Here is a 576,716-nt window from a genome sequence, read left to right on the forward strand (position 1 = left end):
GATATGATATCAAATTTCTTGGACACTGGCAGACCAGTATTTCTCTCTAAATTTCTTTTGAAAGTCCTCCAAAGAGGAAAAATTCTCAATATTTACCGTTCCCCATTCTGAGGCTTCTCCTAGAAGGTACCCCACAGCATATTCGATTCTCTTGGAATCTTCCCAATTTTTTGGTAATGCCTGGTTAAACCTTTTTAAGAATACATCTCCATCTGGCTTAAATTTAGGGAATTTTCTAGATAACCCCCAATTAGTCCCCCATTGTAAATCAGTCACAGCTTCACTAGTTAACGCCACATTAGGTGACATTACCCTTTTTCCTACTTTATCCTGGATAAGCTTGAATTCTCTCCACAAGTTGTCAATACCTTTTCTAGTATCATTAAGTTCAGAGGACAGAATAGACGAAAAATTTCCAGAGCTTATTTTCTCAGTAACTTTTTGATCTATAATTTCTTCAGATCGTTCCTCCAAACTACTTACATTTATGATATCATAGTTCGTTATTTTCTCTTTGAAATTTCTTTCTACACTATATACTCGTGTACTGACACCTTTAATTTGCAATTGAATAACTGGTATTAATTCATTATTCTTATCTACACTCTCTTTGAAAGTATTCAATCCCTTTACAGCATCAAACATAACATTGCACACATTTTCAAAAGATCCTAACTTTTCATTAATTTCGGATACTACATTATTACATCTGTCCTCAATGCTAAAATCTAAATCCTGTAAATTAGCATTCTGTTTCTGACTAAGGTTGGTAAACATTTGATCTATGTGAATGGTCAAGGAATTAGTCAATTCACTCTTTAAATCTATTTTTAAATTCTCTACTCTGCTATTTAAGGCGTCAAATTCAGCCCTAAGAACACCCATGGCTTTGCATAAATTACTAACTTCTTTTCTTTGCGAGTTGACTTTGGTATTTAGCAAATGCAGATTTGTCACTTGACTATTTAGAGTTTCACTGTGAGCATTTAGAATTTCACTCTGAGCAATCAAAACTTCACTCTGGGTATTTAATTGCGAATCTAATGAGATTAACTTAAGACTGAGCATTTAACTGAGAATTTACCAAACATAATACTCTCCTTAGAGTTTCATTCTGAGCTTTTGATTGCAGACTGTGAGCTTTAATTAAATGTATCACCTCAGCCCAGTCTGGCACTTCTTTACTCACTTTCATAGCCATAGCTGGTTTTTGAGTGTCCTCAACTTGTTGTTGTATACTGTCCACGCTTTCATATGCTTTAGCCCTAGTAAGCATCTAAAACTAACCTTAAATACTATAATTATACAATAAAAGTTCACTCAACAGTATGTATCACATAGCACTAAAGTAATAGAGTTCTGTTTCACGCTCACCCAGCATAGAAGTCGCGTTGCACGAGTGAGCACCATGAATAGGAGATGGTGCCGGTGTCGGATGTAGGTTAGTTTCTGTGTCTGCATCCTCACAATGTGTGTTAGAGCCCTATGCTCCCCCACTGGATCTTCTTGGCTGAAGTTTTCTACATGTATTTCTTCTTAGACAAATGTGTGGAAATCTTTTTTGCTGTTTCACAGTTGTGAATTGTCCATGACTTTCACCATTTTTCAATCAAATTTTGCTTCATTGGATACTTGAACATATTACAATGTCTCAGAGTAAATCCCTTGTCGTGTTATGTTTGGTTGTTAGGGCAACACGTAACAACTTAAATTAAGATACTCTAGATCTGAAGATGTGTATGGCCTGTCAAACTATGTAATGAAAAAAGTTGTAGATCTCATAACATATCCTCTTTGCATACTGATGAACTGGATGCTCTCGAGTGGACACTTTCCAGAAAGTCTAAAAAAAACAGTTGTCATACCATTATACAAAAAGGGTGACAAGTCCTGTATCAATAATTATAGACCAATTTCACTTGTGCCTATTCTCTCAAAAATAATAGAACATTGCATACTGCAGCAAATATGCATACACCTATCACACAATAATATATTAAATGATTCTCAGTATGGATTCAGGTCAAACTTATCAACAGTCAAAGCAGTTGAAACCTTATCTCTTTTGTACTAACCGCATTTGAGTCAGAATTATCTGCTGAAGCCATTCTAATTGACTTGAGTAAGGCTTTCGACTCAGTTAACCACAAATTATTATTAGATAAACTGTGTTGCTATAGAATCAAACACTTGGAACTCCCACTAATTGAATCATACCTCAGCAATAGAAAACAAATAGTAAAGCATAATGACCAACAGTCACAGACTTTAAGTATAAAATGAGGTGTTCCTCAGGGCTCAGTGCTTGGCCCTCTACTATTTATATTGTTTGTAAATGACTTTCCGACTAACTTACCCTGTAAATCTATCCTCTATGCTGATGACACAACATTAGCTAATTCTGGAAAGGATATAAACATATTGAAGGAGGAAAGTGAAGAGTGTCTCAAAATATCTAATATCTGGTTTAAAGCTAATGACTTATCTATGAACCATGAAAAGACTGTCAAGATAATCTTCAGTTTATCAAACAGTAACATGGAGTTATCATCTATTAAACTACTAGGAATACACATTGACTCAAAATTAACTTGGGACACACATACAGATTATGTATGTCGAAAGCTATCACGAGTTATCTACCTACTAGCCAAACTACACACATGTGTTACACAAGATTTATTGCTTCAGTCATACTATGCCTTCTTTCATTGCCATCTACAATATGGCATTCTTTTAGGGGTAACTCTCCAGGAGCCAAAAAAATTTTCATTTGGCAGAAGAAAGCAATTAGACGTTTTTACGGAATCACTGACAACAAGACCTCATGTAGACCTTATTTTAGAGACTTAAAAATTCTCACAGTCCCATCTCTTTACATATATTGTTGACTATTAAACATAAAAGAAAACTTAAACCACTACACTATAAGGAAATCAGTTCATCAACACAATACTCGACCAACAAATATGATTGATATACCCACAACCAGGCTTAAGAAAACCCAATCTAGCTATGAATACATAGGCATAAAATTATTCAACACTTTACCCATACAGGCTCAATTGGTTTCAATGGATATTTTCAAAACTAAAACCAAAGTGTGGATGAAGAAAACTACTTTCTACAGTGTAGAAGAATTTCAGAATAGTTGTAAAGATGATCTAATTTATTGATAAACTAAGGCTTACTGTTATGTATTGTTATGGATGTAGAGGCAGCTAGCTATAAGCTAATAGGGTACAACACTGTCTTTTTTTTCTCCATGTAATATTTTTGTTATATGAAACATAATGTACAAATAGCTATAATACTTCTGACAACATTGATTGCATGTTAATGCTGATCAAGGATGGCTTACTGTTATGTATGTACCTAGGTGTAGAGGCTGTTGTAAGCTAATAGTTTACAACATTGCTATATTTTTACTATGTAATATTTTGGTATGTAAAACATAATCTACAAATAGCTGTAACTCTACTGACGAGATCGATTGCATGTTAGTGCTGAAAGATGGATAAAATAAATAAATAAACTTCTTCTCAATTTTTTGACTTAAAATTCCCATTTTCTCGAGTCCCTTCACACAGGTCGCCACTTTCTAATGTTTTTGATGGCGGTTTAAAGTGTGAAGTAGAAACTTCCCACTTATTTTATACGAGATGACTTACTTGAGATTCGCAGCGATCTTCTAGCTGGCTAGCTGGCTGCTGGAAAACTCTCTTGACTTCGTCTCTGTAGAATGATGCTGGGTACGGGAATGTTTAAGCCTCTCTCTCTACTTGTGAAAGAAGTAATTCGCGAACTTTACATTTCGTTAACCAATGTTATATTTGAACTCACTTTCCACATACATATATGACTTCCAGTAAGTCACTCATTCCGTCCAACGTCAGAAACAAATTTAATTACATTTATAAAAGAGCTGGCTTAATAACCATGACTCTATTTCACATGAATCATAAAATAGTTCTTGCCTCTACCAAGGGTGTATAAATTCTCATTAAGAGTACTTTTTTCAATTGTTCTTGTTTCACATAACAATAGTTAGTGACACAATATGCACAACGTTGCATATAAACTCCGTGGTTCTTCCGTACACACGCACTATCACATCTATGGATTGTCCAACAGGTACTTGTCGGTGCCATTCGACCGCCACATCTAACTTCTTTACGTGACTGATTTTAACCCTTAACTACAGTCGTGCATTCCCTGGGACTGCGCTACTTTTCACACCGCTGTTTCTAGGAACGCTATTGACCTTGAAGAGCTGGGCGGCCCAGTAGCTTCCTTATTCTCAGTCCGCTGCTTGTTGCCACAGCAGTCATTGTTGCAATTGCTGTGTTTGCCTTTGTTTCGTTGAAACGACGTCCACGAGACTGCACAACTGTGTTAATTTAAGTCAGTGACTGACTGAGCATTTTTCCTTTTCGTTGTGGTTGTTTTGTTCTTTGCATCTGTCGGTGACAAAAACTTTGGAACTATGTCAGGTAACCCTGGTTCTTCGTTTGTGAGAACAGACGATGCAAATTTTGAAGAAAAACTTTCATGAATTATTGATGAAGTGGGGAGCGACATATCCGGTTTTGACTCTTCTTATGTGGAGGATGGTGATATTATACATAGTGAACATGATTCGGAATCCAGTGTGTCTGGCGAGAGTGAAAGTGACGAGGAAAGACCTGAAGGAGGATCAGATAGCGATGAAGATGAGGAACGTGCTAGGAAATATTTCTATGGCAGAAATAGGTTCAAGTGGTCGGCAGTAGAACCAAACAGGCATGTCAGAATTCCAGCTCATAATATATTGAAGATACCAGCACTTCCACACGAATTCAGAGGACAATCACAGATCGACTCACCGACTGCTTGGAGCTATATTTTCAGTGATGATATGCTGAACGAAATACTCACATGGACAAATGAGAAACTTGAAAAAATTCGTGGAAAATACACGAATACGGACAGGACCTTGTACAATGTCTGAAATGAAGAGTTTCATTGGCCTTCTTATATACACTGCAGTATTCAAATCGAATAACGAAGACATACGTTCTCTCTTTTGTACTGATGGGACTGGCCGTGATATTTTCCATATCACTATGTCATAAGAAAGATTTGCTGTAATTCTCAACTGCCTGAGATTTGACAACCCTGATGACAGGGAGTTAAGTAAGGTTTCTGATCCAGCAGCTGGTATAACAAACATTCTACATAAATTCAACGAAAATTCGCAGTGATCCTAAATTCTTGGGGCTAATGCTACAGCTGATGAAATGATAATCGGTTTCAGAGGAGGCTGTAAATTCAAAATGTGTGTTCCATCTAAACCGGCGAAGTACGGCCTGAAGCTTCAGTGCCTCGCCGACTCCAGTACTAACTACATCTTCAACACCTATCTCTACTGTGGAAAAGGTACTGATGGAGCAGGACTTTCCCCAGGCGAGAAGGAATATGCCATTCCCACTCAGGCTGTCCTCAGATTGTGCAAGCCAATAGCACATACTAACCGAAACATTACTGCTGATAACTGGTATGTGTCAATAGAACTTGGAAGCGTGCTACGGGAAAATGGTTTGACCACAGTGGAAACAATGCGGAAGAACCGAAAGGAAATTCCGGTATTTTTCTTGCCTTCCCATAGATGTGAAGTTGGAACAACGCTGTATGGATTTACCAAACACTTCACGCTGATTTCACGTGTGCCTAAGAAAGGAAGAGCAGTAATCCTTATATCAACAATGCATCACTCCATAGAAGATGATGTGGACAGTAAAAAACCTCTAATAATAGCCCACTATAATAACACAAAGGGTGGTGTTGATACTGTAGACGAAAAGTGTGCCATATATTGTTCAAGTTGAAACGTCCCCTTAGAACAATTATACAAGACTGTGCTTAAACTGACACACAATATTTTTAGCGCAACGCAATCTGACTTTCAAAAATCCCTACAAAAGAATGGCCCTGACTAACATTAAACTATACCTTTCAGAAATCACTTACCTCACAAAAATCTTCATTACTCGAACTACTGAAATACAGCGAGCGCCACTACTGCCAGCTAAATAAAAGATTCAAACTACGGAAGGCACTAATTACTGATAGGCATAGTTAGCAAAATGAAAGATTTTGATAGAGAAAAAACAATGTATTTACCTTAATAGTGTTGAAAAATCATAATATACATAGCAATTCATAATATCCAGTATTACAAATTTCAAAACTCCGTCATCTCTCTCCCCACATCCACCACTGCTGGCGGCTCACCTCCAACTGCGCAACGCTACGCGCTGTTCACATCCAGCTGTCGCTGCCCAACACTACAATGGCAGACAACAATGCAAACTAGCCACAGACTGCACACAGCACAGCCAGTGATTTTCATATAGAGCGCTACGTAACGTTGCCAATAAGAAAACATAAACAGCCTACTTACAAAGTCGCCGCACACAAAGCTGGACCATGGCCGTGTTTTTCCGTATTCTTGACATGAGTGTTGTCAATGCATATATTGTTCATCAGTCATTCAAGGAAAGAACTGTGCTTACCAGGATGAACTTCATGAAAGCTCTAGCGAAAGAACTGACCGAACCTTCACTGCGCGAAAGGATAATGAATAAACGCCTCCCACGAGAATTGAGATTTTCTGTCGGTCGAGTTCTAGGAACTGAAGTACATCTCCATGAAGAGCTGGAAAAGGAGGACAAACTACCTAGGGATGGAAAAAAGACATGTCGCATTTGTCCACCAAAAAAGAAGAGAAAGACAAGTTATTTGTGTCGCAACTGCAAGGTCTCAATTTGTTTGGAATGCTCTTGTAAGGTGTGTCCACAGTGCATGTAAGGTGGTGCGAAATGTGGCCACCTTCAGTAGTGCAAATTTTTTTCTGTTTAATTCGCTGTCAAGAATACTCGTTAAGTTTAACACTGATGGTACTTGATCGACATTAACTTGCAACAACCAAGTTTCAAGTAACGAACTACACTTAGATATTTCGATATTTGTCCATCACTGTAAATTTCAATGAGAATTTATAGTGCAATATGAATAGGTCTTTTTCACAGCACCGAAACAATAATTTGTGCATATGTATAATTGAAGAATAAATATGTAGTACTAAATTCAAAAAGTAGCGCTAGATTGACGATTTTTACGTATTTTTCCCGCCTTCTGAACGCGGTACACAGGACCGCACGACTGTAGTTGCGTGAGCAGTACTCACGACTGTGGTTAAGGGTTAAACCTGCATACACTGACATGTGACGCACAGTAGGTAGGTTTTTACCATCCCACATTTGTATCTAGAATATCGTATGTTTGAGACAGTAGAGGACTGAGTGGTTCCAGAATTTACACAAAAATTCTCGAATCACTGCATTTTAAAAAAAAAAAAGAAATATTTTATCTATATTTTATTATTTTCTGTTTCACAAATGGATTGATTTCTTGTATTATGTTCTCTGTCCCACGTTCACTGTGCGAGATGGCAGCCAAGAGACAGTCTCTAAAACGACCTGCAGCCAACACACAGACCTTGTCATACGCTGGGCCTAGAGTGCATCATCTGCCTAGTCACCTGAAAATGCTTCACAGCCACCTGTGAGTCCCAAGCTGCTAATGTTTACACCTATGTGGACATAGGACGACCTGTGGCCTAGGAAAATAGGGACATTGTATAGGGACGTACCTACCAGAATAGAAAGAAGTGCTCTGATAAGGTCAACCCACAAGCAAGGTATAGGTGCTGATCCTAGGAGAAGGGGACAGTATTGTGACAAAATTAGCAAATTTTATAGGGATTATTCTGGAAAGTATAAATTCTATGTTCAACTAGCATTATTATGTTTTTTAGACATAAATGAGTGTCAAAAGAACACTTTTATTTTGCCCAAAGTTCCTCCAAGCTGCAACTAATGAAAATAGTACATACTAGGAAAAAGGTAGTACAAAAACATAAGAATAGAAAATAGATTACTCATGTGTCGTAAACACCTAAAGTTTTCGTTTGAAAAAGGAAATAAAGAAAAGAAAAAGAGTCTTCACGATTCCTAAATGTTAAGGAAGCTGACTAAAGCCTCGAGTGTATGCAAATGTCAAAAGAAAAATTGTTCAAGAAAGAACAAAGAATTGTTACTGAAGGAACAGATATGTATATAATCTTATGTAAAAATGTATATTGTTAATATATGAAATTATATTATGAATATTACTTGTATAATGATTATGTATAAAATATCGCGTGTTCAATCTGTGGGGGGGATATGTAGTGATTCGAGAATTTCTGTGTAATTTCTAGAACTACTAAGCCTTCTACCATCTCGAACACATGATATTCTAAATGCAAGTGTGGTATGGTAAAATCCTACCTACTGCACGTCACATGTCTGTGTGTGCAGGTTTAAAATCAGTCGCGGGGAGGAGGTAGACGTGGCGGTCGGACGGTAGCAACAAGTACCTGCTGGACAATCCATAGATGTGTCAGTGCGTGTTTATGGAAGAACCAAGGAGTTTTTATGCAGCTCTGTGTTTATTGTGTCACTGTTATGTTAAACAAGAACAATGGAAAAATGTACTCTTAAAGATTCTTAATCCAACCTTAGTAGAAGCAACACCTATTTTTTGATTCATGTGAAACAGAGACATGGTTATTAAGCCAGCTCTTTTATAAATGTAATTAAATTTGTTTCTAATGTTCGATGGTATGAGGTACTTACAGAAAGTTACATAGGTATATTGGAAGTGTGCATTTTATTCTGCATGAAAGTTAAATATACCGACGGTGTTGCCGAAAGAGCAAAGTTTTACAAGAGAAGGCCTATTAAGAGATCCGTCACAAAACGTTAGAACGTGGTGAACTGTGTGAAAGGACCCAAAAAAAACGGAAATTTTAAGTCAAAACTAGAGAAGAAGTTGTTACGTGTTGCCCTAGCAACCAAACATTACATGACAAGGGATTTACTCTGAGACATTGAAATATGTTCAAGTATCCACTGAAGCAAAACTTGAATGAAAAATGGCGAAAAACATGGAAAATTCACAACCATAAAACAGCAAAGAAGATTTTGACACATATGTCTAAGAAGAAATACGCGTAGAACACTTCAGCCAAGAAGATCCAGTGAAGGGAGTATACAGCTCTCACACACGTCGCAGGGACACAGACACGGAAACAAACCTACATCTGACACCAGCTGCTGTTCACCAGTACTGACGTGCCTCTACATCCGCTCACCTACGCAATGAGACTTCTACGCCATGTGAGCGTGAAACAAAACTTTATTGCCTTAGTGCAAAGTGGTACATACTATTGAGTGAACTTTTATTGTGTAATTATAGTATTTAAAGTTAGTTTTAAATGCTTGCTAAGGATAATGCATATAAAAATGCGGACAATATACAACAAATTGAGGACACTCAAGAACCAGCTATGGCTATGAAAGTGAGTAAAGAAGTGCCAGACTGGGCTCAGTTGATAAATTTAATTAAAGCTCAGCGTCTGCAATCAAATGCTTAGAATGAGACTCTAAGGAAAGAATTAGGCTTGGTAATTCTCAATTAAATGCCCAAGTTGAAACTTTAAAATCTCAAAGTGCGACTTTAAGTTTGATAAATTCTCAATTAAACGCTCAGAATCTTAAGGTAGACTCACTAAATTCAGAACTAAATTTGGTAAATTCTTTATTAAATACCTAGGTTGAAACTTTAAAAGCTCAAAGTGCGACTTAAAGTTTGGTAAATTCTCAATTAAAGGTTCAGACGTTCTGCAAATATAGGTGTGTTAAACGTTGAAGTAGATTCTCAAAGCAAGGAATTTAGTAATCTATGCGAAGGCATGGGTGCTTTGAAGGCTGAATTCGACGCCAAATGTAATAGAGTAGAATCCAAAGTAATGAAGAGTTAGGATTTTTTGAAAATGGTACAATCTTAAGATTAATGATGTAAAACAGGGAATGAATACCAGAATGAGATTTTCACTCTGCAGCGGAGTGTGCGCTGATATGAAACTTCCTGGCAGATTAAAACTGTGTGCCCGACCGAGACTCGAACTCGGGACCTTTGCCTTTCGCGGGCATGTGCTCTACCAACTGGCAGAAGTAAAGCTGTGAGTACCGGGCGTGAGTCGTGCTTCGGTAGCTCTGTTGGTAGAGCACTTGCCCGTGAAAGGCAAAGGTCCCGAGTTCGAGTCTCGGTCGGGCACACTGTTTTAATCTGCCAGGAAGTTTCAGGGAATGAATACTTTGAAAGAGAGTGTGGATAAGAATAATGAATTAATGCCGATCATTCAATCGCAAATTACAGGTGTCTCTACACAAATACACTCCTGGAAATGGAAAAAAGAACACATTGACACCGGTGTGTCAGACCCACCATACTTGCTCCGGACACTGAGAGAGGGCTTACAAGCAATGATCACACGCACGGCACAGCGGACACACCAGGAACCGCGGTGTTGGCCGTCGAATGGCGCTAGCTGCACAGCATTTGTGCACCGCCGCCGTCAGTGTCAGCCAGTTTGCCGTGGCAGACGGAGCTCCATCGCAGTCTTTAACACTGGTAGCATGCCGCGACAGCGTCGACGTGAACGGTATGTGCACTTGACGGACTTTAAGCGAGGGCGTATAGTGGGCATGCGGGAGGCCGGGTGGACGTACCGCCGAATTGCTCAACACGTGGGGCGTGAGGTCTCCACAGTACATCGATGTTGTCGCCAGTGGTCGGCGGAAGGTGCACGTGCCCGTCGACCTGGGACCGGACCGCAGCGACGCACGGATGCACGCCAAGACCGTAGGATCCTACACAGTGCCGTAGGGGACCGCACCGCCACTTCCCAGCAAATTAGGGACACTGTTGCTCCTGGGGTATCGAAGCGGACGATTCGCAACCGTCTCCATGAAGCTGGGCTACGGTCCCGCACACCGTTAGGCCGTCTTCCGCTCACGCCCCAACATCGTGCAGCCCGCCTCCAGTGGTGTCGCGACAGGCGTGAATGGAGGGACGAATGGAGACGTGTCGTCTTCAGCGATGAGAGTCGCTTCTGCCTTGGTGCCAATGATGGTCGTATGCGTGTTTGGCACCGTGCAGGTGAGCGCCACAATCAGGACTGCATACGACCGAGGCACACAGGGCCAACACCCGGCATCATGGTGTGGGGAGCGATCTCCTACACTGGCCGTACACCACTGGTGATCGTCGAGGGGACACTGAATAGTGCACGGTACATCCAAACCGTCATCGAACCCATCGTTCTACCATTCCTAGACCGGCAAGGGAACTTGCTGTTCCAACAGGACAATGCACGTCCGCATGTAGCCCGTGCCACCCAACGTGCTCTAGAAGGTGTAAGTCAACTACCCTGGCCAGCAAGATCTCCGGATCTGTCCCCCATTGAGCATGTGTGGGACTGGATGAAGCGTCGTCTCACGCGGTCTGCACGTCCAGCACGAACGCTGGTGCAACTGAGGCGCCAGGTGGAAATGGCATGGCAAGCCGTTCCACAGGACTACATCCAGCATCTCTACGATCGTCTCCATGGGAGAACAGTAGCCTGCATTGCTGCGAAAGGTGGATATACACTGTACTAGTGCCGACATTGTGCATGCTCTGTTGCCTGTGTCTATGTGCCTGTGGTTCTGTCAGTGTGATCATGTGATGTATCTGACCCCAGGAATGTGTCAATAAAGTTTCCCCTTCCTGGGACAATGAATTCACGGTGTTCTTATTTCAATTTCCAGGAGTGTAGATAATGTAGAACGGAATTTTAAAGGGAAAATAGCCAACTCTTATATTATAAATGTAATGAGTTTGAAGGAACAATTTGGGGTAATTATAGATCGAAAAGTTACTGAGAGAATAACATCTGGGAATGTATTGCCTATTCCTTTTCTGAACTTAACAATACCAGGAAGGGAATGAGTGATCTGTGGAAAGAAATTAAGCTTATTCAAGATAAACTAGAAAAGAGAGCATCTTCACCTAATGTTCTGTTAACTAGTGAAGTGGTGACTGATTTGCAGTGGGGAGGCTTTCAAAAGAAGTTTAAAGAGAAATACTGGTCTATCAATGCAGAAGGAAAGTTATTATCAGATCCATGGGAGCTGGGCAGAGTCATCCATACCTTAGGGACGTTAACATTGTATGTTAAAGGGCAGAGTAACGACTGTTGGATCCCGAATTATTTTCGGTGTTTTTTCAAAATAGTTTCCCTGCACCGAATTCCTTTTACAATCTTACACTATTCTGTCATCCATCCCCCAGGGACTTTTAACATTCTGCGTTAAGGGGTGGAGTGACGACCTTTGAATCCCAAGTTGTTTTCAGTGTTTCTTCTAAAATAGATTCCTTCGGGAACCTCAAAGGGTGAAGGTGGGAAAAGTCCATTCCTTTAAAATCTTAAACTATTCTGTTATCTATCCTTTAAAATCTATAACTATCCTATAATCTTATTGCTTAAAAAACCGGACATGACCATAAAATAGAGAACAACATAAGAGAATCACAGAAATAAAGCAATATCGAGATGAAATAAATTAACTAGAGTGTTATATTTGTGGAAAACATAATATGTGACTAGTTAAACAACCACAGTATACAGATTTTCCATTTTGTATAGATTATATTATACCTTTTATGAGATGTGATGTAGCTAGGAGGGTTTTTATTAATTTTGAAAGGTGTGGGTATTGTAGATAAGAGCATAATTTACACGAACAGATAAATCATGACTAATATGAAACACACAGCACACCTTTCAAACAACCCTCACAAACAAGTGTGCCTGACTCTTCATCATTACCATTTCCATAGAGTTGCCAAGATTTCCTTCGGGAACCTCAAAGGGTGAAGGTGAGACAAGTCCATTCTGTAGGAGACGATTTAACAGCAAACCTCCTCCGGTGTCTCACTCAAGTACGTGAGAGGTAGGGATCCTGGGGAAGGGGGGTGGGAAGGTGTATTGACTCAATAATTTCGGTGTGAATGCTAGAAACACTCGGCCTTCCACCGTCTCGAACACCCGATATTTTAGGTACGAGTGCAGGAGAGTGAAAACCTTTCTACCGATCCACCTGTTTCTATGCACTGGTCGGAACTTTGTTATCGGAAGACTGTAAGAAGGGCGAGTCAATGACGATGACAAGTGTTCGCCGCCAGCGTCACAAAAGATGTGATGAAAACCCGAGGAATAATTATGTAGTATTCTTTGATGTGTTCATTCTGTGGTGATAGTAAAAAAGACTAATGAACAATTGAATATAGAATGCTATGCACATTCGTGTATTGGACTCGTTTGAGACTAGAGACTTCTGAATTACTTCATGTCTTGGCTATGAACGAAGCAAGACAAATGTATGCTATTTGAATATGTGTAAATGAGTCTAACGTTTAAGGAATAAGTTAGCTTGCAGAAGTTATTGTCTGTGAAAGTTGCAAATATATAGTGATTGAACTGAAAAGTATTTTACGAGTACCAAAATTATTTAAAGAATAGAGAAGTATTTTCATAAATTCTTTTAACCAGTGTGATGACCTCAACCCACAGGAAAAATAATTATCACAGTCTGAACTGTGAAGTCATCCAAAATTCTAGTTGGAAAACCACACTCTTTGTTATACTTCTTAATTGGTCACGATCCCACTTTGTTTATGAACTGAAAACTAATATTCACGAGAAACTGCTCTGAAATTAACCTGAACTCACAAAATTGTGTATATATTCTCTGAAACTTCAAAGACATCTAAGACAATATCAGAAAGGAATTAGAAAAAGTGACATAAGTTCGTGAATTGTACACAATACTGTTAATAATTCCATGAACACTGGGGGGGGGGGGGGGGGGGGCGGGGGGTGGTTCACCATTCATCTACCCACTTTTGAGTATATCCAGCGTCTCTTAGTATTACGACTCATAGTAACACAATATCAAAAACTTTTATTACTGGGTAAACAGCCCCTACGTGATTTGACAGCTGACATTTATAATTCATGGTCACGTCAGGAAATGCATCAATATTGTAATAGCAGCTTTCACATTATTGGTCAGAACGCAAGCAATTATGGCGGTCGCCGTAATTTTCACGTGAAGCCATATTTCGCGACAAAATACTCTTATGTATTAGTCACTGTCATGTATCTAGTCTCATAACAATACATAAAACTACATAAAATAACTACAATAATTTTGACATGCGAGGAGAATTAGTTCTAATGAGACGAAGGAGTTTATATTTACTGGTTTTTCAACAATGACTACCAGGTAACTTTTAATTCACTGATTGTAATTTTATTTTCTTTAGCAGAAAGCAAACAAACTAAAAAAAGAATTTATTTGAATAGAGTCTGTAATTCTTATACTTTTAATAGAGAAAGAAAGTTTCTATGTCAGGGGATAGCGTTCGGCGAAATCTCTTAACTTTTTGCTGCATACGAAGCGTTGCGTTGGGCAGCACGATGTCGGCGGGTTACGATGATGAGAGCAGGATACAGGCAGTTCCGCTGTTTAATCTTCTCCGGCGAAACGCAAATAAAGTTCCGGCACAGCTGTATCATTAACCCCTTGGTGATTAACAACCCACAAGACGCCAGTATACGACCGTTGTTGACATGTCCTCTCTTTCAAAGTAAATTACGTACACATCGCTCGTTTTTACACTTTATGCACTGTCCGTGACGCTATCGTCCATAATTACACAGTTTCATTTAGTCTTAAGCCGGGTTCACACACACAACGAAAGTATCGCCACAAGTCAAGCCATTCTGGAGTGTCGCTGTGAGCTACCGTTCACACAGGACGCCACAAATTCTTTGTAATTGCCCAGTTTGCAAAATGGCGTCACCTGTCTCAGCTGAAATGATTCGGGCCTGCGTTAATGTTGTAGCGCAAATTGTTGCATTAGAACTGAGCGAAGAGTTAACAACAAAGGAACTGTAAGTGGATATCGCGCAGAAATTATATGGGAGCAACAAACACGCTCAGAAAAGAATTAACATTCGAAGATGAAAATTCATTCGTAAACCATTTTCAGTTTCATCGCAACAGGGAATGTTTCACAGCACACAATACGACCTGATTTCCTATACAGATTAAATGGCTGTACATATTACTAAATAAGATGTTTTGGAAACATAATAAATGTAAAATATTACTTACCAAAGTGTTTCACGTCTCTCTTGTCTCGACTACATGTTTTAAGAACCGGTCTGCAGCTTCAAACCAAGCAAGGTTGGGTTTATAACTACCGTCAGTAGACGCACCACTCTTAAGTGATTTCAGTACTTTTTTGTCTTCATTCATGTAAGCATTTCGAATGCTTCGAATTTTTAATTTTGTTGTAGCTACATCAATTCCAGGAACATATTCACGCGTACTGTTTACTATTTCAATTAATGCAGCATCTCTCAAATTTCTGTCTTTGTATGATTCGCTTTTGTGGATCCAAATGCATTCTCGTTCCTGATACACCTCCAAGAATCTCATAATTGTTGCTGTTGACCACTTTTTCGACATATTAATAGCAAACGCACAAACGAAAGCTCTATCTGCGAACGAATACGCATTAGAAAGGTTTGAATCCAGCCACGAGGTAGCAATCGAATGACGTTATTCGAGTGCGGAGAAGGCAAAATGGCGCAACAAAGTAGAACCAAGTTCAACTTTTTGTGGCGTGAATAAAGTTGCGCTTCTTAAATGGCGCCACCGAAAACTAGGAGTTCACACATACAACTACAAAGCAACTGCAGTTCGCCATTAGCAGTGGCGATACTTTTGTTGCCTGTGTGAACCCTGCTTTATCCACAAATACACAGTTCATACAATTGTTCTTGTGTGTGAAGCACACCGTAAACAATGTCCACTCTGTTCTCGCATTTCAAACTTCGACAACGTTACTGAAAGTCATTTATATTGCACAGTTAATTAAAGTCTTCACTTTCACGGCTTGATAGAATGTGATAGACAACAGTTCCACCACCCAAATCCAATACCAGCAAAGTTCATTCGCATAAAAGCACTGTTCGTGTCGGCCACAACAAAGTATTGTTAGCGGCACTTTCACAGTCCGGTTTATTTGCTCTGTTAAAGTTCGCTGGCGATGGCATTACATACCGCAGTGGTAAAGAGAATTAACAATCTGACAGTTCGGTATCACTGTCCATACAATTACGTATGCTTTTCATAAACAAAGTACTATTTTTCCGCGCACGCTTCACAGACACACCATCCACCATCCCCTCTACTACATAACCACCTTTCGACTGTCGATAGCACTATCGCTGTCCCCTGTCTATAGATGTTATATCGTTATCGTAACTTTTTCTTTTTTTTCTGCACATACAAATAGGCGATGTGCAGTAGGGCTTACTCGTTTCTCCCACTTACGTTTAAAATATCGGGTATTCAGAACAGTGGAAGGCTGAGTAGTTCTAGAATTCACTCCGAACCCTCGCAGAAAAGTGTAACTGATTCTTCGCCATTTGCCGTTCCATAGGTGTTGCTAAGATTTTTCTTTGGGGACTTCAAAGGTGAAGGTGAGAATGTCCATTCTGTAGGAGACGTTTAACATCATACCTCCTCCGGCTTCTCACTCAAGTACCGGTGAATTAGGGATCCTGGGGAAGGGGGGGTAGGAAGGGTTTTCCAGTCTTAGGGGCTATCTTCTTTCTCTTCTTCGATCTTAGCAACCAGTTCTACTTTTTCCTTTCTTACTTCTCATTTGAGTACCGGTCTATCTTTCCCTCTTTCCATATCCATATACTTCTGTTGCTGACGTCCTTATTTTCCGTGGTTTCCAATAACTTTCATATAAGTAGGCCAAAGAATCAGGATAAACAAACACACATCTACATACACACAAAGAAACACTTAAGCGCCAACAGGAGAAATACAAATTAAAAACCTGAAGTGATGTCAGAACCGCCAAGGGATTTGGGGAATAAAGATATATGTACATATGAATAAATGGACATATTACATTGTTGGTATGTGACGGTTCTGCATCGTTATTTTTTGTCGCTCTCAAATATATATTTACATGTGCCGTGCTAGTCCTTTGAGAAAAGGCGTAGTATCTACTGGGAGCTGATAAATACAGGTAGACATAGCATCTACTATGTGTGGGCATGATATCTGTTTATATGGTAGAAGTGAGGAGTGAAAGAGGACTCTAGGCTGTTAGATGAAGTATTAGAAACTGGAATAGAAGCGTAAAGTAGATTTGTAATTTTACCAGAGAATATTTAAGAATAGTATACTTAAAGACGTATGGTAGGGCAATGAACCAGTATATGGAGGGTGCACTCGATATTTATTGGCTGAGAAAAAGGGCAGATAGGAAGACCTATGAAAGGCTGACCTATACTGCGCAGACAGGGGCACCAAGAAGGGGAATGACCTGTACCGTAGGAGGATAGGAATAAGAAAGGGGCACACCTACCAAGACGGAAGGAGAAAGGGTACTCCTAGGATCAACCCATGTAAGATATAGGTACTGTTTCTAAAGAGGAAAGCAGCAGTATCGTGACAGAAGTCACACATTTAAAAGGAACTAGTCTGGTAAGTTTGAATTCTATGCAGTACTAGCATTATTAAGTTTAAGGTTTACAGATGTCCAAGAAGATAACACTTTTATTCTACCCAGAGTTCCTCCGGATTACAATAAGTAATGAATAAGTACATACTAGGAACAGTAGTACAGGAAGTAAGAACCAAGCAGTAGAGTATAAGTGAGTTATGTACCCCTATAATTTACGACTGAAAGAGGAATAGAAAACAAAGATTTGGTACTCACAAATTTTTGGAGATTGGAAAGAGCTAACTCCAACTTGAACTGAAAGGGTTGTCTATTATAGTTGTGGTAAAATATGCACGGTTATTAGTAGAAAGATAGGCACTGTTAAAAGACAAGGAATTATCTTGTGTAGTTGTACATAATGAATATGTATAAACTATCGTGTATTCGAGCTAAGGGAAGGGAGATGTAGTGCCTCAAGAATTCCGGTGTAAATTCTAGAAAGACTTGGCCTTCCACCATCTCGAACACCTGATATTTTAGTTACGAGTGTGGGAGAGTCAGAACGTTTCTACCAATCCACCTGTTTCTATGTGCTATTCGGACCTTTGTTATTGGAAGACTGTAAAAAAGGCGAGTCAATGACGACGACAAGTATTTGCCGCTAGCGCCACAGAAGACGTGATGAAAACCCAAGGAATAATTATGTAGTATTCTTTGATGTGTTAGTGTCTGTGGTGATTGTAAAGAAGACTACTGAACAACTACATATAGATTGCTACGTATGTGTTAGTTCTGCATGAGGCATGAGATCTGTTGTAGAATTTTAGAACATGTGTTTTGCTCGAGTATCATGTCGTTTTTGGAAACTCAGAATCTACTATGTAGGAATCAACATGGATTCCGGAAACAGCGATCGTGTGAAACCCAACTCGCTTTATTTGTTCATGAGACCCAGAAAATATTAGACACAGGCTCCCAGGTAGATGCTATTTTTCTTGACTTCCGGAAGGCGTTCGATACAGTTCCGCACTGACGCCTGATAAACAAAGTAAGAGCCTACGGAATATCAGACCAGCTGTGTGGCTGGATTGAAGAGTTTTTAGCAAACAGAACACAGCATGTTGTTATCAACGGAGAGACGTCTACAGACATTAAAGTAACCTCTGGCGTGCCACAGGGGAGTGTTATGGGACAATTGCTTTTCACAATATATACGAATGACCTAGTAGATAGTGTCGGAAGTTCCATGCGGCTTTTCGCGGATGATGCTGTAGTATACAGAGAAGTTGCAGCATTAGAAAATTGCAGCGAAATGCAGGAAGATCTGCAGCGGATAGGCACTTGGTGCAGGGAGTGGCAACTGACCCTTAACATAGACAAATGTAATGTATTGCGAATACATAGAAAGAAGGATCCTACACTCCTGGAAATTGAAATAAGAACACCGTGAATTCATTGTCCCAGGAAGGGGAAACTTTATTGACAAATTCCTGGGGTCAGATACATCACATGATCACACTGACAGAACCACAGGCACATAGACACAGGCAACAGAGCATGCACAATGTCGGCACTAGTACAGTGTATATCCACCTTTCGCAGCAATGCAGGCTGCTATTCTCCCATGGAGACGATCGTAGAGATGCTGGATGTAGTCCTGTGGAACGGCTTGCCATGCCATTTCCACCTGGCGCCTCAGTTGGACCAGCGTTCGTGCTGGTCGTGCAGACCGCGTGAGACGACGCTTCATCCAGTCCCAAACATGCTCAATGGGGGACAGATCCGGAGATCTTGCTGGCCAGGGTAGTTGACTTACACCTTCTAGAGCACGTTGGGTGACACGGGATACATGCGGACGTGCATTGTCCTGTTGGAACAGCAAGTTCCCTTGCCGGTCTAGGAATGGTAGAACGATGGGTTCGATGACGGTTTGGATGTACCGTGCACTATTCAGTGTCCCCTCGACGATCACCAGTGGTGTACAGCCAGTGTAGGAGATCGCTCCCCACACCATGATGCCGGGTGTTGGCCCTGTGTGCCTCGGTCGTATGCAGTCCTGATTGTGGCGCTCACCTGCACGGCGCCAAACACGCATACGACCATCATTGGCACCAAGGCAGAAGCGACTCTCATCGCTGAAGACGACACGTCTCCATTCGTCCCTCCATTCACGCCTGTCGCGACACCACTGGAGGCGGGCTGCACGATGTTGGGGCGTGAGCGGAAGACGGCCTAACGGTGTGCGGGACCGTAGCCCAGCTTCAGGGAGACGGTTGCGAATGGTCCTCGCCGATACCCCAGGAGCAACAGTGTCCCTAATTTGCTGGGAAGTGGCGGTGCGACCCCTACGGCACTGCGTAGGATCCTACGGTCTTGGCGTGCATCCGTGCGTCGCTGCGGTCCGGTCCTAGGTCGACGGGCACGTGCACCTTCCGCCGACCACTGTCGACAACATCGATGTACTGTGGAGACCTCACGCCCCACGTGTTGAGCAATTCGGCGGTACGTCCATCCGGCCTCCCGCATGCCCACTATACACCCTCGCTCAAAGTCCGTCAACTGCACATACGGTTCACGTCCACGCTGTCGCGGCATGCTACCAGTGTTAAAGACTGCAATGGAGCTCCGTATGCCACGGCAAACTGGCTGACACTGACGGCAGCGGTGCACAAATGCTGCGCAGCTAGCGCCATTCGACGGCCAACACCGCGGTTCCTGGTGTGTCCGCTGTGCCGTGCGTGTGATCATTGCTTGTACAGCCCTCTCTCAGTGTCCGGAGCAAGTATGGTGGGTCTGACACACCGGTGTCAATGTGTTCTTTTTTCCATTTCCAGGAGTGTATATTGTATGATTATATGATAGCGGAACAAACACTGGTAGCAGTTACTTCTGTAAAATATCTGGGAGTATGCGTGCGGAACGATTTGAAGTGGAATGATCATATAAAATTAATTGTTGGTAAGGCGGGTACCTGGTTGAGATTCATTGGGAGAGTCCTTAGAAAATGTAGTCCATCAACAAAGGAGGTGGCTTACAAAACACTCGTTCGACCTATACTTGAATATTGCTCATCAGTGTGGGATCCGTACCAGGTCGGGTTGATAGAGGAGATAGAGAAGATCCAAAGAAGAGCGGCGCGTTTCGTCACAGGGTTATTTGGTAACCGTGATAGCGTTACGGAGATGTTTAACAAACTCAAGTGGCAGACTCTGCAAGAGAGGCGCTCTGCATCGCGGTGTAGCTTGCTCGCCAGGTTTCGAGAGGGTGCGTTTCTGGATGAGGTATCGAATATATTGCTTCCCCCTAATTATACCTCCCGAGGAGATCACGAATGTAAAATTAGAGAGATTAGAGCGCGCACAGAGGCTTTCAGACAGTCATTCTTCCCGCGAACCATACGCGACTGGAACAGGAAAGGGAGGTAATGACAGTGGCACGTAAAGTGCCCTCCGTCAAACACCGTTGGGTGGCTTGCGGAGTATAAATGTAGATGTAGATGTAGATGTAGGCAGGATGCATGTGATATCCATAAATTATTGGATTGTTAGTATGATATTGTACTTGTGTTTATCGAGTCAGACGTTTAAAGAGACCAGTTGGCTTGTCAGAGTTTACTTACTAATGTGAAAAAGAGTAAATGTTACTTTGCACTGAGAGATGAAAATATACTGAGAATGAACTGAAAGTGTTCCTCGAGTACACAAATTATTTCAAGAATAGAGAATTAGCTTAATAAATTCCTGTAATGAGATGTGTGAGTCTTGAACCTCAGTACCACACTGTCTCGTGTCGTCCAAAAAAACGTTAGAAGGGGTTTCCTGTCTTTGGGGCTATCTTCTTTCTCTTCCTCGATCCTAGCAATCACATCTGTTTTCTCCTTTCTTACTTCTCATTTGAGGACCTCTTCATATTTTCCCTCTTTCCATATACATAAACTTCTATCGTTGAAGTAATTTCTTATTTATGTGGTTTCTAATAACCTACACCTTACCTTTAAATAACAAGCTCGTAGAATCTGACTACATGAATACACATCCGCATATACACAAGTATACACTTAGACACAAACATACAATTACAGACTAGAGAGCTTGTCATGATGTGAAAACCGCCAAGTGTTGTAGGTGAAAATTTGGGTATATCTAGAAATATGCACACATATATAGGAAGCTATGACGGTTCTGCATCGAATGTACATAAGAAAAGGAGTATATAAACTAAGAAAGAGGCATGAGCAAAGAGAGAAAACGAAAGCAGGAGAGAACGTTAATCATGCTGACAATAAGAAATGTCAGTATAATAAATACTGCAATGAATTGAAGGATAGTGGGACATAAATAGTGTATGTTGATATAGTATCTATTGAAAGTATACAAGTTGATAAGTACAGGAGGACTCCAGGGAGTAAATGATGTATTAAAGAATAAATGTGAAGCGTAAGATAGATTTACATCTTTAATACAAAATACTAAATTATGTTATACATAGAAATGTATACTAGGGAAATGAACCATGAGGCCTAATCAGTTAGTATAAGTGGAGTGTATACAGCATTCACTAAGTATAAAGGCTAGGCGAACCTACGTGGAGATAGGACGACCTGTGGCCTAAAATATAGGGATGTTTTATATAGGTGTACCTACCAAAATGGAAAGAGGAAGTGCTCTCATAAGGTCAACCCACAAGCAAGGGATAGGTGCTGATCCTACGAGAAGGGGACAGTATTGTGACAGAAGTAGCAAATTATATAGGGATTCTTCTGGAAATTATGAATTCTATGATCAACTAGCATTATTATTTTTTAGACATAAATGAGTGTCAAAAGAACACTTTTATTTTGTCCAAAGTTCCTCCAAGCTGCAACTAATGAAAATAGCACATACTAGGGAAAAGGCAGTACAAAAAGATAAGAATAGAAAATAGATTACACATGTGTTATTAACACCTAAAGTTTTCGTTAGAAAAAGGAAATAAAGAAAAGAAAAAGAGTCTTCACGATTCCTAAATGTTAAGGAAGCTGACTAAAACCTCGAGTGGATGCTCATGTCAAACGAAAAATTGTTCAAGAAAGAACAAAGAATTGTTTCTGAAGGAAGATATATATATATATATATATATATATATATATATAAACTTATATAAAAATGTGTATTGTTAAGGTATGAAATGTAATGATGAATGACGTTACTTGCATATTGATTATGCATAAAACATCGCGTGTTCGATCTGAGGGGGGAGGGGGGTGGGAAGAGTAGTGATTCTAGAATTTCTGTGTAATTTCTAGAACCACTCACCATTCTACCATCTAGAACACACGATATTCTAGATACGAACGTGGATTGGTAAAAATCCTACATACTGCACGTCACATGTCTTCAGTGCAGGTTTAAAATCAGTCGCAGGAAGAAGCTGGCTTAGCAACCATGACTCTACTTCACTTTTTCAATTGTTCTTGTTTCACATAACAATAGTAAGTGACACAATATGCACATAGTTGCATATAAACTCTGTGGTTCTTCCTTACACATGCACTAACACACCTATGGATTGTCCGACAGGTATCTTTCGGTGCCGTTCGACCGCCATGTCTATTTTCTTCCTGTGACTATTTTAAACCTGCACACACAGACATGTGATGCACAGTAAGTATGATCTTACCATCCCACATTCATATCTAAAATATCGTGTGTTTGAGATGGTAGAAGGCTGAGTGGTTCTAGAATTTACATAGAAATTCTCGAATCACTACACAGTGTTTGGGAACTGTGACTGGACAAGAAATCATTCAAGATGGCGGCGCGTGTTGATGTAGTAATAAATGTGAGTAAAAACCGTGAGTATTCCGCGTCTACAAAGTGAATATCGTGTGATAAAATAGTAAAAAGCGGTATTAGAACATGCCCAGTGATTCATATGTGGTATCATCCACACTGCGTTGCGAAAGTAAATCTTGAAAACATATCATGTGTTTGTGGAAAAAAGTGCAACGTTTATCTAGCTGCGACTGGAATGTATCGTGAAAATCGTGAAACCTATGTATTAGAAACACTGCAGAAAGAACTCCAAGCTACAAGAGAACATGCTCTGCTACTGGAAAGCATGATCACAAACTTTCTGAACCGCCAAATAAGGAAAACGTTCGAAATTTGTACAGTGATGTTGTGTTAAATATTTGTACTAACAAAAGAAATGACGCTCCAATGAAGAAGAGTGAACATGAAAAATGTGAAACAGTAAACAACGGTAACCTACAAAGTTCTTCTGAAAACTTCTCATGTAATTTAAAAATGGTTAAGAAAAATGACTGCATTAAGTTGAAAACAAACACTTACATGAGTCAGCTTACAAACAATAAAAAACAGGTACTGTTACTTTCAGATAGTCATGGTAGGAATATGCAAAAGTACTGAACGAAATTTCAACAATCAGCTATAAATTTACATATTTGATAAAGCCAAATGCTATATTCAAAGAAGCAACATGCAATATACAAAGCAAAATGTCTAGTCTAGGACAAAATGATTATGTTGTCGTCTTAGCTGGTGCAAACGATATTAATGCATCAAAACACTAGATGAAACCATTGCAAAAACTAGACACACATAACTAATTCTATGCACAATACCATATACATATGACATGCCAAATGAAAACTGCAAAATCTATGAAATGAACAGTTACTTGATGCAGAAGTGAACACATCAGAGTTTTAGATGTAAATAGCTTCCACCAACGGAAAGACTTCACTAGGCATGGGCTTCACTTACATAAAAATGGGAAAAAGAAACTGTGTGTTAATCTGCTGAATGCCATCAAAAGTTCACTGGTAACAGGAAGTGCCACAAAACGTGTTACCCCAGGACATCAAACATATTTGTGGTCCAATGAAGCTAATTTGGCGGACAATCTCAGAAGAACGAGCAATAATGCAGCTGAACCAACAACAACACCAGGAGCTGAAGAACCATCAGTAACAACAACAAAAGTGAATATGCAGTCAGGATCATCAAGGGAAACATCAAAAACAGTGTTAGGAAAGAAGAAGGTATCCACAGTCAGCACCAAGTCACCACCAACATTCTGTGCAAAAAATCTCGCCAAGTGCCACAAATCAGTCAGCCCACGACACCCAAGCGGAATCAGGAAAAATATGTGCAGCCACACTCCAAATCAGTACCACTGGAAACTGTGATAAGATCTTCAACACGAAAACGCAGACCTCCAGCCTACAGCCAGAATTTTTTTATGGACAAGAACACCAGTAGCTCCCCGACAGCAGCAAACCAAAGGAAAACAGATGCAGAGCAAAATCTTCATGAAACAAAACTACGAGAAAACCCAGTAAGTGGTGTCAAAAATCATTCCATCGGAAAACAGTCACTATTATCCTTTAAAATATTACACCATAATGTGCAGTCAGTGTTTATAAATTACTAGATATAGATATCTTCCAAAAAACAGAAGTCATACTCTGTAGTAGTGAACACTGCTTAACAAAATTTAAAAAACTCCACTTCGCGAATTTACTCTGGCTGGTTATTCTTGTCGGAACAAAAGTAAGGGAGATGGTACAGCAATCTATGTCAAAAAAAATTATGCTACAAAAACCTCACAAAGTACAATAATATACAAATAGAAACAGACCTTGAATTCTCATTAATTATCTTGACAGACTATAACCTATTGATACTGAAAGTATATAGAGCCCCTGATGGGAAAATCCATACCTTCAATCACTCCCTCGAATCACTACTTACAAAAATTCACTCACTAAACAAGAATCTATTAATAAGTGGAGATTTTAATTTTGACTTCCTCACACCTGGAAAAATCAAAGATGAATTGTTGAATATTACAAATTCATTCAACTTATCCCCAACTGTAAACACACCAACCAGGATCACAAAAAATTCAAAAACAGCTCTAGATCAGATTTTCATAAACACAAACAAACTACACCAATCAATCGAAGTCATCAGCACATATTACAGTGACCATGAAGCCCAAATACTAACGGCGAATTTAAATTACTTAAGACAATATCCCACAAAAACTAAAATGCAATTTAATGATGAGAAAATAAGGCTTTTTAACTATCTGTTAAGGACTGAAAACTCGGCAAAGGTCTATAAAGAAAATGATGTAAACTACATATTTAATTCCTTCCATGAAACATTTCTCCACCACTTCACACAAACACATGGGTTAACAAAAAGGATAAGGATCTCCAGCCAAAAAAAGTGTGACTTAAAAAATCACGTGAAACACCATGAAGTTGATGATCAGTTTAGGTCATATTGTAAGACCTATTTTGCAGTCTATAGAAATGTAATCCAACAAGCAAAACAATTATACAATGATAAATTTATAAAGGAGTCTAATGATAAAATGAAAGTCTTGTGGACAGTTGTAAGAAATGAAATCAAAAGTAAGCAGCACGTTATAAACAAAACATTAAAACTAAACCTAAATGATGAAGTCACATCAGATCCCCACAAAATAGTAAATGGTTTTAATGGCTATTTTAGCAGAATAGCAGAAAACCTGATAAAGAAAAACTGCCACAGACCAAATACTCAACACCAAACACTAATTGAAACCATACCAGTACCAGCATTAATGTTTCTTCACAGTCTCCAACACTGAAGTACTTACAGCTATAAAAGGACTAAAGAATAAGTAGTCCAGTGGCAGTGACAACATTCCTGATTTAATTGTAAAGAAATGTGGAGACTCCATTGTAGAACCCCTAACCCACATAATAAATGCATCCTTTACAAATGGAGTTTTCCCTGACCTACTAAAGACTTCTAAAATTACCCCACTTCACAAAAAGGGCCCTAAAAATGATGTAGCCAATTACAGGCCCATAGCACAACTCAGCTCATTCTCAAACATATCTGAAAAATTATTTTAGACCATATTGGAAGATTTTATTAATAAACTATCCTTATTAACAAAACACCAACATGGTTTTAGAAAACAAAAGACGGCTACCACAGCTATTTATGAGTATCTCAACAAAACCTTAAAAACAATGGATAATAAGGAAATCTCTACTGGTATCTTTTTAGATTTATCCAAAGCCTTTGATGTAATTGACCATTCCATACTCCTTAAGAAGCTAGCAAATAAAGGTATAAAAGGAATTGCAAACAAATGGTTAGAATCTTACCTGTCAAACAGAGTACGAAAAGTTGACATTATTAATTTTGAAAAAAGAATACAACCACCCATCAATGTACTGTCCACTCCTCTGACACAAGCCTCAATCCTGGGACCCATACTGTTTTTGCTATACATTGATGACATAAGCACAAAGCTTGCTACAGGACATACCACACTATTTGCCGATGACACGAGTATACTAATAACAGGTACTGATACAGAGGACCACAACCAAAAAATTATACAGCTTTTGTTGTCACTCAGCAATTGGTTCAATGAGAACAAACTGATTATAAATATACAGAAAACAACGTACATCAACTTCAGACTCTCATCCCAAAAACAAGCACTGCCCAGTGTGATTCTAAATAACTAAGAGCTTACGTGTGTGGACTCTGTCAAGTTTCTTAGCATATGGCTTGAAGAAAATCTTAAGCGGGAGACTCACACAAATTATATCTCAAAACAGCTATCAACTGTGTGCTACATTTTAAGAATACTCAAAAAATTTGTTCTCATACGTGTATATTATGCTTACTTCCACTCTACATTAAAGTATGGAATCATATTTTGGGGGAATTCACCTGGGGGTAGCTATATTTTCAAAATGCAAAATAAGGCAATACACATAATATGTAAGCTAAGACATAACGAATCATGCAGACAACATTTCAAAGAAAATGGCATTATGACACTGCCCTCTGCTTACATTTATAATATCGTCCCGTTTGTCAAGTCATACCTGTTAAACAATGACTGCACATTAAAATTCAATGGAGATATACATAATTATGCAAAAGGCAGCAATCTGACCTACATATGATTCAGTCTAGAACTACCTGCTACCAAAAAAGTGTTTTAAATGTTGGGGTACAAATGTATAATAATTTACCAAATGGAACAAAGCAACAAAGAACCCAAGAGTCTTCACACATAAGTTAAAAAAATATCTCTTGGACCAATGCTTTTATGCAGTTGATCATTTTTTTGACAGGGATTAAAATTGTATACAATTTTATAATAAATGTTCAGTCAGGTCTGAAAATTATATACTGTGCATGTCTATGAAGTATACTGGATTATTATATACTGTGCATGACTATGAAGTATACTGGATTATTTTACTATTACATTTGTATCGGCTGCTTGTATTTTATTATACAACATTTGTATTTACTGTTTTGTTAAGGATAGACAATTTCCTCATTACAAAATAGTGTAAAATCAATTTATTAAAATTACTTGCAAATATGTTCTTTTTACCTGTCCAATATCACATGTACAACTATACAAATCTATGATTTGTGTTGACTGTTTTGTTTAAGGTAGATCATTTCCTTGCTACAAAATAATGTAAAAATCAATTTGTAATAATTACTTATAAATATGCTCTCTTGACCTATCCAATATCATGTGTACATCTACACAATACTATGATTGCCTGGATCAATAAAATACAAAATATAAATACAAAAAAACTGTGGTGTAAAAATCAATTTGTAATAATTACTTATAAATATGCTCTCTTGACCTATCCAATATCATGTGTACATCTACACAATACTATGATTGCCTTGATCAATAAAATACAAAATATAAATACAAAAAAACTGTGGTGTAAAAATCAATTTGTAATAATTACTTATAAATATGCTCTCTTGACCTATCCAATATCATGTGTACATCTACACAATACTATGATTGCCTGGATCAATAAAATACAAAATATAAATACAAAAAAACTGTGGTGCTGGAAAGGAGAGACATTTGGTAAAATTTGTGGAATTATTGTGTGTATTTGTAAAACATTATTCAAATAATATGCATGAACATATCAATTATGGCATAGAAGAGTTTTCAGTGGGTTTGGTAAGGAAGAGAAGGACGAGTAATGACAATATATCAGCAGTCAGACTGTAGTTCAACTTGATGCATTGACTGCACTGACTATGGTGGTGTGAGTCTCCAGGTGATTGCTTCTCAACATGATGCACCAGTTTCACCTGTGCAGTCAACAGCAGTAACCTCACTTTGCTGTTCTACACATCAGGTGAGCAGCGATTTTTTTCAATTTAGCACTTTTTTTAATTTTATTGTTTGTGTACAGAAATGTGTGGGATTAGTTAGCAACATCTGCAAGTGAAGGAACTTGGAGACCAGCCAGCTGAACTAATAAATTGGGAATTTATTTACTAGTTTATGCCTATGCGGATTACAAAATGTCAGGAGAGGTTTAGGCTATTTGTGGAACAGAACAGTATTTATTTTTATTTATTTATTTATTTTGATCCAGCATCAACTGATTACAAAAAAAGGTTTTTTTTGTTCCAGTATTCTGGATAAGTCAGAGCCTTACGTACTAGGGATACATATTATTGACTGGCACTTTTGTCTACACAACTTTTTCTAAATTTAGTTGAGAGAACAGAGTTTTATATATGAACTATACATAAAAAAATTGTTATTGCCATACTTAGATTAAGAAATCTACAGTTTGTCACACAGTATTCATATCTGACATTCAAATATTTACAGTTTGTGACACAGTCTAAGATCTGAGATTACATATATTCTTAGATAGATGGTCTTCCATCGAGTGTACTAAATCTAGAAACTCATCTATTGAATATGCAGGATTGTTTAGGAGCCATAATTTTAATTTCGTTTTTAGTTTTGTAATGGGCAATTTGGAGATATAAGGATGGAAGCAATTCAGTAGTTTTATGCCTGCATGGTGAGGGCTTTTCTCATAAAGTGTTGTTCTATGAGAGATGATGTTAGGTCTCTCGCTACCTCTAGTATTGTGATCGTGTATTTCTTTATTAAGTGTTTTGTTATTGTTTACTGCCATAGCGATTACCTTCAGCACATACAGGTTTTGAACAGTTTGTATTTTAAATTCTTTAAACAAATTTCTGCAGGACTCTCTGGCACATTTCTTTCCCATAATTCTAAGTGCCTTCTTTTGTAAGATAAGTACACTTTCACATTCCCTTTACTGCTGGATCCCCATACCTCTATCCCATAACTTAGATGGGATTCAAATAGTGCAAAATATATTTGCCTCAGAGTGGTGATGTTACAAAAAGGGGTCACTTTTCTTAGGACATGTATGGTACTACATAGCTTTTTGCAAATATCATTCACATGATGAGACCAGTTTAACTCTGCATCAACTGCCAGGCCAAGAAATTTGGCCGAGTATTGTTCTTTAATGTATTCGTCACGCATTAAGATTTGGTTTCATGAGTTTTTTGCCTCCCAAGATCTAATTCAATATAGACAGATTTATTTGTGTTTAATTTTAGTTTGTTTTCATTAAAATACTGCAGAATTAAGCCTGCTGCAGTATTGGATTCCACTTTGAGCTGCGAATATCTTGGATTGCAACATATTAACGTGGTATCATCTGCATATAAGATAGCTGTTGCATGGTTTGTTATGGACTAAATATCATTAACATAAATAATAAAAAGAAGTGGTCCTAATATTCACCCCTGCGGAATACCAAAATTTACGTCAGCGATGTTTGATTTGTATGCTCCCTCTGTAGTGCTAATAGACAAAAACTGCTTCCTATTTGTCAAGTAGGACCTCTTCAGATTATGGGCTATGCCTCGAATGCCATAGTTCCACAGTTTGTCCAGCAATATGGTTGTTTCAACACAGTCAAATACTTTTTGTAAGTCCAGAAAGATGCCACATACATGTTCTTTATTATCTATTGCTTGAGTGACACCTTCAATTAAGTTCGATGCTGCTGTAATGGTAAATGACCCCTTGACAAACCCATACTGCCCCTTAGAAATCACTTTTTTGCATACCAGGAAGTTCCAGATTCTTATGTATATTACTTTCTCAATGATTTTGGATATTATTGGAAGAACAGAAATGGGTCGAAAGTCTTCTACTAGATTCCTGTTTCCTTTTTTAAAAATAGGCACAACTCGAGCAATTTTCAACTCATCTGGAAATAGACCATCTTCCATATGAGAGTTGATAACTGTTGATGAAGGTGATGAAGTTTTGTATATACATTTCTTAAGAGTGTCCAGACTAAGACCATTATATCCTGCCACATGGGAATTCTTTAAGCTACTCACTATTTTAATTATTTCTTTTTTACTTGTTGGCATCAAAAATATACTTCCTGACACTGGTGTTCCTCTGAATTTGGATTTATGATTTTTAAGCTGATTGTTTATGCTGGAGCCAACAGAGGCAAAGTAATTGTTAAATACATCTGCTATCTTATTCTGATCAGTTTCTATTGTGCCGTATATCAGCAAGTGATTTTCAGTTGTATCTTTCTCAGATTTACCTATTTCTCTATTTACTAGCGAACATGATGTTTTGGAGATATTATTTGAATTCTGAATGACACATTCAAAATGTTTCTGTTTCTCCGAAATTAAGAGGTCTACATAGTATTTCTGATACTTTTTGAACTCTTCTTTTAATTTTTTATTGCTGAAGTCATTTAACATAGCATACTCATACCATCTTAGATTTCTCTAGCCTCAGTGACTGACGATATCCAGTTTCGGGTTACAGCATGTGACTGAATTCTCTTTTCTATTAATGGGTAGGCTTGGTTAAGAATGTAGAATAGTTCACTTGAGAATTTGCCATAACTATGAAGTGTCGTTAGAACACTGTTCCAATCCACATTCCTTAGCATATTATTCAAATGAGTTATATTGTGGTCTGTATTCATCCTATTATATCTATAGCAACTGTGTGTAGGAACCTTTTTTATGTGCACACTTAGTTATATTGCATGTTGGTCTGACAAAGCACTTATAATAACAGAAGATGTATGATTGTACAGACGAATACCAGCGATTACGTTATCTATAGCAGACTGACATGTTTCAGTCTCCCTGGTTGCAGTGTTTATCAGGTATCTTACATTATATTCAAGCAGAGTATTCTTGAGTTGTCTGGTGTGTAACTTATCTGTTAATACATTTATATTGAAGTCTCCTACTACTAACTAGACTACAAAGTCTCCTATTACTAACTTGTTCAGGTGTGATATAAAAACATTCTCTATCATGTCACAAAACTTTGTTAAGAAAACTTCGAAGTTTCCACCTGGCGGTCTGTATAAACATACAACATAAATTTCTTCATTTGGTACCTTTATATGTGCTGCAAACAATTCAATTGTTCCATCTAATGAATATTTACTTACATTTACAGAATTAAAATCAAATGTGCTTTTTACATACACTGACACACCCCCACCTCTGATGGTAGATCTGCAAAACTTCTTAGCTAGTACCATGTTTAGAGGTTAAAAAAGTTCTAATTTGGCATCAGATAGCCAGTGTTCACTAATACCAAGCACATTAGGCATAGTTTCATTTACAAACATGTCTAATTGTTCATATTTCTTGCTCAAGCCTTCCACATTCTAGTGGATTATTCTAAAGATGTAAATACCTTGTTGTAGGTTTCTCTGCCTTACTGACTTAAATAAGGTCAATCTCTGTTTCTCTTGTGGGCTTCCTCCTCTTTCTGGTTTCCACTAAAAAGTCATTTAGATGGGATGGAAGCACTGGCTTCTGTCTGCCGTCTGAAGTTTTTTTAGTTGACAGTACTGGTTCTGCTAATGTTGGAGTTGATTCTGCTGCTATTGTGGATGGTTCTGCTGTTGCTAATGATGGTTCTGTTGCTTTTGCTGTTGATTTTCCTGCTGGTATGAGGGCTGGCTCTGTAGTTGATGGAGCTGTTACTGCATTTGTTGTTGTTAGTGTAACTGTTCTTGATGTTTTTACTACTTAGAAGAAATTAGAAGAAACATTGAGAAACTCAAAGGAAACACTTAAAACCAAATTGAATTCTAATACAAATATACCTGTTAAAGTACACTGGATGATATTAAAGCAGAACTGAGTTTAAGAGTTGGTAAAAAAACTAGAAGAAGCTGTCAAAGCAGAAGATGAAAGTAGTAAGAAATTTGAAGATAAACTTAAAGGAAATTAGAAGAGCATAATCCAAAATTGAAAGCTACCATTAAGGCTCAAGGGGATAATATTCTTTAAAATCTAGAAGAAAGTATCAACCAAAAGATAGAGGCTACCACTACCAAGTTGGTGGAGATTAAATTGCAGGCAGAAGCATTTGAAGAGGAGTTAATGTCTATAGTTAATATAAAAGGAAATAAAACTACTGCTATGGAGAAGGAATGAGATAATTTCCATAGCAAAGTACAAAGAGACCTTAATGCACAGTGTGATTTAGTGAGTAGTAAAGTGCATGATCATTTGAGAGAAATTCATACTAAATTGCAGACCTTAGACAACCAAATCTTAGGTACACTGGAGGTGGTCAAAATATTAGGGGAAATTATTGAATGACATTTTGAGTCTCACAGGAACATTAAATAGTTTGGAAGACAGATAACAGAAGTTTGTGTGACCAAAAGTACTGGAATGGTTGAATCTGCTAACACTAACATCAATTCTTTGGGAGATACTGTAGACCACAGAAAGGAAATAGATGAATTGTAGGATACCTTAGAAAATACAATAATAGGATTTAGAACTCATGAGACTAATAACAATGTTACAATTTTGGTGTATCTTGGACTGTTTTGAAGATATTCAAATGTGAAATGGAATAATTTGTACATCCTGTACATTTTTAAGGGTGTTATCTAGATCATTATCAAAAAGATGGGAAGACTCCGAAAAGATGGATTTTATGTTTAAGTTATTTACTGGGTGATGCAGCAGAATGGGGGAATGACCCTCTGAAGATCAAGTCCTGGGAAAATTTTCATGAAAGTTTTAAGAGGAAATATTGGTCTCCCACCACACAAGAAAAGTTGATACTTGACTTACGTCACCCAAAGCATTGTAGTAATTCTTGGGGTAGTTATAAGAATTACATAGAGTGGCATCTAACAAGAGAAAAATACTTAAATAACCCATTAGAGGAATTATACTTAATACAAGTGTTATTACGTCAATTGGCACACCATATGTGTAAAGAAATGTGGCATAGAGGCTTGACAACTGTGAATGATTTATTTACTTACATTGAGGGATTAGATACCCTCAGCACAGAATGTAATGGAAATGTTAACAATTCTAGTCAGAAAAGGAGGATAAAGACAATAGACACTTTCAATCTTCATTTGCAAAGAAAAGGGAGATGAGTTTCTGCTGTGTCAACAACAAACTTAATGAGCCGAAAACAATTAGAAATAATAACATTCAGTCACAGGTTGGAATATCACATCCTAAGGCACTTCTCATGGTTGATCCAGATACAGGCCAGGAAAAGGGATTACACAATGTTGAAGGTTAAGAAATATATATCACCAGGAGAATTTACACACCTTGCAAATTCAGCAGAAAAAATGACCATTTGTAGTCATAATTAATGGATTTGGTATTTATTCTTTTGTTTCTCCAGAGTCATTTCTTTCCTTTCCACTATTCATTATTCTGTTCTGTAGCTTGTACTATTCTATCCTATTTAGTAACTAAACTGTATACTTGTTAGTAAAAACGAAATTATAGCACTAAGAGTTGCTATGTATGAATATTACATTTCCTGCAGAGTATTACGTTTCCTGTACAAAAAGAGACATACATACATTATCTATGTATACTGTTATGTGTATTTGGGATTCTATATTTTTTAAGAGCAACTATACAAAATGTTAGGGTTCCTGGTAGTTTTATATGGGAGGTTCTTCATGGGTACTTGACAGAGATGACAATAGATGGACCAACTTATGACAATGATGACTAACTATTTACTGTTTGACTAACTATTTACTGTTTTTCTTTCTTTCATGTGTTGTTGTTGTTCCTTTCCATGCTCACAATATAGGTTCGTTAAGGTAATTTTTGGTGTCTGCAATGTGATGTTGTGACTGACAAGTCCATTAAGTAGAGAATTCCGAACACCTTCTCCCTCCGATGCCACAGCAAAGAATTTTAACATAAGTGGAAAATCCTGGGGTATCTCTATTTTGGAGCTGTCTTTTTTCTTCAACTTCAACTATCTATTTCTCTCTTTCCTTTCTTCTTTCTCCACCAGGAGTACCAGTTCTATCTTTCATGCTGTGCACATTCATACATTTCTATTTGGTGAAACCCTTCTCTTTTTCACATTTCTATCACAACCTGTTGCCACAGGACGGCCAAGCAGTGTAACACATGTGTGACAACATGACTTGAATAAATGGATGCAATTTTTGCACCAAAGAAATATTGTGTATGATGTCAGTATGGTGCATGTTAGGCACCTCACGTTATGGGGGAAGATAATGGAGGGAAGCCAGTGCATGCAGTGCAACAGTCTTGAAATATGACGTGCTAACATGAGCATAATGAGCAGAAAACAGAAGTGATATCTCGTGATAAATTGATAATTGATAGTGTAGATGTGTGAACAATAAAACAAGATTGTTTTATCAGTTGAAAATATAGAGAACGTGCTACACAAGGAATGGGAGTAGCAGACACAAAAACTGGACTGTATTCAAGTAACATAACGTTCAGCCAGTGTCCGAAGACATAAATGATGTTAATCATCCAGACACGTTATAATATGCTAACTCTTTAGACGAGCAGAAGCAATGTGAAGCTGGATTGCAAAATTCATATCTCTCTCGCATCAGTCGACTTACTTGATCTGTACAGCCGATCTTCTTCTCTGGATTGTTGGCTCTGTCGGTCTTCAAAACCTTCTTCTCCAAAGAATAATGCTGGTTACAGGAATTTATAAGACTCTCTCTCTACTTTTGAAATAATTTAGTACTTGAAAAATACTTTTAGTTCAGTCCTGGTGTATTTCAATTTCCACAAATAACATATTTACCGCTTCTCACATAAATATTCGAATGTTTGCAATAGTGTAGTTTTTACAACCACATAATTTATGAACATGTCTTGCTCCTAGCAAACCCTACACATGAAGTACTTACATATCCATATTCAATTGTTCAGCCACTAAAACAACAAAGAATACTACATAATTACTCCTCGTCCTTTCAGCACGGCTTCTGTGGCTCTAGCGGCATACACTTGTCAGCGTTTTTCGACCGCCACTCTTACAGTCCTCGCATAACAAACTTCCAATCTGCACACAGAAACAGGTTGCACAGTAGACACGTTTCCACTCTCCAACTTATAATTAAAATATCGTGTGTTCAAGACGGTAGAAGGACGAGTGGTCTCGAATTTATGCAGAAATTCTCGATGTACTATATATCCCTCACCTCAGGTTGAACACACGATATGTTATACATAATCATCATGTACGTTAATATCTCACATAATACTAATTCACATTTTAACTAGTATACATTCAATTTCTTTTAATAATCGTGAAAAGCCTTTTATTTAATACTTAGCTCTTCTTTTTTCATTCTACTTTGATAACAACAACTTGAGCATTTCACCTAATGTTGGAGTTAGGTCTTTTATATCTAGGAATCGTGGGGACAACATTTCTGATTTTCAGTCTTAAACGCCAGCTGTTTAAGACACTTGATTATTTCATCCTTTATTCTGATTCTTTGTACTATTTTTTCTTTAGCACATACTAGTTTCATTATTCACAGTAGTTTGTAGTCTGGAGGAACTCTGGGCAAATGAAAGTGTTCTTTCCAACACTCGTAAAACATAATAATGCTAGTGGTACATAGAATTCAAACTTACCAGAATAATTCCTACAAAATGTGTGACTTCTGTCACGAAACTGTCCTTTTCCCCTAGGATCAGTACCTATACCATACACGTGGGTTGACCCTATGAGCGCACTTCCTCCTTCCTTTCTGATAGGTACGCCCCATCATTAAACATCCCTATTCATCAGGCCACAGGTCGTCCAATCTCTATATAGGTACACCTGCCCTATATCCTTAGCAAACGCCAGGTACAGCCCCTTTATCCTTTGTGATTAGATCTCATGGTTCATTGCCCTAGTATACATCTTTATGTATACTATAATTAAATATTTCCTGGTAAGAATAAAAATCTATTTTACACTTCACTCTCACTCCTTGATACTTCATTTAGTCACTGGAGTCCTCCTCTACTTTTCGACTTCTTTACTCTTAACAGATACTATGTCTACCTATACTTCGACTCGAAATGCCTTAATAATTATCACAATCGATTCCTCTCTGGCTTATGCTCTCTTTCCTTACTCATGCCTTCTTCTTATATACTCGACATGGAATCCTTCTAGTTTTTTTGTATGTATATATATATATATATATATATATATATATATATATATATATATATATATATATATGCGAAATTCAATTGTCAGAGTTCTTATATATACGAGGGCAGTTCAATAAGCAATGCAACACATTTTTTTTCTGGGCCAATTTGGTTGAAAAAAACGGAAATTTCTTGTGGAATATTTTCAAACATTCCCGCTTCGTCTCGTATAGTTTCATTGACTTCCGACAGGTGGCAGCGCTGTACGGAGCTGTTAAAATGGCGTCTGTAACGGATGTGCGTTGCAAACAATGGGCAGTGATCGAGTTTCTTTTGGAGGAAAACCAGGGCATCTCAGATATTCATAGGCGCTTGCAGAATGTCTACGGTGATCTGGCAGTGGACAAAAGCACGGTGAGTCGTTGGGCAAAGCGTGTGTCATCATCGCTGCAAGGTCAAGCGAGACTGTCTGATCTCCCGCGTGCAGGCCGGTCGTGCACAGCTGTGACTCCTGCAATGGCGGAGCGTGCGAACACACTCGTTCGAGATGATCGACGGATCACCATCAAACAACTCAGTGCTCAACTTGACATCTCTGTTGGTAGTGCTGTCACAATTGTTCACCAGTTGGGATATTCAAAGGCTTGTTCCCGCTGGGTCCCTCGTTGTCTAACCGAACACCATAAAGAGCAAAGGAGAACCATCTGTGCGGAATTGCTTGCTCGTCATGTGGCTGAGGGTGACAATTTCTTGTCGAAGATTGTTACAGGCGATGAAACATGGGTTCATCACTTCGAACCTGAAACAAAACGGCAATCAATGGAGTGGCGCCACACCCACTCCCCTACCAAGAAAAAGTTTAAAGCCATAACCTCAGCCGGTAAAGTCATGGTTACAGTCTTCTGGGACGCTGAAGGGGTTATTCTGTTCGATGTCCTTCCCCATGGTCAAACGATCAACTCTGAAGTGTATTGTGCTACTCTTCAGAAACTGAAGAAATGACTTCAGCGTGTTCATGGGCACAAAAATCTGAACGAACTTCTCCTTCTTCATGACAACGCAAGACCTCACACAAGTCTTTGCACCCGAGAGGAGCTCACAAAACTTCAGTGGACTGTTCTTCCTCATGCACCCTACAGCCCCGATCTCGCACCGTCGGATTTCCATATGTTTGGCCCAATGAAGGACGCAATGCGTGGGAGGCACTATGCGGATGATGAAGAAGTTATTGATGCAGTACAACGTTGGCTCCGACATCGACCAGTGGAATGGTACCGTGCAGGCATACAGGCCCTCATTTCAAGGTGGCGTAAGGCTGTAGCATTGAATGGAGATTACGTTGAAAAATAGTGTTGTGTAGCTAAAAGATTGGGGAATAATCTGGTGTATTTAAATGCTGAATAAAACAACCCCTGTTTCAGAAAAAAAATGTGTTGCATTACTTATTGAACTGCCCTCGTATATATATATATATATATATATATATATATATATATAAGAACTCTGACAATTGTGTATATACACACACACACACACACACACAAGGTGAGTCACCTAACATTACCGCTGGATATATTTCGTAAACCACATCAAATTTTGTTACCACATCTGAACATATAAACAAATACGTAATCAGTGCCATTTGCTGCATTGTAAAATGTTAATTACATCCGGAGATATTGTAAACTAAAGTTGACGCTTGAGTACCACTCCTCCGCTGTTCGATCGTGTGTATCGGAGAGCAACGAATTACGTAGGGATCCAAAGGGAATGGTGATGGACCTTAGGTACAGAAGAGACTGGAACAGCACATTACGTCCACATGCTAACACCTTTTTATTGGCCTTTTTCACTGACGCACATGTATATTACCATGAAGGGGGAGGTACATGTACACATGTGGTTTCCGTTTTCAATTACGGAGTGGAATAGTGTGTCCCGACATGTCAGGCCAATAGATGTTCAATGTGGTGGCCATCACTTGTTGCATACAGTTGCAATCTCTGGCGTAATGAATGTCGTACACGCCGCAGTACATCTGGTATAATATCGCCGCAGGCTGTGTAGTGTCCCTTTTGCAGTATTCACCATTATCGAGGTGAAAAATAAATAAAAATGACTGTATGTGAATCAAAATCAATTGCAAACATTGATTTAACTGTAAAAATATACAATATATATCGATAAATGCAGAAAAGACATTATTTTTAGTGTATGAGATTATAACGTGTAAGTAATTAAAAGAAGTATTATCATCTCTGTAAGAGTATAAAACACAATGCAATGCTCATTCTTCTGTCTAGTCTGTTTTGTTCTGTTCGTTCTGGTGTTAGCTGGATTAAGGTACGCAAGCTATTGTGCTGCGCTAGCATTTGTTTCTGTCGTAGCGTAACTGCAAGTATTTAATGGTGTAAACTGTGTACTAGTAAGAATATATTAGTATAAAGTGATCTCCGTGTGTTATTTCAAGAACCTACGCCACATTTATCTTATGAAAAGAATATTTAATGAAAATTATTTAGCATGTTTCCAGCTGCTGCGGAGCGAGTAACAGTAATCTCTGACTGTTAACAATTAGCCGCCATTACGCGGTACATTTAAAAATATTTTTTCACAGCACAATGTCTTATAGCCAGAGCGGAAGAAATTAAGTAAAAATATTCTGTGAGATTAATTGAAGTAATCCAGTGAAATAATTTTATTAAAACTTGTCTATTTTCTGTGATAGTAATAATTTCAGAGCTGAGTACTACTACGCTATTGCATTTACAGTAATTTGTAGGGAGCCTGGCGCTCGATAAAACCAGATATAATACGTAATTGGCAACCTACGAAATTCATTATTTTGCTTATTATATCTCTTTTGTATTTTCAAACGAATTTACTAGGAGAGTGTTTCCGCTAACTAAATAAACAACATAACATTATTTTTCTTTTAAGAGATATAATAAATAGTGCCTTGTTATGTGGGGCCCGAAGAGATAAAATATTTTTTTCGGTTTGTATGTATGTAATTGTTAACATGTATTGTATGTGTTCTAATGTCTATCAAATTCCATTTCATGTATAAACTTGAACGAGGAAAGCGGAGAAGAACTGTATAGACCCTGAGAGGACAAGATAGCAAAAAGAAAATAAAATAAAAAAGAAATCAAGGTAAGGACCACTATGCATAAAAGCTTGCTACATAGGCCCATATCATCAAAGTATAGTATCATAGATGGTACATGGTGTACAGTGTTGTAGATATTAATATTGTGTGATTTTGGAAACAATAAGCAGTTTGACTTTTGAACTTAGTCCGCATTTGTAGTTAGGAACAACTTTTGTAGCTAGCCCAGTGAAAGTTATCGTCATTATGGGAAAAGTTGGACGTGTGTTAGATTTGCAACCAGATAATGTGTCCAATGTTACAAATAATGTGCAATTATTGAGCGATATGGATAGTGACACTGACTTACTAAATATTAATAGTGATCGAGGGGGAGAAAATGTAAATAATGTAGTTTCCGGTGATAGGCCAGGAAGTAGCCAGCAGACGAAAACAGTAAAACCGATAGGTGCTACTAGCAGGGCTAGTGATAATTTTCCAATGATTAGAACAACTACCACACCGGTATGCTCACCAATACCGGATCCATTTGCTGAATTTTTACGGAAATTAGAGAAAAAGAACGAACAGCTAGTCAATCAGATAAGGGAACAAAACGAAGAAAGAGAGAGATTGAGGGAAGAGAGGAATCAACAGCTAGTCAAGCAGATAAGGAAACAAAACGAAGGAAGAGAAAAGGTGTTAATAGAAAGGATAGGTACAATGTTCGGAAAGATGTATTCAGAAATGACAGAAATAAAGAAAGCCCAAGCCGAACTGCGAAACATTGTAAGCAACATAGCACAAGATGTGCAAACGCTTCAGACGGCACACACAGTTATCCGGGATGAAGTAGAACAGCTTGCGAACCGAATGGACAATTTAGAGATGACACAAAAAGAACCCATAGAAACGCATTTAAATGATCAAGCCCAGAAAGTAGAAAAAGAGTTCCATGACTGGCTCACTGAAAAAGAAAGCCAGATCACAGAACGTGTAGAAAGCAAAATACAGTCTACTCTGCAAAAATTAACTAACGGAGCAGCTGTACGTAAACAACCCACAGTAGACACGCTACCACTCGCAGGTGAAAAAAGCGAAGCGAGATACAATTTGTCAGTACCGCTGTGGCAGCAGGAAATGACACACAGAATTGCTGAACTCGAGCGTGCACAATTGCAAATTCTTAGCAACTGTGGCACGCCTGTTAGGAACATGTGCGGTAATGAGAATATTACGTACAGTTCATACCAACAAAAAAGCGATTCGGAAAGAGAAAACACACAATTTACAGGAAGCATTCCTATTCATAACCCCGTGGGGGCAGCTTCTACTTCCACAAGCAATAACATTGATGAAAGCTTAATAAAACACAGACAATTCCAAGTATTTAACGCGGAAAAGAAGACAGTGCATCCGGTAATCTTCATAAAAGGATTCCGAAATGTATTACCGAGTGCCTGGAATGAACGCCAAAAAATTCAGTTCATAATCGCACATATACAAGGCGACGCTGCCTTATGGGCAAATGAAGTCATAGAAAATTGCCATAGCCTGGCACAATTTGAAAAATCTTTTCTAGACAGATACTGGTCTAGGGCTATTCAGGAACGCCTGAGGACTGAAGTATACAGCCCGAAATTGTACAATCACAAACAGGGTACACTCCGTAAATATTTTGAAAAATATATCAACAAAACTAGATATTGGGATGACCCCATATCAGCCCGTGATGTGATCAGAATCTTAAAATTACGATTGCCCGGTCATATACGAGACAAATTAATAAATGTACCCGAAAATGACCTGGAACGGTACTTGTCTGTGCTGGACGAAATCGATCTCTCCCATGAAGAAAATAGGATAAATAAAGACCGGGAAAACAGTAATGGTTCACCACGCAAATTTAAAAATGGCAACAACAATTCCAATTTTGGAAGCCACAGAAATGGAGAGGAAGATCAATCCGCAGAACAAAACAGGAAGAACGGAAACAGTCAACCATCTTACAATCAAAAACGTAGGTGGGAAGATAAAGGACATCCCGGCTACAGTAACAGTAATAATAATTACAATAACAAACGTCGAAATGAAGGTCAATGGCCGCAACCAAGCAGTAGTGCCAACAACCGCACTTACCCAGTGCAGTGGATGCAAACTTCTATGCCACCACCACCGCCTCCTAACGGTAACCAGTACCAGTGTGACAATAGGAATTCTATGCAGAATACTAATGCAATACCACAAACATGGACAGACTCGAATAGCAGCGTAAGGATAGTAGAAATGCCCACTGACGGAAACCACCATAGTTCAAGACCGTCAAACGAACAACGGCCACAATAAGCTCCCAATTGATGGCCGGCGAAAAAACAGGGGGCACTCCTAGAAACAATACACAAGATAATGTATTATTACTGAGGTACCAAGATGGAAACAGTACACAACATGATTTACTTATGGAATCAAACCAATGTAACAAAAAAGAAATAACTGAAGTACAAACCCTCATAAAAGCTAGAATTAATGAATTGCCAGTAGAAATATACATAGATACAGGTGTCACTACTAATGTTATGAGCTATGATCTATTCAAAACCTTGAGCCAAAACCGCAACTTACCGACATTTCCTGTACAAAACTGCTGTGTCATTGGAGCCGTGGGAGTACAAGCACAAAACGTTCAATATCACGTGCTGGTAGATTTATGCCTGGGGGAAGATAACGTAAAATGTATCTTTCTCGTAGTCAAAGGATTGAGAGTAACCTGCATCTTGGGGGGAGGTTTCCTGAGCGAGAAAAAAGCCAAAATTTATTTCTCCCGCGGGAAGATCTCCCTACTGAATGAAAATAAGCAGATTGTACTGGATTTAACACGAACAGTAAGTTGTTGTTGTTGTTGTCTTCAGTCCTGAGACTGGTTTGATGCAGCTCTCCATGCTACTCTATCCTGTGCAAGCTTCTTCATCTCCCAGTACCTACTGCAACCTACATCCTTCTGAATCTGCTTAGTGTATTCATCTCTTGGTCTCCCCCTACGATTTTTACCCTCCACACTACCTGCCAATACTAAATTGGTGATCCCTTGATGCCTCAGAACATGTCATACCAACCGATCCCTTCTTCTGGTCAAGTTGTGCCACAAACTTCTCTTCTCCCCAATCCTATTCAATACTTCCTCATTAGTTATGTGATCTACCCATCTAATCTTCAGCATTCTTCTGTAGCACCACATTTCAAAAGCTTCTATTCTCTTCTTGTCCAAACTATTTACCGTCCATGTTTCACTTCCATACATGGCTACACTCCATACAAATACTTTCAGAAATGACTTCCTGACACTTAAATCTATACTCGATGTTAACAAATTTCTCTTCTTCAGAAACGCTTTCCTTGCCATTGAAAGTCTACATTTTATGTCCTCTCTACTTCGACCATCATCAGTTATTTTGCTCCCCAAATAGCAAAACTCCTTTACTACTTTAAGTGTCTCATTTCCTAATCTAATACCTTCAGCATCACCCTACTTAATTCGACTACATTCCATTATCCTCGTTTTGCTTTTGTTGATGTTCATCTTATATCCTCCCTTCAAGACACCATCCATTCCGTTCAACTGCTCTTCCAAGTCCTTTGCTGTCTCTGACAGAATTACAACGTCATCGGCGAACCTCAAAGTTTTTATTTCTTCTCCATGGATTTTAATACCTACTCCGAATTTTTCTTTTGTTTCCTTTACTGCTTGCTCAATATACAGATTGAATAACATTGGGGAGAGGTTGCAACCCTGTCTCACTCCCTTCCCAACCGCTGCTTCCCTCTCATGCCCCTCGACTCTTATAACTGCCATCTGGTTTCTGTACAAATTGTAAATAGCCTTTCGCTCCCTGTATTTTACCCCTGCCACCTTTAGAATTTGAAAGAGAGTATTCCAGTCAACATTGTCAAAAGCTTTCTCTAAGTCTACAAATGCTAGAAACGTAGGTTTGCCTCTCCTTAATCTTTCTTCTGAGATAAGTCGTAAGGTCAGTATTGCCTCACGTGTTCCAGTATTTCTACGGAATCCAAACTGATCTTCCCCGAGGTCGGCTTCTACTAGTTTTTCCATTCGTCTGTAAAGAATTCGTGTTAGTATTTTGCAGCTGTGGCTTATTAAACTGATTGTTCGGTAATTTTCACATCTGTCAACACCTGCTTTCTTTGGGATTGGAATTATTATATTCTTCTTGAAGTCTGAGGGTATTTCGCCTGTTTCATACATCTTGCTCACCAGATGGTAGAGTTTTGTCAGGACTGGCTCTCCCAAGGTCGTCAGTAGTTCTACTGGAATGTTGTCTACTCCGGGGGCCTTGTTTCGACTCAGGTCTTTCAGTGCTCTGTCAAACTCTTCACGCAGTATCGTATCTCCCATTTCATCTTCATCTACATCCTCTTCCATTTCCATAATATTGTCCTCAAGTACATCGCCCTTGTATAGACCCTCTATATACTGCTTCCACCTTTCTGCTTTCCCTTCTTTGCTTAGAACTGGGTTTCCATATGAGCTCTTGATGTTCATGCAAGTGGTTCTCTTATCTCCAAAGGTATCTTTAATTTTCCTGTAGGCAGTATCTATCTTACCCCTAGTGAGATAAGCCTCTACATCCTTACGTTTGTCCTCTAGCCATCCCTGCTTAGCCATTCTGCACTTCCTGTCGATCTCATTTTTGAGACGTTTGTATTCCTTTTTGCCTGCTTCATTTACTGCATTTTTATATTTTCTCCTTTCATCAATTAAATTCAATATTTCTTCTGTTACCCAAGGATTTCTACTAGCCCTCGTCTTTTTACCTACTTGATCCTCTGCTGTCTTTACTATTTCATTCCTCAAAGCTACCCATTCTTCTTCTACTGTATTTCTTTTCCCCATTCCTGTCAATTGTTCCCTTGTGCTCTCCCTGAAACTCTCTACAACCTCTGGTTCTTTCAGTTTATCCAGGTCCCATCTCCTGAAATTCCCACCTTTTTGCAGTTTCTTCAGTTTTAATCTACAGGTCATAACCAACAGATTGTGGTCAGAGTCCACATCTGCCCCTGGAAATGTCTTACAATTTAAAACCTGGTTCCTAAATCTCTGTCTTACCATTATATAATCTATCTGATACCTTTTAGTATCTCCAGGGTTCTTCCATGTATACAACCTTCTATCATGATTCTTAAACCAAGTGTTAGCTATGATTAAGTTGTGTTCTGTGCAAAATTCTACCATGCGGCTTCCTCTTTCATTTCTTAGCCCCAATCCATATTCACCTAATACGTTTCCTTCTCTCCCTTTTCCTACACTCGAATTCCAGTCACCCATGACTATTAAATTTTCGTCTCCATTCACTATCTGAATAATTTCTTTTATTTCATCATACATTTCTTCAATTTCTTCGTCATCTGCAGAGCTAGTTGGCATATAAACTTGTACTACTGTAGTAGGTGTGGGCTTCGTATCTATCTTGGCCACAATAATGCGTTCACTATGCTGTTTGTAGTAGCTTACCCGCATTCCTATTTTCCTATTCATTATTAAACCTACTCCTGCATTACCCCTATTTGACTTTGTGTGTATAACCCTGTAGTCACCTGACCAGAAGTCTTGTTCCTCCTGCCACCGAACTTCACTAATTCCCACTATATCTAACTTAAACCTATCCATTTCCCTTTTTAAATTTTCTAACCTACCTGCCCGATTAAGGGATCTGACATTCCACACTCTGATCCGTAGAACGCCAGTTTTCTTTCTCCTGATAACGACATCCTCTTGAGTAGTCCCCGCCCGGAGATCCAAATGGGGGACTATTTTACCTCCGGAATATTTTACCCAAGAAGACGCCATCATCATTTAATCATACAGTAAAGCTGCATGCCCTCGGGAAAAATTACGGCCGTAGTTTCCCCTTGCTTTCAGTCGTTCGCAGTACCAGCACAGCAAGGCCGTTTTGGTTATTGTTACAAGGCCAGATCAGTCAATCATCCAGACTGTTGCCCCTGCAACTACTGAAAAGGCTGCTGCCCCTCTTCAGGAACCACACGTTTGTCTGGCCTCTCAACAGATACCCCTCCGTTGTGGTTGTGCCTACCGTACGGCTATCTGTATCACTGAGGCACGCAAGCCTCCCCACCAACGGCAAGGTCCATGGTTCATGGGGGGAGGGGGGAACAGTAAGTACATCCGGTAAAGATTGCCCGAGCGTACGAGTAAAAAGCGAAGAGATGCCCGTATTTCAATTAAGCAGCAATTTAAGGGGCCAGGAAGAATATTATTTGGACACAGTCACAACGAAACGCTTCAATGGACCGAAACTCTTAACAATAAAGCACAAGAATCATGTTATCTAACTGAATCCCAACGAAAGCAGCTCGCACAGTTATTGAATAACTACAGTGATGTTTTCTCGGAAAAACCTGGAATCATCAAAGGGTATATGTATAATATAGATGTGTTTCCCCATGCGATATTCTGCCAAGCATCATATTCAGTACCGTGGACGAAAAGGGAGGCAGTTAACAAAGAAATACAAAAAATGCTGTATAATGGACCTTTTAAAATTATACAAATACCGCACGGTTGTAGCTACCTTATAGCTGATGTGATGAGCGGGAAGATCAAAGGATTGTATCCCTATAAGGACTTAAAGAAATTTGTGGTACCTGACAATAGGACATGAATGGTTTACCGTATTTTTATGTAATATGTAGGTTTTGCACAGACTTCAATATATATTTTTGTGTAGTTGTAAGAATTTGATGTTTTGTTTGTGCTTAGTATGTAAGATGTTTTGTCTTTATGTCAAGGAATGTTTTACACATCAGCCTTCAAAAATGAGTAAAAAGAAGCTAAAGGACCATCAGTCCAATGATAGTATTTGTTTAGAAACATAATCAGTAAGTGTAAGATGTTTTTCAGTGGTTATCAGAGTTAGTAACTATAAATTTTATTATGCTGTGTAATAAATGTTTATTTAAAGAATGCACTAAATATTCTAATCTGTAACATGAAAAATGAATAGAAATGGTATATGCAAAAGACTGTGCACATACCATGTGACATCTGTGATGCTGTGCTTTGACCTTAAAAGAGAAAGTATAAGCATTAGCCACAATATTTGAGATTAAATAAGAGCTTTACTTTAGAGCCTGTTTTTGACAGTTGCAAACCTTTTTTAGGATACGCGATTACGCTAGCAGCTTATGGAGCAAGCACATGCGCAGCGGTCCTAATCCCCAAATGACTATACCCTATGACAAATTTATTAATGCTCAAATATAAAAATATTGCAAGTCAGGCCAGAATCCGTTGCATGTATGATGTAACACTTAATTGTATGCAATAACAGAACAAAAGTGCTTTTGATCTGTGAAATTTCATTGTAACATATTGTGTAAACGAACAGACATCTGTGTCACTATGTGATATAAAAAAAAACAGTAATCATGTAATACAATTGTATCAAAGTCATGCTGTAAAAAATACTAACAGGAACTATAATAGTGTGTTGGTATTCGTGGAGGAAGTGTGAACTTTGAGAACTGTATTAGTGATTAACTTGGACAGTGAACACTTATGTGCTGTACAACTGAAAAAACGCGAGGTACAAACATTAACAAAACATATCTGTGTGCAGTGACCGAAAACACAAAACTGTGATCAGTGTGTGTTCGAAACTGTACAGACAACATTTTTAGTTTGGACGCTACCTCCTGTGCGCCAACAATTAATATGACGTCACGGACCACGTAGTAGGACGTTACTGCAACAGCAACTATGGTGGGACGCCGTCAAACAAAAATTGTGAAACATAAATATTCCATACGAAGTGATGACAACAGGGATGGGCAGTGCTTACTTCAGCATCATATCTCCTGCATCATTCAGCATCAGTACGTGCAAACGAAAACGAAAATACCAAGTAACTGAGCCTGTGCCTCGATGATGCAATAATGTTGAATATCAATTCTTACCCACAGCCATAACATCTTACAAAATCCGTTCTATAACATAGGTGCATTTGTTTCATGATTTGCACGAGTCAACATCCTCCCCCGCGCTGAAAACTTCAACGGACGCGCGCAACAATGCAGACGCACCACGCAGACAAAATAACGTCGTTCCGTACTCCACATCCTGACCGCCGCCTACGGACAAGATAGAAGACAACAGTTTCCAGCCGACGCTCCATGGCAACGGGCACGAGGCATAGCGGTAGCGACATACAGCGTCATCCACACCCCACGACTAGAAATGCGCCGACAAAAATAAAAAAAACTCAAAATATTACCAACACAAAAAAAATTTGAAGAACACTTTCATATAAAAACTATATGTTCGTTTCTTTTTCAGAAAATTTTATATTTGATGTAAATACTTGTAGTACCAAAACATGTAGAACCAACTTATGTATGTAACACAAAGGGTTAAATCTATCAGCTCTGCCGAGGTTTTTCTGGGGTTTCCCTGCGGCCCTCGTCCAAATGGAAGAGCTTGTTATATTGTAACTGTCCCCAGCCATGTTATGTAGAAAGACTCAAAATGAATATGTACCCATGACCTGATACACGGTAAAGTGAACTGAAAGTGACCAACGAACAAAAGAAAAGTGACACTCGTGGTCTACAAGGACCAAACATTAAGTAGTGTGTTCCTTGTAGCCCAGGGGGCCGTGTAGTGTCCCTTTTGCAATATTCACCATTATCGAGGTGAAAAATAAATAAAAATGACTGTATGTGAATCAAAATCAATTGCAAACATTGATTTAACTGTAAAAATATACAATATATATCGATAAATGCAGAAAAGACATTATTTTTAGTGTATGAGATTATAATGTGTAAGTAATTAAAAGAAGTATTATCATCTCTGTAAGAGTATAAAACACAATGCAATGCTCATTCTTCTGTCTAGTCTGTTTTGTTCTGTTCGTTCTGGTGTTAGTTGGATTAAGGTACGCAAGCTATTGTGCTGCGCTAGCATTTGTTTCTGTCGTAGCGTAACTGCAAGTATTTAATGGTGTAAACTGTGTACTAGTAAGAATATATTAGTATAAAGTGATCTCCGTGTGTTATTTCAAGAACCTACGCCACATTTATCTTATGAAAAGAATATTTAATGAAAATTATTTAGCATGTTTCCAGCTGCTGCGGAGCGAGTAACAGTAATCTCTGACTGTTAACAATTAGCCACCATTACGCGGTACATTTAAAAATATTTTTTCACAGCACAATGTCTTATAGCCGGAGCGGCAGAAATTAAGCAAAAATATTCTGTGAGATTAATTGAAGTAATCCAGTGAAATAATTTTATTAAAACTTGTCTATTTTCTGTGATAGTAATAATTTCAGAGATGAGTACTACTACGCTATTGCATTTACAGTAATTTGTAGGGAGCCTGGCGCTCGATAAAACCAGATATAATACGTAATTGGCAACCTACGAAATTCATTATTTTGCTTATTATATCTCTTTTGTATTTTCAAACGAATTTACTAGGAGAGTGTTTCCGCTAACTAAATAAACAACATAACATTATATTTCTTTTAAGAGATATAATAGCTGCTACAATACGTTGTTTCATATCCTCTGGGGTTGTAGGCACATCACGGTACACATTCTCCTTTAACGTACCCCACAGAAAGAAGTCCAGAGGTGTAAGATCAGGAAAATGGGCTGGCCAATTTATGCGTCCTCCACGTCCTATGAAACGCCCGTCGAACATCCTGTCAAGGGTCAGCCTAGTGTTAATTGCGGAATGTGCAGGTGCACCATCATGCTGATACCACATACGTCGACGCGTTTCCAGTGGGACATTTTCGAGCAACGTTGGCAGATCATTCTGTAGAAACGCGATGTATGTTGTAGCTGTTTGGGCCCCTGCAATGAAGTGAGGACCAATGAGGTGGCCGCCAATGATTCCGCACCATACATTTACAGTCCACGGTCGCTGTCGCTCTACCTGTCTGAGCCAGCGAGGATTGTCCACGGACCAGTAATGCATGTTCCGTAGATTCACTGCCCCGTGGTTTGTGAAACCCACTTCATCGGTAAACAGGTAGAACTGCAACGCATTCTCTGTTAATGCTCATCGACAGAATTGCACTCGATGATTAAAGTCATCACCATGTAATTGCTGATGTAGCGACACATGAAACGGATGGAAGCGGTGACGATGCAGTATGCGCATGGCACTACTTTGACTCAGTCCACCGGCTCTCGCAATGTTCCGTGTACTCATGTGTGGGTTTATGGCAACAGCAGCAAACACACCAACTGCACCCGCTTCTCCTGTGACGGGCCTGTTACGGAGTCGTTTGCGTGCTACGACCATACCTGTTGCATACAGTTGGCGGTAGATGTTTTGCAATGTGCGGCACGTTGGATGCTCTCTGTCCGGGTACCGTTCTGCATACACCCTGCAGGCTTCAGCTGCATTTCGTCGACACTCGCCATAGATGTGTATCATCTCCGCCTTTTCAGAGTTCGAATACACCATGGTCACAGTTCTTACAACACTACACTATCACAGACGTCTGGTAAAACGGTGTACTAAGCTGGTCTGCGTGCGGAGACGAATGCAGAATAACAATAGCAGCAAGCGCTACATGCGGACACTGGGACAGCTAGACCAAACCACAACAGTGCACTACATCCACACTCGTAAACACGGTCGTCATCGTAAACATCTCCCTGCATATGCCACTTGCCGACCGTGGCCCGTGTTTGTTACAACACGCAACTGAACGTCGGATGTTTCAAGTGTCAACTTTAGGTTACAATATCTCCGGATGTAATTAACATTTTACAATGCAACAAACGGCACTGATTACGTATTTGTTTATATGTCCAGATGTGCTAACAAAACTAACGTGGTTCCATTTAAAAAAAACGTAGGTTTGTGTTAAAAAACATACATCCGTGCATTTTTGTATGGTTTGTATTAAACAATTACACTAGCCCCTCTCCTCACGTTCGGTCTGTGGAATCGGTTCGTCAGTATTTGATGTGGTTTACGAAATATATCCAGCGGTAACGTTAGGTGACTCACCCTGTATATATATATATATATATATATATATATATATATATATGTGTGTGTGTGTGTGTGTGTGTGTGTGTGTGTGTGTGTGTGTGTGTGTGTGTGTGTGTGTGTACACATGCAATGTAGAACTATCACAATAAACAACAATGTGTTCATATTTCCCGATGCACATGTACCTTCCCCCCACTACACTTGACAGTTCTCACCTTTTGACAGGTTTCTAATCAGTAGTTTCATTGTTTGCATACCCTTGCATCTTTGTGTGTATGCTGATGTGTGTTTGTGCAGCCTGATTCTTCAGCTAACTTATATGAAGATAAGTTGTAGGTAATTGGAAACTTGGAAGACTTCTGCGATAGAAATAGATGAATTTGGAAAGAGCGAAAAATAGATAGGTCCTAAAACGAGAAGTAAGAAAGGAAAAAAATAGATATGATTGTTAAGATAGAAGAAGAAAAAGAAGACAGTCTCAAAGACAGGAAACCCTTCCCCGGAACCCCAACCTCTCCAGTACTTGAGTGAGAAGCCGGAGGAGGTATCGAGTTAAATTGAACGGACATTCCCACCTTCACCTTTGAGGTCCCCGAAGAAAATCTTAGCAACCCTATGGATATGGCAAATAGTGAAGAACCAGTCACACTTTTTTGCGAGGATTGTTGGGAAGGTGTGGTGTGTGTTTTGTGCTAGTCATGATTTATCTGTTAGTGTAAATCATGCTTTTACCTACACTACCCATCCCCTTTCAAAATTCATACAAACACTCCCGTCTACATCACATCCCATAAAAGGTATAAAATACTCTGTGCCAAGTATAAAATTATATATTCCATTATCACAGTCATTTAGATAGTCATATAATATTATGTTTTCCACAAGTATAATGTTCCATTCAGTTTACTAGGAATATTATGCCTCAATGACTTTAACTTGATTATTTTACATTCAGTGAGAGAATGGTATTCTCACGAATTCGGAAATTATTTTTAAGTTATGTGCCGGGATTGGCTCTCCCTCTTTACTTAGGACTAGAATTACCAGGCAGCTTTCAAGAAAACCATACTTTAGAATCATTCATATTAATAGATTTAATGACGTTGACTTCACCCAGACTTCTGTCCACAGATTTGCACAGAAACTGGTGAATCAATTACTTATAAAGAGTAATTCAGGCAAAAATAAAACCTAACTATACATGGAGAGTGGGAGAACTGGCTGTCCAAGCAAATTTAGTCTAGCTTCCCTCAAGGGTAATGTGTGCACCAATTCCCATCTCATGTCGCCACCTAGCAAGTCAGAATAAGTTGGGATCAGATGGGACGAGTCATTAAGACAGGTAGGGGCACCCCTGGAATAACCGAGGACGACACAATCAAAATTCCTAGCAGGCACAACTCTCTAACAACCAAGGATGACGCAGTCAAACTCCTAGTGGGCACAACTCTCTAACAACCGAGGATGATGCAGTCACCGAGCAGGAGCAGTTTTGGGTGACATAATAACAATTTCTCACTGGTATGTTTCTCTAATAAACTGTAAGTGGGGGATGATAGAATAGTGTAACAAGTAGGGGGGTAGTGTAAGAAGTTGGGGAATTCAGTGCAGGAAAATTTTATGACAGAAGAAACACCGAAAACAATTTGCGATGTGACGGTCGTCACTCTGCCAGTTAACACAGAACGTTAACATCCCTGGGAGATAGATTTGACCCCTCCCTGAGGCCATAGTACTGATATTACCTTCACTTGAGCAAGTGTAGACCAGTACTTCTCTGTACATTTCTTTGGGCATTTTTTCCATTGCAAAACAATCACCACTTCACTAGGTAACATCACATTAAGTGAAGTTGTTCTATGTTCTACTTTATCCTGGATAAGTTTGAATTCTTTCCATAGTTCATCCATACCTCCCTTGGTATTACTAAGTACATAAGATAAAATAGGAGATACGTTCTCGGAGATTACTCACACGGCAACCTTTTGGTCTATCATCTCTTCTACCTGTTCCTCTGGACTACTTATATTTATTATGTCTGAGGTTCCTAGCTTCTCTTTAAAGTTTCTTTCCACATTATCTACTCGAGTGTTGATGCCTGCAATTTGCGACTAGACTATTGGTATTAATTTATCCTGCTTTTCAACATTCTCTTTTAAGGAATGAAATCTCTGCTTTGCAGCATCGAATGTAACATTACATTTTGAAATGATCCTAATTTTTCACTCAGTTTAGTTTCTACACTATTAAATTTATCTTCAATATCAAATTCTAACTTTTTTGGCAAATTCTGAAATTGATCATTCTGTCTCTGATTAAAGTCATTGACCAGTTGATTTACATGACTGCTTAAAGAGCTATTTAATTCGCCTTTGAAATTTCCCATACCTTCACATAAATTACTGAAGTCGTTACTTTATGAATCTACCCTAGCACTTAAAAATCCTAAAATTGTTTTGAACGTCCAATTTATTATTTAACTGAGTATTTACTGCGTCTATTTCTCTACTTAAATTAGCACTCTGTGTGTCGAGTTTTTCATTTAAAGTTGCACTTAACTCATTTCTCAGAGGAGCATCCTGTTCATCTATTTTATCATTTAACTGAGTACTCACTGAGTCTAATTTAAGACTTTGAGCATTTAAAGCTGCACTCTGGGCATCTAATTTAACATTTTGAGCTTTGATTAAATTCACTAATACAGACCAGTCTGGGTTCTCCTTACTTACTTTCATTGCCATGGCTGGTTCTTAAGTTTCCCCAATTCTCTGTGTATTATCCATATTTCTCTTAGTTTTTGATCTAGTAATCATTTAACAAATCAACTCTATACTTAGCTTATACTTAATAAATACACAAATACAGTCGATTGAACAGTTTATTCAACTTTATACTCAAACAATTATTGTTTTATGCTCACCCGGCGTAGAGTTCTAGGCTGCGTCGGTGAGCAGGTATGGAATCAACTCCGATGGACAGCAACTGGTACCGGTGTTCATAGTTAGCAGTAACTGGTGCCGGTGGTGTCGCACGTTGTCTTCACATCTGTGTCCCCACGATGCGTGTGAGAGCTGTACACTCCCCACACTGGATCTTCTTAGTTGAATTATTCTCATTGTATCTCTTCTTAGTCTAATACTTCAAGGTCTTCTTTCCGCTCTTTTAGCGTTATTACTGTCATACGTCTTTCACTATGTTGCATTCACGAATTATTTCGTTTGATTTTTAGACTTAATCCAATTACGCGAAACAGTTCTCTTGTCTTGTTATACCTGGTTGCTATGGCAATACATCACATCTTTTGCTTCGATTTCCTCTCAAAATTCCCATTTTTTCGACTCCTTTTCACTGGTCGCCACGTTCTAACGTTTTAGACGACACGAATCAATGTGAATTTGGATTGCAAAATTCACATCTCTCTCGCATCAGTTGATTTACTTGATCTGCATAGCCGATCTTCTTCTCTGGATTGCTGGCTCCATCGATCTTCAAAACTTTCTTCCCGAAAGAATAATGCTGGTTACAGGAATTTATAAGACTCTCTCTCTACTTTTGAAGTAATTTAGTACTCGAAAAATACTTTTAGTTCAGCCCTGGTGTATTTCAACTTCCACAAATAACATATTTACCGCTTCTCACATAAATATTTGAACGTTTGCAAGTCAACCGAATCGTCATAATTAGACTCGATTAAATACATTTACAATAGTGTAGTTTTTACAACCACATAATTTATGAACATGTCTTGCTCCAAGCAAACACTACACATGAAGTAGTTAAATATCTACACTCCTGGAAATGGTAAAAAGAACACATTGACACCGGTGTGTCAGACCCACCATACTTGCTCCGGACACTGCGAGAGGGCTGTACAAGCAATGATCACACGCACGGCACAGCGGACACACCAGGAACCGCGGTGTTGGCCGTCGAATGGCGCTAGCTTCGCAGCATTTGTGCACCGCCGCCGTCAGTGTCAGCCAGTTTGCCGTGGCATACGGAGCTCCATCGCAGTCTTTAACACTGGTAGCATGCCGCGACAGCGTGGACGTGAACCGTATGTGCAGTTGACGCACTTTGAGCGAGGGCGTATAGTGGGCATGCGGGAGGCCAGGTGGACGTACCGCCGAATTGCTCAACACGTGGGGCGTGAGGTCTCCACAGTACATCGATGTTGTCGCCAGTGGTTGGCGGAAGGTGCACTGCCCGTCGACCTGGGACCGGACCGCAGCGACGCATGGATGCACGCCAAGACCGTAGGATCCTACGCAGTGCCGTAGGGGACCACACCGCCACTTCCCAGCAAATTAGGGACACTGTTGCTCCTGGGGTATCGGCGAGGACCATTCGCAACCGTCTCCATGAAGCTGGGCTACGGTCCCGCACACCGTTAGGCCGTCTTCCGCTCACGCCCCAACATCATGCAGCCCGCCTCCAGTGGTGTCGCGACAGGCGTGAATGGAGGGACGAATGGAGACGTGTCGTCTTCAGCGATGAGAGTCGCTACTGCCTTGGTGCCAATGATGGTCGTATGCGTGTTTGGCGCCGTGCAGGTGAGCGCCACAATCAGGACTGCATACGACCGAGGCACACAGGGCCAACACCCGGCATCATGGTGTGGGGAGCGATCTCCTACACTGGCCCTACACCACTGGTGATCGTCGAGGGGACACTGAATAGTGCACGGTACATCCAAACCGTCATCGAACCCATCGTTCTACCATTCCTAGACCGGCAAGGGAACTTGCTGTTCCAACAGGACAATGCACGTCCGCATGTATCCCGCGCCACCCAACGTGCTCTAGATGGTGTAAGTCAACTACCCTGGCCAGCAAGATCTCCGGATCTGTCCCCCATTGAGCATGTTTGGGACTGGATGAAGCGTCGTCTCACGCGGTCTGCACGTCCAGCACGAACGCTGGTCCAACTGAGGCGCCAGGTGGAAATGGCATGGCAAGCCGTTCCACAGGACTACATCCAGCATCTCTACGATCGTCTCCATGGGAGAATAGCAGCCTGCATTGCTGCGAAAGGTGGATATACACTGTACTAGTGCCGACATTGTGCATGCTCTGTTGCCTGTGTCTATGTGCCTGTGGTTCTGTCAGTGTGATCATGTGATGTATCTGACCCCAGGAATGTGTCAATAAAGTTTCCCCTTCCTGGGACAATGAATTCATGGTGTTCTTACTTCAATTTCCAGGAGTGTATATTCAGTTGCTCGTTTTTACTTTAGCAATAATCAGTCACTAAAACAACAAAGAATACTACATAATTACTCCTTATTCTTTCATCACGGCTTCTGTGGCTCTAGCAGCAAACACTTGTCGGTGTCGTTCGACCGCCACGCTTACATTCTTCTCATAACAAACTTCCAACCTGCACACAGAAACAGGTGGCACAGTAGACACGTTTCCACTCTCCCACTTATATTTAAAATATCGTGTGTCGAGACGGTAGAAGGACGAGTGGTTCTCGAATTTACGCGGAAATTCTCAAAGCACCACAATATAAAGTGTCTTATACAATAAGTGACAATGGAGGAAAGAAAATAGAGTACCCTAGGAGGTTCTAACATCAATATAAAATCCGTTGAGTCTTCAAAGGATAAAAATTGCATTTTAAGTTCTTGTTTTGTTTTGCCTTCTGCAGGTTTTAACCATGAATGGAGCTGTATGCGTTGGTTTGGATAATTTTAAGTACTAACGTAGTAGCAGATATAAATGATGCTCACAAAAGAAAATGAATTGATACCTAATATCAAACTTTAATGCAAACGTATTTTTGTACAGCAAAAACATGTAGGTAAAGTAGTTGGTTTAAAACTTGGGTAAAGACACACTAGAAGTGTAGCAACCCCTTCCTGTCAGGATGTGAGAAATAGAAGTGAGGTACTGTACAGAGAGATTTTATGTGGTAAAGTGTACCCTGATTTAGGTGAATTGACAAGAGTTGAAATGCGTGGGAAGACTTGTACAGAGGCTGCCACACACCTGAAGTCAGGTACATTCAGGAAAGAAATAGCCTGTACTACATATTGTGTAGAGGAGCCTGGGGACAGATATATCAAACAGAGGGACTTAATCCTTTCCTTCAGTTAAGTGAATCCATAGAGGGATAAACTGAGCTGTTTTTGGTAGGAAATAAATACAGAATATTTTCATCTGAAAGGAAGAAAAGTTGTACACCATCTGCCCATAGAAAGGTCTCAACTCAATTAACAAGATTGGAGGAGTTTTGTTGGATGACAATTGGCCACTTTCTTGAAAGAATTATAGAAACTAGTTAGGAACAAATTTACCCTGGAACTAATGTGTGGTAATCTGCATTCCATGTATGGTTAATGGTGAAAGTAAGTGTACTAAACCATTTTTGTTATCTAAGTGCTCTTGCAAGTTAAAAGCATGAACAATGGTTTGCAATCTGAAATTACTGGGCATGAACACTGTGGTATGCTTAATTGCAAGAGAAACCTCGCATGCTAACACTTTGAGACCACATAAATAATCATGCATGAATATGTAATGAAAACATTCCATAATTTATTAAAGATAAATGAAATGAATAAAAAACCATAATATAATACCAGATATGTTATATTTAATTGTAAAGACTGTTAAAGGAATTTTACACATCTTTCATCTCAGTGGTGGAATCTGTAGTGTAATGTGGGTTATTCAGGACAATAACCTATGTTCCACTGAGGATGTTTATGGAAGATCATTATGTCCCTTATAAACATTTTATGTTCTGTAAAGAATACACTACGTGCACCCCAACTGTGACCTGCGCAGATGGTTTGTATGTAGTCACATAACACAGCAGGGGGAAAAGCTTGGCATGGTAAGTGCAGTAGCGCTTGCTGGATGTGGGTGTTTGTGCCTCAGTGACAACCCCTGAACACCTCAGAGAAAACAGGCATACTACAATGTAAATGCTCAAGACAAAATAAGAGTGTAAAACTTAGACCTTAAGTCGAGTTTGATGTGGTCATACATACTGAATGATGTGTTTGAGTTTATGAGTAACTGATATTTGAATATGTCTTGATAACTGATCTAATTAGTTGAAGTAATACAGCGTATTATCGTTGAAGACATGTTCAACTTCCAGTAGTTGGAAGTAGTGAGTCACTCTCCTACACCATCACCCTGCATGGATCGAAGTCAAGAGGAATAAGTTCATGCATACCGATCATACGAAGTAGCTGGACTGTAGGAACAAAACTAAAAGATACACACACACACACAGACACACACACACACACACACACACACAGATACACACACACACAAATGCAAATGCAGCACTACAACTCATGTTGTTCTTTTCATAGAAAATGTCCTCAAATTACATGTTAACTAATAGGGAAGCATACATCTTCAGAGTAGATGAAAATGAGAATCACATTCATAGAATGTACATTATGTAAACAGAAACATAATTTTAACCAGAATTAAATTTACAAAACGAATTCTGAGATAATATTTTCAATGTATGATGAAAATAATACACGAAATAAATAAAATACAGAAAAAAGGAAAAAATCTATATCAGTCAGAACCACTATCTTCACAACTATTCGCCACCAAATTATTAAAACACTTCTTGCAATGAATTATATATTTTAAATAACCTAAATTATTCTTGCTTGAAATTTTCATTTATTTCAAAGTCATTCTGCATAATAACGTGTTTTTCTATTAAAGCCCTGAGAGCATACATTCCTAGACAAGTCAATATATATACTGGCTCCTCCTACATATATCTTGCAAGGAGGCCATGAAGATGAAATTATAGAGATTTGAGACCAAATGGAGGCTTACCAGCAATATCCATCCTGCTAATTATTCATGACTGGAACATGAAAGGGGGAAGTAACAATGATACAGAAAGCACCCTTCTCAATTCACCACAAGGTGGCTTGCTGAGTTTAGATGTACAAATAGTAATCCTGAATACTATCTTCCACCTCTCTCGATTGTTAAAAAAGTTTAAACCCAGTATTGATAATTCCAGGCCACAATTCACTCATGTAAATGGTGTATATACAGCTATACATTTAGTGAAATGAAAGATATTTTTTGTACACCATATAACATATTCCAGATAATGTCATGATACTGGAAATCGACTGATACATGTGAGTTAGTATCAATGCACTATAAATAAAATTATACATTGGACACAATGTCATGATCTGTAGACAGTATGCACCATGTGGGAGAAGAGCTAAATAGTAACTGCACAGAACCACATATGATTTGATAAAAGACAAAAACCATCATGAAATGTGGGACATTATGACATACGGGAAAACAGTGCTGCTATTGTCTTATAGAATAAATTCTGCAAAAAGGGAGTACACAGTAAAAAGCTTTGTATTCATGCCCACAGTTAAATACAACCTTCCATTAAACTGCAGCACAGCTGTGGCCATCTTAAATTTTTGTGTTTCCACAGAATTTTGCAGCAAACACAAAACTGCGTAACAAATATGAATATTTAAAATACTGAAACCACTTATGTACTTGTAAAGGTATGATATATTTTTACCTTTCTAAAATGTAAAGCAGCTGTATATGTGGCAAACATTAAGAAATTTATGTTTATATCTACAACTGTGGAAAATTTTTACCTCAGAAAATACTATCAAATCAAGATATTTTGGGGTGTACAACATGCCATCAAACCAGCAGCTATTTTCTTCAAGTGTGAGTTTAACATCAACCTTCTTCCTTTTTATCAGAAGTTTAAACATTGACTTAAGCCACATCATTGACTTCTTTGGACACCTGCCAATATCAGAATTCAGAATAAACTTCATTTCTTGGTCCATACAAATTTAATTAAGTTGGTTTAGTAGTTACATTATGAACACAAAGTACCAAACTTCAACCTCCCATTAGACACTTCACACATAATTCATTTACAGTAAAATTAAGGGTCATTCAAAGTTTCAACAATTTTTTCAGCTTAAGGACATAATGGAAGTTAAAGTGACACAACCCTTAGAAAACCTTTCTAAAATAAGTGTATAAAACAGTCTAAGAAAGAAGACAATATCATAGTGTAAATTTTTCTATGAAAATTGCCCAATACTCATGGACATGTAAACATAAATAATCGCAAAAGCAGAGATGCTGAGTCAAACAAGGGACAACAAAAACGCAAATAAGCTTTCGGCCAAGGAAGACTTTGTCAAAAATAGATGACACACAGACAAGAATCAAGAATCAATAATTATGTTCACCACAGATCATTTTACAATGATATTGGCTTCATCATACAGGATGTACTAGCACATACAGATAATAAAATATCAACTGTCAGGACTTTATAGAATACATTTCAAGCATGGCAGTGTACCAAATTACACCAGGATAGCTTCTCAAAGCTAATGCAATAAGCTATACCATAAATTAATATAATATAGTATTGTGTTGTTTATTGTATACACTATGTAATTACACGAGATTAGCCACAGCACACAATAATATGTTTAACTACAGACAACTTTTAAATGCTAATATCCTCCTTAAGCATCTCAAAGAATTCTTTAATGTCATAGAATGGATGATCTGACAACCAGGTGTACCACTTAATTTTAAAAAAGATTATATCCATAGACTGAACATGAATTGGCAGTTTATTGAATATTTTGAGTGGGTTTACTTTGTGAGAATTTCCTGTTCTTGCTTATCTGGGGCATGGTATGTTTAAATTATCCTTAGTCCTGGTGTTGTGTTTATGTATTTCCCCTCTGGCAATAAATTCTGAAATATTGTGTTTCATATGGAGTATAAACGCATAAACAAATAAATTTGTAATTTTAAGTATTCTGAGTCTGTGAAAAAGAGGACGACAGTGCTCCCTATGACCTCTTTTACATATTACGTGTAAGACTTTTTTTTGTAATTTCAGGATGTTCTTGATGTGAGGGGAGTGCCCCCATATAATAATACCATAAGAAATATGTGACTGGAATAGCCCAAAGTATGTCACCCTAAGGTACTCCAAGCTGACTAACTCCTTTAGTTTCAAGATAAGGTATGCCACCCAAGATATTTTTCACATACATGATTGACATGTTCCTCCCAATAGAGTTTTGAATCAGTGTGAATACCTACAGTTTTACTGACTTATTGCCTAATTCATTTGATGTTCCCATTAAAAGTTGTTGGGTTTTATCAGGATCGCACAGGAGCTTATTGGCAGAAATCGTTTAACCATTGTACCAATTTACTATCTTCCATCCTCTTATGAGTGCAATATATATATCCACTCCTGGAAATTGAAATAAGAACACCGCGAATTCATTGTCCCAGGAAGGGGAAACTTTATTGACACATTCCTGGGGTCAGATACATCACATGATCACACTGACAGAACCACAGGCACATAGACACAGGCAACAGAGCATGCACAATGTCGGCACTAGTACAGTGTATATCCACCTTTCGCAGCAATGCAGGCTGCTATTCGCCCATGGAGACGTTCGTAGAGATGCTGGATGTAGTCCTGTGGAACGGCTTGCCATGCCATTTCCACCTGGCGCCTCATTGGACCAGCGTTCGTGCTGGACGTGCAGACCGCGTGAGACGACGCTTCATCCAGTCCCAAACATGCTCAATGGGGGACAGATCCGGAGATCTTGCTGGCCAGGGTAGTTGACTTACACCTTCTAGAGCACGTTGGATGGCACGGGATACATGCGGACGTGCATTGTCCTGTTGGAACAGCAAGTTCCCTTCCGGTCTAGGAATGGTAGAACGATGGGTTCGATGACGGTTTGGATGTACCGTGCACTATTCAGTGTCCCCTCGACGATCACCAGTGGTGTAGGGCCAGTGTAGGAGATCGCTCCCCACACCATGATGCCGGGTGTTGGCCCTGTGTGCCTCGGTCGTATGCAGTCCTGATTGTGGCGCTCACCTGCACGGCGCCAAACACGCATACGACCATCATTGGCACCAAGGCAGAAACGACTCTCATCGCTGAAGACGACACGTCTCCATTCGTCCCTCCATTCACGCCTGTCGCGACACCACTGGAGGCGGGCTGCACGATGTTGGGGCGTGAGCGGAAGACGGCCTAACGGTGTGCGGGACCGTAGCCCAGCTTCATCGAGACGGTTGCGAATGGTCCTCGACGATACCCCAGAAGCAACAGTGTCCCTAATTTGCTGGGAAGTGGCGGTGCGGTCCCCTACGGCACTGCGTAGGATCCTACGGTCTTGGCATGCACCTGTGCGTCGCTGCGGTCCGGTCCCAGGTCGACGGGCACGTGCACCTTCCGCCGACCACTGGCGACAACATCGATGTACTGTGGAGACCTCACGCCCCACGTGTTGAGCAATTCGGCGGTACGTCCACCCGGCCTCCCGCATGCCCACTATACGCCCTCGCTCAAAGTGCGTCAACTGCACATACGGTTCACGTCCACGCTGTCGCAGCATGCTACCAGTGTTAAAGACTGCGATGGAGCTCCATATGCCACGGCAAACTGGCTGACACTGACGGCGGCGGTGCACAAATGTTGCGCAGCTAGCGCCATTCGACAGCCAACACCGTGGTTCCTGGTGTGTCCGCTGTGCCGTGCGTGTGATCATTGCTTGTACAGCCCTCTCGCAGTGTCCGGAGCAAGTATGGTGGGTCTGACACACCGGTGTCAATGTGTTCTTTTTTCCATTTCCAGGAGTGTATATATATATATATATATATATATATATATATATATATATATATAGTGGTGGAAATATTTATTGTATCACCTCTTACAATTAAAAATTTTTGTTACAATCGTTGAATAACTGAGCTAAATTTGCCTGATTTATTTCGAGTTCTACCAGAAATGAATGTACACAATAATTTTTGTCAATTTGTTTTATTCTTAATTTTTGGTTCTATAAAAATGTTTGTTTTTTTATAATTTAACACTTCCTTGGAAAATTTGTGTTAGTGGATATGTCAGCTATTCTGTTTGCTATTGTGAAATATGAATACTAATGTTGAAAGAAACACTGCATATTAATGTTGTAACACAACACTGATGGATTTTAGTGTTTGTATTGCTTTATATGAACACACTGTTGCATTTAATACTTTGCTGCTCCACCATGTGCCTTAATCACCACTTGGCACCATGAAGTCATTGAAAGAATTAACTTTTTAATGTACTCCTCACTCACATCATGAAACCATACACGCACCGGGGTCTCCAACAGCTCCTGTTTATTTTGTGGCTTCTTTTTGGTGATAGAATTTCCCATAACCTTCCAACAGTTCTCTATAGGATTGAGATCAGGGCTGTTTCCAGCTCACTCTAATACTCGAACCCCATTTTGTCAAAGGAAAGATTTTACCTAAAATATAGATCTAGAAATATGTGATAATTAACCAAGAAAGTAATGTGTTTTGTATTTGTTACAAATATTAGTCATAGGACTCATCTTCAAAGCTCTATGGCAAGGATTGGAGTCATCCTGAAAAATGCAATTGGAAACATTTACAAACTGGTCTCTAATGGTTGTCATAAGCTTCCTTTCAAGGATGCTTAGGTAGGCATCTACTCCGTGACTGGAAATGCACCCCCAGACCATCGTCCTTGTGGGTGTTTGGCTGTATGTGTTATACATGATGGCAAAAATTCTTCACCTTTTCTTCACGCAGGAACACTTTTCCATCTGAGCCATGCAGATTAAATTTGGACTGAAAAGATTACTTTGTTCCATATCTTTGGTGTCCATGTCGCATGTGCCTTTGTCCATTTTAGTCGCTGTTGTCCTATTATATTGGTCAATAAAGGCTTCCTTCTAGGACGACAGGCTGAGAGTCCAGCTTCCAGTAGTCTATTTTTTACAGTTCTACTGGTTACTTAGATGTTGCACTTTTCTTCCCAGTCTCACTTTAGTTCAGCTGATGACAGGCGACGATCGTTGAGCGAAAGCCTTTTCAATACCCTGTAATGTTTGGTACTAGACACCCTTTTCCGACCTCTTCCTTTCTCACGATCAACATTTCCTTTTTCCCTGTATTTTTTTCAGTAACCTCGAAACCGTAGACTGATTAAATCCTGTCTTGGAGGCTATCTGTCTGGTGCTGAGACCAACATACAGATAAGAAAGTATAGCAGGTTTCTTTCCTGGCGTTAATTCAACTGACCTGCCCATCTTCTCACTACAAAGTCTCAACTCAAAATGGCAGTACAAACACTGGTTTCATTATAAAACCAAACGACAACAACAAAGAGTTGTGTATTGTTGCAAAACATGCATGAATCAGTCAGATTATTAGGGCAAGAATATGTCAACAAAGTTAAGCAACAATGGGACTGGTATAACCTGAAGCAAACTGCTGCAAAAGACAAAAAGACGAAGTAATTCATGGTGATGCAATAAATATTTCCACCACTCTATACATACAACACTGGTGAAGCTTTTTCTAACATATTTCTATACTGAAGTATCCTACTGCACAAAAGTACATGAAAGTCGAAGAGTGCTTCTGATTAACTTGTAAACTACAGATAGTAAAAGAGTTTGATTTGTCTCAGGAAACACGAAATATGAGACAATTAGGGTACGCATAATGGATACAACACAGATTGTTGAACCCCCTACTTGCTATTTACACAAGAAATTGGTCCCAAATATTACATCGATGCTGAGATTTTGAACCACCAACAAATTTTATTTCAACAACTGTCCTGCAAATTCCACATTTAACAGTACCTCTTGTTTCGCACTCTTTGGCAGCTTACTAGTAGCATTAATAATTTTTATTCCAGGTACATGCATCACTACTATACCCTGTGTTCTTAATAGATTCAAAAATTGCTTGTGACAGGCCATTCAAATCACTACCACTGTCTACTAAGCACTCAACATGTAACCTTGCACACTTGCTGTTTTTATAGTGTACCACACTTCCTTTTTACCTACTATGTGATCTTATTCATACAACAAATCCTCATTAATCTTTTCCCAGGAAAAACTATAATCCTGCTTACAAAAAGATTATTAGACACAGTCAAATGACAAATAGCATGATGCTCATCATCACTTATAAATTCAAACACCCCATTCTCATCAGTACTGGATTCGTCATTGCTATTGTCATTACAACTGCAGTCAGAATCAGACATACTTTCACTTTACCCTATGCTCTATATTTGGTACTTTTTTCTCTATTTCTGTCAATTTTGAATCTATAATTTCATTTACATTTTCCAGTTTTTCTTCTACTACTACTGCACACATTAATGAATCATTTCTAATGTGATCTATTTGGTTCTAAAGTTTAACCCTGGTTTCAGCACAAAATTTCCTGGTACCTTTGACTTCCTCTTTACACTGTTTTTCAGAAGCCTCCACCTTCCTGCTATAGTCATCACAAATCTTTTTTCTCTCTTCTACAAATTTATTACTCATCAATATCAATTTCTCACTAGTGTTATGTACTATGACTGAGAGTTAGTAAGATGGCGGCTGCAGAAGATGTACGAATTGTTAATGTATTTTACATCTTTGGAGTTCTTTAATAACTAAAATCAATATTTTATGTTCAGTGGTTGATAATACGCACCTGTGTGTGACTTCTCCGTATTTTGTTCTTCTTGTACGTACTTTGTGTTGAACCAGTACCTAATAAACCATGTGTATTTCCAAGTATGCAAATATTCGTTTTCTAACAAAATCTCAGCAGGTTATCGGCCCAGGTGCGTGTTAAAAGGACACTTGTACGAAAATAATAACGTAACTCTGTGCAAAAGTTTTTAAAGTTATCTCCAAGAAAACGTTTTTGAAGTTGTTAACTTCACACAACCAGCGATGGATTCAACAATAAATTATCAACATCGCACTTCTGGAAGGCAAAACAAATTGGAACACCTGGAAATACAAAATAAGTATTTGTCTGCGAGGAATTCCTGGAGTACTTGATGTTGTGGAAGGCAGTTTAGTGAAACCCAGTATTCTTTCAGAAAGTGCTACCATTGAGCAAAGGGCGATCTACAAAAGTGCATTAGAAGTTTTTAAGAAAGCAGACAGCAACGCTCTACTTGTTTTGACTACAAATATGGCGGAAGAAACTTTTCAGAAAATAATGCGCCTAAATACAGCATGTGAAGTGTGGACAGAATTATATAAAATATTTGATGGTGTCTCTGAAGACAAAGTTTACAACCTTTGTTTGCAGTTCTTTAGTTACAAAAAGGCTCCTGAAGACGATATTACGACACATATTTCCAAACTGAAAAATTTGTGGAGTGAATTGAAACAGGTAATGGCTGAAGATATCAAAAATAAATCAGAAATGCATGATTTGTTTTTGATTTGTAAAACATTAGGTACACTACCAGAAGGCTATTTTTCGTTTAAATCTAGTTGGATGGTAATGTCTAGAGCAGACAGATCAACTGATAATTTAACAGAACAATTGCGTGTATATGAAAAAGCTTTGATACAAAGGAGGATGATTTTAGTAAACAAGAAGCCCTCATCACAGACTTATCAAGGCTGTCATTTCAGCAAGTAAATCCAATGGAGAGAAAGAAGAAAAACGGAATTAATATGTAATTACTGCAAGAAACCCAACCATACAATTAAAGTTTGCAGAAAGTGGGCAGCTGATGGCAAACCTCCAAAACCAGCTACCACAGATACACATATGATACTTCTTGCTGTGACATATTCTGTGATGAACTCTGAATGTAGAAATTAGGACTGCTATATAGACAACGGTGCATCAAGTCATATTACAAATGATAGGAATTGTTTCAAAACATTTCAGACTTTTCTAACTTTTCGCTTTGGAGGCCTTTTTAAACTTGCTGTAAGAAATGTGAAACCTAGCTCCCTCAATGAAGTTAATACCACTAGCAGAGACAATATGTTGCAGCTTTCTCAAGAAAGATTTGGACACTACAACAAGCGCCATGTGAAGTCTGTACTTTGTAACGAATTAAATATAGAGGTGGAAATGGACAGTGAACTTTGTGAAGGTTGCATTTATGGCAAAGCTCATCGTTTACCCTTTGGCACCAGAAAGAGGACAGCAGAACCAGGTGAGCTTATTCACGCTGATGTATGTGGTCCGTTTCAAGTACCTTCTGTGTCAGGACACCGGTATTTTGTTCTTTTCAAAGATAATTATACAAAGTTTAGGGCAACATATTTCATACAAGAAAAGTCTGGAGTTGCAGGAAAGTTAAGGCAGCTCATAGCTGAAGCAAAAGCTGCTGGACATACCATCAAGGAACTTTTGAGTGATAATGGAAAAGAATTTGACAATAAACGAGCAAAAGAGATTCTTCACAAAGAGGGTATAATTCAACACCTCACAATGCCACACACTCCAGAACGAAATGGGTGCACAGTTGTGGAAACTGCCAGAGCCATAATGCATGCACACGGAAACATTCCACAGAAATTTTGGGCAGAGATGGTGAACGCTGCAACCAACATTCTGAACCGTACAGGGCCTTCCAGTATTCCAGGAACATCTCCATATGAAATGTGGGATGGAAAGAAGTCAAGACTGAAACATCTGCTATGCTCATTTTCCAAAACAACAGAGAAGGAAGATGGACCGAAAAGCACTGAAAGGTGTCCTTATTCAATATGATCACGATGAGGGTTACAGAATTTATTGTGGAGAGGTGTGCAAACTCATTAGGTCACCAGATGTCATCTTTGAGGACAGGCCACTGAAGACTGAGAAAAGTTCAACTCTTCCACTGAATGTTTTCAATCATCAGGATCCAGCGCCTCAGACTGAAGACCAGTATGGTACTGATAGTGAGAATGAAGAGGATGGCACTTCCTTGGATGTAAATGAAGACCCTCAAGAGGAAGATCAGTAAGACACAAGTGGAGAAGCTTTACCACATCTGTGTGATCGGTTAACCCTCAGACCTCCGCAAAAATTTAATAATTATGTAATGCACCTCTCAATATCTTTCCAGGATCCAGAAACATACAGCGATGCCATGAAGTCTGTTCCAAACGATTTCTGGAAGGAAGCTATGGATTCTGAAATAAAAGCTCTTCAAGAAAATAAAACGTGGGATCTGGTTGACCTACCATATGGAAAGAGAGCCATTCCTAATAGATGGGTGTATAAAGATAAAACAAATACTGATGGCTCAGTCAATAAATTCAAGGTAAGGTTGGTGATTAAGGTTTATTCACAGCAGAGAGGAGTTGACTATGACCAGACGTTCAGTCCTGTAGCTAGAGTGTCTACTATTCGAGCACTACTAAGTGTTGCTGCAAGTGAGAGCATGAAACTTTCACAAATTGATGTTTCAACTGCTTTTCTTAATGGTGATTTAAAAGAAACCATTTCTATGCAACAACCTGACGGATGTGATGATGGGGCTGGGAGAGTATGTCGCTTGAAGAAAAGTCTATATGGACTGAAACAGGCTCTGCATTGCTGGAATGAGAAGTTCAGTAATCATCTCACTAAACTGGGATTCCAGAGGAGTGAAGCTGATCCCTGTCTTTTCATGAGACAGAAAGGATGTGAGAAAATATTCCTTCAGCTTTATGTTCATGCTGTTCTGATTGCAGCCCACAGTGAACAGGAACTTGAAAAAATTGTCAGTGATTTAGGAGAAGAGTTTAAAATAACTTCAGTGCCTGCATCATTTTTCTTAGGTCTGGAAATTCACCAACAAGAACGTGGAACTGTATGTGTAAATCAAACTCATTACACAGAGAAAATACTAGAGCATTTCAACATTAAGAACTGCAAGGCTGTAGCTACACCCATTATAAAGGACAATGATACAGAAAAAAGTCTTTGCGACTCTCAATTTCCCTACATGCAAGCTGTTGGAGCACTGATGTTTCTGATGTGTGGGACACATCGTGACATTGCATATGCTGTCAGTGTTGAATCAAGAAATCTTGAAAAACCAACAGATCGTGATGTAGTCAAAATTAAAAGAATCTTACGATACCTGGGAGGTACAACAAATTATGGACTTTTATATAAAAACACTCCCCCCATGAACCATAGACCTTGCCATTAGTGGGGAGGCTTGTGTGCCTCAGTGATGCAGCCAGCCATACCGTAGTTGCAACCACAACAGAGGGATATCTGTTGAGAGGCCAGACAAATATGTGGTTCCTGAAGAGGGGCAGCAGCCTTTTCAATAGTTGCAAGGGCAACAGTCTGGATGATTGACTGATCTGGCCTTGTAACACTAACCAAAACGGCCTTGCTGTGCTGGTACTGCAAACGGCTGAAAGCCATAATTTTTCCCGAGGGCATGCAGCTTTACTGTATGGTTTAATGATGATGGCGTCCTCTTGGGTAAAATATTCCGGAGGTAAAATAGTACCCCATTCAGATCTCTGGGTTGGGACTACTCCATAGGACGTCGTTATCAAGAGAAAGAAAACTGGCGTTCTATGGATTGGAGCGTGGAATGTCAGATCCCTTAATCAGGCAGGTAGGTTAGGAAATTTAAAAAGGGAAATGGATAGGTTAAAGTCAGATATAGTGGGAATTAGCGAAGTTCGGAGGCAGGAGGAACAAGACTTTTGGTCAGGTGAATACAGGGTTATAAATACAAAATCAAATAGGGGTAATGCAGGAGTAGGTTTAATAATGAATAAAAAAATAGGAGTGCGGGTAAGCTACTACAAACAGCATAGTGAATCCATTATTGTGGCCAAGATAGATATGAAGCCCACACCTACCACAGTAGTACAAGTTTATATGCCAACTAGCTCCACAGATGACAAAGAGATTGATGAAATGTATGATGAGATAAAATAAATTATTCAGATAGTGAAGGGAGACTAAAATTTAATAGTCATGGGTGACTGGAACTTGATAGTAGGAAAAGGAAGAGAAGGAAACATAGTAGGTGAATACGGAGCAGGATTAAGGAATGAAAGAGGAAGCCTCCTGGTAGAATTTTGCACAAAACATAACGTAATCATAGCTAACACTTGGTTCAAGAATCATAAAAGAAGGTTGTATACATGGAAGAAGCCTGAAGATACTGGAAGGTCTCAGATAGATTATATAATGGTAAGACAAGAGATTTAGGAACCAGGTTTGAAATTGTAAGACATTTCCAGGAGCAGATGTGGACTCCGATCATAATCTATTGGATATGAACTGTAGATTAAAACTGAATAAACTGTAAAAAAGTGGGAATTTGAGGAGATGGGACCTGGATAAACTGAAAGAACCACAGGTTGTACGGAGTTTCAGGGAGAGCATAAGGCAACGATTGACAGGAATGGGGAAAGAAATACAGTAGAAGAAGAATGGGTAGCTTTGAGGGATGAAGTAGTGAAGGCAGCAGAGGATCATGTAAGTAAAAAGACAAGGGCTAGTAGAAATCCTTGGGTAACAGAAGATATAGTGAGTTTAATTGATGAAAGGAGAAAATACAAAAATACAGTAAATAAAGCAAGCAAAAAGGAATACAAGAGTCTCAAAAATGAGATCGACAGGAAGCGCAAAATGGCTAAGCAAGTTCTAAGCAAAGAACGGAAAGCAGATAGGCAGAAGGAGTATATTGAGGATCTATACAAGGGTGATGTACTTGAGGATAATATTATGGAAATGGAAGAGGATGTAGATGAAGATGAAATGGGAGCTATGATACTGCATGAAAAGTTTGACAGATCACTGAAAGACCTGAGTCGAAACAAGGCCCTGGGAGTAGACAACATTCCATTAGAACTACAGACAGCCTTGGGAGAGCCAGTCCTGACAAAACTCTACCATCTGGTGAGCAAGATGTATGAGACAGGCGAAATACCCTCAGACTTCAAGAAGAATATAATAATTCCAATCCAAAAGAAAGCAGATGTTGACAGATGTGAAAATTACCGAACTATCAGTTTATTAAGTCACAGCTGCAAAATACTAACGCGAATTCTTTACAGACGAATGGAAAAACTGGTAGAAGCCGACCTTGGGGAAGATCAGTTTGAATTCCGTAGAAATATTGGAACACTGACCCTTCAGCTTATCTTAGAAACTAGATTAAGAAAAGGCAAACCTGCGTTTCTGGCATTTGTAGACTTAGAGAAAACTTTTGACAATGTTGACTGGAATACTCTCTCTCAAATTCTGAAGGTGGCAGTGGTAAAATACAGGGAGCGAAATGCTATTTACAATTTGTACAGAAACCAGATGGCAGTTATAAGAGATGAGAGACATGAAAGGGAAGCAGTTGTTGGAAAGGGATTGAGATAGGGTTGTAGCCTCTCCCCGATGTTATTCAATCTGTATATTGAGCAAGCAGTAAAGGAAACAAAAGAAAAATTCGGAGTAGGTATTAGAACCATGGAGAAGAAATAAAAACTTTTAAGATTCGCCGAAGACATTGTAATTCCATCAAAGACAGCAAGGGACATTGAAGAGCAATTGAACAGAATGGACAGTGTCTTGAAAGGAGGATATAAGATGAACCTCAACAAAAGCAAAACGAGGATAATGGAATGTAGTCGAATTAAGTCGGGTGATGCTGAGGGAACCAGATTAAGAAATGAGACACTTAAAGTAGTAAAGGACTTTTGCTATTTGGGGAGCAAAATAACTGATGATGGTCGATGTAGAGAGGATATAATATGTAGACTGGCAATGGCAAGGAAAGCGTTTCTGAAGAAGAGAAATTTGTTAACATCGAGTATAGATAAGTGTCAGGAAGTCGTTTCTGAAACTATTTGTATGGAGTGTAGCCATGAATGGAAGTGAAACATGGACGATAAGTAGTTTGGACAAGAAGAGAACAGAAGCTTTCGAAATGTGGTGCTAGAGTAGAATGCTGAAGATTGGATAGGCAGGTCACATAACTAATGAGGAGGTATTGAATATACTTGGGGAGAAGAGATGTTTGTGCCACAGCTTTACTAGAAGAAGGGATCGGTTGGTAGGACATGTTCTGCGGCATCAAGGGATCACCAATTTAGTATTGGAGGGCAGTGTGGAGGGTAAAAATCGTAGAGGGAGCCCAAGAGATGAATACACTAAGCAGATTCAGAAGGATGTAGGCTGCAGTACATACTGGTAGATGACGCAGTTTGCACAGGATAGAGTAGCATGGAGAGCTGTATCAAACCAGTCTCAGGACTGAAGACCACAACAACAACAATATAAAAACAATTCTAACAAGCAGGTTTTAGAGCGTTATAGTGATGCTGACCATGGTGGTGATCTTGGGTATGGGCGCTCAACGTCAGGTGTTCTTTGTCTGTATTCCGCGGCACCTATTTCCTGGATTAGTCAAAGGCAATCTTCTGTTGCCATATCCACAACTGAAGCTGTGGTTGTGGCTGCCAGTGAAGCTCCTCAGGAAATTGTCTGGATCAAGAAGCTTCTGACAGAATTGGGCCAATTGGAGGCAACACCAGTTCTGCAGGTTGACAATGAAGCTGCTATCCGGCTTGCCCAGAATCCCGAGTTTCACCAAGGAATGAAGCATATTCGTATAAGGCATTTCTTTGTTTGTGAACTTGTTAGTGCTGGTGAAATCACAGTTGCAAAAGTAGACACTGAAGAACAACTTGCTGATATACTAAGAAAGCTACTGTTCTCCATTAGATATCAGTATTTATGTAATAAGATTATACTTTGCAAGTTATTAAATAAGGGAGAGTGTTAATGTATTTTACATCTTTGGTGTTCTTTAATAACTAAAGACATTATTTTATGTTCAGTGGTTGGTAATACGCACCTGTGTGTGGTTTCTCTGTATGTTGTAGTTGTTGTATGCGCTTTGTGTTGAACCGGTACCTAATAAACCATGTGTATTTCCAAGCATGCAAATATTCGTTTTCTAACAAAATCTCAGCACGAATTGTGAATAATGGTAAAAAACGCATGCGTAAATATTCTCTGTGCGAGAAATATAGTGCAGTGTATGGAAATATGTGTGCCCGGTCATATCTTAATAAAAAACACTAGGAGAAAAGAAAAGCAAATCCTTGGGTAAGTAAAAGTGACACTGACCAACTCTCAAAATGCGGACCTTTGCAGACAAACAAAGACGCAATACTTCGTAAAATAGACACAAAAATTTTTTTAAGATCTTGTGTGATTACGGCAAGACCTGAAATATTCAGTCATAAAAAAGTGCAAATATGACGCATGTTGTGCGAAACAAAAGCTATGCCGAGTCTATTAGGCCTAAACAATTTACTGGTGTAAAAGAAAGTGAAAATATATTCGAAGTGCCATTAAAAACAGTTTCAGTGTTTTAGAAAGAGATGAAAGACCAGACGAATTATATGGAAATCAAAACACAACTAAAAGTGCGACTATAATTACGATATGAAAGGCAGGAACGAAATTTTCCAAAGTAAACATACACTCGGATAGCCATGGGCGTGGACTCGGAAAAATGTTACGTTAGGGACATAGTACAAACGCATCTAGTTACATGAAACCAGGGGCACCAAGGCACGAAATCAGGAACTTCATCTAATGCAAATGAATGCACAGTAATAGTGTGTGTGTGTGTGTGTGTGTGTGTGTGTGTGTGAGGGGAGGGGGGAGCCAATGATGTTTACAAAAATGAATTATCGAGTGCCGCCGAAAACGTAAAAGGAAATACTGGATACCAATCAGAGTAAAACAATGATCATCAGTGGAATTCCGAATAAACGCATCCTTATAAATGATTTGTGTGTAAATAATAAAATCATGAAAGCCAACAAACAGTTCGAGAACATTTGCAAAATGGATGAAAACGCTCAATTTCTACCTGTTAACTACCTAGAGAGAGACAGTTTTAAAAGACATGGTATGAAGTTAAACGGAAAGGGAAAGAGACTTCTCAGCTCTATGATTATGGAGACGTTGATGGCAACAGCAGAACCAAAATTACCATGCCATCCACATCAGAAACTACAGCAACAAAAAAAGCACTACCAATATCAGAAAAAACCACCATCATCAGCTAATACAGCACAGCCCTCACCAGCAGCAGAAAAACCAGCATCAACTGAAGCAAGAAAATAATATCAGTCTCATCTCATGGCCATTTACTGCTAAGTCCTCAGTAAATGAAAATTTCAGTAACTTTTGGAGGCCTTCTTGATGCTGTTCGATGAATGCTTTCTTTTTATAACTATTAAAACTGACAAAACTAAGAAGGATTCATGGATAACAAGGGGTTTTCAGATTCTAGGAATGAGGAAAAGAGAACTTCATATGGAGGTGAAAGTCAATAAAGTCCCGGAATTCTTAAATTATATATGGCAATATGAGAATATCTCTGATAAAGTAATCAGGTAAGCCAAAGATCGCGAATAATAATTACATTTCAAGCGCTAAAATAAGTCTAAAGCAATATGGGCTATTGTAAAGAATGAAATAGGCATCAAAGAAGGCAGACAATGGAAACTTGAACTTGTGGCTGAAGGTGAGACTGTTCGAGACCCTACACAAATCTGTGAAGCGTTTAACAGCCACTTCATAAATTCATGTAAAACTGATGAACTTTCACCACCAAACGTCTACCCTGTTTCCATTTTATGTAACCCCACTAAATTTAAATTCACCCATATATCCTATTCTGAAATAGCTGATATCATAAACTCTTTGCAGAATTTTAATTCCGTAGGCCGTGATGAAATTCCTACAAAAATAATAAAGGCAGTCACCCATAGTATTTCACATCCTCTGTCCCCTATAATGAATCAATCTTTCAAGGAAGGATATTTTCCCAATTGACTGAAGTATGCTGAAATACGGCCCATTTACAAAAAAGGCAGACACAGTGAAGAGAGTAATTATCGACCAATCTTATTGTTATCAATATTTTCCACAATATTTGAAAGAGCTGCAAGTAACCAGATAGCTAACTATAATAATCTGCATAATATTATCCAGAAAAATCAGCATGGTTACCAAAGAGGACACTGTACTGTGAAAGCCATTAATGAACTTATTACACAAATTAATAGTAGTACAGACAAAAATATGAATGTATTGGGCATCTTTTGTAACCTAAGCAAAGCCTTTGACACAATAGATCACAAACTCCTATTTCGCAAGCTACAAGCATATGGTTTTAGTGAAAATTCGCAGAGATGGATGACATCTTACCTATTAAACAGGAAACAAAGAGTAGTAATTCAAGAAACTGGTAAGAGAGTCATCTCAAATTGGAAAAAGACAGAACAAGGTGTGCCACAAGGATCTATCCTTGGTTCAATATTGTTCTTGTATTATATAAATGACATGCTGACTAACATAAATCCAGACACTTTTCTTTATGTGGATGACTCTACAGCAATAGCCTGTTGCAAGAAAAGTGAAAATTTTATTAGTCACATTCAGCAGTCTCTGGCTGAAATCGAGACCTGGGTGAGAAATAATGGTCTGAAGTTAAATCTAACAATGAGACAAATCATTCACTTTACCACACAACAAGCTGTACATGGTATACTAGAAATACCATAAGACGACATAAGCTTGCCACCACAAACTGTACCAAACTTCTAGCTGTAATGCTGAACAAGAATTTATCATTGACTGACCATGTAGATGCCATGTGTCACCATCTAAATGGTTTAATATTTGCAATGAATGTTATAAGCAGTATAGTAGAAACACTAGTCAAAACAGTTGTCTCTCATGCATATTTTGTATCTGTGATTAGATATGGTATAATTTTTTGGGGACCAGAGAAAACAGAGAGCGTTTAGGCTACAGAAAGAAATCATTAGAGCTATGGCAGGTGCAGAAGAAAGACAATCGTGCAGGCCTCTGTTCAAGGCCCTTGATCTTATGACTGTTCCTGGCATCTGTATCTATGAGACAATTAAGTTTTCTAAACAAAACCCACAACCTTTAAGGATAACCAGTTTAAGCATGATTACAAAACAAGAAACAAATATCAGTGTAAGTTACCAAATCATAGGCTAAAACTGCTGGAGAAGACACCTTACTATATGGGTATGAGGCTGGGAAATAAAGTCTGTGAAAAATTTAAAAATTATGAACCAGAACTATATGGACATCGTTTAAAAATACATAGCAAGTAAATATTATTACAGTGTAGAAGAATTTACGACTGACTGTCACCAATAATTGTGCCTGATGTTACATTTTATTCTGTCATGCTAAAAAGTACTTTAAGCAAATACTTATTTTTAATTTTACTTTATCTTCTGCCTGATGTTACATTTTATTCTGTCATGCTAAAAAAGTACTTTAAGCAAATACTTATTTTTAATTTTACTTTATCTTCAACATGATTATTTTAAATCATTTCTGGTACTTAAAATTACAAAATACCTGTAATTATTCTGTATACTTACAATTAGAAAGTAGCTCTAAACTGAGGAGTCACCTATGTCCCAATCATCTGATTGTATATGACATGTTATTTGACAAAAGAGTTTCTATGCTATTCTACTGTCTTTATCCTTTCATCACAATCTTTAGCCACTACTTCAACCTTCTTATTTAATTCTACAAGATTAGAGCTGACTACCTTAATCCCCATTTTAATTTCTTTTTTCAGTTCATCCTTTAAGTTAACCATGTCAGTTCTAATGCTATCAGTTTTCTTTCCCACCCTACTAATGTTTTCTTTCATACTGCTTTCTATCCTATTCATGTCTTCTTTCATACTACTTTCCATCCCATTCATATTTTCTTTCATACTACTTTCCATCCTATTTATGTCTTCTTTCATACTACTAATGTCTTCTTTCCTACTCATATTAGTCAAACAACTCATAATTTCCCTTAACATTGCTCCAAAAGTTTTGTCTGCCATCAATTTTTTCCTTATTGACTTTTGCTACTGGGTTTCTCCTCCTTTTCCTTAATGATCTGATGCACTTCAGTACTGTTTCCGTCCATTCCGCTCACCTCACTATACACTGTAGAAGATGCTTTTATCATTTCATCTACAATAGGAATTTCGTCCCCATCATTCAAAGTTACATTTATGTTTGATTTATAATCGTCACAATCTACAGAACCAGTCGCACTTACATCCTGCTGTTCATTTAACAATTTAACCTCTAAAGTTTTGTCCTCAGTCATACTGCCTTGTCCGTTAAGGTCACTTATTATTTAGTATCTCTTAATACGAAACAGCTTATGCTATGATATTACCTGATTGTCATTCACTCTTCTTTTGCTGCTGCTGCTGCTGTTGTGGTTGTCCATTGTCTGCACATTCTGTGGCAAGTTGTAATTCTCACGGTAAGGTGTCTTGTTTATCTCCAGTCAGCTGTGTCCAACTGCATGCAGATTGGCTGCTCCTGTAGGCAATGGCTGCTTCCTTAGAACCCACTCACTGATTGGCTGCTGTCATACAGTGGCCATGAAACTCATGTGTTGATTGGCTGTATCATATCTTCACTGTAAACTGCTGCTGATTTCACTTTTCAAAGTTCATGAGTCCTTGTTTTATTGTGGCAACATACAATAATCCTCACTCAGCAGGCACCACATCTAGCAGCTCTGCCCACTTTATTTCTTCGGTTGTTGTTCTCTGTGTCGACGTACACTGGCTGGAAAATGGGTTGTGGATTCCGGCACGGACTATAAATAATGTAGCCGACAGGTGCACAGTTGCGGTTCACAGTACTTTAATTTCACTGTTCATAACCTCCAAATAAAACCCAGTTATGTGGCCAGTGAACTATTGTTATAGCCTTCGATAAGCTTCATTAATTGTTTCCAGGCGAACCTCCACACACCACTACTATAGTTTACTGTTGAACATCTATGAGCAGTGAAAACGTAACTACAAAGTTCACAGTTCTTGAAGAATAGAAGGGTACATATAGAGCAGACACTGTTACTGTTTTAACAAATGGCCTAATTGTGTAACACTTATTTCACAGTAAAGTTGAAGCATTGTTGTTGTTCCAACCAATAAAGGTTTATGGTCTGAAACATGGCTGTGGACTGACTAGTGACCAAAACACGGGCCCTTATATATCCTCACAATAATAGGTACTGAAACTTCACACTGCTTGAAGTTAAATTTACAGCAATTACAATTAAAACTTAACTAATTAAATTAACTAAATACATCGAAAAATTGGTTATTTTTAACAGTTTCTTCTACTATGAGGGTTAAGCAGAATTATTTGTTTAAATGATGAAATTAATGTACATAGTCACACAAATAATACTTTTGACAAAACTGTTAATTACTTTAAGGGCTGGCTTTCCTAACATGGTTTTGAATAGAGCCAAATATATACTTTAAGATTATTAGCATTTCATCTTCCAAATGTTTACAATTATTGCAGAATTTATATATATGTCAACATTACAATTTATGTTGTGAAACAGTTACTGATTTCACCCCATAACAAAAGATATTAACTAGGAACAATAAAACAGATATTCAATTACATACCTAAAACTAAGCACAAAATTAGATCCGGTGTTATATAATTTAAAACTGAGGGTCAACCTTTCTCTATTATGAAAAATACAGATTCTATTCACATATGTTAATGGTAGTGAGTTAAAATTGAAAAAAAATGAATTCTAAGGAGGCAGATGGCAAAACAAGAGGGGAATTAAAATTATCCCAGCTTGCTTTGTCATAGTCTGGGTCGGTAAGAACAATGGCTAATGAAGACTAAGACCAGGAGTGTTACAGAAACATAGGATATATTGCAGGGAGAGTTCTGACCCACGCAATTCAGAAAAGCTGGTGACGATGCGAAGGATTAATATGGCCGAGGCTGTCAAGCAGTCATTGAAATGAAGGATGTCATGTTGGGCAGAGTTTTCAGCAATAGGGTGGTCCACTTGTTTCTTGGCCACATTTAGTCGCTGGCCATTCATGCAAAGAGACAGCTTGTTATGCAACAGATGAATTTGCAATAGCGAATAATGACTACCTTCTGCTGCAGAATGGAATGACAACAATGAAAATTTGTGCTGGACCAGGACTCAAACCCAGATTTCCTACTTATAGTGAGCAGTCGCCTTATCATTTGGCTATCCATGCATGACTCACGGCCAGCCCCCACTTCCCTATGTCATCAACCATACGTCTACCATTGTACTCGCACATCCATTATGTGTACTTCCGTACAGGTAAGATGTGCTTGAAAGTAACAGGCCTGGTATCAGCAGATAAATACAATATTGCAGTGCCTCTGTTATTCTGATGACAATGCACTGTGGTGAACACAGCTGTTATGGAACACATCAGAAACTATTATCCAATAGCATCATGTAAGGTATGTAAACTAATGAATACATACACTCTCTTACCCATTAAGCTTTAACTAGAACTTTAGACATAATGTTATAAACAATGCACATATCTCAACTGTGAACTATGAAAAAATGATGTATAATATTTTACAACAATTATTCATTCACAGTTGTAAATATTATGTACCAAAAGTTACGCTAAATGTTAGTAGATAACAACAGTTTTACGGTAAGAAAATAAAAAATAGCTCACTCAAGATAGCACAGAAATTATCAAAACATGTCTGAGTAAAACAAAACTGAAAAAGGTGTCTTGCATAAGGCAGAATTCCTCGTCCTATAATAACTGAACTGTTGATATGAAGTTATTCAAAGAATTGTTTGTATAGTTTGAGCCAGGTTTTCACTGGACCAAACAAGCTAACAAGCACGAGCTGGTAGGTCTCTTGCAGGTCTTTCAACTGAATGCCACTGCAGCTAGTTACATGTCCCTAACCTTCCCCAGTTACCTAATCAGAAAATGGAGACCTGCAGTTTAACGTGAAATCTGAACTACATGTCTTTCACAGTCACTCGAACATCTGAATGATCAGTTAAAAATCATAGTGAAAAAGTTGCGAACTGAAAGGGATTTGATCCTAAGCTCACTGTATCATGAAGCGTGCACTTTGCCACTGCACCATTTTTGTTTCAGAAAGAAAAGAATATGACTATTAGACGCTACAAGCGTAGTGGAAACGCCAGCTGTGTCACCTCTTGAGATGATGCTTGATGCTGGAAATAAGCGTTCAGTAATAAATTTCCCCTCAATGGTAATGAGAAGCCAGGGAAAAATGGCAGCCAAAACATAAGGAAAATTTTTGGCCAGTGCCAAGGAGAGATGGAGATGCAATTCTGTGTAAAGTGCAGGATCTCCGCGCATCTGACGCTTCCACACTTAAATTCTTACTTCTCGGCACCATTTTGCATACTCCGCCAATAATATTGCTCTTTCCATGCACAATATACCTCACTGAATAGCAAAGTTTTGCTTTGTGGCTCTAATAAGATACAGTTATATCCTGTGTGCCAAATATTAGCTCCAAAAACTAAAAACTAATAACACAACATTCATAGGCCTTGTTTCCTACCTCATGTCCTCTTTCAGTCCCTCTAATACGGTATCAACGATTCTACCCATATACAAGCTAATGGTAGTGAATTTTCCGCAAATACTCATTTGCACATGTTTGCTTCAATTTACTTCATTGTAAACCAGGCTCTAGGTGCTTAAAATTGTTGTCTGTGAACTCTGGATAATTCCGCTGTGTTGCACAGTGTGAGTGATTCGCCGAGTCGCACGCTAGGTGGGCAGGGCTGTACAAATCGCTGTTGTAAGCTGTTCTTCAAAAATGTTTAACTTCAATATTTTTTTACAAAATACTTGCAGTGCCTCTTAGCAGCTAAAATTTTGGCAGTGCATTTCTTTCGTTGTCTTCTTCCTGTGTAAAAAATTTCAGGGTAGTTTTGACATGTGTTACTGGACCATTGCCTTGTGAGTCAGGCAGGGTTCAACATTGGTCCTTGGTTAAGTCTGATTGGTAGTGTTAATGGCGAAGAAGTCTTTCAACTGTAGGGACTGGAGAAGGAGAGAAGGTCTTTAACAAGTCCTGCATGATTAAATTTGGGAGTGGGGCAAAAGGTGAGGACTTTGGAAAGGACTGATAGTTCTGTGGGGATAAGGCTTCTGGAGGAGAAGATCAAGACTGTGTTTCTGGTATGTTTAGGTTCTGGATTCTGAGTGGTGGTGGGAGGGAGTTTTGGAGGTTGGGGTAAATGTAATAGGTCTGTGAGAAGGGTATATCAGCTATGAGGGGACTTGGCGGAAGTTTGGAGGTTGCTGATAGAGGTGGTGGACAATGGTACTCCAAAGCAGGAGTAGGAAGTGAGCCGTGTTGAAAGTTTTTTGAGATGGTGTTGTGGATGTTGCTCTAGTTCCTGGAGAACACGAGTATCATTGTGTTTTTGGGTTCCAGGATATTGGGATTGCAAAGCAGGATAATTCTGCAGTTGGAGAGAAGGTATGGCAAGGAGGTATGGGCTTGGTTGATACGCTTTTGCAGTAATATGTCGGTGGGGGCTAAGTACTGGCGTAATCTGTACAGATGGAGGTCACTGTGGAAGGCGGAATGGCAGTTAGAGATGGGCGATTTGATGGTAAGGCCATTTTAGGGGATTCCATGACCCAAGCAACAATGCAGGAACAGTATGTTGGACTGGGTTCTGGCTAGGGATAATGAAGCTTTTCTGATTTGACGCAGATGAAAGGAACAGGGATCCTTAGTGGTGGAAAAAATACGATAAATTACGCAAATAACGTAGAGTTACGTACAAAAGGATTTTACAAATATACACCCAAATACGTGGGAAAAATCATGAGAAGGATGAAAAGAATGAAAAAGGGTGAAACAAGACGAAATCTCAGGGCGTCGACAAAAGTGAAAGGTGAAAACTCACTCAAATAGGCGTGAAGTCACAATGAGACCAAAGAATATATATATATATATATATATATATATATATACATAAAACTGTGGGTAGCATGTTTGAGGGTGGTAAGTGTGAAGAAAGGGGATGGCAGATGTGACTCGATGAGGTGCAATTAGTGGGTGTGAAATCGAATAGTACGGAGAAAGAGTAGGGGTTGGGGAGGGGTTCGTAAAATGTGATACAAGGTAGTGCAGCACCAATAAGGTGCGGGAAATAACACGCAAAATACTCCTCCTTGTCACTGCACCCTTCCCAGCAGCATTTCACTGTCCCCCACACTTACCGTACTATCTGTCCCCAACCCCACCCCAACCTCCTCTTTATCCACACCTAGTTGCCACTCCCATCGTGCACTGCTGCTATTGCTGCTCGCAGTGGGGTTCCGCTGCCAGAGACTGCAGCATGTGTGTTTAGATTAGATTTACTTTTATTCCAATTGATCCGTAGTGAGAAGGTCCTCCAGGATGTAGAACATGTCAGAAAAACAATAATACATGACAAATATTTACAACTGAAACAAATAAGCTAATGTACCTTCCACGGGTCCCAAGTGGAATGATCATCATATTTTTTATTGAACACTATATGAAAGAATCATTTTACAAACACTAATGCACTGAATTTAAAATTACAAGTTTTTTATTTATATGGTAATAAACATGTAATAGAACTACTATAATACATATTTACAATGAACACATTACTGCACTCAAATGGTGCAGAAGTTAGATTGTACTTACACACACACACACACACACACACACACACACACACACACACACACACACACACATACACACACTTATTTACAATGAACACATTACTGCACTGAAACTGTGCAGAAATTATATTGTACTTATATAAGCACAAAAATCAGTTGGTTCTACTGAGAAATTCATCAATCGAGTAGGAGGAGTTGGCCACCAGTAAATCCTTTACGCTACTCTTTAACTGAATTTCATTGGTTGTTAAGCTTTTTATGGCTGCTGGCAAGTTATTGAAAATGTGTGTTCCTGAATAATGCACACCTTATTTCTAGTATTAATTCCATGAATTGAGCTGTTGGTTTGAAAAAGTGATAAATTTTTAATGACGAATTACATAAAGGAATAAATATATTGGGAAGTAGTAGTTAGTATCCCTAGTTTCCTAAACAGGCTTCTGCAGGATGTTCTTGAGTTCACACCACGTATAACTCTCACTCCACGTTTTTGTGCCCGGAAAACTTTAGCTTGGCTTGATGAATTACCCCAAAAAATAATCCCATATGACATTATAGACTGAAAGTAAGCATAGTATGGTAGCTTTTACATTTTTATATCCCCTATGTCTGACACAATTCGCATTGCAGACAGAGATTTGTTAAGATACTTCAGCAGTTCTGTGGTGTGCTCCTCCCAGTTTAATTTATTATCAAGCTGTAATCCCAAGAATTTAACACTGTCCACTTCTTCTATCTGCTTGTCATCGTTTGTTAGGCATATACTCGTGGGACACCCCTTACAAGTTCTGAACTGCATGTAGTGTGTTTTTTCAAAGTTTAGTGCAAAGAATTGGCTAGGAACCAGTGATTAATGTCCACAAATATTTTATTAGCCGTTCTTTCTAAAACTACACTTGAATTTGCTTTTAATTGCAATGTTTGTATCATCGGCAAACAAAACGAACTTGGCATCTGGTAATGTTACTGATGAAAGGTCATTGATGTGTGTGTGTGTGTGTGTGTGTGTGTGTGTGTGTGTGTGTGTGTGTGTTTGTGTGTGTTTCATCTGTTTTTGGCACAGGCCTCATTGGCAGAAAGCTTACTTGTAACAGTCTTTTTGTTGTGTCTATTTGCAACTTCGCATCTCCACTATATGGTGAGTAGCAACTTTTCTTTTCATAATGTTACATTCCATCCTGGTTTTTCCATTGTTTGATTTTTGCAAGTCAGCTTTTCTTTGATTATAACCCAGTGCTCTTTTTCTTTGTTACTACACTCCTGGAAATTGAAATAAGAACACCGTGAATTCATTGTCCCAGGAAGGGGAAACTTTATTGACACATTCCTGGGGTCAGATACATCACATGATCACACTGACAGAATCACAGGCACATAGACACAGGCAACAGAGCATGCACAATGTCGGCACTAGTACAGTGTATATCCACCTTTCGCAGCAATGCAGGCTGCTATTCTCCCATGGAGACGATCGTAGAGATGCTGGATGTAGTCCAGTGGAACGGCTTGCCATGCCATTTCCACCTGGCGCCTCAGTTGGACCAGCGTTCGTGCTGGACGTGCAGACCGCGTGAGACGACGCTTCATCCAGTCCCAAACATGCTCAATGGGGGACAGATCCGGAGATCTTGCTGGCCAGGGTAGTTGACTTACACCTTCTAGAGCACGTTGGGTGGCACGGGATACACGCGGACGTGCATTGTCCTGTTGGAACAGCAAGTTCCCTTGCCGGTCTAGGAATGGTAGAACGATGGGTTCGATGACGGTTTGGATGTACCGTGCACTATTCAGTGTCCCCTCGACGATCACCAGTGGTGTACGGCCAGTGTAGGAGATCGCTCCCCACACCATGATGCCGGGTGTTGGCCCTGTGTGCCTCGGTCGTATGCAGTCCTGATTGTGGCGCTCACCTGCACGGCGCCAAACACGCATACGACCATCATTGGCACCAAGGCAGAAGCGACTCTCATCGCTGAAGACGACACATCTCTATTCGTCCCTCCATTCACGCCTGTCGCGACACCACTGGAGGCGGGCTGCACGATGTTGGGGCGTGAGCAGAAGACGGCCTAACGGTGTGCGGGACCGTAGCCCGGCTTCATGGAGACGGTTGCGAATGGTCCTCGCCGATACCCCAGGAGCAACAGTGTCCCTAATTTGCTGGGAAGTGGCGGTGCGGTCCCCTACGGCACTGCGTAGGATCCTACGGTCTTGGCGTGCATCTGTGCGTCGCTGCGGTCCGGTCCCAGGTCGACGGGCACATGCACCTTCCGCCGACCACTGGCGACAACATCGATGTACTGTGGAGACCTCACACCCCACGTGTTGAGCAATTCGGCGGTACGTCCACCCGGCCTCCCGCATGCCCACTATACGCCCTCGCTCAAAGTCCGTCAACTGCACATACGGTTCACGTCCACGCTGTCGTGGCATGCTACCAGTGTTAAAGACTGCGATGGAGCTCCGTATGCCACGGCAAACTGGCTGACACTGACGGCGGCGGTGCACAAATGCTGCGCAGCTAGCGCCATTCGACGGTCAACACCGTGGTTCCTGGTGTGTCCACTGTGCCGTGCGTGTGATCATTGCTTGTACAGCCCTCTCGCAGTGTCCGGAGCAAGTATGGTGGGTCTGACACACCGGTGTCAATGTGTTCTTTTTTCCATTTCCAGGAGTGTATTTACTAATACATTACGAGTTGGGGTTTTTTAACTAAGTACCATTTTGAAATAAAAAAAAGACATTCTAAGATATCACAATAATTTTATTTTTACACGAAAGCCTGTACCCTAATACACTTTTCTACATAATTTCCGTCAATTTGAGGGACTTGTCAAAATGTTGTACCAGTTTTTGAATACTCTCCTCATAGAAGTCTGCCGCCTGACTTGTTAATCACTGCATCACCACTGTTTTGTCTTCGTCATCGTCTTGAAGACGCTGACCACTCATGTGTTTCTTCAAGTGCAGGAACAGATGGTAGTCACTGGGTGCAAGATCGGGGCTGTACGGAGGATGATCTAGAGTTTCCCATCAAAAATATGTGATGAGATCTTTGGTCTGATTCACCACATGCAGATGGGCGTTGTCTTGCAGCAAAACAATGCCCTTCCTCAACTTCCATGGACTGTTGCTTTGATTCTGGTGTGACAGAGGACACACATGTTTCATCGCCCGTAACAATTTGGCTTAAGAAATCATCACCATCGTTGTGGTACCACTCAAGAAAAGTCAGTGCACTGTCTAAACGTTTGTGCACAGCCGTCAACATTTTCGGTACCCAATGTGCGCACAATTTTAGGTAATTCAAGTGCTCTGCCACAATGCCATACAAAAGCTACGAGAAACATTAGGAGAGTCATCCTGCAAGGAGGAAATCGTAAAGTGTCTGTTTTCTCTCACCTTATTGTCCACTTCCTGCACCAAACTATCAGTAACGACCGATGGATGCCCACTCCATAGTTCATTATGCATATTTGTGCGGCCATCTTTAAATGATCTCACCCACTTTCTTACCATTCCATCACTCATGATGTTTTCTCCGTAAACTGCAAAGATCTCACGGTGAATTTCGATTGCTTTTAAGCCTTTAGCACTAAGAAACAGCCCGTACTTCACAGTCAGCGGGACTCACGATTATCGGAGGCATCTTAAACACTCAGTACACAATGTAAACAAGGCAGAAACAGACTGTAATGGCGCCAGTGCGTAGATTAAGGTACAGGCTTTCATGGAAAAATAAAAATATTGAGATATCTTAGCACGTCTTCTTTTAGTTTCAAAACGGTACTTACTCAAAAAACACGCCTCGTACTATACTGTGTCCATCCCCCTTTCTCTTCTTTCCTGTGTTTCTCGTGTCGCCTTACAAATCATACTGCACGCTCTACTTATGAGCCACACTGTATCAAGTTTCTCGCCAGCGCACATCAGACAACTGCAAGGCTATGCTGATTGTTGGTGCAACATCTTGTGTCCCACATTATTCCTGCCAATATTATTAATCCTATACCTACAAATTGATCACTCTCCCTTTAAACTGTGATTAAGTACGTACAGTAGTTTGTACAAATGATATGGGATAAGTCAGTTTTTATATACCGGTACTACTACATATCATCAAGTGTGGATACTTTGACTGCATGTCTTTCTTACTTTGTCCAAAAATTACGTAAAACTTTGAGCTTCTCTTTCACAGATATTACTGAACTTAGCTGAGCGCACTCTTTTTGTCGTAGTTCTCCACATCGTCGCTAGATGGCAGCACAAATCCCGTTATCAAAGAACATACATCTACAGTCATTAATTGCGGACATATTGAATGTTACATTTCACATGTTTTTTTCGTCTGCCTAAATTTACCTATATCAAGAATATCAGTGGTAATTTGCAGTCTTTGTGTATTGTAGTACGTTCTAACATATCTATTGGCAACGTTTATATACTATCTTGTGCAAGAATGGACTCATTAAACTTAAAAATAAACATTTTGTTGAGAACTGCATGTTTGTTAAGTTATGTGGGGTTACTTTGGCTAGTGGTCAAAGTATCCCCACTACACAAAAATAGCGATTTTAATGGCTTTTCTTCCGTTATACAGTATTTTTTTGCTCTTATGTTGTAAGTGGGCCTAAACAAAGAGAAAATGACAAGAATTCATAAAAGACTCCCTTCAGCAAGAAGATATAACAGTATTATTCCAGAAAATATCGAGTCAGCTTTAAATGAGGTTAAAAAAGGTACATTGTCAATGACTGCAGCTGCTAAGACATACAACAATACTGTTTTCTAAATAACAGTATCTATAAAACTGTACCATCAAATGGGAATACTTTGACCAAAATTTTCAATTTAAGTGTGATACCGGAACACAAACAGTTTCCTGAAACTGGATATTGTATTTTGGGGGCTAGTCACCTAGCTACTGATTAATTTACCTAACTCTATTTAAAACGATGTACATCAAGTAAAATAATTTTTTTTGTCACTGGTCAAAGTTACCCTGTGGTTGAGGTTACTTTGACCACTTTGACAAACTTAATGAAAAATACTTATCTGGGTAAAATATTCCCAGCTGGAGTGTAAATTGACCAACTCCACGATATGTAAATGTATATTTATATTTCAAAAGATATTTTAAGTAACTGTAATGAGGCTGCAGTACATTTATCGTCAGTCATACACCATTTAACCTAAAAATATTATACAAGCTTACTGAATTACATTTGAATTTAGTGCAATGTGGGATAGCAGCAACCTCCTTAAACCACTGAATTTATAGAAAGCCTTCAAGTTCTTTTTCTGAGAAATGAACACCACACTTCAAAATATCTGGTTTGCTGAGCACAAAAGCTATTTGCTCAAGTGATATTAAGCTTTCGTTCAATACTTCTGGCCACACAAACTTATTTTTCTGTTTGCTTAGAAACCTAAAAAGAAATTCTGAGCCATTTGTCTCTCTGATTTCACCCACAAAGTATTTGTGTGTATTGTGTGATTTCGGCACACAAACAATCACAAAGTCATTAGTTTTTACACTTTGTTGAGTCATCCCTTAATTCCCCAGACCTTCAGCAGTCTCTCCAGCCATTCTTTCTACATTATCTTCAGCTGTGAAAAAGAAATAAAATAAAATAACCTAGGTGATTCAAAAGAGCAATAACAAGAACCAAGATATAGCAGAAATAAGTTAATAAGTGATTACACAATCATACATGATTTTACCATTATTTAATAAATGAATATCTGGATCACTGTCCTCAGTGGAAGAGGAATCTGGGTCATCTACAAGGTCTTCCATATACAAACTCTTTCCTGCTATGACATTTACTCTGGAACACCATCTGTAAGGTTCGGCATTCTCTCCATGTCTCATCGATTTCAAAAGATCGATCAATGCATTGGACACTATAGGCATAATTTCATCCAAGCCAGAGTTGTTCGACCAGGTATACGGCTCAGTACCTGCTCTGGATTAAAAGGCCAGATACCACAGTTTCTGAATCCTGAAATAAGCTTCTGACTTACAGCTTCATTTTCAAGTGAACCTTTGATCTTATCATACAGGGTTGACAATAATGCTGGGAAACTATCTTTTGACAAAATATGTGACCTAATTTTTGAGGCACTTTTCCAGTTGTCCAAAATCTGTCTCCAATATTTTTTTAAGGGGCCATAAAATGCCACATCCAGTGGTGGCATATGTGTGTGGAGTGTTTTGGGATGCACAAAAAGGCAATGTTATTGCTTACAGCTACCTGTATGACTTCAGGAGTGAAGTGAGAAGATAGACTGTCTCCAAAAAGCACAACTTTGCCTCCAAGCTTTTTGGCATGTGGAAGAAATAATTTCATAAACCAGTCACTAAAAATATTGGCATCAAACCAACCAGAACGACTTCAATTGTACCTGGTTTTGCTGGGACCCCCTTCCATCCAGGTTTGCCACAAATGTTCACACTTATAAACTACATATGGAGGTAGAACCTCTCCAGCTGCAGAACCACAAGACATCAAAGAAATTCTGGTTTTGCTACTGTCCTTCACCTGTTCTGCGTATTTCACCCCTCGCTTGAAAATGCACTTCTTCACACCCAGATCACCATACAGGTTCGTTTCATCAAAATTAAAAATTATTTCTGGAGGTACACCAGTAACTTCATTTTCGTCTTGAAGTGACTGTTCTAGATGAATGAAATAGTTCTTTATCACATCTGCTGTAATCCTGATTTTTCACGCCTGATATTCTGGCAGTTCCTAAATGTAAGACCATTTTTATGTCTGTTAAGAAATGAATATACCCAATCAATTCCTGGCAACTTATTCCTGCCAAATAATTTAACTGGTCTTCCCTGCATGTCTAAATAAGACTTAGCAAGATGTCGTAAATCAAGGCTGTCAAAAGGGAACCCTATTCACTAACAACAGAAGCATGATGCACCAAAACAATCTCCTCTTCATAAGAAAATACAGTGGGCTTGCCAAACTGTTTTTCATGCTTGTTGTGAAACCTATTACCTAATGTTCCTTTCGCTATATTGTATGTCTTAGCAGCTGCAGTCATTGACAATGTACCTTTTTTAACCTCATTTAAAGCTGACTCGATATTTTCTGGAATAATACTGTTATATCTTCTTGCTGAAGGGAGTCTTTTATGAATTCTTGTCATTTTCTCTTTGTTTAGGCCCACTTACAACATAAGAGCAAAAAAATACTGTATAACGGAAGAAAAGCCATTAAAATCGCTATTTTTGTGTAGTGGGGATACTTTGACCACTAGCCAAAGTAACCCCACATAACTTAACAAACATGCAGTTCTCAACAAAATGTTTATTTTTAAGTTTAATGAGTCCATTCTTGCACAAGATAGTATATAAACGTTGCCAATAGATATGTTAGAACGTACTACAATACACAAAGACTGCAAATTACCACTGATATTCTTGATATAGGTAAATTTAGGCAGACGAAAAAAACATGTGAAATGTAACATTCAATATGTCCGCAATTAATGACTGTAGATGTATGTTCTTTGATAACGGGATTTGTGCTGCCATCTAGCGACGATGTGGAGAACTACGACAAAAAGAGTGCGCTCAGCTAAGTTCAGTAATATCTGTGAAAGAGAAGCTCAAAGTTTTACGTAATTTTTGGACAAAGTAAGACATGCAGTCAAAGTATCCACACTTGATGATATGTAGTAGTACCGGTATATCAAAACTGACTTATCCCATAAACCTGTATTCACCTGACCAAAAGTCTTGTTCCTCCTGCCACCAAACTTCACTAATTGCCACTATATCTAACTTTAGCCTACCCATTTCCCTTTTTAAATTTTCTAACCTTCCTGCCCGATTAAGGGATATGACATTCCACACTCCGATCCGTAAACACCAGTTTTCTTTCTCCTGATAACAACGTCCTCCTGAGTAGTCCCCGCCCGGAGATCTGAGTGTGGGACTATTTTAACTCCAGAATATTTTACCCAAGAGGATGCCATCATCATTAAACCATACAGTAAAGCTGCATGCCCTCAGGAAAAATTACGTCTTTCAGCTGTTCGCAGTAACAGCACAGCAAGGCGTTTTGGTTAGTGTTACAAGGCCAGATCAGTCAATCATTCAGACTGTTGCCCCTGCAACTAGTGAAAAGGCTGCTGCCCCTCTTCAGGATCTACACGTTTGTCTGGCCTCTCAACAGATACCCCTCCATTGTGGTTGCACCTACGGTACGGCTACCTGTATTGTTGAGGTACGCAAGCCTCCCCACCAGTGGCAAGGTCCATGGTTCATGGGCGGGGGGGGGGGGGCTTTATAGTCTTATTAATGACTTTAAATGGTGTGGTAAGTTCTTGAAGACTGTAAATACTTCAGTATTAAAGGAGAAAACTCATTGGAACACCGAAGTGTTGACTTGTCAATAGGGACACTCAAAAGAAACAAAACTTGCTAGCTTTTGGATTTTATCCTTTGATGAGCTAGAGACAAGTAAAATACACAAACTCACACACTCACAAACATGGAGACACATGCCTGTGCCCCTTACATGGTGCCAACTAAGCTGACAGTGCCAGTGTTCTTTTGTGGCAAGTGGACTGGTTGTGATGGAGATAGTGTCAGGTGGGGTGAGTAGAGGGAGAGGGGAGCGGGAGGCAGGGAGAGGGTCTGGGAATGGGTGGCTAGCAGCTCAGAAGGAGAGGTGGCATGTATATGGGCTGGGACAATTGTAATGGCTGGTGGGAAGTGGCAGATGCCAAAGGTGATGTGGGGATGTGAATTTGGAGGGGGTGGAGGAAGGAGGAAGGGGAAACTGTTGAGTGGAGGGTTCAGGGACAGTGGGTTATCTGAGATTGAGGCCAGGACTATTACCAGAGTGGAAGATGTGATGTAAAGACAACTTCCATCTGCATAGTTTCGAGAAGCTGGTGGTGGAGGGAAACATCCATACGGCTCACATTGTGAAACAGTGACTGAAATTGAACGCATTTGCTCAGCTGCAGTTGTGCCACCAGTTGGTCAATTTTGTTCTTGATAACAGTTTGGCAGTGGTCATTCTTCCTGGTGGACAAAAGGTTGGTAGCCATTCCAACATAAAATGCTGTGGAGTGTTTGCAGCACAGTTAGGAGGTGCTGGCTGAGTGGACTGGGCAAGTCTTGCACCTTAGTCTGCCACAGGGGTATGATCTCTGTGGCAAGCGGTCATGAGTGGATGTGGCATAGGGAGTTAAGATACAAATGTGTCGATAGGGAACATTTGTTGTGAATCAGCCTTAATTTTTTTTTTTTGTTTGGTTGGTATGACATCTGTCAAAGATATTTAGTATTCATCAAATCATGGAATAAACAACATCATATGTTTTCCTCATGTTAACAATGTCGAATTTTGTACCAGAAGGTGATGATTTGCAGAAAGCATTAATTTTTTGTTTTCATTTGAAAAAAAGTGCTGCAGAGTCACATCGAATGCTTGTCAAGGCATATGGTGATCATGCTCTATCAGAAGCAACATGTAAAAGATGGTTTCAACGGTTCAGAAACAATGATTTTGATGTAAGAAATGAAGAACATGGAAGACCACCAAAAAAGTTTCAAGGCCCCGATTTGCAAGAAATTTTGGATGAAGATGATACTTTGAGTCAGAAGCAAATGGCAGCAATGCTAAATGTTGAACAACAAACAATTTCTGACCGTTTGAAAGCTATTGGAAAGATCCAAAAGTGTGGAAAATGGGTTCTACATGAATTGAATGTAAGACAGGTGGAAAACCAAAAACCATTTGTCAAACTTTGCTTCAAAGACATGAAAGAAAATCAGTTTTGCATTGAATTGTTACTGTCGATGTAAAATGGATTTATTGTAAGAATCCTAAATGGGAAAAATCATTGGTTAATCCGGGACAACCGTCAACATCGACTGCAAAACCAGATCGATTTGGCAAGAAGACAATGCTCTGTGTTTGGTGGGATCAGAAAGGTGTGGTGTATCATGACCTTCTAAAACCCAGTGAAACTGTGAATACTAATCACTACAGACAACAAATGATCAATCTGAACTATACATTGATCAAAAAGGACCAGAACGGGCCAGAAGACATGGCAAAGTAATTTTTTTACATGACAATGCACCTGCACACAAAGCAAAACTGGTTCAGGACACAATCAAAACACTTTACTGGGAGCTGCTACCCCACCACTGTATTCACCAGACTTGGCCCCTCCTGACTACCATTTGTTTGCTTCAAAAGATGAACATTTCTATTGGCACGGTGACCACACATAGCCAGAAAGGTGGTCAAAATGTATAGAAAGCAATGGTCAGTACTTTGAATAAAATGTTTTTACTTTTCAATTAAAAATTAGTGTTTCATTTTCACAAAAAAAACCGCTCGTTTCATACCAGTACACCTGGTAAGGAGATATTCTGTTGCCCTCCCGACTTACACAACATCCTAGTCTATCCTTATGCCATTTCCACTCCCAGCCCTTGCCACAGGGATCATATCCCTGATGTATCTGATAGCTAGCAAGTTTTCTTCCTTTTGTGTCTATCAACAACTCAATGCTTTTGCTTTCTGGTGAGAGCTCTCCTTTAATCCTAAAATGTTAATGATTTTAATTGTACAAGAAGATTATTTGTTCCCATCATCACCCTGTACAACCAACTAGAATACGTTTACAAGGTTGCTCTGGGTTTCTGCAATTTTTTAATGGGGCAGTGTGCGCAGGTAAATTGGGTGCAGCTTACCTATGTTTAGGTGTGGCTTGTTACGTTCTTTTTCAAGGGCCAAGCAGAATCAGTCAGACAATAACAAAACAGCCCTGTATCATGTCAGCAGAATAAATTAACTCTCATTATCCTTCAAGTAGGTTCTGTAACTTCTCATTAAAATGTCAGTCATCTGTTGCTAGTCATAACTGAGGTTATGTATGAGGGCAATTGAATAAAGGCAATTTATGTTTTGCCATACATGTCTCATACCCATTTTTTTAAAACTGTTCTTAATGTTTGTATCTCCTGATGTTGCACTATATCCAGGTCAGAGTAACAAAGTAATTCAGAGGTGGTCATATACAGCACAGCTACCACAGGAACAATCAGTCAGAGAATGAATTTGGCAACATCAGTCAGCTGATAACATAATAATTGAACTTCGTTTACATTTTTTGCATTCCTTCTCTGTGTGGTGTGTTTGTTTTGCAAAACAGAAAGTCCTAGATGAGTTGTGAAATCTGGTGTAAATAGATAAAGCTGTTAATTCTCTGACAAAGAAAAAGGAGCACGTTAAGGGGCAGCATGTGAATGTATCCACAACAAAAATGCCCAGCTGTTGCTGACACAGCCATACTGTATGTATAGAAATAATTGAACTGACAACATTGCCCCTTACCATGCTATCAGTTTTATTTATTTATTTATTTGTCCAGGTATAAACATGATACTGCAGTTCTGCTGCTGAACCAATTATTCTGTTTGCAGCACTATAACTACTTGTTACCACTCCACTTATGCTGTCATTAACTATTCCATCATGTTACCTACTCCATCATATTACTGTATGTAGATTTAACCTCAGAATAATTAATACAACTTTCTTGAACATCTGACTTTATGTCGTGTGCAGTGAAATCCTATCTCTTTGAAGAGTGCTAGGTGTGGTGAAAACAAATTGAGCCTTAATTCACATAGATCTTTCAACACAAGCTGACTATTCCTTTCTTTCAACAAAGTCTGACTGTCTCTTGCTGTCTATGGATGAGTTGATGTATGCCATGTACTTAGAATTTCTGCACCATTGTAATAAAGCTCAGCCTGACCTAATGACCTTTCCCTTCACGTATTTAATGACAACACTGTAGCAGTAGTCAATGGTGACATTTTTGACAGTAAATACCATTGCAAGAATCTTGATTGACTGAAATGCAACTGAAAAGTGTCCAGCCAATTTGTATGGTTCATTCAGAGTCTTTTTCAATGTCTCAGACTGAAACCTTTTTGACACCTGGTGACAATCTTTCTACGTATTCTACCACATTTTAAATTAAGTCCATATTATCAAATACATATTTAACCATTCATTGACTGTCTTGATATATGAGGCAAGAACATAAGTAATACATTGTATTCCCCGTCTCTGCAAGTTTTGTTAGTAAATAAATAAATAAATAAATGACAAAAAGGAAAAGAGAAATGTTAAGGGTTCTCAGATTGTTATACACAACTTACCTTTCAATATCTACTAATCCTTCGGATCTGTGAAGATCTTTTGCAAGCTGTATTCTTGCCTGTGAAAACAATATTCATTCTGGTTAGCTAATATTGTATTTCATGATGCACTACTTTGTAGGTAATTTTAATCTTAATATCATTTATTTTCTATGATTAAAGTGTTGTAAGTATATTCTCAGCTTCCCAGTTTTCAGTTCTATCCCCCAGTACAAAGCCTTGCTTGAGTTAACTTACTTATCAAAAGAGAGCCAGGAATAAACGAAATTTGATTACACCAGGCATAAAAATTTCAAGTGCCAGAGAAAGACAGATGCACAAGGAGCTGAAAGTATATAGAAATCCTAATTTTGTAACTTATGTTAAGCACTATAAGATATATTCAAAAAAGTGATACTGGCAGCAAAAAACCTGGCAAATAGTATATGCATAAACAAACATAGAAATAAAACAAAGTCAGTCTGGTGTGTTGTGAAATTAGAGTCGGGAGACAATGTTAAAAGCCAAGAAATTTCTCATGTTAGGTTTCAGGGTGATATTATTGTAAATCCTGTTCAAATGTCAAACTGCTTCAATGATTCCTTCGTCAATATAGCAAAATCTTATGTAAACATGGCAGCCATCAGGACAATATGATTTCCAGGTATTGAGATGACATACAAAACATTTGTTTTAAAAAATTCAGAAAAATCACTTAGAAAGATGTGGAAGGCAATATTATCATTAAAAAACAAAAATTCAGCTGGATGGGATGGAATACTTTCCATAATAATCAAGCCAGTACACCATATTATTTCATACCCACTGACTATTATTGTAAACCATTCCTTTGAACATGGGTCTTTCCCAGATGTCCTAAAATTTGCAGAGATTAAGCCATTATTTAAAAAGGGATCGCCAGAAGATATGGGAAAATACCAGCCTATCTCTATCCTTCCTGTTTTTTCTGAAATATTTGAAAAATTTGTGGCAAAACAACTAGAAAATTTCCTTACAGTAAATGACATTATTTGTAAAAATCAGTTTGGTTTTCAAAGAGGAAAAGGCACTATAAATGCTATCAGAGAATTTACAGAAAAAAATAAGCACATCAATAGACCAGGGTACAAAAGTCTCAGGAATATTCTGTGATCTAATGAAAGCCTTTGACTTGGTGAACCACTCATTATTACTTCACAAACTGAAAAGCTATGGGATTGAAAATATTACATTACAGTGGTTCAACTCTTGTCTGACAGAAAATAAACAAAAATTCAGTTAACTACCACTCCAAATGGAAAACAGTTTCCCAAAGAGTTCCACACGGTTCAATACTGGGTCTTTAACTGTTCTTGTTGTGTATAAACTATTTGCCATTAAATATTGATGCTCAATCAGTCTTGTGCGCAGATGACACCTCAGTCCTGATAGAAAATGATACAATAGAAAAGATTCCAGATATTATAGAAAATGTTCTGCAGAAACTGGAATCTTGGTTCCATAAAAATGGACTAAAGCTCAATGTCACTAAGACCCAGATAATAAAATTTGTCTCGAAATTGTCAGAAATATGTCCTGTACAAATAGCCCATAATAATCAACTGATGACAGAGGTGAGCCATGTGAAATTCTTAGGTTAAACCTTGATAAAAGTTTAAACTGGAAGACATTTATAGACTTCCTGCCAAATAAATTAAATTCCCTAGCTCTTGAAATGTTTATTTTATCTGATGCCACTCGTATGGACACAAGAAAGACAATCCACCACAGTTATTTTGAACCTGTTTTTCAGTATGGGATAATTTCCTGGTGAAACTCTAGAAGCAGTATAAGATTACTAATTCTTCAGAAGAAAATCATCGGCAAAATGTGTGCTGCACACAAAAATGAGTCATATCATCCATTGTTCAATAAATTAAAAATACTAACAATTACTTCATTCCACATTTTTGAAATTTTGATTTTTGTATATAATAATCAACATAATCTTGAAAAGTTCCATTTTAATAGAGAAATGTTACAATACCATTGAAGAATTCATGGAAGACAGTCTGACACTTAGAACAATAAAACTCTAGAGCTAATATTGCACTGTTGTGTGTGTACAACAAAGGAAATTGGTAAACTGTTGATTTGTAGTAAATATTGTAGTGTTGTATTTCTTGGCATTATTCTTAAAATAGTGTAAAAAGAATTTCTGTAAATCATTATTGATTATATTTTTGCTAAACTTGACATGCTCCTGTACAACAGATCGTATGATATGTAAAATGTATGTAATGAGTCTAACAAATCACATTTTACATTTACAAGAAATCATGTGACAGTCCATGATATTAATATTTCAGTTTTATTTAACACTTGGCTCACAGCAGCCTTGCATAAGATGTTTTGTAGTGTTCTTTGGGTAACAAACTCTAATCCCAAAATAATTCTGTAGAAAAAAGTATACTGGCAATTATTAATATTGAAAATTTGTATTTATGAAAGACATACATGGTAGCTCTTCAACTTGAAAAGTTTTTTGTTTTATTTTTCCAAACACAATAAATGTGTTGTCATGAAGCACTCTTGAGTTAAGTTAAAAGTAACAGAGAAATTACTCTCCCAGCCCCAAGTTGTCAACTATTTAGCAATAATATTTCCTTAGATACAGTGTCTGAAATTATTGTAAAATATGGTGGCTCTATGCACATATTTAACAATTTAAAATTTTTGGGCACATGGTAAATAATAAAAAATTACAGAATTCTACTGTCTCTACCTACTGTGACATCACACTTATCCAGACTAACTCCAACTGGGACAGAGATCTTACTGCTTCATTCACATTAATTAAAATCACCACCAATTTCATTCATTTACAGACACACACATGTTGTTGTTGTTGTTGTGGTCTTCAGTCCTGAGACTGGTTTGATGCAGCTCTCCATGCTACTCTATCCTGTGCAAGCTTCTTCATCTCCCAGTACCTACTGCAACCTACATCTTTCTGAATCTGCTTAGTGTATTCATCTCTTGGTCTCCCCCTACGATTTTTACCCTCCACGCTGCCCTCCAATACTAAATTGGTGATCTCTTGATGCCTCAGAACATGTCCTACCAACCGATCCCTTCTTCTGGTCAAGTTGTGCCACAAACTTCTCTTCTCCCAATCCTATTCAACACCTCCTCATTAGTTATGTGATCTACCCATCTAATCTTCAGCATTCTTCTGTAGCACCACATTTCAAAAGCTTCTATTCTCTTCTTGTCCAAACTATTTACCGTCCATGTTTCACTTCCATACATGCCTACACTCCATACAAATACTTTCAGAAATGACTTCCTGACACTTAAATCTATACTCGATGTTAACAAATTTCACACACACATTAAGAGTTGAAATCATTGACAATATTTTGGTTAGTGCCGTTCAGTTTTCATCTGGGTGAAAAGTAACCCATAGAAAGTATCAGAAGAGTTCATTTTTCCAAACTAATAAAAAACTGCAACAAATAATAGAATAGAGAAACTATGAGTGAGACATGTGAGGGATCTAATAATAATGAACTTTGAGAGAAAATATTGTATGCAATCTTTGGATCAATAATGTTTTATGTGCATGACACAATTCAATGCAATTTTGTTACATATCCTCATATATATTTTCCATATACTTCCTAAATACTCTGAGTGCTATGAACCACAAGTGACAGTCAAATTGAAAATGCTGTCTACGTCTAGCTGACTAGTCTACATTCACACTTCAATGGTTGGCAAAGAGTCCATTGAGTGGGAGTGAATAATCCACCTTCCACCCTCAGTTAGATTTTGACCTTGCAGTGGTCAAGGTTGATACCACCAAGGACAAGACTACAATATTCAGGTCAGTTGCATCACAGCTCTGTTCCCTATTTTGTAATGATCCAAAACTTTTTCAAAGTCCTCTGTCAATCCTACCTGGTGAGTGTCCCATAATGGACAGCTATATTCCAGAAGAGGACAACAAGGGTAGTGTAGGCAATCTCGTTAGTAAATCTGTTACATTTTTTGTGTATCCTACCAATGAAATGCAGTGTTTGATTCCCCTTATCAATAACATTTTCTGTGGGATCATGCCAATTTGAGTTGTTTGTGGATCATACATATTTAGTTGAATTGACAGCATTTAGATTTGTGTTATTTATAATGTAACTAACATTTAATACATTCCTTTATACACATTTGGATGAGCTCACACTTTATATTGTTTAGGCTCAACTGCCACTGTTTGCACCTTATAGATATCTTATGTAATTTTGTTTTTACAATTAGTTTTGATCTTAGGATACCTATGGTAGGTGATAAATGGCACACCATCTGCAGACAATCTAAGAGCTGCTCAGACTGTCTCTTAAATGATTTAAATAGAATTTGGTCAATTACTATCAACTGCAGTCTCCCTGATTGGTAATCACAAATTCAGTAACACAAGTGAGACAATACTCCATAGGTATATTATTTCATTAGAAACTGCTATCAAGGAGTGGTGTCAAAATCATTCTGGAAATCTGGAAATATGGAATAAATTTGAGATCTTGTGTCTATAGCAATCATTATTTCATAAATATAAAGAGTCAGTTGTGTTTAACAAGAAAAATATTTTATGGGTCTGTATTGACTGTGTGTCAATAGATCATTTTCTTCAATGTAATTCATAATGTTTGAACACAGTAGATTTTTTTCAAAGCCATACTACATATCAACATCAGTTATATGATTCTGTAATCCAGTGAATTCTATTTCCTTTCTTATGCTTTGGTGTGACCTGCATTACTTGCTACTCATTAGCTACAAATCTATCATCAAGGAAGTGGTTGTATATTATTGCTACGTATGGAGCTTTTACATCATAATACTTTGAAATGAAGCTAATTGCTATACAAACTCCACCAGAAGACATTTATTTGGTAAGTGATTAGATTGTCACTACACCCAGGTATCTACTCCTAAGTTACATATTTTGGCAACTATTCTTGAGTCAGATTCTCAGGTTTCTGCTTTGGTGAAGTAATTGTACTACCTGTTTGAAAAATATCTGTTGGTATTGCCAGTTCTAAAAGTATTGACTGTCAATATGTCACTTCTTGATAATTCAAATTTTGTAATGGATTATTGTAAAATATACAAGGATCCAAAGAGTACACACTTTACCAGACACAGTTTGACAACATAAATAGATGATCTACAATCAGTATTCTCCAAGAATGGATACACAGCAAAATAGATCCAGAATATCTCCTTTGGGTGGCTCTGTCTCATAGACTTTAACTATGAGTCACATGTGGTAAAAGGCTTTTATTACTTAGATCTCAAAATATAGGTTTAGTAGTTGTAATGACTGCATATGAGACTGGTTAAAAATGTTAGTATCCATACTGTTAAGCACTTTGCCAAATTTACACCATGACTCAGAACCTTTCAGTCACAAAGAATGCTGAAAATTAGGGCACATTGAGAAATAGTAGAAGCAACACCCATATAATTTGTTTCATATTGTCAAACTAGAACATACCTGTACCAATATGTGAGAGTGATTTTAATGATGAAAAACTGCATCAGTTACTTTTTTAAATGCTTAGTACAATGCATTTTGAAAATTTAGTCTCATTTTCAAGCACTTTCCTTTACATAAATATAGCCTTCGAGAAGACAGTAATGTTGTGGTGTCATCCACAGACAAGAGGAACTCCCCGTCATTTGTCAGCTGCAAATTATGATGTGAAAGTGCATCAACTTTTTGAGGACCCTGCATTCAGGCTTTTGGACTCTGACTGAACAGACAAAGTGCACAAGAAGACCTGGGATCTCTTGGAGGAAATTAGTACACCTGAAAGGTTAACAAACAACTACAATAAAGGGCACCAGTTCCATATAGTGTAAATGAGCTGCTGAAAGTACACCAAGAGGGCATGCCACTGTCCTCAGCTGTCAGCAACAGTGGTACATCCACATACCCACCAACCAGGTATGTAAAGAAACTGTTGTTACCATCTGTGTATACTGGTAGGAATCATTCCAGATGTGGAATGGGTTCTTCTGGATGCCATGAAGAGCACAGTGTGCAGCCAACTGCAGGTGGTGGCTCAAATTGGTACTAATGATGTGTGTTGCTTTGGATTGGAAGAGATTCTCTCTGAATTCTGGTGCTAACAGAAATGGTAATGCTGCCTGTCCTGCTTGCGAGGTGAAAGCAGAGCTCACCATTTGCAACATAGTCAACAGGACAAATTGTGGACCTATGTTACACAGGTTACACAGCCAAGTTGAGGATATGAACCAGAGGCTCAGGCAGTAATGCGGCCATGTAGGCTACAGATTCCTCATATTGCACCATTGGGGGAGGGGTAGGTGGGTGGGGGGTGGGGAATTTGGGTTACACTGAATATGTTAGGAGTCCACTACATGCAGGAGGCAGCTACATGGGTAGCAGGGGCTGTGTGGTTTGGACTGGGCAGTTTTCTAGGTTGGAGGATCTCTGGAAAACATAAAAAGGGCTTCAGCTGAGAAGGGTGCAGGCCAAACATGGGAAGAACTTAGCTACAGGAACCATTGGTGTAGCAGTTGTAGATTGTAGTAACTGTATTGGGAAAATACCAGAGCTCCAAGCACTAATGGAAAGCACTGATGCTCAAATCATTATAAGCTCTGAAAGCTGGCTAAAGAAGGAGAAAAGTTCAGCCAACATTTTTGCGAAGAACCTAACTGTGTTCTGAAATGATAGGCTAAACACAGTTGGTGGTGGCGTGTTGGTAGCTGTTAGAAATAGATTATCTTGTGACAAAATTGAAGTAGATAGTTCCTGTGAGTTAATATGGGCAGAGGTTCTAACGTTTTTTCAGACGACGTGAGACAGTGTGGTACTGGGGTGCAAGACTCACATGTTTCTCGCAATTGACTTACGTATTGTGTGCAGCCGATCCTCTTCTCTGGTTAATCAGCTACATCAACCTCTAAAAGCTTCTTCTCCAAAGACTATAGCAGGTTACAGGAATTTATTAAGCTACTTCTCTATTCTTGAAATAATTTGTGTACTCGTGGAACACTTTCAGTTCATTCATGGTATATTTTCAACTTTCAACATTTACTCTTTTTCACATAAAGCCAACTGGGGTCTTTAAATGTCTTTGATCTGAGCAACCAGTTCTACTTTTCCCTTTCTTACTTCTCATTTGAGTACCAGTCTATCTTTCCCTCTTTCCTTTAACAGTACAACTCTTTCTGCTAGTGACCATGCATATCTTACCACAATTATAAAACGTGAACCTTTCAATCCATGTTGGAGTTAGCTCTTTTCAATGTCCAAAAATTCGTGAGTACCAAATTTTTGTTTTCTATTCCTCTTCCAATCGCAAATTCCAGGTTAACATAACTCATGAATACTCTACTGCTTTGTTCTTACTTCCCATGCTACTCTTCCTAAGTATGTACTTCTTCATTACTTATTGTAATCTGGGGGAACTCTGGGTAAAAGAAAAGTATTTGTAAACCTGAAAATTATAAGGCTATTGATGCATATAATTCAAACTTTCCAGACTATATCCTTTAAACATCTGACTTCTGTCACAATACTGCCCTTTTTCCCTTTAGGAACAGTACCTATATCTTACATGGTTTGATCCTAGAAGTACCCTTCTCCTCTTGTTTTGGTAGCCCTACTGTAGCTTACAGATACCATTGATGACCGTGCAGCTTCTCTAGAATAAATTATATTTAATTGAAACCCTCAGCTGCCGACAGGTGTTGTTGATATACCTCGATGGGGACAGCTGAAAATGTGTGCCCCAAATCACACTCAAATGCAGGATCTCCTGCTTACATGAAAGATGCTCTATCCATCTGAGCCACCGATGACACAGATGAATAACGTGACTGTGGGGACTTAACCCTGCCATGATCCCGTTAGACCCACATTCCCAACTGTCCACAATTTGCATATGTAATGTACATAATAGATATTTGCGCATCTACTCATTACTCGCGTGCACTAAAGTGGTGATTCCTGTAAGAGTTCGGGCAATCTGTGCACATTCACACAGATGAAGGTCAATGGCTGGGTAGCCTTTAACTATATATATATGAAGATAGTAACTGTCCTCAAAAGAACAGATACCATTGATGACCATGCAGCTTCTCTAAAATAAATGATAACTAATTGAAACCCTCAGCTGCCGACAGGTGTTGTTGATATACCACAATGGGGACAGCTGAAAATGTGTGCCCCAAACAGCACTCAAACGCAAAATCTCCTGCTTACATGATAGACGCTCTATCCATCTGAGCCACAGAGGACCTTGCGGAGACATGGCTTAGCCACAGCCTGGGGGATGTTTCCAGAATGAGATTTTCACTCTGCAGCGGAGTGTGCGCTGATATGAAACCTGTTGCATAAAGAGGATCACATGGTAAGTAAAAAGGAAGTGTGGCACCCTGTAATAACAACAAGTGTACAAGGTATACATGTTAAGTGTTTACTTGACCATGGTAGTGATTTGAATGGCATTTCAAGGCATTTTTTGAATCTATTAAGAACACTGAGGTTGAAACTTCCTGGCAGATTAAAACTGTGTGCCCGACCGAGACTCGAACTCGGGACCTTTGCCTTTCGCGGGCAAGTGCTCTACCATCTGAGCTAACGAAGCATGACTCACGCCTGGTACTCACAGCCTTACTTCTGCCAGTACCTCGTCTCCTACCTTCCAAACTTTACAGAAGCTCTCCTGCGAAACTTGCAGAACTAGCACTCCTGAAAGAAAGGATATTGCAGAGACATGGCTTAGCCACAGCCTGGGGGCTGATTCCAGAATGAGATTCTGGGAACACTGAGGTTATAGTAGTGATGCATGTTTCTGAATTATAAATTATTGGCGCTACTGGTAAACTGTCAAAGAGTGTGAAACCAGAAGTACTATTAACTGTGGCATTGGCTGGACAGCTGTTGAAGTTCAGTTTCTTAATGATTCAAAATCTCTGCATTGATTTTATACTTGAGACTAATCTCCTGTGAAAATAGCAAGTAGGGGGATCAGCATTCTGTGTTGATTCATTATGTGGTGATAATGCTCACCCCAGCTGTCTGTCTCATCTTTTCATGTTTCTTGAGACAGTCAGACTCTTCCCCTATCTTGTCTGTAGTTTATAAGTGAATCAGAAACATTCTGTCTGCAACTGTCATGCCATTAGGTACAGGTATCTATGTATATATTACGTTGTGTTAGTTATAACTACAGGAATCACAAGAGGATGGAAGAAAGTACATTGGTACCATGGTTAAAGAATTTGTCAAACAAAGAGGTAAGGTGAACTGAAAATGGAAGGCATCAGCATATGTGGAGAATAATTAACATTTGAAGCAATCAGCTCCTGAGTGCAACAGCAGCAGCAACATGCAGTATAAACCATCTTAAATAGTAGATTTTAATATTAATTGTGGTATAATAGAAGCGATTGTGTTCAGTGCAGTCAGTATATTGAGGTAACCATATACTTATAAAAGTGCTATGGTACAGCTTTTTCTAACATTAAGGAATTACAACATTAAACAGAGTTTCCTGGAGTAATGTGTGGAAAAAATAAGCAAGATTTGTATGTATATCACCCTTCAGGCGACCATGTCATGCAAATAATAATTTTTCTAACTGATAATTTTGTCTGATAGGTAATGAGAGTTAAGTGTGCCTTAGCGGAAGGGCCACTTATTGTGGAGTGTTTTCCTGCAGAATCAATTTTTCATTGGACAAGCAGAGCAGGTGTTTATTTATTAATAATGAAACACTAATGAAATAATAAAATAATAAAATAATGAATAACGTTAGGGTCTTGATGGTTAGGGATTCTGTCTCTGCAGTAGGAGTATTTTTTGGGAATGCATTCCAAGAAAGGTAAGTAAAATAATGGAGTTGAAGACATGACTGAGTAATGAAAAAGATAAATGTATACAAACAAATGTGGTGTGACTGTATTGATGATCTACTTTTGAACTATGCAACATTGGGTACTGTGTATCTGGTGCATTTCCTGACAATGCAGCTGGGAATGAGAGCTTAACAGAAAGAGCAATATTTTAGTGAAGTACGAGGTGCATTCAAGTTCTAAGGCCTCCGATTTTTTTTCTCCAGACTGGAAAGAGATAGAAACATGCGCATTGTTTAAAATGAGGCTGCGTTCATTGTCAATACGTCCCAGAGATGGCAGCACCATACGGCAGATGGAATTTTACCGCCAGCGGCGAGAATGAGAACTGTTTTAAATACTTAAAATGGCGACGTTTTTCCTTACTTGAACACCGTGCAATCATTCGTTTTCTGAATTTGCGTGGTGTGAAACCAATTGAAATTCATCGACAGTTCAAGGAGACATGTGGTGATGGAGTTATGGATGTGTCAAAAGTGCGTTCGTGGGTGCGACAGTTTAATGAAGGCAGAACATCGTGTGACAAAAAACCGAAACAACCTCGTGCTCGCACAAGCCGGTCTGACAACATGATCTAGAAAGTGGACAGAATTGTTTTGGGGGATCGTCGAATGACTGTTGAACAGACCGCCACCAGAGTTGGCATTTCTGTGGGTTCTGTGCACACAATACTGCATGACAACCTGGAAATGCGAAAAGTGTCATCCAGGTGGGTGCCACGAATGCTGACGGATGACTACATGGCTGCCCGTGTGGCATGTTGCCAAGCAATGTTGACGCGCAATGACAGCATGAATGGGACTTTCGTTTCGTCGGTTGTGACAATGGATGAGACATGGATGCCATTTTTCAATCCAGAAACAAAGCGCCAGTCAGCTCAATGGAAGCACACAGATTCACCGCCACCAAAAAAATTTCGGGTAACCGCCAGTGCCGAAAAAATGATGGTGTCCATGTTCTGGGACAGCGTGGGCGTAATCCTTACCCATTGCATTCCAAAGGGCACTACGGTAACAGGTGCATCCTACGAAAATGTTTTGAAGAACAAATTCCTTCCTGCACTGCAACAAAAATGTCCGGGAAGGGCTGCGCGTGTGCTGTTTCACCAAGACAACGCACCCGCACATCGAGCTAACGTTACGCAACAGTTTCTCCGTGATAACAACTTTGAAGTGATTCCTCATGCTCCCTACTCACCTGACCTGGCTCCTAGTGACTTTTGGCTTTTTCCAACAATGAAAGACACTCTCCTTGGCAGCACATTCACCAGCCGTGCTGCTATCGCCTCAGCGATTTTCCAGTGGTCAAAACAGACTCCTAAAGAAGCCTTTGCCACTGCCATGGAATCATGGTGTCAGCGTTGTGAAAAATGTGTACATCTGCAGGGCGATTACGTCGAGAAGTAATGCCAGTTTCATCGATTTCAGGTGAGTAGTTAATTAGAAAAAAAATCGGAGGCCTTAGAACTTGAATGCACCTTGTACAAATCATATAATGCTACATTATCAGATCTATACATTATCTGAAACTTCTAGTTGTGTTCTGAGGAATTATGAGCTCACAGTGATAATACTGGAATGAAGAAAGTAATTTTTCTAATTAACTGATAACTGTGATGCTAAACTGATGTAAATATTCTGACTGGTCAACTAATTGGTAACATTTGTGATTTTGTGATGATTTAATTTTCTGGTTGAATGAGACTATTGCTTAGAGTTGTGTAGAGAAGTGTCACTTGATGCGGTACAACTTCAATCCCCTTAATTTTGACTTGAATAGTAATTAAGTTTTGTGTTGATGACTATTTTTTTTCATACTGTACTAATTAGAAAATCTATGCTACTGCACATCTTGAGTTTTTGCAGTTTTTCAAATGGGAAAGAGATCCAATTCATTCAAGTTTAACCAAATTTATACAGAGTTATGACTTAGAGTAATGTTTTATAGTGTAATGTGCATTTGATTTTAAGTTTCTACTAGTCCCCACCTTGCATACTAAAGTCAATGTTAGTGCTAGTTATTGTGATGTTATGAGAACTATGTAATGTATTTATTTATGAAGTAATGACCATTATTTGCCATTAGTGCTAAACAATTTTTGTTTTCTTATATTTAGAAATAAAAGTAAGTGTGCTAATGTAGGGTATTTTGTCTCATTTTTTCATGTACTTTTGTGGAGGGGAATAACCTTGAAGGAAACTGATAGCAGTGTAATTCCTTACTAACTGTCACTTGGACCTGTTGAAGGCATGGACAACTTGATGAGAAAATGTGTCAAAAAGCTCATTAAAACTGTGGAAGTGTTTGTGAACAATACTAAACATTGAGCAAGTGAAATTTTCTGTATAAAAGTGAACTGCAGTGCACAGTGTAATTTAACTTTTTGCAACCTGTGAGGATTTAATTTTTAGTAAGACAGGACTTGTACAGAGAGAAATGTATCTTTGAATGTAATCCTTGTTTACCCGAAAAGGACATCACTGATGACGAAGATGCTTAAGTTTTTGTTAAAAGCATAACTTGTGGATATTTAGTGACATTGTACAATATACTGCATGTAAAAATTTTGTATGGGGATTTTTATATGGACAGTTCATAAAAGAACAAATCTGAAAAAAATGTACTGTAGTTTTGATAAGATCTCTTATGTAATACTTTGTGTGTGTAAATTTTTAACCCACTGTCTGGAGTCACTTGTGTTCTTTGAATTGCCCAGTTAGCTATTTGCAATATCTATCTGGTCAATCCAATGAGGGGGTGATGAGATGAAGCAAGCAAGGATATTTTTACTTCCCCTCTTTTTTTGCCATATGCATCCTTAAAATTGATTTTTTTCTCAACTAATTTCCATTAACTTACATGAATATAATCTGCATTTTCATAAAAGAGAAGGGTTGTACCTCAGTTTTAAAGACTATAATACCAGATCTAACTTTGTGCTTAGTTTTAAGTATGTAGTTGATTTTGACTATTCCTAGTTAATATCTTTTGTTATAGGTTGAAATCAATAATTGTTTCATAACTTAAATTCTGTTGTTGACTCATAAATTCTGTACTAATTATAAGCATTTTGAGGAACAACTAATAGTAATCTTAAAGTATCTGTTTGGCTCTATTCGAAAATATGTTAACAAAGCTAGCTCTTAATTAATTCCAAATTAACTTCCAGGTTCATCAAAAGTATTGTTTGCATAACTACTTATGTTAATTTTACCATTTAAGCAAATAATTAGGCCTAAGTCATGTAGTAGAAGAAACTGATAAAAAGACAGTAGTTTTCAATGTATTTAGTTAATTTAATGAGTTAAGTTTTAATTCTAATTTCCGTAAATTGAACACCAACAATGTATAGTTTCACTGCCTATTTTTGGTCCTGAGTCATTCAGTCCATGGCCAAACTTCAGACAAGAAAGCCGTAATGGTTAGATCAACAATAATGCACCAACTTAAATGTGAAATAAATGTAATAATTGTAGGTTGGGTGTTAAAACAATGGCAGTTTCTGTTCCATAGGTACCTTTTTATTCTTCAAGAACTGTGAAATATGTGGTTAGGCTTTTACTGCTCATAGATGCTCTACAGTAAACTATTGTGAACAACTTAAACTGGAAAGAATGCATAGAAAATGTCGTTTGCAAGGCAAACCAAAGACTGTGTGTTATTGGGAGAACACTTAGAAAATGTAATAGGTCTACTAAAGAGATTGTCTACTCTACATTTGTCTGTCCTCTTTTAGAGTACTGCTGCATGGTGTGGGATCCTAACCAGATAGGATTAATGGAGTACATCAAGAAATTTCAAAGGAGGGCAACACATAAAGTATTATTGCAAAATAGGGGAGAGAGTTTCATAGACGTGATGCAGGGTTTGCGATGGATGTCATTAAAACAAAGGTATTTCTCACAAAATTTCAGTCACCAACTTTATCCACCAAATGCATAAATATTTTGTTTATGCAGACCTATATAGTAAGAAATAATCATCATAATAAAATAGGGGAAATCAGAGCTTGCACAAAAAGATATGGGCGTTGTTTTTCTCATGTGTTGTTTGGGATTGGAATAAGAGAAAATTGTTGTGAAGGTGGTCCCATGACCCTCTGCCAGGCACTTAAGTGTGATTTGCAGAGTATCCATGTAGATCTAGATGGGGAAGTGCTTTCACAACATCCACAACTCAGATAACAACTTGCTATGTCTCAAGCAGCTACATATCACAGACTCTGATATAATGGCCAGTTTTGATGTGATATCCCTGTTTACCAGGGTGCCACTGAAAGACTCAATAAAGCTGACTGTAAAGAAATTTGCCAATGTTATGTTGGACTTGTTCAGGCATACTGGCAACTTTTTTCTGTGTGGGGGCCAGTATCATGAGCAGACAGAAGGCACAATCATGGGCAACCCTCTGTCTCCAGTAGCCAATATGTTCATGGAGAGATGTGAAGAGGAGACATCAAAGACAGTTAGATACAAACAGATTAATTTCTTCAGGTATGAGGATGATACCTTCATGATCTGGCCTCGTGGTAGGAAGAGGCTCAATGAGTTTTTGGAACGTCTTAACCCATGCCACCCAAGTACTGAATTCACTATGGAACTGGGAAAGGATGGTCAGTTGGATGTACATGTCAAAAAGAGAGGCGATGGGTCGTTTGGTCAAAGTATGTATTGTAAACCTACATACTGACTAATAACTGCAAGCCAGCAGCTGTCATCACCCAACACAGAAGAATAGAGTTTTGAAGATATGGGTCCAAAGGGTACACACTTTACCAGACACAGATAGTTGGACAGCATAAATAGAGGATCTGCAACTAATGTTCTGCAGGAATGGATACACGACCAAACAGATCCATAATGCCTTTCAACAAGCCATTCTGCCACAAAATCCAGAAGAAGAGCAAGATGGGACAAGGATTGATGTAACTGCCCTATGTAGGCTCTATTTTGCTAAGATTAGCAGGATCCTTGGGAACCATAACATCAAGTGTTTGTTCTGTCCACCTACCAAAATAAGAGACTTTTGGGAAATTTGAAAAATGACCTGACACTATAAATACCAGAAATTTGCCCTATAACTTCCCAATGTGACACTCCATACATTGGCCATACAACTAGGATGGTGGACATTCAATGCAAGGAACATCAGAGGAACACCTGACTAAGACAAGCAAATAAATCAATAATTGCTGAGCATTGCATGGAATTCTATCATTCCATGAACTATGATGCAATGAAGGTTCTGGCACAGACCCTCAGATACTAGGGCAATTTTATAACAGAATCTATAGAGTTAAATGTGACAAAAATTTATGGATTTTGACACTGTGTATCAACTAGGCAAAGCCTGGGATCCTGCACTGAATATGCTGAAGAAGGAATGAAGGCAGCAGCAGAACTCCACAGAAAGATGAACTGATGGTGTGGACATGTGGAACAAATCACAGGCAGAGCGCGAGTTGCACCATACAGAAAATGAAACTGCACGATTCTTCTAGTGGGGGTGTACCACAGACGGACACCTAGAGCCACACTGGATCAATACCGGAACACCAGTACACTGACAGCAGTGCTGGACCAAAGACAAAACACCAGCACTTGTCCTGGCAAACTGGACAGAAGAGTGAAGCACTAATAAAGTTTCTACCATGAGCGGACCACAGAGGGAACACCTGGAGCTGCAGTAGACCAAAAATGGAATGTCAGTACATGGACAGGCACACTGAGGGAACACCTGGGACTGCAATGGACCGAAAATGAAATGTCAGCACATGGACAGGCACACCGGCCAAAGAGGGAATGTCTAACAATGCTGCTAGTGAGAGCAGTGTGGATACGAAATGCCTGGAACCACCGATAGAGGGGGAAGGCCATAGGTACAAATACTGGACCTATTAAACTCAACAAGTAGTCTCAGCTTCTGATCAAGATTGTAATCTTATCCTCCCACACATCACCATTAAAGATCTCATTCTTGTCTCAAATTTTTGAAAATTATGAGAGGAGTAAGATTACAAAAGAAAAACTTTTTACATATCTTATCTCATTGTTGTTGTCAGTGACTTAAAGTCTTATCTAGGAGAACTTTCTTGCAGCTGAAAATTTCAGTTTCTTAGGTTCATGATGACATAATAACTGTTGAAGGGTTGACTGCTGCTATGATTTTCTTTTTATTTTATCACATTCTTCTAAATAACACTGACTTTACAATTTCCATGTTCAAAAAACCTATAATTACATTGTTGTTGACATGACTGGCAAAATACTTGCATTTCCATGAGATGCATGCCCACCACTACCTACATTCTGCAGTACTCACGTTATTCCAAAAGGAGTTTACAAACATTCTCAACAGAAGAACAATCTTTACCAAATTATATCATTATTTCATAAATAAATCCAGAAACAAATTTAATAATTAGCATTAGATTGTGCAATTAATAATATGAATTTTAAGTATGTAAGAAATTTTGTAATTTCAAATGTGTTTGGAAGAAGAAGAATTTTAACTGTTAGTAAATATCAATTGTAACACATTAATTTCTTTTTTATACATTTTAGTGTGAAATATAACACATAATATACAAAATCATATGAGTTCTTTTAATGAAACAGTTGAGATAATTTTAACTTATGTGAGATTCGAAATTATACATGGTATGAATTATCTCTATAAAAAAAGGTAATGTTAGAGAAGGATGATTCATTACAAGATGCAGAGTGATGTTGTCAAAATATCACACACGAATGACGATGATATCCAGCAGTATAGCCAACACTTATTATTGTCAATAGATCGCCACGATAGTCTGAATAATTTTAAGACAGGCAATTTTTGGTACAAAGATTGAACTATTGCTGTTGACAAGTGTACCTTAACATGTAATTTAGATCATTGGAGTCAGCTGAACCATGGGTGTTTTGTACCATTATAAAAGGAATTTTTGCTTATTTTGTAAACCATACAGACAATTTTAAGTGATTTTTTTTTATTTTAGTGCAAAGATAGAAGTTTCATTCACAATCAGAAATTAAATTTTCCAATATGTGGAACCTTGTCCATCATTGTCTTTAACATAACCAGACTGAAAAGTCACCATGTTAGTGCAAGTTTTTATGAAACTAAAATATTATTATTATCATTATTATTATTATTATTATTATTATTATTATTCTATTTCAGGCTTAAACATATATTTACAGGATTGCCATTTTAATTGTTCATGTATTTTAACTCATTGAATAAATTATTATCAGGTCATTCAATCTAAATCCATTGATATTTCCCACAATCAATTATTCAAAAAAATACAAAGCTTTTCATCTTTTTTGTTATTATGTTACTTTGATTTGTAGTTTATTTCATCATACATAATTTTGCCAATGGCTGGATAATGAAGACTAAAGGATCACAAGTTAAAACTATTTTCTGCAGCAGTTTTAGCCGTTGGGCATGAAAGCAGACTGTGCACAGCTTGACCCCATGACAATCTTAAGCCACTATTTTAAATAGAGCCATAGATTGTCCAACATGTTTGTGTGAAATTTATCATAACACTTGGATGGTACAATTGGTTTTTTAATCTAGATAATCATTGGTGATATAAGGTTGTAGAACAAAGCAGTTAAGTTGCACATTAAAGTGGACTTTTGTGTTGGCATATATTACCAAACCTACATTGGGAACAATTTCTTACATCACCACTTTTTGTAGTAGTCTTACACTCTCTTCAGCTACAGTTGGCAATTGAAACAGTTCAAGGACAGTTTGATAAGGTTTCTACTCCAGAAGCTCATTCACCCCTAACCCACAACAGTAACATCCACAGCAACAACAGCAAAAGGTGTTAACAAGTCTGCAACAAAGCTCTAGTACTGCACAAGTTGCACAACAGAATTCAAAAAAAGCAGTAGCAGACACAGCAACTCACAACAATTGTAATGAAACAGAAATCTATGATTTCTGTGCATACAGCTGTTCCTATGCCCACTATCTCTGGACATGGCATTCATGCAACAGATGCAGATGCGGTGGGTCAAAACCTGAAATAAAGAACAGTTTCATGCAAAAGAGGGAACACAGTTATAGAAATACACAATTAACCCACTGATGGTAGCGCAACCTATGCAACACTTTCACTATGTTTCACACTACCTGTGAGTGTGTGAGTGGGGTGGGGAGGGGGGGGGAGGCAGAGGGAGTGGAAGGAGTGAGGCGTGGCAGAGAGACTATTTTTATTTTAAGTCCCAGACTTAGGCTGTTGTTTACTTGTCTTTGAACTCCCATTTTGCTCAGACTTGTACACAATGCATACTCTGTATTTTATGTATATTAACCAAGTGTTAAATTAATCTCATTTGTGCATTTGCATCAATTTATGCATAGTTTTGATTGAGACTAACAGATGCACAGTTACACTTCATATACTTTTGTTTCATTTGGTATTACACCCAAATAAAAAGTGTGCTCATTTTATTAGTAATGGTAGGGATCCTCCATGTCTACAGTCACTGTAAAGAAACAGAGACTACTGCACTATACATGTAAAAGAAAGCATAAAACTATAGACAGTGAGATGCTAAATGAAATGCATTTGGGTGTCAAGAGCACAATGTATACAGCCTTTAATAACTACCATAGCAGAATATTGTCAAATGATCTTCCATGAAACACAAAGAAATTCTGTCATATGTAAAGGCTGTTAATGGCACCAAAGTTTGTGTCCAGCCATAGCGAATCAGAAAGGAACTGAAACTGAGGACAGCAAAGCAAAAGCTGAAAGACTTAAATTTGTTTTCAAATGTTCCTTTACAAGGCAAAACCCAAAAATATTGGTCCAACGCAATCTTCATACCACTGAAAAGATGAGCAAAATCTGTATTAGTGTCAATGGCGTTCAGAAACAGCTGAAATCATTAAAATTGAACAAAGCTCAAGGGTCCAATGGAATCCCTATCAGACTCTATATTGCATTTGTGGCTGAGATAGCCCCTCTTCCAAATATAATCTGTGACAGATCCCTTGACAAAAAACTGTGCCCAGTTCTTGGAAAAAAATCACAGATCAGACCTGTCTACAAGAAGTGTAGTAGAAGTGATCCACGTAACTACAGTCCAATACCTTGGACATCAGTTTGTTGTACAATCTTATAACTTATTCTGAGCTCAAACATTATGAAGTATCTTGAAAAGAATGACCTCCACCATGCCAGCCAACAATGGTTCCAAAAACATTGCTCATGTGAAACCCAACTCACATTCTTCTTGCCCAACATGCTGAAAGCTTCGGATCATGGCAGACAGATAGATTTCCAAAAAGCATTTGACTCGGGCAGGATGCACTCAGCCCTTGTGAGGAAAACTGAGGAGCTACTTGATTGAGAAGTAGTGGCTCCAGTCTCGTAAACTGACATGTGGGTGGGAGAGCGGTGTGCGAACCACATACCCCTCCATATCTGCATCCAGTGATGCTTGTGGGCTGAGGATGACACAGTGGCCAGTCTGTACCATTGGGCCTCCATGGCCTGGTCAGAGTTTAGTTCAGTTTTATTTGACTCTGTACTATCCCCACTTATTGTCAAAGGCTCAGTCATATGGATTATCAAATGAAATCTGTGACTGAATTGAGGACATTTTGACAGGGAGGACACAGCATGTTACCTTGGATGGAGAGTCGTCAGACATAGAAGTAGCTTCACGTGTGCCCTAGGGAAGTGTGTTGGAAGGCTTGCTGTTCATTTTGTACATTAATGAGCTTGTGGATAATATTAATAGTAGTCTCAGACTTTATTCAGATGATGCTGTTACCTATAATGAAGTACAGTCTGAAAGAAGCTGTATAAATATTCAGTCAGATCTTGATAAGGTTTCAAAGTGGTGTAATTAATGGCAACTTGTTTTAAATGTTCAGAAATGTAAAATTTTGCACTTCACAAAGTGAAAAAATGTACTAATATCAATTAGTCACTGTTGGAATTGGCAAACTCATACAAACACCTTGGTGTAACACTTTGTAGGGATGTGAAGTGGAATGATCACATAGCCTCTGTTGTGTATAAAGCAGTTGGTGGACTTTCATTTACTGGTAGAATACTGGGAAAGAGCAATCAGTCTACAAAGTATACTGCTTACAAATCAGTCATGTGACCCATCCCAGAATACTTCTCAAATGTGTGGGGCCCATACCAAATAGGACTAACAGAAATAATATTGAACATATACATAGCAGGGCAGCACAAATGGCCACAGGTTTCTTTGACTGTGGGAGAGTTCTACAGTGATGCTTGATGCTGAAGAAACTGAACTGGCACACTCTTGAAGATAGACATAAACTATCCTGGAAAAGTCTATTATTTGAAATTCTTTGAAAATTTCCCTGCAGGGTTCTCTTGGTGCAGCCCCTTTCATTATTTTTAATGCTCGTTTTTGAATAATGAATGACAAGTTTGCCAGACTTGAATTACCCCAAAATATGACACCATACCGCAATAGACTATGCATAAGAGCATAATAAGCACATATTACTGTTTTTTCACTGCAGCAGTTTTTCAGCATTCTGAGTATATAGCAGCATTTACTTGGCTTTTTATTGAGCATTTCAATATGTTTATCCCACTTTAGATGCTTGTCTAACCAGATACCTAAAAATTTTGTGTTTGCAGTTTGTAAAATCTTCTGTTCACCAAGTTTCAAAACTATATTGGGCGTTACTTTATTCGATACACGCTTGAAATTCATCCATTTTTTTTTCCTTGTTTGTAAATAAACAATTATCTCTAAACCATTTTCCTGCTTCTTCTTTTGTTATTTCTACTTTGTGTTTCAAGTCAGTCTCATTCTGAGCTTTAATAAAAACTTGTAGCGTCCGCATACAATACAGCATTAGCTAGTGTTAAACAGTTTGGTGGGTCATTTATGAAAATCAAGAACAAGAGAGGTCCCAGCACAGAACCTTGTGGCACTTCATTACTAACTTTCATATATTCTGAAAAGTAAGAGGTTCCTTCGTGAACTATTTCTACTTTCTGGTATCTGTCTGACAGATATGATTTAAACCAGCTGTGAACAGTACCATATACACCATAGCAATATAGTTTCTCAAGCAGTAATTCATGATCAATAACATCAAATGCCTTTGAGAAATCTAAAAACACCCCACAGTTTACTTTGTTATGATCTATAGAGATCAGGAGGTGTTTTACGAAATTATATACAGCTGTTTCAGTTGACCTATTTTTTCTGAAGCCATTTTGCTCACTGACTAATATTCTACTTGTGTTCAGGAAAGTGGAAAGTCTTCCATGCATTATTCTTTCAATAACGTTTGAGAAGCAGGATATCAAGGATATGGGTCTGAAGTTTTTTACATCATGAAGATCACCATTTTCATATAGTGGTTTTATTGTTGACAGCTTTAGTTCTTTAGGGAAAGTGCCAGTGCTGAAAGAGGCATTAATTATGTCTACAAGGGAGCAATATTTATGCTGTGTTTAAGTACTTTATCTGGAATGCCATCAGTGCACAAGACAATTTATTTTTTAATTTGTTGATTGCATTCTGTACTTCTTGTACACTTCCAGGGTACAAGAACATAGTTTTAGGATTTGTTGAGATTTTATGTTTAACCTTTGTCTGTCTTTGGGTTTTTATGAGGCTTTGTACAATACTTGCATAATGAAGGTTGAATATATATTGGCAATACATAAAGGATCACTTATAGTTTTGTCTTTACTTTTAATAATAAAGCTGCTGTCTCTTACTTTATTTCTGTCTACAGTTGTATTTATCACATTCCAAACTGATTTCATTTTCTTGTTACCCTTGCTTCTACTGATGTATGAGTCATTATGTAACTTTTTTGCTGCATTAATGACTTTCCTGTACAATTTTCTGTAACAGATGACATACTGTTTCAGAGCTGTATTTAGCCTGACTGATTTACTTAGCTTTCTTAGTCGCTCTCCAGATTCCCATATCCCCTGTGTTACCTAAGCATTAGGCTTAGCACAATCTGTCCATGAATGCACTAGACAAAAGCACTGGCACGTCGATAGACACACAAACAAACACAAACATACACACAAAATTCTAGCTTTCACAACCAACGATTGCTTTGTCAGGAAAGAGTGAAGGAGAGGGAAAGACGAAAGGATTTGGGTTTTAAGGGAGAGGGTAAGGAGTCATTCCAATCCCGGGAGCAGAAAGACTTACCTTAGGGGGAAAAAAGGACGGGTATACACTCGCACACACACACATATCCACCCACACATATACAGACGCAAGCAGACATATACAGAGGCAAAGAGTTTGGGCAGAGATGTCAGTTGAGGTGGAAGTGCAGAGGCAAAGATGTTTTTGAATGACAGGTGAAGTATCAGTGGCGGCTGCTTGAGCAGCGGAGATTGAGGCCTGGTGGATAATGGGAAGAGAGGATATATTGAAGAGCAAGTTCCCATCTCCGGAGTTTGGATAGGTTGGTGTTAGTGGGAAGTATCCAGATAACCCGGATGGTGTAACACTGTGCCAAGATGTGCTGGCCGTGCACCAAGGCATGTTTTGCCACAGGGTGATCCTCATTACCAACAAACACTGTCTGCCTGTGTCCATTCATGCAAATGGACAGTTTGTTGCTGGTCATTCCCACATAGAATGTGTCACAGTGTAGGCAGGTCAGTTGGTCAATCACGTGGGTGCTTTCACACGTGGCTCTGCCTTTGACCGTATACACCTTCCGGGTTACAGGACTGGAGTAGGTGGTGGTAGGAGGGTGCATGGGACAGGTTTTACACCGGGGGCAGTTACAAGGGTAGGAGCCAGAGGGTAGGGAAGGTGGTTTGGGGATTTCATAGAGATGAACTAAGAGGTTACGAAGGTTAGGTGGACGGCGGAAAGACACTCTTGGTGGAGTGGGGAGGATTTCATGAAGGATGGATCTCATTTCAGGGCAGGATTTGAGGAAGTCGTATCCCTGCTGGAGAGCCACATTCAGAGTCTGATCCAGTCCCGGAAAGTATCCTGTCACAAGTGGGGCACTTTTGTGTTTCTTCTGTGGGAGGTTCTGGGTTTGAGAGGATGAGGAAGTGGCTCTGGTTATTTGCTTCTGTACCAGGTTGGGAGGGTAGTTGCAGGATGCAAAAGCTGTTGTCAGGTTGTTGGTGTAATGGTTCAGGGATTCTGGACTGGAGCAGATTCGTTTGCCACGAAGACCTAGGCTGTAGGGAAGGGACCGTTTGATGTGGAATGGGTGGCAGCTGTCATAATGGAGGTACTGTTGCTTGTTGGTGGGTTTGATGTGGACGGATGTGTGAAGCTGGCCATTGGACAGATGGAGGTCAACGTCAAGGAAAGTGGCATGGGATTTGGAGTAGGACCCGGTGAATCTGATGGAACCAAAGGAGTTGAGGTTGGAGAGGAAATTCTGGAGTTCTTCTTCACTGTGGGTCCACATCATGAAGATGAATCTGTACCAAACTTTGGGTTGGCAGGCCTGGGTAACCAAGGTGGCTTCCTCTAAGCGACCCATAAATAGGTTGGCGTACGAGCGCCAAATAGCAAATATCACACCGAGTGTGCATCCTAGTGGACATGTGTGGGATCCTTGTGTTGCTTCTAATGAAGTTAACAATTCTGTGCTGGACAGTAATTACTCGGACATCTACAACCAGCCCCACCACTCACGGTCAAGTGAATACAGTGTGCATAACGGACATTCACCGGCGTACTTAAGTACTTGTGGCTTCTCTCCGAGCTACCACGTCAATGAAAATGCACATTTTGACTACGATCTTCACACTGTTTGAGAATCCGTCACTTCCCCTCCGCCCCCGGGCGTCAAGTGAATTTCGCGATACCCGCATTACGGGACGCCAATGATTCAGACTCGCTATCTTCTGCATGCTCTACTTCCGTCCGAAGAAATAGGCGCACCTCCGCATTGACTGCAGAGCCGAATCTGCCGAAACTACCAGACTTCAAACCCGCTCACCTGGAGTTCTGGTTTAACCAGGTTGAACAAACATTCAATGTCCGTGCTTTGGACGACGACACACGCTTCGCCTGCCTCATGAACCATCTTCACGACCGCGACAATTTAATTTACGATCTGGTCAAAGCCCCCCCCTCAGCAGGGAAGTATGCTGTGGTGAAACAGACGATACTGGAGCGCGTCTCAAAAACCAGGAGAGAAAATGTGTGACAGCTCATCTACGAAGAGTGTCTCGGCGACAGGTCTCCATCGCAGATGTGGCTGTGCATCTGTCTTGTCGTCGATGAGCAACTTATGGCTGATGACACGCTCGCAGAAATCTGGACAGAAAAGCTGCCTTTGCCTGTCCAGACTGCAATCTCTGCGTATGAAGATAGGCCAGTAAATGAACGTTTACGCGCCACCGACAGAGCATACTCTGCCAGGCAACGTGAGCTCCGTGCACTGCAGTCTGGACGTGACCGCACTAAGAAGCTTTCTGACACCACGGGCCTTGTCTGGTGCTGCTAATAACAAGTTTGTTAAACTAGCCGCCCTGCCTGCACCTTCAACTCCCCGCAATGACAGTGCTTCGGCCTCTGTGGAAGACTGTGGGTCACATACTCCGTCACCTAGCAACTACCCACAGGAGCACAGGCCCGCCCAACCTTACTGTTTCTTCCACGCAAGATTCGGGGAGCACGCTCGCAAATGCCAGTCACCGTGTTCTTACCCAAACTCCAACCTGCGATGTAAACAACGGGCACCATCCAACGTTGCATTCCGTTTCGGACAACAACAGTAAGTATGGTCGAGTCTATGTTCGTGATTTACAATCAGGTGTACGTTTTCCGGTAGACACTGACGCAGATGTCTCTTTGCTGCCGGTTCGCCTAGCAACCAATAAAGTGCAGCCACACAAAACAGTACTTTGTGCAGTGAACTTGTCTACCCTACAGTGTTCGGGTTCTACTCTGTATACAGTGAAACTTTCGCGCGAGTGCAAGCTGGAGTGGACGTTTTTAGTGTCAACAATTGAAGAACCTATTCTCGGAATTGATTTCCTCAAGCACTATCAGTTGTCACTAGATTTTGTGCAAAATACTGTGTTTTACCCCCCACTAAACAAACATATTCCTTTCGCTCCACCGAGTGACAGTTCAGCTAACACCAAACATGTGTGCTGTTTCGTATACATGGACGACATATTGGTTTTTGCTTCTACTTTGGAACAGTGAGGAGCATTTTTAAGTCGTGACAGATTTTTAGCAGCCGCTGGTATTGAACTGAACAATAAAAAGACTCAATTGCACCAGTCATCTGTCACATTCCTAAGTTATGTTGTGTAGTCAGACAGTCTGACATCACCGCAGGGATCAAGCCTGTTCTCGAGATGCCACGCCCCCAGACCTATAGGGAATTACACAGGTTCATCGGAACAGTTAATTATTACCATAAACATTTGCCAGCCGCTTCTGCAGTGCAGGCTCCCCTCACAGATGCTTTCACTGGCCCACAAACTTCTGGCACCCGCCAGATCCCATGGACACCAGACATGGACAAGGCATTTAACGAACTCAAACAGCTGTTGGCCTCCGCTGCCACTATTGCTCACCCACGTGCGGACACCACAATGTTTATCACTACTGATGCTAGTGACAATGCTGTTGGCGCAGTACTGAGTCAGACATAGAATGATGTTACAACCCCCCTGTAGTTTTTTTCAAAAAAGCTAAACAACGCACAGAAGAAATACTTAGCATTCGACAAAGAATTACTTGCAGTTTATGAGGCCATAAGACACTTCAGAACTGATGTTGAGGGACGAGATTTCTATGTGCTCACTGATCACAAGCTGTTGGTTCCTGCCATAAAAAATCCTGCAGCTGATCCGCCCCCACGACACTTTCGTCACATCGATTACATCTTGCAATTTACAAAAAAAATGGCTCTGAGCACTATGGGACTCAACTGCTGAGGTCATTAGTCCCCTAGAACTTAGAACTAGTTAAACCTAACTAACCTAAGGACATCACAAACATCCATGCCCGAGGCAGGATTCGAACCTGTGACCGTAGCGGCCTTGCGGTTCCAGACTGCAGCGCCTTTAACCGCACGGCCACTTCGGCCGGCCTGCAATTTACAAATGACATTCCATACATCTGAGGAGCGGACAATGTAGTTGCTGATTTTCTCTCATGCGTTGGTGCTGTCACAACCTTAATTGACTTAACGGACCTACCTCGTTTGCAATCGGCAGACCCCGATACCATGCAGTTAATTTCGGACAACAGCTCCTCTCTCCAACTGGTACGCTCTACTTTCCCTGGCATATCTGACTTACTGTGGTGTGATGAACCGAGTGGTATGTTGCGGCCATTCATTCCTAAGCCCCTTCAACACCAGGTCTTTGACAAATTACACACATTAGCACACCCCGGAGTCAAAGCTTCCACCCGTCTGGTAGCTGAACGGTTTGTCTGGAGAGATATGCACCGTGACTGTTGGTCTTGGGCCAGGGCATGCATGTTGTGTCAACAGAACAAAGTTTCCAGGCACACTTCCCCACCCCTTGGCTGTTTTGCCCAACCACCAGGCCAGTTTCACCATGTTCATGTGGACCTCGTAGGCCCTTTGCCCCCCTACGAGGGTTTCCATTACTTGTTTACAGCTATTGACAGGATGGCTCAGTGGGCTGAGGCTGCGCCTATTCCGAACATTACCTCTGAGACAGTAAGCCGAGCATTCTTAGATTTGTGGATCTCTAAATTTGGCTCACCTGTTTACCTCATCACTGACCAGGGACGACAATTCGAGTCTTCAGTTTTCTCCGACTTATGTAACATATGTGGTATTGTCAAAATTCATACTTCTGCATAACACCCTCGAAGCAATGGGCTTGACGCGCGATGGCATTGCACCTTAAAGTCTGCCTTGCATTGCCATGACACTCTATGGACAGAAGCACTGCCCTTCGTGCTTCTTGGCCTTCATGCGACTTTCAAGGAAGACCTCAAGGGTTCTGTAGCCGAGTTTGTGTATGGCCAACATCTGGTATTGCCTGGAGAATTAGTCACTCCCACACCACTTCCACGGCCCTCTGAACTCCCTTCACTTCTCGAGCGAGTGCGCTTGCACTGCAGCAGAATTCAGCCGCCACCTCTGGCTACTCATACACCTCTGCGCGTGTACGTACCGCGCACGCTAGACTCTTGTACCCGCTTCAGTTGCCCTACACAGGTCCTTACAAGGTCATCAAACGCTCCGAGAATAACATGGATCTCCTCATAAAAGACACTGTAACCACAGTCTCACTCAACCGAGTGAAACCAGCTTTCATTGAGCCTCAGGTGAACCTCCCTGCTTCTGCCCCTACTTCTCTACAGAGTGCTTCTCTACTGAGTACTGCTTCTTCTCCACGTTCATCTAATTTGAGTGGCCAATCTTTTCGAGGTTTCACTCCTCACAGCCTTCGCAGTCGAACTGCCAACAACTCGGATTCTACCATTGTGTAACCATCTTTGTGTGACAGCTCTTTGTCACGCCGTTCAATCCACGCTGGCTCCTCATTGCCTTCGGTCACACTCCGTCGTCCGTCAGCTGATTGCCCGAGGTTGTCACCTGCGCAGTCCAGTGCACCTGCCACCCCCCTCTTCGCAGATGCTTCCCCCTGCCATGGCTTTCCCACACCTCCCTGCCTCCCTACCATTGCTCGTACAGGTACCATCCAAGAATTCACAACACATGTACACCCTGATGACATACATAAATTATCTGTTGTCGTAGATGGCAATACGGTGTGTATGGTACTCGCGTGTGACAATGTTGAGGGAGGAAGTGCAGAAACTTGTGTGGTGCGCCGCTTTAAATTGAGCAGAAGTGCTGTATGTGGCAATTTACACGCCTTTGTTAGGCCTTCTGGCAAGGTGACTCTCTGCCTGCCTGCTGATGAAGTGCTACACCTCCACTCCAGGACGGGATGTCATCTTCAGCCACTGGCATCGCTTGCTGACTTCACCGTCGACGTACCGGGTTTCACCCCCCGTCTTCTTCCAGTTGACTGCTTTCACCTGACACCTGACGCGGAAGAACTGTATGTTACCATCCTAACTTCTCACCCCCCCTCCCCCCCCCATTCACAGGGACGTACTCCATACTGTGCGGGGGAGGGGGGGGAGGGGCTATGTGGCGTAGAGTGCCACAAATATTGATATTTGTTCTGTGTATAAGTGGGCGATCTTTGAGGAGAGGGCTTTGGCGAGGATGTTGGCCGCTAACGGCAGTTAGCCTCTGGACTTGTATCTGTGTAGAAGCCAATTGCTAATAAATCCGTATCTGAGAGAATTCTAGTTGTTAACCTACAACTATATTCTATTCCCTCATATATTACTAAGGAGGCATTCAACTGCTTTTGTTGTCGATAGTTCAGATCGAACGCCAAAATGGTTCTTACTTTCAAAATAATTGTAAATTTGGATATGTATGCAGTTTTCTATTACTTTTGATATAATGGGAACTGTTGATATAGGTCTATAATTGTTTGGCCTTTTTCTGCCACCTTCTTATAGATTGGGAATGTAACTGTCATTTTCAGACATTCAGGGAATACTCCTTCTTCAAGTGTGAGATTCGTCAGATATGTTAGTGGCATTAAGATTGCAGTGGCTATGTGTTTAACAATAACGTTTATAAGCCCGTAATAGTCTCCTGTTTTTGAGTTTTTAAGTTTCTTTATAGATTTGATAATGTGGCCGGAGGTGATTTTTGACCAAGAGAATTTCTTGGTTGCTGGTGCTTGTTGTTTAAGAAGGGTTACAGCAACTGAAATATTATCAGAATTATTTTTACCAAAAGAAGAAGAAGAAGAAGAATGAGAGCTGGCACAATTTATAAAATACTCGTTAAGGATGTTGCAATCTATAGGCACTGTGGCTTCCTGTCTGCTCATATTGATTTCACTTCTTATTATATTCCAAGCTGCTTGACAGGCGTTTTTTGAGCCTGCAATATAATATTATGTGTATAGCTGCCAACGGTGAACATTTTGAACATTTAAAGTAACCATGTGCTAAACTGAAGTTTGTATAACTTATGTGACCAATTATTAAATGTAAAATAAACACATAAGTAATACTTTTCGTTCCTTAAAGTGTGTATACATTTTTCTGGCAGACTCTGTATGTGAAAAATTATACAGCAAATTTACAAATGTTATTTTTGCAGCTGTAAATATGAACAGTTTTTTGGGGCTACAATGGATTTCCATAGTATTCATGACCTGTATGTGATTGGAAAACTGGACCGTATGGAATTTTTCAATACAAATATTACTACATGCATCATCAGACAACACATGAGAAGTGTGTATTAGAGACAGACTAATGCCAGTGGCTTTGTCAGTGATGCTACAGAAGCAAAAATACATTTGTTTACCACTGTGGTAAAGACATTAGACAAAACTGATTGTGCAACAAGTCACTTCAATATTAGAACTGTTGAAGCAAAAGCCATCATACTGCTGGCTGCATGTGAGTTTGAGTGAGATATGTGGGGCAAGCTACATGCTGTATTTGAACAGAAAACAAGACAAGTTGCACAGTCTGTTCAATCAGAGTTTTTCAGTTTTTTTATTATTCAGATGATGATATGGTGATGACACATCTCACCTATTTTGAAAACTTGCTCTTTGGATTCATGGATTTTCTTTGGTTTTGACAAGGAAGAGGTCACCTATTCTGAAACTAGTCTGATTCACTCCTTTGTCATGCCTTCTCTTCCTTCCTGCTACTTTCTTTTTTATCATCTCTTTAGCCAATCTCATTTTTTCATCCTGTGATACTTCACATACCTGAGGGAAATCCACTTCTTCTCTGACAATACTAGTGGGTCTCTCATTGAACCTAAGCTCACATAGGGTATATCCTGTTGATTTGCTCAACAAGTTGTTGATGATGTTTTCAAAATGTCAAAAATGACCCACCCAAACAGTGTGTTTCTTACTACAATAAGTCCTGCACAGCCTATTAATCTCCTTCATAACCCTTTCACTTGTGTTACCTTGTGGAAAATAGATAGAAAACTTTATGTGTTTTATCTTGTGTATTGCCATACAGTGTTCAAACCTCTCTGAAACAAATTGTGGACCATTGTCAGAGAGTCGGCCGGGGTGGCCAAGCGGTTCTACACGCTACAGTCTGGAACAATTCAACCGCTATGGTCGCAGGTTCGAATCATGCCTCAGGCATGGATGTGTGTGATGTCCTTAGGTTAATTAGGTTTAAGTAGTTCTAAGTTCTAGGGGACTGATGACCCCAGAAGTTAAGTCCCATAGTGCTCAGAGCCACCATTGTCACACAAAAGTGATTTTGGTACCCCTACATTGCTAAAGTGATCAGGTGTCAGCTTCTACTAGTATTTGCCTTCTTAATTGGATACTGTTTTACATATTTTGAGAATGTGTCCAGAACAATGAAAATATAGTTACAACCTCCTGTAGATACAGGCAACGCTCCTAGGAAGTTAACTGCTATAAGCTCTTTAGGTTCACTAGGAAGGACAGAATGCATTAAGCCTTTTGATGGCACACTAGGTGTCTTTACTCTCTGAAATTTATCACACCTATCTAGTCACTGCTTAACCCGCCTCCATAAGTTGTTAAATATTACTGTCTACTGCATCTTAGTTACTATTTTCTTCATCCCATTAAGTCCATAACTTTCATGCAAATAGTCAATAAATTTATCAACATGTTGGTCAGGGAAGCATAACTTCCAGTCCTGATCATTCAAATGTTTCCTCCTAAAACAACAATCCTTTATGTACAGTATAGTACTGTTTCATCTTTGGCATGTTATCTGAATTGTAATACTACTTAACCAACCTCAAATTTTGATCCTCATTCTGCTCCCTTCTCAATTAAACAACCTTACTTGTTCTTCACAGTTCTCATTCCTGTCAGTATCCTTTTTCCCTGCTTGGCATCCTAGATAATGCATCTGCACAATATTGTCTTCTCCTTTTACATATCTTACCTCCAACTCAGATTGTTGCAAACACAAAGCCCACCTAGTTAACCTGGTGTGTTTCAGCCTGCACTTCTGAAGGTAACTCAAAGCCTTAAGATCTGTATACATTATGGTCTTATGTGCAAGCAAAATTGATTCTACAGAAAAACACTCCATAGTAACAATACAAAGCCCACCTAGTTTACATGGTGTGTTTCAGCCTGCACTTCTGAAGGTAACTCAAAGCCTCATGATCTGTATATACTACAGTATTATGCCCAAGCAAATAGTACTCAAACTTTTGAAATCCAAAAATAATTCCAAAGCATCTAATTCTGAAATGTAATAGTTCTTTTCATGTAGCTGTAATGTTCTACTAGGAAAAGCAATAGTTTTGTGTTCAACCCCCAGCTCAGTAGGTATTAATTGGAAAATTTCTACCCCCAAACCACAAAAACATAAAATCTTACTGTTTACTAATTCTTTTTTCAAACGCTGATATGCTTCTTCACACTCCTCGGTCCAATTCCACATCGACATTCTTTTTCAACAAATTACCAAGGCAAGAACAGCTAAATGACTGATCTGATATAAACTTTTGGTAGAAGCCAAACATAGCTTTAAGATCCTTCTTGTTTTTTGGGGGTGGGAAACCCACAATAGCAGCAAGCTTTTCTGGATAAGGCTGTATAGCTTCCTTGTTAATCTAGTGACCCAAAAATGAAATTTCCTTCTTTACAAATTCAAATTTACTTAATTTTAATTTCATACCTCATCTATACATAGCTCTCAGTACTTCATTCAGAATCTTACAGTGCTTGAACCCTTCTGCACTCGCTACAAGTTATCATCTACATAGACCTTCATTTCATTGGTTATTATCTCACCTAGCACCTTGTAAATAGCTTTGATAAACACACACACAGACAAGTTGAGACCAAATGGTGCCAACAGTACTGGTAACACTTACCTTCATGTAGAAATGCTGTATATGGCCTAAATTCCTTGGCAAAACTGGTATTCCAATAACCACAAGTCACATAAAAAGAAGTCAGAAATTTACATCCATGAAACCTTTACAAAATTTAATCTATGTTAGTGGGTCTGTCACCCTCCCCTATTACAATTTTAATCAACCTGCTGACATCCAGAACCAACCTGACACCTACATTCTTATTCTTTACAACCACAAGTGGGTTATTATACCTACTGTTTAACCTTTCAATAATCCCCCATGAGACCATCTTTTGAATTTCTTTTCTCACTGCTTTCTTTTTTGAAAATGGAATTATATAAGGTTTCTAGAAAAATGGTTCATGATCCTTAAAACTTTAATTTGCACTCAAAATCTTTTACCAAACCTGGCCTGTCTCAGGAAAATACCATTTAATTCCTCCATGTGATTATTTGTAATACCTTCAATATCCTCAACTCTCTTTATTATTCCCAACCTTACTCTCTGCTCCTCCTCTTCCTCATCAACCTTCTCAGAGGTCAAAACTCTTAATGGCAAATCTAATTCAGTTTGCACACACTAGTCCATGCCTCCCAAAAATGATATTTCATACCTATTTCCGTTGCACTTAAAACTAAACTTACCGTTAGCAAAACCAATATTTACACATAATTTTCATGAGGAATTAGTTCCAAATATTACATCAATGCTGAGATTTTGAATTACCAAGAAATTGTACTCCAACATCTGTCCTGCAAATTCCACAGTTAATAGTACTTCTTGTTTCACACTCTTGGATAGCTTACCAGTAGAACCAATAATTTTTATTCCAGGAACATGCATCACTACTATACCCTCTGTGTTATTAACAGATTCAAAAAATGACTGTGAAATGCCATTCAAATCACTACCACTGTCCAGTAAACACTTGACATGTATACCTTGTACACTTGCTTTTATTACAGAGTTCCACACTTCCTTTTTACTTACCATGTGATCTTCTTCATATAACATATCCTCATTAATCCTTTCCCTGGAAAAACTATCATCCTGCTTACCAAACTGATTATCAGACATAGTCAAATGACAGAAAGCATGGTCCTCTTCCTCATTACCTCTCTCAAACTCTAACTCTTCATTAGGCCTAATATTATCCTCCTTATTCTTTCTTTACTTACCACATGGCCATCATTATCAATTACAAATTCAAATACCTTGTCCTCATCACTACTGGGTTTGTTACTGCTATCATCATTACAACTACTCTCAAAATCAGACCCACTGTCACTTTCACTGTCCTCAAATAGTTGGCTAATTAGTTGATCCTTGTCTCCACTATTAGACCACAAAGCAAAGCACCTGAGTTCCTTACGTTCTCTTAAAAATCTACCATCCGTTTTGACACTTCAGCCATCCTGAGCATTATCAATACACTCTGTTTCATCACTTAATTTTATTATAGTAAGTTCCTCTTCTCCTTTTATGGGATAAACATTCCTACCCACACCATCATTCAACATCTCACTAGAATTAGAAATTACACTCGTCTTACTACTATCACTGAGTTAGCAGCTTTCACTCAGTTAATACTAGGCAGAAATAAAATCTGCATGTGGAATGCACTTCCTTGACTCTTGTGCAGAAAGGAGTGCAGTATTCTGCTGCATCCATTTTCAATAAGCTACCACAAGAACTCAAAAATCTTAGCAGTAGCCCAAATTCTTTTAAGTCTAAACTGAAGAGTTTCCTCATGGCTCACTCCTTCTATTCTGTCAAGGAGCTCCTGGAAGAGCTAAAAAATCAAGCAAATTCCAGTGTTACATTGTTGATTTTCTTTATTTAAACTTACGACTTGTCACCTGAATATGTTTTTTTATATTTCATTTTATCTGTTTCTAATATCGTGTTATAATTTCATGTATTGACTCGTTCCATGACCATGGAGACTTCTCCTTAATTTGGTCCCACAGAACAATAAATAAATAAATAAATAAATAAATAAATATATCTAAAAACAAAGATGATGTGACTTACCAAACGAAAGCTGACTAACTTAATCTCATTTTTTAATTTCTTTCTTCAGTTCATCCTTTAAGTTAACCATGTCAGTTCTAATGCTATCAGTTTTCTTTTCCACCCTGCTAATGTCTTTTTTCATACTAATTTCCATACTATTCAAACTACTCATAATTTGCCTTAACATCACTTCCACTTTTCCATCTGTCATAAACTTTTGCTCTTGCTGACTTTTGCTACTAGATTCCTCCTCCTTAACCTTAACAACCTCATACACTTCAGTACTGTTTCGTCTATTTTGCTCTTTACAATAGGACTTCGTCCCCATCCTTCAAAGTTACATTCATGTCTGATTTATAACTACTATCGTCTACAGAACCAGTACAACTTAGATCTTTCTGTTCACTTAAAAACTTTATCTCTACAGCTTTATTCTCAGTCACACTGTCTTGTTTGTTAAGGCCACTCATTATGTATCACTTAATACAAAACTGATTTTGCTACAAAATTCCCTTAGTTTTTAATCACTCATCTCCTGCTGCTGCCACTGCTGTCATCTCGACTCATCGTCAGCTGCAAGTTGTAATTCTCTCGGTGAGGCATCTTGTTTATCTTGTTCAGATGTGTCCACCTGCATGCTGCCTGGCTGCTCCTGTACTCAATTGCTGCTTCCATAGAACCAGCTTGCTGATTGGCTGCTGTCCTACTGTGACCATGAAACCCCAGTGTTGATTGGCTGTAGCATCTCTTCCATTTAAATAACAGTAAACTGCCAGAGTTCACACTTCACTGTCAAAGCTCATGAGTCATAGTTTATTGTACCCACATACAATAGTCCTCATGTCAGGGCAACAAATGTTTTGCTCACCTGCTTTATTTATTCATTTGTAGTCCCCAGTGTCAACATACTATGTTGCTACACTGGCTGAAAAATGGAGGGTGGAAGTCAAACACAGACTACTTTAAATGATGTAGCCAACAGGTGAACATTTGCATTTCACAGCAGTTTACTTTCACTGTTCATAACCCCTCCTATACAAATTTAATATGGCCAGTGCACTACTGTTTAACTTTCGAGAAGGCTCATTAATAGTTTGCAGGCATTCATCCACATACTGCTACAATAGTTTACTATTTAACATCTATCAGCTGTAAAACACTAACCACACAGTTCACAGTTGTTCAAATAAATTGTGCTACCTATTGAACGGACACTGTCATTGTTTTAGCACACAGCCTAATTGTGTTACACTTATTTCACAGTTAAGATCAAGCAATGTTGTTGTTCTACACAACACTGGTTTCTTATCTGTAACTCGGCCATGGAGTGACTGTCTCAGGGTCAAAAATCAGGCCCATATATATCCTCACAATATAAAGTATTGAAACTACACATTGTTTGAATTTAAATTTAGAGAAATTACAATTAAAACTTAACTCATTAAATTAAATGAATACATCAAAAAATTGGATTCTTTTCAATAGTTTCTTCTACTACAAGAGTTAGGCCAAATTATTGGTTTAAATAATGAAATTAACAAATATCTGTATGCAAACAATGCTTTTGACAAAACTGTTAACCACTTTGGAATTAATTGCTAACATGTTTTTGAATAGAGCCAAATGAATCCTTTATGAATACTATTAGTTGTTCCTCCAAATGTTCATAATTAGTACAAAATTTATATTTGTTTATATGTCAACAATAGAATTTAAGTTACGAAACAATTACTGATTTCACCCTATAACAAAAGTTACTAACTAGGAATAGTTGAAATAAATTAGAAAATCAATTGCATACATAAAACTAAGCATAAAATTAGATCTGGTGTTGTATTCTTTACAACTGAGGATGGGATACAAATGTATAATAATTTACCAAATGAAATCAAAGCAACAAAGAACCCAAGAGCCTTCACACATAAGTTAAAAAAATATCTCTTGCACCAATGCTTTTATGCAGTTGATCATTTTTTTTCTTTTTTTTAAAGGGTTAAAATTGTAAACAATTTTATAATAAATGTTCAATTAGGTCTGAAAATTATATACTGTGCATGTCTATGAAATATACTGGATTATTATATACTGTGCACATCTATGAAATATAATGGATTATTTTACTATTACATTTGTATTGGTTGTTTGTATTTTACCATAAAACATTCATATTTACTGTTTTGTTAAAGACAGATAATTTCCTCATTACAAAATAATGTAAAATCAATTTATTAAAAATTACTTGCAAATATGTTCTCTTGACCTGTCCAATGTCATATGTACAACCGTACAATTCTATGATTTGTATTGACTGTTTTGTTTAAGATAGATAATTTCCTCACTGCAAAATAATGTAAAAATCAATTTGTAAAAATTACTTGTAAATATGCACTCTTGACCTGTCCAGTATCATATGTACAACTGTACAATACTATGATTGCCTGGATCAATAAAATACAATACAATAAAATACAACTTTTCTCTTATGAAAATGCAGATTATACTCACATATGTTAATGGTAATTACAGTAGAGCGTCGATTATCCGAAGTAATTGGGGGACATGGGTGTTCAGAAAACTGGTTTGTTTGGATAATCGAACTGTACATGTTTATTTGCCAAAAAGAAGTACTGTACAGTAAATTTATTCATAAAAACAGGCATATCTTTTAGTATTACAAAGTAACATACAAAGGCAACTTCAGTAGGAATATATAGTATGTGACACAGTTTATTAAACAAAAATATATACGTATTACATACGCATTTTGCATGAACAATACACACAGTATACAAAATTAATGTTTAAAAAAATACTTTATTTTTGTCTGTCTAAGCAAGCCTACATGCTTACGAGCAGCTAAGTCACGTACTTTTTTCACTACAGATATCTAAAACTGGTCACTTTCATCTTGAGCTTCAAACCATCGCAAGGCAGTATCTAAACAAGTGAACACCTCAGAAGCTGTCGGTATACTTTCATCTTCACTTTCTGGAGCACTGATTGATGAGATGCTGGCGGCATCATCTTTATCAGTGACGACACTTACAATCTCACTGTCCTGCATGATTTGGTCTCCTGGATCTGCATCATCGATATTCATCCATTCATGAATGTCTTCTTCATCACATTCGTGGCAATCTATTTCTTTTAGCATACCAAGAATTTCGGACATATCATTCTGTTCACTATTTTCAATCATACCTTGTGAATTTTCTTCTGTGTCCAAAATTTTATTCCAGGCTTTCTCCAAATTCTCTTCCTTTGCACTATTCCATGCTGCGCTAATCATGTAGGACTTGTCTTTCAAGTCAATATTTCTTAAGAGACTTTCTTCTCCATCCTCTTCTCTTTCTAACAATAACTTACGCAACAATTCTTTCCTGTAATATCATTTGAAAGTCTCAATAACACCTTGATCCATGGGCTGTAATAAGGAGGTTACGTTAGGTGGAAGAAATATTACCTTTATGAACTCGTCTTTTTCGTTTAAAATATCACATGACGTATGAGTTGGTGCATTATCAAGGAGAAGTAGTGTTTTCTCCCTCTTCTCATTCTTTAGCTGATGAGCTTTTACAGAGGGTATGAAAACGTCCAGAAACCACTTCATAAAAATCGTACTATCCATCCAGGCACTCTTTTGTGAGGTGTACACAACAGGCAAGGCTGAAATATTGACGTGCTTGAAACAACACGGTTTTTTACTTTTACCAACGACGAACATAGGCAGTCGGTGACTTCCAGTAGCATTAGCACAAGCCAAAGCTGTAATACGGTTCTTGCTTGTTTTAGGACCAGGTGCTGCTAATTCATGATGTGAAACAAGATATTTCTCGGTAAAGCTTTCCAGTTAAGTCCAGTTTCGTCAGAATTATAAACGTTTTTGAGAGCATAATCTTCTTCCCTTAATACGTCCCTTAGTTTGACTTTGAAAGAATCAGCTGCTGAAGAATCAGCCGACAGTTTTTCTCCCTGTATTGTAAGCTCACAAATGCCATGTCTTGACTTAAAGCATTTTAACCAGCCCGTGCTCGCTTTAAAGTTTGAAGGCCCTCCAAGTTTTTCGTTGAGCTGCATTGCCTTCTCACACAGAATGGGACCTGAGATAGGTTATCCTTCCGATCTCTTTTGTGTAAACCACTTGTAAACAGCATCATCTAGATCTGTGATGGTGGTGAGCTTCATAGTTTTATGGCTTGTTGATCCATCAGTAGAATCAAGCATAGCTATAAAATTTGCTATGCTCGTCTTTTGTTTTTTTATATCTGTAATTGTCGACTTCCCCACCTTGTACTCATTGGATAAAGTGGTTGCAGATTCACCTTCTTCTAACCTTTTAATAATCTCGTACTTGTCCCTCATAGAAAGGACAACACATTTACGTTTAAGCATTTTGTATCGTCAAGTTCAGAACAGAAGGTGAGTGTTTGCACTGTGAGAAGCTCTTCTTGGGGGCGCGCAATCCTTCAAACTGCGCAGAGCGGCACGCCTCGACTCTAAGCTGGCGCAGCTGTTGCTGTGAACTGCTTTGATACTGCCGCTACTTCTACTGCCAGTGCCAAGCCGACAGACGTGTGCTGATTGTTGAAGCACAGTGACTGGCAGCTTGGCCAGTCAGTAGCACCTTGTGAAGGCCCCATTAGAAGCAATGTTCCACCAGCGGTGGCCCAGTGCGGCGACTACTGTCGGAAAATTGGTTTGGGAGTGAGGGCGATGATGGACGGTAGGGTGGGAGAGTAACAGGTACGAGCGAGTACACAGTTCGGTTAAGCGGTCGTTCGGTTGACCGACATTCAGATAATCGACACTCTACTGTAATTCAAAAATGAAAAAAATGAGTTCTAAGGAGGCTGATGGCAAAACAAGAGGGGAAGTAAAAATATCCCAGCTTGCTTTGTCACAAGTGTTGATGTCAATGCTTGTTTACCATTCCTCCATTCTGAAAAAAATTGAAGCTGCAGGCCCAAACAGTGGAGTTGTAGAATTATTGTTAAGGTTATTAGCTGAAACACCTAATACTTTAACTAATACTTTAGGTAGGATTACCAAAACAGCTAGTATTTTAACTAATATCTTAGGTGGCCAAATTGCTCGAACCAACAATACTTTTAAGGGCCTTAGAACCCTATTTGGATATATTAATACAAGAACAATTATATAAGAAAAACTAAAAATGGAAACAAGATAACACAGCTTAAAAATGAAGTACAAACAGATCAGAAACATGTTGTTGCTCAAGTTTTGTCTTTGTAAGCGAAATTTGGTAGTCTCAAAACAAAATTCAATGCAGAAATCGCTTGTACTGAACACAATTTCGAAGTTGTTTAGCAATATGTAGAACATAATTGTACTGCATTGAAAAATGTAATAGATAAGAATAAATCATACTTAAAATTTAAATTTAAAAAAATCAGGAGACCATTGTAATAACAGAGTACTGGAGTAAGACTCCAAAGTCACTAACAAAGAAAAACTTGTAACTACCAATACAGATGAACGTTGTAGTGAAATGAATAATATAAACATGAAATTTGCTGAGTTGCAGAAAAAGTTTGTAGCTAAAAGTTTCAGCAATAATTGTGCTGACTCTGGCTTGTGAAATAATGTTTCAATTAACCAATTTCCAGGTGACAGTAAAATTAAACCTCTTGATTTCTTGCACCAATGAAGAGACACCTTTGTAAGTGGTATCACTGATAATTTAAAAATCAAATTTGTAAAGAAGTTTTTGAATGGGGAAGTACTCATGGGCAAATCAAAACATTAATACTGAAATGCCTTATGACGAATTTGAAAAGTGTTTTTTAACCAAATCTTGGTATGAAACAAAGCAACTGAGAATAAAGAGTGTATTTTTGAATATGTTGATTTATAGAATGGGGCAAGAAAGCATGAAAGCATTTTGTGAAAAATCCCTTCAGAGACTAATTCATTTAAACAAACTATTTGATGAACTCATTCAGATTGACACCTTTAAAAGGAGACTTCTAAGTAGAGTGCAGTTGGAACTTGCATATGAAATGGACAAATTGGTAGAGGAGTTGCTGAAATACATGGAAAAACTTGACAGAGTTTTGGAATGAAATGGAAATCAAGATAGTAATTTTAGTAAGAATAACAGATATCAACCAAACAAATGGAATCAGAGCAATAATCAGAATAAGTTTATGATGAGAGATGAACTTCAGAAATGACTATCAGTGGGAAGGAAATAGAAGGGATAATCAATGGAGCAACAGTGATATGAATAGAAGCACGTAGATAATAGCAATAGACTGTAGGAGAGAGAAAGTAGGGAGTATCAAAACCGGATACAAGACAACTGATGCAATGATAAGGAATATCTAAGGTAGCCTCAGCATCTGCCTTGCAGTTTGGAGTGAGAGAAAATAATTGTAATCAGGCTAAACACTGTAGTACCACAGAAGTTAATGTGGAATTGCACAGAGTCAATAACTAGGGATTCACCATGTGGGCAGATTACATTTTGATAGAAATTTTTGAAGAAAAATGATTTTTGAGGAGTATAATAGAGGAATTTACAATCTGGGTAAATGTAAGAATGTAGACTGGATGCTGAAACTTTTCATACGCTACATAATGAAGCGAATATTGAAAAAGTGAGGTGTGAAAGCATTAATGGTGATGATAACTTTTATCTTTATTATATAAATAATTTTATGAGCTGGCCGCTGTGGCCGAGCAGTTCTAGGCGCTTCAGTCTGGAACCGCGCGACTGCTACAGTCGCAGGTTCGAATCCTGCCTCGGGCATGGATGTGTGTGATGTCCTTTGGTTAGTTAGGTTTAAGTAGTTCTAAGTTCTAGGGGACTGATGACCTCAGATGTTAAGTCCCATAGTGCTCAGAGCCATTTTCTTTTTTAATTTGATGAGTAGTGAAGGTATGGGAAGTGTGAATGAATCTGTTTTTCCGATGCTGAAACTAGTGAGTATGGTGATCTTGTGTCAAAGGAGGACACAGAAAGTGTGAACCACTGTTCTGAGGCTGAGGAGCTTCATTCTATGATTTATGAGACTGAGGCGATTGATAATGATGTTTTTAGATCTGTGGAAGTAATACTGAGAAATTCTGCAATGTTATAAGTGATTATGCTGTAGATGGCTTTGATGATGATTTTTAATGACGAATTAGATGGGATGATTTATGTGGTGTTTAAAGATGATATCCTGAATGAAAATAATGTTGTAAGTAGGGATGATGATTCACAGGGGAGTAATGTATGTGAGGGTGGTACAAGAAAATCAGATATTGATGACTGTGAGAAAGGCAGGGAGCACTGGTAATAAAGAAGAGGAAAATGTAACACGCATTGATGATTAGATTTTGAAAGTTGTCTGGGGTCATTACAGTAATATTGATAATAATGTTAATATTGTTAATAAAGTAGAAGACAACGAATAAATCCAGTCTCGTGGGAAGAGAGAAAAATGATGGTAATTTAGAAAAGCTTAAAACGCCTGTAACAACTTTGCAACCAATTTCTGATAATGAATCTGAAAACAATCAAAGTGTGGGTGATATTAGCTATGAAGGAGTAAAAAATGATTCGTTATTTGAAGAAGAAAATAAAGATGATAGGAGATACAGGGGAGTCCCTACATCTTTGTTAAAACTGACAACTAGGAAGGGAACTATTTGGTAGACACAGGCAGCCCAATCAGAGGAATTTCTGAGAAACTGAGGGAAAGAAGAATTTTAAGAATTTTGTTGAATCACCTGTTATTGGCATCGATGTGAAGGAGATACTGGAATGCACAGCAAAACAGTAAAGTTTCAAGTAAGGCTAGAGTTTGAAATTGATGGTTTACTTTTTGTACAATGTTTTCCTAGCATTTCTGAGCTTAATGAGGACTTAATTTTTGGAATTAATCAGACTGTTAAAGCAAATATATGTTTTAGTTGGGAAACTGGAGAACTCAAAATTAGAGAGCCAGAGAGTGGGATTACTGAGAAACCAAAATTGTTAATGTTAATTGCAGTGGTGAAACCAATCAAAAACAAAAAAGGGATTGTTTGTGATGAGGACTGGGGCTATGTAACTGACAAAGAATACAGTAATGGTGAGGAACAAGAAGAGGATGGGTGTTAGGAATTGGTAAACTAACAAGTTATTGAGGCTGTTAAGCTTGTAAAAAAAATGAAAATAAAAAAATTGAATGTCAAAGACATGTTTAGTCAGAAAACCTGTTCATTGTAAACTGAAGGTGAAACCTCATGAGTCATTTTTCATAAAACCATGTTCTATTAGAATTTCACAAAGAGAGACTTTTGGGAGGGAGCTGGGGGGGGGGGGGGCATAGAAAGGGGTTGTAGTGAATGTAATAACCCACTTGTCGTGAGAAAAAGAGATGGGGGAGCAAGAACTGAACTTGATTCTAGACAGTTAAATAAACAGACAATCCAGGGAATAAATATGAGCTTCTAAATAAATTTGAACACATTTCCTTCACACAAAGTCTTTGTCTTACCTCTGGTTTTCATCAGATTTTTCTTTAACTTTATGCTATGAAATACACAGCTCTTTTTGTATTGTGGGAAATGTTTCCAATATTGTGTGTTACATGTTTGGTTAAATGTGTCTGTGGCAGAATTCATTAGGGCTTCAAACTGTCTGTTGTGGAAGGAATTGTTAAATAAAATAATTGTATATTTACATGACATAATTGCGAAAAGTTGGAAGAAACATTTTAATATTTTAAGGAAAGTGGTGTTGAAATTATAGGAAGGGGAAATTACCTTAAAATTGGAAAATGGTTAGTTTCCTGTGACTAAATTGAAGATTCTGGGACACAGCCTAACAGAGGAAAGAGTTTTGACCAATCAAGAAAAAATCTTGGCCATAGCAAAATTTTCTAAACCTAGAAATAAGAAAGAGTTAAAGTCATTTTCTGGTTTAAATAATTTCTGCAGAAAAACATATGTAAAGACACAATCCTTTGATCGGCCATGTTTGAATAAACTTCTTAAGAAAACAGTACTTGAATTAGGGTTGAAAATTGTGAACAAACCTTTGACGTGATAAAGTCACAAATTAGTGACAGCAAAATCTTATGCAGCCTTCATCTTTCTCTCCCCTTTTGTATAATTTGTGATAGCAGTAACAATGGAATTGGGACTCATTTATTTCAAGAAAGTGGAGCACTGTTCAATCACTTTTGCAAGTAGAACTTTGCAGCAACGTGAAAAAAATTTACACAGTTACAGAAAAGGAACTATTGGCTACTCAGTGGGCATTTTTCAGATTCAGGAACTATCTATCTGGACATTAAACCACTGCATACTCGGATAATAAACCAATGAGCTACTCGCAGCACTGTTAAGTTATATCATAACAGGATCACATAGCAGGTACTCTTTTTGCACTTGTTTAATTACATCACTAGATACATAAAAATGTGTTTGTCAATGCATTGTTTGGATTACCATTGGGAGAGGAGGGAGGGAGGGGGGTTGAGAATGAGAAGAATGAGGGGAAATGTGCTAAAAATTACAAAATAATGTTTAAACGGGAATGAAGGATTAGAAGGGAATAACTAAGTTTTGTAAGGACATAGGTGGAATGAAAACTATGATGTAAATTGGAAACTAGTTAAAAGCTATATTGATATGAAGGGGAAAGAAAAACTGGGACTGTACTTTAAAGTTTTCAGCAGGACTCTTCTTTTAGAGGAACAGACCAGACAGTGAAAATTGGAAGTTATTGACACACTTCTTTGGTATCTACAAGAAAGCTATGGTATTGTTGTGCACTGAAATATTTACAGAAAATTTAGAAAAATTTATATTTTTATAACATGACAAGAAGGGTTAGAAAACTTTTAGGGAGTTGTGACTGATGTCATAGAACACAAGTTATTAATCAAAGATGTAGAAGCTACATGCAAAATATTCTGCCAAAAATATGAATGGAATTGATAGAGGTGGATTTTTTTGGGCAGTTAGAAATATCTAAAGGTAGTTATAGTTACAGTTTTGTAATTGTTGATCTATTCTCAAAATTCATCAAACCTTCCCCTTCTAGAAAAGCTACAAAGAACAACATTATCTCAAATATGTAAAGACTATTTTCAAACAATGGAAAATCCAGGATAGAATGTAACAGTATAATGAAAAAGATAGTTGCTACTCACCATATAGCAGAGGTGCTGAGTCAGAGAAAGGCACAACAAAAATACTTTCGGGGAAGTTAGCTTTCAGCCAACAAGGCCTTTGCCACACATAGGCAACACACACACACACACACACACACACACACACACACACACACACACACACACACACACACACTCATGCAAATGCAGCTCTCACACACGACCACAGTCTCTGGCAGCTGGAGCCAGACAGCTGTCTGGCTGCCAAAGACTGTGGTCATGTGTGAGAGCTGCATTTGCATGAGTGTGTGTGTGTGTGTGTGTGTGTGTGTGTGTGTGTGTGTGTGTGTGTGTGTGTGTGTGTTTGTGTGTGTGTATGTGTGGGAGAGGGAGAGAAGAGAGAGAGAGAGAGAGAGAGAGAGAGAGAGAGAGAGAGAGAGAGAGAGAGAGAGTAGAGAGAGAGAGTTGTATATTTTTGATAAGTTGTGTCTTCATGTGACTCTGTGTTTCCACTATATGGGGAGTAGCAACTATCCTTTCCTTATATTGTTAAAGACTATTTTCAGGATTTAGGGAGACCCAAAGCCGTACTGTCATATAATGGAACACAGTTTACTTCCAAAGCATGGAAAAAATTTTGAGGCATGAAAACAAAAAAAACACATATTAATTTTTGTATCTTTTCTGGCTAGTAATCCAACTGAAAGGTACATAAGACAGATAGGTAGATTGTTTAGGACATATTGTGATGTAAATCATTGTGGATGGATAGATTATGTGAGGAATTTTGTAGACATTTCATATACACTATGTGATCAAAAGTACCCTGACACCCACCAAAAACACATTTTTCATATTAGATGCATTGTGCTGCCACCTACTACCAGGTACTCCATATCAGCGACATCAGTAGTCATTAGATATTGTGAAAGAGCAGAATGGGGAGCTCCGCGGAGCTCACGGTCTTCGAATGTAGCCAGGTGATTGGGTGTCACTTATGTCATATGTCTGTACATGAGATTTCCACACTCCTAAACATCCCTAGGTCCACTGTTTCCAATGTGATAGTGAATGGAAATGTGAAGGGACGTGTACAGCACAAAAGCGTATAGGCTGACCTCATCTATTGGCTGATGGAGATCACTGAGAGTTGAAGAGGATCGTAATGTGTAATAGGCATACATCTATCCAGACCATCACATAGAAATTACAAACTTCATCAGACTCCACTACAGGTGCTACGACAGTTAGGCAGGAGGTGAGAAAACGTGGATTTCATGGTCAAGGGGCTGCTCATAAGCCACACATCAACACCGGTAGATGCGAAATGATGCCTCACTTGGTATAAGGAACGTAAACAATGGATGATTGAAAAGTGGAAAAATGTTGTGTGGAGCGATGAATCATGGTACACAATGTGGTGATCCAAATGCCTGGTGAATGTCATCTGCCAGCGTGTGAAGTGCCAACAGTAAAATTCAGATGCAGTGGTGTTATGCTGTGGTCATGTTTCCCATTGAGGTGGTTTGCACTACTTGTTGTTTTGCATAGTGCTATCGCAGCACAGGGCCACATTGATGTTTTAAGCACTTTCTTGCTTTCCACTTTTGAAGAGCAATTCGGGGATGGTGATTGCAACTTTCAACACAATCGAGCACCTGTTCTTAATGCATGGCCTTGGGCAGAGTGGTTACATGACAATAACATCCCTGTAATGAACTGGCCTGCACAGAGTCCTGACCTGAATCCTACAGAACACCTCAGGCCTCACTGATTGTCACTGATATCTATCCTCAGTGCAGCACTCGGTGAAAAATGGGCTGCCATTCCCCAAGAACTTTCCAGCACCTGACTGAATGTATGGCTGCGAGAGGGAAGCTGGCATCAGGGCTAAGGGTGGGCCAACACCATACTGAATTCCAGCATTACTGATGGAGAGTACCACGAACTTGTGAGTCATTTCCAGCCAGGTGTCTGGATACTTTTGATCACATAGTGTAGTTTACTATTGGAGTTTCTCTTCATGAAATTATGTATGACAAAATGATGATGATGATGAAGTCCCATTCTCCGTGACAGAGTGTAGGGGAATGATGCGGAAGACCCGCACCGCCGTACTAGGCAAGGTTCTCAAGGTTCTAGTGTAGGTGGTTTGCCATTGCCTTTCTCCTACCATAATGAGGATGAATGATGATGATGAAGATAACACAACAACACCCAGTCATCTCAAGGCAGGGAAAACCTCTGACCCGGCTGGGAATTGAACCAAGGACCCCCTGCTCGGGAAGCAAAAATGCTACCGTGAGATGCACATGAGCAGTGGACGTGGACATAAGGGGGGGGGGGGAGGAAAAAAAAACAACTGATTATTCAATAACTTATTAGAGTACCTTGAATGTGAAAGCTTAACTCCACAGGGAAGTAAGAAATTGTTAGGAAGAGAATGGAACAACCATCATGGAACAACTGAACAATTCACAAAAACAGATATATATGGGTAAGTTGATGTTACATAATTCAGCATTGGGGACCTGGTTCTTGTGAAAATCAACGAAAAATGCAGAGCAGTTAGTGAAGGAAACAAAAAGTTGTTTGACACATAAGATGGATGATTTGAAGTGATATTAAATCCTCATCCAGTTACTTACAGATTAGTTTCACATAAAATAAAAAAGTTATTTGGATTAAGGAACATAGCACAAGTAGAAGTTTACAGACATAGATAGAGAAAGTAAATTTTCATGTGATTCAAGTGGAACAGCTAGAAATCTTTTACAAAGTATTTTCTAAATACATAAAGTGTGATATATGATTTTTATTTTACAACAATGTAATTACTTCCTCATAGAAATATGTTATCTTTGCACATTAGGAGTATGATAACCTCTAGGGATCCAGTCCTGTACCATTTGCTGCTGTAAATTAGCCTTCTGATAGTACAGCTATTCTCTGAATATAGTTTTACTGTATTCTTACTGCTGATGAGTGACTTGTAATCTCACTTTTCATTACTTAACTCTGTGGAATTATGGTCATTTTGAATATTTAGAAGAATATTTCAAGCCACATAGAAAAATTACTCTGTTACAAAAGATGAAATGTTTTCAAAAATCTCGGGCTGTGTACAAAAACTTTATTTTTTTCTGTATTAATTTCATCTTATTTGTATTCTGTGAGTTTGTCAGCTACATAACTATATACCAAAGTTATGTTACAAGTAATATTACACACTACATAACCTACAAAAACTACCGTATTTACTCGAATCTAAGCCGCACTTTTTTCCCGATTTTTGTAATCCAAAAAACCGCCTGCGGCTTAGAATCGAGTGCAAAGTAAGCGGAAGTTCAGAAAAATGTTTGTAGGTGCCGCCACAACTAACTTCTACTGTCGAATATATGTAGCGCTACACAGGCATGCTTTGCAGGCACAAAGATAAATACTGGCACCAAAACCTCTGCGCCAGTAAATAAATTTAAAAAAAAAGTGGAAGACGTGATTTTTTATCCGCCCCGAGTTTTGACCACTACATTTTCATGCATTACCCAACGAAGTAGATACAAATTCCGTATTATTCATCTTCGAAAGTAGCAGCATTTCAATGTACTACGAAAATACGACTGGCAAGACTGTTTGGGATGTTTGTGAATCTGGCCAACTCTACATTCTGAATTTTTTCCTACCTGTGAGAAGAGATGGTTGCTAATAGGAATTTTTATGAATTGTGAATCACATGCAGTATTCTCTTCACCATAAGAATAATACTAATATAAACATTTTGCCTTCTATTCTTTCTAGTTTTCTGCCTAATAAACTACGAAACTAGAGTGAGACAACAGCAAACACGGAAGAATATACATATCATGTCATGTTTATATTCGTATTATTCTTATGCCTAATAGTGATACAGTCAGAAATGAAGCGCGGCAATTGGCTAGATTTTTAAATCTAAGATGACTCTAATTTCTGTGCAGAATGTAACATACTACAGAGGCGTCTACAAAGTCAGAGAAAAATTTTCGCTGAACTCTCGTTCAGAACATCTTCTATCATACACAGTCTATTATTTGGTTCTTGTTGATCATTATCAAAGAAAGCATTAGTGTAAATAACAACAAATAGCAGTCTCTTGCCATTGTTTCGCTAATGAGACGATTCCTCTCTTTTTTTTATTGTAAGCAGCGGTAGCGCGCACAAATGCAAGGCATGCCGCTAGCGGCGACTGGTTGTAAACACTCATAATCAGAATGCAACAAACAATGCATGACACAGTACAGTAATGCATTTTCAGCTTAGAGTGACACGTAAAGATCTATAACAAAGAGAACGGCACTTATCAGATCAAAGAAAAATAAGCAATCAATTCAAACCAAACGAAGCACCTGAAAAAGGAAGGGTACCCGTATAAATACGGACGTAGCGCCTGACGCATTGCAATGGCTACCTGGTAAAGCTTAACTGCTAAGCTTACGACTCGAACCAAACTACTGTAGCTGTATCGTCATTCATTCGACCTAAATTGTGTCTCATATTACAATGGACCAACTTTGTTTCGATCTGGAGGTGCGGCCTAAAACTTTTCTCTCCCCTTGAATTTCGAGTCTCAAATTTCAGGTGCGGCTTAGATTCGGGAAATTGTTTTTTCCTTGATTTCGAGTCTCATTTTTCAGGTGCGGCTTAGATTCGAGTGCGGCTTCGATTCGAGTAAATACGGTAAACTATTCTGAATTGTTTTATAGTAAATTCTTAATTATGCACACAGAATTTTATACTTGAAATCAGCTAGTTGTACTAGCAATCTTAAGAAAAATGCCACACACATAAAATACTGTTGACATTGAAAGACATATTTCTTCAGGTTAATAAGAGATGATAAGAGGAAGCTACTTGTTTAAGTATTACTGTGTGAGAATTACTTTGATACAAAGCACTACATTATAAGAAGTATACTGCCGCAAATTTATGTTACATAATTTATGTATATAGTGTGTTTCGGAAGTGATGGTCAGCATTCAAGGATATGTCAGGAATAATCATTTGAAACAAAAAGGTTAAGTAAACATGGGGTCTAAAATGCACACCTCGAGAGCTATAAGCAATTCTTGATCTTCGATACTGTGAAACAAATCTCTTCTAGTGCAAGTTCTTTGCTTTCCATATTTTGGGAAGTGGTAGTATGGACTAATACAAGGAAAAAAGTCTGGTAAACATGTGCCCTAAAATGCATAACTTAAGAGCTATTAGCACTTGTTCATCTTCACTATTTTGAAACACAGCTCTTCTAATGAACAAGCTCTCATAACTTTTAAGTTATGCATTTTTGAGCACATGTTTATTGGACTTTTTTTCTTGTTTTGGTCCATACTACCACTTCCCAAACTATGGAAAGCAAAGTGCTTGCAGTAGAAGAGATTTGTTTCACAGTGTCGAAGATCAAGAATTTTCAATCACTGCAGACACATTTCATTTGCTACATTATAGATGCATATTGACTTCATAAGCTATTCCACATGACTTCAGTGCTACTGCTAAAAGTAAAATGGAGCTAGCGATACACAATGAAAGTGACAAATATTACTTCACACTATTGTTCTTGCCATCAGTCTGCTAAGTGTCTGGCAGACCATTAGGAAGACGTGGATGGAGTTTATCAATAGAATGTCTCATACATGCTTATATGAAAGAGTTCTACATTGTCTGTGTTAAACACACCACTAAAAGTAATTTTAACTGAACAGAATGTACATGCTCTATTATGTTACTGAAAATGTATTATTTATAAAAGACATTTGTTATTTATGTTTCATGGTAAACATACAGAATCTATGCAAATTAGTACTAAATAATATGCAGGAAAGAATGTCTGAATGATATAAGTCACTGCACTTTGTGAAGCCATTTACTCAATGCTCTTGTCAGACATATACATTCCTACATTCTTGTATTTATGAGTTGTTCACTGTTCATGTATGGTAAGATCAGTGGTCAATGGGCAGGATAATTGGCAGTTTTGTTGTTTATTATGCCATTTTACTAACTTGTATTATACATGTTACTATATTAAAGGTAGTAGAAGTAGTAGTAGAAGTAGAAGTTTATTGCTTCACAGCATATAATTTAAAGCCATCGACTTAAAGTACAGGAGACTCATCAAAACACAAAAACTGGTTTACAATTTTCCTTATAATGCCAGTAATATGATATATACTACTGAATAATTACTTAATTAAGCAATTAATAATTATTCTTCAAAAGCAACAAACTTTTAAGATTAACAGGCGCATTTCAAGTTTACAAAAAGTTGTAGATATTCTAAGACGTGAGATTTCGCATATAACTAATGATAACTGTGAGCTGAAGAAGTTGCGCCATATTCTAAATGATAAAACAATAAAGCCACAAAACAGGAACCTGGTGAGTTATGAGTAGCGGAAAGGAAGCGATAGACAGGCATCAAAGGCAGCAAATGAAATTATAATTACAGATAAAAACAGGTACAGTGTTCTGTCGAATAGTAGTGATGCCTGCAATAAGGATATGCAAAACGCTAGTGAAGTGATGCAAGACAGTGAAACAACGTCTGAATGGATAAAAGTGTCGCTAAAAGGTAATCCCTTGTCCACTAAAAGAATAACAAACTCCATAAAATCTGTCACATTTTGCGATAAAAACAAATACGACGTTTTGCAACAAAGTGAAAATACAAGTAAACAAAAACCGACGTGTGTGACAAAGAAGAAAGAATCAAAAGTCGACGTCTTTGGAGACAGTCAAGCCAAAGGAATTTCTCAAGAACTGCAAGTAAATAGTAAATCAACGACAGTCACAGGCATGGTTAAACCAGGTGCTGGTTTCAAAGAAGTGACGAAAAACATCGTAAAATATAACCATGACAAGCAGGACAGTGTTGTAATCTGCGCAGGAATTAAAGACATTTACGAAAACAATGGTATGAAAATATATAAACAGCTCTTGAGTCTTTTGCTAGTACTGTCAAATACAAACATTTTACGGGTGAACTTTACCCACAGGAACGATTTACCTGAATGGTCATGTGTGAATAAGGAAATTCACAGAATTAATGCGAAACTTAAAAGTAGTTGTAGGCCATTCAGCAATGTGAAATTAATTGACTCAAGCACACCTGACAGAGAATGTTTTACGAAACATGGGCTTCACCTTAACAGAAATGGAAAGGCCAGGTTAGGAAACTTAATAAGGGAAGCAATTAAATGCAATTACAAAGTGACAGCCACTGAACTGGGATGGTATAAATCTCCAATAGCAGAAACACCAGCAAAAACAGGAGCAGCACGCAAATGGACCATCCAAAAAACAGTAGCAACAGAGGAACCTACTACTGAACCAACATTAGCAGCAGCAGAACTAACAACAGAAGCAATAGTTACAGCATCAAAAACCAACCAAACAGTATCATTAGCAGTCACAGCAACATCAGAAGCAGTAGTTCCAACATCAATAACCAACTAACCACAATCACTGGCATTCACTGCAACAGCACACAGCAGCAGCAGTGGTAATAGGAGCAGTCATCACACCAGAAGAAGGCAGCCACCCTTGAGAAGCCAGGATTTTTACTGGGGCAAAGCAGTGAACAACAGCCCATAACAGGGAAAGAGATAAATGCTTGCAAGCAGAGGAACCTACAACAAGGATTTTTGGTACCCGGCCTCAGTTACAAGACTAACATAAGGCAGATACCTTCAGATACACCAACTTCCAAGTCTAACTGGCAACAGACTCACCTCCACTGTCATCAACAGAAGAATAACCATGCCACCAGCACATCTAAAGAATTTTTTAGCATCAGGTCTAAAGGGAAAGGCGCCACCAAGATAAGTGAAAACAAATGCCTAACAGTGTTTCACCAAAACATTCAAGCCATAAAGAACAGAGCACAACAGCTAGAAGTAGAATTGGAAAATTTTGATAGCCAAATTTCGTGTATCACTGAACACTAGTGCAAATGGAAGGAAATTGAACACATTGCATTAGCCTCATTTGACCTTGCATGTTACTATAGCAGAATCTCAATGAATGGTGGAGGTTCATGTATCTATGTAAAAAAAAGGTATGTCATTTAAAGTTAGATATGATCTTTTAGATCTAGGTGAGGACAAACATTTCGAACTTTCCGCTGTTGAAATAATAGGACCTGGCATAGTAAAAAAATTAGTCATATTTTGTGTGTACAGCTCTCCCAGTGGAGACATTGATGTATTCTTCTCAAAACTGAATCAAAGCTTAGACAAGGTTTCTGGACCAAAAGCAAATGTAATCATCTGTGGTGACTTAAACATTAATATGATGAAGCCTGATAAGGCTAGCAACATATATGTGAATATTCTAAGCTGTTATGGAATAACCTCCCTTGTTAATTGTTCAACTAGAATAACGAAAGAATCCTCCTCATCTATAGATCATGTAGCTACAGATATTGATAGTAAAAAATGTCATTTTGTTGTCCAAAACCTGGGCCTATCAGACCACCTCTGCCAGATCTTAAAAACTAACATTCATGTAGAAACTCCTACTAAACTTTGTACATACAAAAGAATGTTTTCCAAATCAGCCCTGTATCAGTTTAAATCCCAGCTAGAATATGAAGATTGGAGGGAAGTCTATGCAGAAACCAATGCAAATCAGAAATTTATCAAGTTCATGTCAATTTTTAAACTCAAATTTGAAGAGATGTTTCCCAAAACTCTTTATCAAATTAAAACTACAAAGAGAAATAAATGGGTGACTACAGGTATCAAAAATCCTCAGAAACTCTTAGATATCTCAACTCCATAAAAAATAATCAATCTAACCCAGAAGTTCTGCAATTCTACAAAAAGTACAGGAAAATATACAGAAAGGTGTTGCTAGCCACAAAAAAACTTTCAAACAACAAAAAATTACTTGAAGCTGAAAACAAGAGCAAAGCAGCCTGGAACATCGTCAAACAGGAAACATCTAACTCTGCTGGAGAGGACCTCAATTCACATACTGAAAACAAAGATGTACCAGTAGGTAACCCTAAAAAATTAGCTGATTTTGTAACTCATATTTCATTAGTATTGCAAAAAAATTACAGCAGAAATTTCCAGACACGTATGATTTACCTACTCAGAACCAGCCAACAACCTCAATGGTGCTCTTGCCAACTACAGAAAGGGAAGTGGCACTAGTAGTACACCAACTAAAAAATAGAACTTCAGTAGGACCTGATGAAATCCCAGTCTGCGTAATTAAAGATTGTATAGACTCCATAAAGGACCCATTAACAGACATAATTAATCAATCTTTCGAATCTGGATACTTTCCGGAGTACCTAAAACAAGCAAAAGTTATACCTATCCTTAAAAACGGAGATGTGGAAAATGTAGAGAACTACAGGCCGATCTCTATACTGTCTATCATTTCTAAAATAATAGAAATACTAGTCAAAAAGAGACTGCTAAATTACCTGAATAAATATAATCTTCTTTGCAATGACCAATTTGGTTTTAGGTCCGGAAAAGGCACACAATCTGCTATAGCACAGTTCACTAAAGTAATTTTAAAAGCACTGGACAAAGGTGAAAATGTAAGTGGTATCTTTTTAGATTTGTCCAAGGCCTTTGATACAGTTGATCACAAAATCTTACTCCATAAATTAGGGCAAATAGGAATAAGAGGTGTGACAAAGAAGTGGTTCAAATCATACTTGGAAAACAGAGTTCAACGAGTTGAGATATTACAAGTTTCAAACAATTCGCTTATAAAACACCTGTCTGACCCAGAAAATGTGAATATAGGCGTCCCACAGGGAAGTGTATTAGGCCCAATATTGTTTCTTATATACATTAACGACTTCCCACAAAGTATCAGACATGGAGAAAAAATACTTTTTGCTGATGACAGCAACATAGTAATAACAGGTGAAAATCCAACACAACTGTCAGAAAGAGCAAACGAGGCTCTCAATGATGTCCACAACTGGTCATTAAAAAATAAAGTAACACTAAATGTAAAGAAAACTAACTATATTAACTTCCAACTGAACAAAAAACACAATGCCACTAGAATAAAAGTTAATAATAATGAATTAGAATGTGTAACAAGTACCAAATTCTTAGGGATGAATGTAGACAACCAACTGAAATGGACAAACCATGTCAACATTTTGGCAAAGAAATTATCCACAGCATGCTATGCTCTTAGAATCCTTGCACCGGTATGCAATAATACCTGTCTTAAAATAACATATTACAGATATCTACACTCAGTCCTCAGCTACGGGATCATGTTTTGGGGAACAAGTGCCAGTAACATACAAACTGTGTTCAAAGTACAAAAAAGAGCCATAAGGATAATAACAAACAGCAACAACAGGGCCCACTGTCTAGAATTATTTAGAAAGCTAGGCATTCTAACTGTTTCTTGTGATTATATCTTTCAGAACATAATGTTCATTAAGAAAAATCTCAAAATGTACAACACAAACAGCCTAATACATGACCATGAAACAAGAGCTTGTCACCACCTCCATCTAGATAGAAAGAACAAGGCAAAGACGCAAAAAAGTATATTTTATAATGGCATAAAACTGTATAACAAATTACCACAAGAAATTAAAGAAATAAATGAGCCCCTCAGTTTCAGACAAAAGCTTAAAACCTTTTTAGTAAGTAAAAGTTGTTATACTGCAAAAGAATATTTAACATAGATGTAGATTATTAGCAACATATGACATTATCACCAAAATATTATGTAATTATAAATGTGTGTATGACTAGTTAAAAACTACACAAAATATGAGAAACCTGTTTCATTGTTAATGTGAATGTGTGCTCATGTGTTGTAAACTGACGACATCCATACAATATTTATTGTTCCACGGATGAATAAATAAATAAAAACAGTCCTAAGTACTTGCTCTCTCCTGCTCAAATTTTCAGGTTGTCATTTATGAATTCTTCTGCTGAGTAGTAAGATTTCGGCACTAGTTTCTCATATAAGGATTTTTTCAGTGTTTCTAAATTTATGCTGAGCGATCCTCTTCCTTTCACTTTGTTATAAATTTTCATACCCATATAATGTGGAGTTTGAGAATAAGGTTTTAAATGGTGGGTGGGCAGCATAAAATTATTTTGATTTCTGGTGTTATAACCATGTTGAAAATGATTTGCTACAAATAAATTGTGGTTACTGGGTACAAAGATAATCAGCTCATATACGTATAGTGAGGTAACACTTAGTACACTTAGATTTTTTAGGAGGGGGCGACGTAATTTTCTTCACCCTACATTGTGCATATTTCTAATGATGGTTTTCTGAAGTTTTAGTATTTGACACATATGGTTTGAGTTGCCCCAAAATACAATTCCATACCTTCTTATTCACTCAAAGTAGCTATGATTTATAGCCCACTCCATCTTATTTAATCTGTGATAGAATAACTTCATATTGTCTTTGCTGAACAGGCGTTTTGTGTAGTTTTTTTCAAGCAAGGTTCTATTGTTTTTGGTAATTCCATAAACAGAGCGCAATGATCGGAAAACCCTAAATCTTAACAAAACTTATTTGCCTCACTTTAAGTCCAGTTGGTTAAAATATTATCTATACATTGTAGACATTTGTTTGCGCGAGTAAAATCAGTGGAATTTGCGCTGAAATCCGATATTTGAATCATATCGATGAATTTCGTTGAGTTATTGGCTTCACTGGCTAGATCTATGTTGAAATCAGCAGTTGTTATGACCCTTTTCTTGGTTTCTTTTTGAAGCTGTTGCAATAGACACTGTAATTTCGACAAAAAATGTTCCGTTTATTCCATGCCTGGAATTCTATACACAGACAAAATTACAATATTTTGCACTAACTCTACGCAGCAGCTTTCAAATATACATTCTTCATTAAGGGAATCGAAATCAAATCTTGCTCTGTATTCCATTGATCTTTCCACAAGTATGCGCGAATTTTTATTTATTTATTTATTTGGTCCTCTTAATTATCAGTGGAATAGCATGGTTGTAAAGGTTGGGGAGACTCTGTGGTTATTATAAGGAGACAAAATAGTACAATAAACAACAATTTAAACAAATGAAATAAAATGCATCAGACAAAACAACAACAGCAGCTACTACTACTACTACTGCCACTGCCACTAATAGTAATAATAATAATAATAACAATAATAATAATAATTAATTTGTTCAAGAAACGATGACAAATTTGTAGAATTCCAGCAGCAAGAGAAGAAACACTTATATTATCTTGTACACAAGTGCAATGCACCAGTCTTTTCTTTCCACGAATAAGTCTATAACTCGGTCTAAAAAGGATCACTGGATAGCTCTCCAAGTAGTGTCTTTTCTATCGTTAATGTGCTCATACACGACAGCCGGATGTTGGAGACTGAATTCCTTAAACAATTCTTCGCTCGTTTAAGAGCACTCATGCTACGTTTACTGCTTGCTGTAGTTGCGAGTAGGCTCAAAATCAAACACAGGAACTTCGTTGTTTCTTCATCAATGGAATCTGAATCATTGTTGACAATGTACTTTAAGGGGATTTTTGGAGATAAGTGTTTTTTCTCATCAGCGTTTATGTTACGCAGTTCATTTTCAAGCTGTTCTTCTTTGTAAAAAGGGTACTGTTCTGATAATTGAAGCAGTTTCAATTTTTTTTTGATAGTTCAGGAAACACTTTTCGTTCAAAAGTTCAACAAACTGAATTTGGGGAAACTCTTGAAACCTTCTTCCCATCTGAACAATTTGCAAGTCCACTATCTATTAAGTTAGTACCCTGAGAGATGTCTTTTGACTGTCACAGAACGATAAACTGCCATTCAAACACAAGCTGCATTTAATGCATTCATTAACGAATGTTTCTGTTCTTAATTGTCATAAGATTCTCAAAACAGTTCATATTTCATTGTGGCAAGCAGTTATACTGACAGATTTTGACTTAAGAACATTAAAGAGATGATCAACAAAAACAAAGTACCCACGGTAGGAGCAAAGCAAGTAGACAAACGTAGGATCATCCATCCGTCATTTCATTCCCACGTTGTTGTTGTTGCGGTCTTCAGTCCTGGGACTGGTTTGATGCAGCTCTCCATGCTACTCTATCCTGCGCAAGTTTCTTCATCTCCCAGTACTTACTGCAACCTACTTCCTTCTGAATCTGCTTGGTGTACTCATCTCTTGGTCTCCCTCTACGATTTTTACTCTCCATGCTCCCCTCCAATACTAAATTGGTGGTCCCTTGATGCCTCAGAACATGTCCTACCAACCGATCTCTTCTTCTAGTCAAGTTATGCCACAAACTTCTCTTCTCCCCAATCCTATTCAACACCTCCTCATTAGTTATGTGATCTACCCACCTAATCTTCAGCATTCTTCTGTAGCACCACATTTCGAAAGTTTCTATTCTCTTCTTGTCTAAACTACTTATCGTCCATGTTTCACTTCCATACATGGCTACACTCCATACAAATACTTTCAGAAACGACTTCCTGACACTTAAATCTGTACTTGATGTTAACAAATTTCTCTTCTTCAGAAATGCGTTCCCTCCCATTGACAGTCTACATTTTATATCCTCTCTACTTCGACCATCATCAGTTATTTTGCTCCCCAAATAGCAAAACTCCTTCACTACTTTAAGTGTCTCATTTCCTAATCTAATACCCTCAACATCACCTGACTTAATTCGACTACATTCCATTATCCTCGTTTTGCTTTTGTTGATGTTCATCTTATATCCTCCCTTCAAGACACTATCCATTCCGTTCAACTGCTCTTCCAAGTCCTTTGCTGTCTCTGAAAGAATTACAATGTCATCAGCGAACCTCAAAGTTTTTATTTCTTCTCCATGGACTTTAATACCTACTCCAAATTTTTCTTTTGTTTCCTTCACTGCTTGCTCAATATACAGATTGAATAACACCGGGGAAAGGCTACAACCCTGTCTCACTCCCTTCCCAACCACTGCTTCCCTTTCATGCCCCTCAACTCTTATAACTGCCATTTGGTTTCTATACAAATTGTAAATAGCCTTTCGCTCCCTGTATTTTACCCCTGCCACCTTCAGAATTTGAAAGAGAGTATTCCAGTCAACATCGTCAAAAACTTTCTCTAAGTCTACAAATGCTAGAAACGTAGGTTTGCCTTTCCTAAATCTTACTTCTAAGATAAGTCGTAGGGTCAGTATGGTCTCACGTGTTCCATCATTTCTACAGAATCCAAACTGATCTTCCCCAAGGTTGGCTTCTACCAGTTTTTCCATTCGTCTGTAAAGAATTTGCATTAGTATTTTGCAACTGTGACTTAGTAAACTGATAGTTCGGTAATTTTCACATCTGTCAGCATCTGTCAACACCTGCTTCCTTTGGGATTGGAATTATTATATTCTCCTTGAAGACTGAGGGTATTTCACCTGTCTCATACATCTTGCTCACCAGATGGTAGATTTTTGTCAGGGCTGATTCTCCCAAGGCTATCATTAGTTCTAATGGAATGTTGTCTACTCCCGGGGCCTTGTTTCGACTCAGGTCTTTCAGCGCCCTGTCAAACTCTTCACGCAGTATCATATCTCCCATTTCATCTTCATCTACATCCTCTTCCATTTCCATAATATTGTCCTCAAGTACATCGCCCTTGTATAGACCCTCTACATACTCTATACTCCTTCCATCTTTCCGCTTTCCCTTCTTTGCTTAGAACTGGGTTTCCATCTGAGCTCTTGATATTCATACAACTGGTTCTCTTTTCTCCAAAGGTCTCTTTAATTTTCCCGTAGGGAGTATCTATCTTACCCCTAGTGAGATAAGCCTCTGCCTCCTTACATTTATCTTCTAGCCGTCCCTGCTTAGCCATTTTGCTCTTCCTGTCGATCTCATTTTTGAGACGTTTGTATTCCTTTTTGCCTGCTTCATTTACTGCATTTTTATATTTTCTGCATTTTTATATTTTCTCCTTTCATCAATTAAATTCAATATTTCTTCCGTTACCCAAGGATTTCTACTACCCCTCATCTTTTTACCTACTTGATCCTCTGCTGCCTTCACTAATTCATCCCTCAAAGCTACCCATTCTTCTTCTACTGTATTTCTTTCACCCATTCCTGCCATTTGTTCCCTTACGCTCTACCTGAAATTCTGTACAACCTCTGGTTTAATCAGTTTATCCAGGTCCCATCTCCTTAAATTCCCACCTTTTTGCAGTTTCTTCAGTTTTAATCTACAGGTCATAACCAATAGATTGTGGTCAGAGTCCACATCTGCCCCTGGAAACGTCTTACAATTTAAAACCTGGTTCCTAAATCTCTGTCTTAGCATTATATAATCTATTTTATACCTTTTAGTATCTCCAGGGTTCTTCCATGTATACAACCTTCTTTCATGCTTCGTAAACCAAGTGTTGGCTATGATTAAGTTGTGCTCTGTGCAAAATTCTACCAGGCGGCTTCCTCTTTCATTTCTTACCCCCAATCCATATTCACCTGCTACGTTTCCTTCTCTCCCTTTTCCTACTACCGAATTCCAGTCACCCATGACTACTAAATTTTCGTCTCCCTTCACTATCTGAATAATTTCTTTTATTTCATCATACCCTCAGTAGGAGCAAAGCAAGTAGACAAACGTAGGATCATCCATCCATCGTTTCATTCCCACAGCACAGCTCAAAGATTCTGGATCCCACTGAGAGTCTGTATCACCAAATATATAGTTAAAACACTATATAGCCCTGAGAAATGACTAGATGTTCTTGAAACTGCCCTGGAACGAAAATTCCAGCGAGTGTTGCTTGCATGTGGAAGTTTAAATCCTTTCTCAGTTAGCAATACAGTTCGTTTTGATAATTTGCTGAAAATCGAATGGAATGCAGTAAGATCACTTACAAACATGGGTACTTGTCGTATGATTCTGGAGTCATGTAACAGTACCAAATTCCGTTGGTGTGTGTAACAATGAATAAACAGCGCATAGGGACAGAACTGCTTCACCAATTGTTGTAGTCCTCTTTCTCTCCCCGCCATTACTGAATGAATGTCGTGTGACTAAGGCCTCCCGTCGGGTAGACCGTTCGCCTTGTGCAACTCTTTCGATTTGACGCCACTTCGGCGACTTGCGTGTCAATGGGGATGAAATGATGATGATTAGGACAACACGACACCCAGTCCCTGAGCAGAGAAAATCTCCGACCCAGCCGGGAATCGAACCCGGACCCTTAGGATTGACATTCTTTCGCACTGACCACATTTTTTTTTTTTAATCTCATTTTGTTCGCTGCATGTACTCGGGGCGGACGTCATAAGACATCCATTTAAGTTTGTTGTTGATCGATTAACTCAGTTTTTTTATTACAGAGCGCTACTAACCCTCTGACCGAGCACGCTGAGCTAGCGTGCTGGCTAACCTAACTAACCTAAGGACATCACACAACACCCAGTCATCACGAGGCAGAGAAAATCCCTGACCCCACTGGGAATCGAACCCGGGCACGGGAAACGAGAACGCTACCGCATGACCACGAGCTGCGGACAACCCACTCGGCTACTGGGGGCGGACCCAGCCATTACTGAAGCGCCATCATATGTTTGACTAACCACTTTTCCTTACACATTCCATACTTTCCTAATGCATGAATAATATTTGACAAACCTTCAGCAGTTTTATCTCCAGAAACATCGTAAAATCCAACGAATCTTTCCTTAATTTTATCTGCAATACAGTACCTGAATATAACACTCATTTGACTCTTGCATGACATGTCTAATGTTTCATCAGCCTGAATCGAAATGAAAGTGCAGTTCTGAATTTCAGATTTTATTTTCTTGTTAACACTGCCAGAGTTATCATTTCTATTACATCATTCTGTATATCTGGGGAAGTTCCTTTAAAGGTTGAACATGATGATAGATGGTCTTGCTGGAGGATTCGTTCTCTTGATGGCCGCCAAAAGCTAGTTCTTGTTTACAAAGAAATACAATTGCCTGAATTAGACGAGTCAATCCTCTCCTGCTGCATGCATTTGCACGCTTAGAGAAGCAGATTGACGGTGACCAACTTTAAACAGACCTTGATTAATTTTCACACACATTTATTAAAATAATAACAAGCATAAAAATAACTTAAATTGGTTCTGGAAGCTATTTACAATTGACAATCTGAAGTTCCTTTGGTCTTGGTACATTAATCGTATTCTCACATATCTCTGATACTTGACAAAGTGTCTATACATTTCTCTTCATGGCTATGTACAGGAATATGATAATCTTATTAGGCACAGACTGAAACTTGACTACAGACTATTGCAGACTGGTACAGACTAAGGCAGACAAATGCAGACTGGTACAGACTAATGCAGACTGACTGATCAGAGGTCTGTACACTCATTATAATACCTCGCGCATTCAGGTATCACTGCGCGAGTGTGATCCACGAGGAGAAAAGGTTCTACGTTAGCAGCAATCTCATTGGCTGCGTTACGTATTAATACATGGATCAGCGGAAGCAGAATTTGGTCCATCTCTAAGACAGCGCCGTCTCATTGTGCGTTTTTGTTTGGCTTCACTTAAAACTACACTGAGTATAGGAGTAGGTCGTTTGTCCTTCAATTCACACTTTTTTTTGTACGTTAATGTAGAAAAAGACGTTTTTAATTAAAATTCTAGAATGTGTTCAGTTGCTGGCTCACTCACGTTGGCGACACAATGAAAATATGCACTAAAATCACACAGAGAATGACTATGAACACAAACCGCGCGACTGTTCACTTCCGTATTAAAAGCCAGCGTAGAAGCGGCAGAGACTAGTCTCGACACCTGCTAGCAAGCGCAGCGCACCGGCGCTCGTGGAAGAGGGCTAGTGGAGGGGAGCTGAGAACGCCACTAACGCTCAGGCGCACACAGCCAACTAAAGGACGGGAGGCAGAGACTGAGAGCAGTCGCGTCTCAAGCAGGCAGATATACCAATACTCAGGATGCGGCGGTGCAGGCTACAAAACTGGTGTCATAGCACATTTAGTGCTCTTAGTAGAAAGTTGTTTATATTTTTGTTATGAATTAATATTGCATCTTTTTTAAGCAGGAATACAGGGGAGACTAAGTCTCAAAGCCTCCCCTCACGCTATGCCACTGTTGATTACATATTATACAACCAGTGTACAAGTAATATAGGACAAGTCAATTGATGCAATTACAGTAGTACATGAACATTTATACATCACATTGCACAGACACTTGTTTATTTTACAAGAACAATTAAGTAATTGTTCAGTATTAAAGCCTGCATTATGCAAGAAAGTGCATAAGTGACTGTTTAAAATAGTAGGGTAAGTGACAGTGCATATTTTTGTGCTACTGACATATATAAGCAAGTAAATTTTCTTCATGGTCATGGTTTGAATTGAATACAAATTTTAACTGCATTCCTTAAGGAGAGGTTTAAGTTAATGCTCAAGAGAGTGGGATACATGGGAGTTCACATTTTCTCGTAATGACACAGGTAAATTTACATTTTATCACCACAATTTCAGTTAAACTACAAGTAACAGCATCATGCTTTATCTTTAAGAGAGTGCTTTTCTTAGGTAGTTTCCCCTACTCTTATACCTTATAACTCTAAGTATTCATTCATTTTATAGTAAGTTTGTTCAATGAGGAATAATTTTCGTTTCCTTTTGAAAACATGTACATTATTTATTTCATTTTTTTATTGATAGGGAGCTTATTGAAGACCTTTATATCTGACTCAGTAACTCCCCTATGTACTTTAGTAAGAATTGCACAGCCTTGGTGAAAATTTTATCGCCTGTCTTGTGTCATTGTTGTGGATGTCAATTTTTCTGAAACAGTTCCCTGTTGTTGGCTACAAATAACATCAGTGAGTATATATTCTGACCTGTGATGCTAAGTATCCTGAGAGATTTGAAAAGATCTCTGCAAGATACCCCATTAGGAACCCCATTTACTAGCCTCACTACTCGTTTTTGTATTCTGAATGCTTTTTCAACACCTGCAGCATTTTCCCAGAAGATTATTCCATAGGAGGGAACAGAATGGAAATATGAAAAATATGACATCAACATTATTTCTATGTCTTCTAACTGGTGGAGAGCTCCTAGTGCAAAGCACGATGAGCTAAGTTTCTTGACCAGCTGATCAATTTGTTCTTTCCACCTTAGGTGACTGTCTATCTGGATACCTAGGAATTTTGTATGTGTGGTTTCATTAATTTTGTGATTGTTAACATGTATTTCAGGAGCTTTATTTTTTTTATTTTTTGTCAGAAGCTGTATGATATTGGTTTATGAAAGATTTAAGGTTAGGCTATTCACAGTAAGACAACTCTTTGCTTCCTGTTCTGTAAGTATGAGAGTAGAGACTGCCATGGCTGTATCCTGCATTGTGGAGTTGGATCCATTTATGAGGATACTTGTATCATCAGCAAACATTACTATTTTTCCTCTGTTATTAATTGTGATTGGTAGATCATTAATGTAGATCAGGAAAATTGGTGGCCAAAGTATTGAGCCCTACGGGACTCCATACTTAATATTCCCCAGGCTGATTTTAATGCTATACCTGTCCCCCTTAAGACAACTCTTTGCTTCCTGTTCTGTAAGTATGAGAGTAGAGACTGTCATGGCTGTATCCTGCATTGTGGAGTTGGGTCCTTTTATGAAGATACTTGTATCATCAGCAAACTTTACTATTTTTCCTCTGTTATTAATTTTGATTTGTAGATGATTAATGTAGATCAGGAAAATTAGTGGCCCAAAAATTGAGTCCCTCGGGACTTGATACTTTATATTTGCTAATTTTTTGTGCATAGTGCAACTGTTTGGCCTTCTTGATTACACTTGTTAGAATTTTACAGTATTTCTTGTAATGTAACTTTACTGCTGGGTCTGTACAAGTACCCTGTTGTACATACCGATCCCTCTTTTGGTTACATGATATTTTTTATGCCAGTAGTTAGCAACTGTTTCCTTTTACTACAGGTTGGTTTGATTTTAATCTGTCTTCGGGGGAAAGAAGCTTCAAAATGCTTAAGGAATAAGTTCAGGAATGAGTTGAACTTCTCATTCACTGTATTAGCCTGGTATACTTCCTCCCATTGTTCATGGCATAAACTATTTCTAAACAAGCAAGTAGATTCAGCATTTATTGTTCTAACATCTTTCTCTTGGTTACAATGGCCATGTGCTGTTTTTGTGCTGGCAAGTTTTAGGGTTGTCATTTGACCATCATGATCAGGTGGACCATTTGTTACTGCCCGTGTCATCACTTCATTGCAATTTGTGGGATCTAGGAACAGATTATCAATCAGGGTCTTCTGTGCCCATATATTCTTGTTGAGAATGAGATCATGGGGAGCAGTTTCAGCTTAACAGTAGTGATTCTAATAGTTTCTGATTGTTATTTTTTGTGAGTAAATTTATGTTAAAGTCACCACATACGATGATATTACTATTGTTTCTATAAAGTTTAGTAAGAACTGTTCCTAGCTGAGATAAATTTTTGAATGTCTCCCATAGGTGTCCTGTAAACTGTTACTATGACCAGTGACTGTGTTTCAAGCTCTAATTTGACTGCACAACATTCAAAGTGCTGTTCAATACAGTATTTAGATACACCTATAACATGTGACCTAATAGTATTGTGTGTGTAAATTGCCACTCCACCTTGTCTTAAGTTGCTCCGACAAGAACCAATTTTATAACTATTTAAATGTAGCTGATTAATTTCTGTGGCTTCCAAGTGATGTTCAGTTAAGCAGAGCACATCAGGAATAATTCCGTCTGTGTCAGCTGTTTGTTGCAGAGAAAGCAGCAGCTCTTCTTTTTTATTCAAAAGACTTCTTATATTCTGATGAAATATTTTTAAACAATATAGCTTAACAATTGTATTTGTAACTGGTTCCTTAATGTTAGTTTTCACACACAAGTTAAATTATCAAAAGGTACAACATTTACACTGTGCACTCTTCTGTTCTTTAGCCTAAAACAGATCTTATTGGAGTGTTGACTATTATTGGAATGTGTTGCTGCGGAAAAAAATCATTATTTTTCTTTTGTGTGGTTGGTAGTGAAACAAATTTTGTCATTACTGTTGAATTTATAGTAAAACTATTTACTGTGCTTCTTTCAATTAGTTTTTGTGCTAGGAACCTTTTCTTAAGACTGTTCAAATGAAGCCCATGTGAGGTACCGTATGGAATCTTCGACCAACACCACTTACATCTAGAACATTTACATTTTTAAACTGTTTACATACGTTTGAAAGCTGTTCATTTGCAAGTTTGATATCTCTGTTCATACAAGACGACTGATGTAAGTCGTACCTCTGTGGAATGTTTACATATATTAGATTTGTGTGTCCTGGATAACACAAGTACTTCTTTAGTTCTTGGCAGGCTACTGATGTTTCATTACGGTACACGTCATTACAGCCACCGAGTAGTACAATGAAATCCTTGGATGACAACTTATTGATTTCTTCTGAATGTATATACGTACATATTTGAGAGATAGATGCTCCAGGCTTGACAAATCCTGTTGCCTTCACAGTTCAGCAACTTCATTTACACGAGAAGTAATCTCTTGACCGTGACTATCGGCAAGAATCATAAGCTTCCTCGGAATACTATAATGCGATTCATGTTGACAGATGGTTTTCGGCACAGGAACAGCAGCATCACATGGAATTTGATCTCCTTGTTGAAGTTCAGAAGCAGTAGCGCTTTCATGAAGAGTTACTGCAGCATTTGATGACTGAGAATGTTCTGTATGAGCTTCAAGAGAATCATCGTTACTGTCTACATCGAGCACTTCAAATCTGTTTGTGACCATGCTTAGTATATCGGTAGGCCTACACGTATTACAATTCCACGTTTTTCTAAACTTCTCATTTCCTTTCAATGAGCTGTCCACCTTTGCGCATCGAAAGTGGAATTTTGTTTCACATTTTACACATGCTATAACTCTTTTAGCGGTTTTCCCTCATTTTTTACAGTTGGTATCATATTTGTTCCCGCTGTTTCTAGTATCATTATCAATTACAAGATCACTGTTTGTTTTATACTCACATTGATTGTTGTTGGTATTCTCCTCAAGTTGCTACTACAAAAGGTGCTAGCAACACAAAAATTATCAAGTATATTTAAGATTTTGATACTATCCCTTGTAAGCCAATGTTCATTCATGCATACAATCTTGATATTTGGTGTTTCTCACAAAATGATTTGCAACTCGTTAATTTTGTTTCTCTGCCAATTGTGTAGTTTGGACTTTACCCATTTATGTTCAAGTACAGCATGCATGTATTGTTACTGTTTTGAATATTCCTAATGGCATCGAGTCTGAAACGCTGTTTGTGTATTTTCGTTGCAACTTCGTTATCAATTTTTACACCCCCATCTCTGCATACTAGTTACCCTTATTAAGTATGATCTTACATATATCACTATACATATTGCTCAATGTTGCCGATCCTAGCCTGTTTAGATGCAGTCCATCTTCTCCTACACATTTATCACTGATAAATTTATTCGAATCCACGAAAATTGCACCAAGTCTCTTGCATTGCTCTCTAACGCAATTGTTTATCCTGTCTACATATTTATCACTTACTGATTTGTGTGCAGGATACTACTAATAATTAACTTTGATGTTGGGTACACATTTTTTGCTGTCTGGATTAGATTTCTTGCTTCGTTTACCATCTCTATTTCGCAGCGAGTTCGTCCCCACATGGATGAATACACCTTTGTATTTTTCACTGCGATGTACTGGCGGGAATGCATTTTGTTTCATTGTCTGCATGTTCTTGAGGTGATTATTTAATTGATGTATACCTCCCCTTGGCAGACATCAATTTCAGTATTCGATACTGCACCGTTTTTAATTAGTGAATCATCAATTATTAAAAAGTCATCTCCGGAGCTTTGTTAGCCATGTTCTTGATGCTTCCTTCCTTTGCTTTTGTACGGTGCTGCAAGCCACTTATATTTATTTCTAGGTTTTACATGTTTTGTATTTCTTTCCACGCGATTTTCGTCATTGTCATCACGTTTTTCAGTTTGCATATCACTTTTAACACTTTGAGTCTGACTGTTTGTTTTTTGGCCATTTTCCTTTACTGATTCATTGTTTCTATGGATCCATAAACGTTTTTCGTTTAATAGTTTCGTGTTTTTTTGCTTCAAGATTACAATTTCTTTTCTGAGAATCTCAATGTCACTATTCAGTAACTTGATAATTTCGTCTTTTGAATTTATCGTGCTGAGAAAATCTTCACATTCATCTCTAACACAGTTACGACATGACCACCTAAAATCGTCATTTATGAACTTTTTGTGTAATCAGAAGTTACATTTCCACAGAGGATGCCTTTAATCGCACTTTTTTTCTCTTTACACTGAGTCGTTGTGAAACCCTTTTTTAGCTGAGACTGAAGTGTCAATGCACTGTTCTACCGGCGCCATCTTAAGAGGTACATAGAATCAGTGACACACTTATAAACATTCACTTGAGATCATTTGTTTGTCATAAGATGAATCTGTGTATTTAATCTTTAAATCATTACTCAGCTTAGTGAGTAAATTATTGTTGCAGTGTTGCATAAAATTGACAGGACTGAAGTTTCCATCCCCAAGACAACTTAACACAGGCATACTAGACCATTTATTATATCCTTTCTATAGTCAGTTTGCAACAAGAAAAAGAATTTGCATTATTTTTATGCCGTTCATCTTTTTCAACTACATCTCTTTCACACTTTCAATTTTATGACTCAAAGTACTAACATAACCAATATTTTGATTATAGACAGTTTCACTATATAAATGGTATTTCAGCATTGAAACTGTTCTTACGAAGTTTTACAGAGTTCGCACCACCACAGTCTGAAAAGTCCCTTCTTTCCTCATCCGGTAGTACCACAGTCTAGACTGTGGTAGTACTCCATATTTGCGACAAAAAGTCTAACAATTTTCTGTGCTGGATAAACATGGAATTAGATTTTTCCATCTGAGAGAATCCAATGAAGAAATGTCAAGAACACCAGACATCCCACTCACTAATGTCATAAATCGTCTGGGATTGACGGAAAACAGATAAAAATGATGATCACAAATAACCAGAGTCGCATGATCGATTTACGATCGCACTTTCGATATGTATCGTTTGGACCTCACGACTTTCATAGGCAATCATTCTTGGAAAGAAGTGATGAGCTCCAAACCAACAATTTTGTCACTCTAGTGTCACTATTAGGATAGTTCTAGAAGAATACGTTTCTCAGGTAAAAATTGATGGTTCCAACTGAATGGATTAAGATTGAACATCCCCAAAACCCACATGGCCCAATTCAGAACAAAACAGTCAAAGCCCCAAGAAATTAAAATAACTCATAAAAATCAGGATATAGAAGATGTGGATTCTGTGAAGTTTTTAGGGTTAAACCTAGATAAGAAATGAAATTGGAATGAACATGTTGACTACCTGTTAAACACATTATGTAGCTTTGCATTTGCTATGCAAATATTAGATGGTGCAACAGACATGGATACAAGGAAAATTGCATACCACAGCTACTTTCAATCAGTTGTAAGGTATGGTATTATTTTTTGGGGAAATTCAAGCAATACATTGCGCATACTAAAGTTACAGAAAAGAATAATAAGGAACATGTGTACTGCCCATCCAAGGACATCATGTCACCCACTATTTGAAAGAACAACAGCTATTAACAGTTTCCTCCTTATACATCTATGATATTATCATCTTTCTACACAGCAATTTAGAGTTATTCGAGAAAAACTGTTTCAATCACACGTATAACAAGAGAAACAAAGACAATTTTATGCTTCCCACTCATTGCTTAAACCTATATGCACAGTCTCCTCAGTATATGGCAATGAAAATTCACAACAAGCTAAAAGGAAAGAATGTTCTGAGTATGAACCTAGAGACACTGAATACAAAGTTGTATGATATACTTGCCAAACGCTGCTATTACACTGTTGAGGAGTTCATGAAGGATGAACTGAACATTTGAGCAGGACAAATTTACATATAGTCTTGTGTGTAAATGTATCTGTCCTTCACAAAAGGGAGGAAAGAAAAATAAAAGCTGATATTAATGTTAAAATTCTTTGTACCAATTAGGCCTAAGTTGTGTTATCCATTTTTTGACATGTCTCCTGTACACTAATCATATGATTAGAAATTGTATGTTATGAGATGAATAAAACACTATTCACTATTCACAAAATTTTGTAGCAGTGCAGTATTACTGTTGAGAAACATCAGTACAGAAATTACTCAGTATATCAAACTAAAAGGTTCAGTTAATTTCATGTTCCAGTACACATATAAAGAACTCCTCTGACAGTAGAATACCCTGGCTGTGGCTACTGTACAAAACCTATTTTAGGCTATTAGTTAAAGAATATTACAATTAAAGTATACAACAAATAACCACACTGTTCTGCTCATGATATCTCAATTAATGTGTTACTACTACAACTAGTTTGTTCCTTCACTCAAAGGTCTGCACCTCAATAAGCACAAGCTATACATTATTGTAAGACATTATAAATTGCCAGCAAACAATCATGACGAATTAGGAATATTATAATGATATTAATAACCCTTGTGCTTGCACTAATTTCAAATTAATGGATCTACCTGTGCAGATTTATCTGACTTTATGACTTAATAGAGTTGTCCATGTACTGGGCCTTCTCTATGCCTTGTTATATACTTTTGATGGTTTAAGTTTCAAGCCTGCCAGATTGTGTCTCAATTAGAGGCTCTGTTATATGAGGTAGCAGAGTTTGACATTAATTATGTGCAGAGTGTGAGACAAAGTGTCTGTCTCATGCTGTCTGGATGAATGAAACAATCCTCTTCAGAATAAATTGTCTTCATTTTCACTCATCTCGTTCAATATATTTTCACCATAGAACAATTTCCCTCAACTATGAGTTTTTGTAATTAACATACGTAAATACTAAACAATATTTGTAAAAACAAATAACTCATATAAAAAATGGAGATGAAACACAGGGTACTTACATTAATACGTTTAAGAATATATCGAAGAAATATGGGATAGTTTTGAATTAGTTTTGTGAATGTTCTTTTCTCTAATGAAAGTACTTCACAGTATGATGAACACTTGACATTGAATTTATTTATGAGTCCTACAACAAGAGAAGCTTCTCCAAGACATGTTCCAGTGGACAGTGAACAAAGTGCAGTCTCATCATCATCAGTTGCAAGTATCTGGAAATAAAGGAGAATATCTAGCTTTATATATTTCTCATATTGGGTATAACTTCTGACTATGTAAATTTTTATGGAGTAAACAGAAGCAGTTCTGTGAAATAAAACATTAAATATTGGTTGACAAGCAGGATGTAATCAGTTTAGTGAATTATGCAGCCAGCAATTGACTTACTCCCCTCTATATTGTTTTACATTTGTAGAACACAGTTACTTTTGTATTAAAGCTCAAATACACTGTGGTGTGTCATTGTCATCTACAATACATGAGCTGATATAAAAAACTGTACCTGCAGTTAGTACCAAGATTAATTTTGTTACAACTGAATTTGTCATAGTTTAATTCCTGTTACGCTAAGGTGTTACTTATTGGCAGACTCAAACATTTTTGTTAATGTCTGTAAAGGGCCAGTCTCTTGTACTTTTGGCTGTTTTTTCTGTGTATGATAGTAATATTCTGTCACAATTAGTAGAGATTTATACATGATACTGAAATGTTCTGTTCCTGAAACAGAACAAAATAGGGAAAAATGTTCTCTTTGTTTTTGAAAGAGAACACAAGTCAGTCTCTCTTATTGTGTCTTTCTTTCGTAGTTTGTCTTAGTAAACAGACATGCTGTGTAAGTTCTCTGTTGGAAGTTATATTTTTATTTGCTGGTTCTAGATGATTTAAATGTGATATCTTAAGAACTTTCATAATTACATTAAATTTACCTGATCACAAGTAGAAAATTTACATAATTTTTTGGCATAAAATCCAGCAGAGACAGGTCATTGTGGAGAGATTCAATGACTGACTGTGTATTGCATTCAGTCATCAATTTGTACTTGCTCACTGCAGTTGGTGAGCCTGGATCAATGGCTTATCATTGTAATCTAACATGCAACCATTCCATGCAAGATATTTTACAAATGATTCACTCATATGTGTGCAAACAATGAAGCTGTCAGTCTTCACATAAGTCAGACATCAGCTCAATGTTCAATAATTAGGGGGTCACCCATCTTACAGTGATGCATTGATGTCCAGTAAGGCTATAATGATCAACTAGATAAAAATAGAAGTATAATGCATCACCACTTACATTGTTTGAGTCATACATATTATGTATTCCACTGATCAGTCAATCATGAAGAACTTTTGCAGATGTGGACCACATGACAGTGGACATATACATTGTAACTCCATGAAGGTAACATGCAACAAACACAGCACAAATTGTACAACATGCTGCAATATGTAAATAATTAGCATTTCTGCACAATCACACAGAGTGGATAAGAGTAATGTCAACCACATTCTGTGTACAAGGAAGACCACACAGTACATTTCCCATTTATAAATCATATTTGAATGTCTACTGTTTGTGGGAAGATCATGTTATCCCTCAAATAATAAGGAGAAATGTCTACTAGCACATCAGAAATCAACAGCAGAGAGTCATACCAACAGCTGTATGTCTGACAGCACTGGACCCAGGAGCAGCAGTGCAAAGCAGCCTCAGTTCTGCACAAAGCAACATAACGGACATATACACATGTAGAGGCTCCAAGGAGAATGAAAACAAACAGACTGTATTCATCATCATCATATGAGTCCAGCATTTGATACAAAGGGCACCCATATTTGGGAGCTTGGGAGGATGTCCCTCCCCCCTCCCCCCACCTAGCCACCAGTGTGCTGTCTCTAGGCATATTTTTCCCTGTGAATATACTTGAAGAAAAGACTTAATATTTTTTCTGTAATATGTGACAAACATTGACTTTTTTCATGTGAAGTGCTTCAAGTGAAAAGGACAAAGACAATAAGGATGATTTATTATCTGCACAGGTGATAATTAAGAAAGACAATATATACTCAGTTAATTTTCATTTGTCCAATAAAAGAGAAGACATTTATTTTACCTTTATGAGTAATACTGCTGACCTAGCAACATGCACTCTTCCTACATTCCGTATCAAGAAGTCTGTAAAATGTGCACTAATTGTTAACTTACCTAAACCATTTTCAGAATACAACATGTTGAAATGATATTTTATTTACAGAAGAACTGTGTCCTTTCCTGCAGTTATTAAAAGTTTTATTGGTAACGATCTTACCCTACTGTCTTCTGTCATTACACTGGGTAAAAATATTTTTGATAATTACGACTCTTCTAGCCCAGATATTATTCAGGTAGGTTATTCAGTTTATGCATTTTTGAAACTATTAAAATATCTCAGTCATTATCTTCATTTTCTGATGGAAATGTTTCCCATTGGGGCACAAATGTCAAGTATGTTATGTTTCACATATGTATCATTACAGAGAAAGCTATAACTAAATATGCTTCATGTAGTTAAAACTGACAGACTAGTGTGCTACTAATAAATATAGATACATGTGAACCCAATAGTTTCCACCCCTAAAACCAAAAGAGCTCATGTTTATTTGTTGCTTTTGTTTGGTATGCAATAACGTATGTGCACAATAATCTAACTTCAATAAAAGGAAATGATTATAACAATTATTTAGCACACCAAATTGTTAGGTGTAATAAATCTATGTTAACTTTTTTACAGTTTAAAAGATTGTAATAGACCTATGATAAAAATAGTTAACTAATATCTGTTTAAAAGCCAATTACGTTCTTTGACATTATTGTATTATTTCATGCTTGATGTTACAACTGCAATAAGTTAATCCAGCAAAAACTGACATTACAGAGATGTAGTAGAAATTAAAATGAGTACAATGATAATACATATTTCCAAAATAAATGATCTTTTACAAGTGGTAATTTTGCAACATACGTACAGTTAACAATTAAGTTCTTATTATTCAGTCCAGACCATTCTCAAATATCTTTACATAATTTAATTAATTAAGCAATTTTATGACACAATTTTGAGTTGGTAATATTTCTACAACATCAAAATTACAATTCAAACGTTCAAAATGACTTTTTACAACATTTGAAGCCTAAATTGCTGAATAATTATGTATATCACAAAATCTTTAAATCGTGTTACAAAAAATTAATGAATCATTTTTCTAACATTATTTATGATACAAGATCAAAAGCAAGTGAAAACACAGAGGCAAGTTCAGTGCACAACAAGTGTAAACATTGTGACGACTCTCGTATTATGATATCCGCAAGAAATAGTGAAATAGAAGAACTAAAAAGGACTGTAATCCAACTAGAGAAACAGTTGGAAAATCGGGACTGTAATAATCAAGAACATTATCAATACAAGCTCCAAACAATATTTGACACCAGTGAAGTAAACGAAAAAAGTACAGCAGCCACAAGCCCAAAACTTGGACATATCAAAGTAACTGCTTCAAACAAAACTCCAAACGAGTCTGGAAACAGTGTAACTGAAAAACAAGTGAGTCCAGAAACTATTAACACATTGCAGTCGGGCCGCAGATACTACTGCAATCCCTCAGAAGTCGTAGACTTTTGCGTCTTTTTTACATGGCTCCTGACCAAAAGGTAATGAAGGAAAGCAAAACCTTTTAACTGATGTGTGTGTTATCATCCTATATCTAAACATTTGTTTAAAGTTTTTTGTAAGATATCATATATTTACAGAATTATTATATTTTGAAAATTAGATGATTCAGAGGTAGAAAAAAAGTTTGAAATTGCAAGAAATCAGAATTTATAATAAAATAAATGTACAAAATTATTTCATTGAATTTTTACAACTCTTTTCATTGAGTAAAATTTGTCTTTGTGTGATATTGCTTGAAACAGTCAGGTAGACACAATCCTACATTACATTCTTCACACCACCATCTCGTCTCCCTTCTCACTCGTTTGCCAGTACTCTGTGCGCCCTTCTCAGAGCAAACAATGCAATATCTTGATGCATATTTCTTGCTTGTTGTCGATGGGACGTGAGTGGGGAAATGCCTTGCTGTTAGCCTGTTTGCTGCTGAACCCTGCTTTTCATTTTCGTTGAAAACTTCGCCGGATTTCTCCAGTATTTGTTTTCCCAGGTTTACCATAAAAGTAAACAAGCTGGTTCGTTTGTGAGAGACAGGCCGAAGTTTCTTGTACAGAATGTAAGAATTGACCACGCACATCATAAATACATGAAAAAATACCTTTTTCCACCATTTCATTGTTCGTCGTTGAAAATAATAGTAGGTCACCAACTGATCTCCATTATCAACATCAGTTTTATTTTTATTATAATCAAGTATGAGATCAGGCTTCAGTTTTTCTACCATTCCAGCCTTGGATTTTGTCTTAGTAACACTACTTGTCATTCTATGTTTGGTAGAAAGGGCAAACACATCCCTAGTATCTTTCCAGTGAAGTGCTAGCACGGAATTTTTTCTCTTGAATACGATTTCACCTCTTCTTAGTTTATTCTGTTTGAATTCCTGTGGTAGGCCTCTTCTGTTTCTCATTACTGTGCCAACAGCAGATGTGCCCTCATCAAACAACTTTTCAAATAATTTTACAGAAGTATAAAAGCGGTCCATGTACAATGTATGACCCTTACATGTACAATGTATGACCCTTACGTAGATAACTGTTGCACAAACGTAGCACCACTGAATCTGCACTGTTGTCTTTTTCACCTGCACCGGTGTACACTTCACAGTTCAAAACATATCCTGTTGCTGAATCACTTAGAATGAAAAATTTTATACCATACCTGCTCGGTTTGTTCTTGATATATACTCGAAATCGAATTCTCCCTCTGAATGGACATAAACCTTCATCAACTGTGAGATTCTCGCCAGGAGAAAAACTGTTCTTGCTTTTCAGTACAAAGTTATCAAAAAAAGGTCGGATTTTGTGTATAGGATCATGGTTTGGTTGACCCCTTCGTACATAATTGTCGTTGTTATTTACGTGAAGCATAAAGTAAATTGACCTAAATCTCTTTTCATGATTTTTGCAGGTAAGGAGGAATCTAGCATTAGGTCATTGCTCCAATAGTCCGTAATATTTGGTTTGTGTACAAGGCACATGTGAATAATTATAGCAAAAAACTGATACATTTCATGTAGCTTCACAGCAGACCAATTAGCCCAAAGCGACCTGGAAGTTATTTTATTTTGCATCCGCAATTTGGAAATTGTTGCTGCAGCGTAGCGGTTTGTTTCTGTCTTTATATTTTTGGTGACATTTGCGTCAATAAAGACGCTCCAACAGTCAAATTCAGTGCTTTCGGCGCTCAAAGGTGCCAAGACATTACTTACGCCTTCAAAGAGCGGTAATTGTTGTAGGACATCGTCATTTACCCATTCAACAACGTTGTTTTGGGACTGCTGTTGTTGTATTCTGCCTCTGCCTTTTTGAATGGGAGCTTCACACTCTTCTAATACGTCTGATGGCTCATTTTCATTTTCGGACCACTCGTTGTTACCTTCGAAATAAATGACATAAGTCAGTGAAACTGCCGAGATTATAATTGTGATTCGTAAACACAATGACTGACCATTATAATTACCATCTATTTCAGAAGAACTATTTTCAGTTTGAAATCCATCATCGTCAATTTCAGATCCAGATTCTTCCAGCAGCCTCAGAATTTCCTCTTCAGTCAAACTGTCCCCCATTTTACGACAAACGTTTGCGATAAAGACAACTACATAAGCACACTGCAAGAGTGAATGCGCGGGAATTGTTTTGGCGCCTTTTTTGAGTGACATAGCGCTTAGAGGATGCAGGAACACCATCTAGCAGTCGTCCGATGTACTACAAGACCGAAACACTCAACTCCAGATGTCACTGCACGGATATAATGCGCCGCAACCTGAAATAATAATCGAGAAGGCGGCGCTCGGAGAATCTCCGAGCGCCGACTGTTACGGCAATAAATGCGCGCTCGTAGTTTCTACGGGCAACGACCGGAATGTGTTAAAAAACAGCAGGAGTCATGTTCCGTGAAATCTACTAATATTTCAAAACATGACCAACGCAAAAAAGACAAAAAAGTACTAATTTTTGCCAACAGTCACGGTCGTCAACTGGCGGAAAAAGTGATAGACACACAGTCAAACCTAAGTGTACAAGCCTTTATAAAGCCATGGGCAGGAATGGAAGAAGTTACGAAGTCTCTTGCAAAATCATGTGAAAACCTTGACTTTAATGACTGTGTCATAATTTGTGCAGGCACAAACAATGTTGGCAGAGATAAAGGTAAAATACTCATCACAGTTCTCGACAGTGTGCTGCCCAAATTAAACAAAACAAATGTAACAGTGGTAAATCAACCCCACAGGTATGACTTACCGCCCTGGTCATGTGTAAACAAACTGATAGAAAGAGTGAACACTGAGATAAATGAACTGCACAAAAAATATCCTTATGTGAATCTAATAGATGTCAGTATATTAAACAGAGACATGCATACCAGTCACGGCCTACATTTGAATTACTATGGTAAACAGTTCTTGGCTGAAGAAATCTGCCGTCTTGTAAACAAGAGTGACAAGAAGCACAAAAAGATTGCAGATCAGAGAAACTTGGAGAAATGGATCACTAGGGAAGACTCATCTCGCCCAACTAGAAGAAACATCAGGCAGCCTCCTCATCTGAATGATTTTTTACTGCCAAAAGCAGTAGCTACAAATTGCACAAACGGGAAACATTTAAACTGAAGGTAGGTGGTACTGTAGATTTTCCCACAAATTCTGTAATAAAGATCTTTCACCAAAATGTTCAGTCCCTAAGCAATAAAGTAGAAGAACTAAATATTTTATTAATGCATGAACTAGAGGATATTTCCGTAATGTGTCTATCAGAACATTGGCTTGACAAGAACTTAATTAAATCTGTGTGCCTACACAATTACACTCAGGCTGGGTACTATTGTAGACCTAGTGGTCACTATGGAGGTGTAACCATATATGTAAAAGATAATACAGAGGTTACTAAAATAGATAATGTCACCTCCCTAAGTTGTGAAAAAGACTTTGAGATGACAGTGATAAAAATTCCAAAATTAGGTTTGATAATAGCTACAATGTACCGCTCTCCACCGGGAAACTTTGAGGTATTTTTAGAAAAAATGGAAATTTTCTTAAATAAGCTGCATAAAAAAGGCGTGATGTAGATGTGGTGACTTTAACATAGATTTTCTTAGTAAATTCAAACAGAAAACTGCCCTTGGCAATCTCATTAAAACACATAACCTTACAGCCACAGTTATAGTTGCAACTGTATCTTTACAAATTAATTAAGTGCTCTGATATGCATGCCTATAATACAAGAAATAAAGACTGCTACTACAGACAAAGAACAAAATTAAAAACAACAGACCACAGTCCATGCATTAGTGGTCAAATATGGTACAATATTTCTTGATTGACAAGTGTTTATATTCTTTAAGTGAATATTAATATCCGTTGGTTGCGAAAGCTTGAATTTTGTATGTATGTTTGTGTTTGTTTGTGTGTCTATCGACCTGCCAGCGCTTTTGTTTGGTAAGTCTCATCATATATAAAAAAAAACAAAGATGATGTGACTTACCAAACGAAAGTGCTGGCAGGTCGATAGACACACAAACAAACACAAACACACACACAAAATTCAAGCTTTCGCAACCAATGGTTGCTTCGTCGGGAAAGATGGAAGGAGAGGGAAAGAGAAAAGGACGTGGGTTTTAAGGGAGAGGGTAAGGAGTCATTCCAATCCCGGGACCCGGGAGCAGAAAGACTTAACTTAGGGGGAAAAAAGGACAGGTATACACTCGCACACACACACATATCCATTCGCACATATACAGACACAAGCAGACATTTGTAAAGGCATAGAGTTTGGGCAGAGATGTCAGTTGAGGCGGAAGTACAGAGGCAAAGATGTTGTTGAATGACAGGTGAGGTATGAGCGGCGGCAACTTGAAATTAGCGGAGGTTGAGGCCTGGTGGGTAACGGGAAGAGAGGAAATACTGAAGGGCAAGTTCCCATCTCCGGAGTTCTGACAGGTTGGTGTTAGTGGGAAGTATCCAGATAACCCGGACCTGTGTAACACTGTGCCAAGATGTGCTGGCCGTGCACCAAGGCATGTTTAGCCACAGGGTGATCCTCATTACCAACAAACACTGTCTGCCTGTGTCCATTCATTCGAATGGACAGTTTGTTACTGGTCATTCCCACATAGAAAGCTTCACAGTGTAGGCAGGTCAGTTGGTAAATCACGTGGGTGCTTTCACACGTGGCTCTGCCTTTGATCATGTACACCTTTCAGGTTACAGAACTGGAGTAGGTGGTGGTGGAAGGGTGCAAGGGACAGGTTTTACACCGGGGACAGTTACAAGGGTAGGAGCCAGAGGGTAGGGAAGGTGGTTTTTATATATATATATATATATAATAGAGGGAAAGACGAAAGGATGTGGGTTTTAAGGGAGAGGGTAAGGAGTCATTCCAGTCCCGGGAGCGCAAAGACTTACCTTAGGGGGAAAAAAGGACGGGTATACACTCACACACACACACATATCCATCCACACATTTACAGACACAAGCAGACATTGAATCTATGCAAATAATAACACAACAGTTTAAAAAACAACAGGGATTTCAGCAAAGTGTAACACAACAACTTAAGGATACAGGACAACAGTTTACATACCAAAATCAGGAATTTAATGATTTCAAGAATAGTATTAATCAACAGTTCAGTGAGGCAAGCAAAACTATACACAATGAATTATCGGATGAATTCTCTGGGAAGTTGACACAGCTACACAGCTAGGTAAACAACAAAAACAAGAAATGATTACTGACATATCCCACAATATAAATTAGTTAACAGATAAAGTATTATTCTTAAACGATAAACAGGAACAACTTACAGGTGAGTTACAAAAACTTTGTGAAGCATATTCTCAAATTCAGAAAATGCAATCCCAAGTGGATGCATCAGTAAAAAATGCGATGAATGCAGTCAGCAAGCTGCAAGACTTATGCAAATATTAACCTACAGAAGTACGAAAGTTAAGTCTAAGAGTAGACCAATTAAGTTTAGCATCAAAATTTGCCAAAAAAACAGAGAGAAAAGTTATGTGCAGATGTAGAGAAATAACTGGAAAAGCTGAAGTCGGGATGCTGGATAAGGGGTGAACCCTTGCTGAAAAGGTAGTTTCAGAGTGCAAAATTTATGTAGATACTGTAGAAGCAGCTCTAAAAGAGAAAGAAAGTCAGCTTCTAGCTTAACTAGATTTAGGTTTAAAGGAAGCAGAAGAAAGGTTACAAGGCAGTATTGCTAAAACTACTGATATTCCAAAACAACATTTGACAGAAAACAAAACCCATGCTTTTACAGAAGTTAGATACTTTCATTGGTTACCCATAATACATGGGTTGCCTGTCAAAGGAAAATAGCGAAGGCTGCAGAATGCAGCAACAGTTGCTGGCAGCTGTAACTGTCAAGCAAGTGCAGTTGCCATGCGCTACACCACAAGTGATAAGTGTTCCTGTCACTGACAGCATGGTGTGTTTGTCAACATTACTTGCAGATGAGGCATTACTTAGGCATTGACAATTTCTGATATTTACCTCTGAAGGACCGAAGCCCAGAAAATTAGATTTGTTGTTGGATACACACAGGGCGATGTTCTGCTATGGGCTAGGGACATAGCGGAACACTGCCACCACTATGAACAGTTTGAGAGAGCTTTCTGGATAAATATTGGTCTGAGGCCATACAAGGGAGGCTCAGATGTGAAGTATTCCACCCAGCTCCATTCAATAGCAAACATGAAAGCTTAAGGGCCTATTTTGAAAAATATTTGAATAAAACCAAGTATTGGACAAACCCGGTATGTCAAGTAGATGTGCTGAAAATTTTAAAGAGCCATCTTCCGCCCACATTAGGGAAAAACTCATTACCATTCCAGAACACAATACTGAATACTTTCTATCTGTACTGGACTCAATAGATTTTATTCCTCGGAGCTGGACAATTTTCTATGGCATCAAGTTTTTTTTTCAAATCAAGATATGTACCTTGTTCTGAAACAACATATCCTAAAAATTTGACTTGCTCCTTACCAAAACTAGACTTTTTTAAATTGGCTCTTACTCCATAATCAGCAAATCATTGAAGTACCTATTCAATTAGCATGATATATTCTAACCAAGTGGGTAAGGCAATTAGCATGTGGTCTATATAAACAGTGACTTTCCTAAGCAATTCTGGTCCTAATACCTTGTCCAGTGCAGACATAAACATGCCTGTGCCAATGTTCAGTCCAAAAGGTAGAACACACAATTTGCAACTTATGCCACCACAAACAAATACTATATATTTTCAACTTTCTTCATGGTGCCTTATTTGCCAGTAGGATACCTTAAGATTGAGTATACTGAAGTATTTTGTACTGTAAAACTTTAAAAGCTGTTCATCCAAGTTGTCTGGTCTTGTGCATACTGGTACTAAAATCTTATTGATAGCACTAGCATCAAGAACTAATCTTACAGATCTGTCTGGTTTACTTACTAGTAATATAGGACTACAATAGGGTGAAAATGGAGATTGTATAATTCCCCATTCAATCATATGATTGATCTCTTCCCTTACTGCCTACATGTTGCCCAGGAATAGGATATGACATTACACAAAATGTTTCATGTGGATAAACTTCAATTTTATATTCATAGTCTTTGATCACTCCAGGCTTCTTACTGAAAACATTTGCACACTTAAATAACAAGTTAGAAAGTTCTTCTTGTTGTATATCATTTAGTATCTGTGATTCACTTAGTTTGTGTTCTGCCATTTCTTAACTAAACTCAGTGTTTGCTTCTTGTTCAGGATCAAATTTGTTTGTGAAATATACAGTTGTAAAGGAATATTGTACTATTAAATTTGACTCTGGTTGTTTTTTTTTTTTTTTTTTTTTTTTACTTTTATCAGGTGTTTTGACTAAATCAATAGAGAAAATGTAATCCTTTGCATAAAAGTGGCATTTACCGTTACCTATGTCAATCTGTTTTTTGTATGTTCTATAGGTGTCCATGCCAACAAGACAATTAACTATAAGTTTGTCAATTATTAGGAAACTGCACTTTACTGTAAAATGTTCAATTTGTAATGGAATAAGTGCCTGACGTTTCACCAATTTAGTCTTACTGCTGTAGCAGTTATCACCTTGCAATTTTGGTCAGGAAATGTTGTAAATTTGCCTCTCTTCTTCAATTCACAGAAAAATGGATTTGACATTAGGTTGGTAGTTGAACCTGCATCTAAAATTAACTATGCATCAGTATTGAATATTTTCACCTTAATGATTGCTAGTACTTGTTCTTCCTGGATAATGTTCATTGTATGTAACTGATGCTGATACAGATCATACTTGATGTCACCTTGTTTGTCAAATCTTATGAAACATGTTTGTGTTAGTGCTTTGCCCTCACTTCCAGAGATGTCAATAGCCTGGGGCTTAACTATGACCAGTTGGGGTTTTCTGATGGTGTAGTGTGACTTAATTCATTACCTGGAGTAATTTCAGTTAGTTGCACAGTGTGGGTTCTTTGCCATTTTGTGATGTTGGCTGCTCGTGGCATTCCTTCACGGGTGCTCATGCTGTTATTAGTAAAAACTGCTGGGTCGTTACTTTGCTGCCCAAAAGTTGGCTGCTGTACAGCGTAAGGCATGTCACGGATGTCGCATGCCGGCCACTGCTGCAGCTGACTGTTTCTGTTTATATTCAGCATATGGCCTTGGGATGGTGGATTGTAATTCGATCATGAATTGAAATTACTCCTGTTGTTTCGAAAATTTCTTTTAAATCATTTGTTTTTTTCAGTTCCCATTACTGTACTCATTACTTCTGGGTACATAACTTTGCTGTTGTGTGTACCATCCTTGCTGTGTGTTCAGATAATGTTTTACTGAATGATTTACATAACTATGTCATTTTTGTGCCTGATTTTTGGTTGCTCTATTTGGCACAGGTCTTTCCTCATAGATTAAGTCAATAGACTCAAGCACTGACAGAAAATACTCAGTGTCGTGCTTTGGTGTTGTGACTAATTTTTTTCTAACGTGCAATGGTAAATGACTTTTCAAAATTTTTAATTCATCTATCTGTGATTTTGGGTTCATCCAGTAGTATGTCTTGTTCAGATATTTTTCAAAGTAACTGCTTAGACTACTATATTTGCCATTGAATGGTGCAGGGGTGAAAATCTGGCATCTGATTCTTTCTTGCACTGCCTCAGACCAGTATTTGTCAAGGGAAGCTCATTTAAATTGTATATAAATGCTGCAATGTTCAGCCATTTCAGTTGCCCATAAAATAATGTCACCTTTCATATATCCCATGACAAATCTGATTTTCTGTGCTTCCATCCAGCTGCATGGAAATACAGGATGAAAAGCACTGATAAATACTATACTGTGTTCATTCTTTTACCTTTGGTAGTGAATATAGGAAATTGTCGATGCCTGAGGAAACCGTCATCTGCAAAAATATTTGATAAGCATGTGGCATTTTCAGTTGTATTTATGTAGTTATTGTAGTTATCTGTAATTCCAGTTGCTAATTTATTAGGTGTTGGAGTTGTGGGTAAGTTGACATTTTGCACTCTACAACTGTTACTGGTATCTGCTGTAGGACTCTTAACACTCTGTGGATAAATACCAACAGATTGTGGTTTGTTCACTGTAGCTCGTGTATTATTTACATGCATATTTCGAAATCCAGTCATATTTTCTTCTAAAAGATTGCAGATCCTACCTTCCACGGCTTGTAAGTTAATGTTTACCTTGTTCACTATTTCATTTTATTTTTTCTGAATAGCTTTCTCTACTACATCTGTGTATAAGTTACAATCGGTTACTAACTTCTCTGCAATGATATTACTCTAATCTACGTATCTGCTTCAGTTTGACTAATGGTATCACTTAGATTTTCATTGATCTTCTCTCTCTCCTCCTCAGCGCACGCCAAGTCAACTTCTAATTTTGCTACCCCTAAAGTAAGCTCTTCGATAGCTAGAGGTACACCTTCACGGTCTTTGTTTAATTTGTTAATGACAGTGGTTACCTTTTCTACTTCGAACACAACCTGTTTTATGTGGCTTCAATATTTGTGTTCACGTCTGTGATTTTTTTATCAGTGCTCTACTAGATCATGATGGTTTCTTAAAGAATCTACCTTCTGTTTTAACTCTATAATGTTACTGTTAACTTCAGGAAGTCCTTCATGCTTTACTTATTTTTTCATATCATTCAATTTTTTTGTTGATTTCAGTCAAAACTTTTTTAATAAGTCATTGAACTTCTGTGAGACTGCTTTTGCAAATCCTTGAATACTTTTTTTTGTTCTTGTTTCATTGTATTTAGATCTTGTGTAAATGTTCTGTTTCTGTTTTACCATGTTCATATCTTGTGCCAAATTATCAATTTTGGTTTTCATATCTTGTTTCATATAACTGAAATAGAGGTTCATATTATCTAATTTCCTGTTTATGTTACATAATAACGGCCATAGCATTGCGTAAGTTTACTACTGTGCTTACTGTCAGCTGTACTTTCCAAGTTAATGTTTGTAATGTTCATATTTGTATCGCTCTCCAATGTTTCATTCATGAGTGCTATGTCACGCTGGGAGATGTGTGACATTTTATCATCAGTTGTAAACATTGTGTTGTTAAGGTTATTCTGCTGTGGAGTATCGCTATCATTTGTCACAGCTAAACTTGATGGTAAATTGTTTCTGCTGGGTAAAACTGTTGCATATGTTTCTATATCACAAGTTGTACCCATCAAAAAGCTGACATCAAACAAACTGTGAGTAAGTGCATGAAAAGTTGTTTTGTGTGACAGAGTATCACAGAGTACAAGAAAACTAATCTGTGTACCAGTAGATATTAATGTTCTGCTGGATTTTGTGTGTCTGTCAGAACCATTTGCAAGTGGTGATATGTTGGATGAGTAATGTTGTTTTGTACATAGGTATGTAACACGAACAAAGGATATTAAGGTTCAAGTTTTAGTGTTAATGAAATTAGCCTTCCAAAGAGATTACTGATAGCCGTGTTTGACGTTCTGGAAGAGGAAGATATTAAGGATCCTAGGATACAAGGTAGAACTGAGCGAACTGTTGACACATCTGCATTGTGAGAAAAAGTGAAGCATCTTAAGGGTGAAGACAGATCATTAATGGAATCAGTATTAATACTATACAAGGATCTGTTCAAACCACAAAGTGTTACTTACTACACCAATGACACAGCATACAATACCAACAGGCAATCATCCACTAGTATTTAGAAGACAGTAGCAGTAATCTAAGCATCAGCCTTTAGTAGACCCATTCATGACTCAGCAGATATCAGAAGGGATTATAGAAACAGTGATAGTCCATGATCTCTGAGCATAGTAAATTGTACCAAAAAAGACACCAGATGGAACAAAGAAATATTGGTTTCGTTACAATGATAGGTTCTTAAATGAAAACATGTTAACAGATGTGCACCTGATCACTAATATTACTGAGAAATTGAGGTATACCCTGATGACAGACCAAAAACAGCATTTACCACATCTCCAGGTCACTACCAGTACTGTAGATGCCTTTTGGGTTGAAAAACACGCAAGCTATGTTTCAACATTCAATAGCTGGAGTCATCATGGATTTAAAACCAAACAAATGCATGGCCTGTCTGGGTGATATAATTGTAATCATAAAAAGTCTAGAAAAGCATGTTCAGCATTTGGAGAAGATATTTTACAGGTTGGAGAAGGTCCAACTTATGTTTAGTATTGATAAGTATCACTTTGCACAATCACAAGTAAATTAGCTGTGGCATATAATTAGCCAAGATGGGGTAAGGACAGATCTGCACCAGACTTTAGCAGTCAATGACTTTCTGGTCCCTCAGGGAGTTAAACAATCTTCCCTTAGATTAGCAAACTACTACAGAAAATTCTTGAAGAGGTTCACTGAAATGCCACAACCACTAAGAAAATTACTGTGAAAAGGTATTATGTTTAGCTGGATACATGAGTGTCAGACAGTGTTCCAAAATTAGAAAAATATATTTATATCAAATCTTGTTTTATTTTTTCCATATTTCACAAAAGAATTTGAATTGTGTGATGCATGTGGTATAGCTTTAGAAGCAGTTTGGGGGCAAATCATTGTTGGAAAAGAACACCCAATCATGTATGCATCTCATCAGCTCAACAAGGCCAAGCAGAATTATTCTACCACTGACGAAGAGATGTTGGTATTTATATACAGTATGTTTTATTTTCAATGATATCTATATGGATGTAAGTTCACAGCACTTACTGATCACACAGCTTTAAATAGCTACATTGGATAAAAGATCCTTCAAGTCTTTTAACAAGATGGGCTTTGAAACTAAGTGATTTTCAATATGATGTAATCCACAAAAGGCTATTAAACACAAAAATGCTGATACGTTCGGTAGTAAGATTAGGGCATTGCAAGTCTGTGGATCTGTGTTCCAAGATGGCCGCCGAGTAAGTGACGCCAGAAACCATTTCCAGAAAGTTATGTGATTTAGACAGGAATATAATGTAGTTTAACGCCGACAACAATTAAATACATGCATTAGTGTATCATTTAGTCTTGCCGTTAAAGGTTTGACTTTTCTTTGCGTATTTTTTCAGAAAACACGAAAAGATCGTAACTTCGCGAAGTCGCGCTTAGGCTTAAATTTTGTAAACGTGTTTGTTTCTTGTTTCACGGTAATTTAACTAATTTCTCGGTAACAAATAAGTAAACTACCGTAAATAGCGTATAACTTCATTGTTTTAATACAGGTTTCAGAAAAACAGCGTAACTTTATATCAGAAACTTGCTTATATACATTTGTTTATAGGCCTAATTCTCGTAACGTTTTTGGAGAATCAAAGTTAAAGTATCTCGTTTTAATTGTCCTTTTTTCATTCCATCGAGTGAAATATATAATAAATAGCGTATACCTTCATTGTTTTAATACATATCTCAGAAAAACAGCGGAATTTTAAATCAGAAACTTGCTTATATACATTTGTGAATAGGCTTAATTCTTGTAACGTCTTTTTTTATTTTCGGTAATTTAATTGATTCATTCTAGCTAAAGTATTATTTTTGCCATGAGTGAGAAGTGCCTGACTTGCCGTAGAATTGTTAGTTCCGGGATTTGGTGTGATGGATGCAGTAGTTTTTTTCACTGGGGGGACTGCAGTGGCGTGGGTGTCGGGAAAGTGGATCAGGCCCATCAGTGGTTATGTAGGATTTGCAGCAGAGATAGGAAGATAGTGGAACAGGAGGGGAAAATTGCTGCCCTTCAGGCTGAGCTAGAACAGGCTAGGGAAGATCTGGACAGGTTAAGGAGGGAGAAGGGCAAAGAGAGGTGGGAAGTGGCAACAGGTAGCAGAAGGATCAGGCCTAGAACTAAGTCTGACAGTCTTGTGGTGAATCTCAAAAATAAGTTTGAGCTGTTGCTTCAGTTAGAAACTGATGAGCCTCAGGCAGAGGTAGGTGTAGACAGGACACAACAAACTTTCAATAGGAAATTGAAAAAGAATGTAGGAAAGCCATTGAAAAGGAAGAAAGTTTGTTGTTAGGCAGTTCTCATGCCAGAGGTGTAGGCCAACTTCTGCAAGAGGAATTAGGACCAGAATACCAGGTCACAAATTTTTTCAAACCAAGTGCTAGTCTGGATCAGGTGACAGAGGATTTAGGTTCACTCTGTAAAGGATTTACCAGGGAAGACACCGTGGTTATTGTGGGAGGGCCAGGGAACAGCATCGACAGAGATCCTGGGTACAGTATAGAGTGTGACCTGGTAAAGATTGCGTCAGCATCGAGACACACCAATGTTGAGTTTGTATCTGTCCTGAGACGCCATGACTGGCCTCATTTGAACTCTTCTGTTGGGAGAGTTAATTTGGAGTTGGAACGGCTGCTTGGGTCAGGTGCGGGGGCTCATATTGGTGTAGTTCCTGTTGATTCTCTCAGTAGGTGGGACTATACCAGGCACGGCCTACATCTCAGCAGGAAAGGGAAGGGGAAACTGGCTGGGGTAATATCAGGAAATTTAAGGGGGGAGGCACTGCCATGAATGGTAAAATACCAGTGGTTACAGGTGTTGGAGCAGCACCTTTTTTAGGATAGGTAAGACAGAAAGATGTCAAGTTCTACGAGAGGTCAGGATTGAAACAAATCTTCAGTTTAGGAAAGAAACAGCACAATTCTAGCACATTGGATCACCAATCACAGCTGTCAATTATAAATTTTCACCAATCACCAGAAATTTTATCTCCACCAAGTTGTATCTCAGTCGTAGGTAATTGCATTGATGAATTAAAGTCACCCAACCCAGTTGACATAATCTGCCTCTCTGAACACCATGTGACCACTGGTATAGGAACTAGGCCTAAGCACAATGAGAAACTCAGACAGGAGAGTACTGCAAATGTTAGAATAAGGAAAGGTTCTCATAAAAGTATAATAAAAAATAATGTAAGTATATTTCATCAAAATATTGGGAGTTTAAAGAATAAAATAGATGAGCTTCTGGTTTGTTTAGAAGATTTAGAAGCTGAGGATGAAATAGATATACTATGCATGTCTGAGCAGCACATTGTTACTGATATGGATAAGGTAAATGTAAGTGGATATAAGCTCTCTGCACATGTAATGAGAGAAAATATGGAGAAAGGAGGAGATGCCATGTATGTCAAAAGTTATCATTGTGCAAAAAGTATAGAAACAAAAAAGTTTTGTGTAGAGAAACATATAGAAGCATGTGCCTGTGAGCTTAAATTAAATAAAGGCACATTTATAATTGTAACTGTATATAGGTCCCCATCAGGAAATTTTCATCTATTTCTGAAAAATTTGGACTCCTTGTTGTGCTACCTGTCAGACAGGGGGAAGCAAATTATTATTTGTGGGGACTTCAATGTAGATTCTCTGAAAGAGGGTAATAGGAAAAATGACCTTGAAGTATTACTCGGTTCTTTCAATTTGACACCCATTATTGATTTTCCTACTCGGGTGGTAAAGGATAGCAGCTCACTGATAGATAACTTCTTTATAGACCAAGATAAGTTTAACCAGATAAATGCTCAGCCTGTTGAGAATGGTCTTTCTGATCATGGTGCACAGCTAGTTACAATATATGACATAGCTCCATTCAGCAATACTAAACAGTCCTCCGAAGTAGTACGTTCAGTCAACGATTTAACAATTGCAAATTTCAGGGAAAGCCTACAGCAGTTAGACTGGGATGAGGTGTACCATGAACCTGATGCCAATTTAAAATGTAATTTATTTCATGACATTTTTGTAAATGCATTTGAATACTGCTTCCCCAATAAAATAGTTAAATATACTCATAAGAAACCTTGTAACAAACCATGGCTTACTAAGGGTATAAAAATATCTTGTAACCGGAAAAGGGAAATGTATCTGACAGCAAGAAAGAGTAGTGACCCAGAAACTATCAAACATTATAAAAACTACTGTGTTATATTAAGAAAAGTTATTAAAAAATCCAGAAGTATGTGTATCATGTCTGAAATCAGCAACTCTGATAATAAAATTAAAACAATTTGGAATATTATTAAAAGAGAAACAGGTCAACCAAGAGCACAGGAAGACAGTATTACCATCAAATTGAATGAAAACTTTACGAACAAAAAGTCAAAAGTTGAAAATATTTTTAATAATCATTTTCTAAATGTTGTGGATCCAGGTGTTCATTAGAAGATGCTAGGCTGTTAATGGAAGAGGCCATACCTATGCAATTTGATACAATTGAAATCTCACCCACTTCTCCCTCTGAAATTAGGAAAATAATAAACTTGCTTAAAAGCAAAATCTCACATGGAATTGACGGCATTTCCAGCAAAATACTAAAAGCTTGTTCTCAAAAGATAAGTAAGATTCTCAGCCACCTGTGTAATAGCTCTCTTGAACAGGGCATTTTCCCTGATAGACTGAAATATGCTATTGTTATACCTTTGCATAAAAAGGGGGATAGATCTGATGTCAACAATTACCGTCCACTCTCCCTTCTAACAGCTTTATCCAAAATTTTTGAGAAAATAATGTATTCAAGAGTAGCTTCACATATCTACATCTACATCTACATCCATACTCCGCAAGCCACCTGACGGTGTGTGGCGGAGGGTACCTTCAGTACCTCTATCGGTTCTCCCTTCTATTCCAGTCTCGTATTGTTCGTGGAAAGAAGGATTGTCGGTATGCCTCTGTGTGGGCTCTAATCTCTCTGATTTTATCCTCATGGTCTCTTCGCGAGATATACGTAGGAGGGAGCAATATACTGCTTGACTCTTCGGTGAAGGTATGTTCTCGAAACTTCAATAAAAGCCCGTACCGAGCAACTGAGCATCTCTCCTGCAGAGTCTTCCACTGGAGTTTATCTATCATCTCCGTAACGTTTTCGCGATTACTAAATGATCCTGTAACGAAGCGCGCTGCTCTCCGTTGGATCTTCTCTATCTCTTCTATCAACCCTATCTGGTATGGATACCACACTGCTGAGCAGTATTCAAGCAGTGGGCGAACAAGGGTACTGTAACCTACTTCCTTTGTTTTCGGATTGCATTTCCTTAGGATTCTTCCAATGAATCTCAGTCTGGCATCTGCTTTACCGACGATCAACATTATATGATCATTCCATTTTAAATCACTCCTAATGCGTACTCCCAGATAATTTATGGTATTAACTGCTTCCAGTTGCTGACCTGCTATTTTGTAGCTAAATGATAAAGGATCTATCTTTCTGTATATTCGCAGCACATTACACTTGTCTACATTGAGATTCAATTGCCATTCCCTGCACCATGCGTCAATTCGCTGGAGATCCTCCTGCATTTCAGTACAATTTTCCATTGTTACAACCTCTCGGTACACCACAGCATCATCTGCAAAAAGCCTCAGTGAACTTCCGATGTCATCCACCAGGTCATTTATGTATATTGTGAATAGCAACGGTCCTATGACACTCCCCTGCGGCACACCTGAAATCACTCTTACTTCGGAAGACTTCTCTCCATTGAGAATAACATGCTGCGTCCTGTTATCTAGGAACTCCTCAATCCAATCACACAATTGGTCTGATAGTCCATATGCTCTTACTTTGTTCATTAAACGACTGTGGGGAACTGTATCGAACGTCTTGCGGAAGTCAAGAAACAGGGCATCTACCTGTGAACCTGTGTCTATGGCCCTCTGAGTCTCGTCGACGAATAGCGCGAGCTGGGTTTCACATGACCGTCTTTTTCGAAACCCATGCTGATTCCTACAGAGTAGATTTCTAGTCTCCAGAAAAGTCATTATACTCGAACACAATACGTGTTCCAAAATTCTGCAACTGATCGACGTTAGAGATATAGGTCTATAGTTCTGCACATCTGTTCGACGTCCCTTCTTGAAAACGGGGATGACCTGTGCCCTTTTCCAATCCTTTGAAACGCTACGCTCTTCTAGAGACCTACGGTACACCGCTGCAAGAAGGGGGGCAAGTTCCTTCGCGTACTCTGTGTAAAATTGAACTGGTATCCCATCAGGTCCAGAGGCCTTTCCTCTTTTGAGCGATTTTAATTGTTTCTCTATCCCTCTGTCGTCTATTTCGATATCTACCATTTTGTCATCTGTGCGACAATCTAGAGAAGGAACTACAGTGCAATCTTCCTCTGTGAAACAACTTTGGAAAAAGACATTTAGTATTTCGGCCTTTATTCTGTCATCCTCTGTTTCAGTACCATTTTGGTCACAGAGTGTCTGGACATTTTGTTTTGATCCACCTACCGCTTTGACATAAGACCAAAATTTCTTAGGATTTTCTGCCAAGTCAGTACATAGAACTTTACTTTCGAATTCATTGAACGCCTCTCGCATAGCCCTCCTCATACTACATTTCGCTTCGCGTAATTTTTGTTTGTCTGCAAGGCTTTGGCTATGTTTATGTTTGCTGTGAAGTTCCCTTTGCTTCCGCAGCAGTTTTCTAACTCGGTTGTTGTACCACTGTGGCTCTTTTCCATCTCTTACGATCTTGCTTGGCACATACTCATCTAACGCATAATGTACGACGGTAACAATGAAGTACTATCAAAATGTCAGTTTGGTTTCCAGAAAGGTTTTTCAACAGAAAATGCCATATATGCTTTCACCAATCAAATTTTGAATGATCTGAATAACCGAACACCACCCATTGGGGTTTTTTGTGATCTCTCAAAGGCTTTTGATTGTGTAAATCATGAAATTCTGCTAGACAAGCTCAAGTATTGTGGCATGAGTGGGACAGAGCACAAATGGTTTAATTCGTACCTAACTGGAAGAGTGCAGAAAGTTGAAATAAGTACTTCTCATAATATGCAAAGATCAGCACATTCCTCAAACTGGGGAACTATCAAGAATGGGGTTCCACAAGGGTCAGTCTTGGGTCCTTTGTTGTTCTTAATATATATTAATGACTTGCCATTCTATATTCATGAAGAGGCAAAGTTAGTTCTCTTTGCTGATGATACAAGTATAGTAATCGCACCTGACAAACAAGACTTAACTGATGAAATTGTCAATACTGTCTTTCAGAAAATTACTAAGTGGTTCCTTGTAAACGGACTCTCACTGAATTTTGATAAGACACAGTACATACAGTTCCGTACAGTGAATGGTATGACGCCATTAATAAATATAGACCTTAATCAGAAGCATATAGCTAAGGTAGAATATTCCAAATTTTTAGGTGTGTCCATTGATGAGAGATTAAATTGGAAGAAACACACTCATGATCTGCTGAAACGTTTGAGTTCAGCTACTTATGCAATAAGGGTCATTGCAAATTTTGGTGATAAACATCTTAGTAAATTAGCTTACTACGCCTATTTTCACTCGTTGCTTTCATATGGCATCATATTTTGGGGTAATTCATCACTGAGGAATAAAGTATTTATTGCACAAAAGCGTGTAATCAGAATAATAGCTGGAGTCCACCCAAGATCATCCTGCAGACATTTATTTAAGGATCTAGGGATATTCACAGTAGCTTCTCGGTATACATACTCTCTTATGAAATTTGTTATTAACAACCCAACCCAATTGAAAAGTAATAGCAGTGTGCATAACTACAATACTAGGAGAAAGGATGATCTTCACTATTCAAGATTAAATCTAACTTTGGCACAGAAAGGGGTGAATTATACTGGCACTAAAGTCTTTGGTCACTTACCAAATAGTATCAAAAGTCTGACAGATAACCAACAAGTTTTTAAGAAGAAATTAAAAGAATTTCTGAATGACTACTCCTTCTACTCCATAGAGGAATTTTTAGATATATAATAAAAAAAAAGAAGTTGTTATATTAACTTAAGTATGTTGTTAAATTAACTTAATTACGTCATGTATTGGAAAATTTGACTCGTTCCACATCATTACGGAATATCTTATTCATGATCCATGGAACTAGTATTAATCTAATCTAATCTAAAGATCTGAAGAGAGTGCAAGCAAGTAATAAAAAGTGTCAGGTGTACTGCAAACAGCCACAGTTTGTCATAGAGGATGGGGTATTGTGTAGATCAACTAAGTGTGGACCATGTGTTGTAGTTCCATCAGCTTTGCAGACAGAAGTATTATGACAAGCACATGACCACATGTTACTGGGTCATGGTGGTACGAGACAATGCATAGTAGAGTAGCAGAAAGGTTCTGATGGAGAACAAGACACACTGACTGAAATTTTGGGACCATTTCAATCAGGTAACAAGTATGTATTAACTGTTACCAGTCACTTCTCAAGGTAATAATGGTAGCAATACCAAATCAGAAAGCAAGAACACTAGCTCACACAACAGTAAATCATTGGATACTTAAATGTGGAGACCCATAAATTATTATTATGGACCAAGGGACATATTTCATATCCAGCCTCATTAGGCAGTTGTGCTGCTTACTGAAAGTTAAGAAATTATGTACAATTCCATTCCACCCAAAGGCAAATGGCCGCATGGAAAGAGTTCATAGGATTATATTGAAGATGCTAAGTGACTATATTAATCCTCAACACCTAGACTCAGACATATATTTATACAGGGTGTCCCACTCAAACCTCCCTGATTTCAAGAACCCAGAAGAGAAAAACCACAGTAGATACGACAATGAAAAATGCACCACATTGTAGAGCATCTCAAAGAATTTATATTCCCATGTCAGAAGTGCCAAGTCATGCAGCCAGAGTGCAGCATGGTCGCATGAAGTGAAAATGGCGACTCCACAGCAGTGTGTGCAAGCAGTAGTATGGTTTGCAGAAAAAACATAGCCAATTACTGTGCAAAGAAATTATCTTCATGTGTAAGATGTGATCCACTTGATGTGAAAACAATAAGGGATGGTATATGAAGTTTGTGGCAACAGGAAGTGCTCTTAAACATTCAGGCAGTGGACATTTCAGAGTTTCAGAAGAGACAGTGGAGGACATCAGACAAACGTGTCTCAGAAATCTACATAAATCAATCTGACAAGCATCTAGGCAACTTGATGTACCTCAGTCAACATTGCATCATGTACTTCACCAGCATCTTCATATGTGTGCCCACGAAGTGCAAATTCTGAACATCTGACATCAAACGACAAACCATGCCGACAACAATTTGCTGCAGATATGCTGTAGCATATTGATATGGATGCCAGCTTCCTGGAAAAATGTTTATTCTCAGATGAGGCAACCTTTCATCTATCAAGAAGGGTTAATAGGCATAATGTATGAATTTGGGGTTCGCAAAATCTGCACGTTGTCATTGAACATGTTCATGATAACCCTAAACTAAACGTCTGGTGCAGGCTAATGCACGACAGGATTGTTGGACCATTATTCTTTGCAGAATAAACAGTGAATGGGTCAGTGTATCTGGACATGATGGAGCAGTCTGTGTACCCTCATATACAAGACTTGCAACCCAACATCATGTTTCAACAAGATGGTGTGACGTCATAAGCGAGTGACTGTGTGTGAGATCGCTCTCCAAGTTTTTATATATTTTTAGGTGTCAGGTACATATTTTAATGGTTTTTGTGATAATATTTACTATATAAGTGACTTATTAGTGGTTTCTTCATTCACCTCTGCCTTTCTTGTGTTGTGACCTGATATTTGTGAGTGTTTCGTATCGAGCAACGTAACCTCTTACCTGCGTTTACATTCCGCGCTTACCAGTTGCAGCTGTAGCGGTGCATCGAAAGCTAAGTACTAGTTAATTGTTTGTGTATAGTGGTTTATTTAGGAACTTTAGTAGTCTTCAACCGGAGTTTTTTGTGTTTTCTGGTGAAATAACTTCAGAAGAACCTCTTGGGAACTGTTTTCAGCTTCGTTACTGTGTCATTAGACGTTTGATTCTCTTTCTGTATCAGTCTTTTGTTATATTCACATTTGTTGTTTATTAATACTGTTAATAATAGCAGTTTGCGTTTATTGTAGTCAGGTTTTTAACATCATCTTATTGTAGTAGTGGAACTTAGAAAAAGTAAAATTTTACCATGAGTGAGAAGTGTGGGCTTTGCCGTAGGTTCGTGAGTAGTGGACTGCGGTGTGAGACTTGTTCGAAGTATTTTCACTGGGGGGAATGCAGTGGGGAAGCCAGTGGGCATTCTGGTGAGATCCTCTCCTGGAACTGCAGGTTATGTAGCAAGAGTAAGTTGATAGAGGAGCAGGAGCGTAAGATCTGTGCCCTTCAGGTGGAGTTGATAAACGCACAGGAGGAGCTAGATATGATGAGGAGGGAGAAGGGGGTTGGGGAATGGGAGCTGGCTGTTGGCAAGAGATCTGTTAGGAGAAGAAGATTTTCAGATAGTTTTACTATTGGTGTTTACAATAGATATGACCAACTGTCAGAGTCTAGTGGAGAGGAATCTCTAGTAGCTGTAGATGTAGGCAGTATGCAGCAGACCTCAGCAGTTACGATGGCTAGGACAGTTGCAAAGTCGAAGAGGAAGAAGGAGGTTCTGCTGTTAGGTAGTTCACATGGCAGAGGTGTAGGCCAGCAGTTGCAGGAAGTGCTGGGGAGTGAGTACCAGGTCACCAGCATTGTGAAGCCTAATGCAGGATTGGTTCAGGTGACTGTTAACATATGGGGGTTATGTAGGTATTTTACTAAAGAGGATCAGGTAGTGATTGTGGGTGGGGCTGGTAATAGTATTGATAGGGATGGGGAGTATGACATAGATGGTGACCTGGAAAAGATAGCCGCTCAGATTGGCAACACGAATGTGCATTTCGTGGAGCTGTTTCAGCGTCACGATCGGCCTCATCTTAATACAGCCGTCAGGCGTAAATACAGCCGTCAGGCGTAATAACATGAGACTTGGGGATGCGCTGATGACAGAAAGCATGGGCCACATTTCAGTGGTGTCGGTAGAGTCTATCAGCAGGACGGGTTTCACTAGACATGGTCTGCACCTGAACAGGTATGGGAAGGGGAGGTTGGCAAAGCTTATAGGTGACAGCATAGGTGGGGTTGGTGGGATCACTCATGGGAAAATTCCTGCAGTAGTGGGTGTAAGAGCTGCACCTTTTTTTAGATTGAAGTCAGCTGATAGGTATTCCTGTTTAAGGGAAGTCTCTCTAACAAAGGAACCACTTTTGACAAAGCTTAGGTATCCAAGTAATGAGGGAATTAGTATATTTCATCAAAATATACAAGGTATTAGAGATAAAGTTAGTGAACTGCTTATAGATGTTGACTCTGAAATTATTGGTATATCTGAACACTTCTTAACTAAGGAGATAATTCAGAGGCTTCCTTTACCAGGATACAGGTTGGCTGGCAGCTTTTCGAGGAGCTCTTTGCGGTGTGGGGGAGTAGCCATGTATGTGAAAAATGGCATCCCATTTGAGTCAATTGATGTTTCGAAGTACTGCACTGAAAAGGTGTTTGAATGTTGTGCAGGTGTGGTTAAATTTAACGGAGCTAATCTTCTAACTGTTGTTATTTATAGATCCCCAGACTCCGATTTCACAACATTTTTGCTAAAGCTAGAGGAGGTTCTTGGTTCGCTTTATAGGAAATACAAAAAGTTAGTTATATGTGGTGACTTCAATATTAATTGTATAAGTGATGGTGCAAGGAAGAGGATGCTGGTAGACCTCCTTAATTCATATAATCTTATGCAAACCATATTCTTTCCAACGAGAGTGCAAGGGAACAGTAGAACAACCATAGACAACATTTTTGTTCATTTCCTCATTACTAGAAGGGCATTCTGTTAGCAAAAAGGTGAATGGCCTTTCAGATCATGATGCACAAATTTTATCTCTAAAAGGTTTTTGTGCTGCAACACGTGTTAAATATAGTCATCAGCTGTTTCGGAAAGCTGATCCAGTTGCTGTAGAGACCTTTGTAAACCTTATCAAGGAACAAGAGTGGCAAGATGTTTATAGCACTGATACAGTAGACGATAAATATAATGCTTTTCTCAAGACTTTTCTCGTGCTCTTTGAAAGTTGCTTTCCGTTAGAATGTTCAAAACAGGGCACTAGCACAAACAGGCAGCCTGGGTGGCTGACAAGAGGGATAAGAATATCTTGTAGAACAAAGTGGCAATTATACCAAAATGTTAGAAACAGTCAAAATCTAAATGCAGCAGCCCATTACAAACAGTATTGTAAGGTGCTTAAAAATGTTATTAGGAAGGCAAAAAGTATGTGGTATGCAGATAGAATAGCTAAGTCTCAGGATAAAATTAAAACCATATGGTCAGTCGTAAAGGAAGTGGCTGGTGTGCAGAGACAGGTCGAGGATATAGAATCAGTGCGTAGTGGGAATGTCCGTGTTACTGATAAGTTGCATATATGTACAGTATTTAATAATCACTTTCTGAATATAGCATGTGAACTAAATAGAAACCTAGTCCCAACAGGGAATCATATAGTGCTCTTAGAAAAAAGTGTTCCGAGACTGTTACCTGAAATGCTCCTCCATGATACTGGCAAGAGGGAGATTGAGTTAATAATTAAATCACTAAAGACCAAGAACTCTCATGGATATGATGGGGTATCTAGCAGAATACTGAAGTATTGTTCTATGTATGTTAGCCCAGTACTTAGCCATATCTGTAACTTTTCCTTTAGGAGTGGTCGGTTTCCTGACCGATTAAAGTACTTGGTAGTGAAGCCACTTTATAAAAAGGGAGACAGGGATAATGTTGACAATTATAGACCTATTTCTATGCCATCGGTGTTTGCTAAAGTTATCGAGAAGCTTGTATATACAAGGTTACTGGAGCATTTAAATTCACATAATTTGCTGTCAAATGTTCAGTTTGGTTTTAGAAATGATTTAACAACTGAAAATGCTATATTCTCTTTTCTCTGTGAGGTTTTGGATGGATTAAATAAAAGGTTGCAAACGCTAGGTGTTTTCTTTGATTTAACGAAGGCTTTTGACTGTGTTGACCACAAATATTACTGCAGAAGTTGGACCATTATGGAGTAAGGGGAGTAGCTTACGATTGGTTCGCCTCTTACTTTAAGAACAGAAAGCAGAAGGTAATTCTCCACAACATTGAGAGTGGTAGTGATGTTCAGTCCCAATGGGGCACTGTTCAGTGGGGCGTTCCCCAAGGGTTGGTGCTGGGGCCACTGCTGTTTCTTATTTATATAAATTATATGCCTTCTAGTATTACAGGTGATTCAAAAATATTTTTGTTTGCTGATGAAACCAGCTTGATAGTGAAGGATCTTTTGTGTAATATTGAAACAGTATCAAATAATGTAGTTCATGAAATAAGTTCGTGGCTTGTGGAAAATAATTTGATGCTAAATCACAGTGAGACTCAGTTTTTACAGTTTCTAACTCACAATTCAACAATAACCGATATTTTGATCAAACAGAATGGGCATATTATAAGCGAGACGGAACAGTTCAAGTTCCTAGGTGTTCGGATAGATAGTAAGCTGTTGTGGAAAGCCCATGTCCAGGATCTTGTTCAGAAACTAAATGCTGCTTTATTTACCATTAGAACAGTATCTGAAATAAGTGACACTTCAACACGAAAAGTAATCTACTTCGCATATTTTCATACGCTTATGTCGTATGGTATTATTTTTTGGGGTAATTCTTCTGATTCAAAAAGGGTATTTTTGGCTCAAAAACGGGCTGTTCGAGCTATATGTGGTGTAAGTTCGAGAACCTCTTGTCGACCCCTATTCAATAGTCTGGGAATTCTGACATTGCCCTCACAGTATATATTTTATTTAATGTTGTTTGTTGTTAGCAATATTAGCCTATTCCCAAGCGTTAGCAGCTTTCACTCAGTTAATACTAGGCAGAAATCCAATCTGTATGTGGAATGCACTTCCTTGACTCTTGTGCAGAAAGGAGTGCAGTATTCTGCTGCATCCATTTTCAATAAGCTACCACAAGAACTCAAAAATCTTAGCAGTAGCCCAAACTCTTTTAAGTCTAAACTGAAGAGTTTCCTCATGGCTCACTCCTTCTATTCTGTCGAGGAGCTCCTGGAAGAGCTAAAAAATTAAGCAAATTCCACTGTTACATTGTTGATTTTCTTTATTTAATTTTTTGACTTGTCACCTGAATATGTTTTTTTATATTTCATTTTATCTCTTTCTAATATCGTGTTATAATTTCATGTATTGACTCGTTCCATGACCATGGAGACTTCTCCTTAATTTGGTCCCACAGAACAATAAATAAATAAATTTAAAAAAAATGGAGCTCTGCCACCTTGGTCAATGGCTGTTCGCAAGTTCCTGGATAGTAAATTTCCCAATCGTTGGATTGGAAGCAGAGGTCCCATTGCCTGGCCACCATGTTCCTCTAACATTACGCCACTTCATGTGGGGTTCGCGAAGGACTGCACATATGCGAACAAAGTGGACGATATTCCTATGTTGCGACATCATGCGAGATCTTATCACTAATGTGATTGCAACAATAACAGAGGAAATGTGACAAAGAACTTGGCAAGAAATTGAATATAGACCCAATATTCCTCATGCTACAAATGGTTCACATATAGAGATGTATTGATAATGCTCTAAAATGTGGAGCATTTTTCATTGTCGTATCTATTGTAATTTTTTTCTGGGTCTTTGGAATCAGGATGTTTGAGTGGGACACCCTGTATTTTATGGTGAGTGCCCACATTCCAAAAAAAACTCATACAGAATGAATATTTTTGTTTGCTGATGAAACCAGCTTGATAGTGAAGGATCTTTTGTGTAATATTGAAACAGTATCAAATAATGTAGTTCATGAAATAAGTTCGTGGCTTGTGGAAAATAATTTGATGCTAAATCACAGTGAGACTCAGTTTTTACAGTTTCTAACTCACAATTCAACAATAACCGATATTTTGATCAAACAGAATGGGCATATTATAAGCGAGACGGAACAGTTCAAGTTCCTAGGTGTTCGGATAGATAGTAAGCTGTTGTGGAAAGCCCATGTCCAGGATCTTGTTCAGAAACTAAATGCTGCTTTATTTACCATTAGAACAGTATCTGAAATAAGTGACACTTCAACACGAAAAGTAATCTACTTCGCATATTTTCATACGCTTATGTCGTATGGTATTATTTTTTGGGGTAATTCTTCTGATTCAAAAAGGGTATTTTTGGCTCAAAAACGGGCTGTTCGAGCTATATGTGGTGTAAGTTCGAGAACCTCTTGTCGACCCCTATTCAATAGTCTGGGAATTCTGACATTGCCCTCACAGTATATATTTTATTTAATGTTGTTTGTTGTTAGCAATATTAGCCTATTCCCAAGCGTTAGCAGCTTTCACTCAGTTAATACTAGGCAGAAATCCAATCTGTATGTGGAATGCACTTCCTTGACTCTTGTGCAGAAAGGAGTGCAGTATTCTGCTGCATCCATTTTCAATAAGCTACCACAAGAACTCAAAAATCTTAGCAGTAGCCCAAACTCTTTTAAGTCTAAACTGAAGAGTTTCCTCATGGCTCACTCCTTCTATTCTGTCGAGGAGCTCCTGGAAGAGCTAAAAAATTAAGCAAATTCCACTGTTACATTGTTGATTTTCTTTATTTAAGTTTTTGACTTGTCACCTGAATATGTTTTTTTATATTTCATTTTATCTCTTTCTAATATCGTGTTATAATTTCATGTATTGACTCGTTCCATGACCATGGAGACTTCTCCTTAATTTGGTCCCACAGAACAATAAATAAATAAATTTAAAAAAAATGGAGCTCTGCCACCTTGGTCAATGGCTGTTCGCAAGTTCCTGGATAGTAAATTTCCCAATCGTTGGATTGGAAGCAGAGGTCCCATTGCCTGGCCACCATGTTCCTCTAACATTACGCCACTTCATGTGGGGTTCGCGAAGGACTGCACATATGCGAACAAAGTGGACGATATTCCTATGTTGCGACATCATGCGAGATCTTATCACTAATGTGATTGCAACAATAACAGAGGAAATGTGACAAAGAACTTGGCAAGAAATTGAATATAGACCCAATATTCCTCATGCTACAAATGGTTCACATATAGAGATGTATTGATAATGCTCTAAAATGTGGAGCATTTTTCATTGTCGTATCTATTGTAATTTTTTTCTGGGTCTTTGGAATCAGGATGTTTGAGTGGGACACCCTGTATTTTATGGTGAGTGCCCACATTCCAAAAAAAACTCATACAGAATGAGAGTTATTACTGTATGAGGTTTTATACGGACACAAAATGCCATCTCTGTTTGATGTGTTTCAACCAAAGTTGGGAAGAGAAGGTGAAAACATTAAAATATTTGCAAAAACCTAGAGAAAGTCGGGCAAAAGGAAAAATGGACCTACACACAAGGGCTAGAATATCAAGCACATCTGGGTTTAAATAAGAGGAAATTCCCACAGTATCAAATAGGTCAATGCATATTATTGCAAACCCTTACTCTCCAAAGTGTAAGACATAAAGGTTTTTGATGAAGTTTTGATGAAGTTTACCAGGTGGTCAAGGTAAAGTCAGATGTAAATGTACAGTCATCATTACCAGGAGAAACTTCAGTAGTTCATATCAGTAGAATTTAAGCTTTTCAAAGGGTCATAGATTCATTCCCTCAAGTGCCAATGCACTTGCTATGTACTGGAATTAAGAAGCAAAAGAGTAAAGGAATACTGTAGAATAGGCCATATGGGTTGAGGCCAAGGAATACATAGTCGGAGATGTAGAGATACAATGATAGTAGTAGGGTTTTTTCTGTCTTTTCATTCCTTCATGTAGTGCACTTAGAAATATGGGTTTCTTTTGTTTCCACACTTTTTCAAAGGAGGGAGGGAGTACACATTAATTATTTCCTCTGGGGGATGGCAAGGACGGTACTCAGATGGAGTTTAGTGTTTTCAGAAGTGCTAAAGGAAGTGGAACAGGGCGATATGATAATGGATATATGGATTGGATACTATGGACTTAAGATTCCTATGATAAACTGAGAGAGCAGTTGCAACAAGTAACAGGTACAATCCCATATTTTTTAGTACAGAGGAAGAGATGATGGCTGAATCCAGGTTATAAACTACTAAAAACTATTTCCTGAATGAAATTTTCACTGTGCAGCAGAGTGTACACTGATATAAAACTTCCTGACGGATTAAAACTGTGTACGTGAACAAGACTCAAACTTGCCTCTCACAGGCAAGTGTTCTACTGACTGAACTACTCAGGCAGTTCTAATCTGCCAGTAAGTTTCTTTACTAAAACTGTGTTTGGCACAGCAGATAATGATGATGTTTCAAGCTCGAATAGTACAATTGGTCATGTGCGAAAAATAAGAAGACGTATACAAACAACCATGGACTGGCATATGCAGCAAATTATGGGCACGGAGCTAGGATTGTTAATATAACTATGCATAAAATAACAATTGAATTACAGCAATATGTTAATAATACAATGATTACCATCAGTAAGGATTTATATATAATACAGAATCATCCAAAAACGTCAGACAGCAAAGTAAGGATAGCTAAGCTAATGAGAAAATTAGAAAACAGTTTAAGGGTCTCTAGGATAGAACTGGAAAGACTTCAAGAAGCTGACCACCATGCTACACATAAACAATTAAGCACTATGCTGTTAACACAACAAGTACTTTTACAAGGACTACTGCAAGAAGAAAAGGAATTTCCCACAGTCCTGCAGCATGTTATTTCCATTAATGAGAGCAGCACAGCATTTTACTATCAAGTTGTGATGGTTAAAGTTTATTATGACAAAGCAAGTGTATATATTAATGCACAATCCCAGTAACTAGCTTTAAGTCACAATTTAAATGTTATATGTCATGCAGATTCAATTAAATGGAGTATTATTGACACTTGGTTAATGAACAACCCATCGTTTGAGGATGGATTTATTCTGTGTGCAAACTACGAATCGTAATTGTGAACAGTTACAAAAACAAGGCTTTTACAATGATGACAGGAGTAGGATTGAGTTTAGTGGTATGTTGATCAACAGAATAGAATGTGGTACAGCATGAGTAGACTTTCATCTACCAGCAACCATCATGGGTACTACGGTAATTACTAGTGCACAATGAACGATGTATTGGCCAGAAAATTCCTTCAGTGTTTTACCTATTCAGAATACTTCCTTTCTAAATTACACACTAGATGCTATGGTACTACAGGGCATAGCTAAATTAATTGATGCAGAAAATGAGCAAATTGCTGTTGATAAAATGTTAAGACATGTCTAGGAATATCACTGTGAATGAAAGAACAACATAATCACAATTAATGTAGCAGCCACTAGTAATATTGCAATACCAATAGTTTATCTATTCTTAAAACATAAAATAATCATAAAATAATGCACACAGAGTTAAAACCCACACATGAGAGTAAGATTTTTTTGTATTAGAGGTTAAGATTTTCTTTCTTTTCCGTAAAATTTGTGATGAATTTTTTAGAGGCAAGGGTTATGTTGCATTCAAACCTTGTAGAAGGCAGCCAACAGCTAAAATTTTATAAGTCCCAGAAAATTTTATAAGTCCCAGAACAAAGCTATCTCATTTACATTAAGTGGTGTTGACATGAGGTGGGTGTGATGAGTAACATTTCAGTAACAAGAGTTAGTATGGGAAAAACATAATATCGGCACTTCTGGTGGGCCATACAGCATACGCCAGCTGAAATGCAGTGGGCAGGGCAGCTAGACAGGATCATGTCACCTTTATTACACAATGAAGGACACACTACTGCTAATGCAACAACATGTGACAAGAAATTTTATGAGCTAATCCTATACTGTAACAAACTCATTAAGCAAGCAAGGCAGAGAGAGAACTGCTGACACCTTCATAATAGCAAGATCTATGGGGTCATGATGACTGATGATGGGTAAACATTAGTCACTACTTTGCTCCATAAAAGCCCCAGCATTTAGCTCATAAGACAGTCAGTCAGACAGATCAATTCCTTTTCCGGAATGAACCTGAGTGTCGTTGAAATTCAAACGCCAGCATTAAAGTAATATCATTCCATTTCACTGCTTTAATTTCAAATTTCAGTTAAAGAATTCATAGCTGGCTACAATATTTAGATTACACAAGCATAAATTAAGAGTGCGAGTTTTGTTACAATATTTTAGCTTACCTGTGACTGCAGCTCTGCTTGGTACGTACTAAATTTTACTATTGTTAATTGTTCAGAATCATTTAATTCAAGTTCAAAGTTAAATCTCTTATTTCTAAATTGCATAGATTCAAATGATTGTTGAGGTAGCCCAAGACTAACCTTATTTTATTGAATTTCCTAGTGCTTCAGAAACAAAGTTCACTATTAATTTCAGTCACTAAATTAACTTTCAATTTTCCAGTTTTATTAATTATCTTGCTAAATTAAGTCAGAGTGTAGCGAAATTTATTAATTCTGACAAACATTAAGTTTTCACACAATACATGTCAACCTTCAATTGCCACACTTTTAGTGCTAAATATATGTGCATTAATCTTTCATTTTCAGTTATTATAGTAGTTGTCCATGGGACTGGCGACCGTAATTTTCCCCAAATCTCAAATATCTAATTAATGCCAGTTAATTGTTAATGTAACGACCGCACATGTACTTTGTTTATTAACTTTACCCTTTTTCAAAATTAATTTCCACCAGTTTCATTTGCATTTTTCCTTTCATTTAGATGTAACCCTTTCCTCCCTCTTTACCGAAAGATTAACTTCGGTGACGATTGCTTTTCCCAAATTTCCATTAGGTACACACGGTTTAATTTTTACTGTTTTACTAGGGGGAGGTTACACGTGGCGACCTGGTGGCAGGACAATCTTCAGATTTGAGGTTGTTCTGGACACGAATTTTGCATTGTGCAAATCTCGTAACAAAGTACTTGTTGCGAAGAGGTCGTTATGTCAGCAAGAAAAAGTAGTGGGAGTAATCCTAATTAGATTTGAGATTTGGCATTTATATTGAAAATTAGTAAAATGAGTGAAGGCAACAATTACCAAAATTTGGTAGACTTGGGTATGGAACAATCGGTCGAACAGTGGGAAACGTGCACCGCGTAACCCATTGTTCAGGGGAAGGCGGCTAGCATGAAAGATGCGACCACCGAAATGCAACAATGAGCAGAAATGGAATTCCAAACTTTAGAAAATGTTTCGGAATCGGAAGTGAAAATCAAATCTGAACCCCTTGATGACGAATACGGGGGGACAATTAAAGAGGCACCCTCTACGGAAGTAAAACCACTGGTTTCCGGAAATTTAACTGATTTATTGAATATTTTGATTAACGAAATCAAGGCTCAGTCTAGCAAGATAGAAACTCAATTAGCAGAATTTAAAGCTCAGTCTGTCAAGCAAGAAGCTCAGTCTGAAAAAATTGACAGGAAGCTAGACAATCAGAACAAAGCTATTAATGTTGTTAACTACAATGTTGGAGTTGTTAACACAAAAGTTGATAAAATCAAAGAAGATATTGTTGTGATTAATACCGAAATCAGTAATCTTAAACAGGAAATGATAGGCGTTCAGGCGGAAATTGCGAGCATAAATACTTGTTTTGATTCCGAAATTAGCAAAATCGAGAAAAGTGTAGGAGAAGCAGTTGCTCCGATCATCGAGAATAAGATGACGGAACAAATTCAATTAGTGAAAAAAGAGGATCAACAGGAGGTGGAAACTTTAAAGGCTTTAGTATTTGAAATAGATACTAAAGTGAGGAAGCAGGCTAATACCTGCGAAGAGAAAAGGAGGGAAGTGGAAATGCTTGTGACAACCAGTTGCCTAGTAATTACGAGAGTGTCGGAATTAGAAAAGAAACTTGACGAAAAACAGAGCTATGTGCCAATCTGTGCATCTGTGCACATCTGTGCACGCGACGGATTTCATTAAAAATTGTGAATGAGTTTTACCCAGATCATGGACTAATGAGAGAAAAATTAATGCAGTTATTGACGTGTTGGCTGGTGATGCCAAGCATTGGCGCTTAAACCTCAACATTACGAACCTGACTTTTGATGAGTTTAAAAAATTGTTTCTGACTGAATACTGGTCAGAGCAAAAACAACAAAGGGACTGGTAAGAATTTATCGTATCGAGGCCTTTCAATGCGAATTCGTGCGGCTCAATGAAGGAGTTTTGTGAGGGCTGGATCAGCAAATTGGAATATTTGCGTAATCGCCGCACAGCATCCGAAATAGTCTGGGAACTCTAAAAGAAGCTTCCAGATGATACAAAACGCTACATAGGAAGCAATTACAAGACAATCAATGATTTCCTGTAAAGAGTTGAGGACGAGGACAATTGGCGAAATAATCGCGACAGTGGCAGAGGTCATGGTAATAACAACGGGTACCACAACAACCACAACAATGATAACCATGGGAATAATGCATACCGCAACCATGGCAGCAATAACAATAATGGTTCGGACCATAATAACAATCGGTACAATGCAAATAATAACAGGAATGACGGAAACCAGTATCATACTAACGTGATACGGGCTTCACAGAATAGTAATAACGCCAGAGGGCATGATCAGCCACCTCAGCAGCATCCGGGGAGCGTATCTGCTGGGATGAGACAGGGTAACCATTACCCGCGCCGGGGAGGGGCCAACCGGACGTGGAGAAATTTTGGCGGCCCAACAACATTAGAAAACCAAGGTGTCGTCGTTATGAAAATTCCGTACGGAATAGTCAATGGCAGGAGAATGTGCCAGTGTTAAGAGAAAGGAGTGCGCCTACAAGTAGTAGATCAGCTGTAGACACAGCAGTAGAAAATACATTCACTGTCAGTGAGAACAATTTAAGCAGTGTTCCGGAAATCGATTATAAAGTGGCAGCTGTAACACCCACAGCGGAACTGGAGATTGAGTTTAAGAATGATTCGCAATTGTTGAGAGAAGATCAGATGTCGGATAACACGTCCGTCATCGAGCAAGGGGATGTAGAGGGGGATGAGGTCTGGTTAAGGCAGTTCGGTCGCTTATACGATGAACTGAGAGATTATAGAGGCCTGTACAGGAGAAGTGTTTATGGGGAGCGCGGGCAGGATTTGCCGCGTCTCGTCCCGCAAGGAGATAGTGTTGGTGAAGTGATAGAAAGTTCTGGTCCTAACCAGCAGACTTTACCAGAAATAGTTGATGTTAATGGGGAGCACGAGCAAGATTCGTCGTGTTCCATCCTGCTGGAGTTGGATGTTGAAGTAGTAACGGAAAGTTCTGGCCATAACCAGCAGGCCTTGCCGAAAGTTATAGTGGTAGAAGTATCTGACCCATCTGACGCAAAACTCCAGTTTAAACATTGTGAGAGTATTAAAAAGAAAGATTACGAAAATTTTAGTGATAGCCAGACACGATTGGTAGAAAAACAAGTAGATTACAGCATGTATGAGGTTGGAGCTGAAGTTATACGGTCGGACGGTAGCAGTGTGGGTTGCGCAGATCCAGAGGAAGTAATTGCAGATACTACAAGGCACATTCCTCCAGGTAGATTGGCAGATGAGATCAATCTGACCAAAAAGGAATCAACGAAGGTGACAATTAGTGAACTGATAGCAAAGCAACACTCACTAGTTGACGAGTTACAGGAAAAGGTTTCGGTATTGGAGGCGAAGCCACAGACTAAGCCTCAGGACAAACGTGTTGAAATTAAAACTGTATGTGAACAGAGGCTGAAAAAGCCGCCAGATAAGCCAGATTTAGGATCAAAGCCAGATGGTGTTTTCTGGAATGACCTGGATATAGACGAGGATTTATTGTGGGAAAATAAAGAAACTGTCAAGGACAAGTGTAGACAGATAGTAGTGTCTGTTAATATGCACGACCTACAACTAAACGTGTTGATTGACACCGGTGCAGAATTGAGTGCTGTATCTGGGAAAATATTTGAGTACTGAAAGACAGACCTGGTATCGTAGTTATGCCAGTAACAGGAGTTAAAATTATCGGTGCTACTGGGAAGTCCAGTAAACTGGTCACAAAACAGATTTTTGTCAACTTCGAGATATGTGGGGCATGATTTGAACAAGAGTTTGTCGTCATGCCAGACTTAACTACGGAAGTGATTATTGGGTTAGATTGGCTATTAAAGTACCGTGCAGTGATTAATTGCGAAAGCAAAACTTTGACAGGTACGTCACAAGATAAAACAATAGTAGTTAGTTTAGACGAGGCAGGAGATGGAATGCATAGGCAATACCAACTGATACACAATGTTAACTGTCCGGATGCCATTGACGTAGGTATGAATTTGAACTATTGTAACGTGAGGAATCTCGGCATTGACAATAGTGTAGAAAGTGAATTGGAAAGTATTGTAGACGGTGTGTCAAATGTAACACACGAACAAAGACAAGGCCTGTATAAAGTAATAATGAGGAATAAGAGTGTGTTTTCAGACAAACCGGAACTTGTGGAAGGATACAAATGCAAGTTGCAAGTAATTCCGCACGAACCATTCTTCATGAGACTGTATGCTATACCACTGTCCAAAAAGGAAGCAGTGCAATGGGAGATAGATAGATAAGATGATCGAATGGGGAGTGATTGAAAGAAGTACAAGTCCATACAATAGCGGTTTGGTCACTGTAGCAAAACGGGATGGTAGTGTGCGTATTGTGATTGACGCACGCACGTTGAATAGGGTCGTTCAACACGAGGCAGACAGACCAGAGAGTATGGAGATTTTGCAACGTTTTCATGACGTTAAGTTCATGACTAACCTCGATCTGACGGTTAGTTACTGGCAAATAGAACTTGAAGAAGAATCTAGGCCATACACCGCCTTCTTGTTTGCGGGCAGGTGTTATTAGTATAGAGTACTGCCGTTTGGACTTAATATATCTGTGTCCGTATTCATCAGGGCCCTAGATAAAGTGCTAGGCCCGGTTTTGAGTTCAAGATTGGCTGTATATGTTGACGACCTATTGTTGGCCAATGCCACTTGAAATGACCATTGTGACCTGTTAGATGAAGTTTTTAGAGCATTGAGCCATGGCGGAATGACTCTAAAGCTAAAGAAATGCGGATTTGTGAATCAGGAACTGAAATTTTTAGGGCATGTAATTGCCACTGCTGGTATTATGAAAGACCCAGAGAAACTAGAGGCAATAAGGAATTGTCCTCCACCCAAGTCTAGGAAACAGTTAAAAAGTTTTCTAGGGCTCACAGGATTTTATCATAAATTCGTAAAAGGACAGGTGTTTAATGATGAAAATTTGAGTAACTTCTTATGCAAAAATGTTCCATTTGTGTGGACTGACGGGTGTCAGGCCACTTTCGAGAGATTAAAAGACGAGATGTTAAGATCTAACATACTATTTCATCCTGATTTATCGCTACCCTTCCACCTGGGGATGGATTCGTCGAATTACAGGGTGGGGGTAGACCTGTTCCAAGAAGTTGGTGAAGAAGAGGGTAAGGAACACTGGATGATAGTATTCGCGAGTTGGGCTTTATCAAAAAGTGAGAGAAACTACACGATTTCTGAGGAGTGTCTCGCTATCGTGTGGGGATTCAAGAAGTTCAAGGGTTACCTATGGGACCGTAAGGTAATTATTCATACGGACCATAAGGCGCTCACTTATCTGAAGGATTGTAAACTACTTCACAAAAGACTGACTAGGTGGTCGCTGTATTTACAGCAATTTAACTATGACATCTGTTACGTAAAAGGGACCGACAATTGTGTAGCGGATGCGCTGTCGCGGTTGCCCGAGTCTAATCTAGATGTATTGAAAGATGGGTCAGATGGAGTGGTCAAATTCTACTATTTTAAAGAAGTTGACAGACGTAAATTAATAATGAACATCTGTAAGGATCTACATCATTATCAGAATGAGGACGGTTGTTTAAATATGGTGAAACCCCGGTATGACGAAAGGAGTCCAGAAGGAGAGAAATTAAGGAAGTATTACAAGATGCATGATCATATCTTGTACATACGTAAGGGTGAAGATAGTAATATTTGGCGGGTATGGTGGCCCACCAAATACGTCACAGAAATAATAGACAACTGCCATTTGGCGTATGGTCACTGTGGACCAAAGAAATGTACGGAAAAGCTGAGTGAAGTAGTGCATTTTAATAACATGTTAAAATGCATGAATGACAGAGTGAAAACTTGCGATTTATGTCAGAAGGTGAAGGTTACCAACTGTACGAGTCGTGGTCCTATGCAAAGTATAAGGCCTAGCGACACCTTTGAATTACTGTGCGTAGACTTGTACGGACCTTTGCCCAATTCATCAGGAAACTTTGCCTACATTTTAGTAGTGCTAGAAGCTTTTTCCAAGTTCATCAAACTATACCCAATTAGGAAAGCTACAGCCAAAGCGGTCTATAGCAAGCTTGTGAACGATTATTTTGTTCATATTGGTAAGCCCAAGGCGATTCTAACAGACAATGGGGCACAATTTACTTCTAAGTTGTGGAATGAAGGCATGGTAAGTAATGGGGTCGAAGTGATGCATATTTCAGCTTACTGTCCAGCTGGAAATCCCACTGAGAGGTATATGCGCGAGCTAGGCCAACTTTGTCGTACCTATTGCCACCACAACCATAGGGCATGGGGCAAATATGTAGCAGAATTTGAGAGAATTATGAACACCTTGAGACATGAGTCTATGGGATTTTCTCCAGAGGAAATCCTGTTACATGACATAAGTAAAAGTTTAGTGGAAGAGATAATCAAATTCCCTCCACGGATTGACATTAGTATTGGTGTGAAAAAAGATGGTTTGCGAGAAATAATGAAGCTAAAAGTCGATGCTCGCATACATCGTCACGACGCTAAAGCGCGTTTTGCTAAGTTTGCAATTGGAGACTTAGTACTTGTAATAGCTCATGAGAAATCAAGCGAGATAGACAATGAAATCTCTAAATTTAAGTTTGTTTTTAAAGGACCATATAAAGTCATTGGTATACCTCACACAAATGCTTATTCCTTAGAGTATCCAAGCTCTGGAAAACTATTAGGTATACGGAACATTGTAGACTTGAAATTGTACCAACCTAGGATTGATTAATACCACAGAATGGATAATTTGTACAGTATGTAAATATAGAGTGTAATATTTAACGATTGGCAAGATTGCCATGCTTTTGCCTGACCAAAGTTGTAATTAATATGTAATTAATTTTGACTAAATGATTTAAGAGTAACTGATTATTAATCAATTGAAAAATCCAAGCTGCTAGTTTAAGTTTTCAGCTGAGTCACAGTAGATTAAGGAATGTAAATATGATTTTGTAACTAGCTGTAAGATTTCATAAATATGTTATTTACTAGTCATTGCCGATGTACTTAGACGCTGTTTTAAGTTTCTGGCTAGTACATGCGTGTGGTGATGGACAGTGTTGAGTTATCCACTGTGATAGTGTTAATGGACTCCTTGAGATTACTCGGGAGTGAGTTTTTCCAAATGAATTCAGTGAAACGGATGTTCTGGAAATGCCGTTACACAGGCGAGTGAGATCAAGCGTGCCGCACAGGCGGAGCCGCTGTCGGCTCTTGTGGCGCTGTCGGCATTCTTTATACTTGGGGGTATGGAAGGCAGAGTTGTTTTTCTTCCTGGACAGCTGATGTGAAAGAATTCTGTTGTCAATATTTATGTTTTTGTCGATCTGCTGGATATTATTTTCTTGTTTAGCGTTAAGTGGACTCTCATGATGAGAATATTAATTATGAAAAGGTTATATAAAATGTGTATTCTATGTAATTAATGATTAATTTGTGTATTTTGATATACCTGTTTTTTATGACCATGTACTCTGGTTAATTTTGTAAATAGAATTCCATTTCTTGATACTGTTAGGAATTTAGGCGATTTTAGAATAGTTAAACCATTTTCTACATTTTCTATGAATTTTAAGATGTTGTCGCCTGTTTTCTTTTGTGGAAGATGGCACAATGGAACAAGATTAGGAGTGTCTCCACTCAATTATTATGGTCTAAAAATTGGTTTATGGTTAATCAGCCTAATGCTAAAATTTCTTGATGTTTTGAGCATATGCATTTCCGCTGGTTTTTTTTTTTTTTTTTTTTTTTTTTTGGGACATTTTCTGAGTCTGTTTAAGTTACACGAACATCCTCAGACAACGTGGGGCACATGTAATGCCGGAAATGCATATCCTCCTATTTCCATCTATTGTACTACAATTTTTTTTCCTTATTTTGTTACCTGAAGATATGACGTTTCTGTGTCTTTGTATATTGTAATTGTTTTACTATTTTTATATATATGCATTAATGTCGGTGTATAATTGGTTTGTTTTGTAAATATTATTTGTATTTTTGCGCTGGGTCTGGCCTAGGGAAAACTATGCTATCGAACGACTACATCGATAGGTCGTGTGGAGAACCAAAGTGTTTAGGATCTTTGGTAGTGTTAACTCTGCCACGTAGAGTGCGGGCAGAGGGGAGTCTGGCTGGAGTAGGGCGGTGGAGCAGGTGTGTTGTGTGATGCTCCCGCGAGTTTCCGCGCTTTCGGGGTTTGGCAGCATCTAAATGCGTTCAACTTGCTATGATAGTTTCTGACACGGTGTCGTGGACGGGAAGCATTAGCTGGTGCACATCAAGAGCCCGTTTCGCCTGGTGACAGTGTCGAGAAGAAAGCGCGCCAACATCCAGCTTCTGCAACAGCGACAGCCGACAATGAGTGACTGTCGCCACCTCCTCGATCGACGGCTTCAAACCTTCAGTCAACCAACAAGGAAGACTGGAAGCACGTAAAGTTTTAGAACTGTATGGCAGACCTCAGCTTTTTAAACTTAAATTTTTCTCACTAAATTACAGCAACGTAGCATGAACCTTTGCTGCTCATTGTCCCAATGGCATTACCAAGAAGGGTCCTCTTCCCTTTCCGGAATGAACTCGAGTGTCGTTGAAATTCGAACTCCAGCATTAAAGTAATATCATTCCATTTCACTGCTTTAATAGCAAAGTTCAGTTAAAGTATTCATAGCTGGCTACAATATTTAGATTACACAAGCACAAATTAAGAGTGCGAGTTTTGTTACAATATTTTAGCTTACCTGTGACTGCAGCTCTGCTTGGTACGTACTAAATTTTACTATTGTTAATTGTTCAGAATCATTTAATTCAAGTTCAAAGTTAAATCTCTTATTTGTAAATTGCATAGTTTCAAATGATTGTTGAGATAGCCCAAGACTAACCTTATTTTATTGAATTTGCTAGTGCTTCAGAAACAAAGTTCACTATTAATTTCAGTCACTAAATTAACTTTCAATTTTCCGGTTTTATTAATTATTTTGCTAATTTAAGTCAGAGTGTAGCGAAATTTATAACTTCTGACAAACATTAAGTTTTCACACAACACATGTCAACCTTCAGTTGCCACGCTTTTAGTGCTAAATATATGTGCATTAATCTTTCATTTTCAGTTATTATAGTAGTTGTCCATGGGACTGGCGACCGTAATTTTCCCCAAATCTCAAATATCTAATTAACGCCAGTTAATTGTTAATGTAACAATCGCACATGTACTTTCTTTATTAACTTTACTCCTTTTCAAAATTAATTTCCACCAGTTTTGTTTGCATTTTTCCTTTCATTTAGATGTAACCCTTTCCTCCCTCTTTACCGACAGATTAACATCGGTGACGATTGCTTTTCCCAAATTTCCATTAGGTACATGTGATTTACTTTTTACTGACATTAAGGTCGATAAGTGAGGGGGAGGTTACAGTCTGCCACTGTTGCAAATGTGTGAATCGAGTTGTCTTCCTCACCATCCCAGTTCAGGACACAAGCATTTCTGACACTTTGGCAGATGGGCCAGTGCCTACGTAATCAGCAGGCCAGGATTGTAGTTCTACATGGCTACATGAGCACCATTATCATGGTTCAACAGATGTAGAAGAACAGCAATGAGTGGGAGTGGACAGAGTATCTCCCAAATCAGTATATGTTAAGTACAACACACATGCCACCTTCACTCACTGCCATGGTATGGTTGAACCACCACACCAGCAGCCAATGAGGAATGGGTTTATGACATTAGCTAGTTTGAGCAGCCTGAAGGCTGCTTAGGACATGATTCCTCGACAGACACCATCATGGCAGCCAACGTGAAAGTTTAACACATTCCTCTGTGGAAAAGACATAATGTCACTGTTAAAAAGATGGTGTGTTTACAAATTTACAGATGAAATCACAAAATTAAAGAAACGCATGTCGAGCTTGCAGTTTATAATCAGCACTCTGAAAAGTGGATATCTCAAACTTTCAGCTTGGACAAAGTGTGCCGAATACTTGACAAGTTCCACACAGCACCACCCCTGCTAGCAAAAAGTAGACTAAAATCACTTACAAAACCAGCATGCAAGAACTGCAAAATTGTGTAAATGGTAAATGTATCAGTGACACTATCTTTGTGCACAAAAACCCTTTTGAAGTACCTTCAGCTGTAGACTGTGGTATGTCAATGAGCTGTGTTGAGCCACATTGGATGAAAACGGTCATCAGAACCAAAGAATGACAAAGTTGCTGTCAACCACAGGAAAAATCAATTCAACTGTGAGTGTTGTCACTGACTGTGAATCAAAATCAAGTGTTCCTCAATATGGATCATCGACTACTAAGGCCAAAAAAGAGAAAACAAAACCATGCAACACCCAAGTACCAGGATGCCTAAAAATAGTTTTCATCAACCAGCAAAAATGTTTAAAATAAACCTGTTTACAGATAGACAAGGATGGAACATGGCAGCAGAATTTCAGTCTAGAAGCAATCACAAAATAACTAACATAGTGAAACCAAGCACAAAATTTCAGGCAGTGACTTCCATGAATCATGACAATGAAAAAAACCAACAAAAAATATTGAGTTTTTTGCGTTCTTAGTGGTAACAAATGACGTAGCAAGAAACGAAATGAAAGATCTAGTGATCTCACTCAAAAGAAGGCGACATGAGCTGAGAAGCTCAAACGTGATGGTCTTCTCTGTTTCACATCAACATGACTTGCCAATCTGGCCATGTGTAAATAAAGAAGTGTGAAACACAAGTAAACAGATACTACATATATGATCGAGATTCAAAAATGTTGCATTTGTGGACATAAGCCGCATAGGAAGAAGATTCCACACATGCAATGGCAGGGAAGGACTTAGTTATAAAACGGATCCAAGAAGTAGTGAACAGCAAACTGAATGTGCAGTGTTGTGCTACAGAGGCCATCCCTCTCAAGGACAAAAATAATGAGTACTTGGCAGAATCAACCACAAAATGACAGGTCAGTCAAACAATACATCGGCTGGACAAGAGTGATGTTTTTTTTATGACATTAAAACTTTCCACCAGTGCAACACCAGATGCAGGTGTATTTGTTTCATATGTGCCTCAAACAGACCTCAGTCCACCCAATAATAATTTATCACTTTTGCATTATAATGTACTGGGCTTAGGAAACAAAATAGATGCTTTTCAGTCATTTACCACAGGACTATCTCCACATGTAGTAATAGTTACAGAACACCAGATAACAGTGAACAACATTCAATATTAGAAATCAGAAGGCTACAATCTACTTACATTCTACTGTAGAACACATAATAAAGGTGGTGATGTTGCCATCTACTCAAGAAAATGTAAGTTCATACTCACCACAGAAAAAGTGCTATGGGCAAACAATTTCTATGTTGACAAAGATTTCAAAACTGCAGTTCTTAGTCACATTTTGCACTGTTCCTTTCTATTTCATAGGGGTATATAGATCCACCTGTGGAAACTTGATGCTTTTCTGAAATCACTTGATGGAGTTTTAAATAAATTAAAGTCAGGTTATAGAAGTGTAAATCTTGTCATCCTGGGAGATCTAAACACATTTACATGATGGTCAGGAAAGCAAATATTTTACAGATTGTATCCTGTCTTATGGGGTAAAGAACTTCAACTAGCACCCACCAGAATAGCTAACACACATAGTAATTCAACTGATCATGTTATCACAAATTATGACCATACCACCTCAATAGAAATCATAAATGGTCACCTTTCAGATCATAGTGCTACAGTGTAATACCAAATTCAGGCCAAGAAAAATTTGTGAGCCCAAGCAAATACTACCTGCAAACAATACTGCTACATTAAGACATAGTTTAAGCCAGGAATCATGGGAATCAGTTATTACTGCCATTGGGGTCAAAAATTAATGGAACACATTCACAGAAATTCTGACTGAGCACTTAAATACAGCCAAGCCATTAAAGTGAGTACCAGAAAAGTCAACCTTGAAAATCAAAACCTGCGTCATTATAATTTAAAAAAGAAGATCTGAAAGAAAAAATGGATTATACAGACTGATAAACTCAGAGTTACATAAAGAATTCTACAAGCAGTACAAACATAAGAACCAAAGAAGTCAGGAGATTAAAACCAGAAAGAATCAGTCAACAGATACGAGGTTCCCATAATGTTTCAAAGACCTGCTGGTCAGTTGTAAATAAAATCAGAAACAATGAAACAAAAACTAAAATTAATAATGTACAATTAACTGTGAATAATGATGATATCTCTGATCCCCTTCTAGTCAGCAATATTTTTAATACTCACTTCATCGATACTGTTGAAAATGATGTCTCTATGAAACAAGATATACAGCACACATTTGAGTCCAGTCTGCAGTACACTGCCCACAGTAAGCACATATGACATTCTGCGACTTTTTGATAGTCTCAGAAACAGAACATCAGTAGAATTAGATGAAATTTCTCCATGTCTATTGGATAAATGCAAACATGAACTAATGAAACTCCTATGACACAGAGAGGAACAGTGCAAAATGTGAGTTTAAGAATTGCAATTTCGAAATCTTATCAACACAGAAATTGTTTCCCCATAGCACTTTTTCTGTGGTTATCTTACACCACCACCTTTATTATGTGTTCTAAGTAGAACATAGCTAGGTTGTAGCCTCCTAATTTGCAATACTGAAGGTTGCCCACTGTTTTCTGGCGTTTTGTAACTATTACTACATGTGGAGATAGTCCTGTGATAAATAGTTGAAAAGCATCTATTTTGTTTCCTAAAACCTGTAAATTATAATGCAAAAGTGATACATTATTCTCATGAGGACTGAATTCTGTTTGAGGCACATACGTAACACACACACACTTTCATCTTATGTTGCACTGGTGGAAAGTTTTTTTGTCATAAAGAAACATCGCTCTTGTCCTGCCGATGTATTGTTTCACTGATCTGATACTTCATGGCTGATTCTGCCATTATTATTTTATTCTGATTATTTTTGTCCTTGAGAGGGATGGCCTCCACAGTACATTCAATTTGCTGTGTACTGTCTTGAAGACAGCGTGTTCCCTCACAAGTCGAAATTGGCTGTAGTTAAACCAATAAGAAAAAGGGAGCCATGAAGCACATACAGAACCACAGGTCCATTGCCCTAATCTCAGCTTTCAGTGAACTGATGGAGAAAATAATACTTAAAAATATCCTGGAACATTACAACAATGCTAATGTATTAGGTGATATCCAACATGGTTTCAGAAGAGGTTGAAGTACCACATCAGCAGCAGTACAATTTGTCCATCACATACTTGAAAAAATAAATGAAAAATCCCAAGCAGCAGGAGTATTCCTGGACCTCTCAAGGGCTTTTGATGGAGTACATCATGACATTCTCTTATCAAAAATTGTGAATGGTGTCACTGGAAAACTCATTCAATTTCTAGATACTTATTTAAAGGGTAGACAGCAGTGCACAGAGGTTATATGCTCTAATGGAGAAATACTGGAGAGGAGAAGGTCAAGTATACAAAATATACATTTTATTGTTCCTCAGGGCTTCATTTTAAGTCCAGTCCTATTCATATGCTACGTAAATGATTTCCCAAGTTCTCTTGACAATAAGCAATTGATCACTGTGTAAGCAAATGATGCATCTGGTGTCTGCTGTGCAGACAGTGTGCCCAGCCTAGTTGGAGAGATACATAACTTTATTGTAAAGGCAAGAGCTCACTTTGAAAGTGACAATCTAAAAGTAAACATAGAAGAAAGTAATGTTATTCACTTTAGACCAAGTGTTCCAAACGGAAAAAAATATTGTGATTGATGAAATTGTACCAAAAGCCTATACAGATTGTAAATTCCTGGGTTTATGCGTGGAAGCAGCAAGTTCATTATGTCTGTAAAAGATTAATACCCAGTCTATATGTATTAAGAAGATTACTACCATATCTTAATTATGAAAACATATGGACTGCATATTATGGATTAGTGTACCCTTTCTTGTCTTATGGAATAGTACTGTTGGATGGGATATGCCAAACTAATATGAAAACGGTTTTCATATTGCAGAAGTGAGCCTTGCAGATCATAGCAAAAGCAAAACCAGGAACTTCTTGCAAACCCCTATTTATTAAATATAACATTCTCACAGTTTATGCCATATATATACTACAAGCTATAATTCTAGTGAAAGAAGACTCTAAAATCACAAAAATAAACATGGATATTCACAACTATGAAACAAGGCATAAAAAAGACTTTTATATGGTTAACAGAAGATTAACTTTAACAGCAAAAAGCCCCTATGACAAAGGAGCTGTTTTTAATAACTTGTTACCAAACAAAGTTAAAACATTGACAGAGGATACTTTTAAAAAGCAAGTCAAGCAGTGGCTTATCCAAAAACACGTTTATAAGTTGAATTTATGATGAATTATAATGTAATAAGAAATAATTTAAACCAAGAAAACAAAAACAAACAAAAATTGTAACTGTAAATACTTTATACTGAGTTGAAAAAGCACAAGCATGTAAAATTATGTGGTATGAGAAATAAATTAAATTAAACAGCTGATGCCAACAGGGAGTCAAGATACTTATGGAAATAAATAACTAATTCTGAATCTGCTTTCACTGCACCTAAGGGCAACAACAGATAGCTGCTATACCTCTGAGGAAAATGGCAAGGAGTGAACTGGGAGAGTACTTCCTGGGAGAACCATCTCTACTGCTGCCCTCCCAACAGTTGCAGTTGTCTCTGGCATAACTAACCCCTGCAGTTCAGATGATGATGATGATGATGATGATGTTTGGTTTGTGGGGCGCTCAACTCCGTGGTTATCAGCGCCCATACAATTACCCAATCTTTGCTCAGTCCAATTTCGCCACTTTCCTGGATGATGATGAAATGATGAGTACAACACAAACACCCAGTCATCTCGAGGCAGGTGAAAATCCCTGACCCCGCCGGGAATCGAACCCGGGACCCCTGCAGTTAAAAAATAAAACCTGTAAAGCATGCTTGTCAAGTTCTGGTGGCATGCACAGACACATTATACTTACTTTTGCTATACACTAGCCTTTTCACACTAGGGCAACAGCCTTGCCGCAGTGGATACACTGGTTCCTGTCAGATCACCAAAGTTAAGAGCTGTCGAGCATGGCCGGCACTTAGATGGGTGACCATACGGGCCGCCATGCACTGTTGCCATTTTTTCGGGTGCACTCAGCCTCGTGACGCCAATAGATGAGCTACTCGACTGAACAGTAGAGGCTCCGGTCAAAGAAACCCATCATAACAACTGGGAGAACGGTGCGCTGACCACATGCTCTTCCTATCCGCGTCCTCAGCTGACACGGCGGTCAGATGGTCCCAATGGGCCATTGTGTCCTGAAGACGGAGTGTGCTTTTTCACACTGCAGCTTTACCTTTGTACACATTCGACAAATATATTAAACACACCCCCTTGTGCCCCTCTCTGTGTCCACCATTTACTCCCAATGTCCTGCCACGTCATCCTCCCACCTCTATCTGTCTACCTTCTGCTCCCCATTTTTTCTGTCTCTTCCTCTCCTCTTCCCCTTCTCTTTGTCCACTTCCTCCACTCCTTCTCTCTCTGACCATATCTTCCTCCCTCCCCTTCTAATCATATCCCCCTCCCTCTCTCTCTTTCCATTTCTGCCTCCCCCACTTGCTTTTCCACCTGTCCACTGCACCTTCCACATGCCTCATGCATCACCCCCTGCTCTTCTCTCTCTGTCCATATCCTCCTGCCCCTCACTCTGTGCATCCTCTCCTCTATTCATCTCAACTTGTCCTCAGCTGTGCTCAGCAACATGTGTAGCCCCTGCAATACAGTTCAATAAAGTGGCCTATTACTACACCATGCTTGTCATGCAGTGCAGGCTACAGATCAGACTTGAAACACATTTATTTGTCCCTGACGTACAGGACACTGTGCGAAGCAATTTGATAAAGCATGCTGATATTACTCAGACAGCCCCGTCATGCAGGGCAGCCTATATTCCAGGGGCTGGAAAAAAACGATGTTTCTGCACTTAGCTCAAGGTTATAGCCCCACAGTGCTGATATTCATGAGGCCTGCAGTTTCTTTGAAAATTTGGTTGAAACTGATCCATGAATTTGGGAGGAGACCTTGGACATAAATGCATACAGTCTGCTTTATGTATATCATAGATGTTGAGGATTGGTAGGAGTGCAGTAACAGCTGATAGAAAGATTCCGGCTTACTCTATTAAATGCTGTGCTGTGTTTACACAGACCTCAACAAAAGAAAGACTAGTGCCTGGACAGGTAAGACCTACTCTCTTTGCTAAGTGAAGTTTCACAAAAAAAATGCACTACTTTGGGATAAGAACTTTCTAAATGGAATAGAATACAGGACAAAATGATGTCTGAAGTCACAGAAACTAAGATAATTCAATGACAATAAGTGCACAATTTTGGGGCTAGATTAACTATGAATTAGGATTTTACAGCACAGAATAGGGGACTGAAAAGTAAATTGATGACATTTTAATAATGATTATAATGGAATTTAATGTGTGAAAATGCAAACAGCTGAGAAAAATTGAATAAACCAAAAACGTATTTCGATCAGGTGCCCAAACAGCTAAGTTGGCATTTAAAGAGAGTAAGTTACTTTGCAAGGAAGTGGTAAATAAGTAGTTGCAAGCTAGCATCCATAAATTCACAATCAAGGTGCGTAGCCAGCCCAAGGAATATTTTTATATTACATGAGCTGGAAGTAAAGGTCATCATCCATTTAGACACAGTACACCACGAAGTGGATGAAACACAGTTGCAGGGTGAGTCAAACGTATTCTGACACCTGGCTGAAAATGACTTTGTGGTGCCCTCCATCGATAATGCTGGAATTCAATATGGTGTTGGCCCACCCTTAGCCTTGATGACAACTTCCACTTTCACAGGCATATGTTCAATCAGGTACTGAAAGGTTTCTTGGGGAATGGCAGCCAATTCTTTGTGGAGTGATGCACTGAGGAGAGGTATCAATTTTGCTCGCTGAGGCCTGGTACGAAGTCGGCGTTCCAAAACACCCCAAAGGTGGTCTATAGGATTTAAGTCAGGACTCTGTGCAGGCCAGTCCATTACATGCGTGTTATTGTTGTGTAACCACTCTGCCACAGGCTGTGCATTATGAACAGGTGCTTGATTGTGTTGAAAGATGCAACAGCCATCCCCAAAGTGGTCTTCAAGCAAGAAGGTGCCTAAAACATCAGTGTAAGCCTGTGCTGTAATAGTGCCATACAAAACAACAAAGGGTGCAAGCCCCCTCCATGAAAAACACGATCATTCTGTAATAGCACCACCTCCAAATTTTACTGTTGGCACTACACTCAATGGCAGACGACATTCACTGGGCATTCACCATATCCACAGCCTGCCATCGGATCGCCACATTGTGTACCATGATTTGTCACTCCACACAACGTTTTTCCTCTGTTCAATCGTCCAATGTTTATGCTCATACCAAGTGAGGCATCATTTGGCATTTATAGGTGTGATGTGTGGCTTATGAGCAGCTGCTCGACCATGAAATCCAAGTTTTCTCATCTCCCATCTAACTGTCATAGTACTGGCAGTGGATCCTGATGCAGTTTGGAATTCTTGTATGATGGTATGGATAGATGTCTGCCTATTACACATTACAACCCTCTTCAACTGTCGGCAGTCTCTGTCTGTCAACACATGACGTCAGTCTGGACGCTTTTGTGCTGTGCATGTCCCTTCATGTTTCCGCTTCACTATCACATCAGAAACAGTGGACCTAGGGATATTTAGGAGTGTGGAAATATCATGCACAGATGTATGACACAAGTGACACCCAATCACCTGACCATTTTTTAAGTCTGTGAGTTCTGCGGAGTGCCCCATTCTGCTCTCTCACGATGTCTAATGACTACTGAGGTCGCTGATATGGAGCACCTGGAAGTAGGTGGCAGTACAATGCATCTAATATGAAAAACATATGTTTTAAAGGGTGTCCAGTACTTTTGATCACATAGTGTAAGATTTAACACCCTTTTTTTCCTTGAACAGTTACACAAATTGAAAAATGGTTTTTGGAAAATGTTTGAGCATCAAGGGGCATGCATGTTTCTGTGTGAATAATGTTTTTAGTGCTGGTATCAAATGAGATATTGAAGTAAGTACATTTTGTTTTATGGAACTGTACATTTTTATGACTGCATTTGATAGCTCTTGAGAAGACAAGTGATATAGCAGTTTGTTAATACTGATATTGAAAGCAGTCTTTAAAAAAATCGAGAAATGTGAGACCACAGTGGCTGGAAAAGGCATTTGCAGTGCAAACACTGTTATGCAGGCATTTTGGACCAGGCTGCAGCGCTGTATACCGTAAGATAGGCCTACACTATGAGAATAACATTTTATATCCCCTTAATTAAGGGCTGGCTTTGCTAACACATTTTCAAATAGAGCCAAATAGATCCTTTAAGAATACTATTAGTTGTTCCTCCAAATGTTTATAATTAGTACAGAATTTATATTTGTTTGTAGGTCAACAATATAATTTCAGTTACGAAACAATTACTGATTTCACCCTATAACACAAGATAATGAGCATCAAAACCAATTCAGGGATTAGTGAACACAAGGTTATGTAGTGAGATTGAATATTGTAATCCCCAAATCCTCAAAAAATAAGCGAAAAATACACCTATTCAAAACAGCAGATAAAAATTCACTTGACACCTTCCTGAGAGACAATCTCCACTCATTCCAAATTAATAATATACATGTAGACCAGATATGGCTTAAATTTGAAGAAATAGTATTTGCAGCGACGAAGCTGTTGCAGAAACAACGAAAGAAACATGCCAAATTTAAACAGATGCAAAATCCCCAAGATTGGCTATCTTTTACAGAAGCTCAAAACTTAGTGCAGACTTCAATGCGAGAGGCTTATAACAGTTTCCACAATGAAACTTTGTCTCGAAACCTGGCAGAAAATCCAAAGAGATTCTAGTGGTAAGTGAAGTATGTTAGCGGCAAGAAACAATAAATGCCTTCTATGGGTGATAGCAATGGAGATACTATCAAAGACAGTGCTGCCAAAGCAGAGTTACTAAACACAGCCTTCCGAAATGCCTTCACAAAAGAAGACGAAGTAAATATTCCAGAACAGAATTCGAATTGAGAACAGCTGCCAACATGAGTAACATAGTAGTAAATATCCTCGGAGTAGTGAAGCAACTTAAATCAGTTAATAAAAGCAAGTCTTCTGGTCCAGACTGTATACCAATTAGGTTCCTTTCAGAGTATGCTGATGAATTAGCTCCATACTTAACAATCATATACAACCATTCGCTCGACAAAAGATCTGTACCCGAAGACTGGAAAGTTGCACAGGTCACACCAATATTCCAGAAAGGTACTAGGAGTAATCCACTAAATTACAGGCCCATATCATTAACATCGATATGCAGCAGGATTTTGGAATGTATATTGTGCTCGAACATTATGAATTACCTCGAAGAAAACAATCTATTGACACACAGTCAAAATGGGTTTAGAAAACATCGTTCCTGTGAAACACAACTAGCTCTTTATTCACATGAAGTGTTGAGTGCTACTGACAAGAGATTTCAGATCAATTCCATATTTCTGGATTTCCGGAAGGCTTTTGACACGGTACCACACAAGCAGCTCATAGTGAAATTGTGTGCTTATGGAATATCATCTCAGTTATGTGACTGGATTTGTGATTTCCTGTCTGAGATGTCACAGTTTGTAGTAACTGAAGGAAAGTCATCAAGTAGAACAGAAGTGATTTCTGGCATTCCCCAAGGTATTGTTATAGGCCCTTTGCTGTTCCTTATCTATATAAACAATTTGGGAGACAATCTGAGCAGCCGTCTTCAGTTGTTTGCAGATGATACTGTTGTTTATAGACTAATAAAGTCATCAGAAGATCAAAACAAACTGCAATACGATTTAGAAAAGATATCTGAATGGTGGGAAAAGTGGCAGGTGACTCTAAATAAAGAAAAGTGTGAGGTCATCCACATGAGTGCTAAAAGGAATTTGGTGAACTTTGGTTACACATTTAATCAGTCAAATCTAAAGGCCGCAAATTCAACTAAATACCTAGGTATTACAATTACGAACAACTTAAATTGGAGGGAACACATAGAAAATGTTATGGGGAAGACTAACCCATTGCGTTTTGTTGGTAGGACACTTAGAAAATGAACAGACCTACTAAAGAGACTGCCTACACTACACTTGTCCGTCCTCTTTTAGAATACTGCTGCGCGGTGTGGGATCCTTACCAGATAGAACTGACGGAATACATTGAAAAAGTTCAAAGAAAGACAGCATTTTGTATTATCACAAAATATGGGAGAGTGTCACTGATATGATACAGGATTTGGTCTGGACATCATTAAAAGAAAGGCGTTTTTCATTACAATGGAATCTTCTACGAAATTCCAATCACCAACTTTCTCCTCCAAATGCAAAAATATTTTGTTGACACCGACCTACATAGGGAGGAACAATTACCACGATAAAATAAGGGAAATCAGAGCTCGTATTGAAAGATATAGGTGTTCATTCCTTTCACATGCTACACAGGATTGGAATAATAGAGAATTGTGAAGGTGGTTCAATGAACCCTCTGCCAGGTACTTAAATGTGATTTGCAGAGTATCAATGTAGATGTAGATGTAGATGTAGATACTAACTAGGAATAGTTTAAATAAGTTAGAAAATCCATTACATACATAAAACTAAGCGCAAATTTAGATCTGCTGTTATATTCTTTAAAACCGAAGGCCAACCTTTCTCTTTTATGAAAATGCAGATTATATTCATGTATGTTAACGCTACTTAATTCGAAAATGAAAAAATTAATTTTAAGGAGGCAGATGGCAAAACAAGAGGGGAAGTAATAACATCCCAGCTTGCTTCATCACAAACTGAAATAGAGAAACCAACTGCTCATTCTTCAAAAATTAAGATATGTTATACATTGCCAAGAGAAACTATTGTATTAAATATCTTAATGTTAGAAGGAAGATTTGATCTCTCTTTTCCTGTACAATGCTGTGTGCTTCTTAGAGGTAAAGTACATGCTGTCAGACAATTGTTGCTACCTATACTGCTTTAAATTATATCATATGGAATAAATTCATTGAACTAACATTTTATTGAAAATACTTTGGTGACCATCTGTACATAACAAAATAAATATTCTTAATGAAAAATCATTTAATACTGTACATAAGCACAAAATGACAGTGTTACCAGCTACGTGCAATACATACTGCCGACTTACTGCAATGCAATTTCATGCACAAGTAAATGAAAGAAACAATTTATTAACAATGGTTTGGTAACCACCCAAATGATATAACATAAATTTCATCTTCCAAAACCATAACTCTATCCTTTATGTAAGCAAGTGTTCAAAGTGCTCAGCATGCACAGCATGGGCTGAAAGGCACATTTGCAATTGCCATTTAAAAAAAAACAATGAACAGATGTAATTAGAATGGATGATAATCTACGGCACACACTGGCAATGCAATGACACATATCATCTGATGTAGTTTTGGCTTCATCATAGACTGCATCGGGGGAGGGGGGGGGGGGGACAGGCCTTTTGTCAACAGAATTTCAGCCCATGCAACATTCAGGGCTTAGGAGCAGAAGCAGAGAGGAGCATCCTGCAATGCAGACAAGTAAACAGGCAAATGTGCAGGCAAATGCGTTGATATTCTGACACAGCGTAGCATGAGAGGTCAAGCAGTGTTCACACTACTAATGCTGATTCTGGCCACCATGCTCTCAAATTCTAGGACATTTCTCAAATATTTTTATGAATGATATTTTCATTGCAACACTGGCTGAGTGAGCTGGAATACCATCATACTGTAACCATACACACTGTTGAATATCCAGTGGTACCTCTTCAAGAAGAGCCAGCAGGCTGTTCATCAGGAAGTGTGCATAAAAATGTCCATTTAGGGCACCTGAGGTGAAATAAAGTTCAACAATGTTATTTCCTATGATGGTGCACCATATGTTTCTGCTCCATGGCCATTGATGTTGCACCTAACAAAGCCAGACCAGATTTTTAGCTCCCCAGTAGTAAATGTCATGCACAGTTATATTAGCATGGTTAGTAAATGTTGCTTCATCAGGAAAGAGGACAAATTGGAAGAACATAGGGTCATCTCTCAGCAACTGAAGAGTAAACTAGTAAATTCCGTACAACATTCAAAATCATGGTCATTTAGTGCCTGATGTAGTAACAGATGATAGTAGTGGAAATTCTGTTGATGCAGGTTGTGTATGAGACTTGTCTGCCTGACTCCACATTTTTTGACAATATGTCTTGCACTGCTGTGTGGATTCATTAATGTCGAAGCCAGAACAGCTTCTTTGTGTTCTCTGACAGCTCAAGTCTCCTTTCTTGTCATCTTTTTGATGTTCAAGCAGTCTGTGGAGACTAGAATCTTAATAATTCATGCAATTAACTGGTGCATCGAACACTGGCGATCCAGATAGATAGAACTATATTGCTGTATTGTTTTCATGGCATTTCTTACTCATTCACCATATAAAAGCAGTACATCCAACTTTTCCTAATTTGTGTACGTGGCTGCATGCAATGAATGTTGAAGCAGCAATGAGCAGCGTGCATGCAGACAAGTAAACAGGCAAATGTGATATTCTGACACAGTATAGCACAAGAGCTCTGCTTGGCAGTGTCTGCACCACTAATGCCAATGCTGGCCACCATGCTCTCAAATTCTATGACATTTTTCAAATCTTTTTATGATAGGTTTCAATGTCATCATTAACAAACTCTATATCACTGTAATTGTCTCCTCGAGAGCAATTGAATGAAGTTATAAAAAGTACATGATTCTATTTACAGACATGTACTTCAATATCTCCACTGAAACCAATGCTAAAAGTATAAATGAAACACAAAATATGTGTATCTCAATGCTCTAACATTTGCAGAAAACCGTATTCCGAAATATGTAACCATTCACAGAATAAAAGGTGTGTTACATCTTGTGTAAATCATCATGTGTAGTTGGTTAAAATGTAGCTTCATACCACAAAACTAAAACAACACTTTTTGAGCATGAAGAAGCTGCAGAATTACAAGCAGGAATTGACTATGATACCTCATGAACTGCACAACAACAGAACTGAATACTGAGTGGTTATTTCAAATACAAGCCACTACAATGGTCAGGCAGATTGCACCTGTATAGGTAGTTGAACACATTATGTTTAGACACCCTTATTATGTCACCTTTGCTCTGAATCAGCAGGAAGCACATACTGTGATATTTGGAAATTTTTTTCAGGGGGTGCTACTGCAAAGTTGGCCAGATGTCCAGAAAATCAAGAAAGTGACAGAAGACAAGTGAGGATATTCTACTCTATGAGCTACAGAAGCTGCTTTTCTGGATAAATCCTGGAGCCCGACTATCCAATGGAGACAGAGAAATGAAGTGTTAAAAATAAAGTTGCATAGTGGCAAGTGTAATACAAGTGGATAGATAAAAAATCTACTCATCACATGTGGTGGTGGCATAAGAGTAGAAGGGAAAGGAATAGGGATGTAAGAAAAGGACTGGCAAGTTTAAGAAATGGAAAGAATTATGGAAAAGTTGCCCAGAACCCTTGGTCATGGGAGAGTTACAGGAGGGGATGATTTTTGTTGATGTAATGGACATTCTGTTAGTCTGGGAATATGTTTTGAGAAATATCTTAATAAATCAAAGTATGTAATATGAATATTTCCAGAAGCATATAGCACTTGTTCATCTTTGCTACTGTGAAACACATCTCTTCTAATGAACAAATGCCCATAACTCTTAAGACAGGCATTTTAGATCCCATAATAACTAGGCAATTTTTTTCTTGTGTTTGTCCATATTATCTCTTCCTAAAATATGGAAAGAAAACAACTTGCAGTAGAAGAGGTCCTCTGTCAGATGTATCAGAACAATTTTTGTTTATAACTTTTGACTATCTTCATTTCTTCATCAACTGTTCATGTGATATCAGTCCTATTGAGCACATTCCATGAGATGTGGACTCCTTTGACATAAGCTTTGAGCAGTCTCCATGAGTTGTGAGTGACAGCTGAGTGTTAATGGATCCAGGAGGTTTGACAAGTACATTCAGTGTACTGATAGGGGTAGCTAACAGACATATCCTTGATTTCTGTTACATTGTTTTTAATGTGATAGTAAGTCAAATATACATTGATGATCTAAAACATTAAGACCACTGGCTACATTGAATGGAGACGGGGGAGGGGGGGGGGGGGGTTAACTTGCATCAGACACAGTAAAAATTCACTACTGGCCATTAAAATTGCTACACCATGAAGATGACGTGCTACAGACGCGAAATTTAACCGACAAGAAGAAGGTGCTGTGATATGCAAATGATTAGCTTTTCAGAGCATTCACACAAGGTTGACGCCGGTGGCGACACCTACAACGTGCTGGCATGAGGAAAGTTTCCAGCTGATTTCTCATACACAAACAGCAGTTGACTGGCGTTGCCTGGTGAACATTGCTGTGATGCCTCATGTAAGGAGAAGAAATGGGTACCATCACGTTTCCGACTTTGATAATGGTCAGATTGTTGCCTATTGTGATTGCGGTTTATCATATCGTGACATTGCTGCTTGCATTGGTCGAGATCCAATGACTCTTAGCAGAATATGGAATCGATGGGTTTAGGAGGGTAATACGGAACGCTGTGCTGGATCCCAACGGCCTCATATCACTAGCAGTCGAGATGACAGGCATCTTATCTGCATGGCTGTAACTGATCGTACAGGCACGTCTCAATCCCTGAGTCAACAGATGGGGACATTTGCAAGACAACAACCATCTGCACAAACAGTTCGACGACGTTTGCTGCAGCATGGACAATCAGCTCGGAGACCATGACTGCGGTTACCCTTGACGCTGCATCACAGACATGAGCGCTTGCAATGGTGTACTCAATGACAAACCAGTGTGTACAAATGGCAAAACGTCATTTTTTCGGACGAATCCAGGTTCTGTTTACACCATCATGATGGTCGCATCTATGTTTGGTGACATCGTGGTGAACGCACATTGGAAGTGTTTATTCGTCATCGCCAAACTGGTGTATCACCTGGCGTGATGGTATGGGGTGCCCTTGGTTACACATCTCGGTCACCTCTTGTTCGCATTGACAGCACTTTGAACAGTGGATGTTACATTTCAGATGTGTTACGACCCGTGGCTGTAGCCTTCATTTGATCCCTGCAAAACCCTACATTTCAGCAGGATAATGCACGACTGCATGTTGCAGGTCCTGTACGAGCCTTTCTGGATACAGAAAATGTTCAATTGCTGCCCTAGCCAGCACATTCTCCAGGTCTCTCACCAATTGAAAATGTCTGGTCAATGGTGGCCGAGCAACTGGCTCGTCACAATGCGCCAGTCACTACTCTTGATGAACTGTGGTATCACATTGAGGCTGCATGGGCAGCTGTGCCTGTACACACCATCCAAGCTCTGTTTGACTCAATGCCCAGGCGTATCAAGGCCGTTATTATGGCCAGAGGTGGTGGTTCTGGGTACTGATTTCTCAGGAGCTATGCACCCAAATTGCATGAAAACGTAATCACATGTCAGTTCTAGTACAATACATTTGTCGACTGAATACCCGTTTATCATCTGCATTTCTTCTTGGTGTAGCAATTTTAATGGCCAGTAGTGTACATTATATAAAAAGAGAAACCAATTTTATAAAATTACTAAATATTACTCGACCCATCTTCAGTAGCTCTACTATGTGCTACTATTTTAAGCATCTATGGAAAGTGGTGGAAGGATGGTGAAACACAGATGGACTTGTGGAGGGGAGTGAGTACACAATATTTTGAATATAAACCCATGTCCAGAAACATAGTGTTTCCATTCTACAATGGTTTCAGTTCAATGTGTAATGTGTCCATGTCTGTTGAGGGAAAGAAAAGAGTCTCAGAGTTGCTTGTCGTAGAATGCAGGGGGGAAGACAGGATGATGTATATTGCATCAGATGGTCGCCATTCACAAAGGGTACACGCTTGGGTCCTCCTGATTTTCCCCAACGTGTTGCCTACTGCACACGGTTCCTGTAGCGCTGCATCAGAACACCCATGTTTCCATGTGGAGTTCTGTTCTCAGATGAATGTTTAAGTTCACCAGGGACTGTGTTCTGAATTCACAAAATAGCCATGCCTTGCCAGACAAAAGCTCTTGTCATAATTAATAAAATGTTCCAGGCTATTATGCCATGTCTGAAAGGTTTTCGCTTTAAAACCAGACATTTCATCCCTGCAGTAGCCACCAGAAAGATCGCGGAGGCGCACATCGGCACGGCGTGTCTCGGGCTGTAATTGCCACAGGTAAAGTCCCAGCCACCAGAGAGCACGCGATAATTTGGGCGTGCTCTGTGCCGGCGGAACAACAACAACTCAGGCAGCACGAGCCGTGCCCAGTCAGTTCACATCGGGCAGGTCTAGCAGACGGTTCACAGTCTACACTAGGTGAAGTACGACAGAAACGTAAATCGTGTTCCTACACAACTGGCGACGAGTAGTGTCGTTCTTTCACATGTTGCATCATTGTTCCGGTTTCGCAGCTTATCCACGGCATGGAGGATTTAGTGCAGGTTTTGGTTGAGCAGCAAACGGAGCTCATGGCAACAATGAAACAAGTGCTTCCGGCATTGTTCTCCACGCAGTCTGCTCCAGTGCCATTCCCTCCTCCCTTTCCCCCATATGACGAGATGGCGGAGGATTGGGACGCATATGAACATTGCCTTCGGCAGCATTTCCAGGCGTTTCATGTTGCCGATGCGGAGGTATGTCGTGCTCTTTTCTTGTCTTGGATATCTCCCTTGCTGTATCAAGTTTTGCGGCAGCTAGCGCCGTTGCAGGAACCCTCGTCCTTGTCTTTTGACGCATTGTGTTCATTGCTCTCTTCATATTATCGCCACTGTGCGCATGTTGTGGCGGCTAGGGTCCAGTTTTATCAGTGCAAGAAACAGCCCCATCAGTCTTACCAGGCGTGGGCCGCTACCCTGCACGGTCTTAGTCGCAAGTGTCATTTTGTCACGGAGCAGTCGCGAGAGTCATATGCCCACGTTATGGTGCGCGACATCATTGTCCATTCGGCCCCTGATCGGGAGGTCCGACAATGGGCCCTGCAGTTGGAAGACGCTTCCCTTGAGGAAGTCCTGTCCATTGTTCAATCGTATGAAGTCTCTCATGCTGCAGGTCAACAGTTGGAAGTGTGGTGCGACGTCGCAGCGGTTCAGGGCGGCGCACCCGCGTCCACTGCGTCCAGGGTGGACGACGTGCGAGTGGTGGAATCCGGCCGTTACAGCCGCTCCCGCATGGCGCGTAAACAGAGTTCTGACCACCGGCCCCTGTTACCGTCCTGTGCATCGTGCTATATACATCATGATCACTCAAGAGTGCCCCCAGCGTTGGGCCGTTTGTCGCAAATGTAATAAAAAAGGACACATTGCTAAAGTTTGCTGCTCAGCCTCAAAAGAATCAAAGGAAGCGGGTACAGAGGACACGGACGTTGACATTCAGGAAGTTTCATTGGGCCAGGCTCCCGACACATTGGCACACAAACTCTTTATCGAGGTGTTGGTTCGGTTGCGCCGATTACAACTGCAAGTAGATACAGCCGCGGCAGTTTCCTTGTTGAATGCACAAACTTACTCCGACCTTGGGTCGCCCCCATTGGCACCAGTTTACCGGCGTCTACGTGGTTATGGTAACCAGTCCATTCTCCTACTGGGTCAATTCACTACCAACGTCACTTACAAATCAGTCACTCGACCTCTTACTTTTATTGTTGTCAGTGATGCGAGTTCCGCTAATGCCTTTTAAGCTTTCGGTTTTTCTATCGCAGACATCATACAGTTGGTCTCCGAACACGTTCCCTATCAATCATTGTAATCTTTGATCTCTGACTTTTAAGGATATCTTTGAGGATGGCCTGGGGTGTGTTTCAGACTTTGAAGCTCACTTGACGTTGAAGGCATCGGCTCGCCCACGTTTTCTACGTGCAAGCCAGATCCCCTTGGCTCTCCGCCCTCAGGTAAAAGCAGAGCTAGACAGGTTGAGAGCACTCGGGGTCATTCTTACCATTTCTTCTAGTGAGTGGGCTTCACCCCTCGTTATTGTCAGGCAACCCTCGGGAAAATTACGTATTTGTGGCGATTTCAAGGCCACCATTAATTCCCAATTGGTGTTGGACACCTATCCCTTGCCTCGTTCTGATGAATTGTTCTCTGCCATGGGGGGAGGCCAATATTTTTCTAAAATCGATCTTTCAGAGGCTTATCATCAGATACCACTTGATGAGGACTCCAAATGGCTGGCGGTCGTCAACACCCTGTTTGGCCTTTACCAATATCAGTGGTTGGCCTTCGGAATATCCAGTGCCCTGGCAATATTTCAGTGTTATCTTGAGCACGTCACGTTGACAATCCTTCATTGTATTAATTACCTGGATGACATAATTGTCACAGGCTGCAGCACGAAGGAACACTTACACATACTTCGAACCCTCTTTCTCAAATTCAGGTCCGTGGGCCTGCGTTGCAACCTGCGTAATCGAACTTCTTCCAACCGTCCATTGAGTATGTGGGCTACACCATCTCTCGGCACGGCGTCCAGCCGCTAGGAAGTTTGGTCCAAGGTATCGTCGACCTTCCGCTGCCCGCTTCACTGAAGGAGATACAAGCTTTTTAGGCAAGATTGCCTATTACGACCGGTTCATTCCCAGGGCTTCCACCATAGCCCACCCCCTGTACTGCCTTCTGCGCAAGGGTGTTCCTTTTGATTGGTCGCCTGCATGCGAGCAAGCATTCACCTCGTTGAAGGGCCTCCTCACGTCAAGCACCTTGTTTGGCTACTTTAGACCCCAATAGGCCGTTGGTCCAGCTGACTCGGTTCTCCAGCAAGTAGTTCGCCTCGTTCAGCAGGGGTGGTCGTCCCGACCTCCAGGTCGGACCTCGGACCCTCTTTGTAGTTATTTTGTTCTACGAGACTGCCTCTCAGTCTTGGAAGGAGTTCTCCTTCTGACTACTGATGATACAGCTCCTCGCGTGGTTGTTCCTGCACGTTTGCGACGGGAGGTCCTCACATTATTAGATGAGGGGCACTGGGGTGTTTCCCGTACTAAAACCTTGGCTCGCAGACATGTGTACTGGCCCGGTATTGACAGATAAATTGAGTACTCGGTGGCCGCCTGTTTCCAGTGTGCGAGCCAACAGGGGTCTCCCAGGTCAGCGTTCTCTTCATGGCCGCCTGCAACCCAGGCATGGGAACGTGTTCACACAGATTTTGCGGGCCCGTTTCTCAATGGCTTTTGGCTCATTGTCGTTGATGCTTATTCCAGATTCCTGTATTTTAGTTTTAAACACTTAACCATGTCTAATATCCTTGTATATATTCTATACATGTAGGATTAGAAGCACTAAATAAATAGCATGGGACACCTGATTTCAGCAGCTAATGGCCACTGGAATGTCTCAGTTGCTTTGTACACATCTGCAGGTGTGCAGTGAAGAGAATACAATGAACAGAAACACAAGTTGTCATATGAAAGACGGCTTACTTATGCCTCTAATGATATCAAGGTATCATCTGAGTGTTTTCTAAAGAAGTTACAGAGACAAATGCATTTGCTTACAAGGTAAGCACATTATAACTTTTAATGTAATCACACCATTAAACAGGTTGAGTGATCAAATTGTTGCTTTTGATGAGATGCGTCAACTGAAATAATAATATGATCCATAACTCATAATTAAGATGAGAGAATCAATTTAATTGGAAACTGCTTAAGTTCAGCATAAATTTACATGAGGGTGATAGTATGGCAGTATTTGTTAGCATCAGATATTAGTAACTACACATATGGTATATATGGTAGGATTATTATTTTTATTAACCATTTTTATTGTTTAATATTAAATTTACATAGTTTTACCCATAGTTTTGATTTCGTTAAAGATACATAAATTCTGATTACAGAAATGAAAATCTGATGAAAATGATATACCATTTGTAATTTTAAACTAAGTAACAATTTTTGCCATTGAAAAGTCAAAGGGAGAATAATTAAACCCTAATTTACAAGCAAACTATGGTACTTACAAATTATTATAATATACATTTTTGGAATAGAATTTTAGTGCACCGCTAATGGTGCAATCAAAATTTCAGTTAAATATATGAAAAAAATGAAAATTTATGCTGGTGTTCACTTGAGGAACCTGTGTGTCATCATTGGATGCAGTTTTCAAGGGTGGTAGATGCTAAGAATTAGAGAATGCGTAGTTTTTGGAGAGGGTGACAGAGACTTTAAAAGGGCTGCTGTCAGGTTCCTTGTGGTCTGTCTGTCCATCACAGACTCATGGTGGTCCCACTGTCTTAGACTCATGGTCAGACTGTCTGATTTTTTAGGTCAGTCCATCTGGTTTTTGAGGCCTGTCAGTCAGTATCGTTCGTGGTTCAGCCACAACTAAGTACTTGAAAATATTTCACATCCCTTGTGGTCTCTGATGAATTTTGCGCAGTTTTTTTTACTATTTTCTGTCGCAGTTACAGGACTTAGAATTATTCATGCTCAGCTTGGACTCTGATAATTTTGCAGTGTGCCACAGCAGTTAGTAGAAACATTATTTGAAATCCACAACTACTTGACCTACATGACAACTAATCATTGTTTCGGTCTGAGTGATGATATTTTATGGTAATTTGTAGCTGAACCTCATTCTGGAGTTTTTCCAGCTAGTTTATTAGTTTATTAAATTTATGGTGCATTGTTATCCACAATTGGGGGCTCAAGTCATATCATTTATTGCTGCACAACAACATGTGTTGATCACAAGAGATAGTGACATGTGTTAATTGGACAATAAATTTGTTTTATGAAAACTGAAATCGCTTCTAGTTGAATTAATGATGTAAGAACCAGCACCTACATTTCAACCTCGCAGTTAGTGGAATTCTGATCATTTGTCAGTAACCATTCTGCAGTTTTATTGTAAATTAAAGTGATGGACTTAAGGTAAATAAATTAGTCTCTACACAAACAGAGGCAAAATTCAATTTTATTACCAAATTTTAATTTTTTCCCAGTAGCATTGCATGTTCTGCACCCACAAATCATGGTCTGTTAACTATGGGAATTTCACAATCTGGGCATAGGCACCTGGTGCTACATATCTCCAGAAACATATCAAGGAGTTGCTGAATACATGCCCTGCAGAATCATTGCTGTATTTTGTTACAAAGATTGACTTACACGCTATTAAACAGGTGATCACAATGTTTTGGCTTATCAGTGCATGATACATAACTGCAGGTTTCCAGAGGTCAAATCGGGCTGTGATGTAGGCATGGGTAGACAAGAATCTTACTGAATCAAAACATACATTGTCTGTGACTTACCTGCACATTTCCACTGTAAATGTAGACCATTCTATCTTTCACTTCATTCTTCATAAAAATAAAATCACCACGTTGATAGAAATCATATTTTACATGTTTTGCTAGGTTCCGGCAGAAAGAAACTGGGAGAACTTTAAACAAGTGGGCCTGAAACACAACAGCTCTACAAGTGACTAAGAAAGAAAAATAATAATATGAAGAAGAATTAATTGCTTTAAAAATATCCTTCCAAAAAAACATTAATTATTAATTTGACTGCAGAAAGATGTAGGTGCAATAAAATTTAGTGCCTAGAAATCTGAACAATGCATGCTTATTTAAGAAATGGAATGGAAATTCTTTTTCTGATAGATGAGCTATGAGCTCCAAATGAGCGTATTTCAGCTACTGGACATGTATGTTCAGCATAATCAAAATGTGGAACTTCAGGATCAAAATGGATGGCACTGTGGTAATTTGTAGTCTCATTCTGATTTACTGTCCAAGTATGAATTATCTCCATGGTCAATCTGTTTGAAAATGCAAAGAGATAGCTTCATCCAATTTGAAGAAATTGATTACTGTGGATACAAACTTATGACAAACTAGGTCATTCAGCTCAAAGCTATCTTGCCAGTCATAAGGGATTTAAAGAAAATGTCCTGCCCCATAGTGATCATGGTCTTTGGGTCTCACTTCTATGCATTTTTTATAATAGTTTATGTTGTGTCTTTGGTGTATGGTACAGCAAACTGAAGAGTAACACATTGGTGGGGCTCTAGCTGGGTTTCGCATAGTACAACAGATGACAGGGATATTGGAGGGTGTTTGGTAAACATTTATTCCCCATTATAATGCATGCTTTTTGATAAGCAGCCATCACACTGAACAGATGCTATGACTTTAAGTAAAATATTTGTATAATAAGTGCAATCTTGACCAAAAAGGTTCTGGACATCCTGTAAATGAGCAGACACTGCAACTCGTTTTGAAGAGAATGCAGGTTTGTAGATAAGAAAGTATGAGTAATATCCAAAGAAGACCTCATGCTAAAGAAATGTCACAGAAATAATAAAGAAATGAGTTACTGTATCTGCTATACTTTTTGCTATTCCTTTTTTTTAATATAGGTAACAACATATGCAATTGATATGTGGGAATTCTGCAAACTGAATGATCATCACTGGCAGTCAACCAAGGCCACACATGTAATCCTTGACAATTAGTCAGCTTAATAGCTCTGGCATGTTCAGTTGCCTCTTGCATGTATGCCACCAGCTGAAATAAAAGTGTGGTACATGAGACACGTGTCATGTTATTATACACCTTCCTTACGGTCTGCCTATTGTAGTACTATATTGGTGACCTCTAATGATGGTGTTCACACTTTGTGTCAACCGAAAAAAAATACAAGACCTATATGTATCGTGGAATAATAACACTGAACTTGAGCAGAGCTCAAATGCTGTTAATTTCCTTGGAATCTCAATTGATTCAAAATTATCCTGGGGTAGCCATGTAGAAAAAGTGGGAAGCAGCATTAGCAAAGGAATATTTGCTTTAAGGAAGCTGCATCTTTGTCTAAAGATGCCAGTACTTAAAGTGGTTTATTTTGCTTTAATACACAGTCACATTTCCTATGGTACAATACTGTGGGGACATCAAAACAAGGCAGCTAATGTCTTCAAACTACAAAAGAAGGCAATAAGACTGATATGTAGCTTGGCACCCAGAGCTCACTGTAGGCCAAGCTTTAAAAAATTACAGATTATGACCCTGCCATCAATATTTATACTACAGTGTGTAATGCATATTAAGGAAAAGTATCTGAGTTATCAACAGTATGCCATGCGACATAATTATAACACAAGAAACAAACAGGACCTAGTTTCTTTCCAATGTAACTATAAAAAACACAAAAGTGCTTCTTATACAAGTCCATAAAATTTTTTAATGCCATACCCCAACATATCAGAGATCTTCCAATTCAACAATTCAAAAAAAAAGGAAAAGAATTTCTTCTTGAGCTCAGCATTTATGAAACTGATGAATTTTTAAGGGAGGCAAAGAATATGGTATGACTACACTTTGTGATCAGTTTTTAGATGCTTCTATATATGAGTAATTGGCTAAATTTACTATGCAATATCAATTTGTACCAGAAGTTTCTGTGTTTTGTTTTTGTGTGAAGGTACCATAATTATTTGTGTAACATTTATATTGTGTAATATTTTTCTTGTTTTTGTAATTATTTGTGTAACATTTATACTATGTAATATTGACTTTTGTAATGCCTCAGATGATCTCTGAGGTCTCTACAGCAATAAAAATCAATCAATCAATCAATAATTTGAACATTTACTTCTATTGTGCAACTACAATGCTGCCACTGTGCATCCATTGTGTGTGCAATTCATGTTTTTGGAAAATGTTTCTCTTGCTTCGACATCAGGTGCTGTAGATAACATTCTTCATGTACCTGAATCAATTAAAAGTGACAGTGACACTCTTCTTGAACTGCTCTGATTGCGAGCAATGGTGCCAAACAATGGAGGGTGACGGAAAACCTACTCTGTGATCTCACAAGAGACTACATTTTGCTCACAAACTGGGCTATTTCCAAGCCATATCAATCCAACTGACTGGATTCATGTATGCTCACTTTTGACAATGTAACATCCATGTCATCCACAAATACAGTCTCTCTGGGCCTTATACTGCCAGCTGCATTTTCTTCCATTCCAACTACTGTACATCAGGTCATGCCATGTACAGACTCTAATTGCATCACTGTTATCCTCCTACAGATGTTGGCTGGCAACTTTCTGGGCAGAGGATACATCTCAAGCCCTCATCCTTTTGGCCAGATCTACAAAACCTGTGGTTCACCACTGTGGACAGCATTTTTGCTCTGAGTGATGTCATCAGTGACAATACAAAATTTGTCATTCTGTTTCATCAGTTGGAAAAATATATGGATATGGTAAGTCTTATCATCCTTGACTCCTCTTCAGACAATAAAGCAGCATTATTTTGCTCCCTGGAATAACAGTTTCATCATCTCACATATGGTGGAGATTTAAAGGAAATGATCCCATGCAACTATGACATTGGTGATGTAAATAAACTGATTTGCACCTCATGCCAGACCACACATTATGGGCTTTATGGGTCATCAAGCTCCCCCACAAGGGCAAGTGGTCATGGCCACTCATGAGCATGAGCCATTGGATACACAACTTAAACTTGCGGATAGAATGTTTTCCATTATTCAGCATTGACAATGCACAAATTACACAGACAACAGTGGTGGAAAGCTTTTACAACCACAGCACGAGCACAACTGCCCACTACTCTGCCACGGGCCGATCCAGTCTCGGCCAACTTCCACTGACTCTGACATCACCTTAATCAGCCGGAGCAATGGCCTTTGCATCTCCATAACAAACCCCCACCTCTCTGCCAACCATGCTGCACCCACATCTGCTTAGATCACCACCGTTATGCCATGCCTCTGCAGATCACCACCAACTGAGCTGTGCCTCCACCTACATAGAACACTGTGAACTGTGCTGCAGCTGCACAGGACCATTTCTGCTCACATTGTGCACAATTTGGTGAATCTACTCACAACTGTTGTTCTCCATGTGAGTTCCCAAACTTGATTCACAGTTTGCAGGAGGGACACCAAACCGTGCAGGATACGTAACTCATCTAGACGCCCAGGATGGTGACGGCCCCTTCAGCACCGCCCTCATCTCCACAACAGACTCTTTGTTTTTGACCACATCAGTCACCAACAATTCCTTGTTGATTTCAGATGAGAAGTCAGTACTCTTTGTCATTCTTGATACATGGCTATTCATCTGTTCAGCTTCCTGCAGCTAACAACTTGACAATCTGAGTCTATAGATATCAGACTTGCACATTGAACCTCAGACCCATCTTCACCTTAACATTTATAGTTGCTGACATCTGTGAACCAGTACCTGGCTTCCTCCATCACTTCCACTTGGTTTCCAACCTGACAGACGGCATCTTGACTCACACAACTAGTAGCCACTCTGCCATAGGTGTTGTCAGCCATGCTCCCTCAGTAGCTCAACACAATATCATGGCCAACTTTACACAGCAGTAGCCATCACTCTCAGCAACGTCTGATGGCCATCAGTTCTTCCAGGACTGCCTCCACACAACTGACTGTATTCAACAAGTACAACCAGCCCTACTTCAACAGTACACATGTTGAACTTCTACCTGCAACATGAGAATGATGCTATCCACCCCAGAATTCATGACGTTGAGATGGAACTCCATGCAGCATGACAGTATCTCAACATGCTGTGTCACTAGCATTCAACTGTCCCATCACGTTGTGATACTGGCTGAAAAATGGGGGAGGGGGGGGGGCTGGAAATTCAACACTGCCTATTATAAATGATGTAGCTGACAGTTGCACAGTTGTGTTTCATAGTTCTTTAGTTTCACTGTTCACAACCCCCCCCCCCCCCCCCCCAACCCAATAATACACAGTTATATGGCCAGCTAACTATTGGCAAAGTTTGATAAGCCTCATTAATAGGTTGCAGGCAAACATCACCATACGGCTACAATAGTTTTCTGTTGAATATCTATGAGCAGTAAAAACCTAACAACACAGTTCACAGTTCTTGCAGAATAATACGGCACATATTGAACAGACACTGTCATTGTTTTAACACATGGCCTATTTGTGTTACAGTTAATTCACACATAAGTTGATGCACTGTTTTTGACCTAACCAGCACAGGTTTCTTGTCTGAAAATTGGCCATGGACTGACTGCCTCGGGACCAAAATTTGGACCTGTATACATCATCATAGTAATAGGTACTGAAACTATACATTGTTTGATGTTTAATTTACAGAAATTATAATTAAAATGTAACTCCTTAAATTAACTGAATACATAAAAAAATTGGTTCTTTTTAACAGTTTCTTCTACCACAAGGGTTAAGCCAAATTATTTGTTTAAATGATGAAATTAACAAATATCATAACGCAAACAATACTTTTGACAAAACTGTTAATTACTTTGGAATTAATTAAGGTTCAAATGGCTCTGAGCACTATGCGACTTAACTTCTGAGGTCATCAGTCCCCTAGAACTTAGAACTACTTAAACCTAACTAACCTACGGACATCACACACACCCATCCCCGAGGCAGGATTCAAACCTGCGACCGTAGCGGTCACACGGTTCCAGACTGTAGCACCTAGAACCACTCGGCCACCCCGGCCAGCAATTAATTAAGGGCTGGCTTTGCTAACATGTTTTCGAATAGAGCCAAATGAATCCTTCAAGAATACTATTAGTTGTTCCTCCAAATGTTTATAATTGGTACAGAATTTATATTTGTTTATACGTCAACAATAGAATTTAAGTTACAAAACAATTACTGATTGCACCCTGTAACAAAAGATACTAACTCGGAATAGTCAAAATAAATTAGAAAATCAATTACATACATGAAACTAAGCACAAAATTAGATCTGGTGTTATATTCTTTAAAACTAAGGGCCAACCTTTCTCTTTTATGAAAATGCAATTATATTCACGTATGTTAATGACAATTAATTCTAAAATGAAAAAATGAGTTCTAATGAGTCAGATGGCAAAACAAGAGGGGAAGTAAAAATATCCCAGCTTGCTTCATCACACAGTGTCTTTGAGTGCTTATCAGCAAGTATGGTTTGTGCAGTGTGCCATTAAGAATGGAATGATCTGTAAGATCACCAGTATTCCCAGTACCCCCATTGCATCACAGAACACATTAGCTACCACCAGCTTTACTTCAAACTGCTAAACCAGCAGTAGATGGTCTCTTACATGCTGGCATTTGGTAACCCTTTGACAGTTTCTGGACTTCACACATCAATTTGGTCTCCAAACTAGATAGACCTGTCAGGATGAGTGGCAATTACAGAGTTCCCAATCTTGCATTGTCCTAGACAGCCACTCAGGTCTGAACATTTAGGACTACACCCATTATTTGGTGAATGCCTCTGTGTTCCGTGTCACTGCCGCAAGAAAGCATACCTGCATGTTCCAAAGAGCCGTGGATGATATTCACAATACAGCTGTTATAACACCTTTTGGCTGGATTGAGTTTATGCATGCTATATGGACTTGAGAGCACACAAACATGGCAATGCCTTATCAACAGCATTATCTTTGAACTTCCGTTCTGTTAAGCCTATCTAGATGATATCTTTATTCTCTCACCAGATGATGCCTCCCATTACACACATCTCAGACAAGCTCAGATGATCTCTGAGGTCTCTACAACAATAAAAATCCATCAATCAATCAGTTTTGGTGCCCTACCTCTTTCAGTGTCATTATTAATGAAGTGAAATGTCATTTCCAATGCAAAGAGGTCATCTTTCTTGACAACATTTCTGGCACCTGACCTACACCAAAGCATATAGAGACCACTCAACAACTGTCACCATAACAGGATTATCAGGAACTACGTCAGTTCTAAAGCATGATAAACTTTTATCACAAACACCCTCCATGGGCAGCTTCCATTCAGGCACCACTCACTCTAGTTCTCATCGGCAAGAACACTACTGGCAAATGCAAACTCACATGGACAGCTGAGATGCAGTCTGCCTTTGAACACATTAAAGACTGCCTCATCCAGTCCATCACTTTCACACGTCCCCTCCCCAATACTCAGCTGATAACAACTGCAGACTTGAGCAACTCCGTTGTCAGTGCCGTCCTGCAAAAAGAGGTAGGGGTGCTCAGCTGCCTCTTCATTTTTTATCATGCAAGCTCTTGCCCTCACAATGCAAGTAGTCAGCGTATTATTAGGACCTACTGGCACTTTACAAATCAGTATGATATTTCTGGCAAGAAATGGAAGGCCGTGGTCTGATCGTTATACGTGGATCACCATCCATTTGCTGATTGTATCCAAAACCTTCCAAAGGCCACTTGCCCCCAACGTTTCTGCCATTTTTATTTCTTTCCTCAGTTCACCATGGACATTTGTCATGTGAAGAGTCCGTAAAACATCATAGTGGACCTTTTCCGAAGCATCAATGCCGTGTTGTCCCACTTTGACTATGAATGATTTGCTACAGAACATCAACAAGACCAGCAGTTACAAGACTTGCTTCATTGACCCCTCTACAACCCTATGCATTGAACTTCAACATATTCTGGTTGCAACCCATCCAATTCTCTGTGATGTTTCACAATAGTGGCCACACCTCCTCATTCCCCAACCTTTTTGTCAAGTCATCTATGGTCAGTTACATAGCTTGGCATATCCCATTGTATGTCTGACTACACACCTGGTGATGGACAATTCTGTATGGCCAAAATGAAAGGAGGATTGCAAACTTTAGACTTGTGTGTGCATTCTGTGACAAAAGAGTAAAGTATCACATCACACTGTAATAATTCATGTTGAACGTTACTTAAGTTTCTTCTGCCTGGTCCATTGATGAATGAATGCAAAATTTTCATGCTTAACAAAATTTATTCACATTAATTGACATCCAAACTGCACACTCGTCATGTAAACAAAACACAGATAGACTTCAATGATCTCTGGTTTCCAAATGTAGCTTCAAAAACTGACTTTTTGCAGCACTGCTGCATTTCTTTACATAGAATTTTAACAGTAGCTTCCAAAATAGTCCATTTTCAAATTTGTACAATTTCAATGTTACGATTAAAATTTGCAAAATGTAAAGAAACTGATGTTACAGCCGAATGAGATATAAAATACATTATTTGAATAACAATCTTTTATAGTAATATCTTTAGTTTTCCATAAGAAAATCATTCTGAACTTTAATTACAATAATGTGTTTCATATTATTTTAGTTACATAATTAATTACAGTTTGGATTTAGTTCCTAATATTCAATGATATTACAAATCTTGTGCTTTATCCAACTGCATATAAGAAAGCTACCAATAAGGCCTAAAATTCTGAAATTGGAAAACTGTGAGATTTAAACAATTGGAGAGTTAATTAGGAATGTAATTACAAAGACTATTAATTTCAGAGGAAGACATAAAAAATACATTGCTTGGTAATAAATTTTAAGCTGATTCTCAAGACAAAGATGTTTTCTATTACTGGATTTTTAGATTACCATTTTGTTAATTAGAAGCATTGATTTTTCATGCTAACATCTCTGCAGTCTGTAGTTATTTACTGGTAAGGACTTATTACTTCAGTTTCTTGTTTAGTTACTTAATTTAGTATATATTATTTCAATTTCTTGTTTAGTTACTTAATTTAGTATATATACATAATATTATCCATGACAACAATCCACCGATAATTATGACAATGCACAATCTTCTAGAACATTCCATACACCTTTGATATGAATATCAAGTTTTTTTTACCGAATAGGACAGAATGATATCTAAAAGGATGCATTCAACATGTGCATGTTGACATCGTGGGACCCTTTCTCATCTCTCATGGCTATCGCGATATTCTGTCAGTGATTGATCACATCACACAATGGGTTGAATTAGTGCTGCTTAAGGATATAACAGCCAAGTCCATCACCAAAGCCTCCACTGATATGGGGATTTTGTGCATTGGCTGACCCATATCAATCACAGCTGACTAAGGTCAGCACTTTGAATCCACCCCCTTCCTTGAACTACGGAACATGGTCAGCACTTGATGATTTCAAACAACTGCATATGACCCACAGAGTAATGGTCTCATCAAGCAACATCATCACACATTAAAAGCAGCTCTCATGACCCCCAGAGGACTACATACTGAGTTGTTATTGTGGGTATGTCAGTAGTTTTTGTGGGACACAAAGACGACCTGGGAGCCTACATAGCTGAAATTCTGTATGGTGAAGTGCTCTCCCTGCTGGCGAACTTTGTGCTCTAATAATCTCCAATTACAAATGCAGATCTACCTAACCAGTCTCACATGTTAAGCAACACATTGCTCACCCCATGCCCCTTCCCTCTTCTCCCCCTATTGATTCCTAAAGGTTTCACTCACATGGATCTCAAACATTGCGAGTTCACCATAGATAGATGCTTGACTACACGCTACAACCAGCTTACAACTTCCATATTCAGGTCTCCACAAGATACTTCATAGGGATGACCATAACTTTGAGTTTTGTTGAATGTGAAACCCATATCAGCAGCCATTTATCATCTTAAGCCAGTAGCCATCTATCGTCTTAAGCCAGCGTGGACACTGCAATGTGCTCTCATTCATCAATATATTCACAATGGGTTAGAAGACATATGTGCCACCTGAACCAGCAATGAATCTGTCTCCCATTCAACCCCTCACATGACCTTACAGTCGTGCTTTGACCAACCAGACTGTATGCCAGTGTGGCTCTATGATTATTGTGTGCATTTTGTGTGATGTACATCACTGCCACTGGTAACTGCATGACTGGCAACAAAATATTTGCTGATCCCTGGACAGTCACTCAGCCTCCACATCACCTCAATGCCTCCACATGTCAGGCACCTCCCCTCTCTCACAGTGCTCCACACTACAGCAGAAGGTTGGGGAGTGGGGCCTCTGTGAGAACACTGTCACTCCAAAGATCCATTGCTGCTGGTTGTCAGAGACCACACACACAATATTTGACAGTTGGCTCAATGGCTCTGGTGTGTTAGGTTGTAACTTGCCCATACACCTTGATCCAAAATAAAAGTATGACAATGAAAATAAACATTTTTGACAATATAATGTAACTGGGCACATAAAAAATCTACTCACCAAGTGGCAGCAGGGGAACACACAAATAAAAAAAGGTTTTATGTATGCACACTTTTGGAGACAGAGGGGTGAAGGAAAAGAACTGGAGGGGTTTAGGAAAAGGCGTAGAATTTGGAAGAGTTACCCAGAACCCAAGGTCAGAGGAGACTTACCAGACATGATGAGAAGGAAAGACTGATTGTTGGAGACTGCACCAGATAAGATCTGAAAACCTGAGAGCTTAAAGATTGAAGAGACAGAGATTACTGCTAAAACATTGGGCACAAGTTAATGACAGTGAAAAGCTAAGTGTGATGTATGTAATAGAGATGGGATGGTGACTGCAAGAAATAAACAGTTCAGAAAATGGAAGTGAAGAAAGGAGTGGAATGAGATTTTCACTCTACAGCAGAGTGTGTGCTGATATGAAACTTCCTAGCAGATCAAAACCGTGTGCCGGACCAAGGCTCGAACTCGGGACCTTTGCCTTTCACGGGCAAGCGCTCTACCATCTGAGTTACCCAAGCACAACTCACAGCCCATCCTCACAGCTCTACTTCTGCCATTACCTCATCTCCTACCTTCCAAACTTCACAGAAGCTCTCCTGTGAACCTTGCTGAACTAGCACTCCTGGAAGAAAGTAGAGCTGTGGGGATGGGGTGTGAGTCGCGCTTGGGTAGCTCAGATGGTAGAACACCTGCCTGCAAAAGGTAAAGGTCCCGAGTTTGAGTCTCGAAGAAAGGAGAAGTTGCAAAGAAAGGAGTAATTGCTGTGAAGAAATGCTGAGACAGAAGAAATTAATGTAAGTTAATGCCAGGTGGGTGGCAAGAAAAAGGACATGTTGTAGCACTAGCTCCTACCTGCAGAGTTCTGAGAAACTGGTGTTTTGGGAAAAATCCAGATGGCATCTGTAGTGAAACAGGCACCAAGGTCACAACTGCCATGTTGTAGAGAATGCTCTGCAACAGGATATACTGTGTTTGCAGTATACATGCTGTGTCTATGACCGTTCATCCTAACTGATAAATTGTGGTAGTCATGCTGATGTAAAACTCTGAACAGTGTTTGCATAACAGAGGGTATATGACATGTGTCATTCCACAAGTGGTTCTTCCTTTGATAGTGTATGCTTTGCTGGTTACAGGACTGGTATTGGTGGTGGTAGGGGGATGCATGGGGCAGTAGGGCAGTTTTTGCAGTGGGGATGGTCGCAGGGGTAGGAGTCGTAGGGTAGGGCGATGGGTAGCTGTTCTAGATGTGATGGAAAAATTTCAGACAGAATGGACCTCAGTTCAAAGCATGATTTTTTGGAAGTCATGGCCTTGTTGAAGTAGCTGAGTAATACTTTCAAGACCAGGATAATACTGAGTGATAAGTGGTGTACTCTGACGTTTTTTGGAGTTATCATCAGTACCAGGACTGGATGTGATGGTCTGGCAAATCTGCTTTTGAACTAGGTTGAGGTGAGAATGATGGTGTATAGCTGTCAAAAGTCTGCACCTGAACAAACAGATTTGTCTCAAATGCCAAGGTTGCATGTACGGAAACATTTGGCAGATGAAGAATAGCAACTGTCAAAATGTAAGGACTGTTGCTTGTTTTGGATTTAATGTGGACAGAAGTGTGTAGATGGCCCCCTAGCAGCCCTTTAGTGAGGATGAGATCAACATCAAGGAAAATGGCATGGAATTCAGGATAGGAGGATGCAAAATTTAACTGGGAGAATGTATTTTCAGATTCCAGGAATTTTAATAAGTCAGCTTCAAAATGAGTCTGTATGGCAAAGATGTCATCAATGTATCCAAACCTACCCAGGGGCTGAAGGCTTATGGATCCCAGGAAAGCCCTCTCCAAGTGACCCATGAAAAGGTTGGCATCGGAAGGAGCCATCCTGTTTCCCATGGACACACCCCTGATTTGTTTGTATGTCTGTCCCTCAAAAATGAAGTGGTTGTTGGTAAGTAAGATTAATGTGAGCAGGAAGGACTCATAAGTTTGGAATCAGGTGAGTGGTGACTGAAGAAATGTTCAGCAGCAGACAGACCTTGTACATGGGGGATGTTGGTATAGAGGGTGATGGTATCAATGACGAGAAGCAAGGTGTGTGGTGGAAGTTGACTACATTGTTCATTTTCTGACCTGTCTATTTTTTGTCTTTCCCCTCTGATCCCTCTTACATACAATGCACTTAGCTTTTAACTCTTATGAACTTGTGCACATAATCTCTGTCAGCATATTACCCTGTCTTCCACCTTGAAGTAGTTTACATCAGGCTCATATCATGTTATTACACACCTTCCTTAGCATCTTGTTTGTGTAGCACTAGAGGTACATAATTCATTTTTCTAAAGAATGATGAAATGAATAGCTTTTTCTAGAAATTTATTCTTTATCCAGGTTGACAGGGAAGAGAGCCACAAAAAAGTGAGACAGATGTGAGAGTGTTGAAAGTGCAACATGACGTTAGTAGAGCATGTTGTGCAATATGACATGAGAGGAAAGGGCAAGGGCACAGTAGAAGAAGGAGACAACCATGGGTAGCAACAGGCAGATATTTAGGCCAGGGAGATTGTGAGAACAAAGGGTAACTGTATAGTGCAGAGCCAATGACCGACAATGAAATTCTGCAATTGAAAAGCAGACTGAAGAACAAGTCAAAGGACTAAGACTGTTTAGAAACTAACATAATGGTAATATTTTGGAAAACATGGCAGACATGCCAATATAGCTCCCCAAAGATGCATATGCAGAAAGTCACCATATGCAAAACAGAAGAGCCGGCCGAAGTGGCCGAGCGGTTAAAGGTGCTACAGTCTGGAACCGCACGACCGCTACGGTCGCAGGTTCGAATCCTGCCTCGGGCATGGATGTGTGTGATGTCCTTAGGTTAGTTAGGTTTAAGTAGTTCTAAGTTCTAGGGGACTTATGACCACAGCAGTTGAGTCCCATAGTGCTCAGAGCCATTTGAACCAAAACAGAAGAGAGGAAAACTAGAACAATTTCCTCTTCAAATAAGTTGCATGTTAGTGCAAATAATGGCATGCATGAAAGAATAAAATGAAATGAAACAAAATTAAAAAGGCCCATACAAAGAATTACTAGAAAAATTGCTTGGGTCCTGCAGGACCTAAAAATAAGAAGGAAAGGAAACAACAGGTTGCCAGTGCTGAACAAAGAAATTATGGTAAAAAAGGAGGAATCTAAGTTGAGGGGCAGGCAGAAATAACAGAAATAAGCCAGGAGATAGAAACAGTGAAATGTATGTCACTGAAGTATTAATGAGCAGTAAAAAGTTACAGAGTGTAGCACAAAGCCTCCAAACACCTGTAGTAGTGGCTGCTCAGTGCTGGTACATGCATACAGATGCAATGGAAAGCAATATTCCTAATGATGAAAACTCAGATAATGTTGTAAGTGAATGCCTGAAGGAAAAAGGAAGAAAAATAACAGGCAGAACAACGCATATGATTCAGTGCAGTCCACAAGTAGAATATATTAATAGGTGTTGTTGTTTTAATAAGTTCAGTCTCAGGGGAAAATACATCAAGTTTTAAGTGACTGCTAATCATGTCTAGTTATATGTAGAAAAAGTATTATTTGTAGCTGATAGCAAAAAGGGTGTTTCAAGGAGGATGTATGAGATATTAGAAAAAGATAAAAATGAGCTATTTATAGCTCAAGAAGCATTCTCTATTGCTCCTAGGATCAGATGAGATGAAAATCTAAATCAAACAATGGAAAATCCAGGATAGAATGTAACAATATTATGAAAAGGAAGTTGCTACTCACAATATAGCGGAGATGCTGAGTCACAGACAGCCACAGCAAAATGACTGTCACAATATAAGCTTTCAAGCAACGAGGCCTTTGTGGAAAACAAATGACAGACAGACAGACACACACACACACACACACACACACACACACACGCACGCACGCACAAAAGCAACTCACACACACGACTGCAGCCTCTGGCAGCTGAAGCCATACTGTATGGCCAAGTGTTGTTGAAGACTTCCTTCCTAGTTGCCATGACCAACTATGTCCTCACCCACAATTACCTCTTCTTTGAAGACATTACCTACAAACAAATCCAGGGTACAGCTGTGGGCATCCACCAGTCTCAGGACTGAAGACCACAACAACAACAACAACAGCAAGCTTTAACAATGGAAAATCTAGGATGGAATGTAACAATATTATGAGAAGGAAAGTTGCTACTCACCATATAACAGAGATGCTGAGCCACAGACAGACACAACAAAGCGACAGACAGACAGACACACACACACACACACACACACACACACACACACACACACGACTGCAGTCTCTGGCAACTGAGGCCACACTGCAAGCAGCAGCATTACTGCATGATGGGAGTGGTGACTGTGTGGGGGTAAGGAGCAGCCTGGGGTGAGGAGGGGAAGGGATAGAATGGTCAGGGTGGAGGACATTGAAGTGCTGCAGGTTAGACAGAGGGCAGGCGACAGGTGGGGAGGGGGGGGGGGGGGTAGCAGGAAAGGAGAGAAGTAAAAAGACTGGGTGCAATGGTGGAATGAGGGCTGTGTAGTGCTGGAATGGGCACAGGGAAGGGGCTGGGTGTGTAAGGACAATGACTAATGAAGGCTGAGGTCAGGAGTGTTACAGGAATGTAGAATATATTGAAGGGAAAGTTCCCACTTGCGTAATTCAGAAACGCTGGTGCTGATGGGAAGGACCCATATGGCGCAGGCTGCAGAGCAGTCATTGAAATGAAAAATATATGCTCCAAATTTCGACTATTTGCTATGAAGAGAAATTATTGAAGTGAGCATCCCCACAGCTGGTACTTTTGGTGGCCAAAAATCACGGTTTTTTGGGTGTACCTTGCTAATGTACAGATTTGCAAAAATGGGAAAATGATGTTTGTAGGTAAATCTCTAAGGAATGTATAATTTAAATTTGAGCCATTTCCTACAGTTAGTTATCTAGGTAATTGTGGCCCACAGTGAAAAACAGCTAGAAATTCGTTTCTGTGGCTTTCTTGATAATTATGGTAACTTTGAATCTCTGGACCTTGGTAAGAGATAACTATACTGGAAAAAGTTTTGAGGTCTCCTGAGAATATCATCTTAAGAACACATGGTAAAAATTTCGAAGATCTGCCATGAACAAAACTTACAGAAGAGGCCGTACCCACAATTGGCACTTTTTGTACCCAAAAACTGAGATTTTCTCAGGAGCTGCCCATGAACAAATGGAGCTCTTATAAGCCACCTAAGGTCCATCCTTTATCAGACTTAATACAAAAGAACCAATCAATTTGCTCAATTTCCCTGGGCTGGAGGAAGAGTGCAATATTTAAATTTTGACCACGTACTGTAGGACAGTTACAGTACACTCGTTCTTCTGATAGGTTTACAAATGGTCACTAGGCCAAGGGCTATCCAAAACACTTCAACCCTATGTCTGTTGATCAATACAAACCAATATATAAACCCCTGAAAAAAAACACTGTTTCATGCACAGTTTTTTGGAACAAACTGGTATTGTGCACTGTCATGCATGGACAGATGTAGAATTCAAGGACCCATTCCTACAGTAGTACTGGTTGAAACACATCAGTAGGTTGTAAAATCACTGTTTTTGACACTGGACATGCATTCACTGAGACTCCATCATATTAAAGATTTCATTAAACATCAATGGAATGGGCAAACCAGTCGGATGTGAAAAACTGAAGTAAATTCTGATACAGTGATAGCATAGCACTTGTGCACTACAGGCAGCCAGCTTGTCATCATCATACAATAAGTTTCATCTGCATTAAGTTTATGACATGGTCCCTTTGCTCCCCATCCTCCCAATGCCCCCCCCCCCCCCCCCACAAAACACACACACACACACACACACACTAAAGTGCCCATGAGAAGCCTTGTTCCATTTTGTATACAATCTTCTTTTCTTAAGTAGTAGTAGTAGTAGTAGTAGCTTTATTCATCCCTAGATCTCTTTTTACAAGGATATAGGATATGTCAAAGTACTTACAAATTTAGATCAATTTAGAGTAAGAAACTTCCTGGCAGATTAAAACTGTGTGCCCGACCGACACTCGAACTCGGGACCTTTGCCTTTCGCGGGCAAAGGTCCCGAGTTCGAGTCTCGGTCGGGCACACAGTTTTAATCTGCCAGGAAGTTTCATATCAGCGCACACTCCGCTGCAGAGTGAAAATCTCATTCTGGAATTTAGAATAAGCTAATTCATACACACATATATTAGTGTGTTAGAGAAAATCATTATATTTCTCTTGGTATAGAATACTTTTTTTTTTACAAATAACAATATGAAAGAAGGAAAGTTGCTACTCACCATGCAGCGGAGATGCTGAGTTGCGATAAGCACAATAAAAAGATTCACACAATCATAGCTTTCGGCCATTAAGGCCTTTGTCAGCAGTGTAGTTTCAGTTCTGTGAGGCTGCAGACAAGTGTGCAAGTTGCGCTTGCATGAGTGTGTGTGTACGTGTGTGTATGTGTGTCTACTACTGACAAAGGCCTTAATGGCCAAAAGCTATGATTGTGTGAATCTTTTTATTGTGCCTATCGTGACTCAGCATCTCCGCTATATGGTGAGTAGCTACTTTCCTTCTCTTGTATTGTTACATTCCATCCTGGATTTTCCATTGTTTGATTTTTTACAAATAACTTATTAAATAATGTAATGCCACAACGTTCACTCATATCTCACTATCAGTCACTGCACACACTATACACACAGTTTCATATCACTTCACTCACTACACACACACACACACACACACACACACACACACACACACACACTAGTGATCTCTGGGCCATTTTCTGTATCCTGCTATCCTGAAAAACTGAGTCAGCATCCATCCATAATGAGTGAGATGTTGAGCTTAGAAAGAGGAAGAGGTGTTAGTATTGTGTTATGCAGAGCTTGGGGGTAAGTACCTCTAGAAAGGAAAAAAAGAAGGAAAAAACATAAAGTGAAGGTATTATATGTGGAATGTTGGATATTTTATAATCATTATTATTATTATTTATTTGTATAACATTTTTCATCAAACTCATAATCTTTCAATGAATAAAATGTATTGCGTAACAGTTACTTTTTAGCTGTCTTTTTAAATAAGTGTATTTTGGCAATTTTTTAATCTCTTTTGGTAATTTATCGCACAGTTTTATTCCTTGGTAGAAAATGCTGTTTTGAGTTTTATGTTTATTTTTTCTTGGTAAATGTAAGTTGAGTCTATCTCTTGTTGCATGGTCATGGACAGAGCTGTTTGTGCAGTAATTACCAATGTTATTTTTGATGTGTACAACTGACTGGTAAATGCATTCACATGGAGCAGTTAAAATCCCCTGTTTCCTGAACAGATCTTTACAATGAGCTCAACTAGAATTTTTGGTTATTATTCTTATGGCTCTTTTCTGGAGTTTGAAAATTGTGTTCATATATTGTGCATTTGTTCCCCAAAAAAGAATTCCATAGCTAAGAACTGAGTGTACATATGAATAATATGTAACTAAAAGACACTGCATGTTACACACTGATGATAGGATTCTAAGGGCATAACATGCTGATGACATTCTGTTTGCAAGTACTTTTGTGTGTTCACACCACTTCAACTGAGAATCAATATTCATTCTTAGAAATTTTGCATTTGTTACACAGTCTATAGAGATGCCATATACATTTCATTTAACATTGTCATTTTTCCCTGTTCAAACTGAAATTCATGGCATTAGTTTTCTTTATGTTCAATGTCACTTTATTACTTATTGACCAATCATAACCTTCCTTGAGAGTTTCATTTGCTTTCTTGGCAAAGAGTTCTCTAGTTTTCTCGTGACTACAATATTGCTGTCATCAGCGAAGAGGATTGTTTCACCATGAGTAACACTACTGGGAAAGTCATTGACGTATATCAGGAACAGTATTGGTCCTAATATGCTACCTTGTGTAACCCCTATAACCCCTATATTAATGTATTTTGATTCTGATAAGTGTTTTACTAAATGTTTATATCTATTTGAAGTATGTGTTATCTCTACTCTTTGTACCCTATCTGTTAGGTGTGATCAAAACCAGTCGTTAGCTACCCCTCTTATTCCTAATGCTTCTAATTTATTTAATAGAATCTTGTGGTCGACTGTATCAAAGATCCAAAAATATGCCTGTGACACACTCATCTTTATCAAGAGTATCAAGTTCAACTTTTGTGAATTCTACTATGGCTGACTCCATATTTTTGTCACTTCGGAAACCAAACTGTGATTCACTTAAAAGATTATATTTATTCAGGTAATTCATTAACCTGTCTTTTATAATTGCTTCTATTATTTTGGAGAATGGTGACAGCAGGGAAATGGGCTGGTAATTTTCTATGTCTTCTGCATTACCTTTCTTGCCTGTTTTAACTGCTCTGGAAATTTCCCTCATGTGAAAGATTCATTTATTATATTTGTTAAGGGGCCTTGTATAATCCCTATGCATTGTTTCAGTACACACATTGGTACTTCATCTAAGCCTACTGACTTTTTATTTTTTTAGTTTTTGAATTGTTTTACTGACTTCATTCTCTGTGGTTGGAAGTAACATCATTGTATGTAATGCAACATTATTTACAGGTGTTATATTTGTTTTGGGGAATTTTTGATGTAACTTCTCTGCAGTACTTGAAAAATGATCGTTTACATGGTTTGCCAAGTGCTGTGGATCATTTATTACTTTATCCCCCTGCCTTAGCAGTATGTTGTTTTGCGTTTGTTTGCCTCTCCCCGTTTCCTTTTTTATAATATCCCAGACTGCTTTGCTTTTATTCTCTACATCATATATTATTTTGTCATTAAATCACTTTTTTGCAACAATCAGCACCTTCCTATAGATCTGTTTGTATCTATGATAGAAATTTACGAATTCTGGATCATTGTGAATCTTTTTCATGATACTGAGGTGTTGAAGTATTCGGGAGGACTTCTTAATACCTGCTGTTATCCATCTATTTTGTGAGATGTTGATACAGACATGCATACTTTTGGAAATGCCTTTTCAAAGTTCAATTTAAACAATGCGGAGAAGTCAAAGAATTTCATGTTCACATTGGTTTCCTTATACACTTCATCTGAGCTTTGTTATTCTAGTTCTTTTGAAAAATCTTTTATTTTGATTTCTGATAGATGTCGTTTGTACACTTGTAGTTTAGGGAATGATTCGATGCCTGACTTTACTGTTGTTATTTGACAGAGATGGTCTGATAGTCTGAAATCTTTTATAGCTACGTTACATTTTTCTCTATCCATAATTTGTGGCCACATGGTCAATTACTGATGAACTCATTGTGGTAACCCTTGTTGCACTATTGACCAATAGGGACATGCCAAAACTTTGAAGGATGTTTATGAAAGTGCTGTTGGATTCACAAAATTATGTTGACCTTTGTACTTGAGAGTTTATCTAAAACTCCTGTTAACTTATTGAAAAAAGTGTCCACACTACCACAGGGAGATCTATACACAAACAAAATTATTAAATTCTTGGTGATATCAAGCCCTGTTAATTCAATAGCTGATATTTCAAAGTGTTTCTCTTCACTTACAGTACTGACGTCATGTCTTGATTTGAACAGTGTTCCTTCTCTGATATAAATGCATGATCCTCCACCCCTTGTAGTAGTTCTGCAGTAAGAGTTTGCTTTTTCATACAATGATAATACTACATGTTGGATTTCTGTGTGTCTACACCAGTGCTCAGTAACACAAACTACTGTACAGTTCAAAGATTGGAGCTCAACTTCTAATGGCTGTATTTTATTTTTTATTGAGTGCATGTTTTGATGGAGGATTGTTAAGTCTGTGAAATGCCCCATGTTACTCTTTCCATTGTGTTTTTCTTTTTTTTTTTTGGCAACATGTGGTATATGTGATGTTTGAGGTGTTAAGATCTGTCTTGTGAGTGATTGTTTCAGTATTTTTTAAAGTGCTGGAGATACTCCTTAGGCAAGTGAACCTGTTGTCTGGATTTATCCTAAAAAAGATCTACTTTTTCTAGCTATGACAACAGGTATTTGACCATGTGCGGCCCGAGATCCACCCCCTATACTTTCATGAATCAGCTGTACCAATTTTCCCTTCCCAGTCTTGTTTAGGTGTAGGCCATGCCTAGTGAAACCCCATCTGTTAATAGTCCTGATGGGCACCAGAGAAACATGAGCAAAGTTGGCTGTCCTCAGAGCCATCCCTAACCCCACATGGATTCGCCTCACAGCTCCATCGAGGTGAGTTCGATCATGACGCCAGAACAGCTCAACAAAGTGTATGTTGGTGCAATGAGTCAGGGAAGCTATCTCGTCCAGGTCACCACCTATATCATATGCCCCATCCCTCTCCAAACTGTTTCCCGCTGTAGGGAAGCAGCCTACTCACGGCTTATAACATTCACATCTGTCTTTCCATTGTGTGCCAGCCTAGTCCGCTGTAACTAGCTCTGGCATCATAAATATTGCTCAATACTTTAAAATGAAGTAAATAACCTGAAACGTTTCTAGCATGTCAGGAGTAATACAAAATCAATATGTGTTGGATATCAGTTCAATAACTTTAACCATTTTCGAAATTTGGATGTTTTTCTGTAAAAATCATTGGCGCAACAGAAAAGAGCTAGAAACTTAAAAATTTATATTTAGATTCCTTTTGCATAATAATTTAGTAGAAACAGTATTCTGGATCTCACAAATTAAAATTTTAGTTGAAATTCATGATTTTCTGGTTTTTGTCTTAGAAATTAAGGAAGCAAGATAGATTAAGTAGGTGAATAAATAAAGCTAGGATGTTTAAATTTAAGTAGAAGGGAGATCCGCTATAATCATAAAAATGTGAGAAGTTTCAACAGAATAACTATAAAACTATAGCTATAGCGTATCTCCAAAGAGCAAGTTCAGAGCTCGTCTACTGCATGTAGTGTAATTAAATTAATTCTCTCGCCCAAAATATTTGACTTAGCCACATCAGACTTTTATTATGATTACTTACCTGTGTGCTGATTGCACAATTAAATTGAAAGCTTCATCGGCCATCAGCAAAGGAAGCAATGATTTATTCGATAACTTAAAGTGGTGCATTACTAGCCCAGCGGCCAGTCGGGAGAGCAGAGTTGATCAGGCATTCCCTTAGCCGTCCACACCACGGCTTTATATGTAAGAACGCTGCACAAGAAAAGGAAGGCCCCAGTTCTCTCCAGATGCTGATTAGCGCACCACCTGTGCTGGTAGTCGCGTCGCGCCGGCATCATTGATATAAACAGCCTCGGTTGCGGTAATAAGTTACTCGGGATACGTGTAACCATGAAATCATTTTCGAGTGAAGTGTTAATTTTGGGATGACGTTAATAATCTATCTTCAGTTTGTGTATGTGGTATTTTCCACATTCTACCATTATTAGCGTGGCATTTGATGAACATTATCATCAAATTATGGCGAGCATTCACTTAAACATTTAATTTGAACAGTTATAGTTGCATCAGCGCATTAGACTCTGAACTGCTCTGGTAGTTGGATTGTGTGGAATTCTTTTTAGTCTGTGACTTTCAGAATATAGTGAACGTTTTAGAGAGAATGGTTTTTGATTATGAATCCCAGACAATCTCCTAATTCCTCAGAGCTATAAGCTGTAGCTATTAATGTATTTCTGAGATGAAGTGGGCACTAGGAATTCTAATTACAGGCTTCACATTTTGCTAATCACTTTCTGGTTGCCAATATTGTAGTTAGAGAGCCAGTGTTGAGAATGGCAAACAACAGCATTAAATAAATAATAGGACATTAACAATTATTCCACCCGCTGCCCCACACCGCCCCACCCACTATCACTACATGGTCCTCTTTTGTAAAGTCCTTACATAAAGACCCTAGGTCCTCTATCACATGACTTAGTCCTGCATTTGGCTTAAAGATACTGGTGGCCTGGTACGCTGCCCCTGAACTTTCCTGTAACTGAGGGCCTACACCTCGCCCATGGCTTTTGTCTAGCAGCAGCACTTTCTTCTTCCTAACACTTTGTACATTCCTAGGCTTCTTGGCCTCGGTTGATGTGTGCTGCACATTTCCTGCTACTTGTTCTACCTGAGGCTCTTTTCCACTTAACTCTGGCAGTGGTAAATGCCTGTTTTTTGTGTTGATGATAAAACTGTCAGATCGCATTCTCTTTCTTCCTATCCTCCAGCAGCTCCCACTTTCCAACCACCCTCCTCCCCCCTATCGCTCTTGATCCTTATAAGTTACTTCCTTACTTCCTCCAACTGTGTCTGAAGGGCACAGATTTTCCTCTCCTGTTCCCCAATGAAGATGTTAGTACTGCGTACTCTGCAGTTCCAGGAGAGAGCCTATCCCTCTACTCACTACCCTGTAACAGCTCCCACATTTCTCACTCATGGTCAGTTTTGAAAGAATAATTAAGTTTAAAGAATGTTTTAGATTTGTCAATAACACATTATCAGGCATGTTTGGTCAGGTTTTTAAATGTTTATAATTCGGAAAATTTAGGCCTAGATCGTATCCATCTAACTAGTAAACAATACGAATTGTGTTAGTTAAATATGATTTAGAAACATTTAATTACTCTTTCATTGCGATAATAGACACTGATGAAACTAGTGGCAGTCTTTTTTAAACGAATTTTGCACTATCAAGAAAACTTGAATAGAATTTTTTGTAGAATGAGATTTTCACTCTGCAGCAGAGTGTGCACTGATATGAAACTTCCTGGATGATTAAAACTGTGTGCCAGACTGAGACTCAAACTGAGGACTTTTGCCTTTCGCAGGCAAGTGCTCTACCAACTGAGCTAAGCAAGCACGACTCACTCCCCATCCTCACAGCTTTACTTCTGCCAGTACCTCGTCTTCTACCTTCCAAACTTCACAGAAGCTCTCTGGCAAACCTTGCAGATCTATCATTCCTGAAAGAAAGGATATTGCGGAGACATGGCTTAGCCACAGCCTAGGGGATGTTTCCAGAATGAGATTTTCACTGTGCAACAGAGTGTGCACTGATATGAAACTTAGTGGCAGATTAAAACTGTGTGCCGGACAAAGACTCAAACTCGGGACTTTTGCCTTTCGCGGGCAAGTGCTCTACCAACTGAGCTAAGCAAGCGCAACTCAAGCCCCATCCTCACAGCTTTACTTCTGCCAGTACCTTATCTCCTACCTTCCAAACTTTACAGAAGTTCTCCTGCGAACCTTGCAGAACTAACACTCCTGAGAGAAAGGATATTGTGGACACACAGCATAGCCACAGCCTAGGGGATGTTTCCAGAATGAGATTTTCACTCACCTGAGTTCGAGTCTCGGTCCGGCACACAGTTTTAATCTGCCAGGAAGTTTCGGAATTTTTTGTGTTTATGTCATGCAAAATTTCGGTTTATGTCGTGATTATCAGGACTTCAGCTAAAGAACAAGTTTTTTCAAGAACAAGCACTGCTGGGATGCTAATATTCAGTTGTGTGACAAGAACGGACACTACAGCAAGTATACAAAACAAAGAAAATTTAAATTTGACACTATTTTCTCTAAAATATGTTCTTTTAGTGGACGAAGAAAATACCTGTGATCTCACTCGGCGGCCAGTTTGATTTAAAGCTCAATGTTAATTACGAATGCTGCTTCTAAGATCTGTTTCTCTTTGTTAATGTAGACCCTGACTTGTACATTTCTCAAAATCATCTTATTGAATGGACTCTACACATTTAAAATGGTTCAAATGGCTCTGAGCACTATGGGACTTAACTTCTGAGGTCATCAGTCCCCTAGAACTTAGAACTACTTAAACCTAACTAACCTAAGGCCATCACACACATCCATGCCCGAGGCAGGATTCGATCCCGCAACCATTGCGGTCGTGCGGTTCCAGACTGTAGTGCCTAGAACCGCTTGGCCACTCCAGCCAGCACTACAGATTTCTGTAAATAAATGACGTCCAGAGAGTAATAGGTACGGATTATATCAAACAATACTGCAAAACTTCATCAAGTAAATTACTTTCCACACAAGGTTGGTAAATTACTCTCATTTTATAGTAATTAGTTACCAATGTCAATGGAGGTTCTGTACACATTAACATATTTGAAAGTGGAGCAATCAGTTATAAAGCCACAGTTGTTGTTGTGGTCTGCAGTCCAGAGACTGGTTTAATCCAGCTCTCCATGCTGCTCTATCCTGTGCAAGACTCTTCATCTCCAAGTAATTACTGCAATTACTTCAACCAATGTCCTTCTGAATCTGCTTAGCTTCATCACTTGATGTCCCTCTATGATTTTTACCCTCCATGCTTCCTTCCAAACCTAAATTGGTGATCCCTTGATGCCTCAGAGCATGTCATACAAACCGATTCCTTTTTCTACTCAAGTTGTGCCACGAATTCCTATTCTCCCCAATTGTATTCAGTACCTCCTCATTAGTTACATGATCTACCCATCTAATCTTCAGCATTCTTCTGTACCACCACATTTCAAAATCTTCTATTCTCTTCTTGTCTAAACTATTTATCGTCCATATTTCACTTTCATACATGTCTACACTCAGTACAATTACTTTGCGATTTCCCGACACTTAAATCTATACTCACTGTTAACAAATTTCTATTCTTCAGAAATGCTTTCCTTGCCATAGACAGTCTACATTTTATATCCTCTCTACTTTGAACATCATCAGTTATTTTGCTTCCCAAATAGCAAGACTCATCTACTCCTTAAATGTCTCATTTCCTGATAATTACCTCCACATCACCTGACTTAATTTGACTACATTCCATCATCCTCATTTTGCTTTTGTTGATGTTCATCTTGTATCCTCCTTTCAAGACACTGTCCATTGCGTTCAACTGCTCTTCCAAGTCCTTTTCTGCCTCTGACAGAATTGCAATGTTATCAGCAAACCTCAAAGTTTTTATTTCTTCTCCATGTATTTTAATTCATATGCCAAATTTTTCTTTAGTTAGCTTTACTGCTTGCTCAATTCACAGATTGCACAACAACAGTCATAGGCTACAACCCTTCTCAACCTTCCCTTTCATGCCCCTCAACTCTTATAACTGTTGTCTGGTTCCTGTACAAATTGTAAATAGCCTTTCACTCCCTGTATTTTACCCCTGCCACCTACAGAATTTGAAAGAAAGTATTCCAGCAACACATTCAACATTTCTCTACGTCTACAAATGCTAGGAACATAGATTTGTCTTTCCTTAACCTATCTTCTAAGGTAAGTCATACAGTCAGTATCGCCTCACATGTTCCAACATTTTTACAGAATCCACACTGATCATCCCTGAGGTTGGCTTCTACATATTTTTCTGTAAAGAATTCATGTTAGAATTTTGAAACAATGACTTATTAAACTGATAGTGTGGTAATTTTCGCACCTGTCAGCACCTCCTTTCTTTGGGACTGGAATTATTATTATATTCTTCTTGAAGTCTGATAGTATTTCGCCTGTCTCATACATCTTGCTTGCCAGATGGAAGAGTTTTGTGATGCCTGGCTCTCCCAACGCTGTCAGAAGTTCTGACGGAATGTTGTCTTCTCCTGGGGCCTTGTTTTGGCTTAGGTCTTTCAGTGCTCTGTCAAATTCTTCATGTAGTATCATGTCACCCATTTCATCTTCATCCATGTCCTCTTCCATTTCCATAATATTGCCCTCAAGTACATTTTTGTTGTATAGTCCCTCTATATAATCCTTCCACCTTTCTGCTTTCCGTTCTTTGCTTTGGACTGGTTTTCCATCTGAGCTCTTGATATTCATACAGGTGGTTCTCTTTTCTCCAAAGGTCTGTTTAATTTTCCTGTAGGCAGTATCTATCTTACTCCTAGTGATATATGCTTCTACATCCTTACATTTGCCCTGTAGCCATCCTTTCTTAGCCATTTTGCAATTCCTGTCCATCTCACCTTCCAATCGGCCCAGACTCTGATTTGATGCATCTGCCACATCTTGTTGCCAAATCGATGCACAGGACTCTCAATTGCTGGAAAATTTTCCCTTCCACTACAGAAAAATTGCACAGACCACAGAAATAGACCTAGATCTCAAGATTTTGTTGCATGACATTTGCACGTCTTGGTCTCATTTACTGAACAGTACCCAGAATTCAGTTGTGCACCCATACTTTGAATGTCAGCATGAATGTTCCCTCTACCTTGGGAAGCATTCCAATTACTATCAATGTTAAAGAGTGCATCGAATAGTAATATTGGTACTTACAGAATTAAGCACATGTTTCTTTGTTGCTGGTTAAGGATTCCTTATCCTAAATTCCTTTGAATGTAGGTTGCTGCACCTGGTCTTCCTATATGTGTTTGTTGCAAGAATAATCTGCAGAATTTTGAGTCATCGTCATTTATTCATGAAAAATACAAAACATTTTCAAAGTCCAATCATTCCATCAACACCAGCCACGTGCATTCAACTGCTGTTCCAACTTCCCTCCAAAACCCATCTCCTCCAAAGAACAAACAATTGACAAAACATTAACATCTTTGGAAATGGATGATTAATTATGTAACCACTAAAATCAATATCAATAATTCTGTCACACTAGAAAATGCATAATAAGATCTGGTTAACAACTGGCATAAATCTGAAAGTAGACATTAAGATCTGAACATAGTAAAATGCATAATTAAGATCTGCACACAATTTGCATGAAAACGAAAGTAGACACTAAGATCTGCACATAGTAATGGGAAGGTGGTTCCATTTCAAGCACAACTTTTCAGTTGAACAGGGCATGATTCTAGTTAAAAATGGCAGTGGACAATTGGATGTGCTTATTCCCAAAGTGTTTCGAAAGGATGTGTTGCAATTGCTCAACCAAGGAGATTGCAGAACTGTTTGCACTAAACAATTAGCACAATGGCACTGCACTTGGCAGGCATGGCTGCCCATATTGAACAGATGTCAAAGTGTCATGTATGTGTGGAAAACCAATCTGCTCGACCACAGACATTCTCAGCTTGGAATAAGACTCAATCGCCATGGCAGTGAGTGCACATTGACTTTGCATGACCATTCTGGAACACTCATTGGCTCATAGTGGTAGACTCTTTTAGCAAGTTCCCATTTGTGATGGCTATGAACTCTAACGTATCATGTAGCACCATTCAAGTGTTGTCCTCCATATTTTGCATCAAAGGTTTGCCAACAGTACTTGTGTCAGAGAATGGACGACAGTTCACTCCATGTGATTTTGAACAGTTTTGTGAATGAAATGGCATTCGTCATCTAACAAGTGCTCCATTTCACCCACTGTCCAACAGAGAAGCAGAACACTTTGTACACATTTTCAAACAACAGATGGCAAAGCTTTGCACCATCTACGAATGGGAAAAGGTGCTGCAACTCTTTCTCTCCTCCTATCACTCACACCCATAAGACGGACCATCACTGGCGGAACTTCTGTCTGGCCACCGCCATCGGATGCTGCTACACTTGCTACACCCACCGCAGCAACAAGCGCCATCAATGGTCCACAAGTATCGCTTTGTGCTGTGGAATCTTACTATTTTCAGGGTTTATGGCAACCATGGGTGCTGGGAAAGAGGTGTGATACAGGAACACTTTAGCTCTTTTATTTACTTAATTGTAGGTTCCGATGGTTTGCACCACCACCACCAGAACCAAATTCCTGCCTTGTGATCCTGCTGCTTTTCTTTCCCCAGATTCATGGCCTCATGGGACTGCATGGTGTTCATAGCTGACTACTGGTGACACAAGTGCACCCCAGGAGGAGAGGATGGACAATGCGCCCTCACCCCTGCTGTCCTTGCTCGCCGACCCAATGGACCTGGACCCGCCGTCGCCATCATCAACACTGTCATTGCCTCAGAACACAACCTCAGGCCTGGGCGTGTGCTCTGGCAGCAGTTTTTCAGAGGATGTTCCTTTGCCTCACAAGCCAGATGGCGTGGTACAGTCGGGAGTATGCCATCCTCCATAGCTATGGCTTCCAGTTCGTCACTATGTCCAGCATCCTGCCACCCTCCCTGTTGTTGTTTGCAGCCTCACTACACAATAATGGTGTGGCATTTCAGGGAGGGAGGAATGTGCTGGCTAAGCTGTCGCCAGCACACTGGTTGGCTAAGAGGTTGCAAGAAGATCAATACTAGGCACTGAATCAAGTGTGCCTATCAGGAGAGATTTCAAAGGCATACTTGCAGGCAACAGGCCACCAACATCCTCTCGACTGTCAGTATTTAGATCGCTGCCCTGTACCGGAGGACCATTCGGTCACAGATAGTCAGCCCAGTCACAGACAGAGTCAGTTGCAGTAAGCTCAGATACTACCTCAGTCCCTATTCTAGTTGGCGTTTGTCAGTGCACATCACAGGCTTATAATGGGACTTGTACTTTATCAGCAGTGAGGCTGACATTGACTATTACAGAAGAGCTTGTACCACAACAACTTGCTTAAAGATAAATAACTTCTTGTTCTTATGAATAGAGAGCCCTGTTAATACAAGGGTGTAGTTCTGTTGTAGAAAGAGGCTACTGGCCACAAAATAACATCCTCTCCTTGCTTCCCATGGTACAAGACTCGACACTGGCAATGAGATGACACAAAACATACATTTATTCAATCTCTTCATCATCTGCGGAGCTTGTTGGCATATAAAATTGTACTACAGTGGTAAGCGTGGACTTCATGTCTATCTTGGCTAAAATAATGCATTCACTATGCTGTTGTTAGTAACTTATCCATGTTCCTATTTTTTAATTCATTATTAAATCTACTCCTGCATTATCCATATTTGATTTTGTACTTATAACCCTTTATTCACCTGACCAGAAGTCTTGTTCCACCTGACACTGGACTTCACTAATTCCCAATATATCTAATTTTAACCTATCAATTTCCCTTTTTAAATTTTCTAACTTACCTGCCCAGTTAAGGGATCTGACATTCCACTCTCCAAAATGTAGGATGCCAGTTTTGTTTCTTCTGATAATGATGACCTCCTGAGTAGTACCTGCCCGGATATCCAAAAGGGGACTATTTTACCTCCAGAATATTTTACCCAAGAGGACGCCATTACCTTTTAACCATACAGCAAAGCTGCATGCCCTTGGGAAAAATTATGGCTGTAGTTTCCTCTTTCTTTCAGCTGTTCACAGTAATAGCACATCAAGTTCATTTTGGTTGATGTTACAGGGTCAGATCAGTCAATCATCCAGACAGTTGCCCCTGCAACTGCTGGAAAGGCTGCTGCCCCTCTTCAGGAACCATATGTTTGTGTGGCCGCTCAACAGATATACATTCTGATGTGCTTGCACTTAAGCTATGGCTATATGTATTGCTGAGGCACACGAGCCTCCCCACCAATGGCAAGGTCCATGGTTCATGGATGGTGGAATATATAGGGCAAAAAAATATGCCACAGTCATGCTGGAGGAACCAGTCATCACATTCATTTGAAGTGATTTACAGGAAACACTATCGCAACATACAGGCTCACCAATAATTTTCTCCTGCAACACTTAGTAAGAGGAAAATAAACTTTGTATTCAAATGTTGTTTAGCACTGTGCAGGAGCTTTATGGAACTGCTGAAGGTATTAAACAAAAGAAAGTGCTGCTACATTCTTATAATGTTCCACTGAATGGGAAGAAAAAGAAAAAAACTCTTTTCTGACAAAATTAAAAGGCAATAGCTGCTTGTGTTTTTCAAAAATGTTGTATAAATTAAACGTGATCTAAAATAGGTATACTTATATTATTTTACTTACATGCTTGTATAAATCCCAAGAAAGGTCCAAAGTTATTTCACTCATTATAGATTGAGGCAAGAATGGCAACTTTATGCTGTTTATTACTCTGTACCTCTTTTTCCATAAATAGTCATAATACTGCATGACTTTCTGCCTCAGCTTGGGTGAAACATCAGTGCCATCCTGAAATCCAGTCACACTTCAAAAAGTCATGCACACATCTTGCATAAAAGTAATTAAAAAAGCAATTTCACAACCAATTTACATAAATTTAAATGCTGCTAAATATGAATCCATATTCCACAAAATTAAAATTATTTTTATATCTAACTGTTCTGTTGTAACATAGCAACTACATTACATAGTACAATATAAATACACTCACTCTATTCTGCAATTTTATTTAAAGGCTTCAATAGTAATTTTAATAATAATAATCATGTAAGGGCTTCACACAAATTTAAACCAAAGTCCAAAGTAATTCATGCTACCAGGGGCGATTCTAGAAGTCGGTGAAGGGATAGGGGGGATTATAGGCGGGGGGGGGGGGGGGGGGGGGGGGGCGGTGGTTTGGGGGAATGAAATATGGCTTAACAAAAGGAGAGTTGGGGTCCTCTACTGACAAATTGGTAAAATTAGGTGTTGCTTAAAGTAGTTTTTTGGTAACTGTTCTGGAGTTCAGGGTAAAAAATGTGTATTAATAAATAATAAGACACCTTTTTTAAGTCAAATGATATTTATTGGTTTAGGTTGTAAACTATTTGCTGCTCTTATTCTTTTTTTAAAATGTGTTTGGAATACATTCCAACCTATATTGCTACAGATTGAATCTGTTGGAGTAATATATTCGCTGATTTCTAAAGTCATTTTACCCATTGTAATATGATACTCCATGGGGGCGTGGGGCTATAGCCCCCTTAGCCTCCTCCTCCCCCTTGCCACTGCCCCTGCATGCTACCCATAAGGTGATGTGATTTAATATATTTTTGTTATTAATCAAGGTAAATATGAATGAGAGTATGCAGAAGGCAGTGGGCAGGTATACATCGAACAATCAGTATAGAAGGCTCTGAGTCATCTCGAGCAGGAAGGCGTACTGGTAGACATGGCCGGATGTAGATGGGGATGCCAGTTGCGTGGGAAAATGATAGGTTTCTAGTACCTTCTAGAACAATTTCTGTGAAATAATAGTTTACTGGTATCACACAGCACACAGGATTGTGAATGCTGAGTGAACCCCACCCCACTCCCCCCACTGCAGAACTTCAATGGCAATATTGCGAGATATTGGCATTGAGAGAAAATAGTTCCACTTGTTATTAACCCTACACGTTAAGAAAAATATATTTTAAATGTAATCTAAAGCATGTAATTGAGGACAGAACTTAAGAAAATAATCTCCTCTCTTACCTGCCTTCATTAGTTGATGAAACGAGTATCGACATGATTACTCATCGGTGTAGAGGTACAAATAAAGTGGAGGGGGAGCACGAGTTTTGGCATTGACGCTTTCGCTCAGAAGAGTTGCTGTGGGTCCTTCACGAGGGACAGACCCATATCTGACAGCTCCAATGAAATGCTAACTTTATTTAATCAGTAAGTACATTTACAGTATATAATTTTACAGTACAAATGGCTTTCTAGGCACAGATCTGAGTGTCTGGAATAGCAGCTGAGTAGCAACCAGTTATTCCATAATTTAAAATGCCAGTAAAAGCATATGCAAGGCAGTGATTTTGATTGTGTGATACAAAATCTCATTGGAACTGTGATGAACTTTAGAACAATGGTATAACCATGTATCGCAATCAAGATGCAGTCTGATCAGCATGAGTAAGTGCTTTCTTGCATGGCTCGGCACTGGTGTGAATTTCCACCAAGTTTTCAAAGTTTTATATACACAAGATGGCCATAAAGTCGAATGCAGTTAAACGAATCTAATTGTGTACTGTGGTGATGTTAAGGTGGGTGAGTGTTTGTCATAGTTGAATCACTAGAATTCCCATGTGGTAGTGCAAAATTAATTGTTTAACTCTGAGTAAAACCTGTGGAGGAGGAGATTAGTGTTTAACGTCCCGTTGACAACGAGGTCATTAGAGTCGGAGCGCAAGCTCGGGTGAGGGAAGGATGGGAAAGGAAATCGGCCGTGCCCTTTCAAAGGAATCATCCCAGCATTTGCCTGAAGCGATTTAGGGAAATCACGGAAAACCTAAATCAGGATGGCCGGAGACAGGATTGAACCGTCGTCCTCCCGAATGCGAGTCCAGTGTGCTAACCACTGCGCCACCTTGCTTGGTGAGTAAAACCTGTGCCTAAATGCTATGTATGTAAAGAGAAGATAGAGTACAAGTGCTCATCCCTAGTCTTAGAATGTGGCAATAAAAACGCGCATGTTTAGAGCAGCGTGCCTATTATAATGCTCTCTCAGTTCTTTCAAGAACATTTAACTAATTGGTTGGTTCGTTTCTCCAGAGTTGGAGCTAAACGATGCTACAGCTAATTTCCTGATGGATATCAGCCACTGTGAACGCAGTGTTCACACAAATTACTCCTCTGCATTGTACAGAGCATTATGCGCTCCGTTCTGCACTTGACGCCAGTTCATTGAAGAGTCCTTGAAAATTTTCGTCTTGTCTTCTTCATAGCCGAACTAGAAGGGGCTAATGTATATTGAATTGTTCTGAAGGATAGAGCCTGATTCACTGTGAAGATAATTTATGAAAATAAATGAGAGATGTGTCATTGTAAGGCATGTAAGGGAAGACGTTAGCCTGATACTCGGTCATTTGTGTGCTCTCAGATTAACTAAAAGGTGCCAAAGATTACTGTAATAGCAATCCCTTGCAGGTGTAACATGTGCTTTGTTGGAGGACACTATGCCTCTGTATTACGGTTTACTTATCATGGTAGGTCCATTGTCTTATTTGCTGCAACACCCTTTTTCAGTACAATATTACTTGGTCGATTTGTTGCTTCCCAAGATTGCTTAAAGTGAGTTGCATCAGGAGTGCGAGAGTAGGACTATCTTTGAGAGCCAAACACCTTCTAGAAATGTAAAGGTCATGATTTGGGGTGCTTAAGACACTTAACAAATGTTAGGGGGATGTTGACCCACTGCACTCCTGATTTAATGCAATCTATGTGGCGCCAAGGCTCTCAAGTGAGTAACCACTGTTACCGATACATTAATGTTAGTATGCAGCTCATGTTATATCACATTCCGGCATTCAGTTTAGTCATAATGGTAGTCAGGTGGAATACATCTCAGAGCGATAAATTGCTCCACCTACCCAGCTAACTTCCATTGTCCATCCACAACATATAGATACAGTCAGTGTTATAATACCAAATAAAAAAATAAATAAAAAAAATATATCTGATGGTATCCTTCAAGTTACCACAGAAAAATCAAGAAAAGGAGAGTGATGTAAAAAGTAGAATTGATAGTGATAAGAAAATCAGGAACTACTATGAATATGAACATTGTTAAGGATTTCATAGGAAGTTACTGGGGTGATACATATTATTGCTTTAGAGTGTGATATATCTGTGCCTTCTAATCAACAAAAGATTCTCATAACTAAGTAAAGTTGGTGGAAACAGTTTATTCCTTTTCAGTCAGCACTGGTTCAGGACTTTTTTTGTATGTTAGCAGTGTCAGGCTGAAAAGGGGAAGAACTGACAAGATAGTCAATCACAAAATTATGTTATGGTGTGCTAATATAAACATAATAAGGCACTCAGATGACTGCTTAAATAATATTTACATCATGTTAACCAAATTTTATAATGAGTAAATTAACAACAAGGTTTGCTGGATATTAGGGAATATGTGGGTGATTAGGGGACTGATGTAAGATAAAAACATGTGACCAGGTCAAAAAAGGAAGGGCTTACAGTATAAAAACTGTATGAAATATTTCACAAAGTCCCATTTTAAGACAAAAACAAGATCCATTATGAAATGAAAGGGTAGCCAATGTCTATTATTCTAATCTTTATGTTTTGAATGGACTTTTGTAATTATAGCATGAAGACTTTTGGTCAGACGAATACAGGGTTATAAATACAAAGTCAAATAGGGGTGATGCAGGAGTAGGTTTAATAATGAATAAAAAAAATAGGAATGCGGGTAAGCTACTACAAACAGCATAGTGAACGCATTATTCTGGCCAACATAGACACGAAGCCCACGCCTACCACAGTAGTACAAGTTTATATGCCAACTAGCTCTGCAGATGATGAAGAAATTGAAGAAATGTATGATGAAATAAAAAAAATTATTGAGGTAGTGAAGGGAGATGAAAATTTAATAGTCATGGGTGACTGGAATTCAGTAATAGGAAAAGGGAGAGAAGGAAACGTAGTAGGTGAATATGGATTGGGGGTAAGAAATGCCAGAGGAAGCCGCCTGGTGCAATTTTACACAGAGCGTAACTTAATAATTGCTAACACTTTGTTTAAGAAAAATAAAAGAAGGTTGTATACATGGAAGAGGCCTGGAGACACTGACAGGTTTCAGATAGATTATATAATGGTAAGACAGAGATTTAGGAACCAGGTTTTAAATTGTAAGACATTTCCAGGGGCAGATGTGGACTCTGAGCACAATCTATTAGTTATGAACTGTAGATTACAACTGAAGAAACTGCCAAAAGGTGGGAATTTAAGGAGATGGGACCTGGATAAACTGACTAAACCAGAGGTTGTACAGAGTTTCAGGGAGAGCATAAGGGAACAATTGACAGGAATGGGGGAAAGAAATACAGTAGTAGAAGAATGGGTAGCTTTGAGGGATGAAGTAGTGAAGGCAGCAGAGGATCAAGTAGGTAAAAAGACGAGGGCTAGTAGAAATCCTTGGGTAACAGAAAAAATAATGAATTTAATTGATGAAAGAAGAAAATATAAGAATGCAGCAAATGAAGCAGGCATAAAGGAATACAAACGTCTCAAAAATGAGATTGACAGGAAGTGCAAAATGGCTAAGCAGGGATGGCTAGAGGACAAATGTAAGGATGTAGAGGCTCATCTCACTAGGGGTAAGATATACTGCCTACAGGAAAATTAAAGAGACCTTTGGAAAAAAGAGAACCACTTGTATGAATATCAAAAGCTAGGATGGAAACCCAGTTCTAAGCAAAGAAGGGAAAGCAGAAAGGTGGAAGGAGTATATAGAGGGCCTATAAAAGGGCGATGTACTTGAGGACAATATTATGGAAATGGAAGAGGATGTAGATGAAGATGAAATGGGAGACATGATACTGCATGAAGAGTTTGGCAGAGCACTGAAAGACCTGAGTCAAAACAAGGCCCCGGCAGTAGATAACATTCCATTAGAACTACTGATGGCCTCGGGAGAGCCAGTCCTGACAAAACTCTACCATCTGGTGAGCAACATGTATGAGACAGGCGAAATGCCCTCAGACTTCAAGAAGAATATAATAATTCCAATCCCAAAGAAAGCAGGCGTTGACAGATGTGAAAATTGGCGAACTATCAGTTTAATAAGTCATGGCTGCAAAATACTAACGCAAATTCTTTACAGACGAATGGAAAAACTAGTAGAAGCCAACCTCGGGGAAGATCAGTTTGGATTCCATAGAAATATTGGAACACGTGAGGCAATACTGACCCTATGACTTATCTTAGAAGCTAGATTAAGGAAAGGCAAACCTACGTTTCTAGCATTTGTAGACTTAGAGAAAGCATTTGACAATGTTGACTGGAATACTCTCTTTCAAATTCTAAAGGTGGCAGGGGTAAAATACAGGGAGCGAAAGGCTATTTACAATTTGTACAGAAACCAGATGGCAGTTATAAGAGTCGAGGGACATGAAAGGGAAGCAGTGGTTGGGAAGGGAGTGAGACAGGATTGTAGCCTATCCCCGATGTTATTCAATCTGTATACTGAGCAAGCAATGAAGGAAACAAAAGAAAAATTCAGAGAAGGTATTAAGATCCATGGTGAAGAAATAAAAACTTTGAGGTTCGCCGATGACATTGTAATTCTGTCAGAGACAGCAAAGGGCTTGGAAGAGCAGTTGAATGGAATGGACAGTGTCTTGAAAGGAGGATATAAGATGAACATCAACAAAAGCAAAACGAAGATAATGGAATGTAGTCGAATTAAATCGAGTGATGCTAAGGGTATTAGATTAGGAAATGAGACACTTAAAGTAGTAAAGGAGTTTTGCTATTTGGGGAGCAAAATAACTGTCAACGTAGAGAGGATATAAAATGTAGACTGGCAATGGCAAGGAAAGCGTTTCTGAAGAAGAGAAATTTGTTAACATCGAGTATAGATTTAAGTGTCTGGAAGTCATTTCTGAAAGTATTTGTATGGAGTGTAGGCATGTATGGAACTGAAACATGTCCAATAAATAGTTTAGACAAGAAGAGAATAGAAGCTTCTGAAATGTGGTGCTACAGAAGAATGCTGAAGATTAGATGGATAGATCACACAACTAATGAGGAGGTATTGAATAGGATTGTGGTGAAGTGGAGTTTGTGGCACAACTTGACTATAAGAAGGGATCGATTGGTATGACATCTTCTGAGGCATCAAGGGATCACCAATTTAGTATTGGAGGGCAGCGTGGAGGGTAAAAATCGTAGAGGGAGACCAAGAGATGAATACACCTAGCAGATTCAGAAGGATGTAGGTTGCAGTAGGTACTGGGAGATGAAGAAGCTTGCACAGGGTAGAGTAGCATGGACAGCTGCATCAAACCAGTCTCAGGACTGAAGACCACAACAACAACAACAGCATGAAAGCACATCTCTCCAACTATATGGCAACTGTCATTAATGTTCAAATGCTATGTGCAAATGTAAAGTCACATTCTTTTGACGATAATAGAATTGTCATTACTTTTCTAATGTATGTCACAGTAAAACAACTATGCACAAATTGGAAACATATTACTCTCATCATAAGAATTCTTGTTGTTAACTTTCTAATGTACCAGTATTTATAAAGGTGTATAAACTCAGTTTATTACTAATTAAAGGGAGTTATTAAGTGGTATTTCTTTTTCTTTACTTATCCTGTAAATCATGACTAACTACATAGTTTGTACAAATGATATAGAATAAGTTGGGTTTGATATATTACATACGAGTTTATACATAGAGTGATTTAGAGAGCAACAATATTTGTAACATAATTATAACAACAATAAGCTGACTGAAAGAATAGTATGGTTAAGATTAATTATGTGATCAATTACACTATATTTCATATATTATCCCATCTGGTAAGTCTAGCCTGACCCAGGATTCTGGGTGACTTTTCTGAACTGTACCCCTTTCCCTAAACCTCTCTACATCTACATCTACATCCATACTCCGCAAGCCACCTGACGGTGTGTGGCGGAGGGTACCTTCAGAACCTCTATCGGTTCTCCCTTCTATTCCAGTCTCGTATTGTTCGTGGAAAGAAAGATTGTCGGTATGCCTCCGTGTGGGCTCTAATCTCTCTGATTTTATCCTCATGGTCTCTTCGCGAGATATGCGTAGGAGGGAGCAATATACTGCTTGACTCTTCGGTGAAGGTATGTTCTCGAAACTTCAATAAAAGCCCGTACCGAGCTACTGAGCGTCTCTCCTGCAGAGTCTTCCACTGGAGTTTATCTATCATCTCCGTAATGCTTTCGCGATTACTAAATGATCCTGTAACGAAGCGCGCTGCTCTCCATTGGATCTTCTCTATATCTTCTATCAACCCTATCTGGTACGGATCCCACACTGCTGAGCAGTATTCAAGCAGTGGGCGAACAAGCGTACTGTAACCTACTTCCTTTGTTTTCGGATTGCATTTCCTTAGAATTCTTCCAATGAATCTCAGTCTGGCATCTGCTTTACTGACGATCAACATTATATGATCATTCCATTTTAAATCACTCCTAATGCGTACTCCCAGATAATTTATGGTATTAACTACTTCCAGTTGCTGACCTGCTATTTTGTAGCTAAATGATAAAGGATCTATCTTTCTGTATATTTGCAGCACATTACACTTGTCTACATTGAGATTCAATTGCCATTCCCTGCACCATGCGTCAATTCGCTGCAGATCCTCCTGCATTTCAGTACAATTTTCCATTGTTACAACCTCTCGGTACACCACAGCATCATCTGCAAAAAGCCTCAGTGAACTTCCGATGTCATCCACCAGGTCATTTATGTATATTGTGAATAGCAACGGTCCTATGACACTCCCCTGCGACACACCTGAAATCACTCTTACTTCGGAAGACTTCTCTCCATTGAGAATAACATGCTGCGTCCTGTTATCTAGGAACTCCTCAATCCAATCACACAATTGGTCTGATAGTCCATATGCTCTTACTTTGTTCATTAAACGACTGTGGGGAACTGTATCGAACGCCTTGCGGAAGTCAAGAAACACGGCATCTACCTGTGAACCTGTGTCTATGGCCCTCTGAGTCTCGTGGACGAATAGCGTGAGCTGGGTTTCACATGACCGTCTTTTTTGAAACCCATGCTGATTCCTACAGAGTAGATTTCTAGTCTCCAGAAAAGTCATTATACTCGAACACAATACGTGTTCCAAAATTCTGCAACTGATCGACGTTAGAGATATAGGTCTATAGTTCTGCACATCTGTTCGACGTCCCTTCTTGAAAACGGGGATGACCTGTGCCCTTTCCCAATCCTTTGGAACGCTACGCTCTTCTAGAGACCTACGGTACACCGCTGCAAGAAGGGGGGCAAGTTCCCTCGCGTACTCTGTGTAAAATTGAACTGGTATCCCATCAGGTCCAGAGGCCTTTCCTCTTTTGAGCGATTTTAATTGTTTCTCTATCCCTCTGTCGTCTATTTCGATATCTACCATTTTGTCATCTGTGCGACAATCTAGAGAAGGAACTACAGTGCAATCTTCCTCTGTGAAACAACTTTGGAAAAAGACATTTAGTATTTCGGCCTTTAGTCTGTCATCCTCTGTTTCAGTACCGTTTTGGTCACAGAGTGTCTGGACATTTTGTTTTGATCCAGCTACCACTTTGACATAAGACCAACATTTCTTAGGATTTTCTGCCAAGTCAGTATATAGAACTTTACTTTCGAAATCATTGAACGCCTCTCGCATAGTCCTCCTCACATTACATTTCGCTTCGCGTAATTTTTGTTTGTCTGCAAGGCTTTGGCTATGTTTATGTTAGCTGTGAAGTTCCCTTTGCTTCCGCAGCAGTTTTCTAACTCGGTTGTTGTACCACGGTGGCTCTTTTCCATCCCTTACGATCTTGCTTGGCACATACTCATCTAACGCATAATGTACGACGGTTTTGAACTTTGTCCAATGATCCTCAACACTATCTGTACTTGAGACAAAACTTTTGTGTTGAGCCAACAGGTACTCTGAAATCTGCTTTTTGTCACTTTTTCTAAACAGAAAAATCTTCCTACCCTTTTTAATATTCCTATTTACGGCTGAAATCATCGATGCCGTAACCGCTTTATGATCGCTGATTCCCTGTTCTGCGTTAACTTTTTCAAATAGTTCAGGTCTGTTTGTCACCAGAAGGTCTAATATGTTATCCCCACGAGTCGGTTCTCTGTTTAACTGTTCAAGGTAGTTTTCAGATAAAGCACTTAAAAAAATTTCACAGGATTCTTTGCCCCTGCCACCCGTTATGAACGTTTGAGTCTCCCAGTCTATATCCGGCAAATTAAAATCTCCACCCAGAACTATAACATGGTGGGGAAATCTACTCGAAATATTTTCCAAATTATCCTTCAGGTGCTCAGCCACAACAGCTGTTGAGCCAGGGGGCCTATAGAGACATCCAATTACCATGTCTGAGCCTGCTCTAACCGTGACGTTCACCCAGATCATTTCACATTTCGGATCTCCGTCAATTTCCTTCGATACTATTGCACTTCTTATCGCTATAAACACGCCTCCCCCTTCACTGTTCAGCCTGTCTCTACGGTATACATTCCAATCTGAGTTTAGGATTTCATTACTGTTTACGTCTGGTTTCAGCCAACTTTCTGTCCCTAGCACTATATGGGCATTGTGACCGTTTATTAATGAGAGCAGTTCTGGGACCTTTCTATAGACGCTCCTGCAGTTTACTATTAGCACATTAATATTGTTATTCCCTGTTGCATTTTGCCTACTCCTACCTTGCCGCGTCTCAGGAGGCGTCTTGTCGGGCCTAGGGAGGGGATTCTCTAACCTAAAAAACCCCCATGTGCACTCCACACGTACTCCGCTACCCTTGTAGCCGCTTCCGGCGTGTAGTGCACGCCTGACCTATTCAGGGGGACCCTACATTTCTCCACCCGATAGCGGAGGTCGAGAAATTTGCACCCCAGATCTCCGCAGAATCGTCTGAGCCTCTGGTTTAAGCCTTCCACTCAGCTCCAAACCAGAGGACCGCGATCGGTTCTGGGAACGATACTACAAATTGTTAGCTCTGATTCCACCCCGCGAGCGAGGCTTTCCGCCTTCACCAATTCCGCCAACCGCCTGTACGAACTGAGGATGACCTCTGAACCCAGACGGCAGGAGTCATTGGTGCCGACATGAGCAACAATTTGCAGTCGGGTGCACACAGTGCTCTCTATCGCCACCGGTAGGGCCTCCTCCACATCTCGGATGAGACCCCCCGGCAAGCAGACAGAGTGAACACTGGCCTCCTTCCCCGACCTTCCCGCTATTTCCCTAAGGGGCTCCATCACCCGCCTAACGTTGGAGCTCCCAATAACTAATAAACCCCTCCCCCCGTGTGCCTGCTCGGACCTTGCTGAAGGAGCAGCCACATGTCCACTCACAGGCAGAGCGGGCGATGCCACACGGCCAGCCTCCACGTTGACCCTCCGCCTCGTGCGCCGCGAACGCCGCTGAACCCACCACTCCCCTTGGGGAGAGGGTGGCCCAACCGCGCCCGGTACCCGCGAAGATGTCTCGACAGCAGGGACAGTGTGTGAAGCATGTAACACCTGGGGTGTACCCTGCGACGCACCAGACTCCCCACTGCCGCTACACTCCGAGGCAGCAGCCTGAAGACGGCTGACCGCGGCCATCAACACGCTCAGCTGTTCGCGAACAGTGGCCAGCTCCTCCTGCGTCCGTACACAGCAGTCACACATCCTATCCTATCCTTTTCCTCACCCGTCTGCATCCCCTTCCACTTTTCTGCCAGAAGAAAGTGCCATTGGTTCTGTAAGCTCATAAAAGTTAAATCCTTTTGTGTGTTTGTTCCCCTGCTGCTGCTTGGTGAGTAGATTTTTTTATGTATCCACTTACATTGTACTATATTTTCTTGGTGCTGCAAAAACCCAGAAACAGAACATAATCACTGGTCAAGAAACTAGTCGTTTAGTTTCACTTTAAATTTAGGTAAATTTTGTATGTGTTTCAGAAAGGATGGCACCTAGTTATATAACGTAATGCCAGTATGGTACACTCTTCCCATACAAATGTTTGTACTTACTGAATTAGTATGCAGCTAATGTTTCTGCCTAGTATCATTACAATGGAAATCACAACTATGCTTGAAGATATTCATTTACAGAGAAAGAAGAGCAAGTAGATGTATTTACAGCAAAATCATATGTCTAAATGGGGCTATGTGGTGTTACACATCTCTCTTCTGGAGTGGTAGATATCCCTACAACTTTTTATCAATGAATGATATTCACAATTATAAAGATGGAAAATAAGGCATTACATGTAAAGATAAAGGTATAGTGCAGCATTATTATTTTCATTTGCATGTCATGCATCATGTTAAAGCCTGGCATGTGTCTTTGAATTTGAGGGGGAAGTTTGGGTTGGTTACACCAAACAACACCCATTTAGCAGTAGTTCATTTATTCACCAAAACACATGCAAGGCTCACAAAGAATTGCACATGGCGGAACTGCCCAAAGACAATGCTCAGAGTCCAAAGACGATGCTCAGAGTATAAAGATGAACGCATATCGATGCTGGTGTCGACCTCATCGGCGCCACATAGCCGCCCCCCACAGTACGGAGTACTCTTGAGAGGCCGGGGGTGGGGGGTGACTACGGCATTGGCACGGCAGGGGTGGTCCGTGGGAGCTGGACCACGGTCAGCTCGACAGCATCGTCGGGGAGCTGTGTGGGTAGATGTCGTGAAGGAAGGTTCGGCCACCAGACCTGGAAGTCGTTGAAGCGAGCTGGGCGTCGTACTGGGCATGCTTGTGCGGCGACAGGTAGGCCGGCGGTTTGTGGGTGGAACGGAGCGACGATGACAATGGCTCGGGTGGGCGTGGCAAACACACGAAGCATGTCCAGCCAGGTCGACATCGGGTGGGAGGGGAACACATTTCACCAAGTGGCAGAGAATGGTGGAGGTTGTGTCATGAGCACTGGATGAAGAGAAACACACGACGAACAGTGTATAATCACGCAGTATTATTGAGGTGTCATGGATTATGTCCAGGGGACAGGCACAAACACCTCGAGCAAGGGCACGTTCAAGATTGGGGGGGGGGGGCGGGGGGGGGGGGGGGGGGGGAAGGCGTGAGAAGAAGCCTCAACAGGGCGAGGCAGGCGATGGTGGAGAGGTCAGAGGTCGAAGGGACTGGTGAAGGGCCTGCCGGCGAGGGCATGATCGTAGGTAAGCTCGACGTGGGGAGCATGTGGTCACTCAATGGAGTGCGTGAGGCCAGAGTAGATGGCGATGTCAGAGGAGAGCTTGACGATTGGAACTGGAAGTCACTCGATCCAGTGTGTAAGTCCGACATGGAGGGAGTCGTCGGACCGTCGTGAGCCATGACAGTGAGCAGCGTGGTCATGGCCTGAAGGGGAGTAGAAGAAGGCTCGAGATGAGCAGGCTTAAGTCTGTTGAGAGAGACTGTAACAGCGGAATCTTTCATGTGGATGTCATAGGTGTTGGCTAAGTGCCGAAGAACTCGGTACGGGCCAGTATATGGAGGTTGGAGGGGAGCACAGACAGTGTCATCTCAGAGCATGATGTACTCGCAATTGTCCAGAGATTTTGGGATGTGAACCTTGGTGCAGGAATGGCTGGCAGGCAGAAGGATATGGAGGTTGATGAAGTGGCGTCTGACACGGGCCACAAAGGAAGGTAAGGCAGACTGAGGGAGAGAAGTGGAAAGTTTCACAAGTTCACCAGGGAGAACAGTGTTCTGGCCGTATACAAACTCAGCTATTGTGCCTCTCAAGGTCTTCGTTATAGATCGCACGAATGCCAAGTAACACAAGGGTAAGGGCTCTGTCCAGAGAGAGTCGTGGCATCGAAGAGCCGCCTTGGACGTGCGGTGCCAGTGCTCGACTAGCCCAATATTTTGTGGGTGATATGCTGTGGTATGGATGCGCCAGATGCCACAAATGTTACAAATCTCGTTGAACAGAGTCAACTCAAATCGTCTGCCCTTGTCAGTCGTGATGATAGCTGGACATCCAAAACGCGATACCCATGACTCGATGAAAGCTCGAGCAACAGTTTCTGCCGTAATATTGGGAAGGGGGACAGCCTCGACCCAGTAAATTGGTCGGTCGATAGATGAGAGAACATAACGAAAGCCATTAGAGGGGGGAGAGAGGGCCGACAATGTCAATATGGGGGGAGAGAGGGCCGACAATGTCAATATGGATATGCTGGAATCGCCCAGGAGGGATCGAAAAGGCGCTGAGGGGGGGTGAAGTGTGCTTGTGTACTTTGTAGTGTTGGCACGCGATGCAGGAGTGTGCCCATTGCTGGCAGTCCTTGTTGACATTTCTCCACACAAAGCGCTCCGCTACGAGGCGGGCGGATGCACGAACAACGGGGTGGGCTAAATTATGCAATGCACTGAAGACAGCTAGATGGAACGTGGTTGGGATGAGGGGACGTAACATGCCCGTACTGTCATCACACCAGATCTCACCAGAAATGCCAGGGAAGGTGGTGTGGACAAAGTGTAGTGAAGAAGTAGAGTCTGAAATCAGGTTTTGCGTTTCCTCGTCGGCAGGTTGGAGGTTAGGCAGTTCAGAGAGACCTAACAGCAAATGGATGGCATCGACTCATGAAAGGAAATCAGCAACTATATTGTCAGCAACCTTTATGTGTCTGACATCGGTGGTGAACTGAGATATGAAGTCCATGTATCTGAAGTGGCGAGGAGGCGGATCAGCTGGGGGGTTTGTAATGGTTGCAGCCAGGTGTTTTTGGTCCGTTAAAACATCGAAAGGGTGTCCCTCAACATCAGTCATAAAATGCTTAATCGCTTCGAAAACCGCGAGCAACTCCCTGTCAAACGCGGAATATTTCCATTGTGCACTGGTGAGCTTGCGCAATAAGAACTGCAGAGGTGAAGTTTGGCCGTCGATTGTCTGGCTAAGGACAGCACCGATGGCAGTATCGCTCGCGTCTGCACATTAGGATGAGGATGCGCGATGGTGCAGGCCTCGGCCAGAAGATTTTTGAGGGCAGTGAAAGAGACAGTCATAGCAGGGGTCCATGGAATGGGCCGAGATCCAGAAGTGTTGGTGCCTGCCAAGGCGTCCGTCAGTGGAGCCTGAATCTCCGCAGCCCAAGGCAGATGTCGGCGATAATAATTAACCGTCCCCAGGAAGTTCCAGAGCTCTTTGAATGACAAAGGTCTGGGTAGGTTTAGTATTGTTTGTACTTTCTCAGGGGGCAGTGAAATGCTGTCGGCAGAGACCCGAAAACCAAGAAAAGTGAAAGCGGGTTGATGTAGCTGCAATTTGTCCTGGTTGGTCTCGATGCCTGCTGCCGCGAGAGTGTTCCTAGCAGTTTGACATGTTGAATGTTGTCCTCGACGGAGGAGCTGCACACAAGAATGACATCAAAATATGCAAAGCAGAATTTTAGGTCGAATAGCACTTCGTTGATGAAGTGTTGCCAGGTCTGGGTTGCGTTTTTCAGACCGAAGGGATAGTGCGTCTGCAGGGACTTATCCCTTGCACGCTCCCCGTGAGTTCCACATTCCCAACATGTCCACACCACTACATCTGTAGTGCGCCTAGTAGTTAAAATGTGGCTTCCCGGCCATTGACCTTCTTGTGCGAACGCATACGCTATGCCCGAACTCGTACGGGACTTGGTAGATTAATCTGCCACGAATAATGAGTATGATGGGCAAACATCTATTAGGCGCACTACGGATGTAGTGGTGTGGACATGTTGGGAATGTGGATCTCACGGAGCGTGCAAGGGATAAGTCCCTGCAGACGCACTATCCTCTGTGCCTGCGGTGGCTCAGATGGATAGAGCGTCTGTCATGGAAGCAGGAGATCCCGGGTTCGAGTCCCGGTCGGGGCACACATTTTCAACATGTCCCGAATGAAGTAGATCAACGCCTGTTTGCAACTAGGGTGTCCATTTCATTATCATTTCATTTCTAGCAAAGCTGCATGGTCATCCACGGTAACTATTCTTTCGGAAACAGATACTACCGTCATATATAGTTACAATGTGGCTTCCCGGCCATTGACCTTCTTGTGCGAACGCACACACTATGCCCGAACTCGTACGGGACTTGGTTGCTTAATCTGCCACGAGTAATGAGTATGATGGGCAAACATCTATTAGGCGCACTACGGATGTAGTGGTGTGGACATGTTGGGAATGTGGATGTCATGGGGAGCGTGCAAGGGATAAGTCCCTGCAGACGAACTATCCTCTGTGCCCTCAGTGGCTCAGATTTGATAGAGCGTCTGGCATGTAAGCAGGAGATCCCGGGTTCGAGTCCCGGTCGGGGCACACATTTTCAACATGTCCCGAATGAAGTAAATCAACGCCTGTTTGCAGCTAGGGTGTTCATTTAATTATCAAACTAATACTTCATGAATTTCCCTAGATGAAGTATTTTAGTGCTTACAGTCAGGTTCCTGTGGTTAATTCATATTTTTTCATTGCCTTTGATAAGTGCCACAAACTGTTCCTATATTGAGGAATTACCTAAACTACTTTACTGTATCCACAAATACTCTCTTCCTCAACTAGCCACAAATGATTCATGGCAAACCACATTTACTTTGTAGCATCATCATCAATAGATGCCTGTTAGTTTCAGAAACTAATAAACAATTTTTAATTTTGGTGAATCACAAGGGTAATATGTCAGGTTACTAAAACACAATGGAAACTCTGCATGATAATCTGTATACCAGTCACTGGCAAAGCCCATGCCATAAGGAAAGGTTAGCCACAGGTCTACACAATGATGACTGGATATGCTAACCTTCTCAAAATACCAGTAGAGAAAGGGATGCTCCCAGTATCAAATATTGATGGTGGAAGGGGAAAGAAGTGAAAGAAATATAACCAAACATCTCAGTGATTAAACAGATCTATAGAAAATGAGAAGTACCACTAAAACACAATGTTCCCGATACTTTTAGTTACATTGTCTCTGATTCTTCTGTCGTGGTTGGCTGGCACCTGCAATGAACAGGTGGAATACGGAGGGGTCCAGAAAAATGTAAACAATCTTTTACATCTACATCTACATGATTACTCTGCAATTCACATATAAGTGCTTGGCAGAGGGTTCATCGAACCACAATTATACTATCTCTCTACCATTGCACTCCCGAACAGCGCGCGGGAAAAACGAACACCTAAACCTTTCTGTTCAAGCTCTGATTTCTCTTATTTTATTTTGATGATCATTCCTACCTATGTAGGTTGGGCTCAACAAAATATTTTTGCATTCGGAAGAGAAAGTTGGTGACTGAAAATTCGTAAATAGATCTCGCCGCGACGAAAAACGTCTTTGCTTTAATTATTTCCATCCCAAATTGCGTATCATATCTGCCACACTCTCTCCCCTATTACGTGATAATACAAAATGAGCTGCCCTTTTTTCCACCCTTTCGATGTCCTCCGTCAATCCCAACTGGTAAGGATCCCACACCGCGCAGCAATATTCTAACAGAGGACGAATGAGTGTAGTGTAAGCTGTCTCTTTAGCGGACTTGTTGCATCTTCTAAGTGTCCTGCCAATGAAACGCAACAATTCGCTTGCCTTCTCCACTATATTATCTATGTGGTCTTTCCAACTGAAGTTGTTCGTAATTTTAAAGCCCAGGTACTTAGTTGAATTGACAGCCTTGAGAATTGTACTATTTATCGAGTAATCGAATTCCAACGGATTTCTTTTGGAACTCATGTGGATCACCTCACACTTTTCGTTATTTAGCGTCAACTGCCACCTGCCACACCATACAGCAATCTTTTCTAAATCGCTTTGCAACTGATACTGGTCTTCAGATGACCTTACTAGACGGTAAATTACAGCATCATCTGTGAACAACCTAAGAGAACTGCTCAGATTGTCACCCAGGTTATTTATATAGATCAGGAACAGCAGAGGTCACAGGATGCTTCCCTGGGGAACACCTGATATCACTTCAGTTTTACTCGATGATTTGCCGTCTATTACTACGAACAGCAACCTTCCTGACAGGAAATCACGAATCCAGTCGCAGACGATACCCCGTAGGCCCGCAGCTTGATTAGAAGTCACTTGTGAGGAACGGTGTCAAAAGCTTTCTGGAAACCTAGAAATACGGAATCAACTTGCGATCCCCTGTCAATAGTGGCCATTACTTTGTGCGAATAAAGAGCTAGCTGTGTTGCACAAGAACGATGTTTCCTGAAACCATGCTGATTACGTATCAATAGATCATTCCCTTCGAGGTGATTCATAATGTTTGAATAAAATATATGCTCCAAAACCCTACTGCAAACTGACGTCAATGATATAGGTCTGTAGTTCAATGGATTACTCCTACTACCCTTCTTAAACACTGGTGCGACCTGCGCAATTTTCCAATCTGTAGGTACAGATCTATCGGTGAGTGAGCGGTTGTATATGATTGCTAAGTAGGGAGCTATTGTATCAGCGTAATCTGAAAGGAACCTAATCGGTATACACTCTGGACCTGAAGACTTGCCCGTATCAAGCGATTTGAGTTGCTTCGCAACCCCCAAGGTATCAACTTCTAAGAAACTCATGCTAGCAACTCTTCGTGTTTCAAATTCTGGAATATTCCATTCGTCTTCCCTCATGAAGGAATTTCAGAAAACTGCGTTCAATAACTCCGCTTTAGCGGCACAGTCGTCGGTAACAGTACCATCGGCACTGTGCAGTGAAGGTATTGACTGCGTCTTGCCGCTTCGTGTACTTTACATACGATCAGAATTTCTTCGGATTTTCTACCAAATTTCGAGACACTTTTTTTGTTGTGGATCCTACTAAAGGCATCTCGCATTGAAGTCTGTGCCAAATTTCGCGCATCTGTAAATTTTAGCCAATCTTCGGGATTTCGCATTCTTCTGAACTTCGCATGCTTTCTCCGTTGTCTCTGCCACAGCGTTCGGACCTGTTTTGTGTACCATGGGGGATCAGTTCCATCTCTTACCAATTTATGAGGTATGAATCTCTCAATTGCTGTTGCTACTATATCTTTGAATTTGAGCCACATCTCGTCTACATTTGCATAGTCAGTTAGGAAGGAATGGAGATTGTCTCTTAGGAAGGCTTCTAGTGACACTTTATCCACTTTTTTTAAATAAAATTATTTTGCGTTTGTTTCTGGTGGATTTGGAAGAAATGGTATTGAGCCTAGCTACAATGAGCTTGTGATCACTAATCCCTGTATCAGTCATGATGCTCTCTATTACCTCTGGAGTGTTTGTAGCTAAGAGGTCAAGTGTGTTTTCGCAACCATTTACAATTCACGTGGGTTCGTGGACTAACTGCTCGAAATAATTTTCGGAGAAAGCATTTGGGGCAATCTCGGAAGATGTTTTCTGCCTACCACCAGTTTTGAACAAGTATTTTTCACAACATATCAAGGGAAGGTTGAAGTCCCCACCAACTATAACCGTATGAGTGGGGTATTTATTTGTTACGAGACTCAAATTTTCTCTGAACTGTTCAGCAACTATTCATCGGAGTCTGGGGGTCGGTAGAAGGAGCCAATTATTAACTTAGTTCGGCTGTTAAGTATAACCTCCACCCATACCAATTCACACGGAGTATCTACTTCGACTTCACTACAAGATAAACCACTACTGACAGACACAAACACTCCACCACCAATTCTGTTCCTGAACACCGTCTTTGACTTCGTAAAACTTTCTGCAGAACTTATTTCAGGCTTTAGCCAGCTTTCTGTACGTATAACGATTTCAGCTTCTGTGCTTTCAATTAGCGCTTGAAGCTCAGGGACTTTCCCAGCACAACTACAACAATTTACAACTACAATTCCGACTGTTCCTTGATCCAAGCACGTCCTGCATTTGCCATGCACCCTTTGAGATTGCAGCCCACCCCGTACTTTCCCAAGGCCTTCTAACCTAAAAACTGCCCAGTCCATGCTACACAGCCTCCGCTACCCGTGTAGCCGCCAGCTGAGTGTAGTGAACTCCTGCTATTCAGCGGAACCCGAAACTCCACCAGGGTGGCACAAGTCAAGGAATCTACAGCCAACACGGTTGCAAAACCGTCTGAGCCTCTGATTCAGACCCTCCACCCAGCTCTGCACCAAAGGTCCGCAGTCGGTTCTGTCAACAATGCTGCAGATGGTGAGCTCTGCCTTCATCTTGTAAGCAAGACCGGCAGCCTTCACCAAATCAGATAGCCACTGGACTCCAGAGAGAATTTCCTCAGATCCAAAGCGACACACATCATTAGTGCTGACATGTGCCACCACCTGCAGCTGGCTGCACCCTGTGCTCTTCATGGCATCCAGAAGGACCCTTTCCATATCAGGAATGACTCCACCCAGAATGCACACGGAGTGCACACTGGATTTCTTCCCCTCCTTAGCCGACATATCCCTAAGGGGCCCCATTACGCGCCTAAGATTGGAGCTCCCAACTACCAATACCGTATTTACTCGAATCTAAGCCGCACTTTTTTTCCGGTTTCTGTAATCCAAAAAACCGCCTGCGGCTTAGAATCGAGTGCAAAGCAAGCGGAAGTTCTGAAAAATGTTGGTAGGTGCCGCCACAACTAACTTCTGCCGTTGCATATATATGTAGCGCTACACAGGCATCCATTGTAGGCACAAAGATAAATACTGGCGCCAAAACCTCTGCATCAGTAAATAAAATTTTTAAAAAAATTGGAAGACGAGCTTTTTTTCTCCGCCCGAGTTTCGATCACTGCATTTTCATACATTATCCAACGAAGTAAATACAAATTCCGTATTGTTCATCTTCGAATGTAGCAGAATTTCAATATACTACGAAAATCCGACTGGCAAGACTGGGATTTTTTCAATATGGCCAACTCTACGTTCTGAATTTTTTCCTACCTGCGAGAAGAGATGGTTGCTAATAGGAACCTGATGAAATGTGAATCACATGCAGTATTCTCTTCACCATAAGAATAATACGAATATAAACATTTTGCCATGTATTCTTTCGTGTTTGCTTCTACCTCATTTAAATCCTGTCTGCCTAATAAACTACGAAACTAGAGTGAGACAACAGCAAATGCGGAAGAATATACGTATCGTGTCATGTTTATATTCATATTACTCTTATGCCTAATAGTGATACAGTCAGAAATGAAGCACGGCAACTGACTAGATTTTTAAATCTAAGATGACTAATTTCTGTGCAGAATTTGATGTACTAAAGAAGCGGCCGCAAAGATTTTCAAACGGAGAAAAATTTTCGCCAAACTCTCATTCAGAACATGTTCTATCATACGCAGTGTATTATTTGGTTCTTGTTGATCATTATCAAAGAAAGCAGCAGTGTAAGTAACTACAAATAGCAGTCTCTTGCCATTGTTTCGCTAATGAGACGATTCCTCTCTTTTTTTAATTGTAGGCGGCGGTAGCGCGCACAAAAGCAAGCCAAGCCATGCCGCGAGCAGCAACAGGCCGTAAACACGCACTATCAGAATGCGACAAACAATGCATGACACAGTATAGTAATGCATTTTCAGCTTAGAGTGACTGACATAAACACCTATAACATAGAAAACGGCACTTATCAGATCAAAGCAAAATAAGCAATCGATTCAAACCAGACAAAGTACGTGAAAAAGGAAGGGTATCCGTATAAACACGGACGCAGCGCATGACGCATAGCAATGGCTACCTGGTAAAGCTTAACTGCTAAGCTTACGACTCGAACCAAACTACTGTAGCTGTATCGTCATTCATTCGACCTAAATTGTGTCTCATATTACAATGGACCAACTTTGTTTCGATTTGGAGGTGCGGCCTAAAACTTTTCTCTCCCCTTGAATATCGAGTCTCAAATTTCAGGTGCGGCTTAGATTTGGGAATTTTTTTTTTTCCTTTATTTCGAATCTCATTTTTCAGGTGCGGCTTAGATTCGAGTGCGGCTTAGATTCGAGTAAATACGGTAAGCCCACCCTCTGCGATTGCCCAGACCTTGAAGGCTGAGAACCATCCTTTGAAACAGGGCAGGCAGCTGCATCTCGCTCAGTCAGAGACAGTACCTGAAACCTGTTTGTCAGACGCACCGGGGAGGCTTTCTGATCAGCCTCCGGAGACGTCTTTCACTGCCTGCCACGCCTTGGAACAACCACAGCGGTAAACCGATCTGGGGACAGACGGGAAAAGGTTGACATCCCCGTGATACCCAAGTCCGACTCCCCACAGTGGTGCCCGTTCGCAACAGCCTCAAGCTGCACGACCAAAGTCAGCGCCACCTTCAGCTGTGAGCGAAGGGATGCCAACTCAGCCCTCATCCAAACACAGCAAACACAGTCCTTGTCCATTCTAATCGATGTTGAACAACAGTTACTGAAACACGAGTCCGTGCCTAGATAACGCAAGGGAAACATGCAAAGAATGTATGAACTAACCTGTACAAATGCCTAATGACTGCGCTACAATCTGCCTGAATTTACGATTACAGTAACTAAAACTCGAAATTGCACCTCCTATATGAAACTCACATGCAATTTAAGTAAGAATCTATGAAGTAAACACAGAAAAGAAGGTATATACGTATTTTTCTGTGCTGTCGATGTGCACCAACTGGGAGCTCAGGCCACAAAAACAGAAGACAGACTACTACATGAATTTACACTATTCAGGTACTAAAGCGCAATGCTACAACTCTCAAATACTATAATACACCCGAAATTTATCAATTAAACAATGCAAGTACCCAAAAACACGCAAATAAATTAAGAATTAAACTATGTAAAAAATAAGTAAGCTAGGAGTATACGACTTGCTGCTGGCAGCTGCTTATCCTACGGCGGCAGGGAGCACATCTTTGATAGTCAATATTAATGGAACAAAATGATGTACTGTTACAATTCTTGCATGGGGGGAAACATTATTTTATACGTCCTAAGTATCCCCATTAACAAACAACCAATGTCAATGCAGCTGAACTGTTGACCAAACAATGGGTGTCTGTGTTCCTGGTGTGATAGTCACACAGTATGCCTTGATGGTGGTCCTGTAGCTTGTTCAGTGCAGCTTGCTTCTGTCGGTAGACTTCATTTTTCAAGGTCCACCATATGTAGAAGTCAAGAGATGTAAGGTCTGGAGACTGTGATGGGTGCTCAACAGCTCGTCTTTGACCTATCCCTCATCCAGGTACATTCTCATCCCAGTAGGCCCTAACATCTCCACGGTAGTGAGGGGGAATGCCATCTTGTTGTAATTAAAATCTTTCATTTCCAAATACCTCTCAGATGGCGGGTAAAAATCTATGTATGCAGCATATGAAGATACACTTCACCAGTTACAGTACCTTCAAAGAAGAATGGGCCAATCAAACTATGTGATGAGACACCACACCACACATTCACACTCAGTACATCCATGTGAATGTGAGCTTCTTCAGGAGTCCAGTGCATGCAGCTGTGGTGATTTACAATACTGTTCAGTTTCAATTGTGCCTTGTCAGACCACAAGCAGCCTTCAAACCACTTGCAGCACTCCATCCTTTGACCTGGGATGTCCTAGTTCATAGTGTGCTGTGATCTTGGAAGGTACACTTTCCACTTTGCAGCCTTCAGAATTTGTCGTACATTTCATCAGCTCACCTCTTTTTTATGTTCACCCAGATTCACAGATTTCTGAGATTACCTAGTAAAATGTTCTAACACAGTAATGTTGGAAGCTGGACTTGTTTATGTTTCTGGCTGGCTAGACCTTTCCCTATGCACATCCTGAACAGTACCATTGGCTTAAATTTAATCCTGAATATGATAAATTGTTGTAGGAGTTGATGACTGAGTCCCTTACACATTACTTCATTTCCATTATACAGGGTGTATACGTGGACGAGGAAATAAAATTCCTTGATTTTTCCCGGAATTCCCAGTTGAAAGTACATTTCCTCCTGGGTGAAAATACACTTTTTACGTGTTAAGTGAGAGTATACTTTTCCTCAGAACTGTAAAACTTATCAGTCTTTTGAGTGGTTATGGTTTTATACATGGGAGTAGAATTTCCTGGCACTTTAGAAAATGAAACTCAGGGAACCAAACACATTTTGGGAAGATGTCTGATGTGCAGTAACATGTACACTGCACATTTTCATATTACGAAAGTATAAATTCGATTTCCACCAAACACTGCATGTTATTTTCCGAAGCATTGAAATCGTGATTGCAATGCGCGTTTGTAAGCCAGTCATAGCTCACGTCACGTGATCTCGCCAGCCGATGACAGCGGATATTCAGAACATAGGACACATGATGTAGTCGGCCAAAAGCAACATCACTGTTAGGTAATGCGAACACACAAGAGGGAAAGTTAATGGTTTAAATTAATATATCTAGTGTTGCTACAAGAAAAGAAAAGCTTCCACATATAATGTTGCCCTTGTTTGCGCATGATACAGTTTAAGATACATCATGCAAATGTGCCAGTAAAATAACTAAGAATGACATAAATGTTAGATCTTCTGGGCTCAAAATTATTCTAAATCATCGTACTCAAAGAGTTGATTTTTAAATGAAGAGTCAAAAGTTCTGGGATTTATGAAATTCATCGTACATTCTCGCACATAGTTCATCTTGCGAAAAAGGAAATTTACTTTGAAAGTAACACTTTTCAAACCACCATTCGAAATATTTTCCAGTGACCTGTTAGAAATAGGTTCGTTTCAGCACTTGCCAGAGGGCGCCTGATAACAAGCATTCTTACATAATGTCATAAAAGAAACAAGACATTAGAGGACTCTCGAACACCACGGGTATTTCGTGAACCATACTAAAATGCATAATTTGGCTTAAAGCGCACATTCGTATGTCCAGATTCTGATGTAAATATTCTTGGAGTACCAGTACTGTATTATCTCATGTTTGGTTCTTTATTATGGCATAATGCCATACATTCTAGAAGATGAAAACATGCACCTGAAATGCAGCAAACAGTTGAAACTAGCCAATAGTGTGGAATTAAACACTCTGTTTCAAATAAATTGGCTGGTTCATTGGAAAAGATTAATAAAAGCCAAACTTCTTTAGCAAATCAACAGAAATAACTTCATTGATCTGCGATGTGATTAATGCTTGACTGTCAGAAAGGGGAAATAAAATAAAATCTGAAACTAATAACATACTTTAGCCTTCCATAATTATGTAATTCACTTGATAGCTCCCAGTCACAGAAATCAGTTGAGTTTTCATTTGACGTAAGAGAAATAAATGAAAATGAAACAGCAAAATCACCAAACGTAAACACGGGTCACGTGAGACTACCCACTTCTCCATTACAACTTAAGACTGCTCTGTAGATCTGCACCAGATCTACGGTATTTATGATCCAGGGCAATACTAGATAGTGCCCCCCCCCCCTCCCTCCTCGAGCGTTTGAGGTAGGACACCAAAAAATGTCCATTTTGTAGCGCACATCGTTCTGAAGAGCCTGATACATAAAATATATGTGTTTGAGGAAATGGAAGACATTGTTTGGTCTTAAATGTGCCAAAGTGCAGTCCCATGCCTCTTCACACAGCATTCTATCACACATCACTGTATTTCGTTCTGTGGAACTCAAACATGTAAGATTTTGTAATGGGTGCCATTAAACTACATTCAGAACAGTGGAAATTAAAATTTCTTGAGGTTCCTCTCCTGCTCCCAATCGGCTGGTTTGACAAACTGCCCCTGTTTTTTTTAAAAAAAAAAAAAAAAAAAAAGAAAAAAAAAAAAAAACTCACAATAAATACTGGATAGGATTATTTGTAGCCGGGAGAACAGTAACTCTTCAGAAAATTTGCACTCTTTATTGCCTATTAGCTAATAACTTTATCTTTGGTGTGACATAAAATTAAATACAGGATACATAAAACCAGTAAAGACAATAGAAAAGCAAGACAATACACATTTCTTCAATCCTTAAGTCCTTGCATTGTTTTTCTCACTAACATTAGTACAGCTTTACATGGCGTGCTTTCCTTTTGGGTAAGAATCTATTAGCTCAACAAAGTTCGTCAAACGTTCTGCTACATGAAAAAACCAAATGTTGTCTAATACTGAAAATGCTATTAATACGAATAGAACCCAAGACTGGCATGGTTTCTCGATCTGATTACGTGTATTTTGTCATGAAATAGGTCTGCCTAATATTGCAGCAATTTTAACACACACCGAATAAACGACACTGTTTTGGCACAAATGGTCACTTTTATAACACGACAGAATATGATTAATGCCTATTAGGCCTACTACAAGCAAAAAGGTTCATGTTAAAAAAAAGTTTCACATTTCATTCATACGCTCTAGTTTATGAAGCAGTAGTACGAAATTTTTATATAAATTTGGAATCGTCATATTCTTCCATAATTTGTGTGATGTCCTCGTTTCTTCTCCTTCCTCGTTGTAACAATCTTGTCATCACTAATTCTGTGAATATTCCTGTCAGGGTTAAAACTTATTCTCCGGTTAACTTGACTAAACCTGCCACAACCACCGTTTTATTTATGCTGCATTTTTTCTCTGGTTAGGTGTTATTACATGTTCGTACAACGCGTTTTCTGCACTGCTCCCACAATAAAACTTTAGCTGCTGCTAGCCAGGGGCTGTACAAGGGACTGTACAACTGGCCCTTACCAGTGTAGCGTTCTGGCAAAAAAGTGGGAGAAGGTACTACTCATATGCGACTCAACTGTACATGCGCATGAGCTCGCTAGCAACTGCTCAAATGAATCTACTGTAAGCAGTTGTGACGTCATGCTAATCGGAGGCAATTTGCTGTTATGAAGCATTGCATAGTCTTCCTAAAGATGCTGACACATTTTGCTGTTGGCAGACACTTGTGTGAGCACTGTGTTTTGTTGCTGTATATGGTGCATTTCCTTGGCAACTTTGTTTTATTTTCGGTTTTTTTCTCTCTTTCAAGTCTTATTGCTGCAGTATTATTCTGCAGTAGCAAAATACAGTAATATCCTTTGTTAGAGTATTGGTTCTTATTGGTCAATGTCACAAAAACTTAACTGAAAACTAAAACAATGAAAAATTCCTGGAATTCTAAAAAAATCCCGGGTTTTTCCTGGTTTTCTCCCGGATGAAAAAATTCCCGGGCTTTTCCCGGATCTCCCGGTTGTCCCGGGTCATATACACCCTGATTATACCTCCATCATGTTTATTTACTAAAACAAATACCTCATTCTTTGCTGCATTGTGAACTGCTGGAAAATGCACACCTAGATCTGTTGAGAAAACAGTGGACTACACTACCACACAAAATTGCAACAATGTGATATTTTTAGTAATTTTTGAATATGTTGGCATTTGTGGAGTTATAATACCCCCTCTATTCACTGCCACCACCTACCATCATGGTATCATGACTGAAGATGGTCAAGAACTGACTGAAACCAGTTACCACTAAATAAATGTTTATGTTCATTTTTAAATATGTCATTTTGTTCCAAAAATATTAACTATCAAAGAGTTTCTACACTTTTCTGGACTCCTCTGTATATAGATATACTGAATTTTCTCTGATTGTATCATCTTGGTTTGGTGATGACAATGATGATTAGAGGCATCATCATCATATTCAGCTCCAAAGATTAAATATTTTTTCTGTTGTTTAAAGTCCAATGGAGATGATATATGTAGCTCAATGATCGGTGCCTGGTGTGTTGTTTGGGATGAGCAGTTTTGTCCAGAGGAATTCATGCTGAGATACAAATAAGATACTGATTTTTTATTTTCATTATTTTTTTTATTACGAATTTTAATTGGAAAAGGAAGGTATAGAAATCCATCTTGCGCATCAGAGTAATGTGAAAGTTTAATTTGATAACTGTAGAGGGGATTGGGTGCAGCATGATGGTAACTACTGTCAGGAGAGAATGGGAATACTATAATGTGAGATCCCAGGGAAGTTGGTTGTAGGCTTAAAAGTAGCAAAATGTAATTACTCCATCTGCTACTATTCTGCTTTTTTAAATGAGTTTTTTTTTCTTCTCTGTCAATTGATTCCATTTATACATATAATGCATATACTGTGTATACACAAAATTGACAAATTATTATTCATGTAGTATTTCATGTAATCTTATTAATCCTATTATAATTTACAATCTGCTGATTCTAATGGACAGGTTCAGTATTTAGTTTCACCTAAAACCTTGTTAATTAAGATAAACCAGTAACTTAAATTGCTCCAACGGCAGGTAATGACAAAAATAGTATGAGCTAATAACTGTTGATTTACAAAAAGACTGAGCTAATTAAATGCCCTAATTTCACACTTTTCAGTAACTAGTTCACTTCTCCCAAAAACTCATTAACTGCGTAATTATTCACATTTAAATTTTTGATACATCCAAAATTACTTTCTTGATTTGAGCCCTTAAGCTTATTCATTTGTTACCCTAATTTCCTTCAATTAAATATTTCCTTTCGTTATCCAACTAAACCACAAATTAAGTAATAGTCCAAATTTTAGAAATTAGTAATGCAGATATTTTACACAAATTCAGGTAATCCACAGCACAGGTATACAGTGCATCACTGAAACAGTACTTTGAACTTTATTACTTTTGTAAGAAGAGTCAGCTACGATTCAGTAGGAACTACTTCCAGTCACACATGGTGCAATTTACATAACATAACATTATCCATGAGAGCAACTTAACATACATCTGTCTCATACGTTGGTCTAAAATGTACTGTCTTTCCTTTCACTCTGTCCAAAGAATGTCCACTCCACACCAGCCAGAGATATTTGAGGCTTGTGTGCAGGTCAATAGCCCCACAGAGCCCCCTGCAGGGAGTGCAGAACAGAGTGTGGGTCAGAGTGTAGCATGCACATGTCTGCATGACCTGTTGTGTTGTGGCAAGCATGTGAGCAAGACAGGAGCAGACCATTTTTTGAGAAGCATGGCACAGATGTACACAACCAATCAGCCATGGCAGGCACCTGAGTAAGACATGATCAGGCCATTTCTCATGGTGTTGTAAGACGTAGTGATGCTGTACAAGTGGTATGGGGCCAGATGTCTGATGTGTCCATATCACAACTGAGGTGGTATGATGGAGGAACACTGTGGTAGAAGCACCTTGGTGAAGTCCTGTCCATCTCTAGTGAATTCTTAGGGGTGGGGATGATGGCATTGAATACTGTTGTCATTCTCATTGTCCAGCATGTCAGAATCTGGATGTGCTAAGTGAGAGTCATCCTGGGGTACCTGGGTGGCTTTAAGATGGGTCAGAGAGATGGTCATCGGTTTATAATGCACTAGGATGCTGAATGCATGTGGGCTCTGTTTGAGCACCCTGTTCAACCCTGAACAAGGAGGCTGCAGAGCTGTTCATATGGAATCATCTCAGACCATCATGAAGTTGAAAGAGGCAAGGTCATTATGTAAAACATTTTTGGGACGGAATGAGGTGATGAAAGCAGAATGTGTACATTCTGGATATGTTGCTCAACATGATAGACTAGTGTAGATGTGTTCAGCTGATCTGTGTAGCTGTAGGCTGTGCAAACTCTGCCAGCAAGACTATAGCTCTCCACAGACCACCACTGAGTAATGTAACATATTATTATTATTGACTTTTTTTTCTCAGACTTAAGTCTGGTTAAAAATGGAACGTGACGCGGACCTCGGTCAAGCGTGACTTCCTTGTAACTGTATGGTATATGTTATATTGCATTTAGGAACTTTCGGGTAATTGAACATGTATCAATAATTACAGATTTTTGTAGTTGTATATATATGTTTGGGTGTAGCTGTATTGCATTGATGTACTGGTGAATATTGTGAGGTATGACTCCTGTAGTTGATAGTATAATTGGGATAATGTCGACTTTATCCTGATGCCACATGTCCTTGACTTCCTCAGCCAGTTGGATGTATTTTTCAATTTTCTTTCCTGTTTTCTTCTGTATATTTGTTGTGTTGGGTATGGATATTTCAATTAGTTGTGTTAATTTCTTCTTTTTATTGGTGAGTATGATGTCAGGTTTGTTATGTGGTGTTGTTTTATCTGTTATAATCGTTCTGTTCCAGTATAATTTGTATTCATCATTCTCCAGTACATTTTGTGGTGCATACTTGTAGTGGGAACGTGTTGTTTTATTAGTTTATGTTTTATGGCAAGTTGTTGATGTATTATTTTTGCTACATTGTCATGTCTTCTGGGGTATTCTGTATTTGCTAGTATTGTACATCCGCTTGTGATGTGATCTACTGTTTCTATTTGTTGTTTGCAAAGTCTGCATTTATCTGTTGTGGTATTGGGATCTTTAATAATATGCTTGCTGTAATATCTGGTGTTTATTGTTTGATCCTGTATTGCGATCATGAATCCTTCCGTCTCACTGTATATATTGCCTTTTCTTAGCCATGTGTTGGATGCGTCTTGATCGATGTGTGGCTGTGTTAGATTATACGGGTGCTTGCCATGTAGTGTTTTCTTTTTCCAATTTACTTTCTTTGTATCTGTTGATGTTATGTGATCTAAAGGGTTGTAGAAGTGGTTATGAAATTGCAATGGTGTAGCTGATGTATTTATATGAGTGATTGCTTTGTGTATTTTGCTAGTTTCTGCTCGTTCTGGAAAGAATTTTCTTAAATTGTCTACCTGTCCATAATGTAGGTTTTTTATATCTATAAATCCCCTTCCACCTTCCTTTCTGCTTAATGTGAATCTTTCTGTTGCTGAATGTATGTGATGTATTCTATATTTGTGGCATTGTGATCGTGTAAATGTATTGAGTGCTTCTAGGTCTGTGTCACTCCATTTCACTACTCCAAATGAGTAGGTCAATACTGGTATAGCATAAGTATTTATAGCTTTTGTCTTGTTTCTTGCTGTCAATTCTGTTTTCAGTATTTTTGTTAGTCTTTGTCTATATTTTTCTTTTAGTTCTTCTTTAATATTTGTCTGTATCCTAGGTATTTATAGGCATCTGTTTTTTCCATCGCTTCTATGCAGTCGCTGTGGTTATCCAATATGTAATCTTCCTGTTTAGTGTGTTTGCCCTTGACTATGCTATTTTTCTTACATTTGTCTGTTCCAAAAGCCATATTTATATCATTGCTGAATACTTCTGTTATCTTTAGTAATTGGTTGAGTTGTTGATTTGTTGCTGCCAGTAGTTTTAGATCATCCATGTATAGCAAATGTGTGATTTTGTGTGGGTATGTTCCAGTAATATTGTATCCATAATTTGTATTATTTAGCATGTTGGATAGTGGGTTCAGAGCAAGACAGAACCAGAAAGGACTTAATGAGTCTCCTTGGTATATTCCACGCTTAATCTGTATTGGCTGTGATGTGATGTTATCTGAATTTGTTTGGATATTAAGTGTGGTTTTCCAGTTTTTCATTACTGTGTTTAGAAACTGTATCAATTTAGGATCTACTTTGTATATTTCCAATATCTGTAGTAACCATGAGTGGGGTACACTATCAAAGGCTTTTCGGTAATCAATGTATGCGTAGTGTAGGGACCTTTGTTTAGTTTTAGCTTGATATGTCACCTCTGTATCAATTATCAGTTGCTCTTTACATCCTCGTGCTCCTTTGCAGCAGCCTTTTTGTTCCTCATTTATAATTTTGTTCTGTGTTGTATGTGTCGTTAATTTCTGTGTGATGACTGAAGTTAATATTTTGTATATTGTTGGTAGGCATGTTATGGGGCGATATTTAGCTGGGTTTGCTGTGTCTGCTTGATCTTTAGGTTTCAGATAGGTTATTCCACGTGCAAGTGTATCAGGGAATGTGTATGGGTCTGCAATGTAACTGTTAAATAACTTAGTTAGATGTGAATGTGTTGGGGTGAACTTCTTTAGCCAGTAATTTGCTATTTTATCATTTCCAGGGGCTTTCCAATTGTGTGTAGAATTAATTGCTCGGGTGACTTCATGTTATTATTATTATTATTATTATTATTATTATTATTATTTCCCTTTCTTTTCTCCCTTGAATAAATTATTTTGTACCAGCGGTACTATTGGGTCACAAACAAAACAATTAGAGATATGCTCTTCAATTTTATAATCTCAATTTATTCACCATCTGTCTCTATAAGCGGAAGCAGGTGGACATATGATGAGTTCTACTGAGTTAATATCATTAAAAAATGTGCATTCCAACTGTACATTGATGAAAGGTGTAATAGAAACTGATCGAGATAGAAAAGTTTATTCGTACATTCACGATGACCATACCTGACTGTTCATCATTCCGCGATGCGCCAAGAACCCTGCATCAAGAGGATCGAAGCAGACAAGAATAATTTACCTGAGCAGAATAGGGGCAATCCAGAACCAGTATTGTCATACTAAGCTCTATGCACAATCATGAACAAGAAGTACGTAAATTTAAATGGTGAATATATGTATTGAATATTGTGGGTCTGTTGATATTAATGCCAGTTAAAGTTCACTCAAGATATGTGTACCTTCCAATTTTTTTCAATTATTCTTTCAAAATTTTCTTTTTTTAATTATTTAAGCAGCAATTATCAATCAGTTTCCAGTATATATGACATTTTTTATTCCCCTCGCCACTATTCGATGGTGGCCATTCAAAGGACAGCACTGAGCGGAATATGAACTGACCTCCCAGTTGTTGCGATAAAAATTTTTTGAGATAAATGATCCATTTAAATGTTACATGGAACTAATGAGGCCTTTGTTACATTTGATAATTGCCCATGAGAACTATTAACAACTTGAAGGAGCAAATAAAATTAAATTCTGCATTTCTATAGGAAAGACGAAAACTTGTGTAAAGTTGATGTTTAACTGAAAAGTACCATCATCATCGTCATCATCATCATCATCATCATTTGAGACTGGTTATGCCTTTCAGTGTTCAGTCTGGAGCATAGTCCCCTTATAAAATTCCTCCATGATCCCCTATTCAGTACTAACATTGGTGCCTCTTCTGCTGTTAAACCTATTACTTCAAAATCATCCTTAACCGAATCCAGGTACCTTCTCCTTGGTCTGCCCTGAATCCTCCTACCCTCTACTGCTGAACCCATGAGTCTCTTGGGTAACCTTGCCTCTCCCATGCGTGTAACATGACCCCACCATCTAAGCCTGTTCGCCCTGACTGCTACATCTACAGAGTTCATTCCCAGTTTTTCTTTGATTTCCTCATTGTGGACACCCTCCAGCCATTGTTTCCATCTACTAGTACCTGCAATCATCCTAGCTACTTTCATATCCGTAACCTCAACCTTGTTGATAAGGTAACCTGAATCAACCCAGCTTTCGCTCCCATACAACAAAGTTGGTCGAAAGATTGAACGGTGCACAGATAACTTAGTCTTGGTACTGACTTCCTTCTTGCAGAAAAGAGTAGATCGTAGCTGAGTGCTCACTGCATTAGCTTTGCTACACCTCGCTTCCAGTTCTTTCACTATGTTGCCATCCTGTGAGAATATGCATCCTAAGTACTTGAAACCGTCCACCTGTTCTAACTTTGTTCCTCCTATTTGGCACTCAGTCCGTTTATATTTCTTTCCCACTGACATTACTTTCATTTTGGAGATGCTAATCCTCATACCATAGTCCTTACATTTCTGATCTAGCTCTGAAATATTACTTTGCAAACTTTCAATTGAATCTGCCATCACAACTAAGTCATCCGCATATGCAAGACTGCTTATTTTGTGTTTACATATCTTAATCTCACCTAGCCAGTCTATTGTTTTCAACATATGATCCTTAAATAATATGAGCAACAGTGGAGACAGGTTGCAGCCTTGTCTTACCCCTGAAACTACTCTGAACCATGAACCCAATTTACCATCAACTCTAACTGCTGCCTGACTATCCATGTAAAGACCTTTAATTGCTTGCAAAAGTTTGCCTCCTATTCCATAATCTCATAGAACAGACAATAACTTCCTCCTAGGAACCCAGTCATATGACTTTTCTAGATCTATAAAGCATAGATACAATTCCCTGTTCCACTCATAACACTTCTCCATTATTTCCCGTAATCTAAAGATCTGGTCCTGACAACCTCTATGAGGCCTAAACCCACACTGATTTTCATCCAATTGGTCCTCAACTAATACTCGCACTTTCCTTTCAACAATACCAGAGAAGTTTTTACCCACAACGCTGATTAAAGAGATGCCTCTGTAGTTGTTACAATCTTTTCTGTTTCCATGTTTAAAGATTGGTGTGATTACTGATTTTGTCCAGTCTGATGGAACTTGTCCCGACTCCCAGGCCATTTCAATTATCCTGTGTAGCAATTTAAGACCTGACATTCCACTGTATTTGATGAGTTCCGACTTAATTTCATCCACCCCAGCTGCTTTATTGCACTGCAATGTATTGACCATTTTCTCCACTTCCTCAAATGTGATCCTATTTCCATCATCATTCCTATCCCATTCTACCTCGAAATCTGAAACATTACTCATCGTATTTTCACCTACATTGAGCAACTCTTCAAAGTATTCCCTCCATCTGCCCAATGCATCCACAGGATTCACCAGCAGTTTTCCTGACCTGTCCAAAATACTTGTCATTTCCTTCTTACCTCCCTTTCGAAGATTTCTAATTACACTCCAGAATGGTTTTCCAGCAGCTTGACCCATAGTCTCCAACCTGTTTCCAAAGTCTTCCCAAGATTACTTCTTGGGTGCTGCAATTATCTGTTTGGCTTTGTTTCTTTCTTCAACATAACTTTCTCTGTCTACCTGAGTTCTAGTATGTAGCCATTTTTGATATGCCTTCTTTTTCCTTTTACAGGCTGCCTTGACTGTGTCATTCCACCAAGCTGTTTGCTTCATCCTACTTTTACACACTACTGTTCCAAGACATTCTTTAGCCACTTCTAGTACTGTGTCCCTGTACCTTGTCCATTCCTTTTCCAATGACTGTAATTGACTACATTCAACTAACTGGTACCTTTCTGAGATCGCTGTTACGTACTTGTGCCTGATTTCCTTATCCTGAAGTTTCTCCACTCTTGTCCTCCTACATATGGACCTGACCTCCTGCACTTTCGGCCTCACAATCCCAATTTCACTGCAGATTAAATAATGATCAGTGTCATCAAAGAATCCCCTGAATACACGTGTGTCCCTAACAGCCTTCCTGAATTCCTGATCTGTTATTATATAGTCAATGACAGATCTGGTTCCCCTGCCTTCCCAAGTATACCGGTGAATGTTCTTATGTTTAAAAAAAGGAGTTTGTGATTACTAAGCCCATACTGGCACAGAAATCCAAGAGTTGTTTCCCGTTCCTGTTGGCCTCCATATCCTCTCCAAATTTACCCGTAACCTTTTCATACCCTTCTGTTCGATTTCCAATCCTGGCGTTAAAATCACCCATGAGCAGAACACTGTCCTTGTCCTTTACTCTAACAACTACATCACTGAGCGCCTCATAAAAACTATCCATCTTATCTTGATCTGTCCCTTCACAATGTGAATATACTGACACAATCCTAATTTTCTTGCTAGACACTGTCAAATCTAACCACATCAGTCGTTCGTTTACATACCTAATTGCAACTACGCCAGGTTCCATTTCTTTCCTGATGTAAAGCCCTACACCCCATTGTGCTATTCCTGCTTTGACTCCTGACAGGTAGACCTTGTATTCTTCCACTTCCTCTTCTTTCTCACCCCTTACCCGAATGTCACTAACAGCTAAAACATCCAGCCCCATCTTACTAGCAGCCTCTGCCAGCTCTACCTTATTCCCAGAGTAGCCCCCATTGATATTAACAGCTCCCCATCTCATTACCATTTGTTTGCCAAGTCGTATCTTAGGAGTCCCTGGTTTGTCAGTTAGAGGTGGGACTCCGTCACCTCCAAAGGTCCGAGGCATTTTGCTCTGATTGTTGCCAGCATCATATTTAAAGTACCAGGGAAGCAGGTTGCTAGCCTTACTTGCCCCGAGTCCCATTGGGTTTTACCCCTAACGGCTGAGGGACTGACCGGTGGATTTGGTAGTCTTTGCCATATGAGCACAAAGGTGACCACAACTCAGAATATGTCCGAGATGCCCAGCCTTATTCCAAAGTAACTGGTATCCCGACTGTCGAGACCACTTATTTGGCCACTCATACGTTGCCAGTGGTTCATGAACTAGGACGTGACTACAGGAACCCACACCATGAAAAGTACCAATATACAGAAAATTTTGTGTTCAAAAAAAATTTTTTTTTCTAAATTTTGTTAAACACTATTCACAATTGAGTCAAAGGAAATGACCATTCTAGAAAATTCATTACAAAATGCAATATGCCAAGATGGCGGAAATCCGAGCTTGGCAACAGCTGAAAGTAACACACCAACACGTGAACTGGCCGATGGCTACTGAAACAACCAGGCTGGCATCACACTATTACAAATTGATGACACTGGTGACATAACTGATCATGATGTCACTTTTATGACACTCAATGAGACAATTTCTCACCTCTCACCAGGAAACATTTTTCCAAATAGTGAAATGGAAGTGTGCAACAGTGAAAGTTACTCTGACTATTTGCTCACTACATTGCAAATGCAAGAGCAGGAAACAGTCCCAAAAAGCAATGTAAATATTAGTGACACCCACAATTTCACACAACTCATGCAACTAATAACACAACAGCTTACAAAACAACAGGAATTTCAGGAAAATATAGGACAACAGTTTGCACAGAAAAAGCAGGCATTTAACGATTTCAAGAATAGCATTAGTCAACAGTTCAGTGAGGTGAGCAAAACTATATGCACTGAATTAGCTGATGAATTATCTGGTAAGTTCACAGAGCTTGGTAAACAACTAAAACAAGAAATAATTACCAACATGTCCCACAATATAAATACATTAACGGAAAAAGTAAGCAGGAACAACTTTCAGGTGAGTTACAAAATCTTAGTGAAGTATATTCACAAATTCAGGAGATGGAATCCAAAGTGGATGTTGTTGTAGCTGTGGTCTTCAGTCCTAAGACTGGTTTGATGCAGCTGTCCATGCTACTCTATCCTGTGCAAGCTTCTTCATCTCCCAGTACCTACTGCAGCCTACATCCTGCTGAATCTGCTTAGTGTAATCATCTCTTGGTCTCCCTCTATGATTTTTACCCTCCATGCTGCCCTCCAGTATTAAATTGGTGATCCCTTGATGCCTCAGAACATGTCCTACCAACCGATCCCTTCTTCTAGTCAAGTTGTGCCACAAACTCCTCTTCCTCCCAATTCTATTCAATACCTCCTCATTAGTTATGTGATCTACCCATCTAATCTTCAGCATTATTCTGTAGCACCACATTTTGAAAGCTTCTATTCTCTTCTTGTCTACACTATTTATCATCCATGTTTCACTTCCATACATGGCTACACTCCATACAAATGCTTTCAGAAACGACTTCCTGACACTTAAATCTATACTCGATGTTAACAAATTTCTCTTCTTCAGAAACGCTTTCCTTGCCATTGCCAGTCTACATTTCATATCCTCTCTACTTTGACCATTATCAGTTATTTTGCTCCCCAAATAGCAAAACCCCTTTACTACTTTAAGTGTCTCATTTCCTAGTCTAATTACCTCAGCATCACCCGATTTAATTCACTACATTCCATTATCCTCGTTTTGCTTTTGTTGATGTTCATCTTATACCCTCCTTTCAAGAAACTGTCCATTCCATTCAACTGCTCTTCCAAGCCCTTTGCTGTCTCTGACAGAATTACAATGTCATTGACGAACCTCAAAGTTTTTATTTCTTCTCCGAACTTTTCTTTTGTTTCCTTTACTGCTAGCTCAATATACAGACTGAGTAGCATCGGGGAGAGGCTATAACCCTGTCTCACTCCCTTCCCAACCACTGCTTCCCTTTCATGCCCCTCGACTCTTATAACTGCCATCTGATTTCTGTACAAATTGTAAATAGCTTTTCGCTCCCTGTATTTTACCCCTGCCACCTTCAGAATTTGAAAGAGAGTATTCCAGTACACACTGTCAAAAGCGCTTACTCTAAGTCTACAAATGCTAGAAACAAAGGTTTGCCTTTCCTTAATCTTACTTCTAAGATAAGTCATAGGGTCAGTATTGCCTCACGTGTTCCAAAATTTCTACAGAATCCAAACTGATCTTCCCCAAGGTTGGCTTCTACCAGTTTTTCCATTCGTCTGTAAAGAATTCGCGTTAGTATTTTGCAGCTGTGACTTATTAAACTGGTAGTTCGGTAATTTTCACATCTGTCAACACCTGCTTCCTTTGGGATTGGAATTATTATATTCTTCTTGAAGACTGAGGGAATTTCGCCTGCCTCGTACGTCTTGCTCACCAGATGGTAGAGTTTTGTCAGGACTGGCTCTCCAAAGGCTGTCAGTAGTTCTAATGGAATGTTGTCTACTCCCGGGGCCTTGTTTTGACTTAGGTCTTTCAGTGCTCTGTCAAACTCTTCACGCAGTATCATATCTCCCAATTCATCTTCATCTACATCCTTTTCCATTTCCATGATATTGTCCTCAAGAACATCGCCCCTGTATAGACCCTCTATATACTCCTTCCACCCTTCTGCTTTCCCTTCTTTGCTTAGAACTGGGTTTCCATCTGAGCTATTGATATTCATGCAAGTGGTTCTCTTTTCTCCAAAGGTCTCTTTAATTTTCCTGTAGGCAGTATCTATCTTACCCCTATTGAGATAAGCCTCTACATCCTTACATTTGTCCTCTAGCCATCTCTGCTTTGCCATTTTGCACTTCCTGTCGATCTCATTTTTGAGACGTTTGTATTCCTTTTTGCCTGCTTCATTTACTGCATTTTTGTATTTTCTCCTTTCATCAATTAAACTCAATATCTCTTCTGTTACACAAGGATTTCTAATAGCCCTCATCTTTTTACCTACTTGATCCTCTGGCGCCTTCGCTATTTCATTCCTCAAAGCTACCCATTCTTCTTCTACTGTAATTCTTTTCCCCATTCTTGTCAATTGTTCCCTTATGCTGTCCCTGAAACTCTGTACAACCTCTGGTTTAGTCAGTTTATCCAGGTCCCATCTCCTTAAATTCCCACCTTTTGGCAGTTTCTTCAGTTGTAATCTACAGTTCATAACTAATAGGTTGTGGTCAGAGTCCACACTTGCTCCTGGAAATGTCTTACAATTTAAAATCTGGTTCCTACATCTCTGTCTTACCATTACATAATCTATCTGAAACCTTCTAGTGTCTCCAGGGTTCTTCCATGTATACAATCTTCTTTCATGATTCTTGAACCAAGTGTTAGCTATGATTAAGTTGTGCTCTGTGCAAAATTCTATCAGGCGGCTTCCTCTTTCATTTCTTAGCCCCAATCCATATTCACCTACTACGTTTCCTTCTCTCCCTTTTCCTATTACTGAATTCCAGTCACCCATGACTATTAAAATTTCGTCTCCCTTCACTACCTGAATAATTTCTTTTATCTCATCATACATTTCATCAATTTCTTCGTCATCTGCAGAGCTAGTTGGCATATAAACTTGTATTACTGTAGCAGGTGTGGGCTTTGTGTCTGTCTTGGCCACAATAATGCGTTCACTATGCTGTTTGTAGTGGCTTACCCGCATTCCTATTTTCCTATTCATTATTAAACCTACTCCTGCATTACCCCTATTTGACTTTGTATTTATAACCCTGTATTCACCTGACCAAAAGTCTTGTTCCTCCTGCCGCAGAACTTCACTAATTCCCACTATATCTAACTTTAACCTATCCATTTCCCTTTTTAAATTTTCTAACCTACCTGCCCGATTAAGGGATCTGACATTCCACGCTCCGATCCGTAGAATGCCAGTTTTCTTTCTCCTGATAACGACGTCCTCCTGACTAGTCCCTGCCCGGAGATCTGAATGGGGGACTATTTTACCTCCAGAATATTTTACCCAAGAGGACACCATCATCAATTTAATCATACAGTAAAGCCGCATGCCCTCGGGAAAAATTACGGCTGTAGTTTCCCCTTGCTTTCAGCTGTTCGCAGTACCTCAACAGCAAGGCTGTTTTGGTTAGTGTTACAGGGCCCTATCAGTCAATCATCCAGACTGTTGCCCCTGCAACTACTGAAAAGGCTCTCTTCAGGAACCACACGTTTGTCTGCCCTCTCAACAGATACCCCTCCGTTGTTGTTGCACCTACGGTACGTATCGTATCGTTGAGGCACGCAAGCCTCCCCACCAATGGCAAGGTCCATGGTCCAAAGTGGATATGTTGGTAAAAAATGTGACAAATGCAGTCAGTGAGCTACAAGAAGTATGTAAAAACCTACCTACAGAAATACACAAGTTGAGTCTATGAGCAGATCAGTTAAGTTTAGAGTCAGAATTTGCCAAAAAACAGAGAGATAAGTTATGTGCAGATGCAAAAGAAATAACTGAAAAAGCTGAAGCCAGGATGCTGGATAAGGGCAGCACTTTTGCTGAAAAGGTAGCATCAGAATGCAAAATTTATGTAGATACTGTAGAAGAAGCTCTAAAAGAGAAAGAAAGTCAACTTCTACCTAAAATAGACTCAGATTTAAAGGAAGCAGAGGAAAGGTTACAAAACAGTATTGCCAAAACTACTGACATTCCAAAACAACATGACAGAAAACAACGCTATGCTCTTAGAGAAGTTAGATACCTTCCTAGTTACCCGCAATACGTGGTTAGCCCATCGAAGTAAAATAGTGAAGGTTGCACAGTGCAACAACAGTTATCGGCAGTTGCACCTGTCGAGCAAGCACAGTTGCCATGCGCTACCTCACAAGCGGACATAAACACACCTGTCAGTGATGGCACGGCGTGTTTGTCAACATTACTTGCATATGAGGGATTACTTAGGCATAGATTATTTCTGATATTTACTTCTGGAGAGAAAGGAACACACCCTGTGGTCTTTATCAGAGCATTTCAGAATGTTTTACCTCATACCTGGACTGAAGCCCAGAAGATTAGATTTGTTGTTGGATACACAAAGGGTGACAATATGCTATGGGCTATAGATATGGTGGAACATTGCCACTATTATGAACAGTTTGAAAAGCATTTCTGGATAAGTATTGGTCTGAGGCTGTACAAGAAAGGCTCAGATGTGAAGTATTCAACCCAGTTCCATTCAATAGCAAGTATGGAAGTTTCAGGGGCTACCGTATTTACTCAAATCTAAGCTGCACTCAAATCTAAGCCGCACCTGAAATATGAGACTCGAAATAAGGGAAAAAAAAATTCCCAAATCTAAGCCGCACCTGAAATTTGAGACTCGAAATTCAAGGGGAGAGAAAAGTTTTAGGCCGCACCTCCAAATCGAAAGAAAGTTGGTCCATTGTAATATGAGACACAATTTAGAATGAAGATACAGCCACAGTGATACAGCTACAGTAGTTTGGTTCAAGTCGAAAGCTTAGCAGTTAAGCTTTACCAGGTAGCCATTGCTATGCTATCCGTATTTATACGGATACCCTTCCTTTTTCACGTGCTTCGTCTGGTTTGAATCGATTGCTTATTTTGCTTTGATCTGATAAGTGCCGTTTTCAATGTTATAGGTGTTTACGTCAGTCACTCTAAGCTGAAAATGCATTACTATACTGTGTCATGCATTGTTTGTCGCATTCTGATAGTGCGTGTTTATGGCCTGTCGCTGCTCGCGGCATGGCTTGCTTTTGTGCGTGCTACCGCCGCCTACAATTAAAAAAAAGAAAGAGAGGAATCGTCACATTAGTGAAACAATGGCAAGAGACTGCTATTTGTTGTTACTTACACTGCTGCTTTCTTTGATAATGATCAACAAGAACCAAATAATACACTGCGTATGATATAACATGTTCTGAACGAGAGTTTGGCGAAAATTTTTCTCCGTTTGAAAATCTTTGTGGCCGCTTCTTTAGTACATCAAATTCTGCACAGAAATTAGTCATCTTAGATTTAAAAATCTAGTCAGTTGCCGTGCTTCATTTCTGACTGTATCACTATTAGGCATAAGAGTAATACGAATATAAACATGACACGATACGTATACTCTTCCGCGTTTGCTGTTGTCTCACTCTAGTTTCGTAGTTTATTTGGCAGACAGGATTTAAATGAGATAGAAGCAAACACGAAAGAATACATGGCAAAATGTTTATATTTGTATTATTCTTGTGGTGAAGAGAATACTGCATGTGATACAAATTTCATCAGGTTCCTATTAGCAACCATCTCTTCTCACAGGTAGGAAAAAATTCAGAACGTAGAGTTGGCCATATTGACAAAAATCCCAGTATTACCAGTCAGATTTTCGTAGTACATTGAAATTCGAAGATGAACAATACGGAATTTGTATTTACTTCGTTGGATAATGTATGAAAATGCAGTGGTCGAAACTCGGGCGGAAAAAAATGCTCGTCTTCCAATTTTTTTTTTTTTTTTTAATTTTATTTACTGACGCAGAGGTTTTGGTGCCAGTATTTATCTTTGTGCCTCCAAACTACAAAGGATGCCTGTGTAGCGCTACATACATTCGACGGCAGAAATTAGTTGTGGCGGCACCTATCAACATTTTTCAGAACTTCCGCTTGCTTTGCACTCGATTCTAAGCCGCAGGCGGTTTTTTGAATTACAAAAACCGGAAAAAAGTGTGGCTTAGATTCGAGTAAATATGGTATTTTGAAAAATATTTGAATAAAACCAGATACTGGAGAACCTGGTATCTCAAGCAGACGTCCCGAAAATTTTTAAGAGCCATCTTCCTGCCCACATTAGGGAAAGACTCATTACCATCCTGGAACATGACACCAAGTACTTTCTATCTGTACTGGACTCAATAGATTTAATGTTTCTGCAGCTCGTGGTCTTGCGGTAGCGTTCTCGCTTCCCGAGCACGGGGTCCCGGGTTCGACTCCCGGCGGGGTCAGGGATTTTTCCTGCCTCGAGATGACTGGGTGTTGTTGTGTCATCTTCTTCATCATCATTCATCCCCATTATGGTCAGTGGAAGGCAATGGCAAACCACCTCCACTACGACCTTGCATAGTAAGGCGGCGCGGGTCTCCCGTGTCACTCCCCTACGCTCTGTAAAGAAGTATGAGACTCATCATCATCATCATCAGATTTAATGTACAAAGAGAGACCAGTACAACCCAAGCCTGTTAATATGCTGATAGCAACACAGAGATTTACGGGCCAACAAGTAAACAATGATGTGAGAGATGACCTGCATCAAGGTAATGAGGGTATACAGAAAAATTTGACAGAGAGCAAGATACAAGCTACTATTAAAGCCAGAATATTTGATCCTGATGTACCCATTGTGCTTGACATAGGTGCTATGACTAATTTGATGTCACAGGGATTCTTTTGAGAACTGAAGAAATGTGGATGTATACCCACACTGCCAGAACAAAATTACAAGGTACAAACTGCAACTGGTCAGAAATCGAAAGGAGTCAAGATAAAAGCCTAAATTCCTGTACAATTAGGACAGTTTTCTGTACAATGCAATTTTTTGATAGTAGAGAAATTAATAGTTGATTGTTCAATCAGTATGGAGACATTTAGGGCATACCAAGTACAAATTGATGTAGGAAAAGGCCAATGTCACTTCATGGTAAATAAACAATTATTTGTAATAGACCTAATCAGGGGAAGTACTAATAGATGTAAAACTGAAGTTACTCACAGCTTTGAAGTTCAGTTGATAACTCCCCGGGTTTTTTCCGGATCTCCCGGGTCATATACACCCTGATTATACCTCCATCATGTTTTCTTTTACTAAAACAAATACCTCATTCATTGCTGCATTGTCAACTGCTGGAAAATGCACACCAAGATCTGTTGAGAAAACAGTGGACTACACGACCACACAAAATTGCAACAATGTGATATTTTTAGTAATTTTTGAGTACATTGGCATTTGTGGAGTAAACAACGGATTCGTAGTACAACACGGATGGCAACCTTACCCCTCACAGAAATATGGTAATGGTAATCACAATGGCAATGGAGAAAGCCATAAATACAAAGGTGGATATAAAATAAATGGGCAAAAACTTAACAAAAACAATTACAATGGGCAAGTAGTGTATGGGCAGCCTGTACAAAATGTGCAGACACAAGCTACCGGTAATAATTAGCTAATCACTTGGCAAACACAAAACAATAACAGACATCCAAATAACTCACAGACAGTGGAATTCAGCCACCAAAGTAACACACATATACCAAATAACATGCAGATGCAAAGAGAATTTCAGTCGGGAGCCTTTCAGGACACTAATTGGTGTAACCAAACACCAATGGTCAACATAGTGGAAGTTATGCCTAACCCAGAGATCAATGCCATTGCGACACCAGAAAACTTGAACTGATCACAGTACGCCCCCGTTCTGTGACCCTGAAGGGGAGTGTGGGCACGAGCTTGATCGAAACTTGCTTTACCAGATTCGATCATGACAATGATGTGAGAGATGATCTGCATCAAGGTAATGAGGGTACACAGAAAAATTTGACAGAGATATCCCGGTTGTCCTGGGTCGTATACACCCTGATTATACCTCCATCATGTTCTTTTACTAAAACAAATACCTCATTCATTGCTGCATTGTCAACTGCTGGAAAACGCACACCAAGATCTGTTGAGAAAACAGTGGACTACACTACCACACAAAAGTGCAACAATGTGACATTTTTAGTAATTTTTTACTACAAGGCTTAGAGTAATTCAACAGTCTTTTAGAGCAGGAAGATGAAATAAGAGGTATGTTGATGGAGGACAAAACATTCCAACCATACCATGTCCACATGTGCAAACTTATGGAGCAATTACAGCAGGAAGACACACTGGAGAAAGGTAATAGCAATACTTACACATAACAGTGAGGAAAAATCAAAAAGGTTCTTGACTATTCACAAAGGTGTTCTGTTCCATAGGAAGCCTCCCGAACTAGAGAAATGATGTGTGTTTGCCAGAGGAATATGCGGATGATTTTATCTTATACATACACAATGCTTGGGGCCATTATGGCACTGAAAAGTGCACCGATAAAATAGCTAAATACTGTTATTTTCTCAACCTTATGTGAAGAGTACTACAGGTGGTAAGAAAGTGTATTGTGTGCCAGAAAGCAAAACATTCTAACATCTCCAAACAGATAGAACTACATCCCATTGTGGCTAAGAAACCTCTAGAAAAGGTATCGTTAGATGTGGCTGGACCCTATCCCGGAGGTAAAGGGGGAGTAAAATACGTAGTAGGCCTGTATGATATTTTCACTAAATACATAAAACAATATGTCGTACAGAAAGTTTCAGCCAGTTCAATTATAAGATGAATTAAAGAGGATTATTTTGCAAGAGTAGGAAAACCAGAAGCCGTGTTAACAGATTATGTCTCATATTTTGTGGGATGTAAATGGAAAGAGTTTGTAGATTCCAACCGAATCAAACACATTTTAGTATCCAAATTTCATCCCAAAGCATCCCCCACAGAAAGGGTGTTTAAAGAATTCAACAGGTTTGTGAGGACCTATAAGCCTTGTAAACATACCAAGGGGATTGAATGTCACTCCTTCCTTAAAAGTTGTTAACAACCTACCCCATACATGAACTGGATTTACACCAAATAAGCTGATGTTCAATTGCAAACAGGTAAATGAATGGGAAAAACCTTTACCCAAGATACCGGTGCCAGAATTATCACTGGGTGATAAAATATGACACACAGTAATCAACCTTGAAACCTGGGCTAAATACAGGAAAGGAATTTATGACAGTAAGCAGAAACATACAACACAGTTTTATATAGGACAAAAGGTGTTACTTAGAACATATCCCAAACCCACAAAAATTGGAAAACTGAACCATAAGTGGCAATTACTATACACTAGACCATACATAATTACCAAAATCCCCTACCTGAGAGCTACAGATTGGCACACACGAACATGGATAAAGACAAGGGCCTTTACCCACACAATGACTTGGGAACATTTATACATTCAAGAAGGGCTGTATACCCTCTAAGTTGCACACATGTATAATAACATTAGATTTAGGTTGCTGGAAAATCATATTCCAGAATTTATGTTGTTAGTTGATAAGGGAAATGTTTTTTTCCTTATATGTCAAATGTGTAAATGATAAGGTGAGTGGATGTAACATGGAAGAATTTTAGTTTCGTGTGTCTAGAGATGATGATACTTTAAACACAATGCTTCGGCTTGCATGTAGCCCAGTGTAAATGCATAAACAAACTTGTGAAACACACGGTAGAGTGCACTGCAATACACAACTCGCTGTGACATTAGTGACAAAGCGACACAGCACATGCACATTGGAGAGAAAGCTAGTCAAAAAACCACAATCATTTGCATGCCAGAGACAGCTGAAAGTGTTGGAGCACCTAAAACAAACAAACCCTATGAGCTACAGTCTGCACTAGCATTTTTAAAGCTTATTGCATAAACTGGGACATAGAAAATTAAGGGAGAGTCAATACTACAACTACGACTATCTACACAATAAACACAAACAAAGACAAGTTAAGGGATTATATACATGGAAAGGGATCCTAAACTATGAGATATTTACTGAAGTTATGCTACCTTGTACATTATATCTCTATATTTACAAACTTAAGTATTGAAAATACATGAACTAATTATAATTAAGGGACCAGAGAACTCTTGCTGCAGGTAAACAAGATTAGATTTTAGATTAGATTTACTTTCATTCCAATTGATCCATAGTAAGGAGGTCCTCCAGGATGTGGAACATGTCAGAAAAACAACAATACATGACAAATATTTACAACTAAAATAAGTAAGCTAATGTACCATTCCACAGGTCCCAAGTGGAATGATCGTCACTTTTTAATGAACACTAAGAGTCATTTTACAAATACTAATGCACTGAATTTAAAATAAAAAAGTTTTTTTATTTATTTATAAGGTAATAAACATGTAATACAACTACTGTAATACTTATTTACAATGAACACATTACTGCACTGAAATGGTGCAGAAGTTAGATTATACTTACACACACACACACACACACACACACACACACACACACACACACACACACAAATTTTCATTGAACACATTACTGCACTGAAATTGTGCAGAAGTTATGTTGTACTTATATACAAATCAGTTGGTTTTACTAAGAAATTCATCAATGGAGTAGAAGGAGTTGGCCACCAATAAATCTGAGGGAATATGGTATAATTGTAGGTAAACAACTAGAATTCTCTCAGATACAGAGTTATACAAACTTAGCTTCTATACAGATACAAGTCCGGAGGCTAACTGCCGTTAGCGTCCAACATCCTGCCCCAAAGCCCTCTCCTCAAAGATAGCACACTTGCGCACAGAACAAATATCGATTTTTATGGCGCTCTACGCCACAAATCCTTTAGGCTTCTCTTAAAATGAATTTCATTGGTTATTAAGCTTTTTATGGCTGCTGGCAAGTTATTGAAAATGTGTGTTCCTGAATAATGCACACCTTTTTGTACAAGACTAAGTGACTTTAAATCCTTGTGAAGAATATTCTTATTTCTAGTATTGATCCATGAATTGAGCTGTTAGTTTGAAAAAGTGATATATTTTTAATGACAAATTTCATCAAGGAATAAATATATTGGGAAGCAGTAGTTAGTATTCCTAGTTCCCTGAACAGGCTTCTGCAGGATGTTCTTGAGTTCACACCACATATAATTCTTACTGCACGTTTTTGTGCCCGTAAACTTTAGCTTGGCTTGATGAATTACCCCAAAGAATAATCCCATATGACATTATGGAATGAAAGTAAGCATAGTATGCCAGCTTTTTCATTTTTATATCCCCTATATCTGACAAAATTCGCATTGCAAACAGAGATTTGTTAAGACGCTTCAGCAGTTCTGTGGTGTGCTCCTCCCAGTTGAATTTATTATCAAGCTGTAATCCGAAGAATTTAACACTGTCCACTTCTTCTATCTTCTTGTCATCGTATGTTAGACATACACTCTTGGGACACCCCTTACAAGTTCTGAACTGCATGTAGTGTGTTTTTTCAAAGTTTAGTGACAAAGAATTGGCTAGGAACCAGTGATTAATGTCCACAAATATTTTATTGGCTGATCTTTCTAAGACTACACTTGATTTACTATTTATTGCAATGTTTGTATCATCGGCAAACAAAACAAACTTGGTATCTGGTAATGTTACTGATGAAAAGTCATTGATATACACAATAAAAAGTAAGGGCCCCAAAATGGAACCTTGTGGGACCCCACATGTAATTAGTTCCCAGTTGGATGATGCCTGATAGCTTGATACATGTCTCTTTCCTAATAACACCCTTTGTTTCCTGCCAGAGATATAAGATTTGAACCATTTTGCAGCATTTCCTGTTACACTATAATATTCTAGTTTATTTAAAAGGATATTGTGATTTACACAGTCAAATGCCTTTGACAGATCACAAAATATACCAGTTGCCTGCAATTTTTTGTCTAATGAATTAAGCACATTTTCACTGTAAGTGTAGATAGCCTTCTCAATATCAGAACCTTTTAGAAATCTAAACTGTGACTTTGACAGTATGTTATTTGAGATAAGATGGTTATAAAGACGACTGTACATTACTTTTTCGAAAATTTTTGAGAATGCTGGCAACAGTGAAATTGGACAGAAATTTGATGCTATTTCTTTATCTCCCTTCTTAAACAGTGGCTTAACTTCAGCATATTTCAGCCATTCAGGAAATATTCCACTGATAAACGACTGGTTACACAGATAGCTTAATATGTTACTTAGCTCAGAATCACATTCCTTAATTAACTTTGTTGATATTTCATCATACCCACTAGATGTTTTTGATTTTAAAGATTTTATGATGGACATTATTTCTGTTGGGGTAGTGAGGGTCAAATTCATATTATGGAAGTTACTTGAAATGTCTGGTCTAAGGTAATCCATAGCAGCATCTACCGAACCTGACAACCCCATCTTTTCAGTAACAGTTATAAAATGTTTGTTAAAAAGTTCTGCAACACTATACACATCTGTCACCAATGTATCATTTACTCTTAATGCTATTTGTTCCTCTTCATGTCTGGTTCTACCGGTCTCCTCCTTCACTATATCCCATATTGTCTTTATTTTGTTATCTGATACGACTATCTTTTCCTTGTAATATATTTGCTTTGACATCCGTATTACAGTCTTTAATATTTTGCAGTATTTCTTATAATGTGCTATAGCATCAACATTGGAAATGTTTCGGATTGACAGATACAGTTTTCTTTTTGTTTTACAAGATACCCCTATTCCTCGAGTAATCCATGGCTTCTTTGTAGACTTTGCTATAACCTTGGTAAGTTTTGGGTGAAAGCAGTGTTCAAATAAGGTAAGCACTTTATTAGCAAAAATGTTATATTTTTCATTCATGCCATGAGCACTGTAAACATCAGTCCAGTGAATGTCTCTGAGGAGTGTACTAAAATAATCAATTTTTGGCTTACTGATTACCCTCTTGAGCTCAGATTTAACAGATTTTATATCCTGTTCAGTATTAACATTTAACAGAAGGCACTGCATGTCATGGTCTGAGAGGCCATTGACTATTGGTTTTGTAATATAATTTTGTTCATTGGACTTTTCTATAAAGATATTATCAATGGCTGTTTGTGAGCAAGTGGCTATCTTAGTGGGGAACTTTACTGTGGGAATTAAGTTGAATGATAGTGTTACTAACTCAAATAAGTTCTTATTGGGAGAGTCTTTAAGGAAATCTACATTGAAATCACCAGCAACCATTATTTCTTTGTTTTTGGTTGTTAAATGGGCCAGTACAGCTTCAAGGTGGTTTACAAACAGATTAAAGTTATCTGCAGGTGCTCGATATACACTTAATATTATGAAGGATTTTTTGTGAAAATCTAATTCTGTTGAACATGCTTCCATATGCTGTTCTAGGCAAAATTTATGAATGTCTATGTTCTTAAATTTACGACAGTTCCTGATGAATATGGCAACTCCTCCTTTCTCCATTTCTGATCTACAAAAGTGAGATGCTAACCTAAACCCTGTAACACTTAAAAGTTCTATACCAGTGGTCATGATGTTCAGAGAGGCAGATTATGTCAGCTGGGTTTGAAGACTCTGATTCATCTATGCAGATAGTTAATTCATTAATTTTATTTCTCAGTCCTCGAATATTTTGATGCAATAAAGATAGCTGACATTTCACATTGACTGAGTTAAAATTGGGTGGAGTTAAAATATCTGCTGACAGTTGAAAATTCTTAACCAATGGCTGTTTATGCTGATGTAATAAGCTGGAATTATGTTTTTTGATTTCTTTCTCAAACTGAAGGTTTGTCTCAGTTCTAACATCTCTTAAAATTTGCTTTCTTTCTGTCCTCCCTACCCTAAAAAAGGGTCTTTTCTGAATCCTATAACCACTGGTATTTTACCACTCATGACAGTGCCTCCCCCCTTTAACTTTCCTGCTATTTCCCCAGCCAATTTACCCTTCCCCTTCCTGTTGAGGTGAAGGCCATGCCTAGTATAATCCCACCTACTGAGAGAATCAACATGAACCACACCAATGTGTGACCCCGCACCCAACATGAGCAGCCGTTCCAGCTCCAAATTAACTCTCTTAACAGAAGAGTGATCTTAGAAGAAAGACTAAGGAAAGGCAAACCTACATTTCTAGCATTTGTAGACTTAGAGAAAGCTTTTGACAATTTTGACTGGAATACTCTCTTTCAAATTCTAAAGGTGGCAGGGGTAAAATACAGGGAGCGAAAGGCTATTTACAATTTGTACAGAAACCAGATGGCAGTTATAAGAGTCGAGGGACATGAAAGGGAAGCAGTGGTTGGGAAGGGAGTAAGACAGGGTTGTAGCCTCTCCCCGATGTTATTCAATCTGTATATTGAGCAAGCAGTAAAGGAAACAAAAGAAAAATTCGGAGTAGGTATTAAAATCCATGGAGAAGAAATAAAAACTCTGAGGTTCACCAATGACATTGTAATTCTGTCAGAGACAGCAAAGGACTTGGAAGAGCAGTTGAACGGAATGGATGGTGTCTTGAAGGGAGGATATAAGATGAACATCAACAAAAACAAAACAAGGATAATGGAATGTAGTCGAATTAAGTCGGGTGATGTTGAGGGTATTAGATTAGGAAATGAGACACTTAAAGTAGTAAAGGAGTTTTGCTATTTGGGGAGCAAAATAACTGATGATGGTCGAAGTAGAGAGGATATAAAATGTAGACTGGCAATGGCAAGGAAAGCGTTTCTGAAGAAGAGAAATTTGTTAACGTCGAGTATAGATTTAAGTGTCAGGAAGTCATTTCTGAAAGTATTTGTATGGAGTGTAGCCATGTATGGAAGTGAAACATGGACGGTAAATAGTTTGGACAAGAAGAGAATAGAAGCTTTCGAAATGTGGTGCTACAGAAGAATGCTGAAGATTAGATGGGTAGATCACATAACTAATGAGGAAGTATTGAATAGGATTGGGGAGAAGAGAAGTTTGTGGCACAACTTGACCAGAAGAAGGGATCGGTTGGTAGGACATGTTCTGAGGCATCAAGGGATCACCAATTTAGTATTGGAGGGCAGCGTGGAGGGTAAAAATCGTAGGGGGAGACCAAGAGATGAATACACTAAGCAGATTCAGAAGGATGTAGGTTGCAGTAGGTACTGGGAGATGAAGAAGCTTGCACAGGATAGAGTAGCATGGAGAGCTGCATCAAACCAGTCTCAGGACTGATGACCACAACAACAACAACAACAACAACAGAAGAGTTCAAATGAGGTCAGTCATGGCGCCCAAGAACAGATACAAACTCAACACTAGTATGCTTCGATGCTGATGCAATCTTCGCCAGGTCACACTCTATACTGTACCCAGGATCTCTGTCAATACTGTTACCTGCCCCACCCACTATAACCACGGTGTCTTCCTTAGCGAAATCTTTGTAACGTACAATATGAGTGGCAAACTGAATAAGAGGTCGCACCACGCTTATTACACACTTTATCTTTTAGATTTACAAGGTAAGTGGAGATGCACACATGACATCAAATGAGTTTGTGATACCACGACTGCACACTGCAGTAAATGAATGCATGGTTCAATATATGAAAGAGGTATTAGTGACCATCGAGCCACTGTACACTTATCTATAAAAATTTAGTTTTAAGTTAGTATTAAGTTTTTTCTTCCAGGGAGTGATGCATCGACGCATCCTAAAGTGAAGAAAGATAAATGCTTATCAAGTGTTAGGTACCATATAAACATAAGAAAGGGCCGCACCACAAGTAAATATAGTTGTAAGTATATGATATGTATGAATGTGATAGTGTGAAAATATATATAGAAGAATACAGTTGCAGTACATCAAGCATCACAATGGTGAACTAAGGTGGAGCACAGCCAAATAATCAAGGGGTCGAAACCTAAGTACTGTGAGCATCGACTACTCATTAAAGCATGAAACACCTGATTTACATTGAACTTTTTTTGCACATTTGTTACTTATATAAACACTATTTTACGCCCTTTGTACATGACATATAGTATTGATGATACAACTCTGTATACCTTGGCATATAAAATGGTTATCCTTGACACGATGAACATAACAAGTAAGATAAGATAAGATAAGATACTTTATTGTCACATAACATGTTTTTATACAATCATTCGATTGAGAATATTGGTGACTCGTCAGTCTTTAACCTAAGTTGTTACAGTATTTTATATACTACAGGAAATACATAACACATACATTGCTTATTATAATAAAAATACAACATTATATTTTAAATCTTTTTGTAACTCATTGAATCATTACCATAGCCTTTACACACCTATATGAAGTATGGATGTACTGAACGGAATATAAACCGCCATTCAAACTATAATTCTATATATAAACATGAATATACAGTGAACATGGCTTCGAAAGTATACCATTTGTACTTGTATCCTTACTTCCTATTCCTATTTATAAATTCTTCTAAACTATAACATTTGCTTTTTATTCACTTAGAAATTCTTCTAGACTATAACAACATTAGCTTTTTAGATATGTGCCAATGGTCTCCAATGTGGATTCCCCAAATACTGACCTTATCTTATTTCTGATCTTCAGAGCCATGTAACATGGAGTATTTTCATATACTATGAGTCGGTGACAAGGTAGCATGTATTTCAATTTATGTCTAGTCTTCAAACAGATGCGAGTTTTCTGTTCAAAGAGAAGTATTTCATATGCGAGGATGGAAGGGATTGTCATGAAGTCCAGGCTTTCGAATAGTGGTTTGCATGAATGACTACTATTGGTTCCTGTCATTGCTCTGATTATTTTTTTCTGTAGTTTGAAGATTCGAAGGAGGTTTGTCTTTTCAGCACCCCAAAAAATTATTATTATCTTATAAGTGTTATGAAGTATGCGTGGTATACAGTTTTCTTCACCGTTAAATCTGTTACTTTGTGCAGTACCCTCATTGCATAAACAGAACTATTTAACCTCTTCAGTAAACTGTCCACATGGTTTTTATTTAAATTTATCCCAAGAAATTTTACAGTATCAATTGTGGTCAGTTCTTTATCTGAATATTCTATTTGTGATATACATTCAGTAGTTTGTTTGGTCCTGAAGTGTATGATTTGGGCTTTTTCAAGATTTAATTTCGTAGCATTATCTTTTATCCATTGTTCAAGTTCTTGTTGAGTTTGTTTCATGGTCCTTACTAATTAATCAGTGTTTTTGCAGCAGACTACAGCAGCTGAGTCATCTGCGTAAAGTATTACATCTATATTTACTTTTCTGGGCATATCATTTATGTAATATAAGAACAGAAGTGGTCCTAATATTGAGCCCTGGGGCACACCTGCTTGAATTTCTTTCCAGCTAGAGCAAATTTTCTCTCCTTTTTGGTGTATCACCACCCTTTGGTATCTGTTTTTGAGATAAGATGAAAACCGTCTTATAGATTTTCCATGGAAGCCATAGGTACCCAATTTTTGGAGCAGTAGCTTATGGTTTACTGTGTCAAACGCCTTTGAGAGGTCAAAAAAAAATACCAGATACACTTTGTTTGTTGTCAAGGCATTTACTTACTTTAGAGATTAGTTCATTTACAGCTTGTAAAGTGTTTCGTCCCTTCCTAAACCCATATTGGTTATTGAGAATAACATTACCTTCCTTATTGCACTTTTATAATTGATTACATACTATTCGTTCAACTATTTTAGAGAAAACTGGGAGTATAGACACTGGGCGGAAATTTACTAAATCATCTTGTTTTCCCTTTTCGTAGATTGGACAGACTTCAGCATATTTCAGTCTGTCTGGAAAGCAGCCCTCATCAAATGATTGGTTTATTATTTTACAGAGTTGACGTGCAATGCTGTCACTTTCTGCCTTTATGATATTTGTTGGAATTTCATCCCAGCTCACAGATTTAAGATTTTTTAAGGATTGTATGATGTTAGCTACTTCATGACATGATACTGCAGTAAATTTAAACTCTCTTGATTCCTGCAGTACTGCATCAGGTCTTATTTGTGGAAGCAAGAAGTTATGAATTTTGTTTGTGTTTATGAAGTACTATCAAATTCTTCACACATGTGCTGACTGTTAGTAACAGTATTCCCACCAATTTCTAGTTTGTAATTAAAATGTTTTGTTTGTTCAGTACCAGTACCTGTTTCTTTCTTGACAACCTGCCATACTGCTTTTGATTTATTTGAGGCATTAGCTACATATTTACTGTTTGCCATTTGTTTTGTTTGTTTAACTACCCAATCAAATATTTTTTTGTATTTGATTTTGTACCTAATAAATTCAGCATCATGACTGGTTTTCGCTTTCTTACGCATTTCCCTCTTTCTAATACTAGAGATCCTGATACCTTCCGTAATCCATATCTTACTTTTATTTTATTTATCACGTGTTGATACGAGGGGAAAGCATTCATTGAAAATGTTCTTGAATTCAGATATGAAAGTGTTGTAATTATTGTTTACTGAACCATGGTTGCTGAAGGTCCAGTGGGTTTCCTTTAATTTCAAGAGAAATGTGTTTATATTTGGCTGGCTGAAATTTCTGACCAATTTTACTGTGGGCCTATATGTTTTGTCTATGTATGGCAATGACATAAAAAGTGCTGACTGATCAGATATTCCTAATTCTAATACATGTTTTTCTGTATTCCCATAATTTTTGCTGCTCACTATATTATCAATGCTTGAGGCAGAAGTGGCTGTTACCCTGGTGTACTCAGTAAAACTTGGTGTTAAGCCGTTTGTAGCCAACAAATCCTTCAGGTTGGTAACAAATCTGTTTTCGTCTATAATATCTATATTAAAATCAGAACAAATTACAATCCTTTTATATGGTTTCCCTACCTGCAACCTACTTAGCAGAGTTTCAAATTTCTCTAGAAACGCCCTAGTAGCCCAATATCCTGGGACATGATATATGCTTATGATTAGTAAACCGTATTCAGACAGCTCAGTGCAACAGCTTTTGAATACCTCTTCCTCATTTAAACAATCGAAAGCCGTTTTGGCTTCGAAGTTTTGTGTCTGTTCAACTAATATACATGATCCTCCATACCCCTGTTTTCTGCAAAAACTCGATGCTAACTTCTATCCTGAGAGTGAATTTAGTAGCTTGACATTGTCCCATTTACGCCAATGTTCATTCAAACATATGACTTTTACAGAGTTTATTTGCCCTAAGCGTATTTCTAAGTTATATAGTTTGTTCATCATTTCTCCCAACACACCACCTATGTTTAAGTGCATTATGAAGCTATTTTTACTGACTAAAGAATTTACAGTATCTATTAAACCATCGGCAAAGTTTGCACCTATGTGAGTTTTTACTGCAAATTTACGGTCCCTCACTTTGTTAGTTCTTTCGGACCTAATTCCATACGAATTGGTCCGCCATATTAGTTTCCCTGTGAAGGAGCTTCCATTGCAGTAACAGGTATGTTTTCATTATCATGAGATATCTGTTCAAGTACATTGTTAATGCTCGCAGCTAATCTTTTCCTAGCATGTTTGTTGTGATGCATTCCATGGCATGTAAAATAGCTTCTTTTGTAAGTATCAATATCTATCAGCTTTACATTTACAAATTTGGCACAAAAACTTTTAAACTTATAATTCATTTGTCGAATTTCTTTGTTAACACACGAACAGTCCAGAAGATCATACCTTTGTGGGAGAGTTGTTACATTTACGTTTGTGAAATGCAGGAACCGCAGCACTGTGATCAGCTTCTTAATGAAGGCCGTGGCTTCATTTCTGTAAACATTGTTTGTGCCTCCTATTATCACCACACTGTCTTTTTTTGAGAGTTCTGAGCAATCTTCGTTAACACTTTTAACCACATTGTCAAAACTGGCACCAGGCTTTACAATGCCTGAGATATGAACATCGTTATTTACACTGTTTGTCAAGGGTTCCCGTATGTTGCGGCCGTGTCTGTCGCCAAATTTTTCACTGTCTTCTTCTGTTGTATCTTCTTTGTGGAATCATTTTTAAACGACACTGAGAAGACTTCTTTCGACGTTTCTTTATGTCCATAATCTTTCTTAAACAAGAAATCGTCTTCTCTTACCGAGAAGGAGTCTGGTTTGTTTACACTTGGTTCCTTGTATTGAAGTTGTACCTTTGCACCACATGTACACTTACTCTTCAGAGCAGTGTATTTGTTGTTTTGAGTAAGTAAATCACTTTGAAGTACTCTGATTTTTTCGTCTTTTTCCTTGATGGTGTGTCTAAATTTGTTTTCCGCAGCATCACTAACACACGTGAAACAAGTCCATATGTAGTCCTCGTTTACAAATTTTTATGCTTAATTTAGTGCACTTCTCGTGGAATCAGCAGTGACAGCCTTTACTCTGAACACCTTTAATCACTTTTTTGCCACACATCTTACAATTGTTAACACTTTTATAGTCACATTTATTGGAGCCGTACTGTTTTACCGTGCGGCGCCATCTTGCAAGTAAATACTGAGGTGCACTTTAAACACTGAATACGTATTTGGTACGATTGGTATCATCAGGTTTGCTTTATATTTATAAACAACAAACAATTTTTGTTCTGGGAATCACAATTAAGTTTAGTAAAGAGGTGTAACTGCGCACATAAATGCCTTTCTGTGAAATTTCCTCAACCCTGTAGTGTGCAGATCCTTCCTGGAGAATGCTAGAGAGGTGAGGCCATGTGTAGTTATTTAAGCAGTGCATAGAATCTGTTGAAATGAGTATTTTTTACTTCTTTAATTCTTTGAAGTTTGTGTGTGAGATATGTGGGTGTGCACGTGATGAACTAAAAAAATGCACAAACAGTGCCTTAACTCTTACAGGAATCGGCGGTAAAGCCGCAAGTTATAAGTATAATGGGCGGGGGCACTATGAATATAGTGCAGGACAATAAGTTGGGAATGTGGGTCTCACAGGAGACATGCCAGAGATAAGTCCCTGCAGTCGCACTATCCTCTGTGTCCTCGGTGGCTCAGATGGATAGAGCGTCTGCCATGTAAGCAGGAGATCCCAGGTTCGAGTCCTGATCGGGACACACATTTCCAACTGTCCCCATTGACTTACATCAATGCCTGTATGCAGCTAGGGGTTTCGTTTCATTGTAAGTTATTTTGTACCAGCAATACTATTGAGTCACAAACAAAACAAGTAGAGATACACTCTTCAATTTTTTAATCTCTATATATTCATCTGTCTGTCTCTATAAGTGATAGCTGGTGGACGTACGAGTTCCACTGAGTTAATATTGTTAAAAATGTGTATTCCAAATGACCATTGAAAGGTGTAAAAGAAACTGATTGAGATAGAAAAGTTCATTCATAGAATCACGATACCATACCCGACTGTTCACTATTCCGCAACGCGCTAAGAATCGAGCCAGAGAAGAAAAATGTACGTGAGCAGAAGAGGGGCAATCTGGAACCAGTTCTGTCATACCAAGCTCTATGCACAAAGGCAGTAACAAGAAAAAGAAGTACGTAAATTTAAATGCTGAATATTGAGGGTCTGTCGATATTAATGCCAGTTAAAGTTCACTCATGATATGTGTACCTCCCAATTTTTTTTTCAATTGTTCTTTCAATATTTCTTTTTTTATTATTATTTAAACAGCAATTTTTAGTTTGTTCCCAATAAATAGAGGGAAACATTCCACGTGGGAAAAATACATCTAAAAACAAAGATGATGAGACTTACCAAACAAAAGCGCTGGCAAGTCGATAGACGCACAAACAAACACAAACATATACACAAAATTCAAGCTTTCGCAACAAACAGTTGCTTCATCAGGAAAGAGGGAAGGAGAGGGAAAGACGAAAGGATGTGGGTTTTAAGGGAGAGGGTAAGGAGTCATTCCAATCCCGGGAGCGGAAAGACTTACCTTAGGGGGAAGAAAGGACAGATATACACTCGCACACACACACATATCCATCCGCACATACACATGTGCGGATGGATATGTGTGCCCTTGTACGCCAACCTATTCATGGGTCGCTTAGAGGAAGCCTTCTTGGTTACCCAGGCCTGCCAACCCAAAGTTTGGTACAGATTTATTGATGACATCTTCATGATCTGGACTCACAGTGAAGAAGAACTCCAGAATTTCCTCTCCAACCTCAACTCCTTTGGTTCCATCAGATTCACCTGGTCCTACTCCAAATCCCATGCCACTTTCCTTGACGTTGACCTCCATCTGTCCAATGGCCAGCTTCACACGTCCGTCCACATTAAACCCCCAACAAGCAACAGTACCTCCATTATGACAGCTGCCACCCATTCCACATCAAACGGTCCCTTCCCTACAGCCTAGGTCTTCATGGCAAACGAATCTGCTCCAGTCCAGAATCCCTGAACCATTACACCAACAACCTGACAACAGCTTTCGCATCCCGCAACTACCCTCCCGACCTGGTACAGAAGCAAATAACCAGAGCCACTTCCTCATCCTCTCAAACCCAGAACCTCCCACAGAAGAACCACAAAAGTGCCCCACTTGTGACAGGATACTTTCCGGGACTGGATCAGGCTCTGAATGTGGCTCTCCAGCAGGGATACGACTTCCTCAAATCCTGCCCTGAAATGAGATCCATCCTTCATGAAATCCTCCCCACTCCACCAAGAGTGTCTTTCCGCCGTCCACCTAACCTTCGTAACCTCTTGGTTGATCCCTATGAAATCCCCAAACCACCTTCCCAGCAACAAACTGTCCATTCCCATGAATGGACACAGGCAGACAGTGTTTGTTGGTAATGAGGATCACCCTGTGGCTAAACATGCCTTGGTTCACGGCCAGCACATCTTGGCACTAACACCAACCTATCCGAACTCCGGAGATGGGAACTCGCTCTTCAATATATCCTCTTTTTCCCGTTATCCACCAGGCCTCAATCTCCGCTAATTTCAAGCTGCCGCCACTGATACCTCACCTGTCATTCAACAACATTTTTGCCTCTGCACTTCCGCCTCGACTGACATCTCTGCCCAAACTCTTTGCCTCTGTATATGTCTGCTTGTGTCTGTATATGGATATATATATATGTGTGTGTGTGTGTGTGTGTGTGTGTGTGTGTGTGTGTGTGTATGTGTGCGAGTGTATACCCGTCCTTTTTTCCCCCTAAGGTAAGTCTTTCCGCTCCCGGGATTGGAATGACTCCTTACCCTCTCCCTTAAAACCCATATCCTTTCGTCTTTCCCTCTCCTTCCCTCTTTCCTGACGAAGCAACCGTTGGTTGCGAAAGCTAGAATTTTGTGTGTATGTTTGTGTTTGTTTGTCTGTCTATCGACCTGCCAGCGCTTTCTTTTGGTAAGTCACATCATCTTTGTTTTTGACTTACCAAACGAAACCGCTGGCAGGTCGATAGAAACACAAACAAAATTCAAGCTTTCGCAACCAATGGTTGCTTCATCAGGAAAGAGGGAAGGAGAGGGAAAGATGAAAGGATGTGGGTTTTTAAGGGAGAGCGTAAGGAGTCATTCCAATCCCAGGAGCGGAAACTTACCTTAGGGGAAAAAAGGACAGGTATACACTCGCACACACACCCATATCCAACCGCACATACACAGACACAAGCAGACATTTGTAAAGGCAAAGAGTTTCGGCCTTGTTTGTGTGACTATCGACCTGCCAGCACTTTCGTTTGGTAAGTCACATCATCTTTGTTTTTAGATTCCGCCAGCTACTATTTAACTGGCACTCATAGGTCCTCCTTGTATGCTGAGTGAATGTCAAGCAGCACCCACAGGAGTGCCTTAGTCCAGGTACCGCCGTAGTTCATCAGGGCCACCTTCATGGTCTCTCAACTAGGCTATTGATCACATGCAGTAGTCTGTCTGTGAGTGATTCTGCAGAAGCAAGACATACCATTGAATAGGCTCAATTGAAATTGACAGTCCTGATCAGTAGTAACCATTTTGGTTGTACCAAAGTGGGCATTTCACATCTCTACAAATGTGTGAACAGTTGTCTCAGCTATGACATCACAGATAGATATGACTTCTACCCTTTGTGACATCCTGTTGATCACCAATAGGAGATAACAAAATCCTTCTGACTCCAGCAGAGTTCTGATAATACCAAAGTGGACATGCCAGAATTAAGTTATCGAAATGGGGAAGCATCCAAGGTGAGGTTGTGCATGATGACCTGTCTTGCTATGCTGGAATGTAAGACAGCTTTGCACCCAGACTTGACAATCACATCCGACCTTGGCCCATACGAATATGACCATCACTAAGTGAACCATTGCCTTGATGCCTGTGTAGCTCAGCTCGCATGATCACTTGCATATTTCACAGTGCACTATAAATGGCACCAGTGGTCCAGTGATCATGGTCTGTTCTGCAAAACGTCACAGAGCACTGTTGGCTGAGACATTGGAAGAGACAGAAGTTCCATGTGAAGCTTTGTGTCCCATTTTTTAAGAAGATTTCTGAGGCATGGGTCATTCATTTGCACATTCACCATGTCCTCTTAGTCATATTGGAGGGAAAGTGCATTGATTCTTTGAAGGTGGTTTGCAATGATATTGTTCATGCTTTGGATGTGACAAGTCAGTGGTGTACTGTGCAATAAGGTCTAGATGTCTGAATTGGTGTGGACTGGTGTCCTGTGTTCTTGATGGCATCCACCAGAGTTTTGTGATCAGTATACACGGTCACTTGGTGCTCCTCAATATCTTTGCAAAAGTATTTGATGTCCGCATGTACAGTGAGGAGCTCTCAATCAAAAGCTGTCCACTTAGACTGTGAGAAAGGTAGAATCGAAGCAGTTAGGGCACCCCATATACCACCTGCTAAAATTTATCCCTACTGCAGTGTTGCTCACATCAGTCATGAGGGTGAGTTGTGCTTCAGGATGAGGGATTGTTAAAGTCACTGCCTTTGGTGAACAGTTCTTCACATGATGGATTGCTTCTGTCATCTTGGCAGTCCACTCGACTTTCTTTTTCCAGTGTTTATTTTTGCCAGCCAAGGAATTCGTGAGAGGAGATGACAGTGCAGCTGCATGAAGAAGTTGTTGCTGATAGGTGTTAATGAAGAGTTTCTGGAAGTGGAGAGTTTCTCACTATGTCCATGTGATCGGCATTTGGTTTGATGACTGATGCAATGAGTGCAAGGCCTAAGAACACCTCCATCTGTTGAAGTTGTGACTGTTACATTACTGACAACACTATCTTGTCATAGCATAGAACCTGTTCTAGGTTACGCAAATGTTCATCATGGATACTGGAGAAGATGACTGTGTCGTCGAGATAGGTGTAGCAGTATGGAAATCAATGAAGCATTCTATCAATAAAATGTTGCTATGTTTCTGCACTGTTCTTAAGGCCATGTGGCATGAAGAGATCCTTGTACTTTCCAAAAGGGGTAATGTCCACAATTGTCAGGATGTCATCAGGGTGAACTGATACTAGTAAATATGCCCACTTACAAACAATAACACTGAATAATACTATTACATCATTGAGCACATGTGTATTAAGTCCTGGGTGTTAGGTAGAGGATAACTATCAAGTACAGTTCTGGAGTTGAGTACCCTGCAGTTACAACTGTCTTTTTAGGTTGGACTGTTGGTGGTCACATTTCAGTGCACGATTCCAACTAACACGCACCTTTTAATGTCGCGAGTCAATACGTGATAACTTTATTGCAGTAAGCTACTTTGCAGTACAGTCCATAGCACTGGAGCCATTGGCTGTGAAGGAGACAGCCAGTTGTGTCTTAGCAATGACTCATTCGCTATGCTAGCCACGGGAAGCGGTACCTGTGTCACTTCGAGTGACTGAATATTCAAACCCCTAAGAATCTAAATAGACTATATTAAATATTATTTAATATTGTTCAAATTCGATACACAACCTTTTGTTATTCAAGAGAATATGGTATAAAAATTTTAGCCTTCTATCTGTCATAGTTTCAGAGTTAGAGGAAATTATCTAAATCACCCCAAACCAACACTTAGACTAAAAAACTCAGTTATGAATAATAACAGATTGTGTTTTAGTATCATCTGAAATCATTATAGGAGGTCACAAAATGTTAGGTCAATTTATTTGGATTTTCATATTAAAAACGTTAACTACTTTTCATTTTCATAATATAAAATTCAGAAAAGATTATTATTTAATTAATATCTATTAGTTTTGTTGTTGTGGAATGAATGAGAATGAGAGTGTTAAGTGGGACATACATAGAAATTCAATATTGTGTATTGTGCCACATTACGTAACTGTGTAGTGGGAAGTTGTGTTTTCCTCACATTGCTGATAACATATGTCTAAGAGTACTTGCTTTTGCAAGCAGAATTGCCAGAATAGCTGTTTGCAGATTAATAGTTTTCTAAATAAATTCCCAAATTAGTTTTCCTTTCATTTGGTTTTGTTAAACATCATATATGGAATATTTGGCGAGCAATTTCTTTAATAGAAATCCACTGAAAAGGACTGAATGTGGAACTCAGCTATAGTAGCAGAATATTGACTGTAAAATCACATAATTCTTTGGGTTGGACTTAAGTACATTTCTGGCTACCTTGTGTGTGTACTGGATTGCATGAACTGTGAACTGAGGACAGTGATGTTGTTTGCTAATTACATGTGGGCCGATGCCAGGGTTTTTTTTTTTAAACTGAAATGGAATAAAAGACTCATTTCAGAATTTTGACATTTTACTGAGAGAACAAAGCAACCACTTTTTGCCGATGAAGTATTATAAGAATTTACAGGATAGCTTGCTACCAGAGTTTACACGAACTTTCCAATGTAAGTATTGACGGCATTTTCTTCAATGCTGCTTTTATGTTGTCAGTGCAGTACATACATATGCAGAGAAACGGGCTGGTGATCTGCCACCGTACTGAGGTAGGTGGAACTTTTGCTGTGAACAGTATGACAAAAGACATTGACATTCAACTCGTGAAGTATTCACATGCACGTGTCAAGGAACTATAGTAGGACAACAGACACGTGTGCAAATGAACTTTTGTCAAGAAATGGCAGCATGTGGAATGAGGTGACAGGCTATGTCAGTGACTGCTGAACTTCAAGAGTTCGCATTTCTATTGCAGCAGACCGACAGTGGGAGCAGTTAGTGGCCGTGGTGGAAGCAGTGGCCCATATTCTGGTCCAATGTAGGCAGAGCTTGTTGGACAGACATGCTGTCCATCTCACCGTGCAGTTAACCAGACAATGCAAAAGATAAGTAGTGTTCTACTTAGAGTTTTGTGTGTGTGTGCAAAAAAAACTTTGCAAAATGGCAGAAAAGAATCAAGAAATTGTAGATGAGAAACTGAAGATAGATTTAGGTAATGTAAATTACGAAGATGATTCCATGGTTGGTAATTTCAGTTTTGATGTGTCACAAACCAATGACAGTGGTTTGCCAGATTCACTGAGTTCTAATTATGGTGTAGGAAATGAACTGAGTATGGTGGAAGCTGATATTAAATATATGCCTGTAGCTATTACTAAAATGAAACAGGAACCAATGTCAATTGTCTTAGAAACAAGGGATAGTGTGTCGGAAATGCTAATGAATATTATGACAAAAATGAATAGATTGGGTAATGAAATTAAAACACCATTAAGTTCTGATATTGACACTAAAATTAATAAAATGGTTGCTAATATTGACAATAAATTCAGTAGATTGGGTGTTGAGATGGATTCCAAAATGAAAAAAAAAAAATGGGGTCAGATATAAACACTTCATTAAGTTCTGAAATAAATGAGTTACACACTGAAGTTGTTGAAATGGAATCTAAAATGGAAGACAATATTTCTAAATTGAGGGAATCTTGGAATAATGACATGGCTTTGCTTAGTGATAGTATTAAAAGTGATATTAATCATCAAAATGTTAACAACCATAGAGGCTGTATAGTATCTAACAGTGTTGTAGCTTCCTCAGAAATTGCATATGTTACTCACAGACAATTTCTGAGGTTTGATCCAAGTAAGAATGTTCATCCAAAACAATTTTGGAGTGATTTTGAAGATGTATTACCCAAATCTTAAAATGATAAGCGAAAAATAGGTTTCATTACCTCTAATCAAATGAGAGAAGCTAGAATCTGGAGAAATTTAGCTTCCAATAAGTATAATAGATTGAAGAGTACTGGGGGAAACGGAAGCAAATGGAAGTGTTGGACAAGTTTTGGTCTGGGGAAAGGTATGACCCCAAGAAAAATAGTATTAAAAGTTTTGTACAAAAATGGGTGACTACTTCGTCCTGTTTAACTGCTAAGGTTTAAACAAAACAAATAATTATGGGTATAGAGAACAAGTTGCCATTGTATTGGTGAAATAAGATCATTTTGGCACCCAGGAATGACACTGACCAGTTTATTCATTATTTGGAAAGGGTGGAAAATATTTTGAAAGAGGAAAAAAATACTAGGAAAGATTTTATTCCTCCCACTAGACCCAATGAAAACAGAGCGGAAATCAACATAAACCGGATCAGCGTGCAGCAAGCGAACAGTTATAGACGCAGGTACCAAGGGAGAGGGGGCTCTGCTGTGAATAGGTTCAATGACTGACAGTACTATGTTTACCATCAGCTGCAGACCGATGACATAACAGATAGGTGCAGCCCGTCAGGTGACAGAAACGTCAGAGGCAATGATGTCACACAGCAGGGAAACAATTAGTGGTCTGTAATGATGCTAGCATTTTCAGACTGCAACCATACAAATTAAACCTGCTAGTGACACCATTTGAGAAAGAGGCAGCTACAAAATGTTTTGGAAGTAATGTTAATGAGATCAGGAGAGCAGAGGAGTGTGACACTGAAAAGCAATTTATTTATTTAGAAAACGAAATAGCATTTCGTGAAAGGGAAAGTTCAAATAAAGATCACAGGAACTGTGATAAGAAGGGACTAAATACAGAAAGTGAAGATTCAGATCAGGAGGTGGGGGTGAATCAGCATTGTGAAACAGACGTGAGACTACCTATAGACTGTGGAATTAATACTATGCAAATACAAGAGGAGGTTCTGAACAGGTTGAATCAAGTAATTTGAGAGAGTGAAGAAGAAGAGATGGAAGAGGAGGAAGAAGGAGATGATATAAATAATTCTGACAACACCTTGGACAGGGTTGCAGGAGCAGACGTTAGTACAGAGGATGAAAAGTTAGAGAGATGTTTTGATTTATCTATAGTGGATAGGACAGTAAAAGCTGCCACTATTAGTGCAGTAAAAGGGGATCCAGTTAAGTTGAGTGTACTCTCCACAGAAAAGGTAGGTTTTGATAGGCATGAAGTAGTGCATGATTTATTAGAGGAGCCTGAATCTGTAATCAGAAGAGAATATATTGGGCATCCTATCATTGAAGTCACTGTGTTTAAAGAAAAGGTTCCTCGTTTAATAGATACTTGTTCTGAAGTTTGTGCAGTGTCCCAGAATTTTGTGAATTCTCTCCCTAAAAGTAAGCAAATAGTTATAATGCCAGTAAGAGGGCTGAAAATTATGGTGGCCACTGGGAAAAGCAAGAAGGTGGTTAAACTGGAAACATTGTTACCAATCATTGTAAGTGAAGTATAAATAGAATTAAATTTTCTAATTATTAATGGACTCAGTTTTGAAATGTTGGTAGGTGTCAATTTCTTACATGAATATGAAGGGTGGATTAATTTTGGGACAAATGATGTGATTATTAGAGTGCATGGAAAACCAGTACGTTATTCCCTTCATAGGTAAAATACATTGTGTAAATAATGAACAAAGTGATAATCCAACAAGATACTGTAGGGCTGCAGAGGTAATTGAGGGCTATAATGAATTTGGCAAAAGAAAGGAAGTAGATCCTTCTGAGATAGGAAATGTCAGAATTACGATCTACGAAAAACTAAGTGAATTAACGGAATTGATGGAAGTACAAAAACAAGATTTGAGACAAATTTTGAACGATAATATTGTGAAGTGTTTCCCAACCAGGCTAGTAAGGGATTATGAGTGTTATTTAACCATTAAAGAGGATGCACATTTTTTCAGAAAACCATTCGCTGTTCCGGAAGTACATAAGGAAGCAGTTCAAGACATGATACAGAAAATGCTCAAATGCGGAATAATAGAAAAAGTGATTAGTGTATATAATAGCCCATTGGTTTTTGTTCCTGAGAAGGATGGATCTATCAGGCTTGTTTTGGATGCTAGGGCATTGAATAAAATTATATTACCAGAGAGTGACAGGCGTGAAAATATTGAGGAGGTATTACAAAAATTTAAAGGGGCAATATTTTTTTTTTTTAAATCCTTCTAGGAATCTAATGTGTGGTTACTGGAATCAACCTTTGGCTAAGGAATCCAGAAAGTACACAGCGTTCCTGTTTGAAGGACGATGTTACCAATATAAGGTAGTGCCTTTTGGTTTAAATATCAGTGTTTGTGCATTTGTGAGAGCAATGTCCCTGGTTTTAGGTGACCATTTGTTAAGGAGAATTACGGTTTATGTGGACGATGTATTAACTCCGACTCCCACTTGGGAGGAGCACTGCCTGTTGTTAGACAATGTGTTAGAAGCAATTAAAATGGGGGGAATGAAATTGAAAATGGACAAAACAGAATTTGTTAAGAAAGAAATTAAATACCTGGACATATAGTTAGTGGTGAAGGGATTAGCCCAATCCAGGAAAGATAAAAGCCATCAGAGATCATGGAGATCCAACCACACGTAAAGAATGAAAAGGGATGTTTGGACTTTTTGGATTTTATCGCAAGTTTGTGCCTGGGCAGTTATTTAATGCACCTTGTTTGAGGGAATTGCTGAAGAAAAATATTCCCTATAAGTGGACCCAGGAGTGTCAAACAGCATTCAAAGAACTTAAAGAAGCACTAGTGAACACTCAAATTTTGAACCATCCTGACTTTTCGAAACCTTTTTGTCTGGGATCAGATGCATGGGGTTACGGTCTGGGGGTGGACTTATTCCAGATCAAAACAGTTGGCAAAGAGCAGGTCCACAAAATTATTGGATTTGCAAGTCGATCATTGCAACAAGCAGAGAAAAATTATAGCATTTCTGAACTGGAAGCTTTAGCCATTATTTTCGGATTGCAAAAATTTGAGCAATACCTCTTGGGACATAAAGTTTTAATTTTTACTGACCATAGTGCTTTAACACATTTAGATACTTGTCAGCTCAAACACGGTAGACTGAGGAGGTGGTCTATGTATTTACAGAAATTTGATTATGAGATGAAGTAGGTGTGACAATAAAGTAATGAGAGTGATGTGAAAAAAAATTTTGCTTACTGTTTTAATCAAGTTTAGTATTGTCTCCTTCAAAGTAGTTCCCTTCTGATTGCACACACTTTTTCCAGCACTTCTGCCATTTATGGTAACATTTCTGGAACTCATCTTCTGCAATATCCTCCAAGACCCTCATCACAGCTTTTTGGACATCTGGTGTTGTTTGAAAATGGTGTCCCTTGACCACCGTTCTGGCTCTTGGAAATAGAAAAAAGTCGCAAGGAGTGATATCTGGTAAATAAGGTGGCTGTGGTAGTACTGAAACTTGTTTTGAGGTTAAAATTGCTATACTAACAGAGCATTTTTGTGGACCATTTTTACACAAATCTTTCTCATACCAAGATCTTCAGTTATTATTAGATAAACCATTCCTTGATTGATGTTCAGTTCTTCTGCAATTATTTTCATGGATAATCTTCAATGAGATCATACGAGTTCATGCACCCTGGCCAAGTTGACATCTGTCTGTGAGGCTGATGGTCGTCCACTGCGGTCTTCATCTTTAACATTCGTTCTGCCTTCACTAAACATTTTATGCCAACAAAAAACTTGAGCTCTTGACATAACCTCCTCTCCAAAAGCCTTCTGAAGCTTACAGTAAGTTGTCATCCCGTTTTCACCCAATTTAACGCAAAAAGAAATGGCATACCATTGCGTAATATTATGCAGTTCCATTTCCGTGACGAGAGACACAAACACGTGTTAACTTACTACAGCACAACTCATGACTGAGCAGTTGCATTGATGTGCTTCTTGGACTAGAAGCACCTTATAGACCAAGGTCAAAGATATTGTGCCTATGCAAGCCTGCAGGGTTGCCACATCTTGCAAAGAAAATCAGTCTCATTACTTTATTGTCGTACCTCATATAAAGGGTTCTGAAAACATTGTGGCAGATGCATTATCTAGAAGCGTGGTGGAAAAAGAGCAGGGGATAGATCCATTAAGGAACAGGGATTGTGATGAAATTTTGCTGGTGGTCATTCAACTGCAGGAAGAGGGACCAATTTAGTGCATCTGTAAGAATCACAGATGGGAACAAAACCAGGACGATAATCTGAAATTGGTAAGAAGCAGGATAGGTCACGCTGATTTTCCAAAGTTAACTGATTATTATCAGGTATACAAAGATAGTCTAGATATTTTGTTTAGGAGAAGGAAGAACACAGATGAAGATTGGCGTATTTGTTTCACAGAACAACATGTGGAATTATTGATTGATTTTATACATGAGAAATGTGGATATTACGGAGCCTGTAAGTGTATTGCTAAATTAAGTGAGGAAGTAATTTTTGATAACATGTGGCATAGAGCACAAAAGAGGCTAGAATACCGTGATAGATGTCAAAAAGTATGAGCAAATAACAGAATTATACAGGAACAGTTGTACTCTGTGGAATCTCCGAACAAAATAGATTTAGTAGCGGTGGATCTTGTAGGCCCTCTGCCAGTTTCAAGGAGAGGTTGCAAATATGTATTTGTACTGGTCGATGGATTTTAAAAGTATGTGAGGTTTTATCCTATTAAGAAGGCTAATTCCAAAGTAATTGTGAGTAAATTAGAGAAAGACTATTTTGTAAACATTGGGATGCCAAAAGCAATTTTGTCAGGTAATGGGTCCCAATTCATTTCTTAGTGTTTTGATAAATGTTTGAATAAGAGAAACATATAACATACAAAAATTTAGGCCTGTTTTTCCCAGGGAAACATGTGAAAGGATCATGAAAGAACTTAACCATCTTTGTAGAACATACTGTCATAAGAAGCACTCTTCTTGGGCTAATTACTTGGAGTATTTTGAAGAAGTAATAAACAATTTGAAACATGAAGCCATGGGTTTGCACCAATAGAATTAATGGGTGGAATAAGACCTAATAATCTCCTCTCTGACCTAGTAGAATTTCCGACTCTACTGAGGTAGCATTGGAGCAGAAAAAGAAAATAGCACGTGACAATACTAGGAAAAAAGCTTTGGAAAGGAAAAGAAGGCACAATGCGAGGGCAAGTCCAAAGAGTTTTCAGATAGGTAACCTAGTGCTGGTGAAAACTAAAGAAAAGTCTAAGAAACTGACATCTGAGACTAAAAAATTTACTGATGAATACATGGGACCATTTAGAATTGTACCCAAACTTCATGCAAATGCCTACAGGTTGGAACATGTTAAATCACACAAATTACTGGGCTTAAGAAACATTATTGATTCCAAGAAATATGAATTGAAGGATCAATTAAACAGCAGTAACTACGTAGCCTCAGGGGATGCACATTCTTTGCGATGTCAGGTGTCTGACGAACACCAGGCATCCCAGGTTGTTTGTAATATTACTTCCGTTTCATTACATATTGTCAACCTTCCTCTTCATCATTCAGAATTTTTGCTATCATCTTTACTTCTTCTCTGTAGAGGTTGGTAAAGGTTCAGGAGAGGAGATTTGTAAGTTTTATTTTTGATTTTTATGATCGTCGAGAAAATAATATAGCATAGGGATAAATAATGAAAGATACAGAGGAGACAAGTATATTCAGATTTAGGGTATACTGATTTACCTTGTGGGGAATATGAATAATCGAATATGAAACCTCCAAGTCTTGTTTTATTAACTCTTAACAATCTCACTCTTCATCATTCAGATACACTCCTGGAAATGGAAAAAAGAACACATTGACACCGGTGTGTCAGACCCACCATACTTGCTCCGGACACTGCGAGAGGGCTGTACAAGCAATGATCACACGCACGGCACAGCGGACACACCAGGAACCATGGTGTTGGCCGTCGAATGGCGCTAGCTGTGCAGCATTTGTGCACCGCCGCCGTCAGTGTCAGCCAGTTTGCCGTGGCATACGGAGCTCCATCGCAGTCTTTAACACTGGTAGCATGCCGCGACAGCGTGGATGTGAACCGTATGTGCAGTTGACGGACTTTGAGTGAGGGCGTATAGTGGGCATGCGGGAGGCCGGGTGGACGTACCGCCGAATTGCTCAACACGTGGGGCGTGAGGTCTCCACAGTACATCGATGTTGTCGCCAGTGGTCGGCGGAAGGTGCACGTGCCCGTCGATCTGGGACCGGACCGCAGCGACGCACAGATGCACGCCAAGACCGTAGGATCCTACGCAGTGCCGTAGGGGACCGCACCGCCACTACCTAGCAAATTAGGGACACTGTTGCTCCTGGGGTATTGGCGAGGACCATTCGCAACCGTCTCCATGAAGCTAGGCTACGGTCCCGCACACCGTTAGGCCATCTTCCGCTCACGCCCCATCATCGTGCAGCCCGCCTCCAGTGGTGTCGCGACAGGCGTGAATGGAGGGACGAATGGAGACGTGTCGTCTTCAGCGATGAGAGTCGCTTCTGCCTTGGTGCCAATGATGGTCGTATGCGTGTTTGGTGCCGTGCAGGTGAGCGCCACAATCAGGACTGCATACGACCGAGGCACACAGGGCCAACACCCGGCATCATGGTGTGGGGAGCGATCTCCTACACTGGCCGTACACCACTGGTGATCGTCGAGGGGACACTGAATAGTGCACGGTACATACAAACCGTCATCGAACCCATCGTTCTACCATTCCTAGACCGGCAAGGGAACTTGCTGTTCCAACAGGACAATGCACGTCCGCATGTATCCCGTGCCACCCAGCGTGCTCTAGAAGGTGTAAGTCAACTACCCTGGCCAGCAAGATCTCCGGATCTGTCCCCCATTGAGCATGTTTGGGACTGGATGAAGCGTCGTCTCACGCGGTCTGCACGTCCAGCACGAACGCTGGTCCAACTGAGGCGCCAGGTGGAAATGGCATGGCAAGCCGTTCCACAGGACTACATCCAGCATCTCTACGATCGTCTCCATGGGAGAATAGCAGCCTGCATTGCTGTGAAAGGTGGATATACACTGTACTAGTGCCGACATTGTGCTTGCTCTGTTGCCTGTGTCTATGTGCCTGTGGTTCTGTCAGTGTGATCATGTGATGTATCTGACCCCCGGAATGTGTCAATAAAGTTTCCCCTTCCTGGGACAATGAATTCACGGTGTTCTTATTTCAATTTCCAGGAGTGTATTTAGCTATTGCCTTACCTTCTTCCCTTTCATAATACAGAAAGCTAGTTGTTTCAGTAAGAAACTAAAATACTAACCAGAAAGAGAGAGGAATTAATGTGAACTGAAAGGCAATACAGTAATGTGAAGTAACTTTCCGAAGCCTACAACCTGTAAAGAAATTGTTGTAAGGAATGTGTTCAAGGTAAGAGAGAATTGCCTACTAAGGAAGTAAATAAAATTGTATATGAGATAATGAAGAGCCACAGTAGTTGGCTAGTGTAGAAGGTGTATTTGCAGAATGACAGAAGTTGGAATGAGTTAGTTTCAGTATTTTTCTATAAGGAAATTTTGTTCTCTGTATATAGGCGTATGTGAGAAAAAATTTCAGGAGCCACAGAAGCTGGCAGGAAGAATTTTCAGTAAGTTTATAATGACTTTTCATTAGTTTGGTATGCACTGTGTATAATAAGTGTGAAAGATGTGCTTCAGAGCTACTAAAGATGGATCGAGTAATATTTAGTAATTTCATAAAATTGTTTTCTCTTTTTGTATAATGTATATAGGAGATGTTGCAGAACTGTAGAAGGTGGCATGAATGATTTTCAGGGTTCAATAGTTTTGTATTCTTTATGTAATGTGTCATGATGTTTTTCAGGGCCGCAGATGGTGACAGAAATAGACTTTTACCTAATGGTTACCCTAAATATTTAATTAGTTTTGCATTTACTCAATCTATTCCAGTAGCTTTTCTGTTCGTCAACCCTTTCAAAGCCTCTTATATCAGTCACGAAAGCTGGCAATGGCCGAGAAGAGATGTACTGAACACATGCCCCTTGCATCTGGTGGCATCTACGGGCTGAGGATGACACACCAGCTATTGTTCACTGAGTATAATGTTCAGTGAGGTAATGTATTTTTCTTCTTTGTCAAGCACTTTCATGACCTTATATGCACATTGCTGTCTACTGTGTATGTCATGTTCTAGGACACTTACAAATGAGTCCCACAACTCATGGTGTGCCTTGTGCACTATTTGTTTTACAGCATTCCTTTTTCTTTTATGTTTCCCAGCTCTCTGACATTTTTGTCTATAGAAGCTTCAGATAAATTATTTGTTTTTCTTTAATCAGATGCTAACATATAAATTTCAAATGTAAGTAACAATGATTCATGAATGCACATTACGGAGATGATCAGCTTCAAATGTGGTGCATATTTGTAACAACGAATATGAAATTAAATTAAGGCTGTTGAAATACAATGCAGTGAGTAGAACAACATTCTAAACACTTTTGACCATGTTTCACTTTGCATAATGCATTTAAATGTAAGTCCAACTGCTGTTATTAATCAGTTAATCATCCATTCATACTAACAACACAACAACACTCCCTCAGGCAATTACAGTTACACATCTTGCAGTCACTGAGGGTGGCTGCAATTTGGAATAGAGAACAGTCAACACAAAGCCTTCTGAATGGTGCCAACTTTTGACTGTCTGTACTCAGGGGTTGGTGGTCAACTTGTCACAGCCTTACTATAGCTAGTCCATTGGAGGCTCGTAACATACTAATTTATGTAGGTTAATGTAGGTTACCAGTTAATAATATCAGAAAATATGTGGCCCAAGTTGCCACCTCACAGTGTGGATATTGGTTCTTGAGCAAAATATTTTAATGATTACTGCTATAACAAATTCCCTGGTGACAGTGTAGATTGGAAGGACTGGAAGTTCAAGAAGGAATAATGAAAATAAGGTACAAGTGTATTTAGCTGTTGGAGTGGAGTGGACACAGGTAGAGGACAATGTTGCTGTAGTGGTAGTAGGCAAATACATCTTGGTCGTGATGAGAGGTTGATAAGTACGAAGGATTGAAAAAACAGAGTATGAGAAATTTCACATGTTCTAATGAATTAAAAGTGCTGACTATGGCAGCAAAACACATCACAGTGAAAATGGGAAACAACCAGTAAAACAGAAGCAGCAACATGAAAGTGTAACAGGTACTGAGAGAAAAACTGATATAGATGGCATGGATGGGACTGCAAAGACAATGACACTGACAATGACATGTACAGAGCAGAGAAGATAGCAATTCATGTTGGGGGACGAAGTTTTATTCAAACATGGGAAACAACACAAGAGAATAACCCAGACTAGATCCTCCTTGATTGAATTAATTTTTCCAATCCTCAAGAGCTCTTCAGACTGAAATTTACTGTTTTGTTTTCAAATATAGGTGAAAAATCTCTATTAGGAGCACATTTCATATTCCTAAAATTATATACACCTTTGTACAATATAAAAATGCCACACAAAAACATGTGAATTTCCTTAACAATTAAAATTATTGACTTACAGTAATTTCACTGCATTTAAGTAACATTTCATTCCTACTTATTTGAGTTCTGTAGATCCATATGAGAATGTATCTCTGGATATAGAATGAGTAAATTTTTTACAAATTATTGTTTAGAGCACAAGTACATTGTTCTTATCATATAAATAACAGGAACAGGTAAGCCAACATATAACCTTATGTATGAGTTATCATACTTGACTGCTGAATGAATATGCAATTATACACACAGATATACATACACTTCAGTTTTTAATTACAATGTAGACAGACAAAGAATGATGATTAGGCCATAAAGGCTACAAAAACAGGTTTAAGCATACTCAGGAGATATTATGCACTTTGTCTTAGAAATTCGTCTATACTATAATAAGATCTATGAAGAAGGAACTGCCTCAGCTTTTCTTTAAACTTGGATATGTTTCTAACCAGCTCTTTAATTATTGGTGGAAGGGCATTAAAAATCCGGGTGCTGCTGTATATAACCCCCTTCTGCACCATGCTCTTTGTTCTTATATCACAATGAATATCAAGTTTTCTTCTGGTGTTATAATCATGGCACAAACTATTGATTTTAAATAAGTTGCTATTTTTTGAAACAAAGCACATCAGGGAAAAAATTATGTTGAGCAGTCATTGTGAAGATTTGAAGCTCTCTAAATAGATTTCTGCATGAGTGCCTAGGATGTACTCCACACACAATTCTTATGGCTCACTTCTGTGCTTGAAACATTCATTCATTCAAAACTTACCAAAAATCGTTTCACAACTGTCAGCCGATTTGAGAGGTGTAAAAACTGGTATTTACTCTGAATAAGTGCTGATGTTGAATGTGCCAGTATGAATCCATTAATCAATAAAAATGATGAAAAATTGGCAGCTAACAAAATTGTTTTCATGACTATACACATTTGTGATCCAAAATGTGCAATCCTGAAATGCAGAAATAATAAAAAATGACAGTAACAAGTCAATCTCTATATGTATATCATAAACCATTAACTCTATATTACCTTCAGTCATGCCTTCTCTGTTCATGCAAATTACATCACCACAAAATTTTTAATGAACTGAATATTACTGAAAAATAGCCCCACAATTAAAAATAAATGGTTAATTTTGGCCTGTGCATATTCTGCCAACATTTTCCATAAGGAAAGTCTTGAGGGAAAATGAAGATAGAATGAACAAACTATACAGAACAAGCTTAAAAAATACAAAAATACTGTATTTGCGCAAATACAGGCCATGTGTAAATATAGGCTGCACCTAAACTTTTGACAGGAGATTATAGTAAAAGTCTATACTGAATACTCAGTACACAACTAAATTTAAGAGGAAGTCCGATTAGACAGTGCCTTTAGTTGCATCCCTCTCCCTCCCCTTCTTCAATTCCCACAAAACTAAGGCTGACTCATCAACACACGCACACAGATGTGTATGTATGTGTGTGTGAGAGAGAGAGAGACAGAGAGAGAGAGAGAGAGAGAGAGAGAGAGAGAGAGAGAGAGACCAAACAATGGAAAATCCAGAATGGAATAATGACAATGTTATGAAAATGATTGCTACACACTATATGGAGGCACAATAAATAAACATGTTCGAGAAAGCACAACTCACACACACACAAAACCACTGTCTCCGGTTGCCCAGAAACAGTGGTAGCGTGTATGTGAGTTGTGCTTGTGTGAATGTGTGTATCTACTTTAGAAGAAGGCCTTTTGGCTGAAAGCTCACACGTTTACCAGTCTTTTTGTTTTGTCTGTCTGAGACTCAACGTTTCCTCTATATTGAGAGTAGCCATCTATTCATTTCAAATATCCACACATGCATGTTGCATTCATTTACCTCTGACAGCTGCCAACATTAAGCTAGATGTGAAATGTTACTGCACACATTGTTAAGGATAATGGTGCCAGGACCGCAAGAAGCAACTGGTGCTGCTTTCCCCTCACTTCTTCTCTCCCCTCAGCAGTCAAAACGCAGGACAGTGCATGACTTCTGCCATTCCTGATGGCCACCGCAAGGCTCGTCAACTTATCATGGACAATGATACAGATACTAAATATGTTGACAAGCCTACATAACAACTGACCACTGCTGAGCAACAATATTATGCTTTGTGCTTAGGGCACAACAGTACAGGTTTTCATATTGGGAGGTCTCTTGACCTGACTAATTTAAGAGACAGTGTAAGGAAGTTCATAGATGAGGGATAGAGATAGGTTAATCATATGTTAATTTGTGGGTGACAGTGGGAAATAAGCGTACTTGTTATACAGAAAATTTTAAGCTTCAAGTTATCAGCTATGCACAGGAACATGGAAAGCACGAATCTGGCTACAGATTTGATGTTGATGAAAAAAATGTTTGTTCGTGGTGCGCAAGAGAAGTGAAACTCTTAAACAGTTCAAACGTCAGTGTGTTCATTTTGAGAACAAAAGTATACATTTCCTGATGAGGAAAAATACTTGCTTGGTTTTCTAGTTCAAAACAGGAAACGTAGATACACCATTACAACTAAAATGATTCAAACTGCAGAGTGAAAATTGCCAATGGAATTTAAAGTTTCGTATGGGTGTGTTTGGAAATTTATGTAATGAAACAATCTATCTGCTTGTTGCAGAAGTGCAACTGTGTGAAGCTGCCTCAAATTTATGAAACATTTTTTTAAGCCTTCAGCTGCCATTCTCTTTATTTCCAGTACGATTGTACGATTTCAGCCTTAGGCCATATTCTAGTATTTTATGGATTATTTTTTTGTAGCAGATTATTTCATATACGTCGTTGCTCATATGATGTTATATATAAGAGCTTTGCAACAACTACTCGAAAGTAACGTGCTCCTAAAATGGCGTGAACAACTCGAATTATTTTATGAGCATAACATGATGTCATAGGAGCAACGATGTATATGACATAATCTGCTATTAAAAAATCATCCACAAAATACTTGAAAATGGCCTAAAGCCAAAACTGTAGAATCATACAGGAAATAAAGAGAGTGGCAGCTGAAGGCTTCAAAAAATCATTCAAAAAATTCACTGCAGCTGCAGACCCTATCGCACTGAAAACTTATGAAACACTTTGATCCAACATCAATGTAAAAACTTTTATTTACTTTCCCAAATAGGGAAAGTAGGCTAATTGCCAATCTATTTTGACATGCTGAACAGCACTACAGTAAGTAATGTAGGGAACAACGTGTGCAAATACACCAAATAAAAAAAAATTGCAACACCTAGAAGGAGATGTGCAACATAAACAAAAGTTGGTAGGCATGTTTCCATATCTGAAAGAAGGAGTCTAGTCAAATCTGGTGCCAGTTGCATAACAGTGACACTGGTAGTGCCACTTTGAGAATGCGAATCAGGTTTGCCTTAAATACACACTGTATCAGTTGTGAGTGTCAGTTAGCTTTGAGATGGGTGTGGTGAATTGATGATAGTCAAGGATGCCTTTAAGATGACAGAGACACCATTATAAACACCTGGGTTTGAACAAGATCATGTAACAGGGCTATGAGAAGCCAGATGTTCCTTATGCAATATTGCAGAAAGATTCAGCAGCAATGTAGCCATAGTACATGACTGCTGGCAGTGGTGGTCGTTAAAATGTACGGTCACAAGGAGATTGGGCTCTGGACAGCCATGTTGTACTACTGAGAGAGAAGAACATCATACTGCATCTGCATCAGCAATTTGAGCAGTAGCTGGCATCACAGGGACACAACATGCTGTTGCAAATTGATTACTTCAAGGGCAGCTCCAGGCCAGATGACCCGCAGTGTGCATTCCACTGACCCCAAACTACCACCATATGCAACTTCAGTGAATCGAGCGAGATGAGCCCATCAGAGGGCAGGCTGGAGATCTGTTGTCTTTTCTGATGAAAGCTCATTCTGCCTCAGTGCCAGTGATGACTATGTGTTGACTAGAAGAAGCCTGTTGAGGACCTGTAACCAACTTGTCTGCATGCTAGACACTCTGGACCTAGACCTGGAGTTATCATCTGGGGTACTATTTCGTATGAAGAAGGGGAACTCTCGTCATTATCCCATGCACCCTGACTGCAAATTTGTTACATCAATCTGGTCATTCAACCTGTTGTGCTGCCATTTATGAACAGCATTCCAGAGGCTGTTTTCCAACAGGATAATGCTTTCATGTATACTTCTGCTGTAACTCAACATGCTCTACAGTGTCGACAAGCTGCTCAGTCACAGATCTGCCTCCAACCAATCACATATGGGCCCTAATTGGACACCAACTCCAGTGTCATCCACAATCAGTATCACCCGTACCTGCATTGATCAACCAAGTGCAACAGGAAGTACTTCCCACAAACTGACATCTGGCACCTGTACAATACAATGCATGCACATTTGCATGCTTGTGTTCAACATTCTAGTCTTTATACCAGTTATTAATGTACCAGAATTCCCCATTTGCAATGGCTTATCTCTTGCTTACATTATCCTGTGATCTTGCAATGTTAATCACTTAAATATATTACCTAGACAAATAAATTCCTAAAATTAATTACTCTACTTTAATCATTTTTTGATGATGTGGTTTTTTTTTATATCGGTGTATGTACATGTGGTGCTGAAAAGCAGCAGTGCAGAGTGATGTTGAGCATTAATGCTGACAAACAAAAATTGCCACCATATGTATTTTTCAATCAGAAAACCCTCACCAAGGGAAAAAGCTTCCCAGATGGTATTATTGTAGGAGCTTGTGGCAGTGGGTTGATGACAGAGGAACCTGTCCTAGACTAGATTTCAGTAATGTGGAATAAGAAGCAAGGAGCTCTTTTTCACTCAAAATCAATGCTTCTGTTGAACAGTTTTGATAGGCACACTGGCGATAAAGTGAAACAAAAACTGAAAGAAGCAAATTGTTACCTAGTTTTTATCTGGCAGCGCAAAAAATATGTTTCAGCCTTTGGATAGGCATATACATCATAGTGTAAGGTAGTTTTATAGAAATTACAACATGAACAAAGCAACTTTGCCACCAGGAAGTTGTTTGCAGTTTGACTTTGTCAGAAGTGTGCCATTAGATTTTGGCTGCTTGATAATCATTATTGGAAGAACTTGTCATGAAAAGTTTAAAAAAACTGGAATTTCCAGTAATCTTAATGGGACTGAAGATGACCTTTGTGCTAATGACTCTGAGCAGCATTCTGGATAGCTGTCGAGGATAAAGAATCAGACGCTGGTTATGCTGAGGTTGTGGGAAGTGACTGCCTGATTTGGGTTACCAGTAGGAACAAACATGCTGTCGCAATTTGGTGTAATAAAGTTGGTTTTCTTTTTTCAAAATAGCTACTATATTTGCAAACATGATATAATAGTGCCTGGCAGATACTATTATAAAATTCTGACTACCACAGAAGTAGTGAAAACTGTGTTTTGTTTCCAAGTGCTAATATTCAATACAACACTAACACCAATCTTATCTGGCATGAACTGGCATTAAAAAGAACTTCTAGTTATTGTAGGTTTTAATTTGAACAATCTGAACAGTTATATTTGGCACATGTAGCAGGTTCATATATATATCATCAACATAGACACTGAGTTGAATAGCAACTATGAAATTCAAGCCTTCCAGATCAAGTTTTGCCAACATAAGTTGATGATTCATGTGGTGACTGCAGGACAAGGTAAGGAACATGCCTTGCTCTGCATTATGACAGCTGAGGTGGGATGGCAGCATGGAGTTCTTCCCATATTGCTGACACCATTACCCTTGCATTGTGCTTGTTTGAAAGCAGGCATGATACATGTGGAAATGTTGGCAGCATCTGGAGAGAAATGAAAGTTTTCCAACTAGTGCCAATATTCTCTGCTACTGGCAGCACCAGTAAAAATCACCTGTTACACATGTTCAAGCAATAAGATCATGGAATTGGTACATGAATTTAAGTTAGACACCTTTTATAGATTGTACTCCTTTCCGTCTCTTAGATAATTCAGTAACAAGGATAAGTAAATAATTTATATAACAACATAGAGTTAATAGCAATTATCTATGGCATTATTCACTGCAAACTTACATTATCTTAGAATGCAGTGAAAGAAATGGAAAACTTATAAAAATGACTCAAAAAATATTATAAAGGTTTGCTTCTTAAATCATTATGAAAGTAACAGTAGCAACTTGTAATTTCAACCCACAAGATATTCACACAAGTCAATCTGAAACTGACAACTTATGCTCTGAGGAGGAAAAATTTCAGTTATAGGCCATATCACAATTTTGCAAGCCAAAATTTAGAAAAAATTGCAGCCTATATTTGTGCAAATACAGTAAGCCTTCTATCGCAACACTAACGGTGCATACAAATATAGGGATTAAAATACATATGAAGTTTTACTTACAAAAGCTGCCACTGTCATATTTACATTGCTACTATAACAACGAAAACAACCAATTATTAACAAAATTATTTAATTGAATAAATAAAAAAATCTACTCACAAGCAGTGGCAGAACACACACATAAAAGACTGTTGTAATTGGCACTGCTGTCTCAACATTTCAAGCTGCAAATACTTGAACTCTTCGAACATGCACTGACAAACACCTACTTCAAGTGCAATTGAGAGTTTTATGAAAATGAGGATGGAGTAGCCATGGGATCACTACTGGCTCCACAAATTGCAGTGCTCTACATGGAACACTTTGAGGACATAGCTCTTCAAACAGCTCACTAGAAATCCCAGCACTTCTTCCATTATACTGACGATACTTTTGTGGTATGGGAATGTGGCAGACAGCCACTGGACAGTTGCTGAACCAACTTAACATCCATCGTAACATTTCTCTCATTATGGAAATGGAAGAGAATGGAAGTTTTCCTTTCCTGAACATACTAATAAAGAAGAAGGCAAATGGTATGCCAGCCCATTCAGCATATAGGGAACAGACACACACAGATCTGTACCTGCACGCAAAGAGCTGCCACCATCTAGTGCAATGGCAGGCAGTGCTCACCACCCTGGTACACAGGGCGCATAATATCCACGATAAAAAAAGCCTACCAGATGAACTATAACACCTGAAGGAAGTATTTTGCAAAAACGGATACAGTGAAGTGCATATCATTGCACCATTGCAAACCATTGCAAACCATGAAGAGGAATAATAGGACAACAGACTCTTTTTCCCTCCGTACCTGGGACCACTCTCAGCCAAAATTACAAGAGTATTCAGAAAATCTAACATAAAAACCATCTTCTGACCACTGATAAAGATTAAAGAGCAGCTTGGCTCTGCAGGCGTCCCACAAAAAAAGAATATACAAGAAATACATGGCACTGCCTGTGAATGTGGCCAACAATTGCGAAAATGCAGCACTTTATTTCAAAACGGTGTGATGAGAACATGATGCATGCATTAGTGGGAATACAATGAGAGTGGGAACAGCACCATCCAACACACAAGATGCGGTCAGAATGCTCACACAGAGATGTGATCGGAGCACCCATTATCCCTATCACTGCAGCCTCGGCCACCTCCCCATCTGCCAGTTGGACAATACCTGGCCACCCATAGCCAGGTAGAGAAGGGCACTCCACTAGCGTCAATATTACAGTATTTGCATATCTTGACACTTCACCAAAAGCTGATGACACTTGCACAATATTGTGGTATTTTAGCATTGCCACCCAACTGGAAAACCAAGAGCTTTTCTCCAAAAACTAACATTGCTGGATGTATATTAGATGGAAGATCATTTACATATATGAGCTCTCTGCTCATACATGTCTACAGAGCGGTAGGTTAAGTGTTTACCTTTTTCTGTGTTTTCCTCGTATTATATTTATTAAAAATTTTGTGCATATTAATCTGGTTAACAGGCTTAATCTCATGTTTCTGTAAACGTAAATTCATTCACTTCGCAGCACAGTAGTTGCTCATTTGCTTTGCTTCAAAAGCCCGTACATTTAGTAAGCTAGTCAGTCAGGCTCCAGATATACATCTACAAAGTAGCTAGTTAAGTGTTTATCATTTTCTGTGTTTTCCTTGTACTACATTTATTAAGTTTCATGCATGTTTTTCTGTTGAAGACTTTCAACCTTGAATTCTTGTAAGTGTTCATTCACTCTGTAGTGCACTAGTTGCCTACTGAACAGCCAGCTACATAGCTCATTAATGCATCAGTATCCATTGGTGACACATCAGGAGGGTAGCAAGTTGCATGTCTACAACTGTGTCGGCTTTTATAGCTTACTTCTTGAGACAGTCTTGCTAGGTTGGTTAGGATGTGTGCATGCTCTGTGCAGATGCAGGAGGAACTGGCCACAGTTTGCAAACAGCTGAATGCAGTTTTGACTACAGTCAGACACCTTCAGGCTGCTGCCTTGGGCTGTAGTGGTGGCAGAAAATCTGGCACATCACATGGGACACCTCAGGTGTTTCATGTTTTGCCCATGGGCTCTGGTTCTGAGGCATCTCCTAGTGCACCCGATGCAGTGGATCTGCTATCACAGCAGGATGGGGGACGGGTGGTAATACATTCGTGTCTCTCGAGACGGATATTCAATGTGGAGACTGGCCACCTGATCTTGCCCATTCACCTGTTGGTGGACAGGTGGCTACTCTTTCAGCAGGGCCTGAGCAGACACATGGGGGAGAGGGGTTTGCTAGGTATCGGGAGCTCCAACATTAGGCATGTTAGGCAGCTGCTTGGCCATTGGGTATTCAGGGCCAGAAAGAAAACCAATGTGCACTCGGTATGTCTGATGGGTCACCTCATCTGCGATGTGGAGGCGGCCTTGCCTGCGGCTGTAGAGCATGCAGGTTGCAGTCATCTGCAAGCTGTGGCTCACGTCGGCACGAATGACGCCTGTGCATTGGTTCTGAGGCCATCACCAGTTCATACAACTGGTTGGCAGAGGTGGTGAACACTGCAAGTCTCGTGTTTGGGGTGCCAGCACAGCTTACAATTTGCAATATTTTTCCCTGAGTTGATCAGGATCCTTTGGTTTGGAGCTGAGTGGAGTGTTTTAACCAAAACCTTTGCTGACTTGGTGGTGGTCTTGGCTGCAGATTTCTAGATCTGTGTTATCATGTTGGGACTTGTAGGACTCCCCTTAACAGGTCAGGGATGCACTACACAAAGTAAGCAGTTACTTGGGTAGCAGAGTATTTGTGGAGTGTATATGAGGCTTTCTAGGCTAGACAATAGTATGAGGTGCTCTGATGAAAGTTTGCCAGTCGATATGCAGCAAGGTAAGTCAGACAGTGTTCAGAATAAAGACACTTTGAATGCCAAAATTTTATCAGTAAACTGTCAACGTATTCATAATAAAGTTCCCAAAACGCCGTAGGAGAGGAAGAGCATTCAATGCAGTTAACAAAAATATTGACTCTACTGAGATCAAAGCTGAGTGTGACACTAAAGTTATCAGGTCATATATAACAGGTGTAAGTGAAACCAAGTTAATTGTTGGATGTCTTTACCAGCCACCCGATTCCACTGTGACAGTTCAAAAGTCATTCAAAGAAAGTCTACAGTCAGTAATGCGTAAATACCCAGATCATGCATTACTTGTTGGAGGCAGCTTTAACCTGCCAAGTATAGACTGGGACATCTATGGATTCATTGCAGAGGGGTACAGACAGGCTGTTACGTAAAATATTTTTGAACATGTTTTCTGAAAATTGGGTTGAGCAGCTAGCTCGGCAGCCTCCACAAAATTAAAGTATCTTAGATGATGAAGCTACAAACAAGCTGAATCTTATCGACAATATCTGTATAGAAATGGGGATTAGCAATCATGATGTCACTATAGCAACTATGATTGCTAAACTTAATAAATCAGTCAAGAATGTTAGGAGAGTGTTTCTGCTAGACAGAGCAGATATGCAGTTATTAGCTTCTCAATTAGACAGTGAACTGGCATCACTTGGTTTCACTAAGAAGGATGTAGAGGAACTATGGACAAAGTTTAAGCAGATTGTAAATCGTGGTCTGGAGAGTTATGTGCCTAGTAAGTGGATAAAGGATGGAAAAGACCCACCATCGCTTAATAACGATATTCAGTGAATGCTGAGGAAGCAGAGGCTGCTGCACTCTCGGTTCAAAAGGTATGCACCAATGACGACAAGTGAGGCTTAGTAAAGATTCGTGCATCTGTGAAAAGATCTATGTGGGAAGCATACAATACCACCATCACAACTTAGCAAAAGATCTGGCAGAGAACCCGAAGAAGTTCTGTTCTTATATGTGGCGCCAATGAAATCGACACCAACATCGATATGCATTCATCTTTGGAATCTAAGCATTATCTTTGGCTGTTCTGCCATTTTCAGTTCAGTTCTTTGTGATCCTTGTACATGTTAAGGTTAATAAACAAACTATTGCTAAACGGGTGTGATTATTGATGCAACCAACCCGGTAATCCTCCTCAAGCATAAGGACACTTCATTGCTTCCAATCACATTCAAATTTCATTGAAACATTTTAAACGTTCCCTAGCAATTCCAGCCTGTACACCAGACAGGATATATACACAGACAAGGAAAAAAAATTCCCAGATTTCCCGGTTAAAAAATCCACCTTTCTCAGTGGAAAACAAACTTTTTCTGTGTTAAGTGACAGTATACGTTCTCTCAGAACTGTAAAACTTATCAATCCTTTGAATGGCTGATGTTTAATATATCAACGTAGGACTTCCCAGCAGTATGCTGCATATTTTCGTATTACGAAAGTGTAAATTCGAATTTCACCAAACACAGCATGTCAGTTTCCGAAGCCATGAAATCAAAACTGTGACAGCCTTTTGTAAGCCAATCATAGCTCATGTCACATGATCTCCCGAGCTGATGACAGCAGATATTCAGAGAACAGGACATGTAGTTTAATCAGAAAATAACAACACCACTTACGCAGCACGAACACATAAACAGGTTCAGCTAATGGTTTAAATTAACATACATAGTCTGGCTACAAGAAAAGCTAAGCTTTCACATATAATATTGGTCTCAATGATTAATGAACTGCAAGAGAAGCTATGCTTTCACATGTAATATTAGTCTTTTTTTGAGAGTTATATTTTAAGATACATCACACAAATGTGCCAATAAAATTTAAGGGGAGGAGGAGGATATTAGTGTTTAACGTCCCATCGACAACGAGGTCATTAGAGACGGAACGCAAGCTCGGGTGAGGGAAGGATGGGGAAGGAAATCGGCCATGCCCTTTCAAAGGAACCATCCCGGCATTTGCCTGAAGCGATTTAGGGAAATCACGGAAAACCTAAATCAGGATGGCCGGAGACGGGATTGAACCGTCGTCCTCCTGAATGCGAGTCCAGTGTGCTAACCACTGCGCCACATCGCTCGGTCTTTTGGGCTCGAAATTCTACTAAGTGCCTCGTCCTCAAAGTGTTAAGTTTTAAACGAGACTCAAATGCTTTGTGATTTTAGAAATTCATAGCATATTCTCACATGTAACATAATTTATCTTGCATAAAAGGAAATTTTCTTTGAAAGTAATTCTTTTCAATCCACCATTCGCAATATTTTTGTGAAACCTGCTAGAAATAGATTTGTTTTAGCAGCTGCCAGAGTACCCCAGAAAACAGGAGTCACTGTGCGTGCACAGTTATGTTAACGTAGAAAGCCCATCCATATGTATAAAGCATTAAGACATCTTATATTATATAAGATCAAATAAGGCAGAAGGGATAGATAACATTCCATCAGAATTTCTGAAATCATTGGGGAAGTGGCAACAAAGCGACTATTGATGTTGGTGTGTAGAATGTACAAGTCTGATGACATACCATCTGACTCAGAAAAGCATCATCCACACAATTCCGAAGATGGCAAGAGCTGACAAGCTCAAGAATTATCACACTTAACAGCTCATGCATCCAAGTTACTTACAAGAATAATAACAGAAGAATGGAAGAGAAAATTGAGGATGCACTAGATGACAATCAGTTTGGCCTTAGGAAAGGTAAAAGCATGAGAGAGGCAATTCTGACATTGCAGTTAATAATGGAAGCAAGACTAAAGAAAATTCAAGACACGTTCATAGGACCTGTCAACCTGGAAAAAGCATTCAACAAAGTAAAATGGTGCAAGATGTTCGAAATTCTGAAAAAAGTAGGTGTTAGCTATAGGGAGAGATGGGTCATATACAATATGTACAACAACCAAGAGGTAATAGTAAGAGTGGATGACCAAGAACGAAGTGCTCATATTAAAAAGGATGTAAGACAAGGATGTAGCCTTTTGCCCCTACTGTTCAGTCTGTACATCGAGGAAACAATGATGGAAATAAAAGAAAGGTTCAGGAGTGCAATTAAAATTTGAGGTGAAAGGATATCAACGATACAATTCACTGATCACATTGCTATCTTGAGTGAAAGTGAAGAAGAGTTACATGATCAGCTGAACAAAATGGACAATCTACAGTATGGACTGAGAGTAAATCAAGGAAAGATGAAGGTAATGAAATGAGAACAGCGAGAAACTTAACATCATTATTGATGGTCATGAATAAGTTGAAGTTAAGGAATTCTGCTACCTAGGCAGTAAATTAACCAATGACGGACAGAGCAAAGAGGACATCAAAAGTAGACTAGCAATGGCAAGAAGGGCATTCCTGGCCAAGGGAAGTCTACTAATATAAAATATCGGCCTTAATTTGAGGAAGAAATTTCTGATAATGTACGTCTGGAGTACAGCCTTGTATGGTAGTGAAACATGGACTGTGGGAAAACCGGAACAGAAGAGAATCGAAGCATTTGAGATGTGGTGCTACAGACGAATGTTGAAAATTAGGTGGACTGATAACATAAGGGATGAGGAGGTTCCGAGCAGAATATGAGAGGAAGAACATGTGGAAAACACTGATAAGGATAAGGGACTGGATGACAGGACATCTGTTAAGACATGTGGGAATTACTTCCATGGTACTAGAGGGAGCTGTAGAGGGCAAAAACTGTAGAGGAAGACAGAGATTGGAATACATACAGAGCAAATAATTGAGGGTGTAGGTTGCAAGTGCTACTCTGAGATGAAGAGGTTATCAAAGAGGTTAGCACAGGAGAGGAGTTCATGGCGGGCCACATCAAACCAGTCATAAGACTGATGACACCCCCCCCCCCCCCCCAAAAAAAAAAAAAAAGGTCACAAAAGAAACAGGAAGTCAGAGTACTCCAAAAGTATTGGAATTTCATAAACCATACTAAAATGCATAATTCAGCTTGAAGGGCACACTCATATGCACATATTCACAGTGAAGTAGTCCCTAACCTGACACCAAGCTTTTCAGTGTGGTTTTTGGGACGTAAATTTTCTTGGAGTACCTGTACTGTACCATCTGATGTTTGGTTCTTTATTACCACATAATGCCATATATCAGAAGATAAAAACGTGCACTTGAAATTCAGTGAACAGTTGGAACTGGCCAATACTGTGGAATGCCTCAGTGGAAATGATTAGTAAAAGGCAAATTTCTTTAGCAAACTGACAAAAGTAACTTCATTGTTCTGCAAGGAGAGCAATGTTTGACTGCTAAAAATGTGGAAATAATATAAAAATCAGAAAACAAACTAATAATATATTTTAGCATTCCATAATTATGTGAATGTATTTTAATTCACTTGATAGTTCCCGGCCATAGAAATCCATTTTATTTTCATTTGATGTTGGAGCTGAAAATGAAGAGGGAAGAGTAAAATCACTAAATGTGAAGAAGAGTCATGTGAAGACTACCCCCTCCCCACAGTAAATCAGACTGCTATGCTCTTGCTCAAATCTGGCAGTTTGGGCACGCCAGAAAATTTTTGCAGTTAGCAACTGGCTGCTTGTTGATACACCCAATATCACACTTCATGTTGCCAGAAGTGGCAGTAGGTATGTGACTCAACTGTGCATGTGCATGTGCCTGCTGGCAATTGCTCAAATAAACCTAATGTAAACAGTTGTGATGTCACACTCATCGGATGCAGTTTGTTGTTACAAAGTATTATGTAGTCTTCGTCCTAAGACCCTCAACACATTTTGCTGTTGGCAGATGCTTGTGTGTGCACGGTGTTTCGATGTTTTAAATGGTGCACTCCCTTGTAATTTCATTTTGGCTTTTTTCTCTAGTTTATGTTTTATTGCTCCAGTATTATTATTCTACAGTAGTGGGATACAGTAATATTCTTTGTTGGAGTATGAGTTGTTACCAGTCAAAACTACAAAAATTTAACTGAAAATTAAGACAATGAAAAATTCCCGGAATTTCAAAAAATTCCTGTGGTTTTCCCAGTTTTCTCCGGGATAAAATAATTCCCAGGGTCTTCCCAGATTTCCCAGAGTGTATACACCCTGACCAGACAAAACCTGCAGTTGCACTGCACTCCCAACAGCAGAGATCACTCTCTGAGGGTATTGCTAGCCCACAATGACCTTAGAGAAGGGTTGAAGTGTTGGGGCAATGTCAGCAGTATCAGAGATTGTACAGAACACCTTCTCATTGTTGATTGTGCTGGAGACTGGCATTTTCGAGTATGAAATATGTGGGAATCAATGTCCCAAGGAATGGGGTGGTTTCACTGACACCATTTATGCCACCCATGAGGCCCTTCTGTGTTAATTTTGAGCAGTGATATAGCTTTGATGATGTTCCCATTGTCGGCAGAATTGTGGTGAAATTCTTTTGCTAGTGTCGACACATTGTTGTCTGAAGCATTGTCGAGTTTGAGGGTGATGTCACAGGGAGCCACACTTTTGTACCATGCATAGGAAGGCTGTAGGCATCTTTGAGCCAAATTTCAAACTTATATTGTTGCAATGGGAGACATTTAAGAGGTTTAAAAAAAGTGATCCTTTCATTCTGTTGCACAGTGCAATTATTACTCTCTTCAGCTAGTATTTTTACTTTCTGACATCTGTTCTTTAAGAGGATTTTAGCAGATTGATGCAGTGACTCTTACTCCATAGAATTTTAGAAAGAGTTCATTGCTCAAAAATGCACTGTAAGAATAATATATGATGATCACTCATGATCATCTTGTAGACATCTGTTTAAGGAATTAGACATTTTTACTGCCTCCAGTATACTTATTCCTTCATGAAGTTTTTAAGCTACCAAACTTCTGAAGCAACAATTATGTACATAATTACAGTAGCAAAAGAAGAAGAAGAAGAAAAAATCATTCATTACTCCTCAGAAAGGTTGCCTTTTACATAAAACGGCTGCCAACAAAATTTTTGATCACAAATCCCGTGATATAAAATGTCTGTCAGATGGAAAAGTTAAATGTGAAAACACAATGAAAAAGTTTATCCTTAGAAACCTCACCTGTAAATTCATGAAATATGTTTCAGAGTTTGCAACTACTTAACATTTAATTTCTCAACCCTACCATGGGCTCCACTGAGAGTACAATAAGGAGAGTTTATACCTACCCTCTAAATGTAACATATCCTGATACCACATACACTGCTACGAGATATTGATCAAATTTAGTTCTTAACCACAATGATGTCCCGTTTACAAGACTTTCTTCTATTTGTAACACACATGCTGTCTGTAAAGATAAAACAATTTTTTTTTAAATTGCATTCTGGTTAAATTTACGGTTGGAATGCAGCATGCAATGAAATCATATTTAATGAGAACAGACAAGTAATTACAAAGTATTGCATATTAACATCTAAAAAGGGAGGTGCATATGGACAAGACACTGCAGTAAATGAAATTATTGGTCAACAATGTAATATTTATATTGAAAGACCTGTAAAAATCAAAACACAGAAGTTCAGGAAGTGTAATTTAGGTTTTTACAGACCCTAAAAATTTTTCTGCTTCAGAAGCTTCACTTTGGAAACCATGTTTAATTTCATAAAAGCACTCCGGGCCATTTCTAACACTTTTTTTCTAATCATTCCATCATTATCTTCAATTGTCCTAAATAAAAAATCTCATCAACTGATTCCATAACTTAAGTGTTATCATCAGTTTTCTTTATAATGTACTCATTGGTACTAATTAACTTATAATCATTGATTTTGATGTCTACTTTCAGGCCTGCTAGATCTGAAATGAGGAAAGTATTGAAACAATGTCTACATCTACCTTTACATCTATGCTCTGCAAACCACCATGAGGGGCATGGCAGATTGTACATCCCACTGCACCAGTTAATAGGGTTTCTTCCTGTTCCATTCACATATGGATCACGGGAAGAATAATTGTCTGAATGCCTCTGTGCATGCAATAACTGTTCTAATATTATCCTCATGATATGTATGTGAGTGATACATTGGTGCTTGTAGTATATTCTTAGAATCATCACATAAAGCTGGTTCTTAAAACTTGGGATATTTTACATCTGTCGTCAAGAGTCTCCCAGTTCAGCTCCTTCAGTATCTCTGTGACACTCTCCCACAGATTAAACAAACCTGTGACCACTTGTGGTGCCCTTCTCTGTGTACATTCAATATCCCCCGTCAGTCGTATCTGGTACGGGTCCCACACACCAGAGCAATATTCTAGAATTAGCCACACAAGTGATTTGTAAGCAATCTCCTTTGTGGACTGATTGCACTTCCCCCATATTCTACCAATAAACCGAAGTATATCACCTGATTTACCCACATCTGAACCTATGTGATCATTCCATTTCATATCCCTACAAAGTGTTACACACAGGTATTTGTATGAGTTGGCCAGTTCCAACGGAGACTCACTGATATTATAGTCACAGGATACTTTTTTTTTATGTGCACAGTTTATATTTCTAAATATTTTGAGCAAGTTGCCAATCTCTGCACCTTGTTGAAATCTTATCAAGACCTGACTGAATATGAATATTTATGCAGCTTCTTTCAGATAGCACTTCATTACAGATAACTGCATCATCTACAAAAAGCCTTATTTTACTATTAATATTGTCTTCAAGGCCATTAATAAACAACATTAACAGCAAGGGCCCCAACACACTTCCCTGGGGCACACCTGAAGTTACTTCTACATCTGACAATGTCTCTCTGTCCAAGACAATATGCTGTGTCCTCCCTACCAAAACGTCCTCAGTTCAGTCACAATTTCACTTGATAAATCATAAAACTCTATTTTTGACAATAATCATAGGTGTGGTACTGAGTCAAATGCTTTTCAGAAATCAAGAAATACTGTATCTACTTGGTTGCGTTGATCCAAAGCTTTCAGTATGTCAAATGAGAAAAGTGCGAGTTGTGTTTCACACGATTGATGTTTTCAAAATCCATGCTGGTTGGCATTGAGGTGGTCATTCTCTTCAAGATACCTCATTACATTTGTGTTCAAAATATGTTCTAATATTCTACAACAAGTTGATGTTCAGGATACTGGATGGTACTACTACCCTTCTTGTAGACCAGTGTGACTGGTGCCTTTATCCAAGCACTGGTCATTGTTTTGTGGGATCTGCAATAGATAATAGTTAGAAGAGGGGCTAACTCAGCCACAAGTTCAGCATAGAATCTGACAGGGATTCCATGGTGGCCTGGAGCTTTGTTCAGATACCTAAGGGAGGCAAAAATTTGATTGTGATGGAGGACTGGAATTCAACAGTAGAAAAAGAAACATAAGGAAAATTAGTAGAAGAATACAAGTTTGGGGATTGGAACGGAAGAGGAAACTACCTGACAGAATTATGTCCCATCCACAATTTAAATATTGCCAATACTTGGTTTAAAAATTGTGAAAGAAGATTGTATACATGAAGCAGACCAGAAAACATGAGAAGATTTCAAATAGATTACATAATGGTAAGGCAGAGATTTTGAAATGAGAGTTTAAATTGCAAAATTTTTCCAGGGGCAGATGAGGAGTATGACTATGATCTACTGGTTGAGGAAAGTAGATAAAAACTAAAGAAATTGCAGTAATTTGGAAACTTACAGAATTAAGACCTACATAAGATGACATAAGCAGAGGTTATTGAGAGATTCAAAAGAAGCTTTAGGCAATTACTGAAACAGAAATAAAGTATGTAACAGATTATAAGAGAAGATAAATAGGTAGCATTAACAAATGAATTTGCGAAGGCAGGAAAGGATTAAACAGCCAAACAAAATCCCAGTAGAAATCTGTGAATATTGCATGAGACACTGAATCTAACTGATGAAAGGAGAAAATATAAAAGTACAACAAAAAAGCAGACAACAAGGGACGGACATGCCTAAAAACTGAAGTAGACAGGAAATGTAAACTAGCAGGGAGGAGAGGCTAGAGGTGAAATCCAAAGCTGTAAAAGCACAAATTACTGTGTGAATCACAGATGGAGCATATAGTACAGTTAGAGAAACCTTTGGAGAAAAGAGGAGCACTTGCATGAACATTAGGAGCGAAGATACCCAGCTCATACTAAGCACAAAAGGGAAGGCTGAAAGAGGGTAGGAATATGTGAAGGGTCTATATAAAGGGGACTTGAAAACATTATTATAGAAAGAGAAAAGGAACTGAGAGATATGATACTGTGAGAAGAATCTGACAGATCTTTTATAGCCCTCTGAAACCCATCCACTGTAGCAGACACCATTCCCTCAGAATATTTGAGATCCTTGGGCCTGTCAGCCTCAACAAAATCATTCCACCCTGCAGATAAGATATATCAGACAGGCAAAAATCATAATACTTCTAGAAGAATGTAGAAATTGCTACTGTGAAGAAGACCATTGCTGAGAGGTGTCAATATAACAACTATCACTATTGTTACATTCCATCCAGGATTTTCCATTGTTTGAACTATCAGTTCCATATGCAACGATTACAAAATACTGACAGTGTTTATTTTGAGAAGAGTGTGAAGACTGGTAGACGCTGACCTCACAGGAGATTACTTTGGTTCCCAGCGAAATGTACAAATGGTTCCAGAGAAATGTATAAATATGTAGAGCCACATTGACCCTAAGGCTTATCTTAGAAAATACATCAAAGAAAAGCAAACCTTCATTTATAACATTTGTAGAGTTAGAAAAAGCTTTTGACAATGTTGACTGGAATACACTCTTTGAAATTCTGAAAGTAGCAGGGGTAAAATACAGGCAGTAGAAAGTTATCCACAACTTGTGTAGAAATCAGACTGCAGTTATAAAGTGGAATGGTGTGAAAGGAAAGCAGTAATTGAGAAGGGTCTGAGAGGGAACTGTAGTGTCTCCTCTAAGTTACGCAATAAGTAAGCTGTTATGAAAACCAAGGAGAAAGTTGAAAAAAAAGTTAAAACACAGTGGGACAAAAGAAAAACTATGTGCTATTCTGATGACATTCTAATTCAAGGACTTGAAGGAGCAGCTGAACGGAACTGATAGTCTCTTGGTTCGGTTTTGTTGCACAGCAGAATACCGTACGTGGTGCAGCCAGAAAAATTTCAAACACTTTCTATGACAACATAAGAAGCAGAGCAGAAGATGCCCGTAGTGAAGTGGAAAACCAGCAGAAAAGAACTGACAATGGTACCACAGTGAATACAGAAGCTACTGCAATACCATGAATGTGATGGGTGGCCGAGCATGCAATGTAGCTTGCCTGCCTGGAACAGTTCCGTCCTCCGTCACTGCGGGACCCACCTCCTCTACCTCAAAATCACTCTCTCCAAACCTTCCAGGAATTTCTCACTTCCAGCCTTGCCTCTCAGTCCTTCTTGAAAAACCTTAATCCCACTCCCAACATCACCACTGCTGAAGCTCAGGGTATCTGTGATCTGAAGGCTGACCGATCCATCGTCATTCTTCCGGCGGACAAGGGTTCCACAACCGTGGTACTTGATCATCGGGAGTATGTGGCTGAGGGACTGCGTCAGCTTTCAGACAACATTACATACAAAGTTTGCCAAGGTAATACCATTCCTGATGTCCAGGCGGAGCTACAAGGAATCCTCAGAACCTTAGGCCTCCTACAAAACCTTTCACCTGACTCCATCAACCTCCTGACCCCACCGACACCCCGCACCCCTACCTTCTACCTACTTCCTAAAATTCACAAACCCAATCATCCCGGCCGCCCATTTTAGCTAGTTACCAAGCCCCCACAGAACGTATCTCTGCCTACGTAGATCAACACCTTCAACCCATTACATGCAGTCTCCCATCCTTCATCAAAGACACCAACCACTTTTTCAAACGCCTGGAATCCTTACCCAATTGGTTACCGGCAGAAACCATCCTTGTAACCACTGATGCCACTTCCTTATACACAAATATTCTGCATGTCAAGGGGGTCTCGCTGCGATGGAGCACTTCCTTTCAAGCCAGTCACCTGCCACCCTACCCAAAACCTCTTTCCTCATTACCTTAGCCAGCTTCATCCTGACTCACAACTTCTTCACTTTCGAAGGCCAGACATACCAACAATTAAAGGGAACAGCCATGGGTACCAGGATGGCCCCCTCATATGCCAACCTATTTATGGGTCGCTTAGAGGAAGCCTTCTTGGTTACCCAGGTCTGCCAACCCAAAGTTTGGTACAGATTTATTGATGACATCTTTATGATCTGGACTCACAGTGAAGAAAAACTCCAGAATTTCCTCTCCAACCTCAACTCCTTTGGTTCCATCAGATTCACCTGGTCCTACTCCAAATCCCATGCCACTTTCCTTGACGTTGACCTCCATCTGTCCAATGGCCAACTTCACACATCCGTCCACATCACATCAAACCCACCAACAAGCAACAGTACCTCCATTATGACAGCTGCCACCCATTCCACATCAAACGGTCCCTTCCCTACAGCCTAGGTCTTTGTGGCAAACGAATCTGCTCCAGTCCTGAATCCCTGAACCACTACACCAACAACCTGAAAACAGCTTTCGCATCCCGCAACTACCCTCCCGACCTGGTACAGAAGCAAATAACCAGAACCACTTCCTCATCCCCTCAAACCCAGAACCTCCCACAGAAGAACCCCAAAAGTGCCCCACTTGTGACAGGATACTTTCCAGGACTGGATCAGACTCTGAATGTGGCTCTCCAGCAGGGATACGACTTCCTCAAATCCTGCCCTGAAATGAGATCCATCCTTCATGAAATCCTCCCCACTCCACCAAGAGTGTCTTTCCGCCGTCCACCTAACCTTCGTAACCTCTTAGTTCATCCCTATGAAATCCCCAAACCACCTTCCCTACCCTCTGGTTCCTACCCTTGTAACCGCCCCCGGTGTAAAACCTGTCCCATGCACCCTCCCACCACCACCTACTCCAGTCCTGTAGCCCGGAAGGTGTACACGATCAAAGGCAGAGCCACGTGTGAAAGTACGCACGTGATTTACCAACTGACCTGCCTACACTGTGAAGCTTTCTATGTGGGAATGACCAGCAACAAACTGTCCATTCCCATGAATGGGCACAGGCAGACAGTGTTTGTTGGTAATGAGGATCACCCTGTGGCTAAACATGCCTTGGTGCACGACCAGCACATCTTGGCACAGTGTTACACCGTCCGGGTTATCTGGATACTTCCCACTAACACCAACCTATCAGAACTCCAGAGATGGGAACTTGCCCTTCAATATATCCTCTCTTCCTGTTACCCACCAGGCCTCAACCTCCGCTAATTTCAAGTTGCCGCTGCTCATACCTCACCTGTCATTCAACATCTTTGCCTCTGTACTTCCACCTCGACTGACACATCTGCCCAAATTCTTTGCCTTTACATATGTCTGCTTGTGTCTGTATATGTGCGGATGGATATGTGTGTGTGCGCGAGTGTATACCTGTCCTTTTTTCCCCCTGAGGTAAGTCTTTCCACTCCCGGGATTGGAATGACTCCTTACCCTCTCCCTTAAAACTCACATCCTTTCGTCTTTCCCTCTCCTTCCCTGTTTCCAGATGAAGCAACCATTGGTTGCGTAAGCTTGCATTTTGTGTGTGTGTGTGTGTTTGTGTTTATGTTTGTTTGTATGTCTATCAACATACCAGTGCTTTCGTTTGGTAAGTTACATCATCTTTGTTTTTAGATATATTTTTCCCATGTGGAATGTTTCCCTCTATTATGTTTAAAGAATACATAGACATAAGGCCTATGCACAATATTTTTAATATGTTTTTATGAAAATTTTGTTTGTAATATGTTTTTCAGAAAGATGAAGTTTTACCCGAAGTTGGGTTGATGTTGGCAGATGATTCGCTAATCTGTGATGGATACACTGTTTAGCTAGTAGTACTGCTCCAGCTCATTGAATCAATTTTTCACTTTATAGTACATCCACTCTTCTATTTTTTCTCTGTAGATTATATGTAAATGCTGTGATTATCTCCTGCTGTCTGATGACCATAATTTTACAGATGACTATGTAAGATGTGCTTATACTTTTGTGTATGTATCTGGTTCAGTGTTATGTTTTTTAATGTGGCTTGAATACTGTAATTTGAAGAGGCAGATTCATGCCGACAGACATTAATTCACTACACTGTTATTCAAGAAAGATTCTCCTATGAGAAATCCATACTTTATTGAAAGTGAAGGAAGGAGACTGGTTAGTAATTTTGATTTCAATATTTTGTGAAAAATGTGTACCTTGTGTTTAGCAAATGTTGGCAGACTTTTGTTCCCACAGCACAGTCTCTAAATAATTTATTTAAAATGTTTATAAAACAATTTTTGAAGATTGAATTAAAAACAGATTGGATAACCGAAGATATTTTTTTGAGTTACGAAGTTTTGTTGTAATAATACTTTTTGACTGTAAACGACTGAAAAAGTGTGAAAAACTTATTAAAATCCTTAAAATCCATCCAAGAAATGAGGGAGGGAGGGGGGGGGGGGGGTTGAAAGGAAAGGCTAACAGTGTTTGTTTCTTAACTATAATTCTTGTGCAGCATTATAATCTGTGCTATGATTCATGTGGAAGAATACTTCCTTGTGAGATTCACCTGTTTTTTTGCTATTTGTTTAACAAAGTATTGCAGTCCCTAAGTCCCTGGTAATTTTAACCATAAAGATACAAATAACTCTCAGTAACAAAAACAAACAGAACTCTCTTGAAAGATTGCTTTTTAAATATTTGTGTGTCACACTTATGCTTTTCTATTATCATTACCTCTGACTTTAGTAGTAGATTTCTGAATTTTTTTGTGAGCAGTATTAATTAAATACTAGTCATTATTTTGCTATCCTTGAATAATTAACTGTAAAGAACTACATTCACCTATGCTTTAGGATACAAAGCCTTACTATTCCTTATTACATCCCTTTGAGATGTACGTTAGTCCTCAATCTCATCAAAATAATAGACATACAAGGCTCATTGACACTCAGCTGAATACAACAATGTGCATAATATCTGGCACAATCAGATCCACCCCAGTTTATTGGCTTCCACTGTTATCCGGTATAGTGCCTCCTGATCTACGCAGATGTACTGCCCTTATGAGGGAATTCCACAAGATCTCCAGGAATTCGAACCTACCCGCATAACGACCCACATAACCTACCTGCATAACAACCTGCCACTTTTAAATCATAGGAGACTGAAATCACGCCATCCAACTCTGTGTGATGCTGCTGACATGGTTGCTAACGATTTCAAACCCCTTGAAGAATGGAAATGTCGGTGGAAAGCAGTGACAGATACGCGCCTGCATAACATCTTCTCAGTTGCTAAACTTCTAAGTGGATTCGACCTACCACGCAAGACCTGGACTACCCTCAACAGAATCCGTTCTTTGCTGTCTCTGACAGAATTACAATGTCATCGCCGAACCTCAAAGTTTTTATTTCTTCTCCATGGATTTTAATACCTACTCCAATTTTTTCTTTTGTTTCCTTTACTGCTTGCTCAATGTACAGATTGAATAACATCGGTGAGAGGCTACAACCCTGTCTTACTCCCTTCCCAACAACTGCTTCCCTTTCATGTCCCTCAACTCTTATAACTGGCATCTGGTTTCTGTACAAATTGTAAATAGCCTTTCGCTCCCTGTATTTTACCCCTGCCACCTTTAGAATTTGAAAAAGAGTATTCCAGTCAACATTGTCAAAAGCTTTCTGTAAGTCTACAAATGCTAGAAACGTAGGTTTGCCTTTCCTTAATCTTCTTTCTAAGATAAGTCGTGAGGTCAGTATTGCCTCACGTGTTCCAGTATTTCTATGGAATCCAAACTGATCTTCCCCAACATCGTCTTCTATTAGTTTTTCCATTTGTCTGTAAAGAATTTGTGTTAGTATTTTGCAGCTGTGGCTTATTAAACTGAATGTTTGGTAATTTTCACATCTGTCAACACCTGCTTTCTTTGGGATTGGAATTATTATATTCTTCTTGAAGTCTGAGGGTATTTCGCCTGTTTCATACATCTTGCTCACCAGATGGTAGAGTTTTGTCAGGACTGGCTCTCCCAAGGCCGTCAGTAGTTCTAATGGAATGTTGTCTACTCCTGGGGCCTTGTTTCGACTCAGGTATTTCAGTGCTCCGTCAAACTCTTCACGCAGTATCGTATCTCCCATTTCATCTTCATCTACATCCTCTTCCATTTCCATAATATTGTCCTCAAGTACATCACCCTTGTATAGACCCTCTATATACTCCTTCCACCTTTCTGCTTTCCCTTCTTTGCTTAGAACTGGGTTTCCATCTGAGCTCTTGATACTCATACAAGTGGTTCTCTTATCTCCAAAGGTCTCTTTAATTTTCCTGTAGGCAGTATCTGTCTTACCCCTAGTGAGATAATGACATATAACTTCATTCAAAGTTCTGTCACATGCCTTAAAAAATGCTGTTTTGTAAAACATCTTTTCTTAGTCAAATATCTTGGACACTTTCAGTGTTAATTTAAACTTTTACCTTCACAAATATAATTTACAGACTTTTTGTAAAGGATGAGCCAGACAATAAGGGATTTTACTTTATTATATGAGCCTCAAAACGGTAACTGCCATTGCCGGCAGTGTTAGCTGCCTGTGAATTCTTTCATCCCACAGTCTAGTAACAGGATGCCAGCACTGAGGAAGGTCACCTTTGCCACGTGCCCCTCTCATGTGCTTACGAGGTTACGCCGCTCCAGGTGTCACTTAGCAGGCAACGCTCTGGAAAGTTCCACGCTGCCCGCATGGTTTTCTTGGTCCTGACCAATCATTGCGGAGGAAGCCGCGTGGTGCGTCAAATATACCCGGCTATCCATCGCCGGGCTCGCCCTCTTGTATTCTTGCTCACCCGCGAGTCGGATGCGTGCCCTGTAGCATTGAACATCTCCTGCTTCTCCCGGTGCTGCGGCATTGTGGACTTAGTTTTGGCAGAAAACCACTTCCGTTAGCTTTGCGAACAATTTTTCACCAGACTCTAAGCTCTGGCTCACCCTCACCTCCCTAGGTCTATGTAACCCCTTTCAACATGCGTTCACCAATAAATGGCCATTCTCTAAAACTAATCCTAATCATTCCATAACGCCCTCCACCTGCCCATACGCCCATCCTGTACAATTGGTGTCAGAAGTGGGATTACACGAGACATCACGCTGGATGCGTTGTTACAGTGGGTTCTGTTTAAAATTACATTATGCCATAGTAAATTAGTTCATAAGTGACAGATACGTCACAACCCCTTAACATAGGTGCTATGAAATCCATTTTAGCTTAAACATTATTGTTACATTAACATGAAAATATAAAAATGAAGTACTCAAATATCACATTACAGTGCTACATATGCTATATCAATAAGTAAAGAAAGTTAAATGTCTCTGTGGGTTGACCATCTAAGTACAATAATGTTCACATTGTGAGAAGAAGTTTCTCATGCATCAACATATTTGCTAAACACTATCACGTGAAATTGACAAAGAAAAGTGACACCAGTTTGTTGCAGGTGGAACGTAGATTGTGTCGTTGGATGTTACCGCTGTTGCTAACAAGGTGAGAAACAATACTCGATGAGAATCAAGAGAATTCCATAGTGGAAACAGAAAGCGTAAGGAATTGGATTAGAAAAGACTAAGTTGAGCATAATTCCTGAAGGACTTTTCCTTTATGAAGATATAGTGCACGGCGCATTGTTGACACGATGTTATCGCCTACTTAACTGTGTATATGACAGTGCTGCGATTCCAAGATAGCTACTTCATACTTCTTCTTCAAACTCGACTTCTCTCACATAAAATAAAACTTTACTGTGCAACCAAATTTGCCATCTTCATCCTCTCAACATTTTGCGACTAAACTCGCCGTCTTTATAACTCTGTAGTGCTGGCCTCCTCAGGCCCAGCTGGTTGCTTAAAACTCTGTCTATCCTTGGTTATATCGCTGTGTCCTAGGACACGTCATACAGTTAAATGCTACTACTTCAATAGTCAGTAGCTTCAAAGTGAGAGTGACAAACGTTAATTGTCACAAAAAGGCATATACATTACTGAATAAAGGGGAATAGATGTGCTTAATCAACTTCTTTTTTTTCTAACGATGACCAGCATAGTTATAGAAATAAATTCACCAGCTCAATATTGCCCTGCAGATTTTACTAGCCTGATCTATAGATGGGGATCTATTTGTGTTTTCTATTTGAATTTTCAGTAAGGAACAAAATCGTGAGAGAGAACTTTTTCCTGGTACGCATTGTCTAAACCATCAGGATTAGTAAACATTGGAATTTCAGATCGATCTCCAGCTATGTTGTATCACCACCACAGTTAATAAACGGATCTATATGGCATCAAGGAAGCCGGCACTTGCCGCTAAATCTGTCCTGTAACTGACCGCTGTGTGGGAAACGCGTTAGCCAAGGAGTTGGGTTTGGAATGCCATTGAAAAATACAGTTTATTTAGAAGCTTAACACCTGTCAGTTACCTAAATGTTAGAAGAACAGAGTGTTTAAGTAAAATAACTGAAACCCAATAGTTTTGTGACCTCTAGCGACTGGAGCTATTAGAGTCCCTTAGAAAAGAACATCCTCCATGCATAACTGTCGTGAACAACATAAGATAACTCTGGAACGAAGTTTTGTGACAGTACCGAGAGACTAAACTCCACGCGTAGCAAGAGGACGGACCCAGCGTGAACGCCAGTTCTGGCGCCAAGCCAGTGAAACCGGATGCAGCCGTACTGTCAGCTGTTCTGTCAGCAACTTACAATCTCATGAGTGCGATGCATGTTGCACCTTAGCACCTCAAGTTGCACTGAATCTCAACACGGGAATTCTTAACCATTATATAACGAACCCTTTGAATAAATTTACACACATTTTCAATACTAAGGAACTGACTTTCCTTCCTATACACATTACACATGACAATTGAACTCTAATTTTATTAAAAACAAAAGCACCAGCAGGTAAGTCATATCGACGTCTCCCGAGATGCAACTAGCTTCGTCGAGCCGCCAATAATGATTATATGGAAGCAGGTAGGTGAGAGAATTAACAAAAGGAACAACAATCATATCCTTGAATGATTGACTGGGAGACTGATGATCACCAATATTTGCAAATACAAATCACAGGAAACGGTTTATCAGACGTTTAATAATTATTGGTCTGTTCATTGAAGGAGACATAGAACCATTTTTCATCAGAATCTCCTTAAAGGAAGTATTAATGTTACATTACACAATTCCACAGCATTACACACAACATTGCCATAACTTAACGACAGTTTTCTTGTAGGTAGAACTACCAAAGACTATTAGTTGGTATGGAAATATAAACGAGAGCACAAAGGAATACCAGGGGATACTTATATTCATTTTGCTATGAAATGTAACTGGAGGATAAGGAAGTTTTGTTTGAAGGGAATAATATTCTGAACTTTTGTTTTTGTTGCGGTTTTGCCACCACTTATATCACTATGACGAGTTGCCAATTACTTGTGTCCAATCAATTATGTCCAATTACTTATGTCCTCCAATTACTTATGTCCAATTACTTGTGTCTAATTACTTGTGTCTAATTACTTGTGTCTAATTACTTGTGTCTAATTACTTAGGTCCAATTACTTAGGTCCATGTATTATCTTATTATTGTTCATTTTGTCCATGTCTCATTTATGTTATTATCAAATATTTAGAGAATTTTGCTAAAGTTTTGCCAGCACCAGTACTTTAGTATTTGTATCAACCTAGTGTTTCCATGTATCACTGTGTTACTAGATTGATGAGGATAATCATTTTGTAGGATTTCAAGTACGCTATATTAAGTTCCCGAGTATTGTCAATTATTTAAGTGCTTAGTAATAATGAAGTCTTAGGTAATAAATTGTTTTGGAAGGGTAATTTAGGGTGTAACCATGTTTTATTTTCATTTGTATTTGAATGTTATCTGGAGGGACATACCACATGCCTACCCCTTTGTTAGGTAACATAAACAGAGTGAATCATGCCCACAGACTGAGCCAGCTTTGGCCATATACCTAGTCTGTTGGATGAACAAGAGAACCACACCCGGTGGGGCACGTACCTTACGTGACGTGGTTGCCTCCCACGCAGACCCTTAGCTGTCTGTGTCGTTTCTTCACTATTCCGTTTCGTGACATAGTCCATCCTACCCACTTTCATCTTTCCTCTCTCAACACACCACATGAAGAGTCATGCACCACCCGCAGGGGCATGTACCTGACGTGACGCGAATGGCAATCACGTGGAACACTAGCTGTCTGTGCCGTTCCTTCACTTTTCAATTTTGCGGCATAGTCCATCCTACCCATCTTTCCTCTCTCAACAGAGCAACACTTCAAGAGTCATCACCACCCAAAAGGGCACGTGCCCGACAAGACGCGGCTGGCTCCCACGCGGACCCACAGCAATCTGTGTTGTTTCTTCACTTTTCAATTTCGCGATGTAGACCATCCTGCCCACTTTAATCTGTCAACTTTCAACAAAAATAGCTCTGAGCACTATGGGACTTAACATCTGTGGTCATCAGTCCCCTAGAACTCAGAACTACTTAAACCTAACTAACCTAAGGACATCACACACATCCATGCCCGAGGCAGGATTCGAACCTGCGACCGTAGCAGTCGCGCGGTTCCGGACTGAGCGCCTAGAATCGCTAGACCACCGCGGCCGGCCAACTTTCAGCAGACACAAAACTATTCAGCCCAGACTTTGATCTTCCATGTCGAAGAAGAGTTCACGAGAACAGTGTTCCGTACTCTCTGACAGCTGATCAGGCACCATCAGGCGTGAACCGCGTCCAGCCCGCAGCCAAACCGCCAGTAAGTGGAAATCTCTGTTCAAAACCTTGAGCCTTCTTTGACACTGTTTTTCCGTTGTATATTCTGAAGGAATACCGACTATTGAAGTAGTAGCATTTAACTGTATGACGTGTCCCAGGACACTGCGATATAACCAGGGATAGACGGAGTTTTAAGCAACCAGCTGGGCCCGAGGAGGCCAGCACTACAGAGTTATAAAGATGGCGAGTTTAGTCGCAAAATGTTGAGAGGATGAAGATGGCAAATTTGGTCGCACAGTAAAGTTTTTTTTTATGTGAGAGAAGTCGAGTTTGAAGAAGAAGTAAGAAGTAGCTATCTTGGAGCTGCAGCAATGTCATATACGCACTTAAGTAGGCGATAACGTCATGTCAACAATGCGCCGTGCACTATACCTTCATAAAGGAAAAGTCCTTCAGAAATTACGCTCAACTTAGTCTTTTCTAATCCAATTCCTTACGCTTTCTGTGTCCACTATGGAATTCTCTTGATTCTCATCGAGTTTTGTTTCTCACCTTGTTAGCAACAGCGGTGACATCCAACGACACAATCTACGCCCCACCTGCATCAAACTGGTGTCACTTCTCTTTGTCAATTTCACATGATAGTGTTTAGCAAATATGTTGATGCATGAGAAACTTCTTCTCACAATGTGAACGTTTTGCACTTAGATGGTCAGCCCACAGAGACATTTAACTTTCTTTACTTATTGATATCGCATATGTAGCAATGTAATATGATATTTGAGTACTTCATTTTTATATTTTCATGTTAACATAACAATAATGTTTAGGCTAAAATGGATTTCATAGCACCTATGTTAAGGGGTTGTGACGTATCTGTCACTTATGAACTAATTTACTATGGCATAATGTGATTTTAAACAGAATCCACTGTAACAACGCATCTAGCATGATGTCTCACGTAATCCCACTTCTGACACCAATTGTACAGGATGGGCGTATGGGCAGGCAGTGGGTGTACAGGATGGGCATATGGGCAGGCAGTGGGCATTATGGAATGATTAGGATTATTTTTAGATAAGGCCATTTATTGGCGAACTCATGTTGAAAGGGGTTACATAGACCTAGGGAGGTGAGGGTGAGCCAGAGCTTAGAGTTTGATGAAACATTGTTCACGAAGCTAACGGAAGTGGTTGTCTGCCAAAACTAAGTCCACAGTGCCGCAGCACCGGGAGAAACAGGAGATGTTCAATGCTACAGGGCGCGCATCCGACTCGCGGGTGAGCAAGAATACAAGAGAGCAAGCCTGGCAATGGGCGGCCGGGTATATTCGACGCACCATGCGGCTTCCTCCGCCCTGATTGGTCAGGACCGCGAAAACCGTGCGGGTGGCATGGAACTTTCCAGAGTGTTGCCTGCTAAGCGACACCTGGAGCGGCATTACCTCGTAAGTACATGAGAGAGGCACGTGGCAAAGGTGACCTTCCTCGGTGCTGACTTCCTGTAACTAGACCGTGGGACGAAAGAATTCACAGGCAGCTAACACTGCCGGCCATGGCTTGGCCGCAATAGAAAAATGAAGTTACCATTTGGAGGATCATATAATAAAGTAAACTCCCTTATTGTCTGGCTCATCCTTTACACTCCTCCCCCTACCGTGGGAGTGGAGAACGTACGTGAATTCGCTCAATGTAGTTATTATTTGAATGTAAACAAATTTAACTTGCAAAACAATGTAAACAACACTTGATTATGAATGGCCCTCACGGAAGATGGCAGGGGTCTTAACCTGTGGGAGGGTGTAGAGACTCTAAAGACCTCCTAGGGGTCGCAAAGGGACTTACATCAACAATATTTGTGTATACAAGAATCATCATAAAACATCAAAACATCATAAAATATCAAAACATTATAGAATATCAAAACAAAATTAGAACAAAACATAACAGTGTTCTTGTGGCTAAGATGAAGTAAAGATGTCTTTTTTTGCTTTTGTTTAAATAAGTTGAAAATGTAAACATATCACCACTGATGAGTCACTGCGGGGGTGAGTGGTCCGGGGTGGTGTGGTGTGTTGTCCTCAGCAGGCAGCGTGCAGGCTGCCGGCGGGAAGGGGGTGTGGCCGTGGCACTGAACTCAGTGCAGGGGGGTATGAGGGGAGATTCACACACTCCAAACACGTTTAGAAAGGGAGTTATCACTAAGGGAACACTTCACTATGCTACACTAGTTTCTCCACATTAGTTGAAATCACGATTGCACTCTTCAAACTAAGGGAGGGCACATGCCTGATAGGTTCTTGTTTTCTCTTTTTTTTTTTTAGTTCTATAGCAGTACAATAATGAGAATAATAGTGACCAGGGTTACCATGGCACTGGGTATAATGGTTGTATGGCGTTCAGTGGCAGTTTGCCATTCATTTAGGTGTACCAACAGGCGAATGTAAGAAATTTATCCTTTTCATGTTTTAAGAGGTTGTCAATGGATGCTAAAAGCTGATTATTTGATATATTAGACAGAACTGGAACGTTAGCTGACAAGGGAATCATGAGTGAGCTTCCAGGTATAAAAACATAAGTAAAGGGGCACAAATACTGAGTAAGCTGTAGTGGCATGAAAGGTTATAAGTGGTGTTCCAACAGGAATCGTTTGCTAAAGATCTGCGCGGAAGCTACGTCAGAGTAGCAGCTGACTGCAAGGCTGAATCTCCCGCTACATCAGAACGGCACGAGGCTGATAAATTCCATGGCCAGTGCGGCATCAGAGCTGCATGCGGCAGCTGAGAAGCGAAGCCGGGGAGGCTACGATTGTCAAATGAGCCACGCAGGGTGCAAGTGCGCTGCGCTGTAAGCAAGCGTCAGGTGTAAGAGCGAGAGAGACAGATGAAACTTACCGACGCTGTTCACTGCGCTGTCTGTATTTTACACTCTATACACTTGTTCTTGGGCTCCTGCACCCGATGAGCGTATTTATGTGCTTCAAAGTGACTAATATTAATGTCACAAAAGGGGTATACTGTTACTGAATAACGGGGAATAGATATGCGTAATCGATATTGTTTATTCACCGATGACCAACAAAATAGAAGTGGTATTACGCGTGACATCATGCTAGATGCGTGGATACAGGGGGTTCTGTTTAAAATTACATTATGCATTAGTAAATTGGTTCATAACAAAGTTCTTATGAAATCCATTTGAGCCCAAACATAATTGTTACATTAACAAGAAAATATAAAAATGAGGTATTCAAATATATTACATTGCTGCACATGCTATATCAATAAGTAAATAAAGCTAAATGCCTCTTTGGGCTGACCATCCAAGTGGAATAATGTTCACATTGTGAGAAGAAGTTTCTCACGCATCAACATATTTGCTAAACACTATCATGTGAAATTGACAAAGAAAAGTGACACCAGTTTGGTGCAGGTGGGGCGTAGATTGTGTCATTGGATGTCATCGCTGTTACTAACAAAGTGAGAAACAAAACTCGATGAGAATCAAGAGAATTCCATAGTGGAAACAGAAAGCGTAAGGAATTGGATTAGAAAAGACTAAGTTGAGCGTAATTTCTGAAGGACTTTTCCTTTATGAAGGTATAGTGATGGCGCATCATTGACACGATGTTACCACCTACTTAACTGTGTATATGACAGTGCTGCAACTCCAAGATAGCTACTTCATACTACTTCTTCAAACTCAACTTCTCTCACATAAAAAAAAACTTTACTGTGCGACCAAATTCGCCGTCTTCATCCTCTCAACATTTTGCGACTAAACTCACTGTCTTTATAACTCCGTAGTGCTGGCCTCCTCAGGCCCAGCTGGTTGCTTAAAACTCCATCTATCCTCGGTTATATCGCAGTGTCCTGGGACACGTCATACAGTTAAATGCTACTACTTCAATAGTCGGTATTCCTTTGGAATATACAATGGAAAAACAGTGTCAAAGGAGGCTCATCACTTATCTCTTTACACTGTTTGTAATTAGTATATGTTAAATACATAAATTAATTTCACAGCATTGTTCCAGTACGTTCTATAACAATGCAATTTACTATAAATACCAATCCTTGGCATCAAAATCAGACTAAGTGTTACTTTACATGTATCACAGGAGTATGTTACATTGTGTTGTCATATGCTCTCCGTCACATATTTGTTTCACAATTGAAGAGCTTTGAAAAAGGTTCCGTCTTATGGTGGAAGTAAGACTGTTGTGACTGCATTTATCAGCATAATTCAATAAATTCTGAAAACGCTCTCTTTTGCTATTAAAACAATCTTAGGATCCCCAGAATCTCCCTGAAGAAAATGACTGCCATAAATGGATACAGAAAGGATGAGTATTTTCTCTTATACACTGGAATGGTGTTCTCCAGTGTATTAACAAATGCACAAAAAGTTAGTTGCCACTCTGAGAAAGTGCTTCAATGAGATGATTTAAACTGTCTTATTTAGAACCTATTTAGTAGTCGTTCATTTCACCACGCTGCCGCATTTACAGGCACTCTTGTTTAAGATGTAACTTTCCTTAAACAGCACCATTTGCACACCAGTCAGCTGCAAAGAGTTACACCTCAACATTATTAGTCTTTAAACTTTCGCACAAAACTGGGTGAGCAATTTGTAGATGGTTGCTGATGTCGTTGTTGTTGTTGTATTTATTGGTCCTCTTGTCTAAACAGCAGCTTATGCATAAGACATTGGACAAGTCACATCATAAATATACAGCTGAAAGTCATTTCCAGGCATATGTATTTAAGGTTACAATAATACACTTTATACTTAAGTATTTATATAACACACTTCACTTCATAAATTTAAATATTCTTCAATGGAGTAAAAGCAGTGATGCTGTAAATATGACTTTAGAGATTTTCCAAAGGTATTGACCTCAAAAATAGCTTTTATGTTTTCAGGAAGTTTGTTATAAAGCTTAACTCATACAAGAAAAGTACCTTTTTCACACAGAGCTGTGCTGCTTTGGGTTATATGTAAGTTTCTGTTTTGTCTGGTAAAGTGATCATGTATATCCCAGGTTTTTGCAGTCTGTAGTTCTCACCTACTACATTTATTTTGAAAGAATAAAACAGTTTCCATAACGTATACACATGGTAATGGAGGAATACCACATTTCTTAAACAGAGGTTTGCAAGAGTCTCTAAGCTTGCACCCAAACAAGATTCTAATGACTAAGTGCTATCAGTTTGTTTTCGTGTTTCCCAGAAGGTGACCATATATCTAAAGTGAGAATGAAAGTAGGCATGATATGCATTCGTTTCTGTTTTCTCACTAGAGCATGATTTTAATGAGCAAAGGAGATAACATGTTTTGCTCAGTTCTGGATTGAGATATTCAGTGTGCTTATTCCATTTGACATTGCTCTGCAGCCAAAGTCCTAAGAATTGGTTTCAGTACTGAGAACTATGGGATAAACATGTCCTTGTTAGGAGCATTGTGGAATTTTGGTGCAATGGTTTTTTTACTGTTTATTACAAGTTTATTATTCTGTGCCCAGCTGCTAAGTTGTTCCGTGGCCACGTTTACTGACTGCTGCAACTGTTCATTGTTGTCTCCTTTTAGCAGAATTGTGGTGTCATCTGTAAATATGATTGTTTTATGTGCCTCAACATTTAAGTCTAGGTCACTTACGTACAGAAGGAACAGAACGGGTCTGATTACTGATCCCTGGGGTACACCACATTTAATTTGTCCTTAGTCAGATAGGTGTTCAGATACAGTTTTTAGTTTGATATTTGTGTGCTTGAAGCACACTGTTTGTACAATTACTCAGGAAGGCACTGATCAATTTGTTGGACAGACCTCAAACACCATATCTTTCAAGCTTTGATAGCAAAATTTTATGATCCATGTCAAAAGCTTTTGACAGGTCAGTAAACATTCCTATTGATTCCTGTTTCTTGTCCATCAGGTTTAGGATGGAACTGATGCACTCATAAATAGCAGTTGTCATTGACCTCTTATTTCTGAATCCATGTCATTCATTACACAGGATGCTGTTTTTATTTATTAAATGTCATAATACATAACTTTAATACTTTGGAGATGCAGGAGGAAATTGTGGTGGGTCTGCAGTTATTTATCTTTCTCACCTTTTTTATACACCAGAATAACTTTTGATGTTTTCAATACATCAAGGAAAGTGCCTGTATGAAGTGAGCAGTCACATAAGTGTGTGACTATTTCAGTTAGGTTTGATGAACTCTTCTTTAATATTGTTGAAGGTCTACCATCAATGCCTACAGAGTTGGAATTTTTTAGTCCTTCCATTGCTTTAGCTACTTCATCTTGTGAAACAGAATTGATGTACATTGATCCTCTACATGCACTTATTTTATATCCACTTGCCTGGGTGCTCTTAAAGTTTAACTGTAACAGATTATCAGCAACACCTGTGAAAAAATTGTTAAATGTGTTGGCTACTTCTAAGGGATTTATTACTTTTTTATTTTTTGTGATAGTGTCATATTTTTGCAAGATTATGTATATTCTCCAAATTCTTTTTTTCTAACACTCAACAAGCCTTTGATTTATTAGCTGAATTATAAGTGTATTCATCATTATGCATTATTTTTGCTGCTTTTATTACTTTTCTTTGGAGTATTTTTTTTAGTGTGCACGTACTACAGGTGAGGAATTTTTTGAGTTACATATTACATGAAGTAGTCGTTTCTTCTGGCACGACACCCTCATTCCCCTTGTGATCCAGCTGTTTAACAGAGTTCCCCCGTACACTTACAGTTTTCAGTGGTAATGCAATTTGGAAGAAATGGATTAATGTATCAATGAAAGTGTTGAATTTTTCATTTATATCGTTCATTCTGTAGACTTCGACCATTTTTCTTTCTGTAATAAGCTGCTGAAGTAGTTTACATTATCCTGATTATAACTTCTTCATGAGGTTCTGAAAGACAGGTTGTTAATAATACTACCTTTTACTTTTATGCTTAATATTTGAGCAAGATGGTCACTAACATCTGCATTGAACATTTTTAGTGAAATGTTGTGTAAACTCTTATTGACTAGAAATTTATCTACAGCTGTTTGGCAAGTTTCTTACTCAGGTAATAGCTTTTACTTCAGCCTTTAGATTATAGGATGTTGCAAGGTTCAAAAGGATCTCTCTATTTTCTCTATTTGTGAGGAAATTAATATTGAAGTCACCACAGATTATCAACTCACAATTCATTTTAAAGTTCATCTGTTAACACTATGTTAATTTCATCAATCTTATTACGCAAGGATTGCACATTATGGTGATAAATTTTTAGATCAGGCGAATTCATGATTTGACAATTCGGAATCATATTTACAGCATCACATACCTTTATTTTAAATTAGGATCATCAGAAGTGTTGTATTTTAGTTCTTCTTTCTTGTTCATTTTGTTTTCCTCAATGTTGTTGGAAGGACGTTCAGGGAGTTGATAGATTGTTCTATTCCTTAGAAGTCTTTCTTTAATTATTTCACTAACATGATCACAAACAAACCTTTTCCATTCACAGTTCAAATGCATTCCATATCTTGTGTGCAGATTTCAATGCAGCATGCTTATATACAGTACATCGCACTTAGCATATTGTGAACAGTTTCCTTATTTTAATGTTTGTTTTCCGAATTTCTTTGTTTACACATGAACTATAAATTAGATCATTCCTACTAGGCAGTGTGGCAGCTACTGTGTTTCTGCATTTGTTAGCTTGTAAAAAATTCTGCAGCATTTTTTCACAGTTACCTCTACTTCATTTTTTGACACATTGTTCGATGCCATTATACAGATGATAGTCATTTTTCTGCATTAATTTCGTTTGAGAGTTAGTGTCTACAATATTTTTACATCCAACCGCTGGTTTCATTCTGCCATGACTGTTGACACATATAAAACTGCATTTGTTAGCTTGTAAAAAATTCTGCAGCATTTTCACAGAGACCTCTACTTCATTTTTTGGCACATTGTTCGATGCCATTATACAGATGATAGTCATTTTTCTGCATTAATTTCGTTTGAGAGTTAGTGTCTACAATATTTTTACATCCAACCGCTGGTTTCATTCTGCCATGACTGTTGACACATATAAAAAGTGGCAGTGTATGCAACATTTAAAAAGAGAGACTTGTGCAAAGAGTTACAGTTATGATTGCTGTTTTGTTATTAATGTCTGCTACTACAACTTACGAACAATTTTTTCTTATATAAATATAATTCTTTCTTCTTTCTCTCACTGAGGTTGGCCGAAGACAGTTGCTGATACCTGATACACTTGTCTGCACACACTCGATATATCAGAGACACCACAGTACATATGCATGATACCTCAACCAAGGTCAGCTGGTGTTCAATGCATGTACATCGTCTGAGCAATATGTTACTTCAACAATCTGCATCATCTCACCATGTGTAACCTCATGCACTAGACTGCTTGGTTAGGATTGCTGCCTATATAGATCTATATAGATATGTATGCCATTCAGGTAGTGTAGTTGTACCAGTTGCTATGTATCTGAACTGTGGAGATATTTGAATACACGGCATTCATTACGCATTTAACATCACTTTAATAGATATCATAGTCTCAGCATGTCGTGCACCTTTCAGTACATTTACACAGTTAACAGCACGTTAATGAGTAGCATATTTACTCATCTTGTTGTGTTGGAACTTGTAATATCGCTAAAAAATACAATGTTCAGTTAGCATTGAAGGGTATACAGATAGGTTACCTATATCAGGTAAAGGAGTGTGCATACATATAAAACATGCTGTTAATTGTGTGCATCACCTTAATAGCCCAATAATGACATCATTTGTTTTATAAATAATTCAGAGTATATTGTCCATTTCCTGCTTTTAATGTACATATGCCGAATAACACTCAGAGGCAAAGAGAATTTCAGTCGAAATCCACACAGAATACTAATCAGCGTAATCAAACACCAACAGTCATATAGTGGAAGTTATGCCTAACCCATAGACCAATGCCACCATGACGCTGGAAAACTTTAACTGGTCGTGGTAGGCCCCCGTTCTGTGACCTTGGAGGAGAGTAGGGGCAGAAGCTTGATCGATACTAGCTTTATCAGCTACAATTAAGATAGTGATGTAAAAGATGATCTGTATCAAAGTAATGAGGGTACACTACTATTAAAGCCAAAATATTTGATCTTGATGTACCCACTGTGCTTGACACAGGTGCTATGATAAATATGAGGGATTCTTTCAAGAACTGAAGAAATGTGGGTGTATACCCACGCTGCCAGTGCAGAATTGCAAGGTATAAACTGTCACTAGTCAGAAATCGAAAGGAGTCAAAATACAAGCCTTAATTCCCGTATAACTAGGACAATTTTGTGTACGATGCAATTTTTTTATATTAGAGAAATTAATAGTTGATTGTTTAATTGGTATAGATACATTTAGTACATAACAAGTACAAGGAAAATGCCAGTCATTTCACAGTTAATAACCAATCATTTGTAATAGAAATAATCAGGGGAAGTACTAATAGATGTAAAACTGAAGTTACTCACAGCTTGAAGTTCAGTTGGTAAATCCCATAGTTATCTTTGTCAACACACAATAATGAACAATCGGCAGCAGAAGAATTAAGCATTGACACAATAAGCACAAAGGTAAGTGAATCAAAGTGCTTGTGTCAAGAACAGCAAGCAGAACTTTGGGAACTATTACTTGCTTATCTATGTGTATTTGAAAAAAGACCAGGTATTATTAAGGATTTTGTGTACAAAATGCAAGTGTATCCTCAAGAAACTTTTTGTTCCACCTCATACCCTATACCATGGACAAAGAGGGAAGCACAGGGTGTATACATGGAGAAGGAAAACAAATTCCCAGATTTTTCCCGGATTTCCCGGTTGAAATAGACTTTTTGTGAAAGTACACTTTTTCAATGTTAAGTGACAGTATACTTTTCCTATGGTTTTATACAACAATGTAGAATTTCCTGGCACTTTAGAAAACACGTTTTGGAAACATCTTTGATGTGCAGCAACATATATGCTGCATATTTTCGTGTTACAAAGGTATAAATTCGAATTCCACCAAACACAGCATGTTACTTTTCGAAGCATTGAAATCGAGATTGCGACGCACTTTCATAAGCCAGTCACATGTCATGTCACATGATCTCGCCAGCTGATGACAGCATAGGACACGTCATGTAGTCAGCCAATAGCAAGATCACACTTAAGTACCGCAAACACACAAATAAGAGCAGTTAATGGTTTAAATTAATATACATATTGTGGGAATTAGTGAAGTTCGGTGGCAGGAGGAACAAGACTAAATTAATATACATATTGTGGGAATTAGTGAAGTTCGGTGGTAGGAGGAACAAGACTTTTGGTCAGGTGAATACAGGGTTATAAATACAAAGTCAAATAGGGGTAATGCAGGAGCAGGTTTAATAATGAATAGGAAAATAGGAATGCGGGTAAGTTACTACAAACAGCATAGTGAACGCATTATTGTGGCCAAGATAGACACAAAGCCCACGCCTGCTACAGTAGTACAAGTTTATATGCCAACTAGCTCTGCAGATGACGAAGACATTGATGAAATGTATTGATGAGATAAAAGAAATTATTCAGGTAGTGAAGGGAGACGAAAATTTAATAGTCATGGGTGACTGGAATTCAATAATAGGAAAATGGAGAGAAGGAAACGTAGTAGGTGAGTAAGGATTGGGGCTAAGAAATGAAAGAGGAAGCCGCCTGGTAGAATTTTGCACTGAGCATAACTTCATCATAGCTAACACTTGGTTCAAGAATCATGAAAGAAGGTTGTATACATGGAAGAAGCCTGGAGATACTAAAAGGTATCAGATAGATTATATAATGGTAAGACAGAGATTTAGGAACCAGGTTTTAAATTGTAAGACATTTCCAGGGGCAGATGTGGATTCTGACCACAATATATTGGTTATGAACTGTAGATTAAAACTGAAGAAACTGCAAAAAGGTGGGAATTTAAGGAGATGGGACCTGGATAAACTGAAAGAACCAGAGGTTGTACAGAGTTTCAGGGAGAGCATAAGGGAACAATTGACAGGAATGGGGAAAAGAAATACAGTAGAAGAAGAATGGGTAGCTTTGAGGAATGAAATAGTAAAGGCAGCAGAGGATCAAATAGGTAAAAAGACGAGGGCTAGTAGAAATCCTTGGGTAACAGAAGAGATACTGAATTTAACTGATGAAAGGAGAAAATACAAAAATGCAGTAAGTGAAGCAGGCAAAAAGGAATACAAACGACTCAAAAATGAGATCGACAGGAAGCGCAAAATGGCTAAGCAGGGATGGCTAGAGGACAAATGTAAGGATGTAGAGGCTTATCTCACTAGGGGTAAGATAGATACTGCCTACAGGAAAATTAGAGAGACCTTTCGAGAAAGGAGAACCACTTGCATGAATATCAAGAGCTCAGATGGAAACCCAGTTCTAACCAAAGAAGGGAAAGCAGAAAGGTGGAAGGAGTATGTAGAGGGTCTATACAGGGGCGATGTTCTTGAGGACAATATCATGGAAATGGAAGAGGATGTAGATGAAGATGAAATGGGAGATATGATACTGCATGAAGAGTTTGACAGAGCACTGAAAGACCTAAGTCAAAACAAGGCCCCGGGAGTAGACAACATTCCATTAGAACTACTGACAGCCTTGGGGGAGCCAGTCCTGACAAGACTCTATCATCTGGTGAGTAAGATGTATGAGGCAGGCGAATTTCCCTCACACTTCAAGAAGAATATAATAATTCCAATCCCAAAGAAAGCAGGTGTTGACAGATGTGAAAATTACCGAACTATCAGTTTAATAAGTCACAGCTGCAAAATACTAACACAAATTCTTTACAGACGAATGGAAAAACTGGTAGAAGCTGACCTCGGGGAAGATCAGTTTGGATTCCGTAGAAATGTTGGAACACGTGAGGCAATACTGACCCTACCACTTATCTTAGAAGAAAGATTAAGGAAAGGCAAACCTATGTTTCTAGCATTTGTAGACTTAGAGAAAGCTTTTGACAATGTTGACTGGAATACTCTCTTTCAAATTCTGAAGGTGGCAGGGGTAAAATACAGGGAGCGAAAGGCTATTTACAATTTGTACAGAAACCACATGGCAATTATAAGAGTCGAGGGACATGAAAGAGAAACAGCAGTTGGGAAGGGAGTGAGACAGGGTTGTAGCCTCTCCCCGATGTTATTCAATCTGTATATTGAGCAAGCAGTAAAGGAAACAAAAGAAAATTTTGGAGTAGGTATTAAAATCCATGGAGAAGAAATAAAAACTTTGAGGTTCGCCGATGACATTGTAATTCTGTCAGAGACAGCAAAGGACTTGGAAGAGCAGTTGAATGGAATGGACAGTGTCTTGAAAGGAAGATATAAAATGAACATCAAAAAAAGCAAAACGAGGATAATGGAATGTAGTCGAATTAAGTCGGATGATGCTGAGGGTATTAGATTAGGAAATGAGACACTTAAAGTAGTAAAGGAGTTTTGCTATTTGGGGAGCAAAATAACTGATGATGGTCGAAGTAGAGAGGATATAAAATGTAGACTGGCAATGTCAAGGAAAGCGTTTCTGAAGAAGAGAAATTTGTTAACATCGAGTATAGATTTAAGTGTCAGGAAGTCGTTTCTGAAAGTATTTGTATGGAGTGTAGCCATGTATGAGAATAGAAGCTTTTGAAATGTGGTGCTACAGAAGAATGTTGAAGATTAGGTGGGTAGATCATGTAACTAATGGCGAGGTATTGAATAGGATTGGGGAGAAGAGAAATTTGTGGCACAACTTGACTAGAAGAAGGGATCAGTTGGTAGGACATGTTCTGAGACATCAAGGGATCACTAATTTAGTATTGAAGGGCAGTGTGGAGGGTATAAATCGTAGAGGGAGATCAAGAGATGAATACACTAAGCAGATTCAGAAGGATGTAGGTTGCAGTAGGTACTGGGAGATGAAGGAGCTTGCACCGGATAGATTAGCATGGAGAGCTCCATCAAACCAGTCTCAGGACTGAAGACCACAACAACAACATTGTTGTTACAAGAAAAGCAAAGCTTTCACATATCGGGTTCAAAGATTAATAAGCTGCAAGAGAAGCTAAGCTTCCACATATAATGTTGATCTTTTTTGTGCGTATTACACTTTAAAATACACCACATAACTGTGCCAGTAAAATTTTTAATATCAACGTAAATGTCTTGATCTTCTTGGCTCTAAATTCTTCTAGATTGCTGTCCCCAAAGAGCTGATTTTTAAATGAGAGTCAAACAGTCTGTGATTTAAGAAATTTGTCGAACATTCTCGCACATAGTTCATCTTGCATATAATGAAATTTACTTTGAAAGTAACGCTTTTAAAACCACCATTCACAATATTTTCCTGTCACCTATTAGAAATAGGTTCGTTTCAGCAATTGCCAGAGAGCGCCAGATAACAGGTGTCACTGCGCTTGCGCAGCTACGATGACACAGGAAGCCAGTATGTTCGTATGTGTAAATCATTAAAAGATCTTGCATTAAAATGAATCTAATGTAAACAGTTGTACATCACACTCATCGGAGGCAATTTGTTGTTAAGAAGCACTGTATAGTCTTCCTATAGCCTTTGACACACTCTGCTGTTGGCAGACGCTTGCATGAGAACTGTGTTTTGTTGTTGTATATGGTGCATTTCCTTTGCGACTTAATTTTTTTTTTCTCTCTCTCTTTCATGTTTTGTTGCTGCAGTATTATTCTGCAGAAGCGGGGTAGAGTAATATTCTTTAGTAGAGTATTGGTTCTTACCAGTCAAAATCACAAAAATTTAACTGAAAACTAAAACAATGAAAAGTTCCCGGAATTCTAATAAATTCCTGGGTATTTCCCAGTTTTCTCCCGGATGAAAAAATTCCCGGGTTTTTCCCGGGTCGTATAAACCCTGGAAGCAGTAAGAAAAGAGATTAACAGGATACTTGAATGGGGCATAACACAACCATCATTTTCTCTTTATTGTAGTCCTATTTTGGCCGTGAGTAAGCTAGATGACAAGGTTCATTTTGCCCTCAACGCACGTAACATTAATAAAATTATTGTATCAGTCTGAAAACGTTCAGACAATTTAGAGAAACAGCTTATGAAATTCCATAATGCTAAATTTCTAACTATAATCTACCTCCAGTCTTCATATTGGCAAATAAAACTACATTAAGACAGCTGGAAGTATACTGCCTTTGTATGTGGGGGCAGGAGTTTGAATTTCAAGTATTACCATTTGGACTGAATGCAAGTGCAGGTGTATTTACCTCTGCACTTGACAGAGTCCTAGGCCCAAACTTTTGAGTGAGTACAGTATATGTGGATGACCTTTTAGTAGCTACAACCACTTGGGTAGAACATTTAAGATTAATTGAACAAGAACTGAGCAGCTTTCCCCAATACGGAGTAACAGGAAATTTCAAGAAATCTAATTTCGGACAACAAAAGGTAAAATTTTTAGGACACATAATCTCTTTGGAAGGCATACTGCCAGATCCTATAAAACTTGATGCAATTAGGAACTGCCCTATTCCTCAAAACAAGGGGCAATTAAAGGCATACTTACGCCTAGTGTCATTTTTCAGGAAATTCATCCCTCACAAACATATGAACACTGATGCTTTACTCAATCTTCTCCGGAAAAACAGACATTTGTTATGTGACAAGCAATATGAAACTGATTTCAAAAACATCAAGCAAGCCTTTTAAATGCCAATATTTTACCTCAAACAGACATAAGAAGGATTTTTATTTATGTACCGGCGCGTCTTCTCACGGTCTGGATGCATGCCATTTTCAAATGGTACAAGAAAAAGGAAATCTCATTCCTAAAGTAATTAGATTCACCAGCCACACCTTATCCGAAGCTAAACATTCATATTCAGTTACAGAGTTGGAGGGTTTGGCTGTAATTTGGTCCTTTAAAACGTTTGAATATTTCCTCTGGGGTAATAACACAAAACTATACTGTGGCCATCAGTCCCTTCCATTTTTGTTAACTTGTAAATTGCTACAATGACGGTTAGCCAGGTGGTGTATGTATCTTCAAGAATTCAGTTTTGAAATAGTATACATAAAAGGAAATCAAAACACAATAGCTGACGCTCTTTATCGATAAGCACAAGGCTTAGAGGAATTCAGCAATCTTTTACAGCAGGAAGGAGAAATAAGAGCTATGTTGATGGAAGACAAAACACTCCGCCCACACTATGACCACATGTGTAAACATATGGAGCAATTACAGCAGGAAAATGAACATCAACAAAAGCAAAACAAGGATAATGGAATGTAGTCGAATTAAGTTGTGTGATGCTGAGGAAATTAGATTAGGAAATGAGACACTTAAAGTAGTAAAGGAGTTTTGCTATTTGGGGAGCAAAATAACTGATGATGGTCGAAGTAGAGAGGATATAAAATGTAGACTGGCAATGGCAAGGAAAGTGTTTCTGAAGAAGAGAAATTTGTTAACATCGAGTATACATTTTAGGGTCAGGAAGTCATTTCTGAAAGTATTTGTATGGAGTGTAGCCATGTATGGAAGTGAAACATGGACGATAAATAGTTTGGACAAGAAGAGAATAGAATCTTTCGAAATGTGGTGCTACAGAAGAATTCTGAAGATTAGATGGGTAGATCACATAACTAATGAGGAAGTATTGAATAGGATTGGGGAGAAGAGAAGTTTGTGGCACAACTTGACCAGAAGAAGGGATCGGTTGGTAGGACATGTTCTGAGGCATCAAGGGATCACCAATTTAGTATTGGAGGGTAGCGTGGAGGGTAAAAATCGTAGAGGGAGACCAAGAGATGAATACACTAAGCAGATTCAGAAGGATGTAGGTTGAAGTAGGTACTGGGAGATGAAGAAGCTTGCACAGGATAGAGTAGCATGGAGAGCTGCATCAAACCAGTCTCAGGACTGAAGACCACAACAACAACAACAGCAGGAAGACACACGCTGGAGTAAGGTAAGGGCAAAACTTAGAAATAACGGTGATGAAAAGTTTAAAAGATTTTTCACTATTCACAAAAGTATTCTGTTCCATAGCTACCATCCCAAACAAGAACAATGGCATGTGTGTTTGCCAGAGGGGTATGTGTATGATTTTATCTTGTACACACACAATGCTTGAGGCCACTATGGCACTGCAAAATGCAGTGACAAAATAGGCAAATATTGTTATTTCCCGAACCTTAGACATAGAGTACTACAAGTGGTAGGAAAGTGTATTGTTTGCCAGAAAGCAAAACATTCTAACATCTCCAACAGATAGAACTACATCCCATTGTGGCTAAGAAACCTCTAGAAAACGTATCGTTAGATTGTGGCTAGACCCTGTCCCCGAGGTAGGGAGAGGAGGGGGGGGGGGGGGGGGGGGTAGATATATAAAGTATATATAGTAGGCCTGTATTATATTTTCACAAAATACATAAAACTGTATGCTGTACAGAACGTTACAGCAAGTTCAATTATAAGACAAATTAAAGAGGATTATTTTGCAATGGTAGTAAAACCAGAAGTCATGTTAACAAATAAAGCTTCATATTTTGTTGAATGTAAATGGAAAGAGTTTGTAGATTCCAACCAAATCAAACACATTTTACAATCCCAAAGCATCCCCCATAGAAAGGGTGTTCAAGGAATTCAACAGGTTTGTAAGGACCTTATACCCCATAAACATACCAACTGGAAATTGTTAACAACCTCCCCCACACATCAACTGGATTTATACCAAATGAGCTGATGTTCAATTGCAAACAGGTAGACAAGTGGGATAAACCTTTGCCCCAGATACCAATACCAGAATTATCACTAAATGATCAAATACGGCAAGCAGTAATCAACCTTGGAACCGGGACTAAATGTAAGAAAGAAATCTGTGAGGGAATGCTGAAACGTACAACACTATTTTATATAGGACAAAAGGTGATACTTAGAGTACTTCCTAAAGCCACAAAAATTGGAAAACCGAACCGTAAGTTGGAACAACTATACACTGAATCATTCATAATTACTAAACTCCCCTACCCAGGAGCATACAGATTGGTACACACAAACACAGGTAAAGACAAGACCCACACAAAGACTTGAGAATGTTGTCGATTGTGTAAACAATAAGATGAATGGATGTAACAAGGAAAGAATGAGACAAGATACTTTAAATACAACCACTTCACCTTTCGTGTAGCCCAGGTGTAAGCAAATAAACTAACTTGTGAAACGCATGGTGGCACACAATGCAATACACAACTATCCACGATGTCAGTAGTATCACAGCCATGTAGCAAATGCGCACTGGGGAGCAAGCTAGTCAACAAATCGCAAGCACGTGCACGCCAGACAGATACAGCTGAAAGTGTTGGAGCATCCCAAAATGAACAAACCCTACGAGCTACAGCCTGCACTAGCATAAACAGGGACATAGAAAATTAAGGGAGAGTCTATACTACAACTATGACTATCTATGCAATACACACAAACAAAGCTAAGCTAAGGGATTCTATACACACAAAGGGACCCTAAAGTATGAGATACTTACTTAAGTTACACAACTATATAATAATCTATATATGTACAATATTTACAAACTGAAGTATTGAAAGTACACACACTAATTATATTTGATGGACCAGAAAGGTCTTGCTGCAGGTAAACAAGCGAGTACAATATAAGTGGCAAACTGAATAAGAGGGTGCACCACACCTATAGTACACTTTATCTTTCAGATTTATAAGGTAAGTAGAGGCACACACATGACACTAAATAAGTTTTGTGATAGCACAACTGCACAATGAAGTGAATGATTATACGTTTGAATGTATGAAAGAGGTATTAGTAGTAATTGAGCCACTGTACATTTATCTATGAAGATTTAGTTTTAAGTTAGTATTAAGTTTCTCTTCCAGGGAACGATGTATTGACATGTCCTAAAGTGAAGAAAGATAAATGCTTGTAGAGTGTTAGGTACCATATAAAAATAAGGAGGGCCACACAGCAAGGCAAATATAAGTTTATGATATGTATGAATTTAGGCCCAAACTCTTTGCCTTTACAAATGTCTGCTTGTGTCTGTGTATGTGCAGATGGATATGTGTGTGTGTGCGCGAGTGTATACCTGTCCTTTTTTCCCCCTAAAGTAAGTCTTTCCACTCCCGGGATTGGAATGACTACTTACCCTCTCCCTTAAAACCCACATCCTTTCGTCTTTCCCTCTCCTTCCCTCTTTCCTGATGAAGCAACCATTTGTTGCGAAAGCTTGAATTTTGTGTGTATGTTTGTGTTTGTTTGTGTGTCTATCGACCTGCCAGCTCTTTTGTTTGGTGACCTGCCAGCGCTTTTGTTTGGTAAGTCTCATCATCTTTGTTTTTATATATATAATAGAAAGAGGAAAAAATATATAGAGGGAAACATTCCACGTGGGAAAAATATATCTAAAAACAAAGATGATGTAACTTACCAAACGAAAGCGTTGGTATGTTGATAGACACACAAACAACCGAGCGGGGTGGCGCAGTGGTTAGACACTGGACTCGCATTCGGGAGGACGACGGTTCAATCCCGCGTCCGGCCATCCTGATTTAGGTTTTCCGTGATTTCCCTAAATCACTCCAGGCTAATGCCGGGATGGTTCCTCTGAAAGGGCACGGCCGAATTCCTTCCCAATCCTTCCCTAATCCGATGAGACCGATGACCACGCTGTCTGGTCTCCTTCCCCAAACCAACCAACCAACCAACCACACAAACAAACACAAACACACACACAAAATTCAAGCCTTCGCAACCCATGGTTGCTTCATCAGGAAAGAGGGAAGGAGAGGGAAAGACGAAAGGATGTGGGTTTTAAGGGAGAGGGTAAGGAGTCATTCCAGTCCCGGGAGCGGAAAGACTTACCTTAGGGGGAAAAAAGGACAGATATACACTCGCACACACACACATATCCATCCGCATATACACAGACACAAGCAGACATTTGTAAAGGCAAAGAGTTTGGGCAGAGATGTCAGTCGGGGCGGAAGTACAGAGGCAAAGATGATGTTGAAAGACAGGTGAGGTATGAGTGGCGGCAAATTGAAATTAGAAATTAGCGGAGATTGAGGCCTGGCGGATAGCGAGAAGAGAGGATATGCTGAAGGGAAAGTTCCCATCTCCGGAGTTCTGACAGGTTGGTGTTAGTGGGAAGTATCCAGATAACCCGGACGGTGTAACACTGTGCCAAGATGTGCTGGTCGTGCACCAAGGCATGTTTAGCCACAGGGTGATCCTCATTACCAACAAACACTGTCTGCCTGTGCCCATTCATGGGAATGGACAGTTTGTTGCTGGTCATTCCCACATAGAAAGCTTCACAGTGTAGGCAGGTCAGTTGGTAAATCACGTGTGTACTTTCACACGTGGCTCTGCCTTTGATCGTGTACACCTTCCGGGCTACAGGACTGGAGTAGGTGGTGGTGGTGGGAGGGTGCATGGGACAGGTTTTACACCGGGGGCGGTTACAGGGGTAGGAGCCAGAGGGTAGGGAAGGTGGTTTGGGGATTTCATAGGGATGAACTAAGAGGTTACGAAGGTTAGGTGGACGGCGGAAAGACACTCTTGGTGGAGTGGGGAGGATTTCATGAAGGATGGATCTCATTTCAGGGCAGGATTTGAGGAAGTCATATCCCTGCTGGAGAGACACATTCAGAATCTGATCCAGTCCCGGAAAGTATCCTGTCACAAGTGGGGCACTTTTGGGGTTCTTCTGTGGAAGGTTCCGGGTTTGAGGAGATGAGGAAGTGGCTCTGGTTATTTGCTACTGTACCAGGTCGGGAGGGTAGTTACGGGATGCAAAAGCTGTTTTCAGGTTGTTGGTGTAATGGTTCAAGGATTCCGGACTGGAGCAGATTCGTTTGCCACGAAGACCTAGGCTGTAGGGAAGGGACCGTTTGATGTGGAATGGGTGGCAGCTGTCATAATGGAGGTACTGTTGCTTGTTGGTGGGTTTGATGTGGACGGACGTGTGAAGCTGGCCGTTGGACAGGTGGAGGTCAACGTCAAGGAAAGTGGCATGGGATTTAGAGTAGGACCAGGTGAATCTGATGGAACCAAAGGAGTTGAGGTTGGAAAGAAAATTCTGGAGTTCTTCTTCACTGTGAGTCCAGATCATGAAAATGTCATCAATAAATCTGTACCAAACTTTTGGTTGGCAGGCCTGGGTAACCAAGAAGGCTTCCTCTAAGCGACCCATGAATAGGTTGGCGTACGAGGGGGCCATCCTGGTACCCATGGCTGTTGCCTTTAATTGTTGGTATGTCTGGCCTTCAAAAGTGAAGAAGTTGTGGGTCAGGATGAAGCTGGCTAAGGTAATGAGGAAAGAGGTTTTAGGTAGGGCAGCAGGTGATCGGCGTGAAAGGAAGTGTTCCATCGCAGCGAGGCCCTGGACATGCGGAATATTTGTGTATAAGGAAGTGGCATCAATGGTTACAAGGATGGTTTCCGGGGGTAACAGACTGGGTAGGGATTCCAGGCGTTCAAGAAAGTGGTTGGTGTCTTTGATGAAGGATGGGAGACTGCATGTAATGGGTTGAAGGTGTTGATCTACGTAGGCAGAGATGCGTTCTGTGGGGGCTTGGTAACCAGCTACAATGGGACGGCCGGGATGATTGGGTTTGTGAATTTTGAGAAGAAGGTAGAAGGTAGGGGTGCGGGGTGTTGGTGGGGTCAGGAGGTTGATGGAGTCAGGTGAAAGGTTTTGTAGGGGGCCTAAGGTTCTGAGGATTCCTTGAAGCTCCGCCTGGACATCAGGAATGGGATTACCTTGGCAAACTTTGTAAGTAGTGTTGTCTGAAAGCTGACGCAGTCCCTCAGTCACATACTCCCGACGATCAAGTACCACAGTCGTGGAACCCTCGTCCGCCGGAAGAATGACGATGGATTGGTCAGCCTTAAGATCACGGATAGCCTGGGCTTCAGCAGTGGTGATGTTGGGAGTAGGATTAAGGTTTTTTAAGAAGGATTGAGAGGCAAGGCTGGAAGTCAGAAATTCCTGGAAGGTTATGAGAGGGTGATTTTGAGGAAGAGGAGGTGGGTCCCGCTGTGACGGAGGACGGAACTGTTCCAGGCATGGTTCAATTTGGATAGTGTCTTGGGGAGTTGGATCATTAGGAGTAGGATTAGGATCATTTTTCTTCGTGGCAAAGTGATATTTCCAGCAGAGAGTACGGGTGTAGGACAGTAAATCTTTGACGAGGGCTGTTTGGTTAAATCTGGGAGTGGGGCTGAAGGTGAGGCCTTTGGATAGGACAGAGGTTTCGGATTGGGAGAGAGGTTTGGAGGAAAGGTTAACTACTGAATTGGGGTGTTGTGGTTCCAGATTGTGTTGATTGGAATTTTGAGGTTTTGGAGGGAGTGGAGCTGGAAGTGGGAGATTGAGTAGATGGGAGAGACTGGGTTTGTGTGCAATGAGAGGAGGTTGAGGTTTGCTGGAAAGGTTGTGAAGGGTGAGTGAGTTGCCTTTCCGGAGGTGGGCAACCAGGAGATTGGATAGTTTTTTAAGGTGGAGGGTGGCATGCTGTTCTAATTTGCGGTTGGCCTGTAGGAGGATGCTCTGAACAACCGGTGTGGATGTGGGAGAGGAAAGATTGAGGACTTTTATTAAGGATAGGAGTTGATGGGTGTGTTGATTGGCTCAGTGGATGTGTAGGTGAAGGATTAGGTGGGTGAGGGCAATGGATTGTTCAGTTTGGAACTGGTATAGGGACTGATGGAAAGAAGGGTTGCAGCGAGAGATGGGAACTTTAAGTGTGAGGCCTTTGGGGGTGATGCCAAATGTCAGACAAGCCTGAGAAAATAAAATATGGGAGTGTAATCTGGCTAGGGCGAAGGCATGTTTGCGGAGAGAATGTAAATAAAACTTAATGGGGTCGTTGTGGGGGTGTTGTGAGGGTGACATGGTAATAGAATGTGGAAAGTGGAACACGAGGCTGAAATGAAAATGAAAATAAATATAAAAATATATGGGGAGAGATAAGGTAAAACTAGAAAGCAAATGGAGATCTGGTGTGAAAAAAGGCGAAAAAAGGGTTGGTTAGAGCTGGGCTATGTTGATCCTGTGGTGAACTTGTGTAGGTAGATAATGATGTGCATAAAGGTTAGGTGGTTGTGTTGCCGCCAACACACGTTAAAGGGTGGAGAAATACGGGAAAATTTCGAAAAAACTACGTGAGGATGTATTAAAAGGAGTGGTTTGGTGGTGGCAGATTATGGAAATGAAGCTAACAATTGTCTGATGAAGAAATAATGACGTTAAAACCTGTGGGAAGCGGCTAAAAATGATCGATGATGTGAGAAAAACGGAAATGGAAATAAAGCAAAAGTTATTAAAACTAGCCGAAAAGGTTGTTTAATAGCTGAAAGGAAATGTTTGTGAACTGGAAACGGTGGATTTTGTGGCAGCGGTAGTGTTTAAAGCGGAAGAAAATTTTTTGGTTATGGTTTGGAAGTGGGTTACGTATTATTACGTATTATTGAGTATATATCGGCGGGATAAAATTGTATACTGGATTACGTTAAAAAAGGAGAAGGTGAATAGAAAGTGAAACTGCTGGCAAAAACAGAAGGAAGAAATAAGACGACAGAAAAGACTACGAAATGTAACAGTGACAATAACAATAATAATAACAAACGTGATTGTTGGGTTCAAATTAATGTGGGTTCAAATTAATGATATGAATATAATAGAGGGAAACATTCCACGTGGGAGAAATATATCTAAAAAGAAAGATGATGAGACTTACCAAACAAAAGCGCTGGCAGGTCGATAGACACACAAACAAACACAAACATACACACAAAATTCAAGCTTTCGCAACATACTATTGCCTCATCAGGAAAGAGGGAAGGAGAGGGAAAGACGAAAGGATGTGGGTTTTAAGGGAGAGGGTAAGGAGTCATTCCAGTCCCGGGAGCGGAAAGACTTACCTTAGGGCGAAAAAAGGACAGGTATACACTCGCACACACACACATATCCATCCGCATATACACAGACACAAGCAGACATTTGTAAAGGCAAAGAGTTTGGGCAGAGATGTCAGTCGGGGCGGAAGTCCAGAGGCAAAGATGATGTTGAAAGACAGGTGAGGTATGAGTGGCGGCAAATTGAAATTAGAAATTAGCGGAGATTGAGGCCTGGCGGATAGCGAGAAGAGAGGATATGCTGAAGGGAAAGTTCCCATCTCCGGAGTTCTGACAGGTTGGTGTTAGTGGGAAGTATCCAGATAACCCGGACAGTGTAACACTGTGCCAAGATGTGCTGGCCGTGCACCAAGGCATGTTTAGCCACAGGGTGATCCTCATTACCAACAAACACTGTCTGCCTGTGTCCATTCATGCGAATGGACAGTTTGTTGCTGGTCATTCCCACATAGAACGCTTCACAGTGTAGGCAGGTCAGATGGTAAATCATGTGGGTGCTTTCACACGTGGCTCTGCCTTTGATCGTGTACACCTTCCGGGTTACAGGACTTGAATAGGTGGTGGTGGGAGGGTGCATGGGACAGGTTTTACACCGGGGGCGGTGCCCTGAAATGAGATCCATCCTTCATGAAATCCTCCGCACTCCACCAAGAGTGTCTTTCCGCCGTCCACCTAACCTTCGTAACCTCTTAGTTCATCCCTATGAAATCCCCAAACCACCTTCCCCACCCTCTGGCTCCTACCCCTGTAACCGCCCCTGGTGTAAAACCTGTCCCATGCACCCACCCACCACCACCACCTACTCCAGTCCTGTAGCCCGGAAGGTGTACACGATCAAAGGCAGAGCCACGTGTGAAAGTACACACGTGATTTACCAACTGACCTGCCTACACTGTGAAGCTTTCTATGTGGGAATGACCAGCAACAAACTGTCCATTCCCATGAATGGGCACAGGCAGACAGTGTTTGTTGGTAATGAGGATCACCCTGTGGCTAAACATGCCTTGGTGCACGACCAGCACATCTTGGCACAGTGTTACACCGTCCGGGTTATCTGGATACTTCCCACTAACACCAACCTGTCAGAACTCCGGAGATGGGAACTTTCCCTTCAGCATATCCTCTCTTCTCGCTATCCGCCAGGCCTCAATCTCCGCTAATTTCTAATTTCAATTTGCCGCCACTCATACCTCACCTGTCTTTCAACATCATCTTTGCCTCTGTACTTCCGCCCCGACTGACATCTCTGCCCAAACTCTTTGCCTTTACAAATGTCTGCTTGTGTCTGTGTATATGCGGATGGATATGTGTGTGTGTGCGAGTGTATACCTGTCCTTTTTTCCCCCTAAGGTAAGTCTTTCCACTCCCGGGACTGGAATGACTCCTTACCCTCTCCCTTAAAACCCACATCCTTTCGTCTTTCCCTCTCCTTCCCTCTTTCCTGATGAGGCAACAGTTTGTTGCGAAAGCTTGAATTTTGTGTGTATGTTTGTGTGTCTATCGACCTGCCAGCGCTTTTGTTTGGTAAGTCTCATCATCTTTCTTTTTAGATATATTTCTCCCACGTGGAATGTTTCCCTCTATTATATATATATATATATATATATATATATATATATATATATATATACACACTCGCACACACACACATATCCGTCCACACATACACAGACACAAGCAGACATTTGTAAAGGCCTTTACAAATGTCTGCTTGTGTCTGTGTATGTGTGCATGGATATGTGTGTGTGTGCGAGTGTATACCTGTCCTTTTTTCCCCCTAAGGTAAGTCTTTCCGCTCCCGGGATTGGAATGACTCCTTACCCTCTCCCCTAAAACCCATATCCTTTTGTCTTTCCTTCTCCTTCCCTCTTTCCTGACGAGGCAACCGTTGGTTGCGAAAGCTAGAATTTTGTGTGTATGTTTGTGTTTGTTTGTGTGTCTATCGACCTGCCAGCGCTTTTGTTTGGTAAGTCTCATCATCTTTCTTTTTAAATATATTTTTCCCACGTGGAATGTTTCCCTCTATTATATTCATATCATTAATATATATATATATATATATATATATATATATATATATATATATATATATATATATATATATATATATATATATAAAGGAAGCTAATATGCCCACATAAATTGATAACCATATAGGACACCTCCAATGGCCGAAAAATAAATGCTATGCCCGTACTGGCCAGGTTTGTCAACCCCCAAAAAGGAAAATAAGCTCAGACACTTCATCTCCATATACATGTAAGTCATATATAACTAACAGTAAAATAATAAGTTATTTTGTACCAGTGATAATGTTGGGATGCAAACAAAAAAGGTAGAGTTACACTCTTCAATTGATTAATTTCTTTATCTTCACCTGTCTGTCTCTATAAGTAGTAGTGGGCAGACGTATGACGAGTTCCACCATATCAGAAAAAAAATGTGTATTCTAATCATACATTAAAGAAGTGTCATAAAAGTTATTAGGGAGACAAAGTTTAAGAAAACCCATCTGTTCCTGATTTCACCCAAGCCAAGAATCTTGCACCAAGAGGTTCGAAGCAGGCTAGAGGGATTTGTATAAGCAGCGGAGGGGTGATTCAGTAACAGCATTTTCATAACAAGCTCTATGCACAATGGAACAATTTCAAAGAAAGGTTGTCACTTTAAATAATGAATGTTGATCCAAAGCGTACTGACATTGAAAGTCCGTTGGTATTAGTTCCAGTTAATGTTCACCCAGGATATGTGTACCTTCCTTCCAACTTCTTTCAATAATTCTTTCTAATTTCTTTAATTATTCAATCAGCAATCATTAATCTGTTTTAATTACATTACATTTTATGCATGCCGTGTGTGTGTGTGTGTGTGTGTGTGTGTGTGTGTGTGTGTGTGTGTGTGTGTGTGTGTGTGTCTCAGCATCTCCGCTATATAGTGAGTAGCAACTTTTCTTTTTATAATATTGTTACATTCCATCCTGCATTTTTCATTGTCTGACTGTTAAATATGAGTAATGAAAACATGGAGATCTTTTCAATGCCCAAAAAAACAAAGTGTCACAAAAAAATTAAATTTATTGTCAAGATTTTGTAATATGTACATGATTTAATAATGCTTGTTGTAACTGAAGTAAAACATTTTCTAATGATTATAGTTAAAAAAATATTTTACACATGTGGTAATTCAGGTGTCTGCTTACTTGTTTCTGTGAGATACTAAATTTCTTTGCGTATTGGCCTTTTGTATCCAGTAGTCATTTTCTAAATTCTAGAATTATTCTCATGTATACTGTACTGAAAGAAAATTTTGGATGTGTTTCTTTAAACATACCAGATATTCATACTAATGTGCTCTTCATTGTTTAATGTTGCTAATTTAGTGGATACAATTATAGTCTGTCAAAAATATAAGTGGTATTTGCCGCAATATGGAAAACACTGTGAAAATCAAAAATGTTTTATTTGCAACAGTTAGCTACAGCTTCTGCCTACTTATCTACATAGTTGTCACTCCAACTTAAAGACATTTGTCATAGCATTGTGCCAACTTTCCAGTACCCTCTTCATAGAAGGCAGCCGCCAGTGCTTTTCCACCAGTTCTCTATGCTGGTCTACAGCTCACTGTCTGTGCCAAAATCTTCTCTTCATAACCAGCACTTCATGTGAACAGAGATGAAACTCAGAGGGACACAATTACAAGCTGTATTGTGGGTGATCAAACACTTCCCATCGAAAACGCTGCAGGAGCATCTTCATTGCCCCTGCAGAATGTGGCTGAGAACTGTCTTGAAGAAGGAAATACATGACAGTTATGTTATGTGGGCTGCACTGCTTCAGGCGAAATTTCTCACCAGGTCCTTTTACATGGCGGAAGACACTATTTTCTAGGCATCTTTACATGCTCACTGTGTGCTCATAACTGAAAAGACTGATGTGATGCGATCGATGGGCATACTACAGACACTACCCAACACATCTGTCCAAAGCTTCATTGGATTTTCCTAGTGGTTTCCATTTCATGACCAATCAGAAAATACTTTCCAAATAGCCCTCATATATCATCTGTTAATTAACCTTTCCAAATAGCCCTTGTGTATCACGTGTTAATTAATCTAAAGTGACTTTCCCAAGGAGCTGTCAAGGAGAAACTTTTTCAGTTTGTTCTCAAATTTTATTTTGCTGTCTGCAAATATTTTATATCTCTAATAAGTTATCAAAAATTTTAGTTCTAGCATTGCACACCCCTTTTTGTACTAAAGACAGCCTTAATGTGGAGTAATGAATGCCATTTAGTGTTCATACATAAACTCAGCATAATGACAGTGTATTACAATAAATACATAAGGTTCTGTAAATCCATTATGTATCCTCAAGGAAATTTAAATACTGAAGTTATAAGTTATTCAAACATAGATACAAAGTACAACATAGTTTTAAAGATGGAAAACTCACAGGTGATCAATGTTCTTTGTTGGTTTAAAGCAAACATTTACTTTATTTGTGGATCTATTCTGTAGGGTACAAGGAATAAAGGATATGGATTTCAGTTATCTGTATTGTTTGACTAGAAGGTACAAGTCACAACAAAAAAAATTTAACTTCAGACCCATAAGAAAACACAGAAAGAATACATAGATAATCCAAACTTTGGAAGGGAAAAAGAATTTAAACTATACAGCATAATTACTATTTTAGAAGAATTTGCATATGATAAAGATTGTCTTTGTTACTTTCTTATTTTCATTTTCTGGAGTAGTTGATGAGTAATGTCCATTATATGATTGTCTTTAACCCTTTAACTGTAATGGATGTGTTAACGCGCGCACCTCTGTACCTGTTCCTGTGTGCTCTGAACGTGTTTATGTGCGCCACCAGTCCTTCTACCTGGTACTCTGAACATGTCTACGTGTAGACATGGTGGCGCACATAAACACGTTCAGAGCACACAGGGACAGGTACAAAGGCGTGTGTGTTAACACGTCCAGAGCAGTTAAAGGGTTAATTTTTGAGGGGGTCATATTTTTCATTCTCATTTTATCACTCAATGATATAGTGTCAAACTTCAGTTACAATGATGATACAGTCCACAGTGGTGTAGTTAAAGATGGAACTATTATTCGGCTTTGGTGTCGCATAAGACAGCATTGCTGTTTACAGCAGATGAGCACAGGTGTTGATATTTAGCAGCATATACCACAGTGAAACATCTTGTGCTATCAAACTCACCTGCTTCAAGATTATGATGAACCACCAGTTTTGCTGTGCAAGTCGAAGAAGCATAGGACATCAAACATGGGGCTCACATCTCAGCCAGATACATTGCTATGAATTTTCTTTTTATCGCCACAGTGATAACAACTTGACACCCATCTGTTTCACTACACACATGGCAAAGCTCACATTTCCAAAACTAAGTCATTGAAGTGTGTCATAACTAACTCATTGCAGTGTGTTGCAGTTTGCTTTAACTGAGTCACTATGATATACACTTATTACATTTTGAAACCAATATTTCAGTACGATATCATAAACACTTTGTCATGTCCATCTCCCTCAACAGTAACTTCATTCACTTTTGTAAGGTCTTTATACACTTTCAATAAACTTAGTTCCCCATACACAAGTCTACATTTCAATGAAGTTATTTTGTTAATGTTGCATTCTGGCCCAAGATACTAGGGTTGGCGATCATGTGTGCAGGAGGTGTGTTTGCTTGTGTGTATGAATGGAGCGTGACTCCCATTTACTGACAAAGGCTGTGGCCCAAAGCCTCATGTACGTGTCTTTTAATTGTGCCTGTCTGCAACTTAATGTGTCATCTTTACAGTAAGTTGTTGATATTCCTACCTCAAGTTTCCATTGTTTTACTTCGTTAGTATACATTTTAATACATCATGCTTGACCAATCCAACCATTTTGGTTATTCCTGTATGTATCATAATAGAGTTTTCCTTGGTGGTAGAGAGTTCGGCTCTGCTCATTTTTAACTCATTCTTTAATGTATAACCCATTAATAAACACCAAATAAGACAAGTCACTAAGCGAGTTAAAATATTGAAATTCTTTTCTTTGCTTTTGCAGGGTGAAATTGTGATTTATGCTCCCATTCATGTCACACAAAACTTAATATACTCCTGAAACAAGTGTGTGGCTCGACCAATTTGCAACTTAATTGAACAGTCTTCAAGAGAAGAAATCTAAATTCACTTAGAGCTCAGGTTTCAGTTATAGCTGAGACTTTTTATGGATAGTTGTAATCACCTCAAAATTCATGAATAAACAAACACTGAAATTGAATAAGCAGCTTCAGAAATTAGATTGACTAACATACAAAAACTGGCTGTCACTGTAATGCAGTAAGGCTACACACATTTTTACTAATAGATACATGATGTTTACTTACTGTGCAAAATTGAAATATACATGCAGGTATGTGAATCAGCAGTAAAAGATAAATTCCATGCTCCAAAACTCTCATAGTCACAATTTTGTAATGTATGGAATTGTGTACATTCACTGAAAGAGAAAAGGCATTCTTTATTGATTCATAAAATCCTAATCACTCAACATATAGCAGAAGCATTGAAACATTGACAGGCACACATAAAAGAGAGAAATTTTGGGATCAGTTCTTTCTCGAGACAGAGGACTCTCTCTCTCTCTCTCTCTCTCTCTCTCTCTCTCTCTCTCTCTCACTCCCTCTCACTCTCTCTCTTATGCTCGAACATGCAACATGGTACCACCTCGAAGCAGATGGCAGTTTGGCAGGTGGACTGTATGGGGTCGGCTTGTGTCAGGTGGGGTTGGGTAGAGGAAAAGAGCGGCACGAGGTAGGTAGAGAGGTTGGAGGTGGGTAGCTGACAGCTCAGAGAGAGACTGCTGTTTGATGATTAGGAATGTGGGAGGGAGGGGTGGCATGTGTACCGGCCAGGCTTGTGAAGCACAGTTGCCAGAGCCAATTGGCAATGGGGCCAAAAAGGATAGCTCTCAACCTGCATAGTTCAGAAAAGTTGGTGGGAGGATTCAGGAGGTCCAGGTTATGAAACAGCCATTCAAAAGCAGCATGTTGTGCTCAGCTTAACATTGTGGCACCAGGTAGTCAACTTTGTTTTTGGCTACAGTTCGGCAGTGGCCATTTGTTCTGGTGGAATACTGGTTGGTTTTCATAAAAACCTGTACATTGCAGAAGAGTTGGTATATGACATGGCTGCTTTCACAGGTGGCCCTGCTTTTGATGGGGTAAAAATAGGCCTGTGATCAGACTGGGAACCCACACAACATCTCCATCGTATGCTGTTCCCCAGCAGCTCTGGCACCTTTGCATCACATGCCTGGCCCATCTCCTGCCACTGGTCCCTTTCACCTTCCTGGCCAGCAAACCAGCCACCTCTCTCTGAGTCACTAGCCACCCACCCTCAGAGCCTTTTCCTACCTCCTGTCTCTCTGTCCCATCCCCTCTACTCACCTCATCTGACACAATCCATACTATATATATTTCCCATGTGGAATGTTTCCCTCTCTCTCTCTCTCTCTCTCTCTCTCTCTCTCTATATATATATATATATATATATATATATATATATACCTAAAAACAAAGATGATGTGACTTACCAAATGAAAGTGCTGGCAGGTCGACAGACACACAAACGAACACAAACATACACACAAAATTCAAGCTTTCGCAACAAACTGTTGCCTCATCAGGAAAGAGGGAAGGAGAAGGAAAGACGAAAGGATGTGGGTTTTAAGGGAGAGGGTAAGGAGTCATTCCAGTCCCGGGAGCGGAAAGACTTACCTTAGGGGGAAAAAAGGATGGGTATACACTCGCACACACACACACATATCCATCCACACATATACAGAAATACAGAAATTTGAAATATGTCTGCTTGTGTCTGTATATGTGTGGATGGATATGTGTGTGTGTGCGAGTGTATACCCGCCCTTTTTTCCCCCTAAGGTAAGTCTTTCCGCTCCCGGGACTGGAATGACTCCTTACCCTCTCCCTTAAAACCCACATCCTTTCGTCTTTCCCTCTCCTTCCCTCTTTCCTGATGAGGCAACAGTTTGTTGCGAAAGCTTGAATTTTGTGTGTATGTTTGTGTTCGTTTGTGTGTCTGTCGACCTGCCAGCACTTTCATTTGGTAAGTCACATCATCTTTGTTTTTAGGTATATTTTTCCTTCGTGGAATGTTTCCTTCTATTATAACTATATATATATATATATATATATATATATATATATAAATAAAAAGAAAGATGATGAGACTTACCAAACAAAAGCGCTGGCAGGTCGATAGACACACAAACAAACACAAACATACACACAAAATCCAACCTCAACTCCTTTGGTTCCATCAGATTCACCTGGTCCTACTCTAAATCCCATGCCACTTTCCTTGACGTTGACCTCCACCTGTCCAATGGCCAGCTTCACACGTCCGTCCACATCAAACCCACCAACAAGCAACAGTACCTCCATTATGACAGCTGCCACCCATTCCACATCAAACGGTCGCTTCCCTACAGCCTAGGTCTTCGTGGCAAACGAATCTGCTCCAGTCCGGAATCCTTGAACCATTACACCAACAACCTGAAAACAGCTTTTGCATCCCGTAACTACCCTCCCGACCTGGTACAGAAGCAAATAACCAGAGCCACTTCCTCATCTCCTCAAACCCGGAACCTTCCACAGAAGAACCCCAAAAGTGCCCCACTTGTGACAGGATACTTTCCGGGACTGGATCAGATTCTGAATGTGGCTCTCCAGCAGGGATACGACTTCCTCAAATCCTGCCCTGAAATGAGATCCATCCTTCATGAAATCCTCCCCACTCCACCAAGAGTGTCTTTCCGCCGTCCACCTAACCTTCGTAACCTCTTAGTTCATCCCTATGAAATCCCCAAACCACCTTCCCTACCCTCTGGCTCCTACCCCTGTAACCGCCCCCGGTGTAAAACCTGTCCCATGCACCCTCCCACCACCGCCTATTCCAGTCCTGTAACCCGGAAGGTGTACACGATCAAAGGCAGAGCCACGTGTGAAAGCACCCACGTGATTTACCAACTGACCTGCCTACACTGTGAAGCGTTCTATGTGGGAATGACCAGCAACAAACTGTCCATTCGCATGAATGGACACAGGCAGACAGTGTTTGTTGGTAATGAGGATCACCCTGTAGCTAAACATGCCTTGGTGCACGGCCAGCACATCTTGGCACATTGTTACACCGTCCGGGTTATCTGGATACTTCCCACTAACACCAACCTGTCAGAACTCCGGAGATGGGAACTTGCCCTTCAGCATATCCTCTCTTCTCACTATCCGCCAGGCCTCAATCTCCGCTAATTTCTAATTTCAATCTGCCGCCGCTCATACCTCACCTGTCTTTCAACATCATCTTTGCCTCTGGACTTCCGTCCTGACTGACATCTCTGCCCAAACTCTTTGCCTTTACAAATGTCTGCTTGTGTCTGTGTATGTGTGGATGGATATGTGTGTGTGTGCGAGTGTATACCTGTCCTTTTTTCCCCCTAAGGTAAGTCTTTCCGCTCCCGGGATTGGAATGACTCCTTACCCTCTCCCTTAAAACCCATATCCTTTTGTCTTTCCTTCTCCTTCCCTCTTTCCTGCCGAGGCAACCGTTGGTTGCGAAAGCTAGAATTTTGTGTGTATGTTTGTGTTTGTTTGTGTGTCTATCGACCTGCCAGCGCTTTTGTTTGGTAAGTCTCATCATCATCTTTGTTTATATATATATAAGTCTGTCACTGGCTGGTGCATGTGAAAATATTACTTGCCGAAGACTGGTGCAACTGACTTGCATTACAAAACAATTTTTTTTCTTTTAAATGTTAAAAAAAATGTATGATGAAAAGTTACTCAGGATATTCAGTAAAACCCTGAGGACGCTCTACATTAGGAAACATACTTTTGAGCAATGGGTTAAGAACATTTTAGAAAAAACAAGATCTCCTCACTATACCTGAACTTCTGCTGCACCTACCTTAATGGAATGTAGTTTGAGAGAATTACATTAGCAAATGAGACACTAAAAATAGAAAATGAGTTTTGTTATTTGGGTAGAAATTAACCAACAATTGTACATTTCTGAAAAATACAAATATGTTAATGCTGAATATAAATTTAAATGTTATGAAATGTTTAATGAAAGTATTTGTTTGCATGGAGCATTGCCTTGTATGGAAATCAAATGATGAAGTGTCAGATAGGGGTTATCATTGCAGTTGGCTTAAGGAAGGAGATGGCATCATCAGAAATAAAACACAGTTCTGCAGTGACAGCTGAGAGAGGAGGAGTAGAACCAAACATAGAAGAAACTTCAGCTGCAAATGAATATGAAGAAATAAGTGCAGTAGGGAGAAGGAAAATAGTGCTTCCAGCACACCTACATGATTCTTTTTTTATTGACCAGAGTAAAGAAAAAGCCAAAAGGGTAAGCAGTGATGAACAGGTTACTGGTCTAGCAATTCTCAACCAAAATATTTAGTCTATGACTAAGGTAATAAAATCTACCAACTTGAAGTAGTATTCCTTTCCTCATGTATCTCAGTAGTACACATTACAGAGCAATGGTATAGAGACAGTGAATGTAGCTTTAATCTCTCATGCAAGAGCATGTTTTTACTGTAGAAAATCTCTGAAAAGTGGAGGATCTAGTGTCTATGTAAAAAAGGTTTACAGATTAAAGTAAGTTCTAACACTAGCTTACTTAGAGTAGACAACATTTTGAAATATCTGAAACAGAATGGCATGGGAAAAGAAATTAACCATACTGGGTTTGTACCGATAACCTAGTGATAATTTGGATATCTTTTTCAGTAAATTGACCCAAGCTCTGGATATGATCTGTAACTTTGTTATGATTTTATACTATGTGGGATATGAATACTAACACATTTTTTATTCTACTCTGCATAGGTAGAAACACAGTTTATAACAACTCACAATGATGGCAACATGCAGACCAGCAGAACAAAAACAAGTGGGTTCACAGGTGAAATGACAGTGGAGATCAGCACGTGAATGAATAACTAGCACAAGTCCAAGGCACAGTAGCTGTAGCCGAGTCATCTAAACACATACCACAACCCAAGGGAAAATCCAAATCTCAAAACATTATCAGACGAGGTCAAAATACTCTGCCATTCAACGGCACGATACTCGAGCTTCAGAAAGTGCAATCGCCGGACTGTGGTATTTTGGTAACAGTCATAACACATTTGCTTGACATGACGGCTGTGCCCCTTGTGGCCATGAGCCACAGCCGCTGTCAGGAGCCGAAGTGTATCTGCCATATTCTCTCTATCAATACTCAGGCTAAGTGGGTAATCCAGATCAACCTCGGATACTAAAGTCCTCCCCTTTTAACAGGGACGTGGGGTCGAAAGTGATCCACTCTCTGCCACCTTCACCAACAAAGTTGGAGATAGGGACATAGAAACGCTCACCAAAAGCACCCCTGGAGGGTCACTATCATGATCGGCTGGAGTGGGTGGCAGTGCTGCTTGTGAATGTTGGTTGGTTGGTTGTTTCAGGGAAGGAGACCAGACAGCGAGGTCATCGGTCTCATCGGATTAGGGAAGGACGGGGAAGGAAGTCGGCCGTGCCCTTTGAAAGGAACCATCCCGACATTTGCCTGGAGCGATTTAGGGAAATCACGGAAAACCTAAATCAGGATGGCCGGACGTGGGATTGAACCGTCGTCCTCCCGAATGCGAGTCCAGCGTCTAACCACTGCGCCACCTCGCTCGGTTTGTGAATGTCCTAAGTGATCAACAGAGTTTGAGGCATAGCTCAAGGCTCACTACAGGGGGCTAAGTGTTGGAAGTGGGTGGAGATGGCACCAACAGGTCCATCTCCGTGGGCACTGCCAGCTAATATTATTCAACCTCCACTGATGGTGAGGAAGGGGCCCACCAGTGGGAGCTTTAAGTGGTATAGGGAGAGGAAGGGGTTTGACATCCATTGGCTCCCAACGCTAATCAGTGTCTACTTCCTGCTGACTCCTAACATGAGGACAGAGGTTGTAGTAAGAGGCAGTCCAGTGGGCCGCCTGCCTCTGGGATGGTTGCAGAAGGCACGCCCAGCCGGCAGTAGTGAGAAATTAGTGGACTGTACTCCACTGGGTGGACGTAGCTGATTTCCGTGCCAGACCAACTGACCCTGGCCAGCTTCAGCCTCAAACATCTGCCTCACTCTATTATTGAAGACAATACCTCGGGTCCATCCAGGGTTCGGGTCAAAAGTATGAGCCCAGACAGGGGCGATCATACAGTAATGAGGTTGTGCGCGAGGATGGTGGGCCCAGTGGAGTTGGGTGTAGCAGGTCGAACAGGGTGTGGGGTCTGCAACCGTGTAAGATTTCAGCCAGACTATGACCATTCAATAGGATGGACCAGGAGGAGGAGAGGAAGCTTTTGAGCATATCCCTTTTTTATGAATCCTAAAAAGATTACAAGTTATAACTTTATATATAAACACAATCAACAATGTAACACAGAAATTAGCTTAATTTTTCAAGGCACTCCTCAACAGAATAAAAGGAATGACCCATAAGGAAACTCTTCAGTTTAAATTTGAAAGCAGGTGGATCACTGCTAAGATATTTGAATTCTTGTGGTAATTTATTGGAAATAAATGCACCAGAATACTGCACACCATTCTGCACAAGAGTCAAGAAGGTGCAATCCAAAATCAGATTGGATTTCTGCCTACTGTTAAGTGAGCAAAAGCTGTTAATTCTTGGGAATAAGCTGATATTGTTAACAAAAACAGCATAAAATATTAAAAATATTGAAAGGCCAATGTCACAATACCCGAACTTTTTTTTTAGGTTAGGCAACTCTCCATACAATCCAGATAACACTAGCTGTACGAAACACGGAAGTACCAGTATAAGTACAAAAGAAATGTCTTCCACTGACGAGAGTATTAAAATCCTAATGGTATGCTGGTAAAGCATTCACTACAAAGTACCGGAGGTTGAAGTGCTCATGAAAAGCAGTGAAGTTCAGAAAGCTGGCTAAAACCTGAAATTCATAGGAGTGAGGTTTTTGGGGAAAATTTAAGTGTATATAGAAAGGATAGGCAAATGGGAAATGGAGGTGATGTATTTGTTGCATTACGCAGGAAACCTAAATCCATTGAGGTAGAAATTGAAGCTACATGTGTTCACCCACCAGACTCGTCTCCTGCTGTAACCAAAAACTTTAGAGAAAACCTTAGTATGTAAATTTCCAAATCACACTGTAATCATTGGTGAAGACTTTAATCATCCCACAATTAACTGGGAAAATTACAGTTTTCTTAGTGGTGGGCGTGATAAGACATCCTGTGAAACTTTACTACATCCCTTCTCTGAATACTACCTAGAGCAGGTAGTTGTGAACCACACTCATGATGGAAATATGTTGGATCTTATGGCAACAAATGGACCTGACCTCTCCAAGGATATCCACTTTGAAACTGGTATCAGTGACCATGACGCAGTTGTGGCAACAATGATTACCGAAGTGCAAGGGACAACTAAAACAAGCAGAAAGATATATACATACAGTAAACTAGAAAAAAATCAGCAGTGTCACATCTCAATCAGGAACTTGACACTTTCAGCACAGGACAAGAAGCTGTAGAGGAACTAAGGCTCAAGTTTAAAAGAATATTTGATATAATGGATTATATTATTTTTTCTTTCTTCGTTCTTTTCCTTTTATACATGGAAGCCATACATACACAAACCCAAAGGAAAAGTAACGAGTTGCTTTGTGGCAGAGATAATGTTTTGATACAAAAAAGAGAAGAGTTACGCTCTTCAATTGATTTATTTCTGTATCTTCACCTGTTTGTTTCTCTAAGTGGTAGCGGGTGGACATATGATGATATCCATCATAACAGTATTGTTTAAAAATGTATATTTTAAGCGTACATTAAAAGTGTTAGAAAAAGTAATTAGGAAAGTAAAGTTTAATTCATATATTCACATTGACCACACCTGTCTCTTCATCATTTTGCCCGCACCAAGAACCCTGCATCCGGAGGTTCAGAGCAGACAAGAGGAATTTGTGCAAGCAGTGGAGGAGTATCCTGAATTGGCATTGTTATAATCAGGACTAAGCACAATGGAATTAATGTGAAGAAGTATGTAACTTAAATGATGAATATTGATCTTAAATGTATTGACATTGAAAGCCTGTTAATATTAGTACCAGTTAAAGTTCACCCAGGATATGTGTACATTCCAATTTCTCTCAGCTATTCTTTCCAATTATTTTTTTTTTATTATTTATTCAAGCAGCAATTATTAATCAGTTTCAGTTATTTATCTGCCCACCTATATGCCACTATTCATTGACCATGCACCGGAAAGATACATATGCATGCAGTAGAACAGTTCATAATGGGAGAGAACCTCCATGGTATACAGACACTGTAAAGAAATTTTTAAAGAAAGACAGCTTAGTCTGGCTTCAGCTGCCAGAGACTGTGATCATGGATGAGAGAGTTGCATTTGCATGTGTGCTGCATATTTTCAACAACAGTCTTGTTGGCCGAAAGCTCATTTTGTGACCATCCTTTTGTTGTGCCTATATGCGACTCAACATCTCTGCTATATAGTGAGTGGCAACTATTCTTTTCATAATATTGTTAGAGATTACTGCACAATAGGTATAAAACAAAGCATAGTGCTCTAGACAGAGAGATCCTGAATGAAACACATTTGGCTGTCAAGAGAGCAATGCATGACGTCTTCAATGACTACCATAGCAGATTATTGTCAAGTGATCTTTCACAGAACACAAAGAAATTCTGGTCATATGTAAAGCCTGTTAGTGGCACAAAAGTTAGCATCCAGTCCCTAGTTAATGACACAGGAACTGAAACTGAGAGTAGCAAAATGAAAGCTGAAACGCTTAACTCCATTTTCAAATGCTTCTTTATGAAGGAAAATCCTCGAGAATTGCTTCAACTTAATCCTCGTACTACTGAAAAGATCTGTTGTGTCTAGTAATCCTGCATACTCGGTTTGCTAGAAAAACAATGAAACAACTCGTATTAATGAGTTTTATTACAAGTCAAAACAATTAATTAACATTGGTAGATGTGTCACAAGCAAAGAGTGACATACAGAATAATCAGTCTTCTTCAGAATAGATGAATACAAGTCTGTGCAACATAGAGATATCTGATGATAGTGGCTACAATGTGTTGGCTAACGAAGTGCCTAATGTTGAAACTGCTATCAAAGTTGGCTGCCACCAGTTGGGTGCAGCGCTTATGTCCTCTTCACCTACGGACAGCTGTTGTCACACTGTCATCCTGAAGGGATGTTGGTCAGTGTGCGGTTGGCTGACCTCTCCTCACAGCTGTCTCTTCTCTGTTGTTCACGACTGCCATGCTGGTACTGGCTTTACGCCATAACAAGATGAATGAAATAAGCATTAGTGTCAGTTGTGTTGAGAAAAAGCTGAAATCAATCAAACTGAACAAAGATCCTGGGTCCTACAGAAACCCTGTCACATTTTATGCTGAATTTGTGGCTTAGTTAGTCCCTCTTATAACTATAATCTAGTGTACATCCCTCGAACAAAAACCTGTGTCCAGTTCTTCGAAAAAGGCACAGGTCATGTCTGTCTACAAGGAGGGTAGTAGAAATGATCCACAAAGCTACCATTCAATATCGCTGACACTGATTTGTTATAGAATCTCAGAACATCTACATCTACATTTATCTACATTTATACTCCGCAAGCCACTTAACGGTGTGTGGCGGAGGGCACTTTACGTGCCACTGTCACATTACCTCCCTTTCCTGTTCCAGTCGCGTATGGTTCGCGGGAAGAACAACTGTCTGAAAGCCTCCGTGCGTGCTCTAATCTCTCTAATTTTACATTCATGATCTCCTCGGGAGGTATAAGTAGGGGGAAGCAAAATATTCGATACCTCATCCAGAAACGCACCCTCTTGAAACCTGGCGAGCAAGCTACAACGCGATGCAGAGCGCCTCTCTTGCAGAGTCTGCCACTTGAGTTTGTTAAACATCTCCGTAACGCTATCACGGTTACCAAATAACCCTGTGACAAAACGCATCGCTCTTCTTTGGATCTTCTCTATCTCCTCCGTCAACCCGATCTGGTACGGATCCCACACTGATGCGCAATACTCAAGTATAGGTCGAACGAGTGTTTTGTAAGCCACCTCCTTTGTTGATGGGCTACATTTTCTAAGGACTCCCCCAATGAATCTCAACCTGGTACCCACCTTACCAACAATTAATTTTATATGATCATTCCACTTCAAATCGTTCCGCACGCATACTCCCAGATATTTTACAGAAGTAACTGCTACCAGTGTTTGTTCTGCTATCATATAATCATACAATAAAGGATCCTTCTTTCTATGTATTTGCAATACATTACATTTGTCTATGTTAAGGGTCAGTTGCCACTCCCTGAACCAAGTGCCTATCCGCTGCAGATCTTCCTGCATTTTGCTACAATTTTCTAATGCTGCAACTTCTCTGTATATTACAGCATCATCCGCGAAAAGCCGCATGGAACGTCCGACACTATCTACTAGGTCATTTATATATATTGTGAAAAGCAGTGGTCCCATAACACTCCCCTGTGGCACGCCAGAAGTTACTTTAACGTCTGTAGACGTCTCTCCATTGATAACAACATGCTGTGTTCTGTTTGCTAAAAACTCTTCAATCCAGCCACACAGCTGGTCTGATATTCCGTAGGCTCTTACTTTGTTTATCAGGCGACAGTGCGGAACTGTATCGAACGCCTTCCGGAAGTCGAGGAAAATAGCATCTACCTGGGAGCCTGTATCTAATATTTTCTGGGTCTCATGAATAAATAAAGCGAGTTGGGTCTCACACGATCGCTGTTTCCGGAATCCATGTTGATTCCTACATAGTAGATTCTGGGTTTCCAAAAACCACATGATACTCGAGCAAAAAACATGTTCTAAAATTCTACAACAGATCGACGTCAGGGATATAGGTCTATAGTTTTGCGCATATGCTTGACGACCCTTCTTGAAGACTGGGACTACCTGTGCTCTTTTCCAATCATTTGGAACCTTCCGTTCCTCTAGAGACTTGCGGTACACGGCTGTTAGAAGGGGGGCAAGTTCTTTCGCATACTCTGTGTAGAATCGAATTGGTATCCCATCAGGTCCAGTGGACTTTCCTCTGTTGAGTGATTCCAGTTGCTTTTCTATTCCTTGGACACTTATTTCGATGTCAGCCATTTTTTTGTTTGTGCAAGGATTTAGAGAAGGAACTGCAGTGCGGTCTTCCTCTGTGAAACAGCTTTGGAAAAAGGTGTTTAGTATTTCAGCTTTACGCATGTCGTCCTCTATTTCAATGCCATCATCATCCCGGAGTGTCTGGATATGCTGTTTCGATCCACTTACTGATTTAACGTAAGACCAGAATTTCCTAGGATTTTCTGTCAAGTCGGTACATAGAATTTTACTTTCGAATTCACTGAACGCTTCACGCATAGCCCTCCTTACGCTAACTTTGACATCGTTTACCTTCTGTTTGTCTGAGAGGTTTTGGCTGTGTTTAAACTTGCAGTGAAGCTCTCTTTGCTTTCGCAGTAGTTTCCTAACTTTGTTGTTGTACCATGGTGGGTTTTTCCCGTCCCTCACAGTTTTACTCCGCACGTACCTGTCTAAAACGCATTTTACGATTGCCTTGAACTTTTTCCATAAACACTCAACATTGTCAGTGTCGGAACAGAAATTTTCATTTTGATCTGTTAGGTAGTCTGAAATCTGCCTTCTATTACTCTTGCTAAACAGATAAACCTTCCTCCCTTTTTTTATATTCCTATTTACTTCCATATTCAGGGATGCTGCAACGGCCTTATGATCACTGATTCCCTGTTCTGCGCTTACATATTCTGAACTCAAACATAATGAGGTATCTTAAACAGAATGGCCTCCTCAAGGCCAACTAGCATGGATTTCAAAAACATCAATCATGTGAAACACAACCCACACTTCTCTCACTCAACATACTGAAAGCTCTGGATCAAGGCAGTCAGGTAGATCTGTATTTCTTAATTTCTTAAGCTTTTGACTCAGTGCCACAGCTACGCTTATTGTCAAAAGTACAGTCATATCGGGTATGAAGTGAAATTTGTGACTGGATTGAGGACTCTTTGGTAGGGAGGACACAGAATGTTATTTTGGATGGAGAGGCAGCATCAGATGTAGAAGGAACTTCGAGTGTGGCTCAGGGAAGTGTGCTGAGACCCTTGCTGTTCATGTTGTATATTATGACCTTGCAGAAAATATTAATAGTAAAATCAGACTTTTTGTAGATGATACAGTTATCTATAATGAAGTACTGAAGTACTAACTGAAAAAAGCTACATAAATATTCAGTCAGATCTTGATAAGACTTCAAAGTGATGCAGAGATTGTCAACTTGCCTGAAAAAATGTAAAAATTTGAAAAGAAAAAACTTAGTATCCTATAACTATAATATCAATGAGCCACAGGTGGAATTAACCAAATCATACAAATACCTGGATTTGACACTTTGTAGGGATATGAAATGCAATGATCACATAGGCTCAGTTGTGGGTAAAGCAGGTGGTAGACTATGATTTATTGGTAGATCACTGAGGAAGTGCAGTCAATCTACAAAGAAGATTGGTTACAAATCACTTATGCGACATGTTCTAGAATGTTACTCAAGAGCGTGGGACCCATAGGACTAATGAGGGACATTGAACGTATATAGAGGAGGACAGCAAATATGGCCACAGGTTTGTTTAATACATTGGAGAGTGTCACAGAGATACTGAAGGAACAGAACTGGAAGACTCATGAAGACAGACATAAACTATCCTGAGAAAGGGTAAACTGGCAGGGTTGTTAGCGAAATCTATAAGGGGAGACACTAGTACTCATGGGTGTACTTCTTATTTAGGCTAATATCAGTGTCCAATGAGAAGTTCAGGCAGGCAGGTGCTAAAGAGGTCCATAACTCACAAAATTCTCACAACAGTAAAGTAAATAATAATGTTACTATATTTAACCAAAATATTGGTGGATTAAAGAAAAAAGTAGATTCTCAGAAAAGTAAAGTAAAAAATAATGTTACCAGTTTTCACCAAAATATTCCGGGATTGAAGAATAAAGTAGATGAGCTCCTGGTTTGTTTAGATGACATTGAATTTAATAATGTAATAGATATACTATGCCTGTCTGAGCGTCACATTGTGTCTGATATGGAAAAGGTAAATATCTGTGGTTATAAACTAGATGCACATATGAGTAGAGAGAATAAGGTGGGAGGAGGAGTTGCCACATATGTCAAAAGTTATCACTGTGTAGAAAGCTTAGATACAAAATAGTTATGTCTAGAGCAACATATAGAAGCATGTGCTTGTCAACTTAAACTGGAGGAGGGCTCTTTTATAATTGTAACAGTGTATAGGTCCCCTTCAGGAAACTTTCATTTATTCCTGGAAAACTTGGATGCCTTGTTGTGCTATCTGTCAGATAGGGGAAACCAAATTATTATTTGTGGCGACTTCATTGTTGATTCATTGAAAGAGTGTAATAGGAAGAATGACCTGGAAGTCTTGCTCGGTTCTTTCAATTTGACATCTGTCATTAATTTTCCTACTCGGGTAGTAAAGGACAGCAGCACATTGACAGATAGACTTTTATAGATCAAGACAGGTTTAAAAACATAAATTCTTGTCCTGTTGAGAATGGGCTTTCTGATCATGATGCTCAGCTAGTTACAGTATATGACATAGCTCCATTCAGTAATTCAAAACTACCCTCCAAAGTTGTGCGTTCAGTTAATGACTCAACAATTAGAAACTTCAGAGAAAATCTTCAGCAGTTAGACTGGGATGTGGTGTACAAGGAACCCGATGCTAATTTAAAATATAAATTTTTTCATGATACACTTGTAAGAGAATTTGAAAACTGTTTCCCCAAGAAAGTAGTTAAATCTAATTATAAGAAACTATGCAAAAAACCTTGGCTTACTAAAGGAATAAAAAAATCTTGTAACCACAAAAGGGAACTGTATCTAACAACAAGAAAGAGTAATGACCCAGAAACAGCCAAATATTATAAAAACTACTGTGCTACATTAAGAAAGGTTATTAAAAAGTCCAGAAGCATGTGCATCATGCCTGAGATTAATACCTCTGATAACAAAATCAAAACAATTTGGAATATTATTACAAGGGAGACAGGACAACCAAGAGTACAGGATGACGGCATCATCATCAAAGCGAATGGAAACTTGATAAAAAAACAAGCTGGAAGTCGAAAACATTTTGAATAATCATTTTTTAAATGTTGTAGAGAAAATAGGATCTAAATGTTCATTAGAAGAAGCAAGGCAGTTAATGGAAGGGGCCTTACCCACACCATTTGATACAATTGAAATTCCACCCAACTCTCCATCTGTAATTAGGAAGATAATAAACTCTCTCAAGAATAAAAGCTCACATGGGATTGATGGAATTTCCAGCAGGATAATAAAAGCTTGTTCCCAAGAAATAAGTGGGATTCTTAGCCACATATGTAACAGCTCTCTGAAGCAGGGTATTTTCCCAGATAGACTGAAGTATGCCATTGTTATACCACTGCATAAAAAAGGGGATACGTCTGATGTCAAGAACTACCGCCCAATCTCTCTTCTGACTGCCTTATCCAAAATTCTTGAAAAAGTAATGTATTGTAGAGTAGCTTCACACCTTTGTAAAAATAAAGTGTTGAAAAAATGTCAGTTTGGTTTCAGGAGGGTTTTTCAACGGAAAATGCTATATATACTTTCACTAATGAAATATTAAATGCTCTGAGTAACCGGAAGTCACCCGTTGGGATTTTTTGTGATCTATCAAAGGCTTTTGATTGTGTAAATCATGGAATACTTCTAATAAGCTCAAGTATTGTGGTATGAATGGGACAGTGCTCAAATGGTTTAAATTGTACCTAACGGGAAGAGTGCAGAAAGTTGAAATAAACAGTTCACATAATATGCAAAAAACTGGTGATTTCTCAAACTGGGGAACAATCATGAATGTGGTGCCGCAAGGTTCAGTCTTGGGTCGTTTGCTGTTCTTAATATATATTAATGACTTGCCATTCTATATTTATGAAGATGCAAAGTTGGTACTTTTTGCCGATGATACAAGTATAGCTATCACACCCGACAGACAAGAATTAACTGGTGAAATTGTAAACGATGTTTTTCAGAAAACCATTAAGTGGTTCTCTGCAAATGGGCTCTCATTAAACTTTGACAAAACACAGTATATACAGATCCACACAGTAAATGGAATGACCCCATTAATAGACTTCGATCAGAAATCGGTAGCTAAGGTAGAATATTCAAAATTTCTAGGTGTATGCATTGATGAGGGGTTGAACTGGAAAAAACACACTGAGGATCTGCTGAAACGTTTGAGTTCAGCTACTTATGCTATTAGGATCATTGCAAATTTTGGCGATATACATCTGAGTAAATTAGCTTACCACGCCTATTTTCATTCTCTGCTTTCGTATGGCATCATATTCTGGGGTAACTCATCATTGAGTAAAAGAGTGTTCATTGCACAAAAGCGTGTAATCAGAATAATTGCTCGAGCTCATCCAAGATCATCCTGCAGACACTTATTTAAAGAGCTAGAAATCTTCACTGTAGCCTCGCAATATATATATTCTCTTATGAAATTTGTTATTAACAATCCGAACGAATTCAAAAGTAATAGCAGTGTACATGGCTACAACACTAAGAGAAAGGATGATCTTCACTACTCAAGGTTAAATCTAACTCTGGTTCAGAAGGGGGTAAATTATGCTGCCACAAAAGTCTTTGGTCACTTACCTAATAGCATCAAAAATCTGACAGATAGCCATATAGCATTTAAAAGGAAATTAAAAGAATTTCTTAATGGCAACTCCTTCTACTCATTAGATGAGTTTTTGGATATAGTAAGTGGGTAATTTCCCAATCTCCAAAAAAATTGAGTGTCATGTAATATTTTGTCTAATGTAATATCTTGTATAGACACCTTTTATTAACCTGACACATTCCACATCATTACAAAGTGTCGTATTCATGATCTATGGAACAAGTACTAATCTAATCTAATATAGTCTATTAACAAAGTTTCAAGAATTGGCTTTAAATGATTACTCTAGGAATATTCTATAGCTCCCCCACAGACCACTCACATAGGGATTGTGAGGATAAGATAAGATTAATTACTGCTCATGCAGAGGCATTCAAACAGTCATTCTTCCCATGCTCCGTACGTGAATGGAACAGGAAGAAACCCTAACAACTGGTAGAGTGGGATGTAACCTCTGCCATGCACCCCACAGTGGTTTGCAGAGTACAGATGTAGATGCAGATGCAGGTAGTAGCTGCAGTAGTAGTCGTTCCCAGCCACGTGATGAATGTAAAGTCAGAGAGAGCATCAACAACAGGCAAACACATGACTATTTGGATTAGATCAACGAAATCAACATGCACCCTTTGCCAGGGGTAGTCAGGTTTCAGCCGTGGTGATCCGCTGCACTGGGTATGAACTTGTTGTGGGTGCAGGCATGATAGTTACGGAAAGTTCATTCAATGGCAGTGTCAACCCCAGGCAATAAACATGATGCCATGCTATTTCCTATGGAGATGCAGTATGCAGGGGCAGTGTGAGGGGGAACTACCTTCCAATATTCAGCATTATCCATAGCCAACAAAATGGCACCTTCAGCTATGTTAAGACTGAAAAAAAAAAAAATGCTCCATTCAGGGTGTGTCTCCTGAGGCAAATGCTCTGGCCAACTATGCTATACAGCAAACAACACCCTGCAGAAGAGCAGATCATGGGCCATTTCTTCCTCTACTCTGAGTGCCTTAATCAGGATTCTGTCAAGGGTGTGCCACTGGTTTGTGTCAAAGACAAAAACACAGTGCCTCATGCCTATCAAAATTGGCATATGGGCCCCACAGCAACCAAGAAAGCACATCTACACTCCTGGAAATTGAAATAAGAACACCGTGAATTCATTGTCCCAGGAAGGGGAAACTTTATTGACACATTCCTGGGGTCAGATACATCACACGATCACACTGACAGAACCACAGGCACGTAGACACAGGCAACAGAGCATGCACAATGTCGGCACTAGTACAGTGTATATCCACCTTTCGCAGCAATGCAGGCTGCTATTCTCCCATGGAGACGATCGTAGAGATGCTGGATGTAGTCCTGTGGAACGGCTTGCCATGCCATTTCCACCTGGCGCCTCAGTTGGACCAGCGTTCTTGCTGGACGTGCAGACCGCGTGAGACGACGCTTCATCCAGTCCCAAACATGCTCAATGGGGGACAGATCCGGAGATCTTGCTGGCCAGGATAGTTGACTTACACCTTCTAGAGCACGTTGGGTGGCACGGGATACATGCGGACGTGCATTGTCCTGTTGGAACAGCAAGTTCCCTTGCCGGTCTAGGAATGGTAGAACGATGGGTTCGATGACGGTTTGGATGTACCGTGCACTATTCAGTGTCCCCTCGACGATCACCAGTGGTGTACGGCTAGTGTAGGAGATCGCTCCCCACACCATGTTGGGTGTTGGCCCTGTGTGCCTCGGTCGTATGCAGTCCTGATTGTGGCGCTCACCTGCACGGTGCCAAACACGCATACGACCATCATTGGCACCAAGGCAGAAGCGACTCTCATTGCTGAAGACGACACGTCTCCATTCGTCCCTCCATTCACGCCTGTCGCGACACCACTGGAGGCGGGCTGCACAATGTTGGGGTGTGAGCGGAAGACGGCCTAACGGTGTGCGGGACCGTAGCCCAGCTTCATGGAGACGGTTGCGAATGGTCCTCGCCGATACCCCAGGAGCAACAGTGTCCCTAATTTGCTGGGAAGTGGCGGTGCGGTCCCCTACGGCACTGCGTAGGATCCTACGGTCTTGGCGTGCATCCGTGCATCGCTGCGGTCCGGTCCCAGGTCGACGGGCATGTGCACCTTCCGCCGACCACTGGCGACAACATCGATGTACTGTGGAGACCTCACGCTCCACGTGTTGAGCAATTCGGTGGTACGTCCACCCGGCCTCCCGCATGCCCACTATACGCCCTCGCTCAAAGTCCGTCAACTGCACATACGGTTCACGTCCACGCTGTCGAGACATGCTACCAGTGTTAAAGTCTGCGATGGAGCTCCGTATGCCACGGCAAACTGGCTGACACTGACGGCGGCGGTACACAAATGCTGCGCAGCTAGCGCCATTCGACGGCCAACACCGCGGTTCCTGGTGTGTCCGCTGTTGCCGTGCGTGTGATCATTGCTTGTACAGCCCTCTCGCAGTGTCCAGAGCAAGTATGGTGGGTCTGACACACTGGTGTCAATGTGTTCTTTTTTCCATTTCCAGGAGTGTACATCGGAGTGCTGCATGGTTGAACAAAATAAGATGCTTTTGATCAGTGATTAGGTGAAACTTCACACCACAGAGGAACACATTTAACTTTTTAATGCCATATACGATAGCCAATGCATCATTCCCAATTTGTGAATAATTTTGCTGTGATGGATTTAGTATTTTAGACACAAATATAATGGGCTGTTCCGTACCATCAGTGTATATGTGGGACAGTACAGTACCAACACCACAATCCGATGCATCACGTGACCATCAAATGCATGCCAGGCTGGAAAAGGGGCCAATCTGAGGCACTTTCAAAACTTCATGAAAGCCTTCTGGCATGCCCCTGGCCACACAACCCCTTTAATAGACAACTGATTGAGTGGATAGGAAATGTGAGCTGCATATAATTTACTTTGCCAAGGAGCTACTGCAGTTCTTTGAGGTTATTATGAGCTGGTAAGGCACTGATGGCAGCCACATGAAGCTGCTTTGGGATGAGCCCATCTTGACTTAATATATACGAGAAGTACTTGACACTTGGCACAGGGAAACCACATTGGTCAAGGTGACATTGCAGATCATTTTCTTGGAGCCACTCAAACATCTGGAGACTGTGCAGGTATTGCTTCTATGTAGCCACAGTAACTAAATAATTAACAAAGTTGAGAATACCTTGAACAAGTTGCTCAAGATATCTCTAAAGTATTGTGAGAGTGCTTGGAATCCTGAATGGCAACTTGTTATAACGATACGTGCCAAATGAAATATTGAGGACTAAAAACTGTTTTGTCTGATCGTTTACCAGCAACCAAAATCAGGCGTCAATGAAGTCTGGCTTTGAAAAACATTGGCCCCCAGCTAATTTAGCCAATAATTCCTTCTGTCAAGGAGATGGATACCATTTGACATTTGCTTGACATTAACAGTAGACTTAAAATCACCACAAATGTTACAAGATTCATCAGGTTTCTGAAACACACCCACATTTTGCAACCTATCCAGTTCTGCTTTAACTTGCTCGTGCATGGCGAAAGGCACCAGACAGTCCCTACAAAACTTAGGCACTACTGACAGCTTTAAGGAAAGGTGGGTCTGTAACCCCATTACAAAACCTAATGTAGGGTCAAACTGCTGCTTAATTGTGCACATAACAACACAATACATCACATTCTGTGAATGAGATCATAGATGGATCCAAATTAAACTGGTCCTGAATTTGAAAATAAAACGCACAAAACCATCAAAACCAAAAATGTTAGTTGCTGTCCAAGAGTTGATTACAAGCAAAGTTAGTTGCTGAGCTTGGACAATGATCTAATTCCACAATGGGCTTGATTGGCCATTGTACTTCAACTCTTTGCACTGAAGAGACTGCAGAGGCAGGGAGCCAATGTGCCGGTATGTGTACTCATTAATCAGACACAAGGCTATTTGTAAGTCCAACAAGGAATCTGCCATTGTCCCTTGAATGTCTAATTACAACACAAGATGCAGCAGCTCATCTACTGTTGCCCCATGCAGTGGCAAGATAGAGTGAAATGTGCTGATGTTGTGGGCTGCAATCTGAACACAACTGGACAGCACAAATGTTTTTGACATCCATCGACGCTGATGGTGAGGAAAATGTTGACTAAGTCTCTGCCCACTTGGGGAAATGGTTACAGTGAACAAAGCATTTCTATTTGTGTGTGTATACTGGGAGTGAGGGAGGAGTACTGCTAACTACTACACTAACTACTGAATCGCATATTACTGGACTGCTGGACAAACGGGTGTTCAGTAAATCAGATTATGGTGTTAACTGGAAGCCATCAAGCTGGTCATGGAGCACAACAGGGACTGAGGTTACTAACAACGATGCAGTAACTGTGAGCTTTGGCAAATTTTAACAAGTTCCTCAAGATGGGATCAGACGCTGCTAAAGCTGTCACACTAATGTCTTGATCTGGAGTGACACAGATAATAACATCATGGAAAAAGGAGGCCACATATGATGTGCCACACTGTTTACACAAAAATTCACACTTGCTGCAAAGCCTCACAAGTCAGCAGCCCATGGAGTGTGGGGATTGTTTACATTGCGTAACGTCATTCAGTAAAACCTTCTCAGTTTACAAGCTGCATTCCTTAACACATTGGTTGAACCTGAGCCAAGCCACAATGACATGAAAATTTTGTATATCCATCCTTTTAGCAGGAGGTCTCTGGGATGACGGCCGTTTACTATCGTGACAAATAAATAAAAACACTTACAGCTGTACTTACGATTTTATTTTATTTTGTCGCTACCTGTTTCAACACTTCAGTGTGTCATCTACAGGCTGTTTTGCCTGTAATGCTGGCAACTGATGTGTTATGCATGGGGATCATATCAACTTGTATCGCATCAAAAACAGCCTGAAGATGACGCACTGAAGTGTTGAAACTGGCAGCGACATAATAAAATAAAATCATAAGTACAGCTGTAAGTGTTTTTATTTGCTTGTCACAACAATGACATGAGTTTGGTGGCAATGATAGTCAGCATATCACAAACATCAGAAAAGGTCAAAGTACTAGAATACAAAAGTAGGCATAATTTGGGCACGACTTTGTATATTTTTACTACTAGAACATGGTAAGCATGCACTGTGACTTGCAGGGTCAGTTATTTGACTTGCCTTGCATTGAAGAACAAAACAACATAAATAGACCTCCGAACTTTTGTGTGCCTTATTGAAACAAGTGAAGGGTACAGCAAGAGGCAAGCCAACTGCAGCTGCTGATTGTTGTCGGTTTTGCAGAAGTTCTAACAGCTCTGTCTGTTGCCGTTGGAGCTCCAACAGCTTGTCTTGCTGTTGCTGCTGCAGTAGGTGGTGTTGCTGTTGTTACAGTTGCAGTGGCTGCAACTTTTACTGCCACAACTTGAGGTTCTTGGGATCCATACCGCACTGGAATAGTTGCAAGGTAAGAAAGTTCTGGTTGTCAATTTTCTATTTTACTCTCCATAGGTAAAAACACAGTTTACAGCAATTTGCACTGGTGACAACATGGAGATCACTGGAACAATAACATGAGGGTCTGCAGGTCAATCACAATGGAGATCATGTGATGACTGAATAATCAACACAAGTCCAACGTGTAACCTTAGGCAAGTCATCTAAACGTATACCATAGGCAAGTCATCTAAACATATACCACAATCCAGGGGAAAATCCAAATCTCAAAACATAATCAGGCAAGGTCAGTTTGCCATGCTCTTCAGTGGTGCAATACACAGGCTTCAGTGATTTGTGAGAAACTGGCTGCAATCGCCTAGCTACAGTATACTGGTAAGCAGTACTCAGAGGCCAGTGTTATCTCATGTGCTTGCCATGTTGGTCGCATCCCACGCAGCCACAAGCCACAGCTGTCATCTGGAGCCTGAGTATCTCTGAAGTGTTCTCTCTGTCAATATCCAAATCACCCCCAGATACTAAAACATGTATCAACAATAAAATTAGTAACATTTCCCTGGATGTTCTGCACACTTTTTGTGTTACGTTGTTGGTCAATAGTGCAACAAGAATAACCAAAACAGCATCAACATTAGATCAAATAGTAATTGATGTTGATGAAACTAAGTATGACACAACTGTAAGATATCTGGGCTTTCAAACCATTTCTGCCAAATTATTAATCTCAATATATGCACACAAAAATCTCAGTACCAGAATTGGGATGAAGTGTATGCTGAAGGTAATACAGAAGCTAAGTACTGTAAATTTTCATCAGTGTTTAGGCTAAATTTTGAGGAAACATTCCAAAAAATATTAAATTTAGTTGAAGGTACCAAAAGTTATAAGTGAGTCAACAAGGGAATTGTAAAATTATCTCAAACCCTTAAATACATTTGGCTCTGTTAAAAGAAATCAAAGGGATCTAGAGTTTCTAGATTACGATAAAAATACAAAAGGATAAAAGTAAAGCATTATTAGCATCAAAGACAGAAATGAATGGAAGTATCACATGCAACTTAGACAATAAAAGCCAACTGGATAGTCGTAAGAAAGGAACATAGATGGAGACAAGAGACAGAAAAAAAATCCAAATAAGAGACAGAGAAGTGTTTATCTTTTTAGCTCAAACTGACCAATTTCATAAACACACAGTTCACTAGCATTGCAACAAAATTACATACTTTTTAGAATCATACACAATGCATGCTGGAAGCTGCTTAATAAACTCAGTGGTTATGCACTACAGAGCAAGAAGTCAGAAATGTAGTGTGCAGATTACAAATAAAACATTATCAGGTTTAGACAAAGTTCCACTGTGTGTACTCAATGAATGCACATATAGCATAAATGGGCCCCAACTTATTATAAATGAATCATTCAGTTCATTTATTTTTCATGAGTACCTACAAAAAGCCAGAGCTTTGTCAGTGCAAAAAGAGGGTGGTACTGAAAACAAAGAAAACCACAGACCAGTATCACTATTATCTTCATTCTTGATATTAATAGAAATTTCATTACAGATAGACTTATGGACTACCTTACTGAAGAAGCAGTAATGGAGACCTGGATAGAGGCAACTGCGTCACAGAAATTTTTCGCATTTGACAAAGGCGTTCAACACAGTTGATCACAAAATACTTCACCAAATACTGAAGGTGCCAGAATGAGAGCAGTGGTATACAGGTGCTTCCAGTCACATCTCTTACACAGGGAATAAATTAAACAGACCAATAGAAATCTCAACTGCACAGAGAAACATCAATCAAATGCTAAGCATATCAAAATAGTAGCCCCATGGGTGACTGTACTGGGACCAGTTCTATTTTTGACCTATATTAATGACATCCCAGAGAGTCAAGCAATGGAAAATCCAGGATGGAATAATCACAATTTTATGAAAAGGATAGTTGTTACTCACCACATAGTGGAGATGCTGAGTCACACATAGGCACAATAAAAAGTAACATTTTGGCCAAAAAGACCTTGATCAGAATTAGACAACATGCACATACACACCCAAGCAAACACATCTCACACACACATTACCACAGTCTCTGGCTACTGAAGCCAGATTGTTGGCAGCAGCGCATGATGGAAGAATCAAACTGAGGTGGGGGGTGGGGGGGGGGGGGGGGGAGAGGAGGCTGAGACAGGGAAGGGGACATTTATCAGGCTGGAGGTGGGGGATGGTAAATTGGGGGTACACAGGTATGAGATGAGGAGAAGGTAGGGCAGTTAGGTGCAGTTGGGAGGTTAGACAGAAGGTGGAGGGGAAGGGGGGGGGGGGGAGGAGTTGAAGCAGGAAAGTAAAAAGGTAGAAAGACTGTGGGTACATTGGTGGAATAGACAGCTGTGTAATGCTGGAATGGGAACAGAGAGTGGGATAGGTAGGTAAAGGACAATGACTAACGAAGGTTGAAGCTGCAAGGGTAACGGGAACGTAGGATATATTGCAGGGAGAGCTGCTACATGTGCAATTCAGAAAAGCTGGTGTTGGTGGAAGGATCCAGATGGTACAGTCTGTGAAGCAGTCATTGAAATGATGAACGTCATGTTGGGCAGCGTGTTCAGGAACTGGGTGGTCCAGCAGTTTCTTGGCCACAGTTCGTCAGTGGCCGTTAAAGTGAATAGACAGCTTGTTGGTTGTCATGCCCATTTAGAACATAGCACAATGGTTGCAGGTTAGCTCGTAGGTAACATGACTGATTTCACAGATAGCCCTCCCTATAATGATATAGGTGATGCAAGTGACAGGACTGGAGTAGGTATTGGTGGGAGGACATATGGGAGAGGTCTTTCATCAGGGATATGAACCATAGGCAAGGGGTTGGGAGCAGCAGTTGTGTAGGGATGGATGAGGATGTTGTGTAGGTTTGGTGGGCTTTAGAATATCTCTGTGGGAGAGGTGGGAAGGATAGTGGATAGGAGATTCCTCACTTCAGGATATGACAAGATATAGGGTAATTACAGTCCGTAAAGGCCTCAGTGAGACCTCCCAAGGTCCCAAGGTCCCGCCATCCAGCTACAGAGGATAATTCCCTTCCTGACTCAGTACCACCCAGAACTGGAGCAACTGAATCACATTCTCTGCTAGGGTTTGACTCTCTCTCATCACGTCCTGAAATGAGAATGTCCAACCCACTATGCCTCCTACCTCTTACACAGTGGTTTTCTGCCATCCAATGAACCTACACAATATCCTTGTTCATCCCTACACCACCCCTGATCAAAACCCCTTTCCTCATGGGTCACATCCCTGTAATAGATCTCAATCCAAGGCCTGTCCCATACGTCCTACCTCCAACACCTACTCCAGTCCGATCACAAGCATCACCTACGCCTTCAAAGGCAGGGCCACCTGTGAAACCAGTCATGTGATCTACAAGCTAAGCTGCAACAACTGTGCTGCATTCTACATGGGCATGACACTCAACAAGCTGTGTGTCGAATTGTGGCCAACAAGCCACTGGACCACCAAGTCACTGAGCACACTGCCCAACATGACATTCATCATGTCAATGACTGCTTCACAGCCTGTGCCATCTGTATCCTTCCTACCAACACCAGTTTTTCTGAATTGCACAAGTAGGAACTCTTCCTGGAACTCCACCCTTCCCTAAAAAACTTCCCTCCATACACTGGCTGGAAAATGAGGATGCGGCTGACCAGGGTGTAAAAATCGTCCCCTTTCAAAAGACTTATGTGTACAATGTGAAAGCAGAGGACCTCCTGTTGGTCAAAGGCAGGATCGGGGCCTGCTGGGAGACGTGACAAAGCGTCTGCATTAGCATGGTGGGCGGTGGGCTTGTAACAGATGGTGTAAGCGTAGTTTCGTAAAAACAACGGCCAGCACTGGAGATGTTGAACTGTCCACTCTGGGAGGTGACAGTGGGATTCAAAAAGTGTAACCAAGGGTTTATGGTCTGTCAGGAGGGTGAACTTTGCCCCAAAAAGATAGGTGTGAAATTTTTGGATGGTGAACACGATCGCCAGGACCTCCTTTTCAATCTGGTCACAGGCAGGAGTCCAATCAAAAGGGACCCATTTGTGACACAAGCGATTGAAGGGTTGAGCAACAGAGGCAGCCTGGGGCAAGAACTTTAAATAATAAGTAACCTTGTCCAAAAACACCTGGAGTTCAGATAAGTCCTCGGGACAAGGAAGGGCCTCAATGGCCGCGACATTATGACCTGAAGGGCAAATGCCATCTTTGCTAAGCCAGTGGCCTAAGTATTCCACTTCTGGTTGAAAAAAAAACACTTGTCCAGCCGACAGAGTAAACCCGTGGATTGCAGAGAGTGAAGTAAGGCGCTGAGATTTTGCAAATGTTCCTGCAGGAATGCACGGTGACGAATATGTCATCCAGATAATTCATGTAGGCGGGGATACGCTGTGTAAGCTGCTCCAGGAACCGCTGGAAAATGGCCAGCGCCAAAGAGACACCAAAGAGAAGGCACTTGTACAATCTGAAAGGCGTGTTGATAACCATGATGTTCTGAGATTTGGCATCTAAGGGTAACTGGTAGTATGCCTCAGCCAGGTCGATCTTTGAAAAATACTCTCCCCCAGCAAGCCTGGCGAGAAGGTCTTCCTGTCAGGGAATGGGGTAAGTGTCAACGAGGGACTGAGCATTGACAGTAGTGCCAAAGTCCCCACACAGCCAAACGGTCCCACTGGGTTTCCATGTGACCACCAATGGTGTTGCCCAGGTACTGTAAGTCACAGGCTCCAGAATGCCAGCAGTCTGGAACCGATCAAGTTCCTGCTTGACTGCCGGCCGTAATGCCACTGGAAGGGGCTGGGCCCGGAAAAAGCGAGACTGCGCATCTGGCCAAAGGGTGATGTGTGCCTGAAAACTGGAAGCACCGCCGAGATCCGTTGCAAACAATGATGCAAAAGCGGAGCACAGATCATCCAAGTCCTGAAAAGGAACAGCCGTGGAAACGACCCAAACTTTGTTGGAAATTGAAAAGCCAAACAGCTGAAATGCATCGAGGCCAAAAATATTCGATGCTGATGGATGGTCGATGACAAAGAGGGTAAGGAGCCGGGGAACACACTTGTACATCACCTGGACGATGAACTGCCCATGAAAGGGAATGGATCCATCTCCGTAGGCGACCAAACGGTGAGAGGGAGGTGACAACTCAGGAGAGCCCAGCTGGGTATATGTTGCCATCTTAATCAGGGAGACAGTGGCCCCAGTGTCAACCTGAAAACTGATATCCTCACTGAATAGGCGGAGCATGAGGAAAAGCTTCCGCGCCGACGGGTCGTCCTGTGGGACGACCGATTGCAGAGCATGGATGGTATCTTGAGGCCCAGGAGGGGCAGGAGTTGAGCGACTACGATAAACCAATCGGATGTGGCCCTCCTTGTTAAACAGTGTGCAGGTTTCCCAGCGGTGGGGACAATCAGCCCAAGAATGTGCAGTAAAGCACTGTGGGCAAGACAAAAGTGGGCCGCATGACCAGCAATGAGGGGCAACCAGAGGCGCCGATGCTTCAGAGATGTCGGACAACAAGGAATCCCTACGGCACTGGCCTGTGTCGGCCAGGCCTTGTCGACGTGGCAAGGGTGGAACCTGCCGTGACGCCTCTATTGCCACCACCTGCAGCAGTGCCATAAGACGCTCGTTAGCTGGTTGAGCAATTTCAAAAGAGTGGGCATTACAGAGGATCTCTTCCAAGGAGGAGTTATTGAGTTTCAATGCCACAGTACAGACCTCAGAATCGGGAGCCAGCTGAACCACCACATCCTGTATCAGGGAGTCCGCATACGAATCCTTACACTGCTGACTGGTGGACATAAAATCACATCAACAGCTGAGACCCTGCAAGTCTGTGACCCAGGAACGATATGATTGACCAGGCTGTTTATGGTACTGGTGGAACTCCAGCCGAGAGGCAGCCACATGGTACCTTTGGGAACAATCGTTTGTCAGCAAAAGGCTTATCTCCTGGAAAGAGAGAGCCACAGGATTGGACAACAGTGCCAACTTGCAGAGAAGAAAGAATGTGTCCGGGGAGGCCCAGACAAAAACAACGACCACTGCAAGGAGTCATCCGTGACTTTGTTTGAAAAGTCGGGAAATGTTGTTTCAGTTGATGTAAGGACATCTCCCAGTCATTAAATGGTGGGAACGATGGCAGACGTGGGAAAGCATTGCACACCCGAGGACTCGGAAGCTGTTGTGGTAACGTGTCCCGGGCATCAACTTTGTCCGTTGGCAATCGCAGCAACTGCTGTAAGATGTCTAACTGGAGCTGCTGCTGCTGTTGCTCCAGCAGACAGACAACTTCGCCTCCATGCCAACAATGACCACCATTTACCTCGTCGCCAAAATGTTGTAACTGCGAGCGGAATGGTCACAGGTTTGATGTGATGGAAAGCGTGGCAGGACCCACAGAGCAGCTCACAAACAACAACACAACGGGAGAGGACGGACACGACCAACGAAGGACTTTAAGAACAACAACAAGACTGAAACAACAGAGTCACAAGAAAACCTAACTAGACAACCACGTCCACTCGTACACAGAACAAGAAAGTAAATACGCTGTCTAAGGCGTGGTGATATGTCCAGAGACACATGCAAGATTAGACTGACCAGGTGAGAGAGACACAGGTGCTTAAGTACATGTTCGGGGGCACTGCTACTGGCCACTGGGACCACGTGTTCCGCTGTGGCACCTCACACTACATGTGGGCTAGGAGGCGTGTGCCGCCATGGCTTACGGTGCGACGTCCATGCCATCTGGCATGGATTCAAATTCCGCAGCACGTGGTACCAGACACACGATGAAGAAGCGATTAATGAAATCGATCGCCTCGTCTAAAGATGAAGTAAGAAGAACAGAAACATCAAGAAAGCAGGGTGGCAAGGTGTGAAAGCAGGGTGACAAGGTGTGCTTTGCCAATCCTCCCTCTTCACTGAAAAACTAGTGGCAAGTTTCCATAATGAACACAAAAACTTGGCATTACAAAAGGAAAGGTTACATCACGCTGCACAAGGGTATGTCGAAAATGCCAAAATCTGTTGGTCACTTTTGAGCTCCGTTCTGATGGCAAGGTTTCCCAGTTCATCCAACGTTCCTGTCCTCATAGCTAACATTTTAAAGCATTACTGGAATAACCCTCTTAATGGCCTAATACATCACCAAAATGGTGCAGTAGAAAAGAATAATGCAGTCATTGAAAATAAAATCACATTGAGGTAAGTGAGATGTTGTGCAGCCTTTAAGAATCGATGCATCACTTAACAGTTATAGCATTTCACTTACTGAGGACTGGTGAAAAAGACAAATGTCCGCTGTCCTCTTGAACGCTGTGATGCCATGCAGTGCTTAGAGCTCCTTCCCCATGTTGCTGAGAGCAAAAGACTTGCTGCGTAGTGTACAATATTCCTGAAATACTGACATCTTGTGGGCCTTGATGCAATCAATTCCTGAAATACTGATATCTTGTGGGCCTTGATGCACTCAAACCTCCAGTTATTCAGCCATTCAGCATTTAATTTCACCATGTTTTGTTTCACAATGATATACCAGTCTGACACTGCGAGAGCTGACTGAGGACAGGAAGACGTTGACAACACTCCCGTAACAACCAAAAGCTGATGCACCTTCGAAGGCGAGATGCCACACGAAAAGCGGGTTTTCCCAACAAGCCACAGATATTTCCAGTGGATTCTTTGATACCTGCAGCCTTTCCTGTGTGTTTGTGGAGGCCCGACATTGAGACTGTACCTGCAGAATGCGAGACTAAAATATTCGTAGCGACCCTCATGACTCATTAAAGGTCCGAGTTATGGGAACGAGATTTTGGCAAACGACAGAACTGAAATTTTTGAGTGCTTTTCTACTTGATAAGCATGTGAAATTTTCTTATTACCGCATTATACAAGTAACTGTAGATTTTTGTAATGGAATGATGTAATTTTTTAAGTTTTTGATAGCTGCTGAAATGAGAATTAGTCTGCCTTTGCAACAAGATGAGATGAGTTAAAAAATTACACATTTGTTTTTACACCAAAAACGTGATTTATCAAAAACTTTTGACCTGAATTGACATTTCCTCATTTAATAAACCACTGCTTCAGAATTCTATCACAACTGCAAGTGCATTACCATGTACCATGTACAATATACTTACGGTGAGACAGTCGCAATTCCTGAAATCAATTCCCTGTGGCCTCTGGCCTGCCAAGCAACATCACAGTCCTGGGTCCACAGATAAACTACAAAAATCCGCTGCATTACACCACACACAAACAGACCTGGCCTGCATACAGATCAGTGAGACTAGATTCGACAGGCAAGGCCTGTACATTAGGGGGAAACGATGGGCTTCAGATCAGCAGGGCCAATTCTACATCTACATCCATACTCCGCAAGCCACCTGATGGTGTGTGGCGGAGGGTACCCTGAGTACCTCTATCGGTTCTCCCTTCTATTCCAGTCTCGTATTGTTCGTGGAAAGAAGGATTGTCGGTATGCTTCTGTGTGGGCACTAATCTCTCTGATTTTGTCCTCATGGTCTCTTCGCGAGATATACATAGGAGGGAGCAATATACTGCTTGACTCTTCGGTGAAGGTATGTTCTCGAAACTTTAACAAAAGCCCGTACCGAGCTACTGAGCGTCTCTCCTGCAGAGTCTTCCACTGGAGTTTATCTATCATCTCCGTAACGCTTTCGCGATTATTAAATGATCCTGTAATGAAGCGCGCTGCTCTCCATTGGATCTTCTCTATCTCTTCTATCAGTCCTATCTGGTATGGATCCCACACTGTTGAGCAGTATTCAAGCAGTGGGCGATCAAGCATGCTGTAACCTACTTCCTTTGTTTTCCGATTGCATTTCCTTAGGATTCTTCCAATGAATCTCAGTCTGGCATCTGCTTTAACGACGATCAACTTTATATGATCATTCCATTTTAAATCACTCCTAATGCGTACTCCCAGATAATTTATGGAATTAACTGCTTCCAGTTGCTGACCTGCTATTTTGTAGTTAAATGATAAGGGAACTATCTTTCTATGTATTCGCAGCACATTACACTTGTCTACATTGAGATTCAATTGCCATTCCCTGCACCATGCGTCTATTCGCTGCAGATCCTCCTGCATTTCAGTACAATTTTCCATTGTTACAACCTCTCGATACACCACAGCATCATCTGCAAAAAGCCTCAGTGAACTTCCGATGTCATCCACCAGGTCATTTATGTATATTGTGAATAGCAACGGTCCTATGACACTCCCCTGCTGCACACCTGAAATCACTCTTACTTCGGAAGACTTCTCTCCATTGAGAATGACATGCTGCGTTCTGTTATCTAGGAAGTCTTCAATCCAATCACACAATTGGTCTGATAGTCCATATGCTCTTACTTTGTTCATTAAACGACTGTGGGTAACTTTATCGAACGCCTTGCGGAAGTCAAAAAACACGGCATCTACCTGCGAACCCGTGTCTATGGCTCTCTGACTCTCGTGGACGAATAGTGCGAGCTGGGTTTCACATGACCGTCTTTTTCGAAACCCATGTTGATTCCTACAGAGTAGATTTCTAGTCTCCAGAAAAGTCATTACACTCGAACATAATACGTGTTCCAAAATTCTACAACTGATCGACGTTAGAGATATAGGTCTATAGTTCTGCACATCTGTTCGATGTCCCTTCTTGAAAATGGGGATGACCTGTGCCCTTTTCCAATCCTTTGGAACGCTATGCTCTTCTAGAGACCTACGGTACACCGCTGCAAGAAGAGGGGCAAGTTCCTTCGCGTTCTCTGTGTAAAATCGAACTGGTATCCCATCAGGTCCAGCGGCCTTTCCTCTTTTGATAGATTTTAATTGTTTCTCTATCCCTCTGTTGTCTATTTCGATATCTACCATTTTGTCATCTGTGCGACAATCTAGAGAAGGAACTACAGTACAGTCTTCCTCTGTGAAACAGCTTTGGAAAAAGACATTTAGTATTTCGGCCCTTAGTCTGTCATCCTCTGTTTCAGTACCATTTTGGTCACAGAGTGTCTGGACATTTTGTTTTGAGCCACCTACCGCTTTGACATAAGACCATAATTTCTTAGGATTTTCTGCCAAGTCAGTACATAGAACTTTACTTTCGAATTCATTGAACGCTTCTCGTATAGCCCTCCTCACACTACATTTCGCTTCGCATAATTTTTGTTTGTCTGCAAGGCTTTGGCTATGTTTATGTTTGCTATGAAGTTCCCTTTGCTTCCGCAGCAGTTTCCTAACTCGGTTGTTGTACCACGATGGCTCTTTTCCATATCTTATGATCTTGCTTGGCACATACTCATCTAACGCATATTGTACAATGGTTTTGAACTTTGTCCACTGATCCTCAACACTATCTGTACTTGAGACAAAACTTTTGTGTTGAGCTGACAGGTACTCTGTAATCTGCCTTTTGTCAGTTTTGCTAAACAGAAAAATCTTCCTACCTTTTTTAATATTTCTATTTATGGCTGAAATCATCGAGGCAGTAACCGCTTTATGATCGCTGATTCCCTGTTCTGCGTTAACTGTTTCAAATAGTTCGGGTCTGTTTGTCACCAGAAGGTCTAATATGTTATCGCCACGAGTCAGTTCTCTGTTTAACTGCTCAAGGTAGTTTTCAGATAAAGCACTTAAAAAAATTTCACTGGGTTCTTTGTCCCTGCCATCCGTTATGAATGTTTGAGTCTCCCAGTCTATATCCGGCAAATTAAAATCTCCACCCAGAACTATAACATGGTGGGGAAATCTACTCGAAATATTATCCAAATTATCCTTCAGGTGCTCAGCCACAACAGCTGCTGAGCTAGGGGGCCTGTAGAGACATCCAATTACCATGTCTGGACCTGCTTTTACCGTGACCTTCATCCAAATTATTTCACATTTCGGATCTCCGTCAATTTCCTTCGATACTATTGCACTTCTTATCGCTATAAACACGCCTCCCCCTTCACTGTCCAGCCTGTCTCTGCGGTACACATTCCAATCTGAGTTTAGGATTTCATTACTGTTTACGTCTGGTTTCAACCAACTTTCTGTCCCTAGTACTATATGGGCATTGTGACCGTTTATTAATGAGAGCAGTTCTGGGACCTTTCTATAGACGCTCCTGCAGTTTACTATTAGCACATTAATATTGTTATTCCCTGTTGCATTTTGCCTACTCCTACCTTGCTGCGTCTCAGGAGGCGTCTTGTCGGGCCTAGGGAGGAAATTCTCTAACCTAAAAAACCCACGTGTGCACTCCACACGTACTCCGCTACCCTTGTAGCCGCTTCCGGCGTGTAGTGCACGCCTGACCTATTCAGGGGGACCCTACATTTCTCCACCCGATAGCGGAGGTCGAGAAATTTGCACCCCAGATCTCCACAGAATCGTCTGAGCCTCTGGTTTAAGCCTTCCACTCGGCTCCAAACCAGAGGACCGTGATCGGTTCTGGGAACGATACTACAAATAGTTAGTTCTGATTCCACCCCGCGAGCGAGGTTTCCGCCTTCACCAATTCTGCCAACCGCCTGTACGAACTGAGGATGACCTCTGAACCCAGACGGCAGGAGTCATTGGTGCCGACATGAGCAACAATTTGCAGTCGGGTGCACCCAGTGCTCTCTATCGCCGCCGGCAGGGCCTCCTCCACATCTCGGATGAGACCCCCCGGCAAGCAGACAGAGTGAACACTGGCCTTCTTCCCCGACCTATCCGCTATTTCCCTAAGGGACTCCATCACCCGCCTAACGTTGGAGCTCCCAATAACTAATAAACCCCTCCCCCTGTGTGCCTGCTCGGACCTTGCTGAAGGAGCGGCCACATATCTACTCACAGGCAGAGCGGGTGATGCCACATGGCCAGCCTGCACATTGACCCTCCGCCTCGTGCGCCGTGAACGCCACTGAACTCGCCACTCCACTTGGTGAGAGGGTGGCCCAACCGTGCCCGGTACCCGCGAAGATGTCTCGACAGCAGGGACAGTGGGTGAAGCATGTAACACCTGGGGTGTACCATGCAACGCACCAGACTCCCCACTGCCGCTACACTCCGAGGCAGCAGCCTGAAGACGGCTGACTGCGGCCATCAACACGTTCAGCTGTTAGCAAACAGTGGCCAGCTCCTCCTGCGTCCATACACAGCAGTCACACATCCTATCCATCCTAAGAAATCAATTTACTGTAGAGAGTTAATCAACTTTTAACTAGACTGCTAATTCACTAAAGGTGGCTGACTAAACTGACTAAACTGTGGTTGCTAGCCACTTCTTGTAGAAAAAAATGAAAATAGCATTACCTGTCTCTGGACTGTATTGGAAACAAACACTAGCACTACTGGCACTATGGTTGACTAAAGGGACTCTCTGACTGTATTCAAAACAAACACAAAATCTATGGAACACTATTACTAGCACTCAACAATTAAAGCTTCCTAAAAGCAAAAACACACAGAAGAAGAAGTGACAAGTAAGAAAAATACAATTAATACTTAAATCAAGGTAGCTCGCTGCACAGCAGACGTGAATCGGACGGCAGTTACGACGACACTGACACTACTGGCACTATGGCTGACTAAAGGGACTCTCTCTGACTGTATTCAAAACAAACACGAAATCTATGGAACACTATTACTAAGCACTCGACAATTAAAGCTTCCTAAAAGCAAAAACACACGGAAGAAGAAGTGACAAGTAAAAAAATACAGTTAATACTTAAATTAAGGTAGCTCGCTGCACAGCAGACGTGAAGCGGACGGCAGTTACGACAACACTGACACTACTGGCACTAAGGCTGACTAAAGAGACTCTCTCTGACTGTATTCAAAACAAACATGAAATCTATGGAACACTATTACTAAGCACTCGACAATTAAAGCTTCCTAAAAGCAAAAACACACGGACGAAGAAGTGACAAGTAAAAAAAATACAGTTAATACTTAAATTAAGGTAGCTCGCTGCACAGCAGACGTGAAGCGGACGGCAGTTACGACGACAATTCATTAGTTACCTGCAGAACTGGCCTGCAATTTTGGTCTGTCATGGAAATCCACTTATGTGACCAGCTATTCACAAGTCGCAGACAGCATTTTGATGAAATGAAACCACAGTGATCAATCCATGCAACATGTAAATTGCGTGAATGCTCTGAGAATCAATAATAATGAGGATAGGTAGCAACTTACTGTAAAGATGTTTGCTGAACAACAGATATGCACATAGAAAAGACAATCACACTCTCCCAACTAAATTTTTGGCCATAGCCTTTGTCAGAAAATGACAGCACACACACACATTCAAATGGTTCAAATGGCTCTGAGCACTATGGGACTTCTGAGGTCATCAGTCCCCTTGAACTTAGAATTACTTAAATCTAACTAACCTAAGGACATCACACACATCCATGCCCGAGGCAGGATTCGAACCTGCGACCGTAGCGGTCTCGCTGTTCCAGACTGTAGCGCCTAGACCAACACGACCACTCCGGCCGGCACACACATTCACACAATCACTCAGACATGACTAATGCACGTCTGACTGCCATCTCCGGTCACTGTCTCTACAGTCTATGAGAATCAGATCCAAACAAACCATTCCCCAGCCCCCCTGCCTCTAGTCAGCAGCTGCTAGGCTAGCAGCAACAAGTAGTGGCAGCCCTGATTGCTAGCTGAGGGGAGTGGTTGGAAGGGGTGAAGCAGTAGGAATGAGGGAGTAGGGAATGGTGCACATACTTAGCTGCACCCAGCCCGTGATTTTGTATGACATGTCATTACAGAGACAAATATGAGTTTTTCCAGTGTTTCTTCAAATTTTCCTAATATTTCTCTAACATGTTTGAAATTCCCCGATATTCCCTGATTTTCAGAACATGTGGCAACCCTATTAATGTTGCTCGTGTTAATGTGCTCATTGCGATTTGGAATAATAGCACAGTTACCGTGTGTTGATCATACTTAGTTTCAACCGCCTATGCCAGTTGACTACAGTGGTAATCCCAACTTCAAAGATTCTTCATAGCTTTGAGTTTTTCAATGATGGGCCACCACAGGACATTTTCTCACAATGCCACATTTATATCATCAGCAAGAGAATATATTCCCTCCTTCAGAAGAAAGAGTAAAATGGCAAACTACACACCATGATTATTTCATCAACACAAGAAGATTCAAATCAGAGAGGAAATGAGGCAATGGACAGCAACTGCTTTATAGTGTGGATACTACCATGTATCAGGATGCCATGTACAGTGAATCCTACGGATACGCACAGGTGAGTCAATTTGACAATCAGCCAGTGTTATTACAAGAGGCAACTGTGTCAGATTCTACTGCACTATTTCTTGACCTGACATTACTGCCAACTTCACATTATACCCCACAACTGTTGGAGGGGCATGATGTGTGCTCCAATGACTCAACCACCCCAGTATTAACTGCAGAACCACGTGAAATGTGCGTAGGATGTTCAACCGCACCACAAGTATGATAGTAACTTCCATCGTATGCATCTGGCCTCTCCAATGGGTGGTTAGTGCTGAACAATGGCGAGTGGGAATCATAAAGTTACCCGCATTCCAACCCAGCCATCCACAGACCTGGTTTCAAAGAATCAAATTCATTCTACAAGGTTATGGAATGTTAAACAATGTACATAAATTTGTAGCATTGCTGAACAATTTAGACGAACATTCTCATATCTTTAGTGACATTATTTCCACCCCATCTACTTCAAACAAGTTTGATAGGATAAAAAGGGCATTGCTGTTGTACCTCTCGTAGACACCTGAACAACAAATATGCAAGGCCTTGTATGAAGAGGACATATGAAGCAGAACATCTTCACAACTATGGCAGCACAAGAGACACACAGTGAGACCTGACATATTTTCAGAAGACACCTTATGGAGAATATGGATGCTCAAGCTTCCACTGTCAATGCAAGGTATGCTTATTTCAAGAGAGCATTAGACTATAGATATAAAATTACACTTCACTGACAGACTCCATTGTGGTATTGCAGTTAAGTAAGCAAGCGACTTCACATGTAAGAAATATTACTGATACTACACAGGGAGCCACATTGCCACAGAAGGACAGGAGCGCTTCCAGAAGTGTACTAACCCTTCGAACTCACACAAGGCTGACAGTGTGCAATGTCAGGGATCATGGAATCCACAGAGATGACACAGAACACTGATTAAGTGAGCTTTAGCAGGAGCAGCCAACTCTCCCGATGGAAGAGCGTTGACCCAAGGTTCTTGGCCTCGCTCGGATAGCATATCAACACACTGCGCAACAGCAGCACACTGCTGAAAGACATATGTTGGGTTCACAAAAAAATTGGAACAATAGCACACAAATGTATTTCCCCCTGCAATTTCACCTATCAATAACAACATACTACTACTGGTGCGATGGACAACAAGACTCGAGAGGAGTGCTGCCTACAATGTGTAAAGGACCATGATAACATCTTGTTTTTTCAGCTTAAGGACCCAATGATTTACCTGTAGGAAGGGTGTCGATGCTGCTTCCTGGTAGACTCTCATTCTGCAGTGAGCACAATACCATTGAGACATTCCCAATCAGGTAGCAAATCAAATAGGACCTTGCTACGTGCCTTTAACAGCACAACAATGTTTCATTGCAGAAAAATTCACCTCATAGTAAATTTTGGATTGCAGCACACTTTCAACAGGGATTTTGTGATGGCAGATGTGTCTGTGCCAATTATAGTGGTGGATTTTCTTTGCCACTACAAACTTCCACTAGACTTCGCAAAAGGAACAATTAGTTGTTCTATTACTGGACTGTCAGTGCAGAGGAAAATAGATAAATCAGGCACAACAGCACAGGGAGATGAAAGAAAATAACTAATGAAAATTGTAGTAGATACAGAAGGGGTCATCACCAGAACTCACACCAAATTACAGGAGGTGGTACAGCAGAAAGCATTACTATGTCAAGAAAATTCAGAGTTACAGGAAGCAATAAGGAATCGTCAAGAACAGCTGGACAGCATACACAAGAGGTCAGCAGCTTTGAAGCATCAACCTCAGGTCGAACAGCATATCGACAGAATATGGTGGAAGAGGCAATATACATATGACAGTGGAGTGCAAGCCACCAAGATTTTACCTGCTATGTCGTCAGGAGGAAGCACTGTTCAATACCAAATGGGGACAAAAAGTATACGGAGGTGTTATTCAAGGGACAAAGCATTACATTCATACATCACAAGATCCCCTGGTCTATGTCAAGACAAGGAGACTTCCACCAGACAGATGTCGGGCAGCAAAACAAATTGTAAACAAACTTTTGCACTTGGCCATAGTTCAGCCTTCTGTAAGCAGCTGGGCACTAACTAAAAATAGCAGTTCTTGTACATTGTGTGGAGATTATAAATCAGTTAATGCCTAAATAAATTTCTAGATGAGAGATAAAAATCAAAACATATTTCTCTCAGGAGAAGGCACCAATTGTCAGATGCATTGCTAGCTTCATGCAGAATCAGAATCTAGAGGCACTGGTGCTCATAAACAGTTACCTTTATTAATGCAGCAATGGTATGATACGTATTCCTGGCACTTGGCATTAAGGGGTTAACTCCCGTACTATACCAGATAGGTATCCTGTTCCCAATTTACAGGATTTTTCTCGTGCTCTGGCATTTGCAAATATGTTTAGCATGGTAGATTGTAAAAATGCCTGCCATCAAATTCCAATAGTGCCAAAAGATATTAGAAAAACAGTAATTACCACACCTTTTGACCTTTTCAAATTCACACGAATGCTTTACAGGTTAAAAAATGCAGCCCAGACATGGCAGTGTTATACTGACTCAATATTAGGAGATTTTGTTTTTTTGTTACTTGGATGATATATTGGGTTTCTCAGAAACAGCAGAAGAGCATGAAATACATTGAAAAATTATTTTTGACACTCTGAAGATACATGGTGTCATGGGGGGGAGAGAAGTGTCAACTTCGGAAGATTGAGATAACCTTTTTGGATCATTCTGTAACTACATCTCCTATCAGACCCACAGCTGATAGCATTGACAATATCCACTCAACACCTAGACGTACATCTTTCAAAGACCTGCAACGATTTCTTGGAACAGTCAACTTTTACAGCAGACATCTTACTTAACCAATGCAGTTGCAGGCGCCTTTCAGAGATGCCTTGCTGAGTAAAGATAACCATGGGAAATGTGCATTGAAGTGGACACAAGATATCCAACATGCTTCTGAGAAGGTGAAATGCAGCTTAGAACAGGCAGCTTAGAACAGCACACCCAGTAAAGAGTGCCCTTTTAATTACTTTTTTTTTGGGGGGGGGGGGGGGGTCTATGTCTTAACAGATGTCCTACCATCTTGGCCCCCTCTCCTTGCCAATACTTCCCACATATTCCTTTCCTCTCCGATTCTGTGCAGAACCTCCTCATTCCTAACCAAATTGACATAATCTGCCTCTCTGAACATCAAGTGACCACAGGTATAGATACGTTAGACATTTCAGGATCTAAGCTAGCTTCCTACTTCTGCAGAGTAGACATGGATGGAGGAGGAGTTGCCACATTTATTAAAAACTGCCATAAATTCAAGAACATTGACATTAATAAATTCTGTTTAGAGCAGCATCTAGAATCATGTGCAACAGAAGTAGAGTTCCATAACAGATCCTATATAATAGTAACTATTTACCAAGCACATGCAGGAAATTATAATCTATTCATAAATCATCTAGAAGCTCTTTTGGGCTATTTAACAGGAAGAAACAAAGAAATTTTGATTGCTGGTGACTTTAATACAGATTTTCTAATGCAATCTTCCAGTAAACACTCACTGCAGTTAGTAATGTTGTCTTTCAATCTAACTCACACTGTAAACTTTCCAACTAGGATCACTAAATCCTCAAGGACAGCCATTGATAACATTTTTATAGACAAATCAAAGGAACAAAATCATATCATAAAACCTGTAATAAATGGACTATCAGATCATGACATGCAGCTCCTTGTTCTAGATGTAAATTCTAAGCAGATTATCAAGACTGCTAAATCTGAGTACAGGAGAGTAGTCAAGTCAACCAAATATTGAGTGTTTCAGACTCATGCAGAGCTACGACATGAAGTAAGTTAAAAGTATATAGTCAATTGCTGTTTTCTCTTCGTCTACAGTAATCACTTTGACTAACACATCAAATACTACATAATTATTCCTTGAGTTTTCATCAAGTCTTGTGTGGCGCTGGCAGCAAACACTTGTCGTCATCAGTGACTCTCCCACTTACAGTCTTCTAATAACAAACTTCCAACCTGCACATAGAAACAGGTGGATCGGTAGAAACGTTCTCACTCCCCTGCACTCGTATCTAAAATATTGGGTGTTCGAGACAGTGGAAGGCCGAGTGCTTTCTAGAATTTACACTGAAATTCGAGGCACTACATGTCCCTCCCATTAGCTCGAACACATGATATTTTATACATACTCATTATGTACAATAATATCACACAAGATAATTCTTTATCTTTTAACAGTACATCTCTTTCTACCAATAACCGTGTCCGCCCCGATAGATGAATGGTCGGTGTGACGGGCTGCCATCCTAAGGGGCTCGGGTTCGATTCCCAGCTGGGTCGCAGATTTTCTCCAGTCAGGGACTGGGTGTTGTGTTGTCTTCATCATCATTTCATCCCCATCCGACACGCGGGTCGCCCAATGTGACGTCGAATGTAGTAAGACCTGCACCAAGGCGGCCGGACTTGCCCCGTCAGGGGCATCCCGGCCAATGATGCCAAACGCTCGTTTCCATTACTAATAACCATGCTTATTTTACCACTACTATAAAACGTGAACCTTTCAGTCCATGTTGGAGTTAGCTCTTTTCAATCTCCAAAAATTTGCGAGTGCCAAATTTTTGTTTCCTATTCCTCTTCCAATCGTAAATTCCAGGTGTACCTGAGTCATGAGTAGTCTATTGTTTGTTCCTATTTTTCATACTACCTCTTCTAAGTAAGTACTTATTCATCATATATTGTAGTTTAGAGGAACTCTAGGTAAAATAAAAGTGCTATCTTCTTGGACATTTGTAAACCTGAAATGTAATAAAGCTATTGATGCATAGAATTCAAACTTACCAGGCTCATCCCTTTAAACATGTGACTTCTGTCATGATACTGCCCCGTTTTCCCTTTAGGAACAGTACCTATATGTTACATGGGATGATACTAGGAGTACCCTTTCTCCTCCTGTTTTGGTAGGTACGTCCCTTTTTTATTCATATCCTCCTATGGTACAGGGCAATCCTCTTCTTGGTGTCCCTGTCCGTGTAGTATATGTCAGCCTTTCATAGGTCTGCCTATCTACCCTTTCCCTCATCTAATAAATGTCGAGTGCGCCCTCCGTATCCTTCTTGAGTAGGCCTACTGGTTCATTGCCCTAGCATACATCTTTATGTACACTGTTCTTAAATATTCTCTAGTAAAATTACAAATCTACTTTACACCTAAACTCCACTTTCCAATGGCCGCCTGTGTAGAAGTGCCTCATTGTAATTCCAGAAAAAGTTATAGTTACATGCTAAAAAAGAGAGTCTGTGATAATTGCATGTCTGAAATATCATTGCTAAATGGACGAACTTCAAGCTTACGATTCGTAGTCAATGCATTAAGAAGAGATATCAATTCACTCAAGTAGGAAAATCGGGACCTAAGATCGAAGCAAAATGCTAGTGAAGTGATGCAAGACAGTGATTCACTCAAGAAAGAAAATTGGGACCTAAGAATGAAGCAAAATGCTAGTGAAGTGATGCAAGGCAGTGAAACAACGTCCGAGTGGATAAAAGTGTTGCTCAAAGGTAATCCCTTATCCACTAAAAGAATAACAAACTCTGTAAAATCTGTCACATTTTGCGATAAAAACAAATACGACGTTTCACAACAAAGTGAAAATACAAATAAACAAAAACCGACATGTGTGACAAAGAAGAAAGAATCAAAAGTCGACATCTTTGGAGACAGTCACGCCAAAGGAATTTCTCGAGAACTGCAAGTAAATAGTAAATCAACGACAGTCACAGGCATGGTTAAACCAGGTGCTGGTTTCAAAGAAGAGACGAAAAACATCATAAAATATGACTATGACAAGCAGGACAGTGTTGTAATTTGCACTGGAGCTAAAGACATTTACGAAAAGAATGCTATGAAAATGTATAAGCAGCTCTTGAGTGTTTTGTTAGTACTGTCAAATACAAACATTTTACTGGTGAACTTTACCCACAGGCATGATTTACCTGAATGGTCATGTATGAATAAGGAAATTCACAGAATTAATGCGAAACTTAAAAGTAGTTGTAGGCTATTCAGTAATGTGAAATTGACTCAAGCACACTTGTTAGAGAATGTTTTACGAAACATGGGCTTCACCTTAACAGAAATGGGAAGGCCAGGTTAGGAAACTTAATAAGGGAAGTAATTAAATGCAATTCCAAAGTGACAGCCACTGAACTGGGATGGTATAAATCTCCAGTAGCAGAAACACCAGCACAAACAGCAGCAGCATGCAAATGGACTATCCAAAAAACAGTAGCAGCAGAGGAACCTACTACTGAACCAACACTAGCAGCAGCAGCAGCAGCAGCAGAACTAACATCAGAAGCAATAGTTACAGCATCAAAAACCAACCAACCAGAATCATTAGCAGTCACAGCAACATCAGAAGCAGTAGTTCCAGCATCAATAACCAAGCAACCAGAATACTGGCATTCACTGCAACAGCACACAGCAGCAGCAGTGGTAATAGGAGCAGTCATCACACAAGAAGAAGGCAGCCACCCTTGAGAAGCCAGGATTTTTGCTGGGGCAAAACAGTGAACAACAGCACATAACAGGGAAACAGGTAAATGTTTGCAAGCAGAGGAATCTACAACAAGGTATGAAATCTTGTAATGGTGTAAGAGAAAATGCATCAACAGAGTGTAAAGTCACAGGTCATTCGGATTGTTCAAATCAGGTAAGAATTATGAGCCTGAACATTCAGTGTCTTAAAAACAAGTACCTTGAACTTGAGGTAGCAGCAAATAGTGACCATATTGATTGTTTATGTGGTATGGAACATTGGTGCAGGGACAGTGAACTAAACAGCATACACTTAAGCCAATATAAACTTGCCAGTTAGTACTGTAGGCAAAATGCTAAAGGTGGTGGTGTATGCATCTATCTAAATACCAAGCTTAAATTTAAGTTAAGATACAAGGCTAAACCATTAATCATAAAAAAGGATTTTGAAGCAGTAGCCATTCAGTTATATAGTTTAAAGAAGACAATAATTGTTGTAGCAATTTACAGATCATCATCTGGAGATACTGAAGTCTTTCTTAAGAATTTGGAAGAAATGCTCAACATTTTCTCAAATGAGAACTCTACCATAATTCTTTGTGGTGACTTTAATATTAATCTATGGGTCCAGAGTCCAGTAAAAAACAAGTTTTTAGACATACTATAAAGCTTCAACATGTTCCCCCACATATCAGCTGCCACTAGAACAACAGATTCCAGTGAAAGTCTAATAGATAACATCTTCTCAAATGTGGTTGCAGTTACAAATGTGCAGTTACAAATGTGAATATAGGATTATCAGATCATAATGCACTAACCTTTAATCTCACTGCAACTCCCAAGAAGGAGGAAAACAAAAAGGAGTACAAATGATTTTTCTCTACTGAAAATTGTAATCAGTTCAAAAATAATTTAAAAAATGCAGTTTGGTCAGAGGTACTGGCACAAACAAACACAAATGATGCTTACGATACATTTGCTTCCACTTTTATGACATACTTTGAAATGTGTTTCCCAAAAAAGTTTTTGAGTTATAGATCATCTGGATCCAAAGGGACCTGGATTACACCCGCAATTAAAAAGTCAAGTGAAACCGTGAAATTACTAAGTTTAAAGTTAAAAACATGTCATGATCAGCAGTTTGTTGAGTATGTGAGGACATACAAAAAGACTTACCGCTAAGTAATAGCAAAAGCAAAATTATTAAGTAACAATAGATTAATAAGGCAGGCTAGTAACAAGTCCAGAATGATGTGGAAAATGGTAAAAAAAGAAACTGGGGTTCAAACTAGAGAACAGGAAATCAATCTTAAAAATAATGAAAATATCCCCATAGAAAAAGATGCCATGACAAACTATGTAAACAATTATTTTGTAAATATTCCCCTTACTTTAAGTAGTAAATTTAAGCAACAACCAACAGTGATGACTCCAGTGGTAAATACCAGCATGATGGCAATCCCAACAGATGAGCATGAAGTTCTAAAAGTCATTAAATGCTTGAAATCCAAAATGTCCCGTGGGTTGGCTGATGCACCTATATCAATAATTAAGAAAATTGCTCCATGTGTTGTCAAACCTATTGTGCACATAGCAAACTTGTCCCTTAGTGAAGGGATATTTCCGGATAAACTTAAAATCTCTAAAGTGATAGCTCTATACAAAAATGGTGACAGACATAAAATAGAAAATTACCGACCTATATCTCTCCTCCCAGCCTTCTCCAAAATACTTGAGGAATTTATGAAAATCAGGGTTACAAAATATCTAGAAAAACATAAACTAATAAATAACAGTCAACATGGTTTTCGAGCAGGGCACAGTACAGAAACAGCCATATTGGACTACACAACAGAAATAGCAAGAAATTTGGAGTCAAATAAACAGGTTGTTGGAATTAATCTAGATTTATCCCAAGCCTTCGATACTGTGAACCATGTAATATTACTAGGAAAACTTGAAGCAATAGGCATCAGGGGTACTGTTAAAAAATGGTTTGAATCTTATCTGCAAAACAGGTCACAAGTTGTTGAGCTGAGGTCATCCAACAATCTTCAAAATTTTAAACTCATATCTGAACCAAAACAAATTGAAATAGGTGCTCCACAGGGCAGCATTCTGGGCCCATTGTTATTTCTAATTTATATCAATGATATACAGGCTCCAGGCAGCTCAGCCTAAATTCTACCATTTGCAGATGACACGAGTATCATAATTAGTGATATAAAAGAATCATTGTGTACTGCAGCAGATAGAATGCTCTCATACATACAGTCATGGTTTTATTCAAATAAGCTGACATTAAATAAACACAAAACAAGCTTTATACAGTATGGAAGCAAGTGTCAAGGGGAAAATATGTGCCTTATGCTGGATAGCAAACAAATAGAAAAAGTGTACACCACAAAGTTTCTGGGAACGCAAACTGACCAAGATTTAAACTGGAATGAACACAGTGTATATCTTACTCAGAAACTTAGCTCAGCATGTTTTGCCTTAAGAATAATATCCAAGATATATGGCAAGGAACGTATTAGAGCGGTGTACTTTAGTTATTTCCAATCAGTTGCAAGCTATGGCATAAGTTTTTGGGGAAAAACCAGGTCAAGACTAAATGACATTTTTATTATGCAAAAAAGAGCTATTCATATCATGACACACAGTCCACCACAAACCCACTGTAGACCCTTATTCAGACAACTAAAGATACTGACAATACCATCGATATATATTTTTAAATGCCTGGAAATGATCAGTAAAAATAACTGCGATCTCCAAACCAACTCAAGCTACAATGATCACAATACAAGGCATTGTAAAGACTTCCACATTCCCCATGTAGCAAAAACTAGACGTCAGAAACATGTTAGCCACTTAGGAACAAAGCTTTTAAATACACTTCCATCTCAAATTAAAGAATTGAAAGGCAAAAATAATTTCAAGAGTGAAGTAAAAAAATACTTGATGAAAAAATGCTACTACAGTGTAAATGAATACCTGTCTCAGACTGTGGAATGAAACTTGTACTTTTTTGTTTAAAAATTTAAACTAATTTAATTATGTTTTCAACTTCATAATTATGGTACCTATGAAAAATCTGTTAAATATCCGTAATACGTTTAGTGTATAAGGTGTAGTTCATGATCTATAATTGTTTATCACGAGCACATACTTTTGTTTTTGTGTAATAAGTTCTTGTTCACTACTTATGTACTATGTGTATGTAATTTGTTTTGCTGTTTGTATATGTTTGTCCATTTATTATGTGTATGTGTTGTTATGTGTTACGTGTAATCAAATGACAAATCCTATGCCACATGTGTGACTACTGGATGCTAAATAAATAAATAATACCCTAGAGTCCTCTTTCACTCCTCACTCCTACTAAATAAACAGATATCATGCCTACACATAGTAGATGCTATGTCTACCTGTATATACTAGCTCCCAGTAGATACTATGCCTTTTCTCAAAGGACTAGCACGGCAAAATCGGCAAATGCATTGATTGTTATTCTCCTGTCTTTATATACATGTAAATATATATTTGAAAGCGACAAAAAAAAGTAACAATGCAGAACCATCACATATCAACAATGTAACATGTGCAACTACACAGATGTACATATATCTTTATTCCCCTACATCCCATGGTGGTTCCGACATCACTTCGGGTTTCTAATTCGTAATTCTCCTGTTTGTGTTTAAGAATATCTTTGTGTGTATGTAGATGTATGTTTGTGTATCCTGATTCTTCGACCTACTTATATGAAATAAGTTGAAGGTTATTGGAAACCACGGAAAATAAGGACTTCAGCAATAGAAGTATAGGCATATGGAAAGATAGACCGGTACTCAAATGAGAAGTAAGAAAGGAAAAAGTAAAAATGGTTGCTAAGATCAAAGAAGAGAAGGAAGATAGCCCCAAAGGGCTTTGAAATGATCATCTAACATAGCATTTAACTCTTTTCTTAAAGAAGCAATTTGAGCCTTTTGAGATTTGATTAAAATCACTACTTTAGACCAATCTGGCATTTCCCTACTCACTTTAATGGCCATGGTTGGTCCTGAAGCTTGTTGCTGTTCTTGATCCATAATTTTGTTGATCTTAGACCTAGTAATCATGTAAAAGAAAATTAAACTCTGAGTACAATAACTACACTAACCGTTTACCATGCAACAGTTCATTCAACTTTACCAAACAATTACTGTTGTTTGCTCACCCAGCATAGAGTTCTAGCTGTGTTGGTGAGCAGATGTGTAATCATCGCTGGTGGACAGCACTGGCGCTGGTGGCGTCGAATGTTGGTTTCAGCGTCATCGTCAGCGAGCGTGAGCAGCAGCTGGTGCAGTCGGCGATGGTGCTGGTTACTGCGTCAGCACAAGGTACGTGTGTGAAAACTGCTTACACTCCACACCCAATCTTCTTAGTAGAAACGTTGAGGCCTTCTCTTCAGTTTTCACCGCTATTACTTTCTCACGTCTTTTACTTGATTGCACTCGCAACTTTCTTCCATTGGTTTGTTGGACTCAATATGGTTACTGAAACAGTTCTCATATGTTGTTAGGCCTGGTTGCTATGGCAACACCTAATATCTTCCTTCCGTTTGTCTTGAAATTCCCATTTTCTTTGGGTCCTGTCACTTAGGTCACCACGTTCTAACATTTTTCGGGGACAGAAAATAATATCTTATTATTTCTGTAATCTACTGATCACGTATTTGAACTTTAGTGTCAACGTACTCGTTGATTAACAATGTACTAGAACTGCTATGTAGAACAAAAACCCTTCTTAGACATATAAATATCTTCATCATCTCACTCGTATCTCGAGCTTTGGAAAGAATTAAGTACATTGAGACATTAGAGTTGGTTTAAAAACCATATGAAAATATGAACATGCATCTTGACTTCTCCGAGTCCAAGACATGAAGTAAGTTAAGGATGAGTGTTTCTAGAATTTACACCAAAATTCTTGAGGCACTACATCAGCCACTCTCATTTTTCCCTATTGGCTCTTGTACACATTGTAAATTGCCTGTCTCTTGCTATAGCTTACTCCTATTTTTCTCAATTTGAGCATCTTGCACCATTTTACATTGTCAAACACTTTTTCCAGGTTGACAAATCCTACGAATGTGTCTTGATATTTCTTTAGTCTTGCTTCCATTATCAACCACAATGTCAGAATTGTCTGTCTGGTGCCCCTTTTCTAAATCCAAACTGATCATTATCTAGCACATCCTCAGATTTCTTTTCCATTCTTCTGTGTATTATTCTTGTCGGTATCTTGGATGCATAAGCTGTTAAGCTGATTGTGCGATAATTCTTGCACTTGTCAGCCCTTGCAGTCTGGAACTGTGTGGATGATATTGTTCCTAAAGTCAGATGATATGTCGTCAGACTCGTACATTCTACACACCAACGTGAATAGTTGTTCTGATACCGCTTCCCCCAACGATTTTACAAATTCTGATAGAATGTTATCTATCCCTTCCGCCTTATTTGATCTTAATTCCTCCAAAGCTCTCTTAAATTCTGATTCTAATACTGGATCCCCTATCTCTTCTAAATTGACTCCTGTTTCTTCTTCTATCTCATCAAACAAATCTTCCCCTCACAGAGGCCATCAATGTGCTCTCTCCACCTAAACACTCTCTTCTCTGCATTTAACAGTGGAATTACCACTGCACTCTTAATGTTACCACCCTTGCTTCTTTTGACTTTCCTACATGCTGAGTCAATCCTTCCGACAACCGTTTCTTTTTCGATTTCTTCACATTTTTCAAGCAGCCGTTTCATCTTAGCTTCCCTGCACTTGTATTTATTTCATTCCTCAGCAATTTGTATTCCTGTAGCAGACAAGAATTTATTTCATTCTTCAGCAGCTTGTATTTCTGAAGCAGACATGAATGAACTGCTCAAGTCTTATGAGGCAGTAAAGTACTCTAACACAGATATCGAAGGACAACAACTCACAACATTGATGGATTGCTGTCCCCTGGTGGATGCAGCCAGAAATCCTAGTAATGACTGTCCACCTCAATGGTTAAGGTACTTGGATTTGTTGCCCAATTCTCGACTGATGTGATACACATTACAGGAGTTGATAATATTGTAGCAGACTACCTTCCTGGGGTAAACTCACGCCCAATACGCTTCAACCTTGAGGACACAGCAGTGTCCCAAGAAAACGATAGGGGCTGTAATAACTGTTATAAAACAACACAACAGGTATAAAATTTGAATGATGGCAAATGACTGACACAGCAAACAGGTTATGGTGTAACACATCACAAGGGCATGCCAGAGCATTTGTGGCTGAAAAGTATAGAGAAAACATCACGAAAAATTTTCTTAGATAATCACATCAATGATTAATCACATAAATAATCACATCACATCTATCAGACAAGTGACAGAATGTTTCACGTGGCCGAACACGAATAAATAAAGGCTACAAAATTTGGACTCATGTCCTGCTTTACGCATATTCGATGTTCCAGCTGGCCATTTACAGAATGAAACTTCCTGGCAGATTAAAACTGTGTGCCCGACCGAGACTCGAACTCGGGACCTTTGCCTTTCATATCAGCGCACACTCCGCTGCAGAGTGAAAATCTCATTCTGGAAACATCCCCCAGGCTGTGGCTAAGCCATGTCTCCGCTATATCCTTTCTTTCAGGAATGCTAGTTCTGCAAGGTTCGCAGGAGAGCTTCTGTAAAGTTTGGAAGGTAGGAGACGAGATACTGGCAGAAGTAAAGCTGTGAGTACCGGGCGTGAGTCGTGCTTCGGTAGCTCAGATGGTAGAGCACTTGCCCGCGAAAGGCAAAGGTCCCGAGTTCGAGTCTCGGTCGGGCACACAGTTTTAATCTGCCAGGAAGTTTCATATCAGCGCACACTCTGCTGCAGAGTGACAATCTCATTCTGGAAACATCCCCCAGGCTATGGCTAAGCCATGTCTCCGCTATATCCTTTCTTTCAGGAGTGCTAGTTCTGCAAGGTTCGCAGGAGAGCTTCTGTAAAGTTTGGAAGGTAGGAGACGAGATACTGGCAGAAGTAAAGCTGTGAGTACCGGGTGTGAGTCGTGCTTCGGTAGCTCAGATGGTAGAGCACTTGCCCGCGGAAGGCAAAGGTCCCGAGTTCGAGTCTCGGTCGGGCACACAGTTTTAATCTGCCACGAAGTTTCATATCAGCGCACACTCCGCTGCAGAGTGAAAATCTCATTGTGCATTTACAGAATGTTCGTCTGGATTTGATTGGCAACCTTCCCTCTTTGGGGGGATTTAAATACATCTTATCTGCCATCAGTCAGAGTGAGAGGACGATTGGAACCTCTCCATTTGGCAACATCACGCTGAGTCAGTCGCTGACATGTGAATGGCTCACTTTGGACACCCCATGGCCAACACAACTGATCAAGGCCAACACTTGGCACAGTTCACGAATCTTTGTAAAATTAGTACAGTGAAATGCTTTAGAACCACTGTTTACTAGCCCCAAAGCGACAGACAAGCAGAACGGTGGCACTACATGTTATGTTAAAGGCGGCATTAATGCGCCACAGGGGCAAGTGGCATGAACCTGACCCCTCAATCTTATTAGGAGTCAGATCAGCATCCAGATAAGACTTACAACGATCATTAGCAGAAATTCTGCATGGACAAACTCTAAACCTTCTGGAAGAGTTCATCAAACTAGCAGCCTTACCACCAGATTATGGAGAGTTGCCAGAGTTAGTGACATGTAAAACTTCATATTTCCAATAGCTGTACTCCTCCTCCAAGATCACATGGTGTTCCACGAGCTTCTGTGCACAAAGAACTGCAGACCTACGATTTGTAGTGAGGCCAGCACTACAAATTTCGTTTTCGGTTCCACATACAGTGATATGCCAAGGTGACAACACTTTCAGTGTTATACTCAATGGAAAACCATATATAGTCTCAATACATAGGCTGAAACAAGCGTGGATGCTGCCTGATGAGGACACAATACAAGATTCACAAGCTACTTCCAACATGCAGGATGACTCCTGGGATTCACACTATGCACAGCAGCAACTGTCAACATTTCATCAGACCCGTGCCACAGAGAGTGCAACACTACTCAGTCACGCTATGGATGGTGGCGCCGACCATCAGTCAATTTGGTGGATTACATGGTGGAATAGCTCTAAATGCTACATTCCATATAGTGACTAAGTGCATGTGTTCACAAATAATTTTTGTTCTTTCTTTCTCTTTTTATGACATTATTGAGATATGTAGTGTGGATGTCAAACTTATATGACTCTTGAAGTGGTATCACAAGTGTATCCTCACATAATCTGGAGTGTTTTTTTTTATGTTAGAGATAACTGCACTATTACATAGTTAACGGGTATTTAGATAGTTAAATTTTATTTTTTTATGCATTGTTATTGATATTATCCCTTTGTGTACTTCATGTTTTTTTTCTGTATACATCTGTGCTTCTGGATTTGTAACACACTGCATGTTTACTGTCCGCTGCTCGTGGTCTCGCGGTAGCATTCTGTTTTCCCGACCACTGGGTCTCGGGTTCAATTCCCAGCGGGGTCAGGGATTTTTCCTGCCTCGAGATGACTGGGTGTTGTTGTGTCGTCATCATCATCATCATTCATCCCCATCACGGTCAGAGGAAGGCAATGGCAAACCACCTCCACTAGGACCTTGCCTAGTAAAGCGGTGTGGGTCTCCCGCATCGTTCCCCTACGCTCTGTAAAAAAAGCATGGGACTTCATTTCCATTTTCACATGTTTACTACCCCAACCCAAATTTCCGTTAGACTGCAAGAAGAGTCTCACACTGCCTGAACTTGTTACTGCTACTTGTGCTAATATGCTTATTCAGATTTATGAATAATAAAGTAATTACTGTGTGTCATTTGGTGTTGATTGTGCTTAGTTCCAACTGCCTATGCCAGTTAACTACAACCTCAAGACATTAAAGAAACACTGAAAATGGACAGCTTCCAAAAAACTGTTAAAGCATATCTCTTCAAAAAATGTTTCTGTATAGTTAAAACAAACAATGGAAACTCCAGGTAGGAATAAGACGTATTGCTACTTACCATAAAGAAGACACATCAACACATCAAGTTGCAGAGAGGCACAATTAAAAGACACACACACACACACACACACACACACACACACACATAGCTGCAGCATCTCAGCATTCCGATCCAAGATGCTGCACTAGGCGGTCATGTGTGCGTGAGGTGTGCTTGGTTTGTGTGTGTATGTGTGTTTTACTGACAAAGGCTGTGGCTGAGAGGTATATGTGAGTGCATTTAAATGTGCCTGTCTGCAACCTGACATGAATTTTTTACGGTAAGTAGCAATCTGTCTTTTGCTACATTGTTACTATCTAGTTAAAGAATATTTAAAGGAAAAGTAAAAAAGGCAGTAATTAACACCAATGTGAAAAATTAATGTACTTACAATTGTTTAGTCAAGTGGAAAGCTGTATAGATAGTGTACTGTGTCGTATAGTTTTATTGTCTACATTTCACTACCCAGTTACTGTGCTTTATTTGCATACTGATTCTGTATCATGTACGTGTTTATACTGACTGTGTACACTTGTGACTTATGTGTGTATATAAACGCATTTACCTGTATACATATACATGTGACAAAACCCATATAGTGTATATATTCAACAGTTGATTAATAAATATGAATATGGAAAGTTCAGGTAAGGACAGAACAGACCCTTCACAAATGTGGGGTTACAGAAGAATGGTGAAGATTAGGTTGATAGACCAGGTTACTAACGAGGAGGTACTGAATCAAATTTGGGAGAAAAGGAAATTATGGCTCAACTTGGTTAATAGAAGGGATCAGTTGATATGACTCATCCTGATGTATCAAGGAATTATTAGTTTGAAAGCAAGTGCAGGCCAGCTCTTGACAACAGTAAGCAGGTTCAAATTAATGTAGATTGCAGAATCTTGTGCAGGATCTCCAGTGTGCTGTGACAGCACCAGCTCCAGAATCACTATCGTCAGAAACAGGCGACAATGGAAAAAGCAACACCAACAACATAAAAGACATCAACAACAGAAGCAATAGGAGCCACTCGTCTCCTCAACAACAGAAAAATTTCACCACCATGCCATCTGAAAGATTTCTTAGTAGAAACTGGTATGAAGGGACACTGAGATAAGAAATCTACAGGAAGCTGTGTAGAGAGAGATAAAATAAGTGACAAAAGATAATTAATGTAATGGAATATGAATGGCTAGAAGGCAGGTACCAAAATTGGTAGTAGGTACCAGAACTGAAGAACTGCAAATTCTTCTCAACGAAAGCAAAAATATCAAAGTTGTCTGCTAAAATGACTCTATAAAAATTTTAAATAAATTGGAACATTTAAATGTAGCAAGCAGCTTTTTCAGAAGAGAGAGGTCCCATGGTAGGTCATGCATATTTCTCGATACTGCTTAACGTATGAAATACAGACAGATTTTGATCACTTACATGAGGAGTGCTCTTCTGAAAGCTGTCGTGTTGAAGTAAAAGAGATGAACACAATATGCATATTAGTTTACATAATTCCACGTAGTACAACAACTAAAACTTAATTGTCCAAATGCCAGTGCCTTCTTGATAAACTTAAAACAGCAAGAAAGAAAAATATTATCATAGAAGCTGATTTTAATGTAAATGTGATAAGTCATGACTATAGATCAAGGCAGTTTATTGACTTAATTCAGAACTCTGTCTTTAAACTAAATTTTTGTGATCGCTACAAAAAATGCTCAGTCATCTATTTGTATAGACCATATCATAACAAATTGCATGTTTGACGATGAAAACAAGTTCTGTTTAGACATAAGAATTTCTGAGCATCCTGCTTTGTTTATTCAGATACTAAGAATAATAATGTCAAATGTTCAGAAAGGTTTTATGAAAAGAAATTTTTGTAAAATTAACTTGAAGATATTCCATGAAAAGATCAGTAAAATTCCCATAGATAATAGTGTGTCAAATACTGAGAACTCTGATAAATTTCTAAGAAGTTTTCTAGAGGTAGGCCTATTCAATGAATCATTCCCACCAAGGACATGGCAACAGAAAGTGAAAAGTCGGTTAAACAGGATTACTTCAGGGTTAAACATATCAAGTGCGAGAAAATGAGAGTTCTACATAAAGAGCGGAAAAAAACTGTTATTATTACTAAATGAATGTTACAAAGTTGCATTTAAGGGTGCTGTTCGAACTTCCAAAATAATGTCAAACAATAAGTTCATTTTAGGACATAAGAATAAGTCTAAGGCAGTAAGGTCTGTTATTAAATCTAAATTAGGTACTGTACAGCAATTAACCACCAGGAAATTACAGAAATTAAACAAAACAGCAACACTATTTTGAACCGTGTTCAAATATCTCAAAGCTTTAATAAATTTCTCATAAATGTAGCAAAATCTAATGTCAATGTGATTACTATCAAAACAGTGGACATTTCTTTGGCCTGGACCAAAATAGTTACCCCTTGAATCATTCAGTAAAGTCTCAACCAAAAATGTAAAAAATTCTATTTTGTCCTTAAAAAACAAAAACACTGCAGGGTAGGATCAAATACCCACCAAAATAATTAAATTTATGTATGATACAATAGGACATCTGCTATCTTTAATATCGATCAGTCATTTGAGCAGGCGAACTTCTCTGATGCACTTAAGTATGCACTACACAACATCGGATCAAGGGAGGATAAGGGAAATTACCATCCTATCTCTATCCTCCAAGTGTTATCCAAAGTATTTGAAAAAACAGCTGCAGTCCAGGCAATAAATTGTGAAACATGATGTTACTCTCAAAAACTGATATGGGTTCCTCAAACAGAAAAGCACCATGAATTCAATTAATCAATTCATGGAAAAAAATCAGCTCATCACTGGACAAAAGAAATAAAGTAGCACGTATCTTCTGCAGCCTCACAAAGGGATTCGATTCTGTGAATCACTGCATACTACTTCAGAAACTAGACATCAGACAAAATGCTCTGCAATGGCTCCGGTCTTACATAACAAATACAAAGCAAAGAATAATCATAAGATCTAATACCATAAATTTTGCATCTCAGTGGGACGCAATTTCACAAGAAGTTCCTCAATGTTCAGTCTTGTTTCTCTTTTACAAAAATGATTTACCTCCCAGTATCAGTGCCAAACCAGTCATGTTTGCTGAAGACTCTTCAATACTTACTGAAAAAGAAACTATGAGGAAATTTTCAGATGCTGTAATAAATACACTACACAACCTAGATAGATGGTTTCTTCTACAAAATGGTCTCATACATTTCACAGGCCTTGTTATTCAATTTAAAACCAATCAGTCAAAAATGCTACCACTCAACTGGGGAATTTATGAATGATGAGGTGACCATTTGAACATTGCAACTATTTAATATCATAGTGTTGTGTGTAATACTGTATGTATTAGGTGCTGGTACATCACAAGAGAAACAATTTGATAACATTGTTTTGTTCAACATAAACCTGTGCTGGTAAGATTAATGTTAAGGAAGTTATGTAACAATGTACATCATAAGCCAAAAATTGATACAGTTCCACTGCAGTATAATCAGAAGACCTGTAAAATGTATGTTATGAGAGGAATAAATTAGACACACAAAAAGGACAGACTAGGATGGAGAGCTGAATCAAATTAGTGTATGGACTTAAGACAACAACATTCCCAAGAATTTAACACTGTCAACCCTTGCTATTCACTTTTCATCATATTTCAGTCACAGTACCTGCACATGAGTAGGATTTCAGACAGTTGTTTCTCCCTTCCTTTATTTGTGGGTGAACAGGAAGGGGGCTGACTAGTAGTAGTACATGGTACCCTCTGCCATGCATTATACGGTTGCTTGTGGAGTATGTATATAGATGTAGAACCTATAACAAATTCTGAACTGGATATAGCATGTCTTTTGAAAGTTTAGAAACAAGAACACATGGAGAAGCTAAGAGAAGGCTTTGTATGTAAAGGGAAAACATACTGAAAGGCAAATAAAGAGCTGATGAAGATGGTGATTCGAATTTTAGTTTTCCACAGATGGATTTCTTTCTTGAAATAACACAATTAGTTCAATTTAGGAATATAGAGGAATGTTTGATATGAGTCACCAGCTTTGACCAGTGACATATGAAACATGGGACAAACGCCATAAACAATATGGCAACTACAGCATGATCTTATTGGCAATTTTTGTAAATGGGCTACGGTACAATAAGTCTGTAACCACAACCAGGTTTCTTAGTATCACATTCATTGACTTCACCTACTCACAACTAAATTGTCACCTTCCAACCTAACCTACAACTCAGACTAAGTTCCAGATCAGTGTGTCACCACAACCAATTTTTTTTTTTTTTTAATTTTTTAATGTGCAAACGGTGATGTGACAGTAGGCATTAACATTACATCACTGGCCAACACCAATGATATCAAACATTCCTCTTGACTCCCAATTTAGATCTCCTACAAAAATATAGCATTATCAGTAAATGTCATATGCTGACAGACAGGAAACTGTGTACATACATACTTATAAGAGCTTCAACTTGTCTGCACAGAGCAGTTGGCCTACCCTGCTGATTTACCAGTAAAAGTTAGGTAGCAGACCCCCTTGCATTTTACGTGTTTCTTGTGTAATATAATGTACATAATATGCACCAAAATACTTGTTAGAGTCTTCTCCCTTATCTGCATGCATGTTTTCTGAATTTACCTTGCACTTTGTTTTTATAATGAAAAAAGTGTTTAATATGGCAAAGTTCATTAACGTAGTGCAAACGTAAATATTAGACTACTTTACAGGTGAACATATTACCACAACTCACACTTTTAAACTAGCTTCGACATCATTCTATGGTACAGGTAAATCTGCGACCACAACAATACTTCTGAGGAGTAAAATACCACACTGTTAAGCCCATTTTCCTTTATGACGTATTATTTAGCATGGAATGCAAAGGAAATTCGCTGACTGTGTCACTATTAATTAGCACTAAAGTTTCATGATATCTGCACAATGGAAAAGTACCATGCCAACTGCCATAACTGCAGATGAGAAACTACATGCAACACTCTGCTGAACCTTGGTAAGGAGTGAAAGCTAATAGAATTGATTAAAACTGTATTACCAGTATTGGTAGTGAGAGACCATCCTTATCATCTGTACATAATTATGACAAACATCAATGGCTGTTGATGGACATCCCAGTCATCTGACTTAAGAAAAAAATTAGTTACACATACATAGGAATACAATTATTTAATATGTTATCAGCTACCACACAGCGTATCACTAAATGTCTTCAGAACTATTACAGAAAGGTGGCTTGCACAAAAAAACCTTCTACGCTATAGAATAATTTAAAATACGTAATGAAAATGATCTAATCTATAAAACTGAAATTGCTGTACGACATGATCACTATTTTGCTTGTGCCTTAAAAAAATACTACTGTATCCTACTGTTGTTCTATTTTCATAATGAATTTAAACTTAATGATTAACATGTATCAAGCATATCTCATTTATATTTGTTGAAATGTTTTTCTCAGCAAGCATATTGTGTTACACATAAGTACACACACCACCTGAGGGCACTATCAAACACAAGACACCATCTACAAACACAACTAACTCAAACTCCGCGCCGTAATGACGTCACACAACACATCACCCGTACGTCAAGGGTCAAAGCAGACGGGTGGAATCGGACGCTTCCCTTGACCCGAAAAATGCTTAAAGAAGGATCAATAAACCAAATCAAATTATTTACATCTGAACGATATCTGTTTGGTCGGGACATCTCAAGATCGGTTTTCTTATGAATATAATCCAAGGATGCACGTTTAGAAAAAATCATCACTCGAAAATTGCAATCGAAACGCATTCGATGACTGACTACAAATAAATAAAACGTGAAAATATTAGCAGAGTTTTTGATTCTCTGCTTTTGGCTGAAATACTTACCTAGAAACGACAAAATTCTGTAAATCCGGAATGCTCGATTAAATTTCACAGAATAGTAATATTCTTGTAAATTAGCAGTAAGTACAAAAAACTCCATAGGAATTATAGAGAGAGCATCAATTGTTATAAATATTCCATTCCTTGGAGAATGCACAACCACGGCTTTTAATTCTTCATTTAATTTGTAAATAAGCGCCATTATAATGTCAATGGCGTAAACAACATCAAATACTATTCCAAAATACAATATTGAGAAATGTTCGTCACTTGCTTCGAACACATATGCGAGTTCATAAACAGTAATCATAAACGTAAGCATGACCGAGGTGAGAATGCCTGCTACCCAATATGTATGAAATTGTAAATAAATGCAACTTTTCCAGAAAGATTTGTCTCTATCGGGCACTACAAGGTCATACATTTCTTTGTGATCAATGGATGAATTAGAGAACTGCATTTCTTTCATTCTTGCGTCTGGCATTTTTCTGCGTTTTCCCTTTCATTTAATGTGGAACTGACACTCTTGGTGACCTTCTGTTTGCAATGCACAGTTCTATAAGCAAATCATGCTTAAATAACACAAATCAGAACTTTGAAACCAATGGAGACGTGTACAACCATTTTACAGTTACACATTGCATCAATAAAAAGGTTGACACTGCTTATTGTTGTCATTATCTTAAAATCTCGCAGGTGCAGTATACAATAATTTCTTTTCCATGCAGAGCGATTAGCCAATAGATTTCCTTGGAAAGTGTTGTGACATTTCAGATCCCGATTTTACACTTTCTTTTAGAGATTATCGTTACTTCAACTTATTGAATGCAACGTAGCGGTTAATACCTTTGCGAAACAGAAGTTAGAAAAAAAAAGCGTAGGTACCGGTAACTACTTTCACGCTAACCGACTTCTGTAATCTCTGCAAAGAATAAATGAGACTGTTGGAAGAAACGTGAAAGTAACATGTAACGAATCCCATTCACCAGTCCACTTTAAATATATTATTTCTCTTAACGCCTGTTTTACTGATACGCGATATGAAAAACCGGCATAAAATATTTGGCATCATCTACATCCCCACGCATAATCAGCAAGAGATTTTGGAGTGGTTGCAGAGAGTAGGTCCTATTTCGTGTCTACTGTCCTCTCCTGATACAGTTCCAGATGGTGAGAGGGAACACCAATTGCTGTTAAAGCTCTGTATCGGTTGAAAAACCTCTAATTTTATCTTCACGATTTTTTTCAAGAGATTTGTATAAGATGAAGTAATACCTTGTGTGCCTCTTTCATCCTCGCAATTTTAGAAGTAAGGCATACCATGTGTGTTTAACATTTTTAGTGTAGCGTCTACCATTAGAGTTGCACGAGGAGCTCTGTGACGCTTTCGCGCTTACTAAACAGACGTGTAATGAAAAAAGCTGCACTTTTTTAATCTTCTCTACTTGCGCGATCAGTCCTGCCTAGTAACGATCCAAGACAGAGAAGCAATACGTCGACATCATTTGGACAAGGGTATCGTAAAGGAATGTAGTGACAAGTGCACGTAGTGAAAATTACTGTGACGCAAAGTGTTCCAAGTCAGCCATGAGTAATGCCTGTTATTCAGTGTTTGCGTGACCAGTACTGTTGTATAGTGTTTGTTTTTCCTTGTTGCTGTGTGTGTCCGGAGCATGGAGGTAGAATAAGGGGAGATGGCGCTACAGACTTAAGGCCCGTCCACACGCAACGATCTGTCTGCGCAAATGTCTGCGCACATCAGATCTGCGCAGACAGATCGTTGCGTGTGGACAGAAGATTTGCACCAACCTGAGGTGTGTGCAAACCTGGAAGTTGGAGTTGGAGGTTTGAGCGAAACCTCTCAAATCTGTGGGTTCAAACCACATCTGCGCAGACAAGTTGGAGCGTGTGGACAGGAGATCGCCGCAAATCTGGGGCGAAACAGCTATTTGCTCAGTCTAAATAAATAAAAATAAAAAAAAAATAAATAGTGTTTGTATTTGTGCGCACAGGGCATTAAAATGGCTGATACTCGTCAGTGTTCTCGAGAGTTTGTAAGTGAATTCATTGAAATATGTAGCAACCACCCATGTTTGTGGAAGATTAAAAGTAAAGAATATAGTGACCGGTGACCGAGACAAAAAGACAGCAGCACACAATGCTCTAATTGAAAAAATTGCGTGCAGTTGACGCCTCGGCAAACAGAGAAGCAGTAATAAAAAAATCCTTGCGAACTGTTTACCGAAAAGAGTTATCCAAAGTTCAGATATCTAGAAGATCTGGTGTAGGAATAGATCAAGTATACCAGCCAATGTTATGGTATTTTGATCTGCTTGGCTTTCTTAGTGATCAAGAAACGCCAAGACCAAACAGGAGTACAATTGAAGATGAAATTGGAGTGTCAATGTTACCGCCAGCCGTTCATGAGGGGAAATTGCCCTTCTCACACAAGTATTTTTTCTCATAATATGAAGGGTTACAAGCATTAAGAGATAATTATAAGTTTCGACATCGTTCCGCAAATAATTTCGCCAGTCGTTAGGTTCGCCCTGCAACTCTCGCAGTAAATTTACGTGAGAAAACTGCTTTCGCTTTAGCAGCCACTGTCTACACCATTTTGCCCGCTTTCTCTGTTTCCTGCGGTTGGTCTGAATGTTTTTTGCAACACAAGTTGCGAACACAGACCACAACAGAACTTCCTCCATTTCTATATTTCAAAATAACTGAATTAAATTTTTGACGTTTACGGGGAGCGTAGTCGCTTGCCACTGATATTTCTTTTCTACACCGGCAGATGGCGGGCGAGTAGTAGATTGGGGTTTGTGTCGTGTGAACACACCACATTTGCAGCGATCTTTTGCATGTACAGACATCTGCGCCGATGTCTGCGCAGACAGATCGTTGCGTGTGGACCGGGCTTTACGCTGTACGTTGTTTTGAAGCCAGTGGGCGGGGCCTGCCGCCATTTGGATCCCCCAAAACATTAGCAGACGAATGTTTACAATTGCTTCTTCTTCGTTATTTCTGTCGTGTGCACGTGACATTTGTTTTATATAGTAAATGTTACACTGTTTTAGTGAACAACACAGCATAAGGAACGCAACTTCAAACGTTTTTCTGGTCTTAAATGCGTGTTTGATACAGTGATACGACACGAAAATATCACGCTTCTGGCCTCAGTACTGTCATTCCTTTTTGTTTATAAACTTCGAATAACCGAGAAGAGAAGTATGTGCTATGAAAAGCGTGCTTTCGTAATCCATTTCTATTCACTTTCATTGTGATTGTGTCAATAATTGATAAAGCCAGAACTCCAAAAGCAATGATTGATAGTTTAGAGGCACCGATTTCTATTCGTTGCAGTTTCAAGTCAAGTTTGCAAGGAACTTACCTTATTTCCTTTGGTGTCCCATAGATGTATGCAGGGATGATATAAACAAGCCAACTGTCATGTCAACAAAGTGAAAGAGTCGTTAAATTACGAAAGAAAAGAACTGAATTTAAGATTGTCAGGCCCATTGTAGTTTACACATCTGCTTTGTTTTTAAATTGTACCTACCAAGTGAAATTCAGGGTGGCAAATAACAGCAATTTACAGGGTAACACGACAACACAGTGATTAATTGTAATGATCTAAATAGCCTAGACTTAGGTAGGGAACGTTGCCTTAACAAATATGTAACCCTTTAAGTACTTATAATTTAACCACTGTAACAGGTGTTACACACATTTTACTGAAGATTTAATTAACTACATGTAGTTACATTACTTTTATATTAAATTATTGCATTTTAAAACATTAGTCTCCATTTCCAAGATATTTCTTGCTAGGGCTTTTCAGTTACTTGGGAATAACCAAACAATGAAAACGAAGAGTATTGCTCACCTCCAGAGAGCTCTTCGCTTTGGACTGATAGGAAATCTAAAGTCAAATCACAGAAATAAAACCATATTGTAAAACTTAACAGTGCATCAGAATTTCACGTGTATATAAGAAAATAGCTCTTAAATAAGTCCACTTACGAATGAAATGTGATTTGTTTAAACTTAAGACTACAATCAGAACGATTAGTACACCGGTAAGCGACGCAAGCCGGCATTTTATTATCAAAAAACTTCACGACTACACGGAATCAAACCACCAGAAGCGAATGTTTTGGGGTAGCTAACATGGCGGATCTTCACTTGGGTCGGCTTTAAGTTTGTGACATCATGACAACTCCTCTTACTTTTACCTCCATGGTCTGGAGGTTCTAATCATTCACAATTTTCTGTGTACTACATTAGTTAAATGTTGAGAATAAGTATCTTGTTACACGACCCAATATTTATTAGAGACTGCGAGTGATCGTAATTATCTGTTCCGGACACAACATCAGCAGTAAGGAAACTCTGCGCCACGTGACATAATCACAGGCGCCGACTCCATAGGGCCTGCGGAGGCCCGAGCCCCCTCAAAACGAGTTGTGTGAATCATGATAGTATTACGGTACTGCAGGCACACTCAGATTTTGTCCCGGTGCGCGAACCTTCGGGTAAAGTCTGGCGCCGGCGGGCCAGCGCTGTGGCCGTGGCGACATCGAAAGGATTGGAGTAGAAGCGCCTGGAACCCTCTGACTCGCGTTGCCTTGACGCTTCGAGACACTACGGCGATGCAGCTATATAAAGCTCACTCAGCTGTCGAGTCATTCAGTGTGGATAGTTTCCATCAGTGCATTCTGCAGATGTGTTTAGTGTTGCGAGTTTAGTGTCTAGTGGACTATTTTGTATGACCATAGAATATTGTGAATTAAGTTTACAATGGATAAATTTGTTACCAAAAAGGCGCGCTTGGAAGTTGATGATACTGCAAGTCAACCTCCAACAATTATTGTGTCATCAGTTGTTTCGTCATCCTCAGGCAAGAACCGTTCACAGCCGAAACCTGGACAATCCAGTAAGGGAAGATCATTTCAGAAGTCTTGTTTGATCAAAAATACATAGCTAGAGTATCAAGCATCTACCAATAAAGTTTATTGCAAAAGCTGCAAAGAGGCAGATGCAAAAAATTTAATAAAATTTTCTTCAAAAAAATATGTATTTAGTTCTGTAGGGTTTTCTAACTGGAAAAAAGCTTTGGAAAAATCCCGTCTGAATGAAAATATGGTTACACATAAAGAATGTGTTCTGAAACCAAAGTGTGGCCTCCCAATTGAATGAACAGTTAGATAGTGATATGAAGAAAGGCTATTTAGCTCTTGAGACAACTTTTACTACCGTCAAATTTCTTTGCCAACAAGGACTAGCAATTAGAGAGCACGAACATGTGAACTCAAATTTTTTTCAATTGTTGGAACTCCGAAAGAATGACAACCTGAATAAAGATTGGTTAGAGCGTTCAGGGTATACGTGGACATCCCACAATATTCAAAACGAGATCATTGATCTACTAGGAAAGTCTGTGCTGAGAAATGTATTGGCTTCAATCAAGAAGACTGAACACTTTTCTATCATGGTTGACGAAACAAGTGATTCTTCGATTCATGAACAAGTGTCATTTTGTATTCGTGCTGTAGATGATTCCTTAATCATCCACAAAGACTTCATTGGCTTATACGAGACCCCCAAACACTGAATCACAGAGTCTGTTTAGTATTTTAAAAGACTTTTTTGCTCGTCTTAATTTGTCAATGGACAATTTAAGAGGACAGTGATATAATGGTGCCTCGAATATGAGAGGTAAGTGCAAAGGACTAAAAGAGTAAGTTTTGAATATACAACCAGAAGCATGTTATGTGCACTGCACTGCTCACAGTTTAGACTAGGCAGTTGTAGACAGTCTCTGCCATCTTATGTCTATGAGGGATATTATGTTGTTGTTGTTGTGGTCTTCAGTCCTGAGACTGGTTTGATGCAGCTCTCCAAGCTACTCTATCCTGTGCAAGCTTCTTCATCTCCCAGTATCTACTGCAACCTACATCCTTCTGAATCTGCTTAGTGTATTCATCTCTTGGTCTCCCTCTACGATTTTTACCCTCCACACTGCCCTCCAATGCTAAATTTGTGATCCCTTGATGCCTCAAAACATGTCCTACCAACCGATCCCTTCTTCTAGTCAAGTTGTGCCACAAACTTCTCTTCTCCCCAATCCTATTCAATACCACCTCATTAGTTACGTGATCTACCCACCTTATCTTCAGCATTCTTCTGTAGCACCACATTTCGAAAGCTTCTATTCTCTTCTTGTCAAAACTAGTTATCGTCCATGTTTCACTTTCATACATGGCTACACTCCATACAAATACTTTCAGAAACGACTTCCTGACACTTAAATCTATACTCGATGTTAACAAATTCCTCTTCTTGAGAAACGCTTTCCTTGCCATTGCCAGTCTACATTTTATATCCTCTCTACTTCGACCATCATCGGTTATTTTACTCCCTAAATAGCAAAATTCCTTTACTACTTTAAGAGTCTCATTTCCTAATTTAATTCCCTCAGCATCACCTGACTTAATTTGACAACATTCCATTATCCTCGTTTTGCTTTTGTTGATGTTCATCTTATATCCTCCCTTCAAGACACTATCCATTAAGTTCATCTCCTTTTCCAAGTCCTTTGCTGTCTCTGGCAGAATTACAATGTCATCGGTGAACCTCAAAATTTTTATTTCTTCTCCATGGATTTTAATACCTACTCCGAATTTTTCTTTGTTTCCTTCACTGCTTGCTCAATATACAGATTGAATAACATCATGGAGAGGCTACAACCTTGTCTCAATCCCTTCCCAACCACTGCTTCCCTTTCATGTCCCTCGACTCTTATAACTGCCATATGGTTTCTGTACAAATTGTAAATAGCCTTTCGCTCTCTGTATTTTACCCCTGCCACCTTCAGAATTTGAAAGAGAGTATTCCAGTCAACATTGTCAAAAGCTTTCTCTAAGTCTATAAATGCTAGAAACGTAGGTTTGCCTTTCCTTAATCTTACTTCTAAGATAAGTCGTAAGGTCAGTATTGCCTCACGTGTTCCATCATTTCTACGGAATCCAAACTGATCTTCCCCAAGGTTGGCTTCTACCAGTTTTTCCATTCGTCTGTAAAGAATTTGCATCAGTATTTTGCAACTGTGACTTAGTAAACTGATAGTTCGGTAATTTTCACATCTGTCAACATCTGTCAACACCAGCTTCCTTTGGGATTGAAATTATTATATTCTCCTTGAAGACTGAGGGTATTTCGCCTGTCTCATACATCTTGCTCACCAGATGGTAGAGTTTTGTCAGGTCTGACTCTCCCAAGGCTATCATTAGTTATAATGGAATGTTGTCTACTCCTGGGGCCTTGTTTCGACTTAGGTCTTTCAGTGCTTTGTCAAACTCTTCACACAGTATCATATCTTCTCTTTCATCTTCGTCTACATCCTCTTCCATTTCCATGATATTGTCCTCAAGTACATCGCCCTTGTATAGACCCTCTATACACTCCTTCCACCTTTCTGCTTTCACTTCTCTGCTTAGAACTGGGTTTCCACCTGAGCTCTTGATATTATTAAAAGGGGTTCTCTTCTCTCCAAAGGTCTCTTTAATTTTCCTGTAGGCAGTATCTATCTTACCCCTAGTGAGATAAGCCTCTACATCCTTACACTTGTCCTCTAGCCATCCCTGCTTAGCAATTTTGCACTTCCTGTCGCTCTGAGACGTTTGTATCCCTTTTTGCATGCTTCATTTACTGCATGTTTATATTTTCTCCTTTCATCAATTAAATTCAATATATCTTCTGTTACCCAAGTATTTCTACTAGCCCTCGTCTTTTTACCTACTTGATCCTCTGCTGCCTTCACTACTTCGTCTCTCAAAGCTACCCATTCTTCTTCTACTGTATTTCTTTCCCCCATTCCTGTCAATTGTTCCCTTATGCTCTCCCTGAAACTCTGTACACCCTCTGGATTAGTCGGTTTCCATCTCCTTAAATTCCCACCTCTTTGCAGTTTCTTAAGTTTTAATCTACAGTTCATAACCAATAGATTGTTGTCAGATTCCACATCTGCCCCTGAAATGTCTTACAATTTAAAACCTGGTTCCTAAATCTCTGTCTTACCATTATATAATCTATCTGAAACTTGTCAGTATCTCCAGGCTTTTCCCATGTATACAACCTTCTTTTATGATTCTCGAACCAAGTGTTAGCTATGATTAAGTTGTGCTCTGTGCAGCATTCTACCAGGCGGCTTCCTCTTTCATTTCTTACCCCCAATCCATATTCACCTACTACGTTCCCTTCTCTCCGTCTTCCTTCACTATCTGAATAATTTCTTTTATTTCATCATACATTTCTTCAATTTCTTCGTCATCTGCAGAGCTAGTTGGCATATAAACTTGTACTACTGTAGTAGGTGTGGGCTTCATGTCTATCTTGGCCATAATAATGCGTTCACTATGTTGTTTGCAGTAGCTTACCTGCGATCCTATTTTTTTATTCATTATTAAACCTACTCCTGCATTACCCCTATTTGATTTTGTATTTGTGACCCTGTATTCACCTGACCAAAAGTCTTGTTCCTCCTGCCACCAAACTTCACTAATCCCCACTATATCTAACTTTAACCTATCCATTTCCCTTTTTAAATTTTCTAACCTACCTGCCCGATTAAGGGATCTGACATTCCATGCTCCACTCTGTAGAATGCCAATTTTTTCTCCTGATAATGACGTCCTCTTGAGTAGTCCCTGCCCGGAGATCCGAATGGGGGACTAGTTTACCTCCGGAATATTTTAGCCAAGAGGACGCCATCATCATTTAACCATACAGTAAACCTGCATGCCCTCGGGAAAAATTACGGCTGTAGTTTCCCCTTGCTTTCAGCCGTTCGCAGTACCAGCACAGCAAGACCGTTTTGGTTAGTGTTACAAGGCCAGATCAGTTAATCATCCAGACTGTTGCCCCTGCAACTACTGAAATGGCTGCTGCACCTCTTCAGGAACCACACGTTTGTCTGGCCTCTCAACAGATACCCCTCCATTGTGGTTGCAGCTATGGTACGGCTAACTGTTTCGCCGAGGCACGCAAGCCTCCCCACCAACGGCAAGGTCCATTGTTCATGGGGGGGGGGGGGGATATTAGCAAATATTGCTAATAAAAAACAGCTCGTCTTAAAAAACATGCATGATGTAAGAAAGTACATTACACAAGAGCCTGCAGTTGGAGAAATGTTATGTGAAGTAATGAAGTGCATTTAGATTCTCCAAGTAGTTCCAATTATGACAGTAACAGCAGAACAGTCATTTAGCGTCCTTAGACATCTGAAGTCATATCTCCGATCAGCAATGGGACAGAAGGGATTGAACAACTTGGCTGTCCTTCATGCCCACTAAGATGTTTTGGATTAATTGGATATCCGACCAGTCATTGATGACTTCATATTCAGTAATCCAGTCAGATAGTCGACATTTGCACCTTTCTAAAGACACTCTAGCTCTAATAATGGCATTTAGAGCAATATTAAAAGTCTTTATAAAATAGAGAATTAAATATATACATAATGTTAAATTTTCAGTTTCGAAATATTTGAACTAGTTTAGTACTGTATTACTATACTACTATGGTACTGTTACTGTCCCCCCCATGAACCATGGACCTTGCCATTGGTGGGGAGGCTTGCATGCCTCAGCTATACAGATAGCCGTACCGTAGGTACAACCACAACGGAGGTGTATCTGTTGAGAGGCCAGACAAACGTGTGGTTCCTGAAGAGGGGCAGCAGCCTTTTCAGTAGTTGCAAGGGCAACAGTCTGAATGATTGGCTGATCTGGCCTTGTAACAGTAACCAAAACGGCCTTGCTGTGCTGGTACTGCGAACGGCTGTAAGCAAGGGGAAACTACGGCCGTAATTTTTCCCGAGGGCATGCAGCTTTACTGTATGATTAAATGATGATGGCGTCCTCTTGGGTAAAATATTCCGGAGGTAAAATAGTCCCCCATTCGGATCTCTGGGCGGGGACTACTCAAGAGGATGTCGTTATCAGGAGCAAGAAAACTGCCATTCTACGGATCGGAGCGTGGAATGTCAGATCCCTTAATCGGGCAGGTAGGTTAGAAAATTTGAAAAGGGAAATGGATAGGTTAAAGTTAGATATAGTGGGAATTAGTGAAGTTTGGTGGCAGGAGGAACAAGACTTTTGGTTAGGTGACTACAGGGTTATAAACACAAAGTCAAATAGGTGTAATGCAGGAGTAGGTTTAATAATGAATAGGAAAATAGGAACGCAGGTAAGCTACTACAAACAGCATAGTGAACGCATTATTGTGGCCAAGATAGATACGAAGCCCACACCTACTACAGTAGTACAAGTTTATATGCCAACTAGCTCTGCAGATGACGAAGAAATTGAAGAAATATATGATGAAGTAGTGCAGGGAGACGAAAAGCTAATAGTCATAGGTAACTGGAATTCGTGTGTAGGAAAAGGGAGAGAAGGAAACGTAGTAGGTGAATATGGATTGGGGCTAAGAAATGAAAGAGGAAGCCGCCTGGTAGAATTTTGCACAGAGCACAACTTAATCATAGCTGACACTTGGTTTAAGAAACATGATAGAAGGTTGTATACATGGAAGAACCCTGGAGATACTAAAAGGTATCAGATAGATTATATAATGGTAAGACAGAGATTTAGGAACCAGGTTTTAAATTGTCAGACTCTGACCACAATCTATTGGTTATGACCTGTAGATTAAAACTGAAGAAACTGCAAAAAGGTGGGAATTTAAGGAGATGGGGCCTGGATAAACTGAAAGAACCAGAGGTTGTACAGAGTTTCAGGGAGAGCATAAGGGAGCAATTGGCAGGAATGGAGGAAAGAATTACAGTAGAAGAAGAATGGGTAGCTTTGAGGAATGAAGTAGTGAAGGCAGCAGAGGATCAAGTAGGTAAAAAGACGAGGGCTAGTAGAAATCCTTTGGTAACAGAAGATATATTGAATTTAATTGATGAAAGGAGAAAATATAAAAATGCAGTAAATGAAGCAGGAAAAAAGGAATACAAACGTCTCAAAAATGAGATCGACAGGAAGTGCAAAATGGCTAAGCAGGGATGGCTAGAGGACAAATGTAAGGATGTAGAGGCACATATCACTAGGAGTAAGATAGATACTGCCTACAGGAAAATTAAAGAGACCTTTGGAGATAAGAGAACCACTTGTATGAACATCAAGAGCTCAGATGGAAACCCAGTTATAAGCAAAGAAGGGAAAGCAGAAAGGTGGAAGGAGTATATAGAGGGTCTATACAAGGGCGATGTGCTTGAGGACAATATTATGAAAATGGAAGAGGATGTAGATGAAGATGAAATGGGAGATACGATACTGCGTGAAGAGTTTGACAGAGCACTGAAAGACCTGAGTCGAAACAAGGCCCCCGGAGTAGACAACATTCCATTGGAACTACTGACGGCCTTGGGAGAGCCAGTCCTGACAAAACTCTACCATCTGGTGTGGAAGATGTATGAAACAGGCGAAATACCCTCAGACTTCAAGAAGAATATAATAATTCCAATCCCAAAGAAAGCAGGTGTTGACAGATGTGAGAATTACCGAACAATCAGTTTAATAAGTCACAGCAGCAAAATACTAACACGAATTCTTTACGGACGAATGGAAAAACTAGTAGAAGCCGACCTCGGGGAAGATCAGTTTGGATTCCGTAGAAATACTGGAACACGTGAGGCAATACTGACCTTACGACTTATCTTAGAAGAAAGATTAAGGAAAGGCAAACCTACGTTTCTAGCATTTATAGACTTAGAGAAAGCTTTTGACAATGTTGACTGGAATACTCTCTTTCAAATTCTAAAGGTGGCAGGGGTAAAAATACAGGGAGCGAAAGGCTATTTACAATTTGTACAGAAACCAGATGGCAGTTAGAAGAGTCGAGGGATATGAAAGGGAAGCAGTGGTTGGGAAGGGAGTAAGACAGGGTTGTAGCCTCTCCCCGATGTTATTCAATCTGTATATTGAGCAAGCAGTGAAGGAAACAAAAGAAAAATTCGGAGTAGGTATTAAAATCCATGGAGAAGAAATAAAAACTTTGAGGTTCGCCGATGACATTGTAATTCTGTCAGAGACAACAAAGGACTTGGAAGAGCAGTTGAACGGAATGGATAGTGTCTTGAAGGGAGGATATAAGATGAACATCAACAAAAGCAAAACGAGGATAATGGAATGTAGTCGAATTAAGTCGGGTGATGTTGAGGGTATTAGATTAGGAAATGAGACACTCAAAGTAGTAAAGGAGTTTTGCTATTTGGGGAGCAAAATAACTGATGATGGTCGAAGTAGAGAGGATATAAAATGTAGACTGGCAATGGCAAGGAAAGCGTTTCTGAAGAAGAGAAATTTGTTAACATCGAGTATAGATTTAAGTGTCAGTAAGTCATTTCTGAAAGTATTTGTATGAAGTGTAGCCATGTATGGAAGTGAAACATGGACGGTAAATAGTTTGGACAAGAAGAGAATAGAAGCTTTCGAAATGTGGTGCTACAGAAGAATGCTGAAGATTAGATGGGTAGATCACATAACTAATGAGGAGGTATTGAATAGAATTGGGGAGGAGTTTGTGGCATAACTTGACAAGAAGATGGGACCGGTTGGTAGGACATGTTCTGAGGCATCAAGGGATCACCAATTTAGTATTGGAGGGCAGTGTGGAGGGTAAAAATCGTAGGGGGAGACCAAGAGATGAATACACTAAGCAGATTCAGAAGGATGTAGGTTGCAGTAGGTACTGGGAGATGAAGAAGCTTGCACAGGATAGAGTAGCATGGAGAGCTGCATCAAACCAGTCTCAGGACTGAAGACCACCACAACAACAACATGGTACTGTATTAGTTATTTTCAAATATTTAAATATTTTTAGGGTGTTAGACCCAATTAAAACCCGCTATTTATATCCTTTTTGACCGAAAATATTAGACGTACTGTGTTAACTTTATTAACTGTATTAAAGGATTAACTTTGATTGATTGTTTTTATTTGATGAACCCTGAACCTTATTCAGAGTAAGCTTAAATTAGCTACTTCAGTTATTAATCAAAGAGCTATTAGTGTGCGCCAGCAATATTTTATGTTTTATTCTTTTAAATGTTAGTTTAGGATTTATTTAAATATAATTTCAGTCTTTTCAGAGCTGTATATTCACTGCTCTGTAGTAGTCTACAAGCATGATTATTGCTGTAAATTAAATTAGCTTTTTACGAAAACACCATGCATGTTTATGTTTTGTTTCTTTTTTCAAAGCCAGAAGATGTGTCAGGCTTGTCGAGTTTCCCGGAGTGCCGAGTTATCGAAAGTCCAATTTTCTGGGTTCTAATGTTGATCATATGACTCTAAAATGCTTAAAAAACTTTAAAATTCACTATTTTTCATCCAAGCATTAGAAAATTTCCCGGGCGAGACCCTCAGTATGGGGGCCTCAGGACATGATGAAGACTCAACCACACTCCGGCGTGAACGTGTTAACTACCACGCCAGGCACACGTCGTATTTCTTATGTGATTTACGTAAAACGTTTACCAAAAGCAGTATCAACAACCGCAGATGAGGCGTCATGGAGCACGATGGTCAGCCGCCATGCAGTGTGGCGACCTCCATTTTGGTAGCAAAATGCGTTGCTTTGGTTCGCACAGCTGGAGAAACAGTTTGAACAGCTTGTGTTGGCACAAGTTACTGCCGACGATACCAAGTACAGTTATGTCGTCGCAGCACTAAACGAAGACATGCCCACTGAAGTGCAGGACATTCTAGCGCCACCAGCTCAGAGCGGCATACAGCGCTTAAAAATGCGCTTCTCGATCGTATGTTGCAGTCTGAAACTAAGAGAGTAGTTGCTGCGGACAGAAGCTCTAGGTGCTCGCACACCATTACATCTGCAGACATTGGCGAACAGTGTAGTCAATGATGACATTCTGGAAAACAATTCGTTGTGGCGCCTACCATCGGACGCACAAAAGATACTCACAGTGTAGGCAGGAGGACTGGACACGCTTGCAAAGATGGCTGACCGCACTGTTGCAATGTATTAATCTGCGAATGTGGCGGCTGCCGGCCATCAACCTTATAATACCACCAGAGCGATGTTTGCATCGCTGCCGCAGCTTTACAGGTGGGTACCAGCCGATGATGATGCTATCACTTAAAAAGGAGTTGCAATCACTCGCCAGCAACTTCAAAACTATGCTGGTATCATAGACAGTTCGATGCAAAGGCATGAAGTGCAACCTGCCGTGAGAAATGGGAAACATGACGAGAAGTCAGTAATGATGGCGATTAACTCTCCCGATAACAGCCGTTTTTTTGTTACTGAACAACACATGAAACAACCATTCTTGGTCGGCACAGGAACACACGTGTAAGTGTACCCAACCACCTGCCGACCTCGCCGTAGTCGGATGATTACCGTATGTTTGCTGCTAATAGCTCCACCATACAGTTGTATAAGACAGGTAGCATTAGCCCTCAACCAGGGTCTCCGGTGTAGATCTGAATGGTAGTTCACAGTAGCCAGTGGGGTGCAGCAAATACTAGGAGCAGACTTCTCCTCATTTTTTGGGCTGCCCCCAGGTCTTTGACACCACACACTTCTGGTCACAACAACCAGTCGAGGCAGCCAGGGTCGATTTTGTCATAGTTACTGTGCTGAAGTACAAACGTTACACTTCTTAGGCAGTCACACAGTCGCACAGTCACACACGCTTGCACCAGCGTAACATAATAGAGTGCTCCACCTACTGACAACACCTGGCCTTCCGATCCATGCGTGATCACGATGTTTGAAATCCGAAAAGTTCAAAGGAGACCTTTTCCTTCATGCTGGCACACAGAATCTGCCGACCATGTGGTAGTAGTAGTAGGATTTTGCCATTCCATTTATTGCCAAAGCAAATTAATTAATGACACCCTTGTGGCAATTATCATCAACTCAACAGACATACCTGACTGATACACTTTTCCAAACATGAAGACTTCACACATAATGTGTACAGTAAATGTGTCTTCTCTATGCTAAATCTAGTGCATGCATACTACCAAATACCAGTTGCACCAGAAGACATTGCTAAAACGGCTGTGTGTACACCATCTGGACTTTTGGAATTGACCAGGTTGCCATCTGGTCTGTGTAATGCCACACAGACTTTTCAAAGTTTATGGACAAAGTGACTTGTGATTTTGAATTCTGATTTGTTTCCATCAACGATGTGTTAATAATGTCCAGTTCAGAAGCAGAACATATATAACATTTACACCAGCTTTTCGACAGTCTTCACGCAGGCTGTTTGCTCATTAATCTGGCAAAGTGAGTTTTCGGAGCAACTGAGGTGCAGCTTCTGGGCCACATCGTTAATGCCCCTGGAGTTTGGCCTTCACAGGATAGGGTCGAGGTAATAGCTGATTATCCACAGCCAGCAACAACATGTGAGTTACATCGGTTTCTGGGATACACGAATTATTATCATCACTTCATTCAGAACCATGCTCTCTTAGCGGTGCCACTAAATGAGTTCCTATGAGGGTGCATAAATACAGTAACACAGTAGTACGGACTGATGAAGCACTATGAAGTTTTCCTAAACTGCAATCTGTTATTGAAGGCACCACACTTTTGGCATATTCAGTTCCATAAGCACCTCTTGCCCTCATGGTCGATGCTTCCGCGACACCTGAGGGGACGTTACTGAAGTAGTGGGACAAAGAGAGTTCTGGTGCAATTTTTCAGCTTTTCAAGAACCTTGCCAAAGCCTGACACCTCTGATAAAGGCCTATGATTTGCAGCCTTATATTTGTCTCCTTTCTTGTACAGTGGTGTTGCTTTTGCTGTTTTCAGATTTGTTTGGAATATACGATGAACGATGAGTTGAAATATCTGTGGATGGTTCTATGATATACACTGCACTTGCTTTAATGATAATATCTGGTATTTCTTCAGCACCTGCTGTGTCAGTTATTTATTTATATATTTATTTATTTATTTATTTATTTATTTGTCCATATAAATCTCTTTTTAAGTACATATATTGTACACAGGATATTGGACAGAAAACACTTTTTGGCTATTGGATTTTCAAATATCAAACATAAATTTTATAAATTTTTATGACAAATTGGATCTATACAGTTAATAATTACAAATTTTTGAAATACTGTATAACTTATTTCTACAATTAAAGATACAAATTACATTTTTTCTTGCATAAGATACTGTGACACTGAATAGTAGCAGTTTTTCAGAAGGTAGGATGTCACAGACTTTTTAAAGCTTTGTAGTTCAGTAAGAGATTTTATATGTCTTGGTAATCTGTTGTAAAGTTTTGTTCCTGCATGATGTACACCTTTTTGGCATAATGTGGTGTTACAATGATTGACATGTATGTCACTGTCTGACCTGTTACTGTAATCATGGACACTTTTGTTTTGAGGAAAAAGGTTTTCTTTTCTAAGTATGCTTTTTTTGACATGCGTGACTATTTCCAGTATATAAATGCAGGGAAGGGGTAGGATCTTTAGATCTTTAAAGAAAGGTTTGCATGATTTTCTGCTGCTCACTTGTTTCATTATTCTTATAATTGCCTTTTGTTTCCTGAAAACTGTTATGGCCTGATGTACATTTCCCCAGAAAATGATACCGTACTTCAGTATTGAATGTACACGAGCAAAGTATACAGCCCTAACTGTTTCTGCACTAGTACTGTTGCAGAGAATTCTTACCACATAGCTCATTTTTGCTAGTTTTGAATTTAGGGCTGTGATATGAGTATTCCATTTAAGATTTTCCTGGATATGAATCCCAAGAAATTTAGTTTCATTGACAGAACTAATGTTTTGGTTATCTATATGTATTACAGGTTGTGCCGGATTTTTATTTTGATCAGCGTGGAAATTCATTAGTACAGTTTTTTGGGGATTAACTATTAGCCTGTTTCTGGTAAACCATTCAGACACTCCTTTTGTAATATCTTTTGCAGATGCAGTAAGATTTTCTTCATTATTCCCTTCAATCAATAGACTGGTGTCATCTGCAAACAGTACTGGTTCAGAATCCCTAACGTGTGATGGGAAATCATTAATGTAGACCAAAAAAAGAAAGGGACCTAAAATGGAGCCCTGTGGAACACCATGAGTTAGTCCACATGGTTCTGAAACGTGTACCTGGAGTTCATTTCCTTCTGTGTACTTAATTTCAGTTACCTGAGAACGATATTCCAAATATGATTTAATCCACTGATTTGGCACACCTCTTACACCATACCATTCGAGCTTCCTCAGGAGTATAGAATGATCAATCACATCAAAAGCTTTTGTTAGGTCCAAGAATAAACCTGAGATATATCTGTGGTTGTCCACTGCATTTAAGACATGGTTTATCAGATTGAAAGTGGCAGTTTCAATTGATCTCTGTGGTCTGAAGCCATGTTGACATCCAGAAATAATATTATTCTTGTCAAAGAATGTAATTAGTTTTGAAAGGAACACTTTTTCAATAATTTTCGAAAACCCTGACAATAGAGACACAGGCCTATAGTTACCCATACATTGATGATCACCTTTTTTATATAGGGGTATTACTTTTGCCATTTTCAGTTGCTGAGGGAAGACACCACATGATAAGGATGAATTGCATATGTCCAATAAAGGTGAAAGTATTTGTCTTGCTGTTATTTTTATAATATAATCTGGAATATCATCAATACCAGTTGAATACTTACTCTTCAGTGAATTAATGGTATTTAGGAGCTCTGTTGGGCTTACTGGACTGAGGAACATGGATATATTATTTATTTCAATAGATGAAAGTTCTTTCCATGTTGTATTAGGTGGATTTCCAAATTTTTCCTTCACTAATTTCCCAGCAACAATTGCATAGTAAGAATTGAAACTATTTGCAACTTCCCTAGGGTCAGTGACATTCTTGCCATCATGTGATATCACAATATTTTTGTGAGTTGTCTTCTTCCCGGTAAGATCCTGCACTGCTTTCCATATGAACTTAGTTTTATTGGATGAGTTCATAATATATTTGTCACTTTCCTTAATTTTTGCCTCCTTTATGATGCGTTTCAAAACTAGCTTGTATTTTTTGAAATAATTAATAAATTCTGGACTGCTGTTAGTTTTTGACTGCAGAAAAAGTTCCCGCTTCCTTTTACAAGATACTCTGATGCCCGATGTAATCCAGTTTCTGAATCTATCTGTGCTCTTGGAAATAACTTTCCTTTGTGGAAAAGCTATGTCAAAGTTATGCTTGAAAATGTTCAAAAAATGTTCCATTCTTTTTGTTAGTATTAGAGGTATCATATACTTCTCTTCAAGATTGTTCACTGATTAGGTACTGGAAGCATTCAATATTTTTCCCACTATAAGTCCTTTTATGGATAACATTTTCTATACTAGTCGAAATGTGATTTACAGGTATGGTCAGTAATTGCGAAAGGTGGTCACTATAGCCGGTATCAAAGTTTTCTGATGTACACTTGTCCATGTTTACACATACCTGATCAAGGAGAGTGACACTAGTTTTAGTTACATGTGTTGGAGAGCTAACAGTAAGGCAAAGATTGTAGGCTTTTATAATATTTAAAAACGTTTCCCTGTGAGGGCTATGGCTCAGAAAGTCAATATTAAAATCACCACATAGTACCACTGTTTTCCCAGTTGTCTTAAGTTTGCCTAAAGCAAGGTCTAATTTTTTGAAAAAAACACTTATTTTGCTAACAGGAGATCTATACACACATAAAATATTAATGTTTTCAGACATTAACTCTACAGCTGAGATTTCAAAGTCTCTTTCACAACCAAGTTTGCAAACAGATGTTATACTCTTATAATCTACATTTTCTTTTACATATATACAAGTTCCCCCATGTTTTGATTCCATTCTACAAAAGCAGTTTGCAAGGTTAAAATGTAATATTTTTAAGTACTGGAAATACTCATTTTGTAACCAATGCTCACAAAAACATAACACTGAAACATCTTTCCATTCACTATTGAGGAGTATATTTATTTCATCAACTTTGTTTGTTAATGACTGTACATTCTGGTGTACAATCTTCAGTCTATATTTGCAATTTAATTCTGCATCACATTTTTTTGTGATATAGTCTACTTCCCTAAAAAATGCCTTTCACCCTTTTTATAAGACATTTTATCTTTCTTTATGACCCATATGTCCAAAGTACTTTGGACTACTTCTATATCAGGCCTATTGTGATTCCAATTTGCTAGACGACAGATTTCTTCAACCAAAAATTGTTTCCCACTGTGATTTAAATGAAGGCCATGGCTGGTGTGCATGGACCTGTCTAACGTGCTAGACCATCAGTGAGAGGGAATCGCTAGTTCCTGCTCCTACTATGGCGAGTACACTGTTTTCTTTATACATATTTTTATGAGCTTCGAACAGGAGCGACTTATTTTCAGTTATATGGGTAGTTACTTGTTTATTTTCGTAATTACTTGCGTGGACTAGTGGTTACTAGGCACAAACTTTTATTTCAATAACAGTGTAGTGTACAGTACCACCATTGCTATCGACCATTGTATCGACTCTCGTATCGTGCAGGCTTTTCTTTGTTTGGTTAGAACAGCTCAGTGTCAGTTATACCACCAGCGAAAGCGCATCGCTAGTTCCTGCTACTACTAAGGCGAGTACACCATTCGCTTCTTACATATTTTTAAGAGCTTCAAAGAGGAGGAGTGCAGTAATGGATAGGAACTGTTATTGTTGTGTACAGATGCGAGCTGAGTTGGCGACCCTTCGCTCACAGCTTCAGGCTGCGTTGGCTTCTGTCACACAGCTTGAGGCTGCTGCCAAGGTGCGTCACTGTGGGGGATCAGATGTGGGGATGCGAGGGACTTCAAAAACATCCCACGTGTCCTCTGACTGGTCCACTGCTGTGAACTCCCCGGGTACTGTCTGCACTGAGCTTGATCCCTCAACTGTGGCCGAGTGGGAGATCATTCCAAAGTCTGCTAGGCAGCGAAAAACTTTCTGAGGTGCCAATCATAGGGCCTCCCCGGTTCGTTTTATGAACAGATTTCGGGCTTTATCTGTGGTTGACGATGTCTCTGAGCCAGATACAGTCATCCACCCTGTTCCAGAGGAAGCTTCTCGGCCCGCAAGGTCTGGGCATTTACAGAGGGTGGGTTTGCTGGTAGTTGGGAGCTCCAACGTTAGGAGCGTAATGAGGCCCCTTAGGAAGATGGCTGCCAAGGAGGGGAAGGAAGCCAGTGTGCCCTCCATGTGCATTCCAGGAGGAGTCATTCCAAATGTGCAAAGGGTGCTTTCGGATGCCATGAAGAGTACAGGGTGCAGCCAACTGCAGGTGGTGGCTCATGTCAGTACCAATGACGTGTGTCACTTTGGATCGGAGCAGATTCTTTCTTGTTTCAGGCAGCTAGTGGAAATGGTAAAGACTGCTAGTCTTGCTTCGGAGATTAAGGTGGAGCTCACCATCTGCAGCATCGTCAATAGGACCGACTGTGGTACTTTGGTGCAGAGCCGAGTGGAGGGTCTGAATCAGAGGCTCAGGCGGTGCTGTGACGGTGTAGGCTACAGAATCCTTGACTTGCGCCATTCGGTGGTGGGTTTCCGGGTTCTGCTTAATAGGTCAGGAGTCCACTACACACATGAGGTGGCTACGCGGGTAGCAGGGGCTGTGTGGAAGGGACTGGGTGGTTTTTTAGGTTAGAGGGTCACAGGGAACCACAGAAGGGATGTCCGTCTAAAAGTGAGCAGGTAAAACACAGTAAGGTAGTTGTAGAAACCATTGGTATTGTCGTTGTAAATGTCGTCGCTGTGTTGGGAAAGAACCAGAGCTCCAAGCCCTAATAGAAAGCACTGAAGCTCAAATAGTTGTAGGTACAGATAGCTGGCTAAAGCTGGAAATAAGTTCAGCCGAAATTTTTTCAAACCATCTAACAGTGTTCAGAAAGGTTGTAAAGTCACCAGATGATCAAAACGATTTGCAAAATAACTTAGATAAGGTATCTGTATTGTACGGAAAGTGGTAATTGACCCTGAATAAAGAAAAGTGCGAAGTTATTCACATGAGTACTAAAAGAAATCAGCTAAATTTCGGTAAGTCACACAAATCTGAAGGCTGTAAATTCTACTAAATACTTAGGGATTACAATTACAAATAACCTAAATTGGAATCATCACATAGATAATATTGAGGGTTGAGCAAACCAAAGACTGCGATTCATTGGCAGAACACTTAGAAGGCGCAATAGGTCTACTAAAGAGACTGCTTACACCACACTTGTCCGACCTATTCTGGAGTACTGCTGTGCGGTGTGGGATCCGCATCAGGCGAGACTGATGGATGACATCGAAAAAGTACAAAGAACGGCAGCTCGTTTTGTATTATCGCGAAATAGGGGAGTTAGTGTCACAGATATGCTATGTGAATTGGAGTGGCAATCATTAAAACAAAGGCGTTTTTCGTTGCGACGTGATCTTCTCATGAAATTTCAATCACCAGTTTTCTCCTCCGATTGCGAAAACATTCTGTTGGCATCCACCTAGACAGGGAGAAGTGATCATCACGATAAAATAAGAGAAATCAGGGCTCGCATGGAAAAATTTAAGTGCTCGTTTTTCCCGCGTGCCGTTCGAGAGTGGAATGGTAGAGAGACAACATGAAGGTGTTTCATTGAACCCTCTGCCAGGCACTTTATTGTGAATAGCAGAGTAATCACGTAGATGTAGATGTTGAATATTTCTTGGGTAATCTTTTTATAATCATAAATAATTTATCAGGTGTTATAGGAGACAAAAACAGAGTTCTTGAAGAAATATTTGAATCTGAATGTTGTGTATTGCTGTTTGTCTGAGAGGTGTAATGTTTAGTAATCAGGTGTTGTGCTATATTTGAAACGTAACTGTTAAACATATTAGCCACTTCTGTGGGGTCAGTTATTTTGTTATTTTCATGAAGTTCTACGTTGTTGTTGTCTAATGATGTAGTACTTGTTAATTTTTGATGATATTCAAGGCTGCTTTAGTATTGTTCCTGGAATTTTCTATATGTCTGTCATTTTCCATCTTCTTCGCTTTTGGTACAACTTGTCTGAGAATTCGTTTATATTGTTTCAAATAATTAATAAAAAACAGGGTTTGTGATTTGCTAGAACTATTCATACAATTTTTTTCTTCTAGAATGATATTTTTGATCCTGCTGTGATCTTTTTATTTGGATTGTGCATGGAATTTTTTGCTAATGTTTGTTTAGGGAAAGCTGTTTCAAAAAAAATGTTTGTATGTGCCATAAACTTATGAAACATGTCATCTGTGTTATTTGAACTATAAACGTCATTCCAGATTGGAAATGCGTAGAATGACAGTACAAGCAGTCAATCAGTCAACTTAAATGGAAGGGAATAATAGTCCAGCGCAAACACTCGCTCATATAAAATCTTCTCAAATTTCCCCAGAGAATACTCGCAACTCACACGATCACGAAGGCTGCCCAACACTTCCCGAGTATTAGATCGCTATTCACCTGCCTAGAGGGCGACACGGCTAGGTCATCAGCACATTTATACCCCAGCCTGTCCAGTTCAGGCTGCTCAGCGATACCTTAAGCCGAAAACGTCAATTTTTTCCGATCGCCTCTGCCACACACCCACACACCAGACAGAATCGTCCTAAGAAGCCAGCTACATATTTATCAGTGTAATTCCAATTAAATACCACGATTGTAGTGCCAATATGGCGGCATTCGACAATGAGTGAAGGAATGGAAGTACCTACTCCTGATGAATGTGGCTTTGGAAATATCAATATCTATACTATTCTTATGATTAGACATAATTTTTCAAGTAAAATCTTTCATCCCCCTTACAGCTATCGATGCGCTGGTATCACAATTTTCCACATCAAATCTGTACCTCCCTTATGACCAGACAAATCCATTTTCTTTGCACATGTCAGAACACTGACCACAGTAACTTTACACTCCAACACATACTTTATAAGCCTGTTGATCACAGTGAATTTATCACACATCCCCTATCAAGTATAATACTTCGCCAATAACTGAATGCTGGTGATACCCCGTCAATACTGAGTGAAAATCCACGGTGGATGGACTTGCTCCAATTCTTTTTTTTCTTGGGAGTTGTACCTGTGTGTGTTAGGAAGAGAGGTGTAATCGTTTTATAAGCCAAAAGCTGTTAAACACACGATTGCAAAGACTTTGTTACTGTTACCCTACATAAAAAGAGGTCTTGATTCTACAGGCATACAAAAGTATCGCTAATGATATCCATGTTAACAACTGTAAAAGCTTTATAAATCGAGGTATGGTATTGCTACCAAGTAAAGTGTTCTTCCACACAAATACCGCACCTTCGAATATAGATGGTGATTGCTGGGGTGTGTATTAATACATCGACAGCACTGGTACACGTCTCTGGCGGTGTAAGCTCGTACAACATAAGGTAATAGAAACGGCAGTACAAGCAGTTAAGGTGATGTTTCTTATCAGGAAAATTAGGAAGACTCCACATCACATGAGAAATGGAAGAAGGACAAGGATTTTGCACTGCATTGAGCTGTGTTTCCAAACTACATACAGTTACTGCAGTCCGAAGCAGATCTGCATCCCTCAGAGTGCATTCATTCCTGTCACTCAATCATTCTCTTTGTCATCGTTATTTTGTACCATCCAACAGAGAAAAGCTTCGAACTATAAAAATTCTGCTGATGTTATCCAGTGTAGAACTCAATAAGATTTTACTGCATTTCTCTCTACTGATATATTGGGAAACTAATACTGTCTGTATGTTGACATTGACCATATGTGGTGATCCCATTAAATATACTTGTATTGGTCCACTGGAGCAGGTGGCCAGTAATTGAAGTCACTTGCACAGACCAGTGTAAAGTTTCATCACCTGTACTGCAGGAGGACCATATACCACAGAATATCACTCGCAAGAGAGGGTCCCTGTGTTGTTGTTTAATACATTGGTTTTGTGCTGTAACAAATCCAAGCAGTGTATGACTACAGCTGTGTACACAACTATACATGTTGCTTTTCTACCTCGACTTCGAGGTCTGTGTCAGGTGCTAATCTGACATTAACACGTTTTGATCTGTTGGCTCTCACAGAAAGCTGGACATCACCCAATTTTATAGTTGAATTCTTAATTTCTTTGTGTGTTTTTGGGTACCTGCATAGTTTAATTCACAAATTTCGTGTGTGTTATACTATTTGAGAGTTGTAGCATCGCATTTTAGTACCCATATAGTGTAAAATTCGCGTAGTCTTCAGTCATCTGTTTGTTTGGAACAGCTTGTGAGATAAAAGAGAGGAAAAAAATTGTCAGGGATGGACAGGGACTGCGCCTGTAGTGTACGGATTCAGCGGGAATTGGCCACCGTCTGTAAACTGCTGGAAGCTGTGTTGGTCGTGGGCGACAGGCTCCTTGGGCCACGGTGACACTGGGACATCCGAGGTGAGCGCTTTGGAGCCTCTGGAACCTGTAGCATCGCCTAGGATCTCTGATGCCTCTGCGCCCTCAGATTCGGACGTCCCTGCCACTCAATACTCGCCTGACAGTGATTGGCGAACCGTGGTGAGATCGAGAATCACTGAGCGGAAGGCGGAAGTTGGTGCTGGCCGCAAGGCTGTAGCCTTACACCTCTGTAACAGGTTTGAGGTACTGCTCACTGCTGAAAGTACTTCTGAGCCAGCAAGGGTGGCCTCGCCTGTTGTGGCAGTGGCCAGTCTTCCTGAGAGGTACGGACAAGCGCAGAGGGTAGGATTGCTTGTCATTGGGAGCTCCAGTGTTAGGCTGGTGATGGGGCCCCTTAGGGATATGGCAGCTAAGGATGGAAAGAAAGCCAATGTGCACTCCATGTGCATACCGGGAGGAGTCATCCAAGATGTGGAAAGGGTCCTTCTGGATGCCATGAAAGGTACAGGGTGCAGCCAATTGCAGGTGGTGGGTCATGTCGGCACTAATGACATGTGTCGCTATGGATCGGAAGAGATTCTCTCTGGTTTCCAGCGGCTATCTGAGTTGGTGAAGACTGCCAGTCTTGCTAGCGAGATGAAGGCAGAGCTCACCATCTGCAGGATTGTCGATAGGACCGATTGCGAACCATTAGTAGAGAGCCGAGTGGAGGGTCTGAATCAGAGGCTCAGACGATTCTGCGACCGTAAAGGCTGCAGATTCCTCGACTTGCGCCATAGGGTGGTGGGGTTTCGGGTTCTGATAAATGGGTCAGGTGTCCACTACACACAGGAGGCAGCTACACAGATAGCAGGGGCTGTGTGGCGTCGACTGGGCAGTTTTTTAGGTTAGACAGTCTTGGGAAAGATCAAAAAGGGCTCCAGTCTCAAAGGGTACAGGGCAAAGAAACGATGAGAATCGACCGTGCAACAGTCGGTATTGTAGTTGTAAATTGTCGTAGCTGTGTTGGAAAAGTACCAGAGCTTCAAGCGCTGATAGAAAGCACTGACGCTGAAATCGTTATAGGAACAGAAAGCTGACTAAAGCTGGAGATAAATTCTGCCAAAATTTTTACAGAGGCGCAAACTGTGTTCAGAAAGGATAGATTAAATAAAGGAGGTGGTGGTGTGTTTGTGTCTGTTGGTAGTAGCTTATCTTGTAGTGAAGTTGAAATAGATAATTCCTGCGAATTACTAGGGGTAGAGGTTATACTCAACAGCCGTACCAAAATAATAATTGGCACCTTCTACCGACCCCCCTACTCAGATGATATAATAGCTGAACGGCTGAAGGAAAACTTGAATTTCATTACAAATAGGTACCCCACTCATACAGTTATAATTGGTGGAGACTTCAGTCTACCGTCGATTTGTTGGCGAAAATACATGTTCAAAGCCGGTAGTAGACAGAAAACATCTTCCGAAATTGTTCTAAATGCTTTCTCTGAAAATTACTTTAAACATGAGCCCACATGAATTGTAAATGGTTGCTAAAACACACTTGATCTCTTAGCCACAAATGATCCTGATATAATAGAGAGTGTCATGACGGATACAGGGATTAGTGAACACAAGGTCATTGTAGCGAGGCTCAAAACCATATCAACGAAAACCACTAAAAATAAACGCAAAATATATTATATCTATTTAAAACAGCAGATAAAAATTCGCTTGATGCCTTACTAAGAGTGAGTCTCCATTCCTTCCAAGCTAATTAAGTAACTGTAGAGCAGATATGGCTCAATTCAAAGATACAGTATCGACAGCAATAGATAGATTCATGACGCATAAGTTAATTAGAGACGGGACTGATCCACCATGGTACACAAAACATGCCAGAACACTGTTGCAGAAGCAACGAAAAAAGCATGCCAAATTCAGAAGAACGCAAAATCCCCAAGACTGGCTAAGTTCCACGGAAGCTCGAAATTTAATGCGGACGTCAATGCGAGATGCTTTTAATAGTTTCCACAATGAAACATTGTCTCAAAATATGGTAGAAAACCCAAAGAAATTCTGGTCGTATGTAAAGTACACCAGTGGCAAAAACAGTCAATACCGTCACTGCGTGATAGCGATGGAAATGTTACTGATGATGGTGCCACTAAAGCGGAGTTACTAAATATAGTTACCGTAATTCCTTCATGAAAGAAACCGAAGTAAATATTCCAGATTTCGAAACCAGAACAGCTGTTAGCATGAGTGACATAAAAGTAGATGTCTTAGGTGTTGCGAAAGAACTCAAATCACTTACGAAAGGCAATTCTTCCGGTCCAGATGGTATACCAATCAGGTTCCTTTCAGAGTACGCAGACACAATAGCGCCTTTCTTAGCAATCATATACAACCGCTCACTTGACGAAAGGTCTGTTCCTAAAGACTGGAAAGTAGCACAGGTCACACCAATATTCAAGAAAGGAAATAGGAGTAACCCATTGAATTACAGACCCATATCACTGACCTCAATTTGCAGTAGGATTATGGAGCATATACTGTACTAGAACATTATGAATCACCTTGAAGGAAACAACCAACACGGATTCAGAAAATATAGTTCTTGTGCATCACAGTTAGCTCTTTATTCGCATGAAGTAATGAGTGCTGTCGACAAGGGGTCTCAGATAGATTCCATATTCCTAGATTTCCAGAAAGCTTTTGATACCGTTCCTAACAAGCGACTATCAATCAAATTGCGTGCATATGGAGTATCGTCTCAGTTGTGTGATTGGATTCGTGATTTCCTCTTAGAGAGGTCACAGTTCGTAGTGATAGACGCTAAATCATCGAGTAGAACAGAAGTGATATCTGGCGTTCCGCAAGGTAGTGTCATAGACCCTCTGCTGTTCCTGATTTACATAAATAATCTAGGTGATAATCTGAGCAGCCCCCTTAGATTGTTTGCAGATGACGCTGTAATTTACTGTCTAGCAAAATCATTAGACAATCAATTCCAATTACAAATCAATCTAGAGAGAATTTCTGTATGGTGCTAAAAATGGCAACTGGGACTAAACAAAGAAAAGTGTGAGGTCATCTACATGGGTACTAAAAGGAATCCGATAAATTTAGGGTATACGATAAATCGCACAAATCTAAGGGCTGTCAATTCTACTAAATACCTAGGAATTACACTTACAAGCGGCTTAAATCGGAAGGCCCACACAGATAATACTGTGGGAAAGGCGAAACAAAGACTGCACTTTGTTGGCAGAACGCTTATAAGATGCGACAAACCCACTGAAGAGACAGCCTACATTGCACTTGTCCGTCCTCTGCTGGAATATTGCTGCGCAGTGTGGGATCCTTACCAAGTAGGATTGACGGAGGACATCGAAAAAGTGCAAAGAAGGGCAGCTCGCTTCGTGTTATCGCGCAATAGGGGTGAGAGTGTCATTGATATGATACGCGAGTTGGGGTGGCAGTCACTGAAACAAAGGCGGTTTTCTTTGCCGCGAGATCTATTTACGAAATTTCAATCACCAACTTTCTCTTCCGAATGAGAAAAAATTTTGTTGGCACTCACCTACGTAGGGAGAAATAATCATCATTATAAAATAAGAGAAATCGGAGCTCGAACAGAAAGATTTAGTTGTTCCTTTTTCCCACGCGCCATTCGAGAGTGGAGTGGTAAAGTAGTATGAAAATAGTTCTATGAACCCTCTGCCAGGCACTTAATTGTGAATTGCAGAGTAACCATGTAGATGTAGATATAGATGTAGATGTAGATGCTTCTGTTCCCACAACACACAGGATGGCTGAAATAAAAGACAGAGGGAGTGTTTCATATCGACAAAATTATGGAAGACATCACAACATATGGAAACTGGAAGAGTTTGCGGCATTGTGGAGAGTTTCCAAACAGCTGTCCGAGGTTGATGACCTCTACTTTTAATCTCATATTTCACAGTGAAGGGGTAGCAGATATCTCTGTGTTCTCTTTCGATTGATTCCTCTTATTGCAGTCATGTACACAATCACTTTTTCGGTGCTGGCCATCCCTGGAATGTGCTGCTCCCACCAAGACTCTCTCCATCTCAGACAAGTGGTGCCACTCAATCATTATATAGGTAATCAACACTGTACCAGTGGATGGATGGGATGGAAAAGACTCCATCGATATGCGACAATGTACTGTAATACTGTAGTGAGCACCACAGTCGATAGTGGGATCAATTTTGGCAATTTTACCAGTTTTTCCGAAATTTCAACTTTGGCCATTGACACGGCAGCATGCATTCCAGTTTCTGTATCATCTCTAAACCACCCCACCACTACTTTGCGAGTACCATATACTATATTGCGAATATAGATAGATAACAGTGCCGTACGTCCATTAATAGATAATTCTCGAATATACACACATCAAAAAAAGTTTTGCATCACCTCAGTTCCGAGAGTTCCGGAACCTGTACAGAAAATTGGAAGAGAGATCAACATAAACATAATTTCCGCCCTTTTTATTGCTCATGAAAACCACACATTGCATGTGGTACCACCATACAACGAGACCTTCAGAGGTGGTAGTCAAGACTGCTGTACACACCACTACCTCTAATAACCAGGCATCAACGCACTGTTGATCCAGACTGTCCCACTCCTCAACGGGGATTAGGCGTAGATGCCTCAGAGTGGTTCGTGGGTAACGTCGTCCATAAACAGCCCTTTTCAATCTATCCCAGGCATGTTCGATCGGGTTCATGCTGGCCACTCTAGTCGAGCGATGTCGTTTTCCTGAAGAAAGTCATTCACAAGATGTGCACGATGGGGGCGCGCATTGTCGTCCATGAATATGAATGCCTCCCCAGTATGCTGCAGATATGGTTGCACTGTTGGTCAGAGGATGGCATTCACGTATCGTACAGACATTATAGTGCCTTCCATGACCATCAGCAGCGTACATCGGCCCCACATAATGCTACCCCAAAACAGCAGGGAACCTCCACCTTGCTGCAATCGCTGGACATTGTGTCTAAGGCGTTCAGCCTGACCGGGTTGCCTCCAAACACGTCTCCGAAGATTGTCTGGTTGAAGGCATATGTGACACTCATCGGTGAAGCGAACATGATGCCAATCCTTAGCTGTCCATTCGGCTTGTTGTCAATCCTTAGCTGTCCATTCGGCTTGTTGTTGGGCCCATCTGTACTGTGCTGCATGGTGTCGTGGTTGCAAAGATGGACCTCACCACGGACATCGGAAGTGAAGTTGGGCATCATGTAGCTTACTGCACGCAGTTTGAGTCGTAACACGACGTCCTGTGGCTGCACGAAAAGCATTATTCAACAAGATTGGGTTTGCTGTCAGGATTCCTCCAAGCCACAATCCATAGGTAGCGGTCATCCACAGCAGTAGTAGCCCCTGGGCGGCCTAAGCGAGACATGTCGTCGACAGTTCCTGTCTCTCTGTATCTCCTCCATGGCCGAACAACATCACTTTCATTCACTCCGAGACACCTGGACACTTGCCTTGTTGAGAGCCCTTCCTGGCACAAAGTATCATTGCAGATGCAGTCGAACCGCGGTATTGACCATCTAGGGATGGTTGAGCTACAGACAGCACGAACGGTGTACCTTCTTTCTGGTGGAATGACTGGAACTGATCAGCTGTTGGACTCCCTCTGTCCAACAGGCGCTGCTCATGCATGGTTGTTTACATCTTTGGGAGATTTAGTGACATCTCTGAACAGTCAAAGGAGTGTGTCTGTGATACTACATCCACAGTCAACGTCTATCTTCAGGCGTTCTGGGAACCGGGGTGATGCAAAACTTTATTTGAAGTGTTTATATACCAACGTATACCAAACAGCGTCTTATACTGATGCAGTTAGATTATCTACATATTTCTAGAATTTCAGTCATAGTGCGTAATTTACAATTATGATTGCCCAATTTTCCCTATGTGGGTGGGAGTCACAGAGCATTCTTGCATTCCTAGGAGAAAGTTTGAGAATGGAGGATCTCCCCACACTGTGTTTGAAAAAGCCTTACTGCAACACTGCAACGGATTTAATTTGCAGCTGACTAGATGTAGGAGACTGCTATACCACTACATTCCACATCTCATGAAGGAACAGAACAAGCTGAATCCGTAGTTGCTGTTAAGGAGACTGTTCTGCACCAATCTTACTCATAGCACCCGTCCAAAAGCAGAAGATCTCTCCAGATGTGCACATGTCGAGGAAGTTAGCGCTCCTTATCAGTGTATAGCGTGTATGAAAGTGTTGTTGTGATGTATCAGAGGTTTAAGAAGGAACATTTTGTTCATGCAAGGTGGACCTCCAGACGGACAGAGTTTGAAGCATTTTACGTAAATCAACTGCGCTATTTATTCTAAAGTATTGTTCTAGCGTCTGTGGTCAGTACCAATAAGGTATTGGCAAGAGAGAAATGATTGCAGAACATAAACACATGCACTCCTAAGGCTACATGGGGCTCCACTTAAACATGTTATAATACACTCCTGGAAATTGAAATAAGAACACCGTGAATTCATTGTCCCAGGAAGGGGAAACTTTATTGACACATTCCTGGGGTCAGATACATCATATGATCACACTGACAGAACCACAGGCACATAGACACAGGCAACAGAGCATGCACAATGTCGGCACTAGTACAGTGTATATCCACCTTTCGCAGCAATGCAGGCTGCTATTCTCCCATGGAGACGATCGTAGAGATGCTGGATGTAGTCCTGTGGAACGGCTTGCCATGCCATTTCCACCTGGCGCCTCAGTTGGACCAGCGTTCGTGCTGGACGTGCAGACCGCGTGAGACGACGCTTCAACCAGTCCCAAACATGCTCAATGGGGGACAGATCCGGAGATCTTGCTGGCCAGGGTAGTTGACTTACACCTTCTAGAGCACGTTGGGTGGCACGGGATACATGCGGACGTGCATTGTCCTGTTGGAACAGCAAGTTCCCTTGCCGGTCTAGGAATGGTAGAACGATGGGTTCGATGACGGTTTGGATGTACCGTGCACTATTCAGTGTCCCCTCGACGATCACCAGTGGTGTACGGCCAGTGTAGGAGATCGATCCCCACACCATGATGCCGGGTGTTGGCCCTGTGTGCCTCGGTCGTGTGCAGTCCTGATTGTGGCGCTCACCTGCACGGCGCCAAACACGCATACGACCATCATTGGCACTAAGGCAGAAGCGACTCTCATCGCTGAAGACGACACGTCTCCATTCGTCCCTCCATTCACGCCTGTCGCGACACCACTGGAGGCGGGCTGCACGATGTTGGGGCGTGAGCGGAAGACGGCCTAACGGTGTGCGGGACCGTAGCCCAGCTTCATGGAGACGGTTGCGAATGGTCCTCGCCGATACCCCAGGAGCAACAGTGTCCCTAATTTGCTGGGAAGTGGCGGTGCGGTCCCCTACGGCACTGCGTAGGATCCTACGGTCTTGGCGTGCATCCGTGCGTCGCTGCGGTCCGGTCCCAGGTCGACGGGCACGTGCACCTTCCGCCGACCACTGGCGACAACATCGATGTACTGTGGAGACCTCACGCCCCACGTGTTGAGCAATTCGGCGGTACGTCCACCGGGCCTCCCGCATGCCCACTATACGCCCTCGCTCAAAGTCCGTCAACTGCACATACGGTTCACGTCCACGCTGTCGCGGCATGCTACCAGTGTTAAAGACTGCGATGAAGCTCCGTATGCCACGGCAAACTGGCTGACACTGACGGCGGCGGTGCACAAATGCTGCGCAGCTAGCGCCATTCGACGGCCAACACCGCGGTTCCTGGTGTGTCCGCTGTGCCGTGCGTGTGATCATTGCTTGTACAGCCCTCTCGCAGTGTCCGGAGCAAGCATGATGGGTCTGACACACCGGTGTCAATGTGTTCTTTTTTCCATTTCCAGGAGTGTATTAAAGCCAGGTGGTTTCCAAAATATTAGTCATGCTGAGTGCAACGCTCTTAATATTGTAATGCAGGACATGTATGCCCAACATCTGACACTTATTCACCCTGCAGCTGTTCTATCACACTCACCATGGTGACAAACTTGAATAAGGTAAAACTACTTCCTTCTACACAAAATTAAAAAAAAAAATAGAGTCTTAGTGATACATGCACAACATAACTTTCCAGAGATGCATAAAGCCCACTGTTAACATCCGATTATGGTTCATGCTCACATCAGTCCTGCAGAATGATCGTCAGCAACCTATGAGGAACAGACAAATGCATAGCAGTGGTGTTTGACACGTGAAATTACACGGCATGGTTTTTAACTCTGCGAACAGAACTCAGTTCCTCCCTCACATAACATCTGTCAAGCAAATGTGCACACAGGTATTGCAGAACCTCACAAACACCTGCCACTAACGTAGAGTCACAGTAGTTATGAAACTGAGGATTCCGTTGATGTCCAAGATGCAGAAGGGGAGTGGAATATGTCGCATAAATCTTAGTTTGTCTAGAGAAGGGTGCTGAAACAGGTTCTCCACCAATGGACATGTTTCATTACGCATGTGTAAAAAATCCACTGCTGACTGTCATATGGAGAGGTTCGCCATTAACGACTGCAGGTAAGCAGTGCTCTAAGTCACAAACAGAACATACAGAACATATATGAGTCGAATGCAGGTTGTGGCACAGCTAATACAACCTAAGATAACAACCAAAATAAATGGTTAAATGCGCGATAAATGACCTGCAGCAGTGTCGGTTAGACGGTCAGCAAGAGCAGCACCGCTAGTTCCTGCTACTAATAAGGCGAGTACACCGTTCGCTTGTTGCATATTTTTACGAGCTTCAAACAGGAGCGAATGCAGTTATGGATAGGAACTGTAATTGTTGTGTGCAGATGCGAGCTGAGTTGGCAACCCTTCGCTCAGAGCTCGAGGCTGCTTTGGCTTCCGTCACACAGCTCGAGGCTGCTGCCAAGGTGTGTCACTGTGGGGGATTGAATGCGGGGATGCAAGGGACATCTAGCACGTCCTACGTGTCCACCAATCGGTACATTTCTGAGGCCACCTCGCGTACTGCCTGCACTGAGGTTGACCCCTCACCCTTGGTCGAGTTGGAGATCATTCCAAAGTCTGGCAAGCAGAAAAAAACTTTCCGAGGGGCAGATCGTAGGGCCTCCCTGGTTCGTTGGACGAAGAGGTTATGGGCGTTAACTGTGGCTGACGATGTCTCTGAGCTGGATGCTGTCTTCCACCCTGTTCCAGAGGAAGCTTCTCGGCCCGCAAGGTCTGGGCATTCACAGAGGGTGGGTCTGCTGGTAGTTGGGAGCTCCAACGTTAGGAGCGTAATGAGGCCCCTTAGGAACATGGCTGCCAAGGAGGGGAAGGAAGCCAGTGTGCACTCTGTGTGCATTCTGGGGGGAGCCATTCCGGATGTGGAATGGATGCTTCTGGATGTCATGAAGAGTACAGGGTGCAGCCAACTGCAGGTGGTGGCTCATGTCAGTACCGATGACGTGTGCCGCCTTGGATCAGAGCAGATTCTGTCTAGTTTCGGGCGGATAGCGAAAATGGTAAAGTCTGACAGTCTTGCTTCCGAGATTTAGGCGGAGCTCACCATATGCAGCATCGTCGATAGAACCAACTGTGGTCCTTTGGTGCAGAGCCGAGTGGAGGGTCTGAATCAGAGGCTCAGGCGGTTCTGTGACCGTGTAGGCTGCAGATTCCTTGACTTGCGCCATAAGGTGGTGGGTTTCCAGGTTCCGCGTAATAGGTCAGGAGTCCACAACACACAGGAGGCGGCTACACGGGCAGTGGGGGCTGTGTGGAAGGGACTGGGTGGTTTTTTAGGTTAGAGGGTCGCAGGGAACCACAGAAGGGACGTCAGTCTAAAAGTGGGCAGGTAAAACACGGTGAGGTAGTTGTAGAAACGATTGGTATTGTAGGTGTAAATTGTCATAGCTGTGTTGGGAAAGAATCAGAGCTCCAAGCCCTAATAGAAAGCACTGAAGCCCAAATAGTTGGAGGTACAGAGAGCTGACTAAAGCCGGAAATAAGTTCAGCTGAAATTTTTTCAAACGATCTAACAGTGTTCAGAAAGGATAGATTAAATACAGTTGGTGGTGGAGTATTTATTACTGTCAGAGGTAGTTTGCCTTGCAGCGAAATTGAAGTAGATGGTTCGTGTGAAATAGTATGGGTAGAGGTTATACCTGACAATCGGACTAAACTAGTAATTGGATGGCTTTATCGACCCCCCCCCCCCCCCCGACTTAGAAGATACAGTTGCTGAACAGTTCAAAGAAAACTTGAGTTTCGTTTCAAATAAGTACCCCGCTCATACAATTATAGTCAGTGGTGACTTTAATCTATCCTCGATATGCTCGAAAAATTATACGTTTGAAGTCGGCGGCAGGCACAAAACGTCATCCGAAATTGTACTGAATGCTTTCTCAGAAAATTATTTTGAACAATTAGTTCATGAGCCCACTCGAAGCGAAAATGGTTGCGAAAGCATACCTGACCTTTTAGCAACAAATAATCCTGAACACATAGTGAGTATTCTGACGAATACAGGGATTAGCGACTACAAGGCAGTAGCTGCTAGGCTGAATACCGTAACACCCACAACCATCAAAAAGAAACGAAAGTATATCTATTTAAAAAAGCTGATAAAAATGCTCTTAACGCCTTTTTAAGAGACACTCTTCACTCCTTGGAATGTTGTGGAATGTTTTCAGAGTGATAGTATCGACAGCAATTGAGAGATTTATAGCACATAAATTAAGAAGTGATGGTACTGATCCCCCATGATACACAAAACGGGTCAGATCTTTGTTGCAGAAGCAACGAAAAAAAGCGTGCCAAATTTAAAAGAACGCTAAATCCCCAAGTTTGGCAACGTTTTACAGAAGTTAGAAATATGGCGCGTACTTCAATGCGAGATGCTTCTAATAATTTCCACAACGAAATTCTGTCTCTAAATCTGGCAGAAAAAACCCAAAGGGATTTTGGTCATACATGAAGCACACCAGTGGCAAGACGCAATCAATACCTACACTGCGCGATAACAACGGTGAAGTCATTGATGGCAGCGCCACTAAAGCAGAGTTATTAAACACGGTTTTCCGAAACTACGTCACCAAAGAAGACGAAGTAATTATTCCTGAATTCCAACCAAGAACAACTGCCAAGATGAGAAACATAGAAGTGGATATCCTCGGAGTAACGAAGCAGCTTAAATCATTTAATAAAGGCAAGGCCTCCGGTCCAGATTGTATACCAGTCAGGTTCCTCTCAGAGTATGCTGATAAAATAGCTCCATATTTAGTAATTATATACAACCACTCGCTCACAGAAAGAACCGTACCTAAAGACCGGAAAATTTCTCAAATCACACCAATACCCAAAAAGGGAAGTAGGAGTAATCCGCTGAATTACAGGCCTATATCAATAACGTCGATTTGCAGTAGGGTTTTGGAACATTATGAAGTACCTCGAAGAAAACGATTTATTGACACATAGCACGTTATCAGAAAATATCATTCTCGTGAAACACAACTAGCTCTTTATACTCATGAAGTAATAAGTGCTATCGACAGGGGATATCAAATTGATTCCGTATTTTTAAATTTCCAGAAGGCTTTCGACACCGTTCCTCACAAGCGTCTTCTAACCAAACTGCGTGCCTACGGAGTATCGCCTCAGTTGTGCAACTGGATTCGTGATTTCCTGTCATTTCGTAGTAATATACGGAAAGTCATCGAGTAAAACAGAAGTAATATTCGGCGTTCCCCAAGGAAGTGTTATAGGCCCTCTATTGTTCCTCACTGTATTAACGACGTAGGAGACAATCTGAGTAGCCGCCTTAGATTGTTTGCAGATGATGCTGTCATTTACCGTCATGTAAAGTCATCAGATGATGAAAACGACTTCCAAAATGATTTAGATAAGATGTGAAGCTATTCACATGAGTACTAAAAGAAATCAGCTAAATTTCGGTAAGTCACACAAATCTGAAGGCTGTAAATTCAACTAAATACTTAGGGATTACAATTACAAATAACCTAAATTGGAACGATCACATAGATAATATTGTGGGTTGAGCAAACCAAAGACTGCGATTCATTGGCAGAACACTTAGAAGGTGCAACAGGTCTACTAAAGAGACTGCTTACACCACGCTGTCCGCCCTATTTTAGAGTATTGCTGTGCAGTGTGGGATTCGCTCAGATGGGACTGACGGATGACATCGAAAAGGTACAAAGAAGGCAGCTCGTTTTGTATTATCGCGAAATAGGTGAGATAAGGTCACAGACATGATACGTGAATTGGAGTGGCAATCATTAAAACGAAGTCGTTTTTCGTTGCGACGGGATCTTTTCATGAAATTTCAATTACCAGTTTTCTCCTCCGATTGCGAAAACATTCTGTTGGCACCCACCTAGATAGGGAGAAGTGATCATCACGATAAAATAAGAGAAATCACGGCTCGCACAGAAAAATTTAAGTGCTCGTTTTTCCCGCGTGCCATTCAAGAGTGGAATGGTAGAGAGACAGCATGAAGGTGGTTCATCGAACCCTCTGCGAGGCACTTTATTGTGAATAGCAGAGTAATCACGTAGATGTAGATGTAGCAACATCCCCCTCTCTCTAGAGTGCGTCATTAGTCTACCACTAAATCATACCTCATTACATTCCCATCTCAACTGAACACTACATGCACGTTCTATCATCCTTTAACGCAGATTCAAGTTAGTTTAGTGGCAGATGGTTCTCTTTTCCAGGAAAGAGTCAAAGACGGCAGTCAACTTCCATGTATCATTATTACCTCAATAAACATACAGTGGAATATTGTTAAGAAAAAAAAATACAGCAATTGTTCTGTAAGGTATTTATTAGCTGACACCACATACTTGTGGTTGGTGAAGAGTATGTAGAACTATATTGTAAATACTGACTGTTAGGCTTCAAAACACCTAAACAATCCTGCACAGAGACAAACACGCGATCCACAATGTATTTGTGTATTGCTGTGTCCCAGCTGGTAATATAATGCACTTTAGCTAAGGACACTTTATAATAACCTATAAGATGGGTGCCAATATCTTTGGAGTCACCCCTGGGCTTCTGATCTGACATATATAAATTTATTACTCTGCATTTGGTGGTCATCCATGTGAAACCTACTATTCAAGCTGTCTTACCGTTGTCGACGAAAAATTACCGTTTCTCTGGATCCCGGTGCTTCCATGTCTTGTTCCTCTTGCTGGCACGTATACACCCCCATGTACAAGAAATTTCCTGCACCAAGCTGAAGACATGCAAGTACTCCCTCAATTTCACCCCATTTTGGAGTATTTTCCCTCATGTTTATAAGTATTTTCCATCATTTTCCGCAATTTTATCGATTTTATGTCACTTTTGCCCATGTAATCATGACAACACTTCTCGCCACGTATTCTAAAATTACTCGTAGATGTAGTACAGTTGTCAGCACCTAACACAAAAAGTGGTTCAAATGGCTCTGAGCACTATGGGACTTAACTTCTGAGGTCATCAGTCCCCTAGAACGTAGAACTACTTAAACGTAACTAACCTAAGGACATCACACACATCCATGCCCGAGGCAGGATTCGAACCTGCGACCATAGTGCACCTAGCACAAATTTACTGTTTTTCTGGATGGACAGTGTAGTATAGAACTGTACTCGAATGCATCTAGTCACTTCCAACCACATATCCTATAGCTGCAAAGCATTTGCCCTGTTCTCTGTATGTCTGTGTGTCTGTGCGAGTGTCGTGGATGGCTCGGGGACGGAAGGCTATGTGGCTTCAGGTATACTGCCAGCTCCACGTGGTGTGATCAGTGTGCTACAAAGAAAGTGCACCACAGAGGAGGAAGGCTGGAGTGTTTCCCACATGACAAATAGTGTGCTTTTATTTGGGTGGGATTAGCGCAAGCCCAAGCATGCTGCTACTTGCAGCTTCTCAGGCCTTGGCTGGTGCAGAGTGGTGCGGCAACTAGCACATGGTGCATCCCGAAGGACAGCAAGATGCTCTGTGACCTTAGCTAAAGAGCATTGTACAGTGTGTACCAAAAAGAATGTCCGATGTGGCGAGTCTATATTTCTGAAACTAATAAGCATATACAATGAATTTTGTTTTCTGATGAACAGTAAACTCAAAAAGTTGTCTTTCGTACTTTTTCATAAATTCTCAATATGCCCCCCTTGAGATGCATGGCATATATCAATATGGTATTCAAATTGTTCCCACACTGCAGTGTTCATGTCATGAGTTACAGCTTTTCCACAGCTGCTGTTATGCAAAGACTCAGTTCATTCATTGTTGTTGTTGGCGGAGGCACATAGACTCTTTTATAAACCCCTACAAGTAATAGTCACTGAAAATCAAGAAAACTGTTATTCTCCATCTTTCCAAGAACGAAGCTACAGAATTTCACATGTTGTTGTTTCTCACCTTTACGAAGGACTGAATTTTGTGTGGTTTCATGTGTGAACGTCGGTGCAACACACGCCAGACAGACATCGGGGGCATGTTGAGCTGTCGAGCTGCACAGCGAACGGATTTCTGTGGACTCCTTGTGAAATTATGGTGCATGTATTGAGTCGTTGTGTTTACACAAACAACATGCTTCTCGGAATTGTTCACGCCATCGCCTAATGCCCTATGCTGTAGGAGGATCCACACCATACCTAGTACGAAAGTTACACTGAACAGTTATTACTGACATGTACTGCGCAAAACGTAGACCACAAAAGACTTTCTGTTGCCACGACACCATTTTTACTAGAACTGAAGTGGGCACACACTGCTGGGAACCATATAAAACGCGAGAGTTTGCTCTTTCCAACAACATGTTGTTCACGCACATATCTCAAATACCATAATAGTTATGATTTTTCAAAAATCTGATGAATCTTTTTGATACACCCTGTGTTATCAGCTGGGAGACTGCAATATACAGGGTTATTACAAATGATTGAAGCGATTTCACAGCTCTACAATAACTTTATTATTTCAGATATTTTCACAATGCTTTGCATACACATACAAAAACTCAAAAAGTTTTTTTAGGCATTCACAAATATCCGATATGTGCCCCTTTAGTGATTCGGCAAACATCAAGCCGATAATCAAGTTCCTCCCACACTCGGCGCAGCATGTCCCCATCAATGAATTCGAAAGCACTGTTGATGCGAGCTCGCAGTTCTGGCACGTTTCTTGGTAGAGGAGGTTTAAACACTGAATCTTTCACATCACTATGCGTGAAACTTGCCCGCACGCGTTCAACCGTTTCTTCGCTCAATGCAGGCCGACCCGTTGATTTCCCCTTACAGAGGCATCCAGAAGCTTTAAACTGCGCATACCATCGCCAAATGGAGTTAGCAGTTGGTGGTTGTTGAACTTCGTCCTGAAGTGTCGTTGCACTGTTATGACTGACTGATGTGAGTGCATTTCAAGTACGACATACGCTTTCTCGGCTCCTGTCGCCATTTTGTCTCACTGCGCTCTCGAGCGCTCTGGCGGCAGAAACCTGAAGTGCGGCTTCAGCCAAACAAAACTTTATGAGTTTTTCTACGTATCTGTAGTGTGTCGTGATCATATGTCAATGAATGGAGCTACAGTGAATTTATGAAATCGCTTCAATCATTTGTAATAGCCCTGTGCAATTACAGAATATGAGGTGTGGCGCCCTGTATCGCTCCTGTCTAGAGCCAGAGTATCAGGAGAATAACTCATGCGTGCACAGTGACAGATGGTCTGAAGCGGGTTCAGTCGAGTATGTAGTTCTAATTTTCATCTGCTAGAGGACAATAGCAGACAAAGACATTCAAGAAACAGATCAAGAGAATGGTTTTGTGAATTCTTCTATTTATTTCTGGAAGTTTTTTTTGTTTATTTATGTTTTTACAGTTTTTATATGCTTTTAATAGTGTGAATGATGCGTGAATGTGGTCTAAAGTTAATATGTATATTATTATTCTACTGATGAACGCTGTACGAACTAGTGTGAGAAAGTTTTAAGACAGTGTGAATGCAGACGACGGGGAATTTTGTATTATGATATGTTAAGTAAGCTTATGGTAAAAGGAAAGCTAATTCGAGTGCAAATGAAAATAGTAAATATCGTGAAGTATAAACAAAATGCCAGAATGTTAAATATTTATTTCGGGAAAAAGTACAGTTCTAAAGTGTGTTATTTCTTGACTGGTTAGTCATGAAAAGCGCGGACTAACACGGGAGAATAATGTTTTTCTATTCGTCTTAAGGAAAACTGACCAATCAGAACAGAGTATTCTTCCCGCGTCTTTTCTCTTGGAGATATAGAATGCTTACAGCAGTCTAAGGAACCGGAGCCCAGCCTCTCAGTGGTAAGGTCGTGTGCAGTATGAGCTCCGAAGGAAGTCATAATTTGCAGATTTTAATTGTGCTACATATCTCAAAAGTGTTTTAAATTGAATGAATATTTAATCTGGTGTGTTTTTTAGAAAGTACGGATTTTTTAAGTAATATTGTGTACGAGAAAAGACAGTAATTCCGCGTGGCATATGGAGCAGATCGGTGACTAAAAATCTGGGTGCATTAGACGCCACCAACTTAATAGTATTGCGAGCATTTTAATTTAAGAACAATCCGTGCTTAGTAGCTGTTCAGATTTCAGGAAATACGTTACCATAAACTTGCTAATGTGAATGAAAGGGTTTGTGCATGATTTTGTTAAGAGTAGCACGGGCTTGGCGGTGAACGTGTACGTTATCAAGGTTCAGAATATACCTAAGTCCGCCTTTCATTCAAAATTAAGATCTTTTCCGGTTCTTGGAATAGTTACGTTGTATGCAGCCTGGTGCGAGTTGCAGTACGGTAGGTTTCTGCTCGGCTTTCCTACCGGCGATCTGCTGCAACGAGTTCACGGATAGGTGCAGGTAATGGACGAAAGGAACCGCGCCGCCGTAAATGGATCGCGGGGTTGACCCTGTGGTGCAAGACCGTTTAGCCTCGCGGAGTGGCCGAGCAGTTTGAGGCGCCATGTCACAGACTGCGGGGCCCCTCCCGCCGGAGGTTCGAGTTCCCTCAGGCATGGGTGTGTGTGTTGTTCTTAGCATAAGTTAGCTTAAGTAGTGTGTAAGTCTAGGGACTGATGACCACAGCAGTTTGGTCTCTTAGAAATTCACACACTTTTGAACATTTGAAGACCGTGTACGTGCTTTAAACTCTAACAAACAGTATTTACAATGTGCTTCGTTGTACTCTCTACCAATCACGACCATACAGTGTCTGCTAACAAATACCTTACAGAGCAGTTGCTGTATTGTCTTTTTTTTTTTTTTTTTTTTTTTTTTTTTTTTTTTTTTTACAAAATTCTACTGTATGTCTCTTGAGGTAATAGCAATACATGCAAGGTGACTGCTGCCTTTTATTCTTTCCTGGAAAAGAGAACCTTCTGCCCCTAAATTGACTTGGATCTGCGTTAAAGGATGATAGAAAGCGCATGGAGTGATCAACTGATATGGTGTTGTAACGAGGTATGATTTGATTGTAGACTGATGATGCATTCTATAGGGAGGGAGATGTTGCTGCAGGTCATTTATCCTGCATTTAACCATTTTTTCTGTTGTTCTCTTATGGTGTATCAGTTGTGTGGTATAACATGTGTTCGACTCGTACACAACTTCCGCGTGTGACATAGATTACTATCTACCTGCAATCATTAATGGCAAATGTCTCCATATCACAGTTTGCAGATTAGCTACAGCGCATGTGTGATGAAACATGTCCATTGGTGGAAAACCTGTTTCAGCACCCTCCTCTATATGAACTAAGATTTAGGTGACATACTCCATTTCCCTGCTGCAGCTTTGATATAAATCGAGTCTTCAGTTTTATAACTATGGTGATTCTAAGTTAGTGGCAGGTGTCTATGAGGTACTGCAATCCCTGTGTATACATTTGCTTGACAGATGTTATGTGTGGGTCGAACTGTGTTCCATTCTCAGAGTTAGAGAAGCATGGCGTGTAGTTTCACATGCCAAACACCTCTGCCATGCATTTGTCTGTTTCCTCATAAGTTGCATTCTCTGTTGCTGATGATCGTTTTATAGGACTGTTGCGAGCATAACATAATTTCTGAACCATTATCAGACATGAATATTGGGCACTACACACCTCCGAGAAGCCATATTGTGCATGTATCACGAAGACTCTATTTTTTTCCTTTAGTGTAGAAGGAAGTAGTTCTATCTTCATCAAGTTTGCCATCATGGTGAGTGCGATAGAACACTTGCAGGATGGATGTATGTGAGATGTTTGACATACATGACTTGCATTAAAGTATTAAGAGTGTTGCACTCAGCATGACTAATATTTCGGAAACCACCTGGCTTTAATACAGGGTGTCCCAGTCAAACCTCCCTGATTTCAAAGACCTAGGAAAAAAACCACAGTAGATACGACAATGAAAAATGCACCACATTGTAGAGAATCTCAAAGAATTTATTTATTTATCGTCAGTACACCTTTACATGTGAACAGTTTGTAGCACGAAGAATATCGAGTCTATATTCAATTTCTTGCCAAGTTCTTTCTCACATTTCGTCTGTTATTGTTGCAATCACATTAGTGATACAAAATCGCAATATAGTAACATCATCCACTTTCACATAAAAAGTTCTCGGTTCACTTGCCGCGTCAAATTTGGATAAAATCCCAAGCTTTCGATGACTACCTCCGTCATCTTCGTCAGGGGTAAAACTGACTGTCGTGGACCGGTGAGGCTTCCGCTTTTATAAGCAGTGGACGGCTTCTCATTGGCTGGATGACGTCACGGTGAAACCGATGCGTACTGAGGTGGCAGCCTCTATATCCATAGATTTTGTTTGCGCGCTTTATCCAGCGTTGCTTGCAGCGCCATCCATCGCAACAGGCGGAGAATCGCATGACTTGTGCGCCTAAACCGGGGAAAAGGAACTTTTGGGTCCAGCGACGCGCATCACACTGTTATCAACTTCTCCGACAAGGAAATTGACGACGCCACCATCTCGGTTCTCAGTAAGGGACTGAACTTTTCTCCAGCTCCACAAAAGCTACCAGTGGCCGAGATTATCAGTGGAGTTGAACAAGCGGTTCGGCACCTTCCTGAAGAGGCAGCAGATGAGGTAAGGCTTGCAACTAGTCGGATTTTAGCAACAGCCAAGCCTCCTAAGCCCAATGTGAGCAGAGTGGAGAAACTGGCATTGAAATCGTTGGGGAAGGATGAAGAGTTAGTTGTACTACCAGCCGACAAAGGGAATGCCACAGTTATCCTCAATGCTACCGATTATCATAAGAAAGTGGCCATACTATTGGAAGATGCCACGTACCGTATTCTTAAATGGGATCCCACAGCAGCACTTAGTAGGAAGACAGGGGAGCTACTGAAGAACTCTGGCCTCCCAGAAGAACTAGTCAAGAATCTACGACCAAGAGCACCAAGGCCACCCATGTTATATGGTCTACCCAAAGTCCATAAGGATGGGGTTCCGTTGAGACCTATTGTTAGTGCTATTGGGTCTCCTACATATCGGTTGGCAAAATACTTAACCAAATTATTAGCACCTATAGTTGGCCACTGTAGCCATCATATTACTAACTCAAAAATGTTTGTTGACATTATAAAGCAGATGAGGATAGGTCCGAATGACATCATGATCAGCCTAGATGTGGTCTCTTTGTTTACAAAGGTTCCAGTGGAACGTTAAAAATGTTGGCTGCTCATTTCTCTCCTGAAATACTGAAGTTATTTCGACACACTTTGACGACCACCTATTTTTTTGTATGGTGGAAAATATTGTGAAATAATTGACGGAACAGCCATGGGTTCGCCACTGTCACCAGCCATAGCTAACTTCTTCATGGAGGATTTCGAAGAACGAGCGTTGAACAGTGCTCCCTTACGTCCATCCTGCTTCTTCAGGTATGTTGACGATACATTTTTAATCTGGCCACATGGCAATGAGGCACTGCAGCAGTTTGTTGAACATTTGAATGGTATACATCAGAACATAAGATTTACAGTGGAGGTGGAGAAAGATGGAAAGTTACCCTTCTTAGATGTACTGGTGGAGCGAAAATCAGATGGACGTCTCGGACATTCTGTGCACAGAAAACCGACGCATACAGATTTATATCTAAACGCGCGTAGTTTTTACCACCCAGCTCAGAAGAGAGCTATGCTGAACACCTTGGTACACACAGCAAGGACTATTTCGGACAAGGATCATCTCGGCTCCGAGATTAACCACCTGACGACGGTATTCATAAAAAATGGTTATTCTGATCGTGATATCAGATCTACTCTGGCGAAGAAACCAAGAAAGGACGCTGTTCGAACAGATCCAGAGGACCAACACATCGCGCGGCTACCATTCTGCGGTGCAACGACCAGCAAGACCGGCAGAGTCCTGAGCCGGCAAGGAATCAGACCAGTCTTCCGGCCACCCAGGAAGATTAAGGAAATGCTGCGACCCGTGAAAGATAGTCTTGGCCTGAGAGTACCGGGAATTTACAGCATTCCTTGCGAGTGTGGCAAAAGTTACGTGGGCCAGTCTATAAGAACTGTCGCCGACCGCAGTGTGCAACATCAGCGTCACCTGAAATACAGGTATCTAGAAAAATCAGCGGTGGCTGAGCACAGTTTGTTAAATAAACATAAGATTTTATTCGATGAAACAAGACTACTTGCTCACGCATCAAACTATTGGGACTCTGTCATCAGGGAAGCAGTTGAAATTAGACTCTGTGAAAATAATTTCAACAGAGATTCCGGTTATGCACTCAGCAATGCATGGAAGCGCGCAATTGATATAGAAAGAGCGCAGAGGGAGACTTCTTACATTCTTCGCAGTTCTCTGCCTGTTGCGATGGATGGCGCTGCAAGCAACGCTGGATAAAGCGCGCAAACAAAATCTGTGGATATAGAGGCCGCCACCTCAGTACGCATAGGTTTCACTGTGACCTCATCCAGCCAATGAGAAGCCGTCCACTGCTTATAAAAGCGGAAGCCTCACCGGTCCACGACAGTCAGTTTTACCCCTGACGAAGATGACGGAGGTAGTCATCGAAAGCTTGGGACTTTATCCAAATTTGACGCGGCAAGTAAACCGAGAACTTTTTATGCAAGGACTCCGTCGCGAAAGACTTCGTAGTCATCATCCACTTTGGTTGCATACACGCAGTCCTTCACGAATCGCCACATGAACAAATCAAACGGCGTAATTTCGGGTGAACGTAGTGGCCAGACAATGTGTCCTCTGCATCCAATCCAACGATTGGGAAATTTCCTATCCAGGATCGAAAAAAATGGCTCTGAGCACTATGGGACTTAACTTCTGAGGTCATCAGTCCACCAGAACTTAGAACTACTTCTAACTAACCTACGGACATCACACACATCCATACCCGAGGCAGGATTCGAACCTGTGACCGTAGCGGTCATGCGGTTCCTAGAATCGATCAGCCACTCCGGCCGGCTATCCAGGATCGTGCAAACAGCCATTGACCAATGCGGCGAAGATCCATCTTGTTGATAAATGATGTTGGGTTGCAAGTCTCGTATCTGAGGGTACACAAACTGCTCCAAGATGTCCAGATACACTGACCCATTCACTGATTGCTTCGCAAAGAAGAAGGGTCCAACAATCCTGTCATGCATTAGCCAACGCCAGACGTTTAGTTTAGGGCTATCACGAACATGTTCAATGGCAACTTGCGGGTTTTGCGAACCCCAAATCCGAACATTATGCCTATTAATCCTTCCTAATAGATGAAAGGTTGCCTCATCTGAGAATAAACATCTTTCCAGGAAGCTGGCATCCATATCAATATGCTGCAGCATATCCACGACAAATTGTTGTCAGTGTGGTTTGTCGTTCAGAGTCAGATGTTGCAGAATTTGCACTTTGTAAGCACACATACGAAGTCGCTGGTGAACTACATGATGCAATGTTGATCGATGCTTGACAAACTGACTTGCGTGGGCCTCTGAGAAACGTTTTTCTGGTGACCTCCACTGTCTCTTCTGAAACTCCGTAACATGCACCGCCAGAATGTTTCCGAACACTTGCTGTTGCCAGAATCTTTCAACACAATTCCTCAATTGTTTTCATGTCAGGTGGATCACATTTACACACACGACAATAATTTCTTTGCATAGTAATCAGCGATTTGTTTTCTGCAAACCACACCACTACTTGCGCGCACTGCTGTGGAGTCGCCATTTTCACTTCATGCGACCATGCTGCACTCTGGCGACTATACTTGGCAGTTCTGATGCGGGAACATAAATTCTTTGAGATGCTCTACAACGTGGTGCAATTTTCATTGTCGTATCTACTGTGGTTTTTCTCTCCTGGGTCCTCGAAATCGGGGAGGTTTGAGTGGGATACCCTGTATTATATCATGTTTAAGTGCAGAACCATGTAGCCTTAGGAGTGCATATGTTTATGTTCCACAGTCATTTCTCTCTTACCAATACGTTCTTGGTACTGACTACTGACTCTAGAATAATACTTTATAATAGATAGCGCAGTTGATTTATGTAAAATTCTTCAAACTCTGACTGCCTGGATGTCCACCTTATTGAAAAGCACGTTTCTTCTTAACCACCATCTGTTACATCATCACAATATGTTCACACCCACTATACACCGATAAGGGATGCTAACCTCCTCGACATGCGTGCATCTAGAGAGATCTTGTGCATTTGGATATTTGGTTGGGTGCCGTGAGTAAGATTGGTACAAAACAGATTGGTACAGCAGTTACAGATTCAGCTCGCTCTGTCCCTTCACGAGATGAGGAATGTAGTGGCATAATAGTTGGATAAAACGTTCCCCTAGTTAGATGTTGTACGCCACTGCAATCACAGAATGTTTCAGATTCATCTGACGTGAACTGAGGGCCGTTGTCTGACACTATGACTTCAGGTAAACCTTCGAGGCAAAAAATAGAGGACAACACCTGAATTGTTGGCGAGTTCATTGGCACAGCAGAAGGATGTAGACACATTGCCATGGCGATTGCGACTTAGGCCAGGCAGAGAATGGTTCAAATGGCTCTGAGCACTATGGGACTCAACTTCTGAGGTCATTAGTCCCCTAGAACTTAGAACTAGTTAAACCTAACTAACCTAAGGACAACACACACATCCATGCCCGAGGCAGGATTCGAACCTGCGACCGTAGCGGTCTCGCGGTCAGGCAGAGAGTTTTTTTTGTGGCGGAGCGGACTGATTTTCCGCCCATGCGTGACATTGTGACATCATCAGTTCTACTTGGGCGTCCATAGCCTGCCAAGTAAAGTGTCGACACGCGCACTGTTTCATACGAACAATCCCCCAGTGTCTTTGGTGAAGTAACTGCAACACTTCTTAGTGCTAAGTTTTAGGGCTCAATACATATGACTGTCCACTGCCATTTTGAACAAGAATAACACATTTCGATGACTGGGTGTTCATTCATTCATTCATTCATTCATTTATTGTTCCGTGGGACCAAATTAAGGAGAAGTCTCCATGGTCATGGAACGAGTCAATACATGAAATTATAACACGATATTAGAAACAGATAAAATGAAATATAAAAAAAACATATTCAGGTGACAATTCGTAAATTTAAATAAAGAAAATCAACAATGTAACACTGGAATTTGCTTAATTTTTTAGCTCTTCCAGGAGCTCCTCGACAGAATAGAAGGAGTGAGCCATGCGGAAACTCTTCAGTTTAGACTTAAAAGAGTTTGGGCTACTGCTAAGATTTTTGAGTTCTTGTGGTAGCTTATTGAAAATGGATGCAGCAGAATACTGCACTCCTTTCTGCACAATAGTCAAGGAAGTGCATTCCACATGCAGATTTGATTTCTGCCTAGTATTAACTGAGTGAAAGCTGCTAACTCTTGGGAATAGGCTAATATTGCTAACAACAAACGACATTAAAGAAAATATATATTGTGAGGGCAATGTCAAAATTCCCAGACTATTGAATAGGGGTCGACAAGAGGTTCTCGAACTTACACCACATATAGCTCGAACAGCCCGTTTTTGAGCCAAAAATACCCTTTTTGAATCAGAAGAATTACCCCAAAAAATAATACCATACGACATAAGCGTATGAAAATATGCGAAGTAGACTACTTTTCGTGTTGAAGTGTCACTTATTTCAGATACTGTTCTAATGGTAAATAAAGCAGCATTTAGCTTCTGAACAAGATCCTGGACATGGGCTTTCCACAACAGCTTACTATCTATCTGAACGCCTAGGAACTTGAACTGTTCCGTCTCGCTTATAATATGCCTATTCTGTCTGATCAAAATATCGGTTCTTGTTGAATTGTGAGTTAGAAACTGTAAAAACTGAGTCTTACTGTGATTTAGCATCAAATTATTTTCCACAAGCCACGAACTTATTTCATGAACTACGTTATTTGATACTGTTTCAATATTACACACAAGATCCTTCACTATCAAGCTGGTGTCATCAGCAAACAGAAATATTTTTGAATCACCTGTAATACTAGAAGTTGTGTGATGTCCTTAGGTTAGTTAGGTTTAAGTAGTTCTACGTTCAATGGGACTGATGACCATAGATGTTAAGTCCCATGGTGCTCAGAGCCCAATAACACATTTCTGTACAGTGAGGCTATGCCGACGGGCAAAGTATCGGCGCACTACAGAGTTCTTTATGCTATGCAAGGAATGAGGCCAAGATGTGCGAATGTATTTTAGCAAAATGTTGAAATCTGAATCAGCTTCCATAGCGTTTGTGCCGTGAAGGCACTGAGGCCAAGACTTAATTCTGTTCGCCTGTGCAGCCGCCTGTTTAGCGAACTGCTTACACAGCGTGTGATGTTGTTTACTTAATGTGGCGCACACAAGCGGCCGCCGAATGGCCAGTCACTAACAAGGTGCTCGACCTGACAAATAGCTGGTCATATTTATCGGCTGACAGGGCACCTGAATCGTACTGATCTAGGATTTGCACTACCTGCTGCAATGATGGATCTAACTGTTTCAAAATCTGTTCTCTGAGTTTGACATCAGGTACATTGTACACGATCGCATCACGCAACATAACATCGGAATATAAAGCACCACAAGCATATCTGAATTTGCATTTCCTTGTCATACCCTGAAAATCTGTTACCCAGTTGCGATAAGTTTGTTACAACCATTTTTTGCAATTAAAGAATTCACACCTAGCTGCACCACATTCACTTGTTGGTCATAATAGTTTGTCAACGAATCAACCACCTGATCGTAAGCAAGTTCACTCAGAATGGAGCCGGCCGGGGGGGAGGGGGGGGGCGTGCGGTTCTAGGCGCTACAGTCTGGAACCACGCGACCGCTACGGTCGCAGGTTCGAATCCTACCTGGGGCATGGATGTGTGTGATGTCCTTAGGTTAGTTAGGTTTAAGTAGTTCTAAGTTCTAGGGGACTGATGACCTTAGAAGTTAAGTCCCATAGTGCTCAGAGCCATTTGAACTATTTTAACTCAGAATGGCGTTTGGAAACAACTTCTGAGTTAATCAGAATACTGCATTTCCTACCATGGATAATAGATATGGAAGTTTCACAGTACCTGGTACTTGTGAGTAAAGTATGTGTGCTTCAAATTGTAGCAACCACACGAGCCATTCCTCTTCTTTTTCACGAAACTGGCGAAAGGGCTGTATAGCAATAGGTGTGGTGCTTGTTCCGTCAGGTGCGCAGCATTGGCCAGTAGCTGCTGCACTGTACTGAGCAACGTAGTGGAAATCTGCTGTGCCTGGAACTGGAACATCTGTATTAGTTGTGTTGCAGCTAACGCTTGCGGCTGTGGCGCCTGAGCAGGTGGCAGGATACGTGGGGTGGGCATATTGAAAGAGACAAATGCCAGAAACAAACTAGATAAGCGAGAAAAATAAGTACAAAAGCAAAGAAAATTTCCGCAACGCCCACCTGGAAACACTGATTAGCAAAAGAGACTGTCAAAGTAAGTAAACGTCCCTGCAAGGAAAAGACAAGAGAGAATTAAGGCGCCAGCAGAACGTAACAAAAAAGTCCGTGACTGCCAGGCACTGGGTTCTTCTGATAACTCGTCGCCAATATGGAATCCCACCCACTCGTGTCTTATTAGGGTGCCTAGGGAGCTGATTCTCGGATAGCTAGTCAACATACAAGCAAATCATATTAATAGAGTTTGTTACAGTAGTTGAATTTGAGAGGCACCCACATGCCTTGCTCATACTGTGGCATCAAGCAGTCAGGCCTGCAAGATGAGTGGTCTGCCAAGCGAGTGGATTCATTCTTATTTATCGAGTAACATGAACTCTCGTACTCACAATTAAGTTACAAATTATCCTCCTGCATGAATAATACGCAACGGAAAAACGCATCTGACTATCAGTAATTTACAGAACTCTGACTGTTCACTACGCACTGGCAATACCACATTTTCTTTTTGTCTTTTATTTAACGGCTTTTATCAACACGTGGCCATCGCACTGAATATGAGTGGCGCACACATTATAATTTCTGGATATCTTTACAACATACAATTCGAAGGAAAAGGCCACCAATCTTTTTCTTTTCACTATCTTATTTATTCCGATAAATTCTATAACCTAAACACACAAATTCTATAACCTATAACAATAACACATGAGAAATTCCGCCCAGTGGGCATGGCTTTACATTGGTGAATCTCTATATTATGGTCTCGTAATTATTTAACGCTACAGTGCACTTTCTGGATAGGATGGTGGATCTTTTATTATATCTCACACTTCGACTCTCACAATCATCATCACGAAACTTTCCTCCAGACCGAGCAGTACAAAAGGAACAAGCATAACCCACTAATCTTTTGAAACTACCTTGCTACTCCCCCATGCAAACCACACATACCCAAATTACATGACATACACCACACTACAACATGGAATACAACACAATAAATAGTCACAACACTATCACTTTCAGCTTTCCGACTTCAATTAGTATTTATCCCAGTTTCACACGACATTGCCCCACTTTGTAATTCTACTTTCCTACTATGAACTCTGGAGATATACGAACGTCTTCCTGTGCAATGCAAGCCAAGTGGCGTTGCTGGATAGACGGCCGACTCACCTTGCTTCTGTCTCAGAGTTTGAATCTAGCGTCACACGGAATCATATCAAGCAAAGTAATATTAAGAACACACGCGAGTCCTCAACTGATACCATGGACGAGTACTTCTCTTTATCCTTTGTGTCATACAGAGATTGAGACTCACACAGTACTCATCACGTGGAAGTACTCGTCTGTAATTTCAAGTCCTGCACACGCCATCTCTTAAATATTTCAACTTATTGTACACACGCTAGTAATTCAGCTTAACTTAAGCACACGGAAGTATTTCAACTTATTGCTACACGTGGCTACATTGTGACTGTTGGTCACTTCCGAAGATTACTACGATCCCATTAATATTACCCGCCTGACATTTAATTCTCCCCACAAAAGTTCCTGAAATAGAGAAATTATTATTTCAAACTACTCTTAAATATTCCACATGCATACCATGTCTCCACTCTTTTGTCTTTACGGAGCACAGGTAAGACAGGTCTTAACAGCACAAGATCCAGCGGCAGAGTGCCGAAACATGGCTGTTCCTCAGGTCCTCTCACACCTCTGCTGAAGTGGGGGAGCACCTTGCTACTGTATTGGTCAGCCACATTTCAGGCGCTCAAAGCTCAGGTAAATTTCATCTCTTTGATCCCACCAAAGGTGGCCAAAGGATCGTCTCAAAGATGATCATATATTCACATTCACTATCTGCGGTTAGCAGACGACCATACATTCATTCATTTCACAGATCTCACCAAACTGGATGTAGGGATTTATTTTGTGGGAGTGCACATGTGATCAATTAAATAAATAAATTGTCATTCTTTCCCACACTAGTATCCGGCTTCGCTGTATTAATTGAAATTGAGTTATTTTACAAAAAAAATGTGTTGTTCTGACAAAAATAGTGAAGTATGTTGTACCTATTTTCAATGTCGGGCGGTACTGTACCCTTTCAAATTGATAATACTTAACGAGTTGTCACAAGCAATACTCGACATGCAAATAATCAATGTCCTTCACTATGTACAATGTCCATGCAAATTAATTACACAAGTTCATATGGATTGCAAGTCACGGCTCTTCTAGTCCCCTCTTCTAGTGCGTCTTATAGTGCCGGTCTAATAGTGCAGCCGAGGCAAGGCGGCGCTTCGCTTTTATTCTCTTTGTATAGGCGCCGCTCCTGTTGTGGTGACGTCCTAGTCAGCGTGCTATTGGCTGACGTCGTCTCACAGCCCTCTCTGCTGCATTGTTCTTGATATTCGTGCTGGCACTTGGTGTTACGCTGGAACACTTAATCTTGGTTTAGTTCTGTAGTGTGGATGTTTTATTTTCCTACTAGTCAACTAGTATTATAAGATTTCTCTAAGTGTGGACTACTTAGTTGGCTCTGAGCACTATGGGACTTAAATTCTGAGGTCATCAGTCCCCTAGAGCTTAGAACTACTTAAACCTAACTAACCTAAGGACATCACACACATCCATGCCCGAGGCAGGATTCGAATGCGACCGTAGCGGTCGCGCGGGTTCAGACTGTAGCGCCTAGAACCACTCGGTCACTCCGGCCGGCAGTTTACTTAGTGTTTCTTTGCTAGGTACGATCGTCGTTTGGTGGCGATCCGTCGGATTATGCTGCGCTGTGCTGTTGTTAACCATAAAGGTACACTATGTGATCAAAAGTATCCGGACACTCCCAAAAACATACGTTTTTCATATTAGGTGCATTGTGCTCCCACCTACTGCCAGGTACTCCATATCAGCGACCTCAGTAGTCATCAGACATCGTGAGAGAGCAGAATGGGGCGCTCCGCAGAACTCACAGACTCCAAACGTGGGTAGGTGATTGGGTGTCACTTGTGTCGTACGTCTGTACGCTAGATTTCCACACTCCTAAACATCCCTATGTCCACTGTTTCCGATGTGATAGTGAATAGAAACGTGAAGGGACACGTACAGCACAGAAGCGTACTGGCCGACCTCATCTGTTGACTGACAGAGACTGCCGACAGGTGAAGATGGTCGTAATGTGTAATAGGCAGACATCTATCCAGACCATCACACAGGAATTCCAAACTGCATTAGGATCCATTTCAAGTACTACGACAGTTAGGCGTCAACTGAGAAACTTGGGTTTCGTGGTCGAGCGGCTGCTCATGAGCCACACATCACGCCAGTAAACGCCAAACGACGCCTCGCTTGGTGTAAGGAGCGTAAACATTGGACGACTGAACAGTGGAAAAACGTTTTGTGGAGTGACGAATCACGGTACACAATGTGGCGACCCGATGGAGGGTGCCTAGTGAACGTCATCGCTCAGCGTGTGTAGTGCCAACAGTAAAATTCGGAAGCGGTGGTGTTACGGTGTGGTCGTGTTTTTCATGGAGGGGGCTTTCACCCATTATTGTTTTGCGTGGCACTATCACAGCACAGGCCTATACTAATGTTTTAAGCACATTCTTGGTTCTCACTGTTGAAGAACAATTCGGGGATGGTGATTGCATTTTTCAACGCAATCGAGCATCTGTTCATAATGTACGGCCTGTGGCGAAGTGGTTACACGGCATAACATGCCTGTAATGAACTGGCCTGCACAGAGTCCTGACCTGAATACTATAGAGCACCTTTGGGATGTTTTGGAACGCCGCCTTCGTGTCAGGCCTCACCGACCGTCATCGATACCTCTCCTCAATGCAGCATTCCGTGCAGAATGGGCTGCTATTCCCCAAGAAACCTTCCAGCACCTGATTGAACGTATACCTGCGAGAGTGGAAGCTGTCACCAAGGCTAAGGGTGCGCCAACACTATACTGATGGAGGGCGCCACGAACTTGTAAGTCATTTTCAGTCAGGTGTCCGGATACTTTTGATCAGATAGTGTAGCTACTGCGCGTGAGCAGGTCAGTCGCCAATCTATTTCGTTACTCAGATGCGCTGCGTCTCAATTGCTCATGTACTGTGTGTTTAAACAGTACAGTGTCATATTAAATAATTTCTCGCGCTCGGTGAGGGTAATGATTTCAGAGCTTCTCTGGCACGTAAAGATACAATAAAAAATGTTCTTACTCTTCTTTCGGTGCCTATACTGTTCGGTTGTTGGTGAACATGTTGGCTATTCTTCACTTGTTGGTGGCAACATGGAAAAGTTCTGTTGAAGACATATAGAACCAGCATCTAAGACTGTCAAACTAAGATATTCGTCTTCTTCCAGGACCCTTTCTGCTGTTGATTTTCCTTTGAAGTATTTTTATAGCAAACATATATATTTGTATTCCTCATGATATGACCTAGATATTGCAGCTTTCTACATTTCACTGTCTTGATTAATTTAGGTGTAGTGTGCATTCTTCCAAAACTTCTACGTTTGTCTCTCTCTGGGTCCAAGGTATTCTAAGGATCCACATACAAAGCCACAGTTCAAAGGCCTCTAGCTTCTTCTCCATGTTTTTATTTAAGGCCCGAGTCTTCTAACCCGTATACACACATCAATAAAAGTTTTGCTTCACCTCGGTTCCGAGAGTTCCGGAACCTGTACAGAAAATTGGAATAAAGATCAACATAAAATCATTTCCGCCCTTTTTATTGCTCATGAAAACCATACATTGCATGATGTACCACCATACAGCGAGACCTTCAGAGGTGGTGGTCCAGACTGCTGTACACACTGGTATTTCTAATACCCAGTAGCACGTCCTCTTGCATTGATGCATGCCTGTATTCGTCGGGGCATACTATCCACAAGTTCATGAAGGCACTGTTGGTCCAGATTGTCCCAATCCTCAGCGGCGAATCGGCGTAGATTCCACAGAGTCGTTGGTGGGTCATGTCGTCCATAAAAAGCCCTTTTCAATCTATCCCAGGCATATTCGATAGGATTCATGTTTCGAGAACATGCTGGCCACTCTAGTCGAGCGATGTCGTTTTCCTGAAGAAAGTCATTCACAAGATGTGCACGATAGGGGCGCGAATTGTCGTCCATGAAGACGAATGCCTCCCCAATACGCTGCCAATATGGTTGCACTGTCGGTCAGAGGACGGCATTCACGTATCGTACAGACATTACAGGGCCTTCCATGACCACCAGCGGCATACGTCGGCCCCACATAATGCCACCCCAAAACAGCAGGGAATCTCCACCTTGCTGCACTCACTGGACAGTGTGTCTAAGGCGTTCAGCCTGACTGGGTTGCCTCCAAACATCTCTCCGACGATTGTCTGGTTGAAGACATATGCGACACTCATCGGTGAAGAGAACGTGATGCCAACCCTGAGCGGTCCATTCGGCATGTTGTTGGGCCCATCTGTACCATGCTGTATGGTGTCGTGGCTTCAAAGATGGACCTCACTATGCACGTCCGAAGTGAAGTTGCGCATCATGCAACCTATTGCGCACAGTTTGAGTCGTAACACGACCTCATATGGCTGCACGAATAGCATTATTCAATGTGGTGGCGTTGCTGTCAGGGTTCCTCCGAGCCATAATCCGTAGGTAGTGGTCGTCCACAGCAGTAGTAGCCCTTGGGCGGTCTGAGCGAGACATGTCATCGACAGTTCCTGTCTCTCTGTATCTTCTTCTTGTCCAAACAACATCACTTTGGTTCTCTCTGAGATGCCTGGACACTTGCCTTGTTGTGAGCCCTTCCTGGCACAAAGAGCAATGTGGACGCGATCGAACCGCGGTATTGACTGCCTAGACATGGTTGAACTACAGACAACACGAGCCGTGTACCTCCTTTCTGGTGGAATCACGGGAACTGATCGGCTGTTGGGCCCCCTCCATGTAACAGACGCTGCTCATGCATAGTTGTTTACTTCTTTGGGAGGGTTTAATGACATTTCTGAACAGTCAAAGGGACCGTCTCTGTGATATAATATCCACAGTCAACGTCTGTCTTTAGGAGTTCTGGGAACTGGGGTGATGCAAAACTTTTTTTGATGTGCGTAGGAGGGTGAAATATACATAGCAGTGAAGAGGTCTGATTTTTGTTCTTAAAGTTAGGTTATGGCTTTTGAATACAGCACTCATTCTGTGGAACACATTTCTTGCTTTCGCAATGTGAACCTTTATTTCTTGTGGATTATCCCAATTTACTTTGAGGTTCGCCGATGACATTGTAATTCTGTCAGAGACAACAAAGGACTTGGAAGAGCAGTTGAACGGAATGGACAGTGTCTTGAAGGGAGGATATAAGATGAACATCAACAACAGCAAAACGAGGATGATGGAATGTAGTCGAATTAAGTCGGGTGATGTTGAGGGTATTAGATTAGGAAATGAGACACTTAAAGTAGTAAAGGAGTTTTGCTATTTGGGGAGCAAAATAACTGATGATGGTCGAAGTAGAGAGGATATAAAATGTAGACTGGCATATGGCAAGGAAAGCATTTCTGAAGAAGAGAAATTTGTTAACATCGAGTATAGATTTAAGCGTCAGGAAGTCATTTCTGAAAGTATTTGTATGGAGTGTAGCCATGTATGGAAGTGAAACATGGACGGTAAATAGTTTGGACAAGAAGAGAATAGAAGCTTTCGAAATGTGGTGCTACAGAAGAATGCTGAAGATTAGATGGGTAGATCACATAACTAATGAGGAGGTACTGAATAGGATTGGGGAGAAGAGGAGTTTGTGGCACAACTTGACCAGAAGAAGGGATCGGTTGGTAGGACATGTTCTGAGGCATCAAGGGATCACCAATTTAGTATTGGAGGGCAGTGTGGAGGGTAAAAATCGTAGGGGGGAGACCAAGAGATGAATACACTAAGCAAATTCAGAAGGATATAGGTTGCAGTAGGTACTGGGAGATGAAGAAGCTTGCACAAGATAGAGTAGCATGGAGAGCTGCATCAAATCAGTCTCAGGACTGAAGATCACAACAACAACAATGGTTCCAAGGTATATATATTGTTCTATCCTTTCTGTAGTTCTTTGCTTTAAGACTAAGTTTAGTCCTATAATAGTTTCCTCACTTATGACCAAAAGTCTTGTCTTTGTGGTGTTTATTCCAAGCCCATACTGACTGCTGTCTCTTACAGTTCTATCCATTAATAATTGTATGGCTCGGATAGTGTCAGCAAATGCAATAGTATCATTAGCATATCGAATGTCGCTTAATTTTATTCCTTTTAATACAATTCCTTCTTCCATTTCTTCCAGGGATTCCCTGAATATGAATTCTGAGTATATATTTAATAGTATGGGTGACAAGATGCATTCCTGTCTTATTCCAGTGAGAATTTTGACTCCTTCGGTGAGTTCTCCATCAATACGCAACACCACTGTTTGATTCCAGTACAGGTTCTTGATTATTCGCTGATCTCTTTCCTCCATTCCAATACTTCTCAAAATCTTCATCAATGTGTCATGTTTTACTGCATCAAAAGCCTTCTGATAATCTATTAGGCAAGCAAGTACATTTTTATTTACATCTCTACAACCCTGAAACAGTACTTATACACTGAACAATGCTTCTCTCGTACGGAAGGCATGAAGAAACCCAAACTGATTAGAGGCTATCTCTGCCTCGCATAGTCTATATATATTCTTCTGTGTATCACCCACAAAAACAATTTCAAGGTATGGCTCATTACGCTTATTGTACAATAATCTCCACATTGTTTTGCATTTGGCTTTTCAGGCAGAGTAATGAACTCTGACTTTAGCCACTCCAGTGGAATAAATTTGATCAAAAATTTTGGTTAACCATACTACATGATTTTCATCTATCAGTTTTAAGAACTCTGCTTCTACTGTATGTGGTCCCACAGTCTTTCCGTCCTTCATATGATTGATGACTGCTTGAAACTCTACTTCCAGTATATCTGTACCACCTATTTAATTTGTGCTTGAAATAAAAGCACGTCTATTCTCATGAAATAAATTTTATAAATAGTTTTTCCATATCTTTTTCTTGTCTTCTGATTTCACCATCAAGTTCCCTCCTTCATCCACTAATTTTCCATCACGGTCTTCCTGTATTTCACTGTTATTTCTTTGACTTTCTTGTGTACATTGAAACTATCACATCTACGTTTATAAAACTGCTCCACTTTTTCATTTTCTTTTGCCTCCCTTATTTTTCTTGTGACGTCCTTATTTATATTCCTGTATTCTGCTTATTTTGTTTTACTGTTGGGCCTTCCATTTTCCTCAAATTATAGATCTGCTTTTTCATTGTCTTCACTCCCTTCATTCTAACTTTAAAAGGTCATACAAGCAGTATGTGATTAGAGTTTACTGCGTATGTTTTTACTGATGTACAACTGTTCCTGAAACGTTTATCCACTAGTATGAAATCAATCTGATGTCTCATACATTTCCCAGGTCTGTTCATTGGAGACTTCCATGTATACAGTTTTCTAGGTGGAAGTTTGAACCAAGTGTTCATAATCGCTACATCATTTGACACTCCAAAATTTTCATGATCATCCCCTCTAGAATTCCTTCTCCTAGTCCAAATGGTCCTACCATGTCTGATGTTCTACCTTCCCCTGCTTTCGAATTAAAATCTCCCATCACAACTGTCAACTCATATTTGTTACGTTTTCTCGAAATTCCAATTATGTTAACATAAAATTCTTCTATCTTTCTTACATCCTAATGAGGCGATACAGACGAATAATCAAAAATCAAATCTTTCCTTAACATTGAACATCCGTCGTAATAAGTATATTTGAAGTGGATAGCAGGTCATTTCTTATATATACTTATATACAGTCCTCCAACCCGTGCTTGATCAGTGTCAAATTCTGTTAAGTGTACAAATTCACGTAAATCTTTGTGTGGCTAGAGCCCCTTTTTTTACCATTGTTTAAGTATATTAACGTATAGGCTTATGGGTGAGGGATTTTTGTTATAATAAATGGCCCCCTGTACAGCTGTTGCCACTTATCATACTTTGTCGATTTTGGATTGGTCCTAAGGAGTACTTGTTGTCCCACATGGTACTCTACAGTGGGTCCTAATTTCTTATCATACACTTGTTTTCTGTAGTCTGCCTTTTCTTTAGTGCTAACCAGTGCTCGACGTTTTTTCTCCTCATACGATATTTCCTTCCGAGGGACCTTGAGTAGAGGTTTATCCCAATTGTCTACTTATCTTTTGTCAAACACCAATTCCGTAGATGTTAAGTCGGTTGAGCTATGAGTGAGATTGTTAACAACTTGCTGGAATGGAGTAACGTATTCGGTCCACCTTGTGTGTTTCTGAGGGGTGTAAGTCCGGATAAAACTGTTAAATTTCTTAAATACCCTCGCTAGGGGATTTGCTTCTGGATGAAACCGGAGTACAAGTATATGTTTGATGTTGTGAGTGTTTATGAACTCTTTGCAACAGTTGCATGTAAAGCAAGACTCGTTGTCTGTCTACAGTATTTACAGCTTCCCAACTCTGGATAGACAATCCATTACAATTCTTCTGATGATGGAGCTCGCAGTCACTGACAGCATGGCATACAATTTGACATATCGTACACCTCCTTTCCCTGGAGGATACGGTCCAGCTGCATCTAACGAAACTATCTCCAAGGATCTTTTAGGCAATATCAGGTGCAGTCCAGTTAGATTTGACTTATTTGTACGCTTAGCCTTCTGACACAACAAATTTCCCTGTTACCTGCAGAACGCTTCGTCTTAAATTTAGATAGTAACACTAAGTGCTTATCTTACTAAGGCATTTGGAGATGTCATCATGTCCCCAAAAATTGTGAGTTTATAATGTACAATAATTAACGTGATCCTTTGGTACACAAACATACCACTGGCTCTTCACTGGGTGGTGTCGGTGAAACAATACACCTTGCTAAATCGTAAAAAAAAAATTCAGTTTGTCCTCATTTTCTGCAGCGATCTTAGCCTTAGATTTTGCCATCTGGGATCCTTCAGCTGTTGGTGCTCCACGCTTTTACACACCCTAATGTAGTACGTCTGTTGTGTTTCATCAATAGAATCCTGATTTGTTCTCCACGAATTCGAAGAATTCGTCTAGACCTTGTGGAAACCTCGATAAGGCATCAGCAATTACGTTTTGATTACCTTTGATATACACAATTTCAAAATCAAATTTCTGTAATTAATACAAACATCACCTATGGATCCTCCTGTGTAAGAGTTTACAAGCGAGATGGAAGGACAAAGACGGTAGCAATACATCTTGGTATGCTTTCCATACAGGTAATATTCGAAATTTTTGAACGCCTATATTGCAGCGAGAGCTTCGAATTCGGTGACGGTATATGCTCGTTCAGCTTCAGATGGGTCCTACTAGCAAAACTAATTACCTTGGGGGTAAGCTCCCCATTTGTGTCAGTGATATGGAGTAAACCGGCGTCCAGCTCTTGTGGGGATGCACCTTACACAGACAAAAATCCTGGGTCATATCACGGTGAGATGTTGGCATTCAAAAGAGTTTCTTTAATGTCATCAAAATCGGTTTGGCAATGCTTGATCCATAACCAAGGGTGGTTCTCCCATAGAAGATCCAGTAGTGCACCGCTATTTAAAAGCTGCTGTGGTATAAAGTTTCTGAAGAAAGATACTAATCCCAGATATTCCTTCAACTGTTTCTTATTTTGAGGTACAGGTTAGCGCCTGATAGCAGCGAGCTTCTTAGGATGTGGAAATATTCCTTGAGGTGATATTATGCGTCCAAGGAATTTAACCCTTTCCTTACCGAAATGTGCCTTCATTAGGTTAGCTGTGACTCCGTATTCTGAAAAACTGTACAAGACTTGACCCAAGAGCTTTATGTGTTCTGACCATGTGGGGGTAGCAATCAGTAAATCATCAACATACGCAGTGACTCTGTTTAACAATTCAGGTCCCAAAACTCGATCTAAAGCAGAAATAAGTATGCCTGCACTGACATTTAAACCAAAAGGGAGAACACAGAATTCGTAGCTTCTATCCCCACATACAAGACAGTGTACTTATGGCTGTTTTCATGTAGTGCAATTTGCCAGTACGATCTGTTATGGTGAGGTACTTAACGTTATGGAATTTTATAAGTTGTTCATCCAGGCAGGCACAATAATTTTATTTATTCCTTGTGCATCAAGCACAAGGTGCACACTGCCACCTGATTTGCTAATGGCCAAAATGGGTCTACAGTATGGAGATAGGGATGGTTACATTATTTCCCAGTTTAGCATTCTACTGGTCTGTTTCCTTACAGGCTCCTTCCTGGCCCATGGAAAGGGGTAAGCTGAAAAGCAGAGGATTTCATGTGGGTACACCACCATTTTGTATTTGTATTCTTTGATTACGCCAGAGCGTCGTTCAAAACATAAGCATAACGCATTAAAAGTTCCTGCAGTTCTTCCTTATGTTCGTCTGTAAGACACGCTGTTTCACTTACCTTGGCATGCACAATCTCAGAGTCTTTTTCCTCTTCGTGTGATTGCTCAATTCCCTGTGTGTTTACAAACATGACGTTATGATAGAATAATTGTATTCGAATGTCAGTAGACTGTTTTGATTTCCTTTCTCTGGCATTAGACTTGACCAGATCTAGTGAATGTTGTTGGTCGTTCACAACTAAATGACACTTCCCCTTACCAATGTCAATTTGTGCTTGGTATTTCCTGAAGGTGTCCATGGCGATAAGGCGTCTACTCTTACTCTTTCAGCCACAAGAAAAATGTATTGTAAAGAGCAGTTATCAATTTGAATAGAAATCCGTGTCTGCAATTTTATGCCTTTAGACTTACCTCCTACAGCTGTTTGGATTTTACAATTTTGGACTGGAAGCGTCGGTATGTGTCCTCGTTTTTGTAATTAGTCAAACAGACCCTGTTACATCATATTCGTGGTAGCTCCAGTGTCAAATACTATTGGTAGCCTTAAAAAAAGTATTTGTGCATTGATTACTGCCTGTACTTTGTCTTCATTTTCACTTTCACTGCTGGTAATACCTTCCCGACACAGGTCATTTTTGATATCACCACAATTGTCGTATCAAACAAAACGCCTTCGACTAGTTCCATGACCCCACCCATATTACTAGTCATACTATCGAGAGCGGATCGAGTTTCCTGAATTACCCTGAGCACTGACATCCTCGTTAGGGATAACCTCAACCGTGTGCTCATCATGCGTCTGGTTTCTCCAGTTAGCATCTTTCGCGGCTCTCGATTCTAAATTACGTTGTCCCTGACCGCTATTCGAAACGTAATTCTGACTGTACTGATCAAAATCAGGAGGCGGCGGATTATTTTGTCGCCCGGTTGCGTTATGCCTTTGCCAGTGGCCATTAAATCCTGTGCTGAAATTCTTTCCTTGGTTATTTTTGTATCCTCGATTGGATTTTTGTCCCTTTCCGTTACCAAATTGGTTCCAGAATGAGATTTTCACTCTGCAGCGGAGTGTGCGCTGATATGAAAGTTCCTGGCAGATTAAAACTGTGTGCCGGACCGAGACTCGAACTCGGGATCTTTGCCTTTCGCGGGCAAGTGCTCTACCATCTGAGCTACCCAAGCACGACTCATGCCCCGTCCTCACAGCTTTACTTCCGCCAGTAGAGCACTTGACCGCGAAAGACAAAGGTCCGCCCGCATCACGTGGTCGTGCGGTAGCGTTCTCGCTTCCCACGCCCGGGTTCCCGGGTTCGATTCCCGGCGGGTCAGGGATTTTCTCTGCCTCGTGATGGCTGGGTGTTGTGTGCTGTCCTTAGGTTAGTTAGGTTTAAGTAGTTCTAAGTTCTAGGGGACTGATGACCGTAGCAGTTAAGTCCCATAGTGCTCAGAGCCATTTGACAAAGGTCCCGAGTTCGAGTCTCGGTCTGGCACACAGTTTTAATCTGCCAGGAAGTTTCAAATTGGTTCCTGTCGATATTACTGCGAGGGGATATGGCCGCCAACTGTGTTGGTCGTTACTGCCATTCCCAAAGTGTTATTTGCTAGTTGGTGCAGGGTTCGTCTGTATGGTGTCACTTTGTGATTGCGCAGGTCTCTCTTCATAAATAAGATCAATGGATTCGAGAACTAAGAGTAAATTCTCTATATCGTGCTCAGGAGTGGTGATTAATTTCTCACGTATGTTTTCAAAAATTTTAGGACATCTACGTGTGATATCGAGTTTGTCCAGATATCCCTCGAAGTGTCTTCCGAGCCCTCCATGTTTACTGCTGAATGTCGCCGGGATAAACACTTAGTGCCTCAATCTCTCTTGTTCTTCGATGGACCAGAACTTGTCTAGGAATGCCCTTTCAAATTGGTCGCAGGTGTGACATTTTTCCGCCTTTTCAGTGGTCCACAGCAGGACAGCACCCTATGTATAACCTACCACAAAGCGTATCTTCTGCGCTTCGGTCCAGTTCCTTGGGAAAACATCCCGGAAGGCTCTTATTGAACACGACTAGGTTTGTTTGCTTACCTTCAGAAGAAAAAAAATCGGAAACTGCCTGTGTCGTAGTAAGCCTTCGTCAGCGAGCAAAGTAGAATGGCATGCAGCACTGTCCATTCCCGGCGTGGAATTGTTTTGGCGTATCGGATCGTATTCCGCGGCAGGGGCAGTCGGCAGTGCCTGCTGCATGCTATAGCTGCGATCTGTTTCACCTGACGGGCTAGGGTTCAAGTGTGGGTAGATGTTCGGATTATCTATCCTGTCTGTTGACACCTGATAGCTTGAGGTTGAATGTCCCCTTTCCTTTGCAATATTACTAACGATGTTGGTCCGCGATTTTTCCTCCACTACTTTCAACCTCTGATATATTTCAGCTCTTAGTTCTGCCTTCAGCACCTTGGATTCAATGACCACATTCAGGCTGTCTCTCAACCGTCCCACCCTCGAACGGCGCGCGGGAAAAACGAGCACTTACATTTTTTTTTGTGCGAGCCCTGATTTCTCTTATTTTACCGTGATGATCATTTCTCCCTGTGTGAGTGGGTGCAATCGGAGGAGAAAACTGGTAATTGAAATTTCATGAAAATATCACGTGGCAACGAAAAACGCCTTTGTTTTAATGGTTGCCACTCCAGTTCACGTATCACGTCTGCTGCACTATCTCTCCTATTTCACGATAATACAAAACGAAATGGTCTTATTTGAACTTTTTCGAAGTCATCCGTCAATCCCATCTAATGTGGATCCCACACAGCACAGCAATTCTCCAGAATAGGGCGGACAAGCGTGGTGTAAGCAGTCTCTTTAGTAGACCTCTTTCACCTTCTAAGTGTTCTGTCAATGAATTGCAGTCTTTGGTTGGCTCTACCCACAACATATCTATGTGATCGTTCCAATTTAGGGTATTTGTAATTGTAATCCCTAAGTATTTAGTTGAATTTACAGCCTTCAGATTTGTGTGACTTACTGCATAATCGAAATTTAGCGGATTTCTTTCAGTACTCATGTGAATAACAGTATAGGGACTAGGCTAGTTCTACCCCAAAGTACCGTTATCCAAGATGGCGGCGATAACGTCATCCAAAATGGCGGCGATGACGTCATCCGAGATGAGGTTGGATCAAATGGCTCTGAGCACTATGGGACTTAACTTCTAAGGTCATCAGTTCCCTAGAACTTAGAACTACTTAAACCTAACTAACCTAAGGACATCACACACATTCATGCCCGAGGCAGGATTCGAACCTGCGACCGTAACGGTCGCGCGGTTCCAGACTGTAGCGCCTAGATCCGCTCGGCCATCCCGGCCGGCCCGAGATGAGGGCCGTGACGTTATTCGAGATGGCGGATTTTGGAGGGGAGTTTGAACTTTGGCAGGAAAGTGCCACGCCCCCCTCACCCAGTAAAATGGCTGGAAGTTCAAATTCCAACATGATAATGTGTCACACCAAGAAAAAAGGAACGAAAAAGGGACTTCTTTTTATTATGTAACCAGTTTCAAGCAAATACTTTCTCTACTAGGTCTAGAGCCCCACTGGCTTAGTTGATATCATCGCCACCAGAGAGCGCCACCGTGACGTTATCCAAGATGGCGGATTTTGGAGGGAACTTTGAATTTTGGCAGGAAGAAGGTCAGTTGTGCTACCTCCACTAACCTAACCCCTCATTCCCCCAGGAAATGGCGGGAAGTCCATATTCCAACAGGATAATGCGTCACACTGCTCTTATCTCTACTAAACAAAGAAAATCGCAGGAAAATAGCTCACTTGACCTACCTCCACTAACCTAACTGTCCAGAAAAACATTGGCTGTAAATTCAAATTGAAACACGATAATGCGTCACACCTAAGAAAATAGGCCAGTTGGGCTACATCCACTAACCTAACCCTCCATAAAAAAAATTAGTCACAAGTTCGAATTCCAATACGATAATCGGTCACACCTACGAAAAAATGGTCTGAAATAGGCCAAATGGGTCACATCCACTAACCTCAGTCCACTTCATCTTACAAATTCTCGTCAAGTTTAAATTTTGGCAGTCACTTATGTTTTCGCTGCTAAGCTATGAAAATTGCGTCAAATAAAGTACACTTGTACTAATCTAAGTCACCTCCTATCGATTGGCGGGAAAAGGACTGAAGTCTTTATTTTAAGAGGTACTGTCATCACTTATGCTCCAACAGACTTAGTACACATCTTCCAGATGCCGAGACCCAGTGCGCTCGCCACTAACAAGGGAATGTTCAGACTTGTCATGCCGAAACATGTATTGCTTTTTTTAGCACTGTTATTTAACTGTGCAAAAGGTCCGTATGCAAAATTGTAGCTGCTGAGATGAACTCGAAGTCACCTTAAAAAAATCACGAACATGGCTGTGTTTCCTGCTTGGCGCCAGCAGTGACGGCTGGTCACCCCTGGAAATGGCGAGTCGCGAGCGTTGTGCGCATGGTCGGGAAGTGCGGCCGTCTTATCGCGGCGTTCATTAAAGAGGAATATCGCTGCACGGTTTTGGTGGAAAGGGGAAACGAATATTCGTTTCTGTGGCATGCACGTCCTTTTAATTTCTGATACGTATTTCGAAACATACCGTCCTGAAACTGGTTAGAGATGTGAAAGATGTTCTGTACATGTTCATCTATACTCCGCAAGCCACTTTACGGTGAACATTCAGTCTCCCCTCACAGGTGATGGCGAACCCTGTAAATGTTTTGCTGCTTGCCATGGAGATATACCACAGACCCCAAATGAAGCAATCAACAGAAAACACGCGTGAAAATTATGTGTTGTGCGACATGGTTGTTAAACTTGTAGACGAGCATGTAAATGGCGCAGCATGTGGCTAGAAACAACTGAAACACTCGATATTGCAGACTGTGAATCTACAGACGGCGAAGACACCGACGCAAGTTGCACTCATGAAGACTCTTCGAGTGATAGTGCCACGTACCATCATCAGTTATCTCCGAAAGTAACACCAGCAACTACAATTACCTTATCAGACAAAGAAAAAGCGGTGACGTATTGGTTGAACGAAAGTGGTAAGAAACGCCTACGTGTCAGTACTGTTTAAAATAAGTATCGCTTTGTGCGTTCTGAACGTGAATTGTATAGATGGAAAAAGGAAGTCGCTGGACGACGTAAGAGTCGACTGGAAATTACGACGGAGATAAATGCGCGACTTTTTGAGCTATTTACCGATGCCAAACAACAGTCATTTAGTGTCAGCGATACAACTTTGCGTGATTGGGCGTTAGAGATTGCCAACGCGATAGGCGCTAAAGAATTTACAGCTTCTCAAAGTTAGATTAGTCGCTTCAAAAGATCACATAAAATTGTGGCAAGAAAAATAACGAAATTTGTATCGAGAAACAGGTCGGAAAATGGAGTTACACAAATCGAAATGATAGAAGCTTTTCTTACGAATGCAAAAAATAAGATCGCTAGTTTTAGTGAATCGCACGTGTAGAATGCAGATGAGTCAGGTTTTCAAAAAGAAATGCGTGCGAAAAGAACACTGTCATTCAAAGGGGAAAAACATATTGAGGCGATTGCGCAGTCCACGACTGCACTCACCCATTGATACACTATAATGCCCATAGTTAGTCTGGATGGTTCATTGCTGCCTAAACTACATGTGTGTCTTCAAGAACTGGACGTTTTGGACCACGTGTCAAAAGAACAATGTTCTACACAAACAATCTTCTCCAGACGCATCGAAGTCTGGAAAAATGGGAAGTGAAAACGTTACACTTTTCATGCGTCATGCTTTTCTTCCGTTCTGCGGGAACAAATCTCTTCTCCTTCTAGATTCGTGGTCAGGTCATAAAAGGTCTGATTCATTAAAAGCTGTATTTCGAGCCCACCCTGACAAAAAAGTAGAGAAACTTCAGATTCCACCCGGCACGACGAACGTAATTCAGCCTTTAGACAGAATATTTCCGTCAGTGAAAGGCATTTTACCGAAAACTAACAGAGAAAATTATTGTGGGCAGGTCACTGCAATATCCTGTCTATCACCGTGACAATATTCTCAAGCTGCAATCAGTAGTACATTATCAATTTTCCTCCCCACGTTTCCAGAATTTGATTAAATATGCGTGCACTCCTCGAAATATACTGATACTAGGCCTGATTCATTCCTAACACCAGCCCAGTTTTGTCTACGGACATCTAACAACGTCTGTGATTCGCAGAGCTGTCATATGTCGTCTTTGCCTGTATGTTCTTGTTGCACAAAAACCTATGTTTTGAACATTGTATCAATATTTCGCATTTTTGCCGTAATTACAAGAAATAAAATTTGGACGTGTTCTAAACCGTATATTTATTTGTGTCTATTTCATAGCTATTTGGAAAGAATGTTGTAGATAACATATCAGCCATATTTGTCAACGAATGTTTAATTATCATACGATCGCTTTCACTGGTGGAATCAGCTCTCTCACCGCTGTGGCTAGAGAGCGGCGCGTAGCTAACGCCACCTTGTCCCTAGATGGCGTTGGTATAACGTAGCGAGAGAGGTCAGGGTTGTACAAGAGGCAGTTATAAGCGTGGAAACCATGCGACAATAATGTCTTACTTCATAAAATTGTTTACAGACTTCCAGGTCATGTCAGCAGCTAAAATTCTGCATACAGACTTCTTGCAATGTTAACTCACAGTGGTAAAAAAAGCAACACAGGTTTCGACATGACAAGTCTGACCATTCCCTTGTAAGTCCAGACTTCAACTGACTTAGTTCAAATCGTCACCAGCAGAGGAGGCTACCCCTGGCGCCACCAGTCAGCGTTATCCCGCGCGTGTGCTACTGGTCCAGCAAGCGCTCAAGTCACAGCCTTCAGTCGGACGGCGCCAAAGTTGTTTTGCTGATAAGTGGAATCTGCCCTAACGTCACACAACAACGGATCCACCACGTGGCTTGCTCGACAAAGAACGCTCTCGCTAAGTTAACTGATCATGCAAGTCTCAATATTCAACCCACATGGCCTGATTACCTAATCCAAGATCGGCGCGAAAACACACGCACGTATGAGTGAGCCATCGCTACGGCAAGCTACCTACCTCCGCAAGTCAATCTAACACAAAGTTCCCCTATCTAGAAAAAAAAACTCATATTGGTCAGAAAAGCTGTTCACTACACTTTCAACTATCTAGTTTCAACTACTTTTCAATGTCCAGACCGCCACCTCTTCCCAGGAACTGGCGCCGAGTTTGAATTCTACCAGTACAGAAAGGTCACTTGCGCTTTCGCTACCAGTCTAAGAAAACTGGAGGAAAGAAAGCACACTTGTACTAACCTCAGCCACCCGACTGCCACCTCTTCCTACGAATCGGCGCCAAGTTTCAATTCTGACAGTAAAGAAAGGTCACTTGCGCTTCCGCCACCAATCTACGAAAATTGATGCAAACCAAGCTCACCACCACTAACCCAAGACTCCAGGACGCAACCTCTTCCTACGGGTTTCTGGTAAAAGGACTCAGCCTGCACTAGGCTCATGGATGAAGGAACGAATGTACTTTATTTAGAGATGGAGTATGTGTATCATAGAACACACGCACTGACATGTCCCACAGCATACAGACCTGCAAACCACTCCAACATACAACCGAGCGAGGTGGCGCAGTGGTTAGACACTGAACTCGCATTCGGGAGGACGACGGTTCAATCCCGCGTCCGGCCATCCTGATTTAGGTTTTCCGTGATTTCCCTAAATCACTCCAGACAAATGCCGGGATGGTTCCTCTGAAAGGGCACGGCCGACTTCCTTCCCCATCCTTCCCTAATTCGATGAGACCGATGACCACGCTGTCTGGTCTTCTTCCCCAAACAACGAACCAACCACTCCAACATAACTCATTTATAATGCTCTACACACACGCTTGCTAATTGTAAACCGTCAAAAATAGTGCAGACATGCAAACCACTCGTACATAATGCAAAATATTTATGTCCAAATAGCCAAAGAACTCCTAATTTTACGAAATAATTTCAGTACACACCTGCAAACTGTTCCTAAATAATACAGCACAGTGATGTGTGGACACGCTAAGTACTCGTAAACTGTTTAAATAACGCATATCACGGACTACAGACCTGATCCCGAAATAATGCAATCAACACGCCCAAGCACAGTCCACCACCCACTGTCGTTTAGAGTACACGGGTGGTAGCGATAAGTGATGCATCCCTCAGATGTCAAACTGCACACAGCCCCTGCTCGGCTTCCACAAGCATGAGGTGGCAGCACCCCCATTCATACGTAACACCTGAGAAACTAGTATTCAAATACGTGTTCACCTACACACACGTTCTGACGTAATCGGGCGGGAGCGCAACCATGAGCTGCAGCCGAACGCAGGCCAAAGTTGTACGTATGCGCCGTTAATGACCGGGCGTTTATTTACACTGCGTGCACTCCAAGCAGAGCCGCCCGTGTTCCGTGTTCCTCTGTACCCTCACTCTAACTGCGGTCCAGCGAAGACGCTGCAGAATTCCGTTCCACAATAGTAGAATCACCTTTATCCTTAGCGATTCTAACGGACCCTCTGTCATGTTTGACTCACGCTTCACCACGCTTAGTTACATACCATTGCAAACGCATCTAGCAAACGTTATCAATCTTATACTCAACTCATATTGCTATCTAAAATAATAACGAAGTCTAACTCTACTAAATTCCGTAGACCCCCGAAATAGTTAACGCTCGCTTTCTTCTTGTCTCAGCTTGTGTGCGCCAAAATTCCTGCCCTAACAGAACTTTTTTATCAAAATATCGCCTAATCCAGTCTTCCTCCCGGACATAATGTGATAGCCTTCCTGCTCGCAACATACACGAATGTTCTCACCACTCCTATATCCCACCACAATCAATCGAGCGTTCTCATTAGCTCTTATCGAATTTACCAGTCGAATTACTAACGCCGTCGCTATCGAAGCACCATCCACCATTTCTTTCTGGAGTTCTCTCACGTTATTTTGCAAAGATTGCTAAATTGCACCTACAGTTCCCTCAGTCTATACACCAGCAACCTATTCTTTCTTTCTACAGACGCTACACTCAGTTTTAATAAACTATTTTACACTGATCACCATTTTTCACAGACAACTAAACATCGCAAAGTTGTGTACAGGTCATCAAATACAAACGATACTAGCAAGAATATTGGACCGTCAAACCGATCTCCAACCAGGGAATATATCACCGAGTACCGTCAATTTCCGCTGTACTTCTGGATATCGAGAACGCCACACTAGCCTTCCGATCGCTAACGCAACATAATGTACAACATATACACTATAAATTATTACTCCACAAACACCAAACTTTAGCGAGGTGCAGCATGTTGTAAACCATTGACTAACTAGAAAAAAGTGGAGTAAACTGATATTCACAATCTCTAATACTGAAGTCGGTCATCTAACAGATTCGAGATGATCAATATTCTTTACAAACCAACTATGGTCTTTCCCACGTCTAGAGAACAGGCAAACGTGTGTCCAACACACCACAATCGATCTTCCCTCAACTACATAAAGACACCAAATGTCCAGAAGCAGTCGACTGAACAATTTACATGGGAGGGAATAACGCTCCATTGCAAACGCACTATCTTCTCAAAGTTACATTGATCACGAAAGCCGCCCAGCACATACTTAGTTCGCTATTCGATCGTCTAGAAGATGGTAAAGATAACTCTAATACATTCCTACACTCCAACAGGCCTCTGCATTCGGAAAGAGACTGTTATCATTAACAGGAGAACCCGAATCGATACCGCCACGGACTTTGCATACATGGACACGTTCCAGAAAATCCCTCATATATATCTTCTATCATTATACTTACAATTAAATCTTACGATCGCGGTCTCAACTGAAGTGTATTCAACAATGACCAAAGTATTGGAAATACAACCTGCCGTCAGCAGTGGCTCTTAAAATAAGAATATTACTACAATTCATATGACTTGATATACTCTTCACTTCGCTATCACAGTACCCCAAGTCAAATCAATACCCTCCCTACGACAGCACATAGACATTTCCTTTACACAAACAGATATACTTTATAAGCCTGATGCTCAAATGCGAACATATTACACATCCGGAACTAATACTAAATATAATATTACATCCTCAATAACTGGATGCATACGACACCAACTAATACTGACCGAAAATCAACGATACGTGTGCATATCTCTTACGTTTATCCTGCGAGTCATACCACCGTGTCATGGACGTAATCGAGCACATGTTAAACAAAAAATCTCGATCCCAACAACTACCGCATGTTACTCTCACAAGCGCTCCTCATTCTACAGGAGTGCACTATTATCCATGTTATACACAGACATACAGAAAGCAGAGCAAACGCTCCCCGAATGTGGAGGTGATTGGATACAGTCGAATGCAGTGCTACGTTACACGTCCCAATCAGTGCATTTGGGCCAGGTGGTGCCATCTGTGCTACATTTACAATCAAGTTTAGAACACAGAAGGAGATGTTATGTCATGATCGCAATCATAGATCTGACCTCAAATCGATAAAAGTGACCAGGGAAAAGATATATATTGACTGAACATAGAGCCTATTGCGGTGAAATTGAGGAAGTACTTTGCTATCTTCTGATTCGCACCGAACAATTTGTATATCTGTCCAAGTATGGTACAACAGGAGGAATCCCAGAAAACGTGTATAACGACTACGCTCGGGCGTACGTTAACTCTTTAAAGCCTGTACTATGGTAAGTTGACAGGCTTCACCTTATAAGAAAGGATTTTGGTATATATGTTGACCGCGTGTACCTGAATGGAGGCAAAATCAGACTTACACCCACTCAGTAACAACAATGATACGTCAAGAAAGTCTGAAGTGCAACTACACGTTAGGGCAGACAAGAAACAACACAGCAGATGCTACCAATTGTTAATAATACGGTCGCCAGCCTAATTAGGCATTAACTGAGTTTCTTCCCTGTACAAGTGGATGTACGTTCAAGCATAATCACACGTAGTAACACTGCATCATATGGTAAATTTTAGACCCAGAAAATCTACTGAACCAATATTTTCACTTTCTGTACTAATATGGACACGCCATAAATACACAACAATACACTATAATGTTTACTACAAACTTCGTATTGTCTATTGATCTGATTGAAATCGGGCATAAGTTACCCTAGAAATAGCACTTTCGAAACACACATACAATGTCAATTTTAAAAAGAGTAAAACACTGATAAATTTAGGTTTTATATTGATTTTAACTTTGCTGGTCAAATCAGTTCAGTACACTTAAGAATTCAAATGAATAGAAAAGAAAGAGGGGGGGGGGGGGGGAACCTTGAAACTGTTATGATCACTGTATTGAAATTTTAATTATTGAAATCATTAAGCACTCAAAAGTTCCAATATATGAGTTACTACTCTTTTTGTCTTATTTCCTACTCATTTAACTACCATTATTTTTGTCTCAAATTAATTAAACTTCATTACTAATCCAATTTCAACATTATCTTCCAACTTTGTCAGACCTATGTTATTCGTCCAGTAATTCATTAACAACAAAGTTCTATAAACACCATTCTAACATAGATAGGTCTGCAAGTAATTGTTATTAACATAAACTATAAATCTTCATTTCGGGACACTCGGATTGCACGACATGTGGATAGGAGCCTGTCTAGGGTAGTTGTGAGGATAATTAATTGAAAGGACTGTTCTGGTAAAATTTAAGTTGTTATTGAACAGTATGTAACAAAAGTAACACTGGTCCACACGAATACAGTACTAAAAATTTCAACCTGTTCGTATCGATGCGGTGGTTGGCAGGCGGCGAGATGGCGAGGTACAAAGCACACATACAATTACAGCAATAGCTCTTGAAGTATTGGCACTTTACTTCTTCATAGCGTCGCAATACTTCTCCTTTTAGTGCCTTTGGAATATTGCTATGCTGTATAGGCGTCGGAAACAGCACATCCGAGGCTCAACGAAATCACGTTTTCCAGGAGAGCCTCCTCGATCCAGAACGTGTTTCTCTGACCGATGCCCAACTCTGACTACTACTGCTGAGCCCGTTATGCCCTACCGCGCCCGTGTGCATTTTCCCGCGCTCGCCTGCCTCCACCTTTTCCTGCTCCCCTACAGACAGGGTATTCACCAAAGGTTTTGCATTCTACATATCCTAATACATTGCCTACGTATGGACCAGGCGTACAATTACAACTTTCACATCTTACAATAGTTTCAACATTAGTTGAACTTCACTTCTATTATAACATTGCTTGAAATTTTACATAAATATTAAAATTTACATCGAAAATTGTTTACAGTTTCTTCAACATAATGGCATGAAACAAAAAAGAAATGAAATCAGAACATCGATTATACTAATTTATCGAAATTCAGAAGAAAAAATTTATTATATGTACAATAGTATAGCGTTGTTGTTGTTACACATGCCCCTCTTTCCAGTAAATTTCACTAATTGCAAATTTGATGGGAACACTAAATTTTATATTTATACAGTGGTTCTGAATCTGTGTGTGATTGTCCCATAAAAAAAAAATTATACCACAAACTTCGTTTCACTCACATTATATAGGTCTCCGATTTTTTAATATATCGAGAACATTTACCTATCGTTTGCTTAAGTGCCTTTGGCACAGTCCAACCTCCTATCACAACATTATTTAAATAGCAAATTACTTATTATTAATTAAATTTCTCAGACAAATACAACCAAAATTTGGAACACTAACACTTATCTACAAAAGCAAATGCAAATATCTATATACACTATAAAACAATTTGTTGCTGCTTGCATTGAATGGCAGTCCATTTCCTTACTCACAAAAAAAACACACAATAATATTTAAAAAATTCACTACATATATTTGCTGCCTATTATCCAGATTTGGGCAGTCCTTTTCACATCATATTATCACATCTCCTGTACCACACTTACAATTCTCCTTTGATTATTTATCTGCCCTCTTTGATTTTTGGCAGTCCTTTATATTATTTGGCTTGCAGCATTTGCTATTTCTTTTCAGCCCTTTTCTCCCTACATCTTTACATTTACGGTACATTTGGTAATCTGAAACTCACATAAGTACATTAGCACACTGATATTGGTACACATATATTTACAAAGATTTGTTACATTTGGAATAAAATAGTTTCAGCATAAGATACAGCTCATTTACTGCAAATTGCTTTCAGAGTGTACTTAGGTCACTCACTCCTAGGAACATACAGTTTCAGGTCCACAACGTTTCTTACATCTAAAGGTCTCTTGGATTTCGGGTAGATGAGGTAGTAAGCATTATCATGTGGAATGTTCTGTATCACATACGGTCCATTATAAATATATTTAAATTTGGAGATTTCATGATTCAGTTCACTAGATTTTTCATGGGTTTTTAAAAGAACATAATCCCCAATTTTAAATTTTGAAACTTTCAGATTTTTATCGTATCTTTTAGATCTAGATTCAGCTTTTTGCTTTGCCCTTTTTCTGACTAATTCTTTCTTTTGACTCAATTCCAAGATTGTACAAGGCGGAAACTCTAGTTTTTCCTCAATTAAACTTTTACTTCTACTGCCTAACAAAATTTCTTCCGTTGGAAACCCAGTAGTTTCATGATGTAAGGTGTTCATGACATTCTCAAAGTCTGATATAAAGCTCCCCCAGGCTCTAAATCCTGTTTTTTCCGCAACGCACCTTGGTCGACTGTGACATTGTCCCAAGATACGTTCCTGACCTGTGAATCATTTATATCTAGTGGCTTTCTAGGTTTCTGGAGTTCAAAGTCTTTACTTAGTTGAACTCTTCGCAAAATAAACACTGAGTCGTCAGGTGGTTCCTTCTTTCTTTGTTCAGTCTCAACATCTGGATTTTGTTTTGAAACTTCGTCATCATTAGGTATAATATCGCAATTAACTGTATTTCCATTATTTCCACTATTACCGAAATATTCGTCATCTGAACTATCGTCAGAATCCGACCATTCTGGATCGCTTTCAGGTTCTAACATAAAAGCTTTTCTGAGACAGGCACTAAGTTCTCCCTCTGCAATTTCGTCAGGTTTTGATTTTAACTCAATATCTTCTTTTAACAAAACATCCTCATTATCAGCTTTACTCACATCTACTGTTACTTCATATTTAGTGTAATCCCCGTGGACTTCAATTACTTTCAGGTAATTATCTGCCTCTTCCTCACAGTCCCTTTCGGTAGCAGCATGTACTGTTGGTGGATCATTAACAGAAGTTACTTCCTCGTCAATGCTTAGGATTTCATCCTCCAATTCCTTCCTATCTTTATTCATTGTCCTATCGGCAGCACGCATACTTTGCGCAGCGCCATTTACTCTCTCCTCTTCAAATTTGGGCCACGTCACCTTATCGACGACCCTACTATCTCCTTTTTCACTAATTAACCTCCTTGCCTCATACTCCTTCTTAAAATCCTCCCACTCACATTGCTTGAGGCCCTTGTACAGATCTTCGATCTGCACACACCAATCAGTTACTTCTGCTAGTTCGTTCTCGCCATTTACTTCATTGCTAACACTGCTAACCACACCTCTCTGTGTGTCCACAGTTTCATCTATTATTTCCTTCGCCACGGAATTACCACTCGTAATATACGCACCAGTTCTTACGGCAATGTTCGTATCTAATGCTGCCGCATTGCTAGCGGTTTCTCTCTGAACAGCTGTTCTGCTAGGCTGGGCCGTTGCCCTCTGATGCTCCACTCGCCCGTTAACATGTATTGCTCTGCGCGACGAAGATGACTCATCCGCGCTTGCACCTGACGCTTGTTTCGCAACAGCACGTTGCGTCGTTCCACGCCTGTCTCTAGCCTGTCTTATAACATTACTGTCAGTTCGGTAATTTTTCTTAAATCGGGGCCGATATGTACTGTCCGCTTCCGTTTGGCCCGCAACGTTCACGGAAATCAGTTTTCCGCGTCATTATTATTTTGTGCGGTGTACCCTCTACCGCGACCTGGATAACTCCCTCTTCCTCTGCCTCTGCCTCTTCCTCTCTGTATCATGTTGACGCGAAATCCATCGCCGTCATTTCTTTCGTCATTATTTTGTTACCAAAATTTTGATAATTGGCACGACTTTCGCGCCAGTGGTCTTCGTCTTCGACCCTTTCAAGAAATGCTTGGAAGCTACGATGATTGCTTCCCACGTATCTCTTTGAATCTTCCGGAAGCTTTTTATATAGCTCCCATATGATTTCAGAATCGGACCTTCTTCCTCTTAAATGCATCAACTTCCGGTACCAATACTCGCAGAAATCTTTCAAAGAATTCCTGCCGCTGTTATCATGAAGTTTGGCCATGATAAACTCGCGCCACATATGATCCTGTTTTTCTTCGGACCAATATTCTTCCGTAAACTTCTGCTTAAATTCTTCGAACGTCATTCGTTCGGTATTCAAATTAATTCCCCAGCGCTTAGCGTCACCTGCTAAGGCGCTAATTATTACGTTTATCTTTTCTGATCAGACAAGTTTTCAGGAGATATTCTCTCGCAATTTTTGATGAAATCTAACGGATGCCATCCGTTATGTTTCTTGGCAGGATCGAAGCATTCCTCACCTTCCAATAGCTTCGTAAGTGGTGTGCCATTACAGCCAACACCAGGCCTGTCTTTGATTTTACTCTCAAGATCGAAAATTTTGCCTTGAATTTTCGAAGTATTTTCTTCACACTTTTGTACGCATCCGGTCACTTTTTTCCTAATTCTCTTTCAGTGTCTGAAACTGCCCTTTTCAACTGTGATATTCCGTGTTGACATTCGTTTATGATCTCAGTTTTAAGACCGAACACTTTTTCGTCTACTTTTGTTTCCACCAGAGGCTCTACTTTCTCTTGGATGTTGAGAATTTCAACATCAAACCTACTGTTAATGTTGTCAATTTCCCCCTGCATATTATCCATATTTTTGTTAAGTGTGTCAATTTCAAGTTTCATAGTATTTACTACAGAGCTTAAACTACCCACTTATTGTTCTACCTGTTCTATTTGTTTACTAATTTTAATTCCTTGCTCTTCGACCTGGGCTTTAACCTGACCTACTTGTATTTTAAGCTGCTGATCAACGTGTGTTGTAAGCTGACTAACCTGATTACTGACTTGTTTTTGAAGCTGATCATTCTGTGTTTTGAGCTGCTCAGCAACGTGTGTTTTAAGCTGATCATTCTGTCCTGCAATTTGTTTGGTTAATTGTTCAAATAAATCGTTCATGCTTAAAATTTTTACACTGTTTTGTTCTACGGAATCGGTGTGTTCCGATCCTACTTCAAAAGTTTCTTTCGATTCTTTCTTTACCTGTGGAGAATCAAACATGTCAGTGGATTCGTTCACGTACCCACTATCGTCTACAAAGTCATCCCCTACTTCTTGTTTTATCCCTTGTTTGATGTTCATCTTATATCCCCCTTTCAAGACACTGTCCATTCCGTTCAACTGCTCTTCCAAGTCCTTTGCTGTCTCCGACAGAATTACAATGTCATCGGCAAACCACAAAGTTTTTATTTCTTCTCCATGGATTTTAATACCTACTCCGAACTTTTCTTTTGTTTCCTTTACTGCTTGCTCAATATACAGATTGAACACCATCGGGGAGAGGCTACAACCCTGTCTCACTCCCTTCCCAACCACTGCTTCCCTTTCGTGTCCCTCGACTCTTATAACTGCCATCTGGTTTCTGTACAAGTTGTAAATAGCCTTTAGCTCCCTCTATTTTACCCCTGCCACCTTCAGAATTTGAAAGAGAGTATTCCGGTCAATATTGTCAAAACCTTCCTCTAAGTCTATAAATGCTAGAAACGTAGGTTTTCCTTTTCTTAATCTAGTTTCTAAAATAAGTCGTAGGGTCAGTATTGCCTCACGTGTTCCAATATTTCTACGGAATCCAAACTGATCTTCCCCGAGGTCGGCTTCTACCAGTTTTTCCATTCGTCTGTAAAGAATTCGCGTTAGTATTTTGCAGCCGTGACTTATTAAACTGATAGTTCGGTAATTTTCACATCTGTCAACGACTGCTTTCTTTGGGATTGGAATTATTATATTCTTCTTGAAGTCTGAGGGTATTTCGCCTGTCTCATACATTTTGCTCACCAGATGCTAGAGTTTTCTCAGGACTGGCTCTCCCGAGGCTGTCAGTAGTTCTGATGGAATGTTGTCTACTCCCGGGGCCTTGTCTCGACTTAGGTCTTTCAGTGCTTTATCAACCTCTTCACGCAATATCATATCTCCCATTTCATCTTCATCTACATCCCCTCCCATTTCTATAACATTGCCCTTAAGTACATCGCCCTTGTGTAGACCCTCTATATACTCCTTCCTCCTCTCTGCTTTCCCTTCTTTGCTTAGAACTGAGTTCCCATCTGAGCTCTTGATATTCATATAAGTCGTTCTCTTTTCTCCAAAGGTCTCTTTAATTTTCCTGTAGGCAGTATCTATCTTACCCCTAGTGAGATAAGCCTCTACATCCTTACATTTGTCCTCTAGCCATGCCTGCTTAGCCATTTTGCACTTCCTGTCGATCTCATTTTTGAGACGTTTGTATTCCTTTTTGCCTGCTTCATTTACTGCATGTTTATATTTTCTCCTTTCATCAATTAAATTCAATATTTCTTCTGTCACCCAAGGATTTCTACTAGCCCTCGTCGGTTTACCTACTTGATCCTCTGCTGCCTTCACTACTTCATCCCTCAAAGTTACCCATTCTTCTTCTACTGTATTTCTTTCCCCCATTCTTGTCAATTGTTCCCTAATGCTCTCCCTGAAACTTTGTATAACCTCTGGTTTATTCAGTTTATCCAGATCCCATCTCCTTAAATTCCCACCTTTTTGCAGTTTCTTCGGTTTTAATCTACAGTTCATAACCAATAGATTGTGGTCAGAGTCCACATCTGCCCCTGGAAATGTCTTACAACTTAAAACCTGGTTCCTAAATCTCTGTCTTACCATTATATAATCTATCTGATACCTTTTAGTATCTCCAGGGTTCTTCCATGTATACAACCTTCTTTCATGATTCTTAAACCAAGTGTTAGCTATGATTAAGTTGTGCTCTGTGCAAAATTCCACCAGGCGGCTTCTTCTTTCATTTCTTAGCCCCAATCCATATTCACCTACTACGTTTCCTTCTCTCCTTTTTCCTACTACCGAATTCCAGTCACCCATGACTATTAAATTTTCGTCTCCCTTCACTATCTGAATAATTTCTTTTATTTCATCATACATTTCTTCAATTTCTTCGTCATCTGCAGAGCTAGTTGGCATATAGACTTGTACTACTGTCGTAGGCGTGTGCTTATTGTCTATATTGGCCACAACAATGCGTTCGCTGTGCTGTTTGTAGTAGCTTACCCGCATTCCTATTGTTTTATTCATTATTAAACCTACTCTTGCATTACCCCTATTTGATTTTGTATTTATAACCCTGTATTCACCCGACCAAAAGTCTTGTTCCTCCTGCCACCGAACTGCACTAATTCCCACTATATCTAACTTTAACCTATCCATTTTCTTTTTTAAATTTTCTAACCTACCTGCCCGATTAAGGGATCTGACATTCCACGCTCCGACCCGTAGAATGCCAGTTTTCTTTCTCCTGATAACGACATCCTCCTGAGTAGTCCCCGCCCGGAGATCCGAATGGGGGACTATTTTACCTCCGGAATATTTTACCCAAGAGGACGCCATCATCATTTATCCATACAGTAAAGCTGCATGCCCTCGGGAAAAATTACGGCCGTAGTTTCCCCTTGCTTTCAGCCGTTCGCAGTACCAGTACAGCAAGGACATTTTGGTTAGTGTTACAAGGCCAGATCAGTCAATCAACCAGACTGTTGCCCCTGCAACTACTGAAAAGGCTGCTGCCCCTCTTCAGGAACCATACGTTTGTCTGGCCTCTCAACAGATACCCCTCCGTTGTGGTTGCACCTACGGTACGGCTATCTGTATCGCTGAGGCACGCAAGCCTCCCCACCAACAGCAAGGTCTATGTTTCTATACATCGATAAAGAGTGCTAAGCTCCTCGACATGGTCACATCTCGAGAAATCTCCTGCACTTGGGTGGATTGGGACTTGGAAAGCTATATTCATTCACGAGACGTTGAGTGTAGCGCTCTTCTTCTGTTCTCATGGAGATTAATTCTCTCTAACGGTGCTGCAGGGTGTGTTGGTCAATGACTGTGTGAGGTTGGTCTTTTATCCTAAGACGGTGAGAATGGTCTGTGACTCCCATACGCTGAGAGATAGATCGTAAATTAAAGACTATGCTGGAGGTGGTAGCAATATGTAGAGCGCTGTCTCGTATACTTTGATTATGTATGTGTTCGAGAATAACAATTAATGGATGTACTGCACAGTAATCTAGCCACACTCGCAATCATACTCGCAAAGTGATGTAAAAGGGGCGGTTTAGCTGTGACACTGAAATTGGGGACATGCTGTCACATCAATTGACGGTGTCGAAATTAGTGTAAAAGGGTTAAAATTGTTCACACTATCAACTATGAAGCTTATTATTAGAGTATATCGGTGGTGTCTTTTCCATCCCACCCATCCGCTGACATGCTGTTGGTTACGAAATAATGATGGAGTGACAATGCTTGTTTGTGTTGGAGGGAGAGTTTTGGCGGCTGGGCTATACCTTCTGAGGTGGTTAACACTAGAAAAGTGGTCGCGTATATGTGTGCAAAATTACGAATGAGTCGAAACGGAACGTAAATTTTTCAACTATTCCGTCAGTGTGAAGGATGAGTGTAAATGTAGAACTCAAGCATCACATTCGGACTCTAATTTGGAGACTCTACACAACACGAACAAACTCTTCCGGTTTCCTTATGCTGAAGCTGTCTTTTATTTAAAATCATCCTATGTGTGGCATGTTATGGTATCAGCCCTAAGAACAAAGTTCAAAACCATCGTACATTATGCGTTAGATTAATATGTGCCAAGCAAGATCGTAAGAGATGGAAAAGAGCCACCGTGGTACAAGAACCGAGTTAGAAAACTGCTGCGGAAGCAAAGGGAGCTTCACAGCAAACATAAACATAGCCAAAGCCTTGCAGACAAACAAAAATTACGCGAAGCGAAATGTAGTGTGAGGAGGGCTATTCGAGAGGCGTTCAATGAATTCGAAAGTAAAGTTCTATGTACTGACTTGGCAGAAAATCCTAAGAAATTTTGGTCTTATGTCAAAGCAGTACGTGGATCAAAACAAAATGTCCAGACACTCTGTGACCAAAATGGTACTGAAACAGAGGATGACAGACCAAAGGCTAAAATACTAAATGTCTTTTTCCAAAGTTGTTTCACAGAGGAAGACTGCACTGTAGTTCCTTCTCTAGATTGTCGCACAGATGACAAAATGGTAGATATCGAAATAGACGACAGAGGGATAGAGAAACAATTAAAATCGCTCAAAAGAGGAAAGGCCTCTGGACCTGATGGGATACCAGTTCCATTTTACACACAGTACGCGAAGGAACTTGCCCCCCTTCTTGCAGCGGTGTACCGTAGGTCTCTAGAAGAGCGTAGCGTTCCAAAGGATTGGAAAAGGGCACAGGTCATCCCCGTTTTCAAGAAGGGACGTCGAACAGATGTGCAGAACTATAGACCTATATCTCTAACGTCGATCAGTTGTAGAATTTTGGAACATGTATTGTGTTCGAGTATAATGACTTTTCTGGAGACTAGAAATCTACTCTGTAGGAATCAGCATGGGTTTCGAAAAAGACGGTCATGTGAAACCCAGCTCGCGCTATTCGTCCACGAGACCCAGAGGGCCATACACACGGGTTCACATGTAGATGCCGTGTTTCTTGACTTCCGCAAGGCGTTTGATACAGTTCCCCACAGTCGTTTAATGAACAAAGTAAGAGCATATGGACTATCAGACCAATTGTGTGATTGGATTGAGGAGTTCCTAGATAACAGGACGCAGCATGTCATTCTCAATGGAGAGAAGTCTTCCGAAGTAAGAGTGATTTCAGGTGTGCCGCAGGGGAGTGTCATAGTACCGTTGCTATTCATAATATACATAAATGACCTGGTGGATGACATCGGAAGTTCACTGAGGCTTTTTGCAGATGATGCTGTGGTGTATCGAGAGGTTGTAACAATGGAAAATTGTACTGAAATGCAGGAGGATCTGCAGCTAATTGATGCATGGTGCAGGGAATGGCAATTGAATCTCAATGTAGACAAGTGTAATGTGCTGCGAATACACAGAAAGATAGTTCCCTTATCATTTAACTACAAAATAGCAGGTCAGGAACTGGAAGCAGTTAATACCATAAATTATCTGGGAGTACGCATTAGGAGTGATTTAAAATGGAATGATCATATAATGTTGATCGTCGGTAAAGCAGATGCCAGACCGAGATTCATTGGAAGAATCCTAAGGAAATGCAATCCGAAAACAAAGGAAGTAGGTTACAGTACGCTTGTTCGCCCACTGCTTGAATACTGCTCAGCAGTGTGGGATCCGTACCAGATAGGGTTGATAGAAGATATAGAGAAGATCCAACGGAGAGCAGCGCGCTGATCATTTAGTAATCGCGAAAGCATTACGGAGATGATAGATAAACTCCAGTGGAAGACTCTGCAGGAGAGACGCTCAGTAGCTCGGTACGGGCTTTTGTCAAAGTTTCGAGAACATACCTTCACCGAAGAGTCAAGCAGTATATTGCTCCCTCCTACGTATATCTCGCGAAGAGACCATGAGGATAAAATCAGAGAGATTAGAGCCCACACAGAGACATACCGACTATCCTTCTTTCCACGAACAATACGAGACTGGAATAGAAGGGAGAACCGATAGAGGTACTCAAGGTACCCTCCGCCACACACCGTCAGGTGGCTTGCGGAGTATGGATGTAGATGTAGATGTAGAACATGATTTACAGCGTGCAACACCTAGTTTCCAGTGAAAGGCCATGGATCAGAACTTCTTAATGTCAGTTTAGAACCGGGCGCAGACCTTGAAGTCGTGGTAGAAAAAAGAAATGTTTGGCCGTGTACAAAGTGTGTTAGAAAACATTGTTTCAAACAACTGCACAGGACCACAGGGGACGTTTCTTGCGATTTACAGTATACTACGTGGGATACGATCATTCTCCTAGAGTAGAGGTGATGAGACTTTAAACAACCCTCTGTAGTGTATCAGTTCGTGTGTATTTAATAGGTTTGTTCCGCACAGGGAGCAGTAGCAGCAGCAGTTTGTCAGGTAAATTCAGTGAGGAACGAAGTATGCCGTTAGGAATGACTCGAGGGTTGCACGCTGTGCTATTCTGGGAAGCATTGCGAAATCTCTCTCTATCTCTCTCTCCCTCTGTCTCTCTCTCCGTGCTGGACTCCCAACGCAGCTTTGCGTCATCGCGCAAGTAATGACGTCTATGTGAGTTCTATATCGGATGAAGTTATTTGAGCTTCTATAGTTGTTAATTTTTGTTCAAATGGTTCAAATGGCTCTGAGCACTATGGGACTTAACATCGTAGGTCATCAGTCCCCTAGAACTTAGAACTAATTAAACCTAACTAAGGACATCACACACATCCATGCCCGAGGCAGGATTCGAACCTGCGACCGTAGCAGTCCCGCGGTTCCAGACTGCAGCGCCTAGAACCGCACGGCCACCACGACCGGCTGTTAATTTTTGTCTGCTGGGGGATAGAGAGTAAGGACAATAACATGTTGGGCTTATAGATTTGAATGGATGTGGATCTGTAGTACTTGTATATACACTACTGGCCATTAAAATTGTTACACCACGAAGATGACGTGCGACAGGAAGAAGATGCTGTGATATGCAAATGAATAGCTTCTCAGCGCATTCACACAAGGTTGGCGCAGGTGACGACACCTACAACGTGCTGATATGAGGAAAGTTTCCAACCGATTTCTCATACACAAACAGCAGTTGACCGGCGTTACCTGGTGAAACGTTGTTGTGATGCCTCGTGTAAGGAGGAGAAATGCGTACCATCACGTTCCCGACTTTGATAAAGGTCGGATTGTAGCCTATCGCGATTGCGGTTTATTGTATCGCGACATTGCTGCTCGCGTTGGTCGAGATCCAATGACTGTTAGCAAAATATGGAATCGGTGGGTTCAGGAGGGTAATACGGATCGTGCAGCCACGTCTCGATCCCTGAGTCAACAGATGCGGACGTTTGCAAGACAACAACCATCTGCACGAAGTTCGACGACGTTTGCAGCAGCATGGACTATCAGCTCGGAGGCCTTGGCTGCTGTTACCCTTGACGCTGCATCACGGACAGAAGCGCCTGCGATGGTGTACTCAACGACGGACCTGGGTGCACGAATGGCAAAACGTCATTTTGTCGGATGAATCCAGGTTCAGTTTACAGCATCACGATGGTCGCATCCGTGTTTGGCGACATCGCGGTGAACGCACATTGGAAGCGTGTATTCGTCATCGCCATACTGGCGTATCACCCTGCGTGATGGTATGGCGTGCCATTGGTTACACGTCTCCGTCACCGCTTGTTCGCGTTGATGGCAGTTTGAACAGTGGACGTTACATTTCAGATGTGTTACGACCCGTGGCTGTACCCTTCATTCGATCCCCGCGAAACCCTACATTTCAGCAGGATAATGCACGACCGTATGTTGCAGGTCCTGTACGGGCCTTTCTGGATACAGAAAATGTTCGACTGCTGCCCTGGCCAGCACATAATCCAGATATCTCACCAATTGAAAACGTCTGGTCAATGGCGACCGAGCAACTAGCTCGTCACCATACGCTAGTCACTACTCTGGATGGACTGTGGTATCGCGTTGAAGCTGCGTGGGCAGCTATACCTGTACACGCGATCCAAGCTCTGTTTGACTCAACCTACAGGCGTATCAAGGCCGTTATTACGGCCAGAGGTAGTTGTTCTGGGTACTGATTTCTCAGGATCTATGCACCCAAGTTGCGTGAAAATGTAATCACATGTCAGTTCTAGTATAATATATTTGTCCAATGAATACCCGTTTATCATCTGCATTTCTTCTTGGTGTAGTAATTTTAATGGCCAGTAGTGTAGTTTGGAAACACATCACAATGCGCGCATTTCCGCGGAATGGTCAAAACACGGTCCTGTCGCAGTAGCTCAATTCGCTCTGTTTCTAGACAGGTTGCAGAAGGTGTTGGATATGGCTTTGGCCGATTTCTGCTCAGTTCCGACTTAAAATGGAATGATCACATGCACAAAGCTGTAGAAATAGAAGCAGTTTCAAGATGTGTAGGGACTAACTAAGACTATGTTGGATTTTAACTGTAGCAAATAGGTTCGAGAAAGTTGACTCGTTTCGAGATATGATTCACTTGTCGTTGTGGTCCTTCTCAATCAGTCATCGCCTTTAATTCAGTGGATATATAACGGAACCTCTGAGATGGTATAGAAGCAGAATACGTTAAACATACTGGATAAATATCTAGCAGCGTGACGGAGTTGCAAATACCGGTCACATACCACGTTCCTTAGCCGAATGACTTTCAAAATTCACCGATTTTATCACGAGGTTACATCATGGATTACATGTTGGTCTGATAATACACATTCCTACGATTACCGGCTCGGTATTTGTCTGGACAGAAAATGACCTCATTCAGGGGTAATGTCGTACCTAGGTTTATGAAGCAAGTATTTAACTTTTAACGTGGATACTAGTACACTCCTGTAGAATGAGGAGCGCTTGTGAGAGTAACATGCAGTAGTTGTTGGGATCGAGATTTTTTGTTTAACATGTGCTCGATTACGTCCATGACACGGTGGTATGACTCGCAGGATGAACGTAAGAGACATGCACACGCATCGTTGATTTTCGGTCAATATTATTTGGTGTCGTATGCATCTAGTTATTGAGCATGTAATATTATATTTAGTATTAGTTCCGGGTGTGTGATATGTTCGCATTCATTCAGTCTGTGTCGAACTGTTGGACTGGGAGGACCTTAAATGGCTCTTAGCACTATGGGACTTAACATCTGAGGTCATCAGTCTCCTAGAACTTAGAACTACTTAAACCTAACTAACCTAAGGACATCACACACATCCATGCCCGAGGCAGGATTCCAACCTGCGACCGTAACGGTCGCGCGGTTCCAGACTGAAACGCCAAGAACCGCACGGTCACCGCGGCCGGCGGAAGGACATCACAACGGCAGGCTAAATAGCATGCATAAGGCATTACTTAAACAATTTGTGTAAGAATATTGTTTATTTATTTCTGATATCGCAATACACCTCGAAATTGATGCAGCGGTTTAGACAATTTAGACGATTGCGGTACTATTTTTTTATTCCGATAGAGGAAGAAACCACGTGCTTACAATGTCACAGATCATGCTGAACATATCCGAAAAACTTCTCACTTGCACTTTGTCCAAAGAGCCGTGTGACAAGCTTGCAGCACCAGCACGCCACCTAAGCACTCCTTGTTACGTGGGGAAATACTACAGCCTTTCGCCTCCCTGTCGCCCTTTCTTTATTTGTGGTATACGAATACCCATTGTACTTGAACAAGAACTGCTCCATTGTGTTTAAGCAATGTGCGGAATATTGTCATATATATACCTTGAAGATGTCACAAAACTCTGCAAATGCAGCTGCTTCAGAAGATGTGCAACAGGAAATACTAATTAAACAATTCGTTTCACAAATTGAATACATCACAAAACTACTACTTGAAACAAACTTGCACTGTAAGAGCTCTAGTTGGAGTTGCGACTATCTCCAGACTCTGGAATTACATGAATATTTACTTTCTAAGATGTGTCAGTGAGAAATGATTCGTCAATGACGAATTAATTTATCAATCCCGAAACCGATCTCAGCTGCAATATCCGATTTTACACGCCAAAACGACGATATTTGGAAGTCGAAATAAATATCTCTGTAACTCTAAATAGGACGCCCACCACTTTTCGAGTTTTAGCTGCTTGTTTGAAGGCATTGCCAGTGAGTAAAAAATTTTTGAGTCCAACAGCCATGGTGTTCATAACTTTTCTGAAATGCTGGGTGGGCTTAGTTTGTATTTGATGCTGGAGTCAGGGATGTGAGGGCTTTTAATTTTATATTTTTCTCATTTTTCGAAGCGTACTGGTGTCTACACGCAGATGGGAAAATCAGAAGAACTGCGTATCTAAAAGTTCATGACACATTTCGAACCCACAATAGATTTAGAAAAAAAAACACAAATAGAATTCGAAGCACCGTCCTACAGACGAGAAAAATGGCTTAAATTTTCGGTGCATTTTCTATGTCCTGCAATTGTTGCTCTGGAGATGCTCTAAAGCAAAATGGCGGGTGGGGAACAACATCCCACCCGTCCAAACCAGAGGAGGCTGGTCTGCTTGGACTTGTCTCTGAACGCTCGAACAAAGAAAACATCTTGACTCTGAGACGCCATGGAACGTCCTGTGAATGGAAAATTCTGATTGGTTCTTACTGAATTTACCCGTCAAATTGCTATTGTCGAGAAAATCTTAAATTCTTCGGCGTGAAACCGATCTCAACCTGGGCTACATCATCACAAACCACATCAATGTAGTAAACACAATTCGTATCCTGCACCATACAAAATAATCACTTTTGCATCCTGCATACAGCTATTGGCCACAAGACACTTCTACATATACGGCGAAGATAGATCCCAAAAAACATAAGCACGTGCACCGTGTATAGTTGCAGTACTAGGTATGTCCCGTGAGGTCGGTCGGTCATCCACCGCGACCTATGGTCACGAGACAACTGCCCCCAGCCGGCCGGTGTGGCCGAGCGGTTCTAGGCGCTTCAGTTTGGAACCGCGCGATCGCTACGATCGCAGCTTCGAATCCTGCCTCAGGCATGGATGTGTGTGATGTCCTTAGGTTAGTTAGCCTTAAGTAGTTCTAAGTTCTAGGGGACTGATGACCTCAGATATTAAGTCCCATAGTGCTCAGAGCCATTTGAACCATTTGAAGCAACTACCCACACACACGCTGACCTAATGCGCGATCAGAGCTCCCTTTGTGGACAGCAGTCACTCTCTGAAGTGGTGTACAAAGGCTGGACTGGTTGACCCAGCACAAACGCGTCCGCTAAGGGTACTGATTCCTGTCTGGCCTGCTTGCTGCCGTTGTTTCTGCAAGGAGTTGCGATCGTCCCTAGTCTCTGGGATTACAAGGACATTTACTGTCTGAGCACTGTCAATGAGATATGCTTTGCCAATCGTAAATTAGCATACCGATCTCGAAACCGCTATCAGCTGTAACATCCGATTTTACACGCAAAAAACGACGTATTTATGACACTTTTATGTTGAAATCATCGAGTAGCAAACGAAAATTTCCGGAATTTCATTTGTTTTCACATGGTTTGCCAAAGTATCATATCATTTACGTGATAATTGTTGATATCTACCTCACAGCAGTATGCTACCAATCGCTTTCACAGTGTAATTCCGAAGATAAAGAGTGGAACTCATATTTCTAGAAACCTGAAACTTTAACGAGGTGGGATGTGCTGAAAACTGCTGAACGACTAGAAACTTATCTCGTCTGTGTAGATCTTTACGTGAAAACTCGAAAATAGAGAAAACTCGTAGGTCCACTCGTAGTTTTTAACGAATACCAAAGTCATCGTACGCGTTTCTCATGTCCAGAGCTCCAGCAAACGTCTCTTCCACCTCTAGATGCACACAACACACATCACAATAGATGTTAACCAAATAAAGACGGGAAATGTGTAGAATGGCAGTACAAGCAGTCAACCGGTCAACTTACATGGGAAGGAATAACTGTCCAGTGCAAACGTATTGAATCTTCTCAAATTTCCATGGAAAATACTCGCAACACACACGATCACGAAGGCTGCGCAACACATATTGAGTATCAGTTCGCTGTCAACCCACCTAGAGGCTGACACAGTTAGGTCAACTGCATGCTTGTACCCCGGCCTCTCCAGTTCAGATGGCTCAGTGCCGGCTCGTACCTTAAGCCAGAAATGTCAATTCATTCTGGCTACAGGTTACCTCTGCCATGCCAAGGAAAATGGTGCATCATCCTAGGAAACCAGCCACATATTTATCAGTGTAATTACAATTAAATATTACGATCGTAGCGCCAAAATGGCGACATTCGACAAGGAGATGTGTATCAGAAATACCTCCTTCTGACGACTGTGACTCTGGATATATCAATATCTATACCATTAATATGACTGGACATAATTTGCCACGTAAAATCTTTCATCCACCGTATGGCTATTGACGCACTGAACTCGTAGTTTTCCAAATCAAATCCATACCTCCGTTACGACCAAACAAAGCCATTTTCTTTGTACGTGTCGGAACACTGACCACAGTAACTCTAGATCCCAGTACATACTTTATTATCCTACTGATCACAGCGAATTTATCACAAGTCCCCTACTAAGTACAATACTTCACCAATAGCTGAATGCTGGTAACACAAAACAAAAATCCGCGGTGAAGGGACATGCCTCATTGGTTATTCTTGCGAGTGGTACCAGTGTGTCTTAGAATGAGAGACATAATAGTTTTATAAGCGACCAGCTATTAAAAACACGATCGCAACGACTATGTTACTGTCATCCTGCATAAAAAAGGGTCAATGGTTCTACAGTCACACAGAAGTATAGTTAATGATATCCATGTTAAAAATGATACAAGCTTTATAAATCGAGGTATGGTGTTGCTTCCGAATGAAGTGGTCTTCCACACAAATACCGCGACATTGAATACAGACGGTGATTGCTGGTGGGTGCAAGTCGCCGGCGGTGTAAGCTCGTAATAAAATCGCCCTTCTCACCGAATTTAGCAAGTGATTCGGCTAAAGATCGCGGTATTAAGCCGATATTTGCAGCTTCCTCATGCCGTCGCTAGGTATTTCTCGTGGTAAGAAACAGTATTTGTTACGCCTTGAATCTCGATGCCATATATATCCACTGGATTATAGGCAGAGGAGGACGGTAGTTGATTGAAAATGACCACATAAAGTACATGGTGTGCTATGTGACGAATCACTTAAAAATGCAACACTAGACTGAAGTCATAAGAAATGTACAAAATCCTATGACCATTGAGTAGGTTCTTTAAATGACCTTCGCGCTGTCCTCGTGCGGCAAAGATGTGATAGGAAGGTATGATTATATCTACGCTGATAGAAAATTGAAGAGCAAAACTATCGTTTTTTCTAATGTACTCTTTTTTTTCCGATGTCTAGACGCGGCAGCCACGCCAACACTGTTGTACCTAGTTGGGGAGACAAGGTGCGCCTAATCTTTCATTAGCGTAATTATTGCAGGTCTGGACTATCCACATTATCTCTCTCCCCAACCACACTGTATCTGGCGAGCTACAATAGGACGTCGCCGACGGGAGAGATAGGTAGCACATTTGTAATAATTTAAAATAATTATAAAATTTTCTAAATTTTCTGTCATACTAATTTATTGTTGTCTTTTTCTTTTTCATGAGTGGGATACTATGTTATCGCTACGAGGATGGAAATCACACGATGCGCAATAGATTAAACATAGTCAATTGGAGAATTAATTCCGGAAGGAGCGAGAAAGCCAAGAAAAACGTAGGAAAATTCACGATCCACTGCGAACTTAACTGCACGTAGTAGCGTCTCTGCCAATGGTGCATCATCCTAATCTAATTCCCAAATTGAATCATCCTCGTAAAATACGTAGACATTGGAACAGAAAATTAATTTTAGGAACAGAAACGTGTGCATACAACTGAGTTACGGCGACAATGTATTTTGATACATGTTAGCAAGGCACCACTGCAAAGGTTTCGTAGTGGTATCCTCAATATAACAAACAGAATATTTCATTTCAAAAGTATTCATTTATTTTGTCATTTTTTTAAAGTATCAAAAAATTAGCACACACAATAGGCACGTTGTTGTCAGCCCATTTCCGGAAACCCAGGCACAAGAAGTCACCAAAATGGACGTGGCAACAAATGAAATCGAAACTGAAAATGTCGGTCACAGTGACGACGACCAGTTAGATTTTTCAATTAACGTGGATACAGATGATAGTACCATTATCATTCGAAATGTTACAATGAGGATTGTAATGACACAGGGTCACAATTTATTCCAGGGAATATTTTTTCCCCTGGTGAAAATGTAACGCGCGGGTACCCCACTCATATAATTATAAACGGTGGTGACTTCAATCTACCTTCTATATGCTGTCAACGTTCGTACGATTTAAAGCTTAAATGGTGGCTCTTCTGTGCCAAACTGGCACTACGGTGAACGTTCACGTGATATGGCCACAATAAATCACATTGGCAACGGGCGACCCGAATTTTATACCACAGCTCTAAGTGAATTGGCGACACAACCACGTTCTACCGACCGTCAGCAGGCTGTCCAATGTATCAAAGCACAACTGCTGCGTCTTACGGCAGTGAAGATGGAACGAGTTAAAGTGCGAGAATGCTCGACCGATTACGCAACGAACGGCCGTCATTACACTATATACTGAAAGAAAGAAGGCAGCGGCGTCGTACACTTTTACGGGGTGTCGAAATGGTTGAAGGATCGCGGACCACGTTCCAGAAGCATATTGCACGTGCTTTCGCTCATCACTGTCGCAGTTTCTATGCAAAGGACCAGCTGGCCAGAGCAGGATTGGCAGACGTGCTTCCCGAGATGCCAGCGGACAAGCATCCCACTGAAGATGACGGACCGAGCGGTCTAAGGCGCTGCAGTCATGGACTGTGCGGCTGGTCCCGGCAGAGGTTCGAGTCCTCCCTCGGGCATGGGTGTGTATGTTTGTCCTTAGGATTATATATATATATATATATATATATATATATATATATATATATATATATATATATATATATATATATACTCCTGGAAATGGAAAAAAGAACACATTGACACCGGTGTGTCAGACCCACCATACTTGTTCCGGACACTGCGAGAGGGTTGTACAAGCAATGATCACACGCACGGCACAGCGGACACACCAGGAACCGCGGTGTTGGCCGTCGAATGGCGCTAGCTGCGCAGCATTTGTGCACCGCCGCCGTCAGTGTCAGCCAGTTTGCCGTGGCATACGGAGCTCCATCGCAGTCTTTAACACTGGTAGCATGCCGCGACAGCGTGGACGTGAACCGTATGTGCAGTTGACGGACTTTGAGCGTGGGCGTATAGTGGGCATGCGGGAGGCCGGGTGGACGTACCGCCGAATTGCTCAACACGTGGGGCGTGAGGTCTCCACAGTACATCGATGTTGTCGCCAGTGGTCGGCGGAAGGTGCACGTGCCCGTCGACCTGCGACCGGACCGCAGCGACGCACGGATGCACGCCAAGACTGTAGGATCCTACGCAGTGCCGTAGGGGACCGCACCGCCACTTCCCAGCAAATTAGGGACACTGTTGCTCCTGGGGTATCGGCGAGGACCATTCGCAACCGTCTCCATGAAGCTGGGCTACGGTCCCGCACACCGTTAGGCCGTCTTCTGCTCACGCCCCAACATCGTGCAGCCCGCCTCCAGTGGTGTCGCGACAGGCGTGAATGGAGGGACGAATGGAGACGTGTCGTCTTCAGCGATGAGAGTCGCTTCTGCCTTGGTGCCAATGATGGTCGTATGCGTGTTTGGCGCCGTGCAGGTGAGCGCCACAACCAGGACTGCATACGACCGAGGCACACAGGGCCAACACCCGGCATCGTGGTGTGGGGAGCGATCTCCTACACTGGCCGTACACCACTGGTGATCGTCGAGGGGACACTGAATAGTGCACGGTACATCCAAACCGTCATCGAACCCATCGTTCTACCATTCCTAGACCGGCAAGGGAACTTGCTGTTCCAACAGGACAATGCACGTCCGCATGTATCCTGTGCCACCCAACGTGCTCTAGAAGGTGTAAGTCAACTACCCTGGCCAGCAAGATCTCCGGATCTGTCCCCCATTGAGCATGTTTGGGACTGGATGAAGCGTCGTCTCACGCGGTCTGCACGTCCAGCACGAACGCTGGTCCAACTGAGGCGCCAGGTGGAAATGGCATGGCAAGCCGTTCCACAGGATTACATCCAGCATCTCTACGATCGTCTCCATGGGAGAATAGCAGCCTGCATTGCTGCGAAAGGTGGATATACACTGTACTAGTACCGACATTGTGCATGCTCTGTTGCCTGTGTCTATGTGCCTGTGGTTCTGTCAGTGTGATCATGTGATGTATCTGACCCCAGGAATGTGTCAATAAAGTTTCCCCTTCCTGGGACAATGAATTCACGGTGTTCTTATTTCAATTTCCAGGAGTGTATATATATATAAGTGCACAGCCTTATGGCTGAAATCACCATTGATGATTTGGATGGTGCCCTGAAGTGTGGTGCGTTAAACACATCCCCTGGACCGGATGGGCTCCCTCTTGAGTTCTACCACACCTTAGCTCCTCTGATGGGACCGACGTGGGTACAGACGTACAACGAACTCTTAATACATACCTTATGTGCCTCTACTGATTTCACAGAGGATATCATGATACCCGTTCCAAAACAAAGTGGTGGTCGCAGATCACAAGACTATTATTGAATGGAAACTGTAATTTTTTATACCTATCCTTCGTGCTCTCCTTCAAGCGGCTATAAAGGATATCAAATGTGTATAGGTGGGGAGAGCAATACATACAGTTCTAGGGGCACACAGGGATGCCAGAGCATTAATGTCAGCATGTAGGTTACGGGGAGCCCTCGTGGCAGTGGATTTCGACCAGGCTTTCGACCGAGTGAACCATGTGTTATTACGCGGAGTGATGGAACAGAAGGGAATCTGCCACATGTTTGTGGACACGATCTTGAGGCTGATTCATGGCGTGCAGTCGAGAGTCTTGATAAATGGTGCTACCTCAGAACCTAATATGATCCAGCGCTCAGTGCGGCAAGGTTGCCCCTTTTGGCCATCTTATTTGCTGTCGCTCTTTAAGCTGCACTACACTGTCTCCGACGATGTCTTGAAGGCGTCCAGCTACGGATCGCGTCTTTCCAATGTCGCGCAGACGCCGACGACGTCTTTTGGTCAAGTAGGAGACGAAATCCAGGCGGCGCTGGAATAGTTTCAGCAATGTGGAGCGGTGGCTAGTAGTGTCACCAACCTACGAAAGACCCGATATGTGGAAGTGGGCAGAGGGTTGCCACCATGGACAGCAGTGCCCATCCCCAGGGTCGCCACTCTCAAGTGTTTGGGAGTGGTATTCCATGGAAACATACGCCGTACAGCGGTGGATAATTATCGACGGCTACTGCGACAAATTCGCGCATTAGTATGACGACGCGCATTGCACGCCACAGGTATGTTCCAGTTAGCGCATGACGTCAGCGTCTATTTGGCATCAAAAATAAGTCACTTGGCACACATATTGCCGTTGCCCATCACGATCGCGTCAAGAGTAGTCAGTCTTCGGACATTTCGTAAGTGCTGTCACCTCGTCAAAATCCGCTACGATACCTGGACGCTACCACCGACAGGAGGAGGCACTGTACTCGTAAATATGAGGAACAGGGCGTGTGCGCTATTTCTTAGTTCGATCAAACTCTATTGGAGAACCGAGCACGTCATTTTAATGGGCGCTGTGATCAACGAAGTGGCTCCCCATTCACTATCTCCACCAGGCAATGTTGGCCACATTACGACACCCCTCGCACACCTTTGCGACTTCTTCGTCGATTACAGTTACGTCCAGGACAGTTTGCTATAGACCAGGCTGCCTACAGGGGAAGATTCGTATAGAAGCTTCCTTCATGAACAATCCCGCAATGTGGTCGAACAGAAGTACCCGGCGATACAGTGGCAGAGAATATGGAGAGCGGTTCATCTCCCCTCTCTCCCTACAGAGGCACGTGCGTTGTGGTATGTAGTGGTGAACGGCAAATTCCCGAACCGTCAACGACTGCACTCTATCCACCTGGTCGACACGCCGATATGCGCCCACTGCGCGGTCATCGACTCCGACGAGCACCGTTTGGTTTGTGGCAAGGCAATTCACTGTTGGCTTCTCACGAGCAAAATGCTGGCCCTTTTACTGCGTACGGTGCACACTGCGATCAAGGCTGACGACCTACTGTTTCCGGACAAAGTATACTTTCCCACCGCGAGGACAAACGCCGTAAACTGGATACAGGGGATGGCGAGGTATTATCTGTATCGCACCGATGACAAGTAAGTCAATAGACTACTGGTAAATACTGCAAGAGCAACATGTGATCTTGCGGCGACACGTGATATATGGAACATATTTTTCCAACTACTTTGGTTCGCTATTCACGGACCCTCCGGCTAACTGCGGTGTTCCGGGTATGAGAAGTGAAAATGAGAAGATAGCCCAACGTTCAAAAACCAACGTTCATGCCTGATGTATTCAGGGATCTATATATCGTTTCTTAAGATAGCGAAAAGCTGACCTGGATACACAGTCAACAGGGTCCCGTTTTCTTTTCTTTTTTTTTTTTTAGTGACCTCATTAAATCTAGACGGCGCTGGGAGAGTTTTTTAGGTTTGGATGTGTTGAATGGCACCTTTAGTTTCTGTATGTTGTGTTATGCTCCACCGGCCGGGGTGGCCGAGCGGTTCTAGGCGCTACAGTCTAGAACGGCGCGACCGCTACGTCCTGCCTCGGGCATGGACGTTTGTGATGTCCTTCGGTTAGTTAGGTTTAAGTAGTTCTAAGTTCTTGGGGACTGATGACCTCAGAAGTTAAGTCCCATGGTGCTCAGAGCCATTCGAACCATTTTTTTTGTTACGCACCTATCAAAGGAAGAAAAATCAATATCCACAAAAAGACACCTCAAATAAAAATTTTAAAAAAATACAAAAATAAAACAAAAAACATTTCTTTCTTTGTGCCACCAAAGGGAGGGTGGAGACATTGTGGCCAGGCCTCGGGTTGCGACTCCTGCTCACATTGCCTCGTCCAGCCCATGACCTGAAAAAAAAAAAAAAAAAAAAAAAAAAAAAAAAAAAAAAAAAAAAAAACATGTGTTGACAGAGCACCTGCCCCTGAAAGAGTTCGAGTCTCGGTCTGGCACACAGTTTTAATCTGGCAGGAAGTTACATATCAGTGCACACTCCGCTGGAGAGTGGAAATTACATTATAAATTAAATTATTTTTCATCCTTATGGATTTCAAAAAAATGGCTCTGAGCACTATGGGACTCAACTGCTGAGGTCATTAGTCCCCTAGAACTTAGAACTAGTTAAACCGAACTAACCTAAGGACATCACACACATCCATGCCCGAGGCAGGATTCGAACCTGCGACCGTAGCGGACTTGCGGTTCCAGACTGCAGCGCCTTTAACCGCACGGCCACTTCGGCCGGCTTTATGGATTTCATGCTTCAAAGAAATTTTCATAGAACATCCACATTTTTTTATATTTTGCTTGGGCTGGGAATTGAACCTGAACCACACACATGGTAGGCGAGCATTCTACCGCGAAGCCACACGACACCTCGGAAAAGAGTCGACCTTGCTTTAGCATATTAAAGACAGTCGAAAAACTTCAAAGGCAATTTTCTGTAGAATTTTTGTTGAGTTGCATCGAACTGCTCTTGATAAAAAATACAAAAATTTGATTGTCGTGGGGTCCCCTTATTGGGTGAAAGATTGCTTCCTTAGAGACAAATTTCCACGTCGACGAATGGTTCATCGGAGCACTGTGCTCGGAGGGAGTATCCTGAACAATATACTGAAAATGCCGACCAGTGGAGTATGATTGTTGGGACGGGGGTGGGTTTAAGCGTCACTTTATTATGTTTTTTTCTCGAATAACTCGAAACCCGCGGCTTCTAGCGAAAATGTTTCCCTACACAAATGAAACTACATTAAATTTCCTACAAAAAATGTCCTGTTCATTTTTTCTTTAGGACTAGCAAGGATGGAAAATCGGAGATTACTGAAAACAGTTCAAATGATATAAGTGATGTGTGTTACAAACATGTTAAATGTATTTACCACACTCAAATACAGTGGTCCCACATTAATTGATAAACTGTGATCCGGGAGTGTAACAGTATGCAGGAGCGAGATGTGTGGGGTAGAAGCCTGAGGGAAGGCAGGTCGCCGGCTGTGCTCAAGCAATTCCCTCTCTCGAAATTCTGCAAGTTGAAGGTTGAGCAGGTGACTCCACACCCTAGCTACCTCACTACGTCACAAGAGGCAGCTACAGGCTGTTTAGAAAGTTATACGGCTCTCTACAGCGCGCTTTATGAATCGGACATGCCCAGGAAGTGTTTACTTAAATGCGTTCACAGTACATGGAATTCAGGTATGAGTTGCTAAGAACATTAACGTATGTTATTTATGTGGACAGACCTAGGTAAATCTCTGCACACTGTTCTGCACTTCTAGAGAAGTTGGTTCTTAGTCGCCTGTACGGTAACTATAGTGTTCTTTTGCGAAAGGCAGCTTCCCCCACCATACAATACGTGCTGCTCAATGTTTAGTTTATAGACAGACTGTACATTTTGAGCATTTCCTGTCCAGTTCTTTTATATGCGTAGACAAAATCACTGAGCTTGTCTTTATATAGTGGAGCTATTTTTAGTTTATTAAGTGAGTATTCATTTGCAGTTGTTAAGCGAACTATTATATAAAAAAAATTGTCATGCATGTTTCATTTGTAAGAGTAATATTGTCAGCGACTTATATAGTTTGTTTTGGTAAATATGGCACCTTTCTGCTGTTTGTTGTTGACAGCGTATTGTAAAGCCATGTAACTGTGTTCTAGTCACTTGGTTGTGAATCAATGAGTGACCAAAAAGTCACTGCAAGTCTCTCACCATTAACTGCGTTATTTGTAGACTGCACAAATCTTTTCCATTTAGGAATTCCTATACAGTTGGCAGCATTGAGTGGAGTAAGTTGCCACACATCCACACCATATCTTCCAAGATGGGTCTGAATATGTCTGATGGAATGGGACTCATCATGCACAAGTCTAGAACAGTAATATGTTGTAACTTGCTGCTCGATTCTGAACTGTCTCAAGTTCTATAACATCAATGTGACCTACGTCTGTCGCAGAGGGAGACAATTTAAGTATCTGGGCGTCTTCAGATTATGGGACAGCTGAGGCTGGGGTCAAACATTTTATGACCCCCTTATTGTCAAAAGTATTCCAGACAGAGATAGTGGAGGTAATGAAATCGACATTGTCGAAAACATATTGACGGTGAATTGCATTTGGGACTGGCTCTTCATTGCGGTAGACAATTGACAGCTCGAGCTGTTGAACTTTCTTTATGTAACAGCTCAGTTAACAACTGCCAGTAAGTACTCACTTAATGAAACGAAAATAATTCCACTACATAAACACCACCTCAATTATGTTATTTGGTCTACTCACATAGGAGAAATGGAGCAGCACTGACGGAGGGGAATTTGCCTTCCCTGGAAGAACACTACAGCTGCTGTACTGGATGACGAAGAATCAGTTTCTTCTACAAAAGTGTGTCAGTTTGCATTACTATGTTAGTGTTATTACTAAAGTATACCTGCATTATTTGTAATGTGTACACATTTTGTCCAAAAAGACTCCCCACTGGGCATGTCTCTGCCTGTGTAACTTCCTGCAGCACCCTCTACTTGTTTCTTTTGGCGTAGTAGGGCAGTCAGTAGGGGCTCACCTGCTCGATCTTCAATTCGCAGACGTACAGGGTGACTGTGGGTGACTGTTATTGAACTATATAAAAAGAAACGTGCATTGTGAGGGTGGTTTCAAAAGTTCTCGGAATCACCACGAGAGGTCAGCGCTAGCGCAACGAGTTGTTCACGTGATATTCATTGGACTGTAGCCTCTAAACAAGTGCCAAGTCAGTACCACGAGGGAGCAGTAACTGCTGCGCAGAAGCAAACCCATTTCTGACGTTCTGCACATGACGTCACTGAGGAACAGCTCTTGGCAGGCGCGAAGTGTACGTCTGAGCTTTGTGTTGTCGTGGTTCGTCCGTGTTGTGTTTCGTGCGTGTTGTCGTTTCCGTTCGGTTATCTTTGTGCAGTGAGTGTTTGTCCGAAGTATTTGAGTGTGTGGAAGCAACGCCAGGTTGTGCTGTTGTCGGCTGTAACTCTCATAATCGCAATACAAAAGGGACTGAAATAGTGTTGCATTGTTTCCCACGTGATGAAAGTCTGCAAAAGGTTTGGCTTTTAAAATGCTTTAGGAAAGATCCTGTGAACGTAGAGAACGCTAGAATATGCTCTCGTATTTCAAGGAAACGGATTATATCCGGGACTTAGTTCAGAACTGTTAAATTTACCACGGAAACTAATCCTTAAGAGTGATGTGTATCCGTCTTGCAATTTGCCTTGTGGTAGTAGCGCCAGTGATAACACACCGATAGCAATAGAAGAAAGGAAAGAACGTTTTAACAAATGTGAAATTCGTAGAAGAAGACTTTAAAGAAGCTCTCACCATTGAAGAGGAATGTTGACAAGTATACATTTACAGATGAAGTTCTTTGTAGTGATCCACATAAAGTCCACTTTACAGAATTCTGTAGCGTCACTACAGAGGAGAAATGCTCATCTAAGGAACATGTGCATGAAATTGCGAGCATGTAATAAAGATCTTAGAGGTCAGCTGTCCTCAATGAAACGACATCTGCACGAAGAATAATTTAATAAAAAGGAACTTGTGTCTCGTGAAACTAATCAAATACTGGGCAAAATATTTTCACCCAATCAAATTAGAAGTTTGTTGCATGGTTCAAAACGGGTTCGATGGGGCAAAGAGGACATTTGTAAGTCTATTACTTTACGTGCTCTTTTGCAGAAGAGTTACAATTTCCTCAGAGAAAAACTCGGATATCCTCTACCTGCAGTGTCAACCTTTCGTTCTTGGATTAATCGCAGTTTCAGTTGCCAACCAGGAATTTTGAAGGATGTTTTAGTGATGATGAAAATGCAGGCTGCAACACTGACTGACAGGGAAAGTATTTGTGTTTAGTCATTTGATGAAATGAACATTGACAGTAGAATTTGTTATGATCAGCAAGATGACAGGATTCTTGGACCTCACTGTAATGTCCTTGTTGTCATGGTCCGAGGCTTGTTTGTAACGTGGAAGCAGCCTATCTATTTCAATTTTGATGTTCAGATGACAGCAGCTCTCTTGAACGAAGTAATTGTTTCCCTGGCCAGCATTTGCTAGAATGTTGTGGCTGCAGTAGCAGACATTGGTCCAAAGAATGGTTCTGTTTGGAAGGAGCTTGGCATTACTCATGAAAATACTTGTTTTCCACACCCGTGTGATTCTGAGACGTGTGTGGGTGTTTGCTGACGTTCCCCATTTGCTCATACTCTCAAGGAACCATTTGCTGTATCAAGGAATAATGTTGGAAAACAAGGCTGTGACAAAAACTGTGTTCGAGAAACTGTTAGTTTTTGACAGTGGTAAGATGAAAATATGTCCTAAGTTATCTCAGTAACACATTACAGTGAAGGGCAGAGAGCGACAGCGAGTATGCTAAGCAGCTCAGCTGCTATCAAATACAACTGCACAGGCGATTCGGTATTTGATGCCTGAAGAAGGACACGCCAGTGATTTCATACAGATGGTGGATGAGACTTTCGATGTACTTAATTCAAGGACAAAAGAAAGTAATAAATCACTAGCCTGTGGATTTGGTGTCAATTTTCAAGCCCAAGAACAGTGCCTACGTAAATTTTCTAAATGTTGTGAGAAGATGCGTGTTGGCAACTCAAAGCATCTCCTACCCTTCCAGAAAGGATTTTTGAAAACTGTTCGGTCACTTTTGGGTCTGTTCAGTGACTTAGCTGTTTATAATATTGAATATATTCTTACAGCAAGATTAAATCAAGACTGCTTGGAGAACTTTTTTTCTCTTATAAGAGGCCTTGGACGTTTTTATGATCATCCATCGCCAGTTGAGGTAAAGAGCCTGTAACCTCCCCCTCACTTACCGACTTTAATGACAGTGAAAAATGAAACCGCGTGTACCTAATGGGAGTTTTGGAAAAGCAATCGTCACCGAAGTTAACCTGTCAGTAAAGAGGGAGGAAAGGGTTACATCTAAATGAAAGGAAATGTGCTAATGAAACTGGTGGAAATTAATTTTGAAAAGGGGTAAAGTTAATAAAGAAAGTAAATGTGCAGCCGTTACGTTAACAATTAACTAGCGGTAATTAGGTATTTGAGATTTGGGGGAAATCACGGTCGCCAGTCCTAAGGACAATTACTATAGTAACTGAAAAAGAAAGGTTATTACACATATAATTAGCACTAGAAGCGTGGCAACTGAAGGTTGACACGTGTAGTGTGAAAACTGAAAGTTTGTCAGAAGTAATAAATTTCGCTACACCCTGACTTAATTTAGCAAAAGAATTAATAAAACCAGAAAATCGAAAGTTAATTTAGTGACTGAAGTTAATAGTGAGCTTTCTTTCTGAAGCACATCGAAATTCAGTAAAATACGGTTAGTCTTGGACTACCTCAACAATCATTTCAAAAACTACTTGAATCTACGCAATTTAGAAATAAGAGATTTAACTTTGAACTTGAATTAAATGATTCTGAACAATTAATAATAGTAAAATTTAGTACGTACCAAGCTGAGCTGCAGTCACAGGTAAGCTAAAATATGGTAACAAAACTCGCACTCTTAATTTGTGCTTGTGTAATCTAAATAGTGTAGCCAGCTATAAATACTTCAACCGAATTTTGAGATTAAAGCAGTGAAAACGAGTTAGCTATATTACTTTAATGCTGGCGTTTGAATTTCAACGACACTCGGGTTCATTTCGGAAAAGGAAGGGACTCTGCTTGGTAATGCAATTGGGACAATGAGCAACAAGCGTTCATGCTAAGTTGCTGTAATTATAGTGACGAAAATGGTACAGTTTGAAAAGCTGAGGTCTGCCATACAGTTCTAAAACTTTACTTGCTTCCAGTCTTCCTTGTTGGTTGATTGAAGGTTTGAAGCCGTCGATCGAGGAGGTGGCGACAGTCACTCATTGTCGGCCGTCGCTGTTGCAGAAGCTGGATGTTGGCGCGCCTTCTTCTCGACACGGTCACCAGACGAAACGGGCTCTTGATGTGCGCCAGCTAATGCTTCCCATCCGCGACACCATGTCAGAAACTATCATCGCAAGTCGATCGCAATTTCAGGCTGCCAAACCCCGAAAGCGCGGCAACCCGCGGGAGCGTCACACAACACCCCTGCTCCACTCGCTACTCCAGCCAGACTGCTTCTGCTCAGACTGCGCTCCAACGCGGCAGAGTTAACACTGCCAAAGATCCTACACACTTTGATTCTTCACATGACCTATCGATGTAATCGTTCGATAGCAGTTTTCCCTAGGCAAGACCCAGCGTAAAAATACAAATAATATTTACGAAACAAACCAATTATACATCGACATAAATGTATAAATATATATATATATATATATATACAAACAGTAAAACAATTACAATATACAAAGAGACAGAAATGTCATATCTTGAGGTAACAAAGCAAGGAAAAAAAAATAGTACAATAGATGGAAATAGGAGGCTATGCATTTCCGGCGTTACACGTGCCCCACATTGTCTGAGGATGTTCGTGTAACGTAAACAGACTCAGAAAATGTCCCAAAAGAGAAACAGCGGAAATGCATACGCTCAAAACATCAAAAAAATTTAGCATTCGTCTAATTAATCATAAACCAATTTTTATACAATAATAATTGAGTGGAGATACTCCTTTCTTATTCCACTCTGTCATCTTGCACAAAGTAAAACAGGTTGACAACATATCAAAATTCATAAAAAACATAGAAAATGATTTCGCTATTCCAAAATCATTAAAATTCTTAACACTATAAGAAATGGAATACTATTTGCAAAATTAATCAGAGTACATGGTCATAAAAAAACAGGTATATCAAAATACGCAAACTAATGATTAATTACATAGAATACACATTTTTATGTAACCTTTTCATAATAAATTTTCTCGTCAAGTCCAATTAACGCTAAACAAGAAAATAATATACAGCAGATCGAAAAAAACATAAATATTGACAGCAGAATTCTTTCACATCAGCTGTCCGGGAAGAAAAAACACTTCCGCCTTCCGTACCCGCAAGTACAAAGAATGCCGACAGCGGCACAAGAGCCGACAGCGGCACAAAAGCCGACAGCGGCTTCGCCTCGCTAGTATTGTTGCGCCCGCCTGTGCGGCACGCTTGATCTCACTCGCCCTTGTAACGGCGTTACCAGAACGTCCGTTTCACTGAATTCTTTCGGAAAAACTCACTCCCGAGTAATCTCAAGGAGTCCATAAACACTATCACAGTGGATAACTCAACACTGTCCATCATCACACGCATGTACTAGCCTGAAACTTAAAACAGCGTCTAAGTACATCGGCAATGACTAATAAAAACACATTCATGAAATATTACAGAAAGTTACAAAATCATATTTACATTCCTTAATCTACTGTGACTCAGCTGAAAACTTAAACTAGCAGCTTGGATTTTTCAGATGATTACTAATCAGTTACTCTTAAATCATTTAGTCAAAATTAATTACTTATTAATTACAACTTCTTTAATGACCTCTAGGTCAGGCAAAAGCATTGTAACATGGCACATCCTTAAATCTTACACTCTATATTTACATACTGTACAAATTACCCATTGTGTGATATTAATCGATCCTAGGTTGGTACAATTTCAAGTCTACAATATTCTGTATACCTAATCGTTTTCCAGAGCTTGGATACTCTAAGCAATAAGCATTTGTGTGAGGTATACCAATGACTTTATATGGTCCATTATAAACAAACTTAAATTTAGAGATTTCATTGTCTATCTCGCTCGATTTCTCATGAGCTTTTACAAGTACTAAGTCTCCGATTGCAAACTTAGCAAAACGCGCTTTAGCGTCATGACGACGTATGCGAGCATCGGCTTTTAGCTTCATTACTTCTCGCAAACGATCTTTTTTCACACCAATACTAATGTCAATCCGTGGAGGGAATTTGATTATCTCTTCCACTAAACTTTTACTTCTGTCAAGGCCGAGATTCCTCACATTACAGTAGTTCAAATTCATACCTACGTCAATACCATCCGGCCAGTTAACAATGTGTATACGCTGGTATTGCCTATGCACACAGTCTCCTGCCTCGTCAAAACTAACTACAATTGTTTTATCTTGTGACGTACATGTCAAAGTTTTGCTTTCGCAATTAATCACTGTACAATACTTTAATAGCCAATCTAACCCGATAATTACTTCCGTAGTTAAGTCTGGCACGACGAAAAACTCTTGTTCAAATCGTGCCCCACATATCTCGAAGTTGGCAAAAATCTGTTTTGTGACCGGTTTACTGGCCTTCCCAGTAGCACCAATAATTTTCATTCCTGTTACTGGCATAACTACGATGCAAGGTCTGTCTTTCAGTAACTCAAATATTTTCCCAGATACAGCGCTCAATTCTGCACCGGTGTCAATCAACACGTTTAGTTGTAGGTCGTGCATATTAACAGACACTACTATCTGTCTACATTTGTCCTCGACTGTTTCTTTATTTTCCCACAGTAAATCCTCGTCTATATCCAGGTCATTCCAGAAAAAACCATCCGGCTTTGATCCTAAATCCGGCTTATCTGGCGGCCTTTTCAGCCTCTGTTCACATACAGTTTTAATTTCAACACGTTTGTCCTGAGGCTTAGTCTGTAGCTTCGCCTCCAATACCGAAACCTTTTCCTGTAACTCGTCAACTATTGAGTGTCGCTTTGCTACCAATTTACTAATTGTCACCTTCGTTGATTCATCTTTGGCCAGATTGATCTCATCTGCCAATCTACCTGGAGGAATGTGCTCAGTAGTATCTGCAATTACTTCCTCTGGATCTGCGCAACCCCCACTGCTATCGTCCGACCGTATAACGTCAGCCCTAACCTCATACACGCTGTAATCTACGTGCTTTTCTACCAATCGTGTCCGGCTGCCACTAAAATTCTCGTAATCTTTCTCCTTAATACTTTCACAATGTTTAAACTGGAGGTTTGCGTCGGATGGGTCGGTTACTTCTACCACTGAAACTTTCGGTAAGGTCTGCCGGTTAGGGCCAGAACTTTCCGTTACTACTTCAACATCTAACTCCTGCGGGACGAAACACGACGAATCTTGCTCGTGCTCCCCCTTAACATCAACTATTTCTAGTAAAGTCTGCCGATTAGGGCCAGAACTTTCTATCATTTCACAAACACTATCTTCCTGCGGGACGAGACGCGGAAAATCCTGCACGCGCTCCCCATAAACGCTTCTCCCATACAGACCCCTATAATCTCTTAGTTCGTCGTATAAGCGACCGAACTGCCTTAACCAGACCTCATCCCTCTCTGCATCCCCTCGCTCGATGACGGACGTTTTATCCGACATCTGATCTTCTCTCAACACTTGTGAATCATTATTAAACTCAATCTCCAGTTCCGCTGTGGGTATTACAGCTGCCACTTTATGATCGATTTCCGGAACACTACTTAAATTGTTCTCACTGACAGCGAATGTATTTTCTACTGCCGTGTATACAGCTGATCTACTACTTGTGGGCGCACTCCTTTCTCTTAACACTGGCACACTCTCCCGCCGTTGATTATTCCATACGGAATTTTCATAACGGCGACACCTGGGTTTTCTCTTGTTATTGGGCCGCCAAAATTTCTCCACGCCCGCTCGGCCCCTCACCGGCGCGGCTAATGGTTTCCCTGTCTCGTCCCAGCAGATACGCTCCCCGGATGCTGCTGAGGCGGCTGATCACACCCTCTGGCGTTATTACTATTCTGTGAAGCCCGTATCACGTTAGTATGATACTGGTTTCTGTCATTCCTGTTATTATTTGCATTGTACCGATTGTTATTACGGTCCGAACCATTATTGTTATTGCTGCGGTATGCATTATTCCCATGGTTATCGTTGTTATGGTTGGGGTGGTACCCGTTGTTGTTACCACGGCCTCTACCACTGTCGCGATTATTGCGCCAATTGTCCTCGTCCTCTACTCTTTCCAGGAAATCATTGATTGTCCTGTAATTGCTTCCTACGTAGCGTTTTGTATCATCTGGAAACTTCTTGTAGAGTTCCCAGACTATTTCGGATTCCGTGCGGCGATCACGCAAATATTCCAACTTGCGGATCCAGCCCTCACAAAACTCCCTCATCGAACCGCGCGAATTCGCATCGAAAGGCCTCGATACGACAAATTCGCGCCAGACACTTTGCTGTTTTTGCTCTGACCAGTATTCAGCCAGAAACAAATTTTTAAATTCGTCGAAAGGCAGGTTCGTAATGTTGAGGTTTAAGCCCCTACGCTTGGCATCACCAGCCAACACATCAATAATCGCATTAATTTTTCTCTCATCAGTCCATGATCTGGGTAAAACTGTTTCACAATTCTTAATGAAATCCGTCGCGTGTATACCGCCTTTTTTCAAGGAGTCGAACCGCTCCTCTTTCGTCAACAATTCCGAACTATGTGCATAGATTGACACATAGCTCTGTTTTTCGTCAAGTTTCTTTTCTAATTCCGACACTCTCGTAATTACTTGGCAAGTGGTTGTCGCAAGCGTTTCTACTTCCCTTTTTTTCTCTTCGCACTCTTAATTTGTGCTTGTGTAATCTAAGTATTGTAGCCAGCTATGAATACTTTAACTGAACTTTGAAATTAAAGCAGTGAAATGCTATAATATTAATTTAATGCTGGCGTTTGAATTTCAACGACACTCGGGTTCATTTCGGAAAAGGAAGGGACTCTGCTTGGTAATGCCATTGGGACAATGAGCAACAAACGTTCATGCTAAGTTGCTGTAATTATAGTGACGAAAATGGAACAGTTTGAAAAGCTGAGGTCTGCCATACAGTTCTAAAACTTTACGTGCGTCCAGTCTTCCTTGTTGGTTGATTGAAGGTTTGAAGCCGTCGGTCGAGGAGGTGGCGACAGTCACTCATTGTCGGCCGTCGCTGTTGCAGAAGCTGGATGTTGGCGCGCCTTCTTCTCGACACGGTCACCAGACGAAACGGGCTCTTGTTGTGCGCTAGTTAATGTTTCCCGTCCGCGACACCATGTCAGAAACTATCATCGCAAGTCGAGCGCAATTACATGCTGCCAAACCCCGAAAGCGCGGCAACCCGCGGGAGCGTCACACAACACACCTGCTCCACTCGCTACTCCCGCCAGACTCCCTCTGCTCAGCCCGCGCTCCAACGCGGCAGAGTTAACACTGCTAAAGATCCTACACACTTTGATTCTTCACACGACCTATCGACGTAATCGTTCGATAGCAGTCTTCCCTAGGCAAGACCCAGCGTAAAAATACAAATAATATTTACGAAACAAACCAATTATACATCGACATAAATGTATAAATATATATATACAAACAGTAAAACAATTACAATATACAAAGAGACAGAAATGTCATATCTTGAGGTAACAAAGCAAGGAAAAAAAATAGTACAATAGATGGAAATAGGAGGCTATGCATTTCCGGCGTTACAAGCCGGATAAGACTGTTGTTGTTGGGAGCAAACGCTCATGATATTCCACTTTCAAATGCATCGTCTGTTGAGCCAGATGAAGAAGGAAGATTCGTGACTGCAACTGTTTTTGGCAATATCCTACCTGATGTGTCTGAGGCGTTCGCAATGGTTGATGAAGATAGAAGACTTAGATTTTGGAGTAGGAGAATCAGATGTGCCTCCAGTGTCACTGGCTTCTGATTGTAGCACTGAAGGATTTAAATATCTTGCTGGATATGTAGCTTATTGATGCAGACAGTATGACAGATCACTGGCCACACCCACTGGAGAGTTACTGACACTGCCTGAGGAGACATCGAGAGGATGGCTGGGCATGGTTTCCCCGGGGGGGGGGGGGGGGGGGGCGTTGCTTGCGCCTTCAGAAACGTGGCTCTAAACAGTTACCAAATTTGAATTCATTTTTGTCGAGATCAATGGATACGACAGTTTGTCCAGGGAAACTGGTGTCATCAAGAACATGTGCGCTATACTTACCGAGCAATTTCCCACTATTCACCCAGAAATCATTAGGATTTACGCTAGGATGAGAACATTTATCCGACTGCGTTGGCTATCTGCAAAGGACAAGTCGAAGAAAGCAGTTGCTGCTCAGCAACGGAAAGAATGGAACTGGTATTTGTCATTGCTTTAGAATGTAAATAAACAATATTTGTTAACGTTAGATAATATATAAACTTAGTGATAGAAGTGAACGTCCTCTGACAGTGTTTGTTTCACAACTAGCAAGACTCTACACTGACAGTGTCAAGGATTGGCTTATTGTTTCCCACACTACATACCAACTTTGCTGAACGGCGGACTCGGTAAGTTAACTTACCACTATTTCCTGTAAATCGTATTTTGCAGCACTTATTTTGATTCAATGCCCTTTTATATAAGTGAATTTTAACAACTAGGGCAAACATTATACATCTACCTTGATAAAAATATAAGCCAAAGGTTTGAGGTGTGAGAAAATTAAGAATGTGTGTGTGTGTTTGTGTGTGTGTGTGTGTGTGTGTGTGTGTGTGTGTTTGTGGCAGTTCAGGTAGGTAATTCAAATGCTTCCTACAAATAAGGCAGTTGCATAATTTCTTGAGTGAAAACGACAGTGTTTTCGTAGACATGATGTAAACAGAATATAAATGAGCGTTACATACAGCTTGTCTACAAGTTAACACTTTTCCCAGAGCCAAAGTTAGAAAATTGAATGCTCATTTCGAACGTTTACTTCGTGGAGAACTGCAAAACAGACTGTACTTTGCACTTATTTTTTGTATAGTTTGATCTATAGATGCTTGATTTTATTAAAGTCAGCACTCAGCAGTGTCTGTTTAAAAGCTGGACAAGTTACAGAATATAGCAGTAACTTTCTAGAAATAGCAGAATAACAATTTACCTTTTACTATTTCTGTAGAAACTGAAACATTTCACAAATACATCGCTTAAATGCGCGGGCTGCGTCTTGCAGCGCTGTTCCAGAGGCAGCGGCGGTTCCTTTGTGACGTCACAGCCTCAGCCAATGGCAGGACAGAACGCTTACTGCTCAACCTTATTTTTTTTTACGGACCTTGGTCAGTACTCTTGGAAGAGAACTGTGGCGGTGACGTGGCTCTGTTGTTCTTCCCACATAGTGATTTCCGAAGTTGAAAAAAATCGAAGGGCGAGCAGTAATTAAGTACTTCATAAAGAAAGGTATGATAGCAAAGGACATTCATGCCGATTTCCAGAATACAGTGGAGGACTCTGCTCCTTCATATTCAACTGTTGCCAAGTGGACAAATGAATTTTAATTTGGTCGGGAAAGCTTAGATGATGTTCCTCGCAGTGGTCGGCCAAGATGTGTTACTACTCCAGAAACCACTGCAAAAGTGCACCAAATGGTCATGGAGGATCACGAATTGGAAGCTTGTGAAATTGCTCACACTTGCCAGATGTCATCTGAAAGGGTATATCACATTTTAACTCAAGAATTAGAAATGAAAAAATTATCTGCAAGATGGGTGCCGCGACTCTTGGCGCTGGATCAGAAAAGCATGAGAGTCGACATAATGGAACAATGTTTGGCCCGTTTTAGGAGAAACGAACCGGTTTGTGACTACAGATGAAACTTGGGTGCACTACTACGCCCCAGAGACAAAACAACAGTCAAAGCAGTAGAAACATGCTGATTCTCCGCCACCAAAGGAAGCAAAGACAATTATTTCAGCAGGAAAGGTCATGGCATTAGTGTTCTGGGATGCAAAGGGGATTCTGTTTGTAGATTATCTCCCCACTGGGCAAGCAGTTACTGGAGAGTGCTATGCTAACCTCCTGGGCAAATTGCAACAAAAGATACCCGAAAAAAGGCCAGGTTTAGCAAGGAAGAAAGTCATCTTCCATCAAGACAATGTGCGCCCGAACACATGTGCCATCGCCGTGGCAAAATTACACGAACTAAGGTATTAATTGTTGCCACACCCACCTTGCTCATCTGATATGGCTCTGTCTGACTTCCATCTCTTGGTGGACAAAGATTCACTTCAAATGTAGAAATGATAGCCAGAATTGACAACTATTTTGCAGGCCTGGAGGAAACTCATTTTCGAGATGTGATCAAGGCACGGGAACATCGTTGGACTAAGTTCATTAATCTACAAGGAGATTACATTGAAAAACAAAAAAAGTTTCAGTGATGTAAGTAATTTTTCTATTCCGCTCCGTGAACTTATCAAACCACCCTCATACTTACAAACTAAGGCATACACACACTTCGTTCAACATGTAAACGTCATTAAAGATATTCAGATGTAGGTTATGACGTGTTCGATATGCCTGCCATCATTGGCGACAATGTGGCGCAGACGAATATCGACATTCTGCATGACCCACTGAAGAGTCGGAACATCGATGCTGTTGCTGACTTCCTGAATTGCTGTTTTCAGCTCAGCAGTGGTTTTGGGGTTATTGCTGTACGCCTTGCCTTTAATATAGCCCCACAGAAAGGAGTCGCATGTGTTCAGATACGGAGGATATGGCGACCAATCGAAGCCCACGCCAGTGGCCTCTGGGTACCCCAGAGCCAGAATGCGGTCCCCAAAGTGCTCCTCCAGGACATCAAACACTCTCCTACTTCAATGGGATCGAGCTCCATCTTGCATGAACCACATCTTGTCGAAATGAGAGTCATTTTGGATAAAGGGGATAAAATCATCCTCAAAAATCTTCACATACGATTCGTTAGTCGCCATGCTACATCTGCATACATACTCCGCAATCCACCATACGGTGCGTGGCGGAGGATACCTCGTACCACAACTAGCATCTTCTCTCCCTGTTCCAATCCCAAACAGAGCGAGGGAAAAATGACTGCCTATATGCCTCAGTACGAGCCCTAATCTCTCTTATCTTATCTTTGTGGTCTTTCCGCGAAATATAAGTTGGTGGCAGTAAAATTGTACTGCAGTCAGCCTCAAATGCTGGTCCTCTAAATTTCCTCAGTAGCGATTCACGAAAAGAACGCCTCCTTTCTTCTAGAGACCCCCCACCTGAGTTCCTGAACCATTTCCGTAACACTCGCATGATGATCAAATCTACCAGTAACAAATCTAGCAGCCTGCCTCTGAATTGCTTTTATGTCCTCCCTCAATCCGATCTGATAGGGATCCCAAACGCTCGAGAAGGACTCAAGAATAGGTCGTATTAGTGTTTTATAAGCGGTCTCCTTTACAGATGAACCACATCTTCCCAAATTCTACCAATCAACCGAGGTCGACTATCTGCCTTCCCCACAACTGCCATTACATGCTTGTCCCACTTCATATCACTCTGCATTGATATTTAATCGACGTGACTGTGTCAAGTGCTACACTACTAATGCAATATTCAAACATTATGGGATTCTTTTTCCTATTCATCTGCATTAATTTACATTTATCTATATTTAGAGTTAGCTGCCATTCTTTACACCAATCACAAATCCTGTCCAAGTCATCTTGTATCCTCCTACAGTCACTCAACGACGACCACTTCCCGTACTCCACAGCATCATCAGCAAACAGCTGCACATTGCTATCCACCCTATCCAAAAGATCATTTATGTAGATAGAAAACAACAGCGGACCTACCACACTTCCCTGGGGCACTCCAGATGATACCCTCACCTCCGATGAACACTCACCATCGAGGACAATGTACTGGGTTCTATTACTTAAGAAATCTTCGAGCCACTCACATATTTGGGAACCAATCCCATATGCTTGTACCTTAGTTAGGAGTCTGCAATGGGGCACCGAGTCAAATGCTTTCCGCAAATCAAGGAATATGGCATCCATCTGATACCCTTCATCCATGGTTCGCAAGATATCATGTGAAAAAAGGGTGAGTTGCGTTTCGCAGGAGCGATGCTTTCTAAAGCTGTGCTGATGCCTGGACAGCAACTTCTCTGTCTCAAGGAAATTCTTTATATTCGAACTGAGAATATGTTCGAGAATCCTGCAACAAACCAATGTTAAGGATATTGGTCTGTAATTTTGAGGATCCATCCTTCTACCCAAACTTGACTTGCTATCAAGGAATATCACACTGATTATTCTGTGACTGGACACTGGACAACACACAGTCACCTGTCTAGGGTGAAGAGACTTCTCTTAGCAAAATGCGGATTCTCATCCCCCAGATGCACCAATTTTTCTTATTGACGAATCATCCAAATGAAAGTGTTCTTCGTCGCTAAACCAAACCATACTAAGTCCCATCAGCCCCTTGGCCAACCTTGCAGTTTGAACGTTCTAACGCAAACCGTTCAGATTTTTTAACGATTGTAAGTAGTGGGGCTACATTGTTCTGTTAAGTGCTTTTCCACGTCACCCCGATTTCCTTTTGATTGATAGGTACTTAACCTACTGCCCCACCAACCCACTCCCCCTCCCCCAACCCCCTCCCCCTTCGTTGCTACAGGTACACTTTCAGGTCTGAGTTACTGGAATAGGCCCCCCCCACTCAATCTTATCAATTTGATTGACTACTTAATTAAATATTAAGTTGATCAATTAATTAACCTCTCTGGTGGGAAAGTGCCACACTCCCCTGCCAAGCCCCCCTGACAGGAAGTTCAAATGCCATCAGGATAATTCAACCTCTACTAAGCTAAGAAAATAGCTGGAAGATAGGTCACTTGGGCTACCTCCACTAACCTGGCATCTGACCACCACCTCTTCCTAGGGATTGGCACCAAGTTTGAATTTTGGAGTGAAGATAGGTCAATCTGACTATCTCTACTAACCTAAGAAAATGGTGGGAAAGAAAGGGCACTTGGGCTACCCCACTAACCTAAGTCATCCGACCGCCACCTCTTCCTAGGGATTGGCACCAAGTTTTAATTTTGGAGGGAAGATAGGTCAGTTCGACTATATCTACTAACCTAAGACAATGGCGAGAAAGAAAGGGCACTTGGGCTACCCCCACTAACCTAAGTCATCCGACCGCCATCTCTTTCTAGGGATTGGCGGAAAAGGACTTGACCTGTGCTGTCATCTGTTCTGTGATGTAATCCAAGATGGCAGGGAAATGGCGGTAAACAGTGTGGTCGCCTTGGGCTCCAGAGTACAACTGACCTAGTACACAGTAGCGCCACCAGAGGGCGCTGTCGTCCCTTCCATGACGTAATCCACGATGGGGGACTGGTGGTGGAGAGGAAAGGTCTCATAACAGGAAAATCAAGAGTATATTATTTATAAAAAAATCAGTTTGTGGGGGGATGGATTTCTCTTGCTCGTCATTCTCAGCTTTTTGGAAACATGTAGGTCTTGTAACAAGTAATTACATGGAGCAAACGTGTTGCATAACATAATGTTTGGCATTGTACTGTGGGTGTCTTAACCTAATGTTTGCCCCTTTGTCAGCACTTAACCTATTGCTCTGTTCAGTGGTTTTCCATGTCACCCCCATTTCCTGGAACTATTCTACCGCCTTTGATACCAAATTAAGTAATTAGTAATGTCCTCCCACCATTTTCTGGTACACTTTTCGAATTTCACATGCTTTTGAACGCCGTTTCTGGCGCATTCTTCTTTCTCACCGACCCCCTTAAACTTTTGTACTGCGATTTACATAAAAATATGCAAATTAACCTAGTGTTCTACACTTAAAAATGCTGTTCTGCTCCATGCCACACACTCATGAACACCCTCCCGTAACTATTGCACCTCTAACACCATGTTAATATAAAACATTTATGCAAATTAATTAAATCCATATTTTTCACATGTATGAGATAGTTTCTTTAATTCACAGCATCTTATTGGTCGGTGAAATCGATAGAAAACAGTTTAAACAAAAGATCGCTAGTAAAAAACACATCCCGCCACTCGACAGCTGACGACAATGCCACCCACCGCTGCCCCCGACCCCAACCACACTCCAGCCGCAGCCAGCACAGCATCGCTCTGGCATTCATGGACTGCCCCCCCTCCTCCCTTCAGGCTAGCGGGTTTGGGCTGCAGCAACCAAGCTACTCGCAGCGGCCCAATTCCACAGCATCTCCTCCACCACCGTCACGTCCTCGCTGATCACGTGAGGTACATCACACACCCCTGTCCACCTCGCCACAGAACTTCAAGGCGTGCTCACACTGATCCTATACGTGAAATGCCTCCGGGCAGCACGTGTGTTTACCGTTGCTGATGCTATACCTGTGAATACTGACGTCACAGATCATGCTATAGAAATCTGTTCCAGAATAGCACAGGTTGCTTTCTCCCTAGCAATCCTAATGGAACATACGACCTGCGTCCAGCCAGGCATACCTGCCCCAGCATGACTGACACCTCGCCACAAAATGTCGGCATGGCGACTCGCCATCTAAATGATTCTCAGTGTTATTCTGACTGATGTCACATGGCTATGTAAAATAAGAGCATAGTCGATCTCTCGGAAACTGTATAGTGTCCCAGAAATAGTTAATGCTCGTTCTCTTGATGTGTCAGCTTGTATGCATGGAAATTCTTGCCCTCACAAAACCTACTTACGAAAACAGCGTGGAATAACGCCAAATTAATTCTTTCTCGCGGTCCTAACGTGGCACCCCGTCCACCACGTGTTACCCTTAGTGCTTTCAACATATGCAAATATTCTCACCGTTAAAAGCCTGTGCACGCTCGCGAAAATACCGCTAATCATAAAAGCATTCTTTTTGTTTGGAAAGAGAGCACTCTCTAAGCACAGATGGGAGTGATTCAGAATAATAACGCCAACAGAATTCGAAGCACTGTCATACAGAAGAGAAAAAAATGGTTCCCACAACTACAGGTCTGGAGATGTCCTAATGCCACAGTGGCAGATGAGCCTCGCCAGAGATGGATGGTCTGCTTCATCCTGTCTTTGAACACTTGCTTTCTCAGAACTTTCCGTACATACCTTGCCCCCCCCCTCCCCCATCTTGTTCGAATCAGTTTGTACATGATCCTATGTCCCAGCACAAAGGCTGTCTTGTGAATGAATAAAGCATTATGATTGTAATTTGTACAGATTACCATTTTGCACCAGCAATTAAACCCTGCAACTTGCTCCACATATAGTCAAATATGGAAAGACTCTTACTCAATTAAACTGCTCTCTCACTGAGGACAGGAGCTTGAATATTAGAGCATGAAACCAATTTCCAACCCAGCAGTATATCACCATGTACTGTCTCGATGTAGTAAACATAAAAAATCGCCCCTTTCACATCATTTGTACATATACCAAGAAGACAGACAGCATCGTATACACTCCTCGCAGCACTAGATATCCCACTTCGAGGTTGGCGGTCATCCACCCCCGGTGGGTGACCAGAGCGCTCTCAGTGGACCAAAGTCACTCTCAGAACTGTTCTACAAATTCGGGCTCGTTCCCCCGTGGCACAAATGCGTTACTGTTTCTGGTCTGGACATGCTTCCTTGCTTGCTTGCTTTTCTACACCCATCTCCAGACTCTGGGATTACAAGAACAAATATATTTTTGCATGGCTTGCACACAGCAGTATCCTACCGATCGCTCACACAACGTAATTCCGAAGATATAGACTGGAAATTATTTCTCTACAAATCTGAAACTTTAGTGCTTATGCCTCCTGGGAAGACCTTTACAAGAGAACTCAAAACAAATAGAGGAAAATAATATTTCCACTCTTGAATACCGATGTCAGTGATGTAACAGATTCCAAATCATTCCTATAATTTACAAACTCAACTAAGGTGTTTCTAATGTCTAGAGAACCAGGAAACATGTCTTCCACCTGCTAGATGCACACACCACAATCGATCTTCTCACAACTAAATAGAGGTGCGAAAAGTGCGGAAGCAGTGAACCGAAAAATTTACATAGGAGGGAATAATGATCCAGTGCAAACATACCTCCATATTAAATCTTCTCAAATTTCCACACGATCACCTAAGCTATCCAGCACATACTAAAGATTAGTTCGGTATTCGATCATCTAGATGATAACACAGTTAAGTCATCTACATTTGCATAGGTCCTACCGTTAACAGGAAATGTGAATCATTCACACACAGGTCACCTACACTGCATGCATAGGCAGAATCATCATCCTAAGAAACTACCCTCATATATATTTTATGTCTGTACTTACAACTAAATGTTAGGATTGCAGTCGCAATTGAATGACATTCTACAATGAGCGATGAAACGGTAATACACCCTGCTGAGGGCAGTCGCTCTGAAAATAGAAATATCTATACCATCGTTATCACTTTAGATACTCTTCCCTCTATCACAGTATTCCACATTCATCTCCTTCGCACATGTCAGAACACAAACACATACTTTATAAGCCTGATGCACAAGGTGAAGCACCACTCATCCCCTACTACTGCTAAGTATAGTACTTGACCAATAAATGATTCCAGACGATACAAAATACGAGGTGCATTCAAGTTCTAAGGCCTCCGATTTTTTTTCTAATTAACTACTCACCCGAAATCGATGAAACTGGCGTTACTTCTCGACGTAATCGCCCTGCAGACGTACACATTTTTCACAACGCTGACGCCATGATTCCATAGCAGCGGCGAAGGCTTCTTTAGGAGTCTGTTTTGTCCACTGGAAAATCGCTGAGGCAATAGCAGCACGGCTGGTGAATGTGCAGGCACGGAGAGTATCTTTCATTGTTGGAAAAAACCAAAAGTCACTAGGAGCCAGGTCAGGTGAGTAGGGAGCATCAGGAATCACTTCAAAGTTGTTATCACGAAGAAACTGTTGCGTAACGTTAGCTCAATGTGCGGGTGCGTTGTCTTGGTGAAACAGCACACGCTCAGCCCTTCCCGGACATTTTTGTTGCAGTGCAGGAAGGAATTTGTTCTTCAAAACATTTTCGTAGGATGCACCTGTTACTGTAGTGCCCTTTGGAACGCAATGGGTAAGGATTACGCCCTCGCTGTCCCAGAACATGGACACCATCATTTTTTCAGCACTGGCGGTTACCCGAAATTTTTTTGGTGGCGGTGAATCTGTGTGCTTCCATTGAGCTGACTGGCGCTTTGTTTCTGGATTGAAAAATGGCGTCCACGTCTCATCCATTGTCACAACCGACGAAAAGAAAGTCCCATTCATGCTGTCGTTGCGCGTCAACATTGCTTGGCAACATGCCACACGGGCAGCCATGTGGTCGTCCATCAGAATTCGTGGCACCCACCTGGATGACACTTTTCGCATTTTCAGGTCGTCATGCAGGATTGTGTGCACAGAACCCATAGAAATGCCAACTCTGGAGGTGATCTGTTCAACAGTCATTCAGCGATCCCCCAAAACAATTCTCTCCACTTTCTCGATCATGTCGTCAGACCGGCTTGTGCGAGCCCGAGGTTGTTTTGGTTTGTTGTCACATGATGTTCTGCCTTCATTAAACTGTCGCACCCACGAATGCCCTTTCGACACATCCATAACTCCATCACCACATGTCTCCTTCAACTGTCAATGAATTTCAATTGCTTTCACACCACGCAAATTCAGAAAACGAATGATTGCACGCTGTTCAAGTAAGGAAAATGTTACCATTTTAAGTATTTAAAACAGTTCTCATTCTCGCCGCTGGCGGTAAAATTCCATCTGCCGTACGGTGCTGCCATCTCTGGGACGTATTGACAATGAACGCGGCCTCATTTTAAAAGAATGCGCATGTTTCTATCTCTTTCCAGTCCGGAGAAAAAAAATCGGAGGCCTTATAACTTGAATTCACCTCATAATACTGAGAGAAAAACAGCGATGGATGGATATGTCTCGTAAGTTTTTCTTGCGAGTGTTAGCACTGGGTCTTAGAAAGAGAGGCGTAATCGGCCAGATGTTAAAAATCCCAGTCGCCACACCTACCGTATGTTACTGTCACAAGCGGTCTTGGTTCTGCAGGTGCACTCAAGTATCTGCTATACTGGCTTTACAAATCGAGGTATAGCATTACCTCTGAATGAACTGGTTTTTCTGGACAAATACTGAGATGGTGATCGTAGGAGTGTGTATTATCACACCAGAAGAGCGGTTACACATAGCCCACGATGCACCCTCGTAATAAAATTATCGAATTTTGAAAGTGATTTGGCTAAGGAGCACGGTATGAAACAAGTATCTGCAACCCCCTAACGCCGCTGCCACTAGATGTTTCTCCAGTATTTGTAATGCATTCTGTCTCGATGCCATATCATATTTCTGGCATTCCCATATCTTAAAACGAGTCCTTTCTCGAACCTATCTGCTACAGTAAAATTCCAACATGGTTTTAGTCAGTCCCTACGCATCCTGCAACTGCTCCCATTTCTGCAGCTTTGCACACGTGATCGTTCCAGTTTAAGTCGGAATTGAGCAGAAGTAAGAGAAAGCCATATTCAGCACCTTCTGCAACCCATGTAGGAACGGAACGATCTGAGTTAGTGCAATAGGACCGTGTTTCGACCATTCAGTGGTAATGCATGCATTGTGGTGCATCTCCAAACTACACTCCTGGAAATGGAAAAAAGAACACATTGACACCGGTGTGTCAGACCCACCATACTTGCTCCGGACACTGCGAGAGGGCTGTACAAGCAATGAACACACGCACGGCACAGCGGACACACCAGGAACCGCGGTGTTGGCCGTCGAATGGCGCTAGCTGCGCAGCATTTGTGCACCGCCGCCGTCAATTTCAGCCAGTTTGCCGTGGTATACGGAGCTCCATCGCAGTCTTTAACACTGGTAGCATGCCGCGACAGCGTGGACGTGAACCCTATGTGCAGTTGACGGACTTTGAGCGAGGGCGTATAGTGGGCATGCGGGAGGCCGGGTGGACGTACCGCCGAATTGCTCAACACGTGGGGCGTGAGGTCTCCACAGTACATCGATGTTGTCGCCAGTGGTCGGCGGAAGGTGCACGTGCTCGTCGACCTGGGACCGGACCGCAGCGACGCACGGATGCACGCCAAGACCGTAGGATCCTACGCAGTGCCGTAGGGGACCGCACCGCCACTTCCCAGCAAATTAGGGACACTGTTGCTCCTGGGGTATCGGCGAGGACCATTCGCAACCGTCTCCATGAAGCTGGGCTACGGTCCCGCACACCGTTAGGCCGTCTTCCGCTCACGCCCCAACATCGTGCAGCCCGCCTCCAGTGGTGTCGCGACAGGCGTGAATGGAGGGACGAATGGAGACGTGTCGTCTTCAGCGATGAGAGTCGCTTCTGCCTTGGTGCCAATGATGGTCGTATGCGTGTTTGGCGCCGTGCAGGTGAGCGCCACAATCAGGACTGCATACGACCGAGGCACACAGGGCCAACACCCGGCATCATGGTGTGGGGAGCGATCTCCTACACTGGCCGTACACCACTGGTGATCGTCGAGGGGACACTGAATAGTGCACGGTACATCCAAACCGTCATCGAACCCATCGTTCTACCATTCCTAGACCGGCAAGGGAAGTTGCTGTTCCAACAGGACAATGCACGTCCGCATGTATCCCGTGCCACCCAACGTGCTCTAGAAGGTGTAAGTCAACTACCCTGGCCAGCAAGATCTCCGGATCTGTCCCCCATTGAGCATGTTTGGAACTGGATGAAGCGTCGTCTCACGCGGTCTGCACGTCCAGCACGAACGCTGGTCCAACTGAGGCGCCAGGTGGAAATGGCATGGCAAGCCGTTCCACAGGACTACATCCAGCATCTCTACGATCGTCTCCATGGGAGAATAGCAGCCTGCATTGCTGCGAAAGGTGGATATACACCGTACTAGTGCCGACCTTGTGCATGCTCTGTTGCCTGTGTCTATGTGCCTGTGGTTCTGTCAGTGTGATCATGTGATGTATCTGACCCCAGGAATGTGTCAATAAAGTTTCCCCTTCCTGGGACAATGAATTCACGGTGTTCTTATTTCAATTTCCAGGAGTGTAGATACAGATACTACAGTCCGAAGCAGATCCGCATCCATTCACATCTATCAGCCCAATGTTCTGTACCATACAACAGACAAAAAATACGAACTATAAAAGCTCCACTAACTTCATCTGATATAGAACTCACCTAGATGCCATTGCTGACGTGATAACGCATAGCTGCGATGTGAGTCCAGCGCAGAGAGAAAATTGTTGCTATGCTTCCCAGAACAGCATTTCTCCTAGCATTCTTAACGCCCCCCCCCCCCCCCCCGCGCCTGTCATTGAATTTACCTGTCAGACTGCTGGTGCTGCCGGTGCGGGACGATCCTATTGAATACGCAGCTTTTTATCCACTGCAGAGGCCAGTCTAAGGTTTCATCACCTGCACTGTAGGAGGATGATCGTATCTCGCGGACTATACGGTAAATAGCATGAGACGCTCCCTGTGGCCCTATCTTGTTTTTTGAAAGATTATTTTTTTCTGCTCTAACACGCTTTGTATACTGCCATACATTTTGTTTTTCTGCCACGACTTTGAGGTCTGTGTCAGGTTCTAAACTGAAATTAAGATGTTCTGATCCATGGCCTCTCGCAGAAAACTAGACGTCGCACAATGTAAATCATATTGTTACTATGGCTACTATAACACGCCACAAACACTGGATGATTTTAAATAAAAGAGAGTTACAACATAAGCAAATTGGGGGAGTTTTGCGGCGTTGTGGATGGTTTCCAAACTACAGTCCGAAAGTGATTCACAAGCTCTACACTTAAACTCATCTGTCATAGTCATGGAATAGCTGATGACTCTACATTCCGTTTCGACTGATTCATCATACTGCAGTCATGTACGCGATCACTGTTCCGGTGCTATCCACTACAGAAGGTGTTGTCCATCCACAAAAACACTTTCTCCAACTCAAACAAGCGATGTCAGTCAATCACCTAGTGGTAAACAACAGCGTGCCAGTGGACCCATGGGATGGAAAAGACGCCATCGATGTACTCTAATAATAAGCATCACAGTTGATGGTGCGAACAATTTTAGCAATTTTGCAGTAATTTCAACACCGACCAATGATGCGACAGCATGTTTCCCAATTTTAGTATCATATCTAAACCACCCCTTCTCCACTTTGCAAGTATCATTGCGAGCGTGGATAGATGACTGTGAAGTACGTCCATTCATTGTCAATTCTCGAGCACATACACCGTCAAAGTATATCTGACAGTGCTCTACATATTAGTAACATCTCGAGCATAGTGTTTTATTTACGATCTATCCCTCTGCATATGGGAATCACAGAGCATTCTCGCTGTCTTAAAGTAAAATTAGAGAGTGAAAGACCCTCCCCACACTGTCATTGACCAACCCTCCCTGCAGCACCGTTACCGATTTAATCTGCAACCGACCAGAAGTAGGCCGCTACACTCCAAGTCTCACGAATGAGTGGAGCTAGTCGAGTCCTCACCCATCCAGGTACACAAGATTTATCGAGATGTGCCCATGTCGAAGAGGTTAGCACCCCTTATGGGTGTATAGTGAAAGATTTGAAAGTGTCATGATGTAATAGCAGACGGTTAAGAACAGCAAGAAATAAACGATTTTTATGCACAATGGAGCTCCAGACGGGTGGAGTTCCATTCTGTTCAGATGCTCTTCCAAGTTCTTTGCTGTCTCTGACAGAATTACAATGTCATCGGCAAACCTAAAAAGTTTTTATTTCTTCTCCTTGGATTTTCATTTCTACACCAATTTTTTTTTGTTTCCTTTACTGCTTGCTCAATATACAGATTCGATAACATCAGGGAGAGGCTACAACCCTGTCTCACTCCCTTCCCAACCACTGCTTCCCTTTCATGCCCCTCCAGTCTTATAACTGCCATCTGCTTTCTGTATAAATTGTAAACAGCCTTTCGCTCCCTGTATTTTACCCCTGCCACCAGCAGAATTTGAAAGAGAGTATTCCAGTTAACATTGTCAAATGCTAGAAACGTACACTCCTGGAAATTGAAATAAGAACACCGTGAATTCATTGTCCCAGGAAGGGGAAACTTTATTGACACATTCCTGGGGTCAGATACATCACATGATCACACTGACAGAACCACAGGCACATAGACACAGGCAACAGAGCATGCACAAGGTCGGCACTAGTACAGTGTATATCCACCTTTCGCAGCAATGCAGGCTGCTATTCTCCCATGGAGACGATCGTAGAGATGCTGGATGTAGTCCTGTGGAACGGCTTGCCATGCCATTTCCACCTGGCGCCTCAGTTGGACCAGCGTTCGTGCTGGACGTGCAGACCGCGTGAGACGACGCTTCATCCAGTCCCAAACATGCTCAATGGGGGACAGATCCGGAGATCTTGCTGGCCAGGGTAGTTGACTTACACCTTCTAGAGCACGTTGGGTGGCACGGGATACATGCGGACGTGCATTGTCCTGTTGGAACAGCAAGTTCCCTTGCCGGTCTAGGAATGGTAGAACGATGGGTTCGATGACGGTTAGGATGTACCGTGCACTATTTAGTGTCCCCTCGACGATCACCAGTGGTGTACGGCCAGTGTAGGAGATCGCTCCCCACACCATGATGCCGGGTGTTGGCCCTGTGTGCCTCGGTCGTATGCAGTCCTGATTGTGGCGCTCACCTGCACGGCGCCAAACACGCATACGACCATCATTGGTACCAAGGCAGAAGCGACTCTCATCGCTGAAGACGACACGTCTCCATTCGTCCCTCCATTCACGCCTGTCGCGACACCACTGGAGGCGGGCTGCACGATGTTGGGGCGTGAGCGGAAGACGGCCTAACGGTGTGCGGGACCGTAGCCCAGCTTCGTGGAGACGGTTGCGAATGGTCCTCGCCGATACCCCAGGAGCAACAGTGTCCCTAATTTGCTGGGAAGTGGCGGTGCGGTCCCCTACGGCACTGCGTAGGATCCTACGGTCTTGGCGTGCATCCGTGCGTCGCTGCGGTCCGGTCCCAGGTCGACGGGCACGTGCACCTTCCGCCGACCACTGGCGACAACATCGATGTACTGTGGAGACCTCACGCCCCACGTGTTGAGCAATTCGGCGGTACGTCCACCCGGCCTCCCGCATGCCCACTATACGCCCTCGCTCAAAGTCCGTCAACTGCACATACGGTTCACGTCCACGCTGTCGCGGCATGCTACCAGTGTTAAAGACTGCGATGGAGCTCCGTATGCCACGGCAAACTGGCTGACACTGACGGCGGCGGTGCACAAATGCTGCGCAGGTAGCGCCATTCGACGGCCAACACCGCGGTTCCTGGTGTGTCCGCTGTGCCGTGCGTGTGATCATTGCTTGTACAGCCCTCTCGCAGTGTCCGGAGCAAGTATGGTGGGTCTGACACACCGGTGTCAATGTGTTCTTTTTTCCATTTCCAGGAGTGTAGATTTACCCTTCCTTAATCTATTTTCTAAGATAAGTCATAGGGTCGGTATTGCCTCATGTGTTCCAACATTTCTACAGAATCCAAACTGATCTTCCCCGAGGTCGGCTTCAACCAGTTTTTCCATTCGTCTGTAGTGAATTCGTGTTAGTATTTTGCAGCACTGGCTTATTAAACTGATAGTTCGTTAAATTTCACATCTGCCAACACCTGCTTTCTTTGGGATTGGAATTATTATATTCTTCTTGAAGTCTGAGGGTATTTCGCCTGTCTCATACATCTTGCTCACCAGATGGTAGATTTTTGTTAGGCCTGGCTCTCCCAAGGCTGTCAGTAGTTCTATTGGAATGTTGTCTACTCCCAGGGCCTTGTTTCGACTTAGGTCTTTCAGTGCTCTGTCAAACTCTTCACGCAGTATTATATCCCCTGTTTCATCTTCGTCTACATTGTCTTCCATTTCTATAATATTGTCCTCAAGAACATCGTCCTTGTATAGACCTTCTATATACTCTTTCCCCCTTTCTGCTTGCCCTTGTTTGCTTAGAACTGTGTTTCCATCTCAGCTCTTTATATTCATGTAAGTGGTTCTCTTTTCTCCAAAGGTCTCTTTAATTTTCCTGTAGGCAGTATCTATCTTACTCCTAGTGATATGTGCCTCTACATCCTTACATTTGTCCTCTAGCCATCCCTGCTTTGCCATTTTTCACTTCCTGTCGATCTCATTTTTGAGACGTTTGTATTCCTTTTTGCCTGCTTCATTTACTGCATTTTTATATTTTCTCCTTTTATCAATTAAATTCAGTATCTCTTCTGTTACCCAAGGATTTCTACTAGCCCTCGTCTTTTTACCTACTTGATCCTCTGCTACCTTCACTATTTCGTCTCTCAAAGCTACCCATTCTTCTTCTACAGCATTTCTTTCCCCCATTCGTGTCAATCGTTCCCTAATGCTCTCCCTGAAGCTCTCTACAACCTCTGGTTGTTTCAGTTTATCCAGGTCCCATCTCCTCAATTTCCCACTTTTTTGCAGTTTCTTCAGTTTTAATCTACAGATCATAACCATTAGATCGTGATCAGAGTCCACATCTGCCCCTGGAAATGTCTTACAATTTAAAACCTGGTTCCTAAATCTCTGTCTTACAATTATATAACCTATCTGACACCTTCCAGTATCTCCAGGCTTCTTCCATGTATACAACCATCTTTTATGATTCTTGAACCAAGTGTTAGTTATGATTAAGTTGTGCTCTGTGCAAAATTCTACCAGGCGACTTCCTCTTTCATTTCTCCCCCCCCCCCCAATCCATATTCACCTACTACATTTCCTTCTCTCCCTTTTCCTACTATCGAATTCCAGTCACCCATGACTATTAAATTTTCGTCTCCCTTCACTATCTGAATAATTTCTTTTATCTCATCATACATTTCATCAATCTCTTCGTCATCTGCGGAGCTAGTTGGCATATAAACTTGTACTACTGTGGTAGGCGTGGGCTTAGTATCTATCTTGGCCACAATAATGCGTTCACTATGCAGTTTGTAGTAGCTTACCCGCATTCCTATTTTCCTATTCATTATTAAACCTACTCCCGCACTACCCCTATTTAATTTTGTATTTATAACCATGTATTCACCTGACCAGAAGTCTTGTTCCTCCTGCCACCGAACTTCACTAATTCCCACAACATTTAACTTTAACCTATCCATTTCCCTTTTTAAATTTTCCAGCCTACATGCCCAATTAAGTGATCTGACATTCCACGCTCTGATCCGTAGAACGCCAGTTTTCTTTCTCCTGATAACGTCCTCCTGAGTAGTACCCACGCGGAGATCCAAATGAGGGACTATTTTACCTCCGGAATATTTTACCCAAGAGGACGCCATCATCATTTAACCATACTGTAAAGCTGCATACCCTCAGGAAAAATTACGGCTGTAGTTTCCCCTTGCTTTCAGCCGTTTGCAGTACCAGCACAGCAAGACCGTTTTGGTTGTTGTTACAAGGCCAGATCAGTCAATCATCCAGACTGTTGCCCCTGCAACTATTGAAAAGGCTGAGCCCCTCTTCAGGAACCATACGTTTGTCTGGCCTCTCGACAGATACCCCTCCATTGTGGTTGCACCTACGGTACGGCTATCTGTATCGCTGAGGCACGCAAGCCTCCCCACCAACGGCCAGGTCCATGGTTCATGGGGGGGGGGGGGGGTTAGAAACTGTAAAAACTGAGTCTTACTGTGATTTAGCGTTAGTTTATTTTCTACAAGCCATGAACTTATAAACATGAACTGCACTATTTGAAACTGAGCCAATGTTGTACATATCTTTTCTTACCAAGCTAGTCTCATCAGCAATCAGAAATATTTTAGTTACCCGTAATACTAGAGGGCATATCATTTATATAATATATACTTAAAAATCCTACACACCGAAAAACTCTGTCGCTAACACCACGCATTGGTCTCCAGTGAATCGAATTACATCAGTGTGCTATGCGTTACGTCGTGACATGACGTCAGCTGCAGAAGACGCTACAGTTGCATAGGCTACTCTCATATGATTTATATTCAGTCCCTAAAAAATTACGTGTATTTACTACAACTCAAAACCAAAAAGTGCTGCAGTCCCTATTCCAAAAATTAATTAAGCTGACCATTTGCAAGAAGACTGTCCTCTAAGCAGATCACTGTAACAGTAATAAATCAGTTTACTATTCAGGCCTCTAACGAAGGAGAGAAGCGTCTTACTTTCATATAAAACATAGTAAAACAGTTTTATATACAGTAACCAAAAATTACATTTAATTATAATAGTCTAAAGCCACAACATGCAGCATTATGCTGAAAGACTTAAATGTAGAATCAAACAACCAGCATGAACAAGCCATTTACATAGTTTTGCCTACTGTGCTCCAATGAGCAAAAATTACGTTTCTTTTTGTTACAAAATAAATCCATAGCGCAACTAGTGCGACAACACATCTAATGTTGAAACGACAAGCCTTTTACAACTGATGTCTGGACTCTGCAACTCACTCCAACTGCCATCTGGTGGCAGCTTCCTAACTGGGCAGGTCAGGCTGTCTACAGCTCTAAGACTGTCCAGTATATTCTGCTCCCTGTCGGGAGACCTTGCAACCTACGTGCAGAAGTGGATCTCCCAGGTCCTTTGTGCGCGCAGGTAAGATGAGCGGCTGTAACGGCCGGGCGAGCAGGTAGCTTCGTAGAGGTGGGCCAAACGGTTATTCTGGAGTAACCGTTATCACCGTTCCAGTTATTCTTTGATAACCGTTATCATTAACGGTTATTAATAACTGCCAAGTTATTTTTCGCTAGCGAATACCGATAACTCCGACAGTTAAATAACGACATAGTTGGAATCCATCAGTTTAGTTATCAGTATAACTGCGAGTAGTGTGAAATAGCAGGAATGTCGTATGAATCGTGTCATAACCGCAGTTTATTAACTCCGGGTACATTTTAGTTGATGTTAGAACGATTATTAGTGTTTCAGATTATATGTTTGTAGGTTATCGGTCGCTATTAGAAATATTATCTGCGACAGAAAGTACGCGGAACTTCGCCAAAGCACTGTTTAAGTAAAATGTTAACAACGTGCGTTTTTAAGTATGAAGTAATATGTAAACTGAGTACTGTAGGTTAAATTCGAAGCTTAATTTCTTGTGCTGCTCACATAAT

The 576,716-nt window shown here is 40.2% G+C and overlaps 1 protein-coding gene and 1 non-coding gene across 2 annotated transcripts; one reads left to right on the plus strand and one right to left on the minus strand.

The window, feature by feature from the left end:
• Positions 1 to 131,416: 131,416 nt before the first annotated feature.
• Positions 131,417 to 449,587, minus strand: LOC126188365 (cyclic nucleotide-gated cation channel beta-3-like). The gene is made up of 9 exons (XM_049929963.1): positions 449,341 to 449,587; positions 391,809 to 391,921; positions 348,727 to 348,848; positions 334,052 to 334,232; positions 259,727 to 259,891; positions 230,192 to 230,338; positions 164,651 to 164,932; positions 155,244 to 155,425; positions 131,417 to 131,909 (listed from the first exon to the last, which is right to left on the minus strand). Exons 1-9 carry the CDS (start codon positions 449,381 to 449,383, stop codon positions 131,417 to 131,419), a joined length of 1,728 nt encoding a protein of 575 aa, XP_049785920.1. The 5' UTR covers positions 449,384 to 449,587.
• Trnap-ugg (transfer RNA proline (anticodon UGG)) lies at positions 274,921 to 274,995 on the plus strand. The gene has a single exon. It is a non-coding gene; the product is annotated as a tRNA-Pro (tRNA).
• Positions 449,588 to 576,716: the final 127,129 nt, after the last annotated feature.

This window comes from Schistocerca cancellata, chromosome 5 (assembly GCF_023864275.1).
Source record: "Schistocerca cancellata isolate TAMUIC-IGC-003103 chromosome 5, iqSchCanc2.1, whole genome shotgun sequence".
Taxonomy (NCBI): Eukaryota; Metazoa; Arthropoda; class Insecta; order Orthoptera; family Acrididae; genus Schistocerca; species Schistocerca cancellata.

Excerpts from the sequence above, each read along its gene's own strand:
- LOC126188365 (XM_049929963.1), bottom strand. The coding sequence starts at position 449,383 with ATGACAACAATAAGCAGTGTCAACCTTTTTATTGATGCAATGT. Across the intron at positions 259,892-334,051 it reads CAGTTGTGAAACGATTTTTG|GATGGCACTGATGTTTCACC; the intron begins GTAAGTTTTGAA and ends ACTGGATTTCAG. Across the intron at positions 155,426-164,650 it reads AAATATTGTTTAGTATTTAC|GCTGATGAAACATTAGACAT; the intron begins GTATGTTAATTA and ends ATTTCGATTCAG.